The sequence below is a fragment of the Capra hircus genome, chromosome 4 (assembly GCF_001704415.2).
Source record: "Capra hircus breed San Clemente chromosome 4, ASM170441v1, whole genome shotgun sequence".
NCBI lineage: Eukaryota > Metazoa > Chordata > Mammalia > Artiodactyla > Bovidae > Capra > Capra hircus.
The window spans coordinates 61,611,918-62,188,633 of record NC_030811.1 but is presented as its reverse complement, the minus strand read 5'-3'; the positions used below and the strand labels follow the sequence as shown (position 1 = coordinate 62,188,633).

At 37.8% G+C, this 576,716-nt stretch overlaps 1 non-coding gene across 1 annotated transcript; it reads left to right on the top strand.

The window, feature by feature from the left end:
- On the top strand, nt 442,507-442,578 carry TRNAS-GGA. Its single transcript has one exon. It is a non-coding gene; the product is annotated as a tRNA-Ser (tRNA).

The window sequence follows — 576,716 nt, the reverse complement described above, 5'->3', positions numbered from 1 at the left end:
CCTTTAAAAATGTAACACAGGCCCAGAAATCAAGCAGTAGTACCCAGTCACGAGGAGTCAACCTACTGATCCCAGAAAGCTTTTATTAAAAGGTTATTTAAATAAAAACAGAAAGAGAGAGATTGGCCATGCAGGCCCTTGAGGATATGTCTTCAGGTCAGATTTTGAGGAATTTTTTTTTTTCCCCCTACAATAATGAACACAGAAAATAATGAGATGCAATAAGGCTGGAATGGGGGCACGGGAGCAGATGTTGATTTTAAAGACTATTCAGACTTGGGAGAAATGTATAGTATCCTGTGGACAAAATGAGTTATAGATCACAGTTCAGAGATGAATGATTGCAAGACTTTTAGAGAAGTGGCGATCCTTTGTAAATTTCTAGGTCAGGCACTTTATTTAATAGATGAAGACACTGGGGTCTAGAGAGGCTAGTAATTCATGCTACAACATTTGTATTCCTGAACAATCAACTGCTACTATATCCTTTCTTCCAAGAGTAATTACATTTTTCACACCAGAGACAAAGATTTATATAACACCTTGGGAAATGCCTTTAAAAATGTGCTATTCAGAACAGTTATTTCAGTTAAGGTAGCTAATTGGGTACTTAAAGTAGTTAGTGTATTTGCATGCTTAATTAACTATAATTTATTTAAAAGTGCTCCAATATCAAATTGCTGTGGAATGCATTTGAGGCTAAAATTATTCTTTTAAAAAGTTTTATTCCTCTCCATTTCTTTTGCAATACTAGGTAAAACTAAAATTTTATTCTGTTAAAGGAAAATCATCAAGTGGAACTAAAAACACAAAATGAAAAAAAAAAATGAGCAGGGATAAGATGTTGAAACTAAATAAAAACAGGTCATTAAAGACTCATTCAAGGATTACAAGAAAAACAATTTAATCCAAGCAAGAATAATTTGCAAATAAAATAACAGTAGTAGTATGGTGTTACAGAAAGTACTACAAACTAAGTTAAACTACTTGGATTTTAGTAGTAGTTTTGATCATTGACAACTCCTTAGTGTCTCTTGACCTCACTATTCTCATTTGCACAATGGGTTACTGTGGTTACCTTTAAATACAAAAATTCCAAAGGACCAGATTTGATTAAGTAAAAGCACTTTACCTTGGGGCCAGCTTTATCACCTGATTGATCTGGATTTTTATGCAATCAATTCAAACTGCCTATGTATCTACCCTTGGTTTGTGGTTTTTTTGTTGGTGGTGGTTTATGGTAGCAACTGCTAAATACCTGAAATGTTTTCTGTGGATATAGAGATTACAATCAGAGGCTTCAAGTGACACATTGTTACCCTCTTGTTTAATACAACTTGATGGGAAGAGCCAACTCATTAGAAAAGATCCTGATGATGGGCAGGAGAAGAAGGGTTGACAGAGGATGAGATAGTTCGATGGCATCACTGATTCAATGGACTAGTTTGAGAAAACTCCAGGAAACAGTGAAGGACAGGGAAGCCTTGTATGTTGCAGTCCATGGAGTCACAAAGAGTTGGATATGACTTAGTGACTGAACAGCAACAAATGGAGCTGTTTTGGTTCTCTCTGCCCAGATCCTCAATATCTCTGGAGTTCTTCCTCTTCCCTCCATTCTTATTCTCAGTGTCTTAGGTCTGACTTAGTTAGTTGTTACTTATCTGGAGGGAATAGCCTCCTAATTAGTCTTGCTTCCTTTGCCAATCCATTTACCACAAAACTCTTAAAAGCATCATGAGAACATGTACATGAGATTGCGTTAAAAAATAATCTTCAACTGTCGCCCAACATTTTTAAATGAAGTCCACAATTTTCAGGATGATATCCAAGGTCCTTAAAGATCTGATCCATGCCTCTCTTTGCAGAGTCAACTCTTCTCCCATTTCAACAACACAATACTCTGCGCATCCAGTGATTTTATTGCCACAGTCCCTAAATTTGCCCTCTGCTGTTCTCTCCAACCAGTAAGTCCCTGTCGTTTCCACTCTGCATACTCCTTTTCTGCTTGCTTTATTCCTAAGCTTTGCCAAATTCCCTCCCTGTCATTTAGATACAGTGACCAGAACACTGTGTAGATAATTATTGGAACCTATCACACTGTATTATAATTGTTTACTTTTTAAAAATCATCATTAGAAATGGGGAAATCAAAACATTGTTCTTCTGTTCTTTCTGAAATCATCTGTGTTTCCTGTGCTTACAACATGTTTTATCTGAGAGTAGAAGGTCTATAAATAATAATATGTGATTGAATAAATATCCTCTTTTATACTTTGTCACAAAGAACCAATAGCTTCTCCTCAAATATAAAACCCTGCATGCAGAATTCTAAAACATTAAATCCTAATACTTTTTCTACAACTTTGAAAATTCCAAGTTACTTATTTATGAATATTGGGTACATTTGAGTTAGACAAAGAAAAAAATAATCTGACATTTGGATGGAGAGTATATTTCCTGCAAATAGAGCTTTTCATAAGAACCAAATGACATGTCTTAAAAATTGATGACAAATGGAAATTTGTCAGTAACTATTATTAATGTATAGCTTTATTAACAGCCATGTTTTTGTTTATTGTTAAATGTAACTATATCTATAAAGGAAAAAAATGTTAGTTTTAAGTAACAGGTAAAGAACTGAGCCAGAAATTTTAAGATCAAGAACAGGAGTAGATATGATGTCAGGTATCAGTTGTTCCGTGCATTATTCTTATTGTTGACACTGAGTTACATGCTTTTGTGACTCTAGTTAGACTTTCCCGCAGTGTTAGCTATCAGTACTATTACATGTTATATACCTAACACTATTCTCAATATCTTACACACAAACTCATTTATTCTTAATGATACCCTATAGGGTAAATAAAATTATCTTCCCCATTTTATGTAAGAGGGAACTGAGGCACAAGTGGGTTGCTGCTGCTGGTAAGTCACTTCAGTCGTGTCCGACTCTGTGCGACTCTGTAGACGGTAGCCCATTAGGCTCCCCCGTCCCTGGGATTCTCCAGGCAAGAACACTGGAGTGGGTTGCCATTTCCTTCTCCAATGCATGAAAGTGAAAAGTGAAAGTGAAGTCGCTCAGTCGTGTACGACTCTTAGCGACCCCATGGACTGCAGCCCACCAGGTTCCTCCGTCCATGGGATTTTCCAGGCAAGAGTACTGGAGTGGGTTAAGTAAGTGCAAAAAGCCATGTAGCTAGTTAAGGACAGAGCCAGCAGTGGACTAGGTACCTTCTAGCTTCAGGTGTTCTCCAATACACTACTCTTAAATTTAAGGAAGTTGAAGAGTATCCACTTCATGAAGCTGTTGCCGAGATTAAGGTTAATACCTATAGCAGACTGTATTCCTGGTCCTAATTCTTCAGTTCTCCCCATCTTCACGCCCTTTGCCATGTGATGACTTTCAGTTTCTTCCGCTAAAAGAGCAAGTTACTTCTCTACCTGGTGATTTGGGTCCTACAACCTGCTTTGGTAAATAGAACTGGGTAAAGATGATGGTGTGCCCATCAGTGTTCTTATACTTTGCAATCACCATGGAAGGAACATAACTAGGGTAGCCCCTGGTCCCAGGAAAAAGATGAGACATGTGACACAGCCCCCCAGGTGCACCAGCCTAGATCAACCAACTCCAGCTGTTCTTCAGATGTATGAGCTAAATAAATGCCTCCTTTTGTACACCTGAGATTTTGTCATTCTATTAACTACAAAACCTATCAAAATATACACTGGCAGTCTGTGTTAGGACTCAGTGCTTTCACTGCTGGGTGCATGCATCTTAAGTTGCTTCAGCTGTGTCTGACTCTCTGCAACGTCAGGGACTGTAGCCCACCAGGCTCCTCTGTCCTGGACTGGGTTGCCATGCCCTCCTCCTGGGGAGCTACCTGACCCAGGGATCAAAACTGCATCTCTTATATCTTCTGAATTGGCAGGCAGGTTCTTTACCACCAGTGCCACCTGGGAAGCCCAGAGGCCCAGGTTCAATACCCGGTCAGGGAACTAGGATTTCACATGTCATACAGTGCGGCCAAACTAAAAGAGCTTAAACTTTACCTAGGCCAGAGGCTAGAATATGGAAGCTTTCTATAGAGATTATATATCATACTCTGTCACTTTATGCTCATAGTTATGTTTTAAACAAATAACTTCCTAAGAATATATAATCAAATTTTCTTTTTAATTTTATGAGGTAAGAGCACACAGGGTATAGCATGAGACTATAAACACTTTGATGGCAAAAACCCTATTTTCTTTCATCTTTTTATGCTCAGCTCCTCCAACAGTACACTACGTAGGGGTTCAATAGATATCTGATCAAAGGACTATTTGTTTCTTCCTTTCTAGTGGAATTGTTCCAGGCTGAGCTACCATATTTGGCAGTAATGAGATAGGACAGGAACTTCGGAAATTGCTTAGTCACATATTGCATCACTATCTATAATTTCTACAAGAAACCCGTTTATGTTAAATCTATTACAATGAGTATGTTTTATAATTAAGCCCTCTTCAATAATTAAAGATCCCAAAGATCCCCAACTTCAGGGTTTTGTTACTGAAACAGTAACTGGTTGTAAACAAGTAAAAAGCACTACAAGATGAGTGTATCATAGTGGCATTAGTTAAAAAGAAAACAGACATGTCTCTTGAGGTGAGGTGAGGTGAAGTCGCTCAGTCCTGTCCGACTCTTTGCGACCCCATGGACTGTAACCTACTAGGCTTCTCTGTCCATGGGATTCTCCAGGCAAGAATACTGGAGTGGATTGCCATTTCCTTCTCCAAGGGATCTTCCCAACCCAGGGATCGAACCCGGGTCTCCCTCAATGGAGGCAGATGCTTTAACCTCTGAGCCACCAGGGAAGCTCTTAGCCTATGCAAATTAAGAAAATCAAATTTGGGACTTTCGTGGTGGTCCAGTGGCTGCGACTCTGAGCTCCCAATGCAGGGGGCCCAATTCAGTCCCTAGTCGGGGAACTAGATCTTGCATGATGCACCGAAGAGCTGGCATGCAACAGTGAAGATCCAATGTGCTACAATGCTAAGACCCAGAGTAGCCAAATAATATTTTTAAAGAAAATAAAACTTTTCCCCAACCATCCATTCAGCATTCCTCATAAACACTAATGAAAGTATGAACTACATCTGCTAGACTGTATCTACTATGTCTAAATCAAGAAGAAATTCTGCAAGCAGTAATCGGATGCTCCATGTCCCCTGCTTCACCATTTCTAACTAGAGCAGCCAGGGGCATTATTCTGCGCAGGCCTTTTGAGACTCCTGGAAGCCCCACCCTACTCAGGCCCTGACTCTGAGCACTCTCTGGGTCTTTGGTTTGTATGTCCAGTTTCCAGTCTCAAGACCCACACTTATCCCTACCCATTTCAGCCTGACCTGGGCCTTTGGTTCTTCTTGCCTATTGAATGCCACTAAATACCCATCAATTAGTAAAGAGAAAAAGTAAACCTTATTTCTTTTCCTTTAGTGTCCCAACTTTCCTTCTTTTATTTTTATTCCAGCAAAAGATGCTAAATAAAATGGCCTTTTCTGTTAGTTGGAGAAGGCGATGGCACCCCACTCCAGTACTCTTGCCTGGAAAATCCCATGGATGGAGGAGCCTGGTAGGCTGCAGTCCATGGGGTTGCTGGGAGTTGGACACTACTGAGAGACTTCACTTTCACGCATTTGGAGAAGAAAATGGCAACCCACTCCAGTGTTCTTGCCTGGAGAATCCCAGGGACAGGGGAACCTGGTGGGCTGCCGTCTCTGGGGTAGCACAGAGTGGGACACGACTGAAGCGACTTAGCAGCAGCAGCAGTTTTTGTTAGTAGAAGACACCAGCCAACACTGCAGCACACATTCTAATAGTGGTTATCGGGTTATATATTTAATGATTCCCCCTCACCCTTACACACACATGCTACAGGCTAACGAATCTCTACAACTATCTTGTGTTACAGAAGTGATGTGAGCTGCCCTGGCCGAGAGACAAAAGAGTGGATACTATCGGGGGTACCTTTATATCCTTCCCTAAACCTGTTAAAGTGTTATATATAAGACTTTAAAAACTTTACAAGGGTTACTTATTTTACATGCTTGTTGCTGATCTTTGTTGCCTCCTCCTAAACTGAAGATTTGCCTTACAATGTGAATCACATGAAAAGGGAAGGTAAGAGTTGCTGCTGGGCACAGCCAAGTGTAAAGCCTATAAAACCAAGAAATTAGTACTACTCAAAGTTCTTACAAATATCAGGATTTTCATTACTCAACTATCTAATAAAAAGGTAAAATTTGAGAGAAATAATTTATATTTTTTCTAACTTTCTATTTTTATTGGAGTACAGCTGATTAACAAGGTTGTGATAGTTTCAGATGGACAGCAAAGGGACTCAGCCATGCATATACATGTATCCATTCTCTCCCAAACATTTTAATTAAATACATTAAATATGTTAATTAAGAACAGATTCTAAAAGATCTATTTCTTTCTGGATTATTCTTACTGTTTCCTTCTCCCTTCCACTTTTAAATTTTCATGTTTCTATAGCTACTTATGTAATATGCATTTATAAAGTGCTTAAATATTTTGAAAGTCATTATTAAGTTACTTAAGGAACTCAACAGGAATTTAAAAATATACATACAAAAATATTTTCTCCTAGGCAAACAATGTAAGAAATTAGTTTTCCTTAAACACTTCAATAGGCATTCATAATTAGGGGTATTTTCTGATTTCTATCCTAAAGGAGAACATCTTTTAAATGAGGAGAAGGTGTGGGATTGAAGGACCTGGAATCAAATAAAAATCACAGTAGGATTTGGTTCTATAAAGTAGTTTCCTGCAAATGCTAACAAGAAACAAGAAATATCTCCTCATATTTCTAGCATTAAATTTCTGATGCTTTTTAAAGTAAGTTATTTGTAGATTGTATGGTTTAGATGGGAGGTAATAAAAGCAAGTGATGCTTCTTCAAAATGAAAAGGTAGGTTCAATTCATGTTTTTATTTGTTGAGAAATATACTCTAATTACTGGAGAAGGAAACAGCGACCAACTCCAGTATTCTTGCCTAGAGAATTCCATCGATAGAGGAGCCTGGTGGGCTACAGTCCATGGGGTCACAAAGAGTTGGGCACGACTGAGTGACTATCACTTCACTTCACAAACTCTGTCTACACTACAGGATGACTTCCCTGGTGGCACTATTGGTAAAGAATTCTCCTGCCAGTGCAGAAGACATAGAGACATGGGTTTGATCCCTAGGTCAGGTAGATTCCCCTGGAGGAGTAATTGACAACCCACTCCAGTATTATGTCCTGGAGAGTCCTGTGGATACAGAAGCCTGGTGAGCTACAGTCCTTATGGTTACACAGAATTGAGCATGCACACACATGCTATAGGATACAAGTCAACTGAGTTACCTGTTGGTGGAGTGTGCATCACCCAGCAACAATCAGCAAGTTCTATATGTTAAAGAAATATCACCAAGCAGCCACTAAGAGGAGGTGTTCTAGGAAGAATTCTAGGATGGACCCCAATATCCCTGCCTCTTGATGTAACAACTGCATACTCCCGTCCTTTACAGTGTTCCAAAAAAATATCTATCTCTGCTTTATTGACTATGTCAAAGCCTTTGACTTTGTGGATCACAATCAACTGTGGAAAATTCTGAAAGAGATGGGAATACCAGATCACCTGATTTGCCTCTTGAGAAACCTGTATGCAGGTCAGGAAGCAACAGTTAAAACTGGACATGGAACAACAGACTGGCTCCAAATCGGGAAAGGAGTACATCAAGGCTGTATATTGTCACCTTGCTTATTTAAATTATATGCAGAGTACATCATGAGAAACACTGGGCTGGATGAAGCACAAGCTGGAATCAAGACTGCCGGGAGAAATATCAATAACCTCAGATATGCAGATGACACCACCATTATGGCAGAAAGTGAAGAGGAGCTAAAGAGCCTCTTGATGAAAGTAAAAGAGGAGAGTGAAAAAGTTGGCTTAAAGCTCAGCATTCAGAAAACTAAGATCATGGCATCCGGTCCCATCACTTCATGGCAAATAGATGGGGAAACAGTGGCAACAGTGTCAGACTTTATTTTTGGGGGTTGCAAAATCACTGCAGATGGTGACTGCAGCCATGGAATTAAAAGACACTTACTCCTTAAAAGGAAGGTGATGACCAACCTAGATAGCACATTAGAAAGCAGAGACATTACTTTGCCAACAAAGGTCCATCTAGTCAAGGCTATGGTTTTTCTAGTAGTCATGTATGGATGTGAGATTTGGACTATAAAGAAAGCTGAGTGTCCATTATTAGAGAAATGCAAATCAAAACCACAATGAGGTACCACTTCACACCAGTCAGAATGGCTGCAATCCAAAAATCTGCAAGCAATAAATGCTGGAGAGGGTGTGGAGAAAAGGGAACCCTCCTACACTGTTGGTGGGAATGCAAACTAGTACAGCCACTATGGAGAACAGTGTGGAGATTCCTGAAAAAATTGCAAATAGAACTACCTTATGACCCAGCAATCCCATTGCTGGGCATACACACTGAGGAAACCAGAATTGAAAGAGACACATGTACCCCAATGTTCATCGCAGCACTGTTTATAATAGCCAGGACATGGAAACAACCTAGATGTCCATCAGCAGATGAATGGATAAGAAAGCAGTGGTACATATACACAATGGAGTACTACTCAGCCGTTAAAAAGAATTCATTTGAATCAGTTCTGATGAGATGGATGAAACTGGAGCCAATCATACAGAGTGAAGTAAGCCAGAAAGAAAAACACCAATACAGTATACTAACACATATATATGGAATTTAGGAAGATGGCAATGACGACCCTGTATGCAAGACAGGAAAAAAGACACAGATGTGTATAACGGACTATTGGACTCAGAGGGAGAGGGAGAGGGTGGGATGATTTGGGAGAATGGGAATTCTAACATGTATACTATCATGTAAGAATTGAATCGCCAGTCCATGTCTGACGTAGGGTGCAGCATGCTTGGGGCTGGTGCATGGGGATGACCCAGAGAGATGTTGTGGGTAGGGAGCTGGGAGGGGGGTTCATGTTTGGGAACGCATGTAAGAATTAAAGATTTTAAAATTTAAAAAATAAAAAAAAATTAAAAAATTAAAAAAAAAAAAAGAAAAACAAACAAAAAAAAAGAAAGCTGAGTGTCAAAGAATTGATGCTTTTGAACTGTGGTGTTGGAGAAGACTCTTGAGAGTCCCTTGGACTGCAAGGAGATCCAACCAGTCCATCCTAAAGGAGATCAGTCCTGGGTGTTCTTTGGAAGGACTGATGTGAATAGAAAGTACAGAAATAGACCCCTTTGACTTTTGACAAAGTTCTCAATGTAATTAATTGGGGAAAAAATTGTCTTCTTGACAAACAGTGTTGGAGAAACTGGGTAACCATATGTAAGATAAATAAAAATCTGTATTGAAATAAAAAAAAAAAAAAGAAACTCCAATACTTTGGCCACCTGATGCAAGGAGCTGACCCATTTGAAAAGACCCTGATGCTGGGAAAGACTGAGGGCAGAAGGAGAAGGAGACGACAGGGGATGAGATGGTTGGATGGCGTCACCAACTCAATGGACATGGGTTTGGGTAGACTCCGGGAGTTGATGATGGGCAGGGAGGCCTGGCGTGTTGCGGTTTCCAGGGTTGCAAAGAGTCAGACACGACTGAGCGACTGAACTGAACAGTGTTGATGGCACATGAGTACGGAATTTACTCCTGTTATTAGGTTTTTTATAATACAAGGCTAAAGGAATTCTGAATATATAAGTAGGGCCCCAAAGCAGTTGACTCTGGAGTTAAGGAAGATTATCCTGAGTTGATCTGACCTAGTTCAGCCTTTAAAAATAAGAAAATCCTGCTATGCTGCTCTACAGCATCAGTGAACCCTGAAGACATTATGCTAAGTGAAACAAGTCACAAAAGGACAATATAACATGTGTCACTCATATGGAGTACCAAAAATAGTTAATTTCATGGAAGCAGAGAGCAGACCAGTAGTTGCCAGGGGCAAGGGATACAGAAAAATACAGAGTTGCTAATCAATGGGAATAAAGTTTCAGTTCTGCATGATGAGCAAGTTCTAGAAATCTGCTCTATAACATTGTGTCTGCAGTCAACATGATTGCACTACACACTTATAATGTTAAGAGGGTACATCTCATGTTAAGTGTTCTCACCACAATAACATACATTTTTTAAAAAAGGAGTTCTTTCTGAGGCCCCAGATTAGTGGCTTAGAGAGGTCAAGCACCGGAGAAATTTAAAAAAAAAAAAACAAAAAGGTCTCTAAGGCTCAAGTAGAATGGCTTCAGATGAACACTATTAACAGATGGAATGGACTGTGTATTAATTTATTAACTATAGGTTTAAAGGGGAGACGACATTTTAATCTGGGAATTGTGTACGAATAGGATAACAGGACACAAAATCCAATCAGACTCACTTTCACACTTTGAGTATAAGAAGAATGATGAAAAGGAAACCAACTTTTCTATTTATTAATACTAATTTTTCCTAAAATATGTCTATAGCTCCTCTGTCTCAGGATTATCTGTAGTGTGTGACTTTAAATCTACAAATCTGACCTCATGGCTAGGAAATCAAGATCTCTAGAGGCCTATGTTTTATTTTGTTTTGGATTCTCAAATACCAAACAGGATCTGTTAAGATGCAGAGTTAGAGAACCACTCAGATACCCACTTCCAGATGGAATAACTCTGGGAGAGGGTTAAGTTTGCAGAAAGATGACAGGGACCAGGGCTAGGACTTTTCAAAGAGTCCAGACGAAGAGCATCATATACTTTTGGGTAGGTCTTCTTCCCGCGGAATTCTGAGGTCTGGGAAGGACTAATTACGAACACCCAGACTTTAATTTAGAAAGAACGTGTTATTTGGAAACAGATATAGATATACCTTGGAGATATTGTGGATTCTCTGCCAGGCCACCTCAGTAAAGCAAATATCACAAGAAAGCAGGTCACACAAATCTTTTGGCTTCCCAGTGTGTATAAAAATTAGGTTTATGCTATACTATAGTCTATGAAGTGTGCAAAAGCATTATGTCTAAAAAACAATGTACATATTTTAAAAAATAATCTATTACTAAAAACTAGTAATAATCATCTGACAGTGTCAGGTTGCTCCGAATCTTCAATTTGTAAAAGAACAAACAAACAAACAAAAAGAAAACCCACTGTATATGTGATGTGCAATAAAATAAGACAGAATAAAATGAGGTATGCCTGTATCCTTTATTCTCTTTAACAGGTCATAATGACACAAAGCCTCTTATACATTGGAGTTAGAAAAAAGACCCATATATATATATTCAACACAACAAAAGCCTTCTCTTCCCCTGACCAGATGGTTTCTCATTCTGATGGAGACAGAGCAGGAAAGGAGAAAGTTTAGAGGCAATCATTTTGTGACAGTTTATAGAATTATAAAACTGGGTTTGAGTCCTTTTACCAGGACCCAAATGCTGTCATATTTAACATGTCAATAGATTTCTAAACTTGTGTCTCCCAACTCTTTGAAATTCACTGCAAAATTTCCAGCTGTCTGATATACCCAATACAAAATCCTCTCTTTCCCTTTTCTCCTCCTGTATTATCTATTTTATAGTCTGTGCCCAGCTTCCTCCCCTACTTGATGTCAGAGAAGGTTCATAAGAGGTGTCCCAGACTCATTAGTTATCCGAGAAATGCAGATTAAAATGGTCAGAAAGTAAAAGCACTAACTCAAGTGGCTAATTCTATTGTAAAGAATTTATAGAGCAACTGGAAACCTCACACACTACTAATGGGCATGTAAAATGATACAATCACATCGGAACATCTTTGGTTTCCTACAAAGTGAAGCATACACTAACTCTATGACACAGCAATCACACTTCTAGTTATTCACCCAGAAAAATGTAGCCAATAGATTTGTGCAAGAATGTTCAAGCAACTTTATTCAAAATAACCAAACCTAGAAGTAACCCACAAGTCATTAACAGATTTAGAAAAATGAACCTGTTTTATACTTAAATAAAATACTATTCAACAATAAAACAAAATACAGATATGTAAAAGAGCATAAATGAATTTCAAAAACATTATATTGAGCAAAGAAAGTCAGATGCAAATAACTGTATGATGATTCCCCTTATAAAAAGTTCAAGAACAGAAAAAAGTTATCTATGGTCCTAGAAATCAGATTTATTAGAAAGGGGGATACTTTGAGTTGATGAAAATATTGCGCATCTTGATAGGGCTATAGGTTACATGGCTATAGATGTTTATCAACACTCACTGAAATAGTTAAGATACATACATTTCACTGTACATGGATTTTACCTCAAAAAAAGTGCTATTAAAATTTATGGCAGGTTTGTGTGTGTGTGTGTGTCATTCTTCTAGAATATGCAAGAGCAGGAAAGAGTAAATTGTTCCTTGTATTTCATACAGAAAGCATTTTTTTCCCCATCTAGGAGAGGTCATCTAGGAAGTCATCATGTTGCAAACTTAGAAATCACAAATTCTATGTACATGTTCTATATCAAGCACTTTATTCCTATTTCTTTAGGACTGATAATATTTACCAACCTAGAGTCATTTCTCTTCTTTGTCCTTGAAAGCTCCTATTTTTAACTGCTGGTTTCTAAGTTCACCAGGGTCCATTAGAGACAGATTGAAGAAGCAGAAAAAGAATAAAGCACCAGGTATAGGAAAGAAAATAAAATGCACTGACAGTCTATTATTTTATCCTTGGAACTAACACTGCTTGCAGTAGTACCCTATGTCAAACAATCTATCAGCTATCAAGCGCTAAGTCCTGAACCTTGGAAATAAGAAATACCAAACACGGGGTTGACTAATTGCAGTGGCAGCACCTGAGGACATAAATATCCCACGGCAGAACTTGAAACAAGACTGGTTCCCCATGTATCCCCTCCAGATAGATGAGGATTCAGCTGCAGTGAAATGCTGGTCAGAGTTAATGAAGAGTTGTCAGTGCTGGGAAATGTAGAGTTTGAATTTACAGTTGACTGAATCTGGCATATCATAAGCCAATCAGTATGAAAGCCAAGTACAAACAAAATACCTGGTAATTAGTGATGGCCCGTTCAACATGGATCACACCCAAAATTTTGTCACCATCTGTCATTTACTTGAAAAGCCATTAAAACTATAAGATCTGGATTATTACTACCTATCATTTTTCATTCCATGTGCTACCTCATCTCTGTTGCAAATTCTTCAGCCACGTTAAATAGCACTTATTAAAAAGAAACTTATTTCCCTTCTCCAAATAAATTATAGTCAAAAGCTTGTATGTTTTAACTTCTTGGACAAAAACATTTCAATGCACCTTACATGGGTGTATTACTTAAATAATAAGTGATGAAAGGAAGTGGGAAATATTTTGAATTCAATAATATAATGTAATTCTGGGACACCACAAAAAACCCACACAGAATCCAGGTCAAAATGCATAGGACTATAATTTCAAAATCCCCTCAAAACATCCTTTGATGCTGCAAGTATCTTATACTAATTAAAAACATTGACATTCTTCCAGGGCACCACGCAGTTTTGGATAAATAAAAACTTGAAAGTGGCTCATGTAAGTTCAGATCAGAGTTTGCTGCAAGAAGAGTTGTTCAAAAACTTTCAACAAAACTGTTCACTTCTCAGAGTGTTTTGGATTTGGGACTTACAACCTGGGTTGGAGTTTATATTTGGCTTTCACACAAATCGACTTGCACTGTTAACTTCTCATTAGCTCAGATCAGCATTTTCTTGCAGCTGAATCCTGATCTATCTGGACACAGTACTTGAAAAAGTAGCCTTGTTTCAGGTTGTACTAAGCTATGAACTTTCCTTTCTGTGGTCTGAGGAAACAGAAGAAATGCAACAAAACCTGCAATAGAGATGAACAAGGGAACCCTTATATAGCGGGTTCCGAATGTGTCAAATTTAGTCTACAATCGATTTCAATAGGACAAGGAGCTTCAGGGACTCTTACCCTCTTGTTTGCTAATATTCTCTCAGCAGTCCCTCCTATAAAGAGAAAAAAGTTTTGTTCAAATGAAAGAATAGACTGTTATCTTCTACAATATGTGGCCATATACAACTTCCCATGCATCCATTCACCAAAATTTTACTGAGCACTTTATATGTGTCAGAAACTGCTAGAACAAGGGGTACTACCACGAACGAGGCAGCCAAGGACCCTGCGCCTACAGAGTTGACATTCTCAGTAGATGGAGCAGTGGCAGTGAATGAATAGAAAATAAACAGCAAGTAGATCATTACAGAGCATGATAAGAATGAAAGGCCATAAAGAGGTTGGAGAGAACTGAGTATAGCGTAGACTTCAGAAAAATGGGACAGATCTCAGATATGGAAGAGAAACAACAAGTGCCAAGCCAGGAGTAAAGTCTTCCAAAAAAGAAGGAATTACAAGCATAAAGACTGAAGTATGAAAGAGTTTGGTAAATTTCAAGGCCAGAAGGGAGGGGCAGCGCACCTAGATAACAGTGATACAACCAATGAGGTAGCAAGAGTCAGACATGGTCACACAGCCTTGTAGCCTACATATTTCACTCTAGGTACAATAAGCCAGTAAAATATTTTATGCAGGAGAGTCCCATAAATTTAAATATATATGTATATATATATATATTTTAAAAAGTCACTATGATTTCTGTATGGATATTGCATCACTAGAGATCACAAAGAATAAAAAAACATGTTAGACTTGTAGCAGTTTAGGGGAAAGACAGTGGTGTTTCGGGCTAAAGTGGGATAGCAGAGGGGAAACATGTGCAGGGCAATGGCAAGGCCTGCTCATAGAGTAGGTGTAGGTGGGGAAATAGATACATTGGTAGGTGTAAGTATAGAATAAGCCGCTCAAGGGAGCAATCTGGTCTAGAGACAGGTTTGTGAATCACAAGCACAGACACACCAAAAATACAGAAGCTATGGGACAGGATGAGGTGACACTGAAAGAGAATATAAAGAGCCAAGAGTAATGCCCAAGGGCCCTATAATACTTTAAAGTTTCAGCTGAGGAAAAGAAGCTAGCAGAGATACTAAGATGAAGGCACAGAGAAAGAAGTAAATATGGAAGTATCATCATAAAAGTCAAGGAAATGAATGTCTCAAGGAGGGAAGAAGGGAAAGAAATTAACTAAGAAATGGGCCAAAGAGTCTGTTAGATTACAATCGACTTTGAAATTAATTTATACTATTGCCAAATCTGACATAGCATAAATACTGACACTAGATCCTACTCCAGTGAAGACAAGCAGGGATTACTGCAGCTTCTGAGATATCTATCCCACCATAAGCTGGAGGAGAAGCTGGCATCTGAGTGTTCTTCATAGCTCTGGCGATATAAATGAATGCATGCCAATCTTTCTCTGAACAGAAGTAGAAGGAATAGGAGTGGAAAGACATCTGTCCTGACTTGGACTACCTAGTATCACACATCCTTATTTTGCCATGATGGAGAATAACCCAGTCAGCTGTGATCTTGGACTTAAAGTTTATTAGGACTGGGATCTACAGAATGGAGAGAAAGAGAAGGAAATCTGGAGGCTGTAGAGACAAAGAAAGTCTGTTTAACACAAGCCACCCCTGAAAACCAGTTGTAACAAGAGATAAAAAGAGGCACTATCTCAGGACAGAAGGCAATAAGAAAATCAGCTATATCTGAACCAGAGACTAGATTGAGTGAAGACATGAGTGATGCCTTAGGTTCATACCAGCCATTTTGAGCAGCAGAATCTTTGCTCACCTTCTGAATATATGTACAGAGACAAGAACGCCCCAACAAAAGTCCTGCCCATGTGAAGTCCCCATTCCTTGCTGGGCCCAAGCTCACTGCAACTTTGGACCTTTATCTCTCTCCTCTTTCTCCTTGTACAAGGTTCAAAATCAAGGAAGCTGGAAAGTTGAGGCAAGGTGGCTGTCCCCATCTGATCATTAAGTTTCTCCTGTATGTAAGGCGGGGCTTCCCAGGTAGTACTAGTGGTAAAAAAAAAAAAAAAAAAACCCTGCCTAAAAATTCAGGAGACATAAGAGATGCAGGTTCCATCCCTGGATCAGGAAGTTCCCCTGGAGAAGGGCATGGCAAACCACTCCATGGACAGAGGAACCATAGCATCACACGGAGTTGGACAGGACTGAAGCGGCTTAGCACACACACATTTATAAGGTGACTGGTGACTGTTCTCAGATCACCATCCACACAGAGGCAACTTAAACATGAAAACCTTTAAGCAAAACTATGGCCTCAGGATGGTCAACCATACTTCTATCAGAGGTACATGATAAGCTACATGGCAGATTTTTTTTTTTTTTCCAAACCATCTCTGAGACTGAAAGAAAAGCTCAATGTCAAAAAGATAATTTAATAGAAAAGATGACTTCAAGTTCTGACGTTTGCACATACAAAAATCACATATTGGGTCCTCTAGAAGAATTTGTTGCCCTAGACAAATAAACGTTTATTTTAATACAGTAGAACCCAGCTCTTCTGCATAACCCAGTATTACCCACTCACTGGCCCATCTGGGCAGCCTCACCTTTGGTCTACAGAGCAGACAGCCAACATCAGGTGGTCCTGATAAGTCAGAACCTTGTTTATTCTCAAACGTAAATTTAAAAAAAGATGTCGAGTTGATAATTTAAGTTCTACAACACATATAATTGACTTTATACACACACACACACATATCACAGTAAAAAAAAAAAAAAAGTTTAACAGAAAATGCCCTGGAGTTTGGAGTTATCTCTGTATTAATATCCTGTTGTGCTCACACATGTCGCACATGTACCATGCACATATACCAGCATACTCCTTTCAAAATTTTTTATAATATTCACATCATGATTTCCTCCAAAGAAAGTCAATGCAAAAAGACAGACAAGGCAAATTAAATGTAATTTTCTCCCAGTACCACCTCCTTGATTTCCAAGTAGATTGTTCAGTGCTCATCGTCCATGGCCATTCTATTCTCTGAAGACATTTTTTTTTCCATCCACAGAGTGGGAAATGATTCTTGAAGGATTTTCTATCCTGAGAAGCCAGCTTAATTTAGATATGGTTTGTGTAAATATTACCATTCAAGTCTTTCACAGTGAACTCTATTACATTAGGAATCATTAAATATTACACAGCTTCAAAGATGATTTTGCTCTAAGGTGCACTAACCCTGTTCAAAGTGAAGGCAAAACCATTAAGAACAGATGACCAGGAATGGGCTTTAGAAACCTTGTTTCAATTTGGCTGGACACTGCAAGGACTCTTTGCAGCTTGATAATTTATGATAAAATGAAGATGGACTAAAGTCATGCTGTTATGAGATACCAAATAGATTTTGTTAACTCTTCAGAGAGCAGTGCACACAGCTTGGCAAGGTGAAATTGCTACAGAGAAAAAAGAGCAATAGAAAATTGTAAGAGCTGAGTTCCTAGGAAAAAAAGACAAAGTGAATCTGAATGTTTTACTTAGAGATAAATAAGAAAAATCTAAACGCCTATGGGGCAATCGGTCAGGCAACTAAAAATGAAGTTAAAAAAAAAAAACACAACTAGACACCATGTTAAACCACCGCCACCTGCACCCTCACAATAAAAACCAAAAGCTGCCTTTGACTCTTTAGAAAAGCTTTTTAAAAAATTATGTTATGAGTTGAAAGGGGATAAGCTGTATTTTAAGAACCCTACAACATGAGTTAATTTGTAAATATCTGCTATAAGCAAAGCTCATAAAAATATTCACAAATATTTGGATCATAGAAGAGCCAGTTCATTTCAGTCACTCAGTCATCTCCGACTCTGAGACCCAATGGACTACAGCATGCCAGGCCTTCCTGTCCATTGCCAGCTCCTGGAGGTTACTCAAACTTATGTCCATTGAGTCGAATATGCCATCCAGCCATCATATCCTCTGTTATCCCCTTCTCTTCCTGCCTTCAATCTTTCCCAGCATTAGGGTCTTTTCCCATGAGTCAGTTCTTTGCATCAGGTGACCAAAGGATTGGAGTTTCAGCTTTAACATCAGCCCTTCCAATAAATATTCAGGGCCGATTTCCTTTAGGATGGCCTGGTTGGATCTCTGTGCATTCCAAGGGACTCTCAGGAGTCTGCTCCAACACCACAGTTCAAAAGCATAAATTCTTTGGTGCTCAGCATTTTTTATAGTCCAACCCTCACATCCATACATGACTACTGGAAAAACCATAGCCTTGGCTCAGTGGACCTTTGTTGGCAAAGTAATGTCTCTGCTTTTTAATATGCTGTCTAGGTGGGTCATAACTTTTCTTCCAAGGAGCAAGCGTCTTTTAATTTCATGGATGCAGTCACCATCTTCAGCAATTTTGGAGCCCAGAAAAATAAAGAATAGCAAGGAACATAGCTATTCCTTTAATAGCAATCACTGTTTCCGCCGTTTAACAATCTATTTCCCCTGAAAAGATGGGACAAGAAGCTATGATCTTATTTTTCTGAATGTTGAGCTTTAAGCCAACTTTTTCACTCTCCTCTTTTACTTTCATCAAGAGGCTTTTGAGTCCCTCTTCACTTTCTGCCATAAGGGTGGTGTCATCTGCATATCTGAAGTTATTATATTTCTCCCGGCAATCTTGATTCCAGCTTGTGCTTCCTCCAGCCCAGCGTTTCTCATGATGTACTCTGCATAGAAGTTAAATAAGCAGGGTGACAATATACAGCCTTGACGTACTCCTTTTCCTATTTGGAACCAGTCTGCTGGTCCATGTCCAGTTCTAACTGTTGCTTCCTGACCTGCATTTAGGTTTCTCAAGAGGCAGGTCAGGTGGTCTGGTATTCCCATCTCTTTCAGAATTTTCCACAGTTTATTGTGATCCACACAGTCAAAGGCTTTGGCATAGTCAATAAAGCAGAAATAGATATTTTTCTGGAACTCTCTTGCTTTATCCATGATCCAGCGGATGTTGGCAATTTGATCTCTGGTTCCTCTGCCTTTTCTAAGACCAGCTTGAACATCTGGAATTTGACAGTTCACATATTGCTGAAGCCTGGCTTGGAGAATTTTGAAGTATACTACTTCCCAAATGTCAAATATTTTAAGTACAATCAAGAAAGCTTCTTGACATTCCAAATTCATATATTATTTTAACCTCGATTTTTCTTTCAATTAGGCCCAGTGTAAAATTCTAATGTAAAGATATATATGTGCAACATTTTTCACATTTAATCAAACGTTCAGTTTTTTTCTTTTTCACTATGTTCCATTTAGAATTAATCACGCTAGGTCCTGAAGTGTTTATAATGCAAAGTAGCAGAAATCTTTGCTCCAAAAAAGTATTAATAGTAACAATTTATGTCAGGATGCTATACTCAAGTTTTATCTGTGTCAGTTTAAGCTAATGCACTAAAAGCTAAAAACCAGATATAGGTGCCAAAGTGCTCATAATCCAAAGGCTAAATTACTGGCGGCAGAAAAAGAATGGATCTCACTTTGTAACCATGATTTTAGTAATCAGTTCTGCCAAGAATGATTACTGAACACTAAAATATTTAGGTGAAAGTGGATTTGGGATCAGGATATTCACACTGTCTGAAGTCTAAACTACCAGATCACCTATTAGTTACAAAGGAAAACGATAAATGCAATAGGGATCTGATAGGTACACCCTTAACAAGTGATCTGAAAGTTCATGTGACAGACATTATATTACTGCTAGTGTGATGTTTCAGAAGGTACACACGTTGTCTATATAGTGTTCATCTCACAAAGGTTTACCTGAAGCTTAACATGAGAAAACAAGACAAAATCAGACAAATGGTTTTAAATTGCCAATGTCTTTAGAGAAAAAAAACAAGTGGGGGTGGCAAGCAGGAGGAGGAAGGAAACTATTCCAGAATAAAGAAGACTAAAAGTGAATTAACTACTAAATTAAATAAATGGCTTTTAAACTGTATTTTAATTTTTTAAAAGCAAGACTATGAATAACATTATTGGATATTAATAAATGTGAGTTTAAACTGTATGTTACATAATAGTTTTATAGCAATATTAAATTTGAGTGTGAAAATTGTTTTCTGGTTATCTAGGAGAGCATTTTATGATAGGATAAGTATTTGAAGAATTTATGATAAAGTGTCATGATATATGTAATTAATCTCAAGTGGTTGATCAAGATGGAAATATAGATAAGTATGTTAAGATATATAAAACATGATTATAATAAAGGATTACATAATTGCATATATATATCATACATTATATATATCTAAGAGATATATTAGGCATTAGGGAGCTACATTAGGCATTACTGACTAAATGGAGGCATGGCCCCAGACTCCTCTCCTCATTCCGCAGGCACGGTCCTGGGATGAGGGAGTTAGGCCTTGTAATTCTGACTTGTCTTTTCCTCTCCTCAGCTGAGTTGACTGAAAAGGAATATTAAGGTGCTTATTGTTCTTGAGAGGAGCATGAGAAGGCACAAAGCCTTCTGCAGCATTGCTCAGAGAATAATTCATAAAGTTAATCAGTGACATTTGCTTAAGGACTTTTACAAAAGAGTGTTCCAGGATGAGCACATAGGCCGCAGCTTGAGGCCATGGGAGAGATTGATATCGGAAGCCTATTTGTGAGGAAAATGTTTATGGCAAAGGAGTTTACTGAATCTAGGGCTTAGAAATAATTACAATAGTTAGAAGTTAAAGATTTAAGGAATGTTGTAAAGTTAGCATTTTTACTATGGCTTGTAAAAGTTAGGAATTTTTAGAGACACTGTAGCTAGAAGCCTTTTTAAGAGAGAGTGAGCTCAGGATGTTAGGGGCAAACAGGATTTAGGAAGATAACTAGTAAAGTGAGAAATGTAGCGTGAGTTACAATGTAATCACAAGTCAACTATAGGACATATTATAAGAAGTAGATAATAGATGGTAAAGCTGATTTCTATAGAATTGCTGAAGCAGGAACTCTGTTTGAAGAACAACAATGATTTATGGAGATAATAAATCTGGGTGAAGGGGAACTGAAAATGCCAAACCTCTGACCTAATGTTTTTGTAAAAGTATAAAAGAGAATCTTAAACTTGAAATAAATAGGGAGTCCAAGAAAAATGAGAGGCTGTCTCATTCGCCGACACTGTCCATCTCTTCAGGTTGAATCCCTGGCTGCTGGAGCTGGACTCAGGCAATATAGTACATAATTCTATTCAATATGTCATTGATATAATAAAGTCTATAAGATACTATATAGATACACATAAAAGTTACTAAGTAGTTATAGAAAGAATATAGTAATACGTACTGCATACCATACTATAGCTGTGAAAACAAGAGAAGCGAAAAGCAAAGGAGAAAAGGAAAGATATATCTATTTGAATGCAGAGTTTCAAAAATAGCAAGGAGAGATAAGAAAGCTTTCCTCAGTGATCAATGCAAAGAAATAGAGGGAAACTATGGAACGGGAAAGACTAGAGATCTCTTCAAGACAATTAGAGATACCAAGGGAATACTTCATGCAAAGATGGGCTCAATAAAGGACAGAAATGGTATGGACCTAACAGAAGCAGAAGATATTAAGAAGAGGTGGCAAGAATACACAGGAGAACTATACAAAACAGATCTTCATGACCCAAAAAATCACGATGGTGTGATCACTCATCTAGAGCCAGACAACCTGGAATTTGAAGTCAAGTGGGCCATAGGGAAGCATCACTACGAACAAAGCTAGTGGAGGTGATGGAATTCCAGTTGAGCTATGTCAAATCCTAAAAGATGATGCTGTGAAAGTGCTGCACTCAATATGCCAGCAAATTTGGAAAACTCAGTAGTGGCCACAGGACTAGAAAAGGTCAGCTTTCATTCCAATCCCAAAGAAAGGCAATGCCAAACAATGCTCATTCTATTGCACAATTGCAATCATCTCACACACTAGTAAAGTAATGCTCCAAATTCTCCAGGCCAGGCTTCAGCAATACGTGAACCATGAACTTCCAGATGTTCAAGCTGGATTTAGAAAAGGCACAGGAACCAGAGCACAAATTGCCAACACCCTTTGGGTCATCAAAAAGCAAGAGAGTTCCAGAAAAATATCTATTTCTGCTTTATTGACTATGCCAAAGCCTTTGACTGTGTGGACCACAACAAACTCTGGGACCTTCTTAATGAGATGGGACTACCAGACCACCTAACCTGCCTCTTGAGAATTCTGTATGCAGGTCAGGAACCAACAGTAGAAGTGGACATGAAACAAGAGACTGGCTCCAAATCGGGAAAGGAATACATCAAGGCTGTATATTGTCACCCTGCTTATTTAACTTACATGCAGAGTACATCATGAGAAATGCTGGGCTGGAGGAAGCGCAAGCTGGAATCAAGATTGCTGGGAGAAATATCAATAACCTCAGATATGCAGATGACATCACCCTTATGGCAGAAAGCAAATAAGAACTAAACAGCCTCTTGATGAAAGTGAAAGAGGAGAGTGAAAAAGTTGGCTTAAAACTCAGCATTCAGAAAAGTAAGATCATGGCATCTGGTCCCATCACTTCATGGGAAATAGATGGGGAAACAGTGGAAACAGTGGCAGACTTTATTTTGGGGGGCTCCAAAATCACTGCAGATGATGATTGCAGCCATGAAATTAAAAGACACTTGCTCCTTGGAAGGAAAGTTATGACCAACCTAGACAGCATATTAAAAAGCAGACACATTACTTTGCCAACAGAGGTCCATCTAGTCAAGGCTATTGTTTTTCCAGTAGTCATGTATAGCTGCGAGATTTGGACTATAAAGAAAGCTGAGCACTCAAGAATTGATGATTTTGAACTGTGATATTGAAGACTTTTGAGAATCCCTTGGACTGCAAGGAGATCCAACCAGTCCATCGTAAAGGAAATCAGTCCTGAATATTCATTGGAAGTACTGATGTTGAAGCTGAAAATCCAATACTTTGGCCATCTGATGCGAAGAACAGACTCACTGGAAAAGACCCTAATGCAGGGAAAGATTGAAGGTAGGAGAAGAAGGGGATGACAGAGGATGAGATGGTTGGATGGCATCACTGACTTGATGGACATGAGTCTGTGTAGACTCTAGTAGTAATGATGGACAGGAAGGCCTGGTGTGCTGCAGTCCAAGGTTTTGCAAAGAATCAGACATGACTGAGAAATTGAACTGAACTGACATAGCATACTACATAGAGTATGATTATATAATTAGTCATTTTAGACATGATATTTTAACTTATTTTAACATATCTATCTGAAGAGAAGATATTATACACAAATCCAAATATATTCTACATTATATACAATGAGATATTTTATGTATATATATTTAAAGAGATTATGTAGAGATATAAATATTATATATTAAGAGATTTACAGGTGATCCTTGAACAACACAAGTTTGAACTAAGGCAGGTACACTTAGGCATATACAGATTTTTCAACAGCGATCAATTCATGATTGTGGTTGCTTGAATCTAGGGATACAGAGGAACCACTGATATGAAGGACTGACTATTCAGTTATCCATGATTTAGGAAGAAATGCATCCCTAGTCAAAAGAAACAGATTTAGTCACAGGCATAAGAAATGATAAACCAAGTAAAGACTGTAAACAGCCTCTAGCTAAATTTCCCTCCCTCCTCTGTGTGGATAGCTATTTTTCAGATAATAGGGATCCCTGTTTAAAAATAAAGCAATAATCATTTAGGAATATTTTAAGACCTAATCTTGGGGAAAGTTACTGAACTTAAAGCCATAAAAACATGGTTATCCATACAGGAAAAGTTATATAGGAAGAGTGTTCACACACATAGACAGACACATACATAAGAATGGCTTCAGACTTTGCCGCAATAACACAATGCCAAGAGAGCAGAACAAAGTTTACCAAATTGTTAGGAAAGTAGGCCCCAAGTCTGAACACACTGCCGAGTTGTTCAAGTATAAAGCCAATGGAGAAACATATTTAAACATTTAAGAACCTGTGAGGACAGCACTTTTGTAGTACGCAGGACTCATATATAGGAAATGACAACATGCCCATAATCAAAGCAAACAAAGAGATGAACCTGAAGGAAATGCTCAGGTTTCCATTCAACATAGAGAATAGAGTTCAAATTAGACCTCATATTACTGTTAAGTCTCAAAGTTTACCCCGTCCCCTTAAAAAAAAAAAAAAAAAGCCTCCTAATAAAGAAGACAGGGTTAAACTATCCATACTATGCCACATGACCCCTGTCAGGTGACTTTTAAGGTTGACAGGCTATTCTAAACATCCTGGGATAAACTTTCTTCAATATCACACATTCAATGGACACAAAAAATGTGGGTTTGACTCTAATGTTTACATTTTGATTGAATACCTGAATATAGTGCAACTTTTCTCAACAGGAACACTACACTGACACTGAAGACAGACGTGGGAGATACTGATGTTACACAGATCCCGTCCCATCCGCTTTTGGATCCCCTCGAGGAGATGGTCTCTCATTGCTCCATACATTATTTCAGAGAGAGTAGTCAAAGTCTTAGATTTGTTCCTTTCAGATGCAAAGATCCAAGACTCAAATACACATTACATGACTTGTCAAAAAAAAAAACACAAAAAAACTGTGCTAGAGAATTAAAACAGACAAGGAAAACTTCACTAAAGACTGTTACAATAGGGGAGAGACTAACTCCAGGCCCACTGAAACAAACGGCAGGAGACGGTGGGCAAGTACTGAGGAAAATTAAAGGGTGGCTTGGTCAATGTAATCAGGCCATTCTGATTCTTTTTTTTTTTTAATATAAATTTATTTATTTTAATTGGAAGCTAATTACTTTACAATATTGTATTGGTTTTGCCATACATCAACTTGAATCCGCCACGGCCATTCTGATTCTTACCTGGCTCTCATTCAAGTTCAGCTCCTACTCAGATATAGGGGTACCACCTTCGCTTCTCAAGAATTTACATTTCAAAAGATTGCATGCCAGGTCCTTGAGAATAATGTTCCTGGGCTGAACTGGCAAGAGACTGGGAGAGTATTTACATCTCAGGCAGAGAAATTGTAGTTTACCAGCTTTCTAAAGTAAATTCTCTGAAAAAGGGAGGTCAGGGAGGTAGAGTCAGGAAGAAGCCTGTTAAAATTTAGTCAAGCTAAGCAGACTCTCAGGCAGGTATGTGGAATGAAGTCTCACTGGTGACAGGTACAGGAGAACAAGTCTGTCCCCCCAAGGAGCTTGAAAACCAAATTTAAGAAAAAATGTCTTTCCCAGAATATTTTTTTAGGCACATTAGTGACCTGGCTAGTAGCCAAAGTCCCTCTTTTGTATCTCCACTGATTGAGCCAAATCTTTGAAAGTCTCAGTTGGTTCAGCTAATATGGAGATAACTATTCCTTTCTACTACTTCACAAAAATGTTGAGGCATAATAAGCAATGCTTATAGAATTTTTCAATTTTTAGACATGAAGAAAACAGTTAAGTACCAAGTATGGTTCCTATAAATTCAGATGAAAGTATTATTAGCAAGCTTATTAAGGGCCAAAGTAAACTAAACCTGAAAAGAATCTTAACTATTCTTCTGTAAGACAATATTTGTACAAGAGCTCATTATGAGGAACTCCTTTGTGAATGAGAGCGAAGAGCTGTAATAAGCTAAGCATTGTGTAAATAACAATAGAAGAGCGGCCGTACTCCTAGAGCATTGAAATCAGTTCTACAAGATGGAATGTTCTTAATTTTTTTCGGTCTTGCCACGAATTCCCAATTATTAAAAAAAAATTTAAATGAAAAGCATACTTGTTTTAAGGAAATAAGATACTGTAAATTACAGATAATTTTAAAGTATAGAAAAGGAGAGGAAAATAAAATCCCTAGTCTTACCACCTTGCAAAATAACACATGTATGTAATTACTTCTAATCTTTTTGTCCTGAAAATGTTTTTCAGAGTTCGAATCACATGACATGTGATTTTGTACTGGTATAAGGTGGTATAGATTTTTATATACAATTTGAACAAAACAAGAAATTTTCAAAAATATCACCTGGCAGAAATAGGAACTGGTACTATTTTTATTATTTCTTTACACTTGCTTTTCTAGGTCAGCATAGCATTTTCAGTACTATATGCAATGTCCCCCTCCCCTTCATTTCTTTAAACCTCCCTTCTTTCAATCCGTCAGGTGAGACTGGAGGGCTTAAATTTCACAGAATCCATAAGCTAAAGGCTAAGTCCCTTTTTCATACACATTAGTCCATGTAGTAGTGATTTTCAAGTATTGTTACCTTAAGGACATTTACTGGGTTTAGCTGGACTGTGATTTGATGACAGTTTAACCATAGGTTTTCTTGAAAGTGAAAGTTGCTCAGTCGTGTGCTGACTCTTTGTGACTCCATGGACTGTATAGTCCATGGAATTCTCCAGGCCAGAATACTGGAGTGGGTAGCCTTTCCCTTCTCCAGGGGATCTTCCCAATCCAGGGATCCAACCCAGGTCTCCCTCATTTCAGGTGGATTCTTTACCAGCTGAGCCACAAGGGAAGCCCAAGAATACTGGAGTGGGTAGCCTATTCCTTCTCTAGGGGATCTTCCCGACCCAGGAATCAAACTGGGGTCTCCTTCCTTGCAGGTGGATTCTTTACCAACTGAGCTATGAAGGACAGATTTGCTTAATACTCTTTATTAACTAAATACATGACCCAGGTTATTCAGCATGCATTTAAAGATACAGAAAGTCATCATTCAAGGTCACTGGTGATCAAAATGGCTTTTATATTATTCTTCACAACTTCTGTATGAGGGAGAGACACTGCAATTTGTTTAAGAATTCTTTGTATAGTATACCATATCGGTAGTCTATCTGGTGCGTTCATGACAGCTAGTATATCTATCCCACCCTTCCCAGGAGATTGATTAGGAAGGGATCTAGCTCTGTGAGAACAGGGTTTGAAACACTAATCAAGAAAAGTCACCTGTTTGTCTTTCTTCACACAGACATAGCTCTCTGCTAGGGTGCTCCTTGATGAGACAACATTGGACCAGATGTTGCCAACCCCTTCAGTATGTTTGTATAGGGCACATCACTTAACTTTATATGGCTGCTCTGGTTACAATTATGCCTATGTAAATATACAGATATTAACGTACCTATCTGTTTATGTACTCTATACATGTACCAATTTATACATTTATGTATAATACTTATCTATAGTTAGAACTAAATTATTTGAAGCAGTCTTCAAAGATAGCAAGAGATTACACCTTAACTGTGGACTATATGGTATGACTTAGTGCTAAAATGTACAAGAAACATTTTCCTGCTACAAGGAAAGGTATAGAAATTGAGAGAAATTATTATACAAAATAGATAACCAATAAGGACCTATTATATAGCATAGGAAACTATATTCAATATTTTGTAAGGGAAAGAATCTGAAAAAGAATGTGTGTGTATCCGTGTGTGTGTGTGTGTGTGTGTGTATAGAGAAGGTAATGGCAACCCGCTCCAATATTATTGCCTGGAGAATTCCATGGACACAGGAGCCTAGTAGGCTGCAGTTCATGGGGTCACAAAGAGCCAGACATGACTGATTGCCTGAGCACATAGATGTATATGTGTAAGTATAACTGAATCACGTTGCTATACACCTGAAACTAATACATTGTAAATCAACTATACTTCAATAAAAAGACAAATCTATAGAGCAGAAATGATTTAGTAAAATATTATAGGCCTCAAGTTTGGATCCAAGTTACAAAAGTAATCTGATGAAACTCAGGTATCTTAATTTTGTATAAAATAAACAAGGTTCACTTGAACTTGATATTCTTATACTAAATATGCATTCTTGACTAATCATTATGTTTGGTAGTCATTAATGTATCAAGAATAATATGTAGATAATGTGTCTTCTGAGTCCTTGTACACCTTATAGTCTCTTTTTCTCTTTACATATGAAAGATAATCACTACTGGTTAGTCTGCACTCCCCTCCCCCAATTTTTTCCCCAAAATATCCTGATCCACTTGTCACGTTTTCTGTACTACACAGGAACAGCCCCAGGTCCACCCGATTTGTGTTATTTTTAAGCAATAATCATTTACCCTGACTCAATGAGTGCTTGATTTCTTTTAATCTTTCCTAAAATCTTTTGGTAGAATATTTAGATATGAATCTCTTTCCTTTGGCCTTTACATAAGTATGGAAAGTCTTTAAATCTACATTCTCAGATATTTTATAAATAAAATGAATATTCAGTATTTAACTACATTCTTAAATGATCTTTATTCTAGTATCTAATTCAGAAATACCTTTAATTTCCAGATTGAATATTTTTTATCTGTTTTGTTATTGTTGACTCTATCATGATATTAATCTCTTTGTACATTTTCTTTATATTTCTGGGGAACTTTACATTTTCTCTTTCTTAATTTTGTTTTCCATACTTTCATTCTTCCACATACTGTATCTCCAGTGTAGCTTCTACTTCTGCTATTGTATTTTCTTGGTTCTTTGCAACAATCTTACCATCTCCCCTTTTTTTCTTATTTTAACTTTTCACCAAAGTATATTCTCGCCTTCTGATACACTCTCGAAGAAGCAGAACAACTTGTTTTTCTGGTTCCTATATGAATTCTGAAAATAGACCATTTTCAGCGGCATGTTCTTCTAAATAGTCATAACATTCCTATTTTCCTATTCTGCAGTTTTGTTGCTGCTGCTGTTGCTGTTATCATTCTTGCTCTTCATTTTATAGACTCATCTTGCTTTTTTCCTGTTTACTTACTTGTATCTGAAAAGAACTCTATCTAGACTCAAGTTCTGCCAGCAGAAGTGTAGACAATTTACCATGAGTGTGCTCAGTTCCCACTTTGGTTGTGGTTCCTTACTCTGACTTAAAGTCAGGGGCAAATTTATGGGCCTAAGTTGTTGTTTCAATTCCCAGTGTATCAAGCATTCATCTATATATTTCTACTATGCTAAGAAGAATCTTCTCCATGACCGTTTTCTGTTCCTCTAAAGTCTTGAACTTACACAGTACATAAAAAACAAGGTTCAGCCCCTATTGACAACACTGCATTGGAGGTATTTGAAACTGACACAATGCTTAACGAATCAATCTTCAATCTCTCCTACTTCCTACTCCATTCATTTACTGAAATTACACTCTAAGTATAGGTGAGAAATATAGAGACAGAGCTGAGGACAGTCATCTGTTTACTTAAATACCATTTCTAGCACAAGCAGCAGTTTGCCTATGGGAAGAAGACCTGAAAAGACATTTTTCCCAAAGAGGACATGCAGATGACCAATAGACCCAAGAAGAGAAGCTCAACATCATTAATCAGAGAAATACAAATCAAAACCACAATGAGATATCACTTTACACCTACCAAAAAGTCTATCCTTAAATAAATCTACAAATAACAAATATTGGTAAGGATGTGGAGAAAAAGGAACTCTTGTACACTGCTGATGGGAATGTAAACTGGTATACCCATTGTGGAAAACAGAATGAAGTTGCCTCAAAAAACTGAAAATGGAAATAACCCATGATCCAGCAATTCTACTCCTGGGTACATATCTGAAGAAAACAAAAACACTCATTCATTAAGATACTTGCACCCTAATGTTCATAGTATCATTATTTACAATAGCCAAAATACAGAAGCAACCTAAGTGTCCATCAACAGACCAAAGGATAAAGAAGCTGTGACTACACTCACACACACACAATTACACAGTCATAATAGAATGAAATTTTGCCATTTGCAACAACATGGATGAACCCAGAGGTTATCATTTTTAGTGAAATAATTCAGATAAAGGCAAATACTCTATGGTATCATTTATATGTGGGATCTAAACCACAAACTAATAAGTGTAACGAGCAAGAAACAGATTCACAGAAAAACTGATGGTGACCAGTGGGGAGAGGGAAAGAGAGGGACAAGATAAGGGTTGAGGATTAAGAGGTTTACAGACTATTATGTATAAAACAAGTTGCAAGCATATATTGTTCACTACAGGGAATACATTCAATATTTGATAATAACTAATAATAGAGAATAATACATAGAGTTTTTGAATCACTATTTTGTACACCTAAAACTAATACTGTAAATTAACCATCTCAATGATTTCTTTAAAAAATAGAAAAAATCAGTTTGCTCACATTTCTGCTTGATCCCAACCTAATCTATGAATCTAGAAACTAATACTGAGAGAGGGAAAAGATATTCCTGGCTTCTATTAAGTAAGTGCATTGTTCTCTTTAAGAGGCAAAGCCTGGGCATTCATCGGTTGTTTTTCTCCATCCAGTTGTATTGCCCTTATGGTTAGTGGAAGTGGAGTGAAGCAATCAATTGCCTGTCAGCCTTCATTTTTGGATTGTTGTGAGTGTTGATCTTTTCTTAAAATTGGCACTTTTTTCCCTCCGCTTGTTCCTAGTCACTAGTCTTATCATTGCTCCAGTTAAGCTTGCCCTAAAAGCCTCAGTAAAGTGTCTTTGCTATTTCCAAGCCTTGCTGATGTTGTCTGAGGCATTTTCCTGAGGTCAAATGATAACCTACTAGCTAGCATCCCCACGACAGAGGCCTGGGATTGCCAGCAATTTCAAAATTAAATAAGTCAGGCATGAAGGCATATTTCTGACTCTTTTAAAAGCCTATCGGATTACAAAGACATGACGGAAGCAACTTGGCATGCATGCATAATTTACTTAAATATTGCCATAAAAAGCTCTGATGAACAGATCTTCAGTACTGGGAGGTGGGGATGCTCCATACATGCATGTGCCCTCACACATAAACACATTTATTTGTCCTTAGGAGACCTAAGGTAATGAAGGCAGGAGAAAGATGTGTGAGGCACTTTACACCTATTCTTTGTCACTCTCAAGAGTAACTCAGCAAGGAAGCTACCAGGGTTCAAAGGGTTTCAACTATTCATTCACAAAATTTGCCCGGTGCCTACAGTGAGCTCAGTACTGAAATGGAGACTCAGTAAAAAGCTCAGAAATTACTCAATGATGACGGTGTCACATCAAATCTAACTACATTGTTTGTGCGCTCCATTTTCCCTTGCTAAGATATGGGGCTGGTTTATTTTTATATATTATTTTTTTCCCAGAACACTATTCTCATAGATTTTTCTAGTGAATTCAAATAGAAACATATTGCTTTACCTAATAAAACTGAGTTGGACAGATTTTGATGGAAGTTTCCATACAATTTTTCTCTTTCAGAAATGTTGAGTAGAACTTAAGTTTAAGATACTAGCCTAGGAAAATGATGATGACAGAAAAGATTTTTGAAGACCTATCTGAATGCCATTGCCTTCCAGGATAATGACAGAGCCACTGGAAGACTACAAAGTCTCAAAGTTTCTCTGCAAAAAAAACAAAAACAAACAAACAAAAAAACAGCTGTAAGGTGATCCCCAAACCTGAAAATTCAAATTGGGAGAGACACAGCACCAATAACAATAAGACCCATGTGGAATCTGCAATTTAGAAGAGGAAATAGGAAAAAAACAAACAAACAAAAAAAAAACCTTCCAATGACATTAAGACCCAGGAAACCAGCAGTACTAACCAGAATACTCAACAGGCCAATCTGAGAGAAGTAGCCAAAGATGGCAGGGAGGTTTACCGGCTCCCATTTGCAGGTTAGTGGCATAGAACCACAGTAATGTCAGGTGGTGGTGGAGTGGTCTGGGTCTTTTAAACTCCGGACTCTAACTAGATGAAGCTCTCTTCTGGAACAAGAGGTCGACACTGAGAACAAACTACTGGAAATAGAAACCAAACTGAAAAAGAGAGGGACAGAGAGACAAAGAGAAGGTTCTGATAAAAGCAGAGCTGAGAAGGAGGGTTTTCGTATCTCAGAAAGCACAGGTCATAATGCTGAACACTGTGAAAGTAACAGAAGTTGTTCCCCAGATCTGAAATGACGGAAGCTATCCAGGCCCATCTTCTAACAAAAATACAGGAAAAATGATCCCATTTAAACATGAGTAGTGAAACATTTATGATAAAACCTCACCCAAAATATGTTTAAAAAACAAGGTGCGGATCACTACTCTGTACACCTGAAACACAACATTGTAAACTCGCTTTACTTCAATTAAAAACTAAGGTACAAAACAATGGGTCTATAAACAAATGAATGCATATCAGAAATATACTCCTGAAAAGGTGAGAATTATAATGCCACATCAAAAGTATTTGCAAGAAATTAAAGAAATGATGAAATAATGACATAACTGATGTACAAAAGCTCAGAATTTAGATGACTAAAGACTTGAAAAGATTGCTGGAAAAATACAGAAAATATCTGGAAATAAAAAAGAAAAATATTTCAAAAATAAATGGGAGAACATAAGTGAAGAAGTACGAGGGATAATAAATTAAAAGAAATAGCATATGGGAGGAGAAAACTTTAAAATTGGAAAATGAAGATATAAGATTCAAGAGACAGTGATAGAAATAAAGAAAGTGGAAGTAAAGATTCTACATACACACACACACACAAGAAAAGAGGAAAAAACTACAATGAAATAGAATACTAAAATTTTCAACTTGATAAGCTTTAAAATAAGCAGCAACTTGGAATTATAACCAGAAGAGCCAGCACAGAAAAAGGCACTAATAGTATGATTAACCTTGAAAGAAATAGGAGTACATGGAGAGATAGGGAAAAGTATTAAGTTACTAATAAAAAAAGATGAGATTATCAAATTGTCTAAAGCAACATTTTATGACAGAAAGCAATTTAGTAAAAAAGAAACATGGTGGAATTTAGTAAAAAAAAAAAAAAGAAACGGCGTGTAAATGTGAGCCAATGATTTAATATTAAGCATAAGTGATTTCAAGTATAAAAGCCATGACAAAATGTTATGAAAATTCAAGAGTTCTAAGAATATTATGCCTATAAACCCTTCTTCAGGCATTTTCTAAGAATGGGCTCTTGAAAATCAAAATAAATAGAGTGAAAACATTAGGACTAGCAATAAATGTTATTTGAATATGTGCCTGAAAAAATTAAAGCTAAATGATGTTTATAGTAGAGAAATCATAGTATGTGAAGGTTATACAACCTTATATACATTTATCAAACGAGGTGAAGAATGGAAAGGATATATTAAAAATAGATCAAAATAATCATTACATTATTAACTGAGAAAGAATAACGCTTTACATAACATGCTGGGAGAGAACGGGGAAAGAGAAATAGGTCATCAGATACTTTCAGTTGCACTCATAGTAGGACAGCATCTAGAAAGGGACTGTGGTTATTACATAAACACATTTGTATAAAATAATCATTAAAGCAAAAATACAAACCTTAAGTGCCAAAAAAAAAAAAAAAAAGAGAAAGAAAGAAAAAGAAAAAAGGAGGGGTTTTGATGGAAGGATCAGTTAAAAATTTTTCAATTTACCTATAAAGGAGTTATAAGGCCTGAGGTTGGGAAGATGGAGACAGAACTTGGTTCTCTGCACATTGTTTATAGACTTGCTATTGGAACAATGAAAATGCACATAAAAATTTTAAAAGGCAAATTCTAAAAAGCTGAAGTAAAGCAAATAAACCCAACTATGTTCTGAGTTTCTAGGAAAACAGGACTATTTTAAGTGACTTTGAAACATGGAAACTTTTACATGTGAGGTGAGACATAACCTAAGTACAAAAAAAAAAAAGTTGGAAAAAAAATTTAAACTGTATTAAGCATATTGCCTGTGGCGGTGTTTTTACTTTACTGAGTTCATTGTGTTTGTCTGTATGAGAGAATAAAGCAACTGAATGATTATATTGATTTCTTTGAGAACTGAGGTTTCCAGCATGAGACAAATGAGATATATATACAAGATCAATACAGTTAAATAAAAATTTGATAATCTTAAAAGTGATATCAATAAGTATCAATAAGAATTCATGATGTAATTTACTAAGACAAGAAAAGTTCTGTTCACTGGAAAAACCCAAATTCAAGGACCAAACCAAAAGTAATAACATTTAACAGTAAGCAAACAAGCCCTAACTCTAGCACCCAAATTGTTACTTTTAATACAATTTCCTGAAATTCTGGAGATTTTGATGTCTGTAACATAAAATATATAAAATGAAACTAGCACTTTTTATCATAACAGAAAACTAGGAAGCTACTGAAGAGTATTACAGTCCTTTGGACTCACCAACCAACTTAGAGGCTTTCACTGGCTAAAGATAGGACAATTAAACATCAATACATAATACAGCTTCAATGGATTAACATATAAAAATATATAGTATGTAGTAGATAATAAAATGTACTGGTTATATCTAGAGGATATTGGGAACCAATTGTTGTTTTGTACTAATAAATAAAGAATCATGCAAACTAAATCTGTATGCAAACTGTATCTTAAGATACTTAAATAGTTGATAAGGAGAAGTATTTATTTTTATTTATTTTTAATTGAAGGATTAATTGCTTTATAGTATTGTGTTGGTTTCTAGCAAACATCAACATGAATCAGCCACAGGTGTATCCACTTCTCCTTATACTTCAACACCCCTTTAGAGTAGTATTTCTTTACAGTAGTACCCCCAAATCACTGCAGATGGTGATGGCAGCCATGAAATTAAAAGACGCTTACTCCTTGGGAGGAAAGTTATGACCAACCTAGACAGCATATTAGAAGCAGAGACATTACTTTGTCAACAAAGGTCCATCTGGTCAAGGGCATGGTTTTTCCAGTAGTCATATATGGATGTGAAAGTTGGATTATAAAGAAAGCTGAGTGCCAAAGAATGGATGCTTTCGAACAGTGGTGTTGGAGAAGACTCTTGAGAATCCCTTGGACTGCAAGGAGATCCAACCAGTCCATCCTAGAGCAGATCAGTCCTGGGTGTTCTTTGGAAGGACTGATGTTGAAGCTGAAACTCCAATACTTTGGCCACCTGATGCAAAGAGCTGACTCATTTGAAAAGACCCTGATGCTGGGAAAGATTGAGGGCAGGAGGAGAAGGGGATGACAGAAGATGAGATGGTTAGATGGTATCACCGACTCAATGAACATGGGTTTGGGTAGACTCCAGGAGTTGATGATGGACAGGGAGGCCTGGCGTGCTGCAGTTCATGGGGTCGTAAAGAGTCGGACATGACTGAGCGACTGAACTGAACAGTAGTGCCCCAGATAATAAGTGAAATGTGAGAGATAGAATTTTAATATTTTAACGCTGTAATTAAGTAATGGATCTAGGCAATAATCATTAATGGCTATTGTTATCATAAAAAAGTTAAACGGATATTACATGCTTCCTGGTAGATGGAAATACAACACATTATCTCAAGTATTCATGTCCAAAAATTAAAGCTAAATCTAATCAATTCTGAAGACTTTACTACCAATTTACAGGAAATAAATGAGACAGTGGAACATGATGACCGACACACTGGAATGCAATCAGTAGAATCCATACAGAATAAATGACCTGATTTCTTCCACAAAGAGATTGTAAAACAAAATTAGACATGGAGAGGAAGCCTATATAGCAAAAGAGACTTCACAGTTTTATCAGCTAGCTGTAACGTGTGAGTCTTATTTGAATGCTGATGATTCGAAACGTGTAATTTCTGACATTCAAAGAACCTGAACACTTTCTTGATATCTAATGCTGTTAGAAAATTGTTAATTTTTAAGTATAATAGTAGGTTTATGATTCTGTGTTTTGAGAGTCCTTATCCTATGAAGGTACATATTGAAACATTTACAGAGAAATTATATAACTTTAAAGTAATCTGGCTTCCCTGGTAGCTCAGCTGGTAAAGAATCCACCTACAATGCAAGAGACCCCAGTTGGATTCCTGGGTCAGGAAGATCAGCTGGAGAAGGGATAGGCTACCCACTCCAGTCTTCTTGGGCTTCCCTTGTGGCTCAGCTGGTAAAGAATCTGGGTGCAATGAGGGAGACATGTGTTGGGAAGATCCCCTGGAGAAGAGAAAGGCTACCCACTCCAGCATTCTGGCCTGGAGGATTCCATGACTATATAGTCCATGGGGCGGCAAAGAGTTGGATATGACTGAGCGACTTTCACACACACACAAACTAATCTGCATGGGGATAGGGAGAGTGGGTAGTGTAGACAAAACAAGGTTAAATTTGATAACTGAAGAAACTAGTAACAGATGCATAGAGAAGTTTTATAAACTTATCCTTTACACTTTAAAAGTACAGAAATGAACTAATAAAAAGAATACTAGTTGAAGGGGTAAAGTAGGAATCCTTGCTTATTAAAATAAAATGGATATTTTGTTTTCAACCTGTATTACAGAGTAAAAAATATTCCAATTCTTTAAGAAGTTTGAAAGCAATACTCCTAGGTTTAAGTATAGAAAATAAGAAATGGAGAGTTTTAAATCTGTAACCAGTCATTAACCTATTTTGTTTTGTTTGTGGAATTTTTTTTCCCAGTAATTTAAAACAAAACACTTCCTTTAAGACATGAATAGAAAAATGTAACCAACTAGAAAGCTCATACCCATATTTTTAACAAACACCTTTTCTCAAAGGAAATAAATTTAAGTATTATCTGTTCTCTCTCCAAAAGCATACTTCATTAGCATTGAAATGGATTTTTTATGTGTAATTTACTTTCCCCCAACTGTATTACCTTATAGCTCTTTTACATTTAAGAAGCATAATAACATTAAAGGACAAATTTTTAAACAATGTAAGATTTCACCACTCCTGAATTGGAATTAAAATATATCAGATATAATGAAACAAATTAAAAGTAAGAAAATAATCACACACTCAGAAGGCTTATATTGTACTCATTCCTGGGCAATTTAATGCACAATTATTGAAAATTGAATAAACTCTCATTTGTGACTTTTATTGCACTGTTTTGAGGACTCATTAGTTTAGCTAGTACAGCAATGCATCATAATTATGATATGATCGAACCAGTGATCATAGTGCTTGATGGAAATAAAAGTCTCATTTTGCTCTCCAGGAGCTATTTATTTGCTAATGTAAACAAGATTAAGAAGAATATACATGCAATAAGGAAGGCAGTAAATGATAGGCAACTACCTAATTTGACTAACATTTTCATGAGAATGCTGACTCAGGACCCAAGAAAGAGTTCAAAAAAGATCAAAAGTTTCAGCTCTACCATATATAACCAAATAGGTGAGAAAATATATATAACCAAATAAGTGGGAAAGGACTCGTCATAAAGGTGGGCTCATTACCTGGAAAACACTCAGTCTCTTCTCCAACCTCAATAGCTATGTATTTCAGAGAATCCAAATCTCACCATTGTGTCAACTTTCTGTTGACACCAGGGGCTTCCCTGGTGGCTCAGAGGTTAAAGTGTCTGCCTCCAATGCGGGAGACCGGGGTTCAATCCCTGGGTCGGGAAGATCCCCTGGAGAAGGAAATGGCAATCCACTCCAATATTCTTGCCTGGAGAATCCCATGGATGGAGAAGCCTAGTAGGTTACAGTCCACGGGGTCGCAAAGAGTCGGACACGACTGAATGACTTCACTTTCACCTTCTGTTGAAATGGAGACTCTTGGAAGATTTAAGTGTGTCCGAATACCAGTTTCAAAATCATTCTAGGGAGGCATTGGCAATCTCATAGATTGCCATAGAGAACATAAAAATTACAAATAAGTCACTTTGGATTCTATCCTAAATTTATCTTTTAGGGAAGAGTATATATGTAGTGGATGTTGTGATGCAACACCCAGATCCTTCAGAAGGAAGGGACTAGCACTGCCAGCCCTCTTAGGAAGTCACCTTTCCTGCAGACATCACCTCACCCAAAGCCATGCTCTATTCCCGGGATAGCCCTCACCCAGTGTTTGATCAACATGGGGATCTAAAGGCCTCACAACATTGCCCCAGTTTGTGGCAATTCTGAAGGAATCTTCCAGGTTTAAAGCTCCCATTGGGCTGGCTGGGGATTTATTTCAGTGACACCACTACACAGCCCAAGTTCTCCCTCTGCCCACATCTATTTTCTCTGTCTTGTCTCTGGCTTAGGTGTGATCCCTGCACTCTCTCCAATAAACTTCATGCACATAATCTCTGTACCAGATTCAGACTCCTGCTGCTCAGGAGTCTGTGACAGTAGGCATCAGAAACTAGTGGGAAAAGGAGACAGAAGGCACATAGAAAAGATGAAACTGTGTAAGACTAAGTAGATACTGGATTGAGGTATGTCCCCAGGTGCCATTTGCATGGCAGTACATCTTTGAGTGCCAAAGGGTTGGATGACTGGGTACATTTTATTCACAATGAAGGTCAAGAAAATAACAGGTATCTCAGTTTCCAAGATGAAGTACCCCTTTATGCTGTACGGTTTCTTGCCACTGATCATACAAATATAAAGGCAGAATTCCTATTGACGGAGGTGCAGTTCAGCCTAACATATTACTGCATACATAAAACATCAGTATGTTACACTGCTCAGTACTGGGAAGCTTTTAAGAAGGTCTAATGACAATATACAATATTGAATTGCATAACACCACAGGCTGGTCCAACTGCACTGGCAGAAAGGTTGAGGCTATTTCTTCTACTTTGAATTTTCCCACTAGGTGCTATGATTATTGAAAGCTGCTGACATGGCCAGTACTCACTAAAGTCTTGCTATGAGTACAGAACTGTGCAAAGAATTTTATATAATTGCATTTATCATCTCCGCTGCACTCTGAGCTCCTTGAGGACAAAAACATATCCAATATGCTTACCTCTATATTTCCCAAGTCTAGCAGGGATCCTAGAATTAACTGCTGAGAACACACGTATACTGTGAATGAAGAACATCACAAAGAATACTCTGAGACCTCCCCCTAGAGATAAGGGCTATTAGCATCCCCCTTTTACAGATGACCGACCAAGACTTAGGTAGAGGTTTCGGCACTAGGTAGAAAGAAGCAATCCAAACTAATGGTCTCAGGTTCCGATGTACTACTGGATAAAGGCATCTCCACTCCATCTCACAGCAAAGCAGGAGGTGAGTAAAGAGGTAAAAAGAGAAAAAGAATCCTTGCTAGAGACACACTCTTCTTTCTGAATCACTATCTCTGGGGCTCATATTCAACTCCAAACCCTTCCAAAAAAAAAAAAAAATCTTCAATAGCTATTCAGATTTTTTTCTTGTTTGTTTTCTCCAAACACTATGTGGACATTAAAGGATAACAACAATACAGGTTACTCCCAGGTCTCCTGCAGAACTTGTTCTTAACTATGTAAATAGGATCCTCTAAACTTCCCAACAACGTTATAAACACCTAGGAGCAAGATAGCAATACCTTCTTATTTTCCCTGTTGGTGGAACAGCAGAACCACACAAAGCTAAGCACACAGATTTCTGTCTCTAAATACCCAACCAATAGTCAGATCGGGTGGAGGATGAGACAGTGATGTAAACGACACCAATACCAGACCGGAAACATCCTTTTCCTCTCCTTTGCAAAATTCTTTCTAATGTCACATCTTAGAACAAGGAACTTACTCATCTTTTTTCAGTGACTGATCTGATGTATTGAACAAGCTGGGAAAATGCCTTAGCAAAAAAAAAAAAAAAAAAATAGAGATGGTAAAGGTTTTGCTTTCTCCACTGTATAATTCGCTTAATTCAAAGAGCACATTTGTTTTTTATTTCATCAACACTATGTGGACATTAAAGGATAACAACAATACAGGTTACGACAGGTCAACGACCAAGGACTCCCAGTTCAAAAACAGTGATTAAGGCCTGCACCATTCCTGAAAAAGAAAATAAAAATGCTTCAGAGCCATTTAATTGATCTGAATCAAGAATGGGCCAGGTTTTTTAGCACTCCCTGGAAGTATTAGGTGGAGCTCTAGTTAAAATTATCTAATTCGTTACAAGAATAGTACAAGGCTGTCTTTATGCCAGAACAATTATTTAGTTAATTGCTCTAGAATGAGTATAACCCAGTTTCCAGATATATAACATACATTTTGCCAAATGTGATTTGACTTATGCCAGCAGCCTGCAACAGTTTTAGCTGTAAAAGTTACCACTAGAACTAAAGGACACACACAGGAGCCTATAGCATACTGAGAACAGCAGAAAAGCAACACAGGGAAGGGGAGAGAAGAGAAAGACCAAGGACTCCAGGAAAAGAGAAGGAAGAAAGGAACTTAGAAAGAAGGATACTAGGAAATGAATGGGAGAAAGGGAAAAAATAAAGTGTGGCGAAGAACAATGACCCTCCCATTAACATTCAAGGAAGATGATAAGTTTTTGGCACTATAGATGTTACTGCTTTTCTTAAAGAATAGAATAAAATAAAACATGCAATGAGCTGGGCAAAGTGCCAGATACACAGTAACTATGTTAGGTCCTTTTCCTTCCCCAAAATGGGGTATTTGCTTGTGTACTGTATAATATACATTGAGGCTAATTAGGATAACAATACTGATAATGTTTCCTTAATTACTGGGAGAGTTTAGACTAGTCTAAGCTTCCAGGAAAAGCCTTGTCTTGATAGATATAAAAATATTCCATCTACTACCATAAGCCATAAGCTTTGCTGGTGCTTCATGAATGATAATTAGTTTTTAAGTCCTGTATCAAATTTGGAAATCAAGGTTATGCATACAAATCTCTCAATGTATTTAGGAATTACGCAGCTCCTACCTCAAACTCTCATTTATGTTATAGCCATTATCTGCCATCAGTTGCAATAGAACACATAAAATAAATGAAACAGTATGTTTCTAAACCTTATCAAAATCTTAATCTCCAAATCTCATTGTAATCATGCGTTTCAGTTCTTTGCCCTGAAGCCCTTTACCAGAATTGTTACTAAGAAGTTAGATGGACGTCTTCAAGTTTCTGTATTTATGACTTCCTCAGCCATATGTGTGTGTGTATGTGCGTTATAATCAGTGAATGCTGAAATGCCCCAAAAGTAAGCTGCAAGAGGAAAGGAAAGTAATTGGAACGCTCCAGTCTCATCAACTGATTAATCATTCTCTAATTGTTGAGAATGAAAATGACAGATACTAGTAAGTACCTTAGGTGGCTTAAGGTGGCTCCAGAGTATGTCCCCTTTGTGATCCTCAGAATAAATGTACAAACCCGTTTCATTGTACAAAGGAACTGTGCTGATTACAGTGAAGGCTCTAGGCAATACCCCACAGGTTCTTGGGGGTTGAATCAGTTAGCGAAGGATTCCTAACTCTCAGGGTAATGTTCCTTCCATGCATTACCCCACAGCTTCCTCAGAGTCTGAAGTAATCACCTGCGGTCGATTTTTTTAAAATAATGTAAACGTCTTATGGCTCCTGGAACATAAATGGCAGTTGATATGCTGCTGCTGCTAAGTCGCTTCAGTCGTGTCCCACTCTGTGCGGCCCCTGGTGCAGCCCACCAGGCTCCCCCGTCCCTGCGATTCTCCAGGCAAGAACACTGGAGTGGGTTGCCATTTCCTTCTCCAATGCATGAAAGTGACAAGTGAAAGGGAAGTCGCTCAGTCGTGTCCAACTCTTAGCAACCCCATGGACTGCAGCCTACCAGGCTCCTGCATCCAAGGGATTTTCCAGGCAAGAGTACTGGAGTGGGGTGCCATTGCCTTCCCCCAGCAATTGATATGGCAGGCCCCTAACTACCCTTTTCCATTCATTCCAGTGGCGTGTCCTGTCTGGAAGAAAATCTGTCCCAGGAATTGTTCTTTATCTCCAATGAACTCCCCATTTCTACCCCAGAAGGCGGGATGGAAGCCTGCCTCCAGATTATCTGTCCAAGGTGCAGCTGTGCTGATGCAGCTGTCTTCCCTTTCCATTCAGATAAAGAGAGGCAGATAAGAAAAGGGACTTGCAAATAGTGGTGTCAATGATCTATTTCTTATTGTCAGCTTCTGTATGTTTCTCTCTTTTTCTGGTCTCTTGTTTAGTGCCATGTGTAGGCAAATTGCAAACAAAACCAGAAAGAAAGATGTTAGCGGTTGGCTGATGACATCGCTTTGCAAAAAAATCCCAGAGTAACATCTACAGGCGACTGCACTTCAGACTTCAATTTAATTCACTTTCCACCACCAACAAGAATGAGAATAATTTGCTTCAGTGTAGGGAGATCAGAGAAGGGAAGCTTCACTGCGTTTCAAGATGGAAAGTGACTAGATGAGATGGCAGTGGTGGCAGGTGCTGCTCATCACAAGATGGAGAAAGGCTGGAAGATGAAATGGAAGCTGAATGTGATTTTTATGAGCTTGGCTCTGAGTGCAGCGACCCATCTCACTGTGAGAACTCTGTTGAAACCAAGCCTCCTTGGAACCGACGTGAACTGTCTGTAATCTCTGAGTACTGAGAAATAAGCTTCTTACAGACAGAATCAGGGGAGACATCTGCCAGGAGTAGGGATGCATGGACTAGAATAAACAGACTGAAGCCCAGTTTTCACTGGCACATATCTTCATGCTCTGCTCAGCAGGGAGAGATGGACATACAAGCGATGAAAGCATCTAAAATGTGTAAGTGTGAAAATGTTCATGTACTTATTGTGTATTATTTACTGAAATGTTGCTATAGTCAGCCACCAGGACAAGTATCTTGTTCGTATTACATAACCCACTTTCCATAACAACCATTGAAATATGAACTATTGTTTTCACCATTTTTCAGATGAGGAAACTGAAGCTAGAAAAGAAAACTGCTTCCTTGCCAAGTTACCATTTTTAAAAGGAAAAGAATGTTATTGCAGAAGAAAAAAAATTTTATCTCTATGATCTTCCGGTGGTTCAGATGGTTAAGAATCTGCCTGCAACACAGGAGACCTGGGTTCGATCCCTGGGTCAAGAAGATCCCCTGGAGAATGAAATGGCGACCTACCTCAGTATTCTTGCCTAGAGAATTCCATGGACAGAGGAGCCTGGTGGGCTATAGTCAGTCCATGGGGTTGCAAAGAGTCAGACATGACTGGGCAACTAACACTTTCACTTGCTTTCAGGTGATTCACATATACACACTGTATTAGAGGAGAGTGAAAATCATTTATGAAAAATAAGTTGGCAGCGTGGCATGGTTTATTTAGGTGCTTTCAGCAAAGTCTACATTCTGCATCAGTTTTCGTACCTGAAAAGGGAAGGAACAAAATGTTTGAGTTGTTTTCCTTCTATTGCTTTAAAACCAAAAATAGCTGAACTTAAACTGTTCATCCCCTGGGACCTAGTCCAAGCTTGAAAAATTCTCAGAAAAATCACATTCCTCCACTTCCCCGTTTATGCCATCTGCAGTGTTGGGATCATCCCTGGAAACTTTGGGGAAAGTGTGCTCCTCCTGCAGGTACTATTTGCAGAAGTCACTCATCTGTTGATTTCTGATGCTGGTCTTAGCAAGATAAGGCTCCTAATCCATCCACTGAATGTTACCCTGCCAGAGATGAAATAGCTTTAACGCCAACAAAGATTACTGTGATGTTAGGCAGGAGAAGACTGTGTTGTTGGAATTACAGCAGCCCCAGGAATACTTGCCATGTCGTGTTAACGCCAGATTGACGTGGAACACTGACTCCACTGCTCCTTCTACTCAGAAATCTCAGGGAAGAGCAGCCATACGTGGATGCTTAACTCTGGCAAAAGGCTTATTTCCCATTACAAACCATGGTACTTTTATTTCAACTGGCCTTTCCCTTATATAAGTGATTTATTTAGCTGTTCTTAAGGCATCGATTGTGAAACACACCATCAGTTAATAATAGCTTTTCAGAGGAAGAAACATTAAATATATGAGTCAAGATAAAAAGCAGTCTAGTATCAGAAAACATTTTAGTGTGCAAATATATGCATCTTAAAATTAAGGTGTGTATGTGTATGTATATTATGTTACATACAGATACACATAAACCTACATTTATATATACATATTCTGAATACATATTAGGAAAAAGGAAAAGGTCATGGAAAACTTTTATATTTACATCTTGGTGAACACACACATTCCATTTACTCACTGCAGATTGATGTCACAGAGAGCGTGACATACAAAGATTTGAAGCATAACCCATCATCTGCTCTGAATAGGAAGAAAGTGGAAAGCCATCTGCTCACAACACTAATTAGTGTTACTACTTATTAAAAGAATATTATTCTTTTATAAAAAACAAACACTGAGAACAGAGGGTTTCTAACTTTTTTTTTGGCTTGGTATATCCTACTCCAGTACTCTTGCCTGGAAAATCCCATGGACGGAGGAGCCTGGTAGGCTGCAGTCCATGGGGTTGCTAAGAGTCAGACACAACTGTGTGAATTCACTCTCACTTTTCACTTTCATGCATTGGAGAAGGAAATGGCAACCCACTCCAGTGTTCTTGCCTGGAGAATCCCAGGGACGGGGGAGCCTGGTGGGCTGCCCTCTATGGGGTCACGCAGAGTCGGACACGACTGAAGCAACTTAGCAGTAGCATATCATGTAGAGAGACTCTGGAATAAGCAATGCAAAGGAAGTTCCAGAATGTTTTAGAACATATGAAGGGGCTCCCCTCAAAATCTCAATAGGAAATATACAATGCAGGAAGCAGGACAAACAAAACGCGTGCACCAGGCCACAACAGAAAGAGAGCTCATATCCCCTTTTTGTACACCACAGAAGGACCTGGGGCATAGGCATAAAAGAGAAACGTCTTCCCTCTTCACATTGAGAGTATATAACTCCTTATATCCTCCTTGCCAGTTCCTCTGAATCCTAAACTCTTAGGCTACATTGCAACAAATATAATTTATACAATATAACAATATACAAAGATAAGTAAGATACCCGTTACTGCCGAAAGAAGTTTATAGTATGACTGTATGGATAAAAAAGATACACAATCAAAATTACCCATGAGTAGGATAAATAAAACTGAAGGAAGTTCACCAGAAGGATGATTCTAATCTGTGGGGGAGATTGGAAGCAACTTCATGGGATGAAACTGGAGGATAATAGAATACAGTGGGAGGAGAACATTGGAGGCGGAGAGAGCCGCCTAAATGTCACCGCCACATAGGACGTGTCCTACAAATGCTGCATGAAACATGTTCACACAAAAGTAGGATGAAAGTGGAAGCCCAGAGGCCTTTAATAAGGGACTCTCAGCAGTCCTGGGTGGCCAAAAACACTAACCATATTTTAATAGATAGTGAGTCAAGACTACCTCATTCTACCAGTTGTTTAACAGCAATAAAGTATCCCAGACAAAGTATTGAACTAAGTGAAATGAAATATTTTCCAGAGAACTAATCTAATGACTATACTAGTAAAACAAGAAGCAAACTGGAGGCTCAGAGGTTCTTAATGGGACCTATATTTTCTTTTTTCACTAATTCTCTTTTAAAAAAATGAACTTAGACAATGGAGTATGTATATAAAGGCAGACATTATTTATTAGTTTAATGAATTGCTATGTATAATCACCTTTGCATGAAGACTTTCAAGTTAGATCATGCTCCTGTGGGGTCATTAAGGTTGTTAACAAAATCCAAACAGAAATTTTAAGTAGGTTGATCTTTGCAGTGGGAGGGTGCAGTAATTAAAAGCCTGGGTATGGCAACCCACTCCAGTATTCTTGCCTGGAGAATCCTACGGACGGAGGAGCCTGGTGGGTTACAGTCCATGGGGTCACAAAGAGTCGGACACGACTGAGTAACTTGGGAGTGACTTGAGTAAATGGGAGTCAGAAAAGCCTAGGATTAAATCCCATCAGTGGGACTCATTGTTTATATCTAAGCAAATAACCTGACCTCTCTAAGCCTTCGGCTACTCTTCTATGAAACAGGAATATAAAATGTCTATCCCTTTGATATAGGGATAAAAGTATATAGTAGGAAAATAAAATATGAAAAAAGATCATGTGAAAAGCAAATGAGGATGTTTGTAAGTATCCTTTAAAAAAACATCCTAGAACATTGCTTGGCATGTAATGGGAGACAGTTGTTGAAAAACTCATCAGTTCAGAGCGTCAGGAGACAATTTCCCAAGGGCGTTATGTATTTCTGTATGTTTCCCATACAGAGGCACTAACTGCCCTACTGTTTTGGACTCTTTCAGGGACTTTTATCCAGTATACAGCTTGGAAGAGGGAGACAATTTCTCTGTCCAGAGCAGAAGGCATGTGTGCCTACTATCCAGCATCACAGGGAGAATGTTCTCTCTTGGGACAAAGTTCTGGCTAGTTTAGTTGGATCTATTATAAAAGAGTTGGGTTACTGGTGCTTGGGGTAGCTCGCCTGTCACACAACCCATCAGGTGTGCAGGCATCACTAGAAGCTTGTTCCATGATTTGAGCCTCAGGAAATGGCAGGAGAAATCAATGAGGCTCTGGCTACCCTACTGCCTTATGTATACTTTTGAGGCCAATCATATAACCTTGCCCTTGGTGTCTCCCCTTGGAGTCTCAGATTTTCTGTCAGCTTTTGTTAAACTGGGGTAGGCTAATTTGTTAGCTGTCAAGAAGGACAAAAATCTTATAATTTCACAATTCTTGACATAGAGCATTTCAAAACCCAGTCAAACTCCAAAATATTTCCCCATGGATTTGCCATGTGGACATTAATTTCTACCACCACATCCAATCTTTTGATTAAAGAAAGCTCCTGTAAATTTGTAAATATGTTATCTTTAAGAGCAACTGCAGTGAGTCATTAATGCCTAATTGCTAATTGGCTTATCGTTTAGTTTGTAAAACACTTAGCAAATGCCAGTTGTAATGGAAAAGAGGAGGGTCAGTTTAGAAAGGAGCTTCAGTGTTAATAGATGCCTGTGCTGGAGAGACTCCATCCTTGAAAACACCATTTCTTGGAGAGAAATGATACAGGATATATTAAGGTGGCTAAAAAGTTCATTTGGGTTTTTTTATACCTTCTTAGGGAAAACCCCCTGGAGAAGGGAATGGCTACCCTCTCCAATATTCTTGCCTGGAGAATCCTATGAACAGAGAAGCTTGGTGGACTACAGTCCATGCGGTTGCAAAGAGTTGGGTATGACTGAACAACTAACATGTAAGGAAAAACCCGAACAAACTCAAAATATAGCTACTTTTTCTCATGCTTTAGTGTATCCCATAGAGTAAAATATTTTTAAAAAATCAATTTCACTTTTAAAATATGGAATCATAAAAGTGGCCGTGTTTTCAGTACTTTCATTCGTCACTATTCTGCATTTGTTAAGCGTGTCACAGTAATTTGTATTTTCCTTCCTTCTCACAATTTTGTGTCTATTCCACTGGCAGGAAACATAGTAAATTTTTCCTTCCTTCCCAATCCCTAACCTTACCCTAGCTTCTTCCCTCCTGAGACCTATCATAGAACCTTGCCCATATCAGACATGCTTAGCAAATACTATGTGAATTGTGAAAGTGAAAAAGTTGCTCAGTCGTGTCCGACTCTTTGCAACCCCATGGACTATATAGTCCATAAAATTCTCCAGGCCAGAATACTGGAGTAGCTTTTCCCTCCTCCAGGGGATTTTCCCACCCAGGGATCAAACCCAGGTCTCCCACATTGCAGGTAGATTTTTTTACCAGCTGAGGGACAAGGGAAGCAAAAGGTCCATCTAGTCAAGGCTATGGTTTTTCCAGTGGTCATGTATGGATGTGAGAGTTGGACTGTGAAGAAAGCTGAGTGCCAAAGAACTGATGCTTTTGAACTGTGGTGTTGGAGAAGACTCTTGAGAGTCCCTTGGACTGCAAGGAGATCCAACCAGTCCATTCTGAAGGAGTTCAGCCCTGGGATTTCTTTGGAAGGAATGATGCTAAAGCTGAAACTCCAGTACTCTGGCCACCTCATGGGAAGAGTTGACTCATTGGAAAAGACTCTGATGCTGGGAGGGATTGGGGGCAGGAGGAGAAGGGGACGACAGAGGATGAAATGGCTGGATGGCATCACTGACTCGATGGATGCGCGTCTGAGTGAACTCCGGGAGTTGGTGATGGACAGGGAGGCCTGGAGTGCTGTGATTCATGGGGTCGCAAAGAGTCGGACACGACTGAGAGACTGAAATGAACTGAAATGAAGAATACTGGAGGGTAGCCTATCCCTTCTCCAGTGGATCTCCCCAACACAGGAGTTTACCTGGGGTCTCCTGCATTGCAGGAGGATTCTTAACCAACTGAGCTATGAGGGAAGCCGGCTGTAATTCCAGAAATCCAGAACCTCAAAAGCAATATGAAAAACAAGCCAAGTAATTTCCAGACTACGTACATTTAAAAAATCAAAAGTGTAGTATTTACAATGTTGAATTAATTCATTCAATATTTTATTAATGGCTACTTAGCACTTTTAACCTTGCATTAATCACTTTCTAAACCAGTCCTTGTGAAGAAAGGTATTAGCTCATTTCATTTGTTGCTTTATTTGGATAGCAATGATTTAGTTTCTCTTTCTGGTTTAAGCATGGACTAAGTTGGGAGGAATTTAAAAAAAATGCTAATTCTCTCCTTGTAAGAACTGAAGAGTCTACATCCAGGAGTTCAAACTGACACCATAGTGAGATGAGACACTGGCTCTTCAAATAAATAAGATGCTGTATGCAAAGCTTTTAGTGTATGGTAGGGATTCTATAAATAGTAGCTATTATAACTGCCAAAAAAATTTAATCCCAAGGCTCTCTTTATGTTGAGAGTTCTAATACATGTTCAAAAAATCCATTTATAAAAACGAAAGGCTCAAAAATTTTTTTCATTAACCTATCAAATATTTAAAGTGGGCTACACTTAAAAGTTGAAGCCATATGAGCTCATGAAAGCAGGAATTTCATGAATTAAACATAGTGAAAATTTTGAAAGAGTATGGATAACTGTACCCTATGCAATCAAGCAGAATTAAATGTGCATATTCCCTAAAACACGAATTAAAGTATGGCCTACAGAAAATTACACTGCATAAAGATTTGAGGTTAAGAGGACAAAAACGCTGACTTCCTCATGTAGATCCCTGAGGTGCATTGCAGTTTTGGGTCATAACTGTGTACCATTTGACTTCTGTGAAAACTGATGTTCCCTGATGTGATTTCACGGAATTGAAAGGCAGTCTATTATCTCAGAAGGAATAAGGCTTTATCTGGGGAAGGACTTCAATTTGAACTTCAACTCTAGCATTATTTTAGTTGTGCTGTGGATCTTGGGTAATTTAAATTTTCTTAACTTTTATTCTCCAATTAGTAAACTGGAAATAAAAACACACACATTATAAGATTATTCTGAAGATGTGTATTGATAATAACAAGTATTTATTGAGTACTTGGGCTTTCCTGTTGGCTCAGATGGTAAAGAATCTGCCTGAAATGTGGGAGACATGTGTTTGATCCCTGGGTTAGGAAGATTCCCCTGGAAGAGGGCATGGCAACCTACTCTAGTATTCTTGCCTTGAGCATCCCATGGACAGAGGAGCCTGATGGCCTACAGCCCATGGGGTCGCAAAGAGTCAGACATGACTGAGCAACTAATCACACCGAGTACCTGGGTTTCTCTGATGGCTCAGCAGTAAAGAATTTGCCGGCAATGCAGGAGCTACAGGAGACTCAGGTTTGAACCCTGGGTCAGGAAGATCCCCTGGAGAAGGAAATGTCAACCCACTCCAGTATTCTTGCCTGGAAAATCCCATGGACAGAGGAACCTGGCAGGGTTCCTACCATGGGGTTCCTACCAGGTTTGCTACCATGGGGTAGCAAATAGTCAGATACGACGGAACAACTAAGCACACATACTGAGTACTTACCACACTGCATTTTATAAAACAATTGCTCTATTCTAAGTTTATAATATTTTTCCAGGTTTGTGTTTTATAAACATTATTAATTTTGGTTAAAAGAATTATGTTCCTGAGCTCTTCGAGGCTTGATAAACATTATATGCACATCTCCAAACTCACTGTGCAATAAAAGTCCAGAAGTAACCAGAGCCATAGAATGCAAAGCTTAATTGCTTTAATTGCATTAATGACTACTAAAAGAGCCTGGAAAAAAAAATCACTTTTCTGCATAAGAATTTTTTAAAACTTTCAGATATCACAATTGGAGGTAAACATTTGTGGGGTCCAGCAGTACACCCCTATTGCTTTCCTACACTGAGCTGCAGAACTTCATTTCTCTCCTGAGACTGATATGAATTGCCACTGATAGAGGCATAAGTTGGACAAAGGCAAGGTGGTGCCCACCCTTTGACATCACAAAATTCAGAAGGCAAATACAAGATATCAGCACTATAATAACATCTGAACTTAAAAGGTCCCTTCCATTTAACAAGGGAACTATCAGAATTATGAGTTATAAAATTACCCAATCTTTTCCCTTCCTTCTCAAACATAATATACCTTCACCCAGCATCTCACCCATCCCTCTAGACTGAGAAAAGTCCAACCCCAGCCAAACTCTCCATCTGCGCTCTGCATCCTGTCCCATTCTTTTTCCTCTGCATACTAGTCTCCTCTTTTCTGTACATTCACACCCTTATCCCTACCAGCTCCCTCCCTTCAACCTACAAGTACATTAAAAATACCTCCACATACGCTTATTTCTCACTTCCAAGAAATGTCTTGCACCAACCATGTAACCCCCATTCCTTACCCACTTTCAAGTCCAAACTTAGTAACACATATACTCCAACTATTTGTCAACTTTGTCTCACTCTAGAATTTACTGCAATTTGATTTAGCCCCACCCTGGATATAGAGATGTCTTTGGAATGATTTTCTGTGTATCACCAGTCTATCTTCAGTCCCCCAATTTAATGGACTTTTAAAGCGTCTTGTAGTGATAATTCTTTCTCTTTAAAAATCTGTCCACCTTGGCTTCTATCCTTGCATTGTTCGCTTCTTCTGAGCTCCAGCCCTCAAGCCTTATATGTTGGCATTTCTCAGTGAGCCACTTGTCACACTCTTTTTATTCACATCCTTTGCTATGGGTTTTTAATGTTGCCACCCATAAGCTACTTCTTCCATAGTCTCTCTCTTGATCCAAGTAATCACCATCTGGCCACTCATTTAAATTTGAAATCTTAGTTGTACCTTCAACTTCTCCATTTGCTATCAATTCCTCAAATTCAATAGGACAAAAAGCACAGTGGCTTTTCAGGTTAAAAAGACCTGAATTCAAATTTCTGTTCTGCCCTCAAAGAGTTTAGAATTCCATATCTTCTGTGAAAGAGAAGCACATAAGTGCCCTTGGAATTAAAACACACGCTAATACGTGGGTACTTACAAAATGAAGTGGGAGCCCAGAAAAAGAGTTGTGATTTACTCTAAGTCTGGATAAGTGGAGGGAAGAATGAGATAGCAAGGGTTGGGGGGAGGGGGGGAAGCAGGAGTAACCAGAGAGAGTGGAGGGCTAGAATGCAGGCAGGGGAAGAAGCAGGAACTAGACTTGTTGACGGAGCTCATGCAGTGATGAGCCCACTACACCAAGGGTGGTGGCCCTATTGTGGTTGGTGGAGACTCATAAATATTTCTGCGAACACACTCAATTTTTGTGCCTGAAAATTCTTCATGGCAGTATACAAGTTGACAGAGGGAATAAAGCCTGGAGTGAAAGTCTGCATGGGAGGCGAAGCCTGATAAAACAATACCAACCTATTCAATAATATTTGTGGGCACCACTGGAGATATATCAGAGTAGAAATGAAGACATTTGAAGATTAGTGCCTTTTCATTGGCTCTGGTGTGTACAATACTGAGGACTCTGAAATCTCATCAACACTTTGAATACACATTGCATAATTTGATGATTGTCTTTCTCTTCTTTAGAAGAAGGCTGCAGAAGTAAAATGTGTAAAGAGCAGGAGAGAGTGAAGAAAGAAAGAGAAACAGGATAATAGGAGGAAAGAGTAAACAAAAGTATTGTCGGCAAACACAGAATGCGAAGAGAGGGAAAAGATGGAAATCAAGGAAAATGTAGGGACATATTCTTTTCTAAATATCTGAAAAATAAACTTTCAATGTTTTGAAAAAAACAGAGCCTTAATAACCATTTTTGAGTTCGATATGGTTGCTTTCATGAGCCTATGTATTATGGATATTGACACATTTGAAACTGATGTGCTTTTATTTTACTGGCTAGGACAGTAAACTTATGTATTTGTCAACAATAATGATTTATCCCTCAGGTTAGTTCTAGTTCTCTTTGATCATGGCACAATTGCTTGATTAACCTACAGTTAAAAGGCTTTTAGAAAAAATGTTCTTTGTAAAAAAAACAAAAACAAAACAAAATCCTATCTTCTAAAAAATGTTCAAATTACAAGCAAGTGTGGAAACTTTATAAGAAAAGCATAAGAGCCATATTAAGTATTAATGTGCTAGACTTACCACCTGTGAAGACACTGCATTAATAGCATCACTTAACCTGAATACTTCATTCCACTGCTTTAACCTTTATACCAACAGACTTAATATATTCAGCTTTTGTTTTCAATTATCTGTTATGTCCTGCATCGGGTTTATTGTAGACACTGTGAAAACTATTATGACCCCTCAAAGACATAAGGCAATTTTCTTCCCACCAGGATATTTTGAACAAATTACTCTCAGTTTTAACATGAATAAGCCTATGAATTTTCAGTCCCCAGATCTGAAATAATGGAATTCAGTTGTAACTTCAATTGTAATTATCATGTCAATAAACTGAAATTTTTTTAAAAACCCACAGAAGATGAAACTTTCTGTCTATCTGATTTTACTTTCTCCATTTTCCCCCCCTCATTTGGGGTCAATCCTAGGGAGCACTTTGGAGTGTAATTATTTTTTAGGGTGCTGAAGGCAGTTCTACTGTTTGAAAAGACAGTGGTATAGGATCTCACTGCTGTTCGCATTACAAAGCATTGCTATACCCTGCAGTAATTAAAGGCTGTTATACTTAAGAATTTTATGATTAGCCCCTATTATGCAGATGACACCACCCTTATGGCAGAAAGTGAAAAGGAGCTAAAAAGCCTCTTGATGAAAGTGAAAGAGGAGAGTGAAAAAGTTGGCTTAAAGCTCAACATTCAGAAAATGAAGATCATGGCATCCAGTTCCATCACTCCATGGGAAATAGATGGAGAAACAGTGGAAACAGTGTCAGACTTTATTTTGGGGGGGCTCCAAAATCACTGCATATGGTGATTACAGCCATGAAATTAAAAGACGCTTACTCCTTGGAAGAAAAGTTATGACCAACCTAGATAGCATATTCAAAAGCAGAGACATTAATTTGCCGACTAAGGTCCGTCTAGTCAAGGCTACGGTTTTTCCAGTAGTCATGTATGGATGTGAGAGTTGGACTGTGAAGAAGGCTGAGCGCTGAAGAATTGATGCTTTTGAACTGTGGTGTTGGAGAAGACTCTTGAGAGTCCCTTGGACTGCAAGGAGATCCAACCAGTCCATTCCAAACGAGATCAACCTTGGGATTTCTTTGGAAGGAATGATACTGAAGCTGATACTCCAGTACTTTGGCCACCTCATGTGAAGAGTTGACTCATTGGAAAAGACTCTGATGCTGGGAGGGATTGGGGGCAGGAGGAGAAGGGGATGACAGAGGATGAGATGGCTGGATGGCATCACTGACTCAATGGACACGAGTCTGAGTGAACTCTGGGAGTTGGTGATGGACAGGGGGACCTGGCGTGCCATGATTCATGGGGTTGCAAAGAGTCAGATATGACTGAGTGACTGAGCTGAACTGATAGCTCATTGAGCTTAAGTTTTGAAACGCTGCACTGTGTTCAAGCCTAAAATGTTTCTTAGTCATATAACACATTCTAAAGATTAATTTGGATGTTTTTCAGAGCCCTCTTGTTTCCCTCACTCTTGGGTTATCTTAACGTCCTTTCACAGCATGGTGAGTGTTAAAGCTAAGGACTCATGCCCAGAACAAGGAATTTAGCTTCTCTGTAAAATGAACAGCTGAAAGAAGTCTTCGGATTGAAAAAAAGATTAAGTTTAGTTCTCCCCCTCCTTAAAAGCCCTTCACTGCAGTCGTTGAGAATGTTTAGGTATTTAAACTTTGACAACAATGTTAGCATGATAATTCATCTCACTTGCTTTTTAATATGCTTAAAGATATAAAATCAGACCCTTGTGGCTCAGTTGGTAAAGAACCTGACTGCAATTCAGGAGACCTGGGTTCAGTCCTTGAGTTGGAGAGATCCCTTGGAGAAGGGAAAGGCTACCCACTCCAGAATTCTGGCCTGGGGAATTCCATGGACTGTATAGTCCATGGAGTCACACAGAGTCAGACAAAACTGACTGACTTACATACACACAAAACAGCAATAGCAACAAGGTCATTGCTGCCAAACAACTTTTTTTTTTCTTATAAGTAACAGAAGAGATAATATCCTTCCTATTTTTCTCCCACTTCTGCCCTAAAACCCCACCATCCTCCAGCCTCTCTTCTAAAGCCTGTTCAGGGGGTGATGGGATGAAGAGAAGAAAATGAATGATATGTAATCAAATGCAAAATACCCTGGTAACTATAGAGAGAGCATGAGATGGAAAGGAAGGTGAAAAGTGTGGGGATGGTTAGGAGTTCTAAGAACTTTCTGTAAAAACAGGATTCTCCAGTGGGGTTTCCCATTGGGAGGGACCATGAAACTGTTATAGACGTAAAAGAAAAAAGTTTAAGATTAAAAAAAAAAAGTTTAAGATTAAGAATCTAACCAAAGAGAGAGTGGCCCTTTACCACCCCCCACCCTGGCCCTTGAACAATCAGTTGACTCCTTATACTCCCTCCTAAGAAACAAGGGTGATTAAATAGGCTACAACATGGATGAAACTCAAGGACTTTATGCTAGATAAAATAAACTGTTTACAAAGAAACACGGTGCAATCCACCTATATGAGGCACTTAGAGTAGTCAAAATCATAAAGATTGTAGTGATAGTTGTCACAGGCTTAGGGGAAGAGAGCATAGGGAATCTGATAGGTAATCAGCATACTGTTTAATAGATACATTGTTTAATCTACCATACAGCATACTGTTCAATAGGAAATTGGTTTCACTTTTACAGATAAAAGTTTACGGGGATGGACGGTGGCCGTAATTGCACAATAATGTGAGTGTATTTAATACCAGTGAACTTAAAAAATGGTTAAAATAGTAATGTTTATGTTATATATATTCTACTGCAAACTTTTTTAAAAGCCAGTGATACAAAAATATTAAAATAAAAAGTTCTGCCAAATGATTGAAACACGAGAGTATAAATCAACAAAGACAAAATAGGGACCTTAGGCAGATGAATGATACCTACAAGTTTCTATGAGATGAAAACAGGACCTAGAGATAACTAAGCACAGCCTGAAGTACAAATCAATTTGCCTCGTGAGACCCAAGCCCACAGAATGCTTGAGAACATCCTGAAGACATGATAATGACCAAGCAGAAAACAAGGCAAGAACAGTATAATGCTCTTTAAGAAAAGATATTTCTCAGTCCTTTCAAAAGTTGTCCCTAATGAAAAGCCTGAAGGGTAAATCCATTACCGTGAAATTGTACAAACCATAGTACATCTGGAAGTTTTGTGAGATACTAGGAAAAAAAAAATTGTGTTCATACCTTGACGGATGTCAGATTGAAGCCCCAAATTCAGCTCCAGAAGCCTGCTTTGCTGCAAGTAAGCCTTCATACTCTCAGATGGACTCTGGGGCCACTCCACAGTGCCTCTGAGCTGGGAGAGAAGGAAGTCTTTCACGAGGGGTGGGGCTTGATCCACACATGGCATGAGCCAGACCTTTTATGGACTAGCCTGGAGGTGGGGGCAAAATTTCAGGGCACACAGGTGTTGTTCATCCAGGATTCTCATGCTGCCCTTAGAGAAATCCTGAGATCCCAGATTGGATTTCTTCTGGGAAGAGTGGTCAGGGTGACTCGGCCTCTGGCCTGGTGCCTCCATTCTGTTTTGAAAGCTGTATTAACACTTTAAAGTCTGTAAGATGTTCTCTTGTACCCAGCGAAGAATAGCATCACCATGCTACACTTTTATCTTTTTACAAGGTTTATACAATTTGGAATCCTTGCTAAGAGTCCATCTTAACCATAATTTATATAGGCATTCCATTAAAGAGGGAAGGAAGAGAAGCAGAGAGATTGAGAGAGAAAAGAGACAAAGAGAAAACTCAGAGCCTACAAAACACTGAATACATTCAGAACAGTTCCATCCTGTTGATCACCAGGAAAAAAGTTAAGCAGCTGGCTCATCTTGATCCTGTGTAGTGAATTAGACCCACCTGGAGGGAGATCTGAGCCGCATGATGAAATTAGATTCATTCTACCATACTATCGCCCCTGTGATTCATACCAATCAAATTTCTAATTGAAGACTTAAGAAGTCAACCCAGCTGGTATTCAGAATCCAAATACCATAAAAAGTTCTTTCTTCTGGCTTCAAGATAAAAGACTATTCTTCAACATGTTATAATTTCATGTCAAATGAGATTTTTAGATATGCAAAGAGTAGCCATTCTCAGAGTGGCTAAAGCAACAAGGCAGGTTATATTCCAGGGCATTCTATGTAAACTGTGACAGGAAAACAGGGAATGATCTAGCAGAGTTCCCCAAACTTTTTGATACTAGGGACCAATTTCATGGAAGACAATTTTTCCACAGACCACCAGTGGATGGGCAGTGGGGGGTAGTTTTAGGCTGATTACATTTATTGTGCACTTTCTTTCTATTATTATTACATCAGCTCTACCACAGATCATCAGGCATTAGATCCTGGAAGTCGGGAACTCCTGCTTTAAAGCATTGTTGATATTTCAATAATAAAATATCAGAAAAAAAGTTACATTTTCTTCCCTCACATGTAAAGATAGAAACACTCTGTCAGCTAGAAGTTTCCCTGTAGATCAAAAAGGTCTAAAGCTCTTACTTTGTGCATAATGGCATTTAACCGAGGGCCCCAGTGATTTTCCATAGTTACTAACCCCAAGTTGGAGCTAGAATTGCTGTCATTGTTTAGTTGCCAAGTTGCGTCCAACTCTTTTGTGACCTGATGGACTGTAGCCCATCAGGCTCCTCTGTCCATGGGATTTCCCAGGCAGGAATACTGGAGTGGGTCTCCATATCCTTCTCCAGGGAATCTTCCTGACCCAGGGATCAAACCCACGTCTCTTGCGTTGGCAGGCAGGTTTTTTTACCACTGAGCCACCAGGGAAGCCATAGAACGGGTTTCAACAAATAAGTCTTCTAGAATATCCTTGTATTAACCAGATATTAACCTTTTATAATTTTACACAATATCAAAATGATGGCATTATCATAGATCAATTGCCTAGACATCTTACAATCAAATATCTAATGTAAAAAACCCAGAGATAAATGGAATCCTTAAATAGTCTAGAAAATCTGGTCTGCAAAATTAAATGTTGAGCTTTTAAATAGTTTATGATTATGTAGGGCAAAATATGAGGGGGAAAAAGAGAATAATATGTTCCTTAAGACCCTGAAAGTGAGGGCAATTAGTCACTTCATAGATGTAGAAACACATAAAGAATTTTACTCAGGTGTTCAATAGAATCATGTACATGATGGGTTCACTCAGTATAAATAAATAGTCAACAAATACTAATTTTGTGCATGATTATCTGATTTTGGAAATTAGATAACCATATTCCAGGATTAAAAAACTCCAACACAGCGGACATGTGTTCGATCCCTGTTCAATCCCTAGATTTCCAATATAGCAACCAAAGGAAAAAAAAAAGTACCACATGCATCGAGAAAGGTGAAATCAAAGATACCGTGTGCCACAACTAAGACCCAGTGTAACCAAATAAACAATTAAATGTGAAGTGAAGTGAAAGTCACTCAGTTGTGCGCGACTCTGCAACTCCATGGACTGTACAATCCATGGAATTCTCCAGACCAGAATACTGGAATGGGTAGCCTTTCCCTTCTCCAAGGGATCTTCCCGACCCAGGAACAAACCCAGGTCTCACGCATTGCAGGCCGATTCTTTACCAGCTGAGCCACAAGGGAAGCTCAGGAACACTGGAATGGGTAGCTTATCCCATCTCTGTGATCTTCCCGACCCAGGATTGAACTGGGGTCTCCTGCATTGCAGGCAGATTCTTTGCAAACTGAGCTATCAGGGAATAAATCAAATCAAATGAAAAATACACCTAAACAAAGAAGCCAATGAGGCATATATAAGCAGCCAAAGGTGGCTTGATCAAATTCAAGGGCAAGGAAGCTGATATTTATGTATGGGGATAAATGTGACTATGATATTAGAATCATATAATAGTTTCAGAGCTGGAATCATGGTATATAGTCTGAGGTCTGGCATTAACAGTGAATTTAGTCTCATGTTCTTTGTGGCAATTCTGGGCATTTAAAATGCACCCATAAACTGCTCAATTGTTTTGCAAGCAACAGGAAGATTAAAAGCTCTTCCCAGTGTCTCAATACAACATCAGAACTCAACTTTCTTGAAGTTGAGCTGAATGTCACACAGTAAACCTCAAGGTCCTTCTCTTTGGAGCCCTTAAAAGTCAATTTCATAGGCCATTTTTCTTTTGAATATGAACAAATCTTCATCCATTTTCAAAAAATAACTTCTGTATGTTTTTTCTACATGTATAAATTGACAGAAGACTTTAAAATGTCTTTGAAAATCTGAGGATTTATGCTCTTAGTCTTTAAAATTCTGGTAAGACAACCAAACCCCTTAAAATTTAGTGGCAGCTATATTTATAATGGAATCTGCTCTCTTTGTTCCCAAATCAGCCCTCATTCATCTGCAAAACATTGTTCCCTGTGGGTCTTTATCGTCTGCACTCTAACCTGAGTAGAAATTGATCTTTCTCTCTGGCTCCATCATAAATTGTTCACCTTTATTTTATTGTATTCAATACAACCTCATCCCTTTACATGCAAACATGCAGTCTTTTGCGTGTTTGAGGCTCAGGCCCATCCTCTGTCCTTCTGTTCTGTCCTGCCTACTAGGGTACTACATTGCCTCCCTCTCTTGTCAGTTGGCCTCCAGGTAGGCTCAGCCAGCGGGAGACTGTGAAAGACAGGAGCATGGGAGGAAGGGAGAAGCCAGGGTATTTCTCCCTCGCCTATCTGCCTCAGGAGGTGGTGGTGGTCCCACAGCAGCAGCTGCATCTTCTCTGGGGTCACATTCATCAGACATCTTCCTCCTCCATGACTTAGCACCTTCCAGACAGTCCTCACCGTGGATGCAGCTCCAGCCAAAGTGCCCCAGCTGGGGCCTTGTCCCATCATCTCCTTCCTCTCTTTCCCTTCAGAGAAATGCTAGCCCTTTGTGTTGCTCAACTCTGGGTTACTTCACAGTTTCATGTTTGGCTTCCCAGCTTGCAACACACCATTGTAAACATGTTTTTTCATTAAAATCCCTCTGTCTGGAAAACTAAGAATGGTTTCTGTTTTTGTAACTTTAACTTGTCTGATATACACAGTTTTATTCCCTTTCTTGGCTGTGAACCCCTGAAGTTCAAGAGCCTTTATAATGTCCTTAGTGTGCCATTTTGTTCCCAATCTGAAACCCCCTTTAAATTATCCTGACGAAGCTACCTGTGTTATCTTACTACCCTACAAACATAATTAAATCATTCTTTTTAGAAATCTTTGAGGGCTCCCCATTTCCATGACAGTTTCTAAAAATGTCCTTTTCCTTTGTTTCTCAACATGTTTTTCAGTGAATTGGCAGCTGACAATATATATTTAGTAAGAGAAAATATGAATATAAGCTCGTGGTGGCTCAGACGGTAAAGCATCTGCCTACAATGCTGGAGACCTGGGTTCGATCCCTGGGTTGGGAAAATCCTCTGGAGAAGGCAATGGCACCCCACTCCAGTACTCTTGCCTGGAAAATCCGATGGACGGAGGAGCCTGGTAGGCTACAGTCCATGGGGTCACAAAGAGTCAGACATGACTGAACGACTTCACTTTCACTTTATCACCATAGAAAAAGTAAACAGATGCATTTTAACAGAAGAAAAGTTGGGAAGGAAACATATAGTTACAAAGTTTGTCTCCAAACATTTTGACAGTCATAAGAAGGAGATGCTCAATTACATGCCTCTCTTTCAGAGGGCTAGCAAAATGTTCTTGGCATTTCCATCTGATGGAAATTGCTCACCTTATCAGAAGTGAGGGGAAGTCAAGCAAGTAAGACTTAAAATTTCATGTAAAGAAAGGCTTCAGCAATTAAAAAGGTATTTGAAAGTCACAGCTCACTTGGGATGGATGAATTGCCTGTCATTCAAACAATCTTTTATAATTGCTAGTTGTCTCTAGGATTTTAATAAATGTGAACAGGAAAGAATTAACTTTGTTCACAGATATTCTCTATGCTATTAAGAACAGCTCCATACTCTTTAAAGACCAAATACACAGCTGACAAAATTAACACTGGGCTTCCCAGGTGGTGCTAGTGGTAAAGAACTTGCCTGCCAACACAAGACATAAATAATGCTGGTTCTATCCCTGGGTCAGGAAGATCCCTGGGAAGCGGGCATGGCAACCCACTCTAGTATTCCTGCCTGGAGAATCCCCTGGACAGAGGAGCCAGGTGGGGTGCATAGGGTCACAAAGAGCTGGGCATGACTGAAATGACTTAGCACACATTCAGGGCTAACATTCCTGGATGAAATTGTGGAACAGCAAACTGAATGAAATTGAGGAGCATGGCTCACTCTGGAATAAATGGTTCTTTCCATTTTTTCTCCTGTGGCCAAAGGAATACCTTCAGGCAAGGCTAGGATATTTCCCTCAAATTAAGAGATATAGAAATAAGAGCCCCAGATCTGCTCCCAACATGAACAAATGATTGATCAAGTCCCTTAAAATTTTGTTCTACAGTGAGTAGAAGAGACAATCGTCTAAGTAGAATTTATAAAATTTCCACCAAGCCCATAAGAAGTAAGCTTCACTTTTCCTCACTGACTACCTAAGAAAGGTCTCTATTGAAACTGCTAGAAGAGTCAGTAGAAATACATATTTCTGAACAACAAAAGCAAATGATCTGCTATTTGGAGGGTTTTATTTTTTAATATAAATTGATTAAAATTTAGAGACTTCTGCCAAATAGAATTTATTCAGTTTTAGAATAATGGATTTTAATCCATTCTGTCTAATGATTACATTAGAGCAAAACCAGTTGTGTTGAGTTCACTTCTGAGCTGACAAAATAAAAAATAAAAGTATAAGGGAATTTTTTAAATGATAATGCCTAATGTTGATGAGTGTGTGAGGAAATGATCATTTTCATAAATATCCGGTAGACATGAAATCAATAAAGCCTCTCTTCTGGGTTATCAATAAATATCAGAAGTCTTAATATATGTGTGTACCTCTTGATTAAATAATACCGGTTCTAGGAATTTGTTTTAGTGAAATACTTATGGGCATGTACCAAATTTTCTACACAGATGTTCATCACAGCATTGCTTCTAAAACTAAAAAATTGGATATGACCCAAAAGAAAGTTATTAAATAAATGATCATATAGCCCTACAATAGAACATGATGCAGCTATTAAAAATTGTATAGTAGAAGAATTTAATCATACTGAAAGATGTTCTCAATATATTATACAAAGAAACTATTGCTAAGGAGACTTCCAGTAAAAGATGGTAATGGCAGATTGAACACATACATATAGGCTCACTCCTTCCTGGAACCCTAAAAGTGACAGTAAAGAGGTTTTTTAAAGGAAAAATAAAAAACCTACAAAGTCAAAGACAGAAAAAGAGGAAACAAAAACAGAGACACTGAAGATGCTGGAAAGCAAATAGATACGCCATCAGTAATTTAGATACAAGAAAGCTGAGCCCCTACTCAACAACGTAGAAAACCAATAAGCAGCTTGCTTTCCTTTTTGTTCCAGAACTCATGAAGAACTCAGAAGCTGATGGTATCAGGTCCTTATGAAAGTGGCCTAAAAGTGGTACTAAACATATAAAGATTAACTGAAAGTTAGATTAAAAGGTAGTAAGGGAAAAAAATTTTATTAACAAAGCAAAATAGAAAAGCAAATCACCCATTGGCTTCTGCTTTTAACATAATTTTGTGAGCGTGTGATATAAGAAGCAGCCATAAAAATAATAAAGCCAGAGAGGGACTTTCCTGGTGGTCCAGTGGCAAAGACTCCATGCTCCCAATGCTGGGGGCCCAATTCAATCTCTGGTCAGGGAACTGGATCCCACATGATGCAACTAAGGATTCTCATGCTTCAGCTAAAACCAAAGACAGCCAAATAAATAGAAAAATAATCATCATAATAATAATTAGGCCAGAGAAGCCAGAGCAGAAGTCTGGCATTTTTGAGCCAAACTATTGCCAGCAATTGGATTTCTTATTACATAATAACACTAGCCCTGTTTCTTTAAGCTAGTCTTCATCAAGCATTCTATTTATTTGACTGAAAGCACTGCAAGTCCAAAGGGAGGTCACCTCAGAAGCAACCAAATTTATTGTTAATGATATAGTTATTTATACTTTTATATAAGCCAACTACTCATAAAGTATATGTCCTGGCTGATTAAAAATTCTTAGGCAATACATTTAAAAATAGGAATCTACCAAATAATAATATAATTGCCATTTCTAAAATTCAAGTTTGTAAATAGACATAAGTGATTTAAATCTAATGACATCCCTCATCATTTTGGATTAAGACTAACCTAGTCATAGCTGGTTAAAGAAATCTGTGATATTTGCCCACATTTTTCAAGAAGTGTTGAGTATGCATCTGTTCTCTGTCAGGAAATGTAGTAGATATTGGAGACATCAGTATAAATTAGACTCTGCCTCTGCCCATAAGTGACATGTAGCTACTCTACAAATGGAGAATATTTAGGTACCCTCAATTAAATCTTGAAGGATCCTTTGATCATAACTGTAAAATTGTCCCTCCCTGTCTGTGGGAAGCGTGGGCTTGCCACTCTAGGAAGGTGGTGCAGTGGGAAAAACTGGCCTGCCAGTGCAAGAGATGCAGGTTCAATCCCTGGATCAGGAAGACCCTCTGGAGGAGGAAATGGCAACCCGCTCCACATTCTTGCCAGGGTAATCCCATGGACAGAGGAACTGGTGAGCTATAGTCCATGGGATCTCAAGGAGTCAGACAGCACTTAGCTACTGAGCATGCAAGCATGTCTGTAGGAAGAGTACCACAAGGATGAAGGAGAAGATATATCTGAGTAACAGAAATCTCTGTGATCCTTGATATCCCTGCAAACTTCACAACAAGGAAGTTTTCAAGTGACTTCAGGCAGAATATATTTCTGGTTTTAAAGAGCGAATATCTTTCTTCTCTTAGAGACATAGAAACAATGGAGACATAAAACACTAAGAACACATTACTTCTTGTTCATTGTGCAATCACTGAAACAAAGTTTTTGATTATGAAGGTTAAAAAGAGCCATTCCTCAACTCCAAATAAGAAGTAATAAATGACCAAAAACCAAGGTCTCAGTCAATGATTTCTTTTCAAATCAAAAGTTGACACACAATGATCATAGTATCAGCATATTAATGATTACTGTATTACTAAGACTCTAATTAGCCTTGTTACATTAATAATAATAATGATAAGGAAATCCTTCATAATATACTTTTAGATCTTATTCCTTCTGGATTAATTTTCTTTCTTTTATTAGAATTTAAACCAAATCTCATGAATCAAATCCTGCACCAGTGTCATATCAGCAAATTTAACTTAAACAAAAAATTATATTAATTGCTTTGGATCAGATCAAGCATTACATTCTCCCATTTGTATATTCTCCTTTGACTTCTTTGACAGTGATGATGTCAATGAGTCCTTTCTGTATATAATAATAGGGCTTACTCAGCTGAGGTCACAATGTTTCCTGGATCTGTCTGACTGACACATGAAAGTTTGGCATGTGCTTAGGAGGAAATAGACACTTTAATTATCACAGTTACTCTCAGGTACCTTGGACACTGTGCCCCAGAGTTGATGACTATAATAAACATTGACAGGAGAACCCTGGTCTTTGACTAAAGAGACTCTTTCGAAATGGGGGAATCATTTAAAAGCGCTGCATCCCTCAATCCAAGAGTTCAAATCACAGATTTTTAAACTTTCATTTCCTACTCTAGGCCCAAGAACCATTAAACTGGTAGTGCTGCAAAGGCATTTTAGTGGATAAAGGATAGTCTTTTCAAGAAATGATACTAGAACCATGGAATATCCAATGCGAAAACCCCCAAACCCCTCAAAACTTCCATTCATTTCTCACACCATAATGAAATTGTTAACTCAGAAACAGATGATAGACCAAAATGCAATACCTAGAGCTGTAAAACCTACAGTAGAAAATATAATTGTAGGGAAACTTTCTAAGATGCAATGTGAAGAGCATGATTCATAAAGAAATTGATAAACTGGATTTAATTAAAAGTAAAAATTTCTGTGTTTTAAAAATCACTGTTAAGAAAATACAGATGAAACCACAGACTGGGAGAAAATAATTACAAAACATAAAAGAAACCATCAAAGGACTTGTGTGTAGACTATACACAGAACTTTTACAACTCAATATTAAAAGACTGAAAACCTAATTTAAATATAGGCAAAAGATTTCAACAGACATTTCAACAAAGGAGATATGTGGATGGTAGATAAGCATGTGAAAAAATGCTCAGAATCATTACTCATTAGGGAAATGTAAATTAGAACCACAATGAGATACAGTTATACATGGACTAGCATGGATAAAATGAAAGAGATTGACTATGAGAAGTTTTGGCAAGAATATGAAGCAATTTGTAGTCTCACGCACTGCTAGTGGGGAATATACAATTGTATAACAACTTTAGAAAACAATTTGACAGCTTCTTAAAATTTTAACTTATGCCTACCATATAATCCACCCAATTCCACTCCTAGGTATTTACCTAAGAGAAAGAAAAGCATGTGTCCATACGTAGACTTGTATATGAATGTCCATAGCAGATTTATTTGGAACAGTCAGAAACTAGAAACAACCAAAATATCTTTCAAGATGTGAATGGATAGAAAACTTGTGTACATTCATACAATGGAATATAACTCAGCAATTAAAGAAATGAACTATTGATGTTCATTACAGTTTGGATGATTCTCAAAATATATGTATTGAGTAATGAAGACAGACAAAAAGGAACATATACAGTGTGATTTAATTTATATAAAATTCTGGGAAATGGAAACTAATATATACAGACAGAAATCAGATCAGTGGTTGCCTGGAAATGGGAGTTAGGGTGAGGCAGAAGGGTCAGGAGAGAGAAATTAAAGTAAAACCAAGAAACTTTTGGTGGTGATGGATACTATTCACTATGTTAACTGAGGTGATTATTCACTGTTGTATACACATGTCAAAATTTACTAAACTGCATGCTTTCAATATGTGCAAATTTATTTTATGCCTATTATACCTCAATAAAATTGTTTCAAAACCAACTTCAACCTGCTAATTGTGCAACTGAGAGTGAGTACTTGACCTGTCTAAAATTTACTTTTTCAATTTGTAAATGGCAATAATAATAAAACCCTATGTATCCTCAAGGTTACTGTAAAAATCAAATGAGATGCTTGTAAAACGTTAAGCAAATTACAAAGAGCTATCTCTACAAAATAAAGTATTACTCTTGACATGGTTACTATTAATAATTTCAAAAACCTACACGACAATCAACAAACCAGTGATTTGCGGTATGGAAAAGGCATGCAGAAAAATGTGAAAGGCATGAGAAGCAGAGTATTAAATTGAAGTATACTTGAATTCTGCAGAAAGCCAGTGACCACAACCTTTGAGTCACGCTATTGATTTTCTATTCTCAACTACCCACATTAGTCCTTGACACTAGCTCATTCAGATTCAAACCTGTGTTGCACTTTCATTTACCATCTTTCTTTTGTCTTTCTCATAGTGAGTGTGTGCAGAGGAATGACCAGGAGAGTCACACGTAACTTGTAAGCAGTGAAGCCCAGATGCCAAGTGGTGCTCCCCTGCCATTCTGAGCTAAGTTAGTTTAACTCAACACCCTCCACTCCCACACACACATACTCCTTCACCATTTCCCTAGCTGATACAAGTTCAGAGTGCACCTCAAGATTTCTGGAAATTCTCCTGAAGTATCCATGTTCATGGGTTCTTCTAGCTTCTGGATCTCCATAAGTAGAGACAGCATTTCTATTTATACTACATCACCCCAGACATGAAAATACCATCACTTGTTTTCACTAAATAACATATGAGTTTAGTATTAATAGACCTTACTGGAGAATCTGAGGTCAGGAATAATCACATTACAGACCACAAAGTCATGAGCACCTAGTTCTATATCCCAATTTCTCCTTGTTCTCCAGTTCTAGGAGCTCCAAAAACTCCTTTGATTAGGCAGAACAGTTCAGTTCTTCCCTCAGAAACCTTGAGACTCACTCATGACCAGGCCTGTGGGTCTTTCTTCTAGCAGAATGATTGATCAAGGAATTTTTCTAATAAAAATTATATGCTCCTAAGATGATTCTGATATTAGCTATTAAGACAATTGTGAAGGCAATTCACAATCAGAAAATCATGCTTCAATAGAATATATGCAAGACTGGTCTTAAATCAAATTGAAGGATTTGACATTTTTTGCCTTGTTTTTAAAAACCAAGTAAGACCCTTTCTTTTCTCCAGCTGTGTTGCCCCTTCTCTCATACAACTCCATGTGCGTTTCTCAATTCTCATTATTTTCCTCAAGCAGAATTTAAATGAGATACATGAGTCTCAGGTAAGGAACAATTACAATTATATAAGTCACAATAGGTCCTTTAGGTATTTTAAAGAAAAAAATTATTCCATATCTGAAGAATGAAGTTCTGGCAGAACAGGCGACAGTGTTTTGTATTTGGGAGGCAAGGTGCCCCTCTTCCATAGCAAAGTGTATAAGTAGATGAGAAATTTTATTCTTTATAGATGTAAAAACACAATGAATCTTAAGCAGCTCTTCATTAGAATCATGAATAAGCCAGATTTACTCAGTGAACACATAAAAATATACATAAATCACAAAGAAAGGATTATTTTTGTGCATACTTTCTGTATTTAGATAGTTGAGATGCTATGTCCCATGACTAAAACCAAATTAGAAAATGCCTAAACCAAAAAGCTAGAATGTTCTCTAAGTGCTAGGGAAGTTGGTATTTATTCATAGAGGTAAACACAGTTTTGTATTTAAGATACCCCTATGATTATTTTAGAGCTGAAAGTTTGGCATTAGCAGTGAGTTTGATCTCATATTATTTCATATTTAAAATATACTTGTGATGTACTTATTTAAAAAGTCAATGTGTATGAGCTATATGAAAGTTATATAACCTCCATTTCCCAATGAAAAAAACAATAGTTTCAGATTTAGTGGTAAAATTTCTCTTGATGGTGAAATCAAGTTCAACATCAGGACGCAGAGAACTTAGAGGTCACTTTCTAGGGCTATTCTCATGGATATTTACAAATTTCCATCCAATTTATTACTAAATTCCATATAAAACTTCTATACTTTTCTTTATACATAAACTTGCAGACTTAAAACCTCCCTGAAGACCTAAATATTTGAGCTTTAGACTCTAATGATATAATCAAACTCCTTAAAATGTTGTTGTTTAGTTGGTAAGTTGTTTCTGCAGCCTGTCAGGTTCTCTGCCCCTGGGATTACCTAGACAAGACTACTGGAGTAGATTGTTATTTCCTTCCCCTGGGGATCTTCCTGACAACAGGGATCAAACCTGTGTCTCCCATTGCAGGCGAATTCTTTACCACTGAGACAACAGGGAAGCCCCTTAAAATTTGGCAGCAACTAATATTTGGGAGTTGTTCATAATAGCTGCAGATTTGGGTGTTTTGTGTTGGGAGGATGACACGTTTAGTAGATGAGGAAATTTATCAGGATAAAGGAAGATAAGAAAATGATTCGGTAAGATAATAGAGGAATAGGAAAGATAATTTCTGTAATGTGACAATAAAACATGTTTCTAGAATGGAAAGAATTTAAAGTTGTGTTCAGTCTTGTATCGTAATTATATTCTTCCATACAGAAACAGAACGAGTGGAGGTGATGGAATTCCAGTTGAGCTATTTCAAATACTGAAAGATGATGCTGTGAAAGTGCTGCAATCAATATGCCAGCAAATTTGGAAAACTCAGCAGTGGCCACAGGACTGGAAAAGTTCAGTTTCCATTCCAATCCCAAAGAAAGGCAATGCCAAAGAATACTCAAACTACTGCACAATTGCACTCACCTCACACGCTAGTAAAGTAATGCTTAAAATTCTCCAAGCTAAGCTTCAGCAATACATGAACCACGAAATTCCAGATGTTCAAGCTGGTTTTAGAAAAGGCAGAGGAACCAGAGATCAAATTGCCAACATCTTCTGGATCATTGGAAAAAAAAAAAGAGAGTTCCAGAAAAACATCTATTTCTGCTTTATTGACTAATCCAAAGCATTTGGTTGTGTGGATCACAATAAACTGTGGAAAATTCTGAAAGATATGGGAATAACAGACCATCTGACCTGCCTCTTGAGAAACCTGTATGCAGGTCAGGAAGCAACAATTAGAACTGAACATGGAACAACAGACTGGTTCCAAATAGGAAAAGGAGTATATCAAGGCTGTATATGGTCACCCTGCTTATTTAACTTATATGCAGAGTACATCATGAGAAATGCTGGGGTGGAGGAAGCATAAGCTGGAATCAAGATTGCCAGGAGAAATATCAATAACCTCAGATATGCAGATGATACCACCCTTATGGCAGAAAATGAAGAACTAAAGAGCCTCTTGATGAAAGTGAAAGAGGAGAGTGAAAAAGTTGGCTTAAAGCTCAACATTCAGAAAACAAAGATCATGGCATCCAGTCCCATCACTTTATGGTAAATAGATGGGGAAACTGTGGACACAGTGGCTGACTTTATTTTTCTGGGCTCCAAAATCACTGCAGATGGTGATTGCAGCCATGAAATTAAAAGACGGTTACTCCTTGTAAGGAAACTTATGACCCACCTAAACAGCATATTAAAAAGCAGAGACATTACTTTCCCAACAAAGGTCCGTCTAGTCAAGGCTATGGTTTCTCCAGTGGTCATGTATGGATGTGAGAGTTGGATGATATAGAAAGCTGAGTGCAAAAGAATTGATGCTTTTGAACTGTGGTGTTAGAGAAGACTCTTGAGAGTCCCTTGGACTGCAAGGAGATCCAAACAGTCCATCCTAAAGGAGATCCATCCTGGGTGTTCATTGGAAGGACTGATGTTGAAGCTGAAACCCTAATACTTTGGCTACCTGATGTGAAGAGCTGACTTATTGGAAAAGACCCTGATTCTGAAAGATTGAAGGCAGGAGGAGAAGGGGACAACAGAGGATGAGATAGTTCTATGGTATCAGAAGTTGATGGATATGACTTTGGGTGGACTCTGGGAGTTGTGATGGACAGGGAGGCCTGGTGTGCTGGGTTTCATGGGGTTGCAAAGAATCTGACATGACTGAGTGACTGAACTGAACTGAATACAGAAGCATTCAATATGCTTTATACATACAGGACACTAAGAGAGGATGAAGGAAACAGAAATATCCTCAACATCAAGAGGGAGATAAGTAAGAGAAGATAACAACCCTGCAGTTCAGTTCAATTCAGTTCAGTCGCTCAGTCGGGTCCAACTCTTTGTGATCCCATGGACTGCAGCATGCCAGGCCTTCCTGTCCATCACCAATTTCTGGAGTTTGCTCAAACTCATGTCCATTGAGTCAGTGATGCCATCTAACCATGTTTCTCTGTCATCCCCTTCTCCTCTCGCCTTCAATGTTTCCCAGCATCAGGGTCTTTTCCAACGAATCAGTTCTTTGCATTAGGTGGCCAAAGCATTGGAGTTTCCGCTTCAGCATCAGTCATTCCAATGAATATTCAGGACTGATTTCCTTTAGGATGAACTGGTTGGATCTCCTTGTAGTCCAAAGACTCTCAAGAGTCTCCTCCAACACCACAGTTCAAAAATATAAATTCTTCAGCACTCATCTTTCTTTATAGTCTAATTCTCACATCCATACATCACTACAGGAAAAACCATAGCCTTGACTAGATGGACCTTTGTTGGCAAATAATGTCTCTGCTTTTTAATATGCTGTCTAGGTGGGTCATAACTTTTCTTCCAAGGAGTAAGCTTCTTTCAATTTCATGGTTGCAGTCACCACCTGGAGTGATTTTTGAACCTCAAAAAATAAAGTCTGCCAATATTTACACTGTTTCCCTACCTATCTGTCATGAAGTGATGGGACCGGATGCCATGATCTTCGTTTTCTGAATGTTGAGCTTTAAGCCAACTTTTTTACTCTCCTCTTTCACTTTCATTAAGAGACTATTTAGCTTTTCTTTACTTTCTGCCATAAGGGTGGTGTCATCTGCATATCTGAGGTTATTGATATTTCTCCCAGCAATCTTGATTCTAGCTTGTGCTTCATCCGGCCCAGCATTTCTCCTGATATACTCTGCATATAAGTTAAATAAGCAGGGTGACAATATACAGCCTTGATGTACTCCTTTTGCTGATTTGAAACCAGTCTGTTGTTCCATGTTCAGTTCTGTTTCTTCCTGACTTGAATACAGATTTCTCAAGAGGCAGGTCAGGTGGTCTGCTATCCCAATCTCTTTCAGAATTTTCCACATTTTGTTGTGATCCACACAGTCAAAGACTTCAGCAGAGGGATTACTAAAACCAGATTGCTAGTAATGATTAGCATCAGAAGAGCAGGATGCTGACTAGACCAACCAGGAGAAATTTTAGTTATCCATCCATATCTTCTCATGCCAAGGACTCCTAGAAACATGGAGGGGCAAAGTTTAACTTCTCAGATTGTGTAGAAAATATTTGTGAAATTACACACACAAAAATTTTAGTGGCAGCTATATTTATAAGATGCTAACTACTCAGATAAAAAGCTATGAAAAACCTAGACAGTGTATTAAAAAGCAGAGACATCACTTTGCTGACAAAGGTCTGTGAAGTCCAAGCTATGGATTTTTTAGCAGTCATGTATGGATGTGAGAGCACTGAAGAACTGAGGCTTTCAAACTGTGGTGCTGGAGAATACTCTTGAGAATCCCTTGGACAGCAAGATCAAACCAGTCAATCCTAAAGGAATTCAACCCTGACAATTCATTGGAAGGACTGATTCAAAACTGAAGTGCCAATGCTTTGGCCACTTGATGTAAAGAGCCAGCTCATTGGAAAAGACCCTGATGCTGGGAAAGGCTGATGGCAGGAGGAGAAAGAGGCAACAGAGGATGAGATGGTTGGATGGCATCATCAACTCAATGGACAGGAGTTTGAGCAAACTCTGGGAGATAGTGAAGAACAGGGAAGGCTGGAGTGCTGCAGTCCATGGGGTCGCAAAGAGTTGGGCATGACTGAGGGACTGAATAACCAATATTTATAATCAAATGTGCTCTCTTTGTTCTCAGATCAGCCCTCATTCATTTGTAAAAACATTGTTCTCTAAGGCCATTTATCAGCTGAACTCTCACCCAATGGAAATTAATCTTTTTCTCTGTCTCTGAGCCACATGGGAAGCCCCTATCATAAATTATTCACCCTTATTTTATGACACAGACCACATTATTTTACATGCAGTACCAGTCTTTTCCTGTTTGAGGCTTAGAGCCATACTCTGTCCTTCTCTTGCTCTGTCCTGCCTACTAAGAACACTGTATTACTCTCCCTCTCTTGTTAACTGACATCCATGTAGGCTCAGCCAGTAGGAAATAGTGAGCAGCTAGAGCCTCAGAGAATGGGAGAAGCCAGGTATTTCTCCCTCTTTTCCTCTGCCTCAGGGGTGGGTGGTAGTTCCCCAGCAACTGCATCCTGTCTGTGGTAACTTTTAGCCAAACATTTTCTTCTTTTCTCCATGATTCAGCACACTCCAGACAGCCCTCACTCTGAATTTGCTGCTGCTGCTGCTGCTAAGTTGCTTCAGTCATGTCCAACTCTCTGTGACCCCATAGATGGCAGTCCATCAGGCTTCCCCGTCCCTGAGTTTCTCCAGGCAAGAATACTGGAGTGGGTTGCCATTTCCTTCTCCAATGCATGAAAGTAAAAAGTGAAAGTGAATTCGCTCAGTCGTGTCTGACTCTTAGCGACCCCATGGACTGCAGCCTACCAGGCTCCTCCGTCCATGGGATTTTCCAGGCAAGAGTACTGGAGTGGGGTGCCATTGCCTTCTCCACACTCTGAATTTAACTATCAACAAATTCTTCTTCCTAGGCTCTGGCATTTTCATCAATATATGAGCCTCTGATTACATAGTCCTGAACTCTGAATGAACAGAAATACCTCAAAAATTAATGTTCAACATTAGTAACACTAATAGTTAATAGCTATACTCTTGATATGGTGTGATGAGAATGGTATTTTACACCTGTGCTCTTCCTCCCTGAAATCTACAACCCCAGTCTAATCATGAGAAAAACATCATGTAAAATCATGTTGGAGGGCTTTCTTCAAAATGCTTGACCAGTACTCTTTCAGATGAATTTTCAAGATATTTTCTCTAAAGCTTTTAGTAACTCTTGTAGTATCTACTATTTTATTCCTTAAAATCTGTGGGACTATGTAATCACGGCTTCATTGTAATGAACACTGGAATATGCATTAAATATACCAAAGTTAATATTTTACAGCCTTATGATTTTACCTCACTAATTCATATATAGTATGTTCATATTTTATATACATAATTCATATCTGAGTGTGTTTTGTAGCAGGACTACTTTGTTTCTGATTTCAAATGCAAAATAGAATAGCTTGAGTAGTTCAATTTCAACATATCACAATAAAACAATGTAAAATAAAATTTTAAGTGAAAATCATGATATTTTATTCTACCCCATTTTCCCTAAATTTAATCTCCCTCAAAATTACAACTAACAAACTATTCAAAAAACATTTGCACATCTTGTTTCTATGTCTCTACTCCCCACTCCTTTCTTAACTTGGAAAACTTAAGATGGAAGCCACAGTCTTTTATAACCTAATCATAGAAGTGAACCCTATGGTGGGAAGTAAACCCACCAAATGCTCTTGGTCACATAATCCCTCCCTGATACAATGCGGGAGGAGCTGCAGGAGGCCGGGATCATTTGGGGCCATTTTGGAAACTAATCACTCCAGCAAAATCAGCCATTAATATGAAAAGAAAGGCAGACCCTTTCTTCTACTTAACTAACCCTCAGAACCCTGTACCTATTTGTAGTAACTTACATGAATGAATATTTGTTCATTTAAATTAAAAAAAGATGAATGTTTTTTGATGGAGCAGGGACTAGGGGGCAATAAAGGAAACTGGAAGACATGGTTTGGCTTCTGTGGTTGATCTTTTTAAATGTTTTTATTGTGGTAAAAGTCATATAATATAAAACATAGGATTTTAACCATATTAAACTGTACAGTTCATGGGCATTAAGCACATTCATGTTGTTGTGCAGTTCTCATGATCAACCATCTCCTGAATATTTCAGTTCAGTTCAGTCGCTCAGTCCTGTCCAACTCTTTGCAACCCCATGAAATGCAGCATGCCAGGCCTCCCTGTCCATCACCAACTCCTGGAGTTCACCCAAACTCATGTCCATCGAGTCAGTGATGCCGTCCAGCCATCTCATCCTCTGTCGTCCCCTTCTCCTCCTGCCCCCAATCCCTCCCAGCATCAGTCTTTTCCAATGAGTCAACTCTTCACATGAGGTGGCCAAAGTATTGGAGTTTCAGCTTTAGCTTCAGTCCTTCCAAAGAACACCCAGGACTGATCTCACATTCATAAATTGAAACTCTGTTCCCATTAAACACTAACTCTCCAACCCCTCTCCCATCTCTTTGTTGATTTAGACCCTTGCACTGAGTGTGAGGCACTGTGATTGAAGAGGCATAGGCTAAAATCTAAAAAATCAATTTTTAAGAAAAACTGTAGCTTCAAGAGTAGTTAAACAGATGGGAATAACAGACCACCTTACCTGCCTCCTGAGAAATCTGTATGCAGGTCAAGAAGCAACAGTTAGAACTGGCCATGGAACAACAGACTGGTTCCAAATAGGAAAAGGACCAAGTCAAGGCTGTATATTGTCATCCTGCTTATTTAACTTATATGGAGATTACATCATGCAAAATGCTGGGCTGGATGAAGCACAAGCTGGAATCAAGATTGCCGGGAGAAATATCAATTACTGAAGATATGCAAATGACACCACCCTTATGGCAGAAAGTGAAGAGGAACTAAAGAGCCTCTTGATGAAAGTGAAAGAGGAGAGTGAAAAAGTTGGCTTAAAGCTCAACACTCAGAAAACAAAGATCATGGCATCTGGTCCCATCACTTCATGGCAAATAGATGGGGAAACAGTGAGAGAGTTTATTTTCGGGGGCTTCAAAGTCACTGCAGATGGTGATTGCAGCCACGAAATTAGAAGACGCTTGCTCTTTGGAAGAAAAGCTATGACCAACCTAGACAGCATATTGAAAAGCAGAGACATTACTTTACCAACAAAGATCGGTTTAGTCAAAGCTATGGTTTTTCCAGTAGTCATGTGTGGATATGAGAGTTGGACTATAAAGAAAGCTGAGCACTGAAGAATGGATGCTTTTGAACTGTGTTGTTGGAGAAGACTATCGAGAGTCCCTTGGACTGCAAGGAGATCTAACCAGTCCATCCTAAAGGAAATCAGTCCTGAATATTCACTGGAAGGACTGATGTTGAAGCTGAAACTCCAATACTTGTGGCCACCTGATGTGAAGAATTGACTCACTGAAAAAGACTCTGATGCTGGGAAAGATTGAAGGCAGGAGCAGAAGGGGATGACAGAGGATGAGATGGTTGTATGTCATCACTGACTCAATGGACATGAGTTTGAGCAAGCTCCTGGAGTTGGTCATGGACAGGGAAGCCTGGTGTGCTGCAGGCCATGGGGTAACAAAGAGCTGAACACAACTGAGTGACTGAACTGAATTGACTGTAGTTTCAAGAGAAGGTAAGGCCTAGAATATGAAAGGATTCCTAAAGTCTTTGTAAGTTGTACAAAAGTACACCAAGGTTCAGCTGAAAAAGCACAGAAGTTTGATGAAGAACTGATTCTCACCTTGTAGAATGAAGACCACTCCAGTCCCTAAGCTTGTGGGGCCAGAACACTTGGCAGTCTGTGTGATCTTCCCTTTAGGGACTCCAGAAACCATTCCCATAGTGATCCCCAGCTAAGTTCCTGCTTAGGCAGGAGAAGAAGAGATAGCATAACAAGGACATGAAAGCAAATGTGAATTGATTTTGTAAACTCAGGTAGGTAAGGCCAGGTATTCCAACCTCTGTCTTGGGTTGCACACACTTGGTTGTGTGCTCAGTTGCTCACTCGTGTCCAACTCTTTGCAATCCCATGGACTGCAGCCTGCAAGGCTCCTCTGTTCATGGGATTTTCTAGGCAAGAATACTGGATTGAGTTGTCATTCTTACTCCAAGGGATCTTCCTGACTTAGGGATTCAACCTGTGTCTTCTATGTCTCCTTCACTGGCAGGATTCTTTACCACTGAGCCACCTGGGAATCCCTTGGGATTCTCAATTACTTTTTAAATATTCCAGATACTCCTATATAGTTGTTTCTCAAATACGTTTCTTTAGTCTCCTCCTGTCTTCTGAAACTCAGGGCAACATATTCGAAAGTCTATTGGACACTTGTGCCCACTTACCAGCTGCCCCTAAAACACATGACAAGAACCAATATTCCCTCCTCTTCCTCTCAGCATTGTGATTTCTATTAGTGGCACTCTCATCCTCCTCATCAATTTTTAACCTTGAACCCATTCTTATTTCTTTCTACCCAATCTCCCTTGGATCAGTAATAGTGATTGTGATTGCTTTAAAAAAAACACACAAAAAACCTTGCCTCAAACTGTCTTAAGCCATAAGAAATTATTATTGTATGCAACTCTAATCCAGGGGCAGTATGGAGGAAAGGGAAGAAGAGTGAAGTAGAATCTAATCCATAGCCCAAAGATATCAAGGAAGACTTAGATTCCTTTAAGACTTAGAAATTCCTTAGATGCCTTCTGAGCCCTACTGTTTTATCCTAAGTCTAATTTTCTTTGTGGTCAAAAGATGATTACTGAATATTAAAACAATATTCCTTGTTCCAGCAGGAGGAAGAAACCACATTCCTATTGAACATAAATCCTTCTTTCATCTGACTGAGTCCATTTTACTCACAAGCTTGTCCCTGGAATCTAAAGAGTTCCAGATGAAAGCTATGTGTTTTTGTTGTTGTTGTTGTTTTTTGTTTTAGCTATTTAACTAATGAGAATCCATTCCAGGAGGAAGGCAAATAGAATCATATTCCCTCAAGTTGTGTGAAGGCCATCTGGGATACCTAAACAAAGACATGTTTCCACCAGGAAGAAGACGGTCATGGATGTTCAATCAAGTAATGATCAGCAAGATGACACAGGGCAGATTACTCACACTGTCTCCCTAAAATACAAACCTGATCTTGTCGTATGGTTCTCTTTTTGTCTTACAAAATAACAGCTAAACACCGTTACACTAAATTCCTACTTCCCTATAATTTGTACTCAACACAGCCTTAAAACATGAACATTCGTTACACTCCAACCAGACCATGCCACTTACCATTCTCCATACTCTCTGCTCTGTCTCCTGGTCTTAACTTTGTGAGCATTAGAGTTTCCACTGGGAACTTCCACCAACCCCTATTTCAATCAATCAGCTAAACGACCGCTTCTACTTTAAGGACACCTATTCTCAAAAGTAGTTATAATCACTTGGGGAGATTTTTTAAATTACTTAGGCCTGGGACCCTTTCCCAGAGTTTCTGATTAAATTGGTCTGGGGGAGGGCACAGACATTGGTTTTTGATTGTTAAACCTTTTCAGGTGATTGTAATGTCCAAACAAGATTGAGGACTATTGTTCCAGAACAATGACTTATTCTTTCCTGCCCACAGCTGAAAGTAAATCTCTCCTGCTCCTGAACTTCCACAGCACTTTTCATTTCTCTCTGATTTCCACTGTGGCTATATGTGTGCCTGACTCAAGACTTCTCCCAGATTATAATCTCTTAGGGACAAGGTCCATGCCATATTACTTACCATAGTGCCTAACACGACTATTTAACAATGTAATAATGATATACATTTTGTAACAGGCACTAGTTTTGTCAGATTATCAGAAATTCTAAATTGTTTATCACCACCTCTGGGACCATGACAAACAATGATAAAAGGAAGAAAGGAAGCTTAACTATGATATACACAAATTATGTCCTGTTATACACAAATTCTGTCATCATATCTTATAGGACACACATATCCAAAATGACTTGAAAACACTTCAAACCACTGAAATCAGTTCTCATCAGAATATTGATCTACATTTAATTTGGGGGAAAAACGCAACAATTTTTAAAGGAATATAACATACTGAATGATTATTCTGTACTTAGTTCTTTACTAGGCTCTTTTCAAACATTATCTTATTTAATTCTCAGAACAATCTTATAAGGGTGGTATTAATATTATCATCGTTTAATTTACACATGAAGAAATTAAAGTTAAGAAACTTGCCTATGGTTACACAGAAGGTAAAAGGCAACATTGAGATTCAAACCTAAGTCTTTCTGACTCCGAACCCCAAAGCCTTATGAGCAGGGTAGGTTTTTGAATACCCAGAATTCTTCAAGTAAAATGCAAGCTCTTCCCAGAAAACTTACCAATCTTTTTTTTTTTTTTTTTCAAAATAACACTTTGGTAAAATGAATTAATTATCTCTATTACAAATGACTTCTTAAAGCAAAAACTTGATATATAGTAACTCTAGAATCAAGAAAAAATGATGCCAAAGTCCAATCCCTACTACAGAGGCTCTCTCTTTCCCCAAATGTAATTGTGACAGTATAGTGACAGAACCTGTGAGAACAGTTAAAGGATGGAGACTTCAAGAATCTTCTATCCAGAGTAATACTCAGAAAAGAGCTGACAGATAGGAACTATCTATTGCTATTCATATTTGTAATTCTATTTAGGGTTAGTTTGTACCAGCAAAGTTCTCCAAATTTCAAATGGAGGAAAGCTTATTGAACTTTCATTTAATATATATAATACTTGAAATAAAAATAACTCAGGTTCAGGTGATAGCACTATGCCACGAAAGAACAAAAATCTTTTTACATATAAATCTTGTTATATGAGATTCATGGACTCCATTCTCTTCGGTAACCGCCAGCATATTTAGATAATTGATCATGTGTACTGCCCTTGGGTTCCTACTGACTGTCAATTAAGTTTGTTCTTAATGTCACTGCATGGAAATTGCTATAAGCAAAGACAGATGACACTGCTGCTTCAGGGTGATAGGATTTGAAAAACATCATGACAAATGCTTCTGGCAACTCACAGCAGAATATTCAGATGTAAATTCCACTTTACATCAACAGTGTAATATTTATCTTTGACAGTCCTGATTGCCTACTAGGAGATCCATTTTAGAGATTAGGTTGAATAAAATGCTCTTTTAAAATGTTTTTTAAACTAAAATTCTCATAATAAAAATGTCAGCAATTACTTAATTACTTCATTGAAATCCTATAGAAGGTTTTGTTTTTGAGGAAATTAAAGTTATTTGAAAGAAACAGAATGATGGTGAAAGCCACATTATGTATATTTGGGTTTAAGGATACTAAAAGCAGTGGCCTTTTCATTTTTTTTGTTAAGTCGCTGCCTCATTAATGGGATGTATCAGTCATGACGTTTCTTGTTTCAAATGACTGAATCCCCAAGTGAACCAGCCACAATGGACAACAGGAAATTTATTGGCTCATATAACGCATCTGCTGATGGGTTGAAAAGACATATGTGGACCTGACCTCTGGACCCAAATCCAAGGACTCACACCTCTTTGGTTGTATATTCTATCTCTCAAATCTTCCTACCAGCTTCTTTCCCTCAGATTATTTTCTTCATGTGGCAAAAAAAAAAAAAAAAAAAAAAAAAGAGCCCGACACAGCCCTAGGTTTATCTGCCTCAAGCTCCTAGAGCTTGTGACCAGAGAGAGAGAAAAGGCTCTCTTTTCCCAACTTGACCTTGAAAAGTCACAGTAAATGAATTGTATTGCCCAAACTTGGATTACCTGCCCATTACTTGGATTAGTCACATGGGCAAGAGCTGAAAAATTCTGTTAGATCCCAGACTCCTTCAAGGTTAATGCCTACCACAATAGCTAGGGGATTCATTTCTGTGATCAGAAAAGGGAGAGATCTAAATAAATACAAATAAGAGATATTGCACAGAACAAAGATTAGTTGGACAATGTAAAAAAAATCTTACCATATCATTGCTTATAATGGTGAACAATCATTAACGTTAGTAATAAGGTGTCCTTTTTTTTTTTTTTTTTGGCAACAACCATACTGAATTGGGTTGACTTATCCATGAGGTAATTTGGTTATTCTTTCCCACATTCAAGGAGCACTACTTTTTGGTGAGCTAAAAGAAGTACAAAATCTTTAGTTTTCCCTCTTGTATTAGATAACTTGTACCTAACACTGGGCTTCCCAGGTGACGAACTGGTTAAGAATCTACCTGTCAAATTAGGAGATACAGGTTGGATCACTGGGTCAGGAAGATCCTCTGGAGGAGGAAATGGCAACCCCCTCCAGTATTCTTGCCTGGAGAATCCCATGTACAGAGGAGCCTGGTGGGCTACAGTGTATGGGGTCACAGAGTCAAACTTGACTTGGTGACTAGGCATGCACACACCTAACATTATCATTGGTCTAATTAGAGTTATTACCACTCAACAGGTAAAAACTACAATTTTAACATTATAATGGTGACTTTTCCATCCATGAGGTGCCACATTAAAATTTTAAGATTATTCTTTGTACAGATTGCAGCCAGGTTGCATGTGTTAAAGTATTACTCAGGCAAGTACACGTGTTTGGGATAATTATGCAGTTTTCCGTATTTATTTATGAAGTGTCACATTAAAGTTTAAACCCAAATTTATCATTGAATATAGATAACACATGCATAGCAAACAGCAGTTGCCTCTTCAGATTGGATGTTGAGTGTTAAAAAATTCAACCCTCAAAACCAACTACTTAGTGTTTAAAGACAAAGCTAACCAGATAAGCATCACACAGCTTGAAATGAATATAATTCACGCTGACTAAGACTTGAGGACCTCTGTTGGCAAGTAATGTCTCTGCTTTTGAATATGCTATCTAGGTTGGTCTTAACTTTTCTTCCAAGGAGTAAGCGTCTTTTAATTTCATGGCTGCAGTCACTATCTGCAGTGATTTTAGAGCCCCCCAAAATAAAGTCTGACACTGTTCCACCATTTCCCTATCTATTTCCCATGAAGTGATGGGACCAGATGTCATGATCTTCATTTTCTGAATGTTGAGCTTTAAGCCAACTTTTTCACACTCCTCTTTCACTTTCATCAAGAGGCTTTTTAGTTCCTCTTCACTTTCTGCCATAAGGGTGATGTCATCTGCATATCTGAGGTTATTGCTGTTTCTCCTGGCAATCTTGATTCCAGCTTGTGCTTCTTCCAGCTAAGGGTTTCTCATGATGTACTCTGCATAGAAGTTAAATAAGCAGGGTGACAATATACAGCTTTGACTTAGTCCTTTTCCTATTTGGAACCAGTCTGTTGTTCCATGGCCAGTTCGAATGTTGCTGCCTGACCTGCATTTAGGTTTCTTAAGAGGCCATTCAGGTGGTCTGGTATTCCTATATCTTTCAGAATTTTCAACAGTTTATTGTGATCCACACAGTCAAAGGCTTTGGATTAGTCAATAAAGCAGAAATAGTTGTTTTTTGGAACTCTCTTGCTTTTTCAATGATCCAGCAGATGTTGGCAAGTTGATCTCTGCTTCCTCTGCTTTTTCATTGAACATTTGGAAGTTCAAATGTTGAACATTTGGAAGTTCACGGTTCACGTATTGCTGAAGCCTGGCTTGGAGAATTTCGAGCATTACTTTGCGAGCGTGTGAGATGAGTGCAACTGTGCGGTAGTTTGAGCATTCTTTGGCATTGCCTTTCTTTGGGATTTGAAGGCAAAATGAACTTTTCCAGTCCTGCGGCCACTGCTGAGTTTTCCAAATTTGGTGGCATATTGAGTGCAGCACTTTCACAGCATCATCTTTCAGGATTTGAAACAGCTCAACTGGAATTCCATCACCTCCACTAGCTTTGTTCGTAGTGATGCTTTCTAACGCCCACTTCACTTCACATTCCAGGATGTCTGGCTCTAGGTGAGTGATCACACCATCGTGATTATCTTGGTCTTGAAGATCTTTTTTTTAACAGTTCTTCTGTGTATCTTGTCATCTCTTCTTAATATCTTTGCTTCTGTTAGATCCATACCATTTCTGTCCTTTATCAAGCCCATCTTTGCATGAAATGTTCCCTTGGTATCTCTAATTTTCTTGAAGAGATCTCTAGTCTTTCCCATTCTGTTCTTTTCTTCTGTTTCTTTGCATTGATCACTGAGAAAGGCTTTCTTATCTCTTATTGCTATTCTTTGGAACTCTGCATTCAGATGAGAATATCTTTCTTTTTCTCCTTTGCTTTTCACTTCTCTTCTTTTCACAGCTATTTGTAAAGTCTCCCCAGAAAGCCATTTTGCTTTTTTGCATTTCTTTTCCATGGGGATGGTCTTGATCCCTGTCTCCTATACAATGTCATGAACCTCCATCCATAGTTCATCAGGCACTCTATCTATCAGATCTAGTCCCTTAAATCTATTTCTCACTTCCACTGTATAATCATAAGGGATTTGATTTAGGTCATACCTGAATGGTTTAGTGGTTTTCCCTGCTTTCTTCAGCTTACAAATACAAGTCTGTATTTGGCAATAAGGAGTTCATGGTCTGAGCTACAGTCAGCTCTCAGTCTTGATTTTGCTGACTGTATAGAGCTTCTCTATCTTTGGCTGCAAAGAATATAATCAATCTGATTTCGGTGTTGACCATCTGGTGATGTCCATGTGTAGCGTCCTCTCTTGCGTTGTTGGAAGAGGGTGTTTGCTATGACCAGTGCATTTTCTTGGCAAAACTCTATTAGCCTTTTCCCTGCTTCATTCTGTATTCTAAGGCCAAATTTGCCTGTTACTCCAGGTGTTTCTTGACTTCCTACTTTTGCATTCCAGTCCCCTATAATGAAAAGGACATATTTTTTGGGTGTTAGTTCTAAAACGTCTTGTAGGTCTGCATAGAACCAATCAGTGTCAGCTTCTTCAGCATTACTGGTTGGGACATAGACTTGGATTACTGTGATATAGAATGGTTTGCCTTGGAAACGAACAGAGATCATTCTGTCATTTTTGAGACTGCATCCAAGTACTGCATTTTGGACTCTTCTGTTGACCATGATGGCTGCTCCATTTCTTCTAAGGGATTCCTGCCTGCATTAGTAGATATAATTGTCATCTCAGTTAAATTCACCCATTCCAGTCCATTTTAGTTCGCTGATACCTAGAACGTCAACGTTTACTCTTGCCATCTCCTGTTTGACCACTTCCAATTTGCCTTGATTCATGGACCTGACATTCCAGGTTCCTATGCAATGTTGCTCTTTATAGCATCGGATCTTGCTTCTACCACCAGGCACATCCACAACTGGGTATTGTTTTTGCTTTGGCTCCATCCCTTCATTCTTTCTGGAGTTATTTCTCCACTGATCTCCAGTAGCATATTGGGCACCTACTGACCTGGGGAGTTCCTCCTTCAGTATCCTATCATGTGTCTTTTCATACTGTTCTTGGGGTTCTCAAGGCAAGAATACTGAAGTGGTTTGCCATTCCCATCTCTAGTGGACTGCATTCTGTCAGACCTCTCCACCATGACCCGTCCATCTCGGTTGGCCCCACACGGCATGGCTTACTTTCATTGAGTTAGACAAGGTTGTGGTCTGTGTGATCAGATTGCCCTCTGATGTCCTCTCTCAACACCTACTGTCTTACGTGGGTTTCTCTTACCTTGGACGTGGGGTATCTCTTCATGGTTGCTCCAGCAAAGTGCAGCTGCTGCTCCTTACCTTGGATGAGGGGTATCTCCTCATGGCTGCCCCTCCTGACCTTGAATGTGGAGTAGCTCCTCTTGGCCCTCCTGTGCCCATGTAGCCACTGCTCCTTGGACATGGGGTTGCTCCTCTTGGCTGCCGCCCCTGACCTCAGGCGTGTATTTCACTCTGTAACTAGTATTAAATATTAATGAGACAGTTCATGCTCTCTTTTTGTACTAGGTTGTCAAAGTGTATTCCACATGTACAGCACATTTCAATTCAGACGAACCATAGTCCAGGTGCCCAACAGCTTCATGTGCCTAATGGCGCTTATATTGAGCTGCACAGCTCTTGATAACAATGAATAAAGCACATAATTACAACCTGTGGTAAGCACTCAGGAGATCAAGGCCAGAAAGTGTAAAGGTGAGGAAAGGTAATAAATTGGAGGGACAGTGAAAGGCTCTTAATAAAATAACATGTAAGATGAATTCTGAAGTATGCCTGGGCATTAAGCTGGACAAATAGGCACAAGCGTTTTCCTGAAGAGGGAGAAACATGTGCAACGGCTCTGGACAAGGAAAGAGCTCAGAGCATTAGAGAACTCAAGAGAGGGTGCGCCAGGCAGGGATCCACTAGATGAGGGAATATCATGGGGGGGCCTCTGGGATAACCAAACTATTTAGATCATAAACCACATTCAACTGGAACCCAGAGAAAGGATTTTAGCAAGTTAACATTGCCTTTAACCACTCTTTCTTCACCCACCCCTGACACACTAAAACCATGGGTAATTATTAGCTAATAATTTGTTTGTTCTAGTCGCTAAGTCTTGTCTGAATCTTTTGTGACCACATGGACTGTAGCCCTCCAAGCTCCTCTGTCCATGGGATTTCCCAAGCAAGAATACTGGAGTGGTTGCCATTTCCTTCTCCAGGGGGTGTTCTTACCACAGGGATCAAACCTGAGTCTCCTACATCGGCAGGCAGATTCTTTTACCACTGAGCTACCAGGCTGCTGCTGCTAAGTCGCTGCAGTCGTGTCTGACTCTGTGCGACACCATAGACGGCAGCCCACTAGGCTCCCCTGTCCTTGGGATTCTCCAGGCAAGAACACTGGAGTGGGTGAACCACCAGGCAAACCCAAGCTAATAACTACCCAAATCTGTATCACCTGTCTTCACTAAATCAAGGTTGTTTTAAGAGCTGTATATCCTTTAGACAGTGTAGCCTGAACAATGAAATGTTCACCAAAGTTTTCTAAGAAGTTGAAGTTAGTTGTGTCTAGTTCAGTCTGAGGTGGTTATGCTGAATAGGACCACTGACCTTTCAAGTAGTGTCCACTAGCTAACCATTTGACCACAGAAGGCTGAAAACCCTACCCTCAGATCTTCCATTTTTCATGTCCAGAGGCCTGAATTTGGCTACACTTGTGCAGAAGGATGACAACCACACATTTTCCAATTACCTTTCCCCATGCTTCCCAGGCTAGCCCTGCCACTTTATTATTTATCCCATCAGGTTCCTGAGCCTCTTGCTTTTAGGGGGACAGATATAAGACTCATGTTCCTATCTCCTTACTTGCCTGTCTGTGGGTAAACCCTCTCTCTTTGCTGCAAACAGGGTCTCAGCATTCTGATTTGCTGCACATCAGGCAAAACAAATCTGATTTATTAATGACACCAGCTGCACAAGCAGAATCAGGTCTCTCTTCTCTGACCTCCCTTAGCACAGGGAAGACCAGCATAAGGGCAATTTGCTTGGTGAAGTATTAATGTCTGTCTTCCACACTTATCTCAGACTTACTTGAGACAAGAATGGCACTTTTTACCTTGACTTTTCCAGCATGCAACACAGAGACTGACACAAAGTAGGTGCTTAATACATTTCTAAGATAGAAAAGGGAATAAAGAGGGTTGGGAAAGAATGCTTGGAGAATAAGGTAGAGGGAGTCCAAGTAGATGGCAGCATTGAAAGGGGCTCTCTAGGCAACGCCTAGGGTGTTTGGTGTTGTTCAGAAGACTAGTTCTTCCCTCACTTCGTCCAGAGCGAAGGGTTTGCAAAGCTTACTAGAGGAGCAGACCCTTGCAAGTCTTCAAATGAAAAGGGCTGGGCAAGAGGCAAACTGTCTGAATTCTTTCTGTCCAGTTTGTTTCTAAACTGTCCAATTTCTTTTAAAAATGGTTATACAATTAGGCAGACTAGGCTGAAAGGTCTTAAGTAAGGCAAAAGGACTCGCCACAATTACTCAGACTGGTTCTGACTCCACCTATCTGCCCTAATTAGTGAGGATGAACTCAACTGAGGCAGCAGCTGCAGGTGAAATCAACAGTGATGCCAGCTGGAGTGGTATAAAGAAGGTTTGGGTTACAATAAGGGCACTCGCAGGCAAAGTTTTCTCTCTTTCTCTCCCCTCCTCAGTCTTTCCTCTCTTCCTTCCTCATCTTCCTGATAGTCAAAGGAGACAAGAATGCATTTGAAGAAAAGTGTAGCAGCAATATTCTACATATGATTACCTATGTGTGTTAGTTACTCAGTCATGTCCGGCTCTTTGTGATCCCCACGGACCGTAGCCTGCCAGGCTTCCCTGTCCATGGGATTCTCCAGGCAAGAATATTGAAGTGGGTTGCATTTCTTTCTCCATATGATTATAGAAAGCAGATACATTTGATTAGTTTCTGTGCACAACCAGACAACTCATCTCTAAAACTAAGCTAAGAGGCAGAGAAGATTCTACAATAGAAATATTTGATTCTGGTACAACCTTTTAAATGTTTAGTAATATGGGTCATGTATGTCTCATATATTCAGATTAAATAGGACTTAGTTTTGGGAATTTTAATTTTGTTTACATATGAGACAATCTTGATGAAAATAGTAAAATATGGTTGACCCAGTTAATATGACCTAGAATTGACCTACTATTTTGAAACATGGTCTCCTTCCACAAAAAAATTAATTTTTCCAGACTATAAATGCAATAAAGCATCATAGTATATATAATGAATTCATGATGTCACTACTGAATTAACTCCCAAGGACATAGTAAAGATTTATAATTAGAGCTTCATTTTAATAACGAAGGTCAAAGGCTAGAGAAACTAAAAGTATTAGATCATTTAAGATTTAAATTTAAACAATGAATTTTAGGAAATGGTGACAATCTCATTTCTATACTGTTCTTTCAGATCATGACCGGCTAGACTGTAATGTTTAAGCAGCGTTTTCCTGACTGAACATAATAATTTGTTTACTTCTCTAGTGTGTCTAATTTTTCATTACTCTGCCAGTCTCATTTTTAAATTTAATATGTAATTTCAAAGCAGAAAATCAACTCTGGTTTCTATATTAATTATGAGAATTATCTAATATCTTTGTAAGCATTGACAGGGCCTGCAGTATGCTAAACCTCTGGATGAGCCCACGTCAACTTTGATTGTAATGAAAGGCTGTGGTTTTCCCCGGGTAGCTAATTAGATAGCCACCTTTTGTCTATGAAACTAAAAATGAAAAGAAATGCGTTTGAACCAATGTAAGGGCAGGGTGATAGTTTCCTGTAAATGCATTATTTTCTGAGTTCTGTTAATGGAATATTAGATGAGTTAGACATACATATCTTTGAACATCTATTTTTTGATCCCTTTAAAAATACTTTGAATCTAAATTCTGACATGAACTAGATTAGCTGAATTACACTCTCCATTCTTACTTGCCAGTTTTCATTTTCATTTTTTTAAAAATATCATTGTTAAAAACAAAAAACCAACCCTAATATGTACTATTTAAGAGCAAAGAGAAATTTCCAGGGTAATCAGCATTGTGTTCAGCATCCTTTCATCCACACATGAAAGTTCATTTTTTTTTAATGACAGCCCTCTTCACCTAGCACCTATTTACATTTGATCCTAAAAAGAATAAATATATATGATATATTATACATTAAGTGGTTCCTCTGCTGACACAGAAGTTTAATGGATGAGAAAGATAAATAAAAGTGTGTGGAAAATAGACACTTTCACAAGTGTGTTTGAATGCAAGCAACACACCCCCTCCTTGTGATTGTGTTTTGAGTACTCCACCACTCCTATGCCAGTGTTATTTATTCATGGAGGGAAACTTGAACATCAACACTTACTCCAAGGAGACTTCAAATGACTAAGAATTGTTTTAAAGGACTCTCATGCTTGTGCTGGGGCACTAAGTTGTATCTGACTCTTAGTAGGACTTGAAGTAAAATCTAACCCAAACTTCTGGAATCATACTTAGATCACAGCAAATAAGAAATCATTATTTGATAGAAATTGGCAAAGAAATAGCATTGTTTCTCCACTAGCAACGTATTCTGATTTGTAACAGTGAACGTGCTCCAGAAATTCTTCTCTGTAACTTATTCCAAAACCTCATACCTTATTGTAAATTCAATTTCCATTCGTGACCTGTGTGTGAAATAAAACAACCCACCATATCCTCTGCAAAAGAGCACTTTTATATTTGAAGTCAACACTTCAACCTAGCGTTCTCATCCGCATCTAGAATGCTAACAGACTCCATGGATTTTATTGGCTAATGATTCTTCTCTGTAAATAGTAAAAGTCCCTGTTTAATTTAAAGTGTTACTATAAGGCTCTTACCTGTTAAACATTTGGCATTTTTTGCCCCAGTTCTTGGGCTCTCCTTGAAGTTAGAGTCCTGGTAGCTTCTTTCGCATCTCATAGACAAATATGGCTATTCTGTGTCTCTCCCTCAGGTGAGCATTTGAGAGTTGGGGTGGAGACAGGATAGTCTCCTTATCTTGATTTCCCAATTTTCCTTTCATGAGGCAGGAGCTGAAAACACAGAAGAAAGGCACAGAGAACGCTTTATGTCAACAAACACAATTCCACATAAATATATTTTTTCCTAATCTGAAAAGGATGTGTCCATCTTTTTTTTTTTTTCCTAAAGAAGAGAAAAAAACAGCAACTTTCTCAAAGTTATTTCAATCTACGTCTTCTGGACATTATCAGTTCAGTTCAGTAGCTCAGTCATGTCCGACTCTTTGCGACTCCATGGACTGCAGCAGGCCAGGCTTCCCTGTCCATTACCAACTCCTGAAGCTTACTCAAACTCATGTCCATTGAGTCAGTGATGCCATCCAAGCATCTCATCATCTGTCGTCCCCTTCTCCTCATACCCTCAGTCTTTCCCAACATCAGTGTCTTTTCCAATGAGTTAGCTCTTCTCATCAGGTGGCCAAAGTATTGACTATTACCAATACATAACTCCATTACATTTCTCTCACAACTGAAGTTGGCCTTGGCTGTCTCCATTGTTTAAACCTCCAGTTAGTTTTTGCTTGTGTTTTCACATTTGCTACTCTAAGTGCAATATGCTCACTAGTGTCTGACTCTTTGCGACTCCCTGGACTGTAGTCCACCAGGCTCCTCTGTCCATGGGATTTCCCAGGCAAGAATACTGGAGCGGTTGCCATTTCCTCCTCCAGGGGATCTTCCTGACCCAGAGATCAAATCTGCATCTCCTGCATTGCAGGTGAATTATTTTTACTGAATTAAACAATACTGAAATGTTTACTCAAACTACTGGTTGCCTATCGAACTGCCATTTACTGCAGTAAGAGTGAAAGTGTTCTACTCTCAGTCCCACCAACATGCAACCTGTGTACCCAAGGCTGCCTGCCACTCACACTCTCTTCTCAAACTGGAGGCTCCCACTCATCTGCAGCACCTAAGAACTACAGTGTTTATTGGCAGGAATCTTTGGATGCTACATTAACGCCACTGGGGCAGCCCAGCTATTCTGGAGAATATTTTCTTGATGCCCAATATTCATTGGATGCCTACTTCAATATTTTTAAAAATGTCTAAGCTTCACAAAGCAAAGGATCTATTTCTTGAAACTCCACAATAAAACATTAATGAAAGACAAGCTTTAAGATCAATTAAAGTTCTATCTGATAATATTTGAATGATAATCAAGATTGAAATACCTCTTAGCTGTCATCTACTAAATAGAGTTGTGCTCTCAAAAGATACATACATGGTCATTCTCTAAGGATATTGAAATAATTCTTTGATGCATTTGCAAAAAATGTGTGGAAAGATAATACAAAGAAGGAGATTAAATTTTATATGTTTATCAATGGCAAATTAATAGACTACAGAATACATGTTTCTACCTTCAGGATGTCTTCTTGGAAATTTATTATGCACATCAGTTATTAACTCGAAAAGACCTCTGAGATTCTGAGAACTGGGCTTTATATAGAGCATGTGTGCGTGCTAAGTTGCTTCAGTCATATCTGACTCTTTGTGACTGTAGCCTTCCAGGCTTCCTCTGTCCTTGGGATTCTCCAGACAAGGAGTCTTCTGGACCAAGGGACTGAACCCTGTGTATCTTGCATTGGCAGGAGAATTCTTTGCCACTAGTTTCACCTGGGAGGCCCTATACAGAGCATCTCATTGCAAATGAAATTAATAATCCTATTAAGTATTATTGGTATAGTTGCTCTTAACCTTATGGATGAAGAATTTGAGTTGTTGGAATGTTTTGTAACTTTCCTGTTACGGGCTGAATATTTGTGTGCCCAAAAATTTCCTCTGTTGGAGCTATAATTTCTACTGTGATGGTATTTAGAGATCATTTGCAAGATAATTAGATTTAGATTAGATCATGAGGGTGGGGATCTCATGATGAAACTAGTGCCCTAATAAGAAGGGGAAGACACAAAGATATCTCTTTTTATACACGTGCACTGAGAAAATGTCATGTAAGGACACAGCAAGAGGACGGCTGTCTACTAACCAGGAAATGGGTCTTCACCAGAAACAAAACCTGTCAGCACCTTGATCTTGGTCTTTTCAACCTCCAGAAGTGTGAGAACCAAATTTCTATCTTTGAAGCACATAATCTATGATATTTTGTTATAGCAACCCAAGCTAACTAAGACATTGCCCAAGTTTTCATGGAAAATTAATAGACAGACTCTTTGACAGTAGAAACACAACCTTCCAAAGGTACCAGACAGCTTTATCTTCCACACATAATACTGGTGAGTGAGTGAAGTTGCTCAGTTGTGTCCGACTCTTTGCGACCCCATGGACTGTAGCCTGCCAGGCTCCTCAGTCCATGGGATTTTCCAGGCAATAGTACTGGAGTGGATTGCCATTTCCTTCTCCAGGGGATCTTCCTGACCCAGGGATCGAACCCGGGTCTCCCACATTGTAGACAGATGCTCTACCGTCTGAGCCACCAGGGAAGTAATCATAATGTACTAAGCAGTGACATCTGAATGTCATTGGCCAATCTTAAGATCTCTTCATGGATTAGATAGAGAAATTAAAAATAATGATTGAAGAACAGCTGTTGGCAGATCCTTACTTGACCAAATGACCTTAACAAATGTTTCCAGTTTATCACTCTCTGGAATTCTTGCTCTATTTACTAAATTATAAGGAATTTGAGAGCAGGATACATTTAAAATACTATAATATGCCAGTTATTAAATATTTAGGGACTGCCAAGTGCTGTTCTAAGTGGTTTACATGTGTCAGTATGAAGATATTTAATCCTCACAACAACCGTGTAAGACTTTTAATTAATATTACTGTTAGTATCACCATTTGATAGATGAGAAAATTGAGTCACAGAAACAGAACCTAACTGAAGCTAGAAGAGCTGGGAAGTGGAAGGGCTGAACTTGAACGTAGTCATCCTGGCTCCAGAGCCCACATGCTTAACCATCATCACCTTTATTGTCTTTGACTGCACCACATCTTAATTGTGCAGGTAGGATCTTCAGCTGTGGCATGTGAACTCTTAGTTGCAGCATATGGGATCTAGTTCCCTGACCAGGGGTCAAACCCATGCTCCCTGCATTGGGAGCTTGGAGTCTTAGCCAGTGGACCACCAGGGAAGTCCCATCATCACCTTGTCCTGACCCTCTATTCTCATTCACTTTTGAAGCCCCAGCAATTATCCCAGTGCCTGATTGTTCACTTTCATTGTGTTCATTGAATGAATATCTAATTAATGGGTAGGTCAATACCCAAATTAGACACATAAATGCATTATGCATTAAGACAGAGTATCCAGGAAATGGGACTAAAATCCTGCTGTTTAGGAACAGAGGATGAAACTGACGAATGCGTGAAAACTGCTGACAGGAAGGCTCTGTGGGGAATGGAGTGGTTGTAAAAGGAAAAGAAGTAGCTCTCATTCCTGCAGTTGGTGTTATTTCCCAACAGACTGATCTCCCAATATTACCACTGGTACTTTATTATTTTTAAGTGTCAGAATTTGTAAAAATAAGAGAATCCATGTTCCTAAAGCATTTCACATATGAAATGTACAAACACTGTCAAATAACCTGGCAGCTCCCAGGCTCCTCTGACTTCAGCATCATGCTCCCAGGGGCCTCAGAGCTGTAGGCTCAGATGCATCTAGTCCATTGGGATTCCAGCACCTTCCTACCCTGTTCAGCTCCCTCAAGGGACCTTTTAGAGGCACCGTCTCAGAGACACTCCACTGCTCAGGCTGGTGATTCTGAGTCAAACAGTTTTAATTTTTCTCCCTGACCCAGAGGTGACCTGTCCTTGGTCTGACTTCTGCTTCTTCACCTGCCTTTGAGGAGCCACTTGTCAAACTCAAACCCAGGCTCTTATTTGTTTGTTTGCAGGAGAGGAGGAGCAATCAGGGGTAAAGGTAGGAATTATAGGAGTGGAAAGAAAGGCTGGGAAAACGAATTATAAGTGTGGGAACCAGGGAACAGGAAGGAAGAGGAATTAGAGATAAAATGGAATAAGATTAAATGAAACTGTTGAACAATATTGGTTATAATGGCATTGTGGGAATAAAAATATTATATTTTGTAATTAAAACTAGCACTCTGTGAAAGAATGTATGGGAAACCTTCTACTACGGGAAGGAAATTGGACCACATGCATAAATGCTACTATCACCTCTTAGGAAAGGATACAGATTTTACTGCATTACTTCAAAGGGCAGAAGAAATTGCCAAGAAGAAAATTTTAGACCACTGTAAGGAAACATTTTAAACAAAACTCCATCTGAAAATTAATGGGCTGTCTATAATGACAATGAATTTTCTGTTAACTTGAGGCAATTAAACAAAATTTGGGTAAGTGCTTCTTAGGAATCCTATACTAATAAAACTTTCCTGAATTCCTAAATCAAAAGTTCTATATTCCTTCCCCTAATATCAATAACAATAATGACTATGTTTCTAAAATTCCTCATAACAAGAGAACTTTAAGTCAAAGAAATTAAAAAAAAAACTTTAATGGGATAATATTAGAATGACTAAGAGAATCTTGAGTATTTTAAATATTTGCTAAAACTAAGACAATAACAACCACCACACACAGCAAATAAAGTGATTATCAATAACTTTTACATAACTTAAATAGTAATAATTGATCCTGAGATGCAGTTTTCATACCATCCTTTGCTCAGGATCTTCTTTTTATTCAGTATAAAAGAAATGCTTGAAATCAATTGTGCTTTGTTGTAGAAACTAAGACAAAGACTGTTTGCTTATCATCCAAGTCTACAAGGATTAAAATGTTCAAGCACTGCAGTCCTTAACCCACAGTACACCCTGAAAGGAGTTCAAGACAAAGAACAGAATGAGATACTCTGTGCTTTGAGAAAACAGGCAAAACTGGCCCTCAGTTATATTTTAGGAAAGAAATATTTTGTGAACCTAAATTCTTGTATCTTCCTGTACTTAGAAAAATACTAAAATCATTAACTTAGAAATCTGTTCCTCCTGTCTTGTGATGATCTTCTACTGAGATATGTGCTTGATTGCACATCCTTCTTAGCCAAAATCTTATCTAAATCTATCTGTGAAAGTGATAGTCACTCAGTCCTATCCAACTATTTGCAAACCCCATGGACTTTAGCCCACCGGCTTCTCTGTCCATGGAATTTTCTAGGCAAGAATATTCCAGTATCCACCCCCTTCTCCAGAGTATCTCCCCAACCCAGAGATGGAATCCATGTCTCCTGCATTGTAGGCAGATTCTTTACTGTCTGAGCCACTGTATATATATATATATATATATATATATATATATCCATGTTGGTCTCTCTTAGGAACAGTTCCTCAGAGCTACCTGAGAGGCTGTCTCCTGGGCCACAGCATTCAGTAAGATTCCAGAATAAAAGTGAAGCTCACAGCTCTCAAATGCACATTGGAATTTTTTATTTCAGTCAACAAAACTATGACTTGGGAGAGGCATTTTCTTCTACCCTACTTCTCCTTTAGTCTCTTCTTCCCTCCAAGACCTCAATCTCTTTCTAATTTTTTAAAATCAGAGCTTCTAACTTCTGCCTCCCAACTTCTGTCCAACTCAGCTGCATAGCTGTAGAAAAACTTGCATGCCTCAGATAATATGTTTGTGTTTTCTGACACATATGTTCTATCAAGAAATGGGAGAATGCTTAAGAGGTTATTACTTGGACAGAGGTTATTCACCAGAAGATCCTAGAAGGTAGCAGAAGTCTTAGACTTGGCTCCACCAGCAACTTGTAACACTGAAGGCTTCTGGTCCTCCTAACACCCAAGAAGAACATTCTGAGACTCAAGTTATTCTCTCTCTGCCTCATTTCTCCCTTTGAAAATGAGTGCAACAGGTCTATTCCTGCTTGGTCATGTGCTCAAATCCCACTTTTTTTCTCCCAAATTCCACTTCAACTCTTTTTTCCTAATTATCTCCAATAGTAGGAAGCCAATATTTGCTTATTCTCTGAATGAAATTCTCTAGATTGTTGAATAAGAAAGTAAATTTGACTGTGCTGGAATTTTGCCTTAGGGAAATTTCTGTTCAGAAAATATGCATGTGCTTTCCCAGGGGCATTTCAGTTGTGTTCTTTATTATTTTACAAATTAAAAAAAAAAAAAAAAGACCATTAACTGAATTATAGTTAACTCTTTAGAATAGGACAGTTGCTTCTCTTAAAAAAATAAATAAATAAAATATTTTAGTATGATTGCCTCCATCCGTGCTCAGTCATGTCCAAATCTTTGTGATCCCATGAATGTAGCCTGCCAGGCTCCTCTGTCCATGGGATTTTCCAGGCAAGAATACTGGAGTGGGTTGCCATTTCTCCTCCAGGGGCTGTCTCCTCCAGGAACTGAACTCGTATCTCCTGTGTCTCCTGCATTGGCAGATGGAATCTTTACCACTGCACCCCCTGGGAAGTCCGTTTAGAAGGATTAGTATGAGGTAAATCTTAAACAAGAGAAAACAGAAATTTTTATAAATTAAGTATAAGTGACCAATAGAAAAAAAATATATGTACTCAGAAGCTATACTCAGATTCAAAGACTGTATTTAATGGAAGTGGAGGGGTATGAGAAGGATAAAATATTTTAAGGACAACAAATCTTTCTATTCAGTTTCATGCTAAATTAAAATCAGAGGTATATGTTATTGTTTAAAAAAGAAAAAGAAAAACAAATGGCCCCAAATGGAGTCATTTTCCCCCAGGATAGCAAAATAAGACTTAATTACAGTTTCAGCCTTTTCCAGGAATGTGGTCTTTAAACAGTCAATATGAAATTTTCTGATCAACACTAATCAGATTATCTGCATGATAAAGATGCCTGCCTTTCCCTTACTCCAGAAAGAAGACAGGCTGGCTAGAAACAATCTTTTCTTTTATATTGCTGATATCTTCTTGCCACCCTCCTTCCGCCTATTAAAAGAGTCCTTCCATTCTGTACTACTGAGGCAGGAGATAGATGGGCTCCATGTTAGAAATTAAACAGGCCTCCTGTTTGCACTTCATGAGGCAGGAAGAAGTGAGCTTCAGGCTGGACACTTATAACCAGTCTGCTGTTAACATTTCCTGAGATAAGACATAGGTTGTTGTTCAGTTGCCCAGTCATGTCTGACTCTTTGTGACCTCATGAACTGTAGCCCACCAGGTTCCTCGGTCCATGGGATTCTCCAGGCAAGAATACTGGAATGGGTTGCCATTTCCTTCTCCAGGGGATCTTCTTGACCCAGGGATCGAAACTGGGTCTCCTGTGCTGCAGGAGATCTCCTGCACTGCAGATGGATTCTTTACCGACTGAACCACCAGGGAAGCCCCAAGACATGGGTGGACTCCAGTTAAGGCATTTACAGTCAGCCTCCTGTTTGCCCTCTGAAACAGAAGTAACAACAGAAACAGGGTAAACAGCCAGTTTTTTGCCTCTTGTAAACAGCTTAAGGTAACAGTTATGGCAAGGACATAGAGGGGCAAAACCCTGTTTGAGTAAAGGATTAAGGGATCTCAGCTCCACCTTTCTTTGGGGACAAGGAACCACTACACACAGAGAGGGTCCTTAGCGATCAAAAGTCATAAAGGGATAATACCAGGCCATAATGAGTCTTGCTCCTCCCAGAAGCCTTCACTTCAAGATCCATCTTGCCTGAGGGATGTGTGCACACCCAGGCGAAGGTCCCAGGGCAGGTCAGGTGTGGAAAAATAAACCAGATAATTGGCTAAAGGAAAACAAAAATCAGGAAGAGCTGACCTATATAAGCGACTTAACCACCTCCTTACTGCATTACCCACATCTTTTCTCTCGTGGTGTGCATCTCTGCCTTGCTTCTGTCTTAACAAACTGTTTCTCTCTGGGCTCTCCAACTTGTTGTTGTGCTATGTCTCTAGGAATAAACTTTGTACCTGCATTTACAGTTTTTGCCTCCATGATAAATGCATTTTTCACTGGGGAAAAAGATCCAGGGAAAAAATAGCTTCTAGCCTCTAGCCCTTGCTGGTCTGGTGGCTAGCATTCCTGGTTCCATCCAGGCTTCCCAGGTTCACTTCCTGGGGAGGGAATTAAGATCTTGTTTCACACTGCCACTTGCTGCTGGTTAGCTGAAACCACTGTCCGTCAGAGTGCCCTTTTATTTGTTAGATGGGACATCACCCAATTCATGAATTGCTCAGTAAAGCCAATTGGTTCTTCAGATTTAGTCAGTTGAATTTTGTTTTTAATAATCATTATTCAACAAATCCCCGAATTTGGATCTTGGCCTACTCCCATCTTCCCTGATGGCTCAAACAGTAAAGCATCTGCCTACAAAGCAGGAGACCTGGGTTTGATCCCTGGGTTGGGGAGATCCCCTGGAGAAGGAAATGGGAATCCACTCCAGTACTCTTGCCTGGAAAATCCCATGGATAGAGGAGCCTGGTAGGCTACAGTCCATGGGGTCGCAGAGTTGGACACAACTGAATGACTTCACTATGCTATACTATCCAACAAATGGGCTTCCCTGGTGGCTCGGAGATAAAGAATCCACCTGCTAAGCAAGAGACTTGGGTTTGATCCCCGTGTTGGAAAGATCCCCCGGAGGAGATATGGCAACCCGCTCCAGTAATCTTTCCTGGAGAATCTCATGGAAGAGGAACCTGGCGGGCTAGTCCACAGGGTCACAAAGAGTTGGACTAAACAAACAACAACAAATTCAATAAATAAACTTATAAGTGGGCTTAATGTGTTTAATTTTGCCAGAAAGGAGGATGTGCAAACATCCAGAGCACAGACAGGGACATTATAGAAGAATGCAGGGGGATACTGAAATTCTGGGGAATGCAAATGAACAAAGGAGAGAGGATGGGGTGTTTAGAAAGAGGAAGAGATATATAGCAAAGGAAAGCAAGACAGGTGAGTCAATGAAAGAAGGAAGAGCATGAAGGAACAAGATCAACATCTACAAGCCATAATGACATGACAGAAAAAAAACAATTATCAACTGGCCACAGTAGTCCCTTTAGGCATCTCTCAAAGTGGTGTGGTTCATTTGCCAATTTGGCATCAGAAAGCTAATTAATTTTTTAAATTGGATTTGCATGCCTTTAAAGGCAGATTTTTCTCCTCAGTTTTCCACCAGACTAAACATGTCCTAAGATCTGAAAACCTAAGAGGAATGGAATTTCAGGAGTGGTATTCTTCTACAATGGAGGACCAATGTTTGAAGAGATCCCTCGGAGCCTGGCGGGCTATAGTCCACGGGGTCACAAAGAGTCGGACACGACTGAATGACTTCACTACAGCCATGGTCAGCATCACCATCCAGAATTTCATTCCTAGATGTGTTCTTTCCCTTCAGAAAGTGCTATGTCTCTCTGCCACTGAATGGAGAGTCCCCTTTATAAAGCATTTAGACCTTTATCTTCACTCCAGAACTCTTCTCAGATAAGAAGAAATTGAACCTAGTTTTAACAGCAGTAGAGTAAGAAGGCCTAGCAGCATTTCATGTTCAGTTGAATAGGCAAGACATAGTTAGGAAACAGTTCTGAAAGATCTCCTTGGAAGGGGTATTCCTTGGAAGGGAGTGCAGTGCCCAATCTCTTCTCTGAACAACTTGGGCCAGGTGTTTTTTGGAATCCAAAAATATTTCCAACATTTCTGAATAATATGGAGTTCATAGTAGAGACTGCAGAAGCACCTTCTTACATCCAAGGAATCAGAGGCAGCACTTTAAAGAAAGCATAATAAAGGGCTGCCATGAATGCACAAATTTTACCCACCAGATTGCATCATCTGAAAACTGGTTTGTCACCTGGCAGGTATTAAGTTAAAAGATACAACCAAGCCAAAGAGTGAGAGAAGGGAGTATTGCTATTACTTGCAACAAAGAGAACATTGGGGCTATTTCCCAAAGTGGAGTCTTCTCAAACAGCAAAATTAGGGAATTTTAAGCTACATGTATGTGCATATTCTTGAGGGGGCTAAGCCAAGGAGAATTCAGAATAGAACTGGGGCAAAAGTTGGCAGAATCCAGGCTCTAACTGACTGAAGTCATGAGATAAGCAAAAGTCAGCATCTTCATTCCTTAAGTTTTAGATAGCCTGGTGGTTGAGTGCTTGAGGGAGTTTGGATTCAGCAAATAGCTCAAGAATGTGCTTCGGGCTAATGTTTACCTTCATTAAAAACTGGAGGGGACTTCCCTGGTGGCTCAGAGGGTAAAGCCTATGTCTACAATGCGGGAAACCTGGGTTCAAGTCCTGGGTTGGGAAGATCCCCTGGAGAAGGAAATGGTAATCCACTCCAGTACTATTGCCTGGAAAATCCCATAGACAGTGGAGCCTGGTAGGCTACAGTCCATGGGGTTGCAAAGAGTCAGACACGACTGAGTGACTTCACTTTCACTTTCACAATTGATTTATTGTCTCTGATGTGGTTAAGTTATTCCCCTGGCCATGGTAATTTAGCAGTTTGTTCTTACATTTTTTATTCCATTAAACTCATTGACAACTGAGACCTGTTCTTCTGCACAAGGAAGCATTGTGGCCAAGCTTAGCTCACATGATAAGAAAGCTGTGCCTGGATCTTTTCTTCTCAGACCCTCTATCTAATTTGCCAGGAGTACCTGAAGGCTGTATATTGTCACCCTGCTTATTTAAATTCTATGCAGAGTACATCATGAGAAACACTGGGCCGGAAGAAGCACAAGCTGGACTCGAGAATGCCAGGAGAAATATCAATAACCTCAGATATGCTGATGACACCACCCTTATGGCAGAAATTGAAGAGGAAGTAAAAAGCCTCTTGATGAAAGTGAAAGAGGAGAGTGAAAAATTTGGCTTAAAGCTCAACATTCAGAAAACGAAGATCATGGCATCTGGTCCCATCACTCCATGGGAAATAGATGGGGAAACAGTGGAAACAGTGTCAGACTTTATTTTTGGGGGCTCCAAAATCACTGCAGATGGTGACTGCAGCCATGAAATTAAAAGACGCTTACTCCTTGGAAGAAAAGTTATGACCAACCTAGATAGCATATTGAAAAGCGGAGACATTACTTTGCCAACAAAGTCAAGGCTATGGTTTTTCCAGTAGTCATGTATGGATGTGAGAGTTGGACTGAGAAGAAAGCTGCGTGCTGAAGAATTGATGCTTTTGAACTGTGGTGTTGGAGAAGACTCTTGAGAGTCCCTTGGACTGCAAGGAGATCCAACCAGTCCATCCTAAAGGAAATCAGTCCTGGGTGTTCTTTGGAAGGAATGATGCTAAAGCTGAAACTCCAGTACTTTGGCTACCTCATGTGAAGAATTGACTCATTGAAAAAGACTCTGATTCAGGGAGGGATTGGGGGAAGGAGGAAAAGGGGACGACAGAGGATAAGATGGCTGGATGGCATCACCGATACGATGGACGTGAGTCTGAGTGAACTCCAGGAGTTGGTGATGGACAGGGAGGCCTGGCATGCTGCAGTTCCTGGGGTCGCAAGGAGTTGTACACGACTGAGTGACTGAACTGAACTGAACAGTTGGAGAAATATCCTCTAGGTAGCCTTTTGTCAGTTCAGGCTAGGTTCTGCTCCTAAATAAATTTAGGTCAGGAGAGTTTTGCTGGTAAGAAGGCAAAACCAATCTCAACCAATCAATCAACAAAGAAATTTCCATTTTCAGGACAAGTTGGATTTCAGAATTGTGGTTAAATGTTGAGAACCTGCACCATATAAAAGAGGATATGCAGAGTAGCAGGAGAACCTCTTTAAGACAAAAAAAGAAAAAAAGAGCAAGCAAACAAACAAAAATAAACAAGGCATGTATTGAAAGAAGAATGAATGAATAAATGATTGTCACTTGCATAAGGGAATGAAGTGCAGCAATGTAGAGAGGTGGGAACATTAGTGGGGACATTTTACACACACCAAGGGCATGAATACCTGAGTAATGCAAGTAGGATACAGATGCAGGTGTGCCTGAGACCAAGAAGCAGCCAATAGGGTGCAAAAGCTCTGGAGGAAAAGGTACGGGAGATGGGGCAGAAGGGCAGGAGGAAGTTTAAGCCTGGAGACAAGGGCAGGCAGCTGGAGCCAAGAGGAAGCTGGTCCAGGAATCTTCCAACCACTTCAACAACCAAGATCAAGGAAATTGGAGTCTCAGTGATGTTGAGCTGCTATGATCCGCATGTCTGTGTCCCCTCAAATTCAGATGTTGAAACCTAGCCCCCAAAGTGATGGTATTAGGAGGTGGGTCACTTGGAGGTGATGAGCTTATGAGTGTGAAGCCCTCATGAATAAAAGCAGTGATCTTACAAAAGCCACCAGTGGACTTCCCTGTTGGTCCAGCATTATGACTTCTAGCACCCACTGCAGGGGCATGAGTTTCATCCCTGGCTGGCGAAGTTCTGCATGTTGCACCGTATGTCCAAAAATTTAAAAATCAGACTTGAAAAAAAAAACACCAGTGAAAGCTCTTTTGCCTTTTCCACAATGTGAAAACACAGAGAGAAGATGGCCATCAAGGAGTAAGTAGGTTCTTACCAGACACTGAATCTGCCAGGATGTTGATCTTGGATTTCCCAGCTTCCTGAACTGTGAGAAATAAGATTTTTCTTTTCCTAAGCCACCCAGCTTCTGGTACTGTATTATAGCAGCCCAAATGGATTAAGATGGGAGGGATTTCAATTTCCACAACTGATCTGTTAACTTAGACTTCTTTATATTCTAATAAGTGTCTGACTTCTCATCTGTACAAAGGATTTATCTCGCTATTGGGTTTGGTTGAGTTGACTGAGTCGTGTCTTCACATCAGGTGGCCAAAGTACTGGAACTTCAGCTTCATCATTCAAGATGGTGGAGTAGAAGGATGTGCGCTCATCCCCTCCTGCAAGATCACCGAAATTGCAACTCCCTGCTGAACAACCATCGAACAGAATGTTGGATCCCACTAAAACCAGATACCCCGTGTCCATGGGCAAAGGAGACACCTCAGCAAGACAGTAGGAGGGGTGAAATTGCATTTAGAGTAAAATCAAACCTCACACCTGTCAGAGATGCTCAGAGGGCACAAAGAAAACCTTGTGCACACCAAGACCCAGGGAAAAGAGCAGTGACCTCCACAAGAGACTGAGCCAGATCTGCTTTGAATGTTTGAGTGTCTCCTTCAGAGGCACAGGTCAGCGGTGACTTGCCGCAGGGACTGGAGCTCTGGCTGCAGCAGACCTGGAAGGTGTGATGTGTAGCATAAGTCCTCTTGGAGGAGGTCACCATTAACCCCACCATAGACCCACTGAGCAGATGATCTACAAACTGGAGAATAATTATACCAAAAAAGTTCTTGCACTGTTGCAAAACTTCTAGGGCCCACAACAGATTTCCCAACTCTGAGATCTGGCAAAGGGACTGAGAAACCCCCAGGGAATTTAGCTTTGAAGGTCAGTGGGATTTGATTACAGAACTTCCACAGGATTGGTGAAACAGACTTTTGGAGGGCACAAATAAAACCTTGTGTGCATCAGGACCCAGGAGAACGGAGCAGAGACCCCACGAGAGACTGAGCCAGACTTGTCTGTGAGTCTCCAGGAGTCTCCGGTAGAGGCGTGGGTCATCAGGGGCACTGAATACAACAGTCCTGGGAGCCGTGGAGGCATGCTGGCATAAGTTCTTTTGAAGAAGGTCCCCATTACTGCCATTACCCCTACTATAGTCTAATCTTAGGCCAAACTACAGGGAGGGAACACAGCCCCACCCCTCAGCATAACATTGCATTAAAGATTTACTGAGCATGGCCCCACCCACCAGAACAAGACCCAGGTTTTCCCACAGCCAGTCCCTCCCACTAGGAACCTTCCACAAGCCTCTTATTCTCTTTCATCAGAGGGCAGACAGAATGAAAACTAGTCACAGAAAACTAAACAAGCTGATCACATGGATCACAGCCTTGTCTAATTCATTGAAACTATGAGCCACGCCCTCTAGGGCCATCCAAGATGGACAGATTATGGTGGGTAGTTCCAACCAAACATGGTCCACTGGAGAAGAGAATGGCAAACCACTTAAGTGTTCTTGCCTTGAGAACCCCATGAAGAGTTTGAAAGGCAAAAAGATATGACACAGAAAGGCTTTTTTATTACTTCACAGTAAATAGCCAGTGGATCACCTTCTTTCCTTAGTCTTAACCCTGAAGCAATGCAATGAGAGTCAGCTCCATTGTCCTACATGAGTAGCTGAACATTCTATAGTCAAGGGACTGGGAAAGTAATTTTTCTCTGCTTTTTATAAAAAGAAAGAAATCTCAGAAAGCTAGTTTTTTTGTCTTTGTTCTTTTTTTTTTTTTAATAAGAGTACTGAGAAATCCAAGGAAGTTTTATATCTCCATACTCACATGGTTTAAATGAGAATTAAATGAGAATTATGGAAGATATTCTGTATAATATCTTAATTAATTTTGTACTAAGGGTAAATTGAACAAAGATTTTCTGTCCTGTATAACAGGTAGTCCCATGAATGTCAGGACAATGATGTAAATTTCTTTGAGATATTCAATGTAACATACCTTGGAAACTTAGAAGGTACACTAACCTAGGTATTTTACTAGATTTCTTTAAGAGATTATGTTCAAGTTTAATGAAATGAAGTGAGCTGGAGATATTTTATCTTTGCCTTAATATGTTGAAGCTACTTTAAGTACATTTGATATGCTAAAGTAGATAAAGCACAGGGTGGGGCCGGATGACCTGAGCCTGGTTAATACAACAGCAAAGTGGAAATTAAATCATTTCTGCTAAGGATAATCTCAACTTTACATCAAAATATAATTTGTTTTATTTTTAAGAATTAGATCTAAGAAAAATAAGCAATTCTAAGATGAATCTCATTAAAAAATAGAACGGCAGAAAGACAAAACACTTTTGTATAAATGTTCTTACTCATTAATGTATACCTGTCAAAGAGCAGAATATTTAATTGAATTTCATAGAATGTAATTACTAATTACCTTGCAATGATATAATTTTACATACTTATACTAGTTTCTGATAAAAATATAATATGATATAAAACATTAATTATTTATCTTCTATCAAAGGTCCATCTAGTCAAGGCTATGGTTTTTCCAGTGGTCATGTATGAATGTGAGAGTTGGACTGTGAAGAAAGCTGAGCTCCGAAGAATTGATGCTTTTGAACTGTGGTGTTGGAGAAGACTCTTCTTGCAGTCCATTGGACTGCAAGGAGATCCAACCAATCCATTCTGAAGGAGATCAGCCCTGGGATCTCTTTGGAAGGAATGATGCTAAAGCTGAAACTCCAGTACTTTGGCCACCTCATGCGAAGAGGTGACTCATTGGAAAAGACTCTGATGCTGGGAGGGATTAGGGGCAGGAGGAGAAGGGGACATCAGAGGATGAGATGGCTGGATGGCATCACTGACTCGATGGACGTGAGTCTGAGTGAACTCCGGGAGTTGGTGATGGACAGGGACGCCTAGCATGCTGCGATTCATGGGGTCACAGAGTCGGACACGACTGAGCAACTGAACTGACTGACTGACTGAAGGTTATTAAAAACAAAAATCTTCTTTGGAAGAATGAGGAAATGCTGTTATGTATAGAATGTAAGGTATAAAGGGGTTTCTAAAATGTACTGATGCTTTTCTACTTTGACCATCCCAGCATACGCCAGGGTGTGGCAGTGAAGGATGGTTCAGTGGACTTAGATTAGTGAAGTGTAGTTCTGTCTCTGCTTCAGCTGTCCTATCACCACGGACCCCAATTTCCCTAGCACCAAAACATATCACATATCTTTGCCCAATATGTTAGAAATTCATCAAAAAAAAAAAATAGCAGGAATGATGCCTTATTTTTCTCTGAAATCTCAATGGGTGGTGTGGAGTTGGTTCTCATTAAGTGTTTTCTTCAAGAATGAAGAAGAAATAAAGGAAAGACAGAGGAAGGGGAAGGAGAGAAAAGAAAAAGGAAGAAAAGAGGGAGGGAGACAGAAAAAAAGGAAAGAAGGAAGGAGAGAGGGAGGGAGGGAAGGAATTGTATATGTGTGAGGGGAAGCCCTATGGCATTATAGTGAAACTTAATGTGGTCTGACTTTTATGTCTCTTATGCTAGAGTATATTTAGCTCAACCAGCCAAACACTTGTTTTTATTGGAACACTGCCATGTCCATTTGTTTATGTATTGCTTATGGTTGTTTTTATATTACAACTGGAATTGAGTTTGGAAGGAATGATGCTAAAGCTGAAACTCCAGTACTTTGGCCACCTCGTGCGAAGAGTTGACTCATTGGAAAAGACTCCGATGCTGGGAGGGATTGGGGGCAGGAGGAGAAGGGGCTGACAGAGGATGAGATGGCTGGATGGCATCACTGACTTGATGAATGTGAATATGAGTGAACTCCGGGAGTTGGTGATAGACAAGGAGGCCTGGCGTGCTGCGATTCATGGGGTCGCAAAGAGTTGGACACGACTGAGCGACTGAACTGAACTGAACTGACAGGAGGCCATATACTATCAAATGTAAAATATTTACTATCTGACCTTCCACAGAAAAGTTTGCCAATCTCTAATATAAATATTCCATGTAGCTCTGACCTGTGCTAGAGAATGTATTTCTGGTATGATAACATCAGAAGACCCCATCACTAAATTGGACACAGAGTTTTAGGGTTATGAGGAATATTTCTCATGACAAAGCTGCCTCTGGTGGAGCTTTCAAAAGTCCCTGATTCTTTTTTTCAGTAGCTACTGATTTAAAAGTCTTTTCAAAAGTTAAAATTTTTAAAAACCCAATTCCTGGTAGTTCAGAAAGCAATAAGTTTTAAAAGAATGAAGACATATCCTACAGAGAAGAACTATCAGATTGCTGTTAAACAATTAATGTTGATCTAGAACACATTCTTCCAAAAAGTTAGGGTGATCATACATCTGGGTTTACTCAGAACAGTTCCAATTTCCACCTATATTCCCAGCATAATTACTTAAAGTGCCACTTCTCACTGTCAAAATGTCTGGGTTTGGAGAATTTTAATATGGTCATAGCTGATCCAAAATGTGTTGTGTGTGCTCTTATCAAACCAAAGTTTTATCATCTTTTGAGTGTCTTGCTGGGTCTTACCATGGCTTTTTTATATTCTGAAGCAGTCTTTGCTAAGAAGACCACAGCTTTTACGTTTTAACTCTGTTTTGGGGGAAAGATACAGTAACAAAATGTACATTCAAATGCTCTACTTGTGTGACTTTCTCCCAAAAAAGATAAAAATTGAGCTTCTCTTGAAAATACTCTTTGACTACCAGGCTCAGATATTTCTTCCTTAGTTCCCACAAGATCAATGATCCTGTGGCATCATTGGAAAAAATCATTTAACTTCCTTTCACTTGTGGCTATGTCTAAAATTTCATCTCAAAGAATTTTTTGAAGTCATATCTGAAAATCAATGATCATTAAGATGTTCAAAATGTCTTCCTTGAAAACAGAAGCTTGAGCTACCAGAAAACAGCTCACCCCCAGTACATTGTCTTTGCTAACCTTCAATGGGAAATATTTCAAACCAGTAAGCAGGTGTGCTAGTCGGCCCTGTGTAGATTACTTATAAAGGGAATTGATGGCCATAGATAAAGAGTTTTACCTGATGTCAATTTCACAACTTACAAAAGCAGGCAGGTTCCCTGTCTAAACTATTTGAAGTATCCAAGTGCCCTGGATACTTTGAAAACTTTGAAAACTTTGCTTTGCCCTAAAAATATTTTTGTGACTTGCATACAGCTCTGCACTGTTTAACACCAGAACCATTAGCCATGTGGCTACTTATATTTTAATTAATTAAAGTTAAATTAAACATTTAGTTCCTCAGTTGCACCAGCACCATTTTTAGGCTTCAGTGACCACAAGAGGCTAGTGATTATGTATTAGACAACACAGACATAGAACACTTCTAGCATTTCAGACAGTCCTATTCATAAGCAATAGATAGATGACAGAAAAGGTGATTAGAATAATTCAGCTAATAGATCTCTAACAATACCTCATCTTTCTTCTAATTAGCAAATGTTATACTATAAAGTGGAATTATTGAATCATTGACATATCTGGATTCCATTTTTTTATTAGCAACTATTGTGTGATACATGTGTTAAATGCTGTTAAGAATTGAAGAAAAAAGAAAGTATTGTATTCCAAGTAGCTGACCTGAAGAATGAGATGTACACACATATTTTGGGCAGTGACGTAGGTATGAACAGCTAAGCATAAAGAGAATGGTTCAAGCACACACAGATACCAGAAAGAATGAAGCATATCCAATCATGCAGGCCTCTCAAAGATATCTCAGGAAAATAGTCATTTATTCATTCATTCATAAATTTACAACAACTCTTGAAGAGGGCAGAACACATCTTCTCAGTTTTATAGGACACAGTAAGTGTCTGGCCCAAGGTTACCTAAAGATAACCAATCAGTAAGTGATGGTACCAAAACTAGATCCCAGTTGGGTGCCTTTTCTGCTCTATAGCAAACTGACAGCCTAGAAGTTTTAGACTTAAAAAAAATCGAGGAAGAAACTGTGCATAGGAATAGGAAAACATTAGCTTTATAGAGTACTTTTTCCATTAAAGGGAGATATTTGTAGTAAGGACACAACCTGAAGTTTCAATTTTCTTCTATTCTGCAATTTCCATTAAGTATAAAGGTTTGAGGAATAAGTATCATTTCCCAAATGTTTATGATGCTTCTGTAGGTTATGCAGTTATGAAAATGAGGTACATTTGTAGACTAGTGCTGTATATGTTCCAAAATAAGAAACTGAGAGTTGTGCTGTGCTGATTTTGGTTTTCACCTAGAAAAGGGGTTGGACATATTTAGAGGCACCATCATTTGGAGACCTTCCTGCTCAGCATATGACTGCATTGTCTTTCTCACAACAAGGTACATTTTTATAAGCAGCCTTTTAAAGACTGCCCTTAATCTGATAGAGAATGTTGGGAAAAAACACCCTTTGTAAATGCATATTTGTGGTAATGTAACATCTTCTGAAGGGCAAGAGGCCATCTCTTTGGGGTTTCCCAAGTGGCACAGTGGTAAAGAATCCACCTGCCAGTGCAGGAGACACAAGAAATCTGGGCTAAATCCCTGAGTGGGGAAGATACCCTGGAGAAGGAAATGGCAACCCACTCCAGTATTCTTGCATGGGAAATTCCATGGACAGAGGAACCTGGAGGGCTACAGTCCATGGGATAGCAAAGAGTCGGACAAGACAGAACACACACACACACACACACACAGGCTATTTCTGTCTGAAAGGTTAAAGTAATTTTATAGGATACACATTTGAGTGCCAAATACAGAAGCAGAGTAATAGTTCATTATCCAAATATTTAGCAGTGTAGTCCAAAACCCAAAATACTCTCTTTACCATAAGACTCCTTAGTTGGCTTTCTGGTAGACACTCTGCAGTAATAGTTCTATGAAAAATGAAAGTGAAAGTCTCTTAGTCATGTCCAACTCTTCACAACCCCATGAACTGTAGCCCACCAGGCATAGTTCTGGTTTATAGCATCAGGATGTCTTTTTTAGTGCTTTATCTTTTCCCTTCAGGCTGAGATACTTCTACCCTGGTGTATAAAGCACATAGAAACAGTGGTCGTGGTCACATAAAGACCAGTCAAGTGTTAGCTGCTCAGTCAGCTCCAACTCTTTGCAACCCCATGGACTGTAACCTCCTAGGCTCCTCTGTCCATGGAATTCTCCAGGCAAGAATACTGAAATGGGTTGCCATTCCCTTCTCCACAGGGATCTTCCTGACCTAGGGATTGAACCCAGGTCTCCTGCATTGCAGGTAGATTCTCTAGGAAGACCATAGATCTCTACAAAGAGAAAACTAGAGACCGGTTTCATAGAAGATGATATCAATAATTGGTATTTGCAGTGCTATCTATCTAATCCTTGCTCTCTCTCAACTCATCTTTCACTACCATCCCCGCTCCCCCATTGCCACTCAGCTCCAGTCAAACTGACTTTCTTACTGCCGCTTGAACATAACAAGCTCTGTACACTTCAGAATCTTCACACTGGTTCATCCTTTATCCTGAAGTATTTTTCCCTTTGATTGTTCAAATCAAAATGCATCTATTCAGAGAGATCTTCCCCCTACCACTTCATCCCTCTCTGCCCTTTTTCCCTTCACTGTTTTCCTTCAAAGCACATAGCACATTAGACTGTAATTTTGTTCTCTCTCTCCCACCAGACTAAGAGCTGCATGAAGTCAGGTGAATGCTCGGCTTCCTGGCTACTGCCTTAACAGCAAGAGCAGTACTCGGGACTCATGGTAAGCACATAATAAATATTTGTGGCATGAATTGATGGAATGAAAAATTTTAAAATTATATTCATTTTCTCCATTTTATGTTTTAAGGTTAACATTTTATCTTTACTATCTTGCATTATCAAATAACAACTCAGAAATGCAAGCTTAACAGAGGAATTGGTAAAGTGCAGAGAAGCTGTGTAGCTCTGTCTTTGTTCTATTTAATTCAGCTTGATGATGAGAACTCCAAATACCTAGGACTATGCAGAAATGGATCAAGGGGGAAATTTGTGAACAAAGAGGAAAGATTGTTTGTACATAATGATCCATCTGAAGCTGGACGTTGGCCTCTCTTTAACTGGGAGGTTTAGCAACCATGTTGGGTTCTCCAGAAAGAGGAAAGGAGGTGTTTGAGAGGCTTAAGTTTTTTTATCCATTCGGGGCACAATTATGAGGCAGGCACTAAGGAATTAGAGTCATAGATTCAATTGGTATTGGAACACAGTGACATGATTTCCTATGGATATGGATTCTAGAGCCCCAGATTATGAAGATTTCTGGTTATCTTTTTCCATTTGCCCTCAGACTATCAAGGATAAGAACATATTATCTTTTGTTAAACAGTGCCTTGTCTTTAAATGTACTCAAAGTCCTTTAAGTCCTGCCTCTTCCTGATCTGTTCTCCATTTTTAGGTTGGCTTCTTGCAACTAAAAAGTTGCATTCATTCCCCAAGGAAATGTAACAGCCTTTTCTCTGGGAAGGCTACCTAGAGATATTTGTCCAAAGTGATACACCTCCTGTTTGGGTTTTGCACACAGATTTCAATGGATGTTTCCAGGGCATTGTTTGACATTCAGAGGTAACATGTAAAATTGAGTATATGGTACCTCTGTCACACATTAAAGTGATATGAGCCATGCTTGAGCTAAGAGACACAAGATTTTTGATTTCTCCCATAGCAAGAAGTTATATTCTGTAACATGTGCTTGGTAATTACAGATCTTTTTGTGGGCATCAGTGCTGTATGCAGAATGTACCCTGGTGGCATCATTTCAAGGTTGCAGAGTCACATATTGTAGGTGAATCATTTATAATCACCACTGCTACAGCAGCACTGACTGTCATGTTTTGCTTTGAATGGGTGTTTCTATAACAAATGTTAAAGTTGCTAAGAAGTGATTAAAAAAAATACAAGTAAATGTTAATCTATTTGAAATACTTCTTAAAGACTATCACAAAACGTCAGCATGTACCTTGAAAAGGGAATGAGATGAGAGAAAAAAATAATGCTAACCAAACTTCTTTCATTAGTTACATTGTTAGTAACTTATGCTAACACTAGAGCAATCTAGTAAAAGTCATAAAGACGCATGAACGTTTTGCACTTCTCTATCAGGGTAATTCACCTTTTGAATTATAAAGATTCTGATGAGGTAACAGGGCTCAAATATCTTTATTTGTTTAGTCCTACTTGATCATATTATAAGACAAATGAGGATTCATTTGCTCATTTATTCATCCACATTAATTCATTCATGTTTTTCTTTATTTTAAAATGTGATCTTCATTGCAACTCTGCAAAATATGTATTTTACTAAAAATAGGATATCAAAGTGGTTAAGAGTATTGGCTCTGAGTTTGAGAGTTTGACAGGCCTAACTTAAAATACTGGCTCCACTAATCCCAAGCTACTGTGACTCCCAACTCACTTAACTTTTCTGTACCTTGATTTTCTCATCTGTAGAATGCAATGGCAGAACTTCCTCACTGAATTGTTTTTAGGATTAAATAAGATCATCAGCGTCTGACACATGATACTTGTTCAATATTAGTCATTATAAAATTGTTTTACTGATGAAATGATAGATTTAGAACAGTAATGTAACTCACCCAGGAGTACACTGTTAGTAAGTGGTTGAAGCGGGATTTGAACCCAAGTATTTCTGACTGCAGAGGTCATGTGCCTAAATTTGCATCATAGCTCAGAGAAGAGGAGTATAGAAGATCAGTTCACTCATAGAGGACATTGTCAGGATCACCTGCAATCCTGAACATAAAACCATGTTGAAAAGTATATATAACTTTGGATTGTGTATATCTGAAAAGTTCAGCAATCTCTGCTTTCCCTAAAATAAGCCTGAGCATTGCTGTGACAGAAATTGACTAGCTATTCACTAAACCTATTTCTTCTTCCTTGTAGGCACATAGACAAGCTACGGTTGCCTCCCTCTCTTGCACGAAGTATGCCATGTTAGGAAGTTTTGGCCAGTGGAAGATGGGCAGAGGGGTTGAGCATTATTTCCAAGCGTGGAACATAAAATCTTCCTAGGTGCAATAACTTTATATTCCTGTCACCTTTCAGTGGTTGCAAATGAGATAATCTCCAAGGCAGCCTTTGGACTACACATACACAAGAGAATCTACAAGAAGGAAGGAACCTGAGTCCTTGAATCACTGCTAGGAGAAGGACCACCATCATTCAGGACCCCAAAATTTCGGAAGCTATCTGAAAGTAGAAATAAAATATTGTATTTGAAAGTTATTGATTTTGGAATTTATCTGTTATAACAGCCAGTGTTATCTTTATTAGTGCATTTACCCTGTATTAACCACCTGGGCCGAACAAATAGGATGTTACAACTGCAGCTAGTGCTGCTGCTGCTAAGTCACTTCAGTCGTGTCCGACTCTCTGTGACCCCATTGACAGCAGCCCACCAGGCTCCCCCGTCCCTGGGATTCTCCAGACAAGAACACTGGAGTGGGCTGCCATTTCCTTCTCCAATGCATGCAGGCATGCCAAGTCACTTCAGTCATGTCTGACTCTGTGCGACCCCATGAACAGCAACCCACCAGGCTCCTCTGTCCATGGAATTCTCTAGGCAAGAATACTGGAGTGGGTTGCCATTTCCTTCTCCGTACAACTGCTAGGAAACATGAAATGTCAGTATAACTTCTTTTACCTCTGCATTCAGTAGGATATAGTCCTTTTGGAAACTAAATGAGATACACATTTCACCTTGGTCACTCTGTATTTTAAAACCACCAAAAACACATCTTAAAAAAAATTACTCAGGAGTTTAGAGTCAGAAACATTGTAAAAGTTGCCTAAATCAATTCATTTTGAGTTTGTATCCTAGTACAGCATCTTGTACTAGGCTCTGGCTTCCCTGGTGGCTCAGAGGTTAAAGTGTCTGCCTCCAATGTGGGAGACCCAGGTTCAATCCTTGGGTCGGGAAGATCCCCTGGAGAAGGAAATGGCTACCCACTCCAGTATTCTTGCCTGGAGAATCCCATGAGCAGAGGAGCCTGGCAGGCTACAGTCCACAGGGTCACAAAGAGTCAGACACGACTGAGCAACTTCACTTCACTTCAGTTCAGTTCACTTCACTTTGCAGCATCTCTTGGACTTCCCAGGTGGCTTTAGTGGTAAAAATCCTGCCTGGCAATGCGAGAGATGTAAGAGATGTGAGTTCAGATCTCTGGGTGGGGAAAAATTCCTGGAGGAAAACATGGCAACCCACTCTAGTATTCCTGCCTGGAGAACCTCTTGGACAGAGGAGCCTGTTGAGCATTGCTCCATAGGGTGACAAAGAATCGGACATAACTGAAACAACTTGGCAGGCATGCACAGCATCCCTAACAAAGTTTACATACCTACAGCAATAGTAAACTCAATTTTAGACTACTGTTCTATGGAGTGACATTTACCATTCATTCTAGGCAACATATAGTTGAAACAGAAGTTCAAGACTCATGGCTTTAGTCCATATCCAAAAGCAGCTGTGTTTTTGCCCATTATCGGTTTTAAGTAAAATTTTGATTGATGCAGGTATTCTCCAAAGTTCCACAGACCCCACTACCTTCTACTGCCACTCCATGCTTCTCCACAAATAACATCTTTGTGTTATTTGCCTGGTCCCTAAAGCATTTGGGTTTGTGTCTGCTAGTTGTCCTTGAGATCAAAGGACCTGGGTTCAAGTCCCAGCTCTCCAGCTTTCCCAGTTTTGTGATCACTGACATGTTCCTTAATCTTTTTGAGTTTTCTCATCTATAAAATGGATTTTAGAAATTTGGCATTTCTTATACTCAGTGGCTTTGAAGCATAAATGAGGTAATGTTCTACAGAGAATTAAGGTATCAGAATTTTAAATAAGGTAACAAATTTTTTTTAATTACATCTACTGCGTAAAAATATTTGAAAGAGTTGAAGAAAATGATCATGTAGTTTCTGAGACTTCTCTTCTACAGTCTAAAATTTCCCACCCCTTTCAGTTATTCTTTGAATGGCATTATATCAGTTGCTGTATGGTTCTTAGATAGGTTGGAAACATAAAAGTGTGAAGTAAGCTAAGTGTGGACTATGGCAGACAGAAAATGTCATGCCTGGTATAAAGAGAGAAGCCAATATGCTGGGTGGAGATACTCATTTGGCCAGAATTTCCAATTTGTCAAATGAAGGAAGCAAACAGAATTTATATTTGAAATCTTTCAATTTTTAAACGTTGAAATATATTCATTTTTTAAAACATTGGCTTAGAGGTCTCTAGTTTATAAAACTGTTTCAAATTTTTAGACCTTAATACATAGATATTTTAGAGTCTATGTGCAGAAATCAATCCATGTATAGATGGTCCAAATTTGAAAAAAGCATTTATCAACTATCATGATCAAAATCTTTTGAAAAATAAATTCTATTAATTGAAATGAGTAATCTCTCCTTAGTTGTGAGATAGTTTCTAAATATATATCAAAATAAATAAGCTTATACTACCTGTATTAATTACAAGATAATCATCCTAAGTGTTCAATTGCTGAAAGAGCCCACTAAACTCAGCTTACAGTCACAAAACAGCTTTATCATAGGGAAAAAATGAAAGAATAGGAATAGCTGGAGGGTATGCACTGAGAAAGAGGTCTGGAGATCTCACGCTCAGGTTTCTTTGTCTTCACAGGATGTGCTTTCCCTCCAGGTCTGGAACTGTCATCTGCTTGAGAACATATGAAGCATCTCTGTAACAGGAGTCCTTGTTTGTTTGATTTTTCCCCAGGTGAGATCTCTTATAGGAAGCTGGACACATAAGCATGTTACAGCTACATGACCAATTTTAACTGACAAAAATTTCTGGCTTCACCAGGCAAATTACCTGGCTCACCCTGTCCTAAGACAAGTGACATACTCATGATTATAGAGAAAGAATAGTCATCTTTTTGCTGAATTTTTTCAACAGCCAGAATTACCTTTGTTATGATTTCCAAGACAGTTCCCCTCAGTTTGACTAAACTATAGACAGTTTTCTTCCTAAGGCCCCTAGTTGCCCCTTTCTTTGACTATTTATTTTAGTAAACTTGCAACTGTAAATTATTTTTCTATCTCTCTGAGATATAAATCTTTTTCCAGCTTCTTGCCAGTTTTACAATCAGCAAAGTCTTTCTTAAGGACTTGGGAGCCATTCTTTTGAAATATAATCATTAAAAAAGATGACCTCCCAGTCTTTGTAGAAAAGTAAAAGCCTAACTTCTGTAAGCGCCAGATGGCCTAATCAGCTGACCCACTTCCTGGCTAACATCTACCTGTATTTTTCCATAGCTCACCCCAACATGACTGAAAACTCTTCAGTGTTCTGTTTCAAAGAAGTTGAACTCAATCTCTCACCCCTGTAGTAGTAGACTCCTATTGCAAGTCATGAATAAAACTTCTTTGTATGTTTAACTCTTACTGTCATAATTTTTCTCTAATGTGATAGTATCATTAAATAAAGTGATTTTTTAACCCATATGGTAGCCACTTATTAAATATGAGTGAGTGTCTATAAAAATAAGTTTGAGGAGTTGGAATGAAATACATAGGTTTTCTATATCTTCATCTTCAAGAAACTAAACTACTTGATTCTAAAGACATATTGTCTAGAGATTCTAAAGACATTTGTCTAAAGATTCAGAAACAATCTTTAATAATAAAAGGAAAAATACTTTGAAATAACAGCTATTTCTGATACAGAGTATCTGATTTCAGCAAAGCTAACTTTGTCCTCAAGTCCTTTACTTTTAACTTTTTAGTTTTGAGTAAAGACTGTCCTTTTGGTACAGCTTTTGTTTTCTTAAAAGTCCGATGTGCTTTTGAAGTGATTAAACAGGAACAAAGCCTTTTTAGAAAATAATTTGGTTCAATTTGAAAATGTCAATATATGTTTTTCAATATTAATATCATTTCAATGACCAGATTAATATAGGATATTTTAGGCACAGTACAGGATATTCTTTTCCTGAGGACACTGCAGACAGATAAAAGTACATATGGTTCAAGTTGTTAAGTAATTTTGTACTTTTTTGTAACATGTACATAAAAGTGATGATGATTGACCCAGTGTTAGTGATTGTGATCATGGAGGCTATGAGGATAAAATGATTAAAACATAGCAGTGCCAAAAATTGTAACTGTATTGTATACAGTCTCCTCTTCACTGAGTTTCTGAAATGTCCTTGGATCAATTTTAAAATTAAATGCCTTTTATTCTGAATAAGTATGAGCAGCTAGACCACAGACACTGAAGTTTCCATGATTTTTTTTTCTTGATTTAGAGCTATCACTAAATTTTAGCAAATGTAATTGTCCCTTGAACAAAATGGGTTTGAACTGTGTCGTTGACTCATATGTGGATTTTTTTCCTCAGTAAACACTACAGTTCTATATGATCCTCACTTGGTTGCATCCATGGATGCAGAACCATGGATATGGAGGGCTGACCATGATACTTAAGCACCTGCAGATTCTGGCATCTGTGGCAGGTCCTGACACCAATTAGCTGTGTGTATTGAGGGATGACTCTATAGACAAAAATGATCTAGCAATTCCTCTTCTGGACATATATCCAGAAAACACAAAAGGTCTAATTCCAAAAGATAGCAATGATATTTATAGTAATCAAGACATGGAAGCAACCTAAGTGTCCATCAACAGATGAATGGATAAAGAAGATGGGTGTATACAGTTCATGGGGTCGCAAAGAGTCAGGCACAGCTGAGAGATTAACACAAGGAAGGGTCATTCACTTTATCAACACCTACTGTTTTCCATTTAAAAAAACTCTTTGGTCTACAGATTTTATAGTGTGTGGGAAAGTACCATATTAAGATCAGAGATGGGTAGAGCATTCTTTTCTTCTTTGAGAGGGAACAAGGCAAGCAGATCAATTTTAGAAGATGGAGAATAGAAAATGATTCACCTGAAACTACAAGTGCTCCACACCTTCTGGAAAAATCTCATATATTCCCAGGGGTAACCCAAGACTAAAGAAAGCATCTCCTAAAAATTCTGAAAGAGAAAACTCCTGTTCCTGCCTCAAGCTTCTGTCTAGCTAAAGCTCAGTTGGATTAGAATCCACAATTATTTGCATTAGAAAACAACCCCCAGCAGATTGTGAAAATGATTCAAGTTGGAAAATCACCAAACTGAATGGGAGACAATGTGCCCTCAAAAGAGTCAGATGGATGCTGGATTCCAATCTTGGTCCTATACTTTCCAGCTATTTGACTCTAAGCAAATCATTTAATGTCTCTGAGCCTCAGTCTTCTCAACTGTATAACACAAATAGCCATCTACCTTTTAAATTAGGTGTTCTTGAGAAGATTATATGATATAATTTATGTAAATCACTTGACAGTGTCTGTTACATGGAAGGTATTTGCTAAATAATGGTTGCAGTCGTTGTCATTGTTGTCATCATCACCATCATTTTATTCCCTGGAAGGAACAGCACTACACAGTGCCATAGTGTCAAGAGAAGATAAGTGGGCATTATGGGCCCAATTCTTATTTTTGTGCTCTACCATGGAGATAATTATGGGGAAAAGATCACACTGATTGTATGAGTATAAGAGAATTACATAGGAGAGACGGCAACACTTAAGCAAACCTCAGTGCTTTTCTCTCAAAGGTAAAATTAGAAGTAATGAGAAACCAAAAATTCAGATAAAAAAGCCCAAAATATTTAAATTATATCATCCACTAGACATATGTCAGACTATCATATAATTTCAGCAACTTGATCCCATTTAGGAGATTTTTACAACCTTACTTTAAAACCTATATAAAAATTAAATTCAATAAAATTAATGTGTACTCATATCTATCTGACTTAATGAGAAAAATTAGTTTTAGCCATAAAGGTCTCCAAATTTGATTTAAAGTATATGTGGCTGCCACAGAAAAATGGAGAAGATGTAAAAAAAATCATTTGGTTTGGGGATGATGTAGGCAGTTAAATTTAGATACTAAATGAGAGCTAAGGGAAATCCATTTCTTTAATTATAAGCCCATCAAAAGTACATTAGTCAAATGTACTATTGGATTTAGATCTTTAAGTGCCAAAATACAGGATTAATACATAAAACCACATGATTACTTAATAACAATTTGTATAAAGATGATATCCATGAGTGATCAAACAACAGCTAGGAAGAACTTTTTTGAAGGGAAAAGTAAAACTCATTTGTCATTTGTTTCAGTTACTATTAATACAAGGGTACGGACTATCCAGCCGATAATGCAGAGTAATCCCCTAAAATGTAAATTTCAAGTAGATTATAAATGTTTAATTACCATTCAATTAGAAACTAAACAGAGGTTTAGAAGAGAAACTGCTAATTAATAATGGTAGTAATGACATCAGAGGAGAACATGCTCATAACTCATTTGGTTAGTGGTTTAAGCTGGAAAACTAAAGTGGAAAACTTGGAAGCACCCATATTCTTCAACGTGGTTTTGAATATTTGGAGATAAGTGGACAAGTATAGCTTATTAGCTAAAGTCTGACTATTCCAAAATAGAAAGAATAAATGACTGAAATTTATTGTTATGATACAATCCAGAGTAAGTTTACATGCTTTACTAATTCATACTTCTACCACATACTTTAAGATGCTTTTGTGATATACCTTCATTGAAAACTAATTTATTGAGCAAGACCTCTTAGTAAGTCTACAAAAAGTTTCTCTATGGCAGAAGAACTACTATATCAAAAATAGTTTGGGACTGATATTTACACACTGCTATATTTAAGACAGATAACCAACAAAGACCTACTGTATAGCACAGGGGATTCTGCTTGATGTTATGTGACAACCTTAATGGGAAAAGAACTTGAAAATGAGTGGATACATGTATATGTATAACTGAATCACTTTGCTGTACACCTGAACTATCACATTTCTAATCAACAATACATGCTTAGTCACTCAGTTGTGTCCGACTCTTTGCAACCCCAAGGACTGTAGGCCACTAGGCTCCTCTGTCCATGGGATTCTCTAGCCACGAATACTGGAGTGGGTAGCCTTTCCCTTCTCTAGGGGATCTTCCCAAACCAGGAATCAAACCTGCATCTCTGGCATTGGCAGGCAGATTCATTACCATCTGAGCCATACTCATATATACAATAAAAAGTTTTAAAATTCTCTTTATTGAACTTAGTTGACATTACAGTCCTAGAAAAATAAATAATGTGTATAGTTATATGTATATGAGGCTATAATGCAAGTATTAGAGTAGGCTCTGTCATAAACTTTATGAAAGTACTTTATTGCTATTAAAACTATATAAAACACAAAGTTCATATCTTCCTTAGACATCAACCTATGGAAATTTAGAGTTGTAAAAAAAGAGGAGAAGACTATAAATTGACAGGAAGACTGCCTGACACAGTGAGAATGGAGCTGGTAACCTGACAGTCTCTGAAAGAAATGGAATCTGACTTGGTAAATAAAACTGAAGAATGGAAAAAGAGAGTGGATAAGGTAAGACAATGCAAGGACAATGGTTCATTGTGTAATACAGGCAGGAAGAGAAAGGAGCTAATTTATAGAAGTTCTTGTGAACCTGTATGAATTGAGATAAATTACATTTGAAAGGACTTCTGGGAAGATGCTGAAACGAAAGTGCCCAGAATTGTGTTCAATGACATTATGACCCAGACAATCGTGATGGTTTGATCACTCACACTCATCTAGAGCCAGACATCCTGGAATCTGAAGTCAAGTGGGCCTTAGGAAGCATCACTATGAACAAAGCTAGTGGAGGTGATGGAATTCCAGTTGAGCTATTTCAGAACTTGAAAGATGATGATGTGAAAGTGCTGCACTCAATATGCCACCAAATTTGGAAAACTCAGCAGTGGCCACAGGACTGGAAAAGATCAGTTTTCATTCCAATCCCAAAGAAAGGCAATGCCAAAGAATGCTCAACCTACCGCACAATTGCACTCATCTCACACACTAGTAAAGCAATGCTTAAAATTCTCCAAGTCAGGCTTCAGCCATATGTCAACCGTGAACTTCCACATGTTCAAGCTGGTTTCAGAAAAGGCAGAGGGACGAGAGATCGAATTGCAAACATCCGCAGGATCATCAAAAAAGCAAGAGAGTGCCAGAAAAACATCTATTTCTGCTTTCTTGACTATGCCAAAGCCTTTGACTGTGTAGATCACAATTAACTGTGGAAAATTTTGCAGGAGATGGGAATACCAGACCATCTGATCAGCCTCTTGAGAAACCTGTATGCAGGTCAGGAAGCAACAGTTAGAACTGAACATGGAACAACAGACTGGTTCCAAATAGGAAAAGGAGTACATCAAGGCTGTATATTGTCACCCTGCTTATTTAACTTCTATGCAGAGTACATCATGAGACACACTGGGCTGGAGGAATCACAAGCTGGAATCAAGATTGCTGGGAGAAATATCAATAACCTTAGATATGCAGATGACACCACCCTTATGGCAGAAAGTGAAGAAGAACTAAAGAACCTCTTGATGAAAGTGAAAGAGGAGAGTGAAAAAGTTGGCTTAAAGCTCAACATTCAGAAAACTAAGATCATGGCATCTGGTCCCATCATTCATGGCAAATAGATGGGAAACCAGTGGACACAGTGGCTGACTTTAATTTTGGGGGCTCCAAAATCACTGCAGATGGTGACTGTAGCCATGAAATTAAAAGACGTTTACTCCTTGGAAGGAAAGTTATGACCAACCTAAACAGCATATTAAAAAGCAGAGACATTACTTTCCCAACAAAGGTCCATCTAGTCAAGGCTATGGTTTTTCCAGTAGTCATGTATGGATTTGAAAGTTGGACTGTGAAGAAAGCTGAGTGCCAAAGAATTGATGCTTTTGAACTGTGGTGTTGGAGAAAACTGTTGAGAGTGCCTTGGACTGCAAGGAGATCCAACCAGTCCATCCTAAAGCAGATCAGTCCTGGGTGTTCATTGGAAGGACTGATGTTGAAGCTGAATGCTTTGGCCACCTGATGTGAAGAGCTGACTCATTGGAAAAGACCCTAATGTTGGGAAAGATTGAGGGCAGGAGAAGGGGATGACAGAGGATGAGATGGTTGGACAATATCACTAACTCAATGGACATGGGTTTGGGTAGACACGGGCAGTTGGTGATGGACAGGGAGGCCTGGTGTGCTGCGGTTCATGGGGTCGCAAAGAGTCAGTCATAACTGGGTGACTGAACTGAACTACTAAGCCCTGCTTTTGTAAAAATTAATCAATTCCAGAATTCATCCTCTTTCTCTTAACAAGAGTTCCTGTGTTTTCTTTTCATTTATCTTCAATTCACTTATTTAACTTTAATATACAAGAAGTTTGATGTTCAATTTATAAATTGAATACTTTTTTATCATTTTAAAATACAATATTTTAAAAACACCATTTGCTATCTGTTCATGGGAATTGAAAGTCCTTAAAGTGTCATTTAATTTAATACTTATATTTTCCTTTGAAAACAATAGGAAAATATTCATTTCTGTTTTCCTCCTCCCCTCCAAATCAAGAAAAGTACATTCTTAAATTTTCTGTAGTACGTAGTATTCTTGATTCTCTCTTTACTGTTAGAAAATAATTGATGAACTGGAACAAGCATCATAAAAACATGATGTGGTACATAAATAAACAATATTTAATTACTCTAGTCTCTTAATACAATCTTTCTATTACAGTCACTCTAAATTTAATAGGAAGAGGTAAGAAGGAATTCTTGCCTGTGAAATTTCATGGAGTCTGGCAGGCTACAGCCCATGGGATCACAAAGAGCTGGACATGACTGAGCATACACACATGCAAAGAGGGATAGCATTATAAGGATTATTTAGCTGCACTAATTAAAGGTGTTAAATTTAGGCTTCCACCTTTCTTTATCCCTCCTGACGTTTTTCCCAGTGATTTTAACTGTTATCTAGTAGACTTTCTGGTATATAATAAGCATTCTCATCTATGTTAAATGAACATTTGATCTGATTTCACAAAAATCCTAAGAGATATAGAATAGAATAGAATAAAACCTTAAGGTGAATATTCACCAAATAAGATTCCTTTGATTATCTGCAAAGATACACTGGGGGCTTCCCAGGTGACACTAGCGGTAAAGAACCTGCCTGCCATTCCAGGAGACTTAAGAGACATGAATTCAATCCCTGGGTCAGGAAGATCTCCTGGGGAAGGCCATGACAACCCACTCCAGTTTTCTTGCCTGGAGGCTCCTATGGACAGAGGAACCTGGCAGGCTACAGAAGGAGTGGTGCCCTGGTAAATTTTACAGATTGGGACTAAAATATATACACCTTGGAAGAGTATCCAAAAATAGAAACCTTCTTTAGGAGATGTTAATATTTAAAAAAATTATCTCTATTATTATATAAAAATGATCTTCAGTTCAGTTCAGTTCAGTTCAGTCGCTCAGTCCTGTCTGACTCTTTGCAACCCCATGAACCATAGCACGCCAGGCCTCCCTGTCCATCACCAACTCCCAGAGTCCACCCAAACCCATGTCCATCGAATCGGTGATGCCATCTAACCATCTCATCCTCTGTCGTCCCCTTCTCCTCCTGACCTCAATTTTTCCCAGCATTAGGGTCTTTTCCAATGAGTCAGCTCTTCACATCAGGTGGCCAAATTATTGGTTTCAGCTTCAACATCAGTCCTTCCAATGAACACCCAGGACTGATCTGCTTTAGGATGGACTGGTTGGATCTCCTTGCTGTCCAAGGGATTCCCAAGAGTCTTCTCCAACACCACAGTTCAAAAGCATCAATTCTTTGGTGCTCAGCCTACTTTATAGTCCAACTCTCAAATCTATACATGACTACTGGATAAATCATTAGCCTTGACTAGATGGACCTTTTTTGGGAAAGTAATGTGTCTGCTTTTTAATATGCTGTCTAGGTTGATCATAACTTTTCTTCCAAGGAGTAAACGTCTTTAAATTTCATGGCTACAGTCATCATTTGCAGTGATTCTAGAGCCCCCCAAAAATAAAGTCAGTCACTGTGTCCACTGGTTTCCCATCTATTTGCCATGAATGATGGGACCAGATGCCATGATCTTAGTTTTCCGAATGTTGAGCTTTAAGCCAACTTTTTCACTCTCCTCTTTCACTTTCATCAAGAGGCTCTTTAGTTCTTCTTCACTTTCTACCATAAGGGTGGTGTCATCTGCATATCTGAGGTTATTGAAACATACAGGTTTCTCAAGAGGCTGATCAGATGGTCTGGTATTCCCATCTCTTTCAAAATTTACCACAGTTAATTGTGATCTACACAGTCAAAGATTTTGGCATAGTCAAGAAAGCAGAAATAGATGTTTTTCTGGCACTCTCTTGCTTTTTTGATGATCCAGCGGATGTTGATAATTTGATCTCTGGTCCCTCTGCCTTTTCTGAAACCAGCTTGAACATCTGGAAGTTCACGGTGGACATATTGCTGAAGCCTGGTTTGCAGAATTTTAAGCATTACTTTACCAGCATGTGAGATGAGTGCAATTGTGCAGTATTTTGAGCATTCTTTGGCATTGCCTTTCTTTGGGATTGGAATGAAAACTGACCTTTTCCAGTCCTGTGGCCACTGCTGAGTTTTTCAAATTTGGTGGCGTATTGAGTGCAGCACTTTCACATCATCATCTTTCAAGTTCTGAAATAGCTCAACTGGAATTCCATCACCTCCACTAGCTTTGTTCATAGTGATGCTTCCTAAGGCCCACTTGACTTCACATTCCAGGGTTTCTGGCTCTAGGTGAGTAATCACACCATGGTGATTATCTGGGTCATGAAGATCTTTTTTGTACAGTTCTTCTGTGTATTCTTGCCACCTCTTCTTAATATCTTCTGCTTCTGCTTTCTGTCCTATATTAAGCCCATCTGTGTATGAAATATTCCCTTGATGTCTCGGATTTTTTGAAGAGATCTCTAGTCTTTCCCATTCTATTGTTTTCCTCTCTTTGCATTGATCGCTCTGGACAGCTTTCTTATCTCTCCTTGCTATTCTTTGGAACTCTCCATTCAAATGGGTATATCTTTCCTTTTCTCCTTTTCTTTTCACTTCCCTTCTTTTCACAGCTATTTGTAAGGCCTTCCTTAATTAGCTTTAAAATTTTTAAACATGTATTATTCGACTGAGTTAAAAACATGTAAGTACAGAAAATTGCAAGATGAGCAAAACCTAAGAGAAACAATAAACAACAGAAGTAGACATAAGAGATCCAAATACTGGTGTGATTGTATAAAGTTTATTATTAAAATAATGAGTATTAATGTTGTTTTAAGAAATAAAATCCATACCGCTTCCCTGCTGGCTCAGTGGTAAAGAATCTGCCTGCAATGCAGATGTGGTTCAATTTCTGGGTTGGGAAGATCCCCGGGAGAAGGAAATGACAACCCACTCCAGTATTCTTGCCTGGAGAATCCCATGGACAGAGCAGCCTGCCAGGCTAAAGTCCATGGGGTCGCATAGAGTCGGATACGACTTAGCAACTAAGCAACAACAGCATGACAACATAAGAAATATAAGAAGAAAACTGGGAACTATAAAGAGAAGCAAAATGAAATTCTAAGGCAAAAAATATGATAATGGGAATTAGAAAATTAATATATAAGTTAACAGCCATTTAGACATACTGAAAGAATTAGTGAAGCAGAAAGAAAATACTCAGACTGAAACAGGCAGGAAAATAATTAAAATCAGAAAATAGTAAAGGAGACATAAGTGACACAAAGACCTATTACTTTTTTTTTTTTTTAAGGAGAAAAGATAGAATAATAAGAAAAAAACTTTGAGGATATAGTAGCTGAAAAATTTTGAAAAGTGATGAGAGATGTCTATCATAGAGTCAATCACTAAGAACTGCAAACAGAATATGTTAAAGAAAATCATACTTAGAGCTCTGATTTCTTTTTAGGAGTGTCATAGAAACTTGTGTCAGGCTAGTCCTCCTATAGAAAACAATTGTAACTCTGGACAAGATATTTCAAAACTCCTTAAAATCATTGGCGAATTACCAAAAACAGGCCGAAACTGAAGAGCTAATCTTTCTCTGTCTTTTAGTTGTGATAGTATTGACCTATAACATTGTGTTAGTTTCAGGCATACAACATAGGGATTCCATATTTGCATCTATTATTGTGAAATGATACCCACAGGAGGTCTAGCAAATTACTGTCACCACACACAATTTTTTTTCTTGTGATGGAAATTTTTAAGATTTTCTTTATTGACAACTTTCAAATATGCAATAGAGTATTCTTAATTATTGCTACCAATGCAGGAGACTCCAGAGCTGTGGGTTGGATCCTTGGGTTGGGAAGATCCCCTGGAGGAGGAAATGGCAACCCACTACAGTATTACTGCCTGGAAAATTCCATGGACAGAGGAGACTTTTATGTTATAGCTCATGGGCTCACAGAGTCAGACATGACTGTGCGCACACCCCCCCGACACACTATTAACCACAGTCAACATGCTAACTCTATATCCCCAGGACTTATTTTTTAACTGTAAGTCTGTACAAAGGTCCGTCTAGTCAAGGCTATGGTTTTTCCAGTGGTCATGTATGGATGTGAGAGTTGGACTGTGAAGAAAGCTGAGCACCGAAGAATTGATGCTTTTGAACTGTGGTGTTGGAGAAGACTCTTGAGAGTCCCTTAGACTGCAGGGAGATCCAACCAGTCCATCCTAAAGCAGATCAGTCCTGGGTGTTCATTGGAAGGACTGATGTTGAAGCTGAAACTCCAATACTTTGGCCACCTGATGAGAATAGCTGACTCATTTGAAAAGACCCTGATGCTGGGAAAGATTGAGGGTGGGAGGATAAGGGGACAACAGAGGAGGATGGCATCACTAATTCAATGGACATGAGTTTGGGTAAACTCTAGGAGTTGGTGGTGAACAGGGAGGCCTGGCATGCTGTGGTTCATGGGGTCACAAAGGGTCAAACATGACTGAGCAACAGAACTGAACTGAACTGAACTGAACTTGTACCTTTCACCCATTCATTCACTCTCTACTGTCCCCTACCCCTTCCCTGGCAAACACAAATGTTTTTTCTGTATCTATGAGGTTGGTTCTTTTTCTGTTTGTTTTGTTTTGCTATATTTTGTCTTATTCTCCTTGACTTATTTCACTAGTATAAGGCCTCAAGGTCCATCTGTGTTGTCACAAATGGCAAGATTTCCTTAGTTTTTAAAGGCTGAATAATATTACATTGTATAAATATACATTTTTTTTAATCCATTCATCCACTTTACAACACTTAGGTTATTTTCATGTCTCGGCTATTATAAATAGTGCTGCAATGAACATAGGTTTGCATATATATTTTGAAGTTGGTGTTTTCATTTTTTTAAGATGAATACCTGGAATTGGAAATATTGTATCATATGATAGTTCTATTTTACATCTTTTGAGGAGCTCGCATAATGTTTTTAATAGTGACAGTATCAATTTACATTCCGTCAATCAGTCAGTCAGTCAGTTCAGTTGCTCAGTCATGTCTGACTCTTTGCGACACCATGAACCACAGCACACCAGGTCTCCCTGTCCAACATCAATTCCCAGAGTCCATCCAAATTCCTGTCTGTTGAGTCAGTGATGCCATCCAACCATCTCATCCTCTGTTATCCCCTTCTCCTCCTGCCCTCAATCTTTCCAGGGCATTAGGGTCTTTTCAAATGAGTCAGCTCTTCACATCAGGTGGCCAAAGTAGTGGAGTTTCAGCTTCAACATCAGTCCTTCCAATGAACACCCAGGACTTATCTCCTTTAGAATGGACTGGTTGGATCTCCTTGCACTCCAAGGGGCTCTCAAGAGTCTTCTCCAACACCACAGTTCAAAAGCATCAGTTCTTTGGAGCTCAGCTTTCTTTATAGTCCAACTCTCACATCCATACATTAACACTGGAAAAACCATAGCCTTGACTAGATGGACCTTTGTTGGCAAAGTAATGTCTCTGCTTTTTAATATGCTGTCTATATTGGTCATAGCTTTTCTTTCAAGGAGCAAGCATCTTTTAATTTCATGACTTCAGTCACCATCTACAGTAATTTTGGAGCCTAAGAAAATAAAGCCTGTCACTGTTTCCACTGTTTCCCCATCTATTTGCCATGAAATGATGAGACCAAATGCCACGATCTTGGTTTTCTGAATGTTGAGTTTTAAGCCAACTTTTTCACTCTCCTCTTTTACTTTCATTCAGAGGTTCTTTCATTCTTTTTCACTTTCTGCCATAAGTGTAGTGTCCTCTGCATATCTGAGGTTATTGATATTTCTCCCAGAAATCTTGATTCTAGCTTGTGCTTCATCCAGTCTGGCATTTTGCATGATGTACTCTGCATATAAGTTAAATAAGCAGGGTGACAATATACAGCCTTGATGTACTCCTTTTCCTGTTTAGAACCAGTCTGTTGTTTCATGTCCAGTTCTAACCATTGCTTCCTGACTTGCGTACAGATTTCTCAAGAAGCAGGTCAGGTAGTCTGGTATTTCCATCTCTACAGAGTCAAAGGCTTTGGCATAGTCAATAAAGCAAAAATAGATGATTTTTTTGAAACTCTTGCTTTTTTGATGATCAAGCGGATGTTGGCAATGTGATCTCTAGCTCCTCTGTCTTTTCTAAATCCAGCTTGGACATCTGGAATTTCACAGTTCATACACTGTTGAAGCTTGGCTTGGAGAATTTTGAGCATTATTTTACTAGTGTGTGAGATGAGTACAATTGTGTGGTGGTTTGAACATTCTTTGGCATTGCCTTTCTTTGGGATTGGAATGAAAACTGACCTCTTCCAGTCCTGTAGCCACTGATGAATTTTCAAAATTTGGTGGCATATTGAGTGCAGCACTTTCACAGCATCACCTTGTATGATTTGAAATAGCTCAACTGGAATTCCATCACCTCCACTAGCTGTATTCATAGTGATGCTTCCTAAGGTCCACTTGACTTAGAATTCTAGGATGTCTGGCTCTAGGTGAGTGATCACATCATCATGGTCATCTGGGTCATTACATTTTTTGTTTAATTCTTCTGTGTATTCTTGCCACCTCTTCTTAATATCTTCTGCTTCTGTTAGGTCCATACCATTTTTTACCTTTATTGTGCCCATCTTCGCATGAAATGTTCCCTTGGTATCGCTAATTTTCTTGAACAGATCTCTAGTCTTTCGTATTCTATTGTGTTCCACTATTTCTTTACATTGATCACTGAGGAAGGCTTTCTTATCTCTCCTTGTTGTTCTTTGGAACTCTGCATTGAGATGGGTATCTCTTTCTTTTTCTCCTTTTGGTTCTCTTCTTTTCTCAGCTATTTGTAAGGCCTCCTCAGACAACCATTTTGTCTTTTGCATTTCTTTTTCTTTGGGATGGTCTTAATCTCTGCCCCCTGTACAATGTCATGAACTTCCACCCATAGTTCTTCAGGCTAATCCCTCTATCAGATCTAACCCCTTGAATCTCTTTGTCACACCTCCACTGTATATTCATAATGCATTTGATTTAGGGCATACCTCAATGGTCTAGTGGTTTTCCCTGCTGTCTTCAATTGAAGTCTGAATTCAGCATAAGGAGTTCATGATCTGAACCACAGTCAGCTCCTGGTCTTGTTTTTGCTGACTGTATAGAGCTTCTTTGTATTTGGCTGCAAAGTATATAATTAATCTGATTTAAGTATTGACCATCTGGTGATATTCATGTGTAGAGTCTTCTCTTGTGTTGTTGGAAGAGGGTGTTTGCTATGACCAGTGTGTTCTCCTGGCAAAACTGTTAGCCTTTGTGCTACTTCACTGTGTACTCCAAGGCTAAATTTGCCTGTTACCTCAGGTATCTCTTGACTGCCTAGTTTTGCATTTCAGTCCCTTATAATGACAAGGACATCCTTTTTGGTTGTTAGTTCTAGATGGTCTTGTGGGTCTTCATAGAACTATTAAACTTCAGCTTTTTCAACATTTCTGGTCCTCTACTATAATATTATAATCTAGTCAGTGGAATGTATTTTTTCTCATTGTCATCAGAAGGCCCATTTAACTAACCTGAGCTTAGCCACTTTTTTTTTAATTTAAATTTTTATTTTTACTTTATTTTACCTTACAATGCTGTATTGGTTTTGCCATACATTGACATGAATCCACCACAGATGTACATGCATTCCCAAACATGAACCCCCCTCCCACCTCCCTCCCCATAACATCTCTCTGGGTCATCCCCATGCACCAGCCCCAAGCATCCTGTATCCTGCATCGGACATAGACTGGTGATTCGTTTCTTACATGATAGTATACATGTTTCAATGCCATTCTCCCAAATCATCCCACCCTCTCCCTCCCCCTCAGAGTCCAAAAGTCTGCTCTACACATCTGTGTCTCTTTTGCTGTCTTGCATACAGGGTCATCATTGCCATCTTTCTAAATTCCATATATATGTGTTATGGAGAAGGACAAGTATTGCAAAGCTGGAAACAACATAAACAGATACTGTTAACTTATACATTTCAAATGAGAAAAAATATGTAAAAATATTTCATGTTCAAAAAGTAATATCTTGTTCTAACATAATAACATTTTTATTAGAAGATTTTAGACTTCAAAATCAAATATTATAATAAAGTTTAACTATTATTGTTTTTGCTCATAACTAGGTATTAGTTACTCTCACTCCAGTATTCTTGCCTAGAGAATCCCATGGACAGAGTAGCTAGCTTAGTGGGCTACAGTCCATAGGGTCACAAAGAGTCGGACATGGCTGAAGCGACTTAGCATGCACTGGCCTCCATCACTGGAGTGTGTTTCAATGGACCTCTAGACATATGCCAAACTAGATGCCCAGCCCTGCATCCTAATTTTACACCTACAGTTCTACAGACATTGGTCTTCATACAACCTTGCTAGGAATAAGAGAAATCCCCGTTTCCCTGAGATCATATGTGAGAAAGATAGATATCCAGGTATCCTCCAGTGATGCCTACGAGACATCCCCCTAGAGCATGGGTAGGGTTCCACTTCATTGCTCTATGCATAAAATAGAGAATTTGCTTTAACAATTCAGCCTATACAAAACAAACAAACTAACAAACAGTGACTGGTTTACAACAATTCATCTATATAAAGTAAATTTTAAAATTTGGGGTAAGTCCCTAAAATTTGGCTGAAAAAAGACCAGATTTATATTAACTATAAAGAAAATTTTCCCAGATTATTTTTATATCCATAAATCTTCTTTCTCAACAATTTAAAGAAGAAACTCTTTGATAACGATTCACTCTTTTGAGAGTCATTATTCCTAAAGTTGTCAGTACTGAATTCTACCCTTACCACAGACTGGTTATCACCTAGGCAAGTTTTTATTTCCTGTGCTCCTGGGTGGCAATAGAGAAATTTAGTGGGAGGGTTGTTCCTGAGCTTGTAGCCTAAATATAGAATAGGAAAACTAACACTAAATTACTACCACCACCAACTTGTCACAGAAATATTTGTCCCCCCAACCAAATGGTTGATGAAAGTATAAGCAGTCATTTATATTCATAGGAATGGTTAGATATTTTCTTACTGTAAATGTCAAGTTTCACCTCTTCATGAGGATAATGAACATCTTTTTAGTGGCATTTCCCATTGCTATGAAACCTGAAGATAAGAGATTGCTAAGTGAGCAATCAACTGTCAGCAATACAGACTTTACAGATTTTCTTTTAGGACCAGTTGAAAAGGCATTCAAGGAAGCAGTTGGGATTTCACAGCCTGATTATGAAATAGAGATTACATGAAGCAGGACAAATGTAAAAATTGTTTTTATCTGGAAGGCAGGCTCAGTCTTCAAGAATATTTGACCTTTGCAAGCAGCAGCATTTCATGGGGGAGTGGCATATTAAGGAGAATAGAAAATGTACTGAAAATATCAAAATTCTTGTATGTTTCACTGAAATATTTTATCAAAAAAACAATTTAAATTTTATCTACTAAGAATCAGAAGTATTTAGATACAGAGTTGGAGGCACTATGAGAACATCAGTAAGACCACTTCATATTCTCAGGGTGTTTCTGGTCTCTGTAGGTGACTGTGGTTTTGAAGTCAGCCCTTCAGGAGGCAGAATGGACCATTGCTTCATGAATGCCAATATTTCCTATCTATTACAGGTTACCCTGTAGAATGTGTATGCAGCTTACACATATAGGAAGGCTTTTTTGGAAGCATCATCAGGCCTATTGAATTTCATATAGTCTCACCCAAGGCTTTTGATGATGCTTTCTGCCTTCATGAATAAATTCAGAAGTGCTGAGAGAGAATGAGCACTGCTGAGCGGTTACATGATCCATCGGCTTCTTGTTGAAAGTAGTCATGTTGGACTCTTTCATGATGGAATGGAAAAATAAATGACTTAACTCATCTCCCAGTCTCATTACTCTCTCTGGGAGAGGCTTGCACCATGTGCACTGGTGAAGAGATTACTGGGAGAAGAGAGAAGCAAGGGATAGTTGGATTCAATATTTCCTAGGCCTTTTTCATACAACACAAATAACTCAGGTCTTCAAGCTGATACTAGATGAGGCAGAACAGTTCATGGGAGCACTTTGCCTTTGAATGATGTCTCCCAGCTTTAAAGAGGAGTATGATAATGAGCTTGGTGAATTATGTACGAATTTCCTTAAATGTCTAGTCTTGCTGTCTGAATTCAAGTCATCTGAGATCGTCCTGGACAATTTTAGTGACATATAGTCAATTGGTCTCCCAGCTTATCATGGTTATTGTGATGGGAATAAAAATGGCCTGTTTCTGTCAATGCCTTAGTAGCTATGTGGGTGTGGGGAGGCTTTCACATTTTTTTCATATTAACAATAACTTCCATGCACGCAGCAACCACAAGTGTCTGATACTAGCATTTCCCAGGCATTCCCAGGTGCCATAATATGCCCCAATATGAAATTAGATGGCTGAGCAATAGGATGGGGAGACGACTTTTTCTTCTACAAATTCATCAAAATATTATTTGAATGCTGAGAAACTTCCACAAAACAACTTCTGAACACTGGTGGAGGACACCAGGCACAGAGAAAGGGAGCCCATTATCTTCGAAAGAAGAATGAGTCAAGCTTGAAAATTCGGTTATAATTGGTGGGAATGATACTTTATTGAGGTTTACAAATAATCAGATCAAGAAAAGTTAATTTGTAACTATATTCCATCAACACACATAGAAAATTGAAGGGAGAAATTTTGCCTCTCTGTTGAACATGTGGAGCGACAGGTGCACAGCACGGCTATGAGGAGATAAACTCATGCCCAAGCAAAGGGGAAGCCCCAGCAAGATGGTAAGAGGGGCAAAATCACATTTAGAATCAAACTCCACATCTGCCAGAGACGCTCAGCGTGCTCAAAGAAACCTTGTGCACACTAGGACCCAGAGACCCCACAGAGACTGAGACAGAACTGTGTTTGTGTGTCTCCTGTAAAGGTACAGGTCAGCAGAGGACTGCTGCAGGGGCAGGGGCTCTGGGTGCAGCAGACCGGGGTATGGCATAAGGCCTCTTGGAGGAGGTCACCATTATCCTTACCATAGAGCCATAAGAACTTACATGCGACTGGGAAACAGACTCTTGCAGGGCACAAACAGAACCTTGTATGCACCAGGACCCAGGAGAGAGGAGCAGTGACCCCACAGGAGACTGACCCAGACTCGCCTATGAGTGTCCAGGATTCTCCAGCAGAGGCATGGGTAGGCGGTGGCCTGCTGCAGGGCTGGGGGCACTGAGTGTAGCAGTGCATGATGGGACCTTTTGCAGGAGGTCGCCATTGTCTTCATTACCTCCACCAGAGTTTGCCCCAGGTAGAAAACAGAGAGGGAACACAGCCTCAACCATCAACAGAAAACTGGATTAAAGATTTACTGAGCATGGCCTTACCCAACAGAACAAGACCTAGTTTCCCCCTCAGTCAGTCTCTCCCATCAGGAAATTCCATAAGCCTCTTATCTTCATCCATCAGAGGGCAGACAGGATGAAAACGACAATCACAGTTCAGTCCAGTTCAGTCTCTCAGTCATGTCCGACTCTTTGCAACCCCATGAATCACAGCACGCCAGGCCTCCCTGTCCATCACCAACTTTTGGGATTCACTCAGACTCACATCCATTGAGTCAGTGATGCCATATAGCCATTTCATCCTCTGTCATCCCCTTCTCCTCCTGCCCTCAGTCCCCCCCAACCCCCAGCATCAGAGTCTTTTCCAATGAGTCAACTGTTCACATGAGGTGGCCAAAGTACTGGAGTTTCAGCTTCAGCATCATTCCCTCCAAAGAAATACCAGGGCTGACCTCCTTCAGAACTGACTGGTTGGATCTCCTTGCAGTCCAAGGGACTTCAAGAGTCTTCTCCAACACCACACTTCAAAAGCATCGATTCTTTGGCGCTCAGCCTTCTTCACAGTCCAACTCTCACATCCATACATGACCACAGGAAAAACCATAGCCTTGTCTAGACGGACCTTTGTTGGCAAAGTAATGTCTCTGCTTTTGAATATGCTATCTAGATGGTCATAATTTTCTTCCAAGGAGTAAGTGTCTTTTAATTTCATGGCTGCAGCCACCATCTGCAGTGATTTGGAGCCCCCCAAAATAAAGTCTGACACTGTTTCCACTGTTTCCCCATCTATTTCCCATGAAGTGACAGGACCAGAGGCCATAATCTTCGTTTTATGAATGTTGAGCTTTAAGCCAACTTTTTCACTCTCCTCTCCCACTTTTATCAAGAGACTTTTTAGTTCCTCTACACTTTCTGCCATAAGGGTGGTGTCATCTGCATATCTGAGGTTATTGATATTTCTCCTGGCAATCTTGATTCCAGCTTGTGCTTCCTCCAGTCCAGATTTTCTCATGATGTACTCTGCATATAAGTTAAATAAATAGGGTGAAAATATACAGCCTTGACGTACTCCTTTTCCTATTTGGAACCAGTCTGTTGTTTCATGTCCAGTTCTGACTGTTGCTTCCTGACCTGCATATAGGTTTCTCAAGAGGCAGGTTAGGTGGTCTGGTATTCCCGTCTCTTTCAGAATTTTCCACAGTTAATTGTGATCCACACAGTCAAAGGCTTTGGCATAGTCAATAAAGCAGAAATAGATGTTTTTCTGGAACTCTTTTGCTTTTATGATGATCCAACAGATATTGGCAATTTGATCTCTAGTTCCACTGCCTTTTCTGAAACCAGCTTGAACATCTGGAAGTTCATGGTTCACGTATTGCTGAAGCCTGGCTTGGAGAATTTTGAGCATTACTTTACTAGCATGTGAGATGAGTGCAATTGTGTGGTAGTTTGAGCATTCTTTGGCATTGCCTTTCTTTGGGACTGCAGGGAAACTGACCTTTTCCAATCCTGTGGCCACTGCTGAGTTTTCCAAATTTGCTGACATATTCAGTGCAGCACTTTCACAGCATCATTTTTCAGGTTTTGAATAGCTCTACTGGAATTCCATCACCTCCACTAGCTTTCTTCATAGTGATGCTTTCTAAGGCCCACTTGACTGCACATTCCTGGATATCTGGCTCTAGGTGAGTGGTCACACCATCGTGATTATCTGGGTTGTGAAAATCTGTTTTGTATAATTCTTCTGTTTATTCTTGCCACCTTTCAATATCTTCTGCTTTTGTTAGGTCCATACCATTGCTGTCCTTTATTGAGCCCATCTTTGCATGAAATATTCCCTCGGTGTCTCTAATTTTCTTGAAGAGATCTCTGGTCTTTCCCATTGTGTTGTTTTCCTCTATTTCTTTGCATTGATCGCTGAGGAAGGCTTTCTTATCTCTTCTTGCTATTCTTTGGAACTCTGCATTCAGATGCTTATGTCTTTCCTTTTCTCCTTTGCTTTTCACTTTTCTTTTCACAGCTATTTGTAAGGCCTCCCCAGACAGCCATTTTGCTTTATTGCATTTCTTTTCCATGGGGATGGTCTTGGTCCCTGTTTCCTGTACAATGTCACGAACCTCAATTCCTAGTTCATCAGGCACTCTATGTATCAGATCTAGGCCCTTAAATCTATTTCTCACTTCCACTGTATAATCATAAGGGATTTGATTTAGGTCATACCTGAATGGTCTAGTGGTTTTCCCTACTTTCTTCAATTTGAGTCTGAATTTGGCAATAAGGAATTCATGATCTGAGCCACAGTCAGCTCCTGGTCCTATTTTTGTTGACTATATGGAGCTTCTCCATCTTTGGCTGCAAAGAATATAATCAATCTGATTTTGGTGTTGACCATCTGGTGATGTCCATGCGTAGAGTCTTCTCTTGTGTTGTTGGAAGAGGGTATTTGCTATGACCAGTGCATTTTCTTGGCAAAACTCTATTAGTCTTTGCCCTGCTTCATTCCATATTCCAAGGCCAAATTTGCCTGTTACTCCAGGTGTTTCTTGACTTCCTCCTTTTGCGTTCCAGTCCCCTATAATGAAAAGGACATCTTTTTTGGCAGTTAGTTCTAAAAGGTCTTGTAGGTCTTCATAGAACCGTTCAACATCAGCTTCTTCAGCGTTACTGGTTGGGGCGTAGACTTGGATTACTGCGATATTGAAAGGTTTGCCTTGGAAAAGAACAGAGACCATTCTGTCGTTTTTGAGATTGCATCCAAGTACTGCATTTCAGACTCTTCTGTTGACCGTGATAGCTACTCCATTTCTTCTAAGGGATTCCTGCCTGCAGTAGTAGATATAATGGTCATCTGAGTTAAATTCACCCATTGTAGTCCATTTTACTTTGCGGATTCCTAGTATGTCGACGTGCACCCTTGCCATCTCCTGTTTGACCACGTCCAATTTGCCTTGATTCATGGACCTAACATTCCAGGTTCCTATGCAATATTGCTCTTTACAGCATTGGACCTTGCTTCTCTCACCAGTCACATCCACAACTGGGTATTGTTTTTGCTTTGGCTCCATCCCTTCATTCTTTCTGGAGTTATTTCTCCACTGATCTCCTGTAGCATATTGGGCACCTATTGACCTGGGGAGTTCCTCTTTCAGTATCTTATCATTTGCCTTTTCATACTGTTCTTGGGGTTCTAAGGCAAGAATACTGAAGTGGTTTGCCATTTCCTTCTCCAGTGGACCACCAGGCTCCCCCATCCCTGGGATTCTCCAGGCAAGAACACTGGAGTGGGTTGCCATTTCCTTCTCCAATCTTCTAGAACTAACACCTAAAAAAGATGCCCTTTTCATTATAGGGGACTGGAATGCAAAAGTAGGAAGTCAAGAAATACCTGGAGTAACAGGCAAATTTGGCCTTTGAGTACACAATGAAGCAGTGCAAAGGCTAATAGTGTTTTGCCAAGAGAACACACTGGTCATAGCAAACATCCTCTTCCAACAACACAACAGAAGGTTCTACACATGGACATCATAACACAGTCAATGTTAAAATCGGATTGATTATATTCTTTGCAGCCGAAGACAAAGCGGCTCTACACAGTCAGTAAAAACAAGACCAGGAGCTGACTGTGTCTCAGATCATGATCTACTTATTGCCAAATTCCAACTTAAATTGAAGAAAGTAGGGAAAACCACTAGTCCATTCAGGTATGACCTAAATTGAATCCCTTACAAATATACAGTGGAAGTAACAAATAGATTCAAGGGATTAGATCTGATAGAGTACCAGAAGAACTATGGATGGAGGCTTGTGACTTATATAGGAGGCAAGGATCAAGACCATTACCTAGAAAAAGAAACGCAGAAAGGCAAAATGGTTGTCTGAGGAGGGCTTACAAATATCTGAGAAAAGAAAGAAGTGAAAGGCAAAGGAGAAAAGGAAAGATACACCCATTTGAATGCAAAGTTCCAAAGAATAACAAGGAGAGATAAGAAAACCTTCCTCAGTGATTGATGCAAAGAAATAGAGGAAAACAACAGAATGGGAAAGACTAGAGATCTCTTCAAGAAAATTAGAGATATCAAGGGAACATTTCATGTGAAGATGGGCACAATAAAGGACAGAAATGGTATGGACCGAACAGAAGCAGAAGATATTAAGAAAAGGTGGCAAGAATACACAGAAGAACTATACAAAAAAAATGTTCATGACCTAGATAACCATGATGATGTGATCACTAACCTATGGACAGACATCCTGGAATGCAAAGTCAAGTGGGCCTTAGGAAGCATCACTGCAAACAAAGTTAGTGGAGGTGATCGAATTCCAGTTGAGCTATTTCAAATCCTGAAAGATGATGCTGTGAAAGTGCTGCACTCAATATGTCAGCAAATTTGGAGAACTCAGCAGCGGCCACAGGACTGGAAAATGTCAGTTTTCCCTTCAGTCCCAGTGAAAGGTAATGTCAAGAATGCTCAAACACCTGCACAATTGCACTCATCTCACATGCTAGTAAAGTAAAGTAAAGTTCAAAATTCTCCAAGCCAGGCTCCAACAGTACATGAATCATGAACTTCCAGATATTCTAGCTGGTTTTAGAAAAGGCAGAGGAACCAGAGATCAAACTGCCAACCTCTTCTGGATCATTGAAAAAGCAAGAGAATTCCAGAAAAACATCTACTTTTGCTTTATTGACTATGCCAAAGCCTTTGACTGATCACAACAAACAGTGGAAAATTCTTAAAGAGATAGGAGTACCAGACCACCTGACCTGCATCTTGAGAAATCTGTACGCAGGTGAGGAAGCAATAGTTAGAACTGGACATGAAACAACAGACTGGCTCCAAATAGGAAAAGGAGTACGTCAAGGCTGTATATTGTCACCTTGCTTATTGATGCAAAGTAATCAATTACCTCAGATATGCAGATTACACCACGTGTATGGCAGAAAGCGAGGAAGAACTAAAGAGCCTCTTGATGAAAGTGAAAGAGTAGAGTGAAAAGGCTGGCTTAAAACTCAACATTCAGAAAATGAAGATCATGGCCTCTGGTCCCATCACTTCATGGCATCTCGTCCCATCACTTCATGGCAAATAGATGAGGAAACAGTGGCTGACTGTATTTTTCTGAGCTCCAAAATCACTGCAGATGGTGACAGCAGCCATGAAATTAAAAGACATTTACTCCTTGGAAGGAAAGTTATGACCAACCTAGACAGCATATTAAAAAGCAGAGACGTTAGTTTACCAACAAAGGTCCGTCTACTCAAAGCTATGGTTTTCCAGTAGTCATGTATGGATTTGAGAGTTGGACTATAAAGAAAGCTGAGCAGCGAAGAATTGATGCTTTTGAATTGTGGTGTTGGAGAAAACTCCTGAGAGTCCTTTGGACTGCAAGGAGATCCAACCAGTCCATCCTAAAAGAAATCAGTCCTGAATATTCATTGGAAGAATTGATGCTGAAGCTGAAACTCCAATACTTTGGCCTGATGCCAAGAACTGACATTGGAAACAACCCTGATGCTGGGAAAGATTGAGGGCAGGAGGATGAGATGGTTGGATGGCTTCACCGACTCAATGGACTTGAATTTGGTAAACCCCGGGAGTTGGTGTTGGACTTGAATTTGGTAAGCCCCGGGAGTTGGTGTTGGACTTCAGTTTGGTAATCCCCGGGAGTTGGTGTGCTGCAGTCCATGGGGTCGCAGAGAGTCGGAGACAACTGAGTGACTGAACTAAACTGATGAAATTCCCCCAAAGTTGTCCAAATTACAAAGATTAAGAATTACAAAGACCTGTTTATAAGATCTTCTAGCACCTTATCTCTATGAGTGTGAAGGCAAAGGAAATTTTCGCTTAACAGATGTCACAGGTAACCTACACAAACAGCCTGTGGTACTGTTTCCAAATCTCAGAGAATTTTTCTGGTTTCGCTTCCCATTTCCCATCAGGCATTGCTTCCTGCTTTTTGGATTTCATGCTAAAACACATCACGGTTCTATCTCCCTATCTAACTCCTTGGTTTGATGATTTGTCATGCCCACTTCATTTTGCCTTTAGATGCTTTTTCAAATCCTAATATCTTGATTTATTTGCTTCAGAACTTTTTGTACAAACTAAAGCATTACAGAGAGTGCTAAAGCCCCCTCTTGCACATCTCTCTAATTCCAATTCCATAGCTGCTGTCTTGAATTTGATATTTGTCATTCTATCCTTGCTTTGTATCAATACTAACATCAGCTGTATCCATAGACATTTATATGATTTTCTTTTGCAGGTTTACTGAATTCATTGTTAGGCAATTTGCTTTTTAAATTTAGCATTCTGTTTTTGAGATTTGTCCATATTAACTTATGTAACTATTTTAATTGCTGTATTCAGTATTAGCACACCACAATTTACTTGTCCATTCTTCTGTTAATGAGTATTTTAAAACGTTTTTTTGTTATTAAGAAATAATAAGGCAATGAAAATTCTTGTAATAGGTTTCTGGTACAGATGTGCAAGAATTATCTGCATTATGTACCCAGAAGTAGAACTGCTTGATTGAAGGTACACACATTAAAGCACATTTGCTTTGCTTGTTGCTATCAAAATGCTCTACAGTGTACTTCTCTCAAACAACAAACTCATAAGCACTTCAGAGGGTTTCCATTTCTCTGTAGTTTTTCCAGAACTTTGTTTTGTCAGGCTTAAAGACTTTTGCTAATCTGCCTAAAAAATTGTGTGTGTGTGTGTGTGTGTGTGTATACACACGCACATGTATATGTATATATACATAATTATGTGTGTATATATATGTATAGTAAATATATATTTAAACTATACTATATTTAGTAAATATATAAATATATATATGTATATATGTATAGTAAATATATATTTAAACTATACTATATTTAAATATAGGGGCTTCCCAGGTGATTCAGTGGTAAAGAATCCACCTACCATTGCAGGACACAGGAGATGTGGGTTCAATTCCTGGGTCAGGAAGATCCCCTAGAGAAGGGAATGGCAACTCACTCTAGTATTCTTGCCTAGAAAATCCCATGGACAGAGGAGACTTGTGAGCTGCAGTCCATGGGGAAGCAAAGATTCGGTCATGACTGAGCAACTGAGTGGGCACACACACACACACGTATATATATATATATACATATATATATATATATATATATATATATATAACAAAAAGCATTATATAATGTATGCCTTTCTGACCTCTTGTGAAGTTCAGGTTTTGGGGGATTTTTTCTGTGAGTGGCCTGTTATGCATTTCAAATTTTTCTATGGTCTGTTTTTCTTTTTTCTCTTATTAATTTTAGGAGTCCTTTATAAATTCTGAACACTAGTCATCAGACAGTTGTATACTAACAAATATATTCTCCAAGACAAAAACTTTGTCTTTTAAATTTTTATGTGTGGTGTATTTTTCAGTATATAAGATTAAGTTTAAGGCAGTTAAATCCACTAATCTTTTTCCCTATGTAGAATTTATAATCTTTGTATCTTGTTTAATAAGTTATGTCTACACAAACATCATTGAAATATGCCCTTACAGTTTATTCTACAAGTTGTAAGTCTTGTTGTATACATTTAAATTATTAATTCATTGTAATTTCTTTTACCCCTAGTGTGAGGTTGGGGCATAGGTCTATTTATTTTTGTATAGGTAACCAGTTGTTCCACTGCAATGTATTGGAACTGGTTTATCTTTTCCACATAATTTCTAATGCCATCTCTGCTGCGCATTAATTTTGCCACTTCTTCACATATATGTCTATATCTGTGTTCCAGAGGTGTGTTTGTTCTTGTCTACACCAATACCATACTCTCTTAATTATTATGACTCAATGGCACCCCACTCCAGTACTCTTGCCTGGAAAATCCCATGGACAGAGGAGCCTGGTAGGCTGCAGTCCATAGGGTTGCAAAGAGTCGGACACGACTGAGCAACTTCCCTTTCACTTTTCACTTTCATGCATTGGAGAAGGAAATGGCAACCCACTCCAGTGTTCTTGCCTGGAGAATCCCTGGGACTAGGAGCCTGGTGGGCTGCTGTCAATGGGGTCGCACAGAGTCGGACACGACTGAAGTGAGTAAGCAGCATGGTAAGTAAACCTTCTTGCCTGATAGTTGTCCTGACATCAGAATCCCATCCCTGCAGAATTATTTTGACAATTCTTTGTCCTTTATGCATCTATACTTATTTAAGTACTGACTTCTAAATTCCTTATATAACTTGGGATTTTGATTAAAATATCCGTTGCATTTATAGGTTACTTTGGGGGAATGTTATCATCTTTTATACGTGTTTCTCCATTTCTTCAAGCTCCTTTTCTGTCCTCCAATGATCTTTATAATATTTCTATGAAAGGACTTGGGTGTTTTTTGTTAGATTCAATCCTAGGTACTTTAGCATCTTTTTGTTGATACTGAGAATGTTGTAAAATGTATTATTATTTAAATATAAGATGTATTTTGTTTTCTCACTGGAAAATACTACAGCATATGCTGTTTCTTAAAATGGAATTCCTTCTTTTAATAAGACATATGCACTATTTTTATTTAAAAAAATCTCGATTTGAATCATTTTGACATTAACTCCCAAACAGATGATAAAAATTCAACCTAGGGCATTGACAAACTCCTCAAGCAGTTTTTGTAATTTTCATGTCTATATATGCTCCTTCAGAAGAATATACTAGCTGTCAAGATGTCTGCTTTTAAAATAAAATTTAAAAAATAATTTAGCATCCATATAACAAGATTAGGTAAAATCGAAAAACTACTTCTGATATAGTAAAGTGAAAACAGCCCAAAGAAACAGGTTTTCAAGGACAAAGGAAGCAAAACTAGAAAAAGTGAGGGAACATAAAATTGGACTAATGGAGAAAAATCTAAAGAACCTGCAAGTAAAGATTAGAAGCTGGATTTAAGAAGGTGCCAAGAAAGCAATAACCAGTAAGAAAAGAAACTTGATGGAAGTGAGGAATGAAAGAATGTATCGTGTGCTTAGCTTGACATCATTGCTACCCTGAAAAACTATTTTCTCCCACTCTGGGTTTTAATTATATCTGTTGCAATAACCAAAGTTTTCCGTAATCTCCAGGGCAGGGCTGGGGTATTGTGGCAGGCATTTTCAGAATGGAATAGATGTTGCTATGAGGAGGCCAGTATGTGGATGCACAAGTGGGAGGGAAGAGACTAGGTGCCAAACTGTGTAGGAGAATTGGAAGCAAACAGTATATAAAGACAATGTCAGAAGTAGAGACAATTCTCATGAAGAAGAAGAAAAAAAAAATAAGGGTCATTTTAATGAAACATTCTAAAGCTACATTTTAGAAGTGCCATTCTTCAGTAAGCTCATTTAGAATAAGGGAGATGGAAAAGGGTATGCACATAGTCTGAGAAAGAGATATATTCAGCTTCAAAGGAATTTGCTATTATTCCTTATTTCTCTTTTTGTATGAATTCTGAAATGTGCTCATCTTATCAGCAACTATTATATCCTATGCTGTATATTGGATGCTAGATTCAAAGTCCTTTTATTATTATTATTTTTTATTTTGAAGATTCATTTAGGGATTGCATGCTTTTTGATTCTCAAATGTCATCTCAATTTAGCTATAGTCATGTGTCCTTTTATAAACTGAAAGATTTTACTCTGGGTAGGGCTGGTTAAAAGAATATTGCAGAGATGGTCGGTTAAGATGTGAGATCTGAAGGGCAATAGAATTCTCTCCTTCACTCACCCAGCACCTTTTTCATCTCGTGCCACAACCTGAAATTCCACCATTGACATTTCACTGCTTTGGACTACTGTTCATGTGTGTACTAATAGTGTAGTGTAGATGAGTTTATCAGGCCATTTCTTTCAGTATAAAGAAGAGAAATTGGGAGATGTAATAGCATTGGCCTTATATGGGATTCAAAATGATAGAAAAGAATTATTTTGCATATCATTGCATATATAGTGCTTAAGAGAGTATACACTCAATAAATATTGGCTGAATAAATGAATGAAAGGGATAGAGAAGTATATTTATACAATATCACATTATACACTGTTAAAATTAACAAAGCATTCAATAACATGAATGAATCTTAGCTATATAGTATTAAAGAGAAATAGTAAGTACTCTGAATAGCATAGCATAGTAACTTTGAGTGAGCGAAAGTTGCTCAGTTGTGTCCGACTCTTTGCGACCCCATGCACTATACAATCCATGGAATTCTCTAGGCCAGAATACGGGGCTGGTTAGCCTTTTCCTTCTCCAGGGGATCTTCCCAACCCAGGGATCAAACTCAGGTCTTCCACATTGCAGGCATATTCTTTACCAGCTGAGCCACAAGGGATGCCCAAGAATACTGCAGTGGGTAGCCTATCCCTTCTCCAGCAGATCTTCCCAACCTAGGAATTGAACCAGAGTCTCCTCTATTGCAGGCACATTCTTTCCCAACTGAGCTATGAGGGAAGCACAATAGTAACTTTTCATAAAATTAAAAAAAATAACACACACACAGACACCTACTCCTCTGCTGCACATTTTAGGAAAACAAATATTTGTAATAAGTTAAATAAAGGAAATCAAGAAAATGTTGGATACAGGATTCAATTTCAGAGAAGGTAGGTGAATGAAGTAGAGGAGGTTACTCCATGAACTCTATGGTAAGATAAAACTTATTCTTAAGTTTAGAGACTATGTCGGTTATTCGTTTTAAGAGTGTTTGTTCCAATATTACAAATTAGTAACTAAATAGATAGAAATGCATGGATTAATAATGTGTTCTTATTAATATGTATTATTATTACACATTATTAATAATTATTAATACTAACCCAAAGATTACTGGTATACCAGAAGTCCAAACTAATTAAATACATGCACATATAGAAGGAAAGAGAAATAACTCAGTTAGGACTGAGGTCTGCTAGAATGAGACAGCCCACACTACAGTGCTCGCTGCTGGGTTAGGGGATGTGGAAGAGGAGACAGCCAGTGAGGAATGTGCCCCTCCATCGTTTTCCACAGAGAGAAATATTTAGCCTTTCCCACTAGAGACATGAGAGGTATCTACTGAAAAAATCCTGAAACACACTTAGCTGAAGAAAGAGTAAATTATCTACCATCACAGAGGCTCATTAAAACTGTGCAACTTACTATTTTTCTTTTTGCTCCAGAAATGAGGATCTTAACATCATGATCAATCATTGGAAATCTTTGTTTTCATAGTTCTAAAATTTTCCATATTCTTTTTATGAATGTAATTTTATATTCCTAAAATTATTTAACTGTTTTGTATACTATAAGTACTTTATGTTTTTAAAGATATGGGATATAAGTAACAGAATTAAAAAACACATGCCACAAATGGCTAAAACCTTTAGTTTAGAAATAGGGAAATAATTAACTGCAAAGGCTAGCAGAAACCTCTTGATTTGGGTGGGGGGTGTTTCTCTGCTGCAACAATGTGTTAACTATTGCACTTCAACGGGAAGGATGTCTACAAAATAATATTTATAATAATTTGACCAAGTAGCATATTCAGCTGAAATAACTAAAAAGGATAATTGGCTTTAGCTCTTGGCTATACGTTTCAAAACCATGTGTTTCAGTTTTGAAATCAGCTTGAAGCAGCCTCTTAAATTTCTTTTTCTAGATACTATTGTAAAAATGTTATGGGCACTTTCGGTTTCAAGGTGGCAGTGAGCAAAAATTTCTATTCCCTTTGCTTTCTAAAATGGCTCCCAAGATAATAGAGTTAGCAAAAAAGAAACAAAAAGTACAAAACTGATCCTGAACAAAACTAGGAGATATCAGTTTCCCTAAGCACAGGATGTGAAAACCAGTGGAGTCATCCAGTGACTCAGCAAGCAAAATCAAGTGCGACTCAGTGTCTGTGGAGGAGGTTACTTGGGAAGTCTCAGGAAAACTTGCACTTGGAGTTAGCAGATACTTGGGGATCTGATTTTCGTATGTTTCTTTGTGAAAGCCTGTATAAACTACCCATCCTTAGTCCCTGCATAAGTCAAGAGGCAGACTTGGTAGAAACTGAAACAGAGCCAAGCACAACTATAGGACTTGTGGGGCCCAGGACAAACGAAAAGGTGGGGCCATTATTCACAAATGAATTTCAAGATGACTACATTCTCATTGTAAATAATGAAAGTGCAGGGTCTTTCTAAGTGTAAGTATGCAAGTGTATACAAGCCACCCATGAAGGTGGCTCTGCAGAGAGCCTCCATGCTCAGAAACACCAGGTAGAGAGGAGGGCAGGAGTGAGGTATGTTACTAAAAATGAAATTACATTAATATCTAATATAATATCTACTCAATGGTGGGGTATCCTTCCCACCATCATTCATAACAACCTTCCTGTCATTCGGGCTATTCATTCCTTGAGAAGTCTAGAGGAGCCACCTATACAGAAACTGAACATTTAGAACATAGAGGGAGATACTAGCATTTAGTAATTCTCAGAAAAAAATCTATCCAGCTGCCCAAATACACACAGTGACAGAACACCTAGAGATCATCTTCATTCACCTGGAGACAGGTCTCACCCATATACACAGAGCTTATGGAGGCTTTAGCATCTCACTGAGAAAGAGTTACCAGGGATCTGAGAAATAAACAGACAACAACAACACTAAAAGAGCTATAAACAGAGAAAACAGAAACAACCTAGGGGACAACAGTATTTCAAAAGAAAATATTAATATTGAAAACAGTCATGTTCACAATAGTGTCAGATTGCCTTCTGGCCACACTTTTTGCTTTATATTTTCTCCTATCACAGAGGAGCTGGAAACTGAGAAACCTCATTTCTCAAGATCTTTGCCAGCAGTTTTGATGCCAACGAGAAGCACTTTCATGATTCAGATTCAGAAGGCAGAAGAACAGCTAAAGCTGTTATGGCTACTTCAAGATTGGAAAGCAAGAATGTGATTTTAAGAGGCAGCAGGTGTGCAGTTTTGCCAGTGGCTTTCAAGCATTCTCTTGTGAAAATTGCTTTGGTGCTGCAGACATCAATCATGGTTTTCTGAGATTCCGCTATTTTCCTAATTTCCTAAAAGCTAGTGGTGGCTTTATCTAATCTATGTATCATAAGCCTTTCCATGATATTAAGAACCCGTTACTCTGAATTAAACACGTTGCTATTTAAAACATCTAGTAGAGTTTCTGTTCTCCTAATGGATCTCTGACTGATAAAATTATAGGTAACGTATATTTAGTGTTTGGTATGTAACAAAACTGCTTATTTATTGTATTTTATGTTTGAAGTTCATTTTATTTATTTTACCTATATTTTTATATTATTCAAATGACAAGCTATTAGAATGATACTGACATGATAGGTCTTTTGTTTTATATTCCTTAATCCCTATTCCCATCCCAATGATATGTAACAATTTAAAATATATATTTCTTTACCATTCTAGTTTTTGTAACTGAAAATATCAGTACTTGGAATAAAAACTCAAAGAGATAGAAAACATACAAGAGAAATAATATGATATTTATGATATATGTTTGGGGGATTGAAAATCCATTTAATAGGAAGTTTACAAAGAGAAAGCTAAGGGGTATTATACAAGCCCTCCCCTTGCAAAGCTTCCTAGAACTGAAAGATATAGTTATACATGCTAGAAATTTCTCTGAGTCCTCAGCACAAAAATCTAACTGAAGGCACTAGAGATAAACACCAGGGATACAGAGATCTCATAAACTTCAGAAAGAAAAAAGTACATCAGTACAAATAACTGGGTATCAAAATGGCATCAGACTTCTCAAAAGCAGTATTAGAAACTAGAAAGCAATGTAATAATGTCTTAAATATTCTGGATAAAATGGTTTTAACCCAAATTTTTATGATGAGCCTAAGTATCAATCAAATATGAAGGTAATATTGGAACATCTTATTGACATCAAATTCTCAAAAACATTAGGCTCCTCTGAACTCCAAGAAGCTACTGGAGAACATGCTCCATCAAAATAAAGAAGAAAACAAAAACAGGGTAAAGTGTAGGATTCAGGAGATAAGGAATTCCGTATGGGAAAGAGAAGCAGGCACACCAAGGACCATAGTTTTATAATAACAGACTAAAGTAGGCAGTTAGGCTATATCGGAACATAAGGACAGAAGACAAAAAAAATCAAACTGGTAAAGATTGTCTGAAGTTTGATGTCAGGAACTATGCAAGATATTTGAAGAATAAGCAGATGGAGAATAAAGGGGCAATGATTTCCTCTGAACAATATAAAAATTACATAAGAAGGTAGTATAATCATAGCGTACTAACGTGTACCTACAATGAGCCCTATACGCAGGACATATTGATGAAAACATTAAATACAGGTTAACAACAGCCAAAAGATCATATTAACAAGACCAACAGGAGGAAGGAAAGGAGACAAGTGGGATGTGAAGGACTGTTGGTTTCCATAATCACTATTTTGACAAAGGTTAATAAGAATTGATTGAGGATAAGATCAGGTATAAACACTGTAATAAATTATGCATTTATTTACCACTCTAAATGATTCAGAAGCTTATGAATGTTGACACAGCTGCAGATTCTAGGTTTTTAAGATTCTTTTAGAGAAAATGTATTACGAAAATTATGCCTGAGATACTAAGGGTCACATCAAACTCTCTGGAAATATGACTCTCACCCTGTAGGACCACTTTTCATGTAGATCCTGCACTTAGGACTCTGTGGTTATGTACTAAAAAACATGCTGGGCCTGGCATTTCTTTTCAATATTAGAGTTTCATTTAAAAAATGCATTGCATTTAGACATTAAGTATATTTTCCACTTATTACCTTCAGCTTTTCAGGTTACTTTTTTTTTTTTTTTCCTACTCCGAGCACATTCTTAAATGAAATGCCACTTAGTTAGAATAAGGGTCAAACACCTCAATTCTGTAAGAATCTCCTGGATTGAGACTTTAGACAATAATGATTCTGTGAAGCCTTTTATCACCATTTCCCTTTTCAATCAATGGGCCACACAGGTATTAATTTGACCATTAAAAAATATGATAGCAATTCATTTTTATTTTAAAAACTAAAAATTCTGATATTTCAAAATTAGGTATAAGGATAAGGCTCTTAATGCCTTTAATGCTTGAAATACATGGGGACACAGTTTCAGTAGATCAATACAATACTACTCTTTTGTCCAGATTTTTCACTAATAATTCACAATACCTTTCAGCAGTCCTTGACATGTGATTTGTACATGCTTCTGACAAGTCCTCTTTTTTAGTCACAGAGTAAAAAAAAAAAAGAAGAGAAAAAGAAGTTTGAAGGAGACACTCAAATCTAAATCTGATCATTGAATGAAAAATAAAAATTAGCCCTTTTCCATCTTCCTTCTTGTATCTAAATTTTTGGTGGGGCTCCAGCTAACCAAAGAATAGGAGCTGCTAAAAAGACCACTGCATTTATTTCTAGCCTCCTAAATAAAACTTAAAGCTGAAACTCCAGTACTTTGGCCACCTTATGCGAAGAGTTGACTCATTGGAAAAGACTCTGATGCTGGGAGGGATTGGGGGCAGGAGGAAAAGGGGATGACAGAGGATGAGATGGCTGGATGGCATCACTGACTCGATGGATGTGAGTCTGAGTGAACTCCAGGAGTTGGTGATGGACAGGGAGGCCTGGCGTGCTGCGATTCATGGGGTCGCAAAGAGTTGGACACGACTGAGCGACTGAACTGAACTGAACTGAAATAATACCTCATATATATATATATATATATATATATGTATATATATATCCTCCAAGATGAAATTTTCATTTTAATGCTCCTACAGTGTGGGAATAGTAAACTGGAATTGAAATGCTACCTTGCTTCCCCAAGAAACAGTTTGGTCAAATTTAACTGGCTCAGTGGGAAATTTTCCATCATTCGGAAAGACCATAAATGAAGCATCTGAGCTGTTTGCTTAGCTCTCTGACCTCTCTCTTAGCTCAGGGATAATGAAACTTGATAGTAGTCATGTGCTAAAATCATTTATCTCTATGAAGGCTTGAAAATCTTATCCTATAAACTATGTCTGATGATCTTTAAAGAGTTTTTCAAAAGTTTTGCGTTAAATCAGCTAGATCCTTAATTTTTTTCTGGGATTGTTCTCAGACATTTAAAATGTTTTTTCCTTCCTTGTGGGTTTAAGCAAATATTTCTTAAGAAGCTATTAACAGTTTGATGTGACTTAAGGATAAAGACTTCAGCTTTCAAGTTGGTTTTAATATTGGTTTTGGCTTATAAATAAATATTAGCTTGTTTGAATTATCTATTTATCACAAGGTAAAACAAAAATTTTCATCTTTTCTCCATATTTTTTTTTCATTTTTTCTCATGCAATCACAAACTATTTAAAATTGCTTTAGTTTATCCCAGAGTAACATAACTTTATATTCCTCCTAAGTGATTCTTTCCAATAAATACCATTTCCTTCCTTGTTTTTAAATGCAAGCATAAAGCAGCCTAACATTTGTCAAAGCTCTTATACCAGACAGGGGACCAAAGCAAGTCATCTGGTTTATTCTGCAATTTTAAGGCAGGAGCATACTGCTGATTATATTATCAAATGCAGCCAGCTGTAGTTTGAGATAGCCTATTAGTGAGAAAGGTTGATATAACCAATCAACAAATAAACAGGTAAAAATCTTTTCATTTCATTTGATGTGATTCTGACAAATGAGAAGAACATGACCCTATTAGTATTAAGAACAATAAGGTAGAAAACCGCTCATAGAAAAATCAGTGAGGCAAAATTAGATCATGGTCAAATTGCCTCCCTCCTTTAATAGACTTTTTACTCTGGAGCCACCTGCCCTGGAATGTCTAAACCCTGCATCAGGCTGATGTAGTTATTGATGCATTATTTTGACTTTCTCAGGTAAGTTTGTCTTCAGAGGCCTAATGGCTCTCCTTTAGATTACAGGAACCTGGAGCAGTTGTTGTTCAGTCACTCAGTCTTTGCAACCCCAGAGACTGCAGCATGCTTGGCTTACCTGTCCTTCACCATCTCCCAGAGCTTGCTCAAACTCATGTCCCTTGAGTCGGTGATGCCATCCAACCATCCTGTCCTCTGCCATCCTCTTCTCCTGCCTTCAGTCTTTTCCAGCATCAAGGCTTTTCTAATGAGTTGACTTTGCATCAGGTGGGCAAAGTATTGGAGCTTCAATTTCAGCATCAGTCCTTCCAATTCATATTCAGAGTTAATTTCCTTTAGGATTGACTGGTTTGATCTTGCTGTCCAAGGGACTCTCAAGAGCAGTGATAAAAGTCAATAGAAGTTTGTTGAGCTGTTGCCTTTATTTTCTAGAGCAGTAGCTGTTTTCTCTTGTTGTCTTAGAATCCTTATACAAGCTTGTATACCTAAAGCTGACTGTGAAAGGGTATAGATATGTAAGTCTTCACAGAGTTATTTTATGATAATCAGGACTGTTTTTTTCATTTTCTGGAGAATTGTATAGGAAGTAAAAGTGTTTACAAAGATATCTTGCTTTTAAGTTGTAAGTTGGGAAACAATACATTTTAAGTGAAATAAATATTGAGGAGAAGAGAGCAGGTGTGTTTCTTTCTGGATAGATATGACCATCATTAGGAATCTGAACAAAACTTTAAAGTCTAGAACGGATTTGAGCATGGTAAGCAGACACAGATAAAGCCTCCAGAATGGAAAGGATAATGATTATTCTTCTAGAGTCATGCTGTGGCTCTGAGATTAAATGTATTCAGAGATTTACAGACACTTGAACAGATTTTGATCACTGGCCCAATGGTCAGTAGTTGACCATTTATGAGCACTTAAACTGTTAAAAGCAATATGCTAAACACCACTGATGGTGTAAGCTTAAGAGGGCAAATTAGGGAAGATGAGAATCACATCTGTGGGGTTAGAAATGCATACACATGCACCAAACACAATGTGCACAGAAAGAGGCAAGTCGGCCCAGGGCAATAGTGATCTATAATTCATCAGTGCTCCTTGCGGGCCAGTAGTTCTTTTCTGACTATTGATGTCTGTTCTGCTGTCAAGATTCAACCAGAACTATCATGCCTGAGCAGCTCTTTGGCTCAGGCTTTTCTCTTTTCCTTCCGAGCCTCTACTTGACTTGATTACAGTGAGTGAGCTTAATAAAGCAACATTTCCTAAGTTCACTATAACATGAGTCACTGGGACACATGTTCAATGCAGAATTCCAGGGTCAATCCCTATACATATTGAATTGATATGACAGAAACTCTGTATTAAGAAAAAATTAATCTCCCTTAATCGACTCCCATGTGCAGGCCAATATAGGAAACAATATAATAAATGTTTCATCCTAGATAAAATGTTTATTTTAAGGAATGAGCATTTTCTTTTATTTTCTTTTTTTGGCTATGCCCCATGGCATGTGGGATCTTAGTTTCCCAATCAAGGGTAGAAACCACACCCCCTGCATTGGAAGTCTGAAGTCTTAACCACTGGATTTTAAATAATACTTTATCTTCCCCAAAGTGTCAGGCAGTAGGGACTGGATGGAGGATTCAGTATTCTCTGCTATTCAATAGTCATCTTCTGTTCTAAGATATTTAGTCATTCGAGATGCATGTGTGAAAAAGTCACAACATAGTCTTTGGCCACAAGGAGCTTAACAGACACGTTAATGGTTATATGTGGCTTTATTATTATTTGTAAGCTAAGTACGAAATCATACATGCAAGCTTACCTCATAATACTCTATGTGATACTTCTATTGGCAATATTATGGTGTCTATTCAATTGGATAATGTTGATAAATGCAGACTGCTCAAGATAAGATAGGAGCAAAATTTATCTATCCAAGACCAGAGTGCTAGAAGGTGCAGCGTTCCATGGCCATGGTGAGGAAGTTAATACGAGGCACATCTGCAGCTATTAGCATTTCAGAATGGGTTGGATACAGTTGTAACATGAGATGAAAATCAAGATTGATAGGTAATATATTTCATAACTGGTAGATTTTTCTTTCTTCTACATTTCCTATTCAAAGTATTTTTTTTTCTTTTTTTGATCATCCGTATTCTTTATTAAGAGATTCCCTGGGGGCTCAGATGGTAAAGCATCTGCCTGCAATACGGGAGACCCGGGTTTGATCCCTGGGTTGGGAAGATCTCCTGGAGAAGGAAATGGCAACCCACTTCACTATTCTTGCCTGGAGAATCCCAGGGACGGAAGAGGCTGGTAGACTACAGTCCATGGGGTCACAAAGAGTCAGACACGACTGAGAGACTTCATTTCACTTCATTCTTTATTAACTCCATCATATGCTTAACAATCATTCATTAAATAACTCTTCCTCAATGAATTAAATAATTCATTGGATGAATTATTTCTGTACCAGTTGCAAATTGTGCACATCTACAGAACCAGATCTTTCTTCACTCTCTACCCCAATGTGGTGAAAATCATACATAGTTGCCAGCTTCTACCTGCTTTTTCTGAGAGCATAGAAAAGAAGCCTGAGTCTCTTGAAAGGTCCAGGAGTATCAGGTAGATAATACATAAACTAGAAAAAGATTATGTCCTCATCTCCGTCCTTTATTTTCCTTTATCAGTTTGGTGATGATTAACGCTTTACTTCACCAACACTGAGTCAAAGATGCCAGCAAAAAAAAAAAAAAAAAAAAAAGCTTATGTTGTTAAGCAGAAAGAGAAGTAAGATTGATTTAATTAGGGCCAAGGATGAGAAATCATGAGCATATGATAGGCTGAAGTTCTCAGAAGAAGCACTGGCTATGGAATTAGGCTCAGGAAGGAATCTGTAGTGATTTCCTTCTTTCCTTGGAAAGTTGATGGCACAGAGGAAATGGCAGACTATGGTGCTGGTATTCCATTTAGCTTATTCACACAAGCACACCTCAGCTTCATGAAGCCACAGTGATAAAGATGCCTATGAATTTCCTGTTTGCCTTTAAGAAGGTAGAGTTATTTCATTTTCTTATTTGGTTCTTGCTCTATGCCAAATGTTGAGAAATGTCTAGAGAGTTTGAGATTCTATTGTTAACAGTTATTTAAAAATTATTATTTTGCTTTAATTCTTTGATGGCCTTAATCTGATCTAGGAGGACCTGCAGAAAAATCCCAGTTCATGTGTGATAGCATGGTATCTGCCCAGGTAGGAACATTGAAGCTATCGGGAGAAAAATGCTACAAATCAGGAAATTTTTCCCCTGGAGAGCTTGTTGCCTATTTACCAACATACCACTGTCAGAGCAGAACTTTCCTCATCTCCTGCACAACACTGGAGGCCATCCCTTCATTCCTGGCATTAGCCAGCAGGAGTTGCAGTGGACAACTCTGAGCATTGCCATTAATATCCAACTCCAGGTGTGGTCTGGCCCTGGCTGCAAATAGGGTGCAACCCAAAGTTATTTCTGACCATAATTTTAGGGCCCCAACTTTATGGTTGTCAGGTCAGGTTCTCAGAATACAAAATGAGACCAACAAGAAGGCAATAGTTGTCTCAGGGAAAGATAAGCTTGATAATCAATGAGTATCTAAAAGCAGAACAAAAAGAAGAAGAACTAAAGAGCCTCCTGATGAAAGTGAAAGAAAAGAGTGAAAAAATTGGTTTAAAGCTCAACATTCAGAAAACTAAGATCACGGCATCTGGTCCCATTACCTCACGGCAAATAGTTGGGGACCAACAGTGGAAATAGTGGCAGACTTTTTGGGCTCAAAAATCACTGCATATGGTGACTGCAGCCATGAAATTAAAAGACTCTTGCTCCTTGGAAGAAAAGTTATTACCAACCTAGACATCATATTAAAAAGCAGAGACATTACTTTATCAACAAATGTCCATCTAGTCAGAGCTATGGGTTTTCCAGTAGTCATGTGTGGATGCGTGAGTTGGACTATAAAGAAAAATGAGCACCAAAGAATTGATGCTTTTGAACTGTGGTGTTGGAGAAGACACTTGAGAGTCCCTTGGACTGCAAGGAGATCCAACCAGTCCATCCTAAAGGAAATCAGTCCTGAATATTCATTAGAAGGACTGATGCTGAAGCTGAAACTCGAAATCTTTGACCACCTGATACGAAAAACTGACTCATTAGAAAAGACCCTGATGCTGGGAAAGAGTGAAGACGGGAGGAAAAAGGGACGACAGAGGATGAGATGGTTGGATGGCATCACCAACTCAATGGACATGAGTTTGAGTAGGCTCTGGGAGCTGGTGATGGACAGGGAGGCCTGGTGTGCTGTAGATGGTGACTGCAGTCCATGGGGTTATAGAGAGTCAGACATGACTGAGTGACTGAACTGACTGACTGATTGACTGACTGAAAAGCAAACTCACAAGTCACAGTACAATATCTTACAAGTGTTTTCTGCCCAACTGAATTTGGAAAGCAATGAAAAACATGAAATTTTAGTGTCTTCTCTCAACTGGGCAACACAGAGAGAGGTGTTCGGGAGCTGACTTCATGAGGTTTCTCACCTTTGGCTGACTTTCAGCAGTTTTCCCAGGATGCCACAATTTCTGGAGCAAGTGAGGGTGCCTGGCAGGACTCATCCTGGTCACTAGAAACCACAGAGGAAGAAAAATAATTTCCCCTCTACCCTTGACAGTGAGTGCCTGGCTGAGACCTCTTTTGCTCTAGGTATCTCCTAAATGGAGAAGTTTATCTAATATGGTTGGAAGTTCTCCACCATGGCCATTGTAATTCAAGACTATCTTTGGTAAGGCTAACCTATTTTTTCAGCCTTAAAACAAAATTCTATTCACCTGAGGCCTCACACTGGATCAAGTCCAGTTTAAATAAAATCCAATTTTACTCCAGACTCAGTTCAGTTTCTAAGCTGGACCCAGCCCAGTTTTTTAAGTCCAACTTAATTTGACCCTGCTTGTTTCTGGACCAGTCCAGTGGAAGAAATGCTTGAACAAACCCTTCAAGCTCATGATGCAAACACTGAGGCTGGGATCCAAGGAGGACTTACCTGCCACATCCAGAGGGAGCAAAAAAGCTGATGGCTCAAAGCGTTCAGTAGGTACCTACTCTATCTTGCTTGCTGCTCTTGAGGGCTTTTGGAGGTCTCCTTCAGTTCATTCTTCTTAAGTCTGAACTTAAGATAAACTGAAGAATACTAAAAACTTTGTTTCTTTGATCAAAAAATTGACTCTAATAAGACAGCATCTAATCTAGCAAATACAAAGGAGCTCCAAGGAGCTCTACAAAATGAAAAGACTTTGATAGCCATAAGGGACTGAGAAAAAGCAAGATGCATGAGCCAAAGAAGTGGGTTGGTTATTGAAAAACCAACTTTAGGGGATGGCAGAGGTCTATCAGGAAGATTATGTAACTAACCAGGTAATTCCCAACTGGCTGGTTTAAGATTTCTTTGCTGAGAGAGCTGAAGCTGAAGTCTTGTGAAATGAAGCTTAGTAAAACTGACTCCATTTTGGGTCTATTCTCTTGTTTTCAACACCTATTAGTAGTTATTTCCATGGCTATACAAAGCTAAATAATATTAGTAAATATTTGTTAAGACTAGTGACCAAGTACCCAAAACTTATTAGCTTCAAAGCTTTGAGTAATTATAAAATTTTATATAAATTAAATTATGTTTTTATTATTATTGCTGGTTTTTTATTGATAGAATCACTTTGTACAATTATGGTAATTTTATAAGTATTACTGTCCATTTATGTAAAATATATTATTTATTACCCCTTTTTGACTATAAAACTGAAGGCTTCTCTTGTAGTGCATTGCCCAGTTTTGTTTTAATGTATTTTCACAGGTAGCTGGACATCCTTGCCTTTTACATATTGTAAATAATTAAAAGTTCTTTAAGCTCTGTGTAAATCTTCTTAAGTGGACATAAATAATATTTTAGCGACAATGCCACCATAATCGTATCCTGAAGGGTAAGGTGAAATATATAGGAAGGTGTTTCAAAAAGATTCTTAAAGTTAGTTACAAGTTTTTCTGTCTATCAAAAAGTCAAAAGATTGCTGATATTTGTAACTTTGCCAGAAAGCTTATCTCAAATGTTGGCTGATATTGTAGGAAGGTATATAGATAATTGGTTAAAATCAAACTTGCACCTTCTATATGTTTCCTTTTGTCCTGTGCTTTTGAATATGAGTCACTGGTTGTTAAGGAATTCTGGTGTCTTGCTGATTGTTCATCTGGCTTCTAGGACACCTCTGAGTTTGTGGAGGACAATGTCTGAAATCTTTTCTGTAAGAACCACTTCCTAAAGTTGTAGCTTTGTAGTTTTAAGGAGAAATTTTAAATTCACATCAATTGGTTTTTCACCTATTGTTTATCCAGTACAATACTAATTTTTTCTTTTTTTTTTTTTAAAGTAGTAAAAATTTTATTGCTCTTTGCTTTGGTCTTCAATCTAAGATCTCATCAAGAAATTACATAATACATTTGATTGTCATTTCTCTTCATTCTCCTTTTTTCCAGACTAGTCCCTCCTGCCTTTTTTTTTTTTAACTTTTTTAATTTTAAAATCTTTAATTCTTACATGCGTTCCCAAACATGAACCCTCCACCCACCTCCCTCCCCATAACATCTCTCTGGGTCATCCCCATGCACCAGCCCCAAGCATGCTGTATCCTGCGTCAGACATAGACTGGAGATTTGATTCTTACATGATAGTATACATGTTAGAATGCCATTCTCCCAAATCATCCCACCCTCTCCCTCTCCCTCTGAGTCCAAAAGTCTGTTATACACATCTGTGTCTTTTTTGCTGTCTTGCATACAGGGTCGTCATTGCCATCTTTCTAAATTCCATATATATGTGTTAGTATACTGTATTGGTGTTTTTCTTTCTGGCTTACTTCACTCCGTATAATCAGCTCCAGTTTCATCCATCTCATCAGAATTGATTCAAATGAATTCTTTTTAACGGCTGAGTAATACTCCATTGTGTATATGTACCACTGCTTTCTTATCCATTCATCTGCTGATGGACATCTAGGTTGTTTCCATGTCCTGGCTATTATAAACAGTGCTGTGATGAACATTGGGGTACATGTGTCTCTTTCAATTCTGGTTTCCTCGGTGTGTATGCCCAGCAGTGGGATTGCTGGGTCATAAGGTAGTTCTATTTGCAATTTTTTAAGGAATCTCCACACTGTTCTCCATAGTGGCTGTACTAGTTTGCATTCCCACCTACAGTGTAGGAGGGTTCCCTTTTCTCCACACCCTCTCTAGCATTTATTGCTTGCAGATTTTTGGATCGCAGCCATTCTGACTGGTGTGAAGTGGTACCTCATTGTGGTTTTGATTTGCATTTCTCTAATAATGAGTGATGTTGAGCATCTTTTCATGTGTTTGTTAGCCATCCATATGACTTCTTTGGAGAAATGTCTATTTAGTTCTTTGGGCGATTTTTTGATTGGGACGTTTATTTTTCTGGAATTGAGCTGCATAAGTTGCTTGTATATTTTTGAGGCTAGTTGTTTGTCAGTTGCTTCATTAGCTATTATTTTCTCCCATTCAGAAGGCTGTCTCTTCACCTTGCTTATATTTTCCTTTGTTGTGCAGAAGCTTTTAATTTTAATTAGATCCCATTTGTTTATTTTTGCTTTGATTTCCAGAATTCTGGGAGGTGGATCATAGAGGATCCTGCTGTGATTTATGTTACAGGGTGTTTTGCCTATGTTCTCCTCTAGGAGTTTTATAGTTTCTGGTCTTACATTTAGATCTTTAATCCATTTTGAGTTTATTTTTTTTGTGCAGTGTTAGAAAGTGATCTAGTTTCATTCTTTTACAAGTGGTTGACCAGTTTTCCCAGCACCACTTGTTAAAGAGATTGTCTTTACTCCATTGTATATTCTTGCCTCCTTTGTCAAAGATAAGGTGTCCATATGTGTGTGGGTTTATCTCTGGGCTTTCTATTTTGTTCCATTGATCTATATGTCTGTCTTTGTGCCAGTACCATACTGTTTTGATGACTGTGGCTTTGTAGTAGAGCCTGAAGTCAGGCAAGTTGATTCCTCCAGTTCCATTCTTATTTCTCAAGATTGCTTTGGCAATTCGAGGTTTTTTGTATTTCCATATCCACTTTCACTGCTACTATTCAGCATAGTTCTGGAAGTTTTGGCCACAGCAATCAGAGCAGAAAAAGAAATAAAAGGAATCCAAATTGGAAAAGAAGTAAAACTCTCACTGTTTGCAGATGACATGATCCTCTACATGGAAAACCCTAAAGACTCCACCAGAAAATTACTAGAGCGCATCAATAAATATAGTAAAGTTGCAGGATATAAAATAAACACATAGAAATCCCTTGCATTCCTATACACTCATAATGAGAAAGTAGAAAAAGAAATTAAGGAAACAATTCCATTCACCATTGCAACGAAAAGAATAAAATACTTAGGAATATATCTACATAAAGAAACTAAAGACCTATATATAGAAAACTATAAAACACTGATGAAAGAAATCAAAGAGGACACTAATAGATGGAGAAATATACCATGTTCATGGATTGGAAGAATCAATATATTACAAATGAGTATACTACCCAAAGCAATTTACAAATTCAATGCAATCCTTATCAAGCTACTAGCCATATTTTTCACAGAACTAGAACAAATCATTTCAAGATTTGTATGGAAATAATTTTTTTCTTTATTGCTATTTTTTAATGTTTCAAATTATTTTACTTGTTATTCACTAACTTCTTGTGAAGAAAAAAAATAACAGTAAGCACATTGAGTGATTTTAAGTTACTTCCTTTACCTTGCCTTTTCTGATCTTCAGCCATACATCCTCGGGATTGTTGGTGACAAAAGAAAAGAGAGGAACAAATATTTTGTAAAAGTCTTATCCTAATATTGTTTGAAAATGTTAGTGGTCAAGATCTAAAACTATGCAAGACAAGAAAATAGGTGCATGCTACTTCTATATGTGTGGGCATATTTTTCAGTACTCTGGTCTTGATTAGTTCTTTTTATATTTTTCATTGGTTTAATATTTTTTCTATTTTCCTTAAAATTAGAAAGTCACTAATCAGTTCAGTTCAGTTGCTCAGTTGTGTCTAACCCTTTGCCATCCCATGGATTGCAGCATGCCAGACTTCCCTGTCCATCACAAGCTGCCAGAGCTTACTCAAACTCATTTCCATAGCATCAGTGATGTCATCCAACCATCTCATCCTCTGCCATCCCCTTTTCCTCCCACCTTCAATCCTTCCCAACATTAGGGTTTTTTCCAATGAGTCAGTTCTTGGCAGGAGGTGGCCAAAGTTTTGGAGTTTCAGGTTCAATATCAGTTCTTCCAATGAACACTCAGGACTGATTTCCTTTAGGATGGACTGGTTGGATCTCCTTGCAGTCCAAGGGACTCTCAAGAGTCTTCTCCAACACCACAGTTCAAAGGCATCAGTTCTTCGGCGCTCAGCTTTCTTTATAGTCCAACTCTCACATCCATACATGACTACTGGAAAAACCATAGCTTTGACTAGATGAACATTTGTTGGTAAAGTAATGTCTCTGCTTTTTAATATGCTCTCTAGATTGGTCATAGCTTTTCTTCCAAGGAGCAAGCATCTTTTAATTTCATGGCTGCAGTCACCATCCACAGTGATTTTGGAGCCCCCCAAAAATAAAGTCTCTGACTGTTACCACTGTTGGTCTCCATCTATTTTCCATGAAGTGATGGGACCAGATGCCATGATCTTCGTTTTCTGAGTGTTGAGCTTTAAGCCAACTTTTTCACTTTCATCAAGAGGCTCTTTAGTTCTTCCTCACTTTCTGCTAAAGGGGTGGTGTCATCTGCATATCTGAGGTTATTGATATTTCTCCGGGCAATCTTGACTCCAGCATTTAGTCTGGCATTTTGCATCATGTCCTCTGCATAAGTTAAATAAACAGGGTGACAATATACAGTCTTGACATAATCCTTTCTCTATTTGGAAACAGTTCCCAAGAATAGCAAGGAGAGATAAGAAATCCTTCCTCAGTGATCAATGCAAAGAAATAGAGGAAAACAATAGAATGGGAAAGACTAGAGATCTCTTCAAGAAAATCAGAGATACCAAGGGAATATTTCATACAAAGATGGGCACAATAAAGGACAGAAATGGTATGGACCTAACAGTAGCAGAGGATATTAAGAAGAGGTGTCAAGAATACACAGAAGAACTATCCAAAAAAATCTTCATGACCCAGATAACCATGATGGTGTGATCACTCACCTATAGACAGACATCCTGGAATGTGAAGTCAAGTGGGCCTTAGGAAGCATCACTACAAACAAAGGTAGTGGAGGTGATGGAATTGCAGTTGAGCTATTTCAAATCCGGAAAGATGATGCTGTGAAAGTGCTGCACTCAATATGCCCACAAATCTTGAAAACTCAGCAGTGGCCACAGGACTGGAAAAGGTCAATTTTCCTTCCAATGCCAAAGAATGTTCAAAGTACCACACAGTTGCACTCATCTCAACATGCTAGCAAAGTAATCCTCAAAATTCTCCAAGCCAGGCTTCTACAGCATGTGAACTGTGAATTTCCAGATGTTCAAGCTGGATTTAGCAAAGGCAGAGGAACTAGAGATCAAATTGCCAACATCTGTAGGATCATCAAAAAAGCAAAAGAACTCCCCCAAAACATCTACTTCTGCTTTATTGACTACACCAAAGCCTTTGACTGAATCACAAGAAACTGTGGAAAATTCTTAAAGAGATGGAAATACCAGATCACCTGACCTGCCTCCTGAGAAATCCGTATGCAGGTCAAGAAGCAACAGTTAGAACTGTACTTGGAACAACAGACTGGTTCCAAATCGGGAGATCCACTAATAGGTCCTAATTATTGAGTCCCATATACATGAGAATATGGAGTCTCTTCAACCTTTTTTTTTCCCCTTTTTCACTTTGGACATTTCACCTTTTCCTTCTTTGTTGTTTTATTCTCTTTCCAGCTCCTGAAGGTATGCCTGACCCAAGTTCTATCATTGGTCCTCCTTTATGTATGGTTTGCATTCTCTGTCTAATAAGGATTTTATCCATTTTTACACTTACTACCTATTGCTTCTATGCATATAATCCCCAGAACTATAAGAGTGGTCCAGACCTTGTTTCTAAATTTCAAACCAGTATGCTTATCCTTTCAAACTGTATGTTTTGAAAGCTCCGTAATATCAACAAACCAAAAACTGAATTGTTGCTTTTATTTCACGTTTCCTCTTCTCTTTGCCACTGCTGCTGCTGCTGCTGCTGCTGCTAAGTCGCTTCAGTCGTATCCGACTCTGTGCGACCCCATAGACGGCAGCCCTCCAGGCTCCCTTGTCCTTGGGATTCTTCAGGCAAGAACACTGGAGTGGGTTGCCATTTCCTTCTCCAATGCATGAAAGTGAAAAGTGAAAGTGAAGTCGCTCAGTCGTGTCTGACTCTTAGCGACCCCATGGACTGCAGCCCACCAGGCTCCTCCATCCATGCCACTAGCATTCTTTAAGTAAGCCAGACTCAAAAGCTGGGGATAAGATTTAATTCTGCACTCTAATTTCTGTATTCAGACCAGTTCCAAAAGTCATATATATTTGATCTATGCATCTTTTGTTCTTTTTTCCTAATTATGTCATCATCCTGGTTGACTCATCTTGTCTCTACGGGATTCTTTGTTTTCTTTCTCTCTGCTCTAAAATCCATGCTATACATTATAATCAGTTCATTCCTTAAGTTTCAATCCTCTGGTTCTGATAAAATGCCTCCAATGATGTCTCAATTTCTACATTATGTATAAATATCCTCTTTTTCAGTCAGGTCTAGGTTATAATTCCATTTTGATTCATTTTATTTTACTGCACATATTGCTCTGATGGTCTTCCCATCAGACTATTTACTTGAGACCATTCTGCATTTTCTCTCGTTTCCTTACAATTTCCCCATCATGTCCAAACTTTCAAGTTGACTACATGATAGCTCCTGGTAAAGCCTTTTCCTACACAGCTTCCCTTAAACCTCAGCTTTTCTCAAACGCTTTCTGATGCTCCAATATTGACCTTACCACAGGTCAGGAAGCAACAGTTAGAACTGGATATGGAACAATAGATTGCTTCCAAATAGAAAAAGGAGTATGTCAAGGCTGTATATTGTCACCTTGCTTATTTAACTTATATGCAGAGTACATCATGAGAAACGCTGGGCTGGAAGAAGCACAAGCTGGAATCAAGATTGCCAGGAGAAATATCAATAACCTCAGATATGCAGATGACACCACCCTTATGGCAGAAAGTGAAGAGGAACTAAAAAGCTTCTTGATGAAAGTGAGAGAGGAGAGTGAAAAAGTTGGCTTAAAGCTCAACATTCAGAAAACGAAGATCATGGCATCTGGCCCCATCACTTCATGGCAAATAGATGGGGAAACAGTGGAAACAGTGTCAGACTTTATTTTTGGGAGCTCCAAAATCACTGCAGATGGTGATTGCAGCCTGAAATTAAAAGACGCTTACTCCTTGGAAGGAAAGTTATAACCAACCTAGATAGCATATTCAAAAGCAGAGGCATTACTTTGCCAATAAAGGTCCGTCTAGTCAAGGCTATGGTTTTTCCTGTGGTCATGTATGGATGTGAGAGTTGGACTGTGAGGAAAGCTGAACGCTGAAGAATTGATGCTTTTGAACCGTAGTGTTGGAAAAGACTCTTGAGAGTCCCCTGGACTGCAAGGATATCCAACCAGTCTATTCTAACGGAGATCAGTCCTGGGTGTTCTTGGAAGGAATGATGCTAAAGCTGAAACTCCAGTACTTTGGCCACCTCATGGGAAGATTTGACTCAATTGGAAAAGACTCTGATGTTGGGAGGGTTTGGGGGCAGGAGGAGAAGGGGACGACAGAGGATGAGATGGCTGGATGGCATCACTGACTTGATGGACATGAGTTTGAGTGAACTCCAGGAGTTGGTGATGGACAGGGAGGCCTGGCGTGCTGCGATTCATGGAGTCACAAACAGTCAGACACGACTGAGTGACTGAACTGAACTGAACTGAAGGTTGTGACATTTTATGTATGTTTATGTATATGTGTGCTTGTTTCTGTGTATGTGTGTGTATATTTAAATATACATTTTTAGACTATATAGGATTATTTAGTATCAAATTTGTTTTATCCACACCTGTTTGAAAACTAAGGGTTTCTTTGTTGTCTTTCAAGTACTAAGCACCTTGCAGAGAGGTAGGACCAGGTATTATTGATTTTTCTAGAACTCTGATGACATAAGTCCTCCATGCCTGGGAGCAGGGGAATGGAAGATGAGAATAGACTATAAAGTTGCTGCAGGTCTTTTATCATTTTATTCCACTTTCCTTCTCTTGGTTTCCTCTTAAATTTGTGGTCATCAAGCATGACAGACATGATAGATTTTTGAAGGGAAAGACAAAAATATGACATCAAGTATGTATAGAGCATTGATAATTTATAAGCTGCTGAAGATAAACTTATCCCACAGTTGAAAGGAGTGAGTCTCTCTGAGTTTTCACCTGTCCAGAGAAACAATTGGGAGGTTAACAAACAACAATTCCCTCAGGACAGTAGTTACCTGGCTCTAATTTTGTTTCTTTCTCTCTGAAATGAATGTAGGTAATTTTCTTGCCCAGAACATGTACCTACTGGGAAGAGTATTCCCTTAAGTATCCTGATAAAGACAAGCAGAAGCCACAGGGCAGTGCTGGTTCTGCCCTCTTTGTCTAGTTATTGTATAACACAAGAAAAAGCTCTAAGATCTCAGGGTGCAGGGAGTAACATAAAGGGGAAAAGTATCCCATGTAGGGATAATGTGGGGCTGTGCTCCTCTCTCTGTAATTTTTGTATCTGCTTAGGTCATATTTAAAAACCAGAGACTCAAAACACACAGCAGGGGAACTAGTAGAGGCCCTTTGTTATTTCAACTTGAGTGAAACAGTTCTATGCACACAAACCTAAGATGGTCTTCAGCATCTGGAAAGGTGGTGGTAATTCCCTAGCTTTGCTTACAAAAATTCAGAAATTCTTTAGCTTTGTATTCCAATTATGCAACCCAGAGGTTTCCATATCTACCACTTACAGCCCAGCCACTAATTAGAAAATTTTTCTTCCTGCTGGTGCTAATAGGAAACCAAATATAGCAGTGTTTTAATATCTCGCAATAAATGCTCTTTTCTTATTTAAATCACTGTGCTTGTTATTTTCATATAGCCAAATATTACTTTCTGAGCATTGCTGGTAGCATAAGAGCTCAGGCATATGAAAGAGTTCCAAATTCTAAGAGGCTCATTTTGTGGCTGTTTAGATTATGGTGATTTTAAGGATTCTATAAAAAGAACAAGCAGTCCAGTCATTGTGGGCGCATGGGTTTTATGACTATTCCCATTATAAGCGCTGATATTCTTCTGCTTACATTCATGAAGTTTCTTAGAGTAGAAGCTTCTCAGTAAAGTTTCCAGCAAAAGTTATTACACCGAAAAACATTGAGTTCTTCTACAAGTTATGACTTATGGTGTCCAAAGACTACTTATTAGTAGGCATATTCGTCAGCTGGAATAGTTCTTTACCAGTGAGTTTAAGTTTGTCTTAGGCACTTGTTCCCTAAAGCAGACATGAATATATTTCTTCTAAGCAGCTCCTTGGTTTAACCAAGTACTAGCCAAAAAAATAATGTTTATATTAAGGGTTTCATTAGCCCAGATTCAGGTCATGAGTAGCTCCTGTGCCCAGAGCTAATGTGCAACTCTTGCCTTGACATCCTGATTTTTGATTTGGGTTATAGCATTTGGTTTGGGCAATAATTTGGTTGAAATGGCAAACTGATTTTCATACATAGTTGAGATTGGTAAGGAGCTAGGTGGTTTGGCAAAATACACCTTTCAAAATTTGTGTTTTTCAGAATTTATAGTATATTTAACCTTTTCTTGTCTAATTCTATCTCATATTCTGCCATCTACCACAATTTTGTCATTTTATGCAGAAAACGATAGGTAACAAATCAAACAGGTTTTAACCACATTATCTAATTGCACTGCTGTTATACTGTTTCCTAATTTTCAGTTCCAATGAAGTTAGGCTCAGGGGTGTAATATCTAAGGTGTTAGAAAAAAGGAATTTAAAGAATGTGGTCTAGAATATGAAGGCTTTTATTTCACATAGGGACATGGATCTTTTAAGTAAAAGAACCCTTTGAAATTAAAAGAAACCCTTAGAAGGTTGTTATTAATATAAAGACATGGGAAAAGTATTGCCTTTTCTTAAAAATAAGTGGAGTATAGTTTTCAGATTTATTATGTCAATGACTGAATAAATTGCTTTGGAAGGCTTTTACCACTCTATGTTTAGAGCTAAAACCAAAACACCTTATTAAAAATGGAATTATGTAAAACCTTCAGCATTACTTTATGTAGGGCTGTGACTATTATGCAAAATAAGATGCTAGGTGTATTTTATATTATTATTTTATTTTTCCTTTCAGCACAGTTGACATACCACATTGAATAAGAGTAAGGTGTGCCAGCATAATGATTTGACACATCATGCAATGATCCCCACAAGAAGTTTAGTGACATCCACATTCTCATATCAGCTCAGTTCAGTTCAGTCGCTCAGTTGTGTCCGACACTTTGCGACCCCATGAATCACAGCATGCCAGGCCTCCCTGTACATCACCAGCTTCCGGAGTTTACCTAAACTCATGTCCATCGAGTTGGTGATGCCATCCAGCCATCTTATCCTCTGTCGTCCCCTTTTCCTCCTGCCCCCAATCCCTCCCAGCATCAGAGTCTTTTTCCAATGAGTCAACTCTTCGCATGAGGTGGCCAAAATATTGGAGTTTCAGCTTCAGCATCATCCCTTCCAAAGAACACCCAGGACTGATCTCCTTTAGGATGGACTGGTTGGATCTCCTTGCAGTCCAAGGGACCTTCAAGAGTCTTCTCCAACACCACAGTTCAAAAGCATCAATTCTTTGGTGCTCAGCCTTCTTCACAGTCCAACTCTCACATCCATACATGACCACTGGAAAAACCATGGCCTTGACTAGACGGACCTTAGTTGGCAAAGTAATGTTTCTGCTTTTCAATATGCTATCTAGGTTGGTCATAACTTTCCTTCCAAGGAGTAAGCGTCTTTTAATTTCATGGCTGCAGCCACCATCTGCAGTAATTTTGGAGCCCAGAAAAATAAAGTCAGCCACTGTGTCCAAGGTTTCCCCATCTATTTGCCATGAAGTGATGGGACCAGATGCCATGATCTTCGTTTTCTGAATGCTGAGCTTTAAGTCAACTTTTTCACTCTCCTCTTTTACTTTCATCACGAGGCCTTTTAGTTCCTCTTCACTTTCTGCCATAAGGGTGTTGTCATCTGTGTATCTGAGGTTATTGATATTTCTTCTGGCAGTCTTGATTCCAGCTTGTGTTTCTTCCAGTCCAGGGTTTCTCATGATGTACTCTGCATAGAAGTTAAATAAGCAGGGTGACAACATATAGCCTTGACGTCCTCCTTTACCTATTTGGAACTAGTCTGTTGTTCTATGTCCAGTTCTAACTGTTGCTTCCTGACCTGCATATAGGTTTCTCAAGAGGCAGGTCAGGTGGTCTGGTAGAATCTCTTGAAGAATTTTTTACAGTTTATTGTGATCCACACAGTCAAAGGCTTTGGCATAGTTAATAAAGCAGAAATAGATGTTTTACTGGAACTCTCTTGCTTTTTCAATGATCCAGCAGATGTTGGCAATTTGATCTCTGATTCCTCTGCCTTTTCTAAAACTAGCTTGAAAATCTGAAAGTTCACGGTTCACATACTGCTGAAGCCTGGCTTGTAGAATTTTGAGCTATCTCATATATATACAATATAAAAGGGAAAAGGAAAACATATTCTTTCTTTGTGATGAGAAGTCTTTGGATTTACTCTCGTGGCAGCTTTCATATAAGATATATATTTATCATGTTGTACATTACATCCCTGGTACATTTTTATAACTGGAAGTTTGTACCTTTCATGCTAGATGTATTTCAATTTATTGCCTCTTGAAAGTAAACTTTATAGGAACAGGATACTGTTAGTTTGTTCCACTAGAAATATACTTGTATCAGCAGAATAGCAAATGCTCTAGATAAACATATAGACAGAAAGCAAAAGTTTAAAACCCATTAACCAACGTTCTGTTATTTGTACTTAATGTCATCCAACTAATAGGTTAATCAACAGTTACAGACCTTTGAGATGGAATTTGTTCACTCATAGAATGAATTGCTCTGCATTGTATTCCAGAATAGCACAAATCTCATTTCCTTCATTTTATTTCTTTGTATTAGACCTTTTCAATTTTTAAATGGAATGTTCCTGAATTAATTAGCACTTCATAAAGAAAAAGAGTAGAAAGTTAAAATTTTTAGATCTATTATTTTTAAAAAGGTGATACAGATAACTATTCAATAAACTTTCCTTTACATGAAAGTCAAGGAATTAATTTTGTTGGGACTGGACACAGGTTTTCTTATGACCACAGATGAAATAATTTTTCATTAAGAAATAGAAGGTTTTAGAGTTTGGATCTGCTTCTTCCTAGCCAGATAACACTGAGCTATATATATTTAAAAAAAAAGAAAAGCTGTGGTTTTGAGGTTTATTTCTTGCATTCATTCTGATTCCCACTTTCCTCATCCACAATGTGGAGATTCATGTCTTAGATTATGTTAGAGAAGAAACAGACACTGAACTGGAGGAGGTATATTGAATGGGGAGAGGTGCTTTCAAGAATGGCATCTGTGAAGTGAGGGAAGAGGGGAAGCTGAACTCTATTCATCTGAAATAAAGGCCACAATCAACCCCATGGGGGGCTCTGAACCAGAATATCCCTGGAATTAAGATGTCTTGAATTGAGGTAAGTGATTCAGGCCTCTGTTAACATTTTATCAACAAGTTGTTGGGTGCAGGCTGCCCTGAGTAAAGGGTACATAATGTTGAGGGAGACAGCACTCTTTGGCTAAAGGAAATTGCTAGGAAGTTAGCTTAAAAATCAACCCTTCTTTCAGCTGGCAAATGAATGCCTTGTTCATTCACTTGGTATGCTAAAGTGTGCACTATGAATTTGGGTAAACTCCGGAGTTGGTGATGGACAAGGAGGCCTGGCATGCTACAGTCCATGGGGTCACAAAGAGTCAGACACAACTGAGTGACTGAACTGAGCTGACCAGTTGTCTTAAAAATATAGACCAATGTCTATGCCTAGCATATACTTTCCATATTACAGTTAGTAGGAATTATTATTACTATATTTATTATGAGGATTCATATAATTTTTCTGAGGTACCTATGGGGTTACATACAAATTGTTTAATAATTATTGAACGCTATAAAATATAAAGTGAGTGTTTCCTTTTGAGGCCCATCTCCAGCCAGTTGTTTCCCTGCATATACGAGAAAGAGCTGATTGGTCATTTCAATCATTATTACAATCCCTTGCATCAGATAGATGCATTTCTATCCATTTCTGCTGATGTTCCCTAACATGGAGTGTACTACATGGAGATTTAATTCAAAAGCTAAATACAGACATGCATGGTGGCTCATAGTAAGTGTTTAGAAGAGACTTCTTAAGCATTAAATTTTTTCATTGGCCAGTTAACTGGCTTTGAATTATTTTTAATGGATAAAACATTTTAGCAGTGTTCTCCAGAGACTGTTCTGATTTCAAATGGAGCATTTCCAATTAATCTAAGAAAGACATTATATAAACACAAGTTAACAATCTCATGGCAATAGATAACACAATATTGCTGCAAATTATTATAGCTTTATTCAATAGGCAATTCAAAGAGTTATTCTAGACATAATCAAACCCATCCTTGCATCTCCACAGACTCTTTGGATGCAGGTATTATTGCCCATAATTAAACCCTAGGGTAGATGTTTAAGATGAATTACCATGTAGCCTTTTCTAAATCTTGAATTACTAAAATCCATTGACTACTTGTTGGAATTACTTGTCAGTTCTATGGGTGTGTGTGTGTGTGTGAAGTGCAGCGGTGTGGTACAAAAGACTTTTAGAGAAATACATTACAGCACCCAAAGAAGAATACGTATCTTTTTAGCACCATTTGACATTGGGCATTTCCTACCCTTATGTGGGCATGCGTGTTAAGTCACTTCAGTCGTATCCAACTCTTTGCGACCCTATGGACTGCAGCCCTTCAGGCTCCTCTGTCCATGGGACTGTCTAGGCAAGAATGCTAGAGTGGGTTGCCATGCCCTCCTCCAGGGGATCTCCCCAACCCAGGAATGGAACCTACATCCCTTATGTCTCTTGCAGGCGGTTATTTACCACTAGCGCCACCTGGAAGCCCCTGGAGAAGGTAATGGCACCCCACTCCAGTACTCTTGCCTGGAAAATCCCATGGACAGAGGAGCCTGGTGGGCTGCAGTCCATGGGGTCGCTAAGAGTCGGACACGACTGAGTGACTTTACTTTCACTTTTCACTTTCATGCATTGGAGAAGGAAATGGCAACCCACTCCAGCGTTCTTGCCTGGAGAATCCCAGGGACAGGGGAGCCTGGTGGGCTGCCGTCTCTGGGGTCGCACAGAGTCAGACACGACTGACACGACTTAGCAGCAGCAGCAGCAGCCACCTGGAAGCCCCTACCCTTGTAACTCCTTCTATATTTGCCAGATTCATGAGTGTAAAAGTTTGATACTCATGGTTCAGTAAATCCTCCTTAATAACATTTGAATGGATTTTTATTCAAGAGAAATTGATCTTAAAGAAGGATTTTATTTTACTGAATAATCTAAATATATAGTGTCAAGGTACTTTAAAATGTTTTAATGTTTTAAATGTTTGAATATAGGGTGCAATGGCTTACACTCTGTATGTATATCACTGAATATTTTTTGAAATTAATATCTACATATGTGTAAAGTTAGACTAGAATGGAAATGGCTAGACATAGAATGGCAGCCTGTGCATTCTGAGTTTCTTTAGCTCTTTCATGAAATATCATTTGAAAACATGGTTGCTAGTATAACAGATATTATAAGTATCTAACTGTGTGTCATTAATGAGAGTTTATGAGGCTTCTCTACTCCAAATAACACTCACTTAATTTTACTTCACACAAGTAAGATAGTTGTATGACAAGTACAGAGTCAGCCACAAAAACAATTGCAGTTATAGGTGGACCAACAGATAGCACTGAGAGCATGATCAGATAGCAATAAGATGCTGAAATACATTTGTCTATGCTAATAAGCATCTCAAAGTAGTAGGTCATCAAAGACCAGTTTGAACTTATTTTGTATTTTCTCCTCATTAGTTGAGATTTGTGAGCTGTTGACCACACAGTGCCTCTTAGGTTACTTTATCCCAGAAAAGCTGGTTCTGAGTGTAAGCAGTGCTTCAGTTTAAGAGGATTACAGAACATTTTCTTTCTTGCCAGTGTTATCCACACTTGATTGAGATGATGGGGCTCTGGCTTATATGAGTGAGGAGGTAGCAGCTTATATCCTGAGGTAGCTGCTATGCTCACTTAGTGCTAAACACAACCGGAAACCTAACTGTTAAGAAGCTTGTCCAGTAATGTTAAGAAAGAATTTCAGATGTAGGATGTTCTAAAAACAAAGCTTTTGTGCTTGAGGAAGATTATTTACATTACTTTCACCTGCTGCAAATGAACGGACTATGTGTTTCTAATTTCTCCTTCTCATATAGGAAATAAATGCTAAAGATGATACCAAAAGAATAAGTTCAGGGATATGCTAGTGTAAATTAGTTAATAATTAATTCACTTAGCTTTCATTGAGAATCAATTCTATACTAAACTCTGCTATCCACATGCCCAAATTGTGGTCACTTTTACTGTATCTTATGTAACCTCATAATGTTAAAACAACACCATGAAAATCACAAAATTTGGGACATTTAAATTTTTTCTGCCAGTTAAGACAAGTACAAAGTAGAAATTTCATATCATAATTCAGAATTCTAAATACAAAATGGTAATTCTGATACTTTTGAGCTTAAATATTTCCCAGTTACTTCCTGTTTCAGCCTTGGCTCTAGTATTAATATAAACATCTACACAGAACATTTTCTGAATGTGGCTTTGTTAGAGAAGGTATGAAGTAAGGAAAATAAGAGTTATTTTATTTATGGGAGCATATGATCTACAATTTGATTGAATTGAATGTGACTGAAGAAGTTCAATTTTTATTTGCTATAGTTTTATTATTGTGGTATGGCAAATAATGTAAAAATAAAAGAAAAAGAAATACTGAACTCAAAAAAAAAAAGATTTAAACCATGGCAAATCAGATAGATTAAATGTTGAGTGATAAGCAATTTGCCTCTCATCCAGCTGTATCCTTTGATAGGTTGCATCATATTCAGGTGAACACTGATTTATTAAGAACCACAGGGCTACAAGGATCTGTAAGACATGGTGAATTCTCTGATAAGTAACTTGCTTTCTCATAGCAAGATACAGCAAGAATAAAAATAACTGTTATGTTTGGTAGATTATGATAAATTCAACAGGAGAAATATACATGAAAGACTATTGGTATTTAAAGGGAATAAATACCACCAAGAACTCAGTGACTCCAAATTTGGAAAAGTTAGTAGAAGACATGAATAGAAGGAAAAGGACACAGAAATGAGGGGCGGGAGGAGGGTGAAATAATGGGGGGCGGGGAGGCAGGGTCGAAAAACAGAGTGCAATTGGTGTTCACAATTGGTCTTCTATTTTGATGTGCCTCTCTTTGAGAAAGAAGGCTGAAATCAGAGTTAGGAAGCTATGGTTTTGGAACCAGCTCAGTTGCTACCTGTATGACCTTAGGCAAGTTACTTGAAAATATTGGTTACTGTCCAGTAATCTCTAAGTTCCTTTTTTAGCTTGGAAATGCTTTGCTTCTTTGGGTACTGGTACACAAAATTGTAAGGAATGTCATATTTCTGCTCACATAAATAGGAACATGGGCTTATCAAAGCAGGCAAAGTATGAAGGATTTGTGACTGTTCATGCGTGCTAAGTCACTCAGTTATGTCCAACTCTTTGCAAACCCATGGACTGTAGCCCACCAAGCTCTTCTGTCCATGGGATTCTCCAGGCCAGAATACTGGAGTGGGTTCCTATGGCCTTCTCCAGGGGATCTTCCCGATCCAGGGATCAAACCCGAGTCTCTCATCTCTCATGCAGTGGCAGACATGGTCTTTAACACTAGTGCCACCTGGGACAGTACTTCATAATGTTAAATGGAGACATCCTCATGGCTGGTTAGAATCATGAATGTCGGTACAGACATGGAGGCAGAAGATTAATGGGGTAGAAGTTTGAAAGACTTTTTCTGCTGAAAAAATAAAATCACTACACGATGGAGTGGGATTGTAGAACATGTGATCAAGACTTAGTGTGAAGACAAAGAGGGATAAAATCACTATAGACTAAGGTGTTCTGGAAAATGGATGTAATTCAGATAATGCTTAAGGGCGAGGGGGTTTGTGGAGATTTTGTTACTAAAGACTGAAAGACAAATGCAAAGGAGGAAGTGAGTATAGGATCAGGAATGTTCAGGATGCTTGTGAGTAGAGAGAAAATGTATTATCCTCTAGAAGATCACCTGGCAGGCTCTTTTGTGCAAACTCTCCAGTATGGTATGGGGAAGGTGAACAAGGGGCAATGCATTGTTTTTGAGTATTTGTAAGCCAAGATAAGTCTGGGTCAGTCTCTTGGGGGGTCACTGATCCTTTCTCCTGGGTCCTGGTGCATACAGGGTTCTGTTTGTGCCCTCGAAGAGTCTACTTTCCCAGTCCTCTGTAAGTTCTGGCAGCTCTATGATGGGGTAAATGGTAACCTCCTCCAAGACGGCTTATGGCCATACCCAAAACTGCTGCACCCAGAACCCCTGCCCCTGCGGCAGGCCACTGCTACCCATACCTCTGCAGGAGACCATCAAACACTCAAAGGTAGACCTGGCTCAGTCTTTGTGGGGTCTCCTTGTGCACACAACATTTTGTTTGAGCCCTCTGAATGTCTCTGGTGGGTATGGGTTTTGATTCTAAACAAGATTTCGCCCCTTCTATCATCTTGCTGGGGCTGCTCCTTTGCCCTTGGACATGAGGTTTCTTTTTTTGGTAGGATCCAACAGTCTCCTGCCAACAGTTGTTCAGCAGTGAGTTGCAATTTTGGAGTTCTTGCAGGAGAAGATGAACACACTCCTGACCCAGACTTGCCTGTGAGTGTCCAAGAGTCTCTGGCAGAGGCTTGGGTCCACGGTGGCCTGCCGCAGGGCCCAGGCACATAGTTTGGCTTCAGGTCAAAAACAGAGAGGGAACACAGCCCTGCCCATCAACAGAAAATTGTGTTAAAGATTTACTGAGAATGGCTCCAGAACAAGACTCAGTTCCCCCCTTAGTCAGTCTCTCCCATCAGGAAGCTTCCATAAGCCTCTTATCATTATCCATCAGAGGGCAGAAGACATGAAAACTGCAATGATGGAAAACTAATCAAACTGATCACATGGACCACAGCTTTGTCTAACTCAGTGAAACTATAAGCCATGCCATGTAGAGCCACCCAAGATGGATGTGCCATGGTGGAGATTTCTGAAAAAACATGGTCTGCTGGACAAGGGAATGCAAATCACTTCAGTATTTTTGCCTTGAGAACCCCATGAACAGTATGAAAAGACAAAAAGATAGGACAATGAAAGATGAACTGCCTAGATTGATAGGTACCCAACGTGCTACTGGAGAACAGTGGAGAAATAACTGAAAAGAATGAAGAGACAGAGCCAAAGCAAAAACAACACCCAGTTGTGAATGTGACAGGTGATGGAAGGAAAGTCTGATGCTGTAAATAACAATATTGCGTAAGATCCTGGAATGTTAGGACCATGAATCAAGGTAAATCAGAAGTATCACATAGGAGGTGGCTAGAGTGAACATCCACATTTTAGGAATCAGTGAACTAAAATGGACTGGAATGAGTGAATTCAACTCAGATGACCATTATATTTACTGCTGTGGGGAAGAATCCCTTAGAAGAAATGGAGTAGCCATCATGGTCAACAAAAGAGTCTGAAATGCAATACTTGGATGCAATCTCAAAAATGACAGAATGATCAGTTTGTTTCCAAGGCAAACATTATAATATCACAATAATCCAAGTCTATGTGACAAAAAGTAATGCTGAAGAAGCTGAACTTGAACAGTTCTATGACGACTACAAGACCCTCTAGAACTAATACTCAATAAAGATGCCCTTTTCATTATAGGTGACTGGAATGCAAAAGCAGGAAGTCAAGAAACACCTGGAGTAACAGACAAATTCGGCCTTGGAGTACACAACGAAGCAGGGCAAAGGCTAATAGAGTTTTGCCAAGAAAACACACTGGTCACAGCAAACACCCTCTTCCAACAACACAAGAGGAAACTCTACACATGGACGTCACCAAATAGTCAATATCAAAATCAGATTGATTATATTCTTTGTAGTCAAAGATGGAGAATCTCTATACAGTCAGCAAAAACAAGACCAGGAGCAGACTGTGGCTCAGATCATAAACTCCTTATTGCCAAATTCAGACTTAAATTGAAGAAAGCAGGAAAAATCATTAGATCATTTAGATATGACCTAAATCAAATCCCTTATGATTATACAGTAGAAGTGACAAATAAATTCAAGGGATTAGATTTGATAGATGGACTGCCTGAAGAAATATGGATGAAGGTTCGTGACATTGTACAGGAGGCAGTAAACAAGACCATCCCCAAGAAAAAGAAATGCAAAAAAGGCAAAATGGTTGTCTGAGGAGGCCTTACAAATAGCTGAGAAAAGATGAGTGAAAGGTAAAGGAGAAAAGGAAAGATATACCCATTTGAATGGAGAGTTTCAAAGAATAGCAAGGAGAGGTAAGAAAGCCTTCCTCAGTGATCAGTGTAAAGAAATAGAGGGAAACAATAGAATGGGAAAGACTAGAGGTCTCTTCAAGAAAATTAGTGATACCAAGGAAATATTTCATGTTCAGATGGGCACAATAAAGAACAGAAATGGTATGGTCCTAACAGAAGCAGAAGATATTAAGAAAAGGTAGCAAGATATCCAGAAGAACTAGATGGAAAAGGTCTTAATGACCTAGATAACCACGATGATGTGATCACTCACTTATGGACAGACATCCTGGAATGTGAAGTCAAGTGGGCCTTAGGAAGCATCACTATGAACAAAGCTAGTGGAGGTGATGGAATTCCAGTTGAGCTATTTCAAATCCTAAAAGATGATGCTTTGCAAGTGCTGCTTTCAATATGCCAGCAAATTTGGAAAACTCAGCAGTGGCCACATGACTAGAAAAGGTCAATTTTCATTCCGATCCCAAAGAAAGACAATGACAAAAAATGTTCAAACTACTGAAAACTGTACTTATTTTACACACTAGCAAAGTAATGCTTAAAAGTCTCCAAGCCAGGCTTCAGCAGTTACGTGAACTAAGAACTTCCATATGGTCATACTGGATTTAGAAAAGCTGAGGAAGTGTGAAGTGAAGTTGCTCAGTCATGTCTGACACTCTTCGCGACCACATGGATTGTAGCCAACCAGGCTCCTTTATCCATGGGATTCTCCAGGCAAGAATACTGGAGTGGGTTGTCATTTCCTTCTCCAGGGGATCTTCCCGACCCAGGGATCGAACCCAGGTCTACTGCATTGCAGGCAGATGCTTTAACCTCTGAGCCGCCAGGGAAGCCTAGACAGAAAAGCTGAGGAACTAGAGATCAAATTGCCAACTTCTGCTGGATCATTGAAAAATGAAGAGATTTCCAGAAAAATATCTACTTCTGCTTTATTGACTAGACCAAAGCCTTTGTGAAAGTGCTGCACTCAATATGCCAGCAAATTTGGAAAACTCACCAGTGGCCAGAGGAATGGAAAATGTCAGTTTTCATTCCTATCCCAAAGAAAGGCAATGCCAAAAACTGTTCAAACTACCACAAATTACACTCATTTCACATGCTAGCAAAGAAATGCTTAAAATAACTTATGCTTAAAAAAATCTGTCGTGTCTGACTCTCTGTGAACCCACTGGGTTTGGACTTCAGCCCACCAGGCTCCTCTGTCCAAGGAATTCTCCAAGCAAGAATATTGAAGTGAGTTTCCAATTCCCTTTCCATTTTACTGTGGAAAATTCTTAAGAGATGGGAATGCCAGACCAACTGACCTGCCTCTTGAGAAATCTTATGCAGGTCAAGAAACAACAGTTATAACTGGACATGGAACAAAAGACTAGTTCCAAATTGGGAAAGGACTATGTCAAGGCTGTATATTGTCACCCTGCTTATTTAACTTATATGCAGAGTACATCATGCGAAATGCCAGACTGGATGAAGCACAGGCGGGAATCAAGATTGCTGGGGAAAATACCAACAACCTCAGATACGCAGATGACACCACTCTTATGGCAGAAAGTGAGGAAGAACTAAAGAGCCTCTTGATGAAACTAAAAGAGGAGAGTGAAAAACTTGGCTTAAAACAACATTCAGAAAACTGAGATTTGGCATTTGGCACCATCACTTCCCTGGCGGCTCAGACAGTAAAAACATCTGCCTACAATGTGGGAGACCCGGGTTCGATCCCTGGGTTGAGAAGATCCCCTGGAGAAGGAAATGGCAGCCCACTCCAGTATTCTTGTCTGGAAAATCCCACAGACAGAGGAGCCTGGCAGGCTGCAGTCCACGGGGTCGCAACTTCACTTTCACTTTCCCATCACTTCATGGCAAATAGATGGGGAAACAATGGAAACAGTTAGAGACTTCATTTTCTTGGGCTCCAAAATCACTGAAAATGGTGACTTCAGCCACGAAATTAAGAGACACTTGCTCCTTGGAAGAAAGTGAAGTTGCTTAGTAGTGTCTGACTCTTTGAGACCCCAATGACTGTAGCCTACCAGGCTCCATCCATGGGATTTTCCAGGAAAGAATACTGGAGTGGATTGCCATTTCCTTCTCCAGGGGATCTTCCTGACCCAGGGATCAAACCCGGGTCTCCTGCATTGCAGGCAGACGCTTTACTGTCTGAGCCACCTTGGAAGAAAAGCTACGACCAACGTGGCATATTTAAAAGCAGAAACATTACTTTGCCAACAAAGGTCCGTCTAGTCAAAGCTATGGTTTTTCCTGTAGTTACATGTGAATGTGAGAGTTGGACTATAAAGAAAGTTGAGCACCAAAGAATTGATGCTTTTGAACTGTGGTGTTGGAGAAGACTCTTGAGAGTCCCTTGGACTGCAAGAAGATCCAATCTGTCTATCCTGAAGGAAATCAGTCCTGAATATTCATTGGAAGGACTGATGCTGAAGCTGAAACTCCAATACTTTGGCCACCTGATGTGAAGAACTGACTCACTGGAAAAGACCCTAATGCTGCGAAAGATTGAAGATGGGAGGAGAAGGGGACAACAGAGGATGAAATAGTTGGATGGCATTACTGACTCGATGGACCTGAGTTTGAGTAAATTTTGGGAGTTGGTAACGGACAGGGAAGCCTTGCATGCTGCAGTCCATGGAGTCACAAAGAGTCGGACACAATTGAGTGACTGAATTGACTGATATATGTGTTTGTGCCATATGTATCTCCACATACATTTTTTTCATATCAGTGTGAAAAAAAATATTTTGTCTTTTATGTGAAATTTATTTTAATTCACAGCAAATTATAAATAATCCTGGACAAATGTTTCTAGAATTCCTCAAACTTAAGTTCTGTTTGAGAGAGCTGCAGGAAAAGCATGAGCTACCAGCCCAGGTGTCTAGATAGAACTAGTGAAAAGGCCTGATAACCCTGCTGGAAACCACTCTTCTGAAGGTTGGCCTGGGATATGTGCCTGGGATGACAGCAGGTTCTGGATACAAAATATGAGCCTTTGAGGTGCAGAAACACCACTGTACCTTGATAGGATGAAAATGGACTGGTACACTAATTGGAAAAGCTGGCAGAGGACTTGGTTTGAGATAGCTGGGAAAAACACTGTTCTGATTACAGTGTTAGAACAAAAAGAATATCCATCTTTGCCTTTACTTTTAAGGGATTGCTTTATGTAAAGGTTTAATCCCAACAGAAAAATGATCTGACCTGGGTTCTATTCCTCACATCACATAAGAGGTATTCACTTTTGAGTCATGTGATATTTTTTCTTTCCTTTTCTATGGTAATAAAAAATTGTTCAGTGGTAATATTTAGCTTACTTTACAGAATTATTAAATAAGAAAAGCTATGATGTGCCAGGAGAATATATAGTTCTAACATATTTAAATACCATTTCTAGGTTTTTAAGACTGCCTGGTCACTCAGTGGTAAAGAATTGCCTACCACTGCCAGAGAAGCGGGTTCAGTCCCTGGGTTGGGAAGATCACCTGGAGGAGGAAATGGCAACCCACTCCAATATTTCTGCCTGAATATATATAATATTATATATAATATATATTTTTCAGGTCCTCTAATATATGTGATATATAATTCTATGTAGGTATATGATAGATTTAAATGACTTTTAGGACTTCCTTTTTTCTCATCAAAAGGAGAAAACATTTATTCTTTTCTCTCTTTGTTTTGTATCTATATAGATGATTTACGTTAACTTATTGTGGTAATCACTTCCCATAACATGTAAGTTAAATCATGATGCTGTACACCTTAAACATCTACAGTGCTGATGTCAATAAAACTGAACAAAAGGGGAGTTATATGAAAATTTTAAATATATTCAGAAGTGACAGCATCTGATATTTTAGTTTTTGACACTACAGAAGATAAAAACCACTTAAGTACAATAAAGTAATTGACGTTATATTTAAAGCATAGAAAGCATACTAATGGAATTTCCCATATTCTAGGATGAGAAGCAGGCCCAGAAGGTAGCAGGAAAGAGCTGAAAAATTGCCCAAGTTGGCTGCACTCTGTTTTCTCAGTCTGATGTTCTGGTCTCTCTCCCCTAGAGTTTCCTGTTTCTTCTCTCCTTTCAGTTTCTTCACCTCTGTGAACTTCTAAGAACAAAATATTTTACATGGGTTGACTTCCAAGTCAGCTTTTGGTTGAGGTTTGTGTTTACTAGGTAAATTTCCAAGCTGGATTCTTTTTTTTTTTTCCCTCTTCTTCTTTAGATTAGGAATCTTCCTTGCATGCTGGTTGGTTATTTGAGACGCAGGCACGTGGCCAAGGAGAACCATGTGAACCAGCCACTTTCCTCACTTCATCCGGGAACTCAACTCAAAATTAGTTGGGTTCTTTAATCCTGCAAATAAAGCTTCCATCTCCAGGTCAAATTCTTGGTCCAGTTCCTCTTCATTCTTTGGAGTTTTGTAAACATCTTGAAGTAGAAACCTAGGAGGTAAAGAGATGGTTCTCATGGGGCTAGTATTGCTCCTTGTGACAAAGATCCCAGTGCTGACACTGAGAGTTTCCTTGGGGTCTGGGTTCCTGAAATGAGCCAAATGCAGATCTCTCTTACGTTTGTTAATTGCAGGTCTGGGGCTGCCACAGGTTTGGGAATAGAAGAGACTTTCAGCACTTTTGAAATAACTCGAACAAAACAAACCACAGATTTCACCTAGGAGAACTATGTAATACATAATCTCCGTATTGCATCCCTAACCTGTCTTATTTCTGTTGCAAAAATAAAAATTAAAACTCTCCTGATAGCAGTGATCTAAACCCAAGCAATTCTGCAGCTGATGGGAGTTAGGCAATGTTTAAGCTTTCCAGTTTATTGATAAACAAAATGTTGCAGTTTATTGATAAATATTGGCTAATTTATATAGATTCTTGAATGTCTGCCTCATACTTTCATTTCAGGGATTTAAATGTTAATTTCTTTAAAAATATAATTTCTACAATTTGAATGGAAGTGTGGTGAATTAGGTATCATTTGACACCATCTTGGGGCTTCCCTGGTGGCTCAGATTATAAAGGATCTGCCTACAATATGGGAGACCCAGGCTTGATCCCTGGATTGGGAAGATCCCCTGGAAAAGAGCATGGCAACCCACTTGAGTATTCTTGCCTGGAGAAGTCTATGGATAGAGGAGCCTGGCAGGCTACAGTCCATGGGGTCACAAAGAGTCGGACTCGACTGAGCGACTTCACTTTCTCTTTGACACCAGCTTGTGAATTAACTCTGAAAAGGGCTGATTTTTCCAAAGTATGCATTACTTTGGCTAAAGAAGCAACATCACATTCAGTGCAACAGGTAAGGTTAAACAAGATCCAAGTGCTGAAATGCCTAAGTAGCTTGTTGTGAAGCCTTCTTTGACTTGTCAGCTTAGGAATCTGGCATTTTGGCAATATGGCAGCTAGAGAGCAAGAAGACTGTGGTGCCCCACTCTGACTGGACTCTCTGGGCATCCTCAAATACACCATGAGCCTAGCACACTCGCCCTGGAAGGATGAAGTCACTGGTACTCCATTGCACCGATAGGTACATATCTGCACTGAGCGGAAGGCTATTCCACCCCCCAGCAGGCTGCATTTCTGCTCAAGCGACTGGGGAGACAGGTTCCTCTGTCTTCCCTCTGAATCTTCCTCATGTGTTCATGGTCAGCGTAATTTCATGCCTTTGAGTGTTAATTTTTCCAGTAAACAATAATAATAATCATGATGGTGAGGGTCAATAGCATGTGGCATCAATTATTTTTTTGTTAACTGTAAATACTCTAGTAAGTATTTGACAAATTCAGAGTTTATACTCTGAATTCTGGATTTTCTAGTCAGGATTAAGTAGAGAGCATTAAAAAATAGGCAACAAGATTTGAAGGGAGATTTAGTCTGTCTCTCTGCCTGTTTGTTCTTTTTCACTCCCTCAATAATTACCAAATTTAGTTCTTTTTTTCTTTCAATTTCAAAAGTGGTGTCTGAGTGTGTTCTTGTTGTAAAAGCAAAAAAAACAAAACAAAACAGAGACATACTGAATAAATTCTGAAGTTCTTTCCCCTTAAAATGCTCATCCTTTCTCCCTCAGTGTAACCTCACTTTCTTCCTCGGAAGAGGTGATTATTTTCCACAGTTAGGTATCCAGTGGTACCACTGAGCATTTTTGAAAGATGGCTCTTCTACATCTGTGCTATATAATGTATGAAGTACGGCTAGTGTGATTAAGGAACTGAATTCTTAATTCTATTTTATTTTAATTAATTTAAATTTACATTTTTATAGTACATGTGACTAGGAGCTCCCATATTAGAGAGCACAGGTTTTTCATCTGTCTCCAGGCTGTTGCAATAGACTTCATCAGGGTCTCTGTACTTAGGCTCATATTTCTCTTTACCAGCATGAGCCTTATACAATTATATCATATTTCCCTGCTACTACAAATCCTTCAGTGAGTCCCATGTCACCATGATGTCATTCTAAAGCTGTTTGAAAGATACATAAGGCTCATTATGAACTGGTATTTTCATACCTTCATCTCCTACCATTCCTTAAGTTCAGAAATGTCATGATTTCTCTTGCTCAGTACCTTTTCACATGCTATTCCCTCATCTGTCTAACAAATTTCATCAAGTCTTAGATAGCTTCCATCCCCTCAACATTTTTTGCCCCATAAACTTCCCTAGCAGCTATAGGTACTTTCTATCTCTGTATCTTTCAAGCCACAACACAGAAAACCAGTAGGTACTGAATAAATGCCAGTTCCCTTCTCCTATTCTCTCTGCTAGCACAAAGGATGATTATTATGCTCTCATGTAAAACTTTGTACTGCATAACTGGGGGAGGAAAAAAAAAGTCCAGGAGGAAGTAATTTTATGACAGTGTAAATTTCACAGGGGGGAGTGGGCAAAGATGAATCTATTTTATTCACAAATGCTCTTAATTTTTAAAACAATGCTTGGCACAGATTAGGAGCACAATAAATATGTGTAGCATGAACAGATTATCAAATTGTATTTTCACATTTTTTTCATGGTTATCCATTTTGACCTTCTGAAGTACTTAAATTCGGACAACCACCAGGTTAAAATAATTTTTGTGAATTGACAAAATATATAATTGAAAATAGCCACAAATCCCCAAATCTGCCCATTCTTTTATGGTTGCTGCTTCCCTCAGGCAAAGAAAATGATTGCTTTAGGAGAAAAATACATAAATAAACAAAATGCCCAAACCTCGTCTCACTGAGATAGAATCCCAAGCAATATTTGTCTAAATCACCTGTCCCTCACACTCTGAACTTCATTTCTGCTGAAGCCCAGCACAACACATTTTGTCATTTTTCACTACTCTTCCATTTTAACATAATCAGCAGATGTAATTAAAGCTCATTTATTACCCATTAGTAAGTACTCAATTAAATACTTTGTTTACCATTAAACTCAATGGCTTCCAATGCAGAAGTTCACTGCTACCTGAGCTGATTGGACCCTTATCTAGTAGGCTCCATTAATATTAATTTGTGGTTAACTTTTACTTAATCTAAAAATCTGTTTCCTATCTACAGGATTATGTTCATATCCAAACCAATTTATATTAATTTTGGAAGTCAAATATCAGGGGACATCATGTTAAAATTGTTAATGACTCCTTAATATAAAATATCGATTGTATTCTGTTCATAGTCACATTCTTCAACTGAGTAAAGCTATTAAGTAAAAAAAAAAAATCTATTAAGCATAACTTTGTCACATTACTGGCTTATTACTCTTGATTTCATTACCTATTCTCTAGATATTTGGATATATTATCTCAATATTTTTTATGCAGTCTTGATTGAATGTCCATTTATATGAACAGGCTTTTTATCTCTTTAAGCAAGATATGAGTTTTTAAATGACTCAGTATTTTGGTGAGCCATTTTCTTTAAGATATGAAGCAAATAGTTGTGTTAACATGGATATTATTTATTCAAAATGTTATACCAATTTTTTCATTAGTATCTAGTGTTTTAGCATTTTAAACACTTTCCAGTTGCCCATCTATACAATATTTTCCTTTCCTATTGGACATAGTCCAAAAGTAAAAGGACTGACAGATATTTATAGAGCACTAGCTGAATGTTTTAAAATTATATTATTTGTTTAGGATGTTGTTTTTAATGAAACTGCTTATAACCTGAAAACATAAAATGCTTTCATTTAACTATTTGTTTTTTATCCCCTGAAAATTTCTCATTCTAGTATGTGAAGAATGATGCTCTTTTTGATTTACTACACAAATCCACCACAGATTTTTCTTAAAGATTCACTGAGATTGGACTTTCATAAGCCCAATCAAAGTTTCCTTTTTATGTTCATGCTTTTCATAGAAAATAAACTAGACATTTTAATTATAACATCATAATATCATCTCATTCATTAATGAAGATTAACCTCCTTTCTCAATATTCAATGTCCATTATTTTTTAGTTATCTCAAATGTGGTTCGTACCGAGTTTCTCATTAAGACAAATTCATATTTTCTTTCATCGTTGTTTGCAGTTCATTCAGAGCCCACTGAATGGTGAATATACAACTGCTTTTAATTTCTAAGAGCTATTCTGAAGGCTGAGACTGGGTAGGAATCGTATAGTTTTATAACCACATGTTATTTGTGAGACTTTCTTTTAACTTGATCCTTTCATTTGAAATCCTTTGAGGCATTGGGGAAATTTCTCTTACTCCTGTATTTCCTCTGATGGACTTAATATCAATCAAAATAAAAATTCTTATTAAAATATAAAACTAGAGGAATCTGGGCTATTCCACTTGATTCCAAAAGAATATCATAGACCAAAGTGTAGATTAGCTATATAATTTCTCTATTTATGGATATATTAAAGAAAGTACCTCCCAAACTCAACCATTTTACATGTTTGTATTTTCATGTTCATTATGTACAACAAAACTGTTGCTCAGTATGCACAACATATTTTCATATTGTCCATCATATTTGTATTTTTTCTTTGAAAAGTAAAATGAAAATTTGGTTTATAAAGGTAACAGAGGTAGAAAATGAGGGAAGGTATACAACTGTAGGAAAACAAAAATCTGAAACTGTACAGCTGAACGGTGATTGATATTAACATTTTGACATAGTGCCTGGTATCTCAATGCATTGATATCCATACATTCAGTCATTTATTCAACAAGTATGCATTGTGTACTTATTATGATCTAGTCATGATCTAGACTCAGATATGTTGTGAGCAAAATATTAAACCTTTACTTTGTGGAGCTAATTTTGGTGAGGGCAATTGTAAATTAAAAAAAAAAACACATAGTAAAATTTCAGATAAGTTCTGTGAGGGAAAATAAAATAGGGTAGAAGGATAAAGAATGATTGGAGGGGATATTTATTTCAGGTAGAATGATCAGGCAAAGCCTCTCTGAGAAGACACTGGAACAGAGCCCTCAAGTGAGGGAAGAACCTTGACATGTCTAGAGGCTAAACACATGAGGAGGAGGTGGTGTCTTCCGGCTCTAAGGCAGGAATGGGGTTGGGAGGTTAGAAGGACAGCATAAGGGACTGTGAGGACCGACTAGACGGAAAGCAATGATGTTGGAGAGGTAGGAGGATGGGTGTCTTGTAGGTCAAGATACAGAGAAGAATTGTTATTTTAAGTGTTAGTGTAGGTCTTGATGGTTTGGGGCAGAAGAGAAGTGATGTGATTTACTTTATATTTTTAAAATAGATCATTGTGGTGACTGGGAAGAATGAACCAGAGGCATGAATGGATTCAAGGAGATTTATAGAATCTTAAAATGTAGTATAAAGGTGATGAGAATAAACCTGCTATTTCTCACTTAACAATATAGCATCGACCATTTAAATGTTGTGTGGGTTAGGTTAGCCTTGGCCAGGGCCTCTCAGCAGTGGCACAATTAACATTTGGGGCCAGATGATTCTTTTTGGGGAAAGAGGGCTGTCCTGTGCATTGTAAGATGTTTAGCCTCCACTCACTAGGTATCAGTAGCCCTTTCTTCCCAGTTGTGACAACCTAAGTACCTCCAGACGTGACCAAATGTCCCCACTGGGGCAGAATTATGCCTTATTGAGACTACTGTGAAAGGCAACACTGGTAACAAAACCCTCCAAATTTCAGTTGAACACATGTACTTACTTCTCTGCAAAATCTGTGGAGTCCAACAGTTCTCAAGGTTAGCTTCCTTCTAAGCTGTAGGGTCCAAGTTGAGACTTGCATCATGTAGAAATACCATCTGGCTTTCAGGTGACTATGACAGGAAGTGAGAACTAGATCTTAATGCTTCTGTCCAAGTGACTCACGTCACTTCTGCTCACTGTCTACTGGGCAGAACACAACTTTTAACTGCAAAGTGACTGAGGAAAGTGGGGAAATGCATAGATGTTTGGCAATCAATAAATGTGTCTGCCTCACTTCTAGGCACCAAATATCACTGGTCTAAAGCAGTTCTGGAATTTTTCTGGGTGGATACTGTGAAAATCTTTTATCCTAGGAGTGTGGGGAGGCCAGTGACTAGGCTCCTAGAATTGCTGTTGAATCTGAGGCTCCCAGACACCACTTGTCATGAGGTTTTTATTTATTTATTTATTTTCATCTTTCTTGGGCACATTTGAAGTGGGTGTTAAGGCTTTGCTCTTTTTGATAGTTGCATACTTTTGTCAGTCTATTTCCCGACTATGGAGAACTGTGGAGCCAAAAGTAATTTTAAGTACTGAATAATCACAGGTTGTTTAAGGCAAAACTGATTAATATATACATATATTTTGGCAGTATAGCTCTCCTATAATCTTAAAAAAGACTGCTTATCTTTCAGATTACTCTATTCCATGTGCCAGTAGCCTCATCTATAACAGTCTATAAGAGGCCTTCCATCTATTTTATATCTTTCCTTTCATGCCTTTAAAGGCCTTTCTCTCTCAATTTAATAGTGTATAATACGAGACTGTCTGGAAGAGAGTGTAGGAAGTTCATATCTATTAAGATTTTAATATGCATATTTATTTGCATTATTCCAAAAATAGTATAAGGTTTCTAAGGCAGGGACCTATTATTACTTTTAGCAATAACGGCATTGGTCTCTTTTCCTCAATTCTTCTGCATATTCTTGAGTGATGTGATGAAAGTTAGATAAAGGTGACCTTAATCTATGTGGATTTCTAAGTGAGGAATCTCAAAACTATGAAGCTGAGGGTTTATAAGAAGACAGATGTTCCTCTTCTCCTCCCAAGAGAGGGAAAGTAAGCTTTAATATGTAAACAAAATAGCCTTGGTTCTTACTCTGTAGAATGTAAATAAATATTTACATTCATGGAGGCATGGGAGTGGGATTCAGCAAGCCTCTTCCAGTTTACATCCCCTGGAATATCTTTATGGCCCAGATCTCATTCCCTGTTGATAGATAACACACACTTCTAGTGAGGTAAATCTTTAATCCCTCCCTGAGGTATATTATTTATTCAGTTATCTTTTAACTTCCAACTCTTTCCCTTCACTCAGGTTCCAGTAAAATGCATTTCAAAAACCTTAACATGAAAATATCCAGTTTCTGACAATGCCCTTAGCCTAATTTTAGACCTGAAACTTTTAATCTACTGATATGTTTTACTATTTTTCACAAAGTGCTTTTTTTCAACTTAACCAAAATAATAGCTCTTTATTGAAAGAACTATTCAGTTACAAATGTCAGAGCTATTTATAATTGCTGGGAAAGAATAGGAAAAAAAGTTTGTAGAATGATAGTCAAATTTCTAAATGCATTATTTTATTTCCACTGTATATTTTATCATAATGGTGGTATTAATATAGAAAATCTTGATAAATGTATGCTAGTTATATTATTTACTATATTAATTTCATAGTCATGGTTATGTTAGATTAATAAGAAGTTCTGATCTACATTTTCAGTTATATAAACCCTTTCTTTTCTAGGGGAAGTTTGTATATATGCTAATGTACATCGTCTGATTATTAAAAATATTCAGTTGCTTTTTTAATAGCTTTATATTCCAGTGACTGAATTTATTAATAAAACAATTCTGTAATCTTTGGTCTCACCTCCAAAACATGATTTATAACATAAAATTATATCTAAGAGAACAGCTTTATTTCCCCATAATAGATTTGATAAATTTCCCCTGATATAAATTCGTTGATATGTAATACATTTTGATTTGCTGTTGAACACATTCACACTTTCAAATGTTCACAGTATTTTTCACCTGTTTTAATTCTCTTTTGTTCACAAGTGCTTGCATTTTGCATTCACAGGCCTTGTCACTGGTATGGCTCAATTCTGAGCTTGCAACCCACCAGAGCCACTCTTCCCTTATCCAGCATGATCCTGCCCTGTGAGGAGCATTTTGTGAGGGTGTGTGGCACCCCACTGCGTACAACCAAGCTTTTTCCTACAGTCATCTCTTGTGCACTGGCTGAATGACTTACACAGTTTGTTACTGGAACTTCCCGGGAAGACAAAGATGTAGCGTGAGGAAGAAGGGACAATGCAGAAAACATAGTTGTCAAATAAATGATTTTCTGTGTAAGAGAACCAGTGATTTTACTCCCGACCCCTCTGTGTATGCACTGAGTTTCTCCTACTGGAAACTGCCAGAGCTGTATACAACGTTCTTGTTTTTCTTAGACACTGTATCACTAGATATGCGGTGACAATAGGCTTAAGTGTGTGTGTTAGTCGCTCAGTTCTGTCCGACTCTCACGACCCCAGGGATTGTAGACCGCCAGTCTCCTCTGTCCATAGTATTCTCCAGCCAAGAATACTGGAGTGGGTAGAGGTTCCCATCTCTATGGGATCTTCCTGACCCAGGGATTGATCCTAGGTCTCCCACATTGCAGGCAGATTCTTTACCGTCTGAGCCACCAGAGAAGCCCCAAGTTGTAGAGAGAAAGTGAAAGTGAAGTCGCTCAGTCGTGTCCAACTCTTTGCGACCCCATGGACTGTAGCCTACCAGGCTCCTCTGTCCATGGGACTTTCCAGGCAATAGTACTGGAGTGGATTGCCATCTCCTTCTCCAGGGGATCTTCCCGACCCAGGGATCCAATCCGGGTCTCCCACATTGTAGACAGACGCTTAACCGTCTGAGCCACAAGGGAAGTCGGGCCAGCCTCATGCCCCTCTCTTCCTCTTCTTCTTTTTCTGCTGCTGCTGCTAAGCCGCTTCAGTAGTGTCCGACTCTGTGCAGCCCCATAGACGGCAGCCCACAAGGCTCCTCCGTCCATGGGATTTGCCAGGCAAGAGTAAGGGGCAGTGGGTTGCCATTGCCTTCTCTGTCTCTTCCTCTAGATCCCACCAAAACTGCTGATCTTATGGGTTACTCTGTAAATTGCTGAGATTAGCACATTCCAAAGCAGTATATATACTTCCTCTCAAGAATGCAAATGACCTCTAACCACTGTACCTTTTTTTCCATACCAAAAAGTGGGATTACAGTAATTTATCTTTCACTTTAGAGAGAATATCCCAAATACTAGATCCCAGAAAAAACAGTGAAGTAAATAACCCCTGAAATGTCATTCATTTTCTCTCTCCTACTTCCTGTTAACATGTTTTATTAAATCAACTGAGGTGATTTCTGCTTCCTAGTTAGCAGATCCGATTTCATGTCATTAATGAAGAAATGTATTCTGTAGGATTTCATTATGACACAAACCTAGTCAGACTAGAGTTTGGTAGAGAACTGGAGAGTTAATTTGACTCTAAACGTTCTAGCCTGTTAGGTAAAAGCAGACTCCCCTTCAGGTTTCCTGACCTGAAGGGAAAATGAAACAATTGTCAATCAATAGCTGCATACCAGATAAGCAGAGGTGCTCTGGGCCTCTCTGTCAGCTTGCTGGCTTGGGTCTGGCAAGGGCGGTGACTGAGGCTAGGATAAGGGTCAGGAAGCCTACCAGCGGAACCCAAAAGTGCATGATGTCAGTGTGCCCACTCTCCCTGCCCAGGCACTCACTCCCTGCGGGTGGGGCCACGGTGCACTTGGGCACCAGGCCACGTGCTACCGCCACAATTCCGTCTGGTGGCCACCCCCTTTCTTCTGGAGATTCTTCCCATGTGACCTCCACTGACCTTGCCATGGTCTAGCCAGGAAGACCAACAACCAGGAGTTTGTCGGCTGTGGCCCTCAAAACACGGACATTCACCTTGTGCTACTTGTAAGAAAGGGGATCAAAGAAGAAATGGAGGCTTTTCTGGGAAGTTCTAGGTGAATGGCAGAAAAGAGGATCTGTAACTTAAATGTACAATATGCGTTTCAATAAACAGATGGAAGAAAAAAAAAGAAAAATGATGTCAACACATGGCGGCGTCGAGAGCCGGCGCACTAAGCGCAGGTGGCGAGAGGAGCTACCCTGTGTCCGAGGTCAGGGTAGCAGCCGAGAGGAGCTACCCCGCGTCCAAGGTCAGTGGCGGCCGGGAGGAGACACCCCGCGTTGGAGGTCAGGGGCGGCGGCCGGGAGGAGCTATCCTGTGTCCGAGGTCAGTGTTGGCCGGGAAGAGACACCCCGCATCCGAGGTCAGGGGTGGCTGGGAGAAGCCACCTCGCACCCGAGGCCAGGGTCGGTGACCCTGAGGAGCCACCCCCAGCCACAGGCCAGGGGCAGCAGCTGGGAGGAGACATCCACGACGGAGACCAGGGCCGGTGGCCGGGAGGAGCATCCAGAGGAGCAGTGGCTGCGCAGGCGCAGGAGGGCCTAGAGGAGCTATCCCATGCTGAAGGTCAGGAATGGTGGCAGTAAGGAGATATCCCTCCTCCAAGGTAAGGAGCAGCAGCTGTGCTTTGCTGGAGCAGCCATGAAGAGATACCCCATGCCCAAGGTAAGAGAAACCCAAGTAAGAAGGTAGGTGTTACAGGAGGGCATCAGAGGGCAGACACACTGAAACCATACTCACAGAAAACTAGTCAATCTAATCACACTAGGACCACAGCCTTGTCTAACTCAATGAAACCAAGCCATGCCTGTGGGGTAACCCAAGAGGGGTGGGTTATGGTGGAGAGGTCTGACAGAGCGTGGTCCACTGGAGAAGGGAATGGCAAGCAACTTCACTATTCTTGCCTTGAGAACCCCATGAACAGTATGAAAAGTTAAAATGATAGGATGCCATAAGAGGAACTCCCCAGGTCATTAGGTGCTCAATATGCTACTGGAGATCAGTGGAGAAATAATTCCAGAAAGGATGAAGGGATGGAGCCAAAGGAAAAACAATACCCAGTTGTGGATGTGACCGGTGAGAGAAGCAAGGTCCGATGCTTTAAAGAGCAATATTGTATAGGAACCTGGAATGTCAGGTCCATGAATCAAGGCAAATTGGAAGTGGTCAAACAAGAGATGGCAAGGGGGAACATTCTAGGAATCAGAGAACTAAAATGGACTGGAATGGGTGAATTTAACTCAGATGACCATTATATCTACTACTGCGGGCAGGAATCCCTCAGAAGAAATGGAGTAGCCATCATGGTCAACAAAAGAGTCCGAAATGCAGTACTTGGATGCAGTCTCAAAAACGACAGAATGATTACTGGTCATCTCCAAGGAAAACCATTCAATATCACAGTTATCCAAGTCTATGCCCCATCCAGTAACACTGAAGAAGCTGAACGGTTTTATGAAGACCTACAAGACCTTTTAGAACTAACACCCAAAAAAGATGTCCTTTTCATTATAGGAGAATGGAATGCAAAAGTAGGAAGTCAAGAAACACCTGGAGTAACAGGCTAATTTGGCCTCAGAATGCGGAAAGAAGCAGGGCAAAGACTAATAGAGTTTTGCCAAGAAAATGCACTGGTCATAGCAAACACCCTCTTCCAACAACACAAGAGAAGACTCTACATATGGACATCACCAGATGGTCAGCACCGAAATCAGATTGATTATATTCTATGAAGCCAAAGATGGAAAGGCTCTATACAGTCAACAAAAACAAGACCAGGAGCTGACTGTGGCTCAGATCATGAACTCCTTATTACCAAATTCAGACTCAAATTGAAGAAAGTAGGGAAAACAGCTAGACCATTCAGGTATGACCTAAATCAAATCCCTTATGATTATACAGTGGAATTGAGAAATAGATTGAAGGGACTAGATCTGATAGATAGGGTGCCTGATGAACTATGGAATGAGGTTCGTGACATTGTACAGGAGACAGGGATCAAGACCATCCTCATGGAAAAGAAATGCCAAAAAGCAAAATGGCTGTCTGGGGAGGCCTTAAAAATAGCTGTGAAAAGAAGAGAAGCAAAAAGCAAAAGAGAAAAGGAAAGATATAAGCATCTGAATGCAGAGTTCCAAAGAATAGCAAGAGGAGATAAGAAAGCCTTCTTCAGTGATCAAAGCAAAGAAATAGAGGAAAAGAACAGAATGGGAAAGACTAGAGATCTCATCAAGAAAATTAGAGATACCAAGGGAATATTTCATGCAAAGATGGGCTCGATAAAGGACAGAAATGGTACGGACCAAACAGAAGCAGAAGATATTAAGAAGAGGTGGCAAGAATACACGGAAGAACTGTACAAAAAAGATCTTCATGACCCAGATAATCATGATGATGTGATCACTAATCTAGAGCCAGACATCTTGGAAAGTGAAGTCTAGTGGGCCTTAGAAAGCATCACTAGGAACAAAGCTATTGGAGGTGATGGAATTCCAGTGGAGCTATTTCAAATCCTGAAAGATGATGCTGTGAAAGTGCTGCACTCAATATGCCAGCAAATTTGGAAAACTCAGCAGTGGCCACAGGACTGGAAAATGTCAGTTTTCCTTCCAATCCCAAAGAAAGGCAATGCCAAAGAATGCTCAAACTACCACACAATTGCACTCATCTCACATGCTAGTAAAGTAATGCTCAAAATTCTCCAAGCCAGGATTCAGCAATACATGAAATGTGAACTCCCGGATGTTCAAGCTGGTTTTAGAAAAGGCACAGGAACCAGAGATCAGATTGCCAACATCTGCTGGATCATGGAAAAAGCAAGAGAGTTCCAGAAAAACATCTGTTTCTACTTTATAGACTACGCCGAAGCCTTTGACTGTGTGGATCACAATAAACTGTGGAAAATTCTGAAAGAGATGGTAATACCAGACCACCTAACCTGCCTCTTGAGAAATCTGTATGCAGGCCAGGAAGCAGCAGTTAGAACTGGACATGGAACAACAGACTGGTTCCAAATAGGAAAAGGAGTACATCAAGGCTGAATATTGTCACCCTGCTCATTTAACTTCTATGCAGAGTACATCATGAGAAACCCTGGACTGGAAGACACACAAGCTGGAATCAAGATTGCCGGGAAAAATATCAATAACCTTAGATATGCAGATGATACCACCCTTATGGCAGAAAGTGAAGAGGAACTAAAAAGCCTCTTGATGGAAGTGAAAGTGGAGAGTGAAAAAGTTGGCTTAATGATCAACATTCAGAAAATTAAGATCATGGCATCTGGTCCCATCACTTCATGGGAAATAGATGGGGAAACCGTAGAAACAGTGTCAGACTTTATTTTTTTGGGCTCCAAAATCACTGCAGATGATGACTGCAGCCATGAAATTAAAAGATGCTTACTCCTTGGAAGAAAAGTTATGACCAACCTAGATAGTATATTCGAAAGCAGAGACATTACTTTGCCAACTAAGGTCCATCTAGTCAAGGCTATGGTTTTTCCAGTGGTCATTATGGATGTGAGAGTTGGACTGTGAAGAAGGCTGGGCGCCGAAGAATTGATGCTTTTATGGTATTGGAGAAGACTCTTGAGAGTCCCTTGGACTGCACGGAGATCCAACCAGTCTATTCTGAAGGAGATCAACCCTGAGATTTCTTTGGAAGGAATGATGCTAAAGCTGAAACTCCAGTACTTTGGCCACCTCATGCAAGGAATTGACTCATTGGAAAAGACTGTGATGCTGGGAGGGATTGGGGCAGGAGGAGAAGGGGCTGACAGAGGATGAGATGGCTGAATGGTATCACGGACTCAATGGACATGAGTCTGAGTGAACTCTGGGAGTTGGTGATAGATAGAGAGGCCTGGCGTACTGCGATTCATGGGGTCGCAAAGAGTTGGACACAACCAAGCGACTGAACTGAACTGAACTGAACTGAAAATTGTTATGTCATGGAAGCAGTACTGTTTGAACACAAACATCGCTTTCCCTCACAGCTCTTCTGTATTCTTAGTCATTTAAAAAAAAAAGAAGGGGGAAGAAAATGCAGAATGCCAGTTGACAAGGCATATTCTGGGTTTTGTTATAGTCCTAATTGGGGAGAGAGCCAGAATGTGATGCAGTGTGGCCTCGGTGTCTTCCCCAGCAAGGAGTCTCCCTTAACCCAGGAATCCGTGGGGCCTCAAATGCCCAGCCCTGCTGTGGGGACCCATGGCACCAGAGGGAAACTGGTAAATGTGTCTCAGATGTCAGTCCATACATGCTTGGAACTCCTCCCTGTTTCACTTGTTCTACTGCACTTGATGGTTTCATAATCCCCACCTCCCAGGTTCTGGAAGAAGAATGCAGAGGAAACTCACCTATACCAGTTCTATGCCAGGTACCCAGGCTTTGATGATCTGTTCAAATATACTACTTTTAGAATAGCAGCTCTAAGTGGTGTGATCACCTGATTAAGTTTATGATGGTGCATATTTATTTGCAGGGATTCAGCTGCTTTCTGCTGATGACTCTTATCTTTCCAGATTCCTAGTTGTGCTATAGCAATGATTTACTGCTCTTGTAGTTGAAATTCTAGGGGCTTTCACGTTGTTCTGCTTTTATTCCATGAGGTAGCAAGCCAATGTGTGGATTCTGCCACTTGCTGAGTAGATCTGTTTAAGTTATGTCTCCAGCAAATGGGACTATATCACAGTATGGGTCCTTGGGTCCACTGAGTTCATTACAATACAGATTTGAATGAAAACACCATTTATCGAATTATCACAACATGCCCTCTTTTGACTTGCAAAATATCATGGCACTTTGGACCTTCAGGGATAAACAAGAGTTCTGAGCCTGTATTTAATAAATTTTTAAAGATCTAGGAATCTCTTACCTTTCCAATGTACCAGTCACCAAAGTAAACAGTGGTAAACACCTTTGGGCAGACTAAGAGATTTGTAGTATCAGTTCAGTTCAGTTGCTCAGTCGTGTCCGACTCTTTGTGACCCCATGAATTGCAGCATGCCAGGCCTCCCTGTCCATCACCAACTCCTGGAGTTCACTCAGACTCATGTCCATGGAGTCCGTGATGCCATCCAGCCATCTCATCCTCTTTCATCCCCTTCTCCTCCTGCCCCCAATCCCTCCCAGCATCAGAGTCTTTTCCAATGAGTCAACTGTTCACATGAGGTGGCCAAAGTACTGGAGTTTCAGCTTCAGCATCATTCCTTCCAAAGAAATCCCAGGGCTGATCTCCTTCAGAATAGACTGGATGGATCTCCTTGCAGTCCAAGGGACTCTCAAGAATCTTCTCCAACACCACACTTAAAAAGCATCAATTCTTCGGCACTCAGCTTTCTTCACAGTCCAACTCTCACATCCATACGTGACCACTGGAAAAACCATAGCCTTGACTAGATGGACCTTTGTTGGCAAAGTAATATCTCTGCTTTTAAATATGCTTTTAGGTTGGCCATAACTTTTCTTCCAAGTTGTAACGTATGCTTATTTGCTAAATTGTGTCCAACTCTTTGCAACTCCATAGACTGTAGACTGCCAGGCTCCTCTGTCCATAGGACTCTCCAGCCAAGAATACTGGAGTGGGTTGCCATTTCTTTCTCCAGGGGATCTTCCTTACCCAGGGATGGAACCTGCATCCCTTATGTTTTCTTCATTGGCAGACAGATTCTTTACCACTGAGCCACCTAGGAAACTCAATAGTATATATGGCAGTTATGTAAGGTTATTCCTCAAGGGCAACTAGCCTCTCCATCTATCAAGACCTTTAGATATGTGAATAGCCTTAGATCTAAGAACTAGGTAAATAGCTATGACTTCGGTTGCGGTGACTCAAGTCTGGTTTTGGCAACCAGATCTAGCTGTATTTTCTGTTATATAGATGAAGCCCTGTCTTAGTTTGTTGAGGCTGTATTAGAAAAAAAAGAAAAACCATAGATGGGTATGTAAATTTCATTCTCACAGTTCTGGAGGCTGGAAGTCCAGGATCAGGGTGCTAGCAAGATGAAGTTCATCTAAAGTCCTTCTTCCAGTTTGTAGATTTGGGCCTCCTTTATAAGTACATTAATGTTATTCATGAGGTTTCTACCCTCCTGATCTAATCACCAAAGCCCCTATCTCCTAATATCATCACATTGGAGATTAGGGTTTAAGCATATGAATACTGGGGAGACACAAACATTCAGATTGTAGCAAATGATATTTATTGGGGTGCCCATTTATTTCACTTCTAAAGACACCATGATCAATTATGTATTGGTAAAATAAATAATCCCTCCCAATTCATGTTCAAAACATTCACATCACAATTTCATCCTTGGGCATATTTCAGTAATTACAACTTATTTTCTCACTGGAAGTACTGCCATTTGTCCATTAGTATCCTGATAAATCATCTTTTGCTTTGAACTCAGGATTTTCAGATCCCAAGCTTGCCATTTCTTTCAGCAAACTTTGCAGTGAAGAATTATCTCTTCCTCACTAGTGTTTTTAAATAATAATTACATGACAGAAACATGTGGCACCCCTTAGTATCTCAAAGCGCTTGTGTTAACAGACCTTTTCAATCAGTCACAGATGATCTTTTGATTAGTTGTGAATACCATAGAACATCGTGGATTTCCAGCATCCTATGTATTAAAAAGGGACTCAGTTCTGTTTTCACAACGAAGGTGAAAAATAATTGTCCAAAATATCTATTTTGAGGGTTTGCTTCCTAGGACCTCTTTCAGTACAATGCATTGTATCATTTAGAATTCAGAAAATATAATAGAAACCATACTAAGTATCTCAAAAGAGAGTTAAATACAGGGAATTGGTTAGCCGGTGTTGCAGCAATTGAAACATTAAGCAGCAAAAAATGAAAGAAACATATAGGTAAGGACTACAGGAGTTGTTGCTACCCATGAGTTAGAAGGACTCAATTTAGAGAAAAGGTTGGTTGGCATTATCAAACCTGGAAGCGCAGAGATGAGGATCAACAAGTTGAAGAGTTTAGTTTCTTAAAAAGGGACACGACTTGGCTGCTGTTAGCACTTCACCAGGAGCTTGGAGGAGGCAATTTATGGATCTGGAATTCAGTTTCTGGGGACGGGTACAGTTTGGTTCTTCTGGTAACCATTGAGGGGGTGCAGTGAAGCTGGTCCTGAAAGATACTAGAGACCATCATCAATTGCTTAGGTGAGACATTGCTGAGACAGTGCTGCCAATAACAGCAAGCTCATAGAAGGAAGAGGATTCTTTTAATTTCTTTCTTCATGATGACTCCTTTGAGTACTCCATTTACCAGAATCTTAACAGGACAACAGATGATAAAAGCAGTGTGTAGAGTTCCAGCTCCAGAATCACAGAGGAGAGCAAGGTATGTATATATGTGTATATATATAATATACATGGATTTTTTCCAATATATATTTCCTTACTTTTGAAATCAAGTGTTGATTTTCCAGCTAGCTCACTAGAATTTTTTTTCTTTTTAAACATTTATTCTAAATTATATTTCATACCCTTTTCACAGGAGTCATATTCACAGGGTACTTTTTCTTGAAGGAAGTGGTCTTATACTCAGATTAAACAGTGTTTATACTTTTATTTTTTTATTTTATTTTATTTTTATTTTTTAAAATTTTTTATTTTTTTTTAAATTTTAAAATCTTTAATTCTTACATGCGTTCCCAAACATGAACCCCCCTCCCACCTCCCTCCCCACAACATCTCTCTGGGTCATCCCCATGCACCAGCCCCAAGCAAGCTGCACCCTACGTCAGACATGGACTGGCGATTCAATTCTTACATGACAGTATACATGTTAGAATTCCCATTCTCCCAAATCATCCCACCCTCACCCTCTCCCTCTGAGTCCAAAAGTCTGGTATACACATCTGTGTCTTTTTTCCTGTCTTGCATACAGGGTCGTCATTGCCATCTTCCTAAATTCCATATATATGTGTTAGTATACTGTATTGGTGTTTTTCTTTCTGGCTTACTTCACTCTGTATAATTGGCTCCAGTTTCACCCATCTCATCAGAACTGATTCAAATGAATTCTTTTTAATGGCTGAGTAATACTCCATTGTGTATATGTACCACAGCTTTCTTATCCATTCATCTGCTGATGGACATCTAGGTTGTTTCCATGTCCTGGCTATTATAAACAGTGCTGCGATGAACATTGGGGTACATGTGTCTCTTTCAATTCTGGTTTCCTCGGTGTGTATGCCCAGCAGTGGGATTGCTGGGTCATAAGGTAGTTCTATTTGCAATTTTTTAAGGAATCTCCACACTGTTCTCCATAGTGGCTGTACTAGTTTGCATTCCCACCAACAGTGTAGGAGGGTTCTCTTTTCTCCACACCCTCTCCAGCATTTATTGCTTGCAGATTTTTGGATCGCAGCCATTCTGACTGGTGTGAAGTGGTACCTCATTGTGGTTTTGATTTGCATTTCTCTAATAATGAGTGATGTTGAGCATCTTTTCATGTGTTTGTTAGCCATTCGTATGTCTTCTTTGGAGAAATGTCTATTTAGTTCTTTGGCCCAACAGTGTTTATACTTTTAAAATAGAGTATTTCTATCGGCACTTTGCTGTTAATGAACATAACAGAATTTTGCTTGGGAACACACTGAATGATCCAGTGGCTTTCTCTAGTATCTGGCTACCATAAAATCATTAACTCTCCAGACTTTTTCTGGGTAACTCTGATATGGAAATTCTCCTTCTACCGCCTTGAGCTCATCACCTTGCTCCTACTGAAATGTCTGTTTAGTTTTATGGTTACCCACTGATTAAGACTTTGCACTGTGTCTCCATTGTCACGTCTCTGACCAGGTCCTTTGAGTAGGGTTCAGGAGTATAATAGTCACATTCTTGAATGTTACTGATACCTCTATGATTTGTCCATTTGTTGCTATTCTTACAAATTGACAAAAAAACATGAAGGCAGAGCTTCAGGGGCACAACCTTCCTTTCCAATTTAGTGCGGAACCCAGGTCATCATATCAATCAAAACCATCTTTAATTTTATTTCCAAATACGTGGTGTCTAGAAATGCTTTTCCAAGTCTCCAAGACCCCAAGTTATCTTTTATTTTTTTCTTGTGACTTTACTAATTCTGTCGGAACTCATTGTTCTCTTGTAATAGCTTGCCGTACACAATCAATTAGCAATTAACACACACTATTAAGTTTATTTAATCATCATAATCATCAGCCCAGAGCTACAAGTTCATTAGATATATAGCTTCTTTCCAGTTATCAAGTCTTTAGTCTTATCAAATATTTTGCTGCGGCACAGCGTGAATCTGTATTTTCCTGCTCTCTGCTGCTGCTGCTAAGTCGCTTCAGTTGTGTCTGACTCTGTGCGACCCCATAGATGGCAGCTCTCCAGGCAAGAACACTGGAGTGGGTTGCCATTTCCTTCTCCAATGCATGAATGTGAAAAGTGAAAGTGAAGTCTCTCAGTCGTGTCTGACTCTTAGCGACCCCATGGACTGCAGCCCACCAGGCTCCTCCATCCATGGGATTTTCCAGGCAAGAGTACTGGAGTGGGGTCCCATTGCCTTCTCCTCCCTGCTCTCTAATGATAGCTTGATGAGCCAGTGTCATAAATTTCAGTGTTTTTTTTTTTTTCAATAACAGTATCCCTTTTTTTTTGCCATAAGTGTTTTTATTAGTCAGATTAATCTAATATCTATGGTGGTAATTAATATATTCCCAATTTCCCTAACAACAGTTTAAAATTTGTTTCTTATTCTCACAAAGTCTGTTGTGGGTCCACTAGCTATTTTCCAAATAGTGACTCAATAATTCAGACAACAATTATCTTGCAAGCATGCTGGGTTTAGAATATATAGTTTCTAGGTCAGGGACAGAGGTGTTGGGTGTTCACACACTGGCTCATAAATGCTTTAATATGGACATGCCACCAATGACTTATGCTCAACAACATTATCCATAATTAGTCATATTCCTTGGCTTAACTGAAAGGGCATTGAGAAATGTGGAGAGCCCTTGGATATATTGGGGCACACACAGGTTTATGGGGAGCAGTAAATGCAGAGGCTCAAATGAACATTGATATTCATGATCATTCTTCAATGGAGCTTACATAACTCAGGATAATTAAGTTCCTAACAGAAATTCAGATTGTTTCCAAACTCCTGACATTAAAAAATGCTCCTGTGAACATTTATGTTTCTGGAACTCTTACTGTGTGTCTTCTGAAGATACAGTCTTATAGTGGTAGAATTTCCAGAATAAGAGTCACCTTTTCCTACTGACACTATGTGGGATGGATCTTTGTGCTCTCCATAGTGTTAGTCGCTCAGTTGTGTCCAGCTCTTTGTGACTTCATAGGCTGTAGCCCACCAGGCTTCTCTGTCCATGGGGTTTCCCAGACAAAAATACTGGAGTGAGTTGCCATTTAGCGCTGTATATTTTCAGTCTTTTATATTTGCTAATCTGAAAGAAAAAAAGCAATATTTTATAATTTTTAATTTATGTAATTAAAATGAATTTAAGCATGTTTAATTTGTGTTGTTCTGCCCTTCTGCCTGCCAATCCAGGAGACCAGGTTCAGTCCCTGGTCTGGGAAGGGAATGGCTACCCACTACAGTATTCTTGCCTAGAAAATTGCATGGACAGAGGAGTCTGGTGCGCTACAGTCCTTGGAGTTGCAAAGAGTGACACATGACTGATTGCACGTGCATCCTTTAGGTTATTTTAACATTTCTGCTTATGTCCTTTGCTGCAATTTTTGTTTTCAAATGAGAATCTTTGTTAAGTTTCGCAGTTGGCTCATACCATGACCCCTGAGGCCATAGTGAAAAAAAAAATCATGTCTATAATCTTTTGTTTTTTATGTCCCTCTTTTTTGGGCAGTTGGAGGCACTGGTTCAGCAACTGAGAGGCATAAGGATTCTTTCTTTGCTTCACTCTACCTGACTTTCCCAGACGGGTGAGAAAAAAATTAACTATCTCTCAGATTGGCCATGGTCTGAAATACTAGTACAGATCCTCTAGATTATGGGATAAAATAACCCTGTGCTCCATAAAGTATGCAGGAATGACAAGTAGGTTTTATTTATTTATTTTTTAAATTTTCAACTGAATTTCAGATGCTTTTTGGACATATTAACCATCTCTGGTTCTAGAACAAAGCTTGAGTATTTCAGTTATTGATCTATATCTTTTGATGACAATATTTCATTTATATTGAGTTCTAAAAGTGTATTTAACATAAATGGTGGCCTATTCTGTGTTTAAGATTATTTATTAAAGTAGTAACCATATTTATTTACCCTTTACCTATTAAGCAAATAATGAATATTTTTGATGTAAGATTATTTTCTTTTTAAAATAAATGCATATTCTGCCATATATAGTTTTTAAATCTTCAGAATTCAACTATAAAGTCATAAGATTAGTTTGCTGAAAGTAACTGAAATGGATACCAGACTATTGTAGAAGAGGTATTGAAGAGATGACTTGTAATTTAGCAAGTATATTGTATAAGAATTTTGATAGAGAACTCTGGGAATAACTTTGGTCAAATTCATTCAAAATTATGAAACTTTTCACTCACTGATGAAATAGATATGACAAAATAATGGCTGATATTAGATGCCAATCACACACACAGTTGTCTCCATCCATCATTCTGTTTCCAAAAGAACCTGCTGTGCCTTCCTAACTCAGGAAATCATTGTTTCTGTGCATTTCAGTTCACTTTAATACATGTGTCTTGCTTGCTTCTCTTTCTGATTTTGTTATGGTCTCACATGCAGTTAATTCCATTATTTAAAAATAATATGGACTTAATTTCTTTGGCAAAGCCAAAGAAATAATGTAGAGTTTAATGTACCTCCCCATATGTATTGTATTCTGATTCTGGTATACAGGTCAATCTAATTCTATTATACATTCCCCGAGATGTTGCATTTTAACAATTTAAGTGAGTAGACACAGATTTTTCTGTGCTCATTTAGATACCTCAGTTTCAAATATTAGCAAGTAGATAGTGTCATTCATCTACTTTTGCTCTGTACTTATAAAAAATGCCCATAATACTTCTGCTGCTGCTGCTGCTAAGTCGCTTCAGTCATGTCTGACTTTGTGCAACCCCATAGACGGCAGCCCACCAGGGTCCCCCGTCCCTGGGATTCTCCAGGCAAGAACACTGGAGTGGGTTGTCATTTCCTTCTCCAATGCATGAAAATGAAAAGTCAAAGTGAAGTCGCTCAGTCGTGTCCAACTCTTAGCGACCCCGTGGACTGCAGCCTACCAGGCTCCTCCATCCATGGGATTTTCCAGGCAAGAGTACTGGAGTGGGTTGCCATTGCCTTCTCTGCACAATATTTCTACAGAATGTTTTTTCTTAAAGTATAGATTTACCTCATCTATGTATTATAATTTTTTATGCTAGTTCTAATTTTGATGGATTCTTTTGTATACTTGAATACCTTTGATGCTATTTCGTCACAAATTTTTAACAAAGTATGACAGACAACAAAATTGAACAAGTCCATGTTCAGAGAAAGTGATATTTTCTTGGGTACATTGTAAAACACATGTTGGTGGCCTGGAAAATGTGCATCAGTCACCTTCAGAAAATCACATGGGTCTTTTAGTATGAAAGAGGAGTTAGAACGTGTATGCATGTGTGTCCATACGACCTTTATTATGGTCTTTAATATACTTGCAAGTATGAAGACTGCCTGATTTCATTATACTATGGTTTTCTAATACTAAAGTCTTTCTAGTGTTGAACCAAGTTGTCTTCCTGTGGGGCCCATAGACTAGTGATCAGCCATACAAAAATACAAAAACTTCCGTTTAGACATTATAAGTTTTCTTAGAAACAGATGTCAGAACAACTTCATTAAATTTCGTTCCTTTTATACTTCATCCTCTTTTCTACAAGAGGTGATAATCTGCTTAGGAAAGGTATATAGGATGTTGACTTGTTACAGTATTGGTAATGTTTGCTTAAGTTCAGATTTTTAGGTACAAAGCATTTGGTAAGATTCAGATTCCTTAAAATAACATATGGTTTGAGGGAAAAAAAAACAAAGTATTGTGAGTAGAAGGTGAAGAGGGAGTGTTTCTGTGGGGATGGTGACTCATCGGTACTCCCTCTTCCTCCACTGTGAATTACAATTCATCCACGTGCACAGCTACCAGCGCCTGCAAGCAGGTGGAGTCTGACAAGCGTCTTTCTCTTGCCACTGTAAGAGAGTGATGCTTTACCAGCTGTCAGATTGCCAGTCTGCAGGAGCAGAGAGGTGATAGAAAAGGAAAAAGGAAGGAAAGTAGATAATGAAGCTTTGTTACTTTTGTTGTCTTAGCCTTCAGTTAAGAATGCTGATTATACCCAATGCCTACAATGTAAAGCATTGTAGCATCTTGAGCTCAGGTGCCTAGAAACTTTTGTATACAGATGCAAAAGAGAACACCCAGGACAGAGGCCTCCTGTTGAAATAGTAATCATGGAGACAGTAAGAACTTTAACTAAAAATAACTGGACATGTAAGATGAGGAATTTCTCTGGTGATCCAGTGGTTAGTACTCCATGCTTCCAATATAGGGGCCACGGTTCAGTTCAGTTCAGTTTAGTTCAGTCACTCAGTCATGTCTGACTCTTTCCAACCCCATGAATCGCAGCACGCCAGGCCTTCCTGTCCATCACCAACTAAATCTCTGGTTAGATCCCTGGTTAGGGAACAAAAATTCACATGCTGCAGGGTGTGGCCCCCCAAAAAACAAAAACAAGAAACAAGGAAACATTAGAAGGTGACCTTAGATTCTTATATATTTAGGGATGAAAGGATATGATGTCTGGGATTTGTTATAAAATAGTCCAGTTGTGTTAGGAGGATAGTGCATATGGGTTTCCATGAAACAACACTGGCCATGTGCTGGGTGATGGTTGAAACTAGGTGATGAGTAAGTGGGAGGTGGGAAGAGAAGTATGTAATTATACTGTTGTTTCAACTTATATATAAATTTTCAATATTCCATAGTGTTTCACTGAGAAATTATCTTGAAGAATAGGGTGATCACTACTGAGAACCAGTTTAGTGGCCTGGAAGATAAAACAGATGAAATAACTAAAGTTTCAGAATGGAAATGCAAAGACATTGAAACATTGAAAGAAAAGATTAGAGACTTGGGAGAGTGTTGGATGATAGAAATTTAGAAGGAGAAGAATGAATACATGGAGGAATTATAATAATTAAAGAAATGACAAAGGAAATTTTCCCTAGTTTGAAGAATGATTTTTAGTTTGTCCAGGCAAGACTGATATAAAAAGACCTATTTAGATATATTCTAGTGATGTTTCTGATTCATAAAATAAAGAGAACAGTCTTACAAGGCTCCAAACAGAAAGGAAAAAGTAACATACAAGGAAAAAAAAGTCAAACTTTCATTGAACTTCTTATCTTTAATATTGGAAGCTAAAAGCACAGTGTAATAACTTCCGCTGACTAGTGAAAGAAAAGGACTGCAACTCAAGAATCCTCCATGTGGATGAGATATAATTTACCTGTCAAGGGGAAAGAAAGATACTAGTTGATAAGCAAAGACTCAGAGTATATAAGATCCACACAGTCCATCTGAAGAAAATTGAGCAAGAATTCCACTGGAATGATGAATGAATCACAACAGCGGCCTTTTAAGAGAATAGGAGATAAAGAGGGGAAGAAACATCAATGAAGCTAAATAAAGATTCTGAAAGTAGAGGAGATATTGTCAAAGCAAACCTAATAAGAGTCTGCAGTGAAAAGTGCTAAACTGTCTCAGTGAAACAGAGAATCAGGGGTGAGAGAAGAGGCAAAAGAAAGAAGAGCGAGCAAAGATCTTTTCAGACATTGGGTTGGAGTGGGTTGCAGGAAGTACTGATACCCCAAACCTCATCTTGTTGGGTAGGAAAAGTAAATTGGGAACAAAGCTGTGAGTGGGGAAAACAGTTCTAATCTTTCTTTCATGTAAGAGTAGAGAGACATGTATTCCTTAATTAGTCCTCAGAATAAGAAAGTAACCATCTTGGGAAGAATATTTCCAGAGTAACAGGAGGGAAAGGAGATTGTGTAATGATTTGATAAAACTAGGGAATATTAGAAAAAGGAAAAGGAAGGAAAAAAAAAACTAATAAAGTAAATGAATAGCAAACATAAAATAAGATCAAGAAATAAAATCTGTTGTTATACAAAATGTGAATAATCTACATCTTTCTGTTAAAACTCATATACTGTGAAAATAGAAAATGTTCATTAAAGGAAGATGAACACATTGAAACAAAGTGATAAAGTTAGAAATAAAAGGATAGGTAAGCAGATAGTAGAGGAATACGATCTTTAAAAAGTAAGTGACATCATTAATTACATTCAAGTTTTATTTTTAAGGACAAAAGCATTGAAAACTGAGCAGCATAAATGGAACATTACATAGTGATAAAAGACACAATTTATTGACTAGACGTTTTTCTCATATATCTGTGTGCTTTAGGAAATAGAGTACTTAGTGCCCCCTGTAGCAGGCCACTGCCAGAGTCTCCACTGGAGACTCCTCAATGAAACTATGAGCCATGCTGTGTAGGGCCACCCAAGATGGACGGGTCATGGTGGAGAGTTCTGACAAGATGTAGTTCACTGGAAAAGGAAATGGCAAACTACTTCAGTATTCTTGCCTTGAGAACACCATGAACAGTATGAAAAGGCAAAAAAACCTGATGCAAAGAACTGAATCCTTGGAAAAGACCCTAATGCTGGGAAAGATTGAAGGCAGGAGGAAAAGGGGACAACAGAGAATGAGATGGTTAGATGGCATCACCGGATTGATGGACATCAATTTGAGCAGGCTCCGGGAGTTGGTAATGGACAGGGAAGCCTGGAGTGCTGCAGTCCATGGGGTTGCAGAGTCAGACACGACTGAGCAACTGAACTGAGGAAATACAGTAGCTAAATTTATACAGTAAAAGTGATTTGAAATTGCAAAGTAAATTTAATAGTGTTGATAATGTCACAAGATACTGAAAAAAGAAACATTAAGAATTTTTAAGATCTAGATTAATAATATGGAAGACTATAACTAAATAATAACCAATAAATAAGTGATTATATAAAATATAGATATCATATAGATTACATATACATACATATATACATATATACTCACACCCATGAGTGTACCTATATATCAAAAGAAAGAGTGAGAAGTTTGCACTCTTTTGAAAAAGTATTAACCTTTATCATATGTCTGGAAATTTTGCAAAAAATAGAAATGTTCTTGATTACAAAGTAAATTTGGCTTCCCTGGTGGCTCAGATGGTAGAGAATCTGCCTGCAATGCAAGAGACCCCTATAGTTCAGGAACCATTCTCTGCGTAGAATATGCAGCAGAGAGTAAGATCCCTGTCCTCCTTGTGCTTTCATTCTAGAGAGGAAGAAAGATACTGAAAAAAAAAATAACAAGTTTGTAAAATAAAAATGAGGCAAGAGAACATTATAGAGCTGAAATGAGATGTACTTTAGTTTAGGTGTTAAAAGCATAGAGGATCACAGGATTCATGTTCAGACATTACCAAAAAAAAAAAAGCCAAAAGCAAGTAGGAAAATAAATAAAACTGAAATTAATTTAAAGATTAAATATGCAAATAGGAAAAGAATATTGGGATGGGAAAGGATATTAAATAACAAAGAAACAATTTTTACTCTGGAGCAGAATGAGCATGCATGATGGTAGAGTATGAAAATGTACATTTGGTGTTAAAAATGTAAAGGGGCTTCCCTGGTGACTCAGATGGTAAAGAATCTGCCTGCCATCCAGGAGACCCCGGTTCAATCCTTGGGTCAGGAAGATCCCATGGAAAAGGGAACACCTACCCACTCCAGTATTCTTGCCTGGAGAATCCCATGGACAAAGGAGCCTGGTGGACTACAGTCCATGGGTTTGCAAAGAGTTGGATGCAACTGAGCAAAACACTTTAATTTCCAGTATCTTTTCTCTTCCTTTCTAAGAGAGTACATGAATGTGTGTGTATGTATGCTTGTAAGAAAAGGCAAGGATACAAGGATTTCTATAAGAAGTTTTTTTTAAAATTAATCTATTTTTAATTGAAGGATAATTGTTTTACAGAATTCTGTTGTTTTCTGTCAAACCTAAACATGAATCAGCCATAGGTATACATATGGCCCCTCCCTCTTGGACCTCCCTCCCCATCCCACTCCTCTAGGTTGATACAGAGCCCCTGTATGAGTTCCCTGAGACATACAGCAAATTCCCATTGGCTATCTATTTTACATATGGTAACATTAGTTTCCATGTTACTGTCTCCATATATCTTACCCTCTCCCCATGTCCATCAGTTCAGTTCATTTCAGTTCAGTCGCTCAGTCCTGTCCGACTCTTTGCGACCCCATGAATCGCAGCACGCCAGGCCTCCCTGTCCGTCACCAACTCCCGGAGTTCACTCAGACTCATGTTCATCGAGTCCGAGATGCCATCCAGCCATCTCATCCTCTGTCGTCCCCTTCTCCTCCTGCCCCCAATCCCTCCCAGCATCAGAGTCTTTTCCAATGAGTCAACTCTTCACATGAGGTGGCCAAAGTACTGGAGTTTCAGCTTTAGCATCATTCCTTCCAAAGAAATCCCAGGGCTGATCTCCTTCAGAATGGACTGGCTGGATCTCCTTGCAGTCCAAGGGACTCTCAAGAGTCTTCTCCAACACCCATGTCCATAAGTCTGTTCTTTATGTCTGTTTCTCCATTGCTGCCCTTGAAATAAATTCTTTGGTACCATCTTTCTAGATTCCATATATATGCATCAGTATATGATATTTATCTTTCTCTTTCTGACTTACTTCATTCTGTATAATAGGCTCTAGGTTCATCCACCTTGTTAGAACTGACTCAAATACATTCCTTTTTATGGCTGTGTAATATTCCATTGTGTATATATACCACAGCTTCTTTATTCACTCATCTGTTGATGGATATCTAGGTTGTTTCCATGTTCTAGCTATTTAAAAAGTGCTGCAATGAACACTGGGGTACTTGTGTCTTTTTCAGTTTTGGTTTCCTCAGGTATATGCCTAGGAATGGGATTGCTGGGTTATATGGTGTTTTATTCCTAATTTTTTAAAGAATCGCCATACTGTCTTCTATAGTGGCTGTATCAATTTACATTCCCACTGACAGTGCAAGAGGGTTCCTTTTTCTCTACACCCTCTCCAGCATTTGTTGTTTGTAGACCTTTTGATGGTCATTCTCACTGGTGTGAGGTGATATCTCATTGTAGTTTTGATTTGCATTTCTCTAATAGTGATATTGAGCATCTTTTCATGTGTTTGTTAGCCATCTGTATGTCTTCTTTGGAGAAATGTCTGTTTAGGTCTTTTTCCCACTTTTTGACTGGGTTGTTTGTTTTTCTGATATTGAGTTGTATGAGATACTTGCATATTTTAGAAATTAATCCTTTCTCATTTGTTTCATTTGCTATTATTTTCTCCCATTCTGAGGGTTGTCTTTTTACCTTGTTTGTAGTTTCCTTTGCTGTGCAAAAGTTTTAAAGTTTAATCAGGTCCCACTTGTTTACTTTTGTTTTAATTTCCATTATGCTAGGAGGGGGATCTTGGAGGTGGGTCATAAATCTTGCTTTGATTTATGACATTGAGTGTTCTTCCTGTGTTTTCCTCTTAAGAGTTTTATAGTTTCTGGCCTTACATTTAGGTCTTTAATCCATTTTGAGTTTATCTTTGTGTATGGTGTTAGGAATTGTTCTAATTTCATTCTTCTACATGTAGCTGTCCAGTTTTCCCAGCACCACTTATTGAAGAGGCTGTCTTTGCCCCACTGTATATTCTTCCCCCCTTTGTAAAAAATAAGGTTCCCATAGGTGTATGAGTCTATTTTTCAGTTTTATATCTTGTTCCATTGGTCTATAATTCTGATTTTGTGCAAGTACCATACTGTCTTGATGACTGTAGCTTTGTAGAATAATCTGAAGTCAGGAAGGTTGGTTCCTCCAGTTCCATTCTTTTTCTCAAGACTGCTTTGGCTACTCAAGGTCTTTCGTGTTTCCATATGAATTGTGAATGTTTTTGTTCTAGTTCTGTGAAAAATGCCATCGGTAATTTGATAGGGGTCACATTGAATCCACAGATTGCATTTGATAGTACAGTCATTTTCACAATATTGATCCTTCTTACCAGAAATTGTTTTTATATTCACTTATTAGGCCAAGACATGAGACTGCTTTCTTTTCAGAAAGAACATGTTGTCTTAGGGAATAATGATGATAATGATGATGATAGTAGTCATAGTAACAGGGCACCAATATCAATAAAGAGCTGACATTATGGATGCAGTATTATTAATTATATTTACTCTCTCTTATCAATAATGTCGTGCGGATCCCTTTTTCCAAATGAGCAAACTGAGGCCCAGAGAGTTAACTTTCTACCATGAACTAGTATTAAGTATAGTACTTAATACTGCTGTGGGGTAGTGGTAGAATATGTGAGGTTGGACTGCTTTGAAATTGATGACCAAATCTCCATGGCATAATACCACTCAGGTCTCCTTCCTGTGCATGCTACATGAGCACTATGAGCTGGCGGGCGCTCTGCACCTTGCAATCACAGAGCTACCTAAACTAAAGGAAGCTCCAGCATCTTGGCTTTCTCACTGGCTGGAACAGAAGTGAGCATGGAGCTTCCACTCATAAATGCTTCTTTTAGCCCATTATCCACAGCTGGTCACCTAACTCTGCCTAAGTGTAAATGGGCTGTGTATGTTAGGGAGAGGAGGAGAACCATCTGTTTATGAGCATGGATAATATATGCCACAGCATTTAATAAGAGGTCATTCTTCCCATAGTGGCTGTCACATAGGAAATGATTCAGCAAGAGAAGTAGACTATCATAAGTATCAATCCTATCCACTTAGCGTCAGAATCACTTAACTTCATTGGACCAGAAGACATGTGCTTGAATATACATATTATCAGAAATTAGGGAGGTGGATCTACAGAGTTGTACATATATATATATTACAAAATGGAGATTATGAAGGGGGAAGAAATGCAGTTAACTTTGCTCACTGATAATAGGTTAAATGACTTTCTCAAAAGTGTATTTTGCATAGGTATATGTAAGATAAGCAAATTTCTGGTAGAACTGAAAGAACCACAAATACATATTTCTTTGCTTAATTCTCAAAAGCTCAGAATGGCAAGACAAATTAAAATTGAAGAAAAGTCTCAAGAGAAGATGTAGAGTCAAAAACTTTAATTTAGTAAAATAGGTATTTACAGTTACAGAAATAATTAACAAAATGCATATGCAACAGGAATAAATGTGAAAAGAAAAATAAACTACCCATACAAATCTTTCTGTAGAGATGAGGCAGTGTGATTAGAGATCTAAGAGAAAGTAAGGACAGGTAAAAGCAAGAGACTCACATCAGAGGTGATATAACTAAAATAAGATGATGTGAAACTTGAAAGAAAAACAGCTAGGTGGGGATGGCAGAGTGAAAAAGAAACCTTGGAAGTTCCGTTCCTTCTGGAGCTTTTGCAAACAAAAAAATATTACTTTTTGTTATAAAACAGAGGTCAAGATTTAATGAGATAGCTCACTATTAATCAAAGGGTATAGGCGTACTCAATTTAGGAAAAGATATTTCAGGTCCAGGATGCCAGAAGACAAAGCTGCGGCAAGAGGATGGAGGGTGGTTGCGGTGTATACTTTTGTCTTCACCACAAATCTCTACACAAATCAGAACAAACCTTTACCTGCCGTCTTCAACAGCATGTGGGAGAAAGATGAAATTCCTGGTGTAACAAACAAAGGCATGCTAGAGACGTTTCCTAATAGTGATTAAAAAAATTAAAAATTGGAGTCACTGTATTGCAGGAAGAGATTACAGATTTTTTTCTGGAGCTTCTTTTTCTAAGATTGGGGGAAAGAAATGAGCGACTGATAGAGAAGATGCAGTTCTCTACTGAATATAGGAAGAATCGGAAACCATACTGAAGGTGACAATTGAGCAGAATTTTTATTATGGTATCTGAAGAAGAATAAATCCTGAGATGGGGAAAAGGCAGCAGCTCCCAGCATTATTTTTTCTGATAGAGCCCTTTATCATCATGTTGGTGGTCTAGGCTTTCACCAACAGGCCAGATACCTCTCCCACCTGTTCTGTGAATCTTCAGCTGCCATTTCATGTGTTTTGAGAATTACTTTTCTTGTTCATCCTTCTGCCGTTTGCCTCTCCTGCTTACTCTGTGTCGCTAGTTGTAAAGAATCTGCCTGCCAATGCAGGAGACATAAGAGACATGGGTTTGATCCCTGGGTCAGGAAGATCACTTGGAGGAGGGCATGGCAAATCACTCCAGTATTCTTTCCTGGAGAATCCCGTGGACAGAGGAGCCTGGTGGTCTTCAGTCCATAGGGTTGCACAGAGTTGAACACAACTGAAGTGACTTAGCATGCACACACACCTACTCTGGAAATACCTTTGGTTATTTTGAAGCTCAAAGGAAGTCCTGCCCTATAGATACCCACCCAAATACTTGAAGGTGTTGATAGTTCTAGGCACTGAGGATTCCTGCCATCTCATTGCATGGATAGATCAATACCATAGCAAAGCATTAACATTTAATGAACAGTTGCTGTGTTCCAGCCATGATCCCAATCATTTCATGTACATCTTCTGACTTAATGCTCATGCTACAGGATATCCTATATCCTGTTTGGGATCTTGGATATATTGTGGAATATAACAAAAAGAAAGAGAGCATGACCTGATTGATACAGAATTTTGTAAGAGTGTAATTTTTTTTTTCAGTATTAAGGCAGAAAATAAGGAAGTGATGGCTCAAATTCAGACTTCACTTACTGTTATTGAAATATGACAGGAAAGTGGAATATTTTAAAGCAAAAGTCAAACCATGAAAAGGATATTATTAGGAGAATTAATCATGAAGAATCGGAAAATGTGGTAACGCAGAAAATCATTACCTAAAAAAAATATAAAATATGCCTATACTTATAAATAAGAGAATGAGTTTTGTAAATAGTTATTAAATCTATTTATAAGGCAACAATAGTAATAAATAGCTACTATTTACTAATAGTAATAAATTAATGGGCAACCATAGTAATAAATTAATAGCTGCTATTTACTGAGTAACTACTGTATGCCTTATATTGCTCTAATATTTTTATGTGTTATTTTACTAATCTTTGTAATGTTCCTGCTAGGCAGGTGCTTTTTAGAGACATTAAAATAAAGCAAAGGTTTCACATATGCAGCCTCACACTCTGAGTGGTGAGTAAGAATAACAGAAGTTATAGGTTGAGAGGACAGATTCAGCCTAAATGAAGGATGTAGAGAGGAGGTGACACCATGACATTTAGTACCTGACTGTGCTACTTCAAAGGCTTTTAAAGGCTTTTAAAGTCAGCTATCCAAGCTCATGAAGAAAATGTGTAAATTGCAGTTATGGACAAATTTTTTTCAATTTTATAAAATGGAAGGATGAGAAATAAAGGACTAATACTTTTAAGATACAGACTCTTTCCAGTAGCAAAAATATATAAACCTCATGAATCTGCAATGAACTCCATAAACAGTCCAAAAAGGTAAACACATTATATAATAAAGGAAAATGAAATAGATTACAGCAAAACAATAAAGGCAGGTTTGTGTTGAATTAACTAGAAACTGCTGTGTATTCTTTGAAGGATTTGTATTGATCTGTGTTGGAGAATCATTAATATGTATTATATGTAAATAAATTTAATAATAACTTGTGAGGCTCAAATGAATAATGGACATGAATGAAATATGATATTAAAGCATTAAACAGATATAAACTAATTTTAATCCCTATTCTTAGCAAAAACTGTTATTTGATCAGATACTGCAATAGATTAAAAAAAATATATTGGCTTTAATTTACCTTTGAAGGGACCATGAGATACCCAGTAAGTTGTGTGTGTATAAGAGAGAGAGAGAGAAACTACACTTGAAAGGAGAGACTCTGGATTCAGACTTCACTAACTAGTTTTGGAAACTTGGTAATTACTCTCTGGGAACCTCAGTTTATCAGAAAGCTATGTTCTCCATTATCACTCACATCACTTTTACATGAGGGTTCTTTTTATTTTAAGGAATAAAACACAGTTGAATAAATTCCATTCCTCTTTCATATCCCATCTCTTCCTCCCCAGAAATGACTGCTATTCTGAATTTGGAGTACGTCCTTCCATTCATGATTTTAAACATTTACCATTTATAAATGATATGTAATATCATTAAGCTGAGATTAATGATACCTTAACATATCTTTATCAGCATTTAATTTCACTCTGCATTAGTTTTTCAAATTTTGTCCAAGTTCATACTTGAAGACCTTTGTTGTTGTTGTTCGGTCACTAAGACTCTTTGCAATCAGTCCCATGGACTGTAGCCTGCCAGGCTCCTCTGACTTTGGAATTTCCCACTGGAGTGGGTTGCCATTTCCTTCTGCAGGGGATCTTCCCAGACCAGGGATTGGACCTGCATCTCCTGCTTTGGCAGGTGGATTCTTTACTATTGAGACACCCGGGAAGCTTACCTAAAGATCTAATTCTCTCATTTTAACATCTGAATTTTATTTGCTTTACAGCCCACTCCAGTGAGACTTAAGGACTTGCTTTCTGCTGGAATTGCTCTTTCCAACATCATCAATTAGCCTTACTTTGAAATTCAGTGGACACTTTCTTCCGTAATCTTGTATTCCTCAGAGATTGAATCTAGGTGAACACTCTCTCCTCCATCCTGCTTTTCTTTTGGGACTTCCCTGGTGGCTCAGACGGTAAAGCGTCTGTCTACAATGCGGGAGACCTGGGTTTGATCCCTGGGTAGGGAAGACCTGCTGGAGAAGGAAACGGCAATTGAAGGAAACAGCAATCCACTCCAGTACTATTGCCTGGAAAATCCCATGGACAGAGGAGCCTGGTAGGCTACAGTCCAGGGGGTCGCAAAGAGTCAGACATGACTGAGCGACCTCAATTTCCTCACTTTCCTCACTTATGCGAAGCAAGCTTGCCTGGTACCTCTTTGAAGAACTTTCAGTTCCCTGTACTGCCCGTTCTCATCCAGATTCTAAATATTAAAGTTCCTCAGGGCTTTGTCTCAGATTCGTTTCCATTTTAAAAAAAAAACAAAACACATTTCTCTTTGAATGATTCATCCATCTCCATGTCTTTAGAAGTATCTCTATGCTGATGTCTCCCAAATCTGTATGTCTTCAGTACTAACCATTTCTACGAACTTATATATTTAACCTCTTTTTTGTTTTCTCCTTTGGACTATCTCTATATGCCCTTGATATATCTTTTTTCTTTTCTTCAGAAACTTCTCCCCTCCCCTACCTCTAATTCACAGATATGTTTGAATTGGAACTATTTCGAAGTACATTGCAAATCTTCCCTCTTGTTTTGGTCTGTATCACTACCATCCTAGTCCAGGCTCTCCTGAATATTTGAAATAACCTCCTATCTGGTGTCCCTGAGTCTTTTCTTGCCCCTCTACTCCATTCCCCACATAAAACCAAAATGGTCTTTTAAAATGCAAATTTGATTATGTGGCTCCACTACTGAAATTCTTTTAAACACTTTTCATTATCTTTAGAATAACAATTAATAGCCTTATTAGGTCCTACAAGGTCCCATATGATATGCCCCTCCTTAAAGTGGTAACTTCAGCAAGAGTCCTCTCACTTTCTTTCCCTTCATTTTCTCATTGTAAAAGAGCTTTCAGCCCAGCTCAGTTCAGTCGCTCAAGGTCTCATATCACAATCAATGTTTTCCCACGTTAGACCCTTAGCATATCATTCATCCTATGGGCAACCTTATTCTTCACATGACTATCAGTTTTCTTTCAAGTCTCATCTTAGATGTTATCACCTCAGATGGCCTTCCCTGTCCCAACAAATCTATAAAAATCCCCATTCATTATTCTCTATTGCAGAATTCTGTTTAATGTGTTTTATATCAACTAATGTTAAACAGATTCTGGCTAACATAAGGAAAAAAAGTGTTTGGGATAGTTTCCAACATTGATATAAATACTGGAGATCTAACCTTAGTAGTTAGAAACCTTAGACGGCTAAATGGTCAGACAGTCTCAGTCCTGGTCATGTTACAATATCAGCCCAATATAGTGTTCATGATATTCACTGCTGGGCATTCATGCCACTCCTCTTGGACTTTGGAGGTTGTCTTAGTATACCTTCTATTCCTAGAAAGAATCTACCCTACTTCACACATCCTAGATTCAATTTCTGGGTTGTCATACAACAGACAATTTTTCAAACAGAAAGGGTGCTCAGTCGCTAGGTAAAAGAAAGAAGATAAACGAGTCCAGAAGTTTGCTATCTCTACAAACAGATTTGTGATTGTCTGTTTATTGATTGATTTGCCTGATTATTTTACATATTCCATGATTAGTGTGTTAGGTTCATAGAGGCAAAACAATATTTGACTTATCACTCCGTACCTAGTTCCTAAGATTGACTGGGAAATAAGTGCATAATAAATATTTGTTCCATGTAACTCAATATAACACATTCTTGGTCATTTTAAAAAATGACACACAGCTAGGTAGACTCTATATGTCACTAAAGGATCTCCTTTGTTTTCAAGCTCACTGTTTTACCTTTAGGAAAACATGTGGCTTCATAGCTAATGTTTTAACTTCATGATTTTTTCTTTCATGGATTTATGAATGGTGAAGGCAGGGATATTCACTTTATAGAACTAAAATCTGACCCTAATCAACAGTCTTTAAGAAGAAACTAAAATAAATTGCCAGAATAAAAGCAAAAGTTTAGATGAACACGTATCTTCAGTGATCTTTAGGTTTAAGTTTGCAAGACATATTCTGTTCAAAAAGGCAGTGTTCAAGTGCCCTCTTTGAGCATTGATTTAATGGCATTGGTTTTACTGAAAAGAAGGGAACAGAGGTAGACTACATTTTATGGCCTTGTCCATTAGACGTGTGTCTTTGGAGAACTTCCAAATAGAAGAGAGAAAGGCTATACTTTTATTTTCTCAATAAATATAATTATGAATTTCTCCTTTTGCCATACTGATGCTTATCTCATCAATATGAAGAAATAATGGCAAAATAGCATAGCTTCAACAGTATTATAGTATTTTAAATTCTACAGGTGATTACTAACTCTTTCTAGACTTTGCCTTAGTTTTCATGTGAGATCAAGAGCTTCTGAAATTGTTATACTAGCTCAGCAGAAAGCATGTCAAATTATAAATGTTCTTCTCATGAAAGAAATGTGTTTAGATGGCTTTTGATTTCTAGCATAGTAAGAACTATAATTCAGATGACCATTACATCTACTACTGTAGAAAAGAATCCCTTAGAAGAAACAGAGTAGCCCTCATAGTCAACCAAAGATTCTGAAATGCAGTTCTTGGGTGCAATCTCAAAAATGACAGAAAGATTTGTGTTCATTTCCAAGGCAAACCATTCACTATTGCGATAATCCAAGTCTATGCCCCAACCAGTAATGCTGAAGAAGCTGAACTTGAACAGTTCTATGAAGACCTATAAGACCTTCTAGAACTAATACCCCCAAAAGTTGTCTTTTTCATTATAGGGGACTGAAAAGCAAAAATAGGAAGTCAAGAGATACCTGGAGTAACAGGCATATTTGGACTTGGAGTACAAAAAGAAGCAAGGCAAATGCTAATGATGTTTTGCCAAGAGGATGCAATGGTTATACCAAACACCCACTTCCAACAACACAAGAAGATTCTACATATGGACATTACCAGGTGGTCAGTACCGAAATCAAATTGATTATATTCTTTGTAGCCAAAGATGAAGAAGCTCTATAGAGTAAGCAAAAACAAGACCAGGTGCTGACTATGGCTCAGATCATGAACTCCTCATTGCCTTACCCCTAAATTCATACTTACATTGAAGAAAGTAGGGAAAACCACTAGACCACTCAAGATGACCTAAATCAAATCCCTTATGATTTTACAGTGAAAGTGACAAATCGATTCAAGGGATTACATCTGATAGACAGAGTGCCTGAAGAACTATGGATGGAGGTTTGTGACATTGTACAGGAGGCCAGTGATCAAGACCCTCCCCAAGAAAAAGAAATGCAAAAAGGCAAAATGGTTGTCTGAGGAGGCCTTATAAATTGCTGAGAAAAGAGAATCTAAAGGCAAAGGAGAAAGGAAAGATATACTCATTAGAACGCAGAGTTCCAAAGAATAGCAAGGAGAGATAAGAAAGCCTTCCTCAGCGATCAATGCAAAGAAATAGAGGAAAAAATTATAAAATGGGAAAGACTAGAGATCTCTTCAAGAAAATTAGAGATACCAAGGAAACACTTCATGCAAACATGGGCTTGATAAAGGACAGAAATTGTATAGGCCTAGCAGAAGTGGAAGATAGTAAGAAGAGGTGGCAAGAATACACAGAAGAACTATACAAAAAAGATCTTCATGACCCAGATAACCACAACGGTGTGATCACTCACCTAGGGCCTGACATCCTGGAATGTGAAGTCAAGTAGGTCTTAGGAAGCACCACTAGGAACAAAGCTAGTGAAGGTGATGGAATTCCAGTTGAGCTATTTCAAATCCTGGAGGATGATGCTGTGAAAGTGCTGCACTCAATATGCCAGCAAATTTGGAAAACTCATCATTGGCCAAAGGACTAGAAAAGATCAGTTTTCCTTTCAATCCCAAAGAAAGGCAATGTCAAAGAATGTTCAAACTATTGCACAATTGCATTCATCTCAGTTCAGTTCAGTTCAGTTGCTCAGTCGTGTCCGACTCTTTGCAGCCCCATGAACCACAGCATGCTAGATCTCCCTGTCCATCACCAGCTCCTGGAGTCCACCCACGTCTGTTGAGCCGGTGATGCCATCCAACCATCTCATCCTCTCTTGTCCCCTTCTCCTCCTCCCATCAGTCTTTCCCAGCATTGGGGTCTTTTCTAATGAGTCAATCCTTCACATCAGGTGGCCAAAGTATTGGAGTTTCCGCTTCAACATCAGTCTTTCCAATGAACACCCAGGACTGATCTCCTTTAGGATGGACTGGTTGGATCTCCTTGCAGTCCAAGGGAGTCTCAAGAGTCTTCTCCAATGCCACAGTTCAAAAGCATCAATTCTTTAGCACTTAGCTTTCTTTATAGCCCTACTCTGACATCCATACATGACCACTGGAAAAACCATGGCCTTGACTAGACGGACCTTAGCTGGCAAAGTGGTGTCTCTGCTTTTCAATATGCTATCTAGGTTGGTCATAACTTTCCTTTCAAGGAGTAAGTGTCTTTTAATTTCATGGCTGCAGTCACCATCTGCAGTGATATTGGAGCCCAGAAAAATAAAATTATCCACTGTTTACACTGTTAACCCATCTTTCTGCCATGAAGTGATGGGACAAGATGCCATGATCTTAGTTTTCTGAAAGCTGACTTTTAAGCCAGCTTTTTCACTCTCCTCTTTCACTTTCATCAAGAGGCTCTTTAGTTCTTCTTCACTGTTTGCCATATGGGTGGTGTCGTCTGCATATGGCCAACATCTGCTGGATCATTGAAAAAAACAAGAGAGTTCCAGAAAAACATCTATTTCTACTTTATTGACTATGCCAAAGCCTTTGAGTGTGTGAATCACAATAAACTGTGGAAAATTCTGAAAGAGATGGGAATACCAGACCACCTGATCTGCCTTTCGAGACACCTGTATGCAAGTCAAGAAGCAACAGTTAGAACTGGTCATGGAACAACAAACTGGTTCCAAATAGGTAAAGGAGTATGTCAATGCTATATATTGTCAACCTGCTTATTTAATGTATATGCAGAGTACATCATGAAAAATGCTGGGCTGGAGGCAGCACAAGCTAAAATCAAAATTGCCGGGAGAAATATCAATAACCTCAGATATGCAGATGACACCACTCTTACAGCAGAAAGCAAAGAACAACTAAAAAATCTCTTGGTAAAAGTGAAAGAGGAGAGTGAAAAGCTGGCTTAAAACTCAACATTCAGAAAGCATAGATCATGATATCTTGTCCCATCACTTCATGGCAAATAGATGGGGAAATAATGGAAATAATAAGACACTTTATATTTTTGGGCTCCAGAATCACTGCAGATGGTGACTGATGCCATGAAATTAAAAAAAAAAAAAAAAAAACAACTCTTGTTTCTTGGAAGAAAAGCTGTGACCAACCTAGACAGCGTATTGAAAAGCAGAGACATTACTTTGCCAACAAAGGTCCGTCTAGTCAGAGCTATGATTTTTCCAGTATCATGCATAGATATGAAAGTCAGATTATAAAGAAAGCTGAGCACTGAAAACTTGATGCTTTTGAACTGTGGTGTTGGAGAGGACTCTTGAGAGTCTCTTGTACTGCAAGAGATCCAACCAGTCCATCCTAAAGGAGATCAGTCCTGAACATTCACTGGAAGGACTGATGCTGAAGCTGAAACTCCAGTTCTCTGGCCACCTGATGGGAAAAACTGACTCATTTGAAAAGACCCTGATGCTGGGAAAGATTGAAGGCAGGAGGAGAAGGAGATGACAGAGGATGAGACGGTTGGATGGCATCACCAAGTTGATAGACATGAATTTGAGCAAGCTCCTGCAGGTGGTGATGGACAGGGAAGCCTGGTGTGCTGCAGTCCATGGGTCAGAAATCGTCCGACACGATGAATGACTGAAGTGAACTGATATTGAGAGTCAAGTAAATGACAAAAGTGCAGAAATTTAAAAAACATGATTTTAAATGCAGTGGTATTTTGTTTAGGAATGTAATGGCTGAATCACATGTTAGATAGACACTTAACTTTCCAAAAAAGTGTCAACTGTTTTCCGAAGTGGTGGTACCTTTTTACTTCATCATCAGCTGTAGGTGAGTATTCCAACTCTTCTATATGCTTGTCAGCACTTGGTATGGCCAGGGCTTTTAAATTTCAACCAATCAAATGCGTATGTAGAGGCTGCTCACTGTGCTTTCAATTTGTAATTCCTGAATGCTAACAATGTTTAGAATTTTTGTTCTGTGCTTGTCTGCCATCCATATATCTTTTTAGTGAAGTGTGTTTAAAACTTTCACTCATTTTTTTCCTTGGTGATTTTGTTTGTTTTCGTATTACTAAATTTTGTAAGCTCTTCCTTACATATTCTAAATACATTCATTTCCTCTGACTGTGGCTTGCAGTCTGTGGTATATGAAGTCATATATCCATTGAATAAATTGTGCATGGACATTCATTGATGCTTTCTTTATAGTAATTCATAACTGGTAACAGCCCAAATTTCCATCAAGAGGTGATTGAGTAAACAAAATAATGTATCTATTCACAGGAATACTACTCAGTAATTAAAAAGGAATACTCTTAACACATATGGGAGCATGAGTGAGTGTCAAAATGACTATGCTGAAACAAGACAGACAAAAATGTACTTACTGTATGATTTTATTTACATAATATTTTAGAAAATACAACTTGATCTATTATGAAAGAAACAAAATTATACTTTGCCTGAGAAGTGGGGTAGGTGGCATGAATTAAAAGGTCCATGAGGAATATTTTGGGGGATAGTGAATTGATTCATTATCTTAAAATAGATATCAGTTCAGTTCAGTTGCTCAGTTGTGTCCGACTCTGTGACCCCATGAATCGCAGCACGCCAGGCCTCCCTGTCCATCACCAACTCCCGAAGTTCACTCAGACTCATGTCCATCGAGTCAGTGATGCCATCCAGCCATCTCATCCTCCGTCTTCCCCTTCTCCTCCTGCACCCAGTCCCTCCCAGCATCAGAGTCTTTTCCAGTGAGTCAACTCTTCGCATGAGGTGGCCAAAGTACTGGAGTTTCAGCTTTAGCATCATTCCCTCCAAAGAAATCCCAGGGCTGATCTCCTTCAGAATGGACTGGTTGGATCTCCTTGCAGTCCAAGGGACTCTCAAGAGTCTTCTCCAACACCACAATTCAAAAGCATCAATTCTTTGGCGCTCAGCCTTCTTCACAGTCCAACTCTCACATCCATACATGACCACAAGAAAAACCATAGCCTTGACTAGATGGACCTTAGTCTGCAAAGTAATGTTTCTGCTTTTCAATATGTTATCTAGGTTGGTCATAACTTTTCTTCCAAGGAGTAAATGCTAAAATTAGGTATTAGGTGTTAAATGTGTGCAGTTTGTCTTTTTATTGTAGTGATTGTCCTTAAAAAATTATACTAGGGGAATTCTTTTTTAAAAGAAATGCAAAGTGAACAATTGTTTCCTAATGCAAATCACCCCTCCACTGCCATCCTATAAATACAGTATGTGGATTTGGATTGGGTACAGTTCTCATATGTTAGATGTTTGCCTCAGCACCTGGCTTCTCATTGCCCTTGTGGCTCTCCTGAAAGGTGTATAGTGCTGTGTCTTTTTCCCAGTGTTGCTACACCAAGACACCCTATCAATGTCTTACAAAGGCTTTGTCAGTCCACATGAATCCCTTGGTTTTACAGTTGTCAATGCAAACATACTGCATCCATTTTTCATTTCTTCAAGAAATGTCACCTGGTCAGCTGACAAGGGAGACGTCTCCATTAATTCTGTGGAAGCTTCTTTAGAGAGTTTCAGTTTCCCTTACTACAAAGGGAACTATTACTACTACTGATACTAAGACGACACAGTACAGCCCAAACCTGTGTAACAGCAGGATTTTTTGCTCTTTGTTTCCATATTTTAATGTTAAATTCTATAGCTGAAGCAGACCTTTATGGCTTTGTTTTAATTTGATCAGGCAGTTGTTTAGATTCAGTTCAGTTCAGTTCAGTCATTCAGTCATGTCCGACTCTGTGACCCCATGAATTGCAGCACGCCAGGCCTCCCTGTCCATCACCAACTCCCAGAGTTCACTCAAACTCATGTCCATTGAGTTGGTGATGTCATCTAACCATCTCATCCTCTGCCGTCCCCTTCTCCTCCTGCCTTCAATCTTTCCCAACATCATGGTCTTTTCAAATGAGTCAGCTCTTTGCATCAGGTGGCCAAAAGATCGGAGTTTCAGCTTGAACATGTTTAAATTACTGTACCAAATATTTAACTGATGACTTCATCTTGATTGTAACCCACTTTAGTCTGACACTAGACCAGACTTGTATTCTGGTTCACTAGTAATAGATATTTTCTGCCATCTCTATTCCTCATTATTTGTAATTAAATATTCACAGCTGAAAGCAATTTATTTTAATAGTGATGGATTCCTGCCAAGGGATATATCCAGGATATCCTAGGGGAAAGCAGTATAGGAAGTGAACACTTAAGTGTGATTTGAGAGTGCCAAAGGGCCGTGATGTAAAAATATTGGAAATATTTCCCCTGGCTGATACTGCCACAGGTGCTGAATTTCCCATGACAGACTTTTTCCTTACAGATCTTAGCAAGAATCTGTGTGTATTTTTACTTGGCTAAAGCATGGTGCTTTCTGGAAAATGAAGCATACAGGTATCATTTTAGCACAAGGACATTTATAAGATTAATCAAAATATGTGTCGACTTTATATTGAAAAATAATAACCCACCTATTGCCTCAACTTTTAGCAAAAAGATGCATATTAAAGAAGCTTGATACCTAATTAGCATGTTTGCAAAGCTGTTAATGGTTTTTCATTTGTTTTGGGAAACAAAATCACTTAGTACTTTATGATAGTTACAGATAATCATAGGGATAGTGTTTGTACATGTTATGCAGTCAAGCATGTTAATTTGAACTCTTTCTCAAAATGGAAAAGAAACATCCAAAATCATAAAAGAATGGGCCACATGATGTAACAGTTTTGCACTGTGCGTGTTTGTATGCACAAGTATATATATGAACATCACATATATGACTAAAAGGCAAAGAAACAAGAGTTGTATATTTGTAGACTCAGTATTTTTACTTTAGAATGAATAATAATTTCAGAAATATACTTTCTTTGAAAAAAGGAATTTTCATTTTTAAAATTCCTTAAAAGGAATTTTAAGATAAGGAATATACCTACATTTATTTCAGGAGAGATTCTGACTTTGTTGCTGGGCCACCAATGAGTTTTTGTGTCTCCTTCCTGAAAATACACTGATGCAAATGGTCAAATAAAGTCTGGGTACTGAGGGAAGAAACACATTATGTGCATTATTAATGGCTGCTTGCTTTGCTGGGTTTATTGGCTTATAATGTTAGAAAAATTGAGTCTGAACATGATGGCTATCCTAAGGTCCAGGGTGCCATTAGCATCCTCTAGCTTTAGGGGTCATGTAAAGATGCTTTTGGGAATAGACTCTTGGCATTTTTAACCAATTACTGTTTCATATATTCATTAATAATACAATATACTACTGGCATTTTTAAACAACAAAATCTCTCTCTTTTTCTCTCACACATCTCTCCTTCCTGGCTAAAGAATCAATGGCTATGTAGGAGATCACCAGTTTTCCATATTGTTTCTTATTGGCTATAGGGAGTGCTCTCAAGTTCTTCTCTCTGAGTACCACTCATGTGGCTGAAATTTGAAGAAAGATTAAAGATTATTTCATGCTTAGATCTGTACTGTTTTTAAACTGAAATTTGGAGAGAAAACGTAGTGGGAGTTTACAGAGATATATTTACAGACATTTAAAATCTTGGTTGATTAATAAATTACTAATAACACATGGGATTTACAACGAATAGAATATTCTCATTTTTCACTAGAATCATGAGTTGTAAAGGAGGTAGTTTATCATTTCATAATTAGAAAAAGGATTGTCATTTCTCAAGTATAAGGGATTTTTTTGATATTGAAATAAGGATAAAAGGTCAGATATACAAGACAATGATAGCTGTGTTAATAAGTTATATGGTCTCCTTAAAACTAACATTAACTTTAGTTATATGTTGTAGTAAAACTAGAGGAAAAAAATTGTAATATTTTATGATTTGTTCTCTTGGTACCTTAGGATGAGATACTGTTTGTTAACTAATTGCTAAGTAGTTCCCAAGTTGTGCCTTTATTAATGAAACAATGTTATTTTGCTACAACTGATTTTTATTGGGAAAAAATAAAAAAGGCCTAAGAGTCATAGCTTCTATGGGTTAAAACGGACAGAGTCTAATTTAGATCCATTCAGCAGTCCCACTGAGATGGCTGTGGTGAGTAAGGTGGTAGTCATAATTTATCTGTATTCTAAAAATATTCTGACCAATTTGTTTTGCAAGCCATGAATGAGTGATTTCTAAATGGCTCAGCATTCAGGATGAGTGTTGGCTGGTCAAATCCCACAACACAGGAGGAATAACCTGATGGCAGAAATCTGAAGCCAAAGTCCAGAATGAGACTGTCAACAAGAAATGGCGTATTTCATAGCATTTCTATTTAACTCTTTTTCCTTCCTTCTCTCCCTTCCTTCTTTTTTCTTTTCTTCCTTCCCTCTCTCTTTCCTTCTTCCTTCCTTCCCTCCTTTCCTCTTTCTTTCTTTCCATTTCCATTTTAAAGGAACCTACAATTCCAGAGCAAGTAGAACAAGAGAATTAGCTCTAGAGAGACTATGAAAAATAACTTGCATTTTATTTTTCATTTAGTCAGTTTTACTTTATTTTCTTATACATTAAATCTCATGGCCATCTACAAACAAAATTGTAAAATAGATGAAGTTTGTGTTTCTGATCTTTTTAGCACCTCTCTCTCCATTTGCGTGCTCCCCACACTTACACCAGGTACCCAGAGACACTTTTCTGCATCTTATTTCAGTACTACCAATACAGCTTTTGTCTATGGAATGTGGAGCTTCCTTGGTGGCTCAGTGGTAAAGAATCCATCTGCAAAAGCAGGAGATATGGGTTTGATCCCTGGATCAGGAAGATCCCCTGGAGAAGAAAATGGCAACCCACTCTAGTATTCTTGCCTGGGAAATCCCATGGACAGAGAAGCCTGGTGGGCTACAGTCCATGGGCCTGCAAGAGTAAGACATGACTTAGCTACTGAACAATAGCTATGGAATATGAATGCCTTTCCATCCAAAAGATCTGAGAGCTTACCTGTTAATGAAGTGAATAGCTTTAAAAATACGATAACTTGCCCAGTTGCATGAAATATTCTGCAATGTAATTGTGTTAGTGCAGTATAATTATAAAGGCATTGTTGCCTCCATTATGTAAACAAACTCACTTCAGAAAGGTCAAGTAACATCGTCATACCAATCAGTTAGTAAGTGGCTAAGAACTGAAATGGAGGTCTTCTGACTCATACTTCAATGTTCTTTCCATGGCACTACTCTGGAAAGACATTTATTAGTTAAATCTCATGTGGTATTTATGTGTGATAAAAACTTCCTTTAGCTTTTATCCCAGAATATATTATATTTGGGACAATTTTTAAACCCATCTGAAATCAAATAGTAGAGTTTCAGTCAGTGGCACGAGGGTTTTGGCAATGGAAATATTTTTAAGGAAAAATCTACTGACTTCACCTGTATATGATCAGATTTGCAAAGCAGACCCTTGCAAATATGATCATTTACTTACCCTACTTTTTGGTAAAACTTTGTATAATTCTTTTTATCATTCAAATGTTGACAATAGACATAAATAGGAAATTATTCCTATATAACACAATTATTTGGGACATAGGTTTTGATATGAGGCAGAATTGGGGTGAAGTTCTGTGTATCTTATTACATTTGTGACCAAGGTTTGGCTAATTCAGTTTCATTTGCTGCACTGGAACTTGGAAATGATCGTCAGATCCTCAGCTTTTATGCCTCATATGGCTGTATTGATTGCTAGCTCTTCAATTATTTAAGAGTCATGATTCTTAAAATGTTACACCACTTTTCAGATGACCTCTTTATTTCAGTATAACACTTTTCTATCCTACACCTTAATAAAGAAATATAATAACATTTGACCCTTTTGTTTCAGGCAAAAACATTTTAAAAATCATCAGCTTTTGGTTAGAGAATAGAGTACAAAATAATTTCTAATTGCTGTATTAGCATGATTGCTTTGTGTAATTAGAACTAGTGAGAGGTATGGAGAGGTAGATGCTTCTCTGATACCTCCCTCTCTCTATTGTGAGCCAAACACAAGTTTGACTTATTTCTAAATGCTCTCAGATTTTGTTTTTATTTTGTGCTTCAAGGTTATTGTTGTTGTTTTTCTGTGCTGTAACTATTTTTTATTGCAGTTTCAATGCAGAGTAACCCTGTACCTCCACAAAAGCTTCCTTGTCTCAGAGTCAATCATTTCCTTTTCGTTTATTCATTCCTTCCCCAATATGATTTTTTTGTACCCTTTCCACTTACCTCCACTTGCTATTTAGTCATATTTTCCTCCTTGTGCAGTACTGTTGTGATATTTCATGTTATTTAAATTGCTTATATTTTTCTATCTTTGAAAATTGTTTGAGGGTCGGGTTGAGATGAAATGCATCATAATTATTCCCATTAAAATGCATGGAAATATATATATATGTATATATATATGTATATATAATAGCTTTTAAACTAATGGCAAGGTTTTTTTATGAGCAAATTAAAAGCATTTTATGAGAGATACCAGTTGATAAATAATTAATGCCCTTAGTCCTCTAAGTACTCCCCTGCCCACAACCACTCTGGCTATCTGAGTCCTCCTCAAGAGTGCCCTCTCCAGGTTCTCCTCAACACAGAACTGGACTCAGAATCCTCCTCCATCATGGTTAGTCTGCGTTCTAAATGGTCTGTGCTCTTGTTATACCTGTTGTTTAATATTATGAATACTCTTCCTCATGATGATAAAAATAGAACCTATCCCAAAAGGTTGTTTCAGGAATGAAATACTATAATACATGCAAGGAATACTTAAAAAATCAATATATTTGTATAAGCAAACCCTTAAATATATCAGTTTTGTAAATATGTTGTAGTAAATACAGTCTTCTACATTTGATATCTTAAGTTATAATTCATTAATGTGGAATATTATGTTTACCTTTGAATTGGCTGTGTATTACATAAAATTGAAAATAAATAACAATTATAATATTTGTAATTGATTTTTAAAAAGAACTTAAAGTAAATATGTGTATATAATCATTTAATATTATAATCAGTGCAGAATTATAATTTTATTGATAGAATTTTCATGGAATCAGTATATGACTCAAACATATATATATTGATTATCTTGGATGGTTTAATTATTTATGGTATTTACATGATTTATGTCAACAAATTCATGTAAAAAATGCAAATATTTTTATTGCTAGTACCATGAGAGATCCACAGCAACATTTGAATAATTTGACAAATCTTGAACCATTATGAGAAAAACAACAAATTTTGCCTCTCTATGCTCACCTACATCCTTAACTTTAGTTACTTCATCTACTCATACTGAGGATTCACTGAACAAGGGTACCTGTCACCTCATTAGACTACATGGGAGGCCCAGCATGCTTTTGGACAGCTCATGTATGCAGCCTCTAAATGCAAGCTGTCTGGGTCTGGGATGACCCTGGGCTGAGAGACCCAGAAGTTGCTCAGACTCTTTGTACCTCAGTTTTCTCATCTGTGGAAAAAAAAAAAAAAAAGGCTAAAAATTGCATGCACCTGTTGTCAGAGAAGGCAATGGCACCCCACTCCAGTACTCTTGCCTGGAAAATCCCATGGATGGAGGAGCCTGGTAGGCTACAGTCCATGGAGTCGCTAAGAGTTGGACACGACTGAGTGATTTCACTTCCACTTTTCACTTTCATGCATTGGAGAAGGAAATGGCAACCCACTCCAGTGTTCTTGCCTGGATAATCCCAGGGACTGGGGAGCCTCGTGGGCTGCCGTCTGTGGGGTCACACAGAGTCGGACATGACTGAAGCACTTAGCAGCATAGTGTTGTAGTGAAGACTTAGTTCATACATTTAAAACTTTAGGATAGCACCTGGAATACAGCAAATGTTCTATTAAAGTAAGCCATTTTTGAAAATAACTATTGCCATTTTATAGCCCATTGAGAAGAAATAAGTGCCATCTGTTTGGGCATTGAAGTGTGTACCTGACCACGTGTATTTTTAATGCTGGTACTTTGATACTTTGATTTCCTTAAACATGGATAAGCTGTGAATAAAAAAGGTCCAGGATATTTTTAATTGTTTGATGTTAACTAGTATTCTTTTATTGTTGAATTAAAAAAAAAAAAACATAACCTCCTAGCTGGGATTTTGGTATTCTGGGCTTTTTGAAATGGAAATGGTTGAGATAGGATGGGGGTTATTGATGATAGAATATGTGCCATAAAGTCCATATTGATCTTCTTAAATTCATTAATTAAATTTTCACTGGAAATGAAGAAGCTCAAGGCTGTGAAATATGTGAAAGGTTCCTGTACAAAGCAGTCTCTTCTGATGACAATAACAGATACAATTAGATGTGGCTTCTTGAAGAACTGGAAACTGAATTAGAGACATTTCTAAAAAGGGCTAAAATTTTTGAGTATGAGGAATTACAGGCTCAGATGAATGAGAAAAGTGTGCAAGACAGAGGAGACTAACTGTAAGATATAATGAACAGTGTGATACAAGAGAATGCAGGAAAGGAAAATATGACAAGTGGTATGAAAGATATGAGGAAAAAAATGAGAAATGTTTTAGGAAGTGAAAATGATGAAGTTTATAAGAACTAGAACAAGAAGAAATGAGAAAAAAGTAAACGATGCAAGAGAGATTTTAGAACCTATGGGAAAGGAAATATTATAGCAAAAGACCCTGAAAAAACACAGCAATGAACCTAAGGTATAAATGAATATTTTCTGAAAGACATGGTAGAAATATAAGGAAGAAAACAAAGGGAAAAATACAAGGAAACAAAAGTTACTATAGCAATGCTGTATTGAAGTCTTAACTGTTAAATGTCGGTTTCTGCCAAAAGCTTATATTCCTTTAATATTTTAATAAATTCATTACTTGTTCTTTGAAAAGATGACATGTATTAATATTGTGCACCAATTTTCAAGTTTGAGAAACATTCTTATTCAGTTAATCTATTGTTTATTTGTTCAAACACTACACTAATAAACAAGCAATTATTCTATTTTTCTAAATAAATATATTAATCTCTTCCTAAGGTCACCTTTTCAGAGTATTACTAGAAGTGATTACAAGATTAAAGAATGAAAAGAAATGAAGCCAAGAATATGCAAATGAAATTTACATTAATTACCTTACAATGACAAGGATAAATGATCTTATTTTTAAATCAAAAATCACTCCTGAAATAGCAGTTCGCCGTTGACACTTATTGTCATGGTGCTTCTGAAGTGACATTTGAAAAGATCACTATATGCTTTAAATACAGACACAGTATTAGCTCAACCTTCTGAAGTATTCACCCATGTCAGATTATAAACCTACAACATATATTTATTGAATTTGTCTTGCTGTCCAGCCTTAGTCAAGGCTTTTGAAATACAAAGAAAATAAAACTAAGTTGCTAATCCCAATAAGCTTTTGGTTTAATGAAACAGATATGTGAAGCAAATTTAATACAACATATATGTTATCATAAATTGGTGAGGGTGAGACAAGGAAAGATGAAAGTAATGAGTTAAAAAAAGCTAATTGGACTAGGTGTTCATTAAACAGGATCTCAAACGATTTAAGTATGGGATGGCTAAATTATTCCTCATAAAGAAAAGGGCAAGAGGAAGGCATCTTCGGCTGGAAAAGGCAGGGTATTATATGTATAACAAGTGGAACTCTTGTTTTCTGGGGTGAATTTTCAGGATCATAAGATTCTCTTTGGCATTCTTTTAAGTTTGCATCATGACCTAACCTGATAAGTTTAAGAATTAATAACACCAAATCACTGAGAGCAATGTAATTTAATTCATCCTGAAGCAAGATATGCTTTCTTACATTTCTTAAATATTCACTGGTACTTTTACATATTAGTGATAGAAAGATGTTACTTCTAGACCAGACCTATGTACGCTACACTAGGGAAAACAATTAATCTTAGCATTATTTATTTTAAATTTTGTTTTATGCTTAATTACATCTGATTGTAATGGAATCAAACTGTCAGTTCAGTTCAGTTGCTCAGTTGTGTCCAACTCTTTGCGACCCCATGAATTGCAGCACGCCAGGCATCCCTGTCCATCAACAACCCCTGGAGTTTACTCAGACTCGCATCCATCGAGTCAGTGATGCCATCCAGCCATCTCATCCTCCGTCTTCCCCTTCTCCTCCTGCCCCCAATCCCTCCCAGCATCGGTCTTTTCCAATGAGTCAACTCTTTGCATGAGGTAGCCAGAGTACTGAAGTTTCACCTTTAGCATCATTCCTTTCAAAGAAATCCCAGGGCTGATCTCCTTCAGAATGGACTGGTTGGATCTCCGTGCAGTCCAAGGGATTCTCAAGAGTCTTCTCCAACACCACAGTTCAAAAGCATCAATTCTGTGGTGCTCAGCCTTCTTCACAGTCCAACTCTCACATCCATACATGACCACTGGAAAAACCATAGCCTTGACTAGATGGACCTTTTTGGGAAAGTAATGTCTCTGCTTTTCAATATGGTGTCTAGGTTGATCATAACCTTTCTTCCAAGGAGTAAGCGTCTTTTAATTTCATGGCTGCAGTCACCATCTGCAGTGATTTTGGAGCCCCCCAAAATAAAGTCTGACAGTGTTTGCACTGTTTCCCCATTTATCTGCCATGAAGTAATGGAACCGGATGCCATGATCTTCGTTTTCTGAATGTTGAGCTTTAAGCCAACTTTTTCACTCTCCACTTTCACTTTCATCAAGAGGCTTTTTAGTTCCTCTTCACTTTCTGCCATAAGGGTTGTGTCATCTGCTTATCTGAGGTTATTGATATTTCTCCTGGCAATCTTGATTCCAGCTTGTGCTTCTTCCAGCCCAGAGTTTCTCATGATGTACTCTGCATAGAAGTTAAATAAGCAGGGTGACAATATTTAGCCTTGATGTACTCCTTTTCCTATTTGGAACCAATCTGTTGTTCCATATCCAGTTCTAACTGTTGCTTCCTGACCTGCATATAGATTTCTCAAGGGGCTGGTCAGGTGGTCTGGTATTCCCAACTCTTGAAGAATTTTCCAGTTTATTGTGATCCACATAGTTCAAGGCTTTGGCATAGTCAATAAAGCAGAAAAAGATGTTTTTCTGGAACTCTCTTGCTCTTTCGATGATCCAGCAGATATTGGCATTTTGATCTCTGCTTCCTCTGCCTTTTCTAAAACAAGTGTGAACATCTGGAAGTTCACAGTTCATGTATTGCTGAAGCCTGGCTTGGAGAAATTAGAGCATTACTTTACTAGCATGTGAGATGAGTGCAATTGTGCGGTTATTTGAGCATTCTTTGGCATTGCCTTTCTTTGGGATTGGAAGGAAAACTGACCTTTTCCAGTCCTGTGGCCACTGCTGAGTTTTCCAAATTTGCTGGCATATTGAGTGCAGCACTTTCACAGCATCATCTTTCAGGATTTGAAAGAGCTCAACTGGGATTCCATCACCTCCACTAGCTTTGTTCGTAGTGATGCTTTCTGGCCCACTTGACTTCACATTCCAGGATGTCTGGCTCTAGGAGAGTGATCACACCATCGTGATTATCTTGGTCTTGAAGATCTTTTTTGTATAGTTCTTCCGTGTATTCTTGCCACCTCTTCTTAATATCTTCTGCTTCTGTTAGGTCCATACCATTTCTGTCCTTTATCAAGCCCATCTTTGCGTGAAATGTTCCCTTGATATCTCTAATTTTCTCGAAGAGATCTCTAGTCTTTCCCATTCTGTTGTTTTTCTCTATTTCTTTGCATTGATCGCTGAGGAAGGCTTCCTTATCTCTTCTTGCTATTCTTTGCAACTCTGCATTCAGATGCTTATATCTTTCCTTTTCTCTTTTGCTTTTCACTTCTCTTCTTTTCACAGCTATTTTTAAGGCCTCCCCCAACAGCCATTTTGCTTTTTTGCATTTTCCATGGGAATAGTCTTGATCCCTGTCTCCTGTAAAATATCATGAACCTAAGTCCATAGTTCATCAGGCACTCTATCAGATCTAGTGCCTTAAATCTATTTTTCACTTCCAGTGTATTATCAAATTGTAATGATATCTAATTGTACAACCCAGTGATTAGATTAACAACATACACAAACCATCCCATACACAAAATTTTTCATCCCAGAGGGGAAAAGCAAACTCCACAAATAGTTTTGTTTAACCTACAGCTTTTGAGTATCTGGTACATGTGCTTGACACTGAGTGATGCTAAACGGTAGTCATGAACTTGTTTAAAATGCTGTCTCTCCATTTTCTTCAAAAGTAAAAGTACATAGAAAGCTGTAAAAGAAGAACTTGCATATGTTTGACGGGGAAAAGAATAATCTAGCTGGAAAGAGCGCATAGTGAGCTGTTTCTAGAAACTGCATTTGCATAGTGAAACTGACATTTATATGTATATTGTGTGCTTATTTTGGGAGAGGGAACTCTGGAGAGGATAATGAAGGTTTATAGGGTTAAAGTCATTCTTTGGTGACACCACTGACTATAATCAAAGCATTTACTTTGAGAAAAAATTGAAAAAAATTGCATTGGGATATCATTCAGTAAGCCTAGGACAAATCCAATTAGGATCCTGTGGTGAAATGTTGCTAGGCAAAATACAAACGCTTAAAGTAATTCCGCTAAACAATACTCTAATCTGGATAGGGAAATTCAAATATGCAGCAAAACTATTGTAAGAATGGACATCAATATGAATTTATTTGGGAATCCATGGTAGCATAAGGGGTACTATACAAAAATGAATGATGCTCTGAGAGGTATTTATCTTTCTTTGTCTAAGAATCATAGAGAAGATGTATCACAGTTAGAGCCCTGGAGTACAGAGACCACAAATACATTTCATTGTTTACAGTTCAAAATTACTATTCAAAATATGTGAGAAAGATAAACTGCTTTAATAAGCCAGAGAGGGACCTGGATAAGTAGGTAAAATATTGAATAAGAGTATCAGAATGAACAGAGTGAACTTTGCAGAGATCAAGTCATGTTTAACCATTAATCCTAAATGCTAGCAGAATATTCCCCCACACTCGAGCCTACTCAACTCTGCACCACGAAGGAACTGAGCAAGTCTTCCAAAGTAAGAAGTTTTCTGTCCCCATTTCTTGTGCAGTAATAGTTAAGACTGTAGTATTTTAACAAATCTTAGCATTTTGGTGCAAGGATGCTTTAGTCGCTCCATATCCATTGGTTAAATGATATATCACAGTTCCTAGCTAGCACAGGGTCTCTCCCCTTACAGAATTTGAATAGCAAGCATATACAATTTAGAATTTTAAGACGTGGAAAGTGAGGAAATGCACCATACATCTTGTTGCTTGTATTTGCCTCTCTGCAGAAGGTAATATACTGATAGCAATCCAACAAAGTTTAATCATGGTTCTATTTAGAGGAGGTTTATAGAATGGTTACCTAATGATTGTCCTGTTGCTAGGAAACAAAAAATGTTATTACCATAAGTAAGATGTCAACACAAGACTAGAGTCCCTTTAAGTCTAGACTAAATTCTTACTGAATGGTTTTTTGAGTGTTTGTTCATGTTTTTCTTAAAAGTATATTTGTCATCTACGTTTCCCACCTAGAACATAAATGCAGTCTTATTTTTTTTTAAGTGACATTAAATTGGTTTTGGACGTGTTCTAACTCCCATCAATTTTTCCTCTCTTGTGAGAATATTTATGGCAATACGTGACATACTTTCTGAAAAAAAGCTTCAATTTAAGGTTCAGAAGTACTTCCTGCCTTTAATTTTCCCTTAGAATCCCATTTGCCATTCGGTGAACATTTATCGAGTGTTACTGTGTTCCTTGTATTGACCTAATGATTGTTGGGGAATACTATAGTTTTCTGCTTTCAGCTGAATTTGGGAGATAAGACCTGCCACAGCAGAGAGTCAGAGGAAAAGCTAGGAGAGTTCACAGGAGGGAACAATTACTTTCAGTTGAGAAATCTGGAAAAACTTCAAGGAGGATATAGTATTTGTGTGAAGTCTTGGAGGATAATTTTGGGTATTTGAAAAAATGGGGCTCAGGGAAGTACATACAGTCACAAGTGGAAGGCATATATAAAAAATAACTCAGAAACAGAAACACTGTATATGTTCTTGAATTAACATGCTTTTGATTGCCTGCACTGTTTAAGACTCCTTCTCTGGACATTACACCTATCTTGAATCATACCATTCATTGGTCAACTGCCAACTGGAGTCTGTCCTTCAAAACTTCAAACTAAGAAATAAAGGCACTGAGGTAAGATGGTAGATATGAATTTGTAAAAATATCACATGGAGTCAAGACAGTGAAAACTTTGTTTTTGGTATATTTACTGCTGAGAAGCAAAGAAAGTTTTAAAAGGTTGCCTGAATTTTTAGTAGTTTCCCAAGTTTCATCTCCAGGTTTCATGTGATTTAACTCTATTTTGGTCCTATTTAAAGACTATGCCCTTTCAATAGACTCTCCCTTTTTGAAATACTTGTGTGTGTTTTATTCTTTGAAATCAGATTTTGACTAACATATTATGATCAAATGATGAGTCTAGATTGATTTGTGCCCAGAGTACCTAAGGTCAATCAGTGCAAACTGTTTTGAAGTTAAATGAGGCTCAAGTTATAGAATTCCATGATACCAATTAGATTTTCTAGATTGGGAACAATAAAAGAAAGTTTCTGAACATAATCATGGTAACATGTTCAGAGATATATCCTTGAAACATTAACTCAGCTTCAATATGCAGAATAGACTGAGGGAAGAGAGTGAAATAGACAGACTGAGAGACTAACTAGGTGATGCAATTGTGAAGTAAAGTGATGGCAGTAGGAATGAAAAGTGTTTTGTGTAAGTAAAATTGTCTCTGTGGGGCAACTGCTTGGATGGCAGGGTTAAAAGAGGGAGGAATAAAGAATGCCTTAGGCAATTTTGCTTAAATGATTACCAGAAAAGGGGTTCCCTTGAGCTACAAATTTAAAAATTGATTTCATGGAGGTAATATTTTGAACTATGGGAAGAAAGAGATCAGTAAATGATGTAGTATGGAGAGTTATGGGGATAGGAGCTTGACAAAAGCCTGGAACTGTGAGAAATGCCTACACTTTAGATAAGGTCAAGAATAAGAAACTCTAAATTACTAAGGAGACTTCCAAAAGGTAGAAGAGTTTGTGACCTAAGATTTATGTACAGTTATTTGCAGCAAGGTTAAGGATATGAGAAAAAGGCCAAAGAACTTTGATGGAGTGAATCATTGGTGAAATTGTGTCAATACAATTTTAAATGAAGTGATTGATTTTGAAGGGAAGATTACTTTCTCAAAACACTTGAAGTAGAAAAAAGGAGAATGTATGGCTTAAAGGAGTAGTGAGTTCAAGAAGAGATTTAGAAGAATGAAGACCATATTGTACAGTGAGATATCTTGGAAACTGGCTACTCAAAAGTATGGTAAAAATACTCTTTAAGCATAATGGTTGTGAAGATGATAGGGAGAATGAAAGTAGGGCATAAGTGTCAATCTTGTGAAGTGAAGGAAAAAGAAAAGAGAATATGTGAAAATTCAGATATTTTGAGGCAGGAAAGTTGGAACAATAACCAATTAGTACAGAATGACTTTGATTCACTTTGCTGTCTACTTGAAACTAACACAGTATTGTAAATAAACTATGCTCCAATAAAATTTTCAAAAAAGTACTGAATGGCCTCAGATAATAGTAGACTATAATATCTGCAGAAAGGAATAGGGAACTTAAGGAAAGTAGAAAAGGCAGTCAAGTGTATATGAATAAATCATTGGAGAGTTAGCATAAGTTTATAGTAAAACAAATTTGTCTATTTTCACGAAATTTTGTATTAAAATAAGAAAAATACTAAACTGAAATAGTAGACAGAAAATCATGAATTCCTATAAAACTCATTTTTCCACCAATATGGTGGGTGACTAGATATTCTGAAAAACACTGCTATTATGAAGCATTTAGGGGGAGGAAAATTAATGCAAAGAGGCTATAAAATTGATTGCTAAAATTAGAAAGTTGAAAAATTTAACCAAAACAGTAAGGATATATAGAATTTGTGGTTGCTTTGGAACATTTATTGATACTTTACTGGGAACTAGACTTGATTTTTATAGGCTCTTTGGTGAAACTAATGTGATACCTAGGACTCTTACCAAGTGACAAGTTGGAATCAAGACCCACATGTAAAGCAAAAACTCTCAGATAGCTATAATGCCAATGAAAAAGTGACAGAAAACCTAACCTGCAATCAAAGAAGGTGACAAGATAACTTGTGTATTTTAGGCAGATTCAGAAAAAGAAAATAAAAACTCTGAGAATTTGTAACTATAGATCTTCCTCATATTCATTGTAAATTAAATGTCCTCTTAATTTCAAGGTCCAGAGAATCCTAAGCTGAAAAAATAAAGAGGCCCTGGGTTTATGAAACTGGAAGACATGTAATGGAAACAAATTCAAATAATCTCCCTTTGAAAAGCCTAATATGAGCACATAATAAGTTTACAAAATATAGAAGTAAAAAAAGCTCCTGTGAGTAAGTGTGAACAGACTTAACAAACCAGGATAAATATATTTCTAAGATCTCTTGATATTGGAATTACTTAATTCAAAATATAAAGTAATTGTTTTAAAATTACTTGAAGAAATAACATATAGATTTAAAAACCATAAACATAGAAAGGAATAATAAATCCCCCAAAAGTGCCAGCCCAATTGTAAAAGATAAACAAGAACAGGGAAAAGCAACCAAAGATTTGGAAATAAAAGAGATTATCATCGAATTTAGAATGCATTTGTAGCTCAGCTGGTAAATAATCCACCTGCAGTGCAGGAGACCCCAGTTCAATTTTTGGGTTGGGAAGATCCCCTGGAGAAGGGATAGGCTACCCACTCCAGGATTCGTGGGCTTCCCTAACGGCTCAGATGATAAAGAATCCACCTGAATGCAGGAGACACGGGTTCAACCTCTGGTTTGGGAAGATCCCCTGGAGGAGGGTATGGCAACCCACTTCAGTATTTTTGCCTGGAGAATCCCCATGGACAGAGAAGCCAGGTGAGCCACGGTACATGGGGTTGCCAAGAGTCAGACATGACTGAGCAACTAAGCACAGCACAGCACATATGGGTTATATAGAAGATTGCATTAAAAAGAGAATTTGTGGAGTTTTGTTAACATTTGGCAGGGTTGTTGTTCATTCACTAAGTCTTGTCCGACTGTTTGTGATCCCATGAACTGGAGCATACCAGGCTTTCCTCTCCTTCACTATCTCCCAGAGTTTGCTCAAACTCCTGTCTGTTGAGTCAGTGATGCTGTCCAACCATCTCATCCTCTGTCTACCCCTTCTCTTCCTGCCCTCAATCTTTCCCAGTGTCAGGGTCTTTTCCAATGAACTGGCTCTCTGAATCAATTCTGGACTAATACCAAAAAAAAAAAAAAAAAAGAAAGAAAGAAAGAAAGAAAGAAAGAAAATTAACCACGCTGGGGGCTCCAGGGAGTGAATGAAAAGAAAAGAAAAATTTAAAAGGTGGACATTAGATGAAAGTTGAAACTTGAATAGTCCTGGCATGGGTGTGTCCCATTTTTGTGGGTTTGGCCTGAGGATGACCCATGTTTACAGCACAGAGAAAGACAGCTGAACTTGTAATAAAAAGCCCATTACTTGTGCTGGAGAATAAGTGTCCAAGTGTCCTGGAAAGGATAGAGCATTTAGGAGAAATAAATACTCTAGTGGTGTTGGAAAAAACTCTTGAGAGTCCCTTGGACTGCAAGGAGATCCAACCAGTCCATCCTAAAGGAAATCAGTCCTGGGTGTTCATTGGAAGGACTGATGCTAAAGCTGAAACTCCAATACTTAGGCCACCTCATGCGAAGAGCTGACTCATTGGAAAAGACCGATGCTGGGAGGGATTGGGGGCTGGAGGAGAAGGGGACGACAGAGGATGAGATGGCTGGATGGCATCACCGACTCGATGGACATGAGTTTGAGTGAGCTCTGGGAGTTGTTGATAGACAGGAAGGCCTGGCGTCCTGTGATTCATGGGATGGCAAAGAGTCAGACATGAGTGAGCGACTGAACTGAACTGAACTGAACTGTATTCTATGTATAATCACTAAGGCCCTACCTGGTCTATAAATAGCACATACAGGCATTCTGCCTAAAAGGTAAAAAGAAAAAAAAAATTGTACTTAAAATTGAGTTGGTACCTATTTCAAATGAGACAGAGATTTCAGTTGGAGCCTAATCATGTAATTGTTTGCTAAATAATAGATAAAAGCTTTTCAGAAGAATATAACACTATCAAGATTCTCCACCATACAATTTTCTCACTGTCCAGGATAAACTCCCATATTACTTAACATAAGAGGAACCAGGAAAATAGTCTGACTATCAAAGGAGAAGAAAATAAACTGAGATATCCCAGATGGTGGAATTATCACAAAAGAATGTAAGTGAAGTGTGATTAACATGACAAAGGAAAATGTACTTGTGATGAATGAAAGGATAGTAAATCTCAAATGAAAAGAAGAAATTATAAACAAGAAACAAATAGACATTTTAGAATTTAAAACTATAATTAAATTTAAAAAGTTACTGGATGAGATTTCTAGAAGAATGTAGAAAACCAAGGAATGTGTCATGGACCTGAAGATACATGAACAGAAATGATATAATTTGGAAAGGAGTGAGAACAGTACTTTTTAAAAGAAGATATAAAGCTATTAGAACTTTCATATATTGCTGAGTTGCTGTGAAAATTTGTACAGTCACTGAGGAGAAGAGTCTGCCATTGTGTATAAAATTTGAAGATATACACGCTCTGTTCCATTCATTCAACTTCTGAGGATATATCTGTTCATAGAAATAATGTTTAGAAAACTTTAATACTGATGAAAACCCAAATGGCTATCAATATTACATTAAATAAATAACTAGTGATGTTTTTAGATGATGACATTTTATACATGTGAAAAGTAATAATCTAGTGTAAAACAAGACAGATGAATCAAACACAATGCTGTGCTAAATAAGCAAGCCATAAGACATATAAAGTAGACTTCCATTTACTTAAAGTTCAAAAACAGGCAGAACATTTAGTCTACATTCCAAAAGGAAGTTTTCTTCTCAAAGTGAATGGAATATGAACAGTTTTGTTGCATCATCTTCAACCACGGGGAGGAAATTAACATTCCCTGTATTGGTTCCTATTATCAGAGAATCTTGAAAATACAATTTGCAATGCTCAACTCTGGAGTCAAAGAGCAAAGTATATAAAATTGCCTTTCAGCCAATAATCAGTCCACCAGAAAAATTTTTATTTTTTTCAGATAATCCTGTTTCCCAGTCATATAGATAAAGAGGCTATATTTAAAAACTCTATATCTCTGATCATTCATAATAAATGAATTTTTCTTACTCTCTAAACAGATTATAATCTTAAAATATTTCGAAGTGCCAATGATGGCCAAAAAAAGAGAAAAACAAAACAAAACATGCTGTGTTATATACCGGGCAAGAAGTATTGTAAAGATAAATAAGACATTGATTGATAATGACATTGTAAATTTTAATTCATTCCAAAGCTTAATCCAGATAGCATGACTTCAGTTCAGTTCAGTTACTCAATCATGTCCAACTCCTTGCAAGTTGGACTGCAGAACACCAAGCTTCCCTGTCCATCACCAACTCATGGAGCCTACTCAAACTCATGTCCATCACGGTGATGCCATCCAACCATCTCATCTTCTGTCATCCCCTTTTCCTCCGGCCTTCAATCTTTACCAGCATCAGGGTTTTCTGCAGTGAGGCAGTTCTTCGCATCAGGTGGCCAAAGTATTGGAGTTTCGGCTTCAGCATCAGTCCTTGTAATGAATATTCAGGACTTATTTCCTTTAGGATTGACTGGTTGTATCTCCTTGCAGTCCAGGTCAGTTCAGTTCAGTCGCTCAGTCGTGTCTGACTATTTGTGACCCCATGGAATGCAGCACATCAGGCCTCCCTGTCCATCACCAACTCCTGGAGTTTCTCAGACTCATGTCCATTGAGTTGGTGATGCCATCCAACCATCTCATCCTCTTTCTTCCCCTTCTCCTCCCACCTTCAATCTTTCCCAGCATCAGGGTCTTTTCCAGTGAGTCAGTTCTTCACATCAGGTGGCCAAAGGATTGGAGTTTCAGTTTCAGCGTCAGTCCTTCCAATGAATATTCAGGACTCATTTCCTTTAGGATGGACTGGTTGGATCTCCTTGCTGTCCAAGGGACTCTTGAGAGTCTTCTCCAACACCACATTTCAAAAGCATTAATTCTTTGGTGCTCAGCTTTCTTTATAGTCCAACTCTCATAGCCATATATGACTTAGCCTCTGTAAAAAGCAGCAATTTGGTAACAAACATGTTATCTTAAAACTTTTGTGTTTTTCTTATTCTTTTAAGTTAGAAAAAAGCTTCATAAAATGGTTTTTTAATCCATCACTCTGCATCTAAAATATGAACACTTATGATCAAACATACTTTGATACCAGGCAATGGATTTTAAAAATAAATGTTTTAATAGTAAATAATTTTCACACAAAGTTATCAATGCTTAGGATTGGTGACACTGACTTTTTCTCATTTTCATTACTCAAGTATTATGCATGTTCTCCACAGACCCTTCCATTCTTATTATTGAGGCTGATTCCTTCTAGGAGTATGTAGGAGGAAATGTCATTGTGAATCTTTTTTGCATGAGATCCTCAAAAGTTCTACACACATTCAGTTAGTAAAGAGACTTTGTGATCATTTATGAATTGGAACTTAAAGTCAGTTATGCATACTAATTTATTTGAATTTAGTGTTATTAAACTTGTTTTAACAGTAGGGACTATAAAGAGTTAGGATATGAGATAAATATATTAAAATGATATATAAATTACATTAGAAAGGTATTAATCAATTGTTGTATTGGTCCACTAAAGAGAGAGATTTTACACATGTGCATGAAGAGGAGTAATTAGATTCACTGGTGGAATCAACAGTGGCTATAAACTTGGATCATACCAGCTCCACTTCACTTAGACATTGCCAAAAAATATGAGCATAGGAAAAATACTTAAAGAATTTGAATTTTATTGAAATCATATAGCAGAGAAAAGAAAGGAAACAAACAAAGAAAATGCCTGTAGGCTGATTTGCTACTATAGATTTCCCATTCACCAGTACGGAAATTTATTTTATTCATTAATATTTATCTTTGAGGCATATGTATAAGTTATTACTTCAGCTTTTTAAATTTTAGTTAGCATGTTATGAATAAAATATTTGCCCTATCTGCAATTTTATCTTGTACTGTATTTCTAATAGGATAACTAATTTGAATTTTTTTCTTAACTCAAGCCTCCCTTTTATGGTATGATTTAAAATCCCTTACAAGTCATTTCATAATTTCCAGTTCTTTCATATCAGAAGTGTACTTTACCCTGCTCTTCTTTCTTCTTGCTCCTTAAACTTTGGAGGAACACTAGTTAATGTATTTTAATAGTCTTTAAAGAATTTCATGTAAAAGAGTGACTTTAAGTTATCATCGTAATTTAAAATGATATCACAAAATGGAAAAATTAAAAGACTTTGATTGGTATCTAATTATAAGCAAAAACAATGGTAACTAAACTATGCTGAAATATCTGATTTTTTAAAGTCTGAAACTTTCAATAACAAAGATATGAATTACTATGATAGAAAAATATCTTGCTTCTTGAATGTGTGAAACATTTCAGAATCTGAAATATTTTTACATTCTGTTTTCCCATGTGAAGATTTTAAATGAACAATACTTATAGGTTTTTGCTTCCAACTTATAATATCTGTTCCTTTTCATATTAAAAAAAAAAAACGAAAACAAGCTAAGCTCAGGTTTGTTAAGTGCTCTTTCTCAGATTAAAAGGAGGAAAATAGAATTTCCAGTAATTAGATTATATTATGCCAGAAGACAGTTGTTCTACTCTTCTTTATGAAGTAAATTAAGATCTTTGCTGGAATAATCTCAGATGTCTGTCCTTTTTGGAAAAAAGGGGACGCTGAAATTTAGTTGAGGACTTTGATACTTTTGTGACAATTTTTAAGAGAACTCAGTGTGTGCTGGTTCTCAAAGGGAGAGAATCTTAGAAGTGGGTGAGAACCTAGGAATGTAGGGAAAACTATGTGACATCTGTGAGTGAAGAGGGAGACACCTGTTGCTGTGTGGGAGTAGCTCCCAAATAAATTCAGATACTGTTGGAGAAGGAAGGAAATAATGAGCTAGCTTCATTTGTGCACTTTATTATTTTTAGCCACTCTATATATTTTTTAGATGCCCAATCTTTAATATTCTTTAATTATTAGAATATAAATGTACAGAAAACTTCAGACATTTGGTATAAATGGATAAGACAGGGCAGAGCTTGTCAAAAGAGAGTCTTGTAGGGTTATAGTGACTTGTCTGAAAACTGTGCCAAAATCTGATGTGGAGAACATTACAGGTGGCTAGAAAGCTGGAGGAAGAGGCAGAGGTTTTTAGTGGAAGATAAGTGGATGAATTTTTAGTTCAGCTGATAAATTAAAAGGAAAGATTCTAGTTTATCTGTCACAATCAAATGTGCTTCAACAAATTCTAATTGAAACAAACAAAAAAAAAACTAATTTCACCTTTCATATTATCAGGAATAATTTCAAACAGGAATGAGAAAATGTAATATCCATTTTTCATGACTTAAAAATTCTGTGCTCGGTGGACAACTTGCTTACTGTGGTGCCGGGGTCCAGCCCTGGTGGATCCAGGGAATTCGAAGGGTGGACGGCGTTGGCGAGGAAAGACTTATTTATTGATATAAGATTAGATTAAGAAACAATAGTGTAGTAGGAAAATTAAGTGGAGAAAGAGGGCTGAATAACTTGGATTACTCGGAAGACCAATAAGATTCCAGACAAGGAATTTGCACCATCTACGTTGAGCCACCAGTGCTCGCTTGAATATCTAAGGGTGCCTCGCCTTTGGCTCCCTTTCCTGCAGGTCTTAACAGCCAGGCAAGTAAGTAGACTTGGCGAGCCTCAGAGCCCCAGATGGGAATTCAGCCTGAAATTGAAGTAAAGAGGAGAGGGAGGGAAAGGGAGAAAAGGAGAGAGAGAGAGAGAGACACGGGGGAAACCAGTCCAGTGACTGGCTCTGTCCTCTATTGTTCAGAAGGCCTTTTATACTTTAGATAAAACATAGACATCAATGGGTAACACAAAGTTATGCAGCGTTAGCAGTCCAGACTCTTGTCAAAACCAGGCTTTTCTCTCTGCATACCTAGTTGTATACACAAATCTTAGGTAATTTACATCATCTTCCAGCCAAAGGGGCCAATTAACATTTTACAGCCTTTTTTCTGATAAGGGTTTGTCAACCAGAAGACTTATTTGTGTTGATCTTCCCAAAGTCTGGTGCCATTCTCAGAAAGCACTAAATAAAGTTGCATTCTTACATAGCAAGGATACAAGAGGAGTGCAGTGATATATAACAAAGAGAAAAGTAATTAACTCAAAAGTCTAGTGTTGCTAACATCAAAACTACTATATATCTTTTTCCATATCCTGTTTACATTGATTAACATCCTCCCAGGTGCCTAAAAGATAAAGAATATGGAGGCCTGGCAGAAGTCATTGAGTCAACAGTGAAAACCCTCTACCAATATAATTTTTAACTCTTTAGCAAAGGCTCTGTATCTTTAAGATGCTTTTAAGCTTTGTGCCTCTCGAAGTTGGGCGCTGTAAGCAATTCACAAGCTGTTAGGGGGAATCTGTTAGGCAAGCTAGAGAGTTATCAGAGGGGGTTTAACTGAAACATCCCTTTCAAATGCAGAAGACTAAAGCCCTGAGTTGACTTTTTTCCAGAGAATATCAGAAGAGTGGAAAAGCAGGCAGATTCTTATTTTAGGGGGGTGGATGCTCAGGAAATTCCAGGGGGAAAACCTGAGGTCTGATTAGCCTTGCCGTCAGAGCTCTGCCACATGACCTTGTCACGGGTGGAATCCTTATTTGACACTCACTCAACATACCATTAGCTTTTACTTACAAGTTGTCTAAATGCTTGGAGGTTTATGTGCCTGCAAGTGTGCTCAGTGGCTCAGTTGTGTCCAACTGTTTGCAACTCAATGAACTGTAGCCTGCCAGGCTTCTCTGTCTGTGGGGGCAAGAATCCTGAAATGGTTTGCCATTTCCTTTTCCAGGGTATCTTCCAGACCCAAGGGATTGAATCTGCATTTCCTGCTTGATGGGCAGGTTCTTTACCACTGAGCCACTTGGGAAGCCCTCATGTCTTAACACTCAGAGGTTTATGTTGCCTTTTAAATAATTCTCTCCTTTTGGGCCAGTGTTTGGTGAGACCATAACCTTCCCCCCCACCAACAGGGTTTTTTTCCCATTAGAGGAAAGGAAGAAAAGGAATTAAAGAGCCTCTTGAAGAGGGTGAAAGGCAAGAGTGAAAATCTGGCTTAAAATCCAACATTAAAAAGCAAAGATCTGGAATTGAGCTGCAGAAGTTGCTTGTATATTTTTGAGATTAGTTGTTTGTCAGTTGCTTCATTTGCTATTATTTTCTCCCATTCTGAAGGCTGTCTTTTCACCTTGCTTATATTTTCCTTTGTTGTACAGAAGCTTTTAATTTTAATTAGATCCCATTTGTTTATTTTTGCTTTTATTTCCAGAATTCTGGGAGGTGGATCATAGAGGATCCTGCTGTGATTTATGTCTGAGAGTGTTTTGCCTATGTTTTCCTCTAGGAGTTTTATAGTTTCTGATCTTACATTTAGATCTTTAATCCATTTTGAGTTTATTTTTGTGTGCGGTGTTAGAAAGTGATCTAGTTTCATTCTTTTACAAGTGGTTGACCAGTTTTCCCAGCACCACTTGTTAAAGAGATTGTCTTTACTCCATTGTATATTCTTGCCTCCTTTGTCAAAGATAAGGTGTCCATATGTGTGTGGATTTATCTCTGGGCTTTCTATTTTGTTCCATTGATCTATATGTCTGTCTTTGTGCCAGTACCATACTGTCTTGATGACTGTAGCTTTGTAGTAGAGCCTGAAGTCAGGCAAGTTGATTCCTCCAGTTCCATTCTTCTTTCATTCCAGAAAAATAAACGACCCAATCAAAAAATGGGCCAAAGAACTAAATAGACATTTCTCCAAAGAAGACATACGGATGGCTAACAAACACATGAAAAGATGCTCAACATCACTCATTATTAGAGAAATGCAAATCAAAACCACAATGAGGTACCACTTCACACCAGTCAGAATGGCTGCGATCCAAAAATCTGCAAGCAATAAATGCTGGAGAGGGTGTGGAGAAAAGGGAACCCTCCTACACTGTTGGTGGGAATGCAAACTAGTACAGCCACTATGGAGAACAGTGTGGAGATTCCTGAAAAAATTGCAAATAGAACTACCTTATGACCCAGCAATCCCACTTCTGGGCATACACACGGAGGAAACCAGAATTGAAAGAGACACATGTACCCCAATGTTCATCGCAGCACTGTTTATAATAGCCAGGACATGGAAACAACCTAGATGTCCATCAGCAGATGAATGGATAAGAAAGCTGTGGTACATATACACAATGGAGTATTACTCAGCCGTTAAGAAGAATTCATTTGAATCAGTTCTGATGAGATGGATGAAACTGGAGCCAATTATACAGAGTGAAGTAAGCCAGAAAGAAAAACACCAATACAGTATACTAACACATATATATGGAATTTAGGAAGATGGCAATGACGACCCTGTATGCAAGACAGGAAAAAAGACACAGATGTGTATGACGGACTTTTGGACTCAGAGGGAGAGGGAGAGGGTGGGATGATTTGGGAGAATGGGAATTCTAACATGTATACTGTCATGTAAGAATTGAATCGCCAGTCCATGTCTGACGTAGGGTGCAGCTTGCTTGGGGCAGGTGCATGGGGATGACCCAGAGAGATGTTGTGGGGAGGGAGGTGGGAGGGGGGTTCATGTTTGGGAACGCATGTAAGAATTAAAGATTTTAAAATTTAAAAAAAAAAAAAAAAAAGCAAAGATCATGGGATCTGTCCCATCACTTCCTGGCAAATGGATGGGGATAAAGTGGAAACAGTGATGGATTTTATTTTCTTGGGCTCCAAAATCACTGCAGTTGGTGACTGCAGCCATGAAACTGAAAGACACTTGCTCCTTGGAGAGAAAGCTATGACCAACATAGCTGCGTGCTGTCACCTCAGTTGTTTTAGTCTTCATGACCTTATGCACTATGACCATCCAGGCCCATGTGTCCCTGGAATTCTCCAGGCAAGAATACTGGAGCGGGTTGCCATGCCCTCCTCCAGGGTATCTTCCTGACCCAGGGATTGAACCTTGAGTCTCTTATGTCTCCCGCATTGACAGTAGGATTCTTTATCACTAGCACCACCTGGAAAGCCCTGACAAAACTAGACAGCATAGTAAAAAGCAGAAACATCACTTTACCGAAAAAGGTCAGTATAGTCAAAGGTATGGTTTTCCCAGTAATCATGTACGGATATGAGAGTTGTACTACAAAGAAAGTTGAACACCGAAGAGTTGATGCTTTTGAACTGTGGTGTTGAAGAAGACTCTTGAGAGTCTCTTGGACTACAAGGAAATCAAACCAGTCGTTCCTAAAGGAAATCAGCCCTGAATATTCACTGGAAGGACTGATGCTGAATCTAAAGCTCCAATACTTTGCCCACCTGATGGGAAGAGCTCATTCATTGGAAACGACCCTGATGCTGGGAAAGATTGAGGGCAGGAGAAGAGGGCAACAGAGGCTGAGATGGTTGGATGGCATGACTGACTCAATGGACATGAGTTTGAGCAAAGTCCAGGAGAGAGTGATGGACAGGGAAGCCTGGTGTTCTGCATTAGATGGCATTGCAAACCATCAACACGACTTAGTTACTGAACAACAACTTCAATGGGTTTTTCATGGCTGTTTATTTACATATTCCACATCACTTCATTTTCATGTGATCATATGGAATCCACATAGCACTGGTTATGACTGAACTCCCAAATAATTATTAACTTTTTAACCTTCTGCAGTGTGCCCCTCTCAGGTGCCTACAGATCTTGTCAAATGTTCAAATGGATTTTATCAACAGACAATGTTGAATCTACAGAGATTTATATCAAGTAGAATATTGATAGTTTGTACTCTTATTTTCACTTTTTTTCTTTCCCCAGGCATATTTACATGCAAGTTCTGGTTCATTAGCAAACACTTTTGTGAACTGTATACACTAATGTCAAACCTGTTCTTAGGAGAACTGAGTTTACATAAGGAAACTAAACCTGTTAATAGTAAAAATGAATTCTTAAGAAATATTTATTGGGCTACATTTTAATTTTAATTATTATTGAATCTCAAATTAAGGTATAAAGATCTAGACTCTGCTGTTCTGTAACTCTAAGGATCTAGAATTCCAGTATATCTTTATTTTTATTTTTACTTTATTTTACTTTACAATGCTGTATTGGTTTTGCCATACATTGGCATGAATCAACCACGGGTGTACATGAGTTCCCAAACATGAACCCCCTCCCATCTCCCTCCCCATACCATCTCTCTGGATCATCCCTGTGCACCAGCCCCAAACATCCTGTATCCTGCATCAAACATAGACTGGCGATTCATTTCTTACATGATATTATACATGTTTCAATGCCATTCTCCCAAATCATCCCACCCTCTCCCTATCCCTCAGAGTCCAAAAGTCTGCTCTACACATCTGTGTCCCTTTTGCTGTCTTGCATACAGATCTTTATAGCTTAATTCTAGATTCAATAATAATTAAAATTAAAATGTAGCCCAATATAGATTTATTAATCTCTAACTTTCTATATTCTTATTCTAATATTTCCATCTGCCATTTTTTTTCATCTTTTGAAAGTATATTAATATCATTGTTTGATTCCTCATGAAGGGTAGGCTTCATTCTCAGCAAAAAATATGTTTTGTGCAAATATTCTTGCTTATAAGGAAAGAATACAAGAACAACAAAAAAGGAACCTCTGCAACATGAATAGAACTGTGCTTTAAGGGAACATTTTTCTAGGTTTTCCATGAGCTACCAGTTTTCCTCAGGAACTTATCTTGAGAGTCACCACAGTAACAAAAACAATGTTTCAGCCTTACCAGAATTTGAAATTGGAAATTAAACAGAGACTGATGACTTTAAAAGCAAACATTCAAAAAAATAAAACTTCAAGACTAAATATGACTGAATTGTTTTGTTCAGAAGGTTATAGCTAAAAAAGTAAGAACCATGATACATTGATATCTCTCCTCATTTTTTTTAAAGTAATGTGAAAACACTGCCTATTTCAACAGAGAAATTGAAGATTGATAGAAAGGTCAAGAAGGATAGGTACATCAGTAGTTATTGCATATAATACATTTGTTAAATGGATTTTTTTGTAAATGTAGATTTAAAATTGATCAATTAAAGTAATAGTAAGTTTTATTTTTCTACTATTAATATATGTACCTATATGAGTAGGATGAGATAAGTATATGAAACAGAGTTTTCATAATAAAATTAATTACATATTAAAAAAGAGAAATATTTAAATAGTTTAATCTGATCATAGCAGGTAGAAATTTCTGTACTAATTTAGACTAGTACTTTTTTATGCTTCTCAAAATAATTTATATTCTCTTTTAATTTTATCAGTGAGTAGCTTATTGAATTCTTGAGTTTTTTCCATAGAAATTTCATGAAGAAAATCTATGAAGAGATGAATCATTTTATAATAATTATGATGAGTTCAAAAATATATTTGATGAAGATAAGCAACACAGAGTGGATTTCTGATATGCTATAATATAGTGGGATGACCCTTCATGTTGTATGTATGTGGGTGGATGTGTGAGGAGCAGAGAGAGAGTGAAAGCAATCACTTCAGCATCTGCTTCCATATAAGAAGCTTCAGTGTTTCATCAATTTACTTGAAAAAAATCTGTAATATTTCTGTTTCCCAGACATGTGGGGATGGAGTCATCAGTGGCATTATCTACTGTGATTTCAAATGATAGAATATAGTAACCATTTCAGTGATTCTGTTTTCACTACAAATGCCATCCACAGTCTTTTTTCATAGACTTTTCTGAAAAGTCTCAGAAACACTTTCTTCAGAGACTCTTTCCATTTCTCTGTTTTGTGTTAATCTTCATTTTAAATTTTAATGTAGCTCTTTTAAAAGTGTTTACTAGTATTTGCTTACAGTGAACACTATTAATTCAAGTAGTCTTTCAAGATTGTATACATATATTAATGTACATTAACAGCATCAGTTCAGTTCAGTTGCTCAGCCCTGTTTGACTCTTTGCGATCCTATGAATTGCAGTGCACGAGACCTCCCTGTCCATCACCAACTCCTGGAGTTCACTCAAACTCACGTCCATTGAGTTGGTGATGCCTTCCAGCCATCTCATCCTCGGTCGTCCCCTTCTCCTCTTGCACCCAATCCCTCCCAGCATCAGAGTCTTTTCCAATGAGTCAACTCTTTGCATGAGGTGGTCAAACTATTGGAGTTTCAGCTTCAGCATCAGTCCTTCCAAAGAACACCCAGGACTGATCTCTTTTAGAATGGAATGGTTGGATCTCCTTGCATTCTAAGGGACTCTCAAGAGTCTTCTCCAACACCACAGTTCAAAAGCATCAATTCTTCAACGCCTAGCTTTCTTCACAGTCCAACTCTCACATCCATATATGACTACTGGAAAAACCATAGCCTTGACTAGATGGACATTTGTTGGTAAAGTAATGTCTCTGCTTTTGAATATGCTATCCAGGTTGGTCATAACTTTCTTTCCAAAGAGTAAGTGTCTTTTAATTTCATGGCTGCAATCGCCATCTGCAGTGATTTTGGAGCCTAAAAAATAAAGTCTGACACTGTTTCCACTGTTTCCCCTTCTATTTCTCATGAAGTGATGGGACCAGATGCCATGATCTTCGTTTTCTGAATATTGAGCTTTAAGCCAACTATTTCACTCTCTTCTTTCACTTTCATCAAGAGGCTTTTTAGTTCCTCTTAACTTTCTGCCATAAGGGTGGTGTCATCTGCATATCTGAGGTTATTGCCATTTCTCCCGGCAATCTTGATTCCAGCTTGTTCTTCTTCCAGCCCAGCATTTCTCATGATGTACTCTACATATAAGTTAAATAAGCAAGGTGACAATATACAGCCTTGACATACTTCCTTTTCCTACATTAACAGCATAATTATGGTAATTAATAAGATGTATATTATCTTAAAATATTTGTGAGTCAATAATGCTGTCATTTAAAAAGGCTATATTTATTGGTTTCAGTCAGTTCAGTTCTGTTGCTCAGCTGTGTCTGACTCTTTGCGACCCCATGAACTACTGCACGCCAGGCCTCCCTGTCCATCACAAACTCCTGGAGTCTACCCAAACTCATGTCCAATTAGTCAGTGATGCCATCCAACCATCTCATCCTCTCTCGTCCCCTTCTCTTCCTGTCCTCAATCTTCCCCAGCATCAGCGACTTTACCAATGACTCGGCTCTTCATATCAGGTGGCCAAAATATTGGAGTTTCAGCTTCAACATCAGTCCTTCCAACGAACATCCAGGACTGATCTCCTTCATGATGGACTGGTTGGATCTCCTTGAAGTCCAAAGGACTCTCTAGAGTCTTTTCCAACACCAAAGTTCAAAAGAAGCAATTATTCGGTGATCACCTTTCTTCACAGTCCAACTCTCACATCTGTACATGACCACTGGAAAAACTAAAACCTTGACTAGATGAATTTTTTTGACAAAGTAATGTCTTTGCTTTTTAATATGCTGTGTAAGTTGGTCATACCTTTCTTTCCAAGGAGTAAGCGTCTTTTAATTTCATGGCTGCAACCACCATCTGCAGTGATTTTGGAGCCCCCAAAAATAAAGTCAGCCACCTCTTACACAGTTTCCCTATCTATTTGCCATGAAGTGATGCAACCGAATGCCATGATCTTAGCTTTCTGAATGTTTAAGCCAACTCTTTCACTCTCCTCTTTCACTTTCATCAAGAGGCTTTTTAGTTCCTCTTCACTTTCTGCCATAAGGATGGTGTCTTCTGCGTATCTGAGGTTATTGATATTTCTTCCGACAGTCTTGATTCCAGCTTGTGCTTCTTCCAGCCCAGTGTTTCTCATGATGTATTTGGTATGTAAGTTAAATAAGCAGGGTGACAATTTACAGCCTTCAGTTCAGTTCACTTTAGTTCAGTTGCTCAGTCGTGTCCGACTCTTTGCAACCCCGTGAATCACAGCACGCCAGGCCTCCTTGTTCATCACCATCTCCCGGAGTTCACTCAGACTCACGTCCATCGAGTCTGTGATGCCATCTGGCCATCTCATGCTTGGTCGTCCCCTTCTCCTCCTGCCCCCAATCCCTCCCAGCATCAGAGTCTTTTCAATGAGTCAACTTTTCTCATGAGGTGGCCAAAGTACTGGAGTTTCAGCTTTAGCATCATTCCTTCAAAGAAATCTCAGGGTTGATCTCCTTTAGAATGGACTGGTTGGTCTCCTTGCAGTCCAAGGGACTCTCAAGAGTCTTCTCCAACATCATAGTTCAAAAGCATCAATTCTTCGGCGCTCAGCTTTCTTCACAGTCCAACTCTCATATCCATGCATAACCACAGGAAAAACCATAGACTTGAGTAGACGGACCTTAGTCAGCAAAGTAATGTCTCTGCTTTTGAATATACTATCTAGGTTGGTCATAACTTTCCTCCCAAGGAGTAAGCATCTTTTAATTTCATGGCCATAATCACCATCTGCAGTGATTTTGGAGCCCAAAAAATAAAATCTGACACTGTTTCCACTGTTTCCCCATCTATTTCCCATGAAGTGATGGGATCAGATGCCATGATCTTCGTTTTCTGAATGTTGAGCTTTAAGCCAACTTTTTCACTCTCCTCTTTCACTTCCATCAAGAGGCTTTTTAGTTCCTCTTAACTTTCTGCCATAAGGGTGGTGTCATCTGCATATCTGAGGTTATTGCTATTTCTCCCGGCAATCTTGATTCCAGCTTGTGTGTCTTCCAGTCCAGGGTTTCTCATGATGTACTCTGCATATAAGTTAAATAAGCAGGGTGACAATATACAGCCTTGACGTACTCTTTTTCCTATTTGAAACCAGTCTGTTGTTCCATGTCCAGTTCTAACTGCTGCTTCCTGGCCTGCATACAGATTTCTCAAGAGGCAGGTTAGGTAGTCTGATATTCCCATCTCTTTCAGAATTTTCCACAGTTTATTGTGATCCACACAGTCAAAGGCTTTGGCATAGTCAATAAAGCAGAAATAGATGTTTTTCTGGAACTCTCTTGCTTTTTCCATGATCCAGTGGATGTTGGCAATTTGATCTCTGATTCCTCTGCCTTTTCTAAAACCAGCTTGAACATCAGGGAGTTCATGGTTCACGTATTGCTGAAGCCTGGCTTGGAGAATGTTGAGCATTACTTTACTAGCATGTGAGATGAGTGCAATTGTGCAAGTAGTTTGAGCATTCTTTGGCATTGCCTTTCTTTGAAATTGGAATGAAAACTGACCTTTTCCAGTCCTGTGGCCACTGCTGAGTTTTCCAAATTTGGTGGCATATTGAGTGCAGCACTTTCACAGCATCATCTTTCAGGATTTGAAACAGCTCAACTGAAATTCCATCACCTCCACTAGCTTTGTTCGTAGTGATGGTTCCTAAGGCCCACTTGACTTCATATTCCAGGGTGTCTGGCTCTAGGTGAGTGATCACACCATCGTGATTATCTTGGTCATGAAGATCTTTTTTTGTACAGTTCTTCTGTGTATTCTTGCCACCTTTTCTTAATATCTTCTGCTTGTGTTAGGTTCATACCATTTCTCTCCATTATTGAACCCGTCTTTGCATGAATTGTTCCTTTGTTATCTCTGATTTTCTTGAAGAGATCTCTAGTCTTTCCCATTCTATTGTTTTCCTCTATTTTTTGCAGTGATTACTGAGGAAGACTTTCTTATCTCTCCTTGGTTTATTTTATTCATTTTATATTTTTGTTTTCTTCATTGGTTTATTTATTTCTAATGCCATTGTATTTAAATTTCCCTTTCTAATATACTTGCTTTAGACTAGACTCCTAAGGAATGCTGAAAAACAAGAAGTATGAAATTAAGGAGCAATAGGAAGTCAGGAAATGGGAAAAGTAAAAATTCCAGAGAGAGACTGAGCAAACCATAATGAAGTTAAAGGAGGAAATAAATATTCCCTGGGGGAAATGTGAAAGATAAGACAATCATTGATTGCAATTACGTTACTCTGAGAATGTGTGAAGCACATGTATCATCTGTCACTCTGCTCACACCTTCACATCAGTCATCTGATAGGTACTGCTGTTTGCCCCGAGGGATTTCTCTTAATAACTCATGAGGAAAGAATATGGTGGGTGTTTCATTGACAAGAGTGGATATTTGGGAGTAAATTGTATCAGTGGAATGTATGGTCTCCAACATCCCATATCCTGGTGGTATAATTTACCTTTCTGTAAGGAGCAAGTAGAATTTGGTTTTTCCCATGACAGTTTGGTTACATCCACTTGCTAGTTTGAGTTCAGGAAATTAATATCATGGAAGGGGTATCTATTTATCTAATTTATGATTTTGAAATACTTTTATAAGGACATAATTTACAAAAAAATGAGTTTGCTAAGCATGATTTTTAAGTATGTGACTAAACTTTATTTGTATTATGAATTGTCACTGATAATAATTTATAGATGACACACATTGTATAATGAAACCTTTCCTTGAGTGAACTAGGTCCTCATGTTTCGATTCATATGCTTTTGAGAAGATCCTTATTGTTGGCGGTAAAATTAAGTTCTTTTTAAAGCATTTAATTTAAGATGTTCATTCTAGGCATGAAAGAGTACTTTTATTTTTCACTTCCTCATCTTAGTATATTTTGCTTCTAGTCATCTGAAATAACTTTTTAATAGGATGCTTGTATTGCTTATCTCTTACTTTCTCAATGAAATTTTTCCCAATATTTTTTTAAATGACATAATTCAGAGCAGGTCCACCTGTAAAAATCAATGGACAAGAGACTTTAATTAGAATGACTAACCTGAAACTGTACCTTTGCTTTCTGTTGAAGACTGTTTAACCACTGAGTTCACAATGAGCAGAAGTTTTGTGAATACCTCTGCCCTGAACATTTGGGAATGTTGAGATGATTTTGGTCCTGTATTTATTTATTTTTTTAACAGTTTGGTGAGTATTTATCTGATATCCTTATGGAAAGCTTAAGCATCCTGACTTAGAGACCACGTTAGTCTCCTTGTTTCACATCCTATTTTCCCCCCATACGTTCTCATTCAACTTCTAACATAACAGCATCCAAAGTAACATTGAAAATGCCTGTATGCCATTTAGTATTCTGTTTGCTGTTGCTTATCTGGGGTGTGTGTGTGTGTGTGTGTGTGTGTGTGTGTGTGTGTGTGTTTATGTATGTGACATGCATAGTTTCTAAAACAATGTATTGTTTCTGAGCTAGTTGATATTGTAAGATGCTGAGGTTTCCTCTCTCCATGCCCCCTATAACTCATTACTTTTCACGTACTTTTCTTTTGGCAGTGATAGCTTTCCATAAGGTCCATTATGAGTTTGAAGTTGATATGGATTAAGAAAAATAATGAAAAAATTTGTAGGGGGGTTCATGTTTGGGAACGCATGTAAGAATTAAAGATTTTAAAATTTAAAAAAAAATAAAAAAATTAAAAAAAAAACAAACAACAACAACAAAAAAAACAAAAAGGAGTCTAGTAGTGAAAGTTGAATGGAAGCCTGAATTTCCAAGATCCAAATAATTCTGAAAACTGTCTTTTTTTTTTTTTGGCAGCAAAACCTGACCTAATTGAACTCATTCGGCTTCAAAACTTGACTTCAAAGAATAGTATTGGCTTATTTATAGTCTTTATTTATCTTTCTCACTCTGAATATCCATGTAATTTTCTAAAGCATTTTTCGTGTTGGAACTTGAGATGCTGTCCCAGATTCTGCTAGGGTTCTGTGGCAGTAAATGCATTTTATTACCTTTTTAGTATTTAGAAAAATACAACATTTGAAAGCCCACCTGACCTCAGGAAGTTCAAATAAAGAACTGGACTGAAAAACTCTGGTGAGAAAAATCAGCTACACACACACACACACACACACACACATACACACAAACACAGAGGCTTTCTGGTGTTGATAGTGTTAAAGAACCGACCTGCCAATGCAAGAGATGTAAGAGACAGGAATTGGGAAAATCCCTTGGAGGAGGGTATGGCCACCCTCTCCAGTATTCTTGCTTGGAGAACCCCATGGACAGAGGAGCCTGGTGGGCTACAGTCCATAGGATTGCAAAGAGTTGGACATGACTGAAGTGACTTAGTATATATACATATATACGTGTGTGTGTGTGTGTGTGTGAGTGTTTTAAGTGTTTTTTGTATCCTTTTATTAAATAATTATGTTTATTTGTTTATTTTGGTATTGCTGTGCAGCATGTGGGGGTCTTAGTTCTCTGACCAGGGACTGAACCTGTGCCCCCTGCAGTGGAAGCAGGTGGTCTTAACCACTGGACTGCCAGGGAAGTCTCAGCAATATATTTTTAAATTGAGTACTTGGTTGAAGTGACTTTAATGCCTCAGTGGGGTCAAGTCAGAACTATTTAGTTCAGTGCTTTTCTTTCCATCTCACTTCATAATTGGTAACCTCTTAGCACAGTTTGGGGAAATTCCTTGCCTAGGGAGAGAAAGAAGATGGGGTAGAACATTCTCTAGAGAATAGTTTTTCTTTCTTTATCCCAACATTATATTTTATTATGGAACAAGTGTCCGTGGAAACAATACTTATCAAATTTAATACTTGTTATAATGTAGTTTGTATTGAAAAATTAGGATATAATAAAACTCATTATTTAATACACAGATTGATTAAATTAAATACAACAAATATTTACAAAACTTAATGGTCCTCTACTTCAAGAAAGAGCATGTGTTGGCATGAAATTTTACATACACTAAGAAGAAAATCTGTATTGTTCAATCCCTCCAAGTGCAGAACCTTAGTTATAAAATATGGCTGAGATCATGCACAGAATTGATGCAGTTTTGTACTGTGGTTCTGGTCATTGAAATATTCTAATAGAGGATACAGGCAATTAGACAGATTACCCAATGTGTTACAACGATTCTTATAATCAACATAAGCACAAAGTGATATTGTACCACAAAGGAAGAAATAATTGACACTTTACAAGGACATTTTCCAGAGATGACACTTTACTGAACAATCACAAGAGGGATAATATAAAGAAATATGAAGGAGAAAGCCTGGAGGAGTTTGGCGAATAGCTGAACTAAATAACTTTGTGTACTCTCTCCAAACACAGTGTTCTCAATTGTGTGATAGTATTTTCAGAAACAAAACAGAGCCAAGTTTTATTTTCTAGGTCTGGTTTTCCATAATCCATTCATTCATTCAGTAAATATTTATTGAATGTCTTTCCTGTTCTCTGCTAGGTGTTAGAATATGGAGCATAGTGACCCGGTGTTTGTCACTGAGGAGCTCATTGTCCCATCGGAGAGAGAGCAAATAAACAATTGTAGCGTGATTTACAGGGACTGGGGACTGTGATGACATTTTGGCTAATGAGCCATGCCAAGTCATCTCCTAAGTTTCTATTGAAATACCCCTGAATGTAGATACATGAATCTAATTTGGACAGCAGTGCTACAAACTAAGAAGAAAAGAACTAAATTGGTGTCTGGAGAGATTTATAGAAAACTCTGTACTTTACGTGCTCTATCTTCTCACCTAGAACATCCCAAATTGCTGTCCCTAAGCTTGAAACTCAAGGATGTTATCAGGTGGAATTGCATTGGAACTGTCAGAGCTGGTCAGAATAAGGCTCATTTCTTACAACTATTTCTCTCCCATTTTTGGTTATTTTGGAACCACATACAGCTTGCATGATCTTAGTTCCCCAATGAACCTGGAAGCTTGGAATCCTAACTGCTGGACCACCAGGGAATTGCCTACATTTTTTTATTCTATATTGGTTTAAGACTGTAACTCCTAGGATTCAATGCATATTAGTCAGCGTTCTTAGTGACAAGCAAGAAAAATGAATTCTCCTGTCTTAGGCAAAGCATTTACTAGAAGTTTCTTGTATAGTATTTCCTAGAAGGCTTTGAAACTTACATGAGGAGATAATTATGCTCCTAACCAGAATTCCAATCTCCTGCTATTACCTTTAAACACTGGATAGCACAGCTTGTATCCCTGAAAATAATGAAATGGGGCAGAGGACACCATTGCTAACATTACATGAAAACACGTGTATTAATAACAGCCAGCAAGGGTTCTCTGTCTAGTTTTTGCTTTATCATGGTAACAGCAACTTTTCTTACAAACATAGCGGGTCTGTAATGCAGGGTTGGAAGAGTTGAGTAGTCAAATAGAAGACAGTGAGCCCATCTCAAGATTAAGGAACAAAAAGAAGCTAGTAACTAGGGCTAGAGGAAAAATGGGTGTTACCAGAGCCCAGAAGAGAGGGAGATTTGATTGAAACTAAAAATAAATGAAGTACTGCCTGGATAAAGTTGAGACCGTGAGGGCTAAATCTCCCCAGAAAGTTGAGTTATGGGTGAGATGTGATGGAGATGCTGCCTGAAACAGAATGAGAGAGACACAATTACCCTGCCTAGCTTCTCCATGCCTTCCCTGTTCCAAATATCCATCATTGCCTACCATTGTCCTAACCTCTCCTGAAGTTCATTGTAATTTCTTGTGACACAGAGCTAGCTGAGCAGAGAATGGGAGGAAATGGATCTGAGAGAAAATGGGCAAGTCATCTGAACACTGGGAGAGCAAATAGCTGAAACTGTCAACTTCAGTAGAAGTCCTGAGCACCAGCATTCAAAAGGTGAGAATTTCCCATTTTAAAGAAGGGCTTTAGGTGCCAGGCAATTAAAAAGAACAGTGTATATATTCACTGCACAAACCACCAAGAACATAAATAAGTGTTAATACAATGACAGTACCTCCTAAGGGAGAAAGTCAACCCACGGAGAACGTTGTCAACAAGCAAAAGGTCAAGACCGGGGTTGTGTGGAGTCAGTGGAGCAGTGTTTTGGGATATGCAGTCCTTTGTTGATACAGAACCAAAGTACAGACTGCATGTGACTTACTGGCTGGGTTTAAGAATTCCACAGTCAGAAGCTGTTTATTTAGCATTATATTCCTATTCAGGGATTCAGACTGACAGTGGAAAATGCCAAGACCAAAGTGTTCAGAGAGGATTCCCTCATCTGACTGATGTCACTCTCCATACCTCATTGCAGAATTAATAAAGCAAGAAAAACAATCACGGTTCTGTAGTACTAGGGAAAAGAATAATATCCCCAGAAGATTCAAAGGAGGAACACACTTCTGAAGATGATTTTTTTTTTTTACCAAAAACTGATCTAACCTTTGCCAAATCCAAATATCATCATCAGTTACTACAACTGTCTATATTTGAAGCTGTTGACCATCCCTTTTGCCTCAAAAATCTACTGATACTGTGCCATTTATTCATCATATTTTCTGAGTTTTTAAAACTCTGATCTTTAATTCTTAGTGTTCTTCAGATTTATGTTTTCTGCTCATTGCTCCTCTCATGAAATTGTTGAAAAAACGTCATTTACTTTCATGTTCAGTGTTCACAAATCTTTAGTTGACTTCCAAATTCGTATAGTACCCTGTTTTCCACCTGTTGTTCTGAAGTCTAAATTCCTAAGAACATGTTTAATGTCACTAATTCTATCCCAAATTAAGCACATTCCCTCTTCTAAAACTGGCTTTTCCTGTGTTCCTTCATTCAGTTAGGGATCCCATTCTCTTCCATTCACTCTGTCAACCAGGAATCCTCCATGTCACTCATTCCCAGATCCAGTCATTTGTAAACTCTTATCCACTTGTTGAAACCTCTTTTCCTGTCCAGTCATACTCCTGTTATCCTAGTCCAGGCCTTTAGCATCTCTTACTGGGTAATTTTTATAGACAACTAACTGAATCTCCCCTAATGACTCAGCAGGTAAAGAATACACCTGCATTATAGGAGACACAGAAGATATGCATTTGACCCCTGTCTTGGGAAGATGACCTAGTGAAGGAAATGGCAACCCACTCTAGTATTATTGCCAGAAAAACCCCATGGACAAAGAAACCTGGTGGGCTGCAATCCAAAGGGTCACCAAGAGATGGACACGACTGAGCAACTGAATACACACACAAGCTAGACCTCCTACCCCTAGGCACATTTCCTGATATGTTCAGACTTACCAGAAATCTGCTGGAAAAAAATGCATTGTCAATCTTACTTTCTTAAAACCCTTTAATAGTTACTTGTAATATGCCAGATAAAAACCCTTTCGTTCAAATTCCTCAATTACCTTAACTCTCCAGCTCACCCACTGACACTTACTGTTTCATGCCTCTTCTGTCTTTCTGAAATTGAGTCTACTCTCCTTTCTGTCCAATGTTGTTTTGTCATTTGGAAAAGAATATTCCTATCCTATTCCTATAGATTTTACCTGGCAAACTCCTGTTGTCCTTAAAGATTCAGTTCAGGGTGATAGTTTTCAATAATTCTTTCAGGCTAGGTCAAACAGAATTAAATGCTTCCACCGTTTCCCCACCCATGGAACACTAAGCATAATTAATAATATACCAACAGATTGTGAGCTCCTAGAGAGGACAGGACAGGCCTCATTCATCTTTATATTTGCAAATCCTATCAGAGACTGGTGTATACTGAAATTTTGACTCTGAATATCTACATATGTGTTCTATTTCTGATATTTATCAGCTAAGTGACCCTAGGAAAAATAACATTTGCCTTTTATTATCTCACTTTTCTTATCAATCAAATAGTTTAATAATAATTTGTATGTACTTACCCTGTGTGGTTGTTATGGTGTTCAAGTGAGATACATATTATACAGATATAGGTCATATATAGATATATGTCCTACAGACATATCTTTAACAGATCTGGTTCCCAACCACTGCAATAAAGGGAATATCAAAATAAAGTAAGTCACACAAATTTTTGGTTTTCTGGTACATATAAAATTTATGTTTATACTCTACTGTAGTCTATTAAGTACATAATGGCATTATGTGTATAGAGCAATGTACCTGCCTTAATTAAAAAAGATACCTTATTTCTAAAAAATGCCATCATCTAAAACCTTCAGTGAGTTATAATATTTTTGCTGGCTTCTGACTGATCAGGATAGTGGTAGCTGATAGTTGGGGTTGATGGGAACAAGTTCTTAAAACAAGATAACAGGGAAGTTTGTGGCATCAATTGACTCTTCTTTTCATGAATGATTTCTCTGTAGCCTGTAATGCTAATAGCATTTTACCCAAAGTAGAACTTCTTTTAAAATTGGAGTCAGTCATTTCAAACTCTGCTTCTACTTTATAACTAACTTTATATAATATTCTTAATCCTTTGTTGTCATCTCAGCAATATTCACAGCATCTTCACCAGAGGTAGATTCCATCTAAAGAAATCATTTTTTTTTTTGCTCATTCATAAAAAGTGCCCTCTCTGTTAGTTTTATCGTAAGATTATATCAACCCAGTCACATCTTCAGATTCCACTTCTAATTCTAGTTCTCTTGCTTTTCCCACCACATCTGCAGTTACTTCCTCCTTGAAGTCTTGGACCCTTCAAAGGGTTCAAGCATGAACCATGAGCATTGACTTCACCTTCTTCCTAGTTCCTGTTAATGTTGATATTTTGATCTCTTCCAGTGATTCACAAATGTCCTTAATGGTATCTGGAATGGTAAATCCTTTCCAGAAGGTTTTTAATTTATTTTGCCAGATCTATCAAAGGAATCATTATCTATGGCAGCTATAGCCTTATAAAATGTATTTATTAAATAATAAATAAAACTTAAAAGTAAAAATGATTCCTTGACCCACAGGCTGCAGAATGGGTGTTGTGTTGATAGGTATGAAAATAATATAAGTCTCCTCGTATGTGTCCATCAGAGTTCTTGGGTGACCAGTTGCATTGTCAGTAAGCAGTGATATTTTGAGAGGAATTTTTTTTTTTTTTTTTCCTGAGCAGTAAACAGTTGGCCTAAAATATTCAGGAAACCATGTTGTAAACAGATACGCGTGTGTCTTCCAAGCTTTGCTGTTGTTTCATTTATAGAGCACAGATAGAGCATAGGAAATATAGACTTAGCATAATTCTTAAACATTTTAGGATTTTCAGGAATGGTGAATGGAGTTTGGCTTCAACTAAAAGTCACTAGCTGCATTAGCCCCAAACTGGAGTGTCAACTTGTCCGTTGAAGCTTCAAAGCCAGGTATTGACGTCTCTCTTAGATGGCATCTTCTTCCAGTGTAAGGCTATTTCCTCTTCCCTGTGTATCTGTTAATTAGTCCAGCCACCTTCATTCATTATCTTGGTTAGATCTTCTGGATGACTTGCTGTAGGTTGTGTATAAGCACTTGCTGCTTCACCTCGCACTTTGGTGTTACAAAAATAGCTTCTTTCCTTCAACCTCATGGATCAAACTCTGCTAGCTTCAGATTTTTCTCTGTAGCTTCCTCACCTTTTGCAGCCTTGATAGGACTGAAGAGGAATTAGAGCCTTGCTCTGGATCAAGCTTTGAGAATGTTGTAACTAGTTGATCTGTACAGGCTGTTTTGTTATCTCATCGTTTATGTACTAACTGGATTCGCACTTTTAATTGCCTTAAAGAAAATTTCCTTTGCAGTCACAACTTGGCTAACTGTTTGGTGTGAGAGAGGCCTAGTTTTCAGCCTATCTCAGCTTTTGACATGCCCTCCTCACTAAGTTTAATCATTTTTAGCTTTTGATTGAAAGTGAGAGGTAGGGTTAGAATTACCAAACCATGACACAGAGGCACAAAATGAGCAAATGCTGTTGGAAACATGGTGTGAGTAGAGTTCCTCAAAATAGACGTGCCAGAAAGTTTGTAAAAAAACTCAGTATCTGTGAAGTATAGTATAGCAATGTACAATAAGACAAGGTATGCCTGTATACTACATGAAATATTCATATATTGGTTGTCTTATTGTGTTTCAATTACTAACTGGGGAAACAGTGTCAGACAATTTTTTGGGGCTCTAAAATCACTGCACATGGTGACTGCAGCCATGAAATTAAAAGATGCTTACTCCTTGGAAGGAAAGTTATGACCAACCTAGATAGTATATTCAAAAGCAGAGACATTACTTTGCTGACTAAGGTCCGTCTAGTCGAGACTATGGTTTTTCCTGTGGTCATGTATGGATGTGAGAGTTGGACTGTGAAGAAAGCTGAGCACCGAAGAATTGATGCTTTTGAACTGTGATGTTGGAGAAGACTCTTGAGAGTCACTTGGACTGTAAGGAGATCCAACCAGTCCACGCTAAAGGAGATCAGTCCTGGGTGTTCATTGGAAGGACTGATGCTGAGGTTGAAACTCCAATACTTTGGCCACCTCATGTGAAGAGTTGACTCATTGGAAAAGACTCTGATGCTGGGAAGGATTGGGTGCAGGAGGAGAAGGGGACGACAGAGGATGGCGTGGCTGGATGGCATCACCAGCTTGATGCACATGAGTTTGGGTGAACTCTGGGAGTTGGTGATGGACAGGGAGGCCTGGCGTGCTGTGATTCATGGGGTCCCAGAGTCGGGCACGACCGAGCGACTGAACTGAACTGATTAAGAACTTGAGTTTAAGCACAAGTTTTTTTGAAAAATAGCAAAAGCAGATATTTAACTTAGTTAAAAAAAAAAAAAAAACAGAGAGAGAACAGATTTTCCTATTGCTATAGTAAAAATAATTACCAACAAAAAGTGAACATATATATATATATATATATATATATATATAAAACAGATAAAATGGATATATCAAAAATACACTTGCTTTTAGAACTATTTAGGAGTCCTGGAAAACTGATGACACAATACAGTTTATAACTTGGCTACTTTAGATTCTAGGGAATTATTTAATTTTTCTTCAATAATAATATGGCATAGAATTTATGAGAAAGAAGCCAAAGTGTAAGAAGAAATGGAGCAAACAGGATTTTATTTATTTGACCTAAAGCCTTTGAAATAAGAACACCATTTATCATTGTGATGGTCAGAAACTAATTCAGCTATCTGTTTACATATCCAAGAAGTTACTTTCAGTCTTTTCAATACACTTTCTGTCATCCATTTTATATCTTATTTCTATATAAACAGACATGGACAATTTGGAAATGATAGAATATACATTTATTGACTATGCCAAAGCCTTTGACAGTGTGGATCACAATAAACTATGGAAAATTCTGAAAGAGATGGGAATACCAGACCACATAACCTGCCTCTTGAGAAATCTGTATGCAGGTCAGGAAGCAACAGTTAGAACTGGACATGGAACAACAGACTGGTTCCAAATAGGAAAAGGAGTATGTCAAGGCTGTATATTGTCACCCTGCTTATTTAACTTCTGTGCAGAGTACATCATGAGAAAAGTGGGGTTGGAAGAAGCACAAGCTGGAATCAAGATTGTCAGGAGAAATATCTATAACTTCAGGTACGCAGATGACACCACCCTTATGGCAGAAAGTGAAGAGGAACTAAAAAGCCTCTTGATGAAAGTAAAAGAGGAGAGTGAAAAAGTTGGCTTAAAGCTCAACATTCAGAAAACGAAGATCATGGCATCTGATCCCATCAGTTCATGGGAAATAGATGGGGAAATAGTAGAAACAGTGTCAGACTTTATTTTTTGGGCTCGAAAATCACTGCAGATGGTGACTGCAGCCATGAAATTAAAAATCGCTTACTCCTTGGAAGAAAGGTTATGATCAACCTAGATACCATATTGAAAAGCAGAGACATTACTTTGCCGACTAAGGTCCGTCTAGTCAAGGCTCAGATCATTTCATTTGTATTTTTTAAAAGAATATGGGCTATGGGTAGCAAAATCTTTCTGAATAAGCTCTATTCCTGTTAATGAATTGGTCTTAGAAAATGTTGCAAAGCAATTTTGTTAGGAATCTAGGACAAGGTATTCCTAAGTTTTCCTACTCTGCCACTTGAAGTCACAACTCAGCCTAAGGAGAGAAAAATAATCCTATTCTCACTCTCGCCAATACCACTTTCATTTTGCAATCTTCTCTCCTAGTAATAAGACTTTACAGTGAATTAGATAGGGGGCAGGGGAGAATAAAGGGAGAGAAGTAAGGTACAGGCAAAGCAAAATAAATGAAGAGTTGAAGTGACAAACCAAATGGTTCAAGGCACGATCTTCAATAAATCAAGAGCTACATACTTTTATGCACAAGAGTCAATAAAATTAATTGCTATTCAAGCTGCAGCTTTGGAATTATACTACCCGTATTTTGCTTGTGCCTGTCCCCAGTTTTCTCAGGAGTGCATTTTGCTTCAGATAGCTAAATATGTAAGAGCATACTCATTTTCTTGCTTTGCTTGTTATAAAATATCACATTTTCATTCAAATAAACTCATTCCCCTTATCAGGTTTAGAGTATATGTTTCCTGCTTGAATAGCTGAAATAAAGGAGTCACAAAAAGCATACACATGGATTTTTAAAAGTAATAGCAATGCTTTTTGAAACCTAGTTCTCATATGGTGATAATTATCATTTCCCCACAGATCATCATGGGTTAATAGCAGATTGGTCAGAATAGATAAGGGCTTCCTAGGTGGCTCAGTAGTAAAGAATCGGCCTGCCAACGCAGAAGATGCAGGTTTGATATCTGGGTCAGGAAGATCCCCTGAAGAAGGGAATGGCAACCCACTTCAGTATTCTTGCCTGGGAAATCTCATGGACAGAGGAGCCTGGTCGGCTTACAGGTTTGTGGGCTCTCAGAGTGAGACACAGCTTAGCGACTAAACAACAACAGAATATATAATGTTGTCACTATATAATAAAAGGAATTTCAATAAGCAGGACATGACCTATTTTCCTACAATAATTGGAATCATGAACAATCAGATGGAGCCCTAAAATGTTGCTGGTAAACAACTGGATTTGGTTGAGAAGGACATTTTATATAGTTCCTCTTGTTTTTGAAGATCACACAATATACTCCAAATATTACCTGGTATCTGCTTGTTCCCCTGAAAAATTATGTCGCTCAGAACCTATTGCTCATTCTGTTGTCTTATTGACTTGATTCAGGAAATGGTGTTCTTGCAATGGCACAGTTAGAGCTCTCAAGAAGACCCTAGTGCCTTTTCAATTATTTCTGTTAAAAATAAGGCTGTGGCTGTTGTGGGGAACAGTTTTTAAATTTATCTGAGGGGCACATGGCAGTTGATGAATCATTTCACGTACAAACAAACACACAGAAACTGTGGCTTAGAAATCAAACAGCCTTTTGAAAATGAGTTCAATAAAGAACCAACCACAAAAAGAATCTAATCCTTCAGAAGAGTTGACTTTTCTAAGTCTTATAGATTCTTGTTTAGAAAATGAAATAAAAATGAAATAGATCCTTCCTATAAAGTTAAGAGTAATCTTTCCAATTTGATTATTACTGATGATCTTTCAGTGGCATCTCTGAAGGACATCAGATAACCTTTGAGGATTAAAGGAATTATTGCCTGGGACCCTATTTTTGTCTTACAGAATTGTCATTCCACAAAGTACAATCTAATCACTATAGGATAAGTTATTTCATGAGAGGGCCATTCATGGCACAACTCCTTCAGGAAGATCCAAAGTATTTGAGCACCCAGCCCACTCCCACCCCTACCCCTCTTTTCTCCATGGTATTAGCAGGATTAACTGGAGCTAGAGGGTGGGGAACTTTGGCAAATTTTTGCTTGTAGGCCCAGTATACACACTTCTGTCACTGTTTTGGAGACTGGAATTATGCTGATTTCTAGTGTTTCTAGTTATTCTTATTTTCTTTTTGCTTATCAAAGCTCTTAAATGCTAGTGGAAAGCTAGGTTGCTCTTGACTCATCTGAATATCCACTGGGCCAGATTACCCCAAACCAGATCCAAGTGGAAATAGAAAATCTAGGTCTTGTAGAATAAGATGGAATAGATATTTTTTAAGGTATTTTATTGATTTTAAGTAATTTATTGTACCTGAAGACCTTTTCTTTAGACAAATTAGGTGTGGATGATTTCCACATATGTACTGATTTTTGTTTCAGTGCCCTCTTTGTTGTTGTTGTTCAGTTGCCCAGCTGTGTCTTACTCTTTTCAACTCCATGGACTGTAGCACACCAAGTCTGTGTCCATTGCATCGGTGATGCCATCCATCCATCTCATTCTCTGACACCCTCATCTCCTTCTGCCTTCAATCTTTCCCAGCATCAGGGACTTTTCCATTGAGTCAATTGTTCACATGAGATGACCAAAATACTGGAGCCTTCACTTGAAGAGCTTATGGCAATGTGAATGTTGAGTTTTCTAATAGCAAACAAGAAATGTCAAGTAGATTACTTTTAATAATCCCAAAGTATAGTTCCGTTTCTGTAATATGATGATGTAAACAATAGAAGATTATTCTATTAATTTTATGCAAGAATATTTTTAAACAAAAATGAAATGCTTAGCAATTAAAATAGTTGCTATCTGAAAGGAAATTTATAAGATGATAGAAAAAAATACTTCTTGTTTTCTCTCCAATGGAAATAATTAAGGGTTTTAATTTAAAAAGATGTACTTATAAATCTTAATTCTCTCTCAAAGTAAGCCCTAATAATGCATGCATGTGTTGAGATCCAATACTCTGTTTATTTATTTACTTAGTTAAAATAGCAAATTTGATCCTAGCTTGTTCAAAGGCCAGACAAATTTAAAAGGCAGAATGAAAATGAATTTTGTTTTCTAAATTTAAATTCATAAAGCATTTTTATAGAGATGTTAAACAAGGGAATTTTAAAGTTACCCTTAATAAACGACCATCCTCATTCTCCCATTCAATTTCAGTATGTAGTACTGACTACATGAGTCAAAGACGGAAAATGCTTTTATCCATCCTTCTGCAAAAGTAACTGCACAAGTTAAAGCAAGGAAAATGGTGATAAAGTTAAGATATAAAGTTCTAAGGTTCTTAGAGTTATCATAGGAAAGGTGATAGTGAACAGTTCTTAGACAAAGGAAGAAGATTGCATTAAAGTAGTCTAGCTTCATCAGCCCTGTCCCTCTTTATGGAACCCCAATGTCTTGGAAAAACCATGAACTCTGCTGGGAATCCTCTCTCTCTCTATTCAAGATCTAAGCCATAGCACATGGTGTGCATTTTAGTGGCCTTCTAAAATATTCTCATGAGTCCCTTGGGAGGACTGATGCTGAAGCTGAAGCTCCAGTGTTTTGCTCACCTCATGTGAATGGTTGACTCATTGGAAAAGCCCCTGATGCTGGGAAAGATTGAGGGCAGAAAGAGAGGAGGGCATCAGAGGATGAGATGGCTGGATGGCATCACTGATGCAATGGACATGAACTTTGGCAAACTTTGAGAGATGGTGAGGGACAGGAAGGCCTGGTGTGCTGCAGTTCATGGAGTCACAAAGAGTAGGACATGACTGTGTGGATGAACAACAACAGCATACCAGACTAAATTTTATATTGGGTACCACTACTTTTTCTTTCTACTATTTCAAATACAATGAATCCAAGACTAGTTAATTCTTCCCTAAGTATTTTCTTACTTACCTTATACTCTTCATTAAGATCTTATGGTTGGTAGACTTCTATGATGCCTTCCAGGATTCCCATGCCTCGGTGAAAACAACCCATAAAAACTGTTTCCACTTTAAAGTGGGCAAGACCTGTGTATATGATAGGGTATCACTTCTATGACAACATCACTTGTCAGTTGACCCTGAACTAATAGAAAATGAGATTAACCTGCTTGCCACTGACTAATCAGGCAAGCCCTTAAAAAAAATTGAAGGATAAGAGAGATACTTTCTTGCCAGTAGATGAAAGTGACAGTTATGTTGAGAACATTTGTGAACTTCCTATAAAGAAGGTCAAGGATCTGGGATAGGAGAGTGCAACCTGAATAAACTTGGGAAAACAAAAACACAAGCTCCAGAAAGGAATTAAGGCAGGCTTATTGTTGTTGTTCAATTGCTAAACCATGTCCAACTTTTTGTGACCCCCATGGACTGCATCATGCCAGGTTTCCTGTTCTTCACCATCTCCTGGAGTTTACTCAAATGTATGTCCATTGAGTCGGTAATGTTACTTAACTATCTCATCCTCTGCCACTAAGTCGGGCTGATGCCTCATTTTTAGCCTTGCGATTCAAAGCAGAGACTCCCACTAAGCCAGGCTTGGACTACAGATAATATGATACCAAATGGATGCTATTTTAAGCCACTAAGTTGGTGGTTAAGTTTTTACACAGCAGTGGAAAACTAATAGCATACTGTAAGTGTTTGAAAAATCAGTGGTTCCCTGTTTTAGCTTTGAATGCTCATACAGACTTTTCCCTGTTATTTTATTTCTTTAATTACTTCTGTGAGAATTTAAAATAAAAGAAGACCTGAAGAAAATGACTTGATTTCTGGTGATCTTTTCCTTTAGTTTTCAATATCACTTTTGTAGCTTAAAATTCATGACAAGGAAGGCCTGGTTTTGTAGTGAAAAATATTTAGATGCTTAGTATGGTAGAATGTACCAGACACATTGCTGTGCCTTGTTGGAATATCCTAACCATAGTGACAGCTAAGCAAAAATGTTGGTTCTGTGAGTTTTCCTAAATAAAATTTGTTGCAGGATTCTCCATTAGTTCTTCTATCAGTGTTCCTTGGAAATATGGCTTGAGGAATGTAGCTGGCATATGGTTTGTCATATGGTGAACATTAATATGTTGTACTTGTTCTCTTTTCTTTCTATAGTTTTCAGACATTGATTTTGATAAAACCACAGATCTTCCAGGAAGTCAACCGCTCCCACCCTTGAGATGAAAGCAGTTGCTGCAATTCCAGGACACGGTTGTGCTACTTGGCATCCTTGTAGTGTCACACTAATCCCTCATTTTGAACAAGGCTTTCATTTTAAAAGCATCTGCCAATGGCTGACATACCTCTAATGCATTCTGTGGAAGCCTGTAATTTATCTTGCTTAAATTCTCTAGGGAGTTAACCCAAGTCTTCTCCTATATTATCTATGGATTGACTGTTATATCTGTTGTCTGTGCCAATTTCTAGTTTGACTTAATTTTTCTTGGATAAAAGTAGTGAAGTAGTCAATTTGTGTAGTGCTGAGAAAGTTCTTAAATAAGAATGAATGTTGCTGCTTTCTGATTGTGTGTGTGATCATACATGCACATATGTATAAAAATCATGTTAGTATTCATAAAATGTAGGTATTTGAGAATCCTAGATTGTTAGTTTCTGAGGAGAATTTGGGGATAGAAAATGGGATATGAAAGTGGTGGAAGTTGTTGATTGAATATTTTCAATCATGGCTTTTTTTCTATAGTCATTTTGTGTTAAATAATTAATACTAAGCCATTTTACATCTGGATAAAGTCATACATACCATATTGTTTCTTTCTGGAAATTTTGTGTATTAACCAGGAGATCATGAGAAAGCTTAACTGTCCTATTATAGTGAGCTATAACTGGTAAGAAGGCTCAGAATGATATTAAATGCATCATTTTTCTTTGTTTCCCACAATATTAATTCAAGGTCCCACTGCAAGCTAATATTGTTTTTGTTATTTTCTTCACAAGAAGTCTTTCCTTATGTTCTTTGCACTTGATGGTCTTTGCCTTTTTCCTCAAACACAATGTATTAAAAATTTTTCCTCCTATGTTTTCTTTATGGTTCTAAGGTTATGTAACTTTTCAGATTTGGGTAATTTACTGCGAGCCGGCACACTAAGCGTGGACAAAAGGAGCTACCCCACGTCCGAAGTCAGGGGCAGCGGCCTCGAGTGCCAGGCTGCGACGGCGCAGGAATGGCCGAGAGGAGCTACCCTGCGTCCGAGGACAGCGGTGGCCGGGAGGAGACACCCTGTGTCCGAGGTCAGGGGCGGTGACCCTAGGAGCCATCCGAGCCCGAGGCCAGGGGCGGCGGCTGGGAGGAGCAACCCAAGGAGCTGTGGCTGCGCAGGAACAGGAGGGCTTAGAGGAGCTATCCCACGTTGAAGGTCAAGAAAGGCGAGGGTAAAGAGATATCCCTCGTCCAAGGTATGGAGCAGCGGCTGTGCTTTGCTGGAGCAGTCGTGAAGAGATACCTCACGCCCAAGGTAAGAGAAACCCAAGTAAGATGGTAGGTGTTGCAAGAGGGCATCAGAGGGCAGACACACTGAAACCATACTCACAGAAAACTAGTCAATCTAATCACACTAGGACCATAGCCTTGTCGAACTCAGTGAAACCAAGCCATGCCTGCGGGGCAACCCAATACAGGTGGGTCATGCTGGAGAGGTCTGGCAGAATGTGGTCCACTGGAGAAGGGAATGGCAAACCACTTCAGTATTCTTGTCTTGAGAACCCCATGAACAGTATGAAAGGCAAAATGATAGGATACCAAAAGAGAAACTCCCCAGGTCATTAAGTGCCCAATAGGCTACTGGAGATCAGTGGAGAAATAACTCCAGAAAGAATGAAGGGATGGAGCCAAAGCAAAAACAATACGCAATTGTGGATGTGACTGGTGACAGAAGTAAGATCTGATGCTGTAAAGAGCAATATTGCATAGGAACCTGGAATGTCAGGTCCATGAATCAAGGCAAATTGGAAGTGGTCAAACAGGAGATGGCAAGGGTGAACATCAACATTCCAGGAATCAGCGAACTAAAATGGACAGGAATGGGTGAATTTAACTCAGATGACCATTATATTTACTACTGCAGGCAGGAATTGCTCAGAAGAAATGGAGTAGCCATCATGGTCAACAAAAGAGTCTGAAATGCAGTACTTGGATGCAATCTCAAAAACGACAGAATGATCTCTGTTCATCGCCAAGGCAAACCATTCCATATCACAGTTATCCAAGTCTATGCCCCAACCAGTAATGCTGAAGAAACTGAAGTTGAACGGTTTTATGAAGACCTACAAGATCTTTTAGAACTAACACCCAAAAAAGATGTCCTTTTCATTATAGGGGACTGGAATGCAAAAGTAGGAAGTCAAGAAACACCTGTAGTAACAGGCAAATTTGGCCTTGGCATGCAGAAAGAAGCAGGGCAAAGACTAATAAGAGTTTTGCCAAGAAAATGCACTGGTCCTAGCAAACACCCTCTTCCAACAATACAAGAGAAGACTCTACACGTGGACATCACCAGATGGTCAACACCGAAATCAGATGGATTATATTCTTTGCAGCCAAAGATGGAGAAGCTCTATACAGTCAACAAAAACAAGACCAGGAGCTGACTGTGGCTCAGATCATGAACTCCTTATTGCCAAATTCAGACTCAAATTGAAGAAAATAGGGAAAACAGCTAGACCATTCAGGTATCACCTAAATCAAATCCCTAATGATTATACAGTAGAAGTGAAAAATAGATTTAAGGGCCTAGATCTGATAGATAGGGTGCCTGATGAACTACGGAATGAGGTTCATGACATTTTACAGGAGACAGGGATCAAGATCATCCTCATGAAAAAGAAATGCCAAAAAGCAAAATGGCTGTCGGGGGAGGCCTTACAAATAGCTGTGAAAAGAAGAGAGGCAAAAAGCAAAGGAGAAAAAGAAAGACATAAGCATCTGAATGCAGAGTTGCAAAGAATAGCAAGAAGAGATAAGAAAGCCTTCTTCAGTGATCAATGCAAAGAAATAGAGGAAAACAACAGAATGGGAAAGACTAGAGATCTCTTCAAGAAAATTAGAGATACCAAAGGAACATTTCATGCAAAGATGGGCTCGATAAAGGACAGAAATGGTCTGGACCTAACAGAAGCAGAAGATATTAAGAAGAGGTGGCAAGAATACACAGAAGAACTGTACAAAAAAGATCTTCACGACCCAGATGATCATGATGATGTGATCACTAATCTAGAGCCAGACATCTTGGAATGTGAAGTCAAGTGGGCTTTAGAAAGCATCACTAGGAACAAAGCTAGTGGAGGTGATGGAATTCCAGTGGAGCTGTTTCAAATCCTGAAAGATGATGCTGTGAAAGTGCTGCACTCAATATGCCAGCAAGTTTGGAAAACTCAGCAGTGGCCACAGGACTGGAAAAGGTCAGTTTTCATTCCAATACCAAAGAAAGGCAATGCCAAAGAATGCTCAAACTACCGCACAATTGCACTCATCTCACATGTTAGTAAAGTAATGCTCAAAATTCTCCAAGCCAGGCTTCAGCAATATGTGAACCGTGAACTTCCTGATGTTTAAGCTGGTTTTAGAAAAAGCAGAGGAACCAGAGATCAAATCGCCAACATCTGCTGGATCATGGAAAAAGCAAGAGAGTTCCAGAAAAACATCTATTTCTGCTTTATTGACTATGCCAAAGCCTTTGACAGTGTGGATCACAAGAAACTATGGAAAATTCTGAAAGAGATGGAAATACCAGACCGCCTAACCTGCCTTTTGAGAAATCTGTATGCAGGTCAGGAAGCAACAGTTAGAACTGGACATGGAACAACAGGCTGGTTCCAAATAGGAAAAGGAGTTTGTCAAGGCTGTATATTGTCACCCTGCTTATTTAACTTCTGTGCAGAGTACATCATGAGAAACACTGGACTGGAAGAAACACAAGCTGGAATCAAGATTGCCAGGAGAAATATCAATAACCTCAGATATGCAGATGACACCATCCTTATGGCAGAAAGTGAAGAGGAGCTAAAAAGCCTCTTGATGAAAGTGAAAGAGGAGAGCGAAAATGTTGACTTAAAGCTCAACATTCAGAAAATGAAGATCATGGCATCCGGTCCCATCACTTTATGGGAAATAGATGGGGTAACAGTGGAAACAGTGTCAGCTTTTATTTTGGGGGGCTCCAAAATCACTGCAGATGGTGACTGCAGCCATGAAATTAAAAGACGTTTTCTCCTGGAAGGAAAGTTATGACCAACCTAGATAGTATATTCAAAAGCAGAGACATTACTTTGCCGACTAAGGTCTGTCTAGTCAAGGCTATGGTTTTTCCAGTAGTCATGTATGGATGTGAAAGTTGGACTGTGAAGAAGGCTGAGCGCTGAAGAATTGATGCTTTTGAACTGTGGTGTTGGAGAAGACTCTTGAGAGTCCCTTGGACTGCAAGGAGATCCAACCAGTCCATTCTGAAGGAGATCAACTCTGGGATTTCTTTGGAAGGAATGATACTAAAGCTGAAACTCCAGTACTTTGGCCACCTCATGCGAAGAGTTGACTCATTGGAAAAGACTCTGATGCTGGGAGGGATTGGGTGCAGGAGGAGAAGGGGACGACCGAGGATGAGATGGCTGGATGGCATCACTGACTCGATGGACCCGAGTCTGAGTGAATTCCGGGAGTTGGTGATGGACAGGGAGGCCTGGTGTGCTGCGATTCGTGGGGTCGCAACGAGTTGGACACGACTGAGCAGCTGAACTGAACTGAATGCTGGGCCTAAACGTAAATCCAAAAGCATTTTGCCTGGGGTCTGAAGCATTCTTACAGGGCAGAAGAGACAGAACATAGATTTCTAGACAGTCAAGGCATACAGGATATCCAGGGTCTGAAATCTCAAAGAGAAAGAAACCATAAAGCAATGAGCTCAAAATACTGCTCACTGTTTTCCCTGGAATGCTTGCTGTTTCTTTCGTATGCAAGGAACACTACATGTGCAAAGAACTCTGTAAGTAAAAAAGTAGAAATCATCAGGTACATAATTAACAATAGGATCCCATATATAAATAATCTCACAATGTTGGTGATATGTGGGTTGAATTTTAGAACCTTTCAGAAATAGAGGAGCCTTACTAAATGCTTCAAGCTTTTATCTTAGATTATAGAGTCACAGAGCAACTACCATGTCTTAGGAATAAGAATAAACATTGAGAATAGTGAAAATTGGAAATAGTGCAGCCCAATAAAAGGCTAAAATCCAACACAGCTAGATCAAAGTGATCTTATTTTTTTTATCTCTCTTCTAAGAGTTAAGTTAGTACTGTATAAAGGAAGATAATATCATCATCTCTATAATATTTTTCCTATAAGACATTGCCAATTCAATAATAAGTTACCAACCTTAACAGTAAACAAGACCAAAGGATACAAAACCAAAATAAAATGAAGAAAAAGGAAATCTAGATGTTGAAGTTTTCTCTCAGAAAGTAGAACTATGATAATAAATTATAAAAAATGGGAAAATTTTGTAAAATATCTATAATCTCCTAAAAAATGAATCAGATAGAAATTCAATACTAAAACATGCAGTAAATATAATTAATATTTAAATATAATTAATATTAAAGTGTTTCAAAACATATTAGATGTGACAGGAAACAATAGAGAAAAGGAACTTCAATCAGTAAAGAGTATCCAGGTTGAAGTAAAGCAAGAAAAAAATATGGAGGAAAAACAATATATGACATATGGATAGATATTTCTGACATATGTATAGCTGAGAGCCTAGAAGCAGAAGAGACTGAACTTGACAGAATTAATGTGTAGTAAAACACTGAAAAATAAGCTTTGAATACTAATAAACCAATCCATAGACACAGTATGGTCTCAACTGTGCAGTTTAGTATATGACAGTGAAGACCATGAGAAAATTTTTAATGTAGCCTGAGAAAAACTGACATATTACTTTCAAGAAAATAAAATAAGGCTAATGAAAGACTATTGAACGTAAACAACAAGAACTAGAAGACAGTGGAATCACAAATTTATTAAAACACTTAAATATCATTCAACATTAATTCTGTTTTCACACAGAGAAACACTTAAGGAATATGCAATCAAAGAAGTTGATTATATTAAATATTAAAGGGATTGTTTTCTCAGTTAAGAAAATTGGCCTTGCCAGGCACCCAGAAATATAATAAGAGAAACAAAAATGAAAGAAAGAGAAACAGCAAAAGTGAATATGGGGTTAACTTAAAATGAGTGCTGGGTATTTAAAATAATAACAGCGTAAGATCTTTTCTGATTTTACAATAGACATTTAGTATATGGCGAGAACATCAATAAGGCAGAAATCATGTATATGGAGTAAAAATGCTATAATACTTTTGCATTATTTGAAAAGTGCTAAAATTATTAATTTGAGATAATAAAGAGACATAGCAATTACTACTAATTTCCCAATTCTCCCACCCCTGGACCCAGAGTCTCTGTGATGTTGGCTATCATATTAAAGATATAGGTGAACTGTATGTCATATCCGCAAGGTGGAAGTCAATTGAAATCCAGCAGCTGCACTCTGTGTCTAGAATCTCCTGCTCCTTTTGTTCTCCAAATACGTTGTGGTCCTCTTTTCTCAAATCTGTTGTATCACAAGGAGAAGGCTTATGTTTTATTTCCTTATTATTTTTTTTAGATAAAATTAAAGATGTAGATGCTTAATTATTTTAGCTCAATTATTTCATTGTCCTCTTGAAGATCAGTTGGTAAACAAAAATATTCTAACCAGTTCTGGATTATTGTTACAGAATTATGTCTGCTTCACAGAATATTCCATTGTAAACCAAAATATATTTAATATTTAACTTAATATGAAATATTGCAAACAGAAGTCTGAACAAAGGCTCTACAGAAATCTAATTTAGAAATAAGATAATGTAAATCAGCAACTTGTTGAAAGCTGGGCTTGTGCTGCGCTCAATCATTTTAACCGTATCCAACTCTTTACAACCTCTGGAACTGTGGAAGCTTCTCTGTCCATGGGATTTCCCAGGCAAGAACACTGGCATGGGTAGCCATGCCCTCTTCCAGTGGATCTTCCTGATCCAGGGAAAAAATCTGCCGCTCTGCATTGCAGGCAGATTCTTCACCTCTTAGCCACCATGGAAGCTGGAAGGCTGGGTTTAGGAAGTCCTAAACCAGGGCATGGCTGGAGCACTTTTAAAAAGTAGGAGTGAAATCATACTCAGACAAAAGGCACTTATCTGATTCATTCATAAAGCCATAGTCAATTAATTAATTAAATTTGTGAAGTGTTAGTTAATATTTAGCCTTAAACTATTGGAGGCAGTAATTATAACTGTGGCTTAAAAATCCATGAGTACTCAACTGTACTTTTTTTTTTTTTTTAATGTTACAACCTTAAAATAGTAGTTGAGACAGAATCAATTCCTTGTAGAATGCATTTCTAGACAGTTTGGATTGGTGAAACCTCATCTAGTTTAGCAGTTACTGACACTGCACCATGCATTCTCACATTGCTCAGTGCATATTTATACTATAGTAATATTAATTTTTATAATATGGAGGAATTCTTCATCCTTCAATACTTCCAGCTAGTCTGTTAAACTGATTTGTCTAGATGGATTTGTGACTTTTCTTTAAGACACTTTAAGTTCTAAATGATCATTCATTTTGTGGCGATTGCCAGTTTTATCTGTAGAGGTCAGTAGACTTGTCTGGTACTATCACACAGTCAGAATTTTGTTAAGTGACTGGTTTTTGTAATACAACTAGATTTCTTTCTATGTGGTAAGAGCCCTCCTCTCCATCATTTCCTGATTCCTTGTGGAGGATGACACTTCCAGAACCTTGCAGCAGGGTTCTTCACCAGGACAGAAGGAGTGAATTATCAGTTCTTTTGAGTGTGATATAAGAAACACAAGCTGGAATCAAGATTGCTGGGAGAAATATCAATAACCTCAGATATGCAGATGACACCACCCTTATGGAAGAAAGTGAAGAGCTAAAAAGCCTCTTGATGAAAGTGAAAGAGGAGAGCAAAAAAGTTGGCTTAAAGCTCAACATTCAGAAAATGATGATCATGGCATCTGGTCCCATCGCTTCATAGGAAATAGATGAGGAAACAGTGGAAACAGTGTCAGACTTTATTTTTGGGGGCTCCAAAATCACTGCAGATGGTGTCTGCAGCCATGAAATTAAAAGACGCTTACTCCTTGGAAGAAAAGTTATGACCAACCTAGATTGTATATTCAAAAGCAGAGACATTACTTTGCCAACTAAGGTCCGTCTAGGCAAGGCTATGGTTTTTCCTGTGGTCATGTATGGATGTGAGAGTTGGACTGTGAAGAAGGCTGAGAGCCGAAGAATTGATGCTTTTGAACTGTGGTGTTGGAGAAGACTCTTGAGAGTCCCTTGGACTGCAAGGAGATCCAACCAGTCCATCCTGAAGGAGATCAACTCTGGGATTTCTTTGGAAGGAATGATGCTAAAGCTGAAGCTCCAGTACTTTGGCCACCTCATGTGAAGAGTTGACTCATTGGAAAAGACTCTGATGCTGGGAGGGATTGAGGGCAGGAGGAGAAGGGGACGACCCAGCATGAGACGGCTGGATGGCATCATGGACTCAATGGACATGAGTCTGAGTGAACTCCGGGAGATGGTGATGGACAGGGAGGCCTGGCGTGCTGCAGTTCATGGGGTCGCAAAGAGTCAGACCCGACTGAGTGACTGAAATGAACTGAACTGAGTGTGATATTAGCTCAGCCTTCCTCTGACTTTTGAATGTGAAGTGAAAGAGTTAGTTGCCCAGTCATGTATATAGCTTTTTGCGATTCCATTGCTGTAGCCTGCCAGGCTCCTCTGTCCATGAAATTCTCCAAGCAGGAATACTGGCTTGGGTTGTCATTTCCTTCTCTAAGGGATCTTCCTGATGCAAGGATCAAACCTGAGTCTCCTGCATTGCAGTCAGATTCTTTACTTTCTGAGCCACCAGGGACGCTCTTTTAGCCTATAAATTTGCAGAAGAGAACTGACCCTGTCTACGGGGTCTGTGCAGTTTGTTAGCATTCCCTCTGCCTGGATGTATAAGTGCATCTAAATCTGAGTGTTCAGAGTTAGAAAACCCATTTAGCTGAGCATCTGATACATGTCCTTTCATGTAACTTTTGTCAGAAATAAAGCTTACTTTTGGAATTCCATTTATCTGATGCCTGTATTTACCTCTCAAAATCAGTTTTGAATTTGAGAAGAATGCCATTTATTGGATCTTCTTTACCCTGTAATTATCTTAAGTATTCTTTGCTGATTAACTTATGAACTCTTTGTAAGGAAGAGATCAAAGGAAGAAAGGAATTGACAGAAAGTTCAACTCTGTACTCTTCTGCAATCTGTCACTATCAGAATTCACCTCAAATCAAGTTTTCAAATAGTGTTTGGAATAATATTAATAGATTTTCAATTGTTTCTCTTTCCCAAATACAGACTTGTTTTCATGAGAGTTTTGTTCTCTTATGTCAGCAAGAAATACTGAGTTATAAAATACTGAATCATTGCTCGTAGACAAAATTCAGAGTTAAGTCACTGTGAGCCTCTGCTTGCAACATATTCTTCAACTGATCAATACATAACCTTACTTTATGTGTGTTTCTGTTTAAAGGCACCTTATTTAATAATGTTACTGATCTATTAAAATTGAACTCAAGGCCAGTAACACTGTAATCATGCCTGGATGCTTATGCATAATTTATCCTTCAGGCATATCACAGTAGAGGTAGATTAGCAATTTGCTTCAGGCCCCTTTAAAACAGTGAAATCACCAACGAAGTGCACATAACAATGTGGAAAATAGGGCACTAAATAGATTGTGAGAAGGATACTTGTTTGCAAAATGGGCTAAAACAAGAAGGCAGGATGTTGCCTTGTTGACCTCAGCTGGAAACATATACATCCGTCAGTTCAAGTTTTTTACCAGTTACACCAATGAATGTCCATGAAATTGCTCTGAGCATTGCTTTTAGAATTATCAATTTTAGTGAGTTGGTGTATTCACAAATATGGAGTCTGAATAACGAGGCTTTTGTGTATGTTAGGCAGAACCCCTAATAATATATTATCTACTTTCTGAGAGTTATTTTGCCTACCTCCAAAATATTCTACTAGAATTATAAATACATTTTTTAAAAGTGCTTAATATTTTTAATTCAACATAGGAGCCAGCCAAATTAGGATCCTTAGAAAATTTTCTATTTCTATCTTTAGAGAAATACACAACTAGAGAAAATAAAACTGAGATATGTGGAAGTAAAATTCCAACACAATTCCAAAACTTAAAAAAATTTAATGAAATATTTAGCCCATGTATGGATGTGAGAGTTGGATTGTGAAGAAAGCTGAGCACTGAAGAATTGATGCTTTTGAACTGTGGTGCTGGAGAAGACTCTTGAGAGTCCTTTGGACTGAAAGGAGATTCAAACAGTCCATTCTAAAGGAGATCAGTCCTGGGTGTTCATTGGAAGGACTGATGCTGAAGCTGAAGCTCCAATACTTTGGCCACCTCATGTGAAGAGTTGATTTATTGGAAAAGACTCTGATGCTGGGAGGAATTGGGGGCAGGAGGAGAAGGGGACAACAGAGGATGAGATGGCTGGATGGCATCACTGACTCAATGGGCATGAGTCTGAGTAAACTCTGGGAGTTGGTGATGGACAGGGAAGCCTGGCATGCTGCAATTCATGGGATCACAAAGAGTCAGACACAACTGAGTGACTGAACTGAACTGAACTGAACCTGGCAGGTTTGTTTTGTTTTTTAATTTCAGAACAGTTTTGTTGAGTGATGAAAATGAAAAAAATTTTTATAACAGGTTTTCTGTGATGACTATCCACTTTTTATTTCCCCTGTCTATCAAGCAGAATCCAGTTGTGCTATAGTTGCATTACTTATAACTATCATTTTCCATGAGGTGGAAATTACCTTCTCTCCTTTCTTATGATTCCTTACAGTGAACATTTCAATCAAACACCTCTACTCCAAAAGAGAAAATGAATGTAACACCTCAAACCAGTCACTTCTCCAAATCAAAACAAGAGTTAGCAAATCACCTCCTATTTTCTTTGCTAATTCAGGAAGCAGTTTTCCTTGTGTCTGCTGGCTGTTCTCATTTATTCATCAAATCCTTAGCAGGATTTTACTTATTATTTGTTTTACTTATTATTTGCCACATATAAATCCTCATTTTTATCAGTGAATTTTTTTTGTGTGTTTGTAATATGTATCAGACTCAAATTGTATGCCTTTTCTGAAGTCCCTCTGTATCTCCTGAGCTCCTTGCTCTGCTTCAAGCACCTAACCAACTCCATTGGGCTGAGAAGTCTCCATCATGCGGTGCTCAACAGTCATTCCCCTCGGAGGGCTCGGCTACTTTTCTTAGGTGCCCCCATATAGCACAGTGGCCCATCACATGCCCTGAGATGCTACTAGCTTCCACGGTTTTTTTTTTTTTTTTTCTTTTGGATTTGGATGAACAGACACATGATAGAACATGATATCTGACATCTGAAATGGTAGCTAAAAGGGCCTGATGATGTAACATGGAAGTACAGGGGAATTACTTCCCAATAGTGCAACTTCAACCAGTGGGAAACGGGAGAATGGGAGAACTGAGAGGATATAATGCATTTCTTTCCTTCTTTCCTGGGTGACTCTTGAGGCCAAGTGGCTGTCTTGGGGGGGACCTGCTCCTCCCCTCTCATGGCCCTTTGTAAAGCAGCAGGCAGCCTAGTAGCATATAACTACATACTGCTTCCTGTCTCCCCTTATCTCATTTCCGCTTTTCCTCACTCTTGCTACCCTGGGTTACACTTTCCAAATAAAGTGTCAGAGCATTCGTTCTCCCTCCCAGCTCTGTTTTCTCCGGAGTCTAAACTAAGAAGGTTCTTAGATTTAAAGCTTCATCTTTCTCTTACCAATAGACGGGGCTAATAAGATTTTATGGCTTTTCTATTTTCTATTTCTCTTAAAAATAGAAAACCAAATTATTTAGTCACTGTGGAAGGCTTCTAGTATTAATAAGGAAAAAAATCTCCGTGGAACTGAATGTATGGTTTATATACCACATCAATACAAATTTCAATTTGTAGGCTTTCTACTTAAGAATAAAAAAAAGAGGCGTAGTTAATTTATCTTGAAATGCCGCCAGTACATATGCAGAGTGAGGGCCTTTTATAAGAATTTTAGTGATATTATTCACTCCGTCACGTTTAAGTCTTTGTGACCCCTTGGACTGCAGCCTGCCAGGCTTCTCTGTCTATGAAATTTTCCAGGCAAGAATGTTGAAGTGGATAGCCATTCCCTTCTCCAGGGGATCTCGCCCACCCAGGGATTGAACCTGAGTCTCTTGCTTTTGCAGGCAGATTCTTTACCATCTGAGCCACCAGAGAAGCCCCGTGATATTATTCTATCCATGTATTATTTAGCACAGATAATACATAAAATACAACTCAGGTGACAAGCGAAATCATTCACACTTTCACCTTCTCTTCTGTATCATCCTGTGAAATACTTTTCCCAAAGCTCTGCTCAAAGAAGCAGAACAGCAGGGGCTTCTACTTCACCCAAGCTCCTAAAGAGAAATCATGCTATACACGTCTCATTTAGAAATAAGAAATTTGGACTAAATCCATGGAAGTGAAAATCCATTAGATAATTGCTGTTAAATGCCTTGAATTTTAATATGAGGATTTTCAGTGTCACATTCTTCTTGAAATGACAGTATAGTTTACAGAGCTCTGTTAAAATCTTGATGGATATAAGTGTTTAGAATAGTCATCATTACTATTTTTCCTATCATGTAAGTGTTCATCAACTCTGTGTATTGCTATATGCTGTGGTGACCTTTTCTCCAGGTGCCTAGAGGTTCATTACGAATTTTAGGGGGAATATTTAGCAGCAGTTTATAGCTGTTTTATAACTAGTCAGCTTGGGACTGAGGGAATTAGCAGTGGATTTACAGGTTCTGTCTGGACAGGGAACAGCCTTTGAATTTAAACATTCTGTTTGCTTGCAAGTTTTTGCCCTTTTTTTCTGCTGAAGCTTCAGAAGTATACATGACTGCATTCAAGTGTGTCAACAAACTCGGCTATTGCAGCTCCTGTCATATGTTAGCTATTCCACTACTCTCTTTCCCTTGCTTTTTGAATCCTCTCATCCTCTGCAATGTATCTGTTTCTTAACAAAGTATCATTGCCCTAACCCTCTATCCAAAATATAACCATTTCATGTTTCTAGTTTTTAAAAGCAGCCTTTTAGTTTTCTCCACATTCTTTAATATTCTCAATTTCTTCCAAATGCCTAAGATGTTTCCTCCAGCATTCGCAGTCTCATTTGAAATTGCCACTATCCTCATTATAAATCAAATCAAGCATACGAAACTTTTTCCATCACCCTTTATCCTCATTTTAATCCTAAATATTACATTATCTGTTATTTACTTCAGATACTTAAAAAAAAAATAATAGTCTATATTTGTTCCTGGGAAATCACTTCTGATACATTTTAAAGGTTCCAGTATATAAAAAATGTGATTAATGAGTTAGAGACATATGTGCTTTTTTAAAAATAGAGACCTATCCTTAACTTTTTTCCTATAAAACTGTTACCTCTTTTCAGTTTTGGAGAGTTTGTTTGGGGAGTTCTAGATTTGAGGTATGGCTCTTACTCTTCCGTTCTATACTGTATTGCCATGAGTAAGTTAGCTTTTTTGAACATTTGATTTTTCCATTTACATAAAGAAGACAAATATTATTTGTTTTCTAGGCAATTTGGAGGATTAAAGGTATTTTATAAAAATTACTATAATAGTGACTGGGGTCAGGTATTCACTTGGAGAAATAATGACCGTCATTCTAGATAGTATGACCCAATGATGTAATTACAGTTCTATTAGAAGGCTATTTAAACCACCACTTTTAGTAATCAGATGGAGGGAGGAATTTGGAGGTAAGGGTAAAGACATATAGAAGTAGCTGTATATAGAATGCTATGCCCATTTGAAATGCCTAAACAATTTTAACTCTAATTTCTTGGAGTAGACATTGAAAAGTCTTAAAAGTACAAAATATATTGTCCTAAGTTTCACCAAAGGATACTATTAGGACCTTTTGAAGTAAGACAGAAGCAGTTTACTAGGAGATCTCCCAGAGTCTCTACTTGCCTTTATTTATCCCTAAGTTTAGGATAGCCTTGATAAAAACCCTAAAAGATAGAATAATGGTTATGTTAATTACCTCTTAGAATTAACACCATGGATTTGTGTATGTGTGTATGTGTGTGTGAGTGAGTGTGTGCGTGTATATGTAGATTCACATTTCAGTTCATTAGTCCTACTTCAAAAAGACCTGATTAAAATTTTGGTATCAGGTACATTTTCTGAAAAATCTTAATTGTTAAACAAAAGCAGATAAAGAAACAAAGCAACCCTTTGTTTTCTCATTCATTTCCTTTGTACATTTTAATCAGTTCTTTAGCTGAACTGTCTTGTAAATAGTATACTTATATCTGGACTGAAGTGAACAGTAATTTATTTAAAATTACTAACTGAGAGACTCATTTTATTTAACTTTAGTACTTTGTTGGAAAACTGGAAAGATGCCAGATGGTAATTTTTTTTGCTACTTATTTCCAAGAGTATAATAAATCATTTTTCACTCTTATCAATGATAATTTTAATAAGACTAATGATACCTCCTGGATCCAAGAGAATACGTCTGTCTATTCCTCCATAGACAATTTGTAAGCTAGGAAAGTATTTAAAATAGCTTAACAGAAGTATCCTCAAGTGACTGAAGGTGTTGTAGCTTTCATTACACCATGCTTCTTGCTGTGTACCTGTTAAGGACTCTGGGGAGTAGAAAATGTTTTCTCTTTCTCTTCTTCTTCAACTAGTTTACCTTTCTCAAACATGCTCTGAAAGCATTTTTTGCTATTCTGTTCCTCTACTCATGACCATCATTATTAAATAATTGTGATTATCTGTTTAATGGTTTCTTATTTATTAGATCTTAAAATCCATAATCACAGGAATTTTACTACTTTGTTAAAATCTCTATTACTGATGCTTAGCAAAAATGTCACAAATCTGGTAGAAGCACAGAAAGTATTTAATCAATTAGGCTGATGAATAATGTGACATTTCGTGACATTATAACACATGAACCATTATCTGCATATATCTTATCACCATATCTCTAAAAAATGATGCCAAAGTCAGATATATTTGGAAATGCCTCTCACTTCCTGGGCTAGTCTTTACCTGGATACTTTGAATTTTTGAGATAGAAAATTTAGGATATTTGGAGGTATGAGTCAGAGGGTTTTATATGTCTTTGAGTTTCTATCAAATAATTAGTCATGCAGAGGCTAGATTCCCTTCTTTCAGCCCTTCACATGATGGTAGAAATCTTCAACTTTCTTATATGTCATGTAATATGTCGCAGCATGACTCTGGGAGCAGGTAACAGGCAGGGTGGCTAGCCACTGAGGGTTTCCAATACTGAATAAAAAAATAGGGATATGTTTATTGTACACTGAAATTAATTACAACTAATGCTCAAAGTTAAATCAAATCATATTATAATTAACTTTTGTCTCATTTTCCATACCAGTAGGCTTACCTATTTAGGGATATGCACAATATACCCCTAAATATATGTACGAAAACTGAAAAAGAATGTGTTAGTTGCTCAGTCCTGTCCAACTCTTTGGGACCCCATGGACTGTAGCTCACCAGGCTCCTCTGTCCATGAATTCTCCAGACAACAGTACTGGAGTAGGTAGCCATTCCCTTCTCCAGGGGATCTTCTGCATTTCCAAACTGGGTCTTCTGCATTCCAGTCAGATTCTTTGCTGTCTGAGACACCAGGGATATATGGATATATATCACTTTTTGTGTGTATGTGTATGTGTGTATATTTCAGAGTATATATGAATTAGGAGAATATCAAGTTATAAAGGTCCAGAGATAGTGTTCCCTTAAGGTTGATTGACTCAAACTTCAAAATTATTATTGAGGATCTAGTATTTTTTTTCCATTCTCAATTTGGTCAGTTTCAGTGTTGGCTATTAATTTAAATGCACAGCAAGATGCTGCATAATTTCCATACATTAAAGTCAGATACGAAATTTTCTAGAGGGATAAAAGTGATTATTAGTCCCTTGATTTTTCACTTAGAGACTACTAAACTTTTTTGAGAAGCCCCTCATTAAGCTTTCTGTTGCATCTCATTGGTCAGAATTGGGCCACATTACCATTTCATTAAACTTATACCAACCAGTTAGGCCCACTTCTTGAGATAATGTGTTAGTTCAGACTCCCATGAGACAATATGAAAGTGGGATGAGTGTCTGAAAACAAAATCAGATTTTTTTTTTAGGAGGTACAGAACTAAATGGGTGCACCATAAGAAAACAATAATATTTTATATATGTATACTATTCCTTGTCTTTGGAATATTCATGGCTTAATTTTAGATGACACAGTTCTATTCATTTTGCAAAATTTAGCTGAAATTTCTTCTCCTTTGTGTTCAGTTCAGTTCAGTCACTCCATCATGTCTCACTCTTCACGACCCCATGAACCACAGCACGCCAGGCCTCCTTGTCCATCGCCAACTCCTGGAGTTTACTCAAACTCATCTTCATTGAGTCGGTGATGCCATCCAATCATATCATCCTCTGTTGTCCCCTTCTCCTCCCACCTTCAATCTTTCTAAACATCAGGGTCTTTTCAAATGAGTCAGCTCTTTGCATCAGGTGGCCAAAGTATTGGAGTTTCAGCTTCAACATCAGTCCTTCCAATGAACACCCAGGACTGATCTCCTTCAGAATGGACTGGTTGGATCTCTTTGCAGTCCAAGGGACTCTCAAGAGTCTTCTCCAACACCACAGTTCAAAAGCATCAATTCTTAGGCCCTTAGCTTTCTTTATAGTACAACTCTCACATCCATACATGACCACTGGAAAAACCATAGCCTTGACTAGATGGACCTTAGTCTGCAAAGTAATGTGTCTGCTTTTTAATATGCTATCTAGCTTGGTCATAACTTTCCTTCCAAGGAGCAAGTGTTTTTTAATTTATGGCTGCAGTCACCATCTGCAGTGATTTTGGAGCCTCCCAAAATAAAGTCAGTCACTGTTTCCACTGTTTCCCCATCTATTTCCCATGAAGTGATGGGACCGGATGCCATGATCTTTGTTTTCTGAATGTTGAGCTTTAAGCCAACTTTTTCACTCTTCTCTTTCACTTAACATCAAGAGGCTCTTTAGTTCTTCTTCACCTTCTGCCATAAGGGTGGTGACATCTGCATATCTGAGGTTATTGCTATTTCTTCTGGCAATCTTGATTCCAGCTTGTGCTTCTTCCAGCCCAGCATTTCTCATGATGTACTCTGCATATAAGTTAAATAAGCAGGGTGACAATATACAGCCTTGACATACTCCTTTTCCTATTTGGAACCATTCTGTTGTTCCATGTCCAGTTCTAACTGTTGCTTCCTGACCTGCATACAGATTACCTTTCCTGATTTCATGACACATACTCCTTTTCTAGGATTACCTAGGGTATAATGAATTCCCAAAATAAATTATTAATATTTAATGACATTATTTTTGTCTTCCCATCTATAAGTTTTCAGAAAATACTAGCAATATCAATTATCTTTCCTTACTCAGCATAGAACATAGTGCCTAAATTTAGAGGAAAAGACACAAAATTTGAAATGGATTTTCTTCAAGATTCCTAGTAAATATTTCAGTGTGTCCATTTTAAGCATGAGAATCCCTAGGTTCTACATGTAGTTTTTATACTTTTTATATGATTGGCTTTAACAGAAATGGTGATTTACTCAGCATGTAATAATTCAACTTTAAAAAAAACAGAGGGCCCTATGGATGTAAAATATTTCACTCATCTGGCATAGGTAATAACTTGACAGAGAAAATGTCAGACAAAATTATCCTTAAATGGTTCTGAGTCCCCCATGGAAATCATGTAGCTCTACTGCACCTCTGTTAAAACTGCGATGCCTGGCTTTGATGAAATATTTATTACTAAATAAACATCTCATGGAGAATATCACTGAAAGCCACTGACTGCATCATCCAAATCCAGTCTAAATATAGATTATCACTTCACAATTCTAATGGAAATCTTTAGTGCTTAGGTTTATTCTGAATAAAATTTCCTAAAAATATTTACCCTAATTGTACATACTTTACACTCAAACAGACTTTGACATCTTTTGAATTGATCTTTAACCAAGAGATGAATATTTGACTTCAGAGATTACAATCTATACACTATTTTAATGAATAAAATGTTAGAGATGATGGCACTAGAGATAGTGAAAATGGCAAAAACCCCAGAAACTTCACTCCTTTATGCAGCAACAAAGTAAACCTGGCAATAATGGCCAGAATCAACTTTGAGAGAACTCTAGTAATTAATCAAAGGCTTGCAATAACGTGGGGACCACTTGATGATGATGATGGTGATAATAATAAAACTGTCAGCCTTTTGGTTAAAACAGATAGCTTTGTGGGTTTTAATTTGCTTTAGTTCAATGCCCTGCTCCTTTGCTTTCCGATGGTCTTGAAAAATAACAGCTCACATTCCCAGTCTTGAAAGGAGTAGAGCACTATTGTAGTGCTCGCAAACCCTTATTCTGAGGAAGGAGTCATTATTTGACCCTTCTTGTAGTTTCCTGAAAGTTTCCATATGAAAGTACTGACTGTATTTATTGGCCTGTATTGAATGTCTTGACATTAAACCCTTTGAAGCCATGGAACAAACAGTACACTAACCAAAATGGATATGCTGCAGATGAGATGTTCGTAGGTGCCTTAGGAAACTCAACATTTTTAGGAGTCTAGAAGATCACATCACTTTATTTCAAATAGATGGGGGAAAAAATGAAACAGTGACAGATATTGTTTTCTTAGGCTCCAAAATCACTGTGGACTGTGACTACAGCCACAAAATTAAAAAAATGCTTGCTCCTTGGAAGAAAAGCTATGAAAAATCTAGACAGCATATTAAAAAGCAGAGACATCATTTGGCTGACAAAGGTCGGTGTAGTCAAAGCTATGGTTTTTCCAGTAATCATGTATAGATGTGAGAAATGGACCATAAAGAAGGCTGAGTGCTGAAGAATTAATGCTTTCGAATTGTGGTGCTGGAGAAGACATGAGAGTTCCTTGGACAGCAAGGAGATCAAACCAGTCAATCCTAGAATAATCAACCCTGAATATTCATAGGAAGGACTGATGCTGAAGCTGTAGATACTTTGGCCACTTGATGGGAAGACCTGACTCATTGGGAAAGACCCTGAGGCTGAGAAAGATTGAGGGAAAGAGGAGAAGGGGACGACAGAGATAAGATGGTTGGATGGTATCACTGACTCAACGGGTAGGAGTTTAAGCAAACTCCAGCAGACTGTGAAGGACAGGGAACCCTAGTGTGCTACAGTTCATGGGGTCTCAAAGAAATAAACATGACTTAGCAACAGAGCAACAACAAGAAGGTCATGTCCACTTATAGGTTTGTATACTGTTCAGAAGAGATCTGAGAAGATTCTAATCTCTTTTACTTCTGATTGACCTAATTGCTTTTAACAAACTGAAAGTAGAGGCAAATAAAGAATTGTAAAGTACCTGGTTCAGTGTGGAAAGCATACCAAATATCCACCTAAATTCTTTGTCAAAGACTTAAAAACTCATTGATTCTAGATATCTAAGGAAATATCTGTCCAATTATTAATTGACCACTAAACACTCATTTCACATGGTAGCAAGGTAATGCTCAAAATCTTTCATGCTAAGATTCAGCAGTAGCTGAACTGAGAACTTCATGATGTCCAAGCTGGATTTAGAAAAGGCAGAGGAATCAAAAATCAAATTGCCAACATTCATCGGATCATGGAGAAAGCAAAGGAGTTCCAGCAAAACATCTACTTTTGCTTCACTGATTTCATTAAAGCTTTTGACGGTGTAGATCACAACAAACTGTGGAAAACTCTTCAAGAGATGGGAATACCAGACCGAGAAACCTGTATGCGGGTCAAGAAGCAACAGTTAGAACTGAACATGGAATAACTGATTGGTTCAAAATTGGGCAAGGAGTATGTCAAAACTGTATATTGTCACTCAGATTATTTAACTTCTATGCAGAGTATATCATAAGAAATTCTGGGCTGGGTGAATCATAAGCTGGAATCAAGATTGCCAGGGGAAAAATCAACAATCTCAGAAATGCAGATGATACCACTCTAATGGCAGAAAGTAAAGAGGAACTAAAGAGCTTCTTGATGAAAGTGAAAGAGGAGAGTGAAAAATCTGACTTGGAACTCAGCATTCCAAAAACTAAGATCATGATATCCAGTCCCATCCCTTCATGGCAAATAGAAAGGGAAAAGTGGAACCAGTGACAGACTTTATTTGCTTAGGCTCCAAAATCACTGTGGATAGTGACTGTAGCCATGAAATTAAAAGACACTTGCTCCTTGGAAGAAAAGATATGGCAAACATAGACAGTGTGTTAAAAAGCAGAGCCATCTCTTTGCTGACAAATGTCCACATAGTCACATTCCAGTACAGTTGTGAGAATTGGTCCACAATGAAGGTTCAGTGCTGAAGAATTGATGCTTTCAAATTGCGGCTCTGGAGAAGACTCTTTAGAGTCCTTTGGTCTGCAAGGAGATCAAACCAGTCAATCCTAAAGGAAATCAACCCTGAATATTCACTGGAAGGACTGTTGTTGAAGCTGAAGCTCTACTACTTTGGTCACCTAATGCGAAGAGCTGACTCATTGAAAAAGACCCTGTTGCTGGGAAAGATTGAAGGCAAATGCAGAAAGGGGTGGAAGAGGATGAGATGGTTAGATAGCATCACTGACTCAATGGACATGGATTTGTGTAAGCTCCAGGAGATAATTAAGGACAGGGAAGCCTGGCGTGCTGCAGGCCCTGGGGTCGCAAGTGTCGGATGCGACTGAACAATAACAAAGGAAGCTGAGTACAGATGTTAGTGGCACACTTAACAAATATACAGTTCTTGGAGGATTGGTTCAGAAATTCCACTAAATGAGCAACAGCAGTTACAACAAGTAGCAATACAAAGCAACCTTGGGCTAGGGATAATCTGACTTCCTGAGCTGCCATATTTTATTCTTTAAAATGTCCAGTGTTCAACAAAATTATGAGACATGAAAAGAAATAAAAAGTTCTGATCCATAAACAGTGTCCTAAGATAGGAAATGAAGAACAACATTGAAAGACACACTTGTCAATTTTAGAATCTACTACACAGCTATAGTAACCGTGACAGCATGGCAATGAAATATATATAAATAGATCAGTGAAATGTAACTGAGAGGCCAGAAATAAACTCAACAGTCCTTAATTGATTTTTGATATAGGTGTTAATACCATTCAATGAGGAGAAAATAGTATTTCAGCCAACGACATTAAAATATCCACATGCACAGGAATGAATTTAGACTACTTCTTCACATTATATGCAAAAAAAAAACAAACAAAACAAAAACCCACAAACCAAAATGAACCAAAAGCTTAACTATAAAAGCTGTAATCATAAATCTATTAAAAGTATAAATAAGGGTAATTTCATGGTCTTGAATTAGACAAAGCTTTCTTAGATTTGATAGCAATAACACAGTCAACCAAATAAGCTATAGATAAATTAGACTTCAACAACAAATAAAATTTTTCATGTTAAAGTACATGATCAAGAAAGTGAAAAGACAATCTGAAGAATGGGAGAACATATTTGCAAATCATATTAATATATCTGATAAGGGTTTAGTAGCCAGTTATATAAAGATCTCCTACAGCTTAAGAAAAAAGTAACCCACGTATAAAATGGGCAAATAATTTGCATAAACATTTCTCCAGAGAATATAAAGAAATGTCTGATAAGCACATGAGAAGACACACAACATCAGTAGTTGCTAGGGAAATGGAAATCAAAACAATAGGATAGCACTTCATACCCACAAATATGGCTATAGCTATTTTTTAAATTTATTTTTTATTGAAGGATAATTGCTTTATAGAATTTTGTTGTTTTCTGTCAAACCTCAACATGAATCAGCCATTGGCATACATATATCCCTTTCCTTTGGAACCTCCCTCCCGCCTCCCTCCCCATCTCACCCCTCTAGGTTGATAAAAAAGCCCCTGTTTGAGTTTCCTGAGCCATACAGCCAATTCCTGTTGGTTCTCCATGTTACATATGGTAATGTAAGTTTCCATGTTACTCTTTCCCCATCTCACCCTCTCCTCCCCTCTCCCATGTCCGCAAGTCTATTCTCTGTGTCTGTTTCTCCATTGCTGCCCTGCAAATAAATTCTTCAGAACCATTTTTCTAGATTCCGTATATGTGCGTTAGAATATGATATGTATCTTTCTCTTTCTGACTCACTTCACTCTGTATAATAGGTTCTAGGTTCATCCACCTCATCAGAACTGACTCAAATGCATTTCTTTTTATGGCTGAGTAACATTCCACTGTGCATATGTACCACACCTTCTTTATCCATTCGTCTGTTGACGGGCATCTAGCTTGCTTCCATGTTTTAGCTATTGTACATAGTGTTGCAATGAACAATGAGATACATGTCTTTTCCAACCCTGGTTTCCTCAGGTTTCCTTCTATGCCTAGAAGTGGGATTGCTGGGTCGTATGGTGGTTTTATTCCTCATTTTTAAGGAATCTCCATACCATCTTCCATAGTGGTTCTTTCAGTTTACATTCCCACCAACAGTGCAAGAGCATTCCCTTTTCTCCTCACCCTCTCCAGCATTTGTTGTTTGTAGACTTTTGTGATATCTTATTCTGGTTTTGACTTGCATTTCTCTAATAATGAGTGATGTTGAGCATCTTTTCATGTGTTTGTTGGCCATAAAATAAATGTTGGTGAGAAAGTGAAGAAATGGAAACTTTATCATTGCTGGTGGAATGCACAATGATACAAATTTGGGAAATAGTTTGGAAATTCCTCAAAAAGTTAGGGTTATCATATGACACAGCAGTTCCACTCTTTAAGTATAAATTCAAGCACATTGAAAACAGATGTTGAAACAAAAACTTATACACAAATGTTTATAGCAGCATTACTTTGTAGTTATCAATAAGTGAAACCAGTCTATCTAAATGTCCATCAGCTGATTAATAAAGAAATGGTGATACATCTGTACAATGAAATATTATTCAGCCATAAAAAGGATTTAAGCATTCATACATGGTAAAACACAAATGAACTTTATAAACACTATGCTGAATGTAAAAAGCTTGTTATAAAGGGTCATCTGTTCTATGATTCTGTTTACATGAAATATACAAAATAGAAAATCCATGGAGATAGAAATTAGATCAGAGGTAGTCAGGGGTTAGTAGCAGAGGAATTGGAATTGACTGCTAATGGGTACAGTGTTCTTTTCTAGAGTAATGAAAACGTTCAGAAATTAGACAGTGGTAATGTTTCATCTTGAAAACATATTAAAAACACTGAATTGTATATTTTCAAATGGTGAATTTTATGGTTTATATATTATACCACAATGATTTTTCCTAGTTATAAAGATGTTCATATTTCAGAAATGGCCATATATATTATATATGTGTGTGCATATATATATTCATGTATGTGTATATATGTTCATATATATATATATATATATGCATGTTCTTTCTGTCCCCTTTAACAATGGAATATAGTACTCTGTGTCTTTAGAAATACCATCAAATGTCTTGCTGTAGATTAATTTTCTGAAATATATTTGTTCAATGATCAGTTTACCAATGTCCCAATAATAGAAAAAATGTAGACAGAGACCTACACTCAGATTGAAGATGGTTAATCATGATTTTGCCACCAGGTAGGAGGATTCAGATTCAGTTTCAGATATAGTATATAAAAATAGAGAAAATGGTAACATACTTCTGAGGCAAACCCCATCCATTCACATGATGAAAAGCGTTAAATGTCTGAGAACGGTTTAGTCTAAAGTGTAAAATATGTGTAAAATTAAAAGTTGAACCAAGCTGGACTGAAAGCCCACAGCTAAGTTTTTCTGGTAACATGGATATAATTATGAAAACAAAATCAACCATAATTCAGACTTATTTTTTCAGTAAATTTTTAGCCAAGAGGGTGTGAGGAGAATTAACTTGTATTTGTAATACAAACACACTTAAGACTAAAGTTTGAATCCTAATTGAGTAAATTTCTGGAAAGAAGGAGAGTCGTATTCAGACACCAGATGAATACAGTGGGTCATTCTTGGGATGAAAACCTAGAGAGCACCCATGTAATTGTTTCCATTGCATTTCCTTATGATTGCTTTGTGCATGTGTAAAGGAACGTCATAAATGTTAAAACCAAGAATAAACAACTTAAAGCAGAGAACACTCCGTAACAAGTAGAAGGACACGTGTTCCAAGTTGTAGGAATCATGGGGACAGACAATAAAAGAGATGCGGACTGTCATTTTTAAATTAACATTTATTTAAGCAAGTGGACTTATTAACATGACAGTGGGAGATTATTAATTGTCCTGTTCAAAGCAGCAGCGATGCCTTTGTTTCTAAACAGCTGCGTTCTGCCTTGTTCTCAGAGCCTTTTGAGGCACTTCAGTTCTGTTTGTTATGCTGCGGGAAGAAGTGTGGCAGCATGTACAAACTCCAGAGGTCCACAGCTTCGAATGGAAGCAGCTGCTTTGTAGATAAAAGTGTTTGTAGAGCCTTTTGTCTAGGAGCCAGGGGGCTGGAGGGATTATGTCTTTGGCAGAAGGGTGGCAATATAATGCAGCGATATATACTATGGCATAAAGTAGTTGAGATTCACTGCTCTCTTGGTTTCAGTGAATCAATAGAATTAGGCTAAATGGGCCACTTCTTCCTCCTAAAGGATGTAGAGCTGTTGAAAGCCTAAAGGTGCTTAAAAATGTCATGTTTTATGCTGAGCGAGTCTGGAAGAAAGATGCTATAAAATATCTTTAGCAGATTTTCAGTTAAAATGACAGTGGTGTCATTACTTCTCAATACCATTTTATTAAATACTTAGAAATAAAACACACACGGGGGAACCAAAAAAAAATTTTGTTTAATGCCATTTAGCCATAAGACCTGAATAAGACAAGACAAAATCTGTAACATAGAAAGGCTCTTATTAATACTTGAATTTGTAATGAAAGGAATCTCTTCATTTCTTGTAACTAATAAATAACTTCTTTTAACTAAGTTTTCTAGGCATTTGGGAAGAATGACTCTAGAGTAGACCTTCAAGGTCATGATCTTTGTATCCAAGGCATAACCTTTCTTGTCTCAGTTAAATGCAGGATATGTGAACAAGGTTGGCCCATTACATAACACTAATGATCAGACTCATAAGGAAAGAGATCTCACAAATTTTCAAAATTTGCTAGTGTGAGAAATAGACAAAGCATGGGTCATGTCTGGAATCATAACAGAGTTTCTTGGACCCATTCTTCCTACATTAGAATTGCTCTGACCTGGATTTAAATATGAGGTCTCTTCATAATGTATGTTGGACATCACTTAACCTAAAAGGGAACACTCAGTTACTAAATATTTTCTTTTTATAATTACATATCTTATGTGACATTTACCAAAAGTCAGGACTCAGATATAATTTGCTTTAAGTTTTTTGTAGGTAAGGGCACTCCTGCTGGTTCATACAGTTAGCATGTCTTCCAGAAGGTTTTTACTTCCTGTTTTTACTTCTGCTTTAAACATTAGCACGTTTACTGAGGGTCTGAGTTGTCTTTCTTTCTTATCCAGGTGTCTTCCAAAGGAAAAGAAGGAATAAATTCCAATCCTGTTCTAAGTTTTTCTAGTCTGAACTCTTATCTTAGCCAATATGTCCTTGCTACATATTTCTCAGGTTTATTTTAATCATTTTTGCACCATTTTTCTGAAAAACTCTGTGCAAAAGAATAATCTTATAAACTTTCCATTGAACGTTAGTATTTGAACTATCCATCTTACTTTCAATGAGTAAGAATTCTACCTCAGTTATTCTTTTAATGTCATCATCTGTAGTTATTCAAACCTTTTAGCATGTGTTAATGCAGATATTTAACTATATGTATAATTTTTGTAAGGATGCCATGGCAATATTTATATCTTTCATGGAATACATGGAAAATGCATTCTGTCTGTACATACATTTGGAAGATGAAAAGGATCAAATCAAGCTCTGATATATTGAACATGCAGCAGCAATCCATTTCCTATCATTACTGTCTTAGCAACATATCATCATAAGTTATGATTTGGTAAAGTTCAGAAACTCTGCTGCTCAGCATCCATCATCTTACATGATTTACTGATAATTGCTCTTGGATCATCTGGGAAAATATTCATAATAATAAATATAGCCTATAACATATTTTGCCAATGATTGCTATATATGGCTATTAGTGTGTTGTTATTGAAAGTTATTGAAATCATTGGCATTATTTTTCTTCAATACTCTATGTGATTTTTTGGCCAATAAATGAATTATTAGGAGTCCAGTGCCTTTCTGAGGAAAACAGGTATCTTAAAGGTGGGGAAACGTTGTTTATTTGTTTTTCCCATCTTAACAAATAATCAGTACCGGATTTAAGATGTAACAAAAAAAAGTACTGTTTTCTTTCTCTGGACATTCTCATAGAAATTGTGTGGATTTGTTCTGGCCGAGAAATATGATGCACTTGCATTTTGTTTTCTATATTACCAGCCTGTTTGTAGTTGAGCCACACTTTTCTCTCATGGTTGGGGTATATTGTTGTTTTTGTTCAGTTGCCAAGTTGGGTTCGATTCTTTGAGACCCCATGTACTGCAGCATGTCAAGTTTCTCTGTCTATCACTATCTCCCTGAGTTTGCTCAAACTCATGTATACTGAGTCAGTGATGCCATCCAAACATCTCATCCTCTGTTGCCCCCTGCTCCTCTTGTCATCAGTTTTCCCAGCATCAGGGTCTTTTCCAGTGAGTCAGCTCTTCACATTAGGTGGCCAAACTATTGGACCTGAGCTTCAGCATCAGTCCTTCCAATGAATAGTTAGGACTGATTTCCTTTAGGATTGACTGGTTTGATCTCCTTGTGGTCCAAGGGACTCTCAAGAATCTTCTCCAGCACCACAGTTCAGAAGCATCAATTCTTTGATGCTCAGCCTTGTTATGGTCCAAATCTCACATCCATACATGACTACTGGAAAAACCATAGCCTTGGCTCCACAGACATTTTTCAGCTAAGTGATGCCTCTGCTTTTTAATACACTGTTTATGTTTGTCATAGCTATTCTTCCAAGGAGCAAACACCTTTCATTTCGTGGCTGCAGTCACCATCACATTAATTTAGGAGCCCAAGAAAATGAAATCTGACACTGTTTCCATATTTTCTCCATCTATTTGCTGTAACATGATAGGACTGGATGCCATGATCTTCATTTTTTGAATGTTGAGTTTTAAGCCAGCTTTTTCATTCTCCTCTTTCACCTTCATCAAGAGGCTCTTTAGTTCCTTTTCACTTTCTACCATTAAAGTGGTATCATCTACATATCTGAGGTTGTTATTTCTCCTGGCAAAACTTGATTCCAGCTCTAATTCACCCAGCCTGGCATTTGGGGATGTATACTCTTGCCTGGAAAATCCCATGGATGGAGAAGCCTGGTAGGCTGCAGTCCATGGCGTCGCTGAGGGTCAGACACAACTGAGTGACTTCATTTTGACTTTTCATTTTGACTTTTCACTTTCGTGCATTGGAGAAGGAAATGGCAACCCACTCCAGTGTTCTTGCCTGGAGAATCCCAGGGATGGGGGAGCCTGGTGGGCTGCTGTCTATGGGGTCGCACAGAGTCGGACACGACTGAAGTGACTTAGCAGTAGCAGCAGCTTAGCTTAATACTTAACAATAGGGTTTACAATTATAGCAGACTCACTATCATTTTTCCTTGGCTTCACCATTGAGCCGATATGAAGTGTGACAAGGGGAAATTCATAAGATGGTTTCTAACTGCTTGCTGATGGACTGAGCTCACCATTTGTCCTAATTTGGTGAAAAGTAACATTTTGGACACAGCCTAAAATACATTATAATTATTTGATATCAAATTTTGTGATAGGAGTATTGTGTTTTATTCATATCACCTTCCTTGGGTATACTATAACAGACAGAGCCAAAGGTTCTGTGAGTCTTGAGAAAAAGATACACAGTTGCATCCTCTCCAGACCCTTTATTTCCAACACTTAATTTTAGAAATCGTATTAGTGGAGTCTTCTATCTTCCTTGTCTTCATACTCAAATTAATGACAGTTTAAACAATGATGCCAAACTTTCAAATCTTTTTTATCACCAGTTTTAATAACTAGTGTTATAGTTTCCTCTTCCAGTTTTTGATGAGATTGTTACTCTGACGATGAATGGTTGCTTTGTGTAATGTATTTCCTTGCCCATTATATAAATTGGTAACAGTAGACTATGTTTTGTCATCAAGAGTGATAAATGCAGTTAGACAATATTTTCTGAGATTGTTTGTGTTACATATGGTAAGGAAAGCCTAGGTTAGAGGATTAATCCTAGCTAACACCTTGCAGTCCTTTGACTAAGCAGGCCAACAAAATTCACTTGCCAGATGTACCTGTTCTCTTGATCATGGTAAATCTGCCCCATGACCATTTTCACACAGTTATTTTTCATTGACACTGGAAAAGTTCTTTCTCACTTCAGTTGTTTGCTTTCTTTTCCCATTAGTGCATAAACTAAAGCATTCACATGCTTGCTTATTTTGTGAACTCAGGTCATTCATAAAGTAGCTCTAGGGTTGTGACTTTCACAGATTTGATGAACTCAGGTGGTTAAGGCAGATCTAGAGATGTGACTATCACAGTATATATCAGCATCAAGGGCACTAAATTAGGGATATCTGTTCATAAAGGTAGGGTAGTGTCTACCATGTTCATGATATTCTTGCTGCTTAGGAAGGAATATTCCATTACAGAATTGATGATAGCTGGGACTTCACTCTCTCAGATTAAGTCTGCCAAATTCCTTATTTCACTCATTTCTAATAAGTTATTGTCATACCATCAGAAGCATCTACTCACAAAAGTTTGTTGTCATTTATCAGTCTCTAAAATTTGTGATAGTTTCTTCAATCATCAATTCTCAGAACTTGTACCAGTAATGATGAATCAAGTTTCTGATGATATCTTTTATAAGTATCTTAACATTTACCAGTATAATCTTAGGATTCTATGGGTATTTCTCTGGGGCTGCCACAACCTGTATAGTTTTTTTTTTTTTTATTCTTTTTAAATTAATTAATGGTCTTGAATTACTTGGTGAGTGAAAATCACATCTGCCCAGCTAGCCACTGAAGCATGAAAATACTTTCCAGAAATAGGACAAAGCTGACTATAATGCTATTTTTCCCACTGCTTCTGTTTCCTACTTCTGAGATTTAAATTTTATCAGGGCTGCTGGCAAAAGACAAGTAACAGAAATTTTCACTTGCCTAACACATTCCAAATATCCAGTAAATTAGTCTCATGTTTCCAGATCCATTTCCTCAAAACCCTATTGGAAAGATTTGTCTTCATAATTGAAAAAAAGATTTTGCTGCTTTAAACAAAGAATTTTTCTACCTTAGAAAACAATTAGCTAGACTGCCATCTTGGCACCAAATCTTCATCTTTTAAATTCTTTTCTTTGTCAAAAATGCCTAGCTGTTATGATTCCTGGGACTAGAAAAAAAAAAAATTCTGGTTCCAATGCCATTTGGAATTAATATGAAGACTGAATTGTTGAATCAGATTCACATGGATCAGAGATCTTACCCTGTTAAATTCTTTTCGTCATTTCAAGGATATAGGTGCTTGAGACAAAAAAAAAAATGATAGAGATATTCTGGAGCATCTATACTGTTCTCTAGAGTTTTTCTTGATACGTTAGCATACATTCTGTCACAGGCTTAGTGTATGAGGACTCTCTCAAGTTACACATGAAAGACACAGGAGAACTAATTTGGTCACAAAACATCCCCATTTTGGGGGCTTCCTGGTGGCTCCAAGGCCAAATTTGCCTGTTACTCCAGGTGTTTCTTGACTTTCTACTCCTGCATTCCAGTCCCCTATAATGAAAAGAACATCTTTTTTGGGTGTTAGTTCTAGCAGGTCTTGTAGGTCTTAATAGAACTGTTCAACTTCAACTTCATCAGTGTTACTGGTTGGGGCATAGACTTGGATTACTGTGATATTGAATGGTTTGCCTTGGAAATGAACAATTATGTTGTTTATGAGATTGCATCCAAGTACTGCATTTCAGACTCTCTCATTGACTATGATGGCTACTCCATTTCTTCTAAGGGATTCCTGCCCACAGTAGTAGATATAATGGTCATTAAATTCACTCATTCCAGTCCATCTTAGTTTGCTGATTCCTAGAATGTCGATATTCACTCTTTTCATCTCCTGTTTGACCACATCCAATTTGCCTTGATTCATGGACACAACATTCTAAGTTCCTATGCAATATTGTTCTTTACAGTATCGAACCTTGCTTCTATCACCAGGCACATCCACAACTGGGTGTTGTTTTTGCTTTGGCTCCATCCCTTCATTCTTTCTGGAGTTATTTCTCCACTGATCTGCAATAGCATATGGGCACCTATTGACTTGGGGAGTTCATCTTTCAGTGTCCTATCTTTTTGTCTTTTCATACTGTTCATGGGGTTTGGGACTATACATGATTGCCCTATCTTTCTGCCTTTTCATACTGTATAAGGGGTTCAGAAGAACTGTACAAAAAAGATCTTCTAGACCCAGATAATCACAATGGTGTGATCACTCACCTAGAGCCAGACATCCTGGAATGTGAAGTCAAGTGGGCCTTAGGAAGCATCACTATGAACAAAGCTACTGGAGGTAATGGAATTCCAGTTGAGCTGTTTTGAATCCTGAAAGATGATGCTGTGAAAGTGCTGCACTCAATATGCCATCAAATTTGGGAAATTCAGCAGTGGCCACAGGACTGGAAAAGGTCAGTTTTCATTCCAATCCCAAAGAAAGGCAATGCCAAAGAATGCTCAAACTACCACACAATTGCACTCATCTCACACGCTAGTAAAAAGTAATGCTCAGTATTCTCCAAGCCAGGCATCAGCAATATGTGAACTGCGAAACTGCAGATGTTCAAGCTGGTTTTAGAAAAGACACAGGAAACAGAGATCAAATTGCCAACATCTGCTGGATCATCAAAAAAGCAAGAGAGTTCCAGAAAAACATCTATTTCTGCTTTACTGACTATGCCAAAGCCTTTGACTGTGTGGATCACAATATACTGTGGAAAATTCTGAAAGAGATGGAAATACCAGACCACCTGACCTGCCTTTTGAGAAATCTGTATGCAGGTCAGGAAGTAACACTTAGAACTGGATATGGAACAACAGACTGGTTCCAAACAGGAAAAGGAGTACGTCAAGGCTGTATATTGTCACCCTGCTTATTTAACTTATATGCAGAGTACCTCATGTGAAATGCTGGGCTGGATAAAGCACAAGCTAAAATCAATATTGCTGGGAAAAATATAAATAACCTCAGATATGCAGATGACACAACCCTTATGGCAGAAAATGAAGAAGAACTAAAGACCCTCTTGATGAAAGTGAAAGAGGAGAGTCAAAATATTGGCTTAAAGCTCAACATTCAGAAAACTAAGAAAATGGCATCTGGTCCCATCACTTCATGGGAAATAGATGGGGAAACAGTGGCTGAGTTTATTTTGGGGGGCTTCAAAATCACTGCAGATGGTGATTGCAGCCATGAAATTAAAAGATATTTACTCCTTGGAAGGAAAGTTATGACCAACCTAGATAGCATATTAAAAAGCAGAAACATTACTTGGCCAACAAAGGTTCATCTAGTCAAGACTGTGGTTTTTCCAGTAGTCCTGTATGGATGTAAGAGTTGGACTATAAGTAAAGCTGAATGCCAAGGAATTGATGCTTTTGAACTGTGGTGTTGGAGAAGACTCTTGAGAGTCCCTTGGACTGCAAGGAGATCCAACCAGTCCATCCTAAAGGAGATCAGTCCTGAGTGTTCATTGGAAGGACTGATGTTGAAGCTGAAACTCCAGTGCTTTGGCCACCTGATGAGAAGAGCTGACTCATTTGAAAAGACGCTCATGCTGGGAAAGATTGAAGGCAGGAGATAAAGGGGATGACAGAGGATGAGATGGTTGGATGGCATCACCGACTCATTGGACATGGGTTTGGGTGGACTCAAGCAGTTGGTGATGGACAGAGCGGCCTAGTGTGCTGCAGTTCATGGGGTCACAAAGAGTCAGACACGACTGAGTGACTGAACTGAACTGAACTGGTGGCTCAGTGGTAAGGAATCTGCCTGCCAATGCAGGAGACTTGGGTTCCATCCGTGATCCAGGAAGATCCCATATTTTGGAGAGCAACTAGGCCTATGCATCACAACTATTGAGTCTGTGTTTAGAGTCCAGGAATCACAACTTCTTAGTCCATGCCCTACAACTACTGAAGCCTGTGTCCCCTAGAACCTGCTCTCCTCAACAAGAGAAATCACCACGACGAGAAGCCTGCACACTGCACATACAGGGTAGGTCCCCACTGACTGCAACTTAGAGAAAAGCCTGCACAGCAACAAAGACCCAGCACAACCAAAAATAAATAAGTGAAATGAGCTTTTCAAATCCCCTTTTTGGTCACTGATAATTAACAATCCTTAAATAACACTATTTCAAGGAGCCATTTTCTACAAATGTATAGATTTCAGGGTTAAACTTTATGAACTATCTTAGTTCATTTCAGGTGCATTCTGCTAAATGCATTCCATAGATAAGGAATTTTTTACTCCCTAGTTTCCAAGTAATAATATTATTTCCTTATTTGTAAGGGAATTTAACTGAATTATCTTTCTTTACTACAATGTTTGTGGTCAAGAAAAAATACTTTCTAATTTTTAAAATGAAATTTCAGCATCTCTCAGCACACACAAACTGTACTATATCTCTCATTTTCTCAAACTGTTGGAAGCTTTTCTCTGATTGGCCTGTGGTGAAATTTTCCTGACACATAGAATATTCTTTTTTATTGTATAGATTCATGTTGTCCTTCATTTCTGGGATATTTTCTTAATTATAACTGTAAATATTTTTCATCATCAATATGATTATCTCAAAATAACAATTATGAATACATTGGTCTTTCTTTCCTTGACATCTTTGATGTATCATACTTACCTTTCAAATCATTTCAAATTAGTCACATGAATTTAACATTTTATTCCTTTTCCTTTCATTTCTATCCACTAATTACCTTACTTACTTCAGTTTTCAGCAATGTTTGCTCTCTTTAATGCTTCTTTCAGTTTAACTTTCATTTCTATAGTGGTTTTACTTTTTCTTTATCTTCTTTCTTGAGCTGTCACTGCATTTATTAATCCTTTATTTAACAAATAGTATCCTTGTTAATAGTACTCATTTTACAGAATTTTTGTAACAGATTTAAAACAACTTTCAAAGCTAGTGGTACTAAATATTTGGATTCTATGACTTCAATAGGAATTGAAAAAGAGCCCTTATATAAATAAATTTTTACTATATATTTTTTTTTACTTTTGAAAAACTAAAGATAAAAATCATAATAGAGTTTTGTTCATGGGATTGTCTTTGAGCTGCTACAATACATAATTAAATTACATTGACTTTAGTTATTAACTCTCTGTGTAGGATTAATTGGTACATTTTATTTGACCGTCTTAAAATTCATGAAACCTCATTTATTTAATCTGTATAAAAAGTTTTCTTATGGAAATAAGAGAGAATGCACAGAGAAGTTAAGTGATTTAATCGAAATGATTCAGTAAGTTCACAGAAGAGCAAATATTATAGATGTTGAGCATTGGGTCTAATATTTTAATGCTAATAATTAGTCATTACTATCTGCAAGCCTCACACACACACAAAAGAAAATGATAGAAATTCTGTATAATAGCCTGGACAGTACAGTATACTTGTTGGGCTAATCATTTCCTGTACTATATTTAAAACTGTTGATTGCATACAGGATTTGAATAAGCTAGTCTAGTCATTTGTATACACTCAACTAAATACCAGACTATAAAGGTTATAACTTCTAAACCTACTTCAGAGTTCCTATTAAGAACTCTAGGTTTCAAATTTTTTGTAACAATATAAAATATTTTTAAATTAAACATCTTAACAAATGTAAGTATTTCATTTTTTCCTTAAAAACCTCTAAGAGGGATTTGGAAACTAACATTCTTAGTAAACTAGAATGTAGTGGGAGACACACTTTTAGGATAAGGAAATATTGAAAAGCAATAAACTTGTTGAGGAAAAATTTAATTTTAGAAAAATCAGAAGAGGTTAATGAAAGTGAAAACATTTAGTTAAACAGTAAAGTATTATGATGCTGTTGCAGAGTACATTTTCTAATACACAAAAAAAGCACCTTAATTGTTTTTGTTGAAACATACTCCCTAATGCTATTTATGAAAACTAGTTTCATTTCCTGAAAAACTGAAGTACAAAAAAGTTTTGTTGTAAGATTATTGGGAAAAATCAGGTTCAGTTTTGTATTTTGTATATGACTTTATTTGAAAATGCCACTCATTAAATGATAAACATTTCCTAAGATTGCAGTTAAACTCAATAATAATAATAATAGTCACTATGAAAGTGAAAATCACTCAGTCGTGTCCAACTCCAGTCCATGGAATTCTCCAGGCCAGAATACTGGAGTGGGTGAAAGTGAAAGTGAAGTCTCTCAGTCGTGTCCGACTCTTTGCGACCCCGTGGACTGTAGCCCACAAAGCTTCTCTGTCCATAGGATTCTCCAGGCAAGAATACTGGAGTGGGTTGCCATTTTCTTCTGCAAGGGATCTTCCTGACCCAGGAATCAAACTGGGGTCTTTACCAGCTGAGTTCAGTAAAGTGAAATGAAAGCTCAAAGCTCATGAGAGAAAAGTTTTCACTAAATGTATTTTAGATCATTTGATTTAGAACTAGAGCTTTTGATACGGATATTTCTGTGTGTGTTTGTATGAGAGGGAGGGAGGGAGGAAGATGTTTTTACACTCAGGGGCATTTCATTAAATAAATAATCATAAAATTTTTGCAGTAATGCATCACTTGTCTTCTTAGGCACATTCAACAAACAGAGCAACTTGTGTGTTCCATGTGAGACCTTTAAATGCTTCAAAACATTTTATAAACCTTAGTAGGACTGGTAACCAGGGAAAATAAAAGATATTTTGATATTAGGAGGGTTGTCAAGAGAGCGATTCAAATGTTTACTGTTTCATCTTAAAGGGAAAAGGACTGTCTGCTTCAGAAGTGATAAATAGTGATCCCTTAAACAGCAGATCATAAAGATCAGGTCATCCTTTTCTCTCAGGAGGCTTGCCTGCCTACCTGCAGAACTGCAGGACCATGTTCTGAAGGAGAAGGCAATGAAATCTGCATGCAGTTTGCACTTATAAAGGTTATCATTAACATTTTTGGAGTGTTACCTAAGGTTTTAACTTAAAACTATATCTTAAATAAATCACATATTTAAAAAGCCTCAGAAGCTGCTATTTACTAATGAATCTACTCAGTACATCTCTTGCTGATTAAATTCAACATGGAGCTCTGTAAACAAGTCAGAGAATAACTGTCCTGTTACCCAAAATGAATTTGGAGCCTGTACTAGTTTGCTAGGGTTGTCGTAACATAGGACCACAGATACGGTGGCTTAAACAACAGAAATTTGTTTTTATCACTCTTCTGAAGGCCAGAGGTCTGGGGTCAAAGTACTAATATTAACAAGGTTGATTTCTAAGGCCTCTCTTTTTCCTTCTAGATGTCTGACTTCTCCTTGTGTCTACACATGGCTTTCCCTATGTGTGTTGCTGTTCTGATCTATTTTTATAAGGATATCGGTCATGTTGGATTAGGTCCTGTGCATATGACCTCATACACTGCCTCTTTAAAGGTCCTGTCTCCAAATACAGTCACATTCCAAGGCTTCCTGGAGACTGGGATTCCAACATATGAATCTTGGAGAGACACAATTCAGTCCATAGATGGTCCTAGGTTTAATTCAGATGTGTTCAGAACTCTTTGAAAATTACATGAGATTACTGTATCATTGTCTTCTAATAGGTAGTAAGTGATTTTGTCCTTGTCATATTAGGGTTGTCCAAAGAAATAGAGTCAATTGGTTGTGTGTGTGTGTTTATGTGTGTGTATGTATATGTATGTATGTATGTATATGGGAAATAGATGGGGAAACAGTGGCTGACTTTATTTTTGGGGGCTCCAAAATCACTGCAGATGGTGACTGCAGCCATGAAATTAAAAGACGCTTACTCCTTGGAAGAAAAGTTATAACCAACCTAGATAGCATATTCAAAAGCAGAGACATTACTTTGCCGACTAAGGTCCCTCTAGTCAAGGCTATGGTTTTTCCAGTGGTCATGTATGGATGTGAGATTTGGACTGTGAAGAAGGCTGAGTGCCAAAGAATTGATGCTTTTGAACTGTGGTGTTGGAGAAGACTCTTGAGAGTCCCTTGGACTGCAAGGAGATCCAGCCAGTCCGTTCTGAAGGAGATCAGTCCTGGGTGTTCATTGGAAGGACTGATGCTAAAGTTGAAACTCCAGTACTTTGGCCACCTCATGTGAAGAGTTGACTCATTGGAAAAGACTTTGATGCTGGGAGGGATTGGGGGTAGGAGGAGAAGGGGACGACAGAGGATGAGATGGCTGGATGGCATCACTGACTCGATGGACGTGAGTCTGAGTGAACTCTGGGAGTGGGTGATGAACAGGGAGGCCTGGCGTGCTGCAATTCATGGGGTCGCAAAGAGTAGGACTCGACTGAGCAACTGAATTGAACTGAACTGAACTGATACACACACATATGTATGTATATATATATAAAGGAATTGTCTCAGGTGATTATGGAGACTGGCAAGTCCCAAATATGCAGAGTGGGTCAGCAGACTGGAGATTCAGGAAGAGCCAGTGTTACAGTTTAAGTCCAGAGTTCATCTGCTACAGAATTCCTTCTTGCTCTGAGGAGGTCAGACCATCTGACCTTCAGCTGATTGAATGATGCTCATTCATATTATATTTTAAAGGCCAATCTACTTTACTCAAAGTCCACTGATTGAAATGTTAATTTCATGCAAAAACACCTTCACAGAAATATCCAGTGTAATGTTTGATCAATCATCTGGACACAGTTGTCTAACCAAGTCTGTACGTGCCGTTAATCATCACAAATACAGATTCAGAATAGTAGCTAATATTTATAATCCACTACAGTGGAGAAGGCAATGGCACCCCACTCCAGTACTCTTGCCTGGAAAATCCCATGGATGAAGGGGCCTGGTTGGCTGCAGTCCATGGGGTCACAAAGAGTCGGACAAGACTGAGCGACTTCACTTTGACTTTTCACTTTCATGCATTGGAGAAGGAAATGGCAACCCACTCCACTGTTCTTGCCTGGAGAATCCCAGGGATGGGGGAGCCTGACGGGCTGCCGTCTATGGGGTCGCACAGAGTCAGACACGACTGAAGCCACTTAGCAGCACAATGTGGCAAGCCGTAAGCTAAACAGGTAAGAGATTTCATACAAATTTTTTACCAACAGAGATGCTGGTCCTTGAATCCATGCCAATCTTCTTGTGATACCAATTTTCTACAAAGATTTGCATGAATTACTTTCATATTAAAATAAAAGTGGATATATAATAGAGCACTTTGCAGTATATATATGTTGTTATCTTAGTAGTCTAAGTCATGAGAAAGTCATGAGACCTGTGACTAGGTAATGTTTCGACATCACAACTTTTAATACAACATTGCAACATTACTACAACTCTTAATGCTACATTTGCTCCTTTTCTATTCCTTGGCATCTTAAAACTATAGGAGTTACCAAATAAAAGAACCTTGCTGTTTCTTTTTCATACCACCATGCTCCACATAATCTATACTTCTGTTAACTCTCCTTTCATGCCGAAGTTATGCACAGTATGCTTCCTATAATATTTTAGTACTTCATTGTGCAACTCTGCAATTGAAGATGTTACATAGTATTCTGTGTTCTGATTACTTTTCAAGTAAAATAGTCCTCATAGATTATGATCTTTTTTTGCTTATAGAATAGTTCAGTTCAGTTCAGTCACTCAGTCGTGTCCGACTCTTTGTGACTGCATGGACTACAGCACGCTAGGCCTCCCTGTCCATCACCAACTCTGGGAGTTGACTCAAACTCATGTCCATTGAGTCAGTGATGCCATCCAACCATCTCATCTTCTGTCATCCCCTTCTCATCCTTTCTTCAATCTTTCCCACCATCAGAGTCTTTTTCAATGAGTTTCAGCTTCAGCATCAGTCCTTTCAATGAATATTCAGGACTGATTTCCTTTATTTATTTATTTTTTTTTCACCTGATTTCCTTTAGGATGGACTGGTTGGATCTCCTTGCTGTCCAAGGGACTCTCAAGAGTCTTCAACATCATAGTTCAAAAGTATCAATTCTTCTGTACTCAGCTTTCTTTATAGTCCAGTTCTCACATCTATACATGACTACTGGAAAAACCATAGCTGTGACTAGACAGACCTTTGTTGGCAAAGTAATGTCTTTTAATATGTTGTCTAGGTTGGTCATAACTTTTCTTCCAAGGAGAAAGTGTCTTTTAATTTCAAGGCTGCAATCACCATCTGCAGTGAATTTGGAGCCCCCCAAAATAAAGTCTGTTACTGTTTCCAATGTTTCCCCATCTGTTTGCCATGAAGTGATAGGACCAGATACCATGATCTTAGTTTTCTGAATGTTGAGTTTTAAGCCAACTTTTTCACTCTCCTCTTTAATGGGGTATCATGAAGTGAGACAAGGGAAATAAAGAAGCTAAGAATTCCCATATATTGATATTTTATCCCTCCATATTGATGCAAAACTTTAAAAAATTTTTAAATTTATTTTAATTCTCCTTTCAGAAGTCTATCTGCATTAACTTCCTTTTGCCTTTGACAGGACCATAGTGGGAAAGTTGGGAAACTCAAAACAATTTATTGTCACTAGAATCAGTAGAAGAAGTCATATGTATTCTCATTTTACCTGGGAGAACACTGAGATTTTAAGTAATTTTAAAACTTATCCAAATGTATGTCATTAATACAGCTAAAAGTTGAACCCAAATCTATCAGACTCTTAAGACCATGTTTTTGTTTTGCTCTGCCAGACCACATTTGATACTGGGAAAGACAAAAAGGCCTTGGGGCAGAGAAAATAAACTCAAGCCTCATTTTAATTTTCTTCTTATTTCAGACAGAAATTATATATTTTTTTGTTTTTGAGTTTGTGTGCACAGGTGTGTGTGTGTGTGTGTGTGTGTGTCTATGTGTAGCAATAGAAATGGAGAGAAATAATAAAATAAATAGAAAATCTCACACTTTTTAGTGAAATAAAGGTGTATACTGGTGATGTCAAGGGGAAGAATCAAAGTATTTTCTATATTGAGGGCCAATACAATTATAATTAGAGTGAAGACTTGAGGGAATACCTCAGTGCTTCATTTTTCATAAACAAAGGGGAACATTTGAAAATAAATTTTATTACAAATTAAAATCATTACTCTTTTTTTGTTGCCTTGAATGGTACTTTATAAATCCAAACCATGCAATTAATTCAGTAATCTTGCGATAAGTTTTAAATGAATTGAAACTGCTCAGTGTTTAGTTTTGTCAACTAGAGTCATTAAATTGACTTAATGACTTATTTTAAATTACAAAGTCAAAACATAGGTGAGGTTCAGAATTCTAGAGATTCGAAGATATGAAAGTGAAAAAATTCATCTAATCTTATAACTTATGTATGAACCTTTTAGTTTCCTTGGTCAGAAATATGTTTTTGTTAGCACATAAATATTAAGGAAGATTGGGAAATCAATAATAATGCTTTAAAAAAATCCATCGGCTGCAGAAATCTTGTTGGAGATTAAACACAAATACAGACTGAAATTTTTGAGCAAAATGATTCTGTCAGGACTTTGGCTTGAATATTATAAATATCTCAAAGTAGTTAGTTTAACTGAATAGTAAATTACTGGCATCTGACTCTTGCCTAAGTTGAATGATAGCTTTTAGCTTCCAATTAAAATTTATTTTTTATGATATAAGAAAATACTTGCTGAACTACCTACACATAATTCAAAAAATTGGCAAAGTAAAAATGCAATTTGAGATGTTTACATGTTTCTCCAGCCATTCATAAATTCATAAAGTTCCTTAAGTAGTAGTGCCTTCTGAAATCTTACTTGCTGAGTGATTATAGAAAGATGTGTATATAGACATATTATAGAGCAGAACAACTCTCAGGGATTACTTATGAATAAATCATTATGGATTTACACATTTTATAGATACCACATATACACTCACATAATGTTTTAGAGTGATAGTTTGGTGCATATGTTAGTCCAGTTGACGACAACCTTAGAATTCTTCACCTCGCATAATTTTTCAATCTCCTAGTCTGCTGCTGCTGCGGCTAAGTCGCTTCAGTCGTGTCCGACTTTGTGCGACCCCATAGACGGCAGCCCACCAGGCTCTCCCGTCCCTGGGATTCTCCAGGCAAGAACACTGGAGTGGGTTGCCATTTCCTTCTCCAATGCATGATAGTGAAAAGCGAAAGTGAAGTCGCTCAGTCATGTCTGACTGTTAGCGACCCCATGGACTGTAGCCTAGACCCCATGGACTGGAGCCTACCAGGCTCCTCTGTCCATGGGATTTTCCAGGGAAGGGTACTGCTGGGTCTCCACAAAACTTTAATCACTGACAACTCCCTGTGGCTCAGTGTGCATATTGTCCCCTAGGTCTCATTCCCAAGCTGACATAGAACTTTGAACAGCTTCTTAAGAGCTTTCCCTCTCTAGCAGTACTTAATCTCTTTGAACTACTGGAATAAATAATTATCCATCTTCCCCAATTAAAACATCTGTATTGAGTCGATCTCTTATTTTCTCTAAGAATTTTCTTGGAGATGCATCTTTCTTAGACTAAGTTACCATCAACTTCTATCAGAGGTGGGCTTCTCTTGTGGCTAATGTGGTAAAGAATCTGCCTGCAATGTGGGAGACCTGGGTTCGATCCCTGGGTTGGGAGGATCCTCTGGAGAAGGGAAAGGCTACCCACTCCAGTATTCTGGCCTAGAGAATTCCATGGACTATATAGTACAGTTCAGTTCAGTTCAGTTCTGTCTCCCAGTCGTGTCCGACTCTTTGCGACCCCATGAATTGCAGCATGCCAGGCCTCCCTGTCCATCACCAACTCCCGGAGTTCACCCAGACTCACGTCCATCGAGTCAGTGATGCCATCCAGCCATCTCATCCTGTCGTCCCCTTCTCCTCCTGCCCCCAATCCCTCCCAGCATCAGAGTCTTTTCCAATGAGTCAACTCTTCGCATGAGGTGGCCACAGTACTGGAGTTTCAGCTTTAGCATCATTTTTTCCAAAGAAATCCCAGGGCTGATCTCCTTCAGAATGGACTGGTTGGATCTCCTTGCAGTCCAAGGGACTCTCAAGAGTCTTCTCCAACACCACAGTGCAAAAGCATCAATTCTTCAACGCTCAGCCTTCTTCACAGTCCAACTCTCACATCCATACATGACCACTGGAAAAACCATAGCCTTGACTAGAGGGACCTTAGTCGGCAAAGTAATGTCTCTGCTTTTGAATATGCTACCTAGGTTGGTCATAACTTTTCTTCCAAGGAGTAAGCGTCTTTTAATTTCATGGCTGCAGTCACCATCTGCAGTGATTTTGGAGCCCCAAAAAATAAAGTCTGACACTGTTTCCACTGTTTCCCCATCTATTTCCCATGAAGTGATGGGACCGGATGGACTATATAGTACATGCGGTTGCAAAGAATCGGGCAAGACTGAGCTACTTTCACTTACTTACTATCAGATGTCTCTCTTCTATTGTTCATCATCATATGAACATTTATTACTTCACTGAGCTGTACAGCCTCTAATCCAGACTCTTCTTCTACCCACCTCTCTTCCTTCACCCACAAATACTTCCATAGTCCTCTTTGGAAACCGTGCTTTTTAATCACAAAGCAGCCCTGTTTTGCAAACAGTTCTATTAATAGTCTCTTCACCAATATTCTCTAGTTAAAGTGTTACTCTATCCTCCAAATATTGCTCCCTGGAAATTATCTCAAGAGGTATTTGCTTTATTTCACTGACAGCACAATTATTCCAAAGCATCATTTTGTGGTAGTAAAAAATTTTGTTCTTCATCCTTGCTTTTAAGTAACTTTTCCTCAATACTTCAAAAACCCCAGCTCTTCCAGAAAGTGTATATTCAGAACTTTTTTCCTATTGCCCTTCCTTGCTATCGTTTACAGATGTCTTCTTGGTGACTTCTTTCCTGTGTTAGGGTTCTCTAGAGAAACAGAACCAATAAATATTATAAGAATAAATATTATAAGATGTATTCTTATAATACATCTGTTATAATACATAAGTGATGTTACAAAAGACATCACTTTTGTAACAAAGGTCTGTATACTCAAAGCTATGGTTTTTCCAATAGTCATGTATGGATGTGAGAGTTGGACCATAAAGAAGACTGAGCACCAAAGAATTGATGCTTTTGAACTTTTTTGGTTGGAGAAGACTCTTGAGAGTTCCTTGGACAGCAAGGAGATCAAACCAGTCAGTCCTAAAGGAAATCAATCCTAAATATTCATTTGAATGACTGATGCTGAAGCTGAAGCTTTAATATTTTGGTCACCTGATGTGAAGAGCTGACTCATTGGAAAAGACCCTCATTCTGGGAAAGGTTAAGGGCAGGAGGAGAAGGGGGCAACAGAGGATGGCATCAGTGACTCAATGGACATGAGTTTGAACAGACTCTGGGAGACAGTGAAAGACAGGAAAGCCTGGCATGCTGCAGTCCATGGAGTCACAGAGTCGGATATGACTGAGTTACTGAACAACAACAGCAACATAAGAAATTGACTTATGTAATTTTAGAGGCTGAAAAGTCCTCAAGATCTACATTGCTAGCTGGAGATCCAGAAGAGCTGATGGGGCTAAGTTCCATTCTGGAAGCTGGAGTGTTTAGAATCCAAGAAGAATCAATTTTTCTTTTTGAGTCCAAAGAAAGGAAAATACTGATGTTTCATCTTAAGTAGTCAGGCAGGAGGTATTTCGTCTTAGCCTCTTAATTTTTTTTTTTTTCTATTCAGGCCCTCAATTGATTAGATGAATCCCACCCATAATAGAGAAGACAACCTTCTTTACTCAGTCTAACAAATCAAATGTTAATCTTATCCAGAACACTCTCACAGACACACATAGAATAATATTTGACCAAATGTCTGGGCAGCCTATAACCCAGTCAATTTGCCACTAAGAATTAAGGATCATACTCTCCTAATTAAAATTTTTAGATCCATATCACTCTTTTTCTAACATTTTCTTTCATTATTCTCCATGATCATTCTTGGGGATTATTTAACTACCACATAGATATATTTTTATCATCCTAGTTTCTCATTTACTTATCTCCGTACAATGTTTTTCTAGCCACCCCACTTTAACCCTTTATGGCCACTTTATACATACTTCTTGAGGATTGGATTTCTGTGTTCAAGATCTAAGTATTAGGGCAATGCTCCTCAAGCATCACCTGTGGACCTGATTACTATTTAGCATGATTTAATGAGTTAGGAGTGGGATCTTGAAATGTGTAGTGTAGCATCAATGCTGCTACTCCATAGTTTGAGAAGCGAGGTGTTTGGGTACCTATTAGCAGCTGACTTGATCAAAGAACACAATTGCCACTGCTTTCAAGAAATGTTTATTTCTTTGTCTCCTGATATGAGGTAGATGATCTGGTTTGGAGGGTCATCTCTGCCTGTTAACTCACTCAGAGACCCAGGTTTTTCCATGGTGCCAGTATTCCATCTTCTGCAGTGGTGTCCTCATCTTTGGGGTGGAAGCTTTTCACATGTCTGTATTATAGACTACAAGAAGTTATTTTTCTGAGGTGGACAGGGTATTGTCCGGAGAGGTAGTTTTCTCTCAGGGAGATGATCTAGAGGTAGCACCCATCAACTCCATAGCCATAGATAGCTTCAGAGAGAAGGGAAGCATAGACTGTAGTTTGATATTCACATGCCTAGATGAAACTGAAGTAAGTGTACTGCTACAAGAAAGAAGGAATCAACCTGGAGGAATCAACCTGCCTGACTTCAGGCTCTACCACAAAGCCACAGTCATCAAGACAGTATGGTACTGGCACAAAGACAGAAATATAGATCAATGGAACAAAATAGAAAGCTCAGAGATAAATCCACACGCCTATGGACACCTTATCTTTGACAAAGGAGGCAAGAATATACAATGGATTAAAGACAATCTCTTTAATAAGTGGTGCTGGGAAAACTGGTCAACCACTTGTAAAAGAATGAAACTAGAACACTTTCTAACACCATTCACAAAAATAAACTCAAAATGGATTAAAGATCTAAGTGTAAGACCAGAAACTATAAAACTCCTAGAGGAGAACATAGGCAAAACACTCTCAGACATAAATCACAGCAGGATCCTCTATGATCCACCTCCCAGAATACTGAAAATAAAAGTAAAAATAAACAAATGGGATCTAATTAAAATTAAAAGCTTATGCACAACAAAGGAAAATATAAGCAAGGTGAAAAGACAGCCTTCTGAATGGGAGAAAATAATAGCAAATGAAGCAACTGACAAACAACTAATCTCAAAAATATACAAGCAACTTATGCAGCTCAATTCCAGAAAAATAAACGACCCAATCAAAAAATGGGCCAAAGAACTAAACAGACATTTCTCCAAAGAAGACATACGGATGGCTAACAAGCACATGAAAAGATGCTCAACATCACTCATTATCAGAGAAATGCAAATCAATACCACAATGAGGTACCATTTCACACCAGTCAGAATGGCTGTGATCCAAAAGTCTACAAGCAATAAATGCTGGAGAGAGTGTGGAGAAAAGGGAACCCTCTTACACTGTTGGTAGGAATGCAAATTAGTACAGCCGCTATGGAGAACAGTGTGGAGATTCCTTAAAAAACTGCAAATAGAACTGCCTTATGACCCAGCAATCCCACTGCTGGGCATACACACCGAGGAAACCAGAATTGAAAGAGACACATGTACCCCAATGTTCATCGCAGCACTGTTTATAATAGCCAGGACATGGAAGCAACCTAGATGTCCATCAGCAGAGGAATGGATAAGAAAGCTGTGAAACATATACACAATGGAGTATTAGTCAGCCATTAAAAAGAATACACTTGAATCAGTTCTAATGAGGTGGATGAAACTGGAGCCTATTATACAGAATGAAGTAAGCCAGAAAGAAAAACACCAATACAGTATACTAACACATATATATGGAATTTAGAATGATGGTAATGATAACCCTGTATGCGAGACAGCAAAAGAGACAGAGATGTATAGAACAGACTTTTGGACTCTGAGGGAGAGGGAGAGGGTGGGATGATTTGGGAGAATGGCATTGAAACATGTACACTATCATGTGAGAAACAAATCGCCAGTCTAGGTTTGATACAGGATACAGGATACAGGATGCTTGGGGCTGGTGCACTGGGATGACCCAGAGAGATGATATGGGAGGGAAGTGGGAGGGGGTTCAGGATTGGGAACTCATGTACACCAGTGGAGGATTCATGTCTTTATATTTTGATTATTTAAAAAAAAAAAAAAAAGAAAGAAGGAGACCACAGTTTTGGGGCAACTGCAGGTATTCACTGTGGGCTTCTCAGGTGATGCTAATGGTAAAGGACCTGTCTGCCAGTACAGGAGACATAAGAACCCTGTGTTCTCTCCCTAGAACAGGAAGATCCCCTGGAGGAGGGCATGGCAACCCACTCCAGTACCCTTGCCTGCCGATTCCTATGGACAGAGGAGCCTTGAGAGCTACAGTCCACAGGGTCACCAAGAATCAGACATGATTGAGGTGACTTAGCACATAGCACGTATGTAGGTAGTTACTAGCACTTCACTGTAATGGTTAACTTTGTGTGTCAACTTGACTGGGCTAAAGATTCCCAAATAAATAATAAAGCATTATTTGGAATGTGTCTGAGAGAATGTTTTTGGAATAGATTAGCATGTAATTCAGTAGACCAAGTAAAAAGATCTTCCCTCACTGATATGAATAGGCATCATCTAATCCACTGAGGGCCCAAACAAAACAAATGATGGGTATATGGAAAATTCTTTCATCTTGAACTGGGACCACCATCTTCTACTCTGGAACATAGGAGGTCCTCGATCTCTGGTCTTTAGACTTCAGGGAAGTCTTAACCCATTGGCTCCACTGGTTCTCATACCTGCAGATTGAAACTGAATTATACCACTCACTACTTTTACTGGTTCTCCAGCTTGCAGACAGTAGACTTTGGGACTTCTCAGTCTCCGTAACTGTGTGAGTCACTTCCTGTGATACATCTTCTCTTATCTATGTTTTCATATCTATATTTCCAAATCTGTATAGTCAGCTATCCTATCTGAGCTTTTCACAAACAAACTGCAGATGAAAAATATCTTTTAAAAAGTTCCAGAAAGTTCCAAAAAGCAAAGCTTGAATTTTCTATGCTCTGGAAATTATTTGCATACTATTTACATTGTATTAGTTGTTATAAGTAATCTAGAAATGATTTAAATTATATAGAAAAATGTGTGTAGGTTATATGGAAATACTATACCATTTTATATAAAGAATATAAATATCCACAGTTTGTTATCTGTGATAGGTCCTGGAATCAATCCCCTGTGGATACCAAGGAACAACCTCTATCCCTATATATCTACCTATCTGTCTGCCTATCTATCTGTCTATCTATCTATCATCTATTCATTCTGTTTTTCTAGAGGTCTCTGACTGATATAATCACCAATAAGACTACTACCTCTACTTATGAATATTCTAATTAGGCCACATGTAATTTAATTTTGGAGTGGTGTAATTGTCTCCTACATGTTCGTTGAAGAAACATGAAGCTTTTGGAAATTAAAAAAAAAAAAGAAACAAAGGAACAAGACTACCTTTCAGATCTTGAATTCAACCAGTCTATACTGTCTAGCATCTCCCATTTTTCTAGCCAGCTGACTATGGCTCCAATAATTCTAATACCGCTCATCTGTTGTCCCCACTACTTGTTCATTGTCAATCACCAAACTGCTCCAAGAGTGACAGATTTCCTTCTTTGCCATCATAATATACTCTGAAGTTGAGCCTTATAATTGCCCTCTGGAAATACCTTTTATGCCTTTTTCTCTTCTCCTGCTGTCACTATTATTTGAAAAAATTGGAGCCCAGACCATTCACAACACAGTTGAAATGTCAGCTTATCAGGGAAGTCTTATTAGACCATTCAACCTGAAATAGCCCTCCCTCACAGGCATGGTGGATTTCCTAATTCTGATTTTATTTTTTTCATAATAAAAAAAAAATTGCCACTGCCTACCACTACTGTGCATCATGTCATATGTTTATGTATTTGTTTGTTTTCTGTCTTCCTCTTTAGAACTGCACATAGAGATTTCATTCTGTTCACTGGTGTTTCTCCAGTGTGAAAAATTACCTGGCCTAGAATAATACTTGCTAAATATTTTTTAAATGAATGAATTAGTAACACTGGAAGGAGCATAAGAAGGTAATTTTTTTCAGTCAGTTCAATTATATACTGGTATGTAATAGTGCAGTGATAAAGAATCTGCCTGCCAATGCAGGAGACACAGGGGACTCGAGTTCAATCCCTGGGTTGGGAAGATCCCTGAAGGAGGAAATAGCAAACCACTCCAGTATTCTTGCCTGGAAAGTCCCAGGGGCAGAGGAACCAGACAGGCTACAGTCCATGGGATCACAGACAGATTCTACTGAGTGACTGAGCACATGCAGATATAATAAGTAGCCATTTTCTTCTCCAGGAGATCCTCATGGCCCAGGGATCAAACCCAGGTCTCCTGCATTGCAGGCAGATTGTTAACCATCTGAGCCACCTGGAAAACCCAATATATGTATTCATTAATGCTCTCATTCAAAGAATAGAACTAAACAGTCCTTGAAACTTCTTTAGCTAAATTAATGATACAGTTTAAAATAAAAGTTGGGTGAGCTTCTCTATACTATCTGTAAATGAATTCTGCAGTTCTTATAGAGTGATGAATACACCCTTGACTGGAATTCTTTTACCAAAACAACACTTAACATTAACCAAAACAAGGAATCAGATTATTGAAACATGAATCATATAGTTGTCATGAGACAAAATATTGACAACAGCTCTCAAAAGGTAGAGATCAAAAAGCAATGGGCTGATCAGCCACGTGGCCCCAGGGCCGAGTCTTCAGTTTCTGCCGCAACTACAATCATCTGCCTAGTCCCAGTTCATTCAACGTAGGAAAGCAAGGATTCTCTGAATAAATGTGTCTACTGCTACATGGAAGAACACAAAGATAAGCATTGGGGAACACAAAGATAAGCATTGGGGTAATCTTCACCATGGACCTATCTCCTCTCATTGATGCCTCACACTCAGAAGACTTCAATTCAATTGGCAAGCTTCATTTAGTAATGTGTATTGAGATTTTAAAAGACCGTATTCCTTGTTTATCCCCAAGATATATCTTTGTCCTCTTATCTATTGCACAAAAGTCAGCTTGCTAACATGCTATACCATTTCATCAGAAGCAAGCTCAAAGTAAATTTCAGCTTCCTTTCTCACCCACATCATCATCACAGATTTTTTTTTTGTTTATAAGTTTGAGCCTCTGTGCCTTTGTCTGTCTTATTCCCAGTGCCAAAGATTTCATTTTTCATTCTTCTTTGTATTTTCTTTTTCCCAAATGTCTTTCTTTTTTTTACACAGATGCCCTAAGTAAAATAATTTGCTTTGTTGTGCTCACTTAGCAGTTCTAAACAGACATCTGTTTTGATATTTTTCACACCATTTTGTAATTATTTGATTACTGTATCTAATTATCTAGCTAGAGCTTGAATTTCTTGGGGTAAAAACACTATCTTATGCAGTTATTTTTGGTAGCAGAGCTCCTTATTAAATTCCTTCAATGAGAAAGTGGTTTATTTGTTTTTTTAAATTTCACAATGAGAAATTAGAAGACTAAGTCTGAAAGTCTTTATTGATTTAAAGCCTAATAGTTGCTTGAGATAGAACCTTGATTGGACTTAATTTGTAATGAAAAATGCTCATGTAGTTACCAACATGTCCAGTTTATCCTCATTACAAGGGTAGGTGGATTCTGGGAGGAGAAGGGCATCAAAGACCAGAAATTGTGGGAAAAGCACACCGGAGGATAAACTGTAGCCATGCCGACTTGGTATGACTTTCAGAAACGTAGTTATTCCTGCCAAAAGAATTATTACCTCTAGAAGATTCTGTAATCAAGTAATTACCGTAGATAATAGCTGGGTCACATTTAAAATAAAATTTAATAAATTTATTCATTCATGTTTTGAATGTTTGAAGAGTACAGAAAAACATAAAGGTAAAAATTAAAGTTCCATAATTCCACCTCTCAGTCACTATACTGGAATTCTGATTTCCTTACTTTCTAGTATTATTCAAATCACAGTCAATCTGTAAAAATTTCCATTTATTTAACATTGTGAATTAACTTTTAATTTTGTAAGTTTGTTAAGCAGAATGGTATTGAATAACTATTTTAATTAATAGCTATAGAATTTAAATTTCCAATACATTTTTGCAGTTAATTAGATTATTCTGCATACATTATTCTCAATTATCCCAGTTTTTCAAAATTGTGAATAAATTATTACAAAAATTCTGGTAATAAAACTATAAATTATCTGAAATTAGAATATTATATAAAACAAAAAGACAACTGATTAAATTAAAGCTGAGCTTCACAGAGACTAAAAGTAACTTCTAAGAAGTACATATTATAGTATGTTTGCAAAGCAAAATACATTTGATACTTCACAAAGCGATTATGCATTCCAATACAGAAAAACATTTGAAAGCCTAGAGTATTATATCTCTCATACTTCTCTACTATCCCAAAAACTCTGTCAGGACCTCCCAAATCATGTGTTGATTATAGGGACTTTCAAATCTCACTGAGAGTCAGAGAACATTTTATAATTAAAAATAGAAAGATTTAAGATTCCCCATAAAGCTATAAAGTGAAAGTGAATGTGAAGTCGCTCAGTCGTGTCCGACTCTTTGCGACCCGTGGACTGTAGCTCACCAAGCTCCTCCGTCCATGGGATTCTCCAGGCAAGAATACTGGAGTGGGTTGCCATTTCCTTCTCCAGGGGATCTTCCTGACCCAGGGATCGAACCCAGGTCTCCCACATTGCAGGCAGATGCTTTAACCTCTGCACTACCAGGGAAGCCCTTAAATACAAGAATACAGTCTCAGAAAACCTTCCATAGAGACACAGAACTTCAGATCCAAATACTAACATCAAAGATTTCAAGGAAGGAAAGGAAACCAGGTTGAAAGAAGAAGGGGAGAGGAGGCGGGAGAAGGGGGTGGAAAGAGGTGGCCTTACAGACTTCTCCTGCCACCTACAGATACCCAGGCGTTATGGGATTTTCCCTGGGCCTCCAGAGAAGGGAGGACTGGAACTCAGCCCTACCAGAAATCAGACCAGACCAGAACCAGAATTCGAGTTCTCTGCCAAGAGGAGGTGATCAGTCTCCAATTGTCAGCTCAGGCTGAGGGCCCTTCGATCAGATTCCTGTGTCCAGGACCAGAGGACTAGAAAAACAGAGAAGGATAGGAAGGGTTAAGGAGAGGAAAGAGAGAGAAAACGGAAGAGAGGTCAGTAAAATTTCTTGTTTCTTACCGGTTGGGGCACTCTGGCCAGTTGTCCGCATCAGGAGGAGACCAGGGACAAAAGGGTCCCAGTTGTGGCTGGGACCCTTTAATGAGACTGCTCTCATAAAGCTATAAAGCTTAGTATAAAGCAAGACTACTGGGCTTCCCAGGTGGCAGAGTGGTAAAGAATCCACTGGTGCAGGAGAATCAAGAGACACGGGTCACAACCTTGGGTCCCTGAGTCTGGGTCTGGAAGATCCCCTGGAGTAGAAAATGGCAACCTGCTCCAATATTCTTGTCTGGAAAATTCCATGGAGAGAGGAGTCTGGGGGGCTACAGTCCATGGGATCACATAAAGTTGGACATGATTGAGGGGCTGAGCATACATAGTCTATAACCTAAAAATCCTAACCATTGTTTGCTATAGAGTCCCCCTATATAATTTTACTAGAAGTCAGAGAGTCTGGGATTTATGTGATCTTGTTTAGAAAGGAAGAACTGTCCCCTAATTTCTAATATGTTGTTATTGTGTGAGTTGTGTTCCACTCTTTGATAATACCCCGTGGACTGTAACCCACCAGCTCCTCTGTCCATTGGATTTTCCATACAAGAGTACTTTCCAGACAAGAATTCAGTGATCTTCCTGACCAAGGGATTGAACCCAGGCCTCCTGCATTGCAGGCAGATTCTTTACCATCTGAGCCACCAGGGAAGTCCAATTTCTAATATAAAGAGTTCCAATTAATTAATGGAATCATTGGAGATCCCCAGAGAAATAAGAACAAATACCATGCCTTAAGATTGAACACTTGAATAGTTTATAGGCAAGAAAGTAATTTTAGAATTCTGTTTCAAAAACTAAGCTTAACTTGAATTGCTTGAATCGCTCTGTTCAAGAAAAAGAACAAAGCTTTGTAAAGCATAAAATTTAAATTCTTCTATGTGTTGATATTAGGGCCAGTACTGAAGGTGAGATAAATCTGTTTAGTCTTTTGATTTTCTAGTTAACATGGGCTACATCCATAGCAACATATGTGCTTTCATTTCTTACATAAAAATAAATAGAAAAATAATTGATAACATTGGTAGAGCAGTTGATAATATCTATAGTATTCTTGGTGACAACTTTTATGTACCATAATTATTTTTCCTCAAGAGAAAGAAATCCATGACCAGAAGTTATAGGCTCATTGATTTAAAGGTCAGATGTGAAAGTACTTATTTAATTTTTAAAAATAAAAGTCAATGAACAGTATGACTAACTGGTATATATAATTCATTCAGTCTCTCTTGAAAAAACTGGATCCTCTGAATTCAGTGTGTTGCTTTTCCTGCTGGTGTTATATACAGTGCACCGGTCATTTGGCAATGTACCATTTTCCTGGTACTGGTCATATTCTGAGGATTAAGGATCTGTTAGTCACTTAGGGAATAGGGGGTATATATCTTTCTTCAATGGAGAGCAATTTAAGGACAGGGGTATTTGTGAAGAAATTTCAGGGCAATACACCACAAGGATTGTGATCACACTAGCATAAAATGGGGGGGGGGATGGGCATGAGGCATGGCAGGTCAGGAAAAGAGAGACAGAATAGGAATTTCTTTCATCTTGCTCTGCCTGTCACCCTGTGGCACACTTAGTATCAGGCCAACCAAGAGATGTAATTGAAAAGCACCGGGCCAGCAAATGTGAATGTTCTGCACATTAAAACTGAGAGACCATGCAAAATGGATTGGATTGAGGAGAACGTCAACAGGCAGTATCACTGGATATTTGACAGTTTCTCGCCCTCCTCACAGCACTTCCCAGTTATGTTCATTTTTCATGGAGGGATACATTACTTTTGTGTTAATGCTATCTGAATATTATATTGTCATCTTTATATAATTTTAGGACACAAAACTGTAAAGGTTAATTTATTTTTTCACTTACCTGTTGGAAATTTGGTTTTTAGATTAAGATAGTAGTATTTCCCCACCTGAATAACCTATATAGTTTAACAAATAAATTTTTTTCTGATATAATCCCTGTGATACACAATACATGTATGTGTATTTTTTTTCATACTCTGTTGAGAGTTTCCAGTTGAAAGTATTTCTTCTTCCATTTTTCAAAGACAGGACAGTAACAAAGCTTATGATTCTCTAACAAGGGAACCATGGATCTCACTGGAACATAAAGAAGGAATCAGAGCTGACATTAAAATGCTGCTAAGTTGCTTCAGTCGTTTCCGACTCTGTGCGACCCCGTAGGTGGCAGCCCACCAGGCTCCCCCGTCCCTGGGATTCTCCAGGCAAGAACACTAAAATAAAATATATCAAAATAACATAATGAAACAAAATGCAAAAATGTAATATTCATGTTTCCTAAATTGCTTTGCAGGTAAGAGATTTACCAATTTGCTAAAGATGCCTCACTATGCCTCATTTTTGGCAAGAGGGCTCTCATCATTCATAGCCATACAATTTTAGAAATATTATTTGTAGTATAGTTAAGACCTCTAAGAATTGTTTCATTTGAAAAGTTTTGAGATTCTTATGTGGTTGATCAGGAAGAGAATCTCTTATTTTATCAGCTATCCTCATTTTCTCTTTGTTTAATTCCCCTTTGTAAATAATAACCTAATTTGCCTTGCCTTGTATTTTTCTGTGTTGGAATATATCACAGACTCATCATTTATTATTTTATAGGCAATGATTACAGTATAAAATAATGAACAACTGATTCTTGAAAATATGGAAATATAATCCTCCAAATGAATTTAGTATTCATGAATGTTGTATACATGTGTACGTATATGTTTGTGTCTATGTATATACGCATTATATGTAATTACATATATTTACATATGAATTTATTTATATTTATTAATATATTTGATTTCATATAAATATATATTCCTTCTCTTGATTCAAATATTTTGGAACTACCCTCTAAATAAGATAATGAAAAAGAAATGATTCTCATTATTTTATAGTTAGAACAATTAAAAGAAATCAACCTTGTTTGCCAAGATGTATTCAAAGGGCTTTTTATTGTTGAAACAAATTTAGTTTACTTTTAAGTTATACAATAAAATCATTTAATAGACTAAGAAATGTGCTGTACGTAGGGTAAAAGAAAGAATGTTTAAGACTAAGGAAGGGATGCCAGAGTTTGGCATAGACTCTTCATTCTCTCACTTTATGACCTTGAGTAAGATATTTCATCTCTCTGCCCTCAGTTTCCTCATTAATAAAAGCAAAAGAAGATTGAACTAAATTGATGCATCCATGGACTTTTAACTTCTAAGATACTAGGATTCTAGGTGTTTCCTCAAAAAACTTAATAGACCACATAATATCATACTTACATCTTATTGTTTGAATCCTCAAATCATTGTTTCCTTAATTTTATATAGTCTTCACAAATTTAAAATTAACTCTCATATCTATTTGTATCTAACACAATATCTTATTTGCTTATGTGTTGCCTCAAAACTGTCACGCAAGGAACTTGTATGAAAGGAGCATATCATGGTCACAATTGGACTCAGAAATGCAGTGATTTGTTGTCATAAAACACAATATGCTTCTTCTTTTTTTCTAGCTAGCTTTGCATTGTAGATGTCAAAATGTCATTGGAAATCATTATTTCTTTTTTGCTAAAACACCTCATTTTGTCTGGTTAAGCTATACATTTTTGTAATCACATCGGCCTTGCAATAGTCTATCAAGGACTCATCAGAGATGCTGTGGTCTCTCTTAGAAGACATATGACGTGCACAGAATCATTGATCTACTTTTTCATGAGAAAGCAACTCTGGTAACATGAAACCCTAACACAGGACACTGGGTTTAAAATGAGGGATTAGTCTAAATGACACCCACTTTCATCATTCCACCTCTTTTCAGGAATGTATAGTTTGAGGATGTTTTGGTGCAAATGCAACTACCCTTAAAAGCCCCTTATTTTACTAGATTTTTAAAACTTGAATTTTTTAATTTATTTCTAAGCAGGTATACTTCTACAGCAGTTCAACTTATGGAGTCACTTTTTGTTCTCATTGTTATATGGAAATAGTCACAGTTGAATGCGACTCCTCACAATATTTTGTGTATTGGAAAAAACTCTGACCACTGAAACCAAGAGTAAAACCACATAAATGGAAAAACTTAGTTACTAAATTTTCACACATACATGGTAAATATACCAGAACCTAGTAGTCTAACTTGAAAATACATCCTATGCTTACTTTTAGAATGGAAAAATCCTAATCATTGCATAAAAAATATTGATACAATGAAAAATAGGCTAGACTCTGTAGACTATCCCATAATTACACTGGACCTAAGATTAATCCTTTCACTCTGGAATGCCTTTTGTTGGTGAGACCTTAGCTGTTATGACTGAGCAAAACAGTTGTATTATGTGGTAATGCTGTTAAGATTCATTTTCCTTAAACATGAAGATTACTTAATAAAAATATTATGATTTTATGGGCATGTATGAGGAAAGCATTTATTATAGTGTCCTACATTCTGTGAATATTTATTACATTCAATTACATGCAGTATCTCATAAAGACACATGGGTCTTCTAGAATGATGGTCTCCAGAATGATGCATGAATACCTCAAGGAATAAGCAAGATGATCCAGAAATGTACAGAAAGAAAATATTTGATCTGTCTATTGCTAGTGTTTATCATATTCATTTAAAATTTCTACTCTGGAAAGTTTTTTAGTTTTCATCATCTACATAAGAGTAGTATATTTTATTATTTGTAAATCATAAAGTAGAGTAGGAAAAACAAACACTTTTTACTAATGGGGTGCATGGTCAACAATTTGGAGGCTGCTGTTGCAGCGAATGGGAGATTAATGACATCCCATTTATAAAGGCTAGCAAGTGAGAAAGATGCTGTCAATACGAAGTTCATTTATCTGCTTTCCTATGTCTGCAATAAAGCACATTTACCTGAAATGTCATACTCTGGAAAGAGTGCCAATGCTAAACATACATAAATGCCTACCTTGTACTAAGTAGCTGTATTGATTTGAGAGGCTACATCAAAGCAATTGCCTATGTGTAATTATTGTCTTTCTTCCAAAATGTCTAACCTAGCACAATGTAAAGTTTAAATACTTGGTGTGTGTGCTTTTTTATTAAATATGTTCAATAATGTTGAGCCTTTCTTTCTGTGTTTGATCTATAAACAAATGAATAGAAAATGAGCTTAATAAATCATTGGTGGCAGGTTCAAGAGAGCCCTGCTGTTTCTTTTGGCTGAATGCTAAATGAAAATGGTTTAAAATATAAAAGAACCACAAGAAGAAGGTAAAAAAGTGGATAATGAAGGAACATTAAAACTATGAACTATTTGTAACCTTTGTAGGTTTTTAAAATAAATTTTAATGAAAAACCATTGCTATGTTTGTCACAGTGAGATCGATATAATCAATTAAATTACACACAGTTTTATATTTCTCCTTCAGGTGTTTACTTGTGTGGCACATAATTCATTTCCCAAATATACATCTGGGAGAGGGCTCTGTTTTGTATCCCTTTGAAGGGTGACTTATTGGTTTTTACTTCTTGATGTTAACATCTCTAGTGTAATTTTATCAGATCCACTAATTCATGTTTTTCTAATCTACTACTGAAATGTAACATTTTTACTTTCAAAGTAGTGTATATCTCAGAGCCATCATTAAAAAGAATTGCATCCAAGTCTCATTTATTTGTTGTTTCAAAACTGAAGTACATTAAAGAAAAACAGCTCTGTAAATGTATGCCCTGAGACTTTAAGTTACATAGCTATTGCATCAAGACCTTCTTCATCAGCTTCTCTTTCTGTCATTCAGTTCAGTTCAGTTCAGTCGCTCAGTCGTGTCCGACTCTTTGCGACCCCATGAATCGCAGCACGCCAGGCCTCCCTGCCCATCACCATCTCCCGGAGTTCACTCAGATGCCATCGAGTCAGTGATGCCATCCAGCCATATCATCCTCACTCGTCCCCTTCTCCTCCTGCCCCCAATCCCTCCCAGCACCAAAGTCTTTTCCAATGAGTCAGCTCTTCGCATGAGGTGGCCAAAGTACTGGAGTTTCAGCTTTAGCATCATTCCTTCCAAAGAAATCCCAGGGCTGATCTCCTTCAGAATGGACGGGTTGGATCTCCTTGCAGTCCAAGGGACTGTCAAGAGTCTTCTCCAACACCACAGTTCAAAAGCATCAATTCTTTGGCACTCAGCTTTCTTTCTGCCATTAGTCATTTTTCAATTCTTTGAAATAAATGTTCTGTTTACTTTATATATGGTATTTTAAATTCTTAACTTTCTCATTTGAGAAAACAGATTATCTCATGTTATTTTAACAGTATTACAAGAAAGGTCAAGTTTTCTTTAATCAGGTATTTAATTATAGATCTGATGAAATGAGGATGAGTAATTTTTATTAAAGCTTAAAATAAAAGAATAAAATAAATAACCTTGGTAATGTGGTGTGACTGTGGGAGCAATAGCAAGGGAATACTTATGGAATTTTATGTTTTACTTAAGCCTTGAGGTGGTAATAGATTTTCACCACAGTGGGACTATGTGGAGCATGAGGTTAGGACAATACTTTGAGGAAAGAAGCTGGAGTGAAATGTGTGTATGGTGCTGGCATTTAGGAAACATACTTAATCTTGTAATTGGGAATATATGTAAAGAGATTAACTTAGAATCATTTCTGAATTTAAAATTTAGCCTATTAAGTTTAGTACAAACTACTAATAAGAAAATCAAATACAAAAAAAAAAAAAAAGAAAATCAAATACAAAGTTAAGTAGAACTCAGATAAAGCCAAACACCATCACTGTAAGATAAATGAACATTGTTGAAGAGTTTGAGCTCTTTTATAGATAACCATCCCCATTCCAGTACTCTTGCCTGGAAAATCCTATGGATGGAGGAGCCCGGTAGGCTGCAGTCCATGGGGTTGCAAAGAGTCAGATACGACTGAGTGACTTCACTTTCACTTTTCACTTTCATGCATTGAAGAAGGAAATGGCAACCCACTCCAGTGTTCTTGCCTGGAGAATCCCAGGGACAGGGGAGCCTGGTGGGCTGCCGTCTATGGGGTTGCACAGAATTGGACACGACTGAAGTGACTTTGCAGCAGCAGCATGGATAACCATGGTTGCCCGGGTGGCTCAGTGGTGAAGAATCCACCTGCAATTCAGGAAATGCAGTTTGAATCCCTGGGTCGGCAAGATCTCCTGGAGTAGGAAATGGCAACCCACTCCAGTATTCTTGCCTAAGTAACCCCATGGGCAGAGGAGCCTGTCAGGCTACAGTCCATGGGGTTGCAAAAGATTCAGACATGACTTAGTGACAAATAGATAACCATGTGGATGAATAAACTGTATGGACAAATATAGGTAAGCATTATATTTATGTGTGGTTGGATTCTTGTAAACGTTTCCAAGTGAGAGGAGGCTTGGCCTATCATCTATACAGCTATAAACCTGAGACCCAGGTCCTGCATATATGTCTAGTGTATTGTCTGTCTGATCTGACACTGAGTCTTCTTGAAGGCTAAAAGGAAAACAGTCCTTTGAAAATCCTTAACTTCTAGCCTATATTCATGCTCCTTTGGAGGAATAATCCCATGGGCTGTATTGTTTGAAAACCTTAAGTGGAAATTACAAAGAGATCTTGGATCAACATTTTCCCTACCCATTCCAGCATTCTTGCTTAGAGAATCCCATGGGCAGAGGATCTTGGCAGGCTACAGTTCATAGGGCTGCAAAGAAATGGACACCACTGAGGCAACTTAGCATGCATGCGTGCATGGGCTTCCCTGTAAAGAATCCACTTGCCGATGCAGGAGTTGTGGGTTCCCTCCCTGAGTCAGGATGGCAACCCGATCCAATATTCTTGCCTGGAAAAGCTTATGGACAGAGGAGTCTGGCAGCCTACATTCTGAGGGGTGGCAGAGAGTTCGACAGAGAGACTAAACAACAATAACATATATAGCTATATATACTTATACTATGTGAGTTTAGTGCGCTATCTCAATATAAGATCCATACACAAGTTAATTGCTTTTCCATAAGGAAAGAAGGAAAGTATATTTAGAAGATGAAATATATGAATGAAATGAGTGGCATTGAAAAATGCCACTAACTATAAATATAATCAAAAGATTTTGAGGATATAATTTATTGTTATTCTTATGATTACGAAAGAGGAAATCAGGGAGAGAAATAAATTAGGAGTTTGTGAGTTTTATATTTGATGCTATATATGCCATTTCCTTCTCCAATGGATCTTCCCAACTCAGGGATCGAACCCAGGTCTCCCACATTGCAGGCAGATGCTTTACTGTATGAGCCACCAGGGAAGTTCATATATAAAAAACATAAATAAGGTCTTGCTGTATTGTCCAGGGAACTATATTCAATGTCTTATAATAACCTATAATGAAAAATAATCTGAATATATATATAATTGAATCACTTTGCTGTATACCAGAAACAACTACAACACTGTAAATCAGTGCTGCTTCAAATGAAAACAAACAAAATCCACACATTTCCAACAACACAGATTCTTCATGTCCCCTCTTACAGCAGCATCTAACTCCTTCTCCCCAAATCTGAATCGCTGGCAGTCACTAATATCAATATGTGCTCCCAAGCTCTCTATGTCTCTTCCATTTCAGGAATGTTTTGTTAATAAAATCAAACAATATATAACCTTTGGGGGTTGGTTTTTCTCAGCTTAGTTCTCTTGAGATTTATCTAGGCTGATGTGGGAAGCAATACACTATTCCTTATTTTGAATCTATGTGTTGAAGAATATCTGTATTTTTAATTTTTAGCTATTATAAGTGAAATTACAGTAAACATTTCTGTAAAAGTTTTTGTGTGCATAGTTTTTATTTCTCTAATATAAATGCTCAGCAGTGAAATTTCTGGATTGTATAGCACTTGAATGTTTACTTTTTTTTTTTAAAGGAAACTGCCAACATATTTTCCAGAATAGCTATAACAGTTTTACAATCTCAAATAATGTATAAGTAATCGATTTTGTCCATATCCTCACTAGTGTTTAATATACTACTTAATTATTTTTTAGCTGATTTGATAGGTAGGTAGTGATTATCTCACTATGGTTTTATTTTGCGCTTATCTATTGGCTAGTGACAATTGCAGATGACACCACCCTTATAGCAGAAAGTTAAGAGGAACTAAAAAGCCTCTTGATGAAAGTGAAAGAAGACAGTGAAAAAGTTGGCTTAAAGCTCAACATTCAGGAAACGAAGATCATGGCCTCCAGTCCCATCACTTCATGACAAATAGATGGGGAAACAGTGGAAACAGTGTCAGATTTTATTTTTTGGGGCTCCAAAATCACTGCAAATGGTGACTGCAGCCATGAAATTAAAAGACACTTACTCCTGGAAGGAAAGTTATGACCAACCTAGACAGCATATTGAAAAGCAGAGATATTACTTTGCCGACTAAGGTCCGTCTAGTCAAGGCTATGGTTTTTCCTGTGGTCATGTATGGATGTGAGAGTCGGACTGTGAAGAAAGCTGAGTGCCAAAAAATTGATGTTTATGATGCTTTTGAACTATGGTGTTGGAGAAGACTCTTGAGAGTCCCTTGGACTGCAAGGAAATCCAACCAGTCCATTCTGAAGGAGATCAGCCCTGGGATTTCTTTGGAGGGAATGATGCTGAAGCTGAAACTCCAGTATTTTGGCCACCTCACGCGAAGAGCTGACTCATTGGAAAAGACTCTGATGCTGGGAGGGATTGCTGGCAGGAGGAGAAGGGAACGAGTGAGGATGAGATGGCTGGATGGCATCACTGACTCGATGGACATGAGTTTGAGTGAACTTCGGGAGATGGTGATGGACAGGGAGGCCTGGCGTGCTGCGATTCATGGGGTCGCAGAGTCGGACACGACTGAGCAACTGAACTGAGTGACATTTAGCATCATTTAATTTTCTTATTTACCTCCTGTATTGCTTCTTCAGTGAAATATTTTTTCATATATTTTTTCCATATCTAATTGTATGTTTTTCTTCGTGTTCACTATATATTCTAGATACTAGTTCTTTGCTGGATAAGTGGTCTGAAAATATTTCTCCAACTCTGTGGCTTGACTTTTCATGGTTTTAACAGTCTTTTACATAGCAAAATTTTTAAAATTAGTGAAGTCCAATTTATCTATTTTTCCTTTTATAGATCATTCTTTAGGAATCAAGTGGTGTAAGAACTCTCTGACTAACCTTAGATACTAATAATTTTCCCCTATGTTTTTAAATAAAATTTTTGCATATTTTACATGCAATTTTTCACATTTACATTTGAGTCTGTCCTTCCATTTTTAGTTAGTTTTTATATAAACTGTGAAACTTAGTCGATTGTCTCGTTTGTTCTGTGTATCATTGAGAGAAGGGTATTGAAGTCTCTGACTATAATTGTGGACTTCTTTATTTCTCCTTTTAGTTCTATCAGTCTTTGTTTCACATAATTTGGACTCCATGATTTCCAATGAGAAATCTATTGTCATTGAATTATTTATGACTAGTAGATAGGTGATCTTTCTCATGGTTTTAAGGCTTTGTCCTTAATTTTGAAAGCTTTGACTATTTACGTGTCCTGGCATGGATTTCTTTAGATTTTTTCCATGTCTTATATTCATTTCTTATGCCTCCATATTAATCTAAAGTTATTTCAGCAAGTGAATTTTAATTTAAAATACTTAATATTAAGAACAACAGTTAATCAAAACTGCTAATCACTGTAAAGGAAGTTATCAGGCAGAGTTGAATCTATGAAACGATACTTGTAATACTAATGACTGGCAAAATGTTGTACTCAGAATATATAGTTTATCAAATAAATCGATCAAATAAAAGGGAATATCTCCATAGAAAATTGATAGAAGAACAAATAGACAATTCATGAGACACTGAAGTCTAATAAATAAGGAAATATATGTTTAGACTTATTAATGATGCTAATTAATAATTAAAAGATGTGAGTTAATCTTGCAAGACTGTCAACATTTAAGCTTTTCTCATTAAGTGTTGGTGAGGATGTGAAAAAAGAGGAAGACTCATACATTGTAGGTAGGGATATAGTTTGTTAGCAGTGCTTTGGAAAATGAACTGATATTACTTAATAAAGTTAAATGCGCATCCTACAGCCTTAAAATTCCACTCATAGATAAATGTTCCAAAAGAACTCTTTTGCTTGATACAAGAAGATGTAAACATGTTAACAGCAGAATTATAAGTAAAAAGGAAAAAAAAAAAAGCAACTTCAGATACTCAAAATGTTCATTGACAGAACTAACAAATAAATGATCATGTGGTCATATAATCGAATGTTATATGACATTGAAAATGAACAAACTTCATACAACAATATGGATGGATCTCAAAAATACAATACTGATTGAAATAAAGTACTACAGAGTTCATACTGTATGATTCCATTTTCAAAACCAGGCAAAACTAATTGTTTAGCACTGATATATATGGTAAACTTATAAAGAGAAGCAAGATAATAATTTACATAAAATTTAAAAAGGAGAATGTGATCATGAGGAAGAAACTGACAGTTTTAATACTTATTTTACTTTTATACTATTCATTAAACAGTCACAATCACTAAAGTTTTAAAATAGTTTAAAAATAGAAATTTCAGTTAATATCCATAATACCAGGTGCAGACTAATTCTTAAAACTTGACTTTTCTTCTGTCTTTAATATTTTTACCATTAGTTTTATTTAGATTTGTCAAAAAATAATTTTTATGTAGACATGTGTGCATTTCTATTAATCAAAAGTTCATCCTCATTTAGCAATCTGTCATTTCTTTTTTGACTACAACAGATGAAATATCTTTCGACTGAATCACATTAGTAAAATGATCTCTGTGTGAAAATCTAACATATTTTCTATGGAGCTGTTATTCATCATTTTGAAAATGACTTTCTGGCATGTGGAGTGGAGAAGTAGAAAAAAAGCCAATATTATCTTGGAAGATTCGAAACATACATTAATACACTCCTTTAACTTTTAAAACTTAGATTCCTTTACTTTTAAACCAAATCATGTCATAAAATCAGAATTTCACCAAAGCATTAATTAGAACTTGGAAGAGTATTATGCAGAGGATGCTAAATACCTAAGCACAAGAGCATGAAAACAAAGAATTGCAGTGTTTTTTGTTGTGCGACTGTGCATGTATATGTATTTCTATGTGTTTGTCTGTTTGTTTAGTTGTCTTCTTATTCATTTGTGTACAGGCCTCTCAACAAACCTATTGCTTGGTTTAGTTGTTTAGTTTATTTCTTGAATTGCCCCTAGATATTGATTTTTGTGAATAATGTCAACAGTGAAGTAGGAGAATTGACAAATTTTTACTTCCTTTGTTTTTAATCAAGAAATTGCATGTTGTCAGTCCAATTCTTCTAAAGTGTTTAAAGACTCTCTCAATGGTAGCTGAAACTGAGAATTAATATTAAATATGGATCCCACGATCACCTCCTTCAGGCTGTAAGAGATTAGTCCATGCAGTGTTAATAAACAGTAGTGCTAGGGAGAAGTAGGAGCTTTGTTTAATGTGCTTTCCCCTTGATGAATAGAAAGGACATGTATATTTGACATATGGATTTTCATTTGATCTTTTAAATGTATATTTTATATATTTTTATATTTCATATAAAATGTACATTTTATATTTCAGTACAACAGTACTGAAATTTCTTACTTTGCTAAAAATCCTAACAGATACTCATACTTGGCTTCAGTTGTGTCTGACTTTTTTGCGACCCCATGGACTGTAGCTTGGCAGGCTCCTCTGTCCATGGGATTCTCCAAGCAAGAACACTGGAGTGGATTGCCATTTCCTCCTCTAGGGACGTTTGTACTTGCTCTATTTTTAAAGTTTGCATGTTTACTACACTTGCATTCCTGCAGAAAGGATCGCTTTTTAATATCTTAAAGCATGCTTACTAACTTCTTACATTAGTTCTGACTTAAATTCAAAGCATGTGCATCATTTAAAGTGAACGTTTTCTCATTTTCCTCCTACCAGCCTCTCAATGGTTACATGTGTAAATGTCCCTCTTTTCTTCTCAAATATTAAACTAGTTTAAAGTAGATTTTTAAAAACGTTCTCCCTATTAATTCAGCTGTTTGATTATTGAATATTTTCAAACTGTGCAGAAGGGCCTGTACCTCTTTTTGAGCCTTCACATCAACTTTGGCAGGGTAGGGAGGTACTCAGACTTTCGCACAATTCTGGCATGGCCCTCAGTCTTGCTCCCTCTTCCCAACTCTTACAGCTTCACTAGAATGACCCACAGTAGGATCATCATGACTAAAGCAATTATGTTGAGTATGTCATTTATTTTAGTTTTCTTAGTCACATCAAGAAGTCAAGGACTCCGAGGTTACCTTCCTTTCTTAGAATGACATCTCCTGATGGCTCTCTGTAAAATGAGACATCTCCCAGTCTCTGTCACCCACTCCCAAGCACCTTGTCTGCATTATTTTTCTCTGTAATGTGCGTCATTCCCCCAATTTCTTTGATTATCTTCTGACCCTAGCCTCCACTGGAATGTGCACTCCAATAGTGCAGAGATCTCTGTTTTGTTCTCTGTTCTATCACCCCAGCCTGGTAGAGTTCTAGGCATATTGTAGGTGCTCAATAAATGTTTGTTAGATGAAGGCATACATGAATGAATGTATAAAATATAGAGAAGGAATATTATGTTTCCTTGGCACCAATTTGAAGTTAGATATCTTTTATTTTAACTCATTTTAAATCAAGAAGACAGTTTTCATCTTGTTTTCCTTATTAGGGTCTCTACTGCTATTGACCTTTGATTTATGAGCTTGCTTTCCAAGAATTAATTTGTAATTGTATCACTTACCATTTGGAATTTTCAATGGTGGAATCTGCATTGCATTAAACCATATATTATAAATATCCATATTGGTTCACAGATGAGGGAATGGAGTGAAAATTAAACGAGGATTTGTCATATCTGCATAAATGAATTACCACTCTCATATTCATGCAGTAGTTGGACCTGATTGAATTATGGCATTTTAAAGCAATAAATAATTTCCTAATTTTAAAGATAAGGAATGTAGTACAGAAAGTTTTAATAATAGCCACAAGTGCTTAGGCAGATAATGGTAACAGATTTAGGGCTAGATTCTGTTTTCCAACACATGGTTCTGTCTGTAGGCCACCACTGAGGGCCTATTGATTCCTTTAAAAGTCCTGGAGATTCCATATAATATGCTTAGGGAACTAATATGTTCAGTGTTATGTAACAGCCAGAATAGGAGGGGAGTTTGGGGGAGAATGGATACATGGGTATGTATAGCTGAGTCCCTTTGCTGTCCACCTGAAATTATCACAGCATTATTAATCAGCTGTGAGTGTAAAAGTCACTCAGTCATGTCCGATTCTTTGCGACCCCATGGACTATACAGTCCATGGAATTTTTCAGGCCAGAATACTGGAGTGGGTAGCCTTTCCCTTCTCCAGGACATCTTCCCAACCCAGGGATTGAACCCAGATCTCCCACATCAGCTGTATTCCAATAAAATAAAAAGTTTTTTAAAAAGACTTATAGGTTAAATCCGACTTCCCTGGTGGCTCAGAAGGTAAAGCGTCTGCCTACAATGTGGGAGACCTGGGTTTGATCCCTGGGTCGGGAAGATTCCCTGGAGAAGGAAATGGCAACCCACTCCAGTACTCTTGCCTGGAAAATCCCATGGACGGAGGAGCTTGGTGCAGGCTACTGACCATGGGGTCGTAAAGAGTCGGGCACGACTGAGCGACTTCCCTTTATAGGTTAAATCCACACCTCCCACAACCTGAAAGTCCTCTTGATACCGTGTATGCTTTTACATGTCTCAAAAGAAAGCCTTCTTAGGGTACAGACAACATTCTAAGGAATTTTTAGCTATAGATTCACAGCTCACGTTCCTCACTTAGCTTTGAGTAGGCCAGTAATCTTCCATGGCTTCCTGCTAGAGCCTTCGATTCTGGCTTTTTATTCGTTGGTTCACATCTTTCTTTGGGTCTAGCCCGAATTTTTTCTCAGTGGACAGCTTCACTGAGAAGCCTGCTTTCTTACTTTTCTTATTTCTATTATTTTGAACACACTGAATTTCTAACAGTTCCCAGCTTTGAGACCCTCCAGCACATGGGATGCCAAGGGGATATATAATTAAAAATGCAGTTTCACCACAGAGTGCCTGGAGAAGCGCCTTCTCTTCTAAGCCTAACCTTCTCAAAATCTCACACCTCATCACACTATTCCAAATCCACTGTGGCTCTCATCAGTCAAATGTGAGTTGGGAGAGAGGCACTGGGGAGGGCTTGGAGTGCAGAATTTCACTTTAGTGTCATCTCTATTCAAATACCTATTTCACAAGAGAGGATCTTCTCATTTAATAATTGATTCACATTAATTTATTATTATTTATAGAACGTTTTCTTCTTTGTTTTTGTTTTATGGGCCACTATTTGGGTAAGGATGGTAGCAATTGCAAGACACTATCATTAATATAAAGCTTGCCTAGTAGCTCAGTTGGTAAGGAATCCGCCTGGAATACAGGAGTCCCTGGTTCAATTCCTGCATTGGGAAGATCCCCTGGAGAAGGGAGCAGCTACCCACTCCAGTATTCTGGCCTGGAGAATTCCATGGACTATACCATGGGCTCACAAAGAGTTGGACATGACTGAGCCACTTTCACTTTCTTCACTAATATTAATGTTAAGACCGCAGGATCCCTTTTTGTCCAATAGTAAGTGCAGAATTTGCCAAGAATGAGAATCAATCCATAAACAAAGTCCCAAATTCCATTAATGGTGAGGATTTGGGGTGTATATTCTACATTCCCTCATCTAAAAATGAAAACTCTGAGTTAAAGGGGCAATTGGTAATGTTCACCAGAGGTCAAAAATAGGTCCTGTTGGCTTTGTGCACATAGCTATATCTGCATGTGAAGCTGCCGTGGTCATCACAGAGTGCCTAGAATTTCCTGTATGTATATCACGCAGAGTTAGATGTAATGACTCAGAATGTCCTACAACTACCTTTAAATAACATGATATGTTAATTTTCTGTGTGAAAGTGAAAGTTGCTCAGTCATGTCCGACTGTGACCCCATGGACTATAGAGTCCATGGAATTCTCTAGGTCAGAATACTGAAGTGGGTAGCCTTTCCCCTCTGCAGGGGATCTTCCCAACCCAGGGATAGAACAGAGGTCTCCTGCATTGCAGGTGGATTCTTTACCAGCTGAGCCACAAGTATAACCAGTAATTATTCATTTTATCTAAGTGTAACACTGCAAGTTTTAGGAATTGATGTTCTTAAAGAAAAAATAAATATCATAATGATAAATTAGGCACATATGCCTACTTATATTTCCCATTCAAATTGGTAGAACAAAAATTCAGCTTTGCTACTGAAATGACTTTTCTCCATTGACCTGCCGCTGAAGCATTTTTTACAAGCACTTTCCTAGTTTCAGGGCTTCCCTGGTGGCTCAGAGGGTAAAGCGTCTGCCTACAAGGCGGGAGACCCAGGTTCGACCCCTGGGTCAGGAAGATCCCCTGGAGAAGGAAATGGCAACCCACTCCAGTACTCTTGCCTGGAAAATCCCATGAACTGAGAAGCCTGGTAGGTTACAGTCCATAGGGTCACAAAGAGTCGGACACGACTGAGCGACTTCACTTTCCTAGTTCCAAGCATCCATGAAATTAATGTAAGAGTTAGAGTAGTTCACAAGTACTTTGGTGTTCCCAGTGTATATAGTTACCCTTGTTACATGTTACATTGCTATTATTACCATCTTTGTTTTACTAATAGGGGAACTAGAGTTTGGTGTGTGAATTTTCTGGGTCAACTTTACTGGTACACAAGACGTCCATCTATCTGGTTAAACATTTCTGGGTGTGTTGGTGAGGGTGTTTGCAAAAGAGATTAGCTGAATGAGTGAACTGAGTAAGGCAGATGGTGGGCATCATCCAGTCACTGAAGGCCTGAACAGAATGAAGACGTAGAATACTGCTGAATTTTCTCTCTGCTTGACTAGCTGAACCACAACATTGATTTTCTCCTGTGCTCTATGCTCCTGATTCTCAGGCCTTTAGACTTGGACTGGAATCCTCAGCTCGCTGGTTCTCAGAACTTCAAACCACACTACCAGCTTTCCTGGGTTTCTGTCTTACAGATGGCAGGTTATAGGACTTCTTAGCCTCCATAATTGCATGAGCCAATAAAATATAATCTCTTTTTAGATCTATCTATCCATTCATTAATCCATCCAGCCTATTGACTCTGTTTCTCTGAAGAACCTTGACTAATAAAGTGTATTTTGGATACCTTCAACCCTCAAGTGGAAACATGAGTGCATGTTTAATGTATTAAGTATGAGTGTGTGTGTTAATATGTGCATAGAATATGACAGAATTAAGATTCATATGCAATCTTTAGTATTCTCAAAGGGACTATGAAGCCCTTGGGAAGCTTTTGTTTTCTTATGTTAAACAAAACAATGGGCAGTCCTATGATTTGCATATTTGTGAGTGTTTTGTAAATGAATAACATCACAATGATGAAATGTTAGAACTGGGGCTTTGGAATTCAATGAATCAAATGAATATGGGTATATACTGTGTATAATGCATGTATATAAGTATGTATACATTTTTATTTAAATATATACCTGTTGATCTAATTATTTAATATGCCAGATCAGAAGACTGTCTTTAAAGCTTAGAGTGAGGCACCCAGGATAGGAATTTAATGTAGCAAGAGACAAATGTGCGTAGTTTAATGCATGTGTGATAATGTCAATTTGGCTGAAATAAAGATTACTTCCTCCCAGATACCAACACACATAGACCATGTCCTTGGGCATTTATTTCTATCTGTTCAGTACATGAAGTGACAGTATTGTATTATACGCAATGAGAAACTTACAGTAATCTTTTTGCCAAGCATTTATTCTTAGTAACCTCACAGGTGTTCTGTGGCTTACTTATTAACGTAAAGACTAAAATAAGTTTTTGAATGCAAGATTTATTCAGTGTGAAAATTCTGTGCCATTAAACATATCTGGATTGATAGTGTTAAAAGGAAAAATAGAAGAATAACCAAGTATATCACTATACTGGTAATCAATGGAAATTAAACTTGACTCAAATTTCATCATGCCTTATAGCAACTGAATAATCGGTTGGATGATTAGGGAGCTTCATTAATTTTCCTTAAGATTCAGGCATCATTTTATTGTTTATTAATCTTAACCTGATGCTAAATGCATATTTCAGATGAGAAAGATCTTGTTTATTTGTTACCAAAGGAGTTAAGAAATAATTAAGATAAATATCCCTCAGTATTCCCGAGGCATTTTCATCCCAGTTTATTTTTTCCATTAGAATAACTACAAGGATAAAGACTTTCACAATAAATAACTATCAGAATATAAGTACACTGTAAATATAGCCAGTGAGATTTTTCTCTAAGCTACTAGTTCTGGGAAAATAGGAAATGTTTGTCAGACAGTTTGGTCTAATAGTGAGGTATTAAGTTAGAGAATGATGTAGATCTGGACGTGGGTCTTGCCCTTCTTACTTATATATGTGGCATTTGGGCCATTTATTTATTTTCTCCTACCTTTACTTTTCTTTCCCAAGAAATGAGATGAAATGTTCTTAATATTTAGGATCTTTTAAAGAATATTAAATATATCTTATTTGTAATCCTTAAAAACCAATGATTATTATTAGAAGTAATTACTAAATTAGATTTTGGTTTACTTTGCTTATCATCTTGTTTGCTGTTACAGTTGTAAGTCATTTGTTAATTTTTCTGTATTGCATCCCATATATTCTATAAATTTCAGTGACATTAAATAGCAGTATTAGAGCCTGAAAGCAAATTTGGAAGAGTCCCTTGGACAGCAAGGAGATAAAACCAGTCAGTACTAAAGGAAATCAACCCTGACTATTCATTGGAAGATTGATGCTGAAGCTGAAGCTCCAGTACTTTGGGCACCTGATGCGAAGAACTGACTCATTTGAAAAGACCCTGATGCTGGGAAAGATTGAAGGCAGGAGGAGAAGGGGACAAAAGAGGATGAGATGGTTGGACGGCATCACCAACCTGATGGACATGAGTTTGAGCAAACTTTGGGAGAAAGTGAAGGACAGGGAAGCCTAGCGTCTTGCAGGGGTTGCAAAGAGTTGGACATGACTTACCAGCTGAACAACAAACAGAGGCTGAATGACAAAGCCAGTTTTATTTGATAATTAGAAATGGTTGAATTTAAAGAAATTGTTATTACCAAATCACTATATTGAAATGAGCCTGAAACATGCTATTATATTCATTGCATATAAAGGACATTTTGTAACAAACTTGACTTGTAACTAATAGCTAGCTACATGAAGCTCAATAAATCAAATCCTTAGTTTGTGCTTAACAAGCATTAGGATGAATGCTTCACATACTTCATCTCCATTAATTCTCAAGAAAAACCTTGTGATATAGAAATAGCAAGAAAAAATCTTGACATATTTATTTTCATGCTTTCCTCATTTCCAGAAATTCTAGCCCTTTTAAATGTTGTCTAGAGCAAAACGCAATTAAAAAGAAACTATTGTAGGTAATGTTTTTTAAAAAAATCTAATTAGGGTCTTGAGAATCAAAGGAAGTTGATAGAGAAGATTGCCAGACAGAATATACTGATGACACTCCCTTCCCTATTCCCTCCCTTAACAAATAGAAAATGAGGTAGATGAACTAGAATGGTGAGGAAAAACAAGTATGTATGTCAGTAGAGGCTTGCTTTCTCTTGCTTTCAGGAATCTGAGTTAAAATCTGGCTTGACAGATGTGAGTTAGTTCCAGGAAACACTGATAGATTGCAGTAGCTGATCTCAGAGGCTCCATCTTTCAAACAAGGCCAGTTCCTCAACCAGAAACACTTATAGTCTTTCAGCTGTTCCTTGTCACCAGACAAGTCTGCGGAGTATCAAAATAGTCCCTCCACCCAGGAAGACTTCCCATAGTTTGTCCATTATAGGCAAACATCTCGGAGACCTGCTGCTATGTTTGAAAACAAGAACTGAAGTGCTGGTTATCACAAGGCTGCTCTCCTGATGGTACATATTTTCCTAATACATTCTCTTCTACATTTACTCCACATGACTGTAAATATCTCTGCTCCACAAGACAGGGAAAGGGAAAGAGCTTAGCTTTGGAGAAGATGTGCTGGAATGGGGATCTAAAGAGCCAGCGGTGTTGCTAAGCTGAAAAGATTGAATCACCTACAAAAGCCCTCCAGGGAGTGCTTGGAAGCAATCATCTGCCTAGATGCAGACCTTTGTGCTTTGAGTGTGGTCTGCTCACTGATCCTCTTCATTTGCAGACTAGGCCCTTTTGTGTGTGTGTGCTTAGTTGCTCAGTCCTAGCCAACTCTGTGACCCCATGGACTTGTAGCTGGCTGCCAGGCCCCTCTATCCATGGGGATTCTCCCGGCAAGAATACTGGAGAGAATTGTTATGCCCTCCTCCAGGGGGGGTCTTCCCAACCCAGGGATCTAAACCAGGTCTTCCACACTGCAGGTGGATTCTTTACCTGGGAAGCCCACCAGCAATCTCTCCCCTCCTTCTGTCAGGTGAGAGCGACCGAGGACACCCGAGAGAACACCTGAGACATGGCAAGGTGCCTGACAGGGTGGGGGTCATCCCAGCCACCCCTGGGTGCCTGCAGTGCAGAGTGAACAGGGTAGAAGACCCACACTGCCTCGCACTGCCAACCCTCAGTTTAGTCAGAGACCAGAGGCGGTATCCCCGGTCGGGTCAGCCAGACACACACGCAAGAGCCTGTTCACAGGCCCAGGCGGGCAGCTTCTGCGACAAGGGCCAAATCCAGCACCAGGTTGATGTTCAAAGGCCCAGAGCCTTCTGGACATCAGAGGGCCAAAGTCCTTGTCGGCAGACACCGCAAAAGACCATGTCAGCCCTTCTAGAACCATCAGTGTATCATGTCTGTCTATGTTTCAGAGCTTTGTTGTATTAAATTCCGAGTTGTCCCATGTTCACATACCCTCTGTGCTTCTCCCAATGTCAAGATTGCACACCGTGATGTGCAGAGAACCTGTGATTATGTGGAACAGAGATGGTTCCAGCATACTTGGCTTTGGTAGTGATGCACACGATGGGAATGCACTGTCATTGCTTGTTATTTAGCCACTATAATTATTCTTCTTTTGATCAACAAATCAATTGAGATTAGAATAAATTGTCTATGGACTTGTGCATAGGGTTCACCAGAACTAAAATTTACATATACAACTATGGGATTTGAAAAAAAGTGTGTCAGAGTCTTCCCCGTGGTCATGTATGATTGTGAGAGTTGGACTGCAAAGAAGGAAGAACACCAAAGAATTGATGCCTTTGAACTGTGGTGTTAGAGAAGACTCCTGAGAGTCCCTTGAACAGCAAGGAGATCAAACCAGCCAATCTTAAAGGAAATCAGCCATGAATACTCTTTGGAATGAATGAGGCTGAAGCTGAAGTGTTTTGGTCACCTGGTGCAATCAGCTGACTCATTGGAAAAGTCCCTGATTCTAGGAAAGATTGAGGGCAGAAGGAGAAGAGGGCATCAGAGGATGAGATAGCTGGATGGCATCACCAATGCAATGGACATGAACTTGGACAAACTTCTGGAGATGGTGAGGGACAGGGAGGCCTGGCGTGCTGCAGTCCATGGGGTCGCAGTGTTAGACATGAATGGGTAACTGAAATACAACTTAAAAGAAACATACATTCTTAAGAAAATACAAACAACAATTTGTAAAGAAAGTGTTTTACAAATTGATGATAGTAGTGAAGCAATGGTAGAACTCAAGCTTCAGAATGCAGCAGCACGTGACTCTTTGTGACCCCATGGACTGTGCAGCCCACCAGGCTCCTCCATCCATGGGATTCTCTAGGCAAGAATATTGGAGTGGATTGCCGTATCCTCCTCTTAGAATGTAGCAGAGTACTCCATAATTTGCCCATGGGTGATTCCATGATCATGGATTAGAATGGACAATGATAGCAAGTTGTCTTTTATAATATGGATTTAACAGAGGCCTGCTTTATCTTGACAGCTTCCTGGGCAGTCTGATAGACCCCTAGATGACACTGTAATGATGAAATGTATCATTACAACTAGTTAACTAAAGTTAACAGCAGACATATATTATTAAATATATATGCTTCCAAGGTAACAATATTTCACCAAAAGTTCCCTGCTGTCAGTAAAACTGAGGAAAAGGCCCTGAAATATAATTGGATATATACAGAAAACTTATGATTATTAGTATAAAGTGGACCAATAATATTTAATTGTGTCTATGTGCTTAGTCATGTCCAATTCTTTATGACCCTTTGGACTGTAGCCTGCCAGGCTCTTCTGTTCATGGCAGGAATACTGGAGTGGGTTGCCATTGCCTTCTCCAGGGAATCTTCCTGAACCAGGGATCAAACCTGCATCTCCTGTGTCTCTTGCATTGCAGACAGATTATTTACCCACTGAGCCATCAGGGAATTAATATTCAATTATATTCTTTCTAAAGAAGGAATAAATGGAGAGATGTTTTTGCAGTAGAGGATAAGAAAAAAGGGTGAAAACTAACAAGATACAGGTACATTCACTGTGGATGGGAAGTTCTGCAAAGACCTCAGGTACTCCTCTGGAATCTAAGCCCATATATCTGGCCTTGTACCTCTACTGTAAAAGGGCTATGAAGAAAAGTTACCAGAGATACTTCTTTATATTATATATGAACACAGGAATAATCTTGTGGCATTGTAACTGTGTATAGTAAGTGTCTAAGAAAGACAAGCCAACTGTTTAAAGGTTACATGTGTCTTCAAAACAATTGTTTTTGGCAATTGAGAATCAAAACCATCAGATCAATTGTAGAGAAGCGTAGTGATTGAACAAATTCTTTTTCACTGTATAACCTTATTTTCTATAAAATTCAGAATATTCTCCTAAAGGATGCTGTATATAATTTGAACTGGAAGTCAATATAGGATTATGTTTCTCTCAAGACTAGAATGCACAGGTCCGAGAGACACGAGCCAGGACCTAGAGAATTCCCTGTGGAATTGCTGATAATTTTTCATACCATTTTGGACTCTGTTAACTTGGAGATCACTTTTAAAACTGGCATGAGTTGGTCACTCTATCCCTAGCTCTGTTGAGAACAGAGATCATGAGATTTTAAATTTGATTGATGAGCACCCATAATCACACTAACTCATAGTAGTAATTCAGTAAATGTGTGTTTAATGAATGAATCCTGCTATAAACTTAGCTTTGCTCTGTTTGTAATTTAATGATTCTCACATCATCTGGAGGTAATATTTACCTACAATCCTGAGCTGCTTATCTTGCTTTTTGCATCTGTTATGCAGTTTCACAGCCTAACGAATGTGTCACCACTTTGTATCACAGTGTCGCCAATATGCTGCCCACATCAGCTCTGTTTATGTTAATACCTGGGAGCTAGTTTAGAAGCTGAGTCTGCCAGGAAAACTGATGTGCATATGTTCAGCACCTTATTTTATCATAACTTCTAAAGATATACATTAAGAAAATTCTTGCTGACTAAATACTGACACCAAGTAGTCTCTTTTGAAATAAAGGGAAAAAAATAACAACAAAAATATACATATAACAATAAACTGAAAAATATTTTTTGTGGGAGAGATGGAATAATTGCTACCTTTAATGTTTTCCTCCCTCCAGCATGTGTCATCATGGTGGGGAAGATGAGAATTTTAATAAATCATTTTTAATATGTATTAAACCTTATATCCCTAACATATAATATATACTTGAGAGTGATTTACTTTCTTTGGTAAGTTTCAGTAATTCTTTCAATCCATTATTTAGAGTATAATTATATAGAGAGAGTATAAACCAATAATTTATTAAGTGATAGCTTATGATATATACTCAAATTATCAGATATTTGCTGTTGGTAGTGTTTTTGTGCACAAACTCTAATTTTCTTTGGAAAAATTTCATTTTTACTCCAAATGATGTAAATATCTTGATTATTTAAGATGCATGTGTTAATCTGCAGACTTTTCTTTGAATTTGAAACTAAATATTTAAGGTTGCTTGGAGGCAATATTTTAAATCATTGTATTTTATTTTAAAGTGGAGCCTATGGATGAAGTACACTTAATATTTCCCTATAGCTGACAAAATTTAGTATTGTGTAAATAACTGTTCTTATCATTTCTATGCATTTTAATAAATGTTTCAGTTATATTTGTGCCCTAAGAAAGTATCATAGTGGATACTCTGGGGAAAAAAAACTAAGAAATAAAATTAAAGAAACATTCCTAGCAACATTTTTATATTAGAGAAATCTCCCTTTAAAGTGCTTTGCACAGGCACTTGGTTTAAAGAATAATGGTAATATATTTGTCTAATAAGACAATTATTTCAGTTGTTGTTTTAATTGCCAAGTCATGTCCGACCCTTTTGCAACCCACTGGACTGTAGCCTGGCAGGCTCCTCTGTCTGTGAGATTTCCCAGACAAGAAGAGTGGAGTGGGTTTTTATTTCCTTCCCCAGGGAATCTTCCAGACCCAGGGTCAGAACCCATGTCTCTTGCATTGGCAGGCAGAGGGGCACAAAATCTATATTACAGCAAATATAGAGAGCAAAGGTGATGAGGAGAGATAACAAAACGAAGCTGCAGAGTTGAATGGGGTCCGCTTGACTTCCCTGGTGGCTCAGATGGTAAAGCGTCTGTCTACAATGCAGGAGACCCGGGTTCGAGCCCTGGGCTAGGAAGATCCCCTGGAGGAGGAAATGGCAATCCACTCCAGTACTATTGCCTGGAAAATCCCATGGACAGAGGAGCCTGGTAGGCTACAGTCCATGGGGTCGCAAAGAGTCGGACACGACTGAGCGACTTCACTTCACTTTACTGTGTGAGCAGGTGAGGATGCTGACCCAGCCCAGAGAGAACAGACATGGACTGAACCAGATTATGAGCAGAGATGAGAGCGGGATTGCCTCAGGGCATCTCGAGTTGTCACCTGGTTCCTTCATATCCCATTTGCCTTCTACTTCATATCTTCCCTAGTAATTCTGACAATTTTCTGTGTGCCTACTTAAATTCATTCAACACAAATGTACTGAGCACATGTGACATATCAAACATCAAGCCAGATTCTAGAGGTACAAATACAGAAAAAAAAAAAAAATTCTCTTCCCTCAGGAAATTACAATTCAAAGGGGAATGAATGCATAAATAGATCATGATGGTGTAATGTTAACATTGGAAGTGAAAGTGAAAGTCACTCAGTCATGCTTGACTCTTTGCGACCCCATGGAGTATACAGTTCATGGAATTCTCTTGGCCAGAATACTGGAGTGGGTAGCCTTTCCCATCTCCAGGGGATCTTCCCAATCCAGGGATCGAACCCAGATCTTCCACATTGTGCGTGGATTCTTACCAGCTGAACCACAGGGGAAGCCCAATAATAACATTTCCATCATGGAAAATGATACTGAGCACATACTGTGTACTTGCTGCTGTGTTAATTAAGCACATTATGTCTTGTTTAACTTTTATAGGAATGAGGAAACTTATGCTTTCATCACCCCTGCATGTGTGTGCTCAGTCACTCAGTCCTGTCCAACTCTTTGTGACCCCATGGACTGAAGCTCACCAACCTCCTCTGTCCATAGAATTTTTCAGGCGAGATACTGGAGTGAGTTGCCTTTACTCCAGGGGATCTTCCTGACCCAGGGATCAAACTCACATCTCTTGCGTCTCCAGCACTGGCGGGTGAGTTCTTTACCACTGAGCCATAGAGGAGGCCCTTTATCATCCCTAATACATTGTTACAACCTAGTAATAGAAAAAAGCAAAACTGAACTCACCAAGGAAGTGAAATGGTGTGATATTTATCAAGGTGTGGTTACACTCAATCATCATTTAAATCACCTTATGTTCTTAAATTCAGATTCCTGTGTTCTAACACCAGACATCCTGAATTCACCTTCCTGGAGAACGGTCCAGGGAGTTTGCCTCTTCTGACATAAATTTTCTTTCTTTAAATGAGACAGCAATTTTCAAAGTGAAAGTAGAAAATCTATTAGAAATTTAAAGCTTTCATTTCAGCTATGCATGCGTGTGTGTGTTTGTGTGAGTATAGAGAGAGAGATGTAAAACCACAGAAATAGGTGATCATGCATATTAATTAGTAAACAGTAGAAGGTTTCTTAGAAAATGTGGTTTTATTTATGCTTTGAAATTTAATTTAAAACTACATAAAAAGGAAAAGACAAATCAACTAAATTCTGGTATACTTATCCAATTGATTTCATTATTTAACAACCCACATTACATTTTATTTTGTTCCAGTTATTAAGTTTTCAATAAATGTAGGTTTGTCATTTGTACTCTTCCCTGATAACAAACTTTTCAGTATATTCTTGATTCATATATTCCATTTTCAATTAAAATTTTCATCTTCCATGAAATGTTTTCCTTTAAAGGATATATATTATAGCAAACCTAATTGAATTGTCTATTGGGTTCTCATATCTTTTTGTATGTGAGGATATATGCAGGCATTTCTTGCATCAAACTTTGTTTTCCCTTAACATCTTAAAATAACTTTATGATTATGAAGTTAAACAGGTAAAATAAACAAAATTTTGGTAACAAAAATGAATTGAAGAAAACTTTGTATAGAGAGTTAACTAGGAAGTAAGGTGCCTTCATTCAAGCATAAGAAGGCAAAATTGAAAATGGGATATATTTGAGACTAAAGTGGAAAATCAATGACAATAACAGAAAGAGAAGTGATGTCTCCAGCCACACTTCAAGTATTTATTAAGAACTTAAGTAGGCATTTTGAAAATAAATATGTATTTATTCTTCTATTTCATTTAAATTGGAACGCAAATAAGATTCTGTGATAAAACTGAGAAATGTACAGTTTTTTACAATTTATATTAAATTACAAATTTCTAAATATAACTAAGAAAAGTTTGCAAGCAACAATAGGTAAAAGAAGCAGAATTTAACAGATATCACACAAAAACTATAAAGTCACTATAAACAGATCAAGACAGTGTTGGGTTAGGATGAGAGTACAGAAAATAATTCAGCAATAGTTTCCATGATATACAAATTTATTAAGTGATGTGGGCGGCACTTCAACTAAGTGGGATAAAAATAGATTATATCATCAATAGTATTAGCGCAACTGTCTGGGTATCTGGAAATAAAGCTGTGTACAGTATAGCATTTTAAAAGAGTGAAAGGATATGTGTTTAAAAAATATAAGATGTTTAAAAATTAAAATGGAAATTTGCAATCTATGTAGGAGAAAGGAACATATTTGATTATACTGTCTGACAAATCAGTATGGATGGTAACTCTACATCTCTTTAGGGACTGTTTTAGCTCCTATTTTACCTATGAAAAATATGAAGTTGAGAAGGATTGGGAACTTGGCCCATGTGTCACACAGCTAAGTGGTGGTCTCAAGATTTGAACCCTGCTTCACCTGACTCCTTGGATACCAAGTTATATTCTTTTATGCATGAAACAAACTGCCATAAGCAGAATAGATTTCTTTTTATAATCATTGTACACTTATGCAAATCTACTTTTTTCTGTTACCAGTAAAGTTTTGGTCATATGTTTGTTGTCAAAAAATATTGCCAGTCCTGAATAAAAAGAATCATCACTGTCTGAAACAGAGACATTTCTACAGTGTGTTGATGCATCTTAACTCTAAACACAGATTTCTCAAGGATGTTTATTATCTGATGATATGAAAACAATATTTCTTCCAAATAGGAGTCAGAGAATAAGTAATAAAACTAGATTTGTGTCCTTAAGAAGATTTCAAGACTATATGCAGAAAATAAACAGGATGATTATGACAACGTCTATATTTAGTAAAACCAAAGTGACCATGGAAACAATGACAGACTTTATTTTTTCGGGCTCCAAAATCACTGCAGATGGTGATTGCAGCCATGAAATTAAAAGACACTTGCTCCTTGGAATAAAGTTATGACCAACATAGACAGCGTATATGTTGAGACATTACTTTACCAACAAAGGTCCGTCTAGTCAAAGCTGTGGTTTTTCCATTGGTCATGTATGGATGTGAGAGTTGGACTATAAAGAAAGCTGAGCGCCAATGAATTGATGCTTTTGAATTGTGGTGTTGGAGAAGACTCTTGAGAGGCTCTTGGGCAGCAAGGAGATTCAACTAATATCTTTTCCTTTAGTCCATCCTAAAGGAAATCAGTCCTGAATATTCATTGGAATGACTGATGCTGAAGCTGAAACTCCAATACTTTGGCCACCCGATGCAAAGAACTGACTCATTGGAAAAGACCCTGATGCTGGGAACGATCTGCGGCAAGAGGAGAAGGGGATGAGAGAGGATGAGATTGTTGGATGCCATCACCAACTCAATGGACATGAGTCTGAGTAAACTCCAGGAGTTGGTGATGGACAGGAAGGCCTGGCGTGCTGCAGTCCGTGGGATTACAGAGAGTCGAACATGACTGAGTGACTGAACTGAACTGAACTACCTGAAAGTGACCTTGTATTTTTAAGGTCACTAACACTGATAAAATTTTGAGATTATCTAGCTAAAAGCCAGAAAGAATGTTTTAATTATGTAATACATTCGGTTTACCGGGATCAAGTATCTTGAGTAATCATCACAGTTTTGAGAAGCCTAAATTTCCAAACAACTCAAAAGGTAACAATTTAGGCTGGACTATGGATTCAAATCGGAGAAGGCAATGGCATCCCGCTCCAGTACTCTTGCCTGGAAAATGCCATGGATGGAGGAGCCTGGTAGGCTGCAATCCATGGGGTCGCTAAGAGTCGAACACGCCTGAGCGACTTCACTTTCACTTTCACTTCCATGCATTGGAGAAGGAAATGGCAACCCACTCCAATGTTCTCGCCTGGAGAATCCCAGGGACAGCGGAGCCTGGTGGGCTGCCGTTTATGGGGTTGCACAGAGTTGAACACGACTGAAACGACTTAGCAGCAGCATGGACTCAAATAAACATTTCCTTAGGTTAATGGAAGAAAAAAAACAGCAAAGGGAATGAAGTGTGGCAGGGCACTGGGGCGAATAGGAGAGCTGCATTGCAAGCAGTCTGTACAGATAAAGGATGCCATGGTGGCAAGATAATCACCAAGCAATTATTTAAGAGGGACATGTTTATTAGCTGTTTCTAAAATAAAGCTCTGATGCCCATGTGTCCTGTGATTCTGTGTTGCCACTGCCCTGTTGCTCCCAGTGCCATCCTGTCTTGCTCACTCATGGGGATTTCCAGAGTCCAGCCCTCACCAGGGCCTATGTCTTCAGGAGCCCTCTGAACTCGTGAATTGGTTAAGGCAGTTAATAAAACAATGTTTTCTGTGAAAAAATAAATAAAATGCAGATCGAGTAATAACTTCAAGCTGTCTCCAATAAAAGTTAAACTCAATAAAACACATTTTAATTTTCAAAATCCTATGCTTAAAATAAATGCAAAACTCAGAAAGAAGAGCCCCAGGCTAACTGTGAAAGTTACAGCTGTATAAATTAATTTACATGAAAGAGCCATCATGCCTCCTTTTGAAATGGCTCACTACTAGAAAACACACTGCAGCCCAAATATTCAGAAAGACATTCACGAATTCAAGCAGGAGGCCCTGACAGCTGCAATCATTTATTTTTCAAATTCCTGGTCATGTTATGGCATGCCTGCTAGATGGTAAAAGGAGACAAAAGAAGTTGATGAAAGAAACAGCCAGAAGGCCTTTAATTCCTTTTCACACACCTACTGTTCAGATGTCCTTGAATTTTAAAATCGGAATCATATCAATGGAAATTAATTTCATGTCATTAAATTTCCCAAATAAATATTCCCTTTGGTGTAGCCATTGCACCTAATAAAATTCATACAAAGAGAATTTTAAAGTTCTAATTAATTATAGACAAAAAAAGGACTCTTTAATTTCATGGTACATTTGTAGAAACACTTTAATGGTAAATTGTGACTAGCATAGGGCCCAGTTCTTTAATTCCACTTAAAAGTTATTAACTGGGATTCTACCATGTTTTTAGGTTACACTGGATACCTAAGCTGAGTAAACTGTAGTCTAAGGTCTCAAATTGCTTGTGTTTGCTTTCATTCTTTTCATTTGCTATAACAGGACATTATATCAGAGGAATTTGTTCCTCTGCTAAAGTCCTGATAGCCATGCCCTTTTCCATAGGAGATCTTATGGATAGATATGTCAACCTGGGGAGTCCTGGACCACCATGTCAAAGGGGCATCTTAAGGTACAAGTGGTCTGAACTCTATCTCAGGAGCATCTTCTACAAATTCTGATGTCACATTACGTTTATTCTTGTTAGATTCGTTTGAAGATTCAGTTCTATTTTTTATTAATTTTCTGTGACTCTTAAAGCTCTGGAAGCATTGACACAATATATAAATGTATGGGGATTTGCATTCACACATATATGTATATATACATACACATATGTACATTTTTTAGACATATATCTATATGTTTAAAAACTTTCACTATTTGTGAGTAATTTTTTCTGGTATTTTGCAATCCTTAAATTCTTGGATTTCAGGTTATCTTCACCCATTCTGAAATTTCAAATGATATATTCAGCTGAGTATTTATGTGGCAGATAGAATTAAGAGCATGCATGTATAAGAATAATTTTTTTCTTTAGTCATGAATAAGTGCTGGCTGAATACAGTGCATTAAAAATTTTGAAAGCTTATCTCCGATGATTGTGTTTCCTAGTATTTCTTCTCTTCATTGTTAAGTGATTTAAATACAAATGATCTATAACCCTTCTCCCTTTCCTTGTCCTGCCAAATCTGTTTTGTCTTTAACCCCTGCATGGAGCCTGCAGTGTTGGTCATCACAAGTGATCTCTCATTGGCAAATCCCCTTCTTTTTGTTAAGGCATCATTATCGATATATATCGAGAGGAGTAACCACACTTCCAAGGAGTGGTGGCTACGCGGGCACAGGAGGGCTGAGAGGAGCTACTCCATGTTCAAGGTCAGGAGGGGCAGCCATGAGGAGATACCCCTCGTCCAAGGTAAGGAGCAGCAGCTGCGCTTTGCTAGAGCAGCTGTGAAGAAATACCCACATCCAAGGTAAGAGAAACCCAAGTAAGATGGTAGGTGTTGCAAGAGGGCATCAGAGGGCAGACACACTGAAACCATACTCACAGAAAACTAGTCAATCTAATCACACTAGGACCACAGCCTTGTCTAACTTAATGAAACTAAGCCATGCCAGCAGGGCAAGCCAAGACTGGTGGGTCATGGTGGAGAGGTCTGACAGAATGTGGTCCACTGGAGAAGGGAATGGCAACCCACTTCAGTATTCTTGCCTTGAGAACCCCATGAACAGTATGAAAAGGCAAAATGATAGGATACTGAAAGAGGTACTCCCCAGGCCAGTAGGTGCCCAATATGCTACTGCAGGTCAATGGAGAAATAACTCCAGAAAGAATGAAGGGATGGAGCCAAAACAAAACAATACCCAGCTGTGGATGTGACTGGTGATAGAAGCAAGGTCTGATGCCATAAAGAGCAATATTGCATAGGAACCTGGAATGTCAGGTCCATGAATCAAGGCAAATTGGAAGTGGTCAAACAGAAGATGGCAAGAGTGAACGTTGACATTCTAGGAAACAGCGAACTAAAATGGACTGGAATGGGTGAATTTAACTCAGATGACCATTATATCTACTACAGCGGGCAGGAATCCCTTAGAAGAAATGGAGTAGCCATCATGGTCAACAGAAGAGTCAAAATGCAGTACTTGGATGCAATCTCAAAAACGACAGAATGATCTCTGTTCGTTTCCAAGGCAAACCATTCAATATCACAGTAATCCAAGCCTATGCCCCAACCAGTAATGCTGAAGAAGCTGAAGTGGAGTGGTTCTATGAAGACCTACAAGACTTTTTAGAACTAACACCCAAAAAAGATGTCCTTTTCATTATAGGGGACTGGGATGCAAAAGTAGGAAGTAAAGAGATACCTGGGGTAAACAGGCAAATTTGTCCTTGGCGTACAGAATGAAGGAGGGCTAAGGCTAATAGAGTTTTGACAAGAGAACGCCCTGGTCATAGCAAACACCCTCTTTCAACAACACAGGTGAAGACTCTACACATGGACATCGCCAGACAGTCAACACTGAAATCAGACTGATTATATTCTTTGCAGCCAAAGCTGGAGAAGCTCTATACAGTCAGCAGAAACAAGACTGGGAGGTGAATGTGGCTCAGATCATGAACTCCTTATTACCAAATTCAGACTTAAATTGAAGAAAGTAGGGAAAACCTCTAAACTATTCAGATATGACCTAAATCAAATACCTTATGATTATACAGTGGAAGTGAGAAATAGATTTAAAGGCCTAGATCTGAAGACAGAGTGCCTGATAAACTATGGATGGAGGCTCGTGACATTGTATGGGAGACAGGGATCAAGACCATCCTCATGGAAAAGAAATGCCAAAAAGCAAAATGGCTTTCTGGGGAGGCCTTATAAATAGCTGTGAAAAGAAGATAAGCAAACACAAAGGATGAAAGGAAAGATATAAACATCTGAAAGCAGAGTTCCAAAGAATAGCAAGGAGACATAAGAAAGCCTTCCTCAGCGTTCAGTGCAAAGAAATAGAGGCAAACAACAGAACTGGAAAGACTAGAGATCTCTTCAAGAAAATTAGAGATACCAAGGGAACATTTCATGCAAAGATGGGCTCAGTAAAGGACAGAAATGGTATGGACCTAACAGAAGCAGAAGATATTAAGAAGAGGTGGCAAGAATACACAGAAGAACTGTACAAAAAAGATCTTCATGACTAAGATAATCATGATGGTGTGATCACCCACCTAGAGCGAGGCATCCTGGAATGTGAAGTCAAGTGGGCCTTAGAAAGCATCACTATGAACAAACCTAGTGGAAGTAATGGAATTCCAGTTGAGCTATTTCAGTTCTGAAAGATGATGCTGTGAAAGTGCTGCACTCAATATGCCAGCAAATTTGGAAAACTCAGTAGTAGCCACAGGACTGGAAAAGGTCAATGTTCATTCCAATCCCAAAGAAAGGCAATGCCAAAGAATGCTCAAACTACTTGCACAATTGCATTCATCTCACACGCTAATAAAGTAATGCTCCAAATTCTGAAAGCCAAGCTTCAGCAATACATGAACTGTGAACTTCCAGATGTTCAAGCTGGTTTTAGAAAAGGCAGAGGAACCAGAGATCAAATTGCCAACATCTGCTGGATCATCAAAAAAGCAAGAGAGTGCCAGAAAAACATCTATTTCTGCTTTATTGACAATGCCAAAGCCTTTGACTGTGTGGATCACAATAAACTGTGGAAAATTCTGAGAGAGATGGGAATACCAGACCACCTGACCTGCCTCTTGAGAAATCTGTATGCAGGTCAGGAAGCAACAGTTAGAACTGGACATGGAACAACAGACTAGTTCCAAATAGGAAAAGGAGTATGTCAAGGCTGAATATTGTCACCCTGCTTATTTAAATTCTATGCAGAGTACATAATGAGAAACGCTGGGCTGGAAGAAGCACAAGCTGAAATCAAGATTCCCGGGAGAAATAGCAAAAACCTCAGATATATAGATCATACCACCCTTATGGCAGAAAGTGAAGAACTAAAAATCCTCTTGATGAAAGTAAAAGAGGAGAGTGGAAAAGTTGGCTTAAAGCTCAACATTCAGAAAACTAAGATCATGGCATCCAGTTCCATAACTTCATGGGAAGTAGATGGAAACAGTGGAAACAGTGTCAGACTTTATTTTGGGGGGCTCCAAATCACTGCAGATGGTGATTGCAGCCATGAAATTAAAAGATGCTTACTCCTTGTAAGGAAAGTTATGACCAACCTAGAAAGCATATTAAAAAGCAGAGACATTACTTTGCCAACAAAGGTCCATCTAATCAAGGGTCTAGTTTTTTCCAGTGGTCATGTATGGATGTGAGAGTTGGACTGTGAAGAAAGCTGAGTGCCAAAGAATTGATGCTTTTGAACTATGGTGTTGGAGAAGACTCTTGAGAGTCCCTTGGACAGCAAGGAGATCCAACTTGTCCATACTAAAGGAAATCAGTCCTGGGTGTTCATTGGAAGGATTGATGTTAAAGCTGAAACTCTAAAACTTCGGCACCTCATGCGAACAGTTGACTCATTGGAAAAGACCCTGATGCTGGGAGGGATTGGGGGCAGGAGAAGGGGACAACAGAGGATGAGGTGGCTGGATGGCATCACCGACTCAATGGACATGAATTTGAGTAAACTCCTGGGGTTGGTGATAGCGAGGCCTGGTGTGCTGTGATTCATGGGGTTGCAAAGAGTTGGACACGACTGAGCAACTGAACTGAACTGAACTGAACTGATCCATATATGTCTATGGTTTGGATCTCCCACTCTATATCTTCATAATTTTTCATCATTGTGTCTCTTTGGATAATTCATTATGTCCTAAAATTCAAGATTTGTAGTGTACATGTTCTTACTTCTCAAGAAAAACATTATTTTCTTTATTATTGATAAAGATACTTTTTGGTCACCGACGAATTAAAACCTAAACTTTTCTGTTTTCACCCCACCATTCTAAATCCTTCATCAAAATTTTCCAGTTTTTCAGAAAACATCTGTTGAAAATATCTATTCCTTCCTTTTCATCTCTGGCACTTAAGAATGACGTATAGTTTAGGTTCTAATAATATTAGCTACAAAGTTTGAAATAGTCCCTGACCTTTTTTTTTTTCTAGTTTCTCTTCCTAATTTTAATTCTTTAAGACTAATTATCATAATATTTTCTCCAAAGTGGTTTGTTTTAGAAAAAAACATTCCATGGTTTCTCATTTCATATATAATAATGCAACCAAACATTCTCTAACTAGTAACACAAATCTCCCCAGAATCTGAATTTAACTTATACTCCAAGTGAATCTGTCAGTTCTTCTCCTTTTTCTGATGAGTCCAGTCTGTCCTTGTCACTTCAAAATGTTTTGGATACACTCTCAGTTCAGTTCAGTCGCTTAGTCGTGTCTGACTCTTTGCGACCCCATGGGCTACAACACACCAGGCTTCCCTGTCCATCACCAGCTCCCAGAACTTGCTCAAATTCATGTCCATCGAGTTGTTGATGCCATCCAACACTCTATTTTAACCCGTTTCTTATTCCGTTTTCTAGATCTACTAAAGTTTTGATTCTGTTTGAAGTTTATTAATGTTTAAGGCATAACCTACTTCTAATATTGTTTGTTAAGCTTTTCCTAACCATTTCATTCCATGGTGACATATGTGTAACCTGACATCCTATTGTGCTAAGTAACTAATTCACTTATTTGGTGCTTAAAAAAAGTTTTTTTTGTGTTTGTGATTTTAGTGTCATATATGTATACGTATTAACATATTATTCATAAATGCATTACACATATCATATTGTTAATATATAGTTTATATATAAAATAACACAAACAAATTTAAGTTCTTTGAAGAAAATAGTGTACTTCAAATTTCTGCAGAGCTCTCATGTTATTTAGGACAAGTTGTGTACAGTTAATGCTCATTGTATGCCTGTTAATCAATAGATGTTTTAAAACACATAAAAATGAAACTAGGTTATCAGATGATATAGTTGATAAAATTGAAAGAAAAATTATTCATCTAACTGACCTTTAGATAATGCAAGAACTGTATAAGAAAATTATCTTAAATTCTTATTAATACAAATTCTCATCTTATAAAAAATTGTTCTACAGCAGAAAGCTTAGTCATTGTTAGTTTATACTAACTGATTCTAAAGGGATGAAAAGGTCCTGACTTCCTTCGTTTGTGTTTGAGAAAAAAAATTAAGGTGTTTTTTTTTTTCATGTATTGATTCTAGCTATAAAGGAAACAGACTTAAGTATGACATCAGTGGTTCTTGTTATAATTATCTGCACAAATCTTTAGAGTAACCTCTTTCTTCTTTGATGATCTGTAAAAGACAATTTTGAGAAATCCTGGGCTGGATGAAGCACAAGCTGGAATCAAGATTACCAGAAGAAACATCAATAATCTCAGATATGCAGATGATACCACCCTTATGGCAGAAAGCAAAGAAGAACTAAAAAGCCTCTTGATGAAAGTGAAAGAAGAGAGTGATAAAGTTGGCTTAAGGTCAACATTCAGAAAACTAAGATCATGGCCTCCAGTCCCATCACTTCATGGCAAATAGATGGGGAAACAGTGGAAACAGTGTCAAACTTTATTTTGGGGGGCTCCAAAATCACTGCAGATGGTGACTGCAGCCATGAAATTAAAAGATGTTTGCTCCTTGCCAGAAAAGTTATGACCAAACTAGACAGCATATTAAAAAGCATAGACATTACTTTGCCAGCAAATGTCCGTCTAGTCAAAGCTATAGTTTTTCAAGTAGTCATGTACAGATGTGAGAGTTGGACTATAAGGAAAACTGAGCACCTAAGAATTGATGCTTTTGAACTGTGGTGTTGGAGAAGACTCTTGAGAGTCCCTTGAACTTTAGTCCATCCTAAAGGAAATCAGTCCTGAATATTCATTGGAAGGGGTGATGCTGAAGCTGAAGCTCCAATACTTTGGCCACTTGATGTGAAAAATTGACTCATTTGAAAAGACCCTGATACTGGGAATGATTGAAGGCAGGAGGAGAAGGGGACAACAGAGGATGAGATGGTTGGATTTTGGCATCACCGACTCAATGGACATGAATTTGAGTAAACTCTGGGAGTTGGTGATGGACAGGGAGGCCTGGCGTGCTGCAGTCCATGGGGTCACAAAGAATCAGACATGACTGAGCAACTTCACTTTCACTTTTCACTTCCATGCATTGGAGAAGGAAATGGCAACCCACTCCAGTATTGTTGCCTGGAGAATCCCAGGGATGGGGAAACTTGGTGGGCAGCCGTCTATGGGGTCGCACAGAGTCAGACACAACTGAAGCGACTTAGCAGCAGCAGCAGCAACATACATAAACCTATAATGCATACAAATTAGTTCAAAAATTTAGAGTTGAAAAGAACCACACAGATCATGTAGGCCAATATATTAATAGATAACTCTGAGAGTTATAAATATACTCCCTTCAGTGAACAATTGAACTCTATTTGCTTACTGGGTTATGTTTTAACAAAACTTTTTGAGGCTTGAGTGGATTTGCTGGAGTAAACATCTGTCAAATCATCAATGAATAAAAATAATATGTGTTTGAATTTCACTTTTCTAGATATGTCTGTGCACACTGACATCTGTAGACATAGGTGATATATATTTTTAAGACTTTTCACTTCATGCAGTAATAGATACTGCAGAGTACTCTCTTTAATTATGTCCTGTTAAAGCACTGCAGATGGTGATTGCAGCCATTACATTAAAAGACGCTTACTCCTTGGAAGAAAAGTTATATTCAAAAGCAGAGACATTACTTTGCCGACTAAGGTCCATCTAGTCAAGGCTATGGTTTTTCCAGTAGTCATGTAGGAATGTGAGAGTTGGACTGTGAAGAAGGCTGAGCGCTGAAGAATTGATGCTTTTGCACTGTGGTGTTGGAGAAGACTCTTGAGAGTCCCTTGGACTGCAAGGAGATCCAACCAGTCCATTCTGAAGGAGATGAGCCCTGGGATTTCTTTGGAAGGAATGATGCTATAGCTGAAACTCCAGTACTTTGGCCACCTCATGCGAAGAGTTGACTCCTTGGAAAAGACTCTGATGCTGGGAGGGATTGGGGGCAGGAGGAGAAGGGGATGACAGAGGATAAGATGGCTGGATGGCATCATTGACTCGATGGACGTGAGTCTGATTGAACTCCGAGAGTTGGTGATGGACAGGGAAGCCTAGCACGCTGTAATTCATGGGGTCACAAAGAGTTGGACACGACTGAGCGACTGAACTGACTGAACTGAAAGCAAGAGTCTCACAAGAGTGCTGCATCTAGTGTTGTCTACTTTTGCCCCTAAATGGAGGGCTTCTTTTTATTTTAAAATCTTTAATTCTTACATGCGTTCCCAAACATGAACCCCCCTCCCACCTCCCTCCCCATAACATCTCTCTGGGTCATCCCCATGCACCAGACCCAAGCATGCTGTATCCTGCATCAGACATGGACTGGCGATTCAATTCTTACATGATAGTATACACGTTAGAATGCCATTCTCCCAAATCATCCCTCCCTCTCCCTCTCCCTCTGAGTCCAAAAGTCCGTTATACACATCTGTGTCTTTTTTCCTGTCTTGCATAGGAAGTTAGATTCTTATAAGTCTGAAAACATGATTTTTATAGTTCAGTTCAGTTCAGTTCAGTCGCTCAGTCGTGTCCGACTCTTTGCGACCCCATGAATCGCAGCACGCCAGTCCTCCCTGTCCATCACCAACTTCCGGAGTTCACTCACACTCACGTCCATCGAGTCCATGATGCCATCCAGCCATCTCATCCTCTGTCGTCCCCTTCTCCTGCCCCCAATCCCTCCCAGCATCAGAGTCTTTTCCAATGAGTCAGCTCTTCACATGAGGTGGCCAAAGTACTGGAGCTTCAGCTTTAGCATCATTCCTTCCAAAGAAATCCCAGGGCTCATCTCCTTCAGAATGGACTGGTTGGATCTCCTTGCAGTCCAAGGGACTCTCAAGAGTCTTCTCCAACACCACAGTTCAAAAGCATCAATTCTTCGGCACTCAGCCTTCTTCACAGTCCAACTCTCACATCCATACATGACCACAGGAAAAACCATAGCCTTGACTAGACGGACCTTAGTTGGCAAAGTAATGTCTCTGCTTTTGAATATGCTATCTAGATTGGTCATAACTTTTCTTCCAAGGAGTAAGCGTCTTTTAATTTCATGGCTGCAGTCACCATCTGCAGTGATTTTGCAGTAACTTTTTATAGTTAACAGGTAGCAATCATAGGTTGTGTTGAATATATATAGTCAGATCAAATATATACAAGCAGTCTGTATAAGGACCCTCAATGAAGAGTCTAACGTGGAAAGAAGGCACAGAACAAGGTGTCAGAATGGTGCTGAAATGGTGAAAGCTCATCTGACAGGCTACTTCAGTTGTACACTGGATAAAATGGGTACTGAATAAAAAGTTGTACACTGAATAAAAAGGTGATGAAAGACTGAATATAAATCAACTGACACTTGGCCTCTCTCAGTTACTGCTGACCAGCAGGGTGGTTTCTCCGAGATGTGGGTTTAGGCAGTAGCTCTGTCTGGTAGCTCCATCCTCGGGTGGCCTCTGATGGAGATATTGGTGATTGTATTTGTCATTATGAGAAGATCGAGCCATACATCTTCCAAATCTGAATCACTTTGCCATACACCTGAAACTAACACAATGTTGTTAATCAACTATACTCCAATATAAAATTTTCCAAAAATGATTTTAAAAAGAGACTGAGCCACACATAGTGATGAGACTAAGAACCACATATGCCATAACCCACAGCCAAGTGCATGGAAACTTTTGATGTGCTAGGCCTCAGAGATACAAAGATCGATGACATCAGGCCTTGGTCCCAGAGGACCTGGGAGGTCACTTGGGAAGAGTAATATGGAATAGGAAAAGTAAAAGCAAAGTGCTCAGTGCTACCAACTAGATATAAACAAAGTGACGAAATAAAACAGAAGGTCAAGCCACTGTCTTTGCCTGACCATAATGAAGTTATGAAATTATTTTCTGACTGGAGATGGGAAACCTAGTAACTTTATGCAAAATCAGCTGTTTACAATGGTGGGTGTAAGAAAGGCATTAGTGACTGCGCACAAAACTTTTTGAGGAAATATACATGAAAATTGTGCCCTGAGAGTGTTGGAAATATGTGCTGGTGGATGATTCTGGTAGAAACTACAAGTGGTGTGAGCTGCATAAACTGTGTCAGGAACCAGCTGAAGATGTCTTTGTGAGTATTTTTATATATGCTATCAGGTCTGTATTTCTCTATACCTTATATCTTTATAAATTTTAATTTTCACTCACTTGCAGGTTAAAAGTCTGTAATCTTCACTTTGTTCTGGGGAATTCATTTCTTTATGAAATATGAGCTGATTCTTAACAGCAATAGTCTTGGAGAACCAAAAGAACCATCCAACACTGGATGTTAAAACAGTGGAATTGGAGGTCAAGAATTGAAGAGGAAAGGTTAAAATCTTACCTCCTTCTCTTTCTGCCTCTGTAACTCAGCTTGCTCCTTGCAAAGTCTAGATCATGTAGGTTTCAGAAAGTGGGGACTCACAATACTAGGAACTGGAGCTTATCTCACTCACTCTTGTCCTGCTCCTTGCAATCGCCCTAGCCCTTGCACGCCCACAAACCCGCTTAATCATGCCTGTCCATGTATAAAAACTCTGTAACTCCTTTTTTTGGGGCTCAGAGCTTTGAGCGTTAACTCCTCTGGGCCCGCCAGTGTAATAAACCTGAGCTCTCCAGCTCTCCAAGTATGGTGCTTGGTTTCTCGCGTACTGGTTTCTGCAACAGAATGAGGAGATGTTGGAGAAGGGAAAAAAGAAAAACTTTGTTCTTTGAACTCTCTCCAGGATAAAACTGAAGGTATTTCATTAATATATACTTAGATAATTTTACATTCTTACAGTGCATATTTAAATTTGGATTTAAAAAATTACCTACATCACAAGATTTTGTATCATCTAAAAGAATATTTTAATTGGTCCATCTGTCATTTGAAATAATACTCTACTTATTATAAAGCAGGTGTTAGACACCTCTGAATATTCCATCCTTAATTAAAGAGTAAAGAAAGTAAAATTGCATTTTCTATTTTAACTTAAAAATCTAAAGTTCCTAGGCATGAATAACAAAACATATGGAATCATATAATTTTGTGGATTAGGTAACTAACTAATGGTTAGACATGATTCTTGACATTTAATTCTTGACATACTTTTGTTTTAAATTTGAGACATGTAATAGATAAGAGTTAATATTTGGAGACTTATATTCAAACTTTGTTTATGTATACTAACTGAGAAAGTTAGGTACCCTCCTTAATATCATATAGCTGAGCAAGCATCTTGAAATGAGATTTCACCATAGATTTGATGATAGTTTAGGGAACTTTTTCCAAAGAAAAATAATTTATTGTTTGATGCCTCAAAGGCAAAATGCACTAACTATGTGTAGCCTGTATATAAATAAGTGATTTTTTAAAGATTGAGTTCATTAAAGCTTGGATTCTGTCACTAGTTTGCCAGCATTTTGAAATAATTTAGTGATCATTTGGAAAGTCTATATACTATCCCAATTAAAATGAAAATCAAGTTTGAATCTTCCTTAAAATCTGTATAGAGAAAATAATTGAGATTTTTTTTTCTCCAAAAAGATTGAGAAAGATAATAGCAGTGTTATTTGAAGTATATAGAAGGTTAAACAGCAATGAATAAAGAATGTGCAGCAAAGTTAGGAAGATTGAAACATCTAGTGGAAATCTCTAGGGTTATTGTTTGCCAGTTCTATTCAAAACATCTAGTAATGTTTAGCTAAATAAATGAAAAAGAAACAAGGACCCTGTATCTGTGTTGAAAAGCTGTGTAAGCCCTCCAGCCTCAGTTGTATGGGGAATTCTCTCTACAAATAGGCTCTACAGGTAACAATATGCTTCAAAATAAAGCAGATATTAAGCAAAATTCTATGCAAGGAAATCACTTTTAATTACATAACACATGGTTATCAATTCTTTAGAATCTTAAAACTCTAGAATGGAACTTGAATCTTATATCAGTGTATTAGGATTCCAGGAGAGGAAAAAAAAAAATAGTGCTCTGAAAAATAAACTGTGTATCAACTTTGTATATAATATTAAAATGCCAGCATTAATTGAGATAGATGATAAAATTAAGATTGACAATAAATTCAGTAAGCTTTCAGCCTTTAATAGATATGATTATACATCCTAAACAATGACAGCAAAAGTACTGAATTAGGAAAGAAGTGGTTCAAAATAAGTTTTTATGAATATCTGGAAAGGTTTAGGTCAGTTTGACTATTTCATAAGCATTAAACCAACATTTGTTGAGAAGTAAAGCACTGGGCTGTCTTAAGAAATACAAGGAGGAGAATGCACTAATTCTGTCTTGAAGGGATATAGCTATATGTGAATGATTTATATGCAGGAATATTCATAATAAAATATATAGCACCTGTCTTTGAGTGAACTAAACTTAAACTAAAAATAAATAGAGGCACATGACAGAATTAATTTTACTTTGGGAGAATTTTCCACAGAAAGTTAGCTTTGAGATGGAACTTTAAGAAAAAAAAAACAACAACAACACAGTATTTCAAAAATTAGATGTGAAAGGGAGAATGCTCCAAACCAGCTCTGTCCAGTAGAATTTTCTGTGATGAGAGAAATGTTATATATCTATACTGTTTACTGTGGTAGTCACCAACCACTTCTGGCCATTGAGAACTTGATATTTTTTAACTGAAATTTTAAACTTATTTAATTTTTATTTAATGGCTGCCATATTGAACTGCACACGTTGCGACTGAGAAACCAACCTGAATAGAAGCACTGAAGATTGAGAGATGAAGGGCTTTGGACCTGGACTGACTGGAGTAATGTGAAAGGTAAGACTGAAAGGAAACATCCAAGTAAGATTTTGCCTATTAGACTATTATAGAAAATGCACTGAAAATTTATGAGCAGGCTTGAGTCAAGTCCAACCCTGGATTTTAATAGAAAAGCTGGTAACAGTATGAGTTAAAACCAAAGCGATCCAAAAAGTGTTTACTGTCAAAGTGCAGGCAAGTGAAAGTAAGATATTATTATGTTAAGACAAAAGAAGGGAAAATTATACCAAAAGGAGATTCATTTATCAGAGATTCATTTGTTCAGAGTTTCATTTATCATACTGTAGAGGTTTGATTTCCCAAATTAAAGGGGAAACATTTGATAAAAATTTGAAAAGGCCAGTGGCGCTGTTAGGGAGTGACTGGACAAGGAGGGAAGCGATCAGGGATATCCAGTTGGTGACTGGGGTTTGTTCCCACAGGGAAACTCTGGGGGATGCATAGCTCATGTGGCTCAAAATTATTCCAACAAAAGAGGAGGGGCAGTAAGACATCTACACATCCTTGATTCCCACCCCTCAATGGCTGAGGGCGCTTTCCAGGGGATATTAATTCCTAGGACATCTCGTTTGCAGTATGCTTGGGTAGAATAGTCCTGCATGGTTTCAGAAAAAAGCCCTTCGTGGAAGAGATGCAAATAATGGGATTTAGAAGCCTTCTAGAATATGCTGAAATGGCTGCATCTTAACAATTTAGTCAGGAATCTGACAGCTTCTGCGAAACATGTGGAATATTATGCTGGGTACACCACATATCCTACAAAGTGATGTTAGAATATAAGTTGATGTACTAATAGCTTTACTTGCTAAATATGAAGGTAGATAGTATTCAAGTAAAAAAAAAAGAACAATAAAAAATACATTCATACTGGAAACCAGGTATGTCCATAGAGTACTAATATGTTAATTTAGTCTAAAGAATGTACATTCAATTAATTATAGACCATTCACAGTGGAAGCAAACTATTTTGTTTTTGGAGCCACTGGTTGTCAGAAAGTTTCTGTGACTCTTCGATGTACTGCCAAAGCTTCACAGTGTGTACGATTTTGATGAATATGTGAAGCTTACTATTGCTAAATTTGAGTATATGTTCTGTTATATGGCAATATCTGGTGAACTAAAATGTGAGTGATGAGGCATAGCATACTATGAAGTGTAACACTAGAAAAAAATGTTTATTAGAACATATGATAAGTCTTCCCCATGAGCATGGGCTATAATTTTGTCAGTGAAATAAAGATTTTAACTTAAACTCTGTCACAGTGAAAGATAACGAAGCTTAACAAATAAACAACTGGAGATGCTTTTATAGACAACCGGAGTTATTATTGTCTTGTAGTAAGGTCAGTATCTTAGTTATTCCTGAAATTTTTGTGTGGTTTTAATCCCTTTATTGATTTGTCACCAAAAATATAGTATACTAAAGTGGACTGATTTGAAAAAAAAAAAAAAAACAGTTGGAGAAATACAGTTTAAGGTGGGGAATGTGTGTGTTGTGTTGATATATCAAGTTGTGAATCATTTTATGAATATGAAGAACTTAAAATATATTTTATTATTGTGAAGTATGTCATAAGTAAAATATTGAAATATTTGTTTAGTACTGATTTTTCCAACAGACACAAAAGTGTTACTAAGGTATATTCATTGCAAATCAGTTGTGGAATGTTGGCTGGTACTGGAATTAGACAATCAAAAATACATACTGAATAACCAGGACAAACCTCTTCAAGCAGTATATTTTTTAGTGATGCAAAGAAGTTATTTTGCTAAAAGTTAGATCATAAATGGATGTTTTGTTATGATTAATGAGTCATGATTCATGATAAGTTGTCAATACTGCTTTAGCATACATATTACCAAGTTAAAATAATTGAGGCAATTCAGGGATAGAACTTTGCCCTTTATCATGCATTCTTCTCTGTAATATCAAGGACTGAGTAACATATGGATAAAAATGTATGTGGTGCTGTGGTGCTTTTTATATCAACTCTTTGTGAAAGTGAATAGTCTTCCATTGATAATAGATGCTTAATTTTTCTATATGAATTTCTTCACAATTCATTGGCTATTAATGCCTGTTTCTGCCTTTAACATAGAATATTGAAAAAGTCTACTTCAAAAAAAAGCATCTCAATCTTACAACTTATCAATGACCACTAAAAGTTTAATTAGTATAAATGCTCTGTATGAAAGATTGTTTTGAACGATGATGACTACATTCCTCTTCATGTAGTGTAACTATCAGTCATTTATTTATATTCATTTTTGCCATATCTACTACCACCCATGCCTAGTATACTGATTTAAATTGCCTCAGTCTTTTTATATGAAAGAATTTTAAAAGCAAATTTATGTCACACTGAATATTGAACATTAAATTAATTTACTAGATAAAAGGTAACTTAAAAATGAAGGTGATAAACCTAAAGCACTGTTACTTTATTTAAAATAAATGTAAAAATAAACTTTATGTAAATAAAATATATATTCAAAGTACAAAATTAAATACCTGAGAATATGTACCTCACTGGAAAGACTGCAGCTTTTATGATCTGGCAGTAATAAGTGAGATATTCAATTTGATGTGTTTTGATCAAGAACAAAATATAATCTAGTCAGTACAGGATATCTTTTTTGCTTGTTGCTAAACAGTGTTGAGAATCATATGTGCATGTTGTTGAATAAGACAAAGAAATTAATTGCCTTCTCTAAAGTTATTCAGTTCAGTCGCTCAGTTGTGTCTGACCCTGTGACCCCATGGACTGCAGCACACTATGCTTCCCTGTCCTTCACCAACTCCTGAGCTTCCTCAAACGTGTGTCCATTGAGTCAGTGATGCCATCCAACCATCTAATCCTCTGTTGTTCCCTTCTCCTCCTGCCTTCAGTCTTTCCCAGCATCAGGGTCTTTGCAATGAGTCAGTTCTTTGCATCAGGTGGCCAAAGTATTGGTTTTCAGTTTCAGGATCAGTCCTTCCAAAGAATATTTAGGACTGATTTCCTTTAGGATGGACTGGTTGGATCTCCTTGCAGTCCATGGGACTTTCAAGGGTCTTCTCCAACATCACAGTTCAAAGGCATCAATTCTTTGGCACTCAGCTTTCTTTGTAGTCCAATTCTCACATCTGTACAGGACTATTGGAAAAGCCATAGCTTTGACTAGATGGACCTTTGTTGGCAAAGTAATGTCTCTGCTTTTTAATATACTGTCTACGTTGGTCATAACTTTTCTACCAAGGAGTAAGTGTCTTTTAATTTCATGGCTGCAGTCACTATCTGCAGTGATTTTGGAGCCCAAGAAAATAGTCTCTCACTGTTTCCATTGTTTCCCCATCTGTTTGCCATGAAGTAATGGGACCACATGCCATGATCTTAGTTTTCTGAATGTTGAGTTTTAAGCCAACTTTTTCACTCTCCTCTTTCACTTTCATCAAGAGGCTCTTTAGTTCTTCATTTTCTTCCATAAGTGTGGTGTCATCTGCATATCTGAGGTATGATATTCCTGATATTTTGATATTTGATATTTCTGATATTTTGATATTTCTCCCAATAATCTTGATTGTAGCTTGTGCTTCATACAGCCTGACATTTCACATGATGTACTCTGCATATAAGCTAAATAAGCAGGATTACAGTATACAGCCTTGATATGCTCTTTTCCTGATTTGGAACCAGTCTGTTGTTCCAAGTGCAGTTCTAACTGTTACTTCTTCACCTGTATACAGATTTCTCAGGAGGCAGGTCAGGTCTGGTATTCCTATATCTTTTAGAACTTTCCAGAGTTGTGATCCACACAATCAAAGGCTTTGGCATAGTCTATAAAGCAGAAGTAGATATTTTCTGGAACTATCTTGCTTTTTCAATGATCCATTGGATGTTGGCAATCTGATCTCTGGTTCCTCTGCCTTTTCTAAATCCAGCTTGAAGCTCATGGTTCACATACTGTTGAAGCCTGGCATGGAGAATTTTGAGGATTACTTTGCTAGCGTGTGAGATGAGTACAGCTGTGTGGTAGTTTGAACATTCTTTGGCATTGCCATTCTTTAGAACTGGAATGAGAACTGAGCTTTTCCAGTCTTGTGGCCACAGCTGAGTTTTCCAAATTTGCTGGCATATTGAGTGCAACACTTTCACAGCATCATCTTTTAGGATTTAAAATAGCTCAAAATGGAATTTCATCACCTCCACTGGCTTTGTTTGTAGTGATGCTTCCTAAGACCCTCTTGACTTAGAATTCCAGGATATCTGACTCTATGTGAGTGATCACACTATCATTTTTATCTCGGTCATGAAGATCTTTTCTCTGTAGTTCTCCTGTGTATTGTTGCCATCTCTTCTTAATATCTTCTGCTTTTGTTAGGTCCATACCATTTCTGTCCTTTATTGAGCCCATCTTTGCATGAAATGTTCTCTTGGTATCTGTGATTTTTCTTGAAGAGATTTTTCTTTCCCATTCTGTTGTTTTCCTCTATTTCTTTGTGTTGATCACTGAAGAAGGCTTTCTTATCTCCCCTTGCTATTCTTTGGAACTCTGCATTCAAATAGATATATCTTTCCTTTTCTCCTTTGTGTGATTAGTCTCTTCTTTTCTCAGTCGTTTGTAAGGCTTCCTCAGACAATCATTTTGCCTCTTTGTGTTTCTTTAACTTGGAGATGGTCTTAATCAATGCCTCCTGTACAGTGTCATGAACCTCTGTCCATAGTTCTTCAGGCACTCTATCAGATCTAAACCCTTGAATCTATCTGTCACTTTCACTGTATAATCATAAAGGATTTTATTTAGGTCATACCTGAATGGTCTAGTGGTTTCCCTACCATCTAGTCAAGGCTATGGTTTTTCTAGTGGTCATTTATGGATGTGAGAGTTGGACTATAAAAAAAGCTGAGTGCAGAAGAATTGATGCTTTTGAACTGTGTTGTTGGAGAAGACTCTTGAGAGTCCCTTGAACTGCAAGGAGATCCATCCAGTCCATCCTAAAGGAAATCAGTCCTGATTATTCATTGGAAGGACTGATGTTGAAGCTGAAACTCCAATACTTTGGGCACCCAATGGGAAGAACTGACTTATTTGAAAAGATCCTAATGCTGGGAAAGATTGAAGGCAGGAGGAGAAGGGGACGATAGAGGATGAGATGATTGGATAGCATCACCGACTTAATGGACATGAGTTTGAGTAAACTCAGAGAGTTGGTGATGGACAGGGAGGCCTGTCGTGCAGCAATCTGTGGGGTCACAAAGATTCTGATCCGACTGAGTGACTGAACTGCCTGACTGATCAAGATAAGAAAGGGGTCCAAATTCTGAGTCAAATGAATTCCAAAGCAGATAATTTTTCTTCTTTGCATATAATTTCATCTTTCATTAGCAACTGATCTCCGCAATGATATCAGTATGTATGGTTGTACAGCGTAGTATCTGCATTTTCAGACCTTCTTTGCAGCTAGATTTTATGTTTGAGTGTTCTACTCAATGGAATCCATGTAGAAAAAAAGTTGAAAAGCTGTGTTTAGCTTCTAGGAAATATGCTTAAAGAGGGGAAATATATATCCTTCTCTCTTCTTTTTTCTCCTTCCGTCTGGCTAGAAGGCAGATATGAGAGTTTGATCTGGAGTAGCTATCTTGGACTATGAGATGGAAACTAGGATTGAAAGATGGCAGACCATTAAGAAAAAGTGTATATCTCTCTAATTTATAATAGTGGAGTCCTTACTCTTAATAGTGTCTGCCTTCATTTATGCATGAGTTATTAAATCGTATTTTTACTCAATATTACTTGGTGTTTTCTGTCACTAAAACTGTGTCAAACTTAATCTAAAGAGGAACTCACTCTATAATTATTTTCTACACCTAGCTGTGTTCTTAGAAAATTGATATAACTTTGCCTTAAAGGGTAAAGTTACATTTTACAGATGACCAAATTGTATCTAAAATACATATACTTATGTCAAGGACTATACTTTTTATATAGTGGTCATGTAGATTCAAGATTTCATCTAAAAATTCGTAAATATCCTCTTACAACTTGAATAGATATACAGAATATTTCCCATGGAAAGCAAAAGAGCTTCACTATGAAAACAATTTGTCCATTCTAACTTCTTATATTGCTGCAGTATTAAGGAAAAGGTTGAAAATTCAGGAGCCTTCCTTTATGTTATTGGGAAATTTTGCAATTTTATTATGTACTGAGAAATTTCTATGAACTTTTCATATATAGTTTACATTGTGAGAGTTGCTTGCTTGCACAGTAAGGAGTAAATTTTTGCATCTTTTCTGAAGCAAAATCTTAAGTACATGTGACCCGTCCTAACAGTGGTTTTACTGTCAACACTACTTGATCAATAAATCACTCCCAGGCTGTTCTATTGTTTATTATGATAGTATCAATACAATAATTTATTGGTGTTCTGGTTATAACCAAGATGGAATATGTTGTTATTCAGGAATACGATAGTATTGGATGAGATAAAAAATAATATTCTGAGAGTTCCATGGCCACAGGGACTTTCTCTCAGGCTTTCTCTTTAGGTTCCAGCATGCTAAAATTTTTCTCTGCTCATTCTTTCTAATCAGATGCAATAATAAAGCAACCTGTTCAGTGACTTAAAGCAACAATTTTAATTCTTGCTCACTCTAAATGCCTATCACATCATTTTTCACTTGGAATCAAGAATAACAGTGTGACCTTTATCTGGGACATTTATATTCTCTTGGCAGTCTAAAAGAGATAAATGGCAAACTACAAGCTGGTATTAAAACTTTACTCAGAAGTGGCACACTGTACGTTCACTCACATTTTATTTACCAAAGGAAAATACGTGGACAGTCTTGAATTCAGTGACCCAGAGAAACATAATTCTCCCCAGAACAGTGTTGTAATATGGAAGAACATATTAAAAAATCTAGTCTGTGATTTAATCACTCTGTTTTACAAAGGGAAGCTTCTGGTCACATTTGGCAACATGATAACTGAATCTCGGTAAGTAAACTAATGAAATATACTAGGATGGGGGAGTCATTAACTAGGGAAAATTCTTAACGGGGCACCATTGGCTAAAGATGACTTATAGTAAATGATAACAGAATCCATAGATTTATGAGGTATGCTGTGCTGTGCTTGGTTCCTCAGTCTGGTGGTTAATTGGAGATATTTCATAAACAAAATGTTCATGATAATAATACATGTACTTCACTTAGACTGTCTGTTCTTGGTCAATAATGCACGTTCAATATGGGGCGGAAGGACCCAGGGAGCTGCTCAGCATGTCTGAAGACTCTCTCTGCTTTATATGAATAGCTTGATTATTTGTATCCTTGCAATTATTAGTAGATCTTGGTATTGGATACAATGTCTGACTCACTTGAGTGTGATTTCACAATTCAATCTTTGTGTTACTCAGTAAATAATATAGCCAGTCTTAATTATCAGTTAGAAGGGGAAGCAAATATTTTGAACAATGATGTAATCTACCATGCTCATTCCCTTGTAGTTTAATTCGTAAAGAATCTGCCTGCAATGAAGGAGATGCGGGTTCCATCCCAGGGTCAGGAAGATCCCCTGGAGAAGGAAATGGCAACCCACTCCTATGTTCCTGCCTGAAAAATTCCAAGGACAGAGGAGCCTGGCTGGTTACAGTCCATGGTGTCACAAAAAGAGTCGGACATGGCTTAGCTATTAAACAACAGCAATCCTTACATAACCTTACCAGTCCAAGTTATTTTTCCTGAAACATATTCTTTAGGTTTTTAGTAGCAATAAATTCTGAGTAGTTAACTCATTCTTCTGTCACTGAAAAATATTATTAATTAATCCTGAATCTTAAGTGATAACTTTTATAGAAATTTAGGCTGGCTATTATTATTCCTCAGTCTTTTAAAACTTGTTCAGTTGTCTTTGGACTCTATATTTGCTGAAATGGTTCTGTTCTCAGTTTGATTGTTATTCCATTATACATATTTTCTGTCTATCTGTCTCTCTAGCTTTTAGTGTGATCCTTCAACATCAGTGATCAGGACGATCCTCTTTATTCCTGATAATTGTCCTTGCTTGAAAGTCTGCCTTGTCTGAGATTAGTATAGCTACTCCAGTTTCTGTTTGTTTACTGTTAGCATTTTGTAACTTTTTCCATTTCTTAGCTCTTCTTCTATTTGTGTGTTTGTATTTTTAATTGGTTTCTTGTGGATAGCCTTTCCTTTTTTTAGTGTATTTAGACTACTGATGTTCAAAGTAATGACTGATATAGTTGAAATAATATCTGTCATATTTGTTACTGTTTTCTATTTAGTTGTCTTTTCTTTTTTCCTATTATTTTTCTGTCTTATCTGTGTTTAATACGCATTTTTATGATTCTATTTGATTCCTTAGTGTATCAATTATCTTCTTTTTAACTTTGTTTTACTCTTTGCCATTGAGCTTGTAATATACATTTACAACTAATTCAAGCCCACTTTTATATAATGCCATTTGACATTTCTCTCATTCATTTCAGTTATCTGTTAGCTGTAAACACTGAATACATTGTGGCTATTGTAGTGTGAGTAAATTATTATTGTTAGATCAATTAAAAATAAGAAAAGTCAAATATTATATCTTATCTTATTTGTTTCTTCTCCAACAATCCTCCTTTTCTGGTCTGATAATTGCAAAATAATTGGCATTTCTATTTCCTCAAACTGTGTTTTTTGTCTTTTAGTATGCCTAGTTTTTTTTTTTTTTTTTTTAATGAAATCTGGACATGATGTACTGGGGAAAGGAACTGAAATGAATAAGCTTTTAGTTTAAAGTTTTATGTTTGTCGGTCCAGCTGTTGGCACATCTTATTTTCTTTTGCCCCCTCTCTCACCTCCTCTGCCTCCTCCTTATCCCCCTACCTCCCATATTCTTCTGTTTCTGCTTTTCATGAGCTTGTTTTGGATGTTTCAATTATACATTAAGTTAATTTGTTTTCCTTCTCCTTTGTTCTTTGATAAATATATGTAAGAGTATGAAGCTTCTTTTATGTACTACTTTCAGTTCAGTTCAGTCGCTCAGTCGTGTCTGACTCTTTCTGACCCCATGAATCGCAGCATGCCAGGCCTCCCTGTCCATCACCAAACCCCGAATTTCACTCAAACTCACGTCCATTGACTCAGTGATGCCATCCAGCCATCTCATCCTCTGTTGTCAACTTCTTCTCCTGGCCCCAATCCCTCCAAGCATCAGAGTCTTTTCCAATGAGTCAACTCTTTGCATGAGGTGGCCAAAGTACTGGAGTTTCAGCTTTAGCCTCATTCCTTCCAAAGAAATCCCAGGGCTAATCTCCTTCAGAATGGACTGGTTGGATCTCCTTGCAGTCCAAGGCACTCTCAAGAGTCTTCTCCAACACCACAGTTCAAAAGCATCAATTCTTCAGTGCTAGAACGCATGTAAGAATTAAAGATTTTAAAATTTAAAAAATAAAAAAATAAATTAAAAAAAAAATTCTTCAGCGCTCTGCCTTCTTCACAGTCCAACTCTCACATCCATGCATGACCACAGGAAAAACTGTAGCCTTGACTAGACGGACCTTAGTCAGCAAAGTAATGCCTCTGCTTTTGAATATGCTATCTAGATTGGTCATAACTTTTCTTCCAAGGAGTAAGCATTTTTTAATTTCATGGCTGCAGTCACCATCTGCAGTGATTTTGGAGCCCCCAAAAATAAAGTCTGACACTGTTTCCACTGTTTCCCCATCTATTTGCCATGAAGTGATGGGACCAGATGCCATGATCTTTGTATTCTGAATGTTGAGCTTTAAGCCAACTTTTTTGCTCTTCTCTTTCACTTTCATCAAGAGGCTTTTTAGTTCCTCTTCACTTTCTGCCATAAGGATGGTGTCATCTGCATATCTGAGGTTATTGATATTTCTCCCAGCAATCTTGATTCCAGCTTGTGTTTCTTCCAGTCCAGCGTTTCTCATGATGTACTCTGCATAGAAGTTAAATAAGCAGGGTGACAATATACAGCCTTGACATACTCCTTTTCCTATTTGGAACCAGTCTGTTGTTCCATGTCCAGTTCTAACTGTTGCTTCCTGACCTGCATACAGATTTCTCAAGAGGCAGGTTAGGTGGTGTGGTATTCCCATCTCTTTCAGAATTTTCCACAGTTTACTGTGATCCACACAGTCAAAAGCTTTGGCATAGTCAATAAAGCAGACATAGATGTTTTTCTGGAACTCTCTTGCTTTTTCCATAATCCAGTAGATGTTGGCAATTTGATCTCTGGTTCCTTTGCTTTTTCTAAAACCAGCTTGAACATCAGGAAATTCACAGTTATTGCTGAAGCCTGGCTTGGAGAATTTTGAGCATTACTTTACCTAGCATCTGAGATGAGTGCAATTGTGCGGTAGTTTGAGCATTCTTTGGCATTGCCTTTCTTTGGGATTGGAATGAAAACTGACCTTTTCTAGCCTTGTGGCCACTGCTGTTTTCCAAATTTGGTGGCATATTAAGTGCAGCACTTTCACAGCATCATCTTTCAGGTTTTGAATAGCTCTACTGGAATTCCATCACCTCCACTAGCTTTGTTCATAGTGATGCTTTTTAAGGCCCACTTGACTTCACATTCCAGAATGTCTGGCTCTAGATGAGTGATCAATTCATCGTGATTATCCGGATTGTGAAGATCCCTTTTGTACAGTTCTTCTGTGTTTTCTTGCCATCTCTTCTTAATATCTTCTGCTTCTGTTAGGTCCATACAATTTCTGTTCATGATGGAGCCCATTTTTGATGAAAAGTTCCCTTGGTATCTCTAATTTTCTTGAAGAGATCTCTAGTCTTTCCCATTCAGTTGTTTTCCTCTATTTCTTTGCATTGATTGCTGAAGAAGGCTTTCTTATCTCTTCTCGCTATTCTTTGGAACTCTGCATTCAGATGCTTATATCTTTCCTTTTCTCCTCGGCTTTTCACTTCTCATCTTTTGACAGGTATTTGTAAGGCTTCCCCAGGCAGCCATTTTGCTTTTTTGCATTTCTTTTCCATGGGGATGGTCTTGATTCCTGTCTCCTGTACAATGTCATAAACCTCATTCCGTAGTTCATCAGGCACTCTGTGTATCATATCTAGGCCCTTAAATCTATTTCTCACTTCCACTGTATAATCATAAGGGATTTGATTTAGGTCATACCTGAATGGTCTAGTGGTTTTCCCCACTTTCTTCAAAATAAGTCTGAATTTGGCAATAAGGAGTTCATGATCTGAGCCACAGTCAGCTCCTGGTCTTGTTTTTGTTGACTGTATAGAGCTTCTCCATCTTTTGCTGCAGAGAATATAATCAACCTGATTTTGGTGTTGACCATCTGGTAATGTCCATGTGTAGAGTCTTCTCTTGTGTTGTTGGAAGGGGGTGTTTACTATGACCAGTGCATTTCTTGGCAAAACTCCATTAGTCTTTGCTGTGCTTCATTCCATATTCCAAGGCCAAATTTGCCTGTTACTCCAGGTGTTTCTTGACTTCCTACTTTTTCATTCCAGTCCCCTATAATGAAAAGGACATCTTTTTGGGGTGTTAGTTCTAAAAGGTCTTGTAGGTCTTCATAGAACCATTCAACTTCAGCTTCTTCAGCATTACTGGTTGAGGCATAGACTTGGATTACTGTGATATTGAATGGTTTGCCTTGGAAACAAACAGAGATCATTCTGTCGTTTTTGAGATTGCATCCAAGTACTGCATTTTGGACTCTCCTGTTGACCATGATGGCTAGTCCATTTCTTCTGAGGGATCCTGCCCACAGTAGTAGATATAATGGTCCTCTGAGTTAAATTCACCCATTCCAGTCCATTTTAGTTCGCTGTTTCCTAGAATGTTGAAGTTCACTCTTGCCATCTCCTGTTTGACCACTTCTAATTTGCCTTGATTCATGGACCTGACATTCCAGGTTCCTATGCAATATTGCTCTTTATGGCATCAGACCTTGCTTCTATCACCAGTCACATCCACAGCTGGGTATCGTTTTGTTTTGGCTCCATCCCTTCATTCTTTCTGGAGTTATTTCTCCATTGACCTCCAGTAGCATATTGGGCACCTACTGGCCTGGGGAGTACCTCTTTCAGTATCCTATCATTTTGCCTTTTCATACTGTTTATGGGGTTCTCAAGGCAAGAATACTGCAGTGGGTTGCCATTCCCTTCTCCAGTGGACCACATTCTGTCAGACCTCTCCACCATGACCTGCCCGTCTTGGCTTGCCCTGCTGGCATGGCTTAGTTTCATTGAGTTAGACAAGGCTGTGGTCCTAGTGTGATTAGATTGACTAGATTTTTGTGAGTATGGTTTCAGTGTGTCTGCCCTCTAATGCCCTCTTGCAACACCTACCATCTTACTTGGGTTTCTCTTACCTTGGGCGTGGGCTCTCTCTTCACAGCTGCTCCAGCAAAGCATAGCCGCTGCTCCTTACCTTGGATGAGGGGTATCTCCTCCTGCCTCCCTTCCTGACCTTCAATGTGGGATGGCTCCTCTAGGCCCTCCTGCACCTGCACAGCCACCACTCCTTGGAGGTGGGGTTGCTCTTCCCGGTCGCCGCCCCTGGCCTTGGGAGTGGGGTTGCTCCTCCTGGTTGCCGCCCTGGCCTCGGGCGTGGGGTTGCTTTTTCCTGCAGCCACCCCTGGCCTCAGGCGCCCCCTGGCCTCGGAGGCAGGGTATCTCCTCTCGGCCGCCGCCCCTGACCTCAGACACAGGGTAGCTCCTCTCAGCCGTTTTGACTCACACATTTGGTTGCTAATTACTTTATTGTCACTTTAATTTAGAATACATTTACTTTGTATATTACCTTATGTATGCTGCTGCTGCTAAGTCGCTTCAGTCGTCTCTGACTCTGTGAGACCCCATAGATGGCAGCCCACCAGGCTCCCCTGTCCCTGGGATTCTCCAGGCAAGAACACTGGAGTGGGTTGCCATTTCCTTCTTCAATGCATGAAAGTGAAAAGTGAAGTGAAGTTGTTCAGTTGTGCCTGACTCTAGCGACCCCATGGACTGCAGCCCACCAGCCTCCTCTGTCAATGGGATTTTCCAGGCAAAAGTACCGGAGTGGGGTGCCATTGCCTTCTCCATCTCATGTATAATATAGATTTATTTGTATTATGACCTTTAGCTTCCAGAATGTTTTAAGCTTTTTTGTTATATTTTTATTGTTTGTTTAAATTCTAAGACACTATATAATATTGATTCATTCTAATTATTATGGCCTTTGATGGCCTTTATACATAGCTGATTTGTGTGAACATTTCATATAATCTCAAATGTGACCTTTCTTCTCTACAATATATATGATATCTATATTTATGTGCACTCTATATGTTGCATATAAATGACATATATAGTATGTTATATGTTTCATATATAGAGATATTATATATGCATCATATATAATCTCCATAAAAAGATACATATGAATATATATTATTTATTTCTCATGATATTTGCTTCTACTTCTTTACGTATTCCTTGTTTTTTTGCTTATTTTGCCATATTTCTTGTCTGACCTACAGGTTTCCAGATGCATGTAAAATACCCAATTAAAATAATACATTTTTCTATCTTTCTATTTCTGTTAATGTGTTTAAATAGTACAAGGCTATAATTTTGGGTACTAATGTGGTTTTTATTCTATATTTTCTTGAATTACTGTTTCTTTTTTCCTAGTAAATAGGCATTAAAATTTTTCATTTTGCAATATATTTTCATTGATATGACAGTAATTGTTTATACTACCAAATTTCTCTACATGGGCATAGCACATCTGCCTTTTGTTCTCTTAAGTGTTTTTAAAATAGTTTTTATGTTATATTCAGGATAGCGATTCCCTTTAGTTTTGTTTTATGCAGGATTGGACTTAGAGAAAGTAGAAAGAATCCATAGAATTTTTTTCAACTTAACAAGTATTAGGGGACTTCCTAATACTGGCTCAGCAGTAAAGAATCCACCTGCAATGCAGAAGATGTGAGTTCGATCTCTGGGTCGAGGAGATCCCCTGGAGAAGGAAATGGCAACCCAGTCCAATATTCTTGCATGGGAAACCCCATGGTCAGAGAAGGTTGGTGGACTACAGTCCATGGGGACAAAAAGTCAGACATGATTTAGTGACTAAATAACAATAACAAGTATTAGAAGAAAATAATTATCTTTTTATTTATATGATCCATTTTACAACCTAGCATGAATTTTCTTTTCCCTTAAAATTTCTGTGACATTAAATGCATTAAAGTCCTCTAGTGAAACAAAACTAATAGGATATATCTAATATAAATATCTATATTTTTCACATGAGAGAGAATATAAGAATTGTATATATAAGATATTGGTTTGTTTATTATAAGGCATTGTAGAGATGTGTTTTAAGGTATTGGCTTATGCGCTTATGGAGGCTGACAAGTTCTGTCATCTGCAATCTGCCAGCTGGAAACTCAAAAAGTCTGGTAATATAGTTTATTTATTAGGATTCATTAGAAGAGTAGAGAAAGTATTCAGGCCCAAAATTGACTTTCTGTCTGGCTCTAAGTCCATTTAATATTCTCAATTCTCAGACCTCCTCTGGGATAGGAGTTAAGGTCTCACTTACCATAAGAGGGGTACACAATTTGGAACTTTTAGTTCTGGATTCAAATTGTTCAATCTCTGCTAGATGGTTTGTACTTTTTTTTTTTCATGTAATTGTCATGTCAAGTTTGTGAGCATATATTATTAGCCCAGCATGTTTGCTGAGGAAGTTGAAACTTGAGAATGTTAAGGATTTGCTCAGGTTTTTAGACCTAGGTTTATCCCAGTATTTCTTCTTTCCACCATGCCTCTCTCTGTCCTTTAGTGAACACTTTAAGAATTAGTAGAAGGCTTTGCTTTTACATAATGAAAACACAATGTAGACATGTGATAATTAATATTGACAGTTTTTTAGTAAATGTGTCATCTTTTTTACTGAAGTCACTTTTATTCCAGTAATTCCTTGTATTTGCTCCTGCAAACTCATTCTTTTATGCATCCATATCTAAACTCCTAAAACAAGCAATCTATACTAGTTGCAAACTGTTTCTTTGCCACTCTGTGTTCCTCCGATTTGATTTCTAGCTCCAATGATTTCCTCAAATAGTGATTTTTTTTTTCCATCTTTTCCCTGCTTGACTTTTCTGTAATATTAAGTTATTGGTCATCCACTCCTGTTTTTAGCTGCCTTCATTTACATGACTCTGGATAGTTCCTATAATTGTCAAATGTCCTTTTGATCACTGACCATCCATGTATTCACTCCACATTGTTTGGTGTGGCTTCACTGACCCTACTCGAGCCAGTCATCTCCTCATTTTAAGTAGGACTCCCAAAGCTTAACCTTAACCCAGAAACTCTTCTTTCTTTTCTGTGTGCTTCAGTTACAATGTCACTTAAGAGGTATTTATTCCCAGCAACAGTGAAGAGGGTTCCCTTTTCCCCACACCATCTCTAGCATTTATTGCTGGTAGACTTTTGGATCACAGCCATTCTGACTGGTGTGAAATGGTATCTCATTGTGGTCTTGGTTTGCATTTCTCTGATAATGAGTGATGTTGAACATCTTTTCATGTGTTTGTTAGCCATCCATATGTCTTCTTTGGAGAAATGTTTATTTAGTTCTTTGGCCCATTTTTTGATTGGGTCATTTATTTTTCTGGAATTGAGCTGTATAAGTTGCTTGTATATTTTTGAGATTAGTTGTTTGTCAGTTGCTTCATTTGTTATTATTTTCTCCCATTCTGAAGGCTGTCTTTTCACCTTGCTTATATTTTCCTTTGTTGTGCAGAAGCTTTTAATTTAAATTAGATCCCATTTGTGTATTTTTTCTTTTATTTCCAGTATTCTGGGAGGTGGGTCATAGAGGATCCTGCTGTGATTTATGTCGGAGAGTGTTTTGCCTATGTTCTCCTCTAGGAGTTTTATAGTTTCTGGTCTTACATTTGATCTTTAATCCATTTTGAGTTTATTTTTGTGTATGGTGTTAGAAAGTGTTCTAGTTCCATTCTTTTACAAGTGGTTGACCAGTTTTCCCAGCACCACTTATTAAAGAAATTGTCTTTAATCCATTGTATATTCTTGCCACCTTTGTCGAAGATAAGATGTCCATAGGTATGTGGATTTATCTCTGGGCTTTCTATTTTGTTCCATTGATCTATATGTCTGTCTTTGTGCCAGTACCATACTCTCCTGATGACTGTGACTTTGTAGTAGAGCCTGAAGTCAGGCAGGTTGATTCCTCCAGTTCCATTCTTTTTTCTGAAGATTGCTTTGGCTATTCGAGGTTTTTTTGTATTTCCATACAAATTGTGAAATTATTTGTTCTAGCTCTGTAAAAAATACCACTGGTAGCTTGATAGGGATTACATTGAATCTGTAGATTGCTTTGAGTAGTATACTCATTTGCACTATATTGATTCTTCCAATCCATGAACATGGTATATTTCTCCATCTATTAGTGTCCTCTTTGATTTCTTTCACCAGCGTTTTATAGTTTTCTATGTATAGGTCTTTAGTTTCTTTAGGTAGATATATTCCTAAGTATTTTATTCTTTTCATTGCAATGGTGAATGGAGAACAGTGTGGTGATTCCTTATAAAACTGGAAATTGAACTGCCTTATGACCCAGCAATCCCACTGCTGGGCATACACACTGAAGAAACCAGAATTGAAAGAGACACATGTACCCCAATGTTCATTGCAGGACTGTTAATAATAGCCAGGACATGGAAGCAACCTAGATGTCCATCAGCAGACGAATAGATAAGAAAGCTGTGGTACATATACACAATGGAGTATTACTCAGCCATTAAAAAGAATACATCTGAATCCATTCTAATGAGGTGGATGAAACTGGAGCCGATTATACAGAGTGAAGCAAGCCAGAAATAAAAACACCAATACAGTATACTAACACATATATATGGAATTTAGAAAGATGGTAATGATAACCCTGTATGCAAGACAGCAAAAGAGACACAGATGTATAGAACAGACTTTTGGACTCTGTGGGAGAGGGAGAGGGTGGGATGATTTGGGAGAATGGCATTGAAACATGTATACTATCATGTAAGAAACAAATCGCCAGTCTAGGTTCAATACAGGATACAGGATGCTTGGGGCTGGTGCACTGGGGTGACCCTAGAGATGATATGGGGAGAGAGGTGGGAGGGGGGTTCAAGATTGGGAACTCATGTACACCCGTGGCAGACTCATGTCAATGTATGGCAAAACCAATACAGTATTGTAAAGTAAAATAAAAATAAATAAATAAATAATGAAAAAAAAAAAAGAGGTATTTATTGAGTCACTGTTATGTTAGATACTCTATTGCTGTTGTAATAAATTATTACAGGTTTGGGTGCTTAAAACAACAAACCTCATTCTCTAAGAGTTCTATAGGTCAGAAATCTAGGCATAAAGGAGCTGAGCTGCCAGTTGCTCTTGACTTCATCAAATCAGCCTGTCAGCAGGGCTGCATTCTTTCCTTGAATCTCTGGGTTGAACATGCTTTCAAACTGACTAGAGTGTATTGTTGGAACTCATTTCCAAGCAGTTGCCATACTGAGAGTCCCACTTACTTGCTAGCTGGTTAGCCAGGGATCATTTTCAGCTTTTAGAGACTTCTCTCATTCCTTGGGACATAGCTTCCATCCTCTGTATGCAAAGTCGGAGACAATGGGTTGATCCATTCTCATGGTTCAAATCTCTCTGACTTTACTTTACCTTCATCTCTCCTTTATCACTCTCTTCAGTCTATCTCTCTGTGACTGCCTCTTCTGACTCATGTCATAGAACACGACCCACCTGAGTAATCCAGGATATTTTCTCTGAAGTTGAATTGATTAGAGATTTCAATTCCATTTGCAAAATTTTCTTTACAATCATACCTAGATTACCATTTTATTGAATACTCAGGAAATTGGAATCTTTGGGTAGAGGGCATCTTTAGAAATCTTACCAGATCAGCCACATATACCGTTAGACAACACTAATCAGAAATTTTCAGTTATTAATAAAATATTTCCACTTGAGTATTCTCCCAAAAGTCAGTACTTCCACACCAAACTTAAGAATGTTATTGGCTCTTTTTTTTTGTTGTTTTCTTTTTTTTTTTTTAAGAGTGGTTTTCCCATTCTGCCAATGTGACCATTCTAAGATACAGCCTCTCTGATTATGGAAGTAGGATTCATTTTTCCATTTTCCTTGCTTTTCCCCCTTTTTTTTAAAATCTCAATCTCATGCACCAGATTTAGCTACTTCTTTCTTTATGATAGCTCTCACTTTAACCCCTTCTTTATGCCAGATGTTATTCTTTCTCAAGTTATCATTGGTTGCCTAGATGAATTTAGTGCAAATGCTGTTATCAAAACTCAATCTATTATCATATGGTGCAAATAAAAATCTCCTTAAATAGTTACTGTTTAAAACTTGGGAACATAAGTACAATGTTGGTGTTATAGCCATAACACTTAATCATATTTCTAATTTGCCTGAGCACATACATCCTTGTACTTATTTCCTTTTAGAAATCTGACCCAGTGTCTTTTAAGTTATTTAGGAGATTTATTTGCCTTCTAAAATTGTCTTTTCCCATTTTTCTGCTAAATAGATAAATTAAATAAATATTGTTTCTGAAAGATGACCAGTCCCTAAAGATAGTAGAGTCTTAGTCCTTTTTTGAACTGGCCTAAACATCAATATGTATTAAATATGTATAGATATTTAATTATTTCTGGTCAATAAGTGGGCTTCCAAGGTGGTGATAGTGGTAAAGAACCTGCCTGCCAATGCTGGAGACATAAGAAGTCAGGTTCAATCCCTGGATCAGGAAGATTCCCTGGAGGAGTACGTGGCAGCCCACTCTAGTATTCTTGCCTGGAGAATCCCATGGACAGAGGAGCCTGGCAGACCATGGTCCATAGGGTCACATGACTCAGACATGACTAAAGCGACTTAGCATGCATCATGTACACAGGAAATAAGTAGTGATTTAGGACTAAATATAGGATAGTGAATGGACTTCCCAGGTGGTGCTAGTGGTAAAAAATCTACCTGCCAATGTGGGTGATGCAAGAGACACAGGTTCAATCCCTGTGTCAGGAAAGATCCGCTGGAGAAAGGAATGGCAACCCACTCCTGTATTCTTGCCTGTAAAATCTCATGGACAGAGGAACCTGGAAGGCTGAAGTCCATGGGGGTTGCAAAAAGGCAGATACTACTGAGCACACACACATAGGATGGTGAATAACTGAAATGTCTCAGTTCTTGTGGAGATTATAGGAAATTACAGGAGACAAATGATAAAACAACTTTCAAATATCAATAAGCAAAACAAGCAAAAATCCAAACAAATGACTTTTTTTAGTCTGTAATAATAGAGATTAGATTTTATTCTATGTGTGATAAGTAATGAGGGGGGTATTCGGAAAAAGAATATATGAATGATTGAATGAGTAAATGTATGAGAAAGTGTCTAGGTAAAAAAGTCATTTCAAAGTTAGTCTATGTTCCCATAAAACATAGTTCTGATTTGTTATAGCAATTAGAGTATGGGTATACAGAGGTGAAAAAGAAAGGGAAGATATTAATACCTTTGCTTTAGGCAAGATATTAGTAATCCGGTGGTATCTCCTCAGAAAAAAAGAAACAGTAAAAGTGTTAGCCACTCAGTCATGTCTAACTCTTTGTGACCCCATGGAATTCACCAGACTCCTCTCTCCATGGGATTCTCCAGGCAATAATGCCGGAGTGAGCAGCCATTTCCTTCTCCAGGGCATCTTCCCGACCCAGGGATCAAAGCTAGATCTCCCATATTGCCGAAATATTCTTTACCTTCTGAGCCATCACCTCAGAACCCAGGGTCTAATCCTCTGCTCATCCATCCTGATTGTAAACTGAAGGTTTGGCTGAGGTCCATGACCCTAACTTGTGATTGATTATAATTAGAATTCTAGCCTATTAATTCATCATGATAAATGTATTTTACTTGAGAACCAGGGAATACCAAAGGCCATTTTCATGTAAAGTGGAAATCAAGATTTAAATTGTACAAGCTGATGCAGTGAGTAAATTATAGGTATAAATGGAATTAAATGTATTTAGGGGGCAGTTTGATATTTTTAAATGGCTGAAGGTGCTGTTATTCATTTTTCTATTTATATAGTCACAATTCTATCTTCTATAATAATCCCTTGAATATTTACAGTTGAAGCCTTAGGTTGCTAATGTCAGAAGCCTTACTATTCTTAGACTGCCATGCTGTGAAAAGACCAAGTCACATAAAAATACTATGTGTAGGTCTTCTGAACAGCAATCCTAATGTTCCTGTTAACTCAAGCTAATGCCAGATATGGAAGTGAATGAGCTGCAAATGGTTCCAGGCATACTCATCAAATTAATTACAATTTTAGAGTCTTCCTGACTGAGATCTTATACCATACAGCAATATATATATATATATACTCCTTCTATGGCCTATTTGAGTTCCTGACCCACAGGACCTAGGAGTATGGTGGATTGTTTTAAGCCATTACGTTTTGGAATAATTTGTATTCAATAAAAGTAAGGGAAAAAAGTATAATGGGTTGTTTCTATTGTTTTCTCATGAATTACTGTGACTATATTATAGCAGTAAGAGATGCATTTTCATACTGACTTGTGTTTTTAAATACACCAAATAAAGAGAACAGATTAAAATACATAAAGTAAAATGTATTAATATGAGATAATTCATGAGAATCTCTTTATCAAAAATATTGTATTATTTTTGCTTTGAATACCTCATATAATTATTTCATATTTCTTTTTATTTTCAGAATGCCTAGTAGAATACATGGTATATGGTAAAAGCTCAGTATGTACTTGGGTATTCTCTTTATAAATTGGCCTTTTCATTCATGTGGTGGATGCCACAATATACAGCCAGAAATGGAAAGGTGAAGTTCACAAAAAAAAAACAGTTTCTTTCTACATTTCTAAATTATTGGGAAATCTCTTTAATGGAATAGATAATTAATTTTTCACGTATTAACTAGAGTATCATCTACATCTCTCTGCATTACAGAGTGTCACTGAGCTATAATTACACTGATTTTCCACCTTTGTTTGAATGAAGAGAAAAGCCTTATACTGTCTGAGAGGAAATCAACTGTGAACATACTAATCTAATTTGCAATCAGAATAAAGACAAAACATTTCTGAGTACTTAATATTAGGAAAAAGCAAATTATGCTTTTAAATTCAATTGAATTTATATACAAGGTTAATATGCAATAAAGAGAAAGATGGTACAGTCCCTTTGAATATTGTATGTGATTTTTCTTTGACAGTATTCTTTAAACTACATCATGTGCACTCATTAAAGTATATTAACTGTATCTAAGTATTGTAGACAGGCTTACTTTAAGGCAACAGCAACCTTAATTAAGGAACTCTTGATCAGATTCCTAGCTAATATTCGAATCATCTTGAAACTATTGTAAGTAGTTTTCTTTTTCTTTTTCATGAATAACTGTGTCTATGTTACAGAAGAAACAAGTGAGTAGGTTAAAATGGGGAATGTGTTGCTTTTGTTGCATCTTTGGATAAATTAAAAATGCAATATTCAGTTGGGTCAAGCACATTATTCCTGGCCACTCAACTTCCACACCAATGCCTCATTTAGTTATGTCTTACCTGTGTCCAATATGATTAGTAAGTGTTATAAATCAAGTAAAGGTGAAGTTGGGCAGAAACTTATTTACCCACTTATTTATTATAAGATAAATATAGAGGTGAATCAACCAGCTGTTGCACAATTGGCATCGTCCCCCAAGAGAGTGATTGTTGAAGTGACAACATGATGAATCTCAGTATGAAATGCCAGTCACACCTCATTACTTTATCTCATTCTTTTGCCCAGCTTTTTGAAGGCAATCTTTCCTTTAGGTGCATTTGCTGTTTTGACAATCATGCCAGCATTTGAGGGTTGCTCTTTCCTCTCCTCTTAGAAATAGCACTTATGCCATAAAGCATCTGATGAATTAGTTTTTTTTTTTCTTTTTTTTTTTTTTGAAATGCTAGTACTATCTCATCTAAGTGTTTTTTAATCAGATCTTGATATTTTACAAATAATTTTGGAAACAATTTCTCTCATATACCACACACACAGAAACACACACACTCCTTCATGTTTTACTTAATACTCAGGAAATTAAACTCTAAAGTAAAGTGCTGGTAAAATATGCTTAAATTAATTCTGCAGTGCTGGTGAGAAGGAAAAATAAAAGCACAGCAATGAAGGCTTTGATTTAGCGTATACTTTTAGCATTGAAGAATAATTTGCAATTAAGCATCCTGAAAGAAACTAATTCTTCTAAGCACTGTCATCAAGAGTGAGTCTCATTCTTGCCAGCACTCTAGATTTAAACCCTTTCTTCTAGAATGAACAAAGCACTGTATTAAAAAAAAAAAAAGATGCATGCAATCTGTTATTGAAATATCTTTCATTTATTTACATGAATTTGAAAAGTTAGGAAAATGGGAAGAGATTTTAACAAAATGGCTAGAAAATCGCCTCAGTTTGCTGGTAATAACTATGTTTATTGCAATAGTAATTTAAGTCGCACTTGATTTAAAAATTTGTCATTCAATTGTGGATCTTATCTGAACTCACTATGCCATTCTTGAATTCCTAGACTTATGAGAGTCTTTGGAATGCATAGTATCTGATAAAACTATCACAACTAAAAATTCTCCCCCTTGCTCAAAAGTCTACCTTCTTTTCACAACATGCATAGAATTCCTCCTGTATTTATTAACCCATAGATTTATAATGAAAAGAAAGACACAATTTTGCTTAAAATGTCAGCTTTTGGCATATTAAAAAAATAATCTTCAGTAACCCAAGTCCCTGTATCAACTATTGATACAGAGTTCCTTATATTCAGCACCATTCTTTCTTAGAAGATGGCAGAATGAATAAATAGAATGAAATGGGAGAGGAGAGAGAGAGGGAGGAAAAGAGCAAACAGTAATTAACATGAAAAATTTTGCTTGGTAAAAATGATGATGAGACTATGTTGTGTGCACTCAATTATTAGGGTTTTATGTATTTTGGAAATAGCCAAATAATAGCAAGGGTACTATTACTAGATGACTTCAAGTTGGATAATAATATTCTTTAAGGGGGCTTTCCTGGTGACTTCCTTGGTAAAGAATCCACTTGCCAGTGCTGGAGACACAAGTTCAAACCCTGGATCAGGAACATCCCCTGAAGAAGGAAATGGAAACCCACTCCAGTATTCTTGCCTGGGAAATTCCTTGGACAAAAGAGCCTGGTGGGCTATAGTCCATGAGGTCACAAAAGAGTCAGACACAGCTTAGTGACTAAACAACAACAAATCAGTTAAGGGGAAAAAGAAAATGTTACCTGCATACATATCATTTCCTAGTAGCTCAGTCAGTAAAGAATCTACCTGCTATTCAGGAGATCTGAGTTTGATTCCTGGGTTGAAAAGATAGATCCCCTGGAGCAGGAAATGGCAACCCATTCCAGTATTCTTACCTAGAATCCCATGGACAGAGGAGCCTGGCAGGCTATACAGTTCATGGAGCTGCGAGTCATACATGACTAAGCCAACTAAACCACCATATATATCATTAGGATGGTAGCCCAAATTTTGAGCTATGTAAGAAATATAGTTGTCCTATGTGATTGTGACTTCATAACACTTGCAATGTAAATAGGTCTAGTTGCAAGAAACATCTCAATTGTGTTTAGCTTTTTAAAACAAATTTAAAATAAAAATGATGATCTTTTTCTATTTTTAGGAATATGATGGATTTGTAGTGAACATTCTAATATAAATATTATCAGGGGTTCGATTTTTTTTTTAGAAGATCTCATGATTTTGTGCTTGCTCAAATAGCATTAGGATTTATCTTCCCTTTCTTTGCTAAGGTCTCCATGAGTTTTTGTGTATTATAACTTTTAATTAGCCCAAATCATGTTGTCAACAACAGCTCCTGTGCATAATCCCTTCTCTAACACACTTGTATGTCTTCAATCTGGTAGGAAAGCTTTCAGTGTCAGGTGGTAAAACAAAGCTGTATTTAAGTTTCTCCCACAGGCCCAGCAACAGCAGGCTCTGTCCAGGAGGCCAGGGGAGAAACACATTCTGTAAGGTTAAGGCCAATTGAAAAGCTTCTGAACTGCCTTCACTCAATTCACGTTTGAATGCACTCAGGGTTGCTCTACTCAGTGCCATGCTTAAATAGCTCCATGATAGCATTCATTTATCATTAAGACAAGGATGGTCCCAATGGTGAAATGAATATCTATCTTTACAAGACAGGGAAAAGTTATGTATGTTTACTTAAATGATGAAAGTTGAGCATCCTTAATTTACAATGATGTATTTCTTTACTAAGGAATATAAGGCAAACTTAAATGAATATATTCCCAAGCCACATCCTCAATAAATTGGCACAGGCAGTACTTGCAAGCATACTTACTTTGTTAGTTGTGGGGTATATAAATTGTAGTTGGAGAGTTCAAGATATTGTGAAGTGAGGGTGTACTTATTGAGAGTTAATTACACTGAGATTGATTTGTTTGGAAAATTAGTAAAATCTAATGATAGCTTTGTCCTAAAACATGGAATATAAAATATTTGTTATGCTTTTTAATAAAATGAGTTAGTTTAATAAAGGGTACATGTATTCTCATGCTAAAATTAAGTAAAATTGCTCAAAATTTCCATGGTGTGCTTTAATTTTACATGCACAAAAGACACTGTTGAGTAATGCAAAGCATAACCTCACTCTAGTCACTTTAGTATTTGGGGCTATTTCTGTGGCTGATTTAAATGCCTATAGCAGAGTCAATCAATTAGGCATAAAATGACCATTAATAGGGTTAAATATCATCATTGCAAGGCAACTGATTTGGTCATTTCTTCAAAACAGGGCCTAAAGTACCTGTCAGTCGTTTAGAATGATATCTTGGCTGTTATCTGTACTACTCAGTGGCAGTGGTTCTCATCCAGGGGTAATTTCATCCTCCCTACCCTCAGGGTCATTTGAAAATGTCTGGGGAAATTTTTTATTGTCATGTGGGATTCAAGGGGAGAGGAGTGCTATCAGAATATAGTAGGTAGAAGCCTATGATGCACAGGACCCCTCCTGACAACAAAGAATTATCCAGCCCAGAATATCAAATGTGCCACTGCTGAGAAACCATGGCCCACAGCAAGCATCACTTTGTGGAAGGAAACCTGACTGTAACATACTGGGTGACTTTTCTGAATCTGCATTTCATTATTCACAAAATGGAACTAAGAATCACCTCCTAGGGTGTTTGGGCAAATTTTAAAACTTTATGATAATCAATTATTTTTTTCTTGTTTCTCAAATATTCTAGGCACAGTCTTACATCAGGAGGTCAGGGGTTAACTTTTCCGTCTACCTACCATGCCTCACAGATTTTGTCAGGGATTCTGTCCTCAGCCATTTCATGTTTCTGTGAAAACATAACTACCTTAAAGCAACCTCCCCTGATCTGCTCATTGGCAATTGTGATCTACCCCTTTTGCCTCCTGTTAATACATTCCCTGTCCCCTTTTCTTACTTTTTTCTCCATAGAGCTCATTAGCACCTGGGGAAAAATATTTTTTTGTTCAATTTAAATCCCAGCACTTAGCAACTTACCACATGACCTGGAATATAGTTGTGCTTAAAATTTAATAAATTGTTGTGGAGTTCCTTTTCTATCTAGCATTGTAACAGATACTAGAGACAGCACTAGGAAGGGAAAAAAAGAAAAAACAAACTTCTTATGGAGCTTGCATTTTAGCAGGGAGTTGTAAAATAAGCCCTGCAGTGTAGCTTTCACCTCATCCACCTCTCTCTGTAAGACATCTCCTCAAGTTACCATTGGCATTCATGTTGTAGAATCTGTTGGAATCATTCCAGTAGTATTTAGTGGTTGCATAACTCTTTTTTTTTTAGAAACACTCTCAGCTTCTATAAAGCCAAACAGTTTTGTGGATACTCTTTTCTCTTACTTTGCTGGAAATTCCCTAAATATACAAATTTCTGAAATCTGACACTCGTAATTAAATCTTACTACAGCATTTCATCTAATGATTTTGAAGTAAAGTTGGTATTGAAATTTGATTGTACAGGTTTATTCTTCCTAGCACAGACAAATGTAAAAATGATTCCCTACCGCATGTAGTATTTCATTTTAAAGGTAAAAATATTTTGAAAGTAAAGTCCTAAGGAAGTAGACGTAAGACTATGACTATTTCACTTACTCATGCTATATATATATTTTATGTTAAAAAGATTTTCTTTAGAGCTCAGAAAAGCATCTGCCAAATGAACAATGTCTGAAAGCTAGTTGTGTGTAAAGTTCTCTGCTAAGAGGTAGATGATGCACAAAAAGAGTAAATTTGAGTATGAAATGCATAATTCCTCTCTACCAAATGCTTATACTCTTGCTGAGAAAATTACATATGTATACCTATGACCTAGCTACCTACCTACAAACACATATGCATACAGACATAGCACAGTCAGTTCAGTCTGTTCAGCTGCTCAGTCATGTCTGACTGTGTGTCACCCTATGGACTGGAGCACCCAGGGCTTTCCTGTCCATCACCAACACTGCGAGAGTTGCCCAAACTCATGTCCATCAAGTCGGTTATGTCGTGCAATCATCTATTCTTCTTCCATTCCCTTCTCCTGTCTTCAATCTTTCCCAGCATCAGGGTCTATTCCAATGAGTCAGTTCTTCACATCAGGTGACCAAAGTATTGGAGCTTCAGCCTTAGCATCAGTTCTTTCAATGAATATTCAGGACTGCTTCCTTTAGGATTGACTGATTTGATCTCCTTGCTCTCCAAGGGATCTCAAGAGTCTTTTCCAACACCACAGTTCAAAAACATCAATTCTTAGGTGCTCAGCTTTTTCTGTGGTCCAACTCTCACATTCATACATGACCACTGGAAAAACCATAGCTTTGACTAGACGGACTTTGTTGGCAAAGTAATGTCTCTGCTTTTTAATATTTTGTCTAGGTTGCTCATAGCTTTTCTTCCAAGGAGTAAGCATATTTTAATTTCATGGCGGCAGTCACCATCTGCAGTGATTTTGGAGCCCCCCAAAATAAAGTCTGCCACTGTTTCCATTGTTTCCCCATCTGTTTGCCATGAAGTGATGGGACTGGATGCCATGATCTTAGTTTTCTGAATGTTGAGTTCTAAGCCATCTTTTTCACTTTCCTCTTTCACTCTCATTGAGAGTCTCTTTAGTTGCTCTTTGCTTTCTGCCATAAGGGTTGTGTCATCTGTATATCTGAGATTATTGATTTTTCTGCCGGCAATCTTGATTCCAGCTTATGCTTCATCCAGTCTGGCGTTTCACATGAGGTACTCTGCCTGTAAGTTAAGTAAGCAGGGTGACAATATAAAGCCTTGCTGTATTCCATTTCCAATTTGGAACCAGTCTGTTGTTCCATGTCCAGTTCTAACTGTTGCTTCCTGACCTGCATACAGATTTCTCAGGAGGCAAGCAAGGTGATCTGGTATTCCCATCCCTTTAAGAATTTTCTACCATTTGTTGTGATCCACACAGTCAAAGGCTTTAGCATAGTCAATGAAAAAGCTGTAGATGTTTTTCTGAAATTCTCTTGTGTTTTCTTTGATCCAATGGATGTTGGTAATTTGATCTCTGGTTCCTCTGCCTTTTCTAAATCCAGCTTGAATTCCGGAAATTTTTTTCGTTTATGTACTGTTGAAGCCTAGCATGGAGAATTTTTAGCATTACTTTTCTAGTGTGTGAAATGAGTGCAATTGTTCGGTAGTTTGAACATTCTTTGACATTGCCCTTCTTTGGGACTGGAATGAAAACTGATCTTTTCCAGTCCTGTGGTCTCTGCTGAGTTTTCCAAATTTGCTGGCATATTGAGTGCAGCACTCTTATAGCATCATGTTTTAGGGTTTGAAATACCTCAGCTGGAATTCCATCACCTCCACTAGCCTTGTTTGTAGTGATGCTTCCTAACGTCCATTTGACTTCGCACTCCAGGATGTCTGACTCTAGGTGAGTAATCACACCATCATAGTTATCTGAGTCATTAAGATCTTTTTTGTGTAGTTCTTCAGTGTATTCTTGTCACCTCTTCTTAATATCTTCTGCTTCTGTTAGGTCCATACTATTTCTGTCCTTTATTGTGCCTATCATTAAATGAAACGTTCCCTTGGTATCTCTTAATTTTCTTAAAGCGATCTCTTGTCTTTCCTATTCTATTGTTTTTGTCTATTTCTTTGTGTTGATCACTTGGGAAGACTTTTTGGTTCTTTGATAACCTACAGGACCTTCTAGAACTAACAACAGAAAAAGATGTCTTTTTCACCATGGGGATTGAAATGCAAATGTAGGAAGTCAAGAGATACCTGGAGTAACAGGAAAGTTTGGCCCTGGAGTACAAAATAAAGCAGGGCAAAGGCTAACAGAGTTTTGCTGACAGAATGCACTGGCCATAACAAATACCCTCCTCCAACAACACAAGAGACAACTCTACACATGGACATCACCAGATGGTCAATACTGAAATCAGATTGATTATATTCTTTGCAGCCAAAGACGGTGAAGCTCTATACAGTGAGCAAAAACAGGACTGGGAGCTTATTGTGTCTCAGATTATGAATTTCCTATTGCAAAATTCATATTTAAATTGAAGAAAGTAGGGAAAGACCATTCAAATATGACCTAAATCAAATCCCTTAATGATTATACAGTGGAAGTGGCAAATAGATTCAAGGGATTAGATCTGATAGAGTGCCTGAAAAATTTTGGATGGAGGTTCATAACATTGTATAGGAGGCCATGATCAAAACCATCCCCAAGAAAAAGAAAGAAATACACAGCAGAAAGAAATACACAAATACAATATTGTATATCAGCATGGTTTGTAACACTGAATTTCATGTGAAATTCAATATGAGTAGGTATGTATTAGCATGCCAGTTAAGCAAGCTTTATTAGAAAAGGCATAGACATTAGAACACAGATTTGAATCCATTTCACTTCTTGCTAACTGTTTGATTTAGGACACATCTTTTAGCTTCTCAGAGTTTTGATTTTCTCATTATGAAATAATAATTCTTAGTTTCAAGAATTCAAAGATGAGAGTTCAAAGTATGTTTGAGTTCTAGAAGACTGAAAAACTGTGACTGCTATTTTTAGTATATAACATGAAAATACCTTACCACCCTGAGCAGCATAGAAAGTATCAGTTTATAGTTGCTTTATTTTTTATAATTTGTTTGCATTTTAATTAGCTATTATTAGTTCATTCCTGCCGAATTAACTAATGAGCAATGTAGAGAAACTGTTAAAGTTCCTTTAAATATGGCCAACTATGTTATTTACTCTGTTTACATTTTTGTTATTGAGGGGCTCTCTCCTTAAAGTCTTTTATGTTTCAATCTAGACTTATTCTTGACAAGCCTTTTCCAATGTTTTTCTTTTGCAGTCACCCTGGGAATCACTTTCACTTCTCTTCTGGGATTGAGACTTATGTTTTCTGGATCTCATGCTGTCTTTCTTTCTCAGTTTACTTTCTTGTTTCACTGGAGGGTCAGTTCAGTTCAGTTCATTTCAGTCATTCAGTCATGTCCGACTCTTTCCAACCCCATGAATTGCAGCAGGCCAGGTCTCCCTGTCCATAACCAACTCCCGGAGTTCACTCAGACTCACATCCATTGAGTCAGTGATGCCATCCAGCCATCTCATCCTCTGTCGTCCCCTTCCCCTCCTGCCCCCAATCCCTCCCAGCATCAGAGTCTTTTCCAATGAGTCAGCTCTTCACATGAGGTGGCCAAAGTACTGGAGTTTCAGCTTTAGCATCATTCCTTCCAAAGAAATCCCAGGACTGATCTCCTTCAGAATGGACTGGTTGTATCTCCTTGCAGTCCAAGGGACTCTCAAGAGTCTTCTCCAACACCATAGTTCAAAAGCATCAATTCTTCGGTGCTCAGCTTTCTTCACAACTCTCACATCCATAATGACTACTGGAAAAACCATAGCCTTGACTAGACGGACTTTTGTTGGCAAAGTAATGTCTCTGCTTTTGGATATGCTCTCTAGGTTGGTCATAACTTTCCTTCCAAGGAGTAAGCGTCTTTTAATTTCATGGCTGCAGTCACCATCTGCAGTGATTTTGGAGCCCCCCAAAATAAAGTCTGACACTGTTTCCACTGTTCCCCATCTATTTCCCATGAAGTGATGGGACCAGATGCCATGATCTTAGTTTTCTGAATGTTGAACTTTAAGCCAGCATTTCCACTCTCCTCTTTCACTTTCAGCAAGAGGCTTTTTAGCTCCTCTTCACTTTCTGCCATAAAGGCGGTGTCATCTGCATATCTGAGGTTACTGATATTTCTTCCAGCAATCTGGAGGGTAGCTTTGTCAAAAGATTGCAACAAAGACAAACTTTTGGAGAACTTACAGTTCTGAAAAATCTTTTTAAAATTCACATGTTTTTATGGCATAAGGAGACTATATAATATTGAATTCAAGATTGGAAAACATTTTTATTCAGAATTGTAAAGATATTTTTAAACTACCACTGTTGGTCTTAAGATATCTGGTGTGTTCCATTTCCTATTCCTCTATGTATGAGACATTTTTTCCCTCTCTGCAAACCATTAGGATTGTCTGTATGGTCAGAGACCTAAAATTACACAATAATTTGTATTGGTGCATGGCTTTTTATTATTAGTAATTTCTTCTTTGATTATTTTTCTCTCTCAAATTCTCTTTTCTGGGAAATTTTTTTAGAATATTTGATATCCTGAATATGTCCTCTAATATTCCTAGTTTTTCTTTCTGATTTCCTATTTCAGAAAAGAAAACAAGCAGTACAGATTTCCTGAGGCCCATCAGATTTTCTCTCCCTCATAACAGGAAGAAAATCAAGCCTTATAATACAAGCAAGATCTCAGTCTTCCAGAAAAGTTCTAGCTCAGTGATTGATTATACAATTGGTTGGGTGACAGAATCCATTCTTGAAATATACACTGAAATTGTTTATTTGGGGAGCTTATTTTCTGATTTTGTTCACTATTCAGAGTCTATGTTTGTTTTCCCCATTGACATAGAATCATTTATTTATTTCATAAGATAATTAAGTTGCTACTGTACTATCTCTATTTTCAGTTCAGTTCAATCATGGGGAAACTTCTAATCAATGATCCAAAGATTACTGCATCCTGACACCATAGTCATGTAGCATTCACAATTAGAGAAGCTGTCAGCTTAACTTTCAGTCTTAGTCCTTCAGCCAGAATCTTTCATGCCCCATTATCTTGGAAAAATTGCCAAAATACATTTTTTTCTTTTTATTTTATTTAATGTTTCTCTAAGCAGTATATTTTCAGGTTCTGTTCAGTTCAGTTCAGTTCAGTTGTTTAGTTGTGTCTGACTCTTTGCAACCCCATGAATCACAGCACGCCAGGCCTCCCTGTCCATCACCAACTCCCGGAGTTCACTCAGATAAACATCCATCGAGTCAGTGATGCCATCCAGCCATCTCATCCTCTGCGGTCTCCTTCTCCTCCTGTCCCCAATCCCTCCCAGCATCAGAGTCTTTTCCAATGAGTCAACTCTTCGCATGAGGTGGCCAAAGTACTGGAGTTTCAGCTTTAGCATCATTCCTTCCAAAGAAATCCCAGGACTGATCTCCTTCAGAATGGACTGGTTGGATCTCCTTGCAGTCCGAGGGACCTTCAAGAGTCTTCTCCAACACCACAGTTCAAAAGCATCAATTCTTCGGCACTCAGTCTTCTTCACAGTCCAACTCTCACATCCATACATGACCACTGGAAAAACCAGAGCCTTGACTAGATGGACCTTAGTCGGCAAAGTAATGTCTCTGCTTTTGAATATGCTATCTAGGTTGATCATAACGTTTCTCTATCTTTTAAATACAGTGGCTTAGGAAAGCAAAAAGATCTACCAAAACATCATCTGAACATCCTTAATCTCCCTCTCCACACAGCATGTGGTCACTTCTAGTCTGCAATGACAAGCTTATTCTTTGAAGAAATTAGACCACAGACTCTAGTCTCTGTTATAGAAGATATCAGCCATAGTTGATAGGCTTTCATTCTAAAACAAGAATTAAGCAATAGTTCACAGGTTGAATGGGGAGAGAAATTCCAGTGGAGTCGCGGCCTTATAAGCAATCTGGATATCTAGGGAAGACATTTTTACGGAAATGGTTTATAGCTTCTCTGACATGATCAATTGGCTGGCATTGCCCCATTCTCTTAAAATACTTTCTGTGTATTTGATTTCAAATGCAAATGTAATTAATGCTCATCTATTTCTGCTTTTTGATTAGCTTGCTTGTTAAATAAAGCCTAGTTCTGATAATCCCTTTAATATTTATGTGACCAGCAATCAAAGAATAATGTGGGACTTTTGTTGTTGTTGTTCATCCTGTTTCAGTTCATTTAGCTCTCCTATCAGCTTTTTAATTTGGCATCTCATAAAGAAATGAATGAAATTCTTTATTTGGTTTCATTTACAATGCATATAAATGGAACTTTCTTTGGCTCCCATATTATTTATCCTATTAAATCAATGATGAGGAAACGAATTTGCCTGGTAATTTAGTTCAGATACACACTTGTCTGTGTACTTTGTATGTGATAAGCAGTATTTTATATCAAAGCTGTAGCTCTCTATGGTTGGAATATGTGACAGCAATCTGCACATGCAGAAAATGGTCCTATCATTATTTACCTCATTTTTCTCAGCTTGCAACAGTGGAGTTAAAGATCACAAGAGCTCACAAGGTAGATTTCTTAGGAAACAGACTCTGAGGCAGAGATTTGCAGGAAGATTATTGTACAAAATAGGTGATTAAAAGAAGTTTGATTGAGCAGGGATTGAGTGTGCCTCACTGCTCAGCTGATAGCACAGGAAGCTCATTTGCTGGGATATCTCTTCAGAGTTATCTGAAATCAAGGAAAAGAGGCAAGTTTTCATGCCTTCCAGTGGCCAGTATTTAGGTTCAGGCTGCCTGCAAGAAGAGAAATCGACCCTGGCTGAAGTACTTTCTTTAGCTGTGGCTGAACTAAAGTGAGATCTGTTATACACCCAGTTGCTAGGAGAATGAGTGTTCCAGCCTAAGAAGTGGAGCAACTAATCTGCATACTCACCAGAACACCCACTACCACCCACTGCTTGTGCGAAGCAGCTGCATGTGCGTCATATATGTTCTTGGAGAGTTCTTTCAGGATTGTGGTGTGATGCCTTTCCTGGGAAGCACACACAAGGAAAAGTTGATCAGATAAACTGTAGACCTCCTATCCACACTCCACTACGCTGTGTTCTTAAGCTCTAAGTGATAATCTTCATCTCCCTCCTCTAACACATTGTAGATTCCCCCTCGCTTTCTGCCGACTCTGCTGATCTAGGTCTCTTCACTAGTGGGATGGCATGAAATTTTATATTTATGTGAGCTGAGCCACTGAGCATTATACCTGCTTAAGCCATGGCTACTATATTTGACTACATATTGCCAAAAGTGTTATACACGACTGAACAACGGAACCGATTGCCAAAATTGGGCAAGCTTCATTGTAAGGGATCACTTAGATGTCAAACATATTTTTCTTTGCCCTCACGTCTTTGTCTCCTCCTGATGGTCAGGGACAATTATACCTCCCCAAATGGTGACTCCTTTCCTTGTCTGGTGGTCTTGTGGAAAGAGGATCATGAGAAAAAGAGTTTCAGCCATAGCTTGAAATATAATGAGAAGCTCTGAGTGTCCTCTTGTGGAAGTGTTCACTCTCTGGCAACCTGGACTTCTAAGCAACCCAGAAAAATCAGTTTCAGGGATGATAAGGAAAAATAGCTCAAGTGGATTCTTAAAAGTGTCAATAAATGGAATCGTTTGTATTTTTATGTTTTTTTGTTTCTGTATCCATGTATTCTACCTTAAAAGGACATACTGCCGTGTTATAGGTGGTTGATTTTGTGTGTTTACTACATTTCTGAGCGATGAATTTTTCTTCCTCCATCATATATTCAGTATCCTCCATATGGTAGTAGTCATGAACTGAAGGAAAGTTAATGGCTTAAAGAGTGGAGGCTATGGACCTCTTAATCACCCTACTTACTTGTACTTGCCCGTCTTGGTGACCCTGTTCATGCCTGATCCATTATTTCCACTGAACTTGTAACTTGGTGTGTCTGACAGAATGCAGGTCTTGACAAGCGGTTTGGGCTACATGATATTTGATATCCCATGGTCGAGTGTCCTACTTTTTTAAGGTCAGATAGCTCCCCAAAAGCTATTTTTGAAAAAAAGTTTGTCCTTCTCTACTGTGAGAGACCCTATATCCTGAACCCAGTAGGTGTATATTGTGATTCTTCTCCAAATGAGAAACCTGCTAGCTCTCGTATTTAAAGTAAAAGATGATGTTGTTAGAGAACTGCACTCAATATGTCAGAAAATTTGGAAAACTCAGCAGTGACCACAGTATTGGAGAAGGTCAGTTTTCATTCTAATCCCAAAGAAGGGCAGTGTCAAAGATTATGTTCAACCTATAATACAGTTGCACTCATTTCAAATTCTAGCAAGATTATGCTCAAAATCCTTCAAGCTAGGCTTCATTAGTGCATGTACCAAGAACTTCCAGGTGTACAAGCTGAGTTTCAAGAGGCAGAGGAACCAGAGATTAAGTTGGTCAACATTCATAGGATCATAGAAAAAGCAAGGGAGTTCTAGAAAAAACATCTACTTCTGCTTCATTGACTACATTAAACTCTTTGGCAGTGTGGATCACAACAAATTGTGGAAAATTCTTCAAGGGATGGGACTACCAGACCACTTAACTACCTCCTGAGAAACCTGTATGTGGGTCAAGAAGCAACAGTTAGAACAGGACATAGAACAACAGACTGGTTCAAAATTGGGAAAGAATTATGACAAGGCTGTAGGCTGTGTATTGTCACTCTGCTTATTTAATTTATATGCAGAGCACATCTACATATAAATGCTAGGGAAATCCTAGGCTGGATGAATTACAATCTGGAATCAAGATTGCCAGGAGAAATAACAACCTCAGATAGGCAGATGATGATACCACCCTTATGGCAGAAAGTGAAGAGGAACTAAAGAGCTCTTGATGAAGTTGAAAGAGGAGAGTGAAAAAGCTGGCTTGAAACTCAACATTCAGAAAACTAATATCATGGCATCTGGTTCTATCACTTCATGGCAAATAGAAGGAGAAAAAGTGGAAACATTGACAGATTTTATTTTCTTGTGCTTCAAAATCACTGTGGATGGTGACTTCAGCCATGGAATTAAAAGACACTTTCTCCTTGGAAGGAAAGCTATGACCAACATAGACAGTGTATTAAAACACAGAGACATGATTTGTGCAACAGAAGTCCTTATAGTCAAAGCTATGGTTTTTCCAATAGTCTTGTAGGGATACGAGTGTTGGACCATAAACTCTGGTTTATGCTGAAGAATTGATGCTGAATCTGAGTGCTAAAGAATTGATGCGGCTGAGCACTGATGAGGCTTTCAAATTGTGGTGCTGGAAAGACTCTTGAAAATTCCTTGGAATGCATGGAGATCAAACTAGACAATCCTAATGGAAATCAACCCTGAATATTCGTTGGAAGGACTGATGCTGAAGCTAAAGATCCAAACATTTGGCCATCTGATGTGCAAAGCCTCCTCATTGGAAAAGCACCTGATACTGGGGAATGTTGAAGGCAAAGGAGAAGGGGGTGGCAGAGGATGTGCTTGTTAGATAGCATCACTGACTCAATAGACATAAATTTGAAAAAGTCTGGGAGATAGTGATAGACAGAGGAGGCTGGCATGCTGCAGTTCATGGGGTCACAGAGTTGGACACAAGTTAGGGATTGAACAACAACAACAAAAGAAAGTATTTAAAGAAACTTAGCAAGTAGTGTCCTCTCATGATGGTGGGAGGTTTCCTTTGAATTCATCACAGCATTTTAAATTTGTTACTTAATATTCTAAAGTAAAAAAAAAAAGACATAATCATTAGCATACATTTTTCTGTTCATTTTTATATCATGCAATGCTGGTTTTAAAGAGCATTTACTCACATGCAGAATCATCAAAATGGAATAATTAGCATTTTGTAATTCACACAAGCATATGCATTTTACTCTTACCAGAATAGCAGAAATGTTCCACAAAACTAATTCAACTTTATTTATTTATTTTTTTTTACTTCTTGATATTTGTACATTCTACCAACACTCTCTCCTCAATTTACTGATCAGTAAGGAAGGACTGAAGGAAAAGGAACTTATGTCGCTCTATCTTTCAAAGTCGTTTTCAGCATTAGTAGTTGACACATACAGGCAAGCAACAAGAGAAAGAAAGGATGAGACTGAGTTCCCTGGTCACTTGTGTTGCTTCAGAATGTCACTGCTTTCTTTCTGAGTTCAGAGCAAGTTCTGGCTCAGCTGAAAAGTGTGGTCTTTCAGGGACTCTCATTACCTAGTCATAAGTGCAACGTGATTATACTCACCCTGAATCTCACTGAATTCTCATGGGTCTGCTAGAATTCTCTTGTCATGGGGCATTACAACACTATACAAATGGAATAGCAGGAATAGAAGGGCACACAGACTGTGCACATCCAATCTGCTCACATACAGGGTCCTTTGTTACATCAAATTTCACTTGCAAAGCACACATTCAATGACAGAATTATTAAGAATTTCAAGATGGTAACATCAGAGCATTGAGCCAGGGACAAGGCCCTTCTGAGCAAAGAGGAATATCACAGCCCCTGAAGCTTGCCCTGTCTGTAAATCATTTTTGGGAAAATCTGAGGAAGTTATTACACAGACCCTTGCTGCAGGGTTGCAGGGTCCTTACTATTCAGGGCCTGGCTTTTCTTTAGGCCACTGGTTTCCAGATTGGAGATTTGGCTCAGGTCCTAAAACTGAACAATATACTGTGACATTTTATTGAGATGGCTGCTCTTATGTTCCAGATCATCCATTCCTGAGTTTTTTGGTCCATTATGTTATTACAGATGGTAAACAGCCTCTATTGTCTACTCATTTATCTTGCTCCTAAGAACTCCATACTTTTTTTGCAGATCAGGTTTCCCTGGTTGCTGCACCATGCTGTTTATTGCAATAATTGTGTACACCTTCCTTCCAATAGTTAACTATTGATAGTTCATCTCTATTATGTTGGGATTCTCTAATCCATATTGCTATCAAGGAGCACAGTTTTATAGGAGCATTTCAAGGACTTCCCTGGAAGTCCAGTAGTTAAGTCTCTGCATTTCCACTACAGGGGATCTGGGTTGTTTTTCCCATGGTCCTGGAACTAAGATCCCACTTGGTAGGTGGTGTGGTGAAGAAAAAGAGCATTTCAACCATTTATTCTGCCCTACAAGAGATAGCCTCCACTGAGCTTCTCCAGGATGTTGAAGCCCTTCTCATCAGTGGGTATACCATATCACTGGTACACTGAGTGTCCTCTGGGATCTCACATGTAACATTGTCATCTGGGGCCTCATACAGCATATCCCGCTAGCATGCCCTCACGTCTGAACCTTTTTGTTCTCTCTTTCAAGCACTTCTGCTTCTCAGAGGATGGAGAATGAGCCATCACTTTCTGAAGAGCCAGCCTAATAGTGTGAGTGGTTGTTTTCAGATTCTGAGCAGGGTGTGAAATTTTATCAAATAGAAGAGTACTCCAGTCTAAACTGTTTTTTAATCCAAGCTTCATGTTTCATCTGCCTGTGATTCTGCACTCCTAGGATTCATTGCCATGCAGCTTCTGTGGACTCCAACTGGTGCATATCGGTTAACCTCTGCAGCTTCTTTGAGGTTTGTCTCTTTCTATTTTACTAGACCTGGCACTTTTTTGGACAGGCTACAGCGGGACGTATTGGTGACCAGAAGAGCTGGTGACAATAAAATCTGATGAAGTGTTCATTTTCTTATAAGCAAATTTTATTTGCTTTATATTTGGGAAGTGAAATATTTCTGAAGGTCAAAACATGCATTTGAAACTAAGTTTTTAAATGCATCAACACAGACATCTGTATCCCAAGTCCTAGGATCTTACTCCTTCCTAAGCAAGGCTGTTACTTTGACATAGAAGATCTTTCAGTTGAAAATCCAACCTGCTATCAAGCCTTTATACCTACAAATGTTAAGATATGACCTCATCCTCAGCTTCACCAGCTCTTCATCTCTATGTGGGATGAGAGTCTTTTTATAAGCTGCCAAGGTTTTCACACTTAATGTTTAACTGGTGATTAATCAACCCCAGTTCTGCATTGTTTTTCTCCAGCACATTGAATAAGTCATTTAATTCTATAATCCTTGAAATTACTACCTCAGCCTGAAACATTGCACCTGCCAGTGAATTTACACCCACCTGTGAAAGTTTTAACAATTACACCACCACAGCATACCAGGGACTACTAGTGTTGCACACACCATCAATAATGATTCCTCATTGCTAGTTACTTGGAAGGCCATTTAGCTTCAGTATCTTTTTTCAGTGTCTGTTTTCCTTGCACCCTTTTTGGCACCAAGTTTTATAGGTCACGGTTCTGGCAAAACAGAAACTGATGTGGAGATTTGCTTCAGGAAAGGTGTTAGTGACTACTTTTGAAATCTACATCCAGGGACATTGAAAGAGACAGAAAAGAAGTGAAAGGAAGTTCAATTCTGATGCAACTGCAATAGAAGTGTCCGCTGATACCAAGCCATAGTCTGCAGCTCAGAGAGCCTCCCACAGTTGTTCCAACGTAAGCAGGGGGCCAGACTTTATACTTCTTCATTGGCCAAGCATTGGATGTGGCCTGATCTTGAGGAGTGGTTATGACCTTAGGCAAGGTAGCTCTCTTCAAGAAAAGGAAATTCTAAGCTTAGAGACTTCCCAGACTTCCTGCAGCTGGGGAATTCTTGCTGCAGTTTAGGAGATTAAGCGTGGGGTCAGTGTGAGCTGTGTCACCTAACATTCACTACCTAGGATTCCAAAACTGTTCTGGGGAATGTTATCAAGAAAAGCTTTTAACCAATTCTAGTGTTCTTTAGCTCATTTATTTGGTCTTCTGTAAGAGTGAAGTATATAAAGTGAAATGAAGATATGATATTACTTTTGGGAAAGTCTAATTTAGAGGGACCAAATTACTTAGGTTCTCAAATATCAGTACTTTTCACATAGTAAAGTGATGCGACTATCTCTGCACCCTAAATTACCGATACAAAGCCAACAATGATTTGATGCTATAAGCTTCTCAACCAACTTAAATAGCAAAATTTGCTTTGTTGTTTAATTTCTCTTAATGACCTCACTGTATCAGCCAGTAAATTAGGGTTTCTAGCTTAGTAGGCAAATCAACTTGGCCCTGAACAGTCAATTTACTGTGGCATTCAGAGATAGTATTTGAATATTTCAGCTTATCTTTAATTTTATTTTTAAATATAGAGTGCTAGATTTAGCATATATTAGGCCATTTTTAATTTATTTATGTGAAGTAAAATTCACTGTTTTTGGTGTACTTATCTATTTTTCACAAATAAATAGCCATGTAATCAGCAATATGAATAAGAAAGAATACTAAGGTTCCTCTGTTCATGAGATTTTCCAGGCAAGGACACTGGAGTGGGTTGCCATTTCCTTCTCCAGGGGATCTTCCCAACCCAGGGATCGAACAGATGTCTCCTGCACTGCATGCAGATTCTTTACCAACTGAGCTACAAGGGAAACCCCAACACTTAGATCACCTTCAAAAAAGCCTTTTATGCAAAAGGGAGTCATACTACCTGCCTTTCTGTGACCAAGTCTTATTTATTTTAGTAGCATAAATGGAAAAACTAGGAAAGAGTGCTGATAACAAGATATCAGCCCTCTTGTCTAGAACAGGGTATGTGCATATGTGTATGCATGTATGTGTGTATGTATAGTATATGTATATGTGTAGTGTATGTGTATGTGTAGTGTATGTGTGTGTGTGTGATCAAGGCCAACCCACCAGCCTTGATCAGCCTTTTCTTGTTAGAAGAGGATGTGAGAACAACTTGGGTAGAGGTGGATCTTCCATGAGGGTGGGGTGGTGTAAGTTGTTTCTGGGTCCCCCTGGACCAGATTGATCCTTGGCCAAGAACATCCCATGCTTACTCTGTGCCTGTTTCTAAGTCACCTTCTGGAGGGGTATCGATGGTGCCCTCAGGTCACCAGGAAAACCCCAGGTGTTCAAAAACAACCAGCAGTAGGCCCTCTGGCTTGCCTGCACCCACTTCTTCCATACCTCATCATGTTTATAGAGCCCTCAAGGAGGGGGCATCCAAGGTAGTCAGACTTCTCTGGGTCCCTCTGTTTCCCTTCCCTTTAATGCTTAATAAATACTGATGTAGTCTCCATTTCTACAGTGTTGTCTTTTCCAAACCATCATATATACGGGTTTATACAATACGTAGAATTTCGAGTCTGATTTCTTTCACATAGCATAAGATATTTGAGATTTATCCTTCTATATATAAGTAGCTTGTTCCTATTCATTGTTAAGTAATACTCCATTGCACGGCTATGCCAGCACCTGTTTCTCCATCCTCTAGTTGAGGAACATTTAGCTTGTTTCCAGTTTTTGGTGATTTTGAATAAAACTCCTGAAATATTAGTTTGGAGGATTTTATGTGAATAAAGATTATGTCTTGTGTGGGTAAATCCTTAGGATTAGGATTGTTGGATTATACAGTGAGAACATGTTTAAATTTATAATTAATTGTCAAATTGTTTTCAAGAATATATCCCCATTGGCAGTGTATGAAAATTCTGCTTGCACATCAGTTCAGTTCAGTCGCTCAGTCGTGTGCGACTATTTGCGACCCCATGAATCGCAGCACGCCAGGCCTCCCTGTCCATCACCAACTCCCAGAGTTTATCCAAACTCATGTCTATTGAGTCGGTGATGCCATCCAGCCATCTCATCCTCTGTTTTCCCCTTCTCCTCCTGCCCCCAATCCCTCTCAGCATCAGGGTCTTTTCCAATGAGACAACTCCGCATGAAGTGGCCAAAGCATTGGAGTTTCAGCTTTAGCTTCAGTCCTTCCAATGAACACCCAGGACTGGTCTCCTTTAGGATGGACTGGTTGGATCTCCTTGCAGTCCAAGGGACTGCAAGAAGAGTCTTCTCCAACACCACAGTTCAAAAGCATCAATTCTTCGGTGCTCAGCTTTCTTCAGTCCAACTCTCACATCCATACATGACCACTGGAAAAATCATAGCCTTGACTCAGTTCAGTTCAGTTCAGTTGCTCAGTCGTGTCCAACTCTTTGCAACCCCATGAATTGCAGGACGCCAGGCTTCCCTGTCCATCACCAACTCCCAGAGTTCACTCAAATTCACATCCATCTAGTCAGTGATGCCATCCAGCCATATCCTCTGTCGTCCCCTTCTCCTCTTGCCCCCAATCCCTCCCAGCATCAGAGTCTTTTCCAATGAGTTAACTCTTTGCATGAGGTGGCCAAAGTACTGGAGTTTCAGCTTTAGCATCATTCCTTCCAAAGAACACCCAGGGCTGATCTCCTTTAGAATGGACTGGTTGGATCTCCTTGCAGTCCAAGGGACTTTCAAGAATCTTCTCCAACATCACAGTTCAAAAGCATCAATTCAACGGCACTCAGCTTTCTTCACAGTCCAACTCTCACATCCATACATGACCGTAGAAAAACCATAGCCTTGACTAGATTGAGCTTTGTTGACAAAGTAATGTCTCTGCTTTTGAATATGCTATCTAGGTTGGTCATAACTTTCCTTCCAAGGAGTAAGTGTCTTGCACATACTCTTTAGCCCTTTAGTGTGATTTTAGTGGGCAATAAGTATTTTTGGTTTAGGCTACAGGTTCACTGGCATCTTATTTAAGTTACAGTAACAGTTATATTTCCCCTTTATGGAACACAGCCTTGTCACGGTAAGGAGACTTGCATAGTTCAATGAAGCTGTGAGCCATGCCATGCAGGGTCACCCAAGATACACAGGTGAAAGTGAAAAGTTCTCACAAAATGTGGTCCACTAGAGGAGGAAATCGGAGAAGGCAATGGCACCCTACTCCAGTACTCTTGCCTGGAAAATTCCATGAACGGAGGAGCCTGGTAGGCTGAAGTCCATGGGGTCGCGAAGAGTGGAACACGACTGAGCGACTTCACTTTCACTTTTCACTTTCATGCATTGGAGAAGGCAATGGCAACCCACTCCAGTGTTCTTGCCTGGAGAATCCCAGGGACGGCAGAGCCTGGTGGGCTGCCGTCTATGGGGTCGCAGAGAGTCGGACATGACTGAAGCGATGCAGCAGCAGCAGCAGCAGCAGCAGAGGAGGAAATGGCAACCCACTGTAGTATTCTTGCCTGGAGAAACCCTTGAACAGTATGAAAAAACAAAAAGATATAACATCAGAAGATGAGCCCTCCAGATTGGAAAATGTCCAGTATGCTCCTGGGGAAGAATGGAGTGTGATTGCTAATAGCTCTAGAAAAAATGAAGCAGATGGGCCAAAGCAGAAATGATGTTCAATGGTGAATATGTCTGGTGGTAAAAGTAAATTCCAATGCTGTAAAGAACAATACTGCATAGGGCCCTAGTATGCTAGGTCCATGAATCAAGGTAAATTGGATGTGATCAAGCAGGAGACCCATTGGAAAAGACCTTGACGCTGGGAAATATTGAAGGCAAAAGAAGAAAGGGGCAGCAGAGGATGCGATGGTTAGATAGCACCGCTAACTCAATGGACATGAATTTGAGCAAACTCGCGGAGATTAGAGGACAGAGGAACTTGGCTTGCTGAAGTCAAAAATAGTCAAAAATAGTCAAAATAGTCGGATGCAAACTAATGACTGAACAACAGCAACAGACTTCAGTTATATTTTAAAAAGCGCTCATTGTTCTGTTTGGTTTTGTGTCAGAATACTTTTCTAAGGTATTATTAGCCTGTGACTTAGGTGGTGATTGATATTGTAGTTCAGTTCTCAAAGTCTTCATTCTACTTCCAGCATGCATTACATGTGTACACCATTTGGAGGTAGGCCTGAAACATATAGGTTCATATTCAGAATTAGGGGACCCTTCTCTATACCTTGCATCTCAAGCATTTTCTTTACACTTATAGGCTCCCAGTGGTGTTTTTCTCAGTTCCTTGACAAGTCCATGTTCTTTAGCATTTTAGTTTCCCACACAGTTGCATAGTCCCACCTTCTGAATGAACTCGTCCTTGGCTAAGTGTCAAAAGAAAAGGTGAAAAAAAAAACCCAAATATTTCTTCCAGAAGTATTTGCAACAAAAGGACTTTTTCCCATATTTCCTCTCTGCAGAGAAATGCTTTTTCTTTTGAATTTCAGGTGCCAACACTACCACCTCTGAAACCATGTAGATCCATGACCGTGAGGTAGAAACAATAGAGAAGAGAGAGAGAGAGAGACATATAGACTGTTAGAAACAACACAAATTTCTTCCACACTTTCCAGCTCAGAGTGTTTTCCCAGTTCCTCAGTCAAGAGGATGGGTTTCCCCTTGATGCAGTTTATTTTCAGGGTTGTTTTGCATATTTTATCCCAGGTGAGCAGTAGTATCCTTCCTCCATTCTAGCCATTACTGGAAGTTCTGGATCTTCTGTCCAGACATGTTTACTGTAGACAGCATTTCACTACTCGAGTCCCTGCAACTACTTACTAGGGCCTAACATGGCATCTAGAGCTGTGGAGCCATGCAGGAAAATGTTTAAGCACCTCATCTCTTGGTGTGTAAAGCAGTTTTTTTCACTATCTCATCTGCTCTGCTTAGGCTCTGGAATTCAATTCCTGAGACCTCATTTAACCATTTATAAGATACCTTTAAATGGTTTTTCCCCTTTAATTTTAAAAGTAGCTTTTAAACACTAACCAGTTAATTGGTTTCCTTTCATGTGGTAACAACCATAATTATATATATTTTGAAGTTGAATTAAAAAAGTAACTAAATATAATGACCAACATGATATTATAGTTATTTAGAAAGTATGTCCTATAGTATCACTCCTAAATAAAGAACATGCAATTAAATTAGTTTGCAAATGTCACCATTACTGGGAATGTGTCATGAGCTAAAGGTGAATGCATGATAAATGAGCTTCAATGAAGCCTTTAATTTCCTGCCAAACTTTTCTGAGAAGTTTTCAAAAGTGTCTTCCATTGCATCATTTCCTTTTATCGTATGAGGTGTCGTGCTTTATTCTAAATGAGACTATTTATTTCCTCTTATAACCTGAAGTCATTAATTCAAAAATAAACAGATTTCACCCTTTCAAAAGATGGTTTTTAAATCTTGGTTCAAGAGTGTTTTGAAAGAAAAGCTTCATTCATGTCGGAGAAAGAATAGCCTGCCTGCTGTTATTCCTTGTTGCAAATAACAGCACATAATTTATCTCCATGGATAAAATTACAGGTGTACACTGTGGAATTTTCACCACAATACCTGGTCCAGCTGACATAAACAATAGCATGCAGAAGAAACATGGTGACAGTAGATATTCCAGGATAATCTCAAAGAAACTCAAGACATGAAACAACAACAAAGTCCTTCCTGACTTTTGTCACTGAATCAATGGCACAGAAAAGGCCCCACTCAGTGTGCCAGTGGCTGCTGTGTGTCTTTAGTCTCTTGTGAGTACTCCAGGGCACCCACTGCCCTCTTGTTTTCTGTTCAGGAAAATGTACTGTGGTGTTCTCTATCACAGTAGCACTCCAAGTTATTAAATTGCTAATACTTTGATACTGCCTCAAAGCAATATACAGTACTTTAAATCTTTGTTCAGTGTTTATTTGGTGAAAGGGCTAATGAACACATGGAGGAGAAATAGAGAAGATGAAAATCTCTATTAATGGAGTTTGGTTCTTTCCTGTTATGTACCCAAGGAATGTAGACCTGATCTTATTTTTCTCTCCACTAGATAAGTTATAACTTCAGGTTATATGAGTTATCTGTTTGAGGATTTCAAAGTTGATCAAATAAAAGACAGGACCATAAGAGGTGGTAATATACAAGCTTTATTGGACAGTATTTAGACATGATTAAAAGAGAGGGCAAGTCTCTACTGACAAGAAACCTTTCAGAGACAGTGAGGCAAGGTGGGAGCCTTTGGGCAGAAAGCCCCAAAGGGCAGCAACAGTTTGGTGTCTTTATAGTTAACAGCATTTATCTTAGTTAGAGGTAGCAGATTTGGGAGCAGTTTCACAGGGTATGTGAACTAGATAGGATCTAAATGGCAAAACTTTGTTTATTTGGACTATGCTTGAAGCCATTGGATTGTAAGAATTTGAGTTTGGCACCAGTGGACTTTGGGTTGATATTTCTAACCTGCTGTGAAGAAGTAAATAACACAGGTGACATTGAGACCGTTAAACAGGGACCATCTTTGGCCTGTTTACATAACATTATCTCCCTAAGAATTCAGTTAAGAGCACAGTTTTTTGAGAGTATCTCTTCTCCCCACCCTCCACCCTAAGACTCTAAGACCCAGGCAGCTTTTTAAAGTACTCCTCCCAAGAACACACAGTATCATAGTGCAGAGAATTCCACAGTGATGTTTTGAGATCTTGGTTATACTCTGGGTGTCTTTTCTCTGTGTCACCACTGACTGCAGCCCTGATCAGATCCCCTAATGCCCATCATCATTTCCCTAAGGTCTTCCTACTTGACAGCAGTTAGAGTGCATTAGGAGTCATAGCTGGGATAAGGGAAAGAATGTTATGAAGCTGGCATTCATAATCCTGGCAACTTTAGAGAGGAGTTAATAAAAAACAGTCAACCTATTTAGTGAATGAAAACCAGAACTTTACAATTGGAGCTAAGATTGGGTTAGCATAGCAGTAAAGAAGATATATTTATCTTTTACTTGTAAAGGAGAGATGCAGTGGGCAGGGAAACCTGATATTCTGCATTTTATGTGAAGATATTATATAATATAGAAATATTTTGAAAAGCAGTTTTCTATTCTATATAACTAAGAGGCTTAGAAGATGTATTTTCGAGTGTGAAAATTAAGATATATCCTGTTAGAGATTAATGGTAAACTGATTTTGAGAGATTTTTAAATATAATAAAAATTGTTGATTTTGATCTTTAAGAATGTAGTGTAACTTATGTTCATAGCTTGCTTTCACACTCAGAGAACAACAACAGCAAAGGTTTTGCCACTCCATTTATGTATTTAAACTGATCTTTGTTGCACAGAAGTGTACTATCTTCTGAAGTGGGAAAGTTAAGGCAGAAAGATTAATAACCATTAACCCCATCATTTTAATAACCATTGCCACCAGAGTATCCTGATGTCTGGAAGAAACCACCTGTCCTCCAGTTGAATGACTTCCTAGAAATAATACTTGCGATCTTGGACAAGTCACTAAATGTCTCTGAGGTTCAACTTCTTTATCTTAAAAAGAAGATAACTTTGAGTATAGTGGTACCTATACTGAAAGAGAATAAAGTTATGCCACTCTCTCAGAGCCCCTCATCCCCATCTTCATCACCATGATATAGACAGGAGTAGCAAGTTGACAAGATTATGGATAGACAGTGTTCTGATGACTCATACCCACCACACTCCCACCACTCCTGAGAAATTGTGTTTTCTGTTTCTTTGATGATGAAGAATCTTAATCAGAAAGAGCCAGAACAAGTCAACAATCAAACTCCTACAAAAATCAGAGTATCCACGTTAACAACTGACCACTTGGTGAGAAAAATAGCCATAGGCAACTAATAACTGCCTATTAAAGGGCTATTTTATCTGGGCTTTGTCTCATGCTATGATATTCAGGAAAAGTAGACTTTTTTTTTTAATATTCTGAGTATCAAGCACTGTTCTGGTTTTCTAATTTATAGTCAAAATTTTTTAAAGAAAGCAGACAGTAATTTCATTTTTACTTTTCATTTAGCAAAGAAGTTGTTCAGTATTTTCTAGAATAGAAAAATAAATTGATTTGTCTACTCTGGAATTTTTCACTAAAACTACTAGAAAGAAAAGAAAAATTTCCGTTTGCCACTTGAAAAAATATAATCACTTTTTTATATTAAAAAAAAAATTTGTTCTACACTCACTGAAAACCTGAGACCTGTTCTACTTTTCCATTTTTAAATGAACAGATTTATGTGTGTGTGTGAATACAACTTTGCAATTATCTTAATGTGGTTTAGTATGATTTGTAATGTGTCAAGACTAAAAAGAATTAAGCAGTCAGTGGTCTGTCTTAATTCTTTATGAAATGCAACATTGTACTTCAGTGAACAACTATTAATTAAGATAATCGCTCAATTGGCATGTTTCAGCTACCAGTAAGATATGCAAATTAAGCAGAATGTGCTATTTCCTTAATTAATATTGTAAGCAAAAAACTTTTTTCTCTTAGTTAATTCACTTTATAATTTTATAAATTCACTTTATAATGAATAGGATAATATAGCAATATTTTCAAATAGATTGTGCAAGAATTCTACTTATATTAGTGCATGCATGCATATGTGCATTTTATAATATATTATGCTTTACATAATACTGAAGTGTTGAATTCAGAATTACGTGGAAAAAGAACATTTGTTGAGAATAAGAACAAAAGGGGCTGATGGGGCTTGTGACAATCAGGCAAAGAAAAAGCATCACCCCAGAAAACTAAAAATTCCAGCCAGTACAGAGCTAAGAAACACTCACACAAAAGAGCAAATGTATGATTCTTCTTATATGAAATATCTGGAATGGGAAAATTCACAGAGACAAAAAACTTTAAAGGTTACTAGAGGCCAAGGAAAGGGAAATGGCTAGCTTTTGATAAATGGTTATAGATTTTTTATTTGAGTTTATAAAAAAGCTCTGGAAATAGATAGTGATCATGATTGTGAGCACAACATTGTGAGTATCATCAATGCCACTTGAAATATATGCTTAAAAATGGTTAAAGTGGCAAATTTTATCACGCACACATTAAAAAAAATCACCCACTAATACAGCCCCTGGAGATTATAAGAGTTGTTGACCTGTTAGGTGCTTTGTCTGTGACATGCTATTTGTTTATTACAACAGTCTTTGGAATGTCAGTGGCTGAAGGAGATTAACAGGGGAAATAGTAGACATTAGGAAAAATGCATTTTCTCCCTTTGAAACAAAGGAGGTAGTAGGGGTTCCATTTTGAATCTAAGTACTTTCCCTTTTCAAAGTTTTGAAAAAAATGATATGACCAGGCTGCATTTTTCACAAGCTGAATATATGGGGGAGACAGAGTAAACTGTAGCAAGAAACGCCCATGTTATCATGCATTGTGTTTTGTGGTAATAACCTATAACTAAAGTATTTTAATTTTGGCCTTTGAACCAGTGGTATTTCATCTTAACAACATACATGGAATCACCTTGTGTGCTTGGAATAAATCCTGATGCACAGGTTGTACCCTGAACAAATGACGTCTGAATCTCTGGAATAGAACCCAGGTATCAGAATCTTTAAGATTTCTCCAGGTATTTATTATGCAGAAAAGAATAGAAAGCATTCCTTAAATCATGTTGTATTGCAGGGTTTTAATCTTAAAGGTGTTCAAGCTGGTTTTAGAAAAGGCAGAGGAACTAGAGATCAAATTGCCAACATCTGCTGGATCATGGAAAAAGCAAGAGAGTTCCAGAAAAACATCTATTTCTGCTTTATTGACTATGCCAAAGCTTTTGACTCTGTGGATCACAACAAACTGTGGAAAATTATGAAAGAGATGGGAAGATCAAACCACCTGACCTGCCTCTTGAGAAACCTGTATACAGGTCAGGAAGCAACAGTTAGAACTGGACATGGAACAACAGACTGGTTCCAAATAGGAAAAGGAGTATGTCAAGGCTGTATAGTGTCACCCTGCTTATTTAACTTCTATGCAGAGTACATCATGAGGAACGCTGGCTGGAGGAAGCACAAGCTGGAATCAAAATTGCCGGGAGAAATATCAATAACCTCAGATATGCAGATGACACCACCCTTATGGCAGAAAGGGAAGAAGAAGTAAAGAGCCTCTTGATGAAAGTAAAAGAGGAGAGTGAAAAAGTTGACTTAAAGCTCAACTTTCAGAAAACGAAGATCATGGCATGTAGTCCCAGCACTTCATGGCAAATAGATGGGGAAACAGTGGAAACAGTGGCTGACTTTATTTTTCTGGGCTCCAAAATCACTGCAGATGATGATTACAGCCATGAAATTAAAAGATCCTTACTCCTTGGAAGGAAGGTTATGACCAGCCTAGACAGCATATAAAAAGCAGAGACATTATTTAGTCAAAAAAGGTTCATTTGGTCAAGGCTGTGGTTTTCTTGGTGGTCATGTATGGATGTGAGAATTGAATTATAAAGAAAGCTGAGCGCCGAAGAATGTATGCTTTCTAACTGTGGTGTTGGAGAAGACTCTTGAGAGTCCCTTGAACTACAAATAGATCCAATCAGTCCATCCTAAAGGAGATCAGTCTATGGGTGTTCATTGGAAGGACTGATGTTGATGCTGAAGCTCCAATACTTTGGCCACCTGATGCAAAGAGCTGACTCATTGGAAAAGACCCTGATGCTGAGAAATATGGAGGGCAGAAGAAGAAGGGGACGATAGAGGATAAGATGGTTGGATGGCATCACTGACTCAGTGGACATGGGTTTGGGTGGACTCTGGGAGTTGGTGATGGACAGGGAGGCTTGACGTACTGTGGTTCATGGGGTAGTAAAGAGTCGGTCATGACTGAGTGACTGAACTGAACTGAGTCTTCAAGGGTATTTAAGTAAATACAAATGAGGATGAATGTATTTACTAAATTTTTGGCCAAAAAAGAAAGAAAAAAAATGCCATAAAGGGAGAAACTGTAGAGAGAGGATTTGAATAATTATTTTATCTCTTTAAGTGTTTTGTTGTTCAGTTGTTAAGTTGTATCCAACATTTTTGTGACCCCATGGACTGCAGCATGCCAAGCTTCCCTGTCTGTCACTATCTACCAAAGTTTGCTCAAATTCATGTCTGTTGAATTGATTATGCTGTTTAACCATCTCATTCTCTGCTGCCTTTTTCTTCAATTACCTTCAATCATTCCCAGCATCAGGATCTTTTCCAGTGAGTTGGCACTTCAAATCAGGTGGCTAAATTATTGAAACTTCAGCTTCAGCATCAGTCTTTTCAATGAGTATTCATGGTTGATTTCCCTTAGAACTGACTGATTTGACCTCCTTGCTGTCCAAGGTATTCTCAACAGTTTTCTCCTTACCACAATTTGAAAGTATAAGTTCTTTGGTTCTTCAGCATAAATTCTTCAGCATTCTTAATGGGCTGACTCTCATATCTGTACGTGGCTACTGGAAAAACCATAGTTTTGAGTATATAAACCATTGTCAGCAAAACGATGTCTTGGCTTTTTAATATGCTGTCTAAGTTTGTCAGAGCTTTCCTTCCAAGGAGCAAGTATCTTTTAATTTCACGGCTGCAGTCACCATCCACAGTGATTTTGGAGCCCAAGAAAATAAACTCACTGCTTCCACTTTTTCCCCTTCTATCCCCCATGGAGTGATGAGAGAGGATGCCGTGATCTTATTTTTTTAATAGTGAGTTTTAAACCAGCTTTTTCACTCTCCTCTTTCGCTCTCCTCAAGAGGCTTTGTAGTTCCTCCTCACTTTCTGCCTTTAGAGTGGCATCATTTGCATATCTGAGATGGTTGATATTTCTCCCAACATTCTTGATTCCATCTTGTGATTCATGCAGCCCAGCATATTGCATGATATACTCTATGTATTTTAACTATAATGATATACTTTAACCATACAAGTTAAATAAAAGGGTGATAATGCACATCCTTGTCATACTCCTTTCCTAATTTTGAACCAGTCAGTTGTTTCATATAAGGTTCTGTTTTTTCTTGACCCATATATAGGTTTCTCATGAGACAGGTAAGGTGGTCTGGTATTCCCATCTTTTTAAGGATGTTCCACAGTTTGTTGTGATCCATACAAAGGCTTTTGTGTATTCAATGAAGCCTCGATATTTTTTATTTGATGTTTTTCTGGAATTTCCTTGTTTCCTTTGTGATCCAACAAATGTTGACAATTTGATCTCTGGTTCCTCAGCCTTTTCTAGTCCCAAGTTGTACATCTGGAAGTTCTCAGTTTCATGTACAGCTGAGGCCTAGATTGAAGGATTTTGAGCATAACCTTAGTAGCCTGTGACATGAGGACCATTGTATGGTAGTTTGAACATTCTTTGGCATTGCTTTTCTTGGGATTGGAATGAAAACTGACCTTTTCCAATCTTGTGACCATTGCTGAGTTTTTCAAATTTGTTGACATAATGAGTGTAGCACTTTAATAGCATCACATTTTAAGTTTTTAAATAGCTCAGCTGGCTTTCCATCAGCTCCACTAGATTTGTTCACAGTAATGCTTACTAAGGCCCACTTGATCACACTTCAGGATGTGTGGCCCTAGATGAGTGACCACTCCATCATAGTTATCTGGATCATTAATACCTTTTTTGGGTAGTTCTGTGTATTCTTGCCACCTCTTCTTAGTCTTTTCTGCCTCTGTTTGGGCCTTACCATTTCTTTCCATTATCATGTCCTTCTTTACACAAATATTACCTTTTACCCTAGTTTTTCTGTTCTCTTTTTTCCCCAGCTACTTCTAAAGCTTCCTCAGACAACTACTTTGCTTTCTTGTGTTCCTTTTCCTTTGGGATGGTTTTGGTCACTGCCTCTTGTACAATGTTACAAACCTCTGCCTACAGTTCTTCAGGTACTGTCTCCCTGATCTAACCCCTTGAATCTATTTGTCACCTCTCCTGTATAATCATAAGGAATTTGCTTCAGGCCATACCTGAATAGCCTCATGGTTTTTCCTACTTTCTTCAATTTAAGTCTGACTCTTTAGTGTTTCCCTGGGCTTCACTGGTGGCTCAAACAGTAAAGCGTTTGCCTGCAATGTGGGAGACCCGTGTTTGATTCCTGGGTCAGGAAGATCCCCTGGAGAAGGAAATGGCAATCCACCCCAGCATTCTTGCCTGGAAAATCCCATGGACAGAGGAGCCTGATAGGCTGCAGTCCATGGGGTCGTAAAGAGTCAGACACGACTGAGCAACTTCACTTCACTTCTTTAGTGTTTCAGTTTGCCAAACCTGTAAAGCTCAGCCCATAGAGTTACTCTGTATGGTGGAGACTCTGATAGAATCCTTGGGAAGAAAGAAGGTATGCAAATATATATATATTTTTTATATATATTTCTGTGCACCCCAGAAATTGCACAAAATAATCTGATTTTATTGTGGGGAAGAAAATAGTAGATCCTGTATTTAAATTTAATATTTATCTAAAAGTAATTAAAATACTGTACTAATATTTAGCGTAGAGATTTTAAAGCTGCCCTAATTCTGTCATGTATGATAGAGGACCTGTTTCATGAGCTACTCAGAGGACCTCATAGGGACTGTATGATAATACGTGATGATGTCCTCACCAGATGGATTATCTTAGCATATTGTGACATACTGCAGTAATATGTACTGATAAATGGATTTATAGAGCATACCCTCTCATCCCAACCAAATACAATCCTTTCAAAATGAATATGTTGCTTAAATAATTTATGCAATGAAGCCGTGCATTGACCAGGAAATAGACAACAAGAAATTGATGGCAAAGATATTTCTATTTCTTGTATGAATGCACATGTGAACATATTATGAAATAAAGAAGTGCCAATCTGACAAAAAGTTGGAAAAAAAATGACTGTCTTAAAAATTGATATTATTTTCAGTCCCTGACAACTAACCAGATCATTAGGTTTTTATATGCTTTGAAATAATAGTCATTAATATCATGATGCTGTCATGATGGACAAGGTATTTTTTAAAAGTCAGTTCATTTTATAATTATTTGATTTATTCTTATCTATTTTTAAGTAGTTTTATATATTTAAGTGTTACATTTATACTACTATACTATACAAACCTAATTTCTAAAAAGTGAAATAGACATTATCCTGGAATAGACAATGGCCATTTGATGGTAAAGCGTCTGCCTACAATGTGGGAGACCCAGGTTCGATCCCTGGGTTGGGAAGATCCACTGGAGAAGGAAATGGCAACCCACTCCAGTACCCTTGCCTGGAAAATCCCATGGACAGGGGAGCCTGGTAGGCTACAGTCAATGAGGTTGCAAAGAGATGGACACGACTGAGAAACTTCACTTTCACATTTCATATTGGTAAGTAATTGGTGAGCATGCGTGCGTGTGCATGCTAAGTTGCTTCAGCCGTGTCCAACTCTTTGCTACCCCATGGACTGTAGCCCACCAGGGTCCTCTGTCCATGGGCTTCTCCAGGCAAGAATATTGGAGTGGGTTGCCATTTCCTTCTCCAACTAGTTGGTGATCATACAGCTAGATATTCTGGTGGTACTATCACAGATAGTTCCTTTAAAAAAAAAACTATCAAAAAAGGTCTATAGTAAGCTTATGAGTCATAATTATAGAGAATAGCCAACTACTAGGCTTTCCTGAATCCAGTTTATATGATTTCCTGGAATATTATATCTATTACTTGTATGCCAGTCCAGCTTTAAAATAATATCATTTCTGACTGCCCAGTTGTCTTAGTTTCCTTTTATCAGTTTTTGATTTGTTAGATGACTTTTTGGAAGTACCTAAAAAAATTCTTTTGGGTTGATTTCTGTACAATTCTGTCTGATATATTGTTTTTAAAGTAGTATGGTGAATTGAAAATGAGAATTTGCTCTTTTTTTGTTACCCCTTCTCTACCTCAAACAACAGTTTTTCAAAGCTCCGTGAATTTCTTAAATGGCACTACTATATCTTAAACTTTATTGTGTGTAAAATATACTCCAAGTCCAAACGTTCTTTGTCTTGTTTCCCAACCATACCATTTATTGTGGGATATAGCACATTCAGTTGGTGCCAAGGAAATTTCCTTAGATTCTTTTTCTTGTTTTTAGATTCCCTGGCTTCTGTCTATATTTTCTTTAAATGGTGCACACCTATGGTTGTCTCTGGATGGCTGTCTCTGGTGGTTCTTTGTCTGTTGGTGCTCAGAGATACAAATCCTTGGAGTTTACCTTCCCACCACCCTATTTCCCCAAGGAACCCTTGGCCAGTGACTAATCAAGATAGGAATTAAAAAAAAAAAAAACAAAAAACAAAAATAAAACAAAAAAAAAAACCCCTCAGCTTCCCTCCCTTAAGCCAGGGCAGACTCTTGAGGCATAATTTAAACTTAGGGTTTCTCTTAAGAATCAGACTAAAGCTGTGTACCTAAGATGACCTGAAATTGCACTTTTGCTTGGTCTCTTTCTCTGTTCTGTTCTGCTTCATCCATTCTTTAATAATTTTTATCCTTGGGTGCATTTCCTTAATAATTTACATGTGAATTCTCAATATGACTTTTATTTGGAAGAGTATTAAATCAAAAAAGTTTAGAGACTCTTGGTGTAGAGAAGAGAGACCAGTTAACTATTACGGCTTAGACAGAAGAAGAAGGAAACATAAGAAAGCATCAGGCACCACCAACAAAAACCTCATAGTTGTTAATCATCAGCGCCATCACGATCATAACTGCTTTCACTTATTTACAGTCCCTAGAAATGTGGAAAGAAAAGAAAGCAGATAGATGATAGTTTGGAAAAAAGCAGACCTGTGGCTCAATTCTCCCTCTTCAGATTTTGTATAAGAGGAAGTTTTCTGCTTATCTGTTGCTTCAGAACACATGCTCCCCCCACCAAAGCATATTAGCTTACAACACTGACTAAAAATGGTATTGGTTGGGTTTATGGATTTTGTATCTTTATGAAAGACTGAGAGTAAGATATTTGAAAAGCATCTTCCACTATGTGTCTGATACCTGATTTCTGATGGCTGGAATAACTAGAGCTGGTTGAGCATTTCTTTCCATGTGGCCACTCAACATAGCTAGTCAGGGTTTCTTCACTGGGCATTTTCAAGGTATTCAGATTCCTCACATTGTGGCTTGCATTCAGAGGAAGCGTTCCGATAGACTAGGGCAGAAGCTGCCATGCTTCTTCTGGGCAAGACTCAGAAGGCTTGTAGTGTCACTTCTGCCACTGGTAAATCAATCCTATGGCCAACCAAACTGAATACCCTGAGGTGTAGCTCATTGCAGGCCATCTTTGGAAATGTGTTTAATAGAATTAAGGATTGCAGAAAGCATAGAGCATTCACTTTGTTCTAGATAGGATAGCAGAAGGAGACTTGAATAGAGGCCCCACTGCAAAATAGGATAGTATATACTGGCTAAGAGAATGAGCACAGTGGCCAGGCCATAGTTGGAACATCTGAATTGCCCTCAGTTCCCTTGAGATGCCTATGGGTCTATTAGGAGCCCTGGTAGGGTGGAGTTAAGTGATTTTAAAACAGAGATGGAAAGCAAACAATTTTAACAGAGGCAGGTGGAAGATACACCAATCCTCAGTTGTCTTCTTGCCCTTGTCAAGGGGAACCTAATTCTTCAAAGGGGATGACCAGGGCTACCCTCAGAAAAAGCATAACACAAATAAACAGACCAACACAAGAGATAAGTAGGGAGTATAGGGACCCAGAATCCAAGAGACATCACCTTGGACATAGGGAAGAGCCAGCTAGTGAATACTTAAAAACAAGTTAGAGGCCCCAAGACCTCATTTATCCACATAAGGAGCTCTTTCAAGCCATTCATTTCTGCCCTCTATACTCACTTTACTACCCCCCTCCCCTGTGGGTTTGGAAATTTAACATCTTGATTTTTATGGTCCACAAACTATTTTTGCCTTTTAATGTTTAAAAATATTTTTTAATTGTTCTGGATAGTCTGGATTTAGTAAGAAAGGAATTATATTTTATACACAGATAATTTGAGGCTCAAGGAGGTTAACTCCATCAAATTCGCATAACCAATAGTGGAAAGAATGTGGTAGTCGAATTCAACTCTGTCTCATTCTGTGTTCTTTCCCCTTTACTATACTATCTCCCATATTTATTTCAATGAAAGGTGCAATTGAAATACAATTCTCAGAAATTCATCATTTTTTAATCTTCACTTTTCACCAGCAGATTCATTTTCTGGTTGTGATAACTGCAATCTGAAAACCACTACATATTAATAAAAACTGACACTGAAATGTTTTTAGGTGTTCATTTATGCAGTGTGAATGAAGTCAGCTGTATAAAAGTGACAGGAGAGAGAATTTCTTATGGCTCATTAGTAGAACACACTGCGGCAATCAACTGTTGTACTTAATAGTCACCACACACACAAGATAAAGATTTATTTTGGCAAAGGAATTAAACTTGATAAAAACAGTCAAGAAACAAAGGATTTAAGATGGTCATGGAAGGAACTGCAAAAAGAATCAAAGTCTCACCAAGACACATAGGTTCTTTAAGTTTTAAAATTATATGTATAAGTTGAACCAGAAGTATTTTCCATTATCTTCTTGTTTTCTCCTCTCTCTAAATCCTTCTATTTTACTGTAATTTTAGTAATGTAAGGTGTTAACCTAGACAGCATATTAAAAAACAGAGACATCACTTTGCCAGCAAAGGTCCATATAGTCAAAGCTATGGTTTTTCGTGTAGTCATATATGGATGAGAGAGTTGGATCATAAAGAAAGTTGAGTACCAAAGAATTGGTGCTTTCGACCTGTGGTGCTGGAGAACATTCGTAAGAGTCCCATGGGCAGCAAGTAGATCAAACCAGTCAATCCTAAAGGAAATTAACTGTGAATATTCATTGGAAGGATCAATGCTGAAGCTGAAGCTCCAATATTTTGGCCACCTGATGTGAAGAGCTGACTCACTGGCAAAGCCCTTAATGCGAGAAAAGACTGAGGGCAAGAGGAGATGGGGGTGACAGAGGATGAGATGGTTGGATGGTATTACTGACTCAATGGATCTGAATTTGAGCAAAGTCTAGAAAATAGTGAAGAACAGGGAATCCTGGCATGCTGAAGTCCATGGGGTCGCAAATGTTGGATATGCCTGAGTGACTGAACAACAAAAGGCCTCGAGGATATTAATCTAAAACTGATTTTAGGGATCCCTTTACTATACAAAAACAACATAACATAACGGCTAGCTTTAATTGCTAATATTTCCATGATGAAAAAATGAGGCACAGAGAGGTTAAATGAGTAGTTTAAGATTGCACTGAGTGTTAGATTTGGAATGTGAGCTCAAATAGCCTGGTCTCAGAATTAACCTACTGAGATGTACTTTCTTTTGACCTAGACTATTGTATTATTCTTTGCAATATTTCAATGATGTTTTTCTTTATCTGATCCTCATATTCATATACACAAATGTAGAGAGAATTGAAGCTTCCCAGGAGGCTCAGTGGTAAAGAATCTGCTTGCCAAACAGGAAGTGTAGGAGACATGGGTTTGATCCCTGGGTTGGGAAGATCCCCTGGAGAAGGAAGTGGCAACCCACTCCAGTATTCTTGCTTGGGAAATCCCACGGACAGAGGAGCCTGGCAGGCTACAGTACATGGGGTCACAAGAGTTAGACATGACTGAACGACTGAGTATATGCAAAGATAATTTAAGTACATTTGTTTTTACCTAAAATGATTCAGTTCAGTTCAGTTTAGTCACACAGTCATGTCCAATTCTTTGCAACCTCATGAACCACAACACGCCAGGTCTCCCTGTACATCACCAACTCCCGGAGTCCACCTAAACTCATGTCCATTGAGTCGGTTTAAAATGATTACCATGCATTAAAAAAATAAAGGCTTGGGTAATCATAGTGACTTGGTCCAGAGAGCAGACGGAATGAACAGACAGATCAGGTATGCCGATGAATCCCCCATCTTCTGTAAGATCTGGAAAACCACAAAGCTCTGTTGTTATTGTTTTTGGATAGGAAGTCTATGAACAAAAAGGAAATGACCATAGAATGTGTGTTAACAATTTTGACAGGCTTCAAGCCAGGCATTCTTTTCTGGCACTCAAGCAGGTTCTTTATAGAAACTGTAGCACCTCTTTTTGAAAGGGTCTTTAAAGAAGGAACTTGTGATGCCCAAGAGAATAGAAAGGTTTGGTGTTGAATTTTCATGAAGGTAAGCTCTGCTATTAGATCTCAAGAACTATCTGTGATAGAAGAGATAGATACACAGATATTATTTCTTCTGTTATAGTTGAAACTGCCGTTTAATTGCATTTTCACAAAGTATTATTCAAGTAAGGACTTAAGGTTGCTAAAATGGGACTGTCCCTCATTTCACTTGTTTTAAGGGCCACTGAAGCTCCATGAATTTTTAAAAGAACATTTTGAAACAAAAATTCTCAGTCTTCAAACCACAAATGTGTTTATTCATTCAACACATAGTTATTGGACAACTACTTTGTGCTAAACAATATTCCTTGTGCTGAGAAATTTCTGTTTTCATCAGATTTATATTCCAGTGGAAACAGAAAGACCATCATCAATGAAATTGTACTTTAGAAGATGACAAGTATATGAAAAATAATAAATGAGGGTAAGATAACCAATTGTGCTGAAGGTAGGGGTAGAGAGAATGTAAAACAAAGTGGTCAGAGTAGGTCTCACTCAGTGAGTGATGTTGAGGTGGTAAAACTGGGCCGAGTGAGCAAGTGGAAGGAGAAAGAGAAGCTGGAGAAAGAATGAGAAGGCTGATCATGATAAATCTTGAGAGAATTATAGGGACCTTGGTGTTAATTCTGAGTGAAGTATATTCATTAGAGTGTATGCAGAGAAGAGTGAGTTAAAACTGTAAAACTCCTACAAGAAACGTGGGATAAAAGCTTCTTGACATTGGTCTTGGCAATGATTTTCTGGATCTGACATAAATAGCACAGTCCACAAAGGCAAAAGTAGACAAGTACAACTACACCAAAAAAAAAAAAAATTAAAAAAGAGAAAAAAAAATGTATAGCAAAGGAAACAGCAAAATAAAAAGTAAACTATGGAAAGTGAAGTTGCTCAGTCGTGTCCGACTCTTTGCGACCCCATTGACTGTGTAGCCTATAAGGCACCTCTGTACATGGGATTTTCCAGGCAAGAATACTGGAGTGGGTTGCCATTTCCTTCTCCAGGGGATCTTCCCGACCCAGGGATTGAACCCAGGTCTCCTGCATTGTAGGTAGATGCTTTACCATCTGAGCCACCAGGGAAGTTCAACCTATGGAATAGGATAAAATATTGTCAAGTCATGAATCTGGTAAAGGGTCAATATCCAAAATAAATAGGGAACTTTTTCAATTCAATAGCCAAAAAATAATTTAAAAATCAGCAAAACTACTCAATAGACATTTCTCCCATAAAAACATACAAATGGCTAACAGGTATGTGAAAACACGCTCAACATCACTAATCATCATGGCAATATAAGTCAAAACCCCAGTGAAATATCACCTCAATATTTAGGATGGCCATTATTTAAATTGCTGAAGATGTGAAGAAAAGGGAACCCTTGTGCCTCATTGGTGTGACTGTAAACTGGTGCAGCCACTATGGAAAACAGTACAGAGACCACTCAAAAAAAAAAAAAATTTAAAGCTAGAACTACCATATGATTCAGCAGTTAAACCTCTACTTACATATTGGAAGGAAATGAAATCTTGAAGTGGTATCTGCACTGTCCTATTCATTGCAGCATTACTGATAATGGCCAAGATGTGGAGGCAGCCTAAATGTCCACTGATGGACAAACGGATAAAGAAAATAAATGTGATGTGTGCATGCTAAGTTGCTTCAGGCATGTCCGACTCTACTACCCTATGGACTATAGCTCACCAGACTCTTCTGTTCATGGGATTCTCCAGGCAAAAATACTAGAGCGGGTTGTTATTTGCTCCTCCAGGGGATCTTCCCAACCCAGGGATCCAACACACATCTCTTATGTCTCCTGCATTGTCAGGCAGATTCTTTACCACTAGCATCACCCAGAAAGCCCCAAAGAAAATGTGATACATTTATACAAAAGAATAATTAAGCCTTAAAAAAAGAAAATCTTGTCATTTGCAACAACAGGAACATACGTAGAAAGCATGTTAAGGAAAATAAAAAGAAATGCAAAAAGGTGAAATGGTAGTCTGAGGAGGCCTTACAAATGGCTGTGAAAAGAAGAGAAGCAAAAGGCAAAGGAGAAATGGAAAGATATACCGATCTGAATGCAGAGTTCCAAAGAATAGCAAGGAGAGATAACAAAGCCTTCCTCAGTGATAAATGCAAAGAAATAGAGGAAAATAACAGAATGGGAAAGACTAGACATCTCTTCAAGAAAATGAAAGATACCAAGGAAACATTTCGTACAAAGATGGACTCAGTGAAGGACAGAAATGATATGGACCTAACAGAAGCAGAAGATATTAAGAAGAGGTGGCAAGAATACACAGAAGAACTACACAAAACAGATCTTCATGACCCAGATAATCGCAAAGGTGTGATCACTCACCTAGAGCTGAACATCCTAGAATGCAAAGTCAAGTAGGCCTTAGGACATCACTATGAACAAAGCTAGTGGAGGTGACAGAATTCCAGTTGAGTTATTTCTAATCCGAAAAGACGATGCTGTGAAAGTGTTGCACTCAATATGCGAGGAAATTTGGAAAACTCAGCAGTGGCCACAGGACTGGAAAAGGTCAGTTTCTATTCCAATCCCAAAGAAAGGCAGTGCCAAAAAAAGCTCAAACTACTGCAAAATTGCACTCATCTCACATGCTAGCAAAGTAATCCTCAAAATTCTCCAAGCCAGGCTTCAACAGTACATGAGCCATGAACTTCCAGATGTTTAAGCTGGATTTAGAAAAGGCAGAGGAACCAGAGATCAAATTGCCAATATCCATTGTGTCATCAAAAAAGCAAGAGGGTTCCAGAAAACATCTACTTCTGATTTATTGACTATGCCAAAGCCTTTGACTGTGTGATTCACAACAAACTGTGGAAAATTCTGAAAGAGATGGGAATACCAGAGCACCTGACCTGCCTCCTGAGAAATCTGTATGCAGGTTAGGAAGCAACAGTTAGAATCAGACAAGGAACAACAGACTGATTCCAAATCAGGAAAGGAGTATGTCAAGGCTGTATATTGTCACCCTGCTTATTTAACTTGTATGCAGAGTACATCATGAGAAATGCTGGGATGGATTAAGCACAAGCTGGAATCAAGATTGCCAGGAGAAATATCAATAACCTTAGATATGCAGATGACACCACCCTAATGGCAGAAAGTGAAGAAGAACTGAAAAGCCTCTTGATGAAAGTGAAAGAGGAGAGTGAAAAGGTTGGCTTAAAGCTCAACATTCAGAAAACGATCATGGTATCCAGTTCCATAACTTCATGGCAAATAGATGGGGATACAGTGAAAACAGTGAAGACTTTATTTTGGGGGGCTCCAAAATCACTGCAGATGGTGATTGCAGCCATGAAATTAAAAGACACTTACTTCTTGGAAGAAAATTTAGAACCAACCTAGACAGAGTATTAAAAAGCAGAGGCATTACTTTGCCAACAAAGGTCTGTCTAGTCAAAGCTATAGTTTTTCCAATGGTCATGTATGGATGTGAGCGTTGGAGTATAAAGAAAGCTGAGCACCGAAAAATTAATGCTTTTGAACTGTGGTGTTGGAGAATACTCTTGAGAGTCCCCTGGACTGCAAGGAGATCCAGTCAGTCCATCCTAAAGGAAATCAGTTCTGAATATTCATTGGAAGGACTGATGCTGAAGCTGAAGCTCCAATACTTTGGTCACCTGATGCAAAGAGCTAACTCTGATGCTGAGAAGACCCTGATTTGAGACCCTCTGATTTGAGAAGACTGTGATGCTGGAAAAGATTGAGGGCTGGAGGAGAAGGGGACAACAGAGGATGAGATAGTTGGATGGCATCACCGACTCAATGGACATGAGTTTGAGTAAACTCCAGGAATTGGTGATGGACATGGAAGCCTTTTGTGCTGCAGTCCGTGGGGGTGCAAAGAGTCAGACATGCCTGAGTGACTGAACTGATAGAGGGAAATGCTACATTATACCAACTGTGTAATCTATGTGCATACTCAGCCATGTCTGACTCTTTGCTACTGCATGGACCATAGCCCACCAGGCTCCTCTGTCCATGGGATTCTCCAAGCAACAATAGTGGAGTGAGTTTCCATTTCCTTCTCTAGAGTATCTGCCTGACCAAGGGATTGAAACTAAGTCTCCTGCATTGCAGGCAGATTCTTTACCATCTGAACCACTGGGGAAGCCCATATCAATTGTGAAAAATCTAAAATAGTCAAATGCTTACAGCAGAGAGTTGAATGGCAGTTGCCAGAACCTGAGAGGAAGAGGAAAGGGAGGTATTCATCAAATGGTATAAAGTTTCAATTATATAATATGAATAATTTCCAGAGATCTACTGTATAACTCATTGTATGCATGATCAGTTGCTCAATCATATCAGACTCTTTAGGACTCTGTGTGTAGCTTGCCAGGCTCCTCTGTCCGTGGAATCTTCTGGGCAAGAATTCTGGAGTGGGTTGCCATTTTCTCCTCCAGGGGATCTTCCCGAGCTGAGATTGAACAGGCATCTCTTGCATCCCCCTCATTGGCAGCAGGAGTCTTTTACTAATGAGCCACTTGGGAAGTCCAAGCTCATTGCCTATACTCAATTATACTACAATATATACTTAAATTTTTGCTAAGAGGGTAAACTTATGCTAACTGTTCTTATCACAAAAAAGTAACAATAAATAAAGAGGGCAGGAGGAAACATTTACAGGTGATGAATATGGCTGAGTTTATGGCATAGATTGTTGTGATGGTTTCATGGATATATACTTATTTCCAAACTCATCAAGTAATGTATACAAATGTGTGTAGCCTTTTGTACATTACTCATGCTTCAATAATTTTTTTTATAAGCAATATTGGTATGTTGCCTATGTTTTAAAAAAATGACTCTGTTCTCTGTATTGAGAATATCTCAAAGGCCCTAAGAGTGAAAACAGAATAATAAAACAGCTCTTTCAATAATCAGTGAAGGTGAGGATGCTTGGTTAGCTGATAGAAGAGTTGAGAAATGGTTGGTTCTCTGTTTATTTTGAAAGTGAAATGTTAGAATTTTCAGAAGTATCAAGTTGGAGCTTATGAAAGAATGAAGTGTCAAAAATGATTCTCATACAATGCAATATCATAAAACCAAACAACTCAATTAAAAAATGGGCAGAGGACCTGAATAGACATTTTTCCAAAGGAGAAATACATATAGCCAACGGGCACATGAAAAGATGCTTAATGTTAGTAATCATTAGAGAAATGCAAATCAAAACCGCAATGAGTTAACATCTCATACCTATAAGAATTGGTTATTATCAAAAAAAGAACAAATGACAAGTTTGGGGCAAGGATGTGGAGTAAAGGGAACTGCCCTATTCAGTTGGTGGGAACATAAATGGAAGCAGCCACCAGGAAAATAATAAGAAGTTTCCTCACTAAACTAAACCTAGAATCACCACACAACTCAGCAATTCCCCTGCTGGGTATTTATCCAACTAATTCGAAAAATATATGAACCTTATGTTCATTGCAATATTATTTACAATAATCAAGATATGGAAACAACCTAAGTGCCCATTGATAAATGAATGGATAAATAATGCATGATACGTATCATCATATATTGTATGATTTCCCTGCTTTCAGCCCCTTCTACTTTGTTAATCAAGGTTCTGAAAGGAAATTAATGTTGCACTCGAATTTGGAATTTTAGGAGAATTTAATGAAAGAACTATTTACAAACTTATTGGTACGATTTGAGAAAAGCAACAGAATAAGCTGCAGTGGTTGGGGCTAATAACAGGTGGTAGCTATTACCACACCTAGGCTTAGAGCATCCATTAGAGGGAGCAGTCACCAGAATCAGGACAGGGCTATAACAAGTCTTTAGCCTTTGGAAATATTGGGGCAATATAATTAAAAATAGAATCCCCTGTCAACCCAGAAAACCTCACCAATAATGTAGAAAAAGAAGAAAACAGTTTATTACTGAATAAACAAACCGAATTTGATGTGCATTGCAGGCAATCTGCTAAGAGACTGAAAAGACAGAGATGAATCTCACCCTTTTATAGCCAAATAGACACAATCAATTATGTGCATGTTCTTAAGATACAAGATAAACAGTAACTAGTCCTCAAGTACAAGGACTTGACAGCACCATTTGTCACAAACAGTTCATTCCTAAATTCATCTGATAATTAAGGTGATCATCTGTGCTAATTAATTGGCTTTATACAGAGAAAAAGTGAATGTCTCAAGTTTTTTTATAACAGGAGGTATTTTTGCAACTTGGCCACAGAGGCCCCTGAAATTGGGCTCCTGCTTTCCCACAGAAACCAAGAGATAGGGGCATTATCTTCTTTGATTACATTTCAAAGAGATGGCTCCAGGGTCCTTGAGAAAGACATGCTTGGGTTGTAAAGCTGGCAAGAGGCTTATTTAGCTCTTAAAAAGATTTACATACATTTCAGAGACAGAAAAAGAACTTGACAAGTTTCTAAAGTAAATGCTCTAGGAAAAGAGAGAGAAAGGAAATTTCTTTTCATATGTTCAGTTCGGAGAATTAAGCCTCTTATTTTTATTTTTTGTATTTGTCGTTATAGTAAGAGGATTGAGTAAACCTACAGTGATGTGGCAGATACAGCAAAAGAAATAGATTCTTTACTAACTCTCTTTACAACTTCTAGATCTCCCATCAGTGCCTCCCTACCAGTGTCTTAGCCTGGGCTTTCCTCCAAGCAAACAACTACTCATACTCAGGTAGATCATTCAGAAGTTTATACAGGGAGCTGAGAGAAGAATAAGAAAGAACGAAATAATGCAAGACAGAAAAGTCAATACAAGTATGTATTACTGAGTTTGATTCCCTCCAGAGGCAGCTGGAGTTTGATCATTCTGGGGCCTTCTCAGAAACATACAGAATATTTTTAGCTGTGTCAGCCAAAAATTAACAGAGACAAGCATTTTCCATTTTGTCCCATTCCATATTATTTGATGGTTAGTCTAAGTGCTATACAGATAAGTGAGTCAAAGCTAGTAGCTGAGTGTTCAGCTGCAGCTGAAAATAATGTAACACTGGATTCCGAAGGTATCTAGGATGAATACACGCATGTTCAGTTGTGTCCAACTCTTCTGTGACCCCGTGGACCATAGTCCACCAGGTTCCTCTGTCCATGAGATTCTCCAGGCAGGAATACTGAAGTGGGTTGGCATTTCCTTGTCCAGGGGGATCTTCCCAACCCAGGGATAGAAGCTGCATCTCCTGTGTCTCTTGCATTTGCAGGCGGATTCTTTACCACTAAGCCACCTGGGAAACAAAAGGTATGTAATGCACTTCAGTTGGCCAGATCCAACTAGGAGCTGGAAGAAAGGGAGTCAGTTGATGACATTCGTGTGGAAGGATCTCCTGGGGTGCAAGCCAGGGTTGAGAAGGATGGAGAATAAGTCAAGAGTTGCCAGCAAAAGATGTTCAGTATGCCACTTTTAAAGGTTATTCTTAAAACTGTAGCCATATTGATCTTTTTGAAGTCTATGCCATATCATGTTATTTCTCTGGCAAAACCCTCCCTCTTTCCCTTACTCTATTTAATGCTTTTTTCTGCATCATAAATTGAAACCAAGTTTGTTAAGGAAGCAGATAGGTACTCAGTTGGCAATACACAGAGAATAATTGTGCTATGCTAAGCTAAAACTATTGTATAAATATCTGAAGCATGAATATTGCACTGAAAAGCATATTTGAGCATAGAATTATGTTGTGGACTGTTACTGTGTAGTTTTATATCTTTGAAAGCATAAAAGTATTAATCAGCTCTGGAATGCTAGATTAAGTAGATATTAAATAGTAAAAAAGACAGAGTACAAGTCCTAGATTAAAACTAATAGAATCTGTGATGTCCTCTTAATAATAACATTTACCTAGACTGTAATGGCCTGTCTTTCTTTTTTTCTTGACTTGTTTAAAGACTATTTATAACTCTTTCATTCTGAATCTTTGTTTAATATCACATTCTCACTACAGGTGACTAAATTATTTTCAAATATTTGTGAAAATATCTACTGTATAAAAACTATTCCATTATTCATCCCACAGATATTTGTTCATCACTGTGATAACAGAATTTCAAAAATACAAAGAAGGAAAGTAATTCCATCTCTTGGTGAGCTCTCAGTACAGTACAAGTTATATATACTCTGATAAATGTTAAAATGCAGGTAAAAGCTAGTGTAATATAAATACACAGGGCAGAAAATCTAATTCATTCTTCTGAAATCATACATTGCTTCTGAAAAGAGATGATTATTAACATGGATCTTGACAGGCTGGCAGGATATAACAGGGAAAAGTGAATGCACAAGTACAGAGATTTCAGAGATAGTGGTTTAGTCTGGAAGCTACTGTTGGTACAGCAGAATATTGAAATTTATGATGGAGCTGAGGCCACCGAGACAGTAGGAATCAGATTGCTTTTTTATTGTTCCCTTTAAGAGTTTACTCTTTATCCTGACGGTAGTGACTAGCTATTGAAGGCTTTTCAGCAGGAAGCTAATAATGCCAAATTTATCCTTAAATTAAAAAAAAAAAAATCCCTGACACAAAGTAGTAGTCTGACTAAAAGAATGGCTAGAGCTAGGAAAATTGGTTAGAAGGCTATTGCCATCTCTTAGATGAGAGTTTGAATAGCCTGAGTTAAATTTCTGGCTACAGAGATGGAAGGATTTCATGAACTACCAAGTAAAATCTGTCAAACTTGGTAAATCCAGAAAACTGGGGGGAGGAGGTTGAAGAAATCTAAGAAACTGCAAGGCTGCCAACATATGTGACTGGATGCAGGGAGTGAATGTAAAAAGTGGGATCAGGTAATAAAGCCGAGAGACAACAAGTTAGTGTTTTAATTATCTATCATTGTAGGATAAACCCATTCTGACTAAGTGGCGTAAGACAACCACCGTTCTTTATGGTCATGGTTGTTGTGAGTGAAGAATTCAGAAAGAGCGCAGCAGGAATGGCTTCTGTTCGCTCCATGATGTTTTGGCCTCACCTGGAAAGATCTGAATGAACAGGATGACTGGGACAACTGCTATTTACAATTATCTGGAACAATCATTTTTGTCTCAGAACACTTTTAACATGGTTAAAAATTATTCTGGGAATACTTTCACATGGCGAAAAAATTATTCAGGACCTCAAAGGGTCTTTGTTATGTGGATTATAACCATTGGTATTCACTGTATTAAAAATTAAAGCATATTTATTAAATATTTCTTTTAATTTTTATAAATAGTTGTCATAATCCCTTTAATTGATATCATATATAGTTTTAAAATAAAAAGATATATTTTCAAAAGCAAAAATAAATTGTAAACAGTAGCACTTTTTTTTTTTTTTTTTGCAAAACCCGTTAATTTTGGGCCTACTAGAAAGTATCCTGTTTCTCATATCTGCTTCTGTGCCCAATGCTGCAATATGTTGTTTTGATTGAAGTATATGAAGAAAATCTGACCCTATACAAAGGTAAATGTGGGAAAAGTGGGGAATATTTTAATAGCCTCGAGATAATTTTCCTTTAGTACTGTATAAAAACTTGACAACAGTTATCTGTTTAAAGTTTAGTTTCAACAGGGAATCTAAAACTGTATTAATGAACTTTTTGCACTCTGTTACATTAAAATCCATCCACATATACTTTGAGTGAGCTTTTTAACTCATGAATGATTTTTATAATGTACACAGGTCATTAGGAAAGTATTGTTTTACTCAACTATGCAGATCTTGCAAATGTTGATATACTTCATTATAAAAAAATTTTAATATTTATTAAAGTCGAGAATGGCATTCTAATATGTATACTATCATGTAAGAATCGAATCGCCAGTCTAAGTCTGACGCAGGATACAGCATGCTTGGGGCTGGTGCATGGGGGGGATGACCCAGAGAGATGTTATGGGGAGGGAGGTGGGTGGGGGGTTCATGTTTGGGAACGCATGTAAGAATTAAAGATTTTAAAACTAAAAAAAAAATAATAATTAAATAAAGAAAGAAAGAAAGTCATTACCCATCTTACCAGGAAAGTCCTGGGAAAGTATGGAGCTGATGGTGGCAGATAAAAACTTAAAATTTATTATTGACAATCAATACTGTCAACTTTTTTCTTTGATACACTTTAGTTTTCAAGAAAACGTTTTCCAGATACCTAATGATGAATTGCTCTACATTTTCCATTCATTCTTTCTTGTAAAAATGGTGTTCTTTGAAAGAAGCACCTAGTTCAACCCACAAATCAATTGCCCAAGTGCTTTTTCTTTTTTTTTTTTCTTTTTTTTACTCTATTTTAATTTACAGTACTGTATTGGTTTTGCCATACATTGACATGAATCCACCACGGGTGTACATGCGTTCCCAAACATGAACCCCCCACCCACCTCCCTCCCCATAACGTCTCTCTGGGTCATCACCGTGCACCAGCCCCAAGCATGCTGTATCCTGCGTCGGACATAGACTGGCGATTCGATTCTTACATGATAGTATACGTTTCAATGCCATTCTCCCAAATCATCCCACCCTCTCCCTCTCCCTCTGAGTCCAAAAGTCCGTTATACACAGCTGTGTCTTTTTTCCTGTCTTGCATACAGGGTCGTCATTGCCATCTTTCTAAATTCCATATATATGTGTTAGTATACTGTATTGGTGTTTTTCTTTCTGGCTTACTTCACTCTGTATAATCGGCTCCAGTTTCATCCATTTCATCAGAACTGATTCAAATGTATTCTTTTTAACAGCTGAGTGATACTCCATTGTGTATATGTACCACTGCTTTCTTATCCATTCATCTGCTGATGGACATCTAGGTTGTTTCCATGTCCTGGCTATTATAAACAGTGCTGCAATGAACATTGGGGTACATGTGTCTCTTTCAATTCTGGTTTCCTCGGTGTATATGCCCAGCAGTGGGATTGCTGGGTCATAAGGTAGTTCTATTTGCAATTTTTTAAGGAATCTCCACACTGTTCTCCAAAGTGGCTGTACTAGTTTGCATTCCCACCAACAGTGTAGGAGGGTTCCCTTTTCTCCACACCCTCTCCAGCATTTATTGCTTGCAGATTTTTGGATCGCAGCCATTCTGACTGGTGTGAAGTGGTACCTCATTGTGGTTTTGATTTGCATTTCTCTAATAATGAGTGATGTTGAGCATCTCTAAATGTAAGACCAGAAGCTATAAAACTCCTAGAGGAGAATATAGGCAAAACACTCTCAGACATAAATCACAGCAGGATCCTCTATGATCCACCTCCCAGAATACTGGAAATAAAAGCAAAAATAAACAAATGGGATCTAATTAAAATTAAAAGCTTCTGCACAACAAAGGAAAATATAAGCAAGGTGAAAAGACAGCCTTCGGAATGGGAGAAAATAATAGCAAATGAAGCAACTGACAAACAACTAATCTCAAAAATATACAAGCAACTTCTGCAGCTCAATTCCAGAAAAATAAACGACCCAATCAAAAAATGGACCAAAGAACTAAATAGACATTTCTCCAAGTGCTTTTTCTTGAGACAAGGATCATACTTTCGTATGCAGCAATGTACTTCATACATATTTCTCATCTTGATACACAGAATATTAAAAAGATGAGTACTAAAGAATTTTCACTTGATAAAATTGAGGTTTTCTACATTAAGAATTTTTTTTAAAAAAAGAATATTCTTAAGTGAAAATGATATTTTCTTTTTTTTCCTACAAGTGTATGGAAGTAAAGAACTAAAAAAATGTTAGTACACTGTGGTATGTCTGCCTTGATTTATGCTAAGGCTTCAGAGTTTTTGTGTTTGTTTGACCACTTCAAATATCAACACAGGGATAAAGGCAAATAATGTATTAGTATTATTTACAAAATAGTTTTGAGCTCACAGACTCCTTGAAAGAATTTCAGTACATCTTAGAGTTTCCATGGACTAAACTTTGTGAAGCACTGGTCTTCATGTACACTGTTGTGGTGATCCAAAGATTGGCTCAGCTGAATGTCTTCAATTGGCTTCTCCCTATAGCTGAGTTTCCTTATAGCATGATGGATTCAGGGTAGTTGGACTTCTTATATTGTGTGTTAGTGAATGTCACAGCAGGTAAGGCAGAACCTGAAAGACTTTTTATGACTTCACCTCTGCATTACATAGCATAATTTTTTATTGTCAATATATTCTATTAAATATTATTTAAATAGTCACAGGCTCAAGGGGAGAAGGCATATGCTCCTACCTCTCAAAGGAATGAATATTCAAGATTTGCAGCAATGTTTTAAAATTTCTACAGACTGTTTTGGCCAAAAATTATTTATATTCTTCCACTATGCAAAATATACTCATTCTTTCAAAGACCTTTCTCAAATCTCATCCTCTTAGAGAATCAGGATCAAGATTCAGATTTTTGTTATCTAAAACAGGTCTACATGTGAATAACAGTCATTGAATTTGACTCCCTGGTATGATTCCTCTTGATTTGAAGACTAAAGAGATCAGTTATCTGCTTCATAGTCACATAGTATTCAATAATTTTCGTGTGTGTGTGTGTGTGTGTGTGTGTGTGTGTGTGTGCATACTAAGTTGCTATGGTTGTGTCCAACTTTTTGTGACCCTATGGGCTATAGCTCACCAGGCTCCTTTGTCCATGGGATTCTCCAGGAAAGAATATTGGAGTGGGTTGTGATGCTCTCCTCCAGGGGATCTTCCCAACCCAGAGACTGAACCCACAACTCTTATGTCTCCTGCATTGGCAGGTGGATTCTTTACCACTAGTGCCACCTGGGAAGCCCCAGTTGTCAGGTGTAAGATGATAACTGACATTTCAGTTTAAAAAGAGGAGATAAGGGAGGTACATAGCAGTCACTCATCATTAATAATTCTAAATTTTGACAGAATTATTTTTGCCAGTTCCTTGGTTAAGGTTCAGTCCTGCTTTCTGCCCTACTTCTCCTGTTAGTCTGCCTTTGTAGGAAGCGGGGCCCCCTCCAGGGCCCCAAGAGCAGGCTCTTGTCTAACACTCTTGTTGGAAAAGAATTGCCCAAGGAGACACATGCTGACAAAGCAAGAGACTTTATTGGAAGAAGGCACCCAGGGCAGAGAGCAGCAGGGTAAGGGAAACCAGGAGAACTGCTCTGCCATGTGGCTTGTAGTCTAGGGTTTTATGGTGATGGGATTAGTTTCCAGGTTGTCTTTGGCCAATCATTCTGACTCAGAGTCCTTCCTGGTGGCACACGCATTGCTCAGCCAAGATGGATGCTAGCGAGAGGGATTCTGGGAAGTAGACGGACACGCGTGTCTCCTTTTGACCCTTCCCAAACTCTTCCGGCTGGGGGTGGCTTATTAGTTCCGTATTCCTTACCAGGACCTCCTTTCGTAAAACAACTCATGAGAATGGTTACTAGAGAGCCTGGTCAGGTTGGGTGGTTTCAGTCAGTGTGCATCCCCTAACGTGCCCACTGGATTTTTAATTGTGCAAAGTCATCTTTCCTTTTACATAGGAAATAGCCTGTGTTTGTAGGTAGGTTGTTTCCTCCAACTCTTCCTGTCCACAAAGATTTGGGCATCCAAAGATCTTTTAAAATATTTTCCTCCATCAGTTTTATCACTTTTTTAATTATTGATAATTCAATGGAATTATCAAATGTGTACTTATTTATTGAGTACTTAGTGGAATACAGACTCTAATAGGATACATGTGGTTTCAACCCTCATGGAGACTAGAATCTAATTTGACTAGCCTCATCATTGAAATACAGACCATGAAAGGAAAAGAGAGGTCACTACAGGGCACAGATCAGAAGAATAGACCTGTTCTCTGGATGCTGGTCCAAGAAGGCGTCCTTAAGGGAATGACATTTAAGCTAAGCTCTGAAGAATAAGTAAAAATTTTCTTTAAAGTGTGCACTACTCCTATATTGGTGCTGTGTATATTTGGGTATTAAAGTGATGCCTTCTGATAGCTTAAAACAAAATTTTTAGTATAAACATAAGACAACCTTTAGGTATGTGCCTTCACCATCATCTCAATTACCTAGCAAATGTATAGGGGAGAGATTTTCTTCCTTTCTGTTGCAGAAGCAGTCATTAGTATAATTTCACCCTTGCACAACTAAATCTATATGCAGCAGTTTTGCATTGATGGTATTGGTAAGCACACATATATTCACATGAGTGATTATCCCTCATCATTTGATGCCTTCTATAAAAAGAATAAAAGTTACTGTTGAAACAAATAAGAATAAAGAACACAGCTTATGGTTATGGGCCTAGTGCCTATGATTAAATATTTATCAAGGTTCCACTGAAAGCCTGCATTTTCAGGAATTTATTGTTCTGATATAAAATTCACTGGGATTAAACCAGGCAGACAGCAACTTTTTATTTTCCAAATCTAGTTTAAATTGGTTTGCCTGTTTTATGTTATGAGGGTTTAAAGGGGAAAAAAAGCACAGTGATATTACTTTAGTCTTCAGGTACATCTGAGCTCCTTTTACTCTAGCCTGTCTGAATATTTTTTAAAGTAATAGTAATAACATAAAAAGACAGGCTTATATACATTTATTTTATTATAGAAAACAAGAGTATGAAATAGATTTCTGGTGGTTGGATAGGTTTCAATTAATTGTGCTTTCCCCTGTTTCACAAAGAACTCTGTGCCATGTGTAAATGGGTCTTACTGTGTGGTATAGAGTATTTACTATGATTTTTTCTGACCATCAATTGATTTTGACTCCACAAGTAGGTTGAATGATCTTTCTTCTTTTGGATAGTTGCAACCCCTGGCTTTTAATTTGGCTCAAGGTTAAAATAGACGTTTGTAATAATCTGGATTTTGTTTTGTTTTGCCCAGAAATTTAACACTTTATGCAATGTCCTTTTAAAATAACTAATTCCAATAGCTCTGATCTTAGAAAACAAGTTTCTCTGTTCATTTTTGATAAAAATTTATAAATTAGGCAGGACAATGAAAGAACATTCTGACATTCTATTATATATAAAACAAGGGATCAAATACTGGAAGTTCAAGAACAATATGATTGGAATATATATAGCCTTAACATAAATTTTTGCTTGGCCACAACTAAGATGCCCACCATGAGTTTAGAAGTGTAAACTTAGTATGTAATGTCAATTCCTCACAGAGTAACAAGTGTATGAAGCTCAATAGGACTAGTGGAGAAGGCAATGGCACTCCACTCCAGTACTCTTGCCTGGAAAATCCCATGGATGGAGGAGGCTGGTGGGTTGCAGTCCATGGGGTCGCTAAGAGTCAGACACGACTGAGAGACTTCACTTTCACTTTTCACTTTCATGCATTAAAGAAGGCAATGGCAGCCCACTCCAGTGTTCTTGCCTGGAGAATCCCAGGGACGGGGGAGCCTGATGGGCTGCCGTCTATGGGGTCACACAGAGTCGGACACGACTGAAGTGACTTTGCAGCAGCAGCAGCAATAGGATTAGAAATTTTTTTTCAGCAAAATAAATTAGAAAACCGAAAAAGATTAAATAAAAGTGGATTGTTGGGGGTTAACAAAGAGAAAGAAACAGAATGAAAGGAATCAAGCTCACTCTCAAAGTTTGACCTTAAAATTTCATTAGTATAGTGATGAAAGATAAGGTATATAGCCAAAGAAAGAAAGCAGATATCCGTACTGGGAGGGAAGTGATGGATAGAATTAGATTACCAGGATGATTTTCCTGTGTGTCCATCATATGATTGGAAAGCTGAGATTGAAACTTGGAAGAGGTCAAAACTGAAGACACAAGCTACCTGCACTGAGGTGACTTTAGATAAGGTGACTCAGGAACTGAGGAATTAAAGATAGAGCAGAGCAGCACCAAGAAACTGTTCATTGTAGAATCGCTATAGCAAAGGGGAAAAAGGAGTAAGAGGAGTTGGGAAAGTTAGAAACTAAGTTAATGAAAGAGAGAGTTGAGAAAATAAATAGCTCGTTCGAATGTTTACCTACTGTAAGTCTCAAAGGTCCATTGTCATGGATGTGTGGAACATCTTAGGTAGACAACAGAACCTTCCTAGAAAACGCCCAATATAGAGAGATGAGAAAATTCATTCCTTATTTAAAGAAGCTTGCAATGACAAGCAAAGTTATAAAGTAAAGATTTTCCAGATATAATCTTTTCATAGAAACTATTTGATGAAGACAACATCAGATAGTGGGGAAAATAATAGATTTGAGAATGTCTAAAGGTTGTCTCTTTTTCAAATGCACATGTTCTGTAAATATGTTTTTCTTATTGCAGATGTGAATTTCATATACAATTTCCTGATTCAAAGCATTTTTCCATTTGGCTTTAGGAAGGATAATTGAATGCAAAGATCAACTGAACTCTGGATGCAATTAACATCGGATTTAAATTTAGGCTTCCATGGAGCTTGGGTGATTAGACTACCAGTTAGCAGAAATATATCCTTTGGATATCCAGGGGGCATGCACACCTGTTATCACAACAGCTGCTTTGTAAATGTCACTGCTGCCTCATACAAATAAAGCAATGAAATGGATAAACAGCATTTTGGAAGCATTCTATGATATCATTGTAGGGTGTTTTGATGATTTGTGCATTTCTTCATAAATTAATACAGTATATTTGTTAAAATGATATAGTAATGTGTAAAGAAAACATATGCTCAGTAAGTAATTGAGTCATTATGGAATGTAACATCATCCACAAATTAAAATGTTTTTCCTCATTCTGGATATAAAACCTCTGTCTTAGAGAAAAGGAGCAAAAAGCCTGGAAAATGAACAGTGCAAACGAATATGTAGATGTTACTGGTAAAAATGATGCCGAAAATATAGAAAATTGATTCCTTTTTAAAAGCAGATAATAATAAAAGGCAAAGTGTCAGATCATATATTTTCAATTTTTTAATATCCTGGCTGAATTATGACAAGGCACAGTTTGTATAATAAATGTTTCTTAGGAGGGTCAGTTCAGTTCAGTTCACTCACTCTGTCGTGTCCAACTCTTTGCGATCCCAGGAGTAGACTGCAGCATGCCAGGCTTCCCTGTCCATCATCAACTCCCGCAGCTTGCCCAAACTCATGTCCTTTGAGTCAGTGATGCCAACCATCTCATCCAATGTTGTCCCCTTTTCCTCCTGATAAGTCAAGGGAACTATTTTCTTAAATATATATGAACTATTTTTGTTAAATATATTTTGTTACATATATGAGGGTCAAGGGAACTATTTTGTTTAAAACCATCATTTTATAAGATTGTAGAGAAAGCTATTGATAAACTGTGTGGGTGCTTGGTCATGGCCAATCCTTTCGACCCCATGGGCTGTAACCTGCCAGGCCCCTCTATCCCTGGGATTTTTTTTCAGGCAGGAATACTGGATTGGGTTGCCGTTTTCCCCTCCAGGGGATCTTCCCAACCCAGAGACCAAACCAACATTTCCTGCAGGTCCTGTATTGCCAGGCAGATTCTTTACCACTGAGCTACTTGGGAAACCCATTATTGCCAAATACACATAGGAGAATATACACCCAACAATGGTTGTTTTACACTATTTTCTGTGTCCTATACTGTCACATGAGTCTGTTTTAATGCATTACATTATGATTACATGATAACGTAGAAGTAAAAAATATAGCTTAAGGGCATATTTCAGAGATATTGCGGGTTTCGTTGCAGACCAGCACAATAAAGCAAATATCACAATAAAGCGAGTCACATGAATTTTTTGGTTTCTTAGTGAATATAAAAATTATGTTTACACTATGCTGTAGTTTGTTAAGTGTGGAATAGCATTATGTCTAAAAAAGTGCACATATCTTAAAACATATTTTATTGCTAAAAAGTGTTAATCATCATCTGAGCCTTCAGTGAGTCAAAGTAGTAACACCAAAGATCAGCAAGCATAGGTCACCAACCACATGTAATAATAATGAAACTATTCAAGCTGTTGGGAAAAATACCAAAATGTGACAGAGAAACAGGAAGTGAACAAATGCTGTTGGAAAAATGATAGTTAGGCTTACTCAATGCAGGGTGGACCTAAAGCCTTCAATTTGCAAAAAGGAAAAGAAAAAACAACAACACAGTATCTCTGAAGCATAATAAAATTATATGTGTCTGTATAAAGCTGTTTTCTCTAAAATGGTCTTTGCAATAACCCAGATTAGTTCTCAGTTCAGTCACTCAGTTGTGTCTGACTTTGTGAAACCATGGACTGCAGCGTGCCAGGCTTTCCAGTTCATCACCATCTCCCAGAAATTACTCAAACTCATGTCCATCTAGTCAGTGATGCCATCCAACCATCTCATCCTCTGTCATCCTCTACTCCTCATGCCTTTAATCTTTCCCAGCTTCAGGGTCTTTTCCAATCAGTCAATTCTTCACATCAGGTGGCCAAAGTATTGGAGCTTCAGCTTCAGCATCAGTCCATGCAATGAATATTCAGGGTTGATTTCCTTTAGGATTGATTGATTTGATCTACTTGGTATCCAAGGGACTCTCAAGAATCTTCTTCAACACCACAGTTCAAAAGCATTGATTCTTTGGTGTTCAACTTTTTTAATAGTCCAACTCTCACATCCATACATGACTACTGGAAAAACCATACCTTTGACTAGATGGACCTTTGTTGTCTAAGTAATGTTTCTGCTTTTTAATAAACTGTATTGGTCATAACTTTTCTTCCAAGGAGCAAGCATCTTTTAATTTCATGGTTGCATTTACCATTTGCTATGATTTTGGAGCCCAAGAAAATAAAGTCACTGTTTCCATTGTTGCTGCTGCTGCTAAGTCACTTCAGTTGTGTCTGACTTTGTGTGACCCCATAGACAGCAGCCCACCAGGCTCCCCCATCCCTGGGATTCTCCAGGCAAGAACACTGGAGTGAGTTGCCATTTCCTTCTCCAATACATGAAAGTGAAAAGTGAAAGTGAAATAGTTCAGTCATGTCCGACTCTTAGAGTCCCCATGGACTTCAGCCTACTGGGCTCCTCCATCCATGGGATTTTCCAGACAAGAGTACTGGAGTGGGGTGCCCTTGCCTTCTCTGGTTTCCATTGTTACCCATCTATTTACCATGAAGTGATGGGACCAGATGCCGTGATTTTAGTTTTCTGAATGTTGAGTTTTAGCCAGCTTTTTCATTTTCCTCATTCACTTTCATAAAGAGGCTATTTAGTTTTTCTTCACTTTCTGCCATAAGGGTGGTGTCATCTGTATATCTGATTTTTGAATAGTCTGAAATATTAGTTGTATTTCTCCCGGCAATCTTGATTCTGACTTGTGCTTTATCCAGTCAGCATTTCACATGATGTACTCTGCATATAAGTTAAATAAGCAGGATGACAATATACAGCCTTGATGTACTCTTTTCTCAATTTGGAACCAGTCCATTGTTCCATGTCCAGGACTAATTGTTGCTTTTTGACCTGCATACAGATTTCTCAGGAGGTATGGAAGGTGATCCAGTATTTCCATCTCTTGAAGAATTTTAAAGTTTGTTGTGGTCCACACAATCAAAGGCTTTAGCATAGTCAATGAAGCAGAAGTAGATGTTTTCCTGGATTTCTCTTGCTTTGATCCAACGGATGTTGGCAGTTTGATCTCCGGTTCTTCTGCTTTTTCTAAATCCAGCTTGAACAGCTGGAAGATCTCAGGTCATGTACTGTTGAAGCCTAGCTTGGAAAGTTTTGAGTATTACTTTGCTAGTGTATGAGATGAGTGCAATTGTGCGACAGTTTGAACATTCTTTGGCATTGCCTTTCTTTGTGATTGGAATGAAAATTAATCTTTTCAAGTCCTGTGGCCACTGCTGAGTTTTCTAAATTTTGGCATATTGAGTGCAGCACTTTCACAGCATCATGTTTCAGATTTGAAAAAGCTCAACTGGAATTCCATCACCTTCACTCGCTTTGTAGTGATGCTTCCTAAGGCCTACTTGACTTTGCATTCCAAGATGTCTGGCTGTAGGTTAGTGAATAAGGCAGATACAAATAGTGTAATGCATGAGGCTCCTCTCAAGTAGTTCCTATTAACACATGATTAACACAGAGTGACAGTATCAGAGTTCGTAATGCAAAGCAGATGGGTAAATTCAATTTCAAAGCAAAAATTTCACTGGGCAATGTTAAGCAGGCAAAGACTTTATTTTGGGGTATTGCAGTAGGGGAATGAGAATAAAGTTCAGTCTGAACTCAGCTCTACTTGAAAGCCTAAATGGTTTTTAAGGGCTTGGATGATGGGAAGATCATAGGTCAATTGAATCCAACTGAGCAAGGAGATCCAATCAGTCCATTTTAAAGGAGATCACCCCTGATTTCTTTGGAAGGAATGATTCTAAAGCTGAAACTCCAGTACTTTGGCCACCTCATGTGAAGATTTGACTCATTGGAAAAGACTCTGATGCTGGGAGGGATTGGGGGCAGGAGGAGAAGGGGACGACAGAGGATGAGATGGCTGGATGGCATCACTGACTCGATGGATGTGAGTCTTGAGTGAACTCCAGGAGTTGGGGATGGACAGGGAGGCCTGGTGTACTGCAATTCATGGGGTTGCAAAGAGTTGGACACGACTGAGCGACTGAACTGAACTGAACTGAGCTTATCCAAAGGAAAAGTGAATTTTCTTCCATCTTTATAACACAAAATAATCTAATAACTAACTTGAAGCAAGAATCCCTGTAGAAGTTAAGCTCCTGCTGCTGCTGCTACTAAGTCACTTCAGTTGTGTCCGACTCTGTGCTATCCCATAGATGGCAGCCCACCAGGCTCCTCTGGCCCTGCGATTCTCCAGGCGAGAACACTGGAGTGGGTTGCCATTTCCTTTTCCAATGCATGAAAGTGAAAAGTGAAAGTGAAGTCACTCAGTCATATCTGACTCTTCAGGACCTGATGGACTGTATGTAGCCTACCAGGCTCCTCCGTCCATGGGATTGTCCAGGCAAGAGCACTGAAGTGGGGTGCCATTGCCTTCTCCATAGGCTCTTACTGTCCCACAAACTAATAAATGATTACATTTCAAATAGATGGTTCCCAGATTTTTGAGAAAGACATTTTCTTGTACAACTGATAAGAGGTGTTAGAAATTTTACATCTTAAAGGAACAGAGAAGGACTTATAGTTACAATTTTTTTTTAAAGTAAGTTGTGTAAGGAAAGGGAAGTCAGGAGCCTAAAGTCAGCTCAGAATCAAATTAGATCTGCTCAGTCTCCATCAGCCTCACCCAACCACCCTGAGTGGTAACATCTCCACACCCCAATTTCTTCTATAAAGTTCTGATAGAGAGTTAATTTTAGATGAGTGAATAGTGGGAGTAACCTTGGAAGTTAATTGAAATAGCACGTTGTTTTTCTTATCATTATTTCTCTTTTGCAGCTAGAATGATGCTCCTGCTTTCCATTTCATTTTGAAGCTCACTCTCCCTGCTCTAATGTGATTTATTCCTATCTGTCCAATTCTGTTCATCTCTTAGTACACACTGTAGGTTCCAGTTAGACACAGATCTGTTTGTATTTTTACACAGTCTTGATCTCATAGCTTCATCTTCCCTTAAACATTTTGCCCCTTTCTTAGCCTATACAAATGCCAACTGTAACTTAAGTCAACACCCAACAGCCTCATCTCCTTCATTATGCTTTCTTTTTTGTTCCTTCCTTCATTAATATCTCCCCTAGAATGTTGCTGGTTTTTTGTTTTTGTTTTTGTTTTTTTGGCTTTTACTGTCTGTAGAATTAGTTTTAGCACTTCATTAAGTATTGATACAAGGCAGATTATGACTGTTTCAAAGGTTTATGTTGTCTATAGAATGAGATTTTCTTTCCAGGAGGCTTTAATGTTTCTGTTCCTTTTTTCTCATCACAATAAGATTTTAATCATTACCTGTTAACTTAAAAACATACAAGAAAATTAAAGACACCATACCTGTTTACTTAAAACAAAATTTTTAAATAGTAGTATAATGAATAGCTTTAAGTTAAAAATCTAAAGTGATATTTCTATTCAGCAAGGGGCTATCATTCAGACACACTTAATGTGTATTCTAATTACATGTCCTGATTAAAAAAAAATCTAGGTAGTCAAATCAATTGTAACTACAAAATAGTAATTCAGTGAGCCAAATTGACATTCTGTGGAGATGTAGTCAGAATTTTCTCTACATCAGTCTCCTCTTCACCATTTATCTATTTTTTTATTATTATTATTTTCTTCCTATTAATGTGAAATACCCTTTGTTGTCAAGGATGGTCAAATGCCTGGCTATAAATTTAAGTATGTTTTCTCTGACTGATCAGAATATTCAGTTCATTTGGAGATGCTCAGAAGAATAAGATATAAGGAGATAGCCCACTCTGCCTCTGTCCTCACCACTTTCAGTGACTGAGTAAAGCTGAGTTTTGTTCCTTGATACCAGTGACCTGTAGTATGTTTTGGGGACTGCAAATGAAAGCACATCTAATATCTTACTATCAATTTCCCATCCATATTAAACCCACTATGATTTGGTGTATCTGTAATACTCCCTTTAAAATTAATTTCAAATTATATGTTATCTCTCCACACTGTAACTTTTAAAGGAAATCACTTTTTAATTATGCTAGATTAATGTTTGTAATATTTCCTGGTAAAGAATTTCATTTACTCAGAATGGAAATTAAATTATATGTTAAAATGAACAGCTTGTGTTTTATAGAGAAAAGAAATCCGAGTTTAAAACGTAACATTACTTTCTCTGGTATATTGAAAGACCTCAGAGCAAACACTGGATTTTAAAATGTGCCCTTCTTATTGTATTAACATCATCATTATTACTATTTTTACTATCATTATGACATTCAAGAACCTCCCTAATAAATTTTCAAATGTTCCAATCTGTCAAAATTGTAAGTTTTCATTATAATATTTAATGCGTTCTTAAACATTTTGAATTTTACTGTTTTCAGTTGGGATAGAAATATTATAAAAGCAATATTCCCCTGATTACTCTTGCTCAAACTGAGCCTACATCTTGATACACTGAGATCAAAGTCTATAGAAATGGTTGTTTGCGGATGTTAGCAATTTCTAGTGGTATAAAGCAAAGATATGCCATAACACAGTCTCTTAAATTTGTAGCTTAATGGCTCATAACTGCTCCTGGAAGATTTGGATCCATGTGCTCTTGCTTTGAATAGGGAATGCTAAGTATTTTTTTTTTTCATATTGATTATATGATTTAAATTGTCCCTAAATATATGGGAAATAGGTGGGGAAACATTGGAAACAGTATCAGACTTTATTTTTGGGGGCTCCAAAATCACTGAAGATGGTGACTGCAGCCATGAAATTAAAAGATTCTTACTCCCTGGAAGAAAAGTTATGACCAACCTAGATAGCATATTCAAAAGCAGAGACATTACTTTGCCAACAAAGGTACGTCTAGTCAAGGCTATGGCTCTTCCTGTGGTTGAGTATGGATGTGAGAGTTGGACTGTGAAGAAAGCTGCTGCTGCTGCTGCTGCTACTGCTGCTAAGTCGCTTCTGTCGTGTCTGACTCTGTGCGACCCAGAGATGGCAGCCAACCAGGTTTCCCCGTCCCTGGGATTCTCCAGGCAAGAACACTGAAGTGGGTTGCCATTTCCTTCTCCAGTGCATGAAAGTGAAAAGTGAAAGTGAATTTGCTCAGTCGTGTCTGACTCCTAGCACTGAAGAATTGATGCTTTTGAACTGTGGTATTGGAGAAGACTCTTGAGAGTCCCTTGGACTGCAAGGAGATCCAACTAGTCCATTCTAAAGGATACCAGTCCTGGGTGTTCTTTGGAAGGACTGATGCTAAAGCTGAAACTCCAGTACTTTGGCCACCTCATGCGATGAGTTGACTCATTGGAAAAGACCCTGATGCTGGGAGGGATTGGGGGCAGGAGGAGAAGGGGACGACAGAGGATGAGGTGGCTGGATGGCATCACCGACTCGATGGACGTGAATCTGAGTGAACTCCGGGAGCTGGTGATGGACAAGGAGGTCTGGTGTGCTGCAGTTCATGGGGTCACAAAGAGTCGGACACACTGAGCGACTGAACTGAACTGAACTGAACTAGATACAACTTCACAGTGAATAGCTATAAAATATTGTCAAAGCAATGGTTAAAAAAAATTTATTCTACAGTTAAATCACGTTCCACATACACATACAAGTAATATGTAGCCAGGTAATTTTCAACTTCTTTTTACAGACTTCATTTATAATTAATCTAAATGAAATTATGATCCAAGAATCTATGTTGAGTGCTTCCCTGGTAGCTCAGAGGTTAAAGCGTCTGCCTGGAATGCAGGAGACCTGGGTTCGATCCCTGGGTAGGGAAGATCCCCTGGAGAAGGAAATGGCAACCCACTCCAGTACTCTTGCCTGGAGAATCCTATGGAGGGAGGAGCCTGGTAGGCTACAGTCCATGTCTATGTTAATGAATAGTAAATACTGGTGAGGTGCTTTATTGAGAGTTTTTAAATGTTAATTTGTCAACTGATAATACTTTCTTTGGCATTTTACTGGACAAAAATAATTGATATTGGTCTACATGTAAATATTTTGGTCATTTTTTCTATGTTCCGAAATGATGATTTTCTGAAGAAAGCCTCAGGCACGTCTGAGGCTTAGTGCAGGGATGGTGTAGACTGTTTCGTCAGATATCAGGTCCCATTATTTGTATACAAGAGTGTCACTGTTTTCTTTACTCATAGAGCATTCTTTTGCTCTCTGTTGGCAGGAAAATTTAGCTGCCCTTAGCACAAAATAGAGCCTCTGACTCTCAATGTTTGAAGTGGTTATCAGTGCGGATGTCCACTCGTTTCACTAGGTCATCTTATAACTTTTAAAATTATTTAATTGATTGTTTTAGTATTAATAAGAAAGGCTTGTGGAAAATTTCTTTAGCTGAATTGTGTGACTGTGTTTGTACCTTACATTTAAGAAAATGTCATTATGTTTAACATGGGAGTGTCCTTTTTTAAACAGATAGAAAAGGTTTTTAGGTTTTTAGGTCTCAGTACTAGAAAAAGATATTTATTTTTTTATTTTTTTATTTTTTTTAAATTTTAAAATCTTTAATTCTTGCATGCGTTCCCAAACATGAACCCTATTATTTTAATAAGTAACTAAGTTTGTTCACCATTTTACTTTGAAACTTAAAGAAAATTATTTAGCTATTTCTAGCAACCTTTGGAATATATGAAATGGGTTACTATATAGTCTAATAGTTTCTGATTTAGTTTTGCTTCCATGCTCTCAGTTTTACTTTGACCTGATTTCCACATCTGTTTGCTTTCTCCAAATTCTTTGTAAACAAGGCATCATCCAACAGAATAATTATACTTCAGAAACTCCAAAGTGGATCAAATCTTACCTTAGAAAAGAAGAAAGAATCAGTGCTAATGAAGAGGAAGAGAGGAAGAGCAAAGATATTTGTAGTTGAACCACGTCAAGCATTCTTCTAAATATTTCCTAAATAGTCTCATTTAATCATCCTAAAAGCCATATAAACAATTATGATGCTAGCTGAAATTACTGAAAACTATTTTTTCCCATATATTCATTTAATTTCTCCACATATATTTAAAAATTTAACCCAGTGGTCTTCAAAAGTTATCCATGAGGTTCAACTAGAGTAAATACCTTGGCTGAGATCACACGACTAGTGTGTGGAGAAATAGGAATTCAGACCCAGATGTTCCAGCCCTGGGTCTTGTAATCTTAAAATACCATGCCTTTCCTTACTGTTCCCATTTAACCAATAAGGAAACTGTGGAACTTCAAACGTATAAATCATTTCATTTAGGTAGTGTGTGTTTGGAGTCTAGTTTCAGAGCCATTCTGTTGCCAGTAGAATCTGTACTTTTGTCTTGCATGTCATTGTATCTTCCAAAACATATTTTATGTTCCAGGAATTACTCTATGCCAATGTTTCAAAACTACCTTTCCATGAATCTTCAGCTAATGGAGTTATTTGGGGAAAAGCTTCCCAAGGTAAAATAAGTTGGGAAATATTGAGTTAAATATTTATCTATTGCTGAAAATACTTCAGAATATTTAGTGTTTTAATGCATTTTCTGAATTTACTTAACAATGAGCCAATTTTATGTCTTTTACTTAAGTGTTTCCCAAGATGAGTAACCTATAGGCCACGACTTTGAATGTTTTTCTGTGTTTATTTTGTATTATTTTATGTTTCCTCATGATTTAGTGAATCCTTAATGACTTCATGAGGATTGTACATAAAACACAATATTTTGAAATGTGAAAAGATTAATCGTGTCATGATAAAATCAATTGGATTATCTGTTTATATGAGATAGTTTCTTGATATTTATTTGGTCATTAAAATGACCAGATTGAAATACATTTTAGAGATTAATTTAGGTCAATTTGCATATATGTTAAAAGGACAAAAACCAATCAAGCAATTCTCAAAGGGTGTAATAGGGGTTTTTAAAAGAAATAAACTGTCATATTATGAAAACAGAGACAACTATCCTGATTATTTGAGCCAAACTGAAACACATAAATCAATTTTCCCTGAATCATTAAAGTTGCCTTTCATTTTGTCCTTAATTTTAAATCATATCCTTTACACAGCCTTCTTATGAAGCTAAACTGATTATCTCAACTCTAAAAATCTTCCTTGCTAAGAACTCATTTACTTAGAAATATTAAATACACAAAAATATCTAATTTGAATTCCACCTGATAATACTTGGTTCAAAATAAAGAGAAAAAGAAAGAGTAAGAAAGCAGAATGCTGGGAGAATTTAAATTATAAGATAGAAAGTTTATGATTTTCTGGCTTACTAGTTTCAACAACTAAAATATAAACTAGTGTTAGTAAAATTAGCTAAGTTAATAAGAAATACTGAAGTAGCTAACATTGTAGAATTGTTTCTTATAATGTCAGATTTCCAGGTTGCTTCCTTTAAACTATACACAATAAGAAACCTACAAACTATGCGTTGGTCATCCATACACTCTGAATCAAAAGAATTCAAACTAATTTTTTTCTAAAAATGTTTTAGCTCTAACATTCTCTAGGTAAAATCTTATGGTAAAAACTAAATAGATATCCAATTTGACCTCTGGTAGCACAGAGTGATAGAACATGCTCTTTGTAATATTCAATTGCTGTATAACTTTCCTGGGCCTCAATTCCCTCAGTTATGAAATAGTAATAATGGTACTTACTTTATAAAATTTGTGAATTGCACTAGAATTCTATTGCTGTGTAACAAGTGAATACAAACTGAGTAGCCGAGCATTATCTCACAATTCTGTAGGTCAGAAGTCTGAGCAGAGCACAGCTGAGTTTGTTAGGGCATTACAAGAGCAAAACCAAGATGTCAGTTGGCTAGGCAACTGCTAGAGGCTCTAAGTAAAAATCCACTTTCAAGCTTGTTCAGGTTGTTGACAAAATTAAACCTTTTAAAATATTTCTTTATTTACTTAATTTATTTATTTGGATGCACTGGGTCTTAGGTGCAGTATGTAGGATTCAGTTCCCCAACCAGTTATCAAACCCATCTTATTGCACTGGGCCTAGCCACTGGATCACCAGGGAAGTCCTGACAAGGCTGTTTTTGACAATTGTAGTATTTCACAGTTTTAGGCTCTTGTCCCCTTCATCTGCAGAGCCAGCAAGAGTGTGCTGAGTTCTTACATGATTTAAATCTGATTTTCTTTTATTCTCCTTCCTTCCTGCCCTTCTCCTCTTCCTCCTCTTTTTTCTTTTTAAAATAACATCTAATTTTTAGCAGTTATTATATATATATATATATATATATATACCTCTAAAAAAATCCCCTGTACTTCACCTATTCATCCTTCTCGCCCTACAGCTACTATGCCCATAGTTTTGCCTCTTCAAAATGTCATATAATTGAAATCACACAGCATGTACCCTTTTCAGATTGGCTACTTTCACTTAGTAATATATAAAGTCCTTCCATATCTCTTTATGTCTTGCTAGTACACTCCATTTTAGTGATAAATAGTATTCCATTTTGGGCTCCCCAGGTGCCTCAGTGGCAAAGAATCCACTTGCCAACCAGGAGACGCTGCTTTGATCTTTGTTTTGGGAAGATCCCCTGGAGAAGGGAACAGCTACCCATACCAGGATTCTTTCTTGGAGAATCTGATGAACAGAGGACTCTGCCAGGCTATAGTCCATGGCATCAGAAAGAGTCAGACACAACTGAGCAACTAAGCATGGCCACAAGTCAAATAATGCCAATAGTTACCAAAAACTGAAAGAGGCAAAGAACAGTCTCTCCTGCAGCCTCCAAAGGGCATGTAACCCATGCAAAAATCCATGAGACTCAGAGAACTGTCTTCCAACAACATCCATCCTTCATTTTCACACTGGCTTGGCTCCAGGAGAATTCTTCTGTAAGTAAGGCTTCTCTGGTGGCTCAGCAGTATAGAATGTGCCTGCCAATGCAGGATACACAGGTTTGATCCCTGGGTTGGGAAGATCCCTGGGGAAGGAAATGGAAACCCAGTCCAGTATTCTTGTGTGGGAAATCCCATGGAACCTGGCAGGCTACATTCCCTGGGGCTACAGAGTTGGACATGACTTAGCAGCTAAACAACAAAAGAAAAAATTCCATCTGCCACTGGATTATGTGACCAATAGGGACTAGGACCAAACCCATTCAGTTTCTCTCATATTATGTTTGATCAAGGATGCTATCAACAGACTCCAAGCAGCAGAATGAAGCCAGTCTATGATACTGACCTCAACTAGCCTCCAAGGACCCATATCAACCAACTGAATAAAATCCATGGATTATTAGTCTACTTTAGAAAGCCAAGTTGCTTTCAACTTATGTTTCTGCATTAATATTTTGATGCAAAGAAATGTCAAATAAATAAGAAATTGGGCTATATCCCAATGCAAAATAAACTTAAAAGAATAAAAAATAAAGAAAGAATTGGTTATCCTTCCACAAATCAACATTGAATAATGGAGGCTAGCCCTAGTTCTGAGAGATCTCCTCAGTCTTCTGAGGCTTCATATTTTATAGGATTTTTTTTTTTAAGACTTGAAGACCTATTATGACTGCCTCTAATATCATATCACAATGATTATAAATTTTATATATTTAATGATATATACCATATTTTCAGCTTAAAGTGTGAAATGGACATCCAACTTCCTTCTTTTTCAGATGGATATTCAGTTGTCCCAAAACCCTTTGCATTTTTAATGTGTGCAAATAGATGTAACCATCATGAGAAATTTAACTTTTAATTTAATTTTGTTTGAATAATTTGAATATGGTTCAGTTCAATTCAGTCGCTCAGTCATGTCCAACTCTTTGCAACCCCATGGACGCAGCATGCCAGGCCTCTCTGTCCATCACCAACTCCCGGAGTTTACTCATACTCATGTCCTTTGAGTCGGTAATGCCATCCAACCATCTCATCCTCTGTCGTCCCCTTCTCCTCCTGCCTCAATCTCCCCCAGCATCAGGGTCTTTTCTAATCAGTCAGTTCTTCACATCAGGTGGCCAGAGTATTGGAGTATCAGCTTCAGCATTAGTCCTTCCAATGAATATTCAAGACTGATTTCCTTTAGGATGGACTGGTTGGATCTCCTTCCTGTCCAAGGGACTCTCAAGAGTCTTCTCCAACACCACAGTTCAAAAGCATCAATTCTTTGGTGCTCAGCTTTCTTTATGGTCCAACTCTCACATCCATACATGACTACTGGAAAAACCATAGCTTTAATTAGATGGACCTTTGTTGTCTAAGTAATGTCTCTGCTTTTTAATATGCTGTCTAGTTTGGTCATAGCATTTCTTCCAAGGAGCCAGCATCTTTTAATTTCATGGTTGAAGTCACCATCTGCAGTGATTTTTGAGCCCCTAAAAATAAAGTCTCTCACTGTTTCCATTGTTTCCCCATCTATTTGCCATGAAGTGATGGGACCAGATGCCATAATCTTAGTTTTCTGAACATGAGTTTTAAGTCAGCTTTTTCACTCTCCTCTGTGTTCACTTTCATCAAGAAGCTCTTTAGTTCTTTGCTTTCTGCCATAAGGGTGGTGTCATCTTCATATCTGAGGTTATTGATATTTCTCCCGGCAATCTTGATTCCAGCTTATGCTTGATCCAGCCTGGCATTTTGCATGATAAATTCTGCATATAATTTAAATAAGCAGGGTGACAATATACAGCCTTGATATACTCCTTTCCCAATTTGAAACCAGTCTGTTGTTGTATGTTCAGTTCTGGCTGTTGCTTTTTGACCTGCATACAGATTTCTCAGGAGGCAGGTCAGGTTGTCTGGTATTCCCATTTCTTTAAGAATTTTCTGCAGTTTGTTGTGACCCACACAGTGAAAGGCTTAAATATAGTAGCCACATGCAATTATTATCTGCTGTTTTATGTAGCACAGATCCACATAAATATCTCTTCAATGAATTTCCATAATACCAAAAAATGAAGGAATAAACAAAATTATAATTAGATTCTATAAAGCATATTCTTGCAGAAAAACAGATACACATTACTGTACTAACAATTTTAAGAAGTTAATGGTAGCTTTCTGGAAGTTATTTACTATATGGACTATAAGAAAATTAAATAAGCAAATAAGCCCACTTGCAGTCTGCAAAAAATAAGAGTTACAGAGAACAGAAGTCAAACTAAGGATTAAATATGTTTCTGACTATGAAAGAGCAAAAACTGGAAAATAATCAATAGACAAAGAAAAAATATTTTAAAATAGTCTCTGCTGAGGCTTGAGTATGCAGACAAAAGGAGAGCATTAAGTGTTAGTTCAAATTAATGAAAAAGAGAAACTGATAATGTCCTTTTAAATCTTCTATAAAAGGTTAATAAAGATAATTCCACATTCACTCAAATCTCCTACAGAAGAGCAAAATCAAGCTGTTACTGGTTTTCTGTTTGCCTTAAAATATGAATAAGCTGATATTGTCTATGGAGTTGTCTTGAGAGACAAGAGTTTGGTGACCTCAAAATTCAGTAATATCCTAATTGGTATTGATATTTCAAGGAATGAATAAAACATTCCCTCAAAGCTCAAGATCTCAAATACCATCCAGGAGTATTTCTTGAAAATAATGATTGAAAAATAATTCAGTCTACTAAAATTTTAATCAAAATAGGAACACTGTACTAGAAAATTTTATTTTTGTGGGAATATATTTAAATATAAATCACTTAAAGATGACCTGATTATTAAAATGTGTATTATATCTCTAAAAACCTGTATATACTTGATTAGGTCGAAATGAAAATATAGTTAATAATTGATATTTTATCTTATAGTTAACTAGATAAATAAATGTCTAATGTATATATGGAGACATTGATGAGAGTGTACATGCTCAGTTGAGTCTGACTCTTTGTAACCCTATGAACTATATAGCCAGTCAGGCTAATCTGTCTGTGGAATTCTCCAGGCAAGAATACTGGAGTGGATTGCCATTGCCTTCTCCAGGAGATCATCCCAACCCAGGGATGGAACCTAAATCTCTTCTATCTCATGCATTGGCAAGCAGATTCTTTACCATATGAGCCACCAGGGAAGCCCTATGGAGACTTTAATGGGAAATTTTTATAAAACGATGACATTAGTAAACCTGATAATGTTAAAATCACTGAAGAAATAAAATACACAGTACTAGTCAACACAGCAAAAGTAAAAAAAGAATTTGTAAACTTAGAACAAGATCCCATGGGCTGCTGCAGTCCATGGGGTCACAAAGAGTCAAACATGAATGACCAACTAAACTGCACTGGCTGAGAACAAGGAAACAAGAAAATTAGAAAGGATGAGACCCTAGGGAAGTATGAGCAAGCTTATCTGTTATGCTAATAATCACAACGTTTTTAATTTCCTGTTATAAAATAGTCAAATGTACATCTATAATACCCATAGAAGCCAAAACTAAAATAAAATCTTTGAGAAATGTCAAAAATATAAACAGTATTATAATTTTACTAGACCAATTCAAATCAAAGTCTACAAGCAATAAGTGCTGGAGAGGGTGCGGAGAAAAGGGAATCTTCTTACACTGTTGGTGGGAATGCAAATTAGTATAGCCACTATGGAGAACAGTGTGGAGATTCCTTTAAAAACTGGAAATAGAACTGCCATATGACCCAGCAATCCCACTACTGGACATACACACTGAGGGAACCAGAATTGAAAGAGACACGTGACCCCAATGTTCATCACAGCACTGTTTATAATAGCCAGGACATGGAAGCAACCTAGATGTCCATCAGCAGATGAATGGATAAGAAAGCTGTGGTACATATACACAATAATCAGCCATTAAAAAGAATACATTTGAATCAGTTCTAATGAGGTGGATGAAACTGGAGCCTATTATACAGAGTGAAGTAAGCCAGAAAGAAAAATACCGATATAGTATACTAACGCATATATAAGGAATTTAGAAAGATGGCAACAATAACCCAATATGTGAGACAGCAAAAGAGCCACAGATGTATAGAACAGTCTTTTGGACTCTGTGGGAGAGGGCGAGGGTGGAATGATTTGGGAGAATGGCATTGAAACATGTATATTATCATATGTGAAACGAATCGCCAGTCCAGGTTCAATGCATGAGACAGTGTGCTCAGGGCTGGTGCACTGGGATGACCCAGAGGGATGGGATGGGGAAGGAGGTGGGAGGGGGTTCAGAATGAGGAACACATGTACACGTGTGGTGGACTCTTGTCAATGTATGGCAAAAGCAATACAATATTGTAAAGTAATTAGCCTCCAATTAAAATAAATAAATTTATATTTAAAAAAAACAGTAGCATAATTTTACCAGACAAATTAAAATCAAATGGAAATGTGTACTATTATTAATTTTATGCAAATAAAATACATATGAAAATACATACGAAAATGACAAAGAAGATAATTATATATTCATAAAAGGCGGAATGTACAAAGAAAATGTAATATTGATGAAGCTTTGTGGTTTAAATAACAAGAAAATTTTAAAAGCATGCAAATATTAAAAATGCAAGAAGACAATGATAGAAACATATTTGTATATTAATTTAACAAGATTTCATTAGCTCTCTGATAATAAGTAGGCTGAGAAAACAATGGCAGATTTCACAATTTAATTAATAAGTTTTCAAAAGATTAATTTTTTACTGTTCTGGAAGATAATATTTTTGCAGTAAGCAAGAAAAAAAAATAAGTTTAAATTACAGCCATCAGAAAGCACAGATCAATATAATCAAATATAGTCACTAGCACACAAGAGCCAATATAGTTCAAAATAATATCTTCTATAAATTATAGAAATATATACATAAGATATCATTAAATTAGAGTACTTTTGAGATTTAGACATTAACAAAATGGCATGTCAAGAGCCACATATGCTTGTAAAAAAAGCAAGAAATCCCATTGACCATAGTATAAACACAGTTCCTTAAAATAACCATAACAGGAAATGTGTGGGAACTATGTATAAAAAGTGAGAGAGGGAGAGAATCACACCCATTTGTACAGTGTTAAAAGGATCGTTTAAATAAGAGAACATATTGTAAGGAGGAAAGTTTATCTTAAATTCACTCCAAGATTAGTGAAGCCTCCATTCAAGTTCTAATTGATTTATTTACAAGAGAACAATTTTACAATTAAAGTCAAAGAAAAAATTGTGAATTTTAAAACAAAAGTGGAGGAAACACCTCAGCTTTTTATTACAGATAGTACAGGAGTATTTTGTATATAATGATATACTTGAAAAGAGAATAGACAGGTCAATGGAGCAGAATAGGTAGTTCTTAAAGAGGACTTTAAAAAAATGATAAAATACTAATGTTAAACAGAGAATGAATTAGTCCACAAAAGAATTTTGGGAAATTGGATGTTTAAAAATAATCATTCTTGACCCTTACCTCAAAAAAAGCATGTAAATAAAATCAGGAGATATTAAAATATTCATTATAAAGTATTAAATTATAAAAAACAAGTTTAAATATCCTTAATATAAAATATTTAAAATACATAAATGTTATATATTATGTATTTTACATATTTTAAAATAAAATGAAATTCTATTATTCCAAGTGAAAAGTAGAAAATAACAAAACTTCCTGCTCACAAAAAAATAAAAATTGTTATACACAAACAATAAAAACTACAAAAAGTATCTCTTTTCTATAAACATAAGTGAAAACTAAAATAAGAAAATGCTATTATCCTGGTGGGTGTGGCACTGGAGTGGCACGTGGCAGCTGCGTGGTGCTGGAGTGGTGAAGGGCTGAGAGGAGATACCCCACGTCCAAGGTCAGGAGCAGTGGCCGTGAGGCAATAACCCCATATCTAAGGTCAGAGAAACCCCAGTAAGACAGTAGCCACTAAGGAGGCAGACAGACAGAAACCACAATTACAGAAATCTAACCAATCTAATCACATGGACCACAGCCTTGTCTAACTCAATGAAACTATGAGTCATGCCATGTAGGTTCACCCAAGACAGACAGGTCATGGTGGAGAGGTCTGACAGAATGTGGTCCACTGGAGAAGGAAATGGCAAACCACTTCAGTATTCTTGCCTTGAGAACCTCATGAACAGTATGAAAAGGCAAAAAGATAGGACACTGAGAGATGAACTCTGCAGGTTGGTAGGTGCCCAATATGCTACTGGAGATCAGTGGAGAAATAACTTCAGAAAAAATGAAGAGATGGAGACAAAGCAAAAACAACACCCCTTTGTGGATGTGAATGGTAATGGAAGCAAGGTCCAATGCTGTAAAGAGCAATATTGCATAGGAACCTGGAATGTTAGGTCTATGAATCAAGGCAAAATGGAAGTGGTCAAACAGGAGATGGCCAAGAGTGAACGTTGACATTTTAGGAATCAGCGAACTAAAATGGACTGGTATGGGTGAATTAAACTCAGATGAACATTATATATACTAAGGAGAAAAGGAAAGATATATACATTTGAATGCAGAGTTCCAAAAAATAGCAAGGCGAGATAAGAAAGGCTTACTCAGGGATCAGTGTAAAGAAATAGAGGAAAACAATAGAATGGGAAAGACTAGAGGTCTCTTCAAGAAAATTAGAGATACCAAGGGAATATTTCATGCAAAGATGGGCTCAATAAAGGATAGAAATGGTATGGACTTAACACAAGCAGAAGATATTAAGAAAAGGTGGCAAGAATATACAGGAGAACTGTACAAAAAAGATCTTTACAACCCAGATAACAAGATGGTGTGATCACTCACCTAGAGCCAGACATCCTGGAATGTGAAGTCAAGTGGGCCTTAGGAAGCATCACTACAAACAAAGCTAGTGGAGATGATAGAATTCCAGTTGAGCTATTTCAAATCCTAAAAGCTGATGTTGTGAAAGTGCTGCACTCAATATGCCAGCAAGTTTAGAAAACTCAGTAGTGGCCACAGGACTGGAAAAGTTCAGCTTTTATTCCAATCCCAAAGAAAGGCAATGCCAAAGAATGCTGAAACTACCGCACAATTGCACACATCTCACACACTAGTAAAGTATTGCTCAAAATTCTCCAAGCCAGGCTTCTGCAATACATAAACAATGAAATTTCAGACGTTCAAGCTGGATTTAGAAAGGCAGAGGAACCAGAGATCAAATTAGCAACATCTGCTGGATCATGGAAAAAGCAAGAGAGTTCCAGATTAACATCTATTTCTGCTTTATTGATTATTGCAAAGCCTTTGGCTGTGTAGATCACAATAAACTGTGGAAAATTCTGAAAGAGATGGGAATACCAGACCACCTGACCTACCTGCTGTGAAATCTCTATGCAGGTCAGGAAACAACTGTTACAACTGGATGTGGAACAACAGACTGGTTCCAAACAGGAAAAGGGGTATGTCAAGGCTGTATATTGTCACCCTGCTTATTTAACTTATATGCAGAGTACATCATGAGAATTGTTGGGCTGGAAGAAGCACAAGCTGGAATCAAGATTACTTGGAGAAAAATCAATAACCTCAGATATGCAGATGACACCACCCTTATGGCAGAAAGTGAAGAAGAACTAAAACGCCTCTTGATGAAAGTGAAAGAGGAGAGTGAAAAAGTTGGCTTAAAGCTCAACATTCAGAAAATGAAGATCATGGCCTCTGGTCCCATCACTTCATGGAAAATAGATGGGGAAACATTGGAAACAGTCACAGACTTTATTTTTGGGGGTCTCCAATAACATTGCAGATGGTGATTGCAGCCATGAAATTAATAGATACTTACTCCTTGAAAGAAAAGTTATGACCAACCTAGACAGCATATTAAAAAGCAGAGACATTACTTTACCAACAAAGGTCCAACTAGTCAAGGCTATGGTTTTTCCAGTAGTCATATATGGATGTGAGAGCTGGAGTATAAAGAAATCTAAGTGCTGAAGAATTGATGCTTTCGGACTGTGGTGTTGGAGTAGACTTTTGAGAGTTCTTTGGACTGCAAGGAGATCCAACCAGTCCATCCTAAAGATGATCAGTCTTGAGTGTTCATTGGAAGGACTGATGTTGAAGCTGAAACTCCCAATACTTTGACTACCTGATGCAAATACCTGACTCATTGCAAAAGACCCTGATACTGGGAAAGATTGTAGGCTGGAGGAGAAGGGGATGACAGAGGATGAAATGGTTGGATGGCATCACCAACTCAATGGACATGAGTTTCGGTAAACTCCAGGAGTTGGTGATGGACAGGGTGGCCTGGCGTGCTGCAGTCCATGGGGTCGCAAAGTGTTGGACATCCCTGAGTGACTGAACAGAACTGAACTGATTATCCTGGTGGGTCTACTGTTGTTATAAGAACTTTACAATCAGGAGAAGGCAGAAAGATAGACAGGGTAGAAGAAGGAGGACGGGAGATGCAGCACAAGGGGAATTTATAAAGATCAGAGTTATAAGAAGTATTCTATCTGCCTTTGATGGCTTTTTGAAGATGGAGGGAAAGGCCCCAGCCAAAAATTTGAGTGTCCTCTGAAAGTTGAGCACCAACAGCCAGAAAGTTGTCCAGCACATGGAACTGAATGCTTCCAACAGTCTGAACAAACTTGAAAGGCAATCAGTTCTAGAATCTCCAGAGAGAAAGAAGGCCCTGCCTAACACCTTGTGACACCAAGAGCAGAGAACCAGCTGAGGCACAGTGTAGCTGAACTTCTGAACTACAGAGTTCTGAGGCAATATATAGGTATTGTTTAATACCACTAAGCTTTGACAATTTATGCACTCATAATAAAGTAAGAGATAAGAAACATTTTTGTCGCGATGATTTGGCAGAGATTAAACAAACACAAGTTCATTGCTGGAAGACAGGTAGTTGTATTTAATATCAATGAAATATTAGTTATTTAAAATGTTCTAAAAACCAGTTTGCTAGCAATATATACAGCCTTAAAGATGTCCAGACCCTGTAATGTACTAATTCTGTCTTTCGGAATTTACTTTAAGAAGCTAATTAGAACAGCGGACAAAGATTTAAGTAAGAGGATATTATTCATAATAGCAAATATTGGAAAACTTCCTTTACTCTCAAAATTTATAGTAACTAATATAATATTGAGTAAAATAATAAAATATGTTTAGAATAACTGGGATATTTATCAGGAAGTAATTCCATTTTTCAAAAATGATTTGTTTTATACACTCAAATATACTCAAAATATAGTGCTAATTTAAAAAGTCTAAATCAAAAAATGAACAAAATCTCTCAATTTACTCTCTCTCTCTCCTTTTTCTATGTATTTGCACATCCATCACACTTAAATGATACTGGGAAATTTTTGAACAAAAGTTAACATTCTTGGATGAAAGAAATATGACTGTGATAAATTTTATAATTTCATATATTTCCAATTTTTATAATCATATTATTTTTGCTCATGAAAATTAAAAATATTGAAAATAAATGTATCATTCCACATGAATAAGTATAAAAATTACATGTGTGGACTTGATAAGCAGACAAAATCAAGTATCAGTCAGTTCAGTTCAGTCACTCACACATGTCCAACTTTTTGTGACCCCATGGAATGCAGCACGCCAGGCTTCCTTGTCCAACACCAACACCTGGAGCTTACTCAAACTCATGTCCATCCAGTCAGTGATGCCATCCAACCATCTCATTCTCTGTCGTCCCCTTCTCCTCTTGCCTTCAATCTTTCCCAGCATCAAGATCTTTTCCACAAGTCAGTTTTTCACATCAAGTAGCCAAAGTATTGGAGTTTCAGCTTCAGCATCAGTCCTTCCAATTAGCTGATTGGACCTCCTTGCAGTCCAAGGGACTCTGAAGAATCTTCTCTGAAATCACAGTTCAAAGGCTTCGATTGTTCAACACTGAGCTTTCTTTACCCAGACAATCACGATGGTGTGATCACTCACCTAGACCAAGACATCCTGGAATGTGAAGTCAAGTGGGACTTAGAAAGCATCACTATGAACAAAGCTAGTGGAGGTGATGGAATTCCCATGGAGCTATTTCAAATCCTGAAAAATGATGCTGTTAAAGTGCTGCACTCAATATGCTAGCAAGTTTGGAAAACTCAGCCGTGGCCACAGGACTGGAAAAGTTCAGTTTTAATTCCAATCCCAAAGAAAGGCAATGCCAAAGAATGCTCAAACTATCGCACAATTGCACTCATGTCACACATTGGCAAAGTAATGCACAAAATTCTCCAAGCCAGGCTTCAGCAATACATGAACCAGGAACTTCCAGATGTTCAAGCTGGTTTTAGAAAAAGCAGAGGGACCAGAGATCAAATTGCCAACATCTACTGGATCACGGAAAAAGCAAGAGAGTTCCAGTAAAACATCTATTTCTGTTTTATTGACTATGCCAAAGCCTTAGACTGAGTGGATCACAATAAACTGTAGAAAATTCTGAAAGAGATGGGAATAACAGACCACCTGACCTGCCTCTTGAGAAACCTATATGCAGGTCAGGAAGCAACAGTTAGAACTTGACATGGAACAACAGACTGGTTCCAAATACGAAAAGGAGTACATCAAGGCTGTATATTGTCACCCTGCTTATTTAACTTATATGCAAAGTACATCATGAGAAACGCTGGACTGGAAGAAACACAAGCTGGAATCAAGATTGCCGGGAGAAATATCAATAACCTCAGATATGTGGATGACACCACTCTTATGGCAGAAAGTAAAGAGGAACTAAAGAGCCTCTTGATAAAAGTGAAAGAGGAGAGTGAAAAAGTTGGCTTAAAGTTCAACATTCAGCAAACGAAGATCATGGCATCTGGTCCCATCACTTCATGGGAAATAAATGAGGTAACAGTGTCAGACTTTATTGTTTTGGGCTTCAAAATGACTGCAGATGGTGATTGCTGCCATGAAATTAAAAGACGTTTACTCCTTGGAAGGAAAGTTATGACCAACCTAGATAATATATTGAAAAGCAGAGATATTACTTTGCCAACAAAGGTCTGCCTAGTCAAAGCTATGGTTTTTCCAGTAGTCACGTATGAATGTGAGAGTTGGACTATGAAGAAACTGAGCACTGAAGAACTGATGCTTTTGAACTGTGGTGTTGGAGAAGACTCTTGTGAGTCCTTTTGACTGCAAGGAGATCCAACCAGTCCATCCTAAAGGAAATCAGTCCTGGGTGTTCATTGGAAGGACTGATGCTGAAGCGGAATCTCCAATACTTTGGCCACCTCATGCAAAGAGTTGACTCATTGGAAAACACCCTGATGCTGGGAGGGATTGGGGGCAGGAGGAGAAGGGGATGACAGGGGATAAGATGGCTGGATGGCATCACCAACTCGATGGATATGAGTTTGCGTGAACTCTGGGGGTTGGTGATAGACAGGGAGGCCTGGCATGCTGCAATTCATGGGGTCCCAGAGAGTCAGACATGACTGAGGGACTGAACTGAACTGAACTGAGCTTTATTTATAGCCCAACTCTTACATCCATACATGACTACTGGAAAAACTATAGCTTTCAGTAGACTGACCTTTGTTGGCAAAGTAATGTCTCTGTCTCTTAATATGCTGCCTAGGTTGATCATAACTTTTCTTCCAAGGAACAAGCAGCTTTTAATTTCATGGCTGCAGTCACCATCTGCAGTGATTTTGAAACCCAAGAAAATAACAGTCTCTCACTGTTTCCACTGTTTCCCCATCTATTTGCCATGAAGTGATAGGACCAGATGCCATGATCTTAGTTTTCTGAATGTTGAGTTTTAAGCCAACTTTTTCACTCTTGTCCTCACTTTCATCAAAAGGCTCTCTAGTTCTTTGCTTTCTGCCATAAGGTTGGCATCATCTGCATATCTGAGGTTATTGATATTTCTCTCAGCAATCTTGATTCCAGCATGTGCTTCATCTAGCCTGGCATTTCACATGATGTACTCTGCATAGAAGTTAAATAAGGAGGGTGACAATATACAGCCTTGACGTACTCCTTTCCAGATTTGGAAGTAATCTGTTGTTCCATGTCCAGCTGTAACTGTTGCTTCCTGACCTGCATACATATTTCTCAGGAGGCAGGTCAGGGGGGTTGGTATTCCCATCTCTTTAAGAACTTTCCACAGTTCGTTATGATCCCAACAGTCAAAGGCTTTGATGTAGTCAATAAAGCAGAAGTAGATGTTTTTCTGGAATTCTCTTGCTTTTTCGATGATCAAATGGTTTTGTAATTGATCTCTGATTCCCCTGCCTTTTCTAAATCCAGCTTGAACATCTGGAAATTCATGGTTCACGTTCTGTTAAAACCTGTCTTGGAGAATTTTGAGCATTACTCTACTAGCGTGTGAGGTGAGTGCAATTGTGCAGTAGTTTGAACATGTTTTGGCATTGCCTTTCTTTGGTATTGGCATGAAAGCTGACATTTTCCAGTCCTGTGGCCACTGCTGAGTTTTCCAAATTTGCTAGCGTATTGATTGGAACACTTTCACAGCATCATCTTTTAGGATCTGAAATAGCTCAAATGGAATTCCATTACCTCCACTAGTTTTGTTCATAGTGATGCTTCCTAAGGCCCTCTTTACTTCTCATTCCAGGATGTCTGGCTCTAGTTGAGTGATCACACCATTGTGGTTATCTGGGTAATGAAATTCTTTTTGTATAGTTCTTCTGTGTATTCTTGTCACCTCTTAATATCCTCTGCTTCTGTTATGCCCATACCATTTCTGTCCTTTATTGAGCCCATCTTGCATGAAATGTTCCCTTGGTATCTGTGATTTTTCTTGAAGAGATCTCTAGTCTTTCCCATTCTATTTTTTCCCTCTATTTCTTTACATTGATCACTGAGGAAGTCGTTCTTATCTTTTCTTGGTATTCTTTGGAACTCTGCATTCAAATGGGTATATCTTTCCTTTTCTCCTTTGTTTAGTTTCTCTTCTTTTCTCAGTACAGCCTCCTCAGACAACCATTTTGTCTTTCTGCATTTCTTTTTCTTGGGGATGGTCTTGATCACTGCCTCTTGTACAATGTCAGAAACCTCTGTCTATAGTTCTTCAGGCACTCTCTCTCCCTCTCTAATTCCTTGACTCCATTTGTCACATTCACTGTATAGTCGTAAGGGATTTGATTTAGGTCATACCTGAATAGTCTAGTGGTTTTCCCTACTTTCTTCAATTTAAGTCTGAATTTGGTAATGAGGAGTTCAAGATCTGGGCCACAGTCAGCTCCCGGTCTTATTTTTGCTGACTGTATATATCTTCTCCATCTTTGCTTGTAAAGAATACAATCAACTTGATTTTGGTACTGACCATCTGTGTAGAGTCTTCTCTTGTGTTGTTGGAAGAGGGTGTTTGCTATGACCAGTGCGTTCTCTTGGCAAACTCTGTTAGCCTTTGACCTGTTAGTCCAAGGACAAATTTGCCTGTTACTCTTGTCAAGGTATCTCTTGACTTCCTACTTTTGCATTCCAGTTTCCTATAATGAAAAGACCATCTCTTTTGGATGTTTTCTAAAAGGTCTTGTAGGTTTTCATAGAGCCATTCTACTTCAGCTTCTTCAAAATTACTGGTTTTGGCATTGACTTGGATTACTGTGATATTGAATGGTTTGCCTTGGAAACAAACAGAAATCATTCTGTTGTTTTTCAGATTCATTCAAATGCTGCATGTCAGACTCTTTTGTTTACTATGATGGGTGCTCCATATCTTCTAAACTCAAGTAACCTTATTTAAAATATGATACATTCCGCATAATATTTTTCTAGGTTTTTGCTTATTTATTGTCAACCAGAAAATATTGATTATATTTGATTTTCTAAACACAGTTTATAATTTAGAGTAGTTTTAGTTGTTGTTTATTTGCTAAGTCATATCTGATGCTTTACAACACCATGTACTGCAGCACACTAGGTTTCTCTGTCCTCCACTATCTCCTGGAGTTTGCTCAAATTCATGTCTGTTGAATCAGTGATGTTCTGTAACCAGTTCATGATCTGCTCTTCCCTCCTTTTGCCTTCTATCTTTCCCAGCAACAGTGTCTTTTCCAGTGAGTCAACTCTTCACACCAGGTTGTCAAAGTATTGGAACGTTAGCTTTAGCATCAGTCCTTCCAATGAATACTTAAGGTTGATTTTCTTTCAGATTTACTGATTTCATTTCCTTGCAGTCCAAGGGAATCTCAAGAGTCTTCTCAAGCACTCCATTTTGAAAGCATCAGTTTTTCAGTGCTGAACTTTCTTTATTGTCCAACTCTCACATCCATGACTACTGGAAAAACCATGGCTTTGACAAAGCCATGGTTTTTGGACCTTTGTTTAGTTTCTCTTCTTTTCTCAGTACAGCTTCCTCAGACAACCATTTTGTCTTTCTGCATTTCTTTTTCTTGGGGATGGTCTTGATCACTGCCTCTTGTACAATGTCACAAACCTCTGTTTATAGTTCTTCAGGCACTCTCTCTCCCTCTCTAATTCTTTGACTCCATTTGTCACTTCCACTGTATAATCATAAGGGATTTGATTTAGGTCATACCTGAATAGTCTAGTGGTTTTGGTCCTATATGGACCTTTTTTGTCAAAGTAATGTCTCTGTTTTTAATATGCTGTCGAGTTTTTTAATCACTTGTCTTCCAAGGGGCAAGCATCTTTTAATTTCATGACTGGAGTCACCCACAGTGATTTTAACCCCAAGAAAATAAAATCTGTCACTGCTTCCACTTTCTTTCCCTTCTTTTTGCCATGAAGTGATAGGAACAGATGGCATGATCTTAGTTTTTTAAATGTTGAGTTTCAAGCCAGCTTTTTCACTCTCCTCTTTCACCCTCATCAAGAGGCTCTTTAATTTATCTTCACTTTCTGCCATTAGAGCGGTATCATCTGTTTATCTGAGGCTGCTGATATTTCTCCTGGCAGTCTTGATTCCAGCTTATGATTCATCCAGCCTGGAATTTTGCATGATGTACTCTCTCGTGATATACTCTTCATATAAGCTAAGAAAGCAAGGTGGCAATATATGGCCTTGTCATACTCCTTTCCCAAATTTGAACCAATCAGTTGTTCCATGGCTGGTTCTGACTGTTGCTTCTTAATCGCATACGGTTTCCCAGGAGACAGGTATGGTGTCTGGTACACTCATCTCTTTAAGAATTTTCCACAGGTTGTTGTGATCCATATAGTCAAAGGCTTTAGCATAGCCATAGAAGCAGATGTTTTTCTTGAATTCTGTTGCTTTTTCTATGATACAGTGGATCTTGGCAATTTTATCTCTGGTTCCTCTGCCTTTTCTAAACCCAGCTTGTACAACTGAAAGACTCAGTTCACATAATGTTGTAGGGGTACCTTGAAGAATTTTGAGCATAACCTTGCTAGCATGTGAAATGAGCACAATTGTAACACAGTTTAAAACACTCTTTGGCATTACTCTTCTTTGGGATTGGAATGAAAACTGATCATTTCCAGTCTTGTGGCCACTGCTGAGTTTTCCAAATTTACTGACATATTGAGTGCAGCATATAAAAGCATCAACATCTTGGATTTTAAATAGCTTGGCTGGAATTTTGTCACCTCCACTAGCTTTGTTTGTAATAATCCTTCCTAAGTCCTACTTGACTTCACTCTCCATGATGTCTGGCTCAAGATGAGTGACACACCATCATGGTTATATGAGTCATTAAGATATTTTTTCTATATAGTTCTTCTGTGTATTCTTGCCAACTCTTCTTAATCCCATTAACAGAGGATCCTGGCAGACTACAGTCTATGGGGTCACAAAAGAATTGGATATGACTTAGTTACTAAACAACAACAACTTCCCCAGTAGCATCTTGAACATCTTTTGTCCTAGGGGGATCATCTTCTGATGTCATATCTTTTTGCTTTTTCATATTGTTCGTGGGGCTCTCCAGGCAAGGATGCTAGAATAGTTTGCCATTTCCTCCTTCAGTGCATCCTGTTTTTGTCATAACTCTTTACTATGACTTGCCTGTCTTGGATGGCCCTGCACAGCATGTCTCACAGCTTCATAGAGTTATACAAACCCCTCACTACAACAAGGCTGTGATTCATGAAGGGGAGACCAGTTTTAGGTTCATAGAAAAATTTAGAAGAAGGTGCTGAGATTTCCTATATATCCCTTGCATTCACACCATCTCTCCTAGTATACTTAGGTTCACAGCAAAACTGAGTACAAGATATAGATTTCTCTATAGCCCCTGACCCTGCATAGCTTCTCTCATTATCAACATCTCCCACTGAATTAGTACACTTGTTGCAACTGGTGAAAGTGAAAGTGAAGTCGCTCAGTCGTGTCCCACTCTTAGCGACCCCATGCATTGCAGCCTACCAGGCTCCTCCGTCCATGGGATTTTCCAGGCAAGAGTACTAGAGTGGGTTGCCATTGCCTCCTCCGATAAACTGATAAACCATATTGACAAATCATATTCACCAAAAGTCCACAGTTTACATTAGGATTCATTCTTGGTGTACAGACTGTGGGTTTAGACAAACATATAATGGCATTTATACACTATTACAAGGGCTTCCCTGGTGGCGCAGAGGTTAAAGCATCTGCCTGCAACGTCGGAGGCCTGGGTTCGATCCCTGGGTCAGGAAGAACCTCCAGAGAAGGAAATGGCAACCCACTCCAGTATTCTTGCCTGGAGAATCCCATGGACAGAGGAGCTTGATGGGCTACTGTCCATGGGTCGCAAAGAGTTGGACACGGCTGAGCGACTTCAGTTTCACTTTCACTTATACACTATTACAGTATCATAAAAGTAGTTTCACTGCTCCAAAAATCCTTTGTCCTCCATGTTTTTATCCTTCTCTCAACCCTGAAGTCCTATTATAAATACTCAAAAATACCACCTAAGAGAAATACATGATTAAGAGCTAAATAAAGGACTATCAATTTGAGAGGCTGTTTAGTGAGGTCGTAGAGTATGGATTTTGATATGAGACTGACTACACTTAAATCAGTTCCAACAACTTATATGATGGTGGGGAAATCAATTAACCTCCTTATATCTCAATTTTGTTTCATGTAACAGAAATAATAAGAGAACTTACTTCAAGGTTATCATTAGAATATTTGTAGAACACTCAGACAAAAGTCTAGCACATAGTACGCATGATGTAAATATTTGTTAAATAAAATAAAGATGAAAATGCAACTATGACGCTATGAAGCCTGTGAAATATAAAAATGTTTTACATACACATGCACATTGCAGAGCAATTAAATCATACTGCATATTCCAACTATCATTTATTATTTTTTTAAAATTAGAAAAAATAGGAGTATGACAGAATTAAGATCACTCATATCTGTCTCATCAATGATAGTAAATTCACTTATGGAAAGAAGATTTTTTTCAATTATATTGCCATATAGACACCATTCTCTTTAGAGTAGAAGATAAAACTACAATGATTCATAAAGCTTAAAAATAAAACGTATGGTTTGTGCACATAGAATGTATAACATCAAGAGTGCACACTAAGATAAACTGAGGACTTTGGCTGATTGGGATATGTCAATGTAGGCTTATCTTGTTAAAAAAAAATGTACCGTTCACTTGAATGATACTGATAACGGGGGAGGCAAAGCATGTGGAAGCTGAGAGCATGTGGGAAATTTATGTATCTTCCTTGCAATTTTGTTGTAAACCTTAAATGTTCTAAACAGTGTTTAATAAAAAAATAAAGATTATGCATAAATATAACACAGATAAACCAAAACAGGATAGTTTCCAGTATAAATATTAATCACATGAGAAAGAATTGAATAAGAAAAAAACATTTTAAAATATTTCTATTCTTTGCCAGCAAATTTGGAAAACTCAGCAATGGCCACAGGACTGGAAAAGGACAGTTTTCATTCCAATCCCAAAGAAAGGCAATGCCAAAGAATGCTCAAACTACCACACAATTGCACTCATCTCACATGCTAGTAAAGGAATGCTCAAAATTCTCCAAGCCAGGCTTCAGCAACACATGAACTGTGAACTTCCTGATGTTCAAGCTGGTTTTAGAAAAGGCAGAGGAACTAGAGATCAAATTGCCAACATCTGCTGGATCATGGGAAAAGCAAGAGAGTTCCAGAAAAACATCTATCTGCTTTATTGACTATGCCAAAGCCTTTGACTGCATGGATCACAATAAACTGTGGAAAATTCTGAAAGAGATGGGAATACCAGACCACCTGACCTGCCTCTTGAGAAATCTGTATGCAGGTCAGGAAGCAACAGTTAGAACTGGACATGGAACAACAGACTGGTTCCAAAGAGGAAAAGGAGTGTGTCAAGGTTGTAAATTGTCACCCTGCTTATTTAACTTCTATGCAGTGTACATCATGAGAAACGCTGGACTGGAAGAAACACAAGCTGGAATCAAGATTGCCAGGAGAAATATCAATAACCTCAGATATGCAGATGACACCACTCTTATGGCAGAAAGTGAAGAGGAACTAAAAAGCCTCTTGATGAAAGTGAAAGTCGAGAGTGAAAAAGTTGGCTTAACCTCAACATTCAGAAAACGAAGATCATGGCATCCAGTCCCATCACCTCATGGGAAATAGATGGGGAAACAATGGAAACAGTGTCAGACTTTATTTTTTGGGCTCCAAAATCACTGCAGATGGTGACTGCAGCCATGAAATTAAAAGACGCTTACTTCTTGGAAGAAAAGTTATGACCAACCTAGATAGTATATTCAAAAGCAGAGACATTACTTTGCCGACTAAGGTCCATCTAGTCAAGGTTATGGTTTTTCCAGTAGTCATGTATGGATGTGAGAGTTGGACTGTTAAGAAGGCTGAGTGCCGAAGAATTGATGCTTTTGAACTGTGGTGTTGGAGAAGACTCTTGAGAGTCCCTTGGACTGCAAGGAGATTCAACCAGTCCATTCTGAAGGAGATCAGCCCTGGGATTTCTTTGGAAGGAATGATGCTAAAGCTGAAACTCCAGTACTTTGGCCACCTCATGCGAAGAGTTGACTCATTGGAAAAGACTCTGATGCTGGGAGGGACTGGGGGCAGGAGGAGAAGGGGACGACAGAAGATGAGATGGCTGGATGGCGTAATGACTCACTCCATGGACTTGAGTCTGAGTGAACTCTGGGAGATGGTGATGGACAGGGAGGCCTGGCGTGCTGCGATTCATGGGGTTGCAAAGAGTCGGACACGACTGAGCAACTGACCTGAACTGAATATCTATGCATGGAGTGCTATAATCATGACACTTAAAAAGCAAAAATTATAAGAGATAAAAGGAGAAATCAGTCAGACAACAGGAGACTAATGCATCTTTGTTAATGCATTAAAACTTCAAGTGACAAAAATAAATAAGGCTATGGAAGGCATAGAACAGACACAGCTGGCCAAACATATGCACATTTTTCACTGATAATGGATCATATAATATATTTTTAAGGTCCTGAAGAACCACCAAAAAGAAAATAAAAAGATGTATTAGAGTTCCCAAATACAAAGTTTTCAATGTGAAAGATCACAATGCAATAAAACTAGAAGTTAATGATAAATACAGAAAGTTCTTCTATTGAGAAATTTAGAAAAAAACAAAAACAAAAAACTGAAGTATCCTGTTAGTAAAAGAAGAATAGAAATTAGAACTTCAGAGTGAGCATATTTTTAGTGAAAACCGTTTGTAATAGAACACAGAGAGTACAGTTATAGTTGTCCTCAAGACAAAATTTCTTAATCTAAGTACTTAAATAAAAAGATAATGAAAACAAAGTAAATTTTGAACTCAACCCCCCCAAAATGATAAGCAGAAGAAAAATATAAGGAAAAGATTCATTTAAGTTCAGTTCAGTTCAGCCGCTCAGTCATGTCCGACTCTTTGCAACACCATGAATCGCACCACGCCAGGCCTCCCTATCCATCACCAACTCCCGGAGTTCACTCAGACTCACGTCCACCGAGTCAGTGATGCCATCCAGCCATCTCATCCTCTGTCATTTCCTTCTCCTCCTGCCCCCAATCCCTCCCAGTATCAGAGTCTTTTCCAATGAGTCAGCTCCTCACATGAAGCGGCCAAAGTACTGGAGTTTCAGCTTCAGCATCATTCCTCCAAAGAACACCCAGGGCTGATCTCCTCCAGAATGGACTGTTTGGATCTCCTTGCAGTCCAAGGGACTCTCAAGAGTTCTCCAACACCACAGTTCAAAAGAATCAATTCTTTGGCGCTCAGCTTTCTTCACAGTCCAACTCTCACATCCATACATGACCACAGGAAAAACCATAACCTTGACTAGACGGACCTTTTTGGCAAAGTAATGTCTCTGCTTTTAAATATGCTATCTAAGTTAATAGTGATAAAAACACCAATTGGCTACTTATATGTCAAAATATGAGAGTTAGAAAGCCTATATATTTTAATATACCTTCTTGGCAAGTTATTTGACTGCTATTATTGTCTATTGACTTCCCTGGTGGTTCAGAAGGTAAAGCGTCTGCCTAAAATGCAGGAGACCAGGGTTTGATCCCTGGTTTGGGAAGATCCCCTGGAGAAGAAAATGGCAACCCACTCCAGTATTCTTGCCTGGAAAATCCCATGGACAGAGGAGCCTGGTTGGCTACTGTCCATGGGTTCACAAAGAGTTGGACACAACTGAGTGACTTCACTATTCACTGTTGTATATTATTGTACAAAACTTCCTTCAGAGAAAAATTTCATTGACTCGAAACATTTCCCTTACTTTCCCTTGTGATAATTTATACAAATGTGGTCCTCCATTAGGATCCACCTTTTGTGTGGTGATAGTAGTGAATGCTAAAGTGGCGTAGCTTGCAAAGTGCAATTTGGCTTCTGACCTCAAACTTCTCCTTCTTTTGGCTGAAATTCTTCTTTTAATAATTAACTCTACCCGATGACAACAGTAGATGCCTGGGAGATCCTGTGGAAGGAGGCAAAGACATTAAAATGAAAAATCAGGAAATGAAAGAGTTCCAGTTGCTTGACAAAACTGACTTCAAAAGCTGCTAGTTCATCAGACCCACAAGCATCTGATCAGTTAAGAAATGGTTGGTTCACATATCCACTTTGAAGACACTGGATAGAAAACTAGTCCTGAATTCCCAGTCCTTACCACCTTCAATCTAGTTAGTGAAGTCACTGAGTCTCTTTTTGTCTCTTAGAACTTCAGGAAGACAGGTGGTCCTTTTTGTTTCAGTTCAGTTCAGTCCTTTAGTCGTGTGCAACTCTTTGAGATCCCATGAATCTCAGCACACCAGGCCTCCCTGTTCATCACCAACTCCCGGAGTTCATTCACTCAAACTCATGTCCATCAAGTCAGTGATGCAATCCAGCCAGCTCATCCTCTGTCATCCCCTTCTCTTCCTGGCCCAATCCCTCCGAGCATCAGGGTCTTTTCCAATGAGTCAACTCTTCACATGAGGTGGCCAAAGTATTGGAGTTTCCACTTCAGCATCAATCCTTCCAGTGAACACCCAGGACTGATCTCCTTTAGGATGGACTGGTTGAATCTCCTTGCAGTCCAAGGGACTCTCAAGAGTCTTCTCCAACACCACAGTTCAAAAGCATCAATGCTTTGGCACTCAGCTTTCTTCACAGTCTAACTCTCTCATCCATACATGACCACTGGAAAAACCATAGCCTTGACTAGACGGACCTTTGTTGGCAAAATAATATCTCTGCTTTTCAGTATACTATCTAGCTTGGTCATAACTTTCCTTCCAAGGAGTAAGCATCTTTCAGTTTCATGGCTGCAATCACCATCTGCAGTGATCTCAGAGCCCCCAAAACCAAAGTCTGACACTGTTTCCACTGTTTTCCATCTATTTGCCATGATCTTCGTTTTCTGAATGTTGAGCTTTAAGCCAACTTTTTCACTCTTCTCTTTCACTTTTATCAAGAAGCTTTTTAGTTCCTCTTCACTTTCTGCCATAAGGGTAGTGTCATCTGCATATCTGAGGTTATTGATATTTCTCCCGGCAATCTTGATCCCAGCTTGCACTTCATCCAGTCTGGCATTTTGCATCATGTTCTCTGCATAAGTTAAAAAAAAGCAGGGTGACAATATACAGCCTTGACGTACTCCTTTTCCTATTTGGAACCAGTCTGTTGTTCCATGTCCAGTTCTAACTGTTGCTTCCTGAACTGCATACAGGTTTCTCAAGGGGCAGGTCAGGTGGTCTGGTATTCCCATCTCTTTCAGAATTTTCCACAGTTTATTGTGATCCACACAGTCAAAGGCTTTGGCATTGTCAATAAAGCTGAAGTAGATGTTTTTCTGGAATTCTCTTGCTTTTTCAATGATCCAGTAGATGTTGGCAATTTGATCTCTGGTCCCTCTGCCTTTTCTAAAACCAGCTTGAACATCTGCAAGTTGACGGTTCATGTATTGCTGAAGCCTGACTTGGAGAATTTTGAGCGTTACTTTACTAGCATGTGAGATGAGTGCAATTGTGTGGTAGTTTGAGCATTCTTTGGCATTGCCTTTCTTTGGGATTGGAATGAAAACTGTCCTTTTCCAGTCCTGTGGCCACTGCTGAGTTTTCCAAATTTGCTGGCATACTGAGTGCAGCACTTTCACAGCATCGTCTTTCAGGATTTGAAATAGTTAAACTGGAATTCTATCCCCTCCACTAGCTTTGTTCATAGTGATGCTTTCTAAGGCCCACTTCACTTCACATTCCAGGATGTCTGGGTCTAGGTGAATGATCACACCATCGTGATTATCTTGGTCGTGAAGCTCTTTTTTGTACAGTTCTTCTGTGTTCTTGCCGCCTCTTCTTAATATCTTCTGCTTCTGTTAGGTCCATACCATTTCTGTCCTTTATCGAGCCCATCTTTGCACGAAATGTTCCCTTGGTATGTCTAATTTTCTTGAAAAGATCTCTATTTAGTCTTTCCCATTCTGTTGTTTGCCTCTATTTCTTTACACTGATTGCTGAGGAAGGCTTTCTTATCTCTCCTTGCTATTCTTTGGAACTCTGCATTCAGATACTTATATCTTTCCTTTTCTCCTTCTCTTCTCTTGTCTTCTTTTCACTTCTCTTCTTTTCACAGCCATTTGTAAGGCCTCCCCAGACAGCCATTTTGCTTTTTTGCATTTCTTTTCCATGGGGATGGTCTTGATCCTTGTCTCCTGGATAATGTCAGGAACCTCTGTCCATAGTTCATCAGGTAGTCTGTCTATCAGATCTAGTCCCTTAAATCTATTTCTCACTTCCACTGTATAATCATAAGGGATTTGATTTAGGTCTTACTTGAATGGTATAGTGGTATTCTCCACTTTCTTCAATTTTAGTCTGAATTTGGCAAAAGGAGTTCATGATCTGAGCCACAGTCAGCTCCCAGTCTTGTTTTTGCTGACTGTATAGAGCTTCTCCATCTTTGGCTGCAAAGAATATAATCAATCTGATTTTGGTGTTGACCATCTGGTGATATCCATGTGTAGAGTCTTCTCTTGTATTGTTGAAAGAGAGTGTTTGTTATGACCAGTGCGTTCTCTTGGCAAAACTCTATTAGTCTTTTCCTTGCTTCATTCCATACTCCAAGGCCAAATCTGCCTGTTACTCCAGGTGTCTCCTGACTTCCTACTTTTGCATTCCATTCCCCTATAATGAAAAGGACATCTCTTTTGGGTGTAAGTTCTAAAAGGTCTTGTAGATCTTCATAGAACTGTTCAACCTCAGCTTCTTCAGCATTACTGGTTGGGGCATAGTCTTGGAACCATGATATTAAATGGTTTGCTTTGGAAACGAACAGAGATCATTCTGTCGTTTTTTAAATTGCATCCAAGTACTGCATTTTGGACTCTTTTGTTGGCCATGATGGCTGCTCCATTTCTTCTAAGGGATTCCTGCCCACGGTAGTAGATGTAATGGTCATCTGAGTTAAATTCACCCATTCCAGTCCTTTTTAGTTCGCTGATTCCTACATTATAGGTCCTTTTACCTATAATAAATGTTTTGATAGACCTAGCAACATTTTGGAAGTAGCTATTTGGATGTTAAATCTTTCAGTTTCCTCAGAAGGTAACCTTGATTTGTCATTTTTGTCACAATCCCAAGTTTTTACATTAAAGTGTTAATAGCTCAAGGGGCTTCCCCAGTGGCTCAGTGGTAAAGAATCTGCCTGCAATGCAGGAGCCGCAGAATATGTAGGTTTGATCCCTGGGTGGGAAAGATCACCTGGAGGAAGGCATCGCAACCCACTCCAATATTCTTGCCTGGACAATCCTTCGGGCAGAGGATCCTGGAGGGCTACAGTCCATGGGATTGTGAAGAGTCAGACATGACTGAAGAAATAGTATGCACACACATATCAGCTCAAGCATACCACAGAAGACAGCATTCAAGAAGAGGAGGGTGTTTATAGAGAGACAGATTTCTTAATTTGATACAGCTGGTCTTGAATAAGTAATGAGAGGTTTCATAAACTGACTTGAAGTAAAAGGTATTACTGGTTTTAAAAAATTTTGTAACAGAAAAAATATAGCTTTATTCCCACCATACTAGTCATTACTAACAGATTTGAGGATAAAATCTGACACATTGAAGAATATTCATGTGTTATAAATACCCATAACTATGTTGATAATTTAATAGCTTAGATTATCTAAAATGTTTATTTATTAAATGGAATAAAAGGAAACTGGTATTTATATTTGTTTGTGACCCAATTTCATATTATATAAATATACTTTTTATCACTTATTTTCAGATTGTATAACAATTTTAATCATCATAATGGCTGAACTATAAGGAATACTGAGTTATACAAATGACTGATTTTTTAAAACTACAGCATTAGTGAATTATCTCAATTTGATCTGCTTATTTTGATTACTGTTTAAAAAATTAACCTGTGTAGAATCATGTGAGTTATAGATATTAAAATAGAAATAATACTCTATATAATAATATTCATAGATGAGACTTTTTAGAACCTTGGTTACTCTATGGTAAAAAAAAAAAAAAAAAAAGACCTAGAGGAATAGACTAGGAGGATAATGTTGTTCAGTCACTGTCATGTCCAACTCTTTGTGACCCCTTAAACTGCACTACTCCAGGCTTCCCTGTCCTCCCCTATATCCCAGAGTTTAATCTAGTTCATGTCCATTGAGCCAGTGATGCTTTGTAACCAGGAGGATAATAATTTGTTACAAAATTTTATGTCAGAGTTCTATTACTGGAGACACAATGTATAATGTAAATAAAAATAATCAAAATACCTACCGAAAGGTCTAATATGCTCATCTTTGTAATCATCTTCATTGCAAGTGAATAAAGAAGAAATCTGGAACAATGTGGAAATATAAACAGGAAGAAGCTAGGCAGCTAGAACTTTCTCAAAATCATTTATTTTTCTCTAAATTTTATTTTAATGTAGTTATTTTAAAGTATTTTATTTAAATAAAATACTTTAACAAGTACAATCTTAATGTCTTTTTTGTTATATTCTTTTTTCCCATTCTTCCTACTTTTATTATATATAGTAAGCTTTATATTATTATTGTATTGTTGTGTTGTGTTTGTTTTTGATGTTAAATATAGGTATGTATTTCAATGAAAGTAATATATGCACTTATCTCAAAAAATCAGCTAATACTACAAGATGCTGAAAGTAATAGTTCACTGTACTAACTCTATCACCCCTGTCTTATTCCACACTAGAAGAGACATCCATTTTCAGCTTTTTAAACAGTTTCTTACATTTACCAGTGTATCCTAAATAGTAAGTTATATTGTCTTTTATTTGTCAGTTTGAGGCTTAGCCTTTACACTACTTCCCACTTTTCTTCCCCTTATCATGCCCATATATAAAAATTAAATGAAGTCAGTGTTTGTATTATTAAATCAATTTAACATTTTCCATCATTGTATCGTCTAGTGTATCATTAGTATGTTTTCTTTCTTAAGTGTTATTTTTCCCTGAAGCTGAAAATTGCCTAATTTTGTTTTTACCTGCATAGTTTTGCATAATGAACCTCTCCGATCTTAACTGCATCTTATCTTATCTGTCTCAGCCTTTGTAATACTTTCCAAATGCTTAAATATATAAAGATATTCTACCAATGTTATATCCCCCCTTAGCTCTGTCTCCTCTGGAGCCTGTTGTGTTTGGTTCCAGTCTTCCCTGCTATCTAGATGTGAAGGACAGTTTTTCTTTAAACAGCACATTAAATAGACATATTAAAAAGCAGAGACATTACTTTGCCAACAAAGGTCCATCTAGTCAAAGCTATGGTTTTTCCAGTAGTCATGTATGGATATGAGAGTTGGACCATAAAGAAAGCTGAGTGCCAAAGAATTGATGCTTTTGAACTGTGGAGTTGGAGAAGACTCTTGAAAGTCCCTTGGACTGCAAGGAGATCCAACCAGTCCACCCTAAAGGAAATGAGTCCTGAATATTCATTGGAAGGACTGATGCTGAAGCTCCAATACTTTGGCCCCCTGATGCAAATAAGTGACTCATATGAAAAGACCCTGATGCTGGGAAAGATCAAAGGCAGGAAGAGAAGGTAATGACAGAGGATAAGATGGTTGGATGGCATCACTGACTCGATCGACATGAGTTTGAGCAAGCTCCAGGCATTGATGTTGGACAGGGAAACCTGGTGTGCTGCAGTCAGAGGAGTTGCAAGAACTTGGACACAGCTGAGCAACTGAATTAAACTCAATACTTAGCTGAATTCCCTGTAGTCTAGATGCCATGTCCTTCTCTTCTGTGGCCAATACTTGAATTTTGCTGAATCTCTGTGAACAATGTTCTAAGGTAAACTTATTAGATATTTGGTTCTTAAAAATATCTTTATAAACTTAATCTTAATATACTGTTTATCTGAATATACAATTTTTGGTTAAAAATAAACTTCCCTTAACATTTTAAGACATTGCTTTCATGCTTCCTGGTATATAGAATAGTTTTTGAAAATTTATGCATTTATTGTCCTAAAGTTTATTATTCATTTTTGTATACAATTAGTTTCTCCTTTTTTCTTTCTTTCTTTCTTCTTCTTCTTTTTTTTTTTTTTTTTGGTAGAAGATTTTAGGATATTTTTTTTTCTTTCTTATTGATGTTTTGAAATTTCATGGTGTTATACCTACTTGTGGATATTTTTTGATTCAAAGGTTGAACATTCTTGGAGTCTTTTAATATAGGGGATCCAGTCCAGGAAGATTCTTTACCACTGAGCCTTTGTCTCCCTACATATGGTGTGGAGCCCAGGTTAAGCTTCCTGTGTTCTGCTAAGTTAATACCCAGCTCTGTAAAAGATAAAGTCTCCCTTCAGGGATGTCCTGTATTACAATTCATTGGATTTCTTCATTATTTTTTCTTTGTTGAAAATATTATTTCAGTATCATTTGACTGGAATTTCTGTATAGATAACTGACAAATGCTTTCAATATATTATTTTAGATATATTTAGATTATAATTGGGAAGTATTTCTATTTAAATTTTTAATTGATTAATTTAATTGGAGGAAAATTACTTCACAATATTGTGACAGTTTTGACATACATCAAATTTTTATTTAAAAATTATTTTTAGAAATAAATGGTTCCCATTTCTAATTTTTAGTAAAGCTTTCTACTGTTAATAAATTTCAGAGACTTATCCTTTATCCTACCAAAGGAGAAAAAGGAATTATTCTGAATAAAATCTAAAATGTCACCATCATGTATCAGAGAAGCACTACTTTTATATCTACTCTCTGTCAATTTTCTGATCTCTAGACTTTCTGGAAAGAGATTGCTCTAATTCAAATTTTACTATGGATAAAAGGGGGAAAAAATCCCTTTAGAAATGTTGCATGGTCTGTTCTTACTGAATCCAGCATCCTCTAGTCTGCCCTTGACACAGAATGTTCCTGTCTCCTGAGTTCATATTTTACATTTCGGATCATTCCACTTTGTCATTCAATCCACAGTGTGTGTGTGTGTGTGTGTGTGTGTGTGTGTGTGTGTGTGTGTGTAAGCAGTTGAGCACTGAAAAAAAAAATTAGCCCACGAGATATTTTAGGAAATAAGATGTTCAAGATTTTTTCACCTGCCAGAAGGAAAGGAGGGATAATATATATGATAATCACAAGTATGAGAGGTCATTGATATTCTGTGTCCTGATAATGAGTCAATAGTTTTCAATAGATGTGTTAGACAAATTATAGTGAAGGAGTGGGAAGTCTGGTGTGCTGAACTCCACGGGTTCTCAAGGAGTTGGACATGACTTAACAACTAAATAACAAACACAAATTATGGCTCAAAGTAGCTTAGATCATTTCTGAAATTATTTTCAAATTTAATAGACATAATAATCAGGTTTTACAAATGTAACTGCATGCTATGCTATAATTTCATAAGTTATTAACAGATCTCTAGTTCTCTTATAATTTACTTCTGATGATACTCCTCACACCAGTAGTTTTAAAGTCCTCATCTTTTGTGTGTACATGAATTATCTGTGCTGAATAAGTGTAGAACTCTGAGTAACACTCCTTGAGATTTCAACCTAAAATCTTCAGCTCTGGCCAAGGAATTGGTAATTCTGGAGCAGGTATCGATGTGCGAAACTGATGAGAATGAACACTGCCACAGTCTCTTCTGTTTCAAATAGTAGTTTATTCTCTTCCATTTAACATTATTCTCACCTTTTTCCTTGAAAACTTTGGATTATGTTTAACATAAACAGTGTGTCTTGGTACAGTCTGTGCCTCTGCTTTGTTGACAGCATTGTTTTCACATAACTCAAAGACATATGTTTCCAAAATAAAATTTCCTAAGATGAAGAACCTATAATGAGCCTCTTACCTTCCTTACATTTACAGTAATATTTTCCTCTACTAATACCAAAATCCGCAAACTGTATTCAAGACTGCCAGGAGAAATATCAGTGACCTCAGATAGATAGATGACACCACACTTCTGCAGAAAGCGAAGAACTAAAGAATCTCTTGATGAAAGTGAAAGAGGAGACTGAAAAAGTTGCTTAAAACTCAACATTCAGAAAACTAAGATCCTGGCATCTGGTCCCATCACTTCATGGCAAATAGATGAAGAAACAGTGGAAACAGTGATAGACTTTATTTTGGGGGGCTCCAAAATCACTGCAGATGGTGACTGCCGCCATGAAATTAAAAGATGCTTACTCCTTAGAAGGAAAGTTATGACCAACCTAGACAGCTTATTAAAAAGCAGAGACATTACATTGCCAACCAAGGACTGTCTAGTCAAAGCTATTGTTTTTCCAGTAGTCACGTATGGATGTGAGAGTTGGACTATAAAGAAAGCTGAGCACAGAAGAATTGATGCTTTTGAACTGTGGTGTTGGAGAAGACTCTTGAGAGTCCCTTGGACTGCAAGGTGATCCAACCAGCTAATCGTAAAGGAGATCAGTCCTGGGTGTTCATTGGGAGGACTGATGCTGAAGCTGAAACTCCTATACTTCGGCCACTTGATGCGAAGAACTGACTCATTTGAAAAGACCCTGATGCTGGGAAAGATTGAAGGCAGAAGGAGAAGGGGACGGCAGAGGATGAAATGGTTGGATGGCATCACTGACTCAATGGACATGAGTTTGAGTAAAATCCAGGAGTTGGTGATGGACCGGGAGGCGTGGCATGCTGCAGTCCTTGGGGTCACAAAAACCTGAACACAACTGAGTGACTGAACTGAAACCAAAATTACTAAAAGGGAGAGAGGCTTTTTATTTCATTCTCTTTTCCCTTTAATTCATCTCTAGCCATAATTATTATATCTCTACCACCTCTAGCCAATCTGCCTATGTCTAGAGTTGTTTTAGTTTATTGATCATCCAGTATCTGTCAATTTCTTGAATATTTAATGGACCATAAACAGCATGGCAGCATAAGATCAAAGTTATTTGAAGTGGGGGCTTTTGTACATGGTACAGCTTGAGACATGACAGATGGTCCTCTATGTAGTAATAACAGTAACAGTAAGCATCTCTTTAGTTTTAACTCCCACATATGTCATTAAGTCATTTGTGTTAAATAATAGTTTCCCTGGACATCTTCTTCAATGCATATGCAGTGGGAAGTCTAGCTTTCAGAATCTAGATCTAAGGAGACTTTAGAAACTCTCCATATTTGTGACTTTGAAAAAGTTACTTGCATCAAAGAAAGATTACACACATTTTTATGAAGATTAAATAAAATATAGTTGCATGGATAACTTTTCTTAAAAAGGTAAGTGATTATATTCAGGGTGAACTCTTTTGCTATCCATAAGTTCCAAGGATGTCTGAAACACTAATAAAGAAAGGAGAAAAAAATGGAAAGAGAATAAGGAATAAATGGAGCAAAGTCAGGAGGGACAACAAAAACTTCAAGTGAGTCTTTATGAATTATTATGAAAGCACGATTAATGTAAATAGCAAAGTAAAAAGTTTTTCCAGAATCACAAATTTGACCATGGTTAGCTTTGTGTAAAGCCATGTCAAATAATAAGGTAAATTCATTGGTCGGAACTTGAATTTGTGTTGATTAAACTACCAAAGTTAGCTTTCTCAGTTCTTCCTACTCATGATTATGGTGCTAGTCAAATGCAAGTGTATCTGTAAAGCACTGTCAATTCTAAGAAAATAATTGCATTTCACCTCATAATAGTGAGCTCTGAGGATGGGGTTGTTGGAGCCTGATTCATCGAGCTGCATGACTGTGGTTAGGAGCTGTTCACTTGGGCTCATTCATCTGCTAGAAACAATACCAAGCTCAGGCTAATTGACATCTTAGGATTCTGGCTGCTATAGTTAGAACTATGGGCTTTAAAGCTGAAGAGTAAAGCTGCCTGTTTATAGGTGACAAGCTAACACTGGAAAGCAGAACATTTCAATCATAATCTGATGACCTTGAGAAATCTGTTTTGATTCTTAGACCCTAGGAGCCTGTAGAACTATTGTCATTCATTCAGTTCCAAGAGCTTTGGATGCTTATTTAGCTGCCATACTTCAGAAGCCCCTGCTCTTTTCTAGCCCTTAAAACTACTGGAAATTAGGCAGCTTCTTGTCCCAGCCTATTTCATGTTCTGAAGAGAATGCTAACAATGATCCAGTAGAGCAGGGGGTGTTTAAAATTACAATTAAGCCTATATGTCAGAAAGAAAAGGACAGATGAGAAATACCAAGGCAGAAAGTGGCTACCCCTTAAGGACAACAGTCTTAAAATGGCAATGACACATAAATGATGGCCATAAAATGATTATGATGAAGCTAAATTATTAAAGTGAAGTGAAAGAAAAGGGCTTGCATTGCATTAAAATAAAGGATGAAATAACAGTGGATTTTCTCCCCAAAATCAGGACTTTGTATTTAAGAACTGACACTACTTTAGGATGTTTACTATTTTAATAATTCTGGAAGCATTGCCTTTATTCAATGAAAAATAGTATATATTTTAACAAAGAACATGTTAAGTAGAGAGATAAATATTTTTGAAATGTCAGTTTTTCACTTTAATGAAAATATTTTTCCAAAAATTTGCAATATAATTCAAAATTTGCAGTTCCTAAAAGAAACATTTAAAAATGTGTGCTATTTACCCAAAAGTTTTGAATAATTGTTATGAATGACTACAAATGTGTATTTTCCATGAGTGTGGAATAGCAAATTTAAGGGGAAATTTATAGATGAATTAATTTTAGATTAAATGATTCCCCTCACTATGTATTCATGTGTGCCAGACTTTAAAGCCTATATGTGTCTTCAGTGCAGATTTTGGTACTACACGGATAACTTTTCATCTCTTAAGGTATTTGGAACCATAGTGTTCAGCATTAAAATAAGATTTTATTTGTATCATCTCAGAGGAACTCTGCTTTTCAGTTTATCTTAATATCACACCACACAGAGAGGCTGATCCCTGACAGATTCTTTTATGGATTCCTCATGAAGTGTGAGTTTCCCTTGTGGCTCAGAGGTAAAGAATCTGCTTTCCAATACAGGAGACAAGGATTCAATACCTGGGTCAGGGAGATCTGGGAAGGGAATGGCAATCCACTCAAGTATTCTTGCCTGTGAAATTCCATGGACAGAAGAGCCTGGAGGGCTATTGTCCATCGGGTCACAAAGAGTCAGACCAGACTAAACAACGATAAGCAGAAAGGCACCCACCCAGGCTGGCAGTCATGTTTTCAGGTAAACATTTGTCAGATAGCATGGCTGGATTAGCTGTGGAATCATGAGTTAGTTTCTATAATAAATACAAGGGTATCTGATCAGCATGCATGATGCAGATACAACAGTTTGTTACTGTGGTATACAGTCTGTAAATCAGATAGAAAAAAACAGTAATTTTACAAAGTGGAAAGTTATAAGCAATCCTGGTAGTCTGGAGTACATAGTCCTGTAAACTTGACCCTTTACATCCAGAGTACATTTTTTGCTGTTTTAAAGCAAATAATGTTTACTGGCTCTCAGAGGTTTATTGATACTCAAGATTTTTTGTTTTACTATCTTGGGCTTCTTCAATGGGCTCAGATGGTAAAGAATTTGCCTGCAGTGCAGGAGACCTGAGTTTAATCTCTGGGTCGGGAAGATCCCGCAGAGAAGGAAATAGCAACTCACTCCAGTATTCTTGTCTGGAGAATACCATGGACAGAGGAGCCTGGTGGGCTACAGTCAATGGGGTCACAAAGAGTACCAGGAATTTTTATTATTTTAATATAAGGTTTTTTTTTTTAAATAAAGATATGTATTTCATCGTTAAAATAATTCCATAGTAGGATTATTTGTTTTACTTTTTTTTCTCTTTTCTAGAGAAGCTAAATATAAAATTAAAAAATGTGTGTGAGTTTTTTGGATAAAAATTAATAAATAAATTGTTAATTTCAAATTATTAACAGCATAAATGATAAGTGGGAATTTTTAAGATTCCTGAAAATAGTTATATTCCTGCAAGTATTATTTAATATACTTATTGAAACACTCCTTCTTTTTCTGTTACTATTACTATGGTATTAGGATGGAACAACTAAAATGCTGGTTAAAGAAGAAAAACATATAGTAGCCTCTTATAGGTTTGATATCGTAAGATCTATTTTAAGAAAAAAAAAATCATGGGAACTATAGAAGATGGCAGAGGAATAGGACGGGGAGACCACTTTCTCCCCCACAAATTCATCAAAAGAACATCTAAACACTGAGTAAATTCCACAAAACAACTTCTGAATGCTGGCAGAGGATATCAGGCACCCAGAAAAGCAGCCCATTGTCTTAGAAAGGAGGTAGGAAAAAATATAAAAAACAAAAAAAGAGCCAAAAGAGGTAGGGATGGAGCTCCATCCTGGAAAGGGAGTCTTAAAAAGAGAGGTTTCCAAACACCAGGAAACATTTTCACTGCCAAGTCTGTAGCAAGCCTTGGAAGCACAGAGGGCAACATCAGTTCTGTTCAGTTGCTCAGTCGTGTCCAACTCTTTGCGACCCCATGAATTGCAGCACGCCAGGCCTCCCTGTACATCACCAATTCACGGAGTTCACTCAGACTCATGTCAATTGAGTCTGTGATGCCATCCAGCCATCTCATCCTTGGTCGTCCCCTTCTCCTCCTGCCCCCAATCCCTCCCAGCATCAGAGTCTTTTCCAATGAGTCAACTCTTCGCATGAGGTGGCCAAAGTACTGGAGTTTCAGCTATAGCATCATTCCTTCCAAAGAAATCCTAGGGTTGATCTCCTTCAGAATGGACTGGTTGGATCTCTTTGCAGTCCAAGGGACCCTGAAGAGTCTTCTCCAACACCACAGTTCAAAAGCATTAATTCTTCGGCGCCCAGCCTTCTTCACAGTCCAACTCTCACATCCATACAAGACCACAGGAAAAACCATAGCCTTGACTAGACGGACCTTAGTCGGCAAAGTAATGTCTCTGCTTTTGAATATACTATCTAGGTTGGTCATAACTTTTCTTCCAAGGAGTAAGTGTCTTTTAATTTCATGGCTGCAGTCACCATCTGCAGTGATTTTGGAACCCCCCAAAATAAAGTCTGACACTGTTTCCACTGTTTCCCCACCTATTTCCCATGAAGTGATGGGACCGGATGCCATGATCTTCGTTTTCTGAATGTTGAGGTTAAGCCAAATTTTTCGCTCTCCTCTTTCACTTTCATCAAGAAGCTTTTTAGCTCCTCTTCACTTTCTGCCATAGGGTGGTGTCATCTGCATATCTGAGGTTATTGATATTTCTCCCAGCAATATTGATTCCAGTTGGTGTTTCTTCCAGTCCAGCATTTCTCATGATGTACTCTGCATATAAGTTAAATAAGCAGGGTGACAATATACAGCCTTGACATACTCCTTTTCCTATTTGGAACCAGTCTGTTGTTCCATGTCCAGTTCTAACTGTTGCTTCCTGACCTGCATACAGATTTCTCAAGAGGCAGGTCAGGTGGTCTGATATTCCCATCTCTTTCAGAATTTTCCACAGTTTCTTGTGATCCACACAGTCAAAGGCTTTGGCATAGCCAATAAAGCTGAAGTAGATGTTTTGCTGGAACTCTCTTGCTTTTTTGATGATCCAACGGATGTTGCCAATTTGATCTCTGGTTACTCTGCCTTTTCTAAAACCAGCTGGAACATCAGGGAGTTCACAGTTCACGTATTGCTGAAGCCTGGCTTGGAGAATTTTGAGCATTCCTTTGCTACCATGTGAGATGAGTGCAATTGTGTGGTAGTTTGAGCATTCTTTGGCATTGCCTTTCTTTGGTATAGGAATGAAAACTGACCTTTTCCAGTCCTGTGGCCATGGCTGAGTTTTCCAAATTTGGTGGCATATTGAGTGCAGCACTTTCCCACCATCATCTTTCAGGATTTGAAATAGCTCCACTGGAATTCCATCACCTCCACTAGCTTTGTTCGTAGTGATGCTTTCTAAGGCCCACTTGACTTCACATTCCAAGATGTCTGGCTCTATATTAGTAATCACAGCATCATGATTATCTGGGTCGTGAAGATCTTTTTTGTTCAGTTCTTCTGTGTATTCTCGCCACCTCTTCTTAATATTTTCTGCTTCTGTTAGGTCCATACCATTTTTGTCCTTTATCGAGCCCATCTTTGCATGAAATATTCCCTTGATATCTCTAATATTCTTAAAGAGATCTCTAGTCTTTCCCGTTCTGTTGTTTTCCTCTATTTCTTTGCATTGATCGCTGAAGAAGGCTTTCTTATCTCTTCTTGCTATTCTTTGGAACTCTGCATTCAGATGCTTATATCTTTCTTTTTTTCCTTTACTTTTCACAGCTATTTGTAAGGCCTCCCCAGACAGCCATTTTGCTTTTTTGCATTTCTTTTCCATGAGGATGATCTTGATCCCTGTCTCCTGTACAATGTCACAAACCTCATTCCATAGTTCATCAGGCACTCTATCTATCAGATCTAGGCCCTTAAATATATTTCTCATTTCCACTGTATAATCATAAGGGATTTGATTTAGGTTATACCTGAATGGTCTAACGGTTTTTCCTATTTTCTTCAATTTGAGTCTGAATTTGGTAATAAGGAGTTCATAATCTGAGCCACAGTCAGCTCCTGGTCTTGTTTTTGTTGACTGTACAGAGCTTCTCCATCTTTGGCTGCAAAGAATATAATCAATCTGATTTCAGTGTTGACCATCTGGTCATATCCATGTGTAGAGTCTTCTCTTGTGTTGTTGGAAGATGTTTGCTATGACCAGTGCATTTTCTTGGCAAAACTCTATTAGTCTTTGCCCTACTTCATTCCGCATTCCAAGGCCAAATTTGCCTGTTACTCCAGGTGTTTCTTGGCTTCCTACTTTTGCATTCCAGTCCCCTATAATGAAAAGGACATCTCTTTTGGGTGTTAGTTCTAAAAGGTCTTGTAGGTCTTCATAGAACCGTTCAACTTCAGCTTCTTCAGCATTACTGGTTGGGGCATAGACTTGGATAACTGTGATATTGAATGGTTTGCCTTGGAGATGAACAGAGATCATTCTGCCGTTTTTGAGATTACATCCAAGTACTGCATTTTGGACTCTTTTGTTGACCATGATGGCTACTCCATTTCTTCTGAGGGATTCTTGCCCGCAGTAGTAGATATAATGGTCCTCCGAGTTAAATTCACCCATTCCAGTCCATTTTAGTTCGCTGATTCCTAGAATGTTGATGTTCACCCTTGCCATCTCTTGTTTTACCACTTCTGAGGACTGCATAACAGGGAGGAAAAATAAATAAATTATTAAAACCCACAGATTATGAGCCCAACAGTAGCTCCCCCAGTGGAGAAGCAGCACAGACCCCTGCACCCGCCACTAGCAAACGTGGGATGGGCAAGGAGGCATAGGCTGCATTGCTTAGAGGAAGGATGTGCCCTGAATGCCCCGAGAGCAATCTGAGTGAACTAACTTGGGCTAGCAAACCAGACTGTGAGATAAGTACCACAAGAAAAGCCAGCCCTAATCTAAGACACCACCTGGCCTGTGCACAGAACTAAGGACTGAACAGAGATAGCCGGCTGTAGATCATCCCCCTCCAGTGACAGGCAGCCAGAGCCTGAAGGGGGAAATCGCAGCCCCAGAGAGACATTATCTACAAAACTGTAAGCAGGCTTCTTTGCTAACTAAGACTTCTTGGGTTTCTGGATGGTCAACGTCTGCCTGAGAAGGTGTGCTGGTTGTACAGCCAGAAAACCAAGTGGCAGGGACGGGGGAGGTGATAAGGTGCAAAGACTGCATTCACCAAACACCTCATTACTTGAGCTGCTTGGACCTGGGAAGGGCACAAAACGCAGGCCCAACTGAGTCTGCACCTCTGAGGACTTCCTGAATGCCTGGACATGAGCGGCTTAGACCTGGGAGGTGCATGCAGCCCAGGGCCAGCCTCGGATGCTTCCTGGAGGAGCAACCTAGTGCCTGAGCAGTGTGGGCAGGGAGGGTACATGTGCGGTGAGCAGGGGCAGGCCCAGTGTGGCTGAGGCACTGCGAGCACATGCCAGTGTTATTTGCTTGCAGTGTCCCTCCCTCCACACAGCGTGATTGAACATGTTAGCCTAAAAAAAAAGTGTCCACCAGCACCCCCTTTGTGTCAGGGAGGAAATCAGACACTGAAGAGACCAGCAAACAGAAGAGGCTAAAACAGAGGGAACCACCTTGGAAGTGACAGGTGCAATAGATTAAAACCCTGTCATTAGTACCGACTACATAGGAAGGGGCCTATAGATCTTGAGAAATATAAGCCAGACCAAGGAACTATCTGAAAATGAACTGACCCCACAATACCCACAACAACACCAGAGAAAGTCCTAGATATATTTTTACTATTTTTATAATCATTATTTTTTTAAATTTTTTAAGTCCTCTATTAACTCCTTTAATTTTCACTTTTATAACCTACCATTACTTTGCAAAAAAACAAAAGACCCTATTTTTGTTTTTGTTTTAATTTTAATTTTATTTTGCTTTACAATACTATATTGGTTTTGCCATGCATTGACATGAATCAGCCATGGGTGTACATGAGTTCCCAATCCTGAACCCCCCTCCCACCTCCTACCCCATATCATCTCTCTGGATCATCCCAGTGCACCAGCCCCAAGCACCCTGTATCCCGTATCGAACATAGACTGGCGATTCGTTTCTTTACATCCCACCCTCTCCCTGTCCCACAGAGTCTGAAAGTCCGTTCTATACATCTGTGTCTCTTTAGCTGTCTTTCATAGAGAGTTATCATTACCATCTTTCTAAATTCCATATATATGTGTTAGTATGCTGTATTTGTGTTTTTCTTTCTGGCTTACTTCACTCTGTATGATAGGCTCCAGTTTCATCCACCTCATTAGAACTGATTCAAATGTATTCTTTTTAATGGCTGAGTAATATTCCATTGTGTATATGTACCACAGCTTTCTTACCCATTCATCTGCTACTGTTTATAATAGCCAGGACATGGAAACAAGACCTTCTTCTTTAAAAGCAAACTTCATATAACTTTATATTTTTTATAATTTTTGTGACTTTTTCTCTTTCTTTCTTTTTTTTTTTTCTTCTTTTCTTTAATATTTTTGAAATTCCAAACTCTACTCTAGATTTTTAATCTTTGCTTTTTGGTATTTTTTTTTAATCGATTTTGTACCTTTAAGAACCCAATCTTCAGTACCCATTTTTACTTGGGAATGAGATTACTGGCTTAACTTCTCTCTCCCTCTTTGGACTCTCCTTTTTCTCTACCAGGTCGCCAGTGTCTCCTCCCTACCTCCTCTCTTCTCTACCCAACTCTGAATTTCTGTGTGTTCTAGTCAGTGGAAACACTTAGGGAACTGATTACTGGGTGGACCTGTCTCCCCTTTCAATTCCACCCTTTTATCTTCCTGGCCACCTCTGTCTCCTTCCTCCCTCTTCTCTTCTCTGTATAACTCCATGAACATCTCTGAGTGGTCCAGTTGTGAGTGCACATAAGGGAGTGATTACTAGCTAGTTTGCTCTCTCTTCTATTGATTCCACCTCATCTCATTCGGGTCACCTCTAACTCCCCCCTCCCTCTTCTCTTCTCCATGTAACTCTGTGAACCTCTCTGCGTGTCCCTCACTGTGGAGAAACGTTTCATCTTTAACCTAGATGTTTTATCAGTGGTGCTTTATAGAAGGAGAAGTCTGGAAACTACTGTAAAAATAAGACTGAAAACTAGAAGCAGGAGGCTTAAGTCCAAACCCTGAGAACACCAGAGAACTCCTGACTCTAGGGAACATTAGTTGACAGGAGCTCATCAAACATCTCCATACCTACACTCCAAACCAAGCACCACCCAAGGGACAACAAGTTCCAGAGCAAGACATACCACACAAATTCTCCAGCAACACTGGAACACAGCCCTGCGCTCCAATATACAGGCTGCCCAAAGTTACTCCAAAACCATTGACATCTCATAACTCATTACTTAACACTTAATTGCACTCCAGAGAGAAGAAATCCAGCTTCACCCACCAGAACACCGATACAAGCTTCCCTAACCAAGAAACCTTGACAAGCCACCTGTACAACCCGACCCACAACGAGGAAACTCCACAATAAAGAGAACTCCGCAAACTGCCAGAATACAGGAAGGACACTCCAAACTCAGCAATATAAACAAGATGAAGAGACAGAGGAATACTCAGTAGGTTAAATGTCCACCAAACCAAACAAAAGAGGAAGAGGAAATCTACCTGATAAAGAATTCCAAAAAATGATATTGAAAATTATCCAAAATCTTGAAATCAAAATGGAATCAGATAAATAGCCTGGAGACAAGGATTGTGAAGATGCAAGAAAGGTTTAACAAGGACCTAGAAGAAATAAAAAAGGGGTCGATATATAATGAATAGTGCAATAAATGAGATCAAAAACCCTCTGGAGGCAACAAATAGTAGAATAACAGAGGCAGAAGATAGGATTAGTGAAGTAGAAGATAAAATGGTAGAAATAAATGAATCAGAGAGGAAAAAAGAAAAATGAATTAAAAGAAACGAGGACAATCTCAGAGACCTCCAAGACAGTGTTAAGCCCCCCAACATTTGAATCATAGGAGTCCCAGAAGAAGAAGACAAAGAAAGACCATGAGAAAATACTTGCAGAGATAACAGTTGAAAATTTCCCTAAAATGGGGAAGGAAATAATCATTCAATTCCAAGAAGCCCAGAGAGCCCCAAATAGGATAAACCCAAGGTGAATCACCCCAAGACATATATTAATCAGGTTAACAAAGATCAAACACAAAGAACAAATATTAAAAGCAGCAAGGGAAAAACAACAAATAACACACAAGGGGATTCCCATAAGGATAACAGCTGATCTTTCAATAGAAACTCTTCAGGCCAGGAGGGAATGGCATGACATACTTAAAATGATGAAAGAAAATAATCTACAGCCCAAATTACAGTACCTAGTAAGGATCTCACTCAAATAAGAAGGAGAAATCAAAAGCTTTATAGACAAGCAAAAGCTGAGAGAATTCAGCACCACCCAACCAGCTCTCCAACAAATGCTAAAGGATACTCTCTAGATGGGAAACACAAAAAGGGTGTATAAACCCAAACCCAAAACAATAAAGTAAATGGCAACGGGATCATACTTATCAATAATTACCTTAAACTTAAATGGGTTGAATGCCCCAACCAAAAGACAAAGACTGACTGAATGGATTAAAAAATCAAGACCCTTATATATGTTGTCTACAAGAGACCCACCTCAAAACAGGGGACACATACAGACTGAAAGTGAAGGGCTGGAAAAAGATTTTCCATGCAAATAGAGACCAAAAGTAAGCAGGAGTAGCAATACTCATATCAGATAAAATAGACTTTAAAACAAAGGCTGTGAAAAGAGACAAAGAAGGACACTACATAATGATCAAAGGATCAATCCAAGAAGAAGATATAGCAATTATAAATATAGATGAACCCAACATAGGAGCAACTGCAATATGTAAGACAAATGCTAACAAGTATGAAATGGGAAATTAACAATAACACAATAATAGTAGGAGAATTTAATACCCCACTTATACCTATGGATAGATCAACTAAACAGAAAATTAACAAGGAAACACAAACTTTAAATGATACAATAGAGCAGTTAGACCTAATTGATATCTATAGGACATTTCACCCAAAACAATGAATTTCATCTTTTTCTCAAGTGCACATGGAACCTTCTCCAGGATAGATCACATCCTGGGCCATAAATCTAGCTTTGGTAAATTAAAAAAAAATTTGAAATAATTCCAAGCATCTTTTCTGACCACAATGCAGGAAAATTTGATCTCAATTACAGGAGAAAAATTATTAAAAATTTCAACATATGGAGGCTGAACAACATGCTGCTGAATAACCAGCAAAGCACAGAAGAAATCAAAAAAGAAATCAAAATATGCATAGAAATGGATGAAAATGAAAACACAACAACCCAAAACCTGTGGGACACTGTAAAAGCAATGCTAAGGGCAAAGTTTATAACAATACAGGCATGCCTCAAGAAACAACAAAAAAAGTCAAATAGATAACCTAACTCTACACCTAAAGCAACCAGAAAAGGAAGAAATTAAGAACCCCAGGATTAGTAGAAGGAAAGAAATCTTAAAAATTAGGGCAGAAATAAATGCAAAAGAAACAAAAGAGACCATAGCAAAAATCAACAAAGCCAAAAGCTAGTTCTTTGAAAGGATAAATAAAATTGACAAACCATTAGCCAGGCTCATCAAGAAACAAAGGGAGAAAAATCAAATCAATAAAATTAGAAATGAAAATGGAGAGATCACAACAGACAACACAGAAATACAAAGGATCATAAGAGACTACTATGAGCAAATATATGCCAATAAAATGGACAACTTGGAAGAAATGGACAAATTCTTAAAAAGTACAACTTTTCAAAACTTAACCAGGAAGTAATAGAACATCTTAACAGGCCCATCAGAAGCACCGAAATTGAAACTATAATCAGAAATCTTCCAGCAAACAAAAGCCCAGGTCCAGACGGCTTCACAGCTGAATTCTACCAAAAATTTAGAGAAGAGCTAACACCTGTCCTACTCAAACTCTTCCAGAAAATTGCAGAGGTAAGTAAACTTCCATACTCATTCCCTGAGGCCACCATCACCCTAATACTAAAACCTGACAAAGATGCCACAAAAAAAGAAAACTACAGGCCAATATCACTGATGAACATAGATGAAAACATCCTTAACAAACTTCTAGCAATCAGAATCCAACAACACATTAAAAAGATCATACACCATGACTAAGTGGGCTTTATCCCAGGGATGCAATGATGCATCAATATCTGCAAATCAATCAATGTAATACACCACATTAACAAATTGAAAAATAAAAGCCATATGATTATCTCAATAGATGCAGAGAAAGCCTTTGACAAAATTCAATATTAATTTATGATAAAAACTCTCCAGAAAGTGGGACTAGAAGGAAAATACCTCAACATAATAAAAGCTATATATGACAAACCCACAGCAAACATTATCCTAAATGGTGATAAATTGAAAGCATTTCTCATAAAGTCACGAACAAGACAAGGGTGCCCACTTTCACCATTTCTATTCAACATAATTTTGGAAGTTTTGGCCACATCAGTCATAGCAGAAAAAGAAATAAAAGGAATCCAAATTGGAAAAGAAGAAGTAAAACTCTCACTGTTTGCAGATGACATGATCCTCTCCATAGAAAACCCTAAAGACTCCACCAGAAAATTACTAGAACTAATCAATGAATATAGTAAAGTTACAGGACAGAAAATCAACACACAGTAATCACTTGCATTCCTATACACTAATAATGAGAAAATAGAAAGAGAAATATTCATCATTGCAATGAAAAGAATAAATTACTTAGGAATATATCTACCTAAAGAAACTAAAGACCTATATATAGAAAACTATAAAACACTGGTGAAAGAAATCAAAGAGGACACTAATAGATGGAGAAATATAACATGTTCATGAATTGGAAGAATCAATATAGTGAAAATGAGTATACTACCCAAAGAAATTTATAGATTCAATGCAATCCCTGTCAAGCTACCAATGGTATTTTTCACAGAGCTAGAACAAATAATTTCACAATTTGTATGAAAATATAAAAAATCTTGAGTAGCCAAAGCAATCTTGAGAAAGAAGAATGGAACTGGAGGAATCATCCTGCCTGACTTCAGGCTGTACTACAAAGCCACAGTCATCAAGACAGTATGGTACTGGCACAAAGACAGAAATATAGATCAATGGAACAAAATAGAAAGCCCAGAGATAATTTCATGCACATATGGACACCTTATCTTTGACAAAGGAGGCAAGAATATACAATCGATTAATGATAATCTGTTTAACAAGTGGTACTGGGAAAACTGGTCAACCACTTGTAAAAGAATGAAACTAGAACACTTTCTAATACCATACATAAAAATAAACTCAAAATGGATTAAAGATCTAAACGTAAGACCAGAAACTATAAAACTTCTAGAAGAGAACATAGGCAAAACACTCTCAGACATACATCACAGAAGGATCCTCTATGACCCACCTCCTATAATGGTAATAAAAGTAAAAATAAACAAATGAGACCTAATTAAACTTAAAAGCTTCTGGACAACAAAGGAAACTATAAGCAAGGTGAAAAGACAGCCTTCAGAATTGGAGAAAATAATAGCAAATGAAGCAACTGACAAACAACTAATCTCAAAGATATACAAGCAACTCCTGCAGGTCAACTCCAGAAAAATAAAAGACCCAATAAAAAAATGAACCAAAGAAATAAATAGACAGTTCTCTAAAGAAGACATACAGATGGCTAACAAACACATGAAAAAATGCTCAACATCACTCATTATCAGAGAAATGCAAATCAAAACCACAATGAGGTTCCATTTCATGCCAGTCAGAATGGCTGCAATCCAAAAGTCTACAACCAATAAATGCTGGAGAGGGTGTGGAGAAAAGGGAACCTTCTTACACTGTTGGTGGGAATGCAAACTAGTACAGCCACTATGGAGAACAGTGTGGAGAGTCCTTAAAAAACTGCAAATAGAACTGCCTTATGACCCAGCAATCCCACTGCTGGGCATACACACTGAGGAAACCAGAATTGAAAGAGACACGTGTACCCCAATGTTCATCGCAGCACTGTTTATAATAGCCAGGACATGGAAGCAACCTAGATGTCCATCAGCAGATGAATGGATAAGAAAGCTGTAGTACCTATTCACAATGGAGTATTAGTCAGCCATTAAAAAGAATACATTTGAACCCGTTCTAATGAGGTGGATGAAACTGGAGCCGATTATACAGAGTGAAGCAAGCCAGAAAGAAAAACACCAATACAGTATACTAATGCATATATATGGAGTTTAGAAAGATGGTAATGATAAAAGTGTATGCGAGACAGCAAAAGAGCCACAGATGTATAGAACAGTTTTTTGGACTCTGTGGGAGAGGATGAGGGTGGGATGATTTGGGAGAATGGCATTGAAACATACATAATATCATATATGAAATTAATCACCAGTCCAGGTTCAATGCAGGATACAGGATGCTTATGGCTGGTGTACTGGGATGACCCAGAGGGATGGTATGGGGAGGGAGGAGGGAGTGGGGTTCAGGACGGGGAACACATGTATACCTGTGGCAGATTCATGTTGATGTATGGCAAAACCAATACAATATTGTAAAGTAATTAACTTCTAATTAAAATAGATAAATTGATTTTAAAAAATAAAAACAGAAAAAAATCAAATTTTTCAATTTGTTGGTGAGTCCATGATTTTGAAATATTATGCTCAAAATTATATATTTTATTTACAAGACTTCAGTTATATAGCATTAATTACAAGAGTTAAATTACATAAACCACAAATAAGTGAAAATGTGAAAGCATTAGTCGCTTAGTCATGCCGATTCTTTGTGACTCCATGGTCTGTAGCCCTCCAGGATCCTCTGTCCGTGGGATTCTCCAGGCAAGAATACTGGAGTGGGTTGCTATTTCCTTCTTCAGGAAGGAAAGGAAATACGTTATCTCCTGGGATCTTCCTGACCCAGTGATTGAACCCAGGTCTCCTGCACTGTAGGCAGATTCTTTACCATCTGAGCCACTGGGGAAGCCCTCCCAAGCCACAGGTAAAGTAGAGAATATTGGGAGAGCAGAATATCTGTTTTCACATGTTTGAATGGTTATAAGGTTAAGGAGGTGCTGTTAATTTTGCTAGATAATGGACTTGATTGTGTTTGAGTATCAATTATAAAATTTTATAAAATGGAGATTTTAGGACTCCATCCAAGAACTATTAAATAAGACTTAAGAGTGGCCCTTAAGAATCTGTATTATCCAGGTAATTCTAATTAGACAACCAAAATTGGGAACCCCAGTTTATGTGATTCATGACACAAGCAAGATTAATGAGGAAGTCTATGTACTATTAGTTTCCTGAGAGCATAAACAGGAATTAAATTAATTCCCATCCTCTTTGTCCTATATAATACTTGTCCACACTAGTTGCTCAAATATATGTTCAGTTGAATGAGTGAAGACAGTAGGAGGCATGTTTTATTCAAGTGCAATGAAAATATTTTTTATCCCTTAGAAGTGTCACTTACCAGGACTGCAGCTGTCAAAAGAAAAAAAAAAAAAAAAAAAAGATTGGCTGATCACTTTCCAGATGTTGCTGGTACCAGAAAAGTACAGAGATCAGCATACAATAAGTACTCCATAAATGCTTCAGAAATTAATGCATAAACTAAATTTGAGTGTCTTATTTCATGAATTTCTTAATCAAATGCCTGTGAAACAGATCACTGGTATAATTAGTAATCAAGTAATCAGGTTAGTAAGAAAAAATGAGCTCCCTAAAAACTCATTCTGTAGAAGAATATAGATATAACTAAATGACTTTTTAGCATTTATGAAAACAAATATTCAACTTTATCTGTATGTAAAATTAATCATTCACATCATTGCAGCATCAAAACACTTATTTACTTTTTTATATCATTAATCACTTATTTGGAAACGTATCTGTTTTTCTCTTGTAAAACCAGCCTTCCTTGAAGACAGTGACACTGCTGTCACCAGCCCATCTGAAAGCTTAGCATAGGTTTGTTCGACTTGATAGTTGGCTGTTGTTCACTGTTTAATAGACATGGGCTTCACCTTACTGCACCAGAGCTACAATACATGGAGCACTTTCAGCCAACTTGACAATTTTCTTGAGTATCAATCAATGCTAAGCTTCTGTTATCATATATTTGGGCACTGAAATTGTATGCTGATTTACAGACAAAAATCCAATTATACCTGAACATTTTATGTCTGATTCTTTACTTCATAATGAAGTAAAGCTACATGAATCATTATTTTTTTATTCTTTTGGGGGGCAGAAAAGACTTGCAAATATCTTTATTCTTCCTACATGGAAGAAAATTAAATTTTTTTTTCTTTTTAGCAGAAAGTTGAAGGTAACACAAATAACCAGGGACTGAACCATTGACATAAGAACTGACCCATGAGACTCTGGAGAAGCCAGCTTCATGTTCAGTTTCCTTTGTCCATGTTTCTCAGAATTTACTCCAAAGAGAAATTACTAGACAGAAACCATTGCCATCTTGCCACGCTAGTTACATGATTTCAGATTTTTTGAAGACATTTTGTCTGTTCTTTTGGGTAGTAGATAAAGTTAGAAAATACACATTTGGAACACGTTAAACAATACACATTTTGACATTGGCTGACTTAATGCAGTTCCAGGAATGATTGATTTGTATACTTTTAGAAGAGTGAGGCAACACTTCATTTTACAAGCTCATTTTCACCGTCATCAGTGCTTAGATTTTTAAAATTTTTGTCAATGGAAAATTGAACCACATTTCTAAAATTTTTCAGCTTTATTAGTCTCTTCTCTTGTTTCCTTTCTTTATTAGGATTGGTGAAAAATATTTGGCAAATACCCTGCAAGACACATTATCATTATTCAAGTAATTGGGGGCAACCTTTAAGCTCTGGATATTAATGGCATAAAAGTGCATGATTTTTACAGTAAAGCAGTAGTACAGGTGGAAGCTGGAACTGGCTAAAGTAGCAAGTGCTCTCACCTCATACCCGTTTTCTCCCCTTAGCTGACAGTTCGAAGTGTGCTCCTTGCTAATGTGGTTTTTGTTGTTCAGTCACTAAATTCTGCCTGATTCTTTTTGACCCCATGGATTGCAGCATGTCAGGCTTCCCTGTCCTTCACTATGTGTTCCTGGTGGCTCAGACTGTAAAGAATCTGCCTACAATGCAGGAGACCTGGGTTTGATCCCTGGGTCAGGAAGATCTTCTGGAGAAGGGAATAGCTCCCCCCTCCACTATTCTTGGCTAGAGAATCCCATGGACAGAGGATCATAAGGATCCCTACAGTCCATGGGGTTGCAAAGAGTTGGACACGACTGAGTGATTAACTTTCACTTTTGCTGGGTACAGAATACACACAATATTGAAGTGTGTTTATCTGTTATTTTGTATCCCAGATTTTTTCACATGCTAATGAGTATGACTTGCCATGAAATCTTTCTGAGTTAAAGCTGAAAAAACTTGGAAACCATTCATGTGAAGCTCTTTTTCAAGTTTTAGATTCACCTCAGGAATCTGCTGATCCTGCTACCATTGACTCTAGAGCCTTCAAGTAATTGTTAATTATATTTTTTCACAGTTTGTAACTTTTATCTGCCAGCATATTGGAGCTTATTTGTCCATTTTCAAAAAATTTCCTTGGTATTTTTAAATTTTTAATTAAAAATTAAAAATTATCAATTATTAGTTTATCAATCTGGTATTCTATGCTATTGGTTTCAAAAGAACTTTTGCAGCCTGCATTGTATAAGTAACTAAGCTTTGTAAAACCACCATAAAGAATAAATTTAGTAACATAGGTAACATTGAGTAATTCATTTGGCAAGCTCAGAGGTCAGGGTGATGGTGAAAGCAGAGTTTTGAAATCTGAAATAATCTGGAGTAATTCACTAGTTCATGTGTGCATGCTCAGTCATGCCTGACTCTGCAACTCCATGGACTGTAGCCTGCCAGGCTCCTCTGTCCATGGGATTTTCCAGGGAAGAATTTTTAAGCGCATTGCCATTTCCTCCTCTAGGGGATCTTCCTGATGCAGGGATCGAACAATGTCCCTTGTGTCTCCTGCACTGCAAGCGGATTCTTTACCACTGAGCCACCTGGAAATCTGCTAGAGGAAGATGAAATTAAGAATTGAGGAAGATGAAAATTTTTAGAGTTCTTGGAGCCATCAAATCCTGGTATTGGATAGAACCTTGCAATCAGTTATTAAGTTTTACAGCTAAAACTATAAATGCCAGAGCATCTCCCTACAAGATAGTCACTATCAACTATGAAAGTATACTGAGAAGAATATTAGATATGACTGTGAATTAATTTGAAACAGTTGGCTAAAAGTGGTAAAATATCACACAAGTTTTCTCACATAAGGTACCCTGGAACATTTCCTATTTTATTTCTGAATTTCAAATTTCTAGGCTAACTATGCCATTGTACAATTTTTTACTGTGCAATTTTCACACAAAGTATTTCTGGGTGAATAATTCTTATATGTCAAATTAGCATTATCTCTCATTTTTTGGAAAAGTAAGGTATAAGGGAGTCAACTGATAAATAATAAATAAGAAAGGGAACTTTGGATCACTTTGGTTTGTTTTGTAATCCATACAAAGTCAAGTCCAAAGAATTTCTGAAATATAAAAAGATTTTTAAAAATATTGAGATGGAGTAGAAAGCAAATCTAATGACAATCACATAATTTATGACCCTATATGAAAATTATAGTGTTGAGAAAGCATGAGAATCTATTTTCAAGTTGTAAATATCAACATAAAAGAACATTTGAAATGAATTTTGACATTTTCAAGCCCAAAGCTCATTAACTCTGATCTAAAATAATTATAAACACTGGATCAGCATAATAATCATTAAACATTAAATGCGAATAAACATGTAGAAAATGCATTTTTTTCAGATACCATTACCATTTATGCAGTACACTGTTCCCGAAAGCAAATATACATAGTAAATAACTTCTATAGGAACAGCACAAGATATTGAGGACAAAAATGAATCTAATCAGAGATTCATAATATCATAATTTTCTAAAGAGAAATTTAATGTTGTATCCATACATTCCCTTAGGATCAGTGAGGCACTGATGTTTTATATCAGCAAAAATATTTTATATTAAAAATAATCTGCCTACTTAATGTACAATCAAACAAAATACCACTACACCTCACCATCACCACTACCACCAATTCCTGTGGGAAAGAAAGTGTAGCATAAATGCAGTAAATCTCAAAATAAACCTACTTTAATGCTGTACTACTATAGGGTATATATATGGAATATATATAGGGTATATATGGAACATATTACAGGGTATATTATAGGGTATATGTATGTAGGTGTATATATATAAGATGTATATATAATAGGGTGTATATGTACTATTATAGGTGAAAAAAAGTGTAGCATAAATGCAGTAAATCTCAAAATAAACCTACTTTAATGCTGTACTATTATAGGGTATATATGGAATAAAAATGCCAGTGTAGGGAATCATGACTTTGAATCCTTTCTTTTTCATGTTAGATAGCATTCTTGTACAGTTAATTCTATTGAGAGTCTAAGCTACAGAATAAACTCAGTGTAGGAGAGTTTAATGAATGGATTCATAATGTCTAAGTCCCCTTAAGAACTGTCTTCCATGAGAGTAGACATATAAAAGCTATTATTGGCTAGAGCAATTTTTTCTCACTTCAGCTGAGTCTGTGTTTTAGTTCTTTCTAACATGTTAAAGATCATTCATTACCCTTTCTTATCTTTCTCTTCAACCTCTCCCTCTTTACTCTTGCCTTTTGTTTTGTAAAAATTCACTCTTACTGCCTACCTATCCATAAACAACAACAAAAAATTATTTTCCAAGCGTTTTCTCCCCTATACTGTTACAATACTTCCCTTTTCATTTCAGAGAGCCACAGTACTCAAAAGTACAATAAACAATTTATATCTCTTTTTTACCTTCCTTCTTCATTTCTCAGCATGTTACATTTGGAGTTCTGCCCATATCACATTCTATCTAAATGACTTTAAACAAGGTTACCAGTTAATGTAATGATGACTCTTCTTCCTTCTACTGGAAACATTCATCCTCCCTAGGTTTCAGGTATATTTTTTCTTTTATTCCTCTTTCTACCTTTTTTGGTTTTTATCAGCAGAAACTTTCAGTACCTCTTGCCTACAAGCTACTATTTTCAAAGGTTCCGTCCCTGAATATTTTTTATCTCACTGTCACTCTATCAAGACAGGATAAGCTAAATTACCCTTACAATCTCAGTGGCTTAAAATATTCAACATTCAGTTCTTGCTCATATTATAGATTTATCACAGTTTACCTGGGGGTCTCCATCACATTGTCTTAATTCAGGTGCACAGATCAACAACTATTCCATCATATTCATAGTGGCAGGGGGAGGGGAACCATCAATTTAGAAGTGAGCACCAACTAGAACCTGCATCTGTCCCAAGAGGCATAAATTCCTTACTCTCACTTCGGTTGGCCAAAGTGAGTAATATAGTGTAGATTGACTTCAAAGGGGCAGATCAATATAATCCTATAATGTGCACAAAAAGTGAACACCAAAGTATAAGAGAATATAGTTCTAATGACCTTATGGTCTCTGAGTGATTTCATCCAACAAATATAGCTTCAACTGCTACATAAATGGTGATGACTTGCCAATCTGAACCTTGCATTCTTGTCTGTTAATATCTGTACCTATCTGTTCAACTTCCTACTTCATTTGTATATCCAAACCTTGAAGTCAACTCTCCCCAGTGGAACTTATTACTAAATTTCTCATCTTGGTTACCTTCCAAGAGAACAAGTTGGACACTTCTGGATTATTCCTGATTTACTTCTCTTTCATAACCCACATGTCAATGGTTACCTACTCTAATTCATTCAATGGTCTCAATACTGTTAGAACTACCCCCTTTACATTCTTTCTTTCTTAACATAATAGCTCCATATTTATTACCTGGATTGCTGTAACAGCCTTTTCTTGTGTTCTTCTTGGTAATGGGCTTAGTCCCTCAAACTATCCTTGCGCCTGCTGTCAAATTATCCACATCACTGATGTGATCATGTACTATTTTAAAAATTCACTTATCATTTGTCCATGTTGACTCTAGGATAACATTAAAACATTTTCTCTCACACCAGACCTTTTCTCATGTGATCTCTGATCATCTGGCTAGTTTAATCTCTTTCTACATTCCCCAACTCATCTCATTCCATGATCAACTTTTGATGATCAAGCTCACTTTGAGATAAAAGAGAAGTATAGGACATTTCACCCCAAAACAATGAATTTCACCTTTTTCTCAAGTGCACAAGAAACTTTCTCCAGAATAGATCACATCCTGGGCCATAAATCCAGCCTTAAAAAAATTGAAATCATTACAAGCATCTTTTCTGACCACAATGCAGGAAAATTTGATCTCAATTATAGGAGAAAAACTATTAAAAACTATTAAAAATTTCAACATATGGAAGCTGAACAATACACTGCTGAATAACCAACAAATCACAGAAGAAATCAAAAATGAAATCAAAATACGCATAGAAATGGATGAAAATGAAAACACAGCAACCCAAAACCTGTGGGACACTGTAAAAGCAATGCTAGGGGGAAAGTTCATAGCAACACAGGCATACCTCAAGAAACAGGAAAAAAGTCAAATAAATAACCTAACTCTACACCTAAAGCAACTAGAAAAGGAAGAAATTAAGAACCCCAGGATTAGTAGAAGGAAAGAAATCTTAAAAATGAGGGCAGAAATAAATACAAAAGAAACAAAAGAGACCAGAGCAAAAATCAACAAAGCCAAAAGCTACTTCTTTGAAAGGATAAATAAAATTGACAAAACATAGCTAGACTCATCAAGAAACAAAGGAAAAATCAAATCAAATCAGAAAAATCAAATCAATAAAATTAGAAATGAAAATTGGAGAGATCGCAACAGATAATACAGAAATACAAAGTCACTTAAGAGACTACTATCAGCAACTATATGCCAATAAAATGGACAACTTGGAAGAAATGGACAAATGCTTAGAAAACTGCAACTTTCCAAAACTGAACCAGGGAGATATAGAACATCTTAGCAGACCCATCACAAGCATGGAAATTGACACTGTAATCAGAAATCTTCCCGCAAACAAAAGCTCAGGTCCAGACAGCTTCATAGCTGAATTCTACCAAAAATTTAGAGAAGAGCTAACACCTATCCTACTCAAACTCTTCCAGAAAATTGCAGAGGTAAGTAAACTTCCAAACTCATTCCATGAGGCCACCATCACCCTAATATCAAAACCTGACAAAGATGCCACAAAAAGAGAAAGCTACAGGCCAATATCACTGATGAACATACATGCAAACATCCTTAACAAAATTCTAGCAATCAGAATCCAACAACACATTAAAAAGATTATACACGATGACTAAGTGGGCTTTATCCCAGGGGTGCAAGGATTCTTCAATATCCACAAATCAATCAATGTAATATACCACATTAACAAATTGAAAAATGAAAGCCATATGATTACCTCAATAGATGCAGAGAAAGCCTTTGACAAAATTCAACATCCATTTATGATAAAAACTCTCCAGAAAGCAGGAATAGAAGGAACATACCTCAACACAATAGAAGCTATATATGACAAACCCACAGCAAACATTATCCTCAATGGTAAAAATTGAAAGCATTTCTCCTAATTTCAGGAACAAGACAGGATGCCCACGTTTACCACTACTATTCAACATAGTTTTGGAAGTTTTGATCACAGCAATCAGAGCAGAAAAAGAAATACAAGGAATCCAAATTGGAAAAGAAGAAGTAAAACTCTCACTGTTTGCAGATGACATGATCCTCTCCATAGAAAACCCTAAAGACTCCACCAGAAAATTACTAGAACTAATCAATGAATATAGTAAAGTTACAGGATAGAAAATCAACACACAGAAATCACTTGCATTCCTATACACTAATAATGATAAAATAGAAAGAGAAATATTCATCATTGCAATGAAAAGAATAAATTACTTAGGAATATATCTACCTAAAGAAACTAAAGACCTATATATAGAAAACTATAAAACACTGGTGAAAGAAATCAAAGAGGACACTAATAGATGGAGAAATATACCGTGTTCATGGACCGGAAATAGATGGAGAAACAGAAGAAACAGTGTCAGACTTTGTTTTTTTCAGCTCCAAAATCACTGCAGATGGTGATTGCAACCATGAAATTAAAAGATGCTTACTAAACAGTGGAAACAGTGTCAGACTTTATTTTTGGGGGCTCCAAAATCACTGCAGATGGTGACTGCAGCCATGAAATTAAAAGACACTTACTCCTTGGAAGAATAGTTATGACCAACCTAGATAGTATATTCAAAAGCAGACACATTACTTTGCTGACTAAGGTCCGTCTAGCCAAGGCTATGTTTTTTCCAGTGGTCATGCATGGATGTGAGAGTTGGACTGTGAAGAAGGCTGAGCACTGAAGAATTGATGCTTTTGAACTGTGGTGTTGGAGAAGACTCTTGAGAGTCCCTTGGACTACAAGGAGATCTAACCAGTCCATTCTGAAGGAGATCAGCCCTGGGATTTCTTTGGAAGGAATGATGCTAAAGCTGAAGCTCCAGTACTTTGGCCACCTCATGCGAAGAGTTGACTCATTGGAAAAGACTCTGATGCTGGGAGGGATTGAGGGCAGGAGGAGAAGGGGACGACTGAGGATGAGATGGCTGGATGGCATCACTGACTCGATGGACGTGAGAGTGAGTGAACTCTGGGAGTCGGTGATGGACAGGGAGGCCTGGCGTGCTGCAATTCATGGGGTCGCAAAGAGTTGGACATGATGGAGTGACTGAACTGAACTGAACTGATGGATCAGAAGAGTCAATATAGTGAAAATGAGTATACTACCCAAAGCAATCTATAAATTCAATGCAATCCCTGTCAAGCTACCAGTGGTATTTTTCACAGAGCTAGCACAAATAATTTCACAAATTGTATGGAAATATAAAAAACCTTGAATAGCCAAAGCAATCTTGAGAAAGAAGAATGGAACTGGAGGAATCAACCTGCTTGACTTCAGGCTCTACTACAAAACCACAGTCATCAAGACAGTATGGTACTGGCACAAAGACAGAAATATAGATCAATGGAACAAAATAGAAAGCCCAGAGATAAATCCATGCACCTATGAACACCTTATCTTTGACAAAGGAGGCAAGAATATACAGTGGATTAACGACAATCTCTTTAACAAGTGGTGCTGGGAAAACTGGTCAACCACTTGTAAAAGAATGAAACTAGAACACTTTCTAACACCATACATAAGAATAAACTCAAAATGGACTAAAGATCTAAACGTAAGACCAGAAACTATAAAACACCTAGAGGAGAACATAGGCAAAACACTCCTTCCGACATACATCATAGAAGGATCCTCTATGACCCATCTCCCATAATAATGGAAATAAAAGCAAAAATGAACAAATGGGACCTAATTAAAATTAAAAGCTTCTGGACAACAAAGGAAACTCTTAGCAAGGTGAAAAGACAACCTTCAGAATGGGAGAAAATAATAGCAAATGAAGCAACTGACAAACAACTAATCTCAAAAATATACAAGCAACTCCTGCAGCTCAATTCCAGAAAAATAAAAGACCCAATCAAAATTTGGGCCAAAGAACTAAACAGACATTTCTTCAAAGAAGACACTCAGATGGCTAACAAACACATGAAAAAATGCTCAACATCACTCATTATCAGAGAAATGCAAATCAAAACCAAAGCGAGGTTCCATTTCATGCCAGTCAGAATGGCTGCTATCCAAAAATCTATATGAAATAAATTCTGGAGACGGTGTGGAGAAAAGGAAACCCTCTTACACTGTTGGTGGGAATGCAAACTAGTACAGCCACTATGGAGAACAGTGTGGAGATTCCTTAAAAAACTGCAAATAGAACTGCCTTATGACCCAGCAATCCCACTGGTGGGCATATACACCAAGAAAACCAGAACTGAAAGAGACATATGTACCCCAATGTTCATTTCAGCACTGTTTATAATAGCCAGGACATGGAAGCAACCTAGATGTCCATCAGCAGATGAATGGATAAGAAAGCTTTGGATCATATTCACAAAGGAGTGTTACTAGGGCATTAAAAAGAATACATTTGAATCAGTTCTAATGAGGTGGATGAAACTGGAGCCAATTATACAGAGTGAAGTAAGCCAGAAAGAAAAACACCAATACAGTATACTAAAGCATATATATGGAATTTAGAAACCCTGTATGCGAGATAGCAATAGAGACACAGATGTATAGAACAGTCTTTTGGACCCTGTGGGAGAGGGAGAGGGTGGGATGATTTGGGAGCAGGGCATTGAAACATGTATAATATCATATATGAAACAAATCGCCAGTCCAGGTTGGATGCATGAACAGGATGCTTGGGGCTGGTGCACTGGGATGACCCAGAGGGATGGTACGGGGAGGGAGGTGGGAGGGGGGTTCAAGATGGGGAACATATGTACACCCGTGGCAGATTCATGTTGATGTATGGCAAAAGCAATACAATATTGTAAAGTAATTATCCTCCAGTTAAATAAATTTATATTAAAATATACAAATAAAAATACCATTTAACATTTTACTTAAATCCAACCAAACTAGAGTGTCAGTGCAATTCTATTCGTTAGTTTTGACATGATTTACTGAATATAATCCCCTTAAGTCAGAAGCTGACCTCCACAGCATTCAAACTTCCTGTGGGATCAAAAGGAATAATAAGAAACATGTTACTACTGTAAAATAAGCAAGGCTGGTATTGTATGAAGGTTTCTTCCTATGTTGTCAGACAAGCATGCAGCAAATACTCAGGAATAACAAAATAAATGTCCAGAGACCTAAACGAGAGAGAGAGAGAGAGAGAGAGAGAGAGAGAGAGAGAGAGAGAGAGAGAGAGAGAGAGAGAGAGAGAAGTATAAATAAACGATACTTTCAGAAGGGGGAAAAAAAAAAGAGGAAGAAAAAAATAAAGAAAACTTTTAAGTCAGATATAGAACCTGGGATAGACTGTCTCCAGAAGGAAGTTCTAATTCTGTCTTTTTAGACATAAAAACCTAGTTAGATACTTCACCTAGAAAAAGGACTGAGAAGAAGATTAGTTTTGTTATAGTAGAAAGACAAGTAGAAAGACAAGGTCCTGGAATTCAGAAAAGTATGTCCAATCCTGACATTTATGATAGTCATCCCTTGATGAAAATCTGTATCTGTAGCTGATACCAAGATTATTATGTGAACAGTGACAATCCTTCTCAGCTGCATGACAGTGAGCAACTAAGCTGGGCCATGTAACATATTTGGCTGCCCCTCCCAGGGTTACAGAGAGCACATTCTTTATTAACTTGCTGCAGAACTAGAGTAGAAATGTTTGACAGATATAATGGTTGTCATTCTCTGGAATAATTTTAATATTTCAGTGCTACTAATCAAATATAGGGAAAAAGAGAAAATCAGAAAATGACATCCTTTGGAAGAAGAAAAAGAAAAAAAAGGAGATAAGTATACTTTTACATCTAAACAATTCTTACACTAGATTTAAAACAATTTTTAGACAGTAGGAAATGGTGAAGAGGGTGAGGTTTAGGTAGTAGTGGTTGTTTGATCTTTTCCTTAATGTATGTGTTTTCCTTAATTTATGTGTTTCTCTGGCCATACTCATCTCTTTACCCTCTGCAATTTAAAGAGAGAAAAACAGAATTTCTATAGTAGGCAGCAGTTTTTTAGAATGTGTCTTTTCTTTTTTACTAAGGGGAAATAAAATGCAAAAAGGAAAGTTTCCCAATATATTAGTTCAACATAAGTGAATAATATATATACACATACATGTATACATACATATGTATACATATACATAAATATGCACATGTATGTACATATATGCATAGGCACATATATGCATATGCACATATACATTACATATATGTAGGCACATATATGCATATGCATATATACATTACATATATGTATGCACATATATACATACATATATATGCTTTTTCTTCAAGTGCCTAATATTTGTAAGCAGAAGGATGAATTAACAGAATGACAGGTGTTGGGAAATGACAAAAGGAAACAGATTACTGATGGGAATCAAATTACTTAGTCTTCAGTTACATTCCAGACATAAATAAAATAAAACAATTAATCTTTTATTCCTGCCACCTGTAAATCTGTCAGGCATTACATGCTCAATAGCATTAATGAATAGCAATGCAAAGATAGAGCCTAATATTTTTCTACTCTGTATCTTCAGAGCTACGGTATTTGACAGCTGAAATCATCCTCTGTAGTGTCTCTTTGCCAGCCCAAGAGGTAGAATGGCTTCTATCCTGAACAAATAGTCCTCTCAATTTCACTGAAAGGGAGAACACCTTAACATTCACCAGATGGAAGAGGATGAGTATATGCTCTCACTCCTAAGTTTTAAACACCAAGGTATAAATTCTGGATTGTAAGGAAAGAGTAAAGTTGGGAACTAGAATAGAATGACTGGAAAAAATTGTCTTCTATTTCTGCTTGTTAAGAGGTTAGTAAATAATGCTTTTCTATTACTATTTTGACATTGGGAAAAATAAAAAGAAACAAGCAACAATTATTCAAAGTATATGACACTGAATTTCTACATTTTTCTGGATCTCTTAAACATAATTACACATTATACTTCTAGAACTATGTTTTCACATTGTCAGGTTGGGAAATTTGATTGGGCACCAGAACATGAGAGAAAGTCTAGGACTCATACTTGTTTTATAGTAAATTTGCCTGAAAGGATGGTGGCAGATCTATGCCCCAGCTTCTACCTCAAAGCTATAATGTGTCTAAGGACATTCATCCAATTTCTAAGGAGAAATAGATATTTACTTCTCCTGGCACCCGATACAGATCTTCCTCTTTCTGTGTAGTTTTCTCTGATACATGCCTGGCCCCCTAGATAATTGGGCATATGTTTTATTGTCACTGGCTTTTGTATCTCTGCGGTTATGCAAAAGTACATCAGCAGAAAACCTCAATGGAAATTTTTTTAAATAGCAGACATTTTAATTTTTCCTAAGGGGGGGGGATGGTTTCTTTTCAATGCAAGCATTATTTTCTTTGCAAAAACTCAAACTCAAATGTGTAAAAGACTCTGCTTGTTTATTTACTTACCTGGCATTTCTTCCCCTGGGGTTATCACCCAGAACGTTTATTTCTCTTTAGTTCACCCCTCATTTGAACAACTTAGCAGTTAATCATCAGTCTTATTATCACGACTACTGCAAGTGATTGGATTTTGTTTGATTTTTAATGAAGTGATGTTTCAGTTCCATTTTTGGCTTATAGTGATAACTTATTTGCAAAGCACAATGAGGGAAAACAGGGTAAAGAGAGAGTGATGAAAGCTCCAGGGTCATTCTGACTTATTCTAATTTTTAAATATGTTCTCAGCAGTGTATCCCCCATGTCTCTATAAAATAACTGACAACTGAATATTGCCTAGAAACAGGAAAATATGAATTGATTCTGGTCTCTTAGAAATTCCATACCCTGTGGAGCTCCCAGTAGTGTTTTCATCTCTTTAAAAATGTTTCCACTTTGATTCCTTGTTTTCCTTTAGAATCAAGCTTTGTAGTTAATTGCTGATAACATCCTTTTTTACTTAGTTTTATATTGAGCAATCAAGCCTGCTTTCTTCTCTATCTAGCTTCCAAAAATCTTGACTATTTTAAGGATTTTCCCCCCTGAGGTTAGCTGGTTTCCTAGAGCTAACAACAAATGCATTAAATAACTCTCCAAAGAAAAACTGCAGTCAGACTTTAAAAAAAAATTCTTTCAAAACATTTTCTCAAACTGAGTTTTGTAATTATGACTCTGGAGTATAAGTTACCTTGTTTAAATCACCCAGGATATTTTCCCAAGGCATTTACAAATTTTAAGATGCTGACTAAGACAGTCTGAGCATAGAAGCAATAGGTAGACTCTGCTTGACTCCAGAGAGCGATGTCCAACTTTCTGTTTATAATGCCTCTCTTACCATTGCTCAAAGCCTTTAAAAAAGAAAAAAATCAAACTAAGTACTTAGTATTGATCCCAGAGTCTTCACAAGCTATATAGATCTGGGACCAGAAAAGAGGAATACTTGTCTTCTGGTATAGCCAAATAATAAACTTTCTGGTTTTTGCTTTGGGACTCTGAAAGAATAAAAAATGAATAGGTAAATGCTGGAGTGGGGACACAGGATTTGGCAGTGGCCCAGGGGAGCAGTGAAAGAAGTAGTCTAAGTGTTGGCAGATCTAAGAAGTGGAATGTGGATAAAAGTACCTGTAAATAACATGGCAGAAGCAACTGGCCCAGTCAGCATCAAGTTACATTTACACTTCCCTTTCCCATCTCTGTCTTGCCTTTATGCTCTAACCCATCACTTCTATTCTCCCTCCCCTGTATTTCTCCAAAATGGCTTTATTAAAATAAAACAAAAAGAGAAAGAGGACATTTAATTTGACATAACACAAAAATTTCCATATTTCTTCCAAAAACTTGTGAAAATTATTGATGCAAAGCATTTTTAGCTATTTAAAGTAGAAGCATTGGCCTTCACAGAGATGCGAGCATAGTTTCATCCATATTCGCAGGTAGCTATCTTCTCAACTGGTGATCCAGTTCTTTGTAGCAAGACCATCCTGCAGGTATGTTTTCTGTCTCCTGACTGGACTCTGACTAATATACTAGTTCTGTTTTTGAAATAGCTTATTACCATGTCACAGAAAGTAAAACTGCCTCCATTCTGCATTAAAGAAATTATATGATCATTACTTATCTTAGCAAATAAGAAATAACTAGCAAGTCACTAAAAAGTGCTCAGAGGAAGGTTTTATTATGATAGACCAATGAAATTTACTACTAATAATATGTATATTTTAAATTACTATGTTTTAGTACTATGATTTAGGGAAGAGTATTTAAAAAAAAAAAATCTTCCTATGAGATCCAACCAGCCCATCCTAAAGGAAATCAGTCCTGAATATTCACTGGGAGGACTGATGCTGAAGCTGAAACTCCAATACTGTGGCCACCTGATCTGGTGAACTTACTCATTGGAAAAGACCCAGATGCTGAGAAAAATTAAAGGCAGGAGGAGAAGGGGATGACAGAGGATAAGATGGTTGAATGGCATCAGACTCAATGCACATAAATTTGAGAAAACTCCGGGAGTTGGTGATGGACAGGGAGGCCTGGTGTGCTGCAGTCCACAGAGTTGCAAATAGTTGCATAAGACTGATCAACTGAACTGAGCTACATTGGTGAGCAGATAAAATCTAATCAGGCAATTAAGTATATAAATTAGCGTGTATGTGTGCCTGTGTAAGCACATGTTTTACCTCAAGGAAATAATTTTATTATTATCTAATGATCTGCTCTTTCTAAAATTGTCTAAAGTCTTAAATTTGTCACATATGGCATAATTAACCAACTGCTTTTTTTCTTTTTGAATATTAGCACAGGTTTTTTTTTGCCATATTTTTACTTTCAATAACTCCTTGCTATTTTATTTCATGTATGTGTCTGAAATCAACATATAGCTAGATTTTTAAAAACTTTCAATCTGACAGTTCCTTAAAGAGTTCAGTCTATTTATGAGTGTTATTATTAACATTTGTAGAACTTTTACACAAAACTATTTTTTTAATTTAGTATCTCTTTTTTTGCCTGTGTAAAAGTTAGTTTTAAAATTTACTTTATTGTTTTGGGTTCGAGTTTATACACCCTTTTCGTGTTTCCTGTCTAGAGAATATCCTTTAGAATTTGTTGGAGAGCTGGTTTGGTGGTGCTGAATTCTCTCAGCTTTTGCTTGTCTGTAAAGCTTTTGATTTCTCCTTCATATTTGAATGAGATCCTTGCTGGGTACAGTATTCTGGGCTGTAGGTTATTGTCTTTCATCACTTTAAGTATGTCTTGCCATTCCCTCCTGGCCTGAAGAGTTTCTATTGAAAGATCAGCTGTTATCCTAATGGGAATCCCCTTGTGTGTTATTTGTTGTTTTTCCCTTGCTGCTTTTAATATTTGTTCTTTGTGTTTGATCTTTGTTAATTTGATTAATATGTGTCTTGGGGTGTTTCGCCTTGGGTTTATCCTATTTGGAACTCTCTGTGTTTCTTGGACTTGGGTGATTATTTCCTTCCCCATTTTAGGGAAGTTTTCAACTATTATCTCCTCAAGGATTTTCTCATGATCTTTCTTTCTGTCTTCTTCTTCTGGGACTCCTATAATTCGAATGTTGGAGCGTTTCATATTGTCCTGGAGGTCTCTGAGATTGTCCTCATTTCTTTTAATTCGTTGTTCTTGTTTCCTCTCTGATTCATTTATTTCTACCATTCTATCTTCTATTTCACTAATCCTATCTTCTGCCTCCGTTATTCTACTAATTGTTGCCTCCAGAGTGTTTCTGATCTCATTTATTGCATTATTCATTATATTTTGACTCTTTTTTATTTCTTCTAGGTCCTTGTTAAACCTTTCTTGCATCTTCTCAATCCTTGTCTCTAGCCTATTTATCTGTGATTCCATTTTGATTTCAAGATTTTGGATCATTTTCACTATCAATATTCGGAATTCCTTCTCCGGTAGATTCCCTACTTCTTCCACTTTTGTTTGGTTTGGTGGGCAACTCTCCTGTTCCTTTACCTGCTGAGTATTCCTCTGTCTCTTCATCTTGGTTATATTGCTGCGTTTGGGGTGGCCTTTTTATATTCTGGGAATTTGTGGAGTTCTCTTTATTATGGAGCTTCCTCACTTTGGGTGGGGTTCTATCAGTGGCTTGTCAAGGTTTCCTGGTTAGGGAGGCTTGTGTTGGAGTTTTGGTGGGTGGAGCTGGGTTTCTTCTCTCTGGAGTGCAATGGAGTGACCCGTAATGGGTTACGAGACATCAAAGGTTTTGGGATAATTTTGAGCTGCCTGTATATTGAAGCTCAGGGGAGTGTTCCTGTGTTGCTGGAGAATTTGCGTGGTATGTCTTGTTTTGGAATTTGTTGGCCCTTGGGTGGAACTTGGTTTCGGTGTAGGTATGAAGGCATTAGATGGGCTTCTATTGCTTAATGTTCCCTGAATTCAAGAGTTCTCTAATGTTTTCAGGCTTTGGATTTAAGCCTCCTGCTTCTGGTTTTCACCACATTAACAAATTGAAAAATAAAAACCATATGATTATCTCAATAGATGCAGAGAAGGCCTTTGACAAAATTCAACATCCATTTATGATAAAAACTCTCCAGAAAGCAGGAATAGAAGGAACATACCTCAACATAATAAAAGCTATATATGACAAACCCACAGCAAACATTATCCTCAATGGTGAAAAATTGAAAGCATTTCCCCTAAAGTCAGGAACAAGACAAGGGTGTCGACTTTCACCGCCACTATTCAACATAGTTCTGGAAGTTTTGGCCACAGCAATCAGAGCAGAAAAAGAAATAAAAGGAATCCAAATTGGAAAAGAAGAAGTAAAACTCTCACTGTTTGCAGATGACATGATCCTCTACATGGAAAACCCTAAAGACTCCACCAGAAAATTACTAGAGCTCATCAATGAATATAGTAAAGTTGCAGGATATAAAATCAACACACAGAAATCCCTTGCATTCCTATACACGAATAATGAGAAAGTAGAAAAAGAAATTAAGGAAACAATTCCATTCACCATTGCAACGAAAAGAATAAAATACTTAGGAATATATCTACCTAAAGAAACTAAAGACCTATATATAGAAAACTATAAAACACTGATGAAAGAAATCAAAGAGGACACTAATAGATGGAGAAATATACCATGTTCATGGATCAGAAGAATCAATATAGTGAAAATGAGTATACTACCCAAAGCAATTTACAAATTCAATGCAATCCCTGTCAAGCTACCAGCCACATTTTTCACAGAACTAGAACAAATAATTTCAAGATTTGTATGGAAATACAAAAAACCTCGAATAGCCAAAGCAATCTTGAGAAAGAAGAATGGAACTGGAGGAATCAACTTGCCTGACTTCAGGCTCTACTACAAAGCCACAGTCATCAAGACAGTATGGTACTGGCACAAAGACAGACATATAGATCAATGGAACAAAATAGAAAGCCCAGAGATAAATCCACACACATATGGACACCTCATCTTTGACAAAGGAGGCAAGAATATACAATGGAGTAAAGACAATCTCTTTAACAAGTGGTGCTGGGAAAACTGGTCAACCACTTGTAAAAGAATGAAACTAGATCACTTTCTATCACCGTACACAAAAATAAACTCAAAATGGATTAAAGATCTAAATGTAAGATCAGAAACTATAAAACTCCTAGAGGAGAACATAGGCAAAACACTCTCAGACATAAATCACAGCAGGATCCTCTATGATCCACCTCCCAGAATTCTGGAAATAAAAGCAAAAATAAACAAATGGGATCTAATTAAAATTAAAAGCTTCTGTACAACAAAGGAAAATATAAGCAAGGTGAAAAGACAGCCTTCTGAATGGGAGAAAATAATAGCAACTGAAACAACTGACAAACAACTGATCTCAAAAATATACAAGCAACTTCTGCAGCTCAATTCCAGAAAAATAAACGACCCAATCAAAAAATGGGCCAAAGAACTAAATAGACATTTCTCCAAAGAAGACATACGGATGGCTAACAAACACATGAAAAGATGCTCAACATCACTCATTATTAGAGAAATGCAAATCAAAACCACAATGAGGTACCACTTCACACCAGTCAGAATGGCTGCGATCCAAAAATCTGCAAGCAATAAATGCTGGAGAGGGTGTGGAGAAAAGGGAACCCTCCTACACTGTTGGTGGGAATGCAAACTAGTACAACCACTATGGAGAACAGTGTGGAGATTCCTTAAAAAATTGCAAATAGAACTACCTTATGACCCAGCAATCCCACTTCTGGGCATACACACCGAGGAAACCAGAATTGAAAGAGACACATGTACCCCAATGTTCATCGCAGCACTGTTTATAATAGCCAGGACATGGAAACAACCTAGATGTCCATCAGCAGATGAATGGATAAGAAAGCAGTGGTACATATACACAATGGAGTATTACTCAGCCGTAAAAAAGAATTCATTTGAATCAGTTCTGATGAGATGGGTGAAACTGGAGCCAATTATACAGAGTGAAGTAAGCCAGAAAGAAAAACACCAATACAGTATACTAACACATATATATGGAATTTAGGAAGATGGCAATGATGACCCTGTATGCAAGACAGGAAAAAAGACACAGATGTGTATACCAGACTTTTGGACTCAGAGGGAGAGGGAGAGGGTGGGATGATTTGGGAGAATGGGAATTCTAACATGTATACTGTCATGTAAGAATTGAATCGCCAGTCCATGTCTGACGTAGGGTGCAGCTTGCTTGGGGCTGGTGCATGGGGATGACCCAGAGAGATGTTGTGGGGAGGGAGGTGGGAGGGGGGTTCATGTTTGGGAACGCATGTAAGAATTAAAGATTTTAAAATTTAAAAAAAATAAAAAATTAAAAAAAAAATAAAATTTACTTTATAGTCTTCCAATTTATTTATTTTAATCTTTACTCATTAGGAATTTATATATATATATTTATACATATAATTTACGTTAATCAATATTCAACTTTGATAGGTTTCCTTATTATATTATATATATATATATATATATATATACATACCCATATGCTGCTAAGCTGCTAAGTTGCTTCAGTCATGTCCGACTCTGTGCCACCCCACAGACGGCAGCCCACCAGGCTCCCCCATCCCTGGGATTCTCCAGGCAAGAACGCTGGAGTGGGTTGCCATTTCCTTCTCCAATGCATGAAAGTGAAAAGTGAAAGTGAAAGCATCAGTTGTGTCAGACTCTTCGCAACCCCCTGGACTGCAGCCTACCAGGCTTCTCCGTCCATGGGATTTTCAAGGCAAAAGTACAGGAGTGGGGTTCCATTGCCTTCTCCACATATCCATATATGTGCATGCAATTTCTTAAGACTTTGGAGCACAAATAAATATTACTTTTCATTGCATTTCTTTTCACATAAGTGTTTGTTCATCCTTTTGTGTATATGTTTATATTCTCACTTCTTAGATTGCTCTCGAATATTTTTCCACCTCCTAAAGTAAGTACACCAACAGGGAAGGTTGCCATTATTTGATATCTCCTTATGGTTAGGATATTTCAAATAAGTTTTCATTCTGCCATACTTGCTGAGAGTACAATTTTATTAACGGGGACAGAAGTGAGGCTCAAGAGGAAGGAGATATTTGTATAATTATGTCTGATTGACTTTGCAGTATGGCAGTTTTGTAAAGCAGTTTTCACCCAATTAAGAAATAAATTTAAGAAAAAGAAAAGGATAGAATGGAATTTTGTTTTCAGGTAGTGAAATAGTCTAGGTACCCCATTTTCTAAAGTTTTTTTCCTTCTCAGAATTTCAGAATTCCATGGAGAAATACTAGAGGTTGAATAGGTTGGTGCTGGTGTCCATGCCTCCCTCTCATCAGTGCAGTTCTGTTTACAACCAGCTTTATAGTTCATGCAAGACTTTCTTTGTGAAAAAAGTGATGATAATGCTAAAAGGCAGAATATCACTCTGCTAGATACTCTCTGAGCCACAAGAGAGAAGTGGATGCACAGCTGTGGCCTGCTTTCACTCTCCATGAACTGATGCTGAGAACTAAGATGAATGATGTCAGCCTCATCTGAACAATAAAACATGTGCAATGATTCGGGGCCACCGTCATAAGTAAAGGAGAGGCAATGTGCCACCTCAGTACACGCTCCAGTCTGAACACTTCTCACATGTTCCACCAAGACAGACACTTAGATGACTCTGTAAGTCCCTTAGGAATCTGCTTTAGGTTTAGGGAGTGCATTAAGCAGCAGCTGCTGGCTACAGCTGAATGATTATCTATTCAAATGGAACAGATTCTAGGGAGGGCATGAAAACAGGTTTTCCCCTCACAGTGACTCGGCAAGGCGGAGTTTTGAGCCACGTGAAGGCAAAAGGAGAGTCAAGCAACAGTATTTTATGGTGCTGCTCAGCTTTTCTAAAATTCTTCTGAGGAGACAGATGCAAACAAACAAACAAAATGTAGCAATGAAAAGACACTGAAAAAAGAAATCCCTCCAACATCTAGAAATCATGTAAAGATGATAAAAACTTCATTTTCAGCCCAGTTTGCTCTTATACGTAATTTTTGTGCTGATGACTAAATTTCTTTATCTTGTAAACTAGATAAAGAGCAAATGAATGTATGAGCACACCATTCATGACAATGGACCTGATCTATAGAAAAAAATTCTAGTGGGCTTTATGTGACTTTTCTAAGGACACTTTAAAGAAATGATTCAATTAAAATGAGTGATTGCACAGCTGTTGCATATAGCAGCTAAAAAGTGCCCACTTCTGCCTGATCAGCAATTAAACACAGGTGAAAGGAAATGCCATTGTTCTCCTGCTGATCATATATTCACAGATGCCTTTTACCTTGAACAGTGGTAGAGATATCTGTGTTCCTATCACCTGGTTCAAATATTAGGTTGGCCAAAAAATTCTGTTGAGTTTTTCTGTCACATTTTATGGAAAATCATGAAAGAATCTTTTGGCCAAACCAATGCTGTCATCATGACAATAGTAAACACAATTTTGAAATATACTAGCATAAATTATATATATGTTATAAAATACATATCGCAAATCCTTACATGTAATTCTAGCTAAAAAGGAATCTTTCATATTATTTCATACAAAAAGGCCTCTCTAAATCAAGTTCTTTAGAAGAATGCTAAACTAAATAGTTAAATTGGTTTCCACTGCATAAGACTTTTCAGAGACTTTAATTGTAAATTCTGAGAGGAGGATATGGTAGGACTTTTCTCTTCTACTGATGATAGAATTGGTGTGTGTGGCGGCGGGGGAGGTGGGTGTGGGTATGTAGAGGATATGTAAAATATCTTGAAAAATATAGTGGTGCATGAAGATATAATTTGAGAAAATAGTCTAGAATGTTCTGTGGATATTTGTTGCTTACTAAGAACACTGTGTGCATAGATCTGAAAATAGAATTGCTTAATTAAATGGTCTATACCTGCCCTTGTCTTCAGTTGTAGTGACTACAAATAAGCATATTGATCATATTTTAAATCATTTATCATGCAGTCTTCATGTATGAAGATCTAAAAATCACTCTGATAATAGGTCTTATATCACTGACCTTTTCCCCAGAAATACATAAATCACTCTAGGCATTTACAGACCCCTTGAAACTTCCCAGAGTACAAAGAGGGAAAGGAGTCTCATTCACAAAAATACTTTGGGGAAAACATTTGTAGGCTATAAAATAAAAACTTGAGGGGTTCTGAGAATCATTCAAATCTAAAACTAGGAGTTGGACTGGGGACTTTTTCCTCTGTGGACAGAGGAACCTTGAACAGAATAGGTTATAGAAGAAATGAGAAGGGAGTCATGATTATATATTAATGAATAGTGAGAACTCTAGCCTTTAAACACAACACACAAACATTTCTTTTATAAAATCAAACACTGGGACTCTCCTGGTGGCCCAAGGGTAAAGGATTCACCTGCCAATGCAGGGGACATGGGTTCTATCCCTGTTCCAGGAAGATTCCACGTGCTGCAGGGCAACTAAGCCTTCAAGCCACAACTACTGAGGCCACACATTGCAACTACTGAAGCCTATGCTCCCTAGAGCCTGTGCTCCACTAGAGGCGCCAGCACAATCAGAAGCCTGTGCACTGCAACTGCAGAGTGGCCCCCGTTTGCAGCAGCTAGAGAAAGCCCACGAAACGCAACAAAGCCAAAAATAGACAAATAAAATATTAAAAAATGTAATAGATTAAAAAAGTCAAACACTGGAAGTACCTCAGTTAAAGTTCTCAGCCTCACCCAGAGTAGAAAGAATCAGGTGAGTAGCTCTGTCTTGAAGGGATCAAGGAACTGAAGCACAGTGGTTAGAGTATAGACATTGGAGTCAGACTGCGTGAGCTCGTATCACAAACTATGTGAACTTGAGCAAATCATGTAGCCTATAAGTATCTTCACTGCCTCATCTGTAAAATGCAGATAATAATAAACTAGGCTATCAGGTTGTGACGTTTCAAGCAGTTAACTTTTTTAAAGCACTGAATGCCTGGTATATATAGATGGAAATACAGACAGAGAAATGGAGAGATGTAAAAACAATATGTATATATATAATATATAATTATATATGTATAAGTAGAATAAGATGCTTAACACACTACTGGTGCCAGTAAATTGTATCCCATGTCAATCTGTCTGACTGCCCCCAGTAGAAGGAAGATGTGACCTCTATGCAGAGAATACATTTCCATGAGATGTTACAAAAGACAGTTTTGTGAATAGTCTTGTATGGCCTGGCTTGAATGGAGTATTATCATTTATAAAATTATTTCCATGAGGAAAACTATTCCTACTATAAACATTTTAACAATGCTTTTTAACAAACAGCCTTTGTATTTCGGTTTCCCAGGTGGCACTAGTGGTAAATAATCTGCCTGTCAATGCGGGAGGCATAGGAGACATGGGTTTGATCCCTGGGTCTGGAAGATCCCCTAGAGGAGTTCATGGCAACCCACTCAAGTATTCTTGCCTGGAGAATCCCATGGACAGAAGAGCCTGGTGTGCTACAGTCCATGGGGTTGCAAAGAGTTGGACATGACTGAAGCAACTTAGCACAACACAGCAGCATGTATAAATTGAGGATATCTTGGGAAATTTATGCAGTAAGCTTCACATTAAAATAGAAAATGTTTTGAGTGTTCTGAGCATGTGTTCTACTGGAAAGGGAAAAAGGTAAAATAGATTGTGTGTAGGGGAAGGACTTTGATTCTAGGACCATGACCTTTTGAGGCACAAGAGCACTAGAAAGTTTCAAAACAATTCAGAAACTTCTGGTCTTGAGACAGGATAGAACCTGAGACTCTTTGCTGCAGTGCTTGCACCTGGACAAATGTCTCCTCAAGCAAGAGAATACAAAGAGGGACTAGAAATGTAACTGTGCACATTTATGGACAAAAAAAGATTTAAGAAGACCAAAATCTCAGTGCCACTTCTAAAGAGCTGGGAGCAAAAACGGTGCTGTGCATGCCTCCTGCACTGAACACCACCAAAGGGGTGGGCAAACCAGTTAGGTCACCCTTCCTGTCCAATCCCTGGAGAAGTCCCTATTCTCACCCCACCAAAGGGGTGGGTAAACCAACTAGACCACCCTTCCAGTCCAACCCCTGGACATGTCCCTACTCTCACCCCATATAAGGAACCAGCTTGCCCCCAGCCACAGGGAGTGAGCAAGGGGGCCTATTAGCTGGTTTTGATCCCCCAAGTTGCTGCAGGGGCCCCGTAAAGCCTCACTTGAATTTCTTGTGTAGCCTCTTTTCGGTTTCTACTGACTAAGGAAGGCCAAGAAACGTCTTAGATATTTTAAACTTTAGTGTATTCTTTTGTCCATAGCTTTTCCAGTGATTAATCTGCTAACTTGAAGGTTCAGTCCAAGGCAGGTAGGAAATAAAAACTGGCTAATGGGCTGGGTCATATGAAACTGGATGTGACTGTAAAAGATGTGCAAAAAATAAAGACTTTTCCCTAGGCTTCATAATTTCAGCATTTCTCCAGAAGAATTTCATTCCACATAAAAAACACATAAAATATTTTTATTTTCAAAAAAAAAATTCTTTTTGGCTCATGTGGCCAGCAATATTTGCTTTTGTACAAAGGAAACAAATATTACTTTTTAATGAAAATGTTTAGGAGTTGCACTGTCCGTGGTAGCTTTCATCCCACACTGTCTGGGGTCGTATACATGAGCTGTCATTTACCATCTGTGTGATCTCGATCGAATTCTCTGACAATTCTGAATTACTCCATCCATTTAATACAGAGAACAATACTTTCTTACTTAATAGAGTTGCTGTGAGTGTTCAGTTCTCATCAATGAGAATATACATTTTAAAGACTTAGAATACAATTTGGAAAATAATAAGAAGTGATGGATAAATTTTGACTATCATAATAGTGAATTACCAGCTGACTGCTTATCAGCCGAGTCTGCACTGTTTGTTATTCTGCCTTTGTAGGATTTCTTTCCCCCTTACAATGAGTCTAGCCTTATTTTCACCAAGAAAAGATTCCTTGTCACTATATGAAGACATCTAATAGATGTGATTCCCATAAATGATCAATGAACTGTTAACATAGCATTTTTGGATTCCCATACTTTCATTTACCAAAGTTGTTGCTCTCTGGTTTGCAATCATTATTGTGCAGCTTAGTGTGGAAAAAAGTGTTTAGCTTCAGTAAAGCACAGATATCACTTACACACAAAACTAAAGTGTCAACTACATCTAGGAACGCCCCTGAACATTTCTATTAGTGAGTAATATGCCAGGATAACAGATCATTCATATAGTTTAGATATGAAATGTGATCCATGGAGAGACTTCACAGATGTGGCTTATAGTAGGGAACTATGAAATCTGTAATTTGACCAGAGAACAGATTCAAACCTTGCCTTATTATCAAATATCTTAAAGCATATGCACAATTCAATTCCATATATTAGGAAGCAGAGGAGAAAACCTATCCTCAGAGAGCCTCCCTTAACAGCTGTCAGATTTGAGACTGACACAGTAATTTACATAAACACAATCAGTTCTTGTAAAAGATCCAACAGGAAGAGACTTGGATTGCTGCTGCTGCTGCTGCTAAGTCGCTTCAGTCATGTCTGACTCTGTGTGACCCCGTAGATGGCAGCCTACCAGGCTCCTCCATCCATGGCATTCTCCAGGCAAGAGTATTGGAGTGGGTTGCCATTGCCCTCTCCAAGAGACTTGGATTACACACCAGCAATTGTCAAATGGATATTAGCACAATGGAAATGTCTTGGTTGCTCTTAAGCTGGATGAGGATGTCTTATTTGAATACCGAATTCTTATAAAGTTATTGAATTAACCTGCAGTAAACATCCTTTACTTCTAACTGCCTTCCAGGGCTGAGAAACAGAGGTAACTGAGTAGATCCTACCTCATCAGAAAAGAACAGTGAATTAAGCAGTAAAAGTTGATGGAATACCTACATCCTTCCAGACACCAAGAAGAGTGTGGTATTATTGAGTTGACTAAGGAAGTTCTAGGCTTTGTCAAACAAAGAACTTATTTTAGGGACATCAGAAATGATAGTCATTCATTCTCTCCAATTTCACACCAGAAAGATGATCATCTCTTTAGTATTTTAAAGCAAATGAACCTTAAAAGAAAGTGCTTGCATGCTTAGTTGCTTAGTGTCTGATTCTTTGTGACCCTTTGGATTGTAGCCCCCGAGGCTCCCCTGTTCATGAGATTATCTTGGCAAGAAAACTGGAGTGGGTTGCCATTTTTCTCCTCCAGGGGATCTTCCCCATCCAGGGATCAAACCCACATTTCCAGGGTCTCCTACATTGCAGGCAGATTCTTTACCTGCTTAGCCATGGGTAAAGTGAGTTAACATTAAATGTCCTTATACTATAATTAAGGAAAATAAAATCCCCAAAGGGTAAGTTATTTACTAAGAAAAAAAAACAATTATTTAATGGAATAGACTGAAGTAGATTCTAGATACTCTTTGTGTGCTAGGCCAGGGATAAAAACTCCATTGCTTCCTACTTCTTTGATATTTCATTTTACTCTCTCTCTCTTTTCCCCCCCCGCTTCTTAATGTGTAAATCAAAGCAGCTGCATTTGCTGGGCCTCTATATCTGTAAGAAATTGTTCAGGAAATTTTTTCTACTATCCATTCTAGATCCCAGCATTTGTGACTGTTTTTGTTGCTACCATCAGATGTTCAACAGGGAACAAAAAATTCCCTGAGTTTGCCAGATAAGAAACAGCAACCTGACCAGAGTACTTATGGTCTTAAGTGATACACAATTAAGTTTCACTTAATTTTCCCCTTCTTTCTGCCCTTTGCTGGCATTGCTAGAAATGGCTCTGACTGCTTCTTCGACAGAATCTTTCCCACTTTTATGATAGATAGCACCTAGAAACCATCCATCTATTAATATTTAAAGCTATTTATCATCATTCAGGGAAAAGATTTAGGGAGATGATTAAAATGCTAATCTATTTTCCTTCAAAAGTATATTTTGTAAAGAGTGAAGTCACTCAGTCTTGTCTGACTCTTTGTGACCCCAAGGACTGTAGCCTGCCAGGCTTCTCTGTCCATGGAATTTTCCAGGCAAGAGTACTGGAGTGGGTTGCCATTTCCTTCTCCAGGGAATCTTTCTGATCCAGGGATCAAACCTAGGTCTCCTGCATGGCAGGCAGACCCTTTACCTTCTGAGCCACCAGGGAAGCCCTAATTATTTTGTAATCTCTTAAATATTGCCTGGCTGGGCACCTGGGGCTAATTTCCTGCTGTTGATCTCTCTAAGAATTAAAATCCAAGTTAGTTTATAACTGCTCTTCTTTAATTTTTAAAAACCTATTATTAACTTTTCAAATTTATTCAAGCAAAAGAAAATACTCCTAAGTATCTGAGTACCCATCTAAATGTATCAAATTTTATTTTTCCATATTTGGTTCATGATTTTTGATGAAGTAAAAATACTACATAGAGGTTGTAGCCCCCTTAGTTGCCTTTCACTAGTGAAATTATTCTCCCTTCATGTGCAGAGAACAGACTATGGTGTTTTATGTGTTCTATATGTGCAGATATTAACATTTTAATTAACATATGCTAACATATAAGTAACATGTTACATATAATTGACATGTGTTACATGTAATTAATATATGTTGCTATTTACATGTTTAAACTATGACATATTACCTTGTGTCACTTTGTATTGGACATTCTGTTGTATTTGTTAAATATTTTACAATTCATCAATATCAATAGATAAAACTTTATAGTTCACTAGGTACTATATAATGTTTTATTATATTCAGTTCAGTTCAGTCGCTCAGTCATGTCTTTGAGACCCCATGAACCGCAGCATGCTAGGCCTCCCTGTCCATCACCAACTACCAGGGTCCACCCAAACCCATATCCATTGTGTTGGTGATGCCATTCAACCATCTCATCCTCTGTCGCCCCTTCTCCTCCTGCCCTCAATCTTTCCAAACATCAGGGTCTCTTCAAATGAGTCAGCTCTCTGCATCAGGTGGCCAAAGTTTTGGAGTTTCAGCTTCAACACCAGTCCCTCCAATGAACACCCAGGACTGATCTCCTTTAAGATGGACAGGCTGGATCTCCATGCAGTCCAAAGGACACTCAAGAGTCTTCTCCAACACCACAGTTCAAAAGCGTCAATTCTTAGGTGCTCAGCGTTCTTTATCGTCCAACTCTCACATCCACACATGACTACAGGAAAAACCACAGCTTTGACTAGACAGACCTTTGTTGGCAAAGTAATGCCTCTGCTTTTTTTTTTTTTTTTTTAAGATTTAAAATGTATTATTTTTTATTATTTTTTTTTTAATTTTAAAATCTTTAATTCTTACATGTGTTCCCAAACATGAACCCCCCTCCCACCTCCCTCCCCATAACATCTCTCTGGGTCATCCCCATGCACCAGCTCCAAGCATGCTGTATCCTGCATCAGACATAGACTGGCGATTCAATTCTTACATGATAGTATACATGTTAGAATGTCATATGCTGTCTAGGTTGGGCACAACTTTTCTTCCAAGGAGCAAGTGTCTTTTAATTTCATGGCTGCAGTCACCATCTGCAGTGGTTTTGGAGCTCCCTAAAATAAAGTCTCTGACTGTTTCCATTGTTTCCCCATCTATTTGCCATGAAGTGATTGGACCACATGCCATGATCTTAGTTTTCTGAATGTTGACCTTTAAGCCAACTTTTTCACTCTCCTCTTTCACTTTTATCAAGAGGCTCTTTAGTTCTTCTTCACTTTCTGCCATAAGGGTGGTTTCATCTGCATGTCTGAGGTTATTGATATTTCTCCTGGCAATCTTGATTCCAGCTTGTGCTTCATCCAGCCCAGGATTTCTCATGATATACTCTGTATGTAAATTAAATAAGCAGGGTGACAATATTCAGCCTCGATGTACTCCTTTCCTGATATGGAACCAGTCTGTTGTTCCATGTCCAGTTCTAACTGTTGTTTCCTGACCTGCATACAGATTTCTCAGGAGCCAAGTCAGGTGGTCTGGTATTCTGATCTCTTTCAGAATTTTCCAAAGTTTGTTGTGATCCACATAGTCAAAGGCTTTGGCACAGTCAATAAAGCAGAAATAGATGTTTTTTTTTCCTGGAACTGTCTTGCTTTTTCAATGATCCAGCGGATGTTGGCAATTTGATCTCTGGTTCCTCTGCCTTTTCTAAATCCAGCTTGAACATCTAGTAGTTCACGTTTCATGTATTATTGAAGCCTGGCTTGGAGAATTTTGAGCATTACTTTGCCAGTGTGTGAGATGAGTGCAATTGTGTGGTAGTTTGAACATTCTTTGGCATTGCCTTTATTTGGGATTGGAATGAAAACTGACCTTTTCCAGTCCTGTGGCCACTGCTGAGTTTTCCAAGTTTGCTGGCATATTGAGTGCAGCACTTCCACAGTATCATCTTTTAGGATTTGAAATAGCTCAACTGAAATTCCATTACCTCCACTAGTTTTGTTTGTAATGAAGCTTCCTAAGACCCACTTGACTTCACATTCCAGGATGTCTGGCTTTAGGTGAGTGATCACACCATCATGATAATCTGGTTTATGAAGATCATTTCTGTATAGTTCTTCTGTCTATTCTTGCCACCTTTTCTTAATATTTTGTTTCTTTTGGTCAATAACATTTCTATCCTTTAGTGAGCCCATCTTTGCATGAAATATTCCCTTGGTATCTCTGATTTTCTTGAAGTGATCTCTAGTCTTTCCCATTCTATTGTTTTCCACTATTTCTTTGCATTGATCACTGAGGAAGGCTTTCTTATCTCTCCTTGCTATTCTTTGGAACTCTGCATTTAAATGTGTATGTAGTAACACATACTAAGAACTCAAGAGACTTCAACTACTACTATCATTTTGCTACCATTATTGAAGAAATAATTCAAATATCTAAGAAGAGAGGATCTACAATATAAATTATTGTGGTATAAAGTGAATCAATAAAACAATATAAAACTGAGAGGTAGACTTTATATAAAGAAAATATATTTTACATTCAAATACTTAAATATGTGAATTCTGTATAACAAATAAATAGAAGTATTTGAAACAATATGCATTAAAACAATTGAGAAAACATATTTTACTTACTTTATAAGCCAACAAAATACAAAAATAAAGCAAAAGAAATTATTTCTAGTGAGCATACATTAAGATTGTACTTCCATGTGTATTTAATATGGGTGGAAAATTGGTAAAAACTATATAGAAAACAATAAATATGTGTCGGTGTTCTAGTTCTTCAATTATGTTTACAATATAAATAGCATTTGCATACATTGAAAAAGAGAAGAATTTCTTTTAATAGAGTTTTTCATAGCAAAATTCATGAACAAAAATTGTCAAAAATAGGGCAATGTTTCAATAAATCTCTTTATTAGCTATTATTAGGTTATTAATAAAATATATCTAGGAATTAAAAATCACTTATAATGACAAAAATTCCAGGATATTAAGCTGACTAAATATGTGATCTAAATTTTTTAAAGCCTTAGACAGATATAGCTACAGATATAATATAGACAATGGACTTCCCTGGTGGGTAGCTCAGTGTTAAAGAATCTGCCTGCAATGCAGGAGATACAGGAGATGGGGGGTTTGATCACTGGGTTGAAAGGATCCCCTGGAGGAGGAAGTGGCAGCCAATTCCAGTATTCTTGCTGGGAAATCCCATAGACAGAGGAGCCTAACAGGTTACAGTCTGTCCATAGGGTCACAAAGAGTCAGGCATGAGAGTGACTGAGCACACACACTCACATAACATAGACAAATTATAAAAGCCAGGTCCAGTTATTGACTGTGATTCATAACTTCAGAAAAAGCAGAGACATTACTTTGCAAACGAAGGTCCATCTAGTGAAGGCTATGGCTTTTCCAGTGGTCATGTATGGATGTGAGAGTTGGACTGTGAAAAGAGCTGAGCACTGAAGAATTGATGCTTTTGAACTGTGGTGTTGGAGAAGACTCTTGAGAGTCCCTTGGACTGCAAGGAGATCCAACCAGTCCATCCTAAAGGGGATCAGTCATGGGTGTTCATTGAAAGGACTGATGCTGAAGCAGAAACTCCAATATTTTGGCCACCTCATGTGAAGAGCTGACTCATTGGAAAACACCCTGATGCTGGGAGGGATTGGGGGCAGGAGGAAAAGGGGACAACAGAGGATGAGATGGCTGGATGGCATCACTGACTCAATGGACATGAGTTTGGGTGAACTCCAGGAGTTCATGATGGACAAGGAGGCCTGGCGTGCTGCAATTCATGGGGTTGCAAAGAGTTGGACATTACTGAACGACTGAACTGAACTGAACTGAAATAAATAACTTCAGAATGATGAAATTCATAGTTTTTTTCTTTATATTGCCTCCATTGTTATTTATATAATTAAAATTATATTAAATAGAAAGGTAATCTTATGTGTTTTATCATGCTAGATATATATTTTCATTAAAAGAGTAACCATGAAGATATTAATGAGTAAAGCTTAATGATCTCACTAAATATTTTTACCTCAATATACAATTTCAACTTTATATGTATCTCTTTGAATGCTGTAACATTTTGTTCCTTTAGTCTGATTTGTTTGCTTAATATTCAGAATCTATAGTTTTGCAGAACATTGATCTTTATACATTGATAAAAAAGAAAATTGAGGTTGAAATCAGTTAGAATACTTGAATCGTGCTTTGTCTTGATACTTTGCTTAATAATGGGTACTTTTTTTTAATGTTAAGTCATTCTTGAAAAAAAAAACTTGCAACTCATTTTTTAAACAGTACATAGCAAATTATTTCTTAAGAATTTCAAGATGATTAAAGATTACTCTGTGTTTCCCAGATCATCAGAACATCATCTGAAAATCATTGCAGCCATCTGTTCCCAATCAAAGAGATGTAAGAGAACAGTTAGTAAGGATACATTAAACACCCCAGGCTGTAACAAGAAAATGTCTATGTAATTGGAAAAAGATTTATTTCATTGACCTATCAGCTAGCCTATTTTTATCTACAATATATCCTACTACTCCTTGTATCAATTTATTTTGGGTAAGTTGGACTGTGATAGATACAACCTCCCAATCTGAAAGATTTGTAGTAAAAAGATTATTTCTTCTTGAGCCACTTCAGTCAGGTCTTTACTTCAGGATCTATGCTGATGAAGCAGTGCCCATTCTGGACATTGCTGGTCTTGTGATAAAGAGAAAAGAATGAGTGCATGATCCAAGAGCTGGCTTTTGCAGTTTCTCCTCAAAATTGGCAGTTAGTATTTCTATTCACTTTTCATTTTCCAGATATATATAAACAGCCATTCTCAGTTCAACAGCCATAGCTATAGGGAGAGGGTCTAGTCTTCCCCCAGAATGTATCACAGGTCACAAGGTTGGACATGGTTTTAACAAAGTAGGGAAAGAAACAACCATAGTTTGAACTATATTGTAATGTATCTGCCCTCTGAAAATCTAAATCTTTTGTAATTTTACATTCAAGATTAAAACAATATTTATTTAAAGGCTGCTATGTTCTTGGAAATGTGTAAAGCACTGAAGACTTGAATTATCCAGATACATAACTGCTGTTATAGAGCTCACAGATAGTCAACAGGGAAGCATATGTGAATATATTAATAACATACTGTTAGATATTAGTCTAAGTCATGACCCAAAACACTGGTTGACAAATATTTTCTTAAATAGCTCAATAGTAAATGTTTTAGGTTTTGTGGACCCTTTTGTCTCTGCTGCAACAATTCCATTCTGATTTTATGGCATAAAAGCAGTCATACATAAACAAATAGCATAGCACTGTTTTAATGAATCTGTATTTACTAAAACAGGCAGCTAAATTGGGAGCTACAGCATGTCAGTACCTGGAATAGAGAATAAGTGGAGGTGAGTAGTTTCTATAGATGGGACTATCAGGGAAGACCTTTCAGAGGATGTGAGTGTGAATGCTAAGGGGCCAAGCTTGTGAATATCCAGGATTGAAGTATGAGGCAAGGGATGCATCATATGCAAAGGCCCTAGGTTGGGGAAAAATTCAGTTGTTTTGAAGAACAGAGAAAAGGCCAATGTTGCTAGAATATAGTGTGCTGTAGTTTGTGGTTATGAGCTAAGAGAGGTGCAGACTATATCAAGTTTCATAAGCCATGTAAGGAATTTGGATTTTATTTGGGGTAGAACTAGGAGTCACTTGAGTCTTTGAAACATGGAAATAGCACAAATGGATTGGCTCTGAAAAATGGTCTTTCACGTTGTTATTTATGAAAGGACTGAAGGAGGACAGGAGCGGAAGCAGGAAGGTTATCATAGTTATCCAGGAGGAAAGTAATATTGATTTAGACTAGCCATGGAGATGGAAAGAATTGGGCAGATTCAACACATTTGAAGGTGGAGAAACTGAACTTTCTGAGAGTATGGTAAAGAGAGACATGTAGGACTCTAAAGCTGTGAGTTTGAGCACATGAATGGGGGGTGGCATCTCTTGACATTTCCTACTCATAAATAAATAAAGTAAATAAATGTAAAAGTTTAGTTACCTGGAGATTTGAATCAAAAAGAGAACTTCTATTCAAAATATGGTCATGATATATTCTATGACTGTTTCAATTTTCTATTTGATTTTACCTTTTTGTAAGTAAAGATTGAATTCATTTTAGCTCAGTGAACTTTCTTCAATCAGCAAAGTTTGGTTCTCTTGTTTCAGAAACTAATAGGTACCCAAGACAGACAAAACTGAATTTCTTAACGTACTCTCCAATCAATATGTACATATAAGTTTCACAAAATCCTAGAAGCTAGGGCTTTTGCCATATTTTCCTGAAGAGTAGGCATGTATGCGTTTATTCAATAAATTATATATTGAAGATACTATATATGCTGGAAATACAGTGGTTCAAAGCCCATACATGGACTTTTTGTTGGGAGTGGTAGACAATGTTTAATTCAATGAATAAATCAATAGGTAAGTGTAATTAACATTTACTGAGAAATTAACATGTCTTCAGTAATAGTTCTTATTTCTGAATTTTATTGCTTCAGATATGCTCCTCATTCAAATCTATTGTACATTTTCTAAATGTGTTTGTTTTTTCTACCCCATCTTTTATTTATTTATTTTTATTTATTTTTTTTATGTTTTTGATTTGCAGTCAGCTCGTGCTGGTGCTGCTGCTGCTAAGTCAATTCAGTCATGTCCAACCATCTTTTATTATCTTTATGTTAGATTACAGTGAAAGTAGGGAGGGGTGTAAAATCAGTAAAATCTTTTAACTTGATCAGACTTTCTCAAATGGATGAAACTTTGACCCTAACTGACAAGAGTGTATTGATTGAAAAACTTCATGCTGCAGAAAATAAAAATATACAATTCACGAAGTTAGATGCTTAATTCAGTTTCATTATATTGCCATAGTCAGTGGTTTTCCCACTTTAACATTTCTGCATGGAGAACAGGCAATGAAATAACTTTTCCACTCAAATGGCCACTTTATTAGCTTAATAATTTCTCCCTTTCCAAAGTAATTTGTTGTCACAATTATTGACAGATGATATGAAAAGCACACAGATAGATACTTTGATTATTTTTGTTACAATTATTATATGACAATATTTTAAAAAAAGAAAGAAAGCATGAAAGTTGAGAGTCTCGAGGCTTAATTTATGAATGTGAATAGAAAGCCTTTCAGAGAGGAGAATTTTTTTTTAATATTCTATTTTAGTTAAAAGAAATAAAATAGAGAATCTTGAGGAGGTTGAAATTTGAATTGAGACAATAGGACTGAGCAGAATGAAAGTGGAAACCTAAAGCCATCTCTTGTACTGACATGTTACCATTTGGTAAATATGAACTTCAGGTGAATAATATCTGAAACCTTTTATTTCTCTGTTTTTTCTTGCCTGTTCTAATCTTTCTAGCCATATACACTTATTACATTTTTTATATCTCATTTACTTTTTCTTTGGCTTATATTGCATTTAGAAATAGATTATAGCCTCACTTTTTCTCTAAAACAAGACCCCACGAAACCAGCGTTCTGTGAGGACTAGCCCACTACCCACCACTTTATCTTATTAGCATAGGAAAATTCCCTGACAATTTATACTGCCTACCAATTAATTATAACAACCATAGGAAGAAGTAAAATAGAAATCAATCTGGCAGAAAAATGCTGATGTGCTGGGATAAATAATTGACACATATTGTTGTCGTTTAGTTGCTACATCGTGTCTGGCTGTTTGCAACCCCATGGCCACTGGTCTACTAGAAGTTACACCAGAGCAAACTGAGCTGATCAGTGTGCACATAAGGTCATTTGATCATTTTGGAAATTAGTTAGATCTTTTGAATTATTATTTTTACGTTGTATTTAAAATTAATTTTCCCCTGAAGAAAACAATGCAGTTCCCTTATGTAACATAGGTGTTTTTTGTTTTTTTTTTTCCTTTTCAGGAATTTTGTTTTATTCTATTTATGAGGACTTTCTTAACCAGCAATAGTTTTAAAGAACTACATCTCCCTCCCTGAAACTCATACTCACATAATAAGTACCTTCCTTTGATACTAAATCAAGTCAGCATTTGATTATCACTTTATTTTCTGACCCCAGTTAAAGAATATTTATGAAGGCAATACACTTCATTTTCATTCCCTATCACCCTCTGTATTTTTTTCCCTCACACAATCATGCTTGTTTCTTCCTCATGCTCTGTACAGTGTTCAGTTTCCAATCATTTTTATCTTTAAATATTTACTAGTTATTTAAATGATTCTTCTGAATCTAAAAATTTTCTTCAAATACTAACTGAAGTAAGTATCAGAGTATGAGACATCTATTAGATAAAGAAATAGATTGCAGTAGTAACAGATGTGTTCAGTTCAGTTCAGTTCAGCTCAGTTCACTCGCTCAGTTGTGTCCGACTCTTTGCGACCCCATGAATTGCAGCACGCCAGGCCTCCCTGTCCATCACCAATTCCCAGAGTTCACTCAGACTCATGCCCATTGAGTCGGTGATGCCATCCAGCCATCTCATCCTCTGTCGTCCCCTTCTCCTCCTGCCCCCAATCCCTCCCAGCATCAGAGTCTTTTCCAATTTGTCCGTCCTTCACATGAAGTGGACAATTGTCTTTTGGAGGGACAATTTCTTATCTTCTCTCATTAGTATATAGTAAATAGCCTAATTCCTCTCCATAGGAAACATTTTTATTTTTAGAGTTTGGAATGAATTACAGCGGTAATATGTCAACATTTGTTTAATTATTTCCAGTGAAATATGGAATAAAATGTTATTGAATGCCTATTATGAGCCAGAGTTTTTGAATATATCACTTCATTTACTACACAGAAGAAAACTTTACTAGGTAATTAATATCTGCAGTTTGCTACTGAAGAAACTCAGGTTTAGAGTTTAATGAACTTGTTCAACATTATATTGTAGATAGTGGATGAAAGTGGAAATTCATCCTAGGTCCATTTGTCTAAGGTAGATTTTTCCTTTTTTAAATTCATAATTCTTCCCTGTAAGAGGCTTGATTATTATTAACCCTTATTATTTCATTTGCTTCAAGTTGGAGCTTTGGAATTAATTTTTCCAAAGGTACTTTTGAATACCTCCTCAGTATTTTGGTCATAACTCAGTTGAAATTACCTTTGTAAACTATCTCATCTAATTTACAGTGAATGCCCTCTACCCAATATCTTTCTTTGTTTGTTTGTTTTCTGCTTGTTACTATTATTATTATTGTCATTATTTTGCCTGTTTGTTTTGGGGCTTCCTTGCTAGCTCAGTTGGTAGAGAATGCATCTGCAATTCAGGAGACCCTGGTTCGATTCCTGGTCGGGAAAATCTGCTGGAGAAGGATTAAGCTAATCAATCCAGTATTCTTGGGCTTCCCTAGTGGCTCAGCTAGTTAAGAATTGACCTGCAATGAGGGAGACCTGGGTTTGATCCCTGGGTTGGGAAGATTCCCTGGAGAAGGGAATGGCCACCCACTCCAGTTCTGGCCTGGAGAATTCTATGGATTATGTAGAGTTGCAAAGAGTCTGGACACGACTGAGCAACTTGCACTTTCACTTTTTATTTGTTTTCATTTTTTGTTGTTTGAATTAGAAAGTTTGATGCCTTGCTATATCTTTTTGATGGATTGTCTCCTTTATTTAATGACCATGTCTCAACTATTTTTCTCTTAAAGTCTGTTTTGTCTGATATAAGTACAGCTACCTCTGATATCTTTTGATTACCAAAAGAGCTTCATTAGTTTCTTGTGAATAGGCATCATGTTCACTTGCTTCTTCATGATTTTTGATTCCTTCTATTGGTATCTGCACATTTGAATGTGTGTCCTATTCCAGACCTCACAGGTTCACTTCAGCAGAGATGGCCCTTCACAGTCAGCTCATCTTAGAGTTCTGGATAACTGAGCTGACATCATCCTTGGGCAGTGTCTCTATTTGGGTGGGCCTGATGCTCATGCTGTGAGGTCAAGAGCAGTACAGTTGCTCTTAGGAGCAACTGGTTAGGAACAGTTGTATAGGAATGCTGACTGATTCCTAGCCCTAGTTTGGCTGTAGATGAGTTATGTGACTGCCTGGATGCTTTGGTCATGTCTTCTCACCAGCTGGAATTGTCTATTATATTAGCAGTTGGATGGGACTGAAAATTTGCTTCCTTGCCTGGATAGGGCCATAGAAAAGCCTCCATGGCCATTATGGCTCAGTGGCTGGGACCCAAATGTAGCAAAACTGCCTAGTGAGCTCCCTGGTCAGATGGAGCAGAGGATGCAACTAAAGCAAACAAGTAAAGTTGTATCCTACAGCAGATGCTGTGATTTCAATTTAATTTAAGAACTCTTAAGTCAGGCATGGCAACTCCTAACTAAATAATAGAGGTCTATGATTTTGAAATCCTTTTTTACATGAAGGTTGTCATTATTTATATGAGACTTTAGATCACAGAATCTAATCTAGATGCAAGAATAATTTCCACTGCTGCTTCCAATTGCTCCTCATTTTTGCAGGTAGCAAATAGGGATAGAATAGTATAGGTCACAAATGTGTATTATAATATTCATTCCCTCTTTTTTATTTTTATTTTTATTTTTATTTATTTATTTTTTTTAATTTTAAAATCTTTAATTCTTATATGTGTTCCCAAACATGAACCCCCCTCCCACCTCCCTCCCCACAACATCTCTCTGGGTCATCCCCATGCACCAGCCCCAAGCAAGCTGCACCCTACGTCAGACATGGACTGGCGATTCAATTCTTACATTGCCTCTTTTTTCAAACAAATTATTTTTTACAGATTTTTTGCATAACATTTTCTTTATCTAACTAAAGTTGTATCTATAAAATTAAGTTTTAATGAAACAATTTCTTACAGTTTAATTCAACCATGAAGTTAGATTAGAGGCAGCGTTTACCTAATAGCCAGATAATTTATCATATTCCACCTTTCTTGCTGTCATCATAGTTTTACATCCATAAAACCATAAACATCCATAAAGTTATTTACTTTCATTTTGGCTATGTCTGTATCACAATTGGGTTGGCCACAGCATGATTAATTTAGAAATTTTAGTCACACGAATAAGCCATGTATTCTTATTTTATTATCTTTATCTATCTATCTGTCTATCTATTTCCATGTGCATGTTCAGTCCCTCAGTCATGTCCAACTCTTTGCACCCCAGGGGACTGTAGCCTGCCAGGCTCCTCTGTCCAGAGGATTTAAAATTATTAACACATATCCTTCTCCTGTATCTCAGTCAGTAAAGAATCTGCCTGCAATGCAGGAGACCCAGGTTCAGTTCCTGGGTTGGGAAGATCTCTTGAAGGAAATGGCAACCGACTCCAGTATTCTTGCCTAGAGAATCCCATGGACAGAGGGTCCTCACAGTCTACAGTTGATAGGGTCGCAAGAGCCAGACACGACTTAGTGACTAAACCACTACTATGCTCTCAATTGAACATCTTATTATTTAGCTTTTTTCTTTCCCTTGGGAAAACTTCTGTAATACAATATTGTTCTCTGGGTGAAATTTAAGGATTTATCATCAATTTACAAATTTTACTGATGCTTAAAGTCCTATAGTCTTTTCAAGAGACTTTTTAATGTTAGCATAAGTTATCAGTTCAGTTCAGTTCAGTCGCTCAGTCGTGTCCGACTCTTTGCGACCCCATGAATTGCAGCACGCCAGGCCTCCCTGTCCATCACCAACTCCCGGAGTTCACTCAACTTATGTCCATCGATTCGGTGATGCCATCCAGCCATCTCATCCTCTGTCGGCCCCTTCTCCTCCTGCCCCTAATCCCTCTCAGCATCAGAGTCTTTTCCAATGAGTCAACTCTGCATGAGGTGGCCAAAGTACTGGAGTTTCAGCTTTAGCATCATTCCTTCCAAGGAACACACACTTGTTAGTAATAAATTGCTTTCTCTTTTCTTCAGTAATCATCTAACACATTATGACTGCTTAATTAATATTTTAACCTATGATGGATTTTATCTATTTTTATGATAGGGTCACTAGGTCATTAGGAAAAATAATTTATTTTTTAATAATAATATATTTTTATTATAAAATTTCAATATATTTCCTTAGTAGCTGGTACAAGAGGTCTAAATGGAGTTAAACATTTTTTCCTTGCTCTTACCAACTTTTCTACCAGTGACTGTTTCAATAATTAAATGTTCCTTGTTTATGATTCAGTTAATATTCTAAAGATACATGCACTGTAAACTTTTGTAACTAGAATCTACCTATGTTATGCAAATTCTAAGTACATACGGTTAATAATTAAAATAAACCTGATTTATCTGACAAAGAGGGAGGAAACTTGAAGCCTTTTCATATCAGCCATACTCTTTGGCAGCTTTCTAGTGTCCATTCATTCACCTTGAAATACCTTAGAAGAATCCTTAGGATCCTTTACATATAGTTTGAAAATCACTAATAGTAGAAAGAAAGACATTGACTGAAATTAAAAAGATTCAAGTTCTTGACTAAACTTGATACTGATTTGGTGTGTGGCTCTTAGCTTCTTCCAACTTCTATTAGCCTCAGAATTTGAGCTAGATTATTCTCATATTTATAAGGTATATATACTTCATGCATTTTCAATTAAAAACTATTTATGCCTAAACATTGCTTGCAAGTCACCTGAGAGAACCAACTGATCACTGTATTCAATTAGGAATTTGTGTTTTAAAAACCTGGAAAGATAATATAGAGTCATTTTTTCATAATATAGGGCAGCAGAAATCTTACCACATTCACATTATAGTAATTGATGCTGCTATTATTATCACTGTTACTATGTTAATAACTAAATGCAAACATAAAGACACATTTTCTTTAGTCCTTGCCATAAACCTGGGGAAAGGCACATGCTTATTTTTATTATATAAATGAGGAAATTGAAACTCAGAAAAGTTAAAAAAAACTCAGAAAATTTAAGTGATTTGTCCAAAATCTGTCTACACATGCATAGGATTGAATTCAGTCTTATTTTTTTCGAGATTTGTCATTCTTAGCCAATTATTTGATCTCAAAGAATGGACAAAAATAGTAACTTTTCTTAATAAGAATAATAAGAAAAATTTGCATCATATTTTATGTAATAAGCTTCAGGAATTGTAAATATAAAATATGAATGTAATTGAACAGTTCCAGTATACCTATTAAAAAAATTGGAAAATTTTAAGGGTGGCTCTTGACTCAGGAGATTTGAATTACAATCCTAATTTCACCATTGATTATTTGTATTCTTTTAGATAAGTTACTTACTTCATTATACCTCAGTCCCTCATTTATAAAAGAAATATGTTTTTATAGCATATTGAAAAGCAGAGACATTACTTCGCCAACAAAGGTCCATCTAGTCAAGGCTATGGTTTTCCCAGTGGTCATGATGGATGTGAGAGTTGGACTGTGAAGAAAGCTGAGCGCCGAAGAACTGATGCTTTTGAACTGTGGAGTTGAACACTCTTGAGAGTCCCTTGGACTGCAAGGAGATCCAACCAGTCCATTCTGAAGGAGATCAGCCCTGGGATTTCTTTGGAGGGAATGATGCTAAAGCTGAAACTCCAGTACTTTGGCCACCTCATACGAAGAGTTGACTCATTGGAAAAGACTTATGCTGGGAGGGATTGGGGGCAGGAGGAGAAGGGGCCAACAGAGGATGAGATGGCTGGATGGCATCACTGACTCGATGGACATGAGTCTGAGTGAACTCTGGAAGTTAGTGATGGACAGGGAGGCTTGGCATGCTGTGATTCATGGGGTTGCAAAGAGTCGGACACGACTGAGCTACTGAAATGAACTGAACTGAACTGAACTGAACTGATGGATATCTCCAAAGACCTTTCTAGCTCTCAAATTATAAGATCTCTAGAAATATTTATTGGTTAATTTATGTTAAGACAGAAAAATTGATGTAATGTCATTGCTTATTATTTAATTTAATATTTATTTTAAAATAATTTTTTATAAAATTTGTCTTAAAAAAGAACTTTGTAGTTATGGATATAACTAAAAATGAATGATGCTAAAGCTGAAACTCCAGTACTTTGGCCAACTCATGAGAAGAGTTGACTCATTGGAAAAAACTCTGATGCTGGGAGGGATTGGGGGCAGGAGGAGAAGGGGACAACAGAGGATGAGATGGCTGGATGGCATCACGGACTCAATGGACGTGAGTCTGAGTGAACTCCGAAAGATGGTGATGAACAGGGAGGCCTGGCGTGCTGAGATTCATGGGGTCGCAAAGAGTCGGACATGACTGAAAGACTGAACTGAACTGACTGAACTGAAAAATGAATATATAGGAGATTATACTAGTTACAAAAATTACTGAAACATTTAATATATAACATCTTAAAATTATTATTCACAATATTTTTACCTTGAAGCTCAAGTAGATTTCCATTTTAGTATACACTGCATAAGTTAAATGAGTTTTACTGTAATCATTTTATGACATCATATATGTTTATATGTGAAGAATTCTAGAAGGAACATTCTAAAAATTAAGAAATTGAAAATCCTTATAATTCAAGAGTATCTTTTGAAAATTCCGACCCATCCATCTATCCAGTGTTATCCAAATAGAGCTACATAAACTTTGACTATAAAGATGTATAGTTGAGCCTTGACCCAACATATTTGGAATTTTAGTACAACCAAAGAGTTCCTCAAGGCTAGGACTGAAACTAATTTGAAATATTAGGATACTAATTTGGGGTCTTTTCCCTTTAATTTTTAAGCATATTTTGCAAAATTTTCTAATAGAAATTGAAGAAAATTATGGATTAGCAAAATATAGTTTCTAAATAGTGTGACATGGATTATAACTGTTGTCATTTTCCAGATTAGCTGCGGGTTTGGATAATTTTATTTAGGATAAAAAAAATGTCAACTGCCTCAAGCATATGGAAGTAGAGGAAAGTTTTGTCAAATCAAAATAAATATTTTTTCAGTTCTGTCCTCTAAAACCTTGGCAACCCACTCCAGTATTTTTGCCTGGAAAATCCCATAAACCGAGGAGCCTGGTAGGCTACAGTCCACGGGGTCGCAAAAAGTCGGACAGGACTAAACGACTTCAATTTCACTTTCACTTTCTAAAACCTCCAGTAACTCTTCAGATCATACAATAGTTCCCTTTCTTTTTGTTTTCCAAAGGCCTCCTGTAGTCAAGTGTTAAAGAACTATATCTGCAGTTTAACCCCAGTTCCTACATAAAAAACAGTTTCCTTCCAAACAGTACCGGCATAGTTCCTCCAAAGGTGAAGACAATCTCCTCCTCCACTGAGTCTAAATACAGTAAAAAATTGTATTCATGGTTTGGGAGATATTCCCAAACACCTTCTTTCCAGTCCACCAAGAGCATTTCACATAAATGTTTTAAGTTTTCGGTTTTGAACTATACTCACTGGTTGATATTGGATCAGATGACATAACCTGGATTTCTGAATTTCCATCTACAAAAAAGAAGAATTCAAACATACTTTAAACACATAATAAATCCTGAGTATCTGAAATCAAATGTTGAAATTGGTTCTTTTGTCCTGGTTAAACTGCTGAATAGACATTGTGCAAATACAAAGGAATTGAAAGAGTAGGATAGTACTGTAGACTGAAAACTTGTCTCAGATGGCATGATGACAGCTGGGGAAGTTTAGATAAGAGAAAACGAAATGTCAGAATCCTCGTCTTAAAAGTTTGTAGTCTCCTGGCATATGCGTTTGTTGAAAGAATGGGAATCCTGCCTTAATCCAATTGTTGAAAGGTGCTAGTTAAAAAAAAAAAAATGTGATTCAGTTCCAATTTTGATGTAGAAAACGTTGCTATTTAAAACTGTAAGACAACAAACAGTTAGGTGATATATATACAATTTTTTGTAGTTTAGAAATTAGAGAAAGTAACTATGTATATAGTTGCTCAAAGCAAAAGGCAATTTGTCAAAGTGTAAGCAGGACTATTTTAATACTAAGAGAGAATAACACTTAAAAATGTTTACACCCGAATAATTCTATCAAGTATCAATATCATTGCAATGCCGTTTTTATTGAGGCTTCTCAAACACAGATACAGATGACTGCTGCTACACTGCCACCTGGTGATTAGGCAGGTGGGAGGGATTTGAATAAAAATGCCCGACAAAATGTCAGAGTTTGTTAATGAGTGTTCAATATGTTGAATTTCTCTAAGCTAAACATATTTTCTGATAACATGGAAGATGCTTTGTATCCCATTATATGTCTTTAAGAGCATGATTCTGGTAACTTTTAAATTGTTTTATATTCAAAATTTATATGTTCTATATTTCATATCTGTTGCTAAGTCACTTCAGTTGTGTCTGACTCTGTGCGACCCCATAGACGGCAGCCCACCAGGCTCTCCTGTCCCTGGGATTCTCCAGGCAAGAACACTGGGGTGGGTTGCCATTTCCTTCTCCAATGCATGAAAGTGAAAAGTGATCTACTTGCAGCTAAATCCTTTATTAGTAGTATTACTGTTTGTTTTTTTGAGTAAAGTAAATGAGGAAACTCTGCAGAGGTTCAGGAGTTAGTGACCCATTTTGCCAATGAGAGAGGAAAAGAATGACATGACCTAAATTTCTATTTCAAATGGTGCATTTTATATTAGCAATCTTGACTTTCACTGTTGAACTACTTACTCAGTTTAGAATTACTCATTGATTTTTATAGCACTGCCTTTTCCTTTTAAAAATGATTTGGCCTAGAAAAGAATGGTTTCAACAATATGAAGCTGAGTGTCAAAGGCAACAATAGTAAATAAATGAAAGGAACAAAAGATGTGAGCATCCTATGAAGTTGTAATTTTTTAATGCTATCTTTTTTTTTAAACTGTTGAGAGTTGTAAACAATCTTAATAAGCAAATATAGGTGTTGAGACAACAAAATTGTTAGATAACTCATTTTTGGACAAACTTGTTTCATGTATCTAGTCATGTATATTGAGATTATATTTAATATCTGCATTCATTTCCCTGTTTCTGTGCTCATTACTAATAAACTATAAGAGAATATAGTTAAGAATAAGGGATGCAAGAAACCATGCAAGAACTGAAATGGCAGAGCCATGCTACAAGTCATCTCTTCTCAACTGAGCTAAAGTCACTTCAGAAAGTCAAGAACTGCAAACCAGGGACCCTTCTTGTCAGGTTTTTTTAATATACATAGCATATTCTTAGTGACTATGTTTCTCATAGTCATAAACTATGAGAAAACAGTTAACCACTAATGTGGACTTCCAGGTGATTTAGATCGTATTTTCAGACCACTACACAAATTGTCATGCATCCAAGCTTTTTAAGAGATGAATTAGCAATTTACTTATAACCACCTTCAAGTGTACATGATCAAAGAAACCCCACACTGCTGATAAGGCTTTGAAGTTATAAATACAGGCATGTTGAATAGGTTTTCAGATCCATATGCCATTTTGTAACTTCACATATCCATAAAAGGCTAAATATGTGCTTTTACTTATGACAAAGGGTGAGATCTTGCTGTCATGTCTATATATCCTAAAAGGCTATAACATTCTGGGTGGCAAATTGTGAAAACAGTTTCTTGCTGAGGGGGTGGGAGAATGTGTAATATTTACAATGCTGTGCTCATGTCTTGAAAAAATGTATTTTCTTTTTTTTTTTGTATATATACATACTCTCCTTTTAATTTTTATTTTATATTGTAGAATAGTATATTAACAATGTTTTGTTAGTTTCGGGTATATAACAAAGTGATTCAGTTATACAGTTACATGTATCTGTTCTTTTTCAAATTCTTCATATATATTCTCTTTTTATCTTCTCTTCCATTACAAGTTATGATAAGATACCGAGTTATAGTTCCCTGTGCTATACAGTAGGTCCTGGATGGTTAGCTATTTTCTATCTGGCAGTCTGTATGTTTTAATCCCAAACTACTAATTTATCTCTCCCCCTCTTCCCCTTTTTTTTTTTTTAATTTTTTATTTTTTTTTAAATTTTAAAATCTTTAATTCTTACATGCATTCCCAAACATGAACCCCCCTCCCACCTCCCTCCCCACAACATCTCTCTGGGTCATCCCCATGCACCAGCCCCAAGCAAGCTGCACCCTACGTCAGACATGGACTGGCGATTCAATTCTTACATGACAGTATACATGTTAGAATTCCCATTCTCCCAAATCATCCCACCCTCTCCCTCTCCCTCTGAGTCCAAAAGTCTGGTATACACATCTGTGTCTTTTTTTCCTGTCTTGCATACAGGGTCGTCATTGCCATCTTCCTAAATTCCATATATATGTGTTAGTATACTGTATTGGTGTTTTTCTTTCTGGCTTACTTCACTCTGTATAATTGGCTCCAGTTTCACCCATCTCATCAGAACTGATTCAAATGAATTCTTTTTTACGGCTGAGTAATACTCCATTGTGTATATGTACCACTGCTTTCTTATCCATTCATCTGCTGATGGACATCTAGGTTGTTTCCATGTCCTGGCTATTATAAACAGTGCTGCGATGAACATTGGGGTACATGTGTCTCTTTCAATTCTGGTTTCCTCGGTGTGTATGCCCAGAAGTGGGATTGCTGGGTCATAAGGTAGTTCTATTTGCAATTTTTTAAGGAATCTCCACACTGTTCTCCATAGTGGCTGTACTAGTTTGCATTCCCACCAACAGTGTAGGAGGGTTCCCTTTTCTCCACACCCTCTCCAGCATTTATTGCTTGCAGATTTTTGGATCGCAGCCATTCTGACTGGTGTGAAGTGGTACCTCATTGTGGTTTTGATTTGCATTTCTCTAATAATGAGTGATGTTGAGCATCTTTTCATGTGTTTGTTAGCCATCCGTATGTCTTCTTTGGAGAAATGTCTATTTAGTTCTTTGGCCCATTTTTTGATTGGGTCGTTTATTTTTCTGGAATTGAGCTGCAGAAGTTGCTTGTATATTTTTGAGATTAGTTGTTTGTCAGTTGTTTCATTTGCTATTATTTTCTCCCATTCAGAAGGCTGTCTTTTCACCTTGCTTATATTTTCCTTTGTTGTACAGAAGCTTTTAATTTTAATTAGATCCCATTTGTTTATTTTTGCTTTTATTTCCAGAATTCTGGGAGGTGGATCATAGAGGATCCTGCTGTGATTTATATCTGAGAGTGTTTTGCCTATGTTCTCCTCTAGGAGTTTTATAGTTTCTGATCTTACATTTAGATCTTTAATCCATTTTGAGTTTATTTTTGTGTACGGTGATAGAAAGTGATCTAGTTTCATTCTTTTACAAGTGGTTGACCAGTTTTCCCAGCACCACTTGTTAAAGAGATTGTCTTTACTCCATTGTATATTCTTGCCTCCTTTGTCAAAGATAAGGTGTCCATATGTGTGTGGATTTATCTCTGGGCTTTCTACTTTGTTCCATTGATCTATATGTCTGTCTTTGTGCCAGTACCATACTGTTTTGATGACTGTGGCTTTGTAGTAGAGCCTGAATTTCTTATCCACCCACTTTTTGTCCATTCATGACATTTTTATGTCCCATGTTTCCACATTAGTGTATTAACTTTTTAACTTGACTAGGGTACATGTAAAAAGTGAAAAGATATTTGTGTAGAGATATGTTCATTACACTTATGTATTGGGTAAAATCTTTAGAAATAAATCTTTTTCTTTTTTTTAATGTGGTCATTCCTGGATATCTTTTTTTAAAATGTTTAAATTTTTATTTATTTATTTATATTTTACTTTACAATACTGTATTGGTTTTGCCATACATCAACATGAATCCACCACGGGTGTACATGAGTTCCCAATCCTGAATCCCCCTCCCACCTCCCTCCCCATACCATCTCTCTGGGTCATCCCACTGCACCAGCCCCAAGCATCCTGTATCCTGCATTGAACCTAGACTGGTGATTCATTTCTTACATGATATTACACATGTTTCAATGCCATTCTCCCAAATCATCCCACCCTCTCCTTCTCCCACAGAGTCCAAAAGTCAATTAACAAAGATCAAACACAAAAAACAAATATTAAAAGCAGCAAGGGAAACCAACAAATAACACACAAGGGGATTCCCATTAGGATAACAGCTGATCTTTCAATAGAAACTCTTCAGGCCAAGGAGGGAATGGCAAGACATACTTAAAGTGATGAAAGAAAATAACCTACAGCCCAGATTACTGTACCCAGCAAGGATCTCATTCAAATATGAAGGAGAAATCAAAAGCTTTACAGACAAGCAAAAGCTGAGAGAATTCAGCACCACCAAACCAGTTCTCCAACAAATGCTAAAGGATATTCTCCAGACAGGAAACGCAAAAAGGGTGTATAAACCCGAACCCCAAACGATAAAGTAAATGGCAGCGGGATCATACTTATCAATAATTACCTTAAATGTAAATAGGTTGAATGCCCCAGCCAAAAGACAAAGACCCCTATATATGTTGTCTACAGGAGACCCACCTCAAAATCTTTTTCTTATAATAGACAATCACCCTGAAAAAAAAAAGAAAAAAGGCAGGCAGTTCTATTCATTGCTCTTTTGAAGGACAATGGAAGACAGACTATATTCTCCTCAAACTCAGGCGTGCTTGCTCCCAGTGTTTCTCCCCCAGGCCTATAATCACAATATTCAACCAAGAGCAAATTTCAGTTGAACAGTGTTAGAAGCACTGAATAAGTGATAAGGAGATTAGGAAGGAAGTAAAGAGATGAATCTTGCCATGTTCATCTATGGAATATAAATAGCTAGTGAAGTGCTCAGTAGATGGTGGCCACTAATAAATCTTTGTTTTGACTGAAATTTCTAAAAGGACAATTAAAAAGTCAGAGCTTTTTTAATTTGAAAATATGAAGGCTAAAAAATGTGATTTATTTCTATGAAATCACAAACAGCTGGACATGTTCTCCAAATTTCAGAATGTTCCTTAAGCATTATGTTCATAGGTAGAGTTCTTTATAGCAGACAGAACACTTTAATATTCTTTATGTTATACTCTTTCCCCAATAATGTAAAAGATGTGTAGTATTCTCTTTGCAGATATAAGGAAGCAGGGTATTGCTAGATCTTATAACTAAAATTAAAATCAGTCCTTTTCAAACTTACTGTAACTGCATGAATGGGGAGTTCTTTAAAGACAGGTAAAAGAAGTCCTTCTTACACATCATAATTTGAATTTATTACTCTGAGAAACTGTTTAGGTACAAAAAGGAATTAATTCAGCAAGGTTTGTAGATAATAGAACTCTATTATATTTAGAATTAATGGAGTTGTTTAGTTAACAATGTCTATTTTGAGGTTTAAAACACGGAGGGCAGATTCCCACACTGAAATATATGTCTCTTGATAACACTGGTAGAATACATAGGCTTCCTCTCTATTTCTAAGTCAAGAAAGATTTGTAATGCATTATTTTCAAAAAAGGGAATAGGAGCTATAAACCATTATAGAGATACTCCTTAGAACACCATTACTCTACAGACATTGAAAATACTTTGAGAAAGTTAAAGTATAATATTGACTCTTCTCTAATGAAACCACTATTCATAGTTAAATGGAGAATATCAGGTCAATGTCCAAGAAATTTTATAATTTGTCTTTTGGGTATTAAGCACATATTTCTTCCACACTATTGTAGAATCCAAATTTTTAAAAAAATCAGATACACTGTCATATTTGTCAAACTTTGCCTTAATATAATTTTTAATTTTGCTCTGAATATGGACTTTGAATTATTTTAGACTGCGTATACAACACTTTGAATAGGAAATAAACTAAGGTAAATTAGCACAGGGAACAATCTACTTTGCCTTTCCAATTCTTTGTCAGCTACTTTTAATTGGTGAGCTTTGTTGATTGCTGGCATCATCACCCAAACAAAAGGAATGGAAATATTTATGTGTAATTTTAAAGAAGTAATTGGTCCTAAGCATTCTGACTCTTGTTACTGGGTGAATGCTCTCTCACCTTAATTTTGCACACATGTAGCATATATAACAAAAAAGGAAAACATCTGAATCAGAATAAATTAAAATTGCTTTATAAACTCTTTATACAAATTAATTCTTTATGTACAGAAAGGTGTGCACAGAATCAAAATGACCTGATGTTAACTTGCATAAGCATTTATGTATGTGTACCTTTTCTTTCATATACATAGATAATGTAAAAAAGGAAAGTTACTTCCTTCCTAAAGGAAAATACTTTGATTAACATTACAGAGGCAATTTAAAACTTTTAAAATATATTATTTGAGATTAAACCTTGAGGTAGATTAGAGATAGAATAACAAACTAGAATGGTGGGACAATAAGTAATAAATTAGGATAAAGTATTTGCCCCCTATATTTAGATTTCTATCTCCACTACCTATACAGTTGTAAGCTAAAATATTAAAAATGTTTTATTTCTTCTTGCTTTCTCTGTCAGTTTAGCCAAAGCTTTGCCAATTGTGTTGATTCAAAGAAACAATTTTTGGTTTCATTGAGAATCCCTGTTTTCTATTTTCTATTTCATTTATTGATATCATGTATTACTTTATACCTACTGCAAGAGCAAAAAGGAAATATGTTGGCAAGAATGCACAGAGAGTAACACAACTATACAATCCTGATGAGAATGTAAAAAGATTCATTTGTGGTGAAAAAACATTTACTGGTTCCTCAAAAAGTTAAGCATAAAATTACATTATGGCCCCCAAATTCCACTTTTAGATCTAGATATATATCCAAAATAATTGAAAATGGATATTCAAATAAGTATAAGTACATGCATGTTACAGTAGCAGTATTCACAATAGCCAAAAGGTAGAAACAGCTCAAATGTCCAGCAACAGATGAATGGATAAACACATCATAATTATATAAATATGAATATTATTCATCCATAAAATTCAATTTGTGAAACATCTGCAATATGAATGAACCTCAAAAACACTATGCTATGCCAAAAAAAAACAATACACAAAAGCTCAAATATTATAAAATTCTGTCTGTAAGAAATATCCGTAGTAGACAAATCCATAGAGACAGACAAGCTGTTGGTTGTGGAAGTGGTAGTGGACAAGATAGAATTGTGGAAAAACTGGTTAATGGGTAAGATGTTTTACTTTGAAGTGATAGAAATGTTTGTTTTTAAAAGAAAAGAATATATATTTTGCAATCAAACAGAAGATAGATAACTGAGAAGACTAAGTCTCCATTCTTATCTAAAACCTCATAGATTCATGAGGTTTAGGTTGACACCTGGAATTAGATGCTGTCAGCAGAGGAAGACTGAACTAGATGAGAATTATGTGATGCAGTTGGCTGTTTTGGGCAATTAGTCTTCTCAGTGGAGCAATACAGCTCGGCAAGTGAATTACCAGTTCTCTACTGTCCAGCCATTTATCCAATCTGTAATGGGCAAACTGCATTTACCATAGTCCATATTTTGGATTTTTAATTCTTTGTTAGGAATATGTGTTCCTTTGTTAGGAATACACATACACAGAGTCTAAATTTGACATAGTCATTTAAAAGAGTTTACAAATTGAAGCATCTTAGTAATGATGAAAAACAAAATTAAAAAAAAAAAAAGAAATTGCAAGGATTCTTGTATAAGCCCAGGTAGAAATTGAAAAGAATGTAGTAGAAGATAGCTACATTCATTTTCAATCATTCTTCACCTTTGATATTCTCATTCCTCTAACTTTAAAGTTATGATATTCAATATTTTACCACAGTAGGCACTATCTACAAGTCCACTGGCTTTCTTTATTGAAAGCTCAGGGGTCCTCTGCCTTCCTTCCATTAAATGACAATCATGTGGCAGATAGCTTAGTGAGAATGGTAGTAATACATATATCACAGAGTAAATTGTCACATTCTAAACATCGTTAAAATAATGATATTCTTGCAGAGTCATATTAATAAGTAAAAGCTACACCTGTACTGAAAGAATTGTACAAAATGAGTATTTTCATGGTAGGATTCAGCATCTAACTATTACAGTGTACTTCAATTCACAAATCAACCACGACATTTAAAAATTATACTCAACCAGCAAATAGATTGGAGAAGGAAATGGCAACCCAATCCAGTGTTCTTGCCTGGAGAATCCCAGGGATGGGCGAGCATGATGGGCTGCTGTCTATGGGGTCGCACAGAGTCGGACACATCTGAAGCAACTTAGCAGCAGCAGCAGCAGCAAACAGATTAATGAGTGTGTGGTATCTATAGGGAGCAAGAATCGCTACTTACCATCTTAGCAACTAACTTGATATCTTACTGCTTATAAGCTAATTAAAAATGTCAAAAATGCCAAAAATGCCAGCCATATTTTATATTTTTCTACAGTTTCTATAATATGTCTTCTTTTGCTTGATAATCTTGTATATAATTACATGCTGCAGAAATGTGAAATAGACATTTGTATTTAACTTGTCTATTTGAAGTTTTTGAAGATACCATATATATGAAAATCCTAAGCCTTTATCTGAAAGTATTTTAGATTATTTTGCAATTAAAAATTAAAGCATTTGGAAAGATGTCCCAGGGAGTTCCCTGGCTGTCCAGTGGTAATGATGAAAAACAAAATTAAAAAAAAAAAAAGAAATTGCAAGGATTCTTATATAAGTCCAGGTAGAAATTGAAAAGAATGGCACTTTCACTGCCTTGGGTAGTCTTTGTCTTCGGTTGGTGAATTTAGACATGTATACTAAATATTGGTATGTTTTGGAATAAGAAATGGCCACTCACATTCTTTCCTGGAAAATTCCACGGACAGAGGAGTCTGGTGGGCTATAGTGCAAAGAGTCAGACACAACTGAGCAACTGAGCACTGGTATGTTAGCAATTAAATATTTCATTTTGTTGTTTACTTTCCATTTTTTCTTTGATTTTTGCTTCTCTTATCTATCTGGGGGCTTCTTATTTATAGAATATACACTACCAAACATCAAGACTTATTAAATGATTAAAATAAACTGGTATTAGCACAAGAATAGATCAAAAGAACAATGGAACAAAATAAAATCCAAACATATGTAGGATTTTGGCAAAGGTAAAAGATGTGAGTTTGCAGATTCAAGAAGCTAAGCAAATCCCAAGTGAGATTTGTGTCCAGATCTTGATAATGCAAATCAGAAGAAATCTTGAAGGCTGTATTAATATCAGATTAGTCTTCAGGAAAAAGGAATATCACCAGGTATAAAGAGGGAAAATACATAATGGAAAATGTATCAAGAGCAAGCCACCATGGCTGAAGTGCAGTGAGCCCCAGAGAGAGGTAAGGGATAATGTCAGAGAGAAGCCGAGGGGGAAGCCAGACAAGACAGTGGGGAATTTGCGTTTGAACCCAGCCAGGTATTCTCTATAGTCCCCATATTTATACTGTATTTGGTTGGTATTGACTCTCAGCTTAAAAACGGGTATCTTAGATTCTTCAAAACATTTATAGAAATTGGGACCCTCTGAACTCTTGTCAGAGTGTGCATTTTTATTGATGCATATTTAATTTACAATATTGTGTTAGTTTCAGATATACAGCAAAGTGATTCTGTCATATGTTTGGGGGGATTATTTTCCATTATGTTATTATAAGATATTGAATGTAATTCTCTGTGCTATAGAGTACATCCTTGTTCCTTATCTATTTTAGGTATAGGAGTTTGTATCTGTTAATTCTGCTGCTGCTGCTAAGTCGCTTCAGTCGTGTCCGACTCTGTGCAACCCTATAGATGGCAGCCCACCAGGCTCCCCCGTCCCAGGGATTCTCCAGGCAAGAACACTGGAGTGGGTTGCCATTTCCTTGAAGGAGAGTAGATATAAATTACAAATATATCTGTTAATTCTACATTTGTAATTTATATCTACTCTCCTTCCTTCCCTTTTTGCTATCCATAAATTTGTTTTCTGTGTCTGTGGATCTATTTCTATTTTGTGTACAAGTTCATTGTATTATTCTTTTTATATTTCACATACAAGTAGTATCATAGAATACTCATCTTTCTCTGTCTGGCTTGCTTCACTTATGGTGATAATCTCTAGGCCTATCTGTGTTGCTGAAAATGGCATCGTTTCATTTTCTGTTATAGTTGAGTAATACTCCATTATACACACACACACACACACACACACACACACACACACACACACCTACCACATCTTTATTTATCTGTCAATGGACATTTAGGTTGCTTCCATGTCTTGGCTGTTGTAACTGGTGTTGCAGTGAACATTGGCATGCATTTGTCTTTTCAAATTAGAGTGTACTCTGGATATATGGGATTGAAGGATCTTATCATAGCTCTATATTTAGTTTTTTAAAGAATCTCCATATGTTCTCATAGCAGCTGTACCAATTTGCATTCACACCAACTGTGTTGGGGGAGTTTCTTTTTCTCCACATTCTCTCCAGCATTTATTATTTGTAGACTTTTTGATGATGGTCATTCTGACCAGTGAGGTTATACCTCCCTGAACTTTTGATTTACATTTCTCTAATAATTGCCACATTGAGCATCTTCTCATGTGCCTGTTGGCCATCTTTCTGTCTTCTTTGGGGAAATATATATTTAGATCTTATGCCCATGTTTTGATTGTTTGGGTTGGGTTGTTTTCCTTTTTTATATTAAGCTATATGAGCTGTTTGTGTATTTTGAGTATTAAATCCTTGTCAGCTGCATCATTTGCAATATTTTATCTCATTCTATATGTTGTCTTTTCATTTGCTGATACTTTTCATTTGCTAACTAAAATAAGCATTTCATTTGCACTGCTTTTATATATATGTGTGTACATATGTGAGTGTGTGTATATATATATACATATATATATATATTTTTTTAAATATTAACTTAGTTATCAGTTTGGCCCTGAGAGACACATTATTCCATGATAGAATTTAAGTTCTTAGTATAAATTCTCTTAGGCCATCAGCTTGGTCTTTGTTATGAGCCAATTAATTTTGGAATAATCAAAACATGATACCCTTTAGATAAGATTATGCAAATATATAATTGGCTATTGCTATTACTACTACTGTTGCTGTTACTGCTACTACACTTAATAGAGATAATGGTAATAATCTTGTAAATTTTTCTTTATTAGAATATCATTTATATATAGTATCATATTAGTTTCAGATGTTCAACATAGTGATTCAATATTTTTATGTATTACAGAATTATCACCACCAAGTCTATTTACCATCTGTCACCATACAGAGTTATTACAGTATTATTGACTATATTACCCATGTTACACCTTACATTCTTGTGAGTCATTATCTTCTTATGAGGGAAATGGCTATCAATTCTCTACAACATAGGCATATTTGCCTTCAGAAATTCACCCATAAATTATAAGGTAATATTGTAGGAAGGATGGACCAACTGTTGTTGTATATTCATCAGGTATAAGAATTTGGCCACCTAATGTAAGTCTCACCAAGAAAAGAACCCAGAATCTCTTAGACATGGTGATGATCTAATATTAAGTGAAGTTCAAATAGACTCTAAAGTTAAGATTAATAAAAGGTTTTGGTTTCAGTTTCATTACAAACAGCCACTTATACATACACACACATCTTCCATGTTATCTTTATTGAAAAACAAACAAAAAATTTGGAAAAGATACGAGGTCTTATTACTGACTAAACTCATATGCAATGCTTGTGTTCACTATTTCCACTTGTGGATTGCACCTTTTCTCCTGTTCACAGAGGATAGCAGATGAAAATGACTAAATCCAAAGTTTCCAGCTTTCTGGAAAAAGAGCATGCCTATGAAACCTTTTCTAAGCGGAAATGGCATGAAGCAAAGAAGCAATTACGATGCAACACATCTTGCTAACGGCTGCACAAAATAAATCAAGATCAAGCACCAAGGCTCACAGACACAGTTCAAAGTTAGGGTAACTTAATGCTGAGATGCTGAGTGTAGTTTTGGAGGGAGCTTAGCGGTGTTGGTCTCACTGCCTCCTGTAACACCTGCTACAAAACAAACACTGAACACTAACATCGCTTTTTGCCCCCCCCCCTTTTTTTTTGTGAAAGCTAAAATCCTCTTCATTTTTTTTTTTTTTTTTTGGTTAGCGGAAACATGTACTAATGTAAGTGAAGTGGCATATAGTGATCTTTCGAAAGTGGGAGTTCTCTGAAATAACCTAAATCTCATTTGTGAAAACAAATCCCACCACCAGCTTTTCCAAGGTGTCATTAGCCCTTACAGTATCTACTATTTAAAGAACAAATATGTCTGTGAAGTTTTTACTTTACTCTTTACATACGTGCAGGCTAAGTTGTATCAGTCATGTTCAACTCCTTGTGACCCTGTGGACTATAGCCTATCAGGCTCCTCTGTTCGTTGTATCCTCCGGGCAAGAATACTGGAGTGGGTTGCCATGCCCTCCAAGGGATCTTCCCAACTCAGGAACTGAATCCAGGTCTCCACATTTCAGCCAATTTCTTACCGTTTGAGCCACCAGGAAAGTCCAAGAATACTGGACTGGGTAGCCTAACCCTTCTCCAGGGGATCTTCACAATCCAGCAATCAAACTGAGGTCTCCTGCATTGCAGGCAGATTTTTTACCATCTGAGCTACCAGGGAAATCCCTTGCATGCATACATTGCATACATACCTATGAAAGTGAAAGTATAAATCGCTCAGTTGTGTCTGATTCTTTGCGACCACGTGGACTATATACTCCATGGAATTCTCCAGGCCAGAAAGCTAGAGTGGGTAGCCTTTCCCTTCCCCAGGGGATCTTCCCAACCCAGGGATCAAACCCAGGTCTCCCACATTGCAGGCGGATTCTTTACCAGCTGAGCCACAAGGGAAGCCCAAGAACAGTGGGGTGAGTAGCCTATCCTTTCTCCAGCAGATCTTCCTAACCCAGGAATGGAACCGGGGTCTCCTGCATTCCAGGTGGATTCTTTACCAACTGAGCTATGAGGGAAGCCCATACATATCTAGAGCAAATTTCCGTTTTCTTTCCTCTCTTTAAAATTTAGTTATTCAGACTTATTCAGAACTTCATTTGTCTCTCAGTACAATATTTTATCAGTAAGTTAATGCCAAAGAAGTCAAAAGCATTTCCCCCCACACTTCAATCTTCCTTCTGAGATTCATCCATCATATTCTTTTCATATTTATTAACAGTAAGTGATGCACAAGGCTTTTTGTTATGTTTCTCATGGACAAGTTAGAGGAATAACTTCATCCCTGAAACTTCTTAAAAACCATGAGAAAAAATGTCCCTTTCCTCCAAATTGGTTTCTCCTCTCTGCACACATTATGATGGGTGGAGATGATAAAATATTAAAGTTTTGGTCTGATGTGTTGATAACATACAGCGATATGAACAGTGTCACTTAGGGAGCAGAGACAATCATCTCTGAGAACTGCCAGAAATGCCAGTAGCTTTGACTAAGACAGTCCTTAAGTTATTATATTGGCAACTGTTCTGTTCAATTATTTGCCATATTAATTATAGAACTTAGATAGAGAGATGATAGATACAAAAACTACTTAGCAATTGTCTCCAGATTATTAGATTACATTATGGAAACTACATAAAAATGGGCACCATTTCCTTCAGGTTTTTATGTATTTGCAATTTGAAATGGAAGTGAACTCTCAATTTCAGTGGTACAATTTAAATAAAATCAGTCAAATGAGTAGATTTATTACACTGAGCCTAAAGAGGTCAATAATTGATTTCTCTAAAATACTAATGCCCTAAATAAAGGAGAAACAAATTTGCTGAATGGAAGATTTTTTTTAAAACATGAAAAAATCTATTATTCCCAAATTAATATATCAATGTAATAGACTTTGATAAGAACAACATTTTTGTTTGTTTTGGTCAATTTGAGAGTGATGACTTGTAAAAATTATTTTTAGCACAAAGTACATACTTCAGAGATCTCTTCAAGAAAATTAGAGATATCAAGGGAACATTTCACGCAAAGATGGGCTTGATAAAGGACAGAAATGGTCTGGACCTAACAGAAAGCAGAAGATACTAAGAAGAGGTGGCAAAAATACATAGAAAAACTGTACAAAAAAGAGCTTCAAGATCAAGATGGTGTGATCACTCACCTAGACCCAGACATCCTGGAATGTGAAGTCAAGTGGGCCTTAGAAAGCATCACTACGGACAAAGCTAGTGGAGGTCATGGAATTCCAGTTGAGCTGTTTCAAATCCTGAAAGATGATGCTGTGAAAGTGCTGCACTCAATATGCCTGCAAGTTTGGAAAACTCAGCCATGGCCACAGGACTGGAAAAGGTCAGTTTGCATTCCAATCACAAAGAAAGGCAATGCCAAAGAATGCTCAAACTATCACACAATTGCACTCATCTCACACACTAGTAAAGTAATGGTCAAAATTCTCCAAGCCAGGCTTCAGCAATACGTGAACCATGAACTTCCAGATGTTCAAGCTGGTTTTAGAAAAGGCAGAGGAATCAGAGATCAAATTGCCAACATCCGCTGGATGATGGAAAAAGCAAGAGAGTTTCAGGAAAACATCTATTTCTGCTTTATTGACTATGCCAAAGCCTTTGACTGTGTGGATCACAATAAACTGTGGAACATTCTGAAAAAAATGGGAATACCAGACCACCTGACCTACCTCTTGAGAAACTTATATGCAGTCCAGGAAGCAACAGTTAGAACTGGACATGGAACAACAGACTGGTTCCAAATAGGAAAAGGAGTACATCAAGGCTGTATATTGTCACCCTGCTTATTTAACTTCTGTGCAGAGTACATCATGAGAAACACTGGCTGGAGGAAGCACAAGCTGGAATCACGATTGCCAGGAGAAATATCAATAACCTCAGATATGCAGATGACACCACCCTTATGGCAGAAACTGAAGAAGAATTAAAAAGCCTCTTAATGAAAGTGAAAGAGGAGAGTGAAAAAGTTGGCTTAAAGTTCAACATTCAGAAAACAAAGATCATGACATCCGGTCCCATCACTTCATGGGAAATAGAGGGGGAAACAGTGTCAGACTTTAATTTGGGGGCTCCAAAATCACTGCTGGTGGTGATTGCAGCCATGAAATTAAAAGACGCTTACTCCTTGGAAGAAAAGTTATGACCAACCTAAATAGCATATTCAAAAGCAGAGACATTACTTTGCCAACAAAGGTCCATCTAGTCAAGGCTATGGTTTTTCCAGTGGTCATGTATGGATCTGAGAGTTAGACTGTGAAGAAAGCCGAGTGCCAAAGAATTGATGCTTTTGAAGTGTGGTGTTGGAGAAGACTCTTGAAAGTCCCTTGGACTTCATTATGAAGGAGATCAGCCCTGGGATTTCTTTGGAAGAAATGATGCTAAAGCTGAAACTCTAGTACTTTGGCCACCTCATGTGAAGAGTTGACTCATTGGAAAAGACTCTGATGCTGGGAGGGATTGGGGCAGGAGGAGAAAGGGACGATCAAGGATGAGATGGCTGGATGGCATCACTGACTCGATGGATGTGACTCTGAGTGAACTCCGGGAGTTGGTGATGGACAGGGAGCCTGGTGTGCTGCGATTCATGGGGTCACAAAGAGTCAGACACAACTGAGCGACTGAACTGAAGTGAACTGAACTGAAGTGAACTGGAAGGACTGATGTTGAAGCTGAAACTCCAATATTTTCGCCACCTGATGCGAAGAGCTGACTCATTTGAAAAGACCCTGATGCTGGTAAAAATTGAGGGCAGAAGGAGAAGGAGATGACAGAGGATTAGATGGTTGGATGGCATCACCGACTCCATGGACGTGGGTTTGGGTGGACTCTGGGAGTTGGTGATGAACAGGGTAGCCTGGCGTGCTGCAGTTCATGGCCTCACAAAAAGTTGAATACAACTGAGCAACTGAACTGAACTAAAGCAAACAGATGAATGAATCAAAATACTGAGTCCAAGGATAAGCCAGAGGATATGAGGGAACCACATATAACCAAAGAAGTGATGGACAATGAATGTTTCACAACAGATTGCTTGGAAGGAGCCCAATCTATTGATTGCTTGGTTCTATGATATAAATACTCCTCCTACTTTGGACATTAAGGTACCAGTCTGATGACTGTAAGATTCTCTTAAAAATTAGTGGTGTATGAAGCACAGCACTAGCAAAGGTCAGTTGGAAAAGGATAATTTGCTCAATAAATGAACTGGAACAATTGCCTGTCCAGCTTAGAGAAAATGCAGTTAAATGTCTCACACTTGACACAGAAATAAAATCTTTATTGTTTAAGAATCTGCATGTAAAAAAATATATATATTTTATTACATAAAAATGCAACTTGATAATTAAAATGGTAAATATACACTAAGAAAAGCTAAAAGACAAGTGATAGACTAATAAAGAATGTGCAGCATTTATTGAAAATGAAAGAATATCACTAACAGATATATTAAAAAGCTTTATAAATTCAAAAGCATAAAAACATTTAAAAGTACACTGAAAATTAAAAAAAAATGGAAAAGAAAGAAAGGAAAAACTTTCTCTACTTCATGGTAGATAAATCATGGTAAAATGACATTTTTAAAAATGTATTATATCAGCATAGTTTTAAACAGACTAGTAAACCTATTAAATCGATAAACGTGTATATTGGAATATTTCATGGGTAAACGTGATCTCCTCACTTATTCTGTAGTTAAAAGTGTAGATACTCTGACTTAACAATCCTATTTTGATGTGTGTGAAGTGGTAGTGGGGGCATCTCTAGCCTAGAGGAAAATCAAACAAACAAATGCAATAGAAAAGTGAATGTCTACAGGGACATTTTTGAAGGGAGTAAAAAAGTTGGAAACTGGAAGCATATATGCCTATAACAAAACATTTGAATTAATTATAGGCTATTAATGGTTATATAGCATCTCTGACTCAATGAACATGAATTTGAGCAAAGCCCAGGAGATAGTGAAGGACACGGAAGATGGCACGCTGTGGTCAGTGGAGTCACCAAGAGTTAGACATGACTTAGTGACTGAACGACACAACAACAACATTGTAAAATATTACTCAGCTATTAAATGAGTTATATTGCTCACATTTTTTGTGTAAGGAATACAAATGTTATACTAAAGATAAAAATGATGCACTGTATATTTGCAGAATTGTATTTTTTTTGCAGCAGCAGCAGCAGATAAAGTACCTATATATGCCTGTGTATGTTGGCACATTTGTGTTTAAACATGGAGAAAGATATGATCTATCTATATTAATAAAGATAAGTTTGAGGTAGTTATATTTGAAGAGGGAAGTGAGATTATTTCATTTTATTTTTACATTTTAGCATTGTTTAACTTGTTACAAAAATTGTGCGTATGACTCTTATAATTTAAAATAGACTAAAAGTTTGAAATAATTAGCTAGATGAATTACATTAAATTGGAAGACTACTATGATATTACTACATGGGAAAGCAACCCTTAGAAGAAATGGAGTAGCCATCATAGTCAACAAGCGTCTGAAATGTAGTACTTGGATGCAATCTCAAAAATGAAAGAATGATCTCTGTTTGTTTAAAGGGAAACCATTCAGTATCACGGTAATCCAAGTCTATGCCCTAACAAGTAATGCTGAAGTTGAAAGGTTCTATGAAGCCCTACAAGACATTCTAGAACAAACAACCAAAAAAGCTGGCCTTTTCATTATAAGGAACAGAATGCAACAGTAGGAAGACTGGAGATACCTAGAGTAACAGCCAAATATGCCCTTGGAATACAAAATAAAGCAGGTCAAAGGCTCATAGTGTGTGTGTGAAGTCACTCAGTCGTGTCCGACTCTTTGCAACCCCTTGGACTGTAGCCTACTAGGCTTCTCCGTCCATGGGATTCTCCAGGCAAGAATACTGAAGTGGGTTACCATTTCCTTCTCCAGGGGATCTTCCCAACCCAGGGATCAAACCCAGGTCTCCCGCATTGGAGGCAGACGTTTAACCTCTGAGCCACCACGGAAGCCCCATAAGTTTTGCCAAAAGAACACCCTGGTTATAGCAAACACACTCTTCCAACAACACAAGAGAAGACTCTACACATGGACATCACCATATAGTCAATAACGAAATCAGATTGATTATGTTCTTTGAAGCCAAAGATGGAGAAGCTATATACAGTCATCAAAAACAAGACCAGGAGCTGATAGTAGCTCAGATCATGAACTACTTACTGCCAAATTCAGATTTAAATTGAAGAAAGTAGGGAAAACCACTAGAATATTCAGATATGACCTAAATCAAATCCCTTATGATGATACAGTGGAAGTGAGAACAGATTTAAGGGTTTAGTACCTGATAGACAGGCTGTCTGAAGAACTATGGCCAGAGGTTTGTGACATTGTACAGGAGACAGGAATCAAGACCACCCCCAAGGAAAAGAAATGCAAAGAAAGCAAAATGGCTGTCTGCAGAGGCCTTACAAATAGCTGAGAAAAGAAGAGAAGCTAAAGACAAAGGAGAAAAGGAAAGATATACTCATTTGAATGCAGAGTTACAAAGAATAGCAAGGAGAGATAAGAAAGCCTTCTTCAGCAATCAATGCAAAGAAATAGAGGAAAACAACAGAATGGGAAAGACTAGAGATCTCTTTAAGAAAATTAGATACCAAGAGAACATTTCATGCAAAGATGGGCTCAATAAAGGATAGAAATGCTATGGACCTAACAGAAGCAGAAGATATTAAAAGAGGTGGCAAGAATACACAGAAAAGCTACACAGAATGATCTTCACAACTCAGATGATCATGATGGTATGATCACTCACCTAGTGCCAGACATCCTGGAATGTGAAGTCAAGTGGGCCTTAATCATCACTACAAACAAAGCTAGTGGAGGTGATGGAAATCCAGTTGAGCTATTTCAAACCCTAAAAAGACGATGTTGTGAAAGTGCTGCACTCAATATGCCAGCAAATTTGGAAAACTCAGCAATGGCCACAGGATTGGAAAAGGTCAGTTTTCATTCCAATCCCAAAGAAAGGCAATGCCATAGAATGTTTCAACTATCACACAATTGCACTCATCTCACACGCTAGCAAAGTAATGCTCAAAATCCTCCAAGTCAAGCTTCAATAGTACATAAACCATGAAATTCCACATGTTCAAGCTGGATTTAGAATAGGCAGAGGAACCAGAGATCAAATTGCCAACATCCTTTGGATCATTGAAAAAGCAAGAGAGTTCTAGAAATACATCTATTTCTGCTTTATGGACTAAGCCAAAGCCTTTGACTGCGTGCATCAAAACAACCTGTGGAAAATTCCTCAAGAGATGGGAATAGGAGCACACTCTTAGCCACTGGACCACCAGGGATGTCCCAGTAATTAATAATCTTAAGGAAACAAAAGAATGCAGGACTGTTATCAATCAAGAGAAGCAATAGTAAAGATAATACATCTGCAATAAAGACTGTTTCAATGGTAAAGATTTGCCTGAAACCTCAACCACCAGATCAACTGGAACCTGAGGGATGATGCATTTGACCTTTCCTGACCTTCATGACTTCAATCAATTAAAGCTTGGACTACTGTCAACCTTTGTCTCAATTCTATGCTGAATTCCCGTCTGCTCAAGCCCCTTCATGAATATGCATGTACAGTTACCTTGAAATTTCCCCATTTTTGCTGTCTTTACACTGCTTTGAGAAAGATCCCCAGTGTTCTCCATACTTGCTGTGAGTAATAAATCCTTCCTTTTCCTGGGAAAAAAAAAAATAAAAGAGAGAGAGAGAGAGAGATGGGAATACCGGACCACTTGATCTGCTTCCTGACAAATCTATATACAGGTCAGCAAGCAACAGTTACAACTGGACATGGAACAACAGACTAGTTCCAAGTTGGGAAAGGAGTACAACAAGGCTGTATATTGTCACCTTGCTTGCCTAACTTATATTCAGAATGCTGGATGAAGCATAAGCTGGAATCAAGATTGCCGGGAGAAATATCAATAACCTCACATATGCAGATGACACCACCCTTATGGCAGAAAGCAAAGAACTAAAGAGCCTCTTGATGAAAGTGAAAGAGGAGAGTGACAAAGTTGGCTTAAAACTTTACATTCAAAAAACGAAGATCATGGCATCCGGGCCTATCACTTCATGGCAAATAGATGGGGAAACAATGGAAACAGTGAGAAACTTTATTATGGGGGGGCTCCAAAATCACTGCAGATGGTGATTGCAGCCATGAAATTAAAAGACCCTTGTTCCTTAGAAGAAATGCTATGACCAACCTAGACAGTATATTAAAAAGCAGAGATATTACTTTGCTAACAAAGGTCCATCTAGTCAAAGCTATAGTTTTTCCAGTAGTCATGTATGAATGTGAGAGTTGGAATATAAAGAAAGCTGAGCACCAAAGAATTAATTCTTTTAAACTGTGATTTTGGAGAAGACTTTTGAGCGTCTCTTGGACTGCCAAGAGATCCACTCAGTCTATCTTAAATGAGATCAGTCCTGAATATTCATTGGAAGGACTGATGTTGAAGCTGAAACTCCAATACTTTTCCACCTGATGCAAAGAACTGGCTCATTTGAAAAGCCCCTGATGCTGGGAAAGATTGAAAGTGGCAGGATAGGGTACAACAGAAGATACAGTTGGATGGCATCACCAACTCAATGGACATGAGTTTTAGTAAGCTCCAGGAGTTGGAGATTGACAAGAAGTCTGGTATGCTGCTAAAGGGTGTCAAAGAGTCGGACATGACTGAGAGACTGAACTGAACTGATCTATGATATAATATTTTATAAGTTAAATAAAGTAAATATAATATAGTGAAGTATTATGAACAAATAAGCTCATTTCAATAACAAAATGAAAACTCTGTGTGTGTGTGTGTATGTATGAGGAAGAGAGAGAACACTAGTGTATGTTAATATTAATATATTATTATTCTTTTATTCCTCTGCTTTTTTGAGTGTACAAAAACATGATAGAAAGATTCAGAAAAAATTCTATCTTCTATGGTATTGTGAGAATATAACAGCTACAAGCATTCTGGGGCTAATTAGGCAAATACATATGAAATGCTTAAAAATGTTTATGCTGTTTCTCAGAAATTTAACTTTAGTCATTTATCCTGAGGAAATAATCAAGGACTTATTTGGCAAACATATTAAGCAATGATTTAGGCATTAGTGTGTCACAATTTAAATACTTGCTAAGAGGTTAATTGATTAAATGCACTGTTGATACAACCAGGATAGATATGTAGCTTGTACTCAGCAACAATCCCAGTTGTTTATGTTGGCATCTGTTTCTGTATTTGCTTTATGACCATTAGTTGATGGTTGGCAACCACAATATACCAGTTGTTAAAACAGTTTAAATGTTACCATCAAATATAACCTTATGAGAATATAGTATATAACTTTTAAAAGTGATATAGTAGAAAATTGTGTTTCCCAACTTAAATTAGTTGCTATTCCACATTTAAGATTTTCTCATATGCATGTGACAACTGAATTGATATTTTCTTAATATATCTTCCTAAATCCACTCTCATCAAAAGTAGAAACCAGTATTGCTTAATATGAATGAAGAGTAATGATAACAAAAAATCAAAGCAAAATTGTTAATTTTGAGCTAAGTCTGTTATAAGGCATTTTTCAAAAGAATGATTAGCAAAAATTTGTAATTTAAGTCAGAACTTCTTCTTTATATCATCTCTTCAGAATAACTACAATAAAGCAAAATGATATAAACTTTTGCTATATGATTTAATATTATTTAGTGCCTTGTTCTTGGAGAAGGAAATGGCAACCCACTCCAGTGTTCTTGCCTGGAGAATCCCAGGGACGGGAGAGCCTGGTGGGCTGCCGTCTATGGGGTCACACAGGGTCAGACACAACTGAAGTGACTTAGCAGCAGCAGCAGCAGCAGCAGCAGCAGCAGTGCCTTGTCCTAAACTGTCTGAAATTCAATTTTGTAATCATTATGTCAGCTGTATGTATTCTATCTTTAAGAAAAATCAAAGGTAGATTAAAAATAGAAGACATGTATTTGACTGCAAATAACAGAAAACTCAATCACAATGGCTTTAATAATTTATTTTTTTCTTTTTTTTTTTTGCTTTTTATTTTTTTATTATTATTATTTTTTTAAGTTTTTTACTTTTTTAATTTTAAAATCTTTAATTCTTACATGCATTCCCAAACATGAACTCCCCTCCCATAAACTAAGTAAAAGAACTTAAGCAGGCAGGGCTAGCTTAGGTTCAGGGATAGTACTTCTGTGATGCTCTTTGCCTTTCTCTAATCCTCCCAAGATGGCTACTATAGCATCAGCCTTCACATCTATATGCAAGTCAGAAGATTGTAGGGGAGGGGAAAGGAAAGAAGCAAGCTAGTTGTATCCATCTTACTTAATCAGAAAATCAAAAGTTTCCGTTTAATTTTGAGGTAGCTAACAGTGCCTACTGTAACCCACAAGGCATTCATGATATATTTTAAAATTAGAAAGGCAGTTTGCAAAGCATGCGTATTATATGATTTTGTTTTTCAAAAGGAGTTAGGGTGTCTGTATATATATGTGTGTGTGTGTGTGTGTGTGCATATATACATACATGTGTCTTTATGAATGAAAATACTTATAGTTCTCTATGTTGAATGAAATGATGGTTGACAGATTTTTAATACTCAGCTCTTTTAAATACTGGATTTATAATATTAAAAAAATAAGATCAACATATTTTGTTGGATCAGATTTTGTTAGATTTTTAGAAAATAATCCAGGTCTTCAGAAAAGCTTTGGTCGACTCACTTCATATCTTGGTATCCCAGCTACCAGAATTTCTGTGTCCTGCACACAGTCCTGAGAATTTCTTAATTGGTATGAAAGACATTACATGCTTCCTGTTCTGCAAATGTTTCCTTTCATTTGGGAAAGTTTAAAATGTAGATAGAGATCTAACTTCACCTTCTATTTATCCCTTCACAGCAGCATAAACGTCTGCGAAGCTAGTGCAGGGCTTACAGTTTTGACACAAGGGCTAATTCTTCCAGAATCCAGATTTGGTGGCTTTTAGACACAATGCAAGCTACATCTGTTTGATTTAGCAATTGTATAAATTTTATTACTGTTGAGACTGAATGTATCCTGCAAGAAAAATAATAGATTTCCAGGGTTACATCTGTATGTATTTATGTGAATTGCACATCTCTATTGTTTTGTTTTTTTATCTGAGAGGATATCTGGCTGATGGTGCCCTGGGATCTTTAAACATTCTGGTACAAAGTAAGGCTTTTATAAAGCTATTAGCTGCAATATACTTTTATTATAATTTATAATTATATATATTTTTGAAATATGTATATATACACATACAATTAAGGATTAACCTCAATAGTGATTAATTTAAAATCAATTCACGTGTAATAGTAAGAATTTCTGGAAACCACAGAAATGACCTTCATGCATAGTTAATATTAAAACAAGATCATTCCTCCCTGTCGGTAGTTACAGCTCAATCTAGAGTCAGTGAGCATAAAAGACTACTTGATCTGGCATTAGATTGCTACTTTTTATTTAATGCTACTTGATTTTCTTATTAACCAGTAAAGGCAGGAGATTCGCAATCTTTTCTGAAATTTTAGACAGGTGTAAGGCCAACTTTAAGATAACAACTATGTTGGCAACTCTATTGATGAGCTCATTTATTTTCTGTATATCACTGAGCCACAGATTTTTATTTTTATTTTCGTATATAATCATGCAGGTGAAAAGAAAAGGGATGGCTAAATAAATGCATTAAAAGTTTTAGCATGTTCTGACTATAAGCCCTAAATGCAATTATTTCAGTTAAAAATTCAGAATAAAACATACTTCATCCTTTCACACACCTGTATTCTCACTGCCTGGCTTATCCCAGGGGAACATCTGGACTCAGTATTTAGAAATCATTATATTATGGAATTGAGCACCAAAGCAGCCAGCATGAGGGAGATAAGATCCAATGAATCATTCATATCCGGGAGTCGAACTGATTCATTTTGGAGCCACTGAAGTGGACACAGGGCTTTTCATAGAAGACCAGCACAAAATACCTTTCAGTTGTCAAGCCAGTTTGAGCAAAGAAGCAAATTATCTGAGCATCATTTCAGAATGTGTCAAAAGAAATGCCAACCAAGTGGCAGCAGAGATTTTTGAGTTGCTAAACCACATGATTTGTCAAAACAGAATTTTAACCATTTTATTTTTCATAACTTATTCCAAGAATGGAACTGTTAGAAGTATTTCTTCCTTATGCAGCCATTTAAATGGTATTTATGTGTAAATATGTATTTTACTTCTTTATCTGGAATAATAAATTAGATAGAATTTACTTTTGAATATGATCATTGAGGTATAAATGAAAACTTTAATGAAAGGAAACAGGAGTGACAAGCAAGAATCTGAAAAAATGAGCCTAGATACTTAGGTATCTGAGTATTGTCAGGTTGCCTAGAAGGATGCAAACTCTAGAGGGAGAGTTCACTTCCTACTTCCCTGTATGCTGGCTCTTATGCAGTCTCCTTCCTCTGAGCATGGGCTGTATCTAGTATCTAGTATCTTGCTTCTAATGAAGAAAATAATGGCAAAAGTGATGAGGTATCACTTTCAAGATGAGGTTACAAGAGACTGTGACTCTTATCTTTCTAGTTCTTGCTCTCACTTGCTTTCTAGTTTATTTTTACTTTGCCAAAGCAAGCTGCCATGTGGAGTGGCTCTAGGAGGTGAAGACCTCAGAGGGGCTGTTGCCCAACAGCTACTGAGGAAATAAACCCAGTAACCCATGAATGACTGAATCCTACCGACAACCACTAAAGGAGCATGGATGCGGCTCCCAGCCTAGTTAAGCCTGGAGATGACTACACCCATGGCTGATATGTAGGTTACAGCCTGTACAGGCTCCTGGAGAAGAAGACTCAGCCTAGTTAAGTGCCAGGATAGCTGGCACACAGGAACTGTGAGATTACAAATGGGTACAGTTTAAACTGTTACACTTCTGGGGAATCTGTTATGTAGCCATAGATAACTAATATGACAACCTGAGGTCCTATGGGTTCCTCAGGTCTCCAAGTGCTTAGCAGCTCCTGTCTCACAGCTGAGAACTGTTGACACTGTGTTAAGTTATCCCAGCGACCAGCAAACCTGTCAGTATAACACAGAGTTTATGCTCGCCCCATGTTTAGGTCAAGTTGTCTGGTAGCAGATCCTGACATGGGTTAAGAATTATCTTGCACAAGTGATTTAGTGAAATCCTCCTGCAGAAGCATGGAAAGAAGTGGGGGAAACTACTTAAGAAAGAAGAAGGCAAGCCAAAATGCAATTCCAGGCAAGTCTGGAGGAGAGTAGCTTTAGCCTGGGGCCACATGGGAACCCTGGAGTGTGTTCTTCCTCAGATTTCACCTGTACAAAGTCAAGGGAGGTGGGCCTTCATATGCTCACAGTTGTTAATCATTGACAAAGGAAGAGCGTGGTAGGAGGTAACCTCCCAGGTACCTTTTCTTTTCGTGCTTTTTCATATCTGAAGGCAATATGATGGAGAGGAGCCTCAGGTACCAGCTGTTAGAGGCCAAAGTGCACTGAAGCTGGAGAAGGGGAGTTGAAATGGTCAAGTGCATTTGAGGAGATCTGAATGGAGTCCAGCAGTGTTCATACCATAAATGTAGAAAGTTGTCCTGAAGTTCAGAAAAATCTCATGGACAGAGAAGCCTGGTGGGGCTACAGTCCAAGGAGTCATAAAACATTGGCCACAACTGAGGACATGTGCACACACTGCCCTGCCATAGGTATACCTCCCCACAGGAAGTGGAGAGATGGGTGCTTACACTACTGTCCTCTCTGTGATTTCCAGCCTGGGAGTACAACTGTTGTTGTTGGGTTTTTTTAGACCTGAAACCATGACAGAAAATTTACATGATGCCCTGAATTTATAATGCAGGTCTTTCCGGGCAGCAACTTATGAGTGCAGGTGGCTTAGCATGGATGAGGGAGCAGAGACCCTCTGCACTGTGCCTCTGTAATCTGAATGTCCAGGATTCTTCACACAGAACTAAACCCAGCAGATTCTGTTTAGTTAATAAAATTCTGTAACTGTACAATTATCGTGATGATGAGACATGTTATCTTCCTTATTTCAAAGATAGTGTGTTTGGTTATCAATCAGTGGGTCTTCTAGTTTCTAAAGAAATTCAGCAGAGTAAAAAATTCTCCAATAAAAACTCCTAGAAGAGAACATAGGCAAGACACTTTCAGACATACATCACAGAAGGATCCCCTATGACCCACCTCCCATAATATTGGAAATAAAACCAAAAATAAACAAATGGGACCTAATTAAAATTAAAAGCTTCTGTACAACAAAGGAAACTATAAGCAAGGTGAAAAGACAGCCTTCTGAATGGGAGGAAATAATAACAAATGAAGCAACTGACAAACAACTAATCTGAAAAATATACAAGCAACTCCTGCAGCTCAATTCCGGAAAAATAAATGACCCAATCAAAAAATGGGCCAAAGAACTAAATAGACATTTCTCCAAAGAAGATATACAGATGGCTAACAAACACATGAAAAGATGCTCAACATCACTCATTATCAGAGAAATGCAAATCAAAACCACACCGAGGTACCATTTCACGCCAGTCAGAATGGCTGTGATCCAAAAGTCTACAAGCAATAAATGTTGGAGAGGATGTGGAGAAAAGGGAACCTTCTTACACTGTTGGTGGGAATGCAAACTAGTAGAGCCACTATGGAGAACAGTGTGGAGATTCCTTAAAAAATTGCAAATAGAACTGCCTTATGACCCAGAAATCCCACTTTTGGGCATACACACTGAGGAAACCAGAATTGAAAGAGACACGTGTACCCCAGTGTTCATTACAGCACTGTTTATAATAGCCAGGACATGGAAGCAACCTAGATGTCCATCAGCAGATGAATGGGTAAGAAAGCTGTGGTACACATACACAATGAAGTATTAGTCAGCCATTAAAAAGAATACATTTGAATCAGTTCTAATGAGGTGGATGAAACTGGAGCCGAATATAGAGAGTGAAATAAGCCAGAAAGAGAAACACCAATACAGTATACTAATGCATATATATGGAATTTAGAAGATGATAACGATAACCTTGTATGCAAGACAACAAAAGAGACACAGATGTATAAAACAGACTTTTGTACTCTGTGGGAGAGGGCAAGGGTGGGATGATTTGGGAGAATGGCATTAAAACATGTATAATATCATATATGAAACCAATAGCCAGTCCAGGTTTGATGCTTGATACTTGATGCTTGGGACTGGTACCCTGAGATGACCCAGAGGGATGGTACAGGGAGGGAGGAGGGAGGGGGGTTCAGGATGGGGAACACGTGTATACCTATGGTGAATTCATGTTGATGTATGGCAAAACCAATACAATATTGTAAAGCAGTTAACCTCCAATTAAAATAAATAAAATTTTATTAAAAATAAATAAATAAATTTGTATATGAGAAATTGTAAAAAAAAAAAAAATACTCCAGTAGGCTCACTCTGTAAACTGAGTTACATGTGTCTCCCGAATGCCTATGTGGATGGCTTTCTACAGACCCACATGCTCAGTTCCTGTAAGATTCCCAGACATCAAAAATGGGGCCGCTCCCAGAATTCTAGTCACAGAATATAAAAGTGAAAAACATTCAATGTGTGAAACAAAGCAGTATATAAACCAGGAGAGTCTAGACTATAAGGGTACACTCACTCTAGCAGGTAATGTCTTCTGTTAATACATTTGCCTTCATCTGGTTCCAGTCTTTAGGTTGATGCTAACACACAATAGGATCTCAAGTGCTGTCAAGCTACCTTCAGCCCCTGTCTGTCCAGCTGTCAGAAAGACATCTGTCAAAAGATAACGCCTCTGAGTGCTGAGAATGGCTGCACAGTCTTGGCCAGATGACTGATGTTCCTAGAGCAGGACAATCAAAATGTTCAATAGATCAAAACTGACAGTCACCCCACTCGCTTGCTGGCTGTGAAGAAAGAACATTCAATACAACTTTGCCTGGTGAAACGGGCTTAGGAGTGCTCTCTGACAGAGGATTAACCCCCAGAGAACAAAATTTCCAGGCACTTTCCCAGACAAAGGGCTTCTCTGGTTGGTCAGCTGGTAAAGAATCCGTCCACAATGTGGAAGACCTGGGTTCAATCCCTGGACTCTGTGGGGGAGGGCAAGGGTGGGATGATTTGGGAGAATGGCATTGAAACATGTATAATATCATATATGAAACAAATAGCCAGTCCAGGTTCGATGCTTGATACTGGATGCTTGGGACTGGTACACTGAGATGACCCAGAGGGATGGTACAGGGAGGGAGGAGGGAGGGGGATTCAGGATGGGGAACACGTGTATGCCTATGGCGGGGTTGGGAAGATGCCCTGGAGAAAGGATCTTGTAGAAAGATCTTGGAGAACGTATTCTGGCTTAGAGAATTCCGGCCATGGACTATATAGTCCCTCCTGGACACGTGTCGCAGAGAGTCAGACAAGACTGCGTGACTTTCACTTCCCAGACAAAACAGTCAATGAAGTGTGACTTTAGAAATGCTAGCCTACCAATGTGATATTTGAAGTCTACCGATTGATCTGACAATTAATTTTAAACCATCACCTTTCAATACATCAGCAAATTTTGAGTAATTTTATTTTCTTTCTCACATATGTATAACTCTATTAAAATAAAAACTGTGAATTTTACTTGCTTTCAGAAGAAACTGGGGAGCATTTCCCAAAGCCCTAGGTAGTAGGTGGTGGTTCAGAAATGATACTGGTGAGAAAGAGAACAGGATAGAGAAGAGTGTGTCAGCACACTCCTAAGAGCTACATTCACATCCTGAGTGTCAGTATTGTAAACATTTCTGGGATGGACCAAAGCAGTCCTAAAACTTTATATAGAAACTCTATGAGAACTTTATTTTACTTAAAAAAAAAAGTTTGCTTTTTTTTTAAATTTTTTTTTGCTTTCTCATTTATAATGAATTGAAAGACCCTCAGATGTTTCTCAGGAGGCGGATTTTGGGGAAAAGGCTAATATGCACTGATTTTTAATGGCATTTCTCAGAATTTTTGTACCTAGATAATGAATCAGATAATTGGCTTACTGCCATCATAGGCATTTCACTTCCTCATTATCAGCATCTCTGGGCTGGCTTGACCTCTGTTTTCCATAGGCTTTCTATAAAAGGTTTGAGTCATTATTCTGAAGCACCTGTTCAGTTGTTATCTTATTGCAATTACTTGCCTGCTGTGAGATTGTCACAGATCTTTAGAACACACAACTGATACTGTGAATGATAGTACTGGCTCAGGAATGACAAACCCTGGGGGGTACAGCTATTGATTTTTACCCACAACTATTTATCGGAGAGACCAAGAGGGAATTAGTGGTAAAGCAGTTCTGTGTTGTCCATGGTGTTAGTGTTTGTCATCTGTGAGAGACTCAATGGCTTCAAGATTGGATTAATCTCTCAAGAGAACAGACACCAGTGAGATCAGCGATATAGTTTCCCAAGGAAAACTGTATCCCATGATTATTTTCTTTCCTATTTTACTGTTTAGAAAATGATCCCCAAATGGCATCTCAAAGTCCATCAGTATTTTAAAACAGAATTTTTCTATTAAAAAAATCTCAAAAATTAATTTTTCTTGAAATTGTACACTGTACACTGTAAAATATCTGTATTAATACTTTATATACAGAATATTTTCCAACATTTAATTATCCTTATTTGATTTGGAAACAAATTATGCAAGTTAAGAAAAAGAGATAAAATTAAACATATCCTTATATACCTATTAAATTTTTTCATCTTTATCACTGCAAAAAAAAGTCTAAAAAAATACACGTTTTTGTTAAATAGACTCCTAAAAATGTACTTTTTCTATATCTCTATAGACATTTTTTAATCAAGAAATTAAAATCTAATGTTTTTTATCTTGAAAAGATCTATGTGATTCTTAATTATCATCCCTCTGTGTGAATAAAATTACCTGTATCAATATATCTAGGACTGCTTGGTTAGCATACTTTTTAATGTTTTATTAAAATCCATTTAAATAAAGAGCAAATGTTTATATCTCAGATGTAAGGTACTGCCTAAGATAAAATAATAATAATAACAATTAGAATAATTTCTATCCTCAAGTAATTTAGGGCTAACTTGTCAAGAAAATTTGCAAGGTAGTGTAACCACAAGAGCAAAGGTAGGTCTGATGATCATACAGTAGAAGATAACATCAGATTTGCATGGCTGGAGCCATTTATGGATGCTTTCATGGAGGAGGCACTTGGACTGGACATGAAACATGAGTGAATACCCTGCAGTGAGTAACGGTTCAAATGTATTCCAGAAAAAGGAGCCTATAGATTCAAAGACATTGCACAGGCTAGGTGAGTCAGTAGGGTATTGAATAGAGGATCTGAAGATTAGATGGGGTCTTAAATCACTTAGATCTATAAAGTGTCCTCCAATCCCAGGATTTTAGGTCATTGAATCTAATTTATCTCTAAGAAAACCAGGTTTCTGGAGGTCCCTGGTAGTTCATCTGGTAAAGAATCTGGTGCAGTGCAGGAGACCCAGATTTGATTCCCGGGTCCAGAAGATCCCCTGGAGAAGGGATAGGCTACCCACTCCCGTATTCTTTGGCTTCTTTCATGGCTCAGTCGGTAAGGAATCTACCTGCAGTGCAGCAGAACTGGGTTTGATCCCTGGGTTAGGAAGATTCCCCTGGAGGAGGGCATGGCAACCCACTCCAGTATTCTTGCCTGGGGAATTCCACGGACAGAGGAGCCTGGTGGGCTATATGTAGTCCATGGGGTCACAAACAGTCAGACATGACTGTGTGCATAAGCACAGCACAGCACAATACATTAGTGAAAGCTAAATAAATGTTCTTGTTAACACAGCTTGGAGATGATAGTTATTGACAATATGATCATGAATATGATAGTAACATTGATGCAAAAAGAAATAATTTTTACTTGTTTCTGTGGCAAAGTTTATTCTGCTAAAAATTACCCAAGAAGTTCTAAAAATGTATATTCTGCATAAAGTACCATAACTATTGGACAGAAGTTTGCTAGCATAAGAAATTACATTAAACACGTGTATACCTATGGCAGATTCATGTTGATGTATGGCAAAACCAATACAATATGGTAAAGTAATTAACCTCCAATTAAAATAAATAAATTTATATTTAAAAAATAAAAAATAAACATTCTGACATTAACAATGTAATTTTGATTATGTCATCCTTGGAACACATTTCGAAACACATAATCTAAGGAAAATTAGCCACCCAAAAGCCAATAAAAAACTAAGATGAACTCAAATCAAAGCTACAATGAAATGCCTTCTAATATCAATTAGGATGTCTACTGTTAAAGAAAACAACAATAAAAACAGATAATAACAAGTGTTGGTGAGTATGTGAAAAAATCGAAACCATTGTGTAATCTTGGTGGGAATGTAAAATGTTACAACTGGTGTAGAAAACATTGTGACAGTTCTTCAAAAAATTAAACATAGAATTACCATATGATCCAGCATTTCTACTTTTGGGTATATACTCAGTAGAATTGAAAGCAAGGTCTCAAGGAGATATTGGTATACCCATGTTCACAGCAGTATGATTTTCTGATAGCTAAAATGTAGAATCTACCCAATTGCCTGTCGATAGATGAATGGATAAATAAAAAATATTATATATATATATATGTTCAGCCTTAAAAAGGAAGAAAATTTTGACATGTCCTGCTTCCTGGATGGCTCAGTGGGTAACGAATCTGCCTGCAGTGCAGAAGACACAGGAGATATGTTCAGTCCCTGGGTTGGGAAGATCTCCTGCAGGAGGGAATGGCACCCACTCCAGTGTTCTTGCCTGAAAAATCCCATGGACAGAGGAGACTGTTGGGCTACAGTCCATGGGGTCACAAAAAGACACAGCTCAGTAACTATGTTCACACACCCAACCTGGATAAATCTTAAGGACGTTTTGCTAAGCAGAACATCCAGTTACAAAGCGACAAATACTGTATGATTCCACTCATATGAGATACTGAATATAGTCAAAAACATACATAGAGACAATAGAATGGTCGTTGTTGGGAGCTAGGAGGAGAATAGTATGAAGAATTGTTAATGGGTACAAAGTTTCAGTTTTATAAGTGTAGAGTTATGGAGGTTTGGGGTAATGATCATTGCACATTCTGGATGTATTTAATATCATTGAACAGTACACTGAGAAATGGTTAAAACTGTAAATTTAATGTTATGTTTATTTTACCACAATAGAAACATTGAGAAAAAACAAACAAGCAAAAAACAGGAGCAACAATCTGTTGTTTATATGCCAAGAACCAATTCAACATCATCTCTGTAAAGCTTTTTGAAACAGCTCTAGCCAAAATAATTACTCAATCTTTCTTTTTTTGTCCTCTCACATCATTCCATTCATAGTAATTATTGCTTTTATCACACTGTATTATAATTATCTTTTACTTTCATAGCTGCCCAACTATATAATTCCTGAATGCAGGCTTATCTTTATGAATCTAGTCCCTAGATTAATGTATAATGCATAGTTGATTCACAATAAACATCTATTGAATTGATTGCCAATAATTATACATCACAATATAAAGAGTGACAAGACAGAAAAAAAAGGAAAAAAAGAGTTGAATGAATGAAGAGAATGAGTCCATAAACAAGCCTCAGAGAGATGCAAATGGCTTTCCTTTCATTTACTGCAAAAATACCAAAAATAATTTTAGAACACTATTACTATGTTCTTGTATAGCAATTTTAGTGTGGTCAAACAGTTCAGAATAAAATTTAAGCTGTCTTTAGCAAATTAAATGTAAATATCAGGGCATCCACCAACTTTGCAAAATCACATCCTTGGAGCTTCATCGATATAATTATGTACAAATGACTGAGTAATTACTTACTTTTAGATAAACCATTTGCTGGATTTACAAAGGATAATTTCCTAGAAAATTGTGGAAAAAATACTTTGCAATAAAATAATACCTTAAATGTAATGATATGTCAGGGTACACAAAAAAAATTGTGCAAATAATTTCCAAAGTTCAAAGGAGTTTTATAAAGAGAATTAATAACCTTTTGATTACATGAAAAATTTTATGTATCTAGTTTGCTTAATAATAATATGAACATCTACAAAAAAGATGTGGACTGATCCCAATATTGAACAGACAAGATCATCTCAATAAGGTTTCAATATATCAAGGGTATTTTAGGACTAAGTAAGGTTGGGAAATTGAAATACAAAAGAACTAAAATCAAAGATGATCTCTTAACATAAAACAATAATTTATTTTATAAATGTTAACAATAAATACATGAAGAGCAGAACTTAAAACTCAATTTCAATGTATAATACTGATAAAATGATCCCAACTTTTTCTTGAATACAAAATGATCATTTCAAGAAACTATGTTAACACATAATTAAAAAACTTCTACCATCAAGTTCCTTAAGAACTAATTATGACCCTTATTTTTCCTAGATGTTTGTTTTTGTATCTCTGTAGACTGGTTGAGTCAGTTATTCCTCTATGCAGAAGAAAAGAAATGTATGTCAAAAAGAATTGAAAATGACTGATTATCATCTTTATCTGTGGCAAGATACTGATATTGAACAATTATTACTGTATTTGCTTCAGTTCAGTTCAATTCAATGGCTCAGTCGTGTCCGACTCTTTGTGACCCCATGAATTGCAGCACACCAGGCCTCCCTGTCCATCACCAACTCCCGGAGTTCGCTCAAACTCATGTGCATCGAGTCGGTGATGCCATCCAGCCATCTCATCCTCTGTTGTTCTCTTCTCCTCCTGCCCTCAATTCCTCCCAGCATCAGTCTTTCCAATGAGTCAACTCTTCACATGAGGTGGCCAAAGTATTGGAGTTTCAGCTTAAGCATCAGTCCTTCCAAAGAACATCCAAGACTGATCTCCTTAGAATAGACTGGTTGGGTCTCCTTGCAGTCCAAGGGACTCTCAAGAGTCTTCTCCAACACCACAGTTCAAAAGCATCAATTCTTCGGCGCTCAGCCTTCTTCACAGTCCAACTCTCACATGACCACTGGAAAAACCATAGCCTTGACTAGATGGACTTTTGTAGACAAAGTAAACAAATAAAAATGCAGTTTCCCTACAATGCTGTGCCAAATATGGTATATGGCAGGCAGTATGCTGAGATTTAACATTCTGCTAACTTACATGCAGAGTTCATCATGAGAAATGCTGGATGGAAGAAACACAAGCTGGATTCCAGATTGCCCAGAGAAATATCAATAACCTCAGATATGCAGATGACACCACCCTTATGGCAGAAAGTGAAGAGGAACTAAAAAGCCTCTTGATGAAAGTGAAAGAGGAGAGTGAAAAAGTTGGCTTAAAGCTCAACATTCAGAAAACAAAGATCATGGCATCCGGTCCCATCACTTTGTGGCAAATAGTTGGGGAAACAGGGGAAACAGTATCAGACTTTATTTTTTGGGCTCCAAAATCACTGCAGATGGTGACTGCAGCCATGCAATTAAAAGACGCTTACTCCTTGGAAGAAAAGTTATGACAACTTAGATAGCATATTCAAAAGCAGAGATATTACTTTGCTGACTAAGGTCCATCTAATCAAGGCTATGGTTTTTCCATTAGTCATGTATGGATGTGAGAGTTGGACTGTGGAGAAGGCTGAGCGCCGAAGAATTGATGCTTTTGAACTGTGGTGTCGAAGACTCTTGAGAGTCCCTTAGACTGCAAGGAGATCCAACCAGTCCATTCTGAAGGAGATCAGCCCTGGGATTTCTTTGGAAGGAATGATGCTAAAGCTAAAACTCCAGTACTCTGGCTACCTCATGCGAAGGGTTGACTCATTGGAAAAGACTTTGATGCTGGGAAGGATTGGGGGCAGGAGGAGAAGGGGACAACAGAAGATGAGATGGCTGGGTGGCATCACTGACTCGATGGACTTGAGTCTGAGTGAACTCCGGGAGTTGGTGATGGACAGGGAGGCCTGGCGTGCTGCGATTCACGGGGTCACAAAGAGTCAGACCGGACTGAGCGACTGAACTGAACTGAACTGAACTGAACTGAACTGAGGGGCTTTGGTAACCAGCAGCAAATGTATTGTACAAGAAATTGCCAAGAGAAGTAAAGATGTGAAATTGAGAGCGTGATTTTTACCCCTTTTTTTCTCTTATGGTAAACTATAGAATCTTGAAGAAAGTCATCTTAATAAGAACAATCTAAAAATTGAGGCTAAACAAATTCCACAGTAGGTTTTACCTCCTTCCAGATTTGTACAACCACATTAGTGGGCCTATCTTCTTTTTTCTTAATAGTTAATTGTGATCATTATTTTCAGTTCAGTTCAGTTCAGTTGCTCAGTCATTGCTCTTTGTGACGCCATGAACCACAGCACACCAGGCTTCCCTGTCCATCATGAACTTCCGGGGTTTACCCAAACTGATGTCCATTGAATCAGTGATGCCATCTAACCATTTCATCCTCTGTCATCTGCTTCTCCTCCTGCCTTCAATCTTTCCCATCATCAGAGTCTTTTCAAATGAGTCAGCTCATCGCATGAGGTGGTTAAAGTATTGGAGTTTCAGCTTTAACATCAGTCATTCCAATGAATATTCAGGACTGATTTCCCTTAGGATGGACTGGTTGAATCTCCTTGCAGTCCAAGGGACTCTCAAGAATCTTCTCCAACACCACATTTCGAAAGCATCAATTCTTCTGCTCTCAGCTTTCTTTATAGTCCAACTCTCACATCCATACATGAATACTGGAAAAACCACGGCTTTGACTAGACGGACCTTTATTGACAAAGTAATGTCTCTGCTTGTTAATATGCTGTCTAGGTTGGTCATAACTTTCCTTCCAAGGAGTAAGCATCTTTTAATTTCATGGCTGCACTTACCATCTGCAGTGATTTTGGAATAAAAAATAATAAAGTCAGCCACTGTTTTCCGATCTATTTTCCATGACGTGATGGGACTGGATGCCATGATCTTAGTTTTCTGAGTGTTGAGCTTTCTCACTCTCCTCTTTCACTTTCATCAAGAGGCTCTTTAGTTCTTCACTTTTTGCCATAAGGGTGGTGTCATCTGTATATCTGAGGTTATTGATATTTCTCCTGGCAATCTTGATTCCAGCTTGTGCTTCATCCAGCCTGACGTTTCTCATGATGTACTCTGCATAGAAGTTAAATAAGCAGGGTGACAACATACAGCCTTGACATCCTCCTTTTCCTATTTGGAACTAGTCTGTTGTTCCATGTCCAGTTCTAACTGCTGCTTCCTGACCTGCATACAGGTTTCTCAAGAGGCAGGTCAGGTAGTCTGGTGTTCCCATCTCTTTCAGAATTTTCCACAGTTTATTGTGATTCACACAGTCTAAGGCTTTGGCATAGTCAATAACAGATATATTATTTTAGATATTAATAAAATTAACTATAAAGAATCTTTGTTCAGATTCTATTAAATGAGAGTTAGTTTCTTTGATTATTTACTTTAATGCTTCTATGGGGATTTCTTATAAGCCAATATCAAATGTAGAAAAGGTACCTGTATATATATTTTTATGGACAGAAAATGTGTGTGTGTATACATAAAAGTTAAAATGCATAAGTAAAGGGATGCACAATTATTTCTACCAAAACTAATATTTAACAGGTTGATAGAATAAGGGAAACAGAAAACTACATAGTCCTCACTTATCATGCTTTTCGCTTTCATTTTACATTTTGTTGTTTAGTCGCTCAGTCATGTCCAACTCTTTGCGACCCATGGACTGCAGCACACCAGGCTTCCTGATCATCATCTCCCAGAGCTTGTTCAAACTCAGGTCCATTGAGTCCTTTTTGCCATCCAACCATCGCATCCACTGTCGTCCCCTTCTCCTCCTGCCTTCATCTTTCCCAGTCTCAGGGGCTTTTCCAGTGAGTTGGCTCTTTTTGTCAGGTGGCCAAAGTATTAGAGCTTCAGTTTCAGCATCAGTCCTTGTAATGAATATTCAGGGTTGATTTCCTTTAGGATTGAGTGATTTGATCTCCTTGCAGTCGAACGGACTCTCAAGATTCTTCTCCAAAACATCAGTTCAAAAACATCAAATTTTCAGTGCTCCACTTTCTGTATGGTCCAAATCTCACATCCACACATTACTACTGGAAAACCCATAGCTTTGACTAGATGCACCTTGGTCAGCAAGGCAATGCTTCTGCTTTTTAATATGCTATCTAGGTTTGTCATAGCTTTTCTTCCAAGAAGGAAGCGTCTTTTAATTCTTGGCTGTAGCCATCGGCAGTGATTTTGGAGCTCCCAAAAATAAAGCCTGTCACTGTTTCCATTGTTTCCCCATCTATCTGCCATGAAGTGATGGGAACAAACACCATTATCTAAGTTTTTTGAATGTTGAATTTCTAGCCAGCTTTTTCACTCTCCTCTTGGACCTTCATCATGAGGCTTTTTAGTTCGTCTTTGCTTTCTGCCATAAGGGTGGTGTCATCTGCATATCTGAGGTTATTGATATATATCCTGGCAACTTAATTCCAGTTTGTTCTTCATCTAGCCTGGCATTTTGCATAATGTACTCTGCATAGAAGTTAAATAAGCAAGGTGACAATATGCAGCCTTGATGTACTCCTTTCCCAGTTTGCAACCAGTCCCTTGTTCCATGTCCAGTTCTAACTGTTGCTTCTTGAACTGCGTACAGATTTCTCAGGAGGCAGGTCAGGTGGTCTGGTGTTCCCATCTCTTGAAGAATTTTCCACAGTTTGTTGTGATCAACACAAACAAAGGCTTTAGCATAGTCAGTGAAACAGAAGTAGATGTTTTTTCTGGAGTTCTCTTGCTTTTTCTATGATCCAACAGATGTTGGCACTTTGATCTCTCGTTACTCTGCCTTTTCAAAATCCAGCTTGAACATCTGGAAGTTCTCGGTTGACATATTGTTGAAGTCTGTCTTGAAAAATCTTGAGCATTGAGGGACTATCACTTTCACTTCACTTTCACACTTTTGTATGCAAATGTATTACCTGTTTAGTTTGTAAGTCATGAGGAACAATTTTGTGTTAATAGAGAATTTGGGGGAAAATGAGGAAATATATATATATATATGTATAAAATATATATTCCCCCCATTTTTTATATATATTCAGAGGAAAGGGCAGGTAAATATATATATAAATATATATTCCCCCAACGGGGAGAAGGTAAAAGGGCAGGTAAAACAGATCCTACCTAGCTCTGATATCCTTCTTGGAGATAACCCTGTTGAGTCAGGCAGTTAATTGATAAAGCCTAGACCCCTGGAAAGCAGTATGCTCTAGGAGACAAAGCAGTGTAGTTCTTCAAGGACCTAATGGCTTTCATCCAAATTTCTGATTTTATCACTTCTAGCTGTGTGAATTACAAGTTACGTCTCTGTGCCTAATCCATGAAACAGAGACAATGATATATCTACATCTCCGCACTATTAAAGGTAAATCTAGGGTATAAGAGTATTTAACAAAGTGTCTCAGTAAATAATTACTGTCATCAATAGAGAATCTGAAAAAAGGGACAAAGATAGATCAGAACAAAATGGAAATACACTAAAAAAAATCACAATATAAATCAAACTAAAATATTGAGGATAATAAATTGAGTGATTGAGAACAGATAAGTCAGAGAGACTAACAAACATGTTTAAAAATAGAACCTCCCAGTGATTCCCTATACACAAGTGATCAGTGCTAATAAATGAATGGCTGAAAAGGTAACGTTTATGCTTGACCATACATTTGAAACTAACATAATAAAGAAATGGAAAATTACATAATGAGTAAACCAGGAAAAAAGGCAAATGAATTTTTAATTACATTTACTGTTTTTGAACCATTGACAAAGAGACCTATATGCAGCTACCCATAAACTACAAACTAGGTAAGATAATAGTATCATTGAAAAAATTGAGATGTGTCAATCTCTTGTAGTAATGACACAGCATCTTTTTAAACTAACTTCCCATATTATCATATCAAATATTATTTGTGAGGTTTCTCATATGACATGACCAGTGCTGGTCATCTTGTATTTAAAATGTGAATTTAGACATCAATGCCATCTCCACAGTGATCTGTTGTTCAAGAAATGCACTAATAATTTTTTTAAAGGGTGTCAAGTTTTTCATATTAACTTATCTGAAAAACTCCAGTGTTCTACTGTCAGCAAGTGAAAAGTGAAAGTGTTTGTTAGTAGCTCATTTTTTTCCAACTCTTTGAGAAACCATGGACTGTAGCTTGGAAGACTACTCTGTCCATATGATTTTCCAGGCAAGAATAATGGAGTAGATTGCCATGCCCTTCTCCAGGGGATCTTCCTGACCCAGGGATTGAATGTACATCTCCTGCATTGCAAACTGAACACAAAATAGTTTCCATGGTAGAATTTCTGTATAAATGGCATTCAGTTCACTTCAGTCTCTCAATTGTGTCCGACTCTTTGTGACCCCATGGACTGCAGCACACCAGGCCTCCCTATCTATCACCAAATCCTGGAGTTTACTCAAACTCATGTCCATTGAGTCAGTGAGGCCATTCAACCATCTCGTCCACTGTGGTCCCCTTTCCTGCCTTCAATCTTTCCAAGCATCAGGGTCTTTTCAAATGAAAGCTCTTTTCAAATGAGCTTTTCACATCAAGTTACTAAAGTATTGGAGTTTCAGCTTCAACATCAGTACTTCCAATGAATATTCAGTACTGATTTCCTTTAGGATGAACGGCTTGCATATCCTTGCAGTCCAAGGGACTCTCAAGAGTCCTCTCCAACACCATATTTCAAAAGCACCAATTCTTTGGCGCTCAGCTTTTCTTATAGTCCAACTCTTACATCCATACATGACTACTGGAAAAATCATAGCCTTGACTAGATGGACCTCTGTTGGCAAAGTAACATCTCTGCTTTTTAATAGGCTGTCTAGGTTGGTCATAACTTTTCTCCCAAGGAGTAAGTGTCTTTTAATTTCATGGCTGCAGTCACCATGAGCAGTGATTTTGGAGCCCAAAAATATTAAGCCCACTGCTGTTTCCACTGTTTCTCCATCTATTTGAAATGAAGTTTTGGGACCAGATGCCATGATCTTAGTTTTCTGAATGTTGAACTTTAATCCAACTTTTTCACTCTCCTCTTTCACTTTCATCAAGAGGTTCCTTAGTTCCTCTTCATGTTCTGCCATAAGGGTGGTGTCATCTGCATATCTGAGGTTATTGATATTTCTCCCAGAACTCTTGATCCAACTTGTGCTTCATCCAGTGCAGCATTTCTCATGATGTACTCTGCACATCAGTTAAATAAGCAGGCTGACAATATACAGCCTTGATGTACCCCTTTTCCAATTTGAAACCAGTCCATTGTTCCATGTCTAATTCTAACTGTTGATTCTTCACCTGCATACAGATATATCAAGAGGCAGGTCAGGCAGTCTGGTATTCCCATTTCTTTCAGAATTTTCCACAGTTTATTGTGATCCACATAGTCAAAGGCTTTGGCGTAGTCAATAAAGCAGAAATAGAGGTTTTTCTGGAACTCTCTTGCTTTTTTGATGATCCAATGGATGTTGCCAATTTGATCTCTGGTTCCAGTGCCTTTCGTAAAACCAGCTTGAACATCTGGAAGTTCGCGGTTCACTTATTGTTGAATCTTGACTTGGAGAATTTTGAGCATTACTTTACTAGTGTGTGAGATGAGTACAATTGTGCAGCAGTTTGACCATTCTTTTGCATTGCCTTTCTTTGGGATTGGAAGGAAAACTGACCTTTTCCAGTCCTGTGGCCACTGCTGAGTTTCCAATTTTGCTGGCATATTGAGTGGAACACATTCACAGCATTATATTTTAGGATTTGAAATAGCTCAACTGGAATTCCATCACCTCTACTAGCTTTGTTCATAATGATGCTTCCTAAGGGCCACTTGACTTCACATTCCAGGATGTCTGGCTCTAGTTGAGTGATCACCACACCATTGTGATAATGGGTCATGAAGATCTTTTTTGTACAGTTCTTCTGTGTATTCCTGCCACTTCTTAATATCTTCTGCTTCTCTTACATCCATACCATTTCTGTCTTTTATTGAGCCCATCTTTGCAGGAAATGTTTCCTTTGGTAGCTCTAATTTTCTTGAAGAGACCTCTAGTCTTTCCCATTCTATTGTTTACCTCTATTTTTTTGCATTGATCACTGAAGAAGGCTTTGTTGTCTCTCCTTGCTATTCTTTGGAACTCTGCATTCAAATCGGTATATCTTTCCTTTTCTCCTTTGCTTTTTTCTTCTCTTCTTTCCATAGCTTTTCATAAGACCTCCTCAGACAACCATTTTGCTTTTTTTCATTTCTTTTCCATGGGGATGGTCTTGACCCCTGTCTCCTGTACAATGTCACAAACCTCTGAATGGCATTCAGTCTAAACTAAGCTTAGTGAAGAAGGGCTATTAAGGACAGCCTCCACATGTTGTATTGAAATTTATTACTTTTCTGTAGTATGATATAAAACATTTTGAGATGAGAATACATTGAAAATCTTCTTTGGGGCAAATCACTCCTACAGTCCTTAAAGCAGTTATTTGTGAATTGCAATAAACC